Source organism: Dasypus novemcinctus, chromosome 21 (assembly GCF_030445035.2).
Source record: "Dasypus novemcinctus isolate mDasNov1 chromosome 21, mDasNov1.1.hap2, whole genome shotgun sequence".
In the NCBI taxonomy this organism is placed as follows: Eukaryota; Metazoa; Chordata; class Mammalia; order Cingulata; family Dasypodidae; genus Dasypus; species Dasypus novemcinctus.
Window position 1 is genome coordinate 77,006,266 of NC_080693.1, and position 510,566 is coordinate 77,516,831.

Below are 510,566 nucleotides of genomic sequence, written 5' to 3' on the forward strand. Positions count from 1 at the left end.
CCCAGCCACTTTCAGCCATCAGGATGCTTGGCGGTCCTGAGACTGAGCAGCCCCATTGGAGGCTGCGGAGGTCTCAGAGGCAGTCCCTGGGGGCACTGGAGGACCCCTTCACCTTCCGTGTGCTGGCAGACTTGGGGCACTGGGAGGAGAAAGAGTACTAGAAATGGGGAAGGGCCGAATATCATCCAGAGGTCGGTCAGGGACGCTATTCCCACGTTTTCCCTGGCAGCCCTGGCCCAGCCTCCCCCTGGCATCCTCCTAGAGGGAGGAAGCCAGTCCTCCTTCTCCCACCTCCACTTCTCTCTCCCGGAGGAGAGAGCAGCACAGTTCCAAGCTGTGAGGGTCCTGCCTCCACGCACAGGGCACTTCCCTTCCCTTAGAGGAAACGTGAACTCACTAAAGGGGCTCCAAATCCCTCAGCTCTTCAGGCTTCCCTGCGCTGCGCTCAGGCAGGTAAAATCAAGCAAGAGAGTACTGGGGGACCCCGCGACGTAAATGAAGCCTCTGTTTCAGAGACTCTCACGCACAGGCGTCTCCAGCAAAGCCGCGCACCTATGCCATACTTGTAATTCAGTATCATTTCTCCCCAAGAGCCCCCAAATTGTTTAAAGTTCAGGGTCCACAAAACCCGGATCCACCCTCGGAAGGGACAGTCTGGGAGGGTCGCGGCTGGGAGCCCCGCGAAGCCGGGAGACCCCGTTGGCGTCGGGCTGGCCTCTCCGCAGCCAGGCAGGCGACAAGGGCGCCCGCCGCCTCCCTCCAGCCGCGCGGCCGCCCGCGGAGGCCGGCGTGCCCGCGGCGCGCAGGGCAGGGCTGTCCGTTGCGTGCAAAGCCGGCCGCCGCCCCCGCAGCCGCGCCCCGCGCAGGTAAACAGGGCCCCGCCGTCCGCGGAGCCCGCGCGGCGACCCACCCCCGGCGCCACGCCAGGAGCCGGGGGGAGGCCGAGCCCGCGAGGCTCCGCGGTGACTCCGCGCCCGCCGCGCCCCGGGAAACGTGCGCGGACTCAGGCAGCCCAGCCTTGCCGGGCCCGCGCCGCGCCCGGCTCGCCCGGCCCCTCCCCTCCCGCGCGGCGGAGCTGGTGGCACCTGAGCCGAGCGAGCGCAGGGCATTTAGCCGAGGAGAGCGGACCCGTGACCTTGGGAGTTCACCCTGCGGTTTAGAAGACCCTGCAGCAGGGCTGGGCTAAGGGATGCGCACATAAATCTACCGTGGAGCTGTATACACTTAAAATACGTGCGTTTTACTCTGCAAATCATACCTCCGTGTTAAGGAAAAGGAAAAGCGCAGCCCTAGGGCTCTCATTTGCTCTGGACGTCCACAGATCCAGCAGGTGCTCAGGACGATGCCAAAGGCGACCGTGAACACTTGAGGTGAGGAGGGCCTGGGCGACTCCATTTCCACATCCTGCTGTCCCTGCCCGCCCCGCGCCGGGAGAACTGACCTTGCCACTACCTCTCACCTCAGAACGTGAGGACCTTTACCCACCAAGTCCACAGAGTAGGGATAATCACGTCGAAGTCACTGAGGACGGAAGGAGGTGGTGAGAGCCTGAAGAATCCTGCCTGGCACAGTCCTTGCCTACCGAATGCCCTTTTTTTAAAGATTTATTTTATTTCTTTCTCTCCCCTTTGATACCCTCCCCCCGCCCCAGTTGTTTGTTCTGTGTCCATTTGCTGCGTGTTCTTTTTGTCCGCTTCTGTTGTTGTCAGCGGCACGGGAATCTGTGTTTCTTTCTGCTACATCATCTTGCTGTGTCAGCTCTCCGCGTGTGTGGCGTCATTCCTGGGCAGGCTGCACTTTCTTTCACACTGGGCGGCTCCCCTTACGGGGCGCACTCCTTGCGCCTGGGGCTCCCCTACGCGAGGGACACCCCCATGTGGCACAGCACTCCTTGTGAGCATCAGCACTGTGCATGGGCCAGCTCCACACGGGTCAAGGAGGCCCAGGGTTTGAACCTTGAACCTCCCATGTGCCTTATTCCCTGAGCCAAGTCCACTTCCCCCGAATGCCCTTTTGGTCTCTTCCTGAGCACGCAGGGGAAGTGGGGGGGGGGGAGGGGTGTCATCTGTTAGAACCCCAGACAGAGAGGATTCCAATACCTGCCTCCACCTCCCCACTTCTCATTCACAATAGATCAGATTGTCCTGTCTCCAAAGAGAGCCAAGTCCCTCTTCAGATCAGCAAATACTTTATTTTTAAGAGTGCAATGTACTTAAAACACCTATTCTCACGTTTCATCTTGGGGCTTGGAGAGCCCAGGCAGGACAGTTCTCATTTTTCCAACCCACCAATACTGATGCAGAGGGTGGCAGTGTCTTGCCCACGAACACACAGCAGGTGAGAGGCTTGGGTTCACTCAGCCAGTCTCTTTGCCTCCGTCTGGGACAGAGGTGGCAGGACTAGCTGTTTGCCAGTTCAAATCTGGAAACCCATCCTCGGCCAGTAAGCTTTGTGGGGCTGTAGGATTTTTTTTTTTAACCTGGTAATGTTACATCAGAGAATAGAGACAAGAATCTTTATGCTATTGCCCTGCCACAACCAACTTTCCATTTTAAATGTGACAACAAAGCCATTTATTGCTCCCAAAGTGAATCGGTGAAAGCACTGCCCTCGGCCACTCCAGACGGCTCCCAGTTAGACAAAGGAGTGCAGCGCTCCTCTAAATCGGCTGCCAGGGTTTCCATGGTTGTCTGCACTTTTGCCAGTGCTCAGTGAGAGGGCAGAGGTGTGTTTGGATAGGGGGTGAACAGGAGTATGGATGGGGGTGGCAGGTCACCACCAGGGTGCAAGAGAAGACCAGTTAGCTGTACTTTTGAGATCCACTGTCCCACCCACCCACCGATCCATATGTCCACGTCTTCACAAGATGTAGAGAAGGTACTCAGAGCGTCCCCAGTGAGGTCCTGCTCTCAGCTGACATCGGAACACTCTCTCCTTACAATTAAATAAAGAATTCTGCAGGCATCCCCACCCTACCAACTGAAAAACACCTTCCTCAATACAAATAGCTTGGTTTGCTTTTTTTTAAACTTTTTTTCCTCTTTATTTTTTTTAAATGTTACATTAAAAAAAAATATGAGGTCCCACATACCCCCCACCCCCCTCACCCTACTCCTCCCATAACAACAACCTCTTTCATTATCATGGGACACTCATTGCATTTTGTGAATACATTTTGAAGCACTGCTGCACCGCATAGATAATGGTTTACATTTTAGTTTACACTTTCCCCCAGTCCACCCAGTGGGCCATGGCAGGACATACAATGTCCAGCAACTGTCCCTGCAGTACTACCCAGGACAATTCCAAATCCTGAAAATGCCCCCACATCACATCTCTTCTTCCTTCTCCCTACCCTCAGCAGGTACCACGGCCACTTTCTCCACATCAGTGCTACAGTTTCTTCCATTAGTAATCACAATAGTTCCATAGTAGATTATCAGTAAATCCACTCTAATCCATACTCTATTCCTCCATCCTGTGGACCCTGGGATGGTTATGTCCACTCCACCCAGAGGTTTGCTCTTCATAGTGATACTTGCCTCAACTTAGTGGCTCCAGGGATTCATGGGTTCTTGTGGTATCTGACAATGGCATGAACTCTCCAGGTTTCCTCTGCAGCTTGGCTTTCTTGGTCTCCATCATCTGGGCCTTTGGCCTGAGTGTTCAGAATAATCCCCTTTCCTGAGTGCCTTGCAGATGTCCAGGGCAGGGCTTTCAATCATGATGGGCATTTTAGTCACCTTTGCCAGTAATTAAGTCAAAGTCCCTTTAGGTGTTCTGAGCAGGGGTAATTTGTAAAAGCTACCCCAGGTGTCTCTAACATACAACTATGGTTGAGACCTGCTTGGGCTGTGTAAGGGAGGCAGGGGCTGGGACAATACGGAAAACTTGGGAACAAATGCTGCTAACACTGGGTGTGGGGTGGGGAGGAGGGACAGAAGCAAGCGACCGTTGTGGCCAATTAAACAAAGAGCTCATAGGCTGAGCTCTGGAGTCAGCAAAATTGGGTTCAAAAATCTCAGGGACTACAACTACCAGCTGTGATCCTGAATAAGCTTTTACTCCTTGGTCTCAGTTTTCTCGTCTTGTTCTCTGATTGCTCAGGTTTTAAACAGCTCATTCATATTGATGCAATAATCTGTTGACTCTTTCCTAAACTATTAATCAGATTTTACAAAGATGTTTCCTTCAGTTCCCTGAATTGCCTACTTTTCTGCCAGAGTCATTTGTTTTCTTTGCTCTTCTTGGGTCTTCTCTTTCATACTGCTGGCTTCCCTCAAACATCTGGTGATGGCTGGAGATTCCTATTTGGTTGACAATGATAGGTGGCATGAGTTTCCTCCATGATTCCGTAGGTATATGTCTTAGTTTGTCAAAGGCTGTTGATGCAAAAAATGCCAGAAACGGATTGGATTTTATAATGGGAAATTCCTTAGAGGAAAATCAGTTTCAAGGTTGTGAAAATGTCCGAATCGAGGCATCATTAGAGCTGCTTTCTTACCAAGTTCAGCTACTGCCAATCCTGGCATCCTGTCATGTGGCAAGGCAAGATGGTGGGTGATCTCTACTGAAGTCCCAGCCTTCCTTTCAAGGCTCACCATCTCCTGGAGTGCAGCAGTGGGTGATCAGGCATATAGGTTGTCTCTTTCAGGGCCCCCTCCTTCAGCCTTGAGCTGCTCATGGGCCCAGCCTCTTGGGAGCTCCTTGGCTCAGTTTCAGCAGCTAGCAATCCTTCCGTCCTCTCTCACATGGCAGGATCAAAATGATGACTTCTTTTCTCTGTGTCTTCTTTCTCTCTGTATGTTCTCAGACCCAATCTAGGTCATGCCTCACTGATGTAATCCCATCAAAAGCAATCTAATCAAGTGATCTAATCAAGTCCCCTAACTCAATCTAATCAAAAGGCCCCAACTACACTGTGTCTGCAGGCCCAGGAATGGGTTAGCTTAAGAACATATTTTTTCTGTGGTCCACAAAAGACAAACCAGTATATTTCCTCAGTGGACCTCACTCTCAAAATAGTAGAAATGCCATGTAGTTTGGGTCAGCAAAGTAGGTTTTCCTGCTAGCTCAAAACCTCCACACCTTCCAAGGAAAGAAGGAGCTTACCCTCCTCCCTTCCCTTCCCTTTTCCTTCTTTATGTCTGCCCCCAATCCTACATATGAAGAGTCTGCTATATGTGAATTTTGGTGGGATATAGAGAAGGATCTCACCTCCTATATGGAAGGAGAAATGCCTAGGTATATGTTCCCTGGAAGCTAGGACAGAATGCATAATTTAAAATTTGTCAATCATATGACTCAGCCCAAGATTCGGAGTATAAAACAGGCAATACAAAGCCAGGAGGACAGCTTTGAGTCCATGCTGGCAGGGGTGGTGATGTAATCGATAACTCACTCATGGTGTCCTATGCCCAGCAGTGGTGGTACTGGGGGAGATGAACAGAATCTGGTGGAAGAAGTTCCCCAATCAGGCTGTTGACCTTGGTTCTGATCCTGAGCTCCTAAGCTCCTTCTCTTTCTCCAACCCTGATTTCCTACATTTTAGCCAGTTTTGTGAGATTTCTAATATTCTTCCAATAGTTAATCCCTGGCTTGGAGTTGGTAGTAGGTAACAGATCCTTGGGAAACTGGGGGGCTGTGGAATTAGTATCTGCCTTAACTGAGGTTAGTGCCTTAATGAAAAACGGATAAAATCAAGTTCAAGTTCATACATGGAGCTGGAACTCTGGTTACTTAGGGTGAAATACCTAATTAAAATGCCTATAGTCATCTGGAATTAAGTGCCTATTAAAAGTAAAGTATTTTCTTTTTTTTTCCTTTTTTGATTGGCTGTTTCTTTCTTGGCTTTTTTTTTTCCCCTCTCCCCCTCCCTGCCCCCCCCCCCAGTTGTCTGCTCTCTGTGTCCATTCGCTGTGTGTTCTTCTGTGTTCACTTATATTCTTGTCAGTGGCACCAGGAATCTGTGTCTCTTTTTGTCACATCATCTTGCTGCATCAGCTCTCTTTGTGTGTCGCCACTCCTGGGCAGGTTGCACTTTTTTCACACTGAGCGGCTCTCCTTACAGGGTGCTCTCCTTGTGCGTGGGGCTCCACTACGCAGGGGACATCCCTGCATGGCATGGCACTCCTTGTGCGCATCAGCACTGCTCATGGGCCAGCTCTACATGGGTCGAGGAGGCCCTGGGTTTGAAACTTGGACCTCCCATATGGTAGGCAGACGCTCTATCCATTGAGCCAAATCCACTTCCCTAAAGGCAAAGTTTTGAGGACATGAGGTGTTTCTGCCCCAAAAATAGGGTCAAGATATGAAGATTGAGGAGAGATGGCCGAGCAGCTTCCAAAAAGACACTGGCAAGCTCAAGTCCCAGACTCTGTAGCTCAAGGAACAGATTGAAAGCTAGGGCTTTTTATGACCACTCTTAAAGATCCTTTTACTTCTCTTGTATCTATAAGGCTGAGAAAATAGAGAACTAAATGCAAATTTGGATCCTGAAGGCTGGCTGAATTTCTGTTGGTAAAACCATAGCCTTTCCAAAAGAAATTGGAGCATTGACCAGGAAAGTGTAGAACCTGAAAATCCTCTTGTCCTTCAAGAGAAAGCTAGTTCTCCTCTTGCCCTCCCCTCCTCAAATTCTCAGTCTCATTAGGGATGATTTACTTTTAGAGAGAGAGATCATAGAATGTCCTAGAGGGAAGGACAACAGCAGTCATATCAGGGAGGGTAATGAGTACAAACTGATGTTATTTCAGGCTTTTTAAAAATTTGGCAAATTTGGGGGAAAATTAGGGGATTTTTATGGTGTTTAATAATGGAGGGAAGAACATCCTTTAAAACTGGTCTGAATTTACTGATGTAGAGAACTGGCTACAAAGACTTGATTTGCTGTGCTAGCACAAAAAGCTAAGACCAGAAGGGTCTTAGTATAGACAGACCGTTGAAAACCAGGGGATTATTCCTAAAATGTGTTGGGTGGCACTTGAGACCCAGGCTGTCCATCAAGTATTGGGTTAACTAACATTCAAGAAAATACAATATTTGTCCTTTTGTGTCTAGCTTATTTCACTCAACATAATGTCCTCTAGGCTCATCCATATTGCCTTTTCATTCTCATTTAATTTCTTCTTACAGATGATTAATACTCCATTGTATGTATATACCACATTTTGTTTATCTACTCCTCTGTTGATGAATACTTGAGTATTTTCCATATTTTAGAAATTGTTAAAATTGCTGCCGTGAACATCAAGTTGCAAATGTCTGTTTGTATCTTTATTGCCCATGCATTCCCCTTGTGTCTTGGAAATACAATTCTTTGATTTAAAAAAAAAAAAAATCTCATTACCAAGAAGAAGTGGCTTAAATGGGTCTGGTCCTAAGCAGGTCCTAAAGACACAACTAAGTTGCATTAACAAGATAGCTCACATTCTACATGTGCTTACTCCTGAACCCTCCATAAATCTAAAACTGGTATCAAGGGGAGTTTCCAAGGACCAATGACTGAGTGAGGAAAAAGCACTGAACCTAGTATAACAGATAGCTCTGCAAGTTATGTTGGACTGATCTTGAAGTGGGCTGCTGAGAGGTTACAGTCCCAGTAAGGATGGTGGATGAGGTAAAAACCTCCCCATGAGGACAACTCTAAGCACATAGCTCTTTGTCCCCTTTGCCTGAAAGGAAAGATGGTTTGATGCAAGAAGCTACAGCAATTTATGAGCAATGACAAATGGTCTGGCCAAATCGTAAAAAACTGGGAAGAAGCAAGATTGGAGGTTTGGTGGCAGAGAGATTTGGGTTGACATATCATTGTTGCACCTCTCAGAATGGGCCAAATGTGAAAATAATTGTCATACGAGTTAAAGGTCACCCAAAGTCCCCCACTATGGAGGAGGATCTTAACAATGAAATGGACAAGATCAACTAATCACTCTGTGGGGGATAGTTTCCTTCCCCAGGTACATGATTGCTTTCTCAACTGATTCATGCATAACCTGTTACTGATGATAGTCCAGGGGCACTCACAGGGTACTTAGTTGCAGATGGATCACTCTGGGCTTCTTCCGTCATGGGAAGAACAGAGATTAATCCTCACTGAAGCAGGCTCATACATCTAGACTTACATTTGCTTGGCCTCACTGTCATATCATAGTGGCACCCTACCTAACACTACTTCTGACCAAGGAATTTACATTATGGTGAAAGAGGGCAGTTGGGCTGATACCCTGGCCACGACAGCTCTATTGAACTGTGTGGCATGACTTATGGAAGATCTGGTTTCAGGACTAGCTCTGAGACAATCCCTAATGAGATTGACATGGTGTTCTTTAACGTGGGTGTTTGTTCTGAACCAGTGATCAATCATGTTGCTACTTCTCCCACAGCCATGCTATTGGGGTTGTCTTAGCTTGCCAGGCTGCTATGGCAAATATCACACACTGGTTGGCTTAGACAATAAACATTTATTATCTCACGACTTTGGAGGCTGGAAGTTCAAAGTCAAGGCGTCAACAAGACTATGGCTTTCTTCTGGGAATCTGTAGCATTCTGGTGCTGGCTTGCCACAGTCCTTGGGGTTCCTTGGCTTGCACCAACACCTCCTGTGACATAGCTTGTGTCTGCTCTTCCAGGTTTCTGTTGACTTGTGACTCCTTGCTGTGGCCTCTGACCCTCTACAACCCAATTTCTTGTGCTTCTAAATGACTCCAGTCATACAGATTAAGGCCCAGCCTGATTCTGTTGGGCCACAACTTAATTAAAAACACCACCATCCAGAAGGTCCTTCAGTGGGTTACAAATGGGCTGAACCCACAAGAATGTGGATGAAGATTGAGACTATGTCTCTGTTGGGGTACATACTTCAATCTACCACAGGGGTGGTGTCCTTCCATTTTACCTAATGGCTCTCAATCTCATCACTTTGGACTCCACTGGCTTAGGGTTTTAGTACCCAAGAAAGGAATGCTCCACAAGGGAATATAATTGTCTAGACTTATCCACTGGCCATCTGGGGTTTCACATGCCATTAGGTTTTCAGGCCAAAAAGGTGGGTTACAACACTGACTGTAGTGACTGCTTCTGAGGAAATATTGCCGCTGCTACACCCTGACAGCCAGGCCAGGGGGACACAGTTAAAGCTCAAATGGTCCTCTCAGGAGCCTCCCTGAGAGGGAGGTGGAAGTTAAAGGAAGACTGCTACAATCACATATGGAGGAAAGGCTGCCTTGGTCTCTGCACCATGAGGAATAAGGGATGGGGCCACTGCATGGCACAAAGTGTCCTATCCATATGAGGTACGCACTAAAGAAAGTGTGAACATTGAATGGAAACTAAAGTGGGGATACTAAATATCATCTGTGGACTCTTACTTAGAGGAGTAGGGTAAATATGCACATCCTAATCCCTGAAACCTGTGAATGTCACCTTATATGGCAAAAAAGGACTTTGCAGGTGTGATTAATTTAAGGGTCTTGAGATGGGAAGATTGACCTGGATTATCTGGGTGGGTCCTCAATACAATCACATAGGTCCTCTAAAAGGGGCATAAGGGGGAAATCTGAAAATAGGCAGAAGAGGAGAAGGCAATGGGACCACAGAAGCAGAGACTAATATGATGCAACCACAGGCCAAGGAATGCCAGAAGACTCTGGAAGCCAGAAGAAGCAAGGGACAGATTCTAGAACTTGCAGAGGGAGTGTAGCCCTGTTGTCATCTTGATTTCAGCCCAGGATACTGATTTCATGCTTCTGGTCTCTAGAACTGAGAATAAATTTCTGTGTTTTTTTAAAAAAGATTTTTTAAAAATTTAGTTCTCTCCCCTTCCCACCAACCCCCAGTTGTCTGCTCTCTGTGTCCATTCGCTGTGTGTTCTTCTGTGTCCACTTGGATTCTTGTCAGCGGCACCTGGAATCTGTGTCTCATTTTGTTGCATCATCTTGCTGCATCAGCTCTCTGTGTGTACAGCGCCACTCCTGGGCAGGCTGCACTTTTTTCATGTAGGGTGACTCTCCTTAAGGGGTGCACTCCTTGCATGTGGGGCTCCCCTACGTGGGGGACACCCCTGCGTGACATGGTACTCCTTGCGTGCATCAGCACTGTACGTGGGCCAGCTCACCATTTGGGCCAGGAGGCCCTGGGTTTGAACCCTGGACCTTCTATATGGTAGGTGGACACTCTACCAGTTGAGCCAAATCCGCTTCCCAAATTTCTGTTTTTTTAAGCCATCGAGTTTGCAGTGATCATTAGAGCAGCCTCAGGAAACTAATACATGTGTCTATTGAACATTTTAACTAATTGCCTTTTCTTTCCACTTTTTATTCTCTTATACAGTACATGATTATGGTTGACTTTACACAGTAGTCCACAGATTATAGAAAGATGAAATGTGAGTGTGACCACTGGAAAAGGAGTGGACATTACTCAGAGATCCTGGTTGCAAAAATTGCCAATGCATTAGGGCAGTTCCCTTTGGAAAGGCAATGAGTTAAGTTTTGGTTGGTTGAGGGATCACGTCATTATCTAAGCAGAAATGTTTTTTTATAAGTGTAAGTAGGGGAATTAGAGTGTCTACAGATGCTGAGCTGAGAAAGAGTGCAGTTGTTATACACATTTCTTTTTTCTTTTTGTGGCTCTTCAGCATCTGAACTCTTTCCTAAATTTGGAAAAATCCATTATTATATGAGTCTTGGTTAAGGGGCAAGACCAGCTCTGCTAGCTGGATACTCCTGCCCAGAAGAGGACACAAGACTCACTGTTGTGTAGAGGTCATTCTCATGGTGGTGCTGGCTGCAAGGAGGGGCAACAGTTTCACTGGTGATGTCCAGTGTCTAGTGACCCACAACGGTACCCAAAAGGAGACGTTCCTGAGGCATGATCGGGCCATAGTGCCAGACCTCTAGCTTCCTTGGATATTCCCCATTTTTAAGCCTGATTCTCCTATAGATTCCCTGAGCTCCCTGAGAACTTCCCAGTAAATTCCTTTTCTGTTTAAATAAGCTGGAGTAGGATGCCGATGTTTGCAGACAAGAATCTGACTAGCCTTTCTCACCTGAGCCCTTTCCTTTGCATTCTACTGGTGTTGGGTAGGGGTGATGTTCCCACTAACTTTAGTTGGTCTTGTATTATCCCTGGACAGAAGCAGCTTTGAGAAGAACTGGCCATTGCACAGACCATCCCAAACAATGCCCCCTTTATTGATATTAATCACAGTTATAAGGTCTTTTCCATCAGAAAGAACAATTTGCATAACGTAGAACTACATACAAAGACATCAAAATAAAACACGTACACCATCCATCAAACCAGTTAATCTCAACCAATCAAACCTCTAAATGTGTCTTCAATTTTGATCATCAGTGCTTTAGGGTCTCAGAACATCCCCAGAGCAGGAGATTCACCCTTGGAAGCAGCTGAACATGTAAACTTAGAGGGCAGTTGTTGACAACACAAAGCCTGAAAACCTGGCTCTTGGGCAGCCTACCTTTCCAGTGGGGGCTACTCAGGGCCCTAGATGCTCTTTTGATCATTGAGGATGATAGATCTTCACTATGTTTGAAGCAGACAAGTTATATCAACCTTGTTGGAAAAGCTATGTGTGTGGAAGGAGTGGACTGTTTGGAAACCCTGCCAAACCACTTTGCTCTTGGAATCTGTGTTCCCATCCCTCGATAGCAGAGGCCTCCAGTCTAAGCTACACTTACTCTATCATCTTTTCAAAGGGCTCACTGTGTGTTCACAGTTGTCCTAATTCCATTAACTTCAATAGTGTCAATCTGTGCCTTAAAAAAGAAGACAACTATCCAATTTCCTTCCCTTTGTCAGTGCCCCCTTCCCATACAGCATCTCGCTTTGGGGAGGTAGAGGAAGGTACGTCCCTCCTTGGGCTGGCCAGTCCTTGGAAGTAGGTTGCTCTGTCCATGATCTTCTAGTTCTGGTCTGGGTGGGCAGAGGATGAAGAAATCGGGAGGGGCAGAAAGGAGATGTCCTGGCCATTGTGCTCTGAGTCACTAGGCAAAAAGAGCTCAGGAGACTCCTCTTGGTAGCTTGCTTCTTTCTGTAGGTGATCTTAGAGGAGTTGCAAAGAGTCTAGCGAGGGAGGTGGAAGGAACCAAAGCAGAGATTTCCCTGATCTGTATGTCCTCTTGATAATCCCACTGAGAAAAAAAAAGATCCCACTCAGTGGCCAAAGGTCTGTAGTTCCATGACAACTGTAATTCCAAATAAAACCTCTATCTCCCTCAAAAGAAAGGTGAAAATAGTCATGTTATAATCAGAGTCAATCAGGATAATGAGATAAAAAGGAGAGGAAGGGAAATGTTTCGACATGAAGGACCAGGCTCATGGCTCCGCAGAATCCCACCACTGTCGTGTCCTCGTGCTGCTTTCCTGGGTCAGAAGCTTCTCAGCACTAGCCCAGGCCAACGTCCAATGACATCATCACCACAAATCCCAGGATGGAGCCCCAGGATGCCAGCTTCCCATTGCCGCTAGGAAGGAAGGGAGGTGAAGAAAAAGAAGATCTTAATGCCCTCTGAGACCATGTCTAGACTGAAAGCATCCCTTACAGTGTCCAATTCCACTAGGAAATACACAACTACTAGCAATTATGATAATAATATTGACAACTAACATGGATTGGGGCTTATTATATGCCAGACAAATTAATGAACTCATGTAATCCAGATAGCGTGAGGTCAGAGCCACTATCATTCCCATTTTACTGGTGGGGAAACTGAGGCAGAGAAGCAATTTAGCACAGCTTGCATAGCATTGTCACTTAGCATGCCTAAGGTCACCTAGCATGGCTATGGAGTCCATGCTTGCATAATAAAGAGTGACAATTATTTTTTGAAGACATCCTTTAATCTGACCCTGTAAGCTGGCCTCAAAAATCATTCTGCCATAAAAAAGCAAACCAAAACAAAGCAAACCCATACCCTCTCGACACATGCATGTCACTTTGGCTAACATTTTGAAGCTCACCTCTCCCCTCACTTCAGCCCCAGAAAAATCTAAAGTGAGAGAGAAAGAGAGACAATATACAAAAGTACTAATTCCACTGGGGTGGGTGGGGAGACGGGAAGTGCCTGCCTAACAGCGCTTTGTCTTTTGACCCACCTGTTCATTTCTCCTCCTTCTCTGGGTTTTAGAAAGCACAGTGGAGGACGGGGTGAGGATGATCTTGGGAAAGGGCAGGAAGGGGGCAGAAAGAAAGAAAGGTGAGGCAAAGGAAGAAAGGGCAGCTCGAGGTGCCGGGGCCTGCCTGGGGTGGGACAGACGAGCGCGGGGAAGCTTCCCAACCTGGTCTGGGCTTCGGGGATGATGTCGTCCATGACAACGTAGACCATGGCTCCAGCCGCGAAGGCCAGCGCGTAGGGCAGGATGGGCTCCGCCAGCCCCACGGCAAAGGCACCGAAGACCCCCGCCAGGGGCTCCACCATGCCGCTGAGCTGCCCGTACCTAAGAGAGAATAGAGACATGTGCCACGGGGGGAGAGAGCACAGCTGGCACTCCCCAGGCCCAGACGGCTGGCTACACTCTAGAAATGCATCCGGGTTTTTCCACTGTAGCTCTGAGCGTGGTGGTACGAAAGCACTTTCTCCTCCTCCTCTTTCATTTTTTTACCACCTCCTTCTCCTTTGCCAGCTCCCTATTAAACAGTTACAGCAGACCTCACTCCATTTCTTTTAGAATTTTAAGTTTCCTATGTAGTCTTTTATTTTAAAAAATAATAGCATTATTGAATATAATTCACATACCATATTTACACAATACACCCATTTAAAGTGTACAATTCAGTGGGTTTTTGTTTGTTTTTTTGTTTTTGCTCCAAGCTCATTTGTCATGAATAGTCAGATGCAGCAATTTCATAAAAATTCTTAAAAAAAATATGCATGATCTGTGACCTAGCAACTTTCTTCTAGAAATGGACCCTATGGCCACCATAAAACCCACACTCCTCTCTCTGGAAGGCTATCTAACCCCAAGAAATCTGCCAATATTCAAGGAGAAAGGACTAAATAAATTGTGAGACAGGCATGAAATGGAAAACAATGGCTTCATTAAAAACAGTGGGAATAGAGGCTGTATTATTCAGTCAAAGGGGTGCTGATACAAAGTACCAGAAATCTGCTGCCTTCCACGAAGGGTATTTATGGGGGGTAGAAACTTACAGTTAAAAGGCGCTAGGAAGTCCAACTCAAGGTTACTTTTCTCACCCATAGTCATTTGCCACGTGTTGAAGCAAGATGGCAGGTGATATTTGCAAGGGTTCAGTCTTCCTCTTTCTCCTTTTTTTCCCCCCTCAATTCAGTGGTTTTTAGTATGTTCACAAACTCATGCAACCATCACCACTATCTAATTCCAGGATTTCCATCACCCCAAAAGAAACCCCATACCCATTAGTAGCCACTCCCCATTCCTTCCTCCCCCCCAGCTCCTGGCAACCACCCATCTAGTCTGTCCCTGGGAATCTGTCTATCCTGGACACTCAGCATGTAAGGGATCATTCAGTGAGGGCTTTTGTGTCTTGCTCCTTTCTCTTAGCACGTGTCACAGCGTGGATCAGAACTTCATTCCACTTTGTTGACAAGTAGTGTCACATCTATGGATAGAATACCTCCTTCCATGTGTCCACTTACCAGCTGGTACTTGTGTGGCCTTGTTAATAACACGGCACTTAGTAGGAGTCCGAGTGAGCACTTTCCAGGGACGGTGGTGCTTGGCATGTTTGGGGTGCAGAGGGCAGCCACATCCCTTCTGAAGGAGCTGCACCCTCCCAGCCTCTGCTGACTAGGGGGACTCGTCGGCTGTGTGTGTGCTGAGGACCTGCCGCCACCCCACCTTGGATTAAGGTGGGATTTCTCCTTTTAACAAATCCCCATCTGAGCCAGCATGAGTGGGTCTTGGATGGCTATTCTAGAGTAGCAAGTGTTTTAGCAAAGAGGTGTTGTAAAGCCAGTTGTCCCAAGTCGAGGGGCAGAAGATTAGACGTCAGTCTCAGTGTCACTGCTGATGAGCCCAGGACTCAAGCTGTTCGTCTAACTCCTTGGGCTGTGTGCTCCCCCACCTGACAAATGGGGCTCACCTTTTGTGACATCGGAAGGGTCAGATTAGGAAATAGAGTGGAAAATCCTTTGGGAAAATGAAACCACTGCTTTGAGAGCAATAATCATCACCATCCCAGGTGTCACTGATGAAGTCCCGGCTGGCAGAGAGACAGGGGATTGTGACAGGAGCTGATGCAGTGTGTCTCAGGGACAGCGGTGGTCAGATTTCATCAGACGCCAGGTCGACCCAGGTTCTCCCCACCAGCGGGGTCTGGGTGTGGCTGCCCACGCAGGGGTCTGACCTGGGGCACGCAGGCATCCAGGCTGCTTTAGGTAAAGGCTGAAGGTCTGGAGAGGACACAGTTTTCTGAGGCTCCTCCAGCCTTGGGGCTGCAGGATCCCCCGGGTCCTCTGTGCTTGACCCAAAGCCCCAGGCACACTCCCAGGTCAGAGGAGGTTGTTCCTGGAGGAAGAAGCCCCCACAGAGGGCTGCTCCCCTCACGTGGCATCAGGCAGCACCCACCAGATGGCCGGCCCTCGCGAGCACTTACCAGAAGGCCCTCCAGGTGGAGAAACCGGCCCCTCGCAAGGGGAGGCTGACCGCGAGGCCCTCTGGGAAATTCTGGATCCCGATTCCAATGGCTAGGTTCCTATAAGACCAAGGAGGCATGTGCAGGCTGTTGTCAGGGGTCCCGGCCCACAGACGGGCCTCTAGCGGGGGCCCAAGGCCGCATCCGGTGCTAAGGTTCCAGGTGGCAGCCTCTGATGCGAGGGGGGAGAGGAAAAGCATGAGCAGGGGTGCAGGGTAGAGCACAGGAGAGGGACAAGGTGACACAGGTCTTCCATCCTTCCTCCTATCCACTGTCCCTGGGGGCATAATACTCTTGGGTTCCCCTTAGCATGGAGAACATTCTGACTTGGGTGCCAGGGTGACCCAAGTTCTGCCACTGAATTGCACAATTGTGCACAAATCATTTAACATTTTAAAAAATTACTATGGTAGCATATATATTTGCCATTTTTAACCATTTCTAAGTGTACAATTCAGTGGCATTAATTACAGTCATGATGCTGTGCTACCATGGCCACCATTCATTACCAACACTATTTCATCACTGCAAACAGAAACTCAATCTTAAGCAATAATTCCCCCTCCCCAACCCCAGCCCATGAAAACCTCTACTCTACTTTTGGTCTGTATGAACTTGCTTATTCTAGTTCTTTCCTATAAATGGGATATTTGTCCTTCTGTGTCTGGCTTAGTTTACTCAGCCATCTGTGTTGTAGGAACTTCATTCCTTCCAATGACTGAACAATACTCCATTGTTGGGCTGGACCACACTTTATTATTCCATTCATCAGTCGACGGACACTTGGGAGGCTCACGTGAATAATGCTGCTGTGAACACTGGTGTACGAGGCTCTGTTTGAATCCCTGTTTTCAATTCTTTGGGGGTATCCCTAGGAGTGGACATTGAACCCTCTAAGCCTCAGTGCCTTCTATATAATGTGGGGAAAACGTGTCTACTGTGAAGGACTGCCTCGTGGCCTGGTGATGGGATTAGGGTTCCATTTGCTTACATCATGAAGGTGGAGAGGCTATATTTAATCTAGAACAACCCCAGAAATGAAGAAAGGAGGATGAATGTAGAATCGGATGGTGACACAGACCTCCTATGTCTGGGCTCAGACTCCCCACAGACTCTTCATGTGGGTCCAGCACATCGCTGCCCTTCTCTGGGCCACCGGGGTGATCTGTCAGCTTTTCCCTCCTGCCCCTGCCAGCCACTGGACTGGCCATGCTGTAACACTTGGTCAGTTGGTCCATACTAGTCTTGCGAGCCTGCTTTGCACACAGACAGGCTCTGGCGAGTGGGAGGGAGATGCAGCATGAGCTGGCTACAAACAGGATATGTGATCCAGCGTCTGACCTCAGGGGCTTTACAGTTTAGCAAGGAAAGCAAGAAATGAGTAAATCCCTATCTCACACCTTATACAAAAATTAACTCAAAATGGATCAAAGACCTAAATAAACAAGGTAGAATCATAAAGCTCTTAGAAGAAAAGGTAGGAAAACATCTTCAAGACCTGGTGGTACCTGGTTTATTCATAAACCTTACACTGAAAGAATGTGCAATAAAAGAACACATGGCTAAATGGGACCTCCTCAAAAGTAAACACTTTTGGGATTCAAAGGAATTAGTCAAAAAGGTGAAAAGGCAGCCCACTTGATGGGAAAAAATATTTGGAAACCACATATCCAATAAGGGTTTGATTTCCATTCTATATAAAGAGATCATACAATTCAACAATGAAAGAGCAAGCAATCCAATTAAAAATGGGCAAAGATTTAGATATTTCTCCAAAGAGAAATACAAATGGCCAAAAAGCACATGAAAAAAATGTTCAATATCACTAGCTATTAAGGAAATGCAAATCAAAACAACAATGAGATACCATCTCACACTGCATAGAAAGGCCTTTTTTTTTTTTTAAGACAACAATAAGTGATGGGAAGGATGTGGAGAAATAGGAACACTCCTTCACTTTTGGTGGGAGTGTAAAATGGTGCAGCCTCCATGGAAGACAGTTTGGTGGTTCCTCAGGAATCTAAATACAGAACTGCCATATGATCCAGCAATTCCTCTACTAGGAATATATCCAGAAGAATGGAAAAACTGTGGCACTTGCACACTGATGTTCATAGTAGCATTATTCACAATTGCCAAAAGATGGAAACAATCCAAGTATCCATTAACCAATGAATTATAAACAAAATTTGGTGTATACATATGATGGATTACTATGCTGCAGTAAGAAGAAATGTAATTGGGACACATATGATAACATGGGTGAATCTTGAAGACATTATGCTAAGTGAAATAAGCCAGACACAAAAGGACAAATATTGCATGATCTTACTAGTATAAACCAAATATGAAGAATAAACACATGGAATTAAAAACCTACAGTATGGGTTATTAGGAGATAAAAGGAGGGCTGCAAAGGAGTACTGATGCTTAATGTATGTAAAAGATTTAATTAATTAACTTGATTGTAAAAATGTGGAAATGGATAGCATTGATGGTAACACATTATAGTGAGTAGCCGCTGGTTTATAAATGGGATTGTGGCTGTAAAGGGCTGTAAATGTCAACTGAAAGCGAGAGAATAATCTAGGTACTGAATAACACAGTGAACCCAGAGGTGGATGAGAATTGTGGTTAATAGTAAAATGCAAGAATGTCCTTCTGTGAACTAGAATGCATGTATGTCACTATTGCAGGACAGTGGGAATGTGGAAAAGCATGGGAAAAATATAATTAATGTAATATATGGACTATAGTTTAACCGCAATACTGTAATATTCTTGCATTAATGCCAAAGATGTACTGTGTTAATAATAGGGGGTATGGAAAAAATATGTCAAATGTATGCTATGGACCATTGTTAGTGGCAATAGTCTGATGATATTATCTCATAATCTGTAATAAATGTTCCACAATGGTTGGTGAAGGGGTGTTGTATGGGAATTCCATACACATGTATGATTGTTTTGTAAGTTCACAACTTCTGAAATAAAAATATATTAAAAAAAAAGAACAGGTGCGGCTTGAATGTCCTGCGTGCAGCCATCTCTATTTGAATTCCCAATCTGCACTCATTAATTTGCTCTAGTGGGTACTCCATTGTAAGATCTGACTTATCAAGCACTCCTCCTGGAGAACCACTGGGCGACAAAAAGGCTTTTGTGTGCTGGTTGGTCTATTCAGGCAGCACAGAAACTTCTGGAAGGAGTGGACTCTGGCTTCTCCCAGGCCAGCGTCCTTCCTCTCGTCATCTCCAGGCTCCATCCCCGCCAAGCCCTAGTACATGCCTGGAGATGACTCCTTTTGGCAGAGAAGAAAAGAACCACTGGGATGGTTTCTAGGTATTTTGGTGGGCCTGGGATAACTGTTCCGCTGCGTTTCTAAGTTATGGAAAGCTGGGTTGGATAAGGAACCCAGGGGTGATTCTTTTTTCTTTTTTGAAAATTAATTAATTAATTATAATTTTACATTAAAAAAATATGAGGTCCCTATATACCCCCCACCCCCCTCACCCCACTCCTCCCACTTCAACAACCTCTTTTATCATCGTGGGAAATTCGTTGCATTTGGTGAATACATTTTGGAGCACTGCTGCACCACATGGATAGTGGTTTACATTGCTGTTTACACTCTCCCCCAGTCCACCCAGTGGGCCATGGCAGGACACGCAATGTCCAGCAACTGTCCCTGCAGTACCACCCAGGACAACTCCAAGTCCTGAAAATGCCCCCACATCACATCTCTTCTTCTCACTCCCTACCCTCAGCAGCCACTAGGGCCACTTTCTCCACATGAATGCTACATTTTCTTCCATTACTAATTGCAATAGTTGCAGAATAGAATATCAGTTCTGGATGACTCCTAAGGTTTTGTCCTAGGCACCTGGGAGTGGTCTCACTCTTGTCTCGCGAGTGCCCCTCCCAGGAGGGCTGGCAGGGCGTCAACCGTGGCTTAGCCCTTCTCCAAGGCAGCCTGCTCCGTCCCAGCTTAACAGATGAGCACAAGCATTTGAAGAAATTGGGCTGAGTCAGAGCTGGCTAGAGATTTTTGGGAAAGAGCTACTGCTCCATTCCTTTGCCTTTCACAGATGTGTGGGCATGGCGGTGGGCCCTGGGTCGCTGACCCTCATTCCCCAGCCGTCTGCAGGGTAGGGTAGGAGGGCCAGGACCCCTCTTCTAACTTCAAAAGGCTCAAGGGCAAACCCCTCTGTGCTCGGCTGGGGAGGACAGCGAGCGCCTGCTGCTGGGAGATGGGTATTGGGGTCAGTCTCCCTTCTCGGCCCTGGGGACAGGAGTCCAGTCCCAGTTTTGCAATGTGTCCTTCAACCCAGTTTAGGTCATCGGATCCTGACAACAAGTCTCCAACCATCCCTGGCAGAAATACAGCTTGTTCTAGAGGCTTCTGCTACCAGCTTCATAGACCACGCTAACCTGGAGCTCCAATTTCAGGAGCAGGGGGCATTTAAAATATATTCCTATGGAAGAAATGAACCGTTGGGGCAAATCCTTGCCAACTTTTCACTGGGCTCTGTCCTCTTTTTGGACAGACCCTCACAGTGCAAGCCTGCCCGCTGCCTGGTTTCCTCTCACCACCCCAGAATGGGTGCAGGAATACAACCAGCTTTCGGGGCCTTTTGTAGAGTGCTGGGTCCACGGTTTCCGACACAGCGCGGGCACCTCGTGGCTGCTCACCGTTCCCAGCCGTCACCCGCCTCCCATCACCGTGCTGGCAGGCAGGCGCACGACTGGCCCCGGGCCTCAGCAGAGTGGCCGGCCCAAGGTCACTCCCTCGGCAACAAAGAGGTGGGGTCCCCCTTCCAGAGTCCTCGCTGTGACGCAGCGCTGACTCCAGCCATGGGCGAGGCGGGCTGTGGAAGCCTCCTCCACATCCCGCCCAGAGCCAGCGTCCTGATAACAGCACAGAAGCCCCATTCTTCTGTCCTTGGCAAGCCTGCCTACCTGCGCCCCACCCAGCTCTGCCGGCCCCGCGCCCGCCCTCCCCTCCTGCCAGGCCGGCCTTTCCCAACAGCCCCTGCCTCGCCGAGCCGTCAAGTGCTCCCGGGCTCCAGCACCCCGCGGCACAAGCTGGGCTGTGGGCTGAACTGTGACCCCCAAAAGACCTGCTGAGTCCTAATCCCTGGACCCACGAACATGACCTTACTTGGAAATAGGGTCTTGAAGATGTGACTACTTAAGATGAGGTCACACTGGATGGGGGGGGCGGGGGCAGATCTGCTATGACCTGTGACCTCGTGAGAAGGAGAGAGGGGACCCAGTGACAGACCCCGGGGGGGAGGCCATGTGGACCAGAGGCAGCCTGGAGTGACGCCACCGAAGAACGCCAAGGAGCAGAGACAGCGACCAGAGGCCAGCGGAGGGGGGAAGGCTGCTCCCTACGGTCCCCGCGGGCGCACGGCCCTGTCGACGCCCCGGCCGTGGACTTCTGGCCTCCGGAGCATGCGACAATAATGTTCTGGTGTTTCAAGCCACCCAGCGTGTGGTCTGTGGTTATGGCACCACCGCTTCTGTGCCTTTCCTACCTCACACCTGCCCTTTCTTCATTTTGGCTCCCCTCTACACCTGCACATGCACACACACGCACACACTCGCACACACGCAGGCACACGCGCACACGCTGTGTGGCCCAGGCCCTGGCCCACCCACGAGCCTTGCTTATACGTCCACCGCCTAGGGGAGGCCCCATGCTGGGCTCCGTGCTCTCCACGTCTTCTATCCCTTTCCACCCGCCTGCGTCAGCTCAGGAACACGATTTAAATCAATAGCTCCCAACCCCGACGACACATCACAATCACCAGGGAGCTTTCAGCAAATACCAACGCCTCGGCCCACCCTGGAGGTTCTGACGAATTGTTCTGGTGCTGGGAACCCCAGCGCCTGCGGAGTTCGAGTGAGCTGGCAGGGTTGTGAACCACTGGCCCAAGGAATCTTTGGAAGAGGCGAGCATGAGGATGGTGACGGCACCGCCTCTGTCCCAAGGAGCCCCTTCCCACTTCCCCCGCCCCCACCTGAGGAGCACCGCAGGGCACGCACCAGCCAGCCACCGGCAGCCGCGTGCGCTGGCTCAGGTGTACAACCAGGTGTACAAACCTGCTTTGGGGTTCTCTGGAGGGGACCCTGAGAAACAAAGGGCAGGAGCTTGAAAGCAGAGGGGTAGTTGGGAGACAGGGCATTTAAAAGCAATTAGAGAATAATAAGCAAATTACTATTTGCATGCGCCGCAAGGGGAAGCAGGGACACGGATGACAGGCTCTGCGCTGACTTCAGGGCAGGCTCTGAGCTGACTTCAGGGCAGGCTCTGAGCTGACTTCCAGGCGAGGGAGCCTAGACTGGCTGGCAGGGACAGGAGCCTGGGGTGTGCAGCCTGCAGAGTGAGTCCCACGTGTCAGCTTCCCTAGTTCCCTCCCTGAGGCCCTACTGTGCTCTCTGGCACAGTCTCCAACTTAGCGGGAACACTGCACGGGCATTCCTGGGAAAGCGGGGCTGTGGGGGCCATGCCCGCCCTGGTTTAAGCTTTGGGGATGGAGAGCCCAAGCGAGAGGCTTCCTTTCCAGTATGGGCAATGGAAATTCAAAGCAGTATTCAGAGGAATGGGCCACGACCCATCCGCAGGAAGACAGTGACGCTGCTGTCCTCTGGGCTTTGTTCACCCAGGCGCTGTTACTAGCGCGGACCGTGGCAAATTCACGGGAGGGACAGGGGAGTGGGAATGAAGGGCTGTTCAAGGTAAGAAACCACAGGCTGGTCCCTGCCGGCGTCCTCGCCATGGGAGCCAAGCCCCACTGGGACCTGTCACCCTGACGGGAAACAAGGGAGGGGGTCTTCTGTGAAGCACATCCAGCGAGAGAACTGGAAGAGGTGGGGAAAGAGGGGTGGTGGGGAAGGAGGAAGAGGGAGGTGGTGCAGGTGGGCAGGCTGCTCACGTCGGCGCCCCTCCTGGGAAGGTGAGCCAAGGCTGGTCGGGGAGTGCTGCCTCTGGGGCACTCCCACTTCTCTTTTCCTTGTCCTTAGGAATCTATATTTGCCAGGGAGGGGCAGACCCAGAGCTAGCGATTCCTGCTCCAGCCCAGGAGATGCAGGCTGTTTTTCAAGCTTGCTTCTTATTGTACTTTGATTGTTTTTTTAACACCAGGAAGGAGTGGAGGTGGAAGAGAGACTAGTCAGAAAGAAGGTCAAAATACCACTTTCCTTCCCTGGTGGGGGCTGAGTGAGTAGCAGTGGTTTACCGAACCTCCAGACCTCTCTCCTGAGCAACGAGGAGGCGAACATGGTAAGGAGTGAGAATCCCCTGAAGAGAGTTTGATGTTTGTCATGACAACTGGGGTGACCAACCGTCCCAGTTTGCCCAGGATGTAGGATCCTCCTGGGCTGCAGGACTTTCAGTTCTAACACTGGGAAAGTCCCGGGCTAACCAGGGTGGGTTGGTCACTCCAGGAAACTCCCAGAGGCAAGCCTGGGTGGGGATTTTAATTAGTCCCAGAGGATGTACATGGAATCCTGGAAACTGGGTTGATGTTTCTGAAATGAGAAGCCCTACCCATGGCTTCCAGCAGGCAAGCTCGAGCTCTGCTCTGAAGATCCTTCTGCACCTTTTAGATGTTCTCGTTCTAGGGAGCAGGCTCCGCTCCCACCCTCGCCAGTTCGTGGGCAGCAGGTCTGGGTGGGCAGCTCGTCTCCAGCCCAGCCCTGAGCAACGCCCAGGAACTGGCTGGGCACCTCCCTGCAGGGAGGGCAGCAGGAGTTTTGTTCTCGTTGGTGCCCAGGGACACAAAAGAGCCACTCAGGCTGTTTAGGAGCAGGAGGCAGCTGGAAACCCTGGGCGACGTAGACCTGTGAGGGGTCGGGAAGGTGCTGGGCTCCCTTGCGATCCTGACTCCCAGGATATGGAGGGGACTGGGCCCAAGAAGGGTGCAAGGAGGTGAAGGCTGGGAAAAGGTGCTCATTCGTGGGCTGGCCTCCCAACTGGATACCAGTGCAGAAGTCAACAGCCCGAGGACACCTTCCCATTTGCATGCCTTCTTCCTTGCTCTCCTAACCTCGCGGTGGCTGGAGGAGATGGGCAGGGTCTCAAGCACGGCCCTGGCCCTGCAGGATGCTGGTAGGGAGGGCCTCCCTGCCCCTCTCTTCAGATACCACTAGCCCCAAGAGTGGGGTGGCAACCGGGAGCCCTCGCCAAGTGAAAGAGGCCATCCGGGGCAGGCAGCTGCCTCTGCTCTTTAGAGGCCTAGAAGCACCAGAGGTACGACCCTCCTGCCCCCTGGAGCTGCCTGCAGCCCCCATCCTTCCGCTCCGCACCTAGAATTACAAGTCAGAGAACACGCGGGCTGCAAGGCCCCGGGTGCTCACTTTGTTAAACTCCTTCATTGCTAGGGGAGCAAAACGGAGGCCCAAAGGAGCTCATTGCCTTTTGGAGGCACTGTGCTCAGAGTGGGTGAATCAGACAGACCAGGAAGGACCCCCAGGTGTGCCAACGGGACCCAGCGCAAGCTGCAGGAAACCCAGCCTCCACTTGCAGGGTTCTTGTGCAGATTGGGAATAATTACTGTAATGAGCCAGGCAAACTGGAGTGGGTTCTTCTCAAACGGAAGTTACTGTTAAAACAGAGGCCATGGCTGAGCTCCTACGAGCATTCAGTCCCCTGCTCCACACAGCCAGGTGTCCTTCCCTACCCTGCACCAATTTCTTCTCCAGTGGATGCTCTCTAGCCTCCTCATTTCAGTGGCCTCCTGGTCAACCAAGCCCTGAGATGGCAACTGATGGCCAGGGTTGGTGGGGGGAGCCTGTTTTCAGGAGGGCCTTCAGGATCAACCCCTCAGATCTGGCATGCACAAGACCTCAGGTCACATATGAAAAAGGATGTTAGGAAGGGCTGTTATCATCCAGTTTACGATCTAAGAGAGAGAGAGCTGCATATGAATGACCACAGTACAGGGTCAAGGTTGCCAAATGCCATAAGAGAGGCATGAAGCAAGGAGCATGCTTCTGAAAGAGAAAGAAGATCCTCTGCATGGAGAAGGTGGCATTCGAGATGGGCTTTGAAGGATGGGGATGATTTGAACAGAGAGAGAGAGGGAGGGAAAGGGAGAGATGGGGAACGCATTTCCTGCACAAAGGAGGACTGGAGTGAGCAGAGGTATGAGTTGGCAGGGCAGGGTGACAATGTCTTTGCCTCTCTTCCCTTCCCCAAGCCAGAACCAACACACAAACAAAAACTCCAAACATCTTACAGCTCACGCCCACCTCTCCCAGATATCTGCCCTGGATGAGTTGCCCATGGACAGCCCAGTCTGCTGGATGTTTAGGGAAAACCTGGGTGCTCAGGGCCCCAGCCCCAGCCCCACCCCAGAGAGGGCTGTTTTGCCCAGGTCAAACATGGGCTCCATCCCAGGGGTCTCCCTGACATCCTCTGGGGGTGGATCCCATGCTGAATGAGCTGCTCGGCTGGATGGGTTTCCTGGAACTTCCTTTAGTAGTTGTCTCCTGCTCAAACCTTTCACGCAGAGCACATCAGGCCTGAGCCTGAAGGAAGCTCAGGCTGTGTCAGCAGTGGCACCAGATGAGCCAAGAGCAGCACAGAGTCCCACAGACTCCATCGCAACAACCAGTGATCAAACCAGCTTTTACTACTCCCATGGGAGGGCGCCTAAGGCCCTCCGGCTAGCGTAAAAAAAGATCGTAAGCCTTGCTACCATTTATTGAGTGTTAATAAGTGTCAAGCATGGTTGTAAACACTGTACATGTAGCAGCACGCTTCACCCTCCCAACCACCTTAGGAGACTTTTCTACCACTATCATCCCCACTTAACGGCACAAGAAGGTTAAGTAACCTGTCCCCAGAATCAGCCAGCCGGGTGGGGCCTCTTCCATGCTACACACTTTTCATTTCTCCAGGCCTCATCTACAGATCCATCCAACCTTCAGAGAGAGAAGCCTTCCTGGGCTCTAGGCCCCCAGCAGAAGGGCCCTGGGCCCTTCCTTGCCAATCTCTAGGGGCAGGTTCTGCTTTGTGCCTGCTCAGCTGGTGAGCCAAGGCCTTGGCCTACTCTGGCAGATGAGGACAGTGCAGGCCAGATTGGGAGAGTCAATAACCAGAGGCCTCCGGGCCTGCATGGGGTTGGAACCTCTCATCTCCTCTCTACCAGGGGTTCTCAACCTCAGCACAGTTGACTTCTGGGATGGCTCATTCTTTGCTGTGGGGGTGCTGGCCTGTGCTTTGTAGGAAGTTTACAAAGCAAGCTCTCTGGCCTCCATCCATCCGCTGCCAATGATGTCCCCATTTGTGACAACCAAAAATGTCTTCAGGCATTGCCAAAAGTCCTCTAGAGGCAACGTCATCCTTGCTTGAGAGCCACTGCTCTCGAGTGAGCCAAGTCTAGGAGAGCTGGCTTCCTCAGCAAATATCTCAACAGAAGTTGCTCAGAATGAGCAAGAAAAACGTCTGATCTTGTACATCTTATTTGAGAATTTCTAGGCTCAGTGGACTTGAGTCTTCTAGGGAGTTTAGCTGTGGCCAAACAAATGCCTGGCACCGAACACAAAAACACCACCACTCAAGACCACCAGGCCTCTGCTCCCTTAGTCTGAAGGCAGTGGTCTCTCTGGAACTCCAGAAAGGATGCACAATTCAAATACAACAATTTACATTGTTGTCCCTCTAAAGGTGTGCAATGGGACATTCCTGCTTGAGCCCAACCAAAGAATGTCGCTCAGTGCTTAAGTCTGGGGTTGGCGGTGGTGAAGAAAGTCATGGATATCTCTTGAGTATTGGCAAGTGAGCCTCCTGGCAACCTGAGCCTTGCTCTCCAGGGCATGTTCTATGGCTGGCTGGTTATGCAAGGATGACATAGTCCTGGTGAGCCCCGCTTCGCCCCAGCTTAAGGTCCTCCCATGTGTGATGAGCATGTGTGCTCTTGCATGGCAGGCCCTCACATACTCCTTTGATTGTTATCATCCATGGTGAAAGGCCTGATTGTTCCGCCTCACGATGACATCACCGGCTTCCCACTCAGGCTGTTGAGGTGTTTGATGAGCCTGCCGGTGGGAAGAGACTTGGTGCTTCCCGCAGGGCTGCCCGGCCCTACCTGCTCAGGGGAGCTGGCTTAGCAGACAAGGGATCAACCCCACCCCCTTCTTTCAGTTCTGGGAGCTTCATTGCCAGAGGCTGGAAAGACAGGTGACCCATCCATTCCCTTAAAGTCTGCTGCCCTTCCCAAAGCAGGTGGGGAAGAGCCCCTGGTGGTACCTGAGGGTGGTTCGCGCCACCACTGCACACCTCTCCTGGCAGAACTGTAGAGAAGCCTCCCGCACATCTGTGGGAGCAGTGGCTGCCGAGGGATGCCCTGGGACTGTCACCTGCCAAGTCTCCCAACAAACAAAATCAGTCCTCTGCATGGGCCAAGTGGTGTGATTTAAAAAGCTCCTGGGGGAATGTCCCCAAGAGAAATGAGCCTCTATATTCATCAAAAGATGCATGCTAGTAGGTTCATAGCAGTGCTGTAGATAATGGCCCCCAGTTGGAAACCAGGCTGGTGCCCATCAACCACAGAAGGGGTAAATAAAGTGGGCTCCATTCCCAAAAGGAACACTGTGCAGCAATGAGAATGGAAGGTCTACAGCTACCTTTAACAGGATGGAGGCATCTAGCAGAACAAAATTTTGAAAGAAACTAAACACAAAAGGGTAAACACCAGATGCTTCCATTTATATAAAGTTCAAAAACAGGCCAAACCAAATTATGTCTTCTTATCTATTAATTGATATGAAGTGCCCATGACCATTTGTGCTTCCATTTATTAATTCTTCTTAAGGTATCTGGAGTCTTAAAAAATGTATATTTGAGCAGAAAATAATGACTCTTTAATGGTAAGATTTGAGGTCCTGGGTGGGGCCCTAGTTTGGGGGGAAATAACTTCCCATTGCATTTTTTAAACTCTTCTATGGAAGGTGATTGTAAGTATAGAAAAGAGCATGAATTCTAAGTCTTCTGCTTGATGGATTTTCAGAAACCAGACAAACGTATGCAATGCACGCCGAGAAGAAGAACTCAAACATCACCACCTCCCCTGAGCCTCCCTCCCGGGGACTCCCTTCTCATCACTGCCCTCCGCGCTCCCCACAGGGGGAATCACCCTCCTCGCTTCTAACAGCAGAGCTTAGTTTCCCTGTTTTTGACCTTTACTTAAAGAATTCAGGTGGTAGCATAAGACCCCAGGAGAGGATCAGCTGAGGGTTTGGGGGGCCTCACAGTCCCCTCTCTTGCAAGATTGACAGTCTCCTTAGATCACAGGTTTGAGCCTCTGTATGGGGTATCAGGGTACCTATTCCCCAAATGCCTCCTCTCTCTCCAGTTTCTTTTTCTGAGTGCTTTGGCCTGTCCACCTGCAGGTTTGACATTTCAGGGAAGGGCTGCAACTAAAACACTTGGCCCTAAAAATTTTGCCAGCTTTTTGTCACCTTCTTCTAAGCAGCTTTAAGTGCCTTTATAAACGTTTGCTATTTCTATTGGTTGGAAGGTGTGAGATCAGCTTTCCCTTTCGAAGATGTCTTAACCAAGACCCAGAAAGGATAAGAAATGAATGTAAGGACACAGCTGCACCTCGTTATATAAAAGCCCAGCCGATTGGGAGGACAAGAGGCCGGTGGCAGCTTTGGGGACGAGAAAATGAAAAACCTTGGTGTCATCCACACCTCACACAATCTGATGGGGAAACCTAGGGGATCTCGCTTCAGTATCTGTCCAGGATCCAGCCACTTCTGCCCCGCTCCACTGCCCCATCCTGCTGGGAACCTCATCACCTTCTTCCCAGAGCTCAGCCGTAGCCTCCTGCCTGGTGTCCTGGCCTCTACCCTGGTTTGCTATGTCGAATCATGCTGCTCCTTGACTCAAACCCTGCTGTGGATCCCCATTTCACTCAGAGACAAGGCCAAGTCCTTCCTATGGCCTGCAAGGCCTGTTGTGTGCGCAGCCTTCCATCCTCCCTCTGGTCTCTTCTACTGCTTTTCCTGTGGCTCCTTTCACTCCACCCTCCTGGTCTCCTTCTGCTTCCTTAAACCTGCTTGATGACTCCCACCTGGAGGCATTTTTCACTGGAACATTCCTTCCCAAGGAGCTCTGGCTCTTTCCGTCACCTGCTTCAAGGCTAGCTCATAAAAGATTTTGGTGACCTCCAGCTCTCCCTTGAACCATTCACTCTGGGAGAAGCCAGTTGCCATGTTGTGAGGACACCCAAGCAACCATTTGGAGACACCCATGTGGCAAAGAACCGGTGCCTCCTGCCAAGAGCATGTCTTGGAAGCAGAATCACCAGCCCCAGTCAAGTCTTTAGAGGCCTTGACTCACTTCTTGGCTGTAGCTTCCTGAGAAATGCTGAGCCTCAACCACACATCAAAGCTGCTTTCCAGTAAGTCCCTTATCCATAAAAAGATATGAGACCACATTTGCTCGTTTAGGACACCAAATACTGAGATTTGTCATGACACAATAGATAACTGATAGAGTTACATTCGCAACAAAGCCTTCTCTGATCTAAAATGATAAACCATCCAGCATTCTGGAGCCCCCTGTTTTCAGTAACGTTTATGACCTTCTAACCTATTGCATAATGCACTCATTTTTATGTTTCCGGTTCCATCTGTTCCCCACCCCCAGCCTGGCATCAGAACAAGGTGGGAGTCTGCTCACTGGTGTATCCCAACACCCAGAACACTGTCTAGTCCTTACAGGATTAAACAGACCTGTAGACAGATATAGGTCCATAAATTCAGCAGGACTGACATCTAGTCTGCCTCCAGCTGCAGAAATCAGTGGCAAGCCAGGCGCAGGTTTCTGGGCCTCGGTGTCTTCAGCTGGGGAATGAGGAGGTTAAAGCAGGTGACCGTGAGCTCTTTTCCAGAACCCAAGCTTTGTGCTTCCTACACAACAATGGCATTGTGGGTTCTCTAGAGTCCAGTGGCTGCAGAGAGGCCTCTACCTTGGCCCAAATTCATTTTCCTGTTTGTGCACATCTGGAAAGCCACACACCCCCCCCAAAAAAAAACCCTCCCCATCACATTGTGCACATCTGGACGGCATACGCTGGTCCCTCCAAGTGGAAACTCAAAAACGGCTGCTTCGCGAAACTGCGTTGCAGGCCAGACGAGAGAGGGTGAAAGGCTCCTTTCTTTTCCACCCGCAAAACAATCTCCTGGGCACGATCTTAAGAGCTGAATGCTTGCCGGCTGAATAACAGGCGCTCTCAAGAGCCTTCGCCTGCAGTCTCTGTCACATTGCTTGCTCTGCCTGGCTCACGGCCAATGCAAAAGTTACAGAATCGGGCTCCCCGCATCCCCCACTTGTTTTGACTGCACTGTACCTTCCACTTATCCTTAGGGCATGTGGACCGAGTTCAAAGCTGAACACCACCTGCTTCTCCTCCTCTTCCTTCAGGGAGAGTAATTGAACTGCATGCCTAATGCAGACTGAACAGGATTCTTTCAGCTCTGGTGAGAAATCCTCTGCGATTTGCATGCAGTTAGAATGCGCTCACTTCAGCAGAGAAAGCCCTTGTCAGTAGGTAGCAGTGGTGCTTGACAGCCAGCCTGGGCTCCCCAAAACCAGAAGCGAGGGTTTCTTTGCAAATGAGAGGTGGCCCAGGGTACAGAGCTTCCTGAACTGAGATTGCTTCAGGCGGCAGCGGTGAGCAGTAGGGAGGGCGAGGGGCACAGGGAAAAGGTGGGCTCTTCCCACTTGGACTTGCTGCCAGCCACGTCAGTGGCTCCACAGCCAGGACACCTGAGCAGGCTCAAGCTTTGAAAGAACATTCTGCGAACGGCAGGGCCCGCTTGCAAGGAGCACATAAAGGTAGAGGAAGACCGGGCGGGTTGGGGTGTCTTCATTCCTTAGACTCCCCTCAAGGGTGCAGGTGACGAGGCAGGAACAAGACACAGGAAGCTAAAGGCCCTGGAGAATCCCTGCCCTGGAATCTCACCCTCCAACAGCAGTGCTTTTCCAAGACTCTATGAACACGCTACAGCAGCGAGCCCACTCTTCCTTCTCTACAGTCTAAGGGCGTCGAAAGCACAAGGGCCCCGCACCACTGTCCCTAAGTGCAGGCTGAGTCTGAAGAACACCAGGGAGGAGAGGAGCTGGAAAGAAACGCAGCAAGGTGTTGTCCTGTGTGGCGACGCCCTGGTACTATGTATTTCTAGATTTCCTTTCTAGCCAGCTGGGGACTCAGTGCTTTGCTGTGGAAATGACTGTTTTTGCTTGGTTTCCCAATAGGGACAGCTGAGGGTGAGTGCAGGAAGCCACACACACACACACACACACACACACACACACACACACACACACACACAAAAGGCCATGCCAGTGACAATATCAGGAGCAGTGGGGAAACCACCACCCCAGACAACCCCTTCTTCCAGAAATACCTGGAACTGATCCCTGAATGCCTGGCTAAGGGCCACTCCAGCAGGAGCATCGGTACCACCTACTAAGCCCCTCTCATGTGCCAGGTCCTGTGCCCAGCACAGTCTATGCATCATCTCATTCACTCTCATAATTACCCTGTGCAGGAAACATTATCACCCCATTTCACAGACGAAGAAAAAGAGGCTTAGAAAGGTTCATGTATCTCTCCCAAGTTCATCAACACATAAGTTGAACAGCTGAAGCCCCAGCTCAGGGCTACTGATCCCAGAGTTCAAGGGCTTCGGCCTGTGTTCAGTGCCCACCGTGTGAGCAGTGCAGTGTGATGGTGGTCTTGCTGTCATCTCCATTTACAAGGGGTAGCCTGTGATCATCAGCAATGCTTCACACTATGAAGCCATCTAGGACCAATTTTCCACTGGGGGAGAGGTAGATCCTAGCACAAACATTGTAAAAGAGTCCTGTTTTTTATAAATATTAATACTGTTTATTTTTAAAAGAAAAAGAGGCATCCCTGTATTTTCAAAGGATTGGCTGGCGTTTGACACGTCTGCAGGTCTTTTCTCTCTTGACCAAGTCAATAATCATATGGCAAAAGAATTTTTTGGCCATTATATGCGGGGCTTAATTGGTTTCCAGGGATGTCCTGGAGTGGGAGGGGAGAGGTTGCCAGAGTGCCAAGAATTCCCAGCCACTTATCTACTGTCATCTCTAGTGCTCCTTCTCCCCTGCTGCTGGCAATCCCTGAGCTGGTGCAAGGGGTGCAATGGGATCAGTTTTGGCTGCAAGAGCAGAGCTCCAAGAAGTAAGTAGCAGTGGGAAAGAAGGAAGGGCAAAGAGACGTGACAGTGTCAGGTTCCAAATGAGCAAAGAAGGAAAAGAAAGGACCAACCAACAATTGCCATGTGGCCAAGAAGGCACAATCATGTGACTAGAGAGGGTTTCCCTCCCTACTGCATCCTAACAAAAAACTAGTCAGGTTCTGGGCTCTTCAAAGATGTCAGTGTCATTCAAAGAAGTCATTCAAAAAAGTCATGGAAAGGTCTTTCCATTAAAGGAGATTAAGGAAGCGTGAAAACCAAATGCAATACCCAAGCAAGCAAACCAGACAACAACGAACAAAAACAGTAAAGGGAAAATTTGAATAGGGTCAGTATCTTAGATAATTTTATTCTATCAATGTTAAATTTCTTGGGTGACATAACAGAATTGTGGGTATATGGGAAAGTGTCCTTATTCTTTTTAATTCTTCAAAGTTAAACAGGTCATATTACCTCAAGATTTCTTAGATAATATACAAATTCAATAATTCATCAGATATTTAGAGTATCTAGTCCATGCCAGGCACACTGTATCTTTTTTATTTTTTCTCTGAAATAATTTTAGACTTACAGACAAGATGCAACAGATGTACAGAATTCCTATACACCCCTCTACAAGATTCCTCTAATGTTAGCAAAGTACATAACCACAGTATAGTGATCAAAGCCAGGAAATTAATTCAGGTACAGCACCATCAATAAAATTACAGGCTTTCTTTGAATTTTGCCTCTCCCCCCCCACCAATGTCCTTTTGCTGTTCCAGCATCCCATCCAGGGTCCTATATCACATTTATTAGTCATAGCTGTCTCCTTAGTCTCCTGGTCTACAGCAATTTCTCAGACTTTCATGACATGAACAGTTTTGAGGAATATTGGTTAATCATTTTGTAGACTGCCCCTCAATTTGGGTTGGTCACCCAATGTTTCTTTATGATTAGGTTGAGGTTACACATTTTTGGCAAGAATACAACAGATCCAAATGGCCTTCTCAGTGCTTTCTATCAGAGGGTACTTGGTATCTATTGTTATCCTTGATCATGTGATTAAGGAGGTATTTGCTGTGTTCCTTCACTGTAAAGTTACTATTTTCCCCTTTATAATTAAAAATTTAAAAGAGATGCTTTGAGACTCTGTAAATATCCTGTTTCTGCTTAATCATTTTCCTGCTTATTTTAACATTACTCAGTGGTTCTTGCCTACAGCAATTATTACAAGCATGTTCTAATTGTGATTTTCTATTTGTCACATGAACTTGGATATTTAGTTGAGGTGATTTCCAAGCTATGGGCAAAAGGTATAATCTGGTTTTTCCTTGCAGCTTATAGTATTATAAAATGGGAGAGGAAGAGAACAAGCTGAGAATTAAACTCTTAAGCACAAAGGAACCAGAAAGTCCTTTTGGGGAAGCGGATTTGGCCCAATGGATAGGGTGTCTGCCTACCACATGGGAGATCCAAGATTCAAACCCAGGGCCTCCCGACCCGTGAGATGAGCTGGCCCATGCGCAGTGCTGATGTGCACAAGGAGTGCCATGCCACGCAGAGGTGTCCTTCGCATAGGGGAGCCCCACGCGCAAGGAGTGTGCCCCGTAAGGAGAGCCGCCCGGTGCGAAAAAAGTGCAGCCTGCCCAGGAATGGCACTGCACACATGGAGAGCTAACGCAGCAAGATGACACAACAAAAAAGAGACATAGATTCCTGGTGCTACTGATAAGAATACAAGTGAACACAGAAGAACACACGGCGAACGGACACAGAGAGAGACAAGGCGGGGGGATGGGAGAGAAATAAATAAAACAATAAATCTTTAAAATGAAAAAAAAGGGGAGAGGGAAGAAAGTCATTTTGTCTGATGGATTAGACCAAGCCCCTTGAACTGCACACACAGCCAACGTGTGCTGTGCAAAATTTATATGAACAGAGGCACTGCCATTCAGAACTAAAAGGGACAGAGAAGGGACAAAGTGAAGGAAGAATGACTTCAAGGGTAGAACCATATAAGCAGAGGGTTGGACTGAAAAGGTCTCCTGGGGCTAAGAGAATGTGTGGAAAGGGCTGGTCTACTCGTGCACTTGGAGAGGGCAGGCCTTCCGACCAGGAGCCTGGAAAGGGTGGGACTCCCACTCTGATGCTCAGTTTGAGAGAGTTTCCTTGATTTAGGAGAATTTGGCCACCACCCCATAGCTTGGAGAGATTGCGGTCTATGCCGAGGTGTTTGGGAAGAGTTGGGCTGCCACCTATGCTTAGAGAGGGTGAGGTCTATGTCTCATTCTTCTGGCAGAGACTGCAGAGAGGTGGGGCCTGGGTCTCAGTGTCCAGGGAGAGTATGGCCACTGTACAAGCACTTGGACAGGGTGGCACTGCTGCTTCACCAGGCCCAGAGGGCAAAGCAGCGAGCCACGGGGCGCTCTCAGACTGTGAGATCTTAAGGAGCTTGCCCTGCTTCATTTCAGGCTCGCTTGGGATTTGTGACCTCAGGTTTCAGGCACCAATCTCTCCCTTCTGGAATACCTGTCCCAACACTGTGTTCTGGAAGCAGATAACTTGTTTTCTAGGTTTCACAGGTGCACAGACAGAGAGGAATCTTGCCCCAGGTCAGATCACGCCCATAGCTGATTCTGATGAGAACTTGCTTAAGATTGCTGAAATGACTTAAGGCTTTTGGAATGCTGTGATGGGTGAATGGATATTGCCTGTGGAAAGCACATGTCTTTTTGAGGTCCAGAGGGCGGAATGTGGCAGATTGAGTTAGGTACCCTAGAAAAAAGCATGTTCCTAATCTTCACCCACATTCCTGTGAATGCAAACCCACTGTGAACAGGGCTTTTTGAAGATGTCATTTTAGTTAATTTGTGGCTAAATGAATCAGGAGGGGCCTTCACCCTTTTCCTAGAGAACTTATGAAGAGAAAGCCATGGGAGGAGCCAGAAGCCAGAAGGCACAGGAACCCAGAAGAGAGGACATTGGCATGGGACAGGAAAGCCAAGAAGCCCCAAGGACTGCTGGCCAGACAGAAGGTTCCCAGCCCTGAGAGGAAGCCAGCCTTCTAGCCAAGGAAACCAGGAGCCAATAAATTCCCATTGTCCAAACCAACCCACTGTGTGGAATTTGTCAAGCAGCCTGGGAACTAGGACAGCAGCCATACCTATTCATTTCCACACTCTCTGTGACTGCTTGCTTGCATACCATAACTGCAGAGCTGTGTGGTTGCAACAAACACTGCATGGCTGGCAAAGTTGGACAGTTACTCTCTGGTCCTTTCTAGGAAAAGCTTGTGGACTTTAGTTCTAGGCTACCCTCTTGCCCTAATTGCATTTTCTTTCTCCGACACTGAGACATCTGTCATTATCTGTAGTATTTCCTTGTATTTGTTCAGTCCTAGTTTACATATAAAGGGATAAGAAAATCTCCTACCCTCACTTCCATGAGAAACAGACTTACTAACCTGTGCACAATGTGTCTTACAGTACCCAGCCAAAGTATTGTTTTCCAATGTTAACTAGGTTAGTTCTTTTCTTCCCACCCCTTTGAGCAGTTATATAATTTTTTTGTAAGAGTGACTTTTTTTAATGCCTCTAATGTATTTTTTTATTTTATTATCTTTTTTTTCAAGATACATAGATCACACAAAATGTTACATTAAAAAATATACGAGGTTCCCATATACACCACTCCCCACACCCTGCACTCCTCCCACATCGACAACTTCTTTCATTAGTGTGGTACATTCATTGCATGTGATGAGTACGTTTTGGAGCACGGCTACACAGCATGGATCATTGCTATTGTTCGCAATCCATTTTGGGCTACCCCTCCCCCATCTTGGTTGGTTTTAATTAATTGTTTACTTTGGGTGGTAAGGGAAACATTTCTATGGTTCTAAGGGTCAGAGTTACACAAAAAGCTCCACTCTGAGAAGGGTTGTTCCTGCCTCATCCCTGCTACCCTCTTCCCATTCTTTCCTTTTCCACTTACCCACCCCCTAAGGGTAATTAAACATTTCTATTTCTAGTTAATCCTTCCTGTATCTTTTGCACACATTAGGAAGTGTCTATGTACTTCATTACATCCCCTTCTTTCATACATGATAGGTAGCGTACTGTAGCTACTCTTCTGAACTTTGCTTCTGTCAGTTAGCAATATGTCCTGAAACTCATTCCAAATCAATGCACAGAGCTCTTCCTGGTTACTTTTTACAGCTATATACAGCTTCGTGATGTAGATGCACCAGGGTTTATTGAACCATACTCCTTTATCTGGGTATTGAGGTGACTTCGACATTTTGCAATTACCAAAAAAAAAAAAAAAAATGCTGCGATTAAAAATCTTGCACATCTATGTATTTTTACATTCTTTGAGGTGTATCTGGGTAAATTCCTAGGAGTGAGATTGCTAGATCAAAAGGTAAGTATGGGAAGTGGATGTAGCTCAACTGATAGAGCATCCATCTACCATATGGAGGGCCCAGGGTTTGACCCCCAGGGCCTCCTGACCAGTGTGGTAAGCTGGCCCACACGCAGTGCTACCATGCACAAGGAGTACCATGCCACACAGGGGTGCCCCATGCTCGAGGTATGCGCCCCACAAGGAGAGCCGCCCTGTGTGAAAAAAGTGCAGCTTGCCCAGGAGTGGCGCTGCACACATGGAGAGCTGACGTGGCAAGATGACGCAACAAAAAAGAGATGCATATTCCCAGTGCCACCTGATAATGCAAGCAGGTGCAGAAGAACACACAGCAAATGGGCACAGAGAGCAGACACCTGGGGAGAGGGGAGAGGAATAAAAAAAATAAATCTTAAAAAAAAAAAAAAAGTAAGTACATATGTAGTTTCATTAGGTATCACCAAATTTTTCTCCAGAAGGGTTATTTACCAATTAGCACTCCCACCAGCAATGTATGAGAGTAACTACTTATCCATAGCCTCCTCATAGAACATTTTGTCTTATTTTTAAAAATTTTGCCAATCTAAGAGATGAGAAACAGTCATTCAGTTTTGTTTTTTTCTAATTTTTCTAATTGGGAGTGAGCTTTAATAATTTTTCATATATTTGAGAGCCATTTCTCTATCTTTTTTGTGAATTATTTGCTCCTGTCTTTCCCCTTCTTTTTCTATCAGAATGTCTATACACAAGGGTGAAGGGGTCATGAAGTGTCAAATGATTCAGTGAAATAAAAAAGTGTTTGTGTGTGTGTTTACCTATCTACAGAGAGAACAGCTAGTACCCAGCCCCAAGGCTTCCCTTCTGCAGTTACTGCAAAATTGCTTAATCCCAAGCCGTCTCCTTCAAATTTATGGCTTCCACATGCCAAGACACTCAGGACGCTCTTGGAAGACCTTAAATGCCAACGGGCTGAGTGTATCCCTAGGAGGCTATTGTGTGTTGAATTGTGCTCAAGCCCTAACAGCTGGTACTTGGGAATGTGACCTATTTGGAAATAGGGCCTTTGCAGATGTAATCAAGATGAGGTCCTGCTGGATTGGGGGGGCCTAAATCCCAATATAACTACTGTGCTCATAAGAGGGGAAGTGGGCCCCAGAGACCCAGACGCAGAAGGAAGAAGGCCCTGTGAAGACAGACTGAGGGATGCAGCTGTGAGCCAAGGAACACCTGGCGCCACCGGAAGCCAGAGCAGGCAGGGAAGGGGCATCCCCTAGAGCCTTCAAAAGGAGCACGGCCTGGCCGACACCTTCATTTCAGACTTCTGGCCTCCAGAACAGCGAGAGAATATTTCTCCCTTGCTTTAAGCCACGAAGTGTGCAGTACTGTGCTATGGCAGCCTTAGGAAGCAAAACCCAAAGCCCAGGAAATTGGCAGAAAACGCGGGTCTCCAGCCATTGCTCTGGTGCTCACTCGCTACCTCCCATGAGTCCACCAGTGGGGCCCCGCCACGCAGATGCCCTCCCCCTCCCCTTTCGGGAACCCCATCCAGCCAAGGTCCTGGTGGCGGGTTTCCCCAACTGAGCTGCTCTCTCTTGGCACTCTTATTTATGTTTAATCAATTCACTTTGTTTCCTCCAAACGTTGTTTTTAAGTAAAATCGTAATAGCGCTGTAAGTAGAAGGACCATCTGCACTATTTGCTGAAAACAGAAAGTAACTATAAAAGTAAACATGTTGTAAACAAAACAGAAATAGAGGGTGGGCATAGAGGCAACGGAAACCTAGACATTGCTGGACACCAAGGAAGAGTCTATAGGCCCTTGCCACCTTCTGATATAAAGATTCCAGATGGGTGTCTTCAACAGAAATCACAGATAATATTTCCTTTTTGGGGGGTGGGGTGGGGGTGGGATTTCCCAGATCAATTGGGATCCAGGGCCTGGACAAACTGTATCCTCCATGGCACCCAGGAAGTAGGTGAAATTAACACATTGCAAGTTCTAGAAATAGAGCCTGGTATATAGTAAGTGCTCAATAAAAGCTGCCTGCTAGTCTTCTTTTTCTTATCATCATCATGAAGACCAAAGCAATGTGAACAAAAAAGTTACCACAGGAGGCCGGGTACTGCTATCCTTAGACAGGCCTGCCTGCAAGGTTGGCCCTTGCCTAGGACCTAGGAACTTGCCTGGCAAACATTTCTTTGCACTGATATAAAACTTGCCTTGAATGATAAAAGTGACTCACTGTGATGAAACTGTGCAAAGAATATGGTTTATGCTGAACATCTGCTTTACTTCTGATAGTTTGGAATCTTGGTAGGTGCCAGGCAGAGGGTGTCTATGTGACCAGCCTCCAGTAAAATTCCTGGGCACTGAGTCTCTAATGAACAGCCCTGGTAGACAATAATTCACATATGTTTTCACCATTAAGTGCTGGAGGAATTAAGTGTCCTGTGACTCCTCTGAGAGAGGATTCTTGGAAGCTCGTATGATTTCCTCCGGACTCTGCCCCATGCACCTTTTCCCTTGGCTGATTTTGCTTTGTATTCTTTTGCTGCAATAAATCTTAGCTGTGAGTATCACCTGTGGGTGGCACTTCTTGTGAATCACTGAAATGGGGCTGGTCTTGGGAACCCTGATGCAAGCAGCAGCAGCAGAGTGTTACAGGGTGGTGTTGGGGAGCTGGACCTAAGAGAAGTTACCAGCATCTTGTGGGTGGAGGCCAAGGCTGCTGTTGAGAATCCTATAATACACAGGACTGTTCCCCACGACAATCATCCAGCCCAAAATGTGAATGGTGTTGACGTCAAGACACCTGCTCTAATGGAAGACATTCTATCATTGATGTGGAGACAGTGACCACTGGAGATGCTGAAGGCAGGGAGAGGGAAAAGAGACGTAATAGGGGGCATTTTCAGGATTTGGAATTGTCCTGAATGACATTGCAATGACAGATACAGTCCACTATATATCCTGCCATAACCTGCAGAATTGTGTGGGAAAAAAGTGTAAACTATAATCCATGCTGTATGGTAAAATGCTCCAAATTGTGTTCATCAATTGCAATGAATGTACCACATTAATGAAAGAAGTTGTTAATGTGAGGAAAAGTGGGAGATGTGGGATGTGGGGCATATGGGAACCCCTTATATTTGTTTATGTAACAGTCTATGTAATCTAAGTATCTTTTAAAAATAAATAAAAAGTGTATTTAAAAAAGGTTAAGTTAGATGTTACTAGTACCAAGACAGTTCCAACAGAACATTCCAGTGACCCATTTTGCTACTTCCTGCATATATTTTTATATTTTTTTCTTAAAATTTTAATTCCTTATTTTATGCAATACATTAAAAAAAAGACAACTTGAAAGGAAAAAAAAAAGCCACCTGCTCTGTACCTCCCCAGAGTGCCTTGTGGTGGGTTCTGGAGACTTGTGGTATTGTGGAAATGAAGCTAGAAAGGCTAGAAGGGCTCGCTCCATTCCAGGAGAGTCTCTGGCAGTCCTCCTGAGAGGACACTGCTCAGAGCCAGGTACCCCGGTGTGTGAGGAAAGGAAGGAGGGAAGGCGGGAAGGAGAAAAGGAGGGAAGGAGGGAAGGAGGGAAGGAGGCCTACAGGAGGCCTTTCCCTGCCACTCAAGACTATCTTGGAAACCTCACCACCTCCAAGCACCTACCACTGCATTATCCTCTCAGCCTGATTCCAAACTCAATCTGATAAAACTCCTTCTCCCTCTGTGGATCTCAGAAGAAAGCCAAACATATCAATAAACTGCATTCCCACAAACAGAAGTGAAGGTTCCCAATTTCAAAGGAACTTTTGGAATACAAAACATTCATGGCTTTTTTGAGCTCACAGCAAATTTCCTATAGCTTTGCGATAAATGGCAGGTTGGGTTCCCGTTTAGCTCACAAAAGCCCATTTAAGTCCTGCATGAGTAGTTTATCAGGATTTTGGTGTATTGTGGGCATAGAGGCTACACGAAGGGATTTTTTTTAATGTAGTAAAGCATACACAACATAGAGTTCACCATTTCAACCATTTTTAAGTGTGTAATTCAGTGGCATCTAATACATCCCTCATGTGCAGCCATCCCCACTCCCTAGCTCCCAAACATTTTCATTATGCCAAAAAGAAAACTGTACCCACTACAGTCATGCCCCATCCCCTTTCCTCGTAGTTCCTACAACCACAAGCCTACTTTCCATATCTATGATTCGCCTCTCGTGGACATTTCATATGAACGGAACCGAACACCACGTGGCCTTCTGTGCCTGGCTGCGTCCACTTAGCATCACGCTGGCCAGGCCCATTCAGGCTGTTGCAGGTATCAGGGCTTCCTTCCTTTTTCGGGTGGAATACTATCCCATTGCATGGATACACCCGGTGATGGGCATCTGGGTTGTTTTCACTTTTTGGTGATCGTGAATGGTGCTGTTCTGAACGTGCATGTACAAGTTTTCGTTTGAACGTCAGTTTTCGATTCTTTGGGGCAGACACCCAGGCGTGGGATTGCCGGGTCACGCGTTCAGGATTTGGTGCTTTTCTAATGAGCAGCAGGAGCCTGTCTCGAGGAGCCACGTGACTGGTAGGGTGTTGGTAAGCATTCACCGTGGCTGACCCCGATAGAGGGGTGGCGGGAGGCAGGAGGGGGCGCTGGGTACCACAGTCCAGGGGAGGGTCATCAGATGAGCGCAGCCGGGAAGGAGAGAAGTGACGGGTTCCATTCTTCCCATCTCTTTTGCTTCCAGTCTTCTCCCTGTAACAGTTGTGGATACCTGGCCACAGGTCAGCAAGCTCCAGCAGCCCCCAGCACCCCCACCCTTGACTTTCTTCCCTTTCTGAAACAACCAGGGAATCCAGAGCAGCGCCCACTGCCAGCAAGACAGGCTTGTCAAGCTGATTTTGAACTTCTTCCCCAACTGGACTATGAGAAACTTCCTGACCCCAAAAAGCTCTTCATGGTCACTTTTAGCTAAGAGCCCCCATCATGTCTGAATGCACCTTCATTTCCAGGCCAGACGGGTAGAATAAACAGGAAGCTGGTTATTCAAATGGATCTCAGCTATCTTCTTATCAGCCCTGTTATTTAAATATGGGCTTGATTTAGGAATCAATCTCAAGCTCAGAGTAAAGGTTCAAATCTTCTCCAATCTGAATAACCTAAGATCTACAGCATTATCTTGAGACACTCATTTCTTTCAAAGAAAACAAACAACTGGGAATTGTCCACACCAACCTCCTTCTAGTGCCCCTGCAGGACTGCAAGCTGGGGAACCAGCTTCTGCGAGAGGAACTTTTACCCATGGAGTCTTTACAACTGGCTAGTAAGGCTCTTGTTCTATATTGAACAAGAAAATAGAAGATCATTTTCCTGCGCAGTACCAGGAAAGATACAGGCTGTGATGGTCAGGCTACTGTGTCAACTCGGCCAGGTAATTGTGCCCAGTTGTTTGGTCCAGCAAGCACTGGGCTAACTGTAATACAAGGGCATTTATGGACTTTAGTCACCATTGACTCTACTGCAGTGGTAAATCATAGATAGCTGGTTATAATTACATCAGTCAGGGAGATTGCCATCACCAGTGAGTGACGCTTAACCCAATCAGTTGAATCCCTTAAAAGGGGAAGTGATTCCAGCATTGAGAGAGAATTTCCTAGCTCATCTTTGGACAGCCAACATCTCCCAGACCTCGTCAAGAGTCTTCACTGGACTTTCACCAGGACCCCTTGTTGCAGGGCCTGCAGAACCTGGACTTGTGCATCCCCACGGCTGCGTGAGACTCTGATAAGTCTCTTACTATCGACAGATATCCCTTGTTGATTGTTTCCCTAGAGAACGCTGACTAATACAGAGGCCATTATATATCCCACCATACATTCTAGGAGTGGGCACCAGACCTTCAGGTGGAAAATCTGCCCATGGTCAAGCTGTCAGCAGCTCATGAAGAAGGCTTTGCTTCGTGCAAAATCTTCCAGGTGGCCCCTAAATTTGAATTCACCACAAGCAACTCTTGGCAAAAGACCTACTGTGACTTCCCCATGCAGTTAATTCTTAAGAGATCCTTGTTGGAAGGAAGAAAGGAAGGAAGAGAGGGAGAGAGGGAAGAAGGAAAGATGAAATATATATATATATACTCCATGGAAATTCAACTTTGGAAGAAGAAATATATCCAATGCCATGATTTGCTTTGGGCTTGCTGCCCCATTTTCTTGAAGCTGATTTTGATAGCGAGGAAGAAAGAACCAGGTCAGTAGGGATTTCACAGTCAGCACTTGGCCATACTTTAATGCTCCTATGCAGAGGCAAAGACTTGATCTGGTAGAAAACATCCTTAGGTGAACACATGGCCAGGAAATCAAAGCACAGCTGCAAGTCAGATGTGCTACGAGAGGCCGGGTTCCCCGAGAGCCCACAATCCTTGCGGTTGCCTCCATCGCGGTATTTCCTCTTGGATGCCTGGAAACTTGGGGCTCTTCCCGGGCTGCTTTTAAAGGGGAGGATCATCCTGCCCAAACCTTTTCAACACTCCACGTCTGACCGCCACTGGCAAAGCAGCCCTTTAAGTCCCAGGGGTAGCGCCCTCCAAGAGCTCAGAAGATTTCACAAACTTTTGAGGGTAAATATTTGCAGTGACTCACTTTTGTTTAAGCCCCCAGGGAGCCACAGGGTTATTTCCCCAGGCCTGTTAACAGCTCGAGATTATCTAGAGGTTCTGTCCAGGAGTGGGCTCGTCAGTCTCCCTTGACAGTTCACGAGTCAAGGCAGGCTTCCCATGACCGCCGCCTGCCTGGGACGCCTCTGGGCCCCCGGCTCCAGCAGTGGGCCTTCTGGCACAGCATCCTGGGCAATCAATGGCACAAGGGTCCGGCTCGGGGCCTGGAAGCTTTGCACAGGCCAGGGGGACAGGCAGACAACTTACGAGCGAAGTAGCACATCATAAAAGCGAGCAGCCAACACTAATGAGCCATCAAGCCAGGGCAGGAGGACTTTCTCACTGACCAGGGAAGCTGACAGAGCCGCCACCCTGGTGTGGGCAGGCTTGTCCAGCCAGAACTCACTATACCGGCCAAGGATAACTGCTGGTGTTTTCCTCTAGACCCTAAAAGCTACTGTAAACCTTGGCAGATTTGGGGGAGACTGCCCAAATCAAGGTACTGATACTCCCACGCTGCCCCCAAACTCTTTTCTTTCCCTAGACATGGAGGGGTCATCTTGGCAGATGGTCTTCCATGGCGAGAGCTGGCACCTACCCCCAGGACTGTTACTTGGTACGTCTTCTCCTGTTTCAAATTATAGCTGTGGGCCTCTCCTGGGGGGCTCATTCTTTACTGTTTGCAGAAAGGGGCTCTGGTGGTCAAACTGCCTCACAGGATCACGTATTATGACGGGGAATAGAGAAAGTGTGTTGCTTTTTCAGTTTGTTGGTGCTCAGGTTGGGTCCCCAGTGCCTTGAGTTTGTCAGCATGTCTGCGGCACACGAGCTTGTCTCAGGTCACCTGGGGATTCTGATGACACATTTGACTCACGGGCTACATGGTTACCACCTCATGAGTCTTTCCATTTGCTCCTGATTCCAGCTGAACCAATTTAGGATGGGCCAAGCAAGAGACAGAAATGGTGCTGAGCAGGAAAATGATCTTCTATTAAACTTGACTGAACAGATATTCATTCATTTAGGTGACAAACATTTACCAAGCACTTCCTAGTGCCAGGTCCATGCCAAATGCTGGGGACGCAGGGAAAATGACACAGAGATTGGGCACAGCCAGACGATAAGCAAGTACAAAAGCAAACAAGCAAATGTTGCCACACAGAGGAACTGTGATCAAGGCTATTTAGGGCACAAGCCTTGCACCAGGCCCCTCTTACTTCTTACTTGCTTTCCCTTGCCACATGTTTACAGATGCAAGCTGGTTGGCTAGGATTTGGAAATGGTACAGGAACAAGAAGCAATTTTTGGATTTTAAAACCTGCCAGATTTTCAGCCTCCATTTCATACCTCTTCATGGCTGGACCCCTTGGCCCATACCCACAGCCTCCATTCTTGTCCCTAGAACCCATCCTGACCTTTCATAAGATAAATTTAGGGAATTCTAGAAGACTTTGCTGTTCTGAAAACAGAGCATCTATCTGCCTTTTTCCCAGGCTTTGAACACCTCCCCCGTAACCCAGCTCTCCTCTGGCATGCTTTCTGTCTGACACTGAATTTTCCCTGGATGGAAGCCTCATCTTACTTGCACTTTGTCTCCCACCCCATTTTGGGAAGCCCAAGTTTTGCTCCTGAGTCCCCATTCAGTGTCTGGAGTCCTGCTACATGGTGAAGAAGCTTCTGGAAGCTGACTGCTTCTGACCTGCTTTCTGGCCAGCTTCCAGGTATGCCTGCATGTTCCAATGGTGTCTGACCCTGGATCCCACCCCTGCCATGCCCCACCTGCCTTTTGAGACCCTGTGCTATTTGGGGGTGGAGCTTGCTAGCAGAGATGACTGTACCACCAGCTGTAACTGCCCCCCAAACCTGGGGCCCTAACCTCCAGCCCCTCAACTGCCTGGCAGGTAGAACTCCCCTGTAGCACCTACAGCTGTGCTTTCTGTCCAGGGAGGAGGTAGAGTTCCAGGGTCAGGTCTCTGTCCATCTCTGGCACCAACCTGCTGCAATGAGTGCCCAGCTGTGGCCCAAGTGTACCAACATGGGGCGCCAGTGGAAGATGCTAGCCTCAGCGTGTGCCCAACAGGGAGGACCTAGGGTAGAAGTGCAAATTAACAAGGAATGTTCCAAAGGAGACCGATGTCCAGCAGATTCCCTTACTAAATGGGCTAATACTGCAGTGAAAGAGATTTAAATTAGAGTGTTATCAAATCAGGGGCCTAACAGGGACCTCTGGGGGTCGTTTGGTCTATCCCTCTGCCACTTGCCATTAAAAGAAGAGAATATATATGCTAATTGGCAAAGCTTCCATCCCATTGCCTTGGGGCCAGACAAGCATGGCTTGCTAAAGGAATGACAGACTCCTGAGAGGCTTCTACAAAAGCTACTTTACAAATTAATCAGGCAGGGGAATCTTTTCCTTCCAATGAAGTCTTGGGTTGGAGCACAATATTGAAAACAGATGAGAGCATAGCTTTGCTCCCCACCTCCACCACGGAAACTGGAGAGCTCTGTGGAGCACAGCTTGAGAACCACTGCTGAAAATTCAGAGATCCTGAACAGTGGGACAAGTAACTCCAAATAAGGATGAGACAGAATGAGGAGGATAACAAAACAATAACAGCGGCTATCTTTAACTAAGCACCCCATGTATGCCAGGGTGGAGCTAGGTGCTTCAAATGTTCTATTGTCGAACCTCCAAAATCTTTGCCACATAGGCAGAATTTTTGCAATTTCGCACCAAGGTCAAGAGGCGTCCCCAGGGCCACGATCTGAACACTGGTGTGTCCGACTCACCAGCGGCCTAAGACTCTTGCGTGTATAAGGAAGTCCAGTGAGACAAGCTGGGCGAGAAACCAGGGAGAACCCAGCACCCTTAGAGGCCCCTGGAGCTGACTTAGCCATGAACTTCAGGGAAGACAAGCGGGCTTTGCCGCCTTGGAGCTGTCCTGGGCCTGCCAGGGCCTGCTGCCGCCCTCAGAACGAGGAAGCTGCGCTCGGCAGGCACCCCACGGGACAGGAATAGTCCCTAAGAGGCCTGAAAGACGGGGCCTGGGGGAAGGACAAAGCGCCAAAGCGTCACCTTTGTCAGAGACCACGAGGCTCCTGCCAGGGTGGGAGAAGGCCAGGTGGTGACATTACTGAGGGGGAAGGAGGAGACGACTGTTTCCCAGGCCAGCAATGTGGCTTTTCTAACTGGAAACCCTGCAGCCATCCCCTCCGGCCGGACACCCATGGCATCCCAGGCCAGGCTGTCAGGCGGCCCCCACAGTCATCCTCCCTTGGGGACCAAGGCCTCCTCAAAGGCTCCTCCCAGGAAGTGGCGGGTTGGTCGGCTGCACCCTGGGTGCCCCCCAGCTGCTCCCTGAGTTTAACAGCGCTTCCGCTGACAGAGCAGGAGGTCGGGGTGCAAGCACTCAGAAGGCGTGTTTCACAGCGGCCTCTAGCAGCCCAGTTACTTTCCACAGGGAAGGGCTGGTGTCAGGCAGACCAAGAGTGGCCGTAGGACCCCCAGAGGAAAGCCACAGTTGGCACAAGTGAGTCCCTAGATCCGAGCTACCGGCTCCAGATGCAGGTGGGCCCAGAGCCCTCTGGGGCAGGCAGGGTCCCCGGCAGGAGACTCTCCAGGTTTCTCCACCTTGCTCCAGCCCCAACCTTGCTCCAGGAGTGAAAATGCTGGGTTGATCAGTGATGCGTTTCCATTTATCCACTGGGATGTGGGCACCCCTGCTCCCAGGCACCGGGTGTCCTGTCTGCCCTGCCCACCCCCCCGCCCCCACCCTAGGCTGCTTTCTGACTGTTCAGGCACCTCTTGGAGTCAGCGTCCAAAGTGGACAAACTCTCCCTGCTCGGCCACGTGCTGTGGACCCCTCCTGCCATGTCCAGTGTCGTCCTCATGGTGACAGCCTTGCAGTGACTGGCCAGCTACTCGGTCACATTATCTCTTGCAAAAGTGGTACTAAATGATTCTACATGCAGCTGAAAAGATGAAATTCACGAATTGCTAAACAGACCATGGAGTGTCTGTGTAACTGACCAGCCTCCAGCCATGAAAAGGAATGAAGTGCCGATTGATGTACACGACAACGTGGACAAACCCTGGTCGTGACACCAAGTGCAAGAAGCCAGACACGGAAGGCCACGTAGCATATGATTCCACTTACGTGAAGTCATCCCGAATAGGCCAAGAGAAAGCAGTCTGGTGGTTACCAGGGCCTGGGGAGCAATTGCTCAATGGGCACAGGGTGTCCTTTTGGGGTGATGGAAATGTTTCGGAACGTGAAGTGGTTGCTGCACAAGTGTGAATGTACTAACTGCTGCTGAGCTCAACACTTTAAAATGGCTAATTGCCCCCTCTTGATTTAGAGGTGGAGTGGACATCACCATCCCAGGGTCCACAGGATGGAGGAATAGAATGTGGATTGGAGAGGACTTGCTGGGATTCTACTATAGACCTGTTGTGACTCTAGCAATGGAAGCAATTGTATCATTGATGCGGGGACAGTGGCCATGGGAGTTGATGAGGGCTCAGAGAGGGAGGAAGAGGTGTGATAAGGGGCATTTTGGGGACTTGGAGTTGTCCTGAATGATATTGCAGGGACAGATGCAGGACATTGTCTATCCTGCCATAACCCACTGGATGGACTGGGGGAGAGTGTGAACTACAATGTACACTATGGTCCATGCGATGTAGCAGTGCTGCAGGGTGTATTCACCAAATGCAATGAATGTGCCTCAATGATGAAAGGGGACGTTGATATGGGAGGAGAGGGGAGAGGGGGTGGGCAGTGGGGTATATGGGAACCTTCTATGTTTTTTAATGTAATATTTGGTGTGATCTATTTCTCTTTCTAAAAAAGACAACACAAAATTGTTAATATTAAAAAAAGCAAATTTTATCAAAGTAAAGCAATTTTAAAGGCATGCTTACATGGTAGAGATTGAGAAAATAAACAGTAAAATTGTTATCAAAATAAAATGGCTAATTTTAGGCAATGTGAGTTTTATCTCAATAAAAAAGTGTACTGTGGGGGGAGTGGGAAAAAAAAGGCTCTGCAGGAAAGGGAGCCCGTGCCCTCCTACGAGAGGCTTGCAAGGGGGGGGAGGGGGGGCAAGCAGGACACGTGTGTGACCAGCTGGCCATGCAGGGAACGAGTGAGGGCAGCCTGTACCCAGGCTGCTGGGGAGCCTCAAGGAGCCCAATCTGGAATGTTCTGTGAGATGTCTGTTCCAAGGATTGCCCCAACGAGTCTTTGTGGAACTTCTGGGGCATTTTCCTATGCCAACCCTGGGAATCGATGACTGAAGAGGAGACAGAGGCAAGCCTTGTGGGAAGGCCTAGTGTGGTTTCTTAAAAATGGGGGGAAAAAAATCAAAGGATAAGAGCAGGAAACTCTCAGAGAGAGGCCCGGCCCTGAGGAGTGGGGAGACGGTTTAGGAAATGGGGGTGCTCACATGGGGATCCCCGAGAAGGCTGAGCAGTTATTCACCTCGGAATACAGAGAAATACCTGTGCTGTGAACAGCTGTGCAGGCTCTTTCCCTCCTTTTGGTTCTCTGAAAGCCTTTGGTGAAGCTCAACACGCCACAAGTACCATGTGCGATGGTGTGGGGGGAAGTGGGAGGCGGACTTAAGGGGTGGGAGGCCCACCCCACCGCTCCGGGCCCCTCCCCGTTCTCTGGACCACGGAGCACGTGTGAAGGTCACAGAATCTTGGGCAAGTGGGCTGTAGCCCAGCAGTCTTGATGTGGCCAAGGACAACAAGTGTGTGGCCAAGGTCAACATGGCTGTGCCCAGGGTGGGGCTGCAGAGAGAAGAGGACGGCCCCAAGATCAGTCACATGGACACCTCCAGAGCAGACCCAGGCCAGACTCCCCACATACTCAAGAGACGAGTGCTTCTTAATGAGGAGGGAGAAGGACACAGAGGGCCACACCATTTTGTCATTTTTGTGCACGATCCTTCTCCTCAGCACCTTTTCCTGAAGTGTCATCTCAAAGAAGCAGTTCTTAAAAGTGAAGATTTTAAACACTGGGGCAGACCGGGGGTTCAGGGGCATTTGTGAGCTTTTTCTAAACCACAGATTCTGACTCGCTGGGAGTGAGGCCTGTGGAGCCGGCCGCCGGGTACTTTAGAGGTGGGGGGCTCAGTAAGGATGGCCAGGGGTAGAGAGAGGAGACCTGGCTTAAACCCCTGGCCTCCAGCCCCTTTCAGTCATTTCCTAGGGCAAGCTACAGGGGTCTCTGCACTTGTCTCTTTCTTTGTGAAATCACCGTGTTGGGCTGCCGTCTAGGGTCTAGCCTCAAATTTATTTTAAAAAAGAAAAACTGGTTAGCCCAGTACACCCATTCTGAAACTGTGAACGGGCATTCCTCCAGTGAGGTCAGAGTCACCCCTTAACCCACGGTCACTCATCAACATCTTCTTTGTGCCAGAAATGCCAGAGTGGGGCTTTTGGCCCTCGCAGGGCCCATACACCAGGGGCTGGGCCAAAAGGTGCTTATAATTGAAACGGTGTTAAACAATTTCAGCTGCTTGAGATTTACTCCAATAACCCCAAAATGGAAATGTGGGGCATTTTGGGGAATTACTAACAAGTAGAAACTAAGTGAAGCTTTGCTCTGCATTCAGCTCACGTTCTTTTTTAAACTTATTATTGTAGTAACATAAATACAACTCAAAATTTCCCACTTGAATCACTTTCAAGGGTACAATTCAGTGGTATTAATTACTTTCACAATATTGTGCAACTATCACCAACATCCATTGCCAAAGTTTGTCATCACCTCAAATAAACTTTGCATCCATTAAGCTTTCACTCCCCATTTGGCTGACGTTGGATTCGTTTCATTCATGAATGTTACCTCCAAAGCTTTGAGAGTCCTGCATAGAGATGGGATTCTGGATCAGATAATTCTCTTCCAGCTGCAACACTCTCAAGGTTTGGGCAACTGGACTAATAGGTGCTGGAGCCTCCCTCCTTGAGGAACAGGAGGACAACTGCTGAGCCTGCAAGCCTGCTCCAGACCACGGGGCTGCAATGTGTTAGCCCGTAAGTGCTGGGTGTGGTTTTCAGAAAACTGCTCACATCCTAAGGAGATAAGATGAGCATGTGAGTGGAGAAGAGAGAGTGAAATTAAGGTTCACACATCTTCACGCCAACGTCGGTGAGATCACGGTGCACCCCGGTCAGCTGCAGGCTGTGGGTGGGGAGGAGAAGCAGAGAACGGTGGTTCTCAGCACGCTCTTGCCAACACACCTGCTCTCATCCAAACTGGGCCCCAGCCAGGCCCCCGAATCGGGGCTGCTTTCCTAGACAAGCTCTATCTGCCAAGAAGCGCCAGGGTTACATGCAGCCTGGGGGCCCCGGCGCTAAAAGAATATTACATTGTCTCAGCATTCTGCGGATTTTATCGGATGCCAAGTACCTTCAAGTAAACCAAACATCGGCACCAATTTGAAGTTAGTCTCCCAGATGAAAAGGGGAGGAAGGGAACTACTGATGCTAGAATTCAAAGGCACCCCCAACCCAGGTCACCCTCGGCGGGGCCTATCCCATTCTCCAATTGTCCCTTCGATAAAATAATCCTCAGAGGCCCCGCTGCTCCGAGGCTGCACAGGCCACTCACGTGGCCTGGGGAACTTCCTTCCCTCCTCCCCTCCCATCTTTAATCAAAACAGATGTTTCGATCGGCGAGGCTGCCCACAAGGAGCTCTTTAGCCAGGCGGCTGCCTTGCTTCTGAGTGGGTTCCAGGCCTGAAGAGAGCTTAAAAGCCTTGTAAACGTTATTAAAATATTGTCTTTCAAAATTAGATCAATAAACCACTCCATTCCTTGGGTGGTCCCAGAGCAGCAAACGTCCTGCCTTCCAGGAGTGTGGCAGATATGCATTATCTTGGGAAAAACCCAGCAAGTTCAGCAGCTCAGGGGCTAATAGCTGTCAGAGACCCAAGCAAAGGAAACTTCTAGTCTTTCCTGCTTCCAGACCCTCTCTGCCCCGCCCCCCTCCCCTTAGCCAGATTTCTCTTCCCAGAGCACAGAAATGGTCCCGTTGTTCTTCTGCTCAAAAACCTTCCATAGCTCCCCACTGGCCATGGCAGGGGCCAGCAAAGGATGGCCCGCGGGCCGAATCCAGCCTGTCGTGTTTTCGTAAACACCTTTACAGGACCCCAGCCTCCCCTCTTCATTTATGTATTGTTTTTATGACTGATTTTAGGCTACGACCGCAGGGCTGGGAGGTTGCCATGGAGACCATATGGCTGCCAAACCCTAGAATGTGCACCATCTGGACCTTCCCAGAAAAAGATGACTTTTCTATTCTGATTGCCACGTCCTTCCCCCTGGGGCGCGGCGTCCCGTCCCTGCTCCCTCTGCGGGCTGAGCTGAATGTGCGGCCGTGCTCAGCGAGCTCCGGGGGGTTGAGGAAGAGGAGGAGGAGGCAGCGCTGGGCTGCCCTGTGGGGGAAGCCAAGCCGGGGAGGGGTTGAGGCCGGGACCCCCTCGCTGGCTTTGCTGAGTGTGGGTGTGCAGAGGGGCTCGCTGGTACACACCAGGAGGCCCTTCCTGTTGGGGTCTCCTCCTGCGGGTGGCCCCCGACTGAGCCAGGTCCCTTCTGGGGTGCCCTCTGTGGCCCCCAGCTCTTAAGCTCCCTCAGCCCTGGCAACGCTCCCACCACCAGCCCCTCTCGGGGTTCCGCAGCCTGTCCCCCTCCAGTCCTGACCCATGAGGACTGGCCCAGACTCTGCAGCGGGGATCAGGGGACGTTCCGCAAGGGCTCCCCCACCCCTTGGCTTGAGGTGGGGGGGGGGTCCCTCTCCCACTCCAACCCCCCCTCCACAGGAATTCTCCTCCCCACCCCTCTGCAGCCTCCTTTCCAACGAGAAGCCTGAAAACTTCAGCAGGCACGCTCTACTCTCAGGCAAGGAGAGGACAGCCTAGCGCCCTCCTTCCTTCCCATCCCAGAGGGCCTGGCCTCATCCGCAACACCTGGGGTACTTGTCACAAATGCGGCATCTCAGGCCCTGCCCTAGACTGGCTAACTCAGAACCTGCATCTTGGCAAGACCCCCAGGGCTCTCTGAGAACTGGCCCAAGCCATTCATCAGCTGCTTTTTATAGGGGACACTGGAATGTTCCCTGGATTGAAGGCTGTTGCCCTTGAAATATGAAACACAAAAGTTAATGAATCTTTAGGTTGCCGCATCTGGGTATTAGTTCTCTGCTGCTGCTTAACAAGGTATCACAGACTCTGCAGGTTATGTAACATCACACATTTTTCGTCTCTCAGTTTCCATGGGGTCCAGGGATGGCGAGGCTGCGTCCCTGCTCAGAGCCTCACAGCGCTGCCATCAAGGTGCCAGCCAGACGAGGCCCGGGTCCTCCTGCAGGCTCACTGAGGTTGTCCGCAGAATTCCGGGTTTTGCAGTTGTAGGACTGAGGTCCCTGTCTCTGTCCTGGCTGGCAGCCGGGGGCACTCTCAGCTCCTGGGAGCCCCTGCAGTTCCTTGACCTTCTCACAGGCGCTCTCCCCACATGCCAGGTCACTGCTCCAAGGCCAGTAGGAGGAGCTCTGCTTTAAGGCTTTCACCTGATTAAGTCAGGCCCACCAGTAATCTGCCTCTCAGCCATCTCAAAATCAACTGACCAGGGACCTCATTCCCATGGGCATGATCCCTGCACCAGGGGAGTGCTACCCATTGGTGCCAGAGGCTCCACCCACGGGCGAGGGGAAGGCTTGATTCAGGGCATGAACACCCAGAGGCAGGCACCCCGAGAGGTCCCCTAGGGTCTGTCGCACAATCTGAAACAGCGTTTCCTTGTACAAGCCCGGCACCTCTGTCCTCTTCCTGATTCAGGGCTCTGCTCAAATGTCACCTCCTCACCGAGGCTGCCCTGACTCTATCAAAACAGATACCCCACCCCCATGCCCCTGCCATACTCTGCCTCGTTCCCGGCTTGGGTGTCCTTCCCAGAGCATATCACCCACCCCCATTTTTTGTTGTTGTTGTTGTTGTTTTTAAGATTTATTTTTTATTTATTTCTCTCCCCTTCCCCACTCCTCCCCCCCACCCCGCCCAGTTGTCTGCTCTCTGTGTCCATTTGCCGTGTGTTCTTCTGTGACCACTTCTATCCTTATCAGTGGCACTGGGAATCTGTGTTTCTTTTTGTTGCGTCATCTTGTTCCGTCAGCTCTCCGTGTGTGCAGTGCCATTCCTGGGCAGGCTGCACTTTCTCTCACTCTGGGCGGCTCTCCTTATGGGGTGCACTCCTTGCACATGGGGCTCCCCTACATGGGGGACACCCCTGCATGGCAGGGCACTCCTTGCGCGTGGGGCTCACCTATGCGGGGACACCCCTGCGTGGCAGGGCACTCCTTGCGCGCATCAGCCCTGCGCATGGGCCAGCTGCACACGGGTCAAGAGGCCCGGGGTTTGAACCGTGGACCTCCCATGTGGTAGGCAGATGCCCTAACCACTTGGCCAAGTCCGCTTCCCCCACCCCCATTTGTTGGTGCCGACTTGTTCACTGTCATGGTCTCTTCCCACTAGAGGGAGGGCTCTGGAGAGCAGGCCCCTCCCGTGGCCATGCCCTGTACCATGTGGGCATTCCACAAGGACCTGTCTTCATCGGTGCTGAAACCCTCACTCCAGGGGAACCTCACATCAGGGTGGTCCCCTAAAGGACAGGTCCGTGTCCTGCAGCCCGTGAGTGTGACCTTCCCTGGAGAAAGGGTCTTTGCCAATGAATTGGAGATCTCAAGATTAGATCTTCCCGGGCTACCTGGGTGGGTCCAATGACAAGTGTCCTCAGGAGAGACCCACAGAGAGAAGAGCATCCAGGTGAAGAAGGAGGCAGAGGTGGGAGTCACACAGCTGCAAGCCAAGCTACACCTTGGGCCACCAGAAGCTGGAAGAGGCGAGGAAGGTCTTTCCCAGAACTTCCCAAGAGAGCACTGCCCTGCTGACACCTTGGGTTCGGACTGCTGCCCGCCAGGGCTGTGACAGACCAGATGGCTGCTCTTTGAAACTACTCAGCCGGTGGTAATTTATCACCGCAGCTCCAGGAAGCTAAGACAGAGGGGGTGGGCTTCCGCCACACCTGGCTGCCAGGTGTGCTGAGACAGACCCTCAGATGGGGCAGAAGTCTACGAGGACAGACAATAATTAAGAAGAGAAAAATATGTAATCAGAGCCTGTGAAGAGCTCAGAAGGAAACAGATGGGCTAGTGGAGAGTGAAGGGGGGGTGGGTAGGCAGAAGGCGGGGCCTTCATTTCAGCAGGGGAGGAGCCCGCAGGTGGGCTGCTGGCTCTGGCCTGACTCCACGTCATCCTTCTGTCACTCAACCCACAGCCTGCACCCCAGGGAGGGAATGATCTTTCTAACGCACGAGGAATAATAGCCACCAAAAGGGAGCTGCCGGGAGTGAGGCGCTGGTATCAACCGTCATTCTACGCATCAGCAAATTGAGGCTCAGGGAGGTTAAATGACTCGTCCAGGGTAAACCAAGGTATGAAGTCCGAAGCTTCCAAAGTTGGGTGCTTTTTCCATTGGCTGAATGGACTACCCTTGCCACGCAGAAGCCTCCAGGTGTTCCCTGCTGCCTAACATATAAAACCCACACTCCTTAGCAGAGCAGTCAGGGCTCTTAACTGGTTTCCGTGTAAGTTTTCTTCTATGGAAAATGTTCATCATCAAGAACCTTCTAACTTACCCACACAGACTTTCTCACCTCTTTTTAGCACTTCCCTGGACCCCTTCTTGTAATAATTATATTTTCATTGCCTACCTTCTTTTTTTTTTCTTAAAGATTTATTTTTATTTATTTCTCTCCCCTTCCCCCCGCCCCAGTTGTCTGCTCTCGATGTCCATTCGCTGTGTGTTCTTCCGTGACCTCTTCTGTCCTTGTCAGCATTGCCTACCTTCTTAGGGCACTGTTACATGTCATGCACTGTGCTAGATGCTTTACACATATTATCATCTTATCAGTACAACAGCCTCCTGAGATACCTTCAAGCATCTACATTTTACGCAGAGAACTCAGCACTTGGCCCAAGGTCTGAGCCCAATGCATTCTACTACTTTTTGCTCACAGGACTGTTTCTCTCCCTAGTAAATTTTACAGGTCATTTTATGGTTTTACAAAGTACTTTTGCTTACTTCATTTTATTGTAAAAGCTCCCCTGACCACTCCCCCCACCCCGCCCAGAGGAAGGCATCTCTTTGACTTGTTCCCAATAAAGGTGGGGCCAGGGGATGGCTGGGTTGGGGTAGGGGGCTCTAGCCCATCAGTGCCCACCACTCGACTACAAAACCGTCTTAAAGAAGCAAACAGTCCAAGTGTCCAAAAGCCCCGCCACAGCTCCTCTGCCTTAGAGATGCTGACCTAGGGCGGGATGCAATGTCACAGGCAAGAAACCATATCCTCCGCCCCTCAGTAAGCCCCTTGGGGCTTTGTCTCCTCCCCCGCCCCCCCCCCCCCACCTAGGGCTCAGTTAGTGCCCTTCTGTGTGCCTTGATTTCTAAGCTGGTCATCAGCAGGCGCGGGAAGGAGATGCACTGCGCAGCGTTCCTGCCAACCGTAACCCTGGGGCCAGGCAATTTATTAGCAGGCAGGAGCCGCAGCAGCTCTGTTATCACAGTAACAGCCTTGTCCAGAAACAATGTTGCCTTTCAAATTGTTTTCCGCCTTGGACAGTGTATTTATAAAATGAACTGATGACTGAACAGGAGCCCAGGCTGCAAAGACTAAAGCCCTTGTTCTAAGTGGGCCTGGTTTAGTATTATCCTGATAAGATAAACACAGATAATAGCTTGCTGGAGGTTGGGTGCTTTTATATACAGATCTCCATGCCTGCACTGGCTACGCCCAGGCTGAAATTTGGGGCTGTGTCTCAGATCAAAGGGGGAAGAGAAAGCCATTTTCTGGTTCTCTTTCTAGCAAGAAGTTGGATATAATTATAAGCTGTTAGCTTCGTCTCACTCTAACCGGCTCAGGGATAAATTGGTTGACTATGTTACTTCCAAAATGGTGGCCCTCATACTGTCACCAGCATTTTCAGAGTGGTGAAGTGGGGGTACTGTTGTTGAAAATTGTTGAAGCTGGGTGATGCACATATGGGGGTTTATTATGCTGTCATTCCATTTTTGTGTTTGCTTACAAATTGCCTTAAAGAGTAAAAAATTTAAAAGGCAGTTTGAATAATTGTTGAAGGTGGGCGATGGGCATATGGGGATTTATTATTTAAGCATTCCCTTTCTTGTGTGTTTGTTTAAAACTTTCCATAATAAAATGGGGGGGGGGGGGGAATGCAATTGGGCTGAAAGGCACTGGTATAAAAACCCTTTCCCTTTCATTCATTTATTCATCACAGATTTATTTGAGCCATATACTTTCCTATATGTAGGATACCAGTTCCTGCCCTGCAGCTGACATTATCCCCACAGTTAAAATACTCACACTCCATCAGGTGCATCTAGCCAGGCTGCCTCGCCAGTGATGGGGCACTTCCCAAGCCAGATTTTGGGAGGGGACTGGAATCACTCTCCGTATGGCTGGCGGGTAGGCATCCAGGGCACTCTGGCCTCTCCTGGGAATCTCCCCCAGTCTGCCAGTCCTAAGAACCCTTCTTAAGAATCAGCTCCTCTGGGAGAGCCCCCACAATCTGGGCTGGGATTTGGTGCCCAGGAGAGTGCTGCCAGCCTAGCTTACTCCTTCACTCATTCATAAGAGCTGCCCCTCGCCCCCCCTCTCAGGCTGAAAGGTATTTCTAGAAAGGTTCCAAGTCCCCTCTTGCCTTGAGGCTATGCTGGAAGCACTTGGGACCGAGGGTGGTGCATCCCGTGTTAAAGGCCTCCGGGATGGAGCTGCTGCGGAGGGCAGCAGGTGCTGCTGAGAACGCTGTCAGCTAGTGACCAGAGGACGAGGGCCTTGTTTCTTCGCTGGCCTGGCTGCGCTGCCGTGACCTGTCTTAATTATCTGGGAATGGGTGGTCGACATCCTGGAATCACCAGCTTTCAGGTTTGCCACCTCATTTCATCCTTCGGGGGACTTTTTTCAGAATCTGGGTTTTGGTGGAGTCCCGCACTTCCAAATCAGGCCACGGGAGACCCCCTGGGGAGCTACCCTGTTTGGTCACGGTACCCCCAATACCTGGGCAGGTAGAGAATGAAACACTAGTTTCATCGAGAGCTGGCACTCTTGTGAGAGGGAGGTGGGGAAGGTGGAAAACTGGCTCGTGTCGACAGGTCTCCACACCCTTTCCAAGGAAAAAGCACCATGCTATTGGTTTCTTGGGCTGGAGATGGGCATGGTTTGAATCAGCTTCTCTCTCTGCTTAAAGTTCATATTTGCATCCTGTGCTTGCTCTGGAGTGTTATCAAAACAAGGAACATGATTTAAATTTTCTTGATAGCTTTCCATCAACAACAGGGCTGGAGAAATTATTTTAAATCTCAGAATTATAAAGTCACATCTACCTATTCTTTAGGAAACCATCTCAGTGGCCTCTGAATCACACAGTCTGAATGAAACTTCAAATGCCAGGGGGACAACCGGCTACACAGAGCCATGACCTCAATCACACAGAAGGGTTTAATGGTTTCAGAGCATCTCCTAGACACCACTCTGCTGCCCACCGAGGGGGGGCACTGGGGGCCACAGGAGAGGGTCACAGGGTTGGGATGGAGGAGACAGGTATGAAGAATCCAGAGGGAGGGCGAGAGAGGGGCTAGGGGGAGGCGGAAATGATGCTTGGGGGCCCGTCACGGAACGTCAACCCGGTGGCAGGGTCTGGAGAGCTCGGGAGACTGGCTCCACTCTGAAGTGCTCATCCAGATGTCTGGCACCGTTTCGGCACATCACCCACAAAACCTTTTGGGAGGTCCAACGCCCTGGAATTTTCCCTGTAGAGAGGGGCTGGGAGGAAGCAGCCGAGCCTTTGATGCGTGATTCTTTGGAAGATTGGAAGCAGCTGGTCCCTGTCCACCGAGAAGGGTGTAAAAGGAAATGGTTCTGAGGGACAGCTGGAGAGGACTCATCCTAAATAGGATCATCTTGGTGCCAGGGAGACGGTAAAGAGCGGTGTAAAGCACACTCAGGTGCACAGATCCTCAGCTGCACTCAGCGCTCTCCTCATTTGCACTATTTGCTGCCCTTTTAATTCTGTCTCCGTGTGTTCTGCTGAGTGTAAGGGTAGGAACCTCCTGCCTTTCCTCCAACAGCCCCTGGCACGGGGCTTGGCACATAGTAGGCCTTCAGACATTTGCTGGATGTTCCCTTACAGCTGCAGTCCTCAACCAGGGTGGTTTTGCCTCCCCCCTGGGGACACTGGGCAATGTCAAGAGACACTTTTGATCATGACTTGGAGAGGTAGGGCAGGGAGTGTGCCATTGGCACCCAGTGGGTGGAGGATGGGGGGCTGCCAAACAGCCTACCATGCCCAGGACGGCCCCCCACAGCAAGGAGTCATTCGTCCCACAGTGCCCACTGTGCCGAGGTTCTGGCAATGACTTTGGCACAAAAGCAGGAAGGGTGCCTGTGAGAGCACAGGAATTTCTCTTTTCCAAGGAATTTTAAGAATGGATTCCATCTGTCCTTGTGGGTTTGGAAGTTTGGGCTTAACAAAGAAGATTTAAATGGGGTGCTTGATCTCTTGAACTCCATTATCGACCTGCCGCCAGACACGGGAGCTGTGGATTGCCGTGTCTTTGTTTTACTGCCTCTTCCTCCCACTCAGATTTATTTGATAGGCTTTTCCTGAAATGTTAGGGGGTTTCCATCAGGAGTGGATCTCCTCCAAACCACAGGTCGGTGAAAAGTCCCATGTGTGGCACCGATGCTCCTGCTGTATATGCTTCAGAAGGGAGAAAGACGACTTAGCCCTGTGCATCAAAGTTGATCCCTCCAGACTCAAGTCCAGCCTGCAGAAAATTTTATGACCCAGTCATAACATGGTCTTTTAATTTACAGCAGTTCTGGGGGAAAAGGAGCTCTTATGAGGAGGGACTGCAGCAAGCAAAAGGATGGGTTTGAATGGGCATTTTCCCACCGAGGCAGGTTAGTTTAGGGAATGAAAAGATGACTCTGGGACCTGGTAGAAAACCACGGCCATGAAACACGTGGCCATAGAGTCCCACCTGGCAATCCTCTGAGAGAAAGACCCCCCACACCAGAAAACTGCTGGAAGAACCTGCGAGAATCTTCCTTGATCGTCTGGGTTCAAAGAAAAGCCCCAGATATTTTCAAGGGGCTTTATCATTGCCCCCCCACACCCGGGAATTGATGGGTGCAGTAATCAATCAAACAGCAAACAACTGGGACCCCTCCCCCAAATGTTAGCAAGTGGGAAGAATAATTAATGGTTTAAAAAGCAAGTGCAAAGGGAAAAATTTCCAACCAAGAATCTTATATCTGGCAAGATTGTCTTTCAAAACTGAGGGTGAGATTAGAAAAGTCAAAGATAAACAGAAACTGAGAGAATTTCTAGCCAAGAGACCAGATTTTCAGGAAATACTAAGGGGTGTGCTAGAGCCTGAAAAGAAAAGACAGTAGAAAAAGGCATGGAAGAGAGTCTAGAAATGAAGATTACATTAATAAAAGTAACTAGAAGTGTCAAAAGAGTGGTGAAAATAAAATAAGACAGATAAAACTCAAATAGTCAGGAATAAACTTAACCAATGATGTAAAGCACTTATAGTCAGAAAACTGCAACTCAATGTTAAAAGAAATTTTAAAAGGCCTAAATAATTGGAAGACCATTCCATGCTCATGGATTGGAAGACTAAATAGCATTAAGATGTCAGTTCTACTCAAAATGATATACAGATTCAAAGCAATCCTGATAAAAATTCCACCAGCATTTCTAAAAACTGAAACATGATAACCAAATTTATTTGGAGGGGTTAGTAGTCCTGAATAGCCAGAAACATCTTAGAAAGGAAAAGCAAACTCTCATCTCCAGACTTTACATTGGTATTACCTAGCTACAGTGGTAAAAAAAAAGCATGGTACTAGCATAAAAACAGACACATAGACCAATGGAGCCAAACTGATGGTTCAGAAACAGACCCTCACATGTATGGTCAAGTGATTTTTGACTAGCCTGTTAAAACCACACAGTTCGGGCTGAACAAACTGGATATCCATAGCCAAAAGAAGGAAAGAGGACCCATATATCTCACACCATGTCCAAAAACTAACTAAAATGGGTCAAAAACCTAAAAACCATACAGTTTCTAGAAGAAATTATAGGAAAATATCTTCAAGACCTCGTGGTAGGTGGTGGATTCTTAAAGGAGGTAAGAGGAGGACTGAGATGGACTACTGATGTTTAATGTACATAGAAGTTTTCATTAGTTATACAGTAAAAGTGTGGAAATGTATAAAATGGATGGTAACGAATAGTGAGTAACAGCTAGTTTATAAATGGGGATGTGGCTGAAAATGGTAGTCTAGGTATATAAATGCCATTTGACAGAATGCTAGAGAATTATATAGGAACTGAATAGCACAGTAAACCAAGAGGTAGATGAGAATTGTGGTTGATGGTACAGATGCAAGAGTGTCCTTTGTGAGTTAGAGCAAATGTACATCACTACTGCAGGGTGGTGGGAATGTGGAGAAGTATGGGAAAAACACAGCTGGAGTGACCTATGGGCTGTGGTTAACAGTAATAAAATAATATTCTTGCATCTATGCCAAAGATGTACTGTGTTGATAATGGGGCAGTATGGAAAATGTGTGCCAAATGTACACTACAGACGTGGAAACAATCAGATGATATTGATATTAACTTATCTTTAACAAATATTCTACCATAGTCTGGTATGTAGATAGAGGGGTGTTGTTTGGAAATTCTGTACAAGTGCTTGATCATTTTATAAGTTGACAACTTCAGTCATAAAAAATATATTTAAAAAATAATAATAGAGTGGGTGGAGGGGGAAATACACCAAATGTAAGATAAGGACTATAATTAGTAGTAAGATTTTGACAATATTCTTTCATAATTTCTAACAAACATCTCATGACAACGCAAGGTGTTGGTGGAGGGTTGATGTATGGGCCCCCTGTATGATGTTATGCATGTTTGCTTTGTAGTTCACAACTTTTACTATACACTTATTGTTTATGTATATTCATATATAAATGATATAAAGGTGATAATAGGGTGGGTTGGGGGAAAATACTTTGGTTAGTAGTAATATTTTGACAATGCTCTTTAATCATTAGTTAAAAATGTTTAGCAACAATGAAAGGTATTGGTGGTAGAGTGAGGTACGAGAGTCCTTTATGATGTTATATATACTTGTTTTGTAAGTTCACAACTATTACTATACACTTATTGTTTATGTATGTTATATATGAGTGATATACTTCAATCAATTTTAAAAATAATAATAAAAAAAGCAAGCACAGAAGGTAAATTGCCCCTTTTTCCTCTTTCTGCCTGGACCAGCCCACAAGTATACCTGGGACCCATAATCTGTTATTTTCTCCCATTTTGGTTCTCCTCTCTCATTTCCTTAATAAATTCCTGGCCTAACTAAGCCAGCCTGTTCTCAAATTCATGTATGTAATAGAGCCAAGAACCTAGGGGAAACTGGCAGCACCACCAGGGTAAAGGTAACGATGGCATGGAAGATATTCATGGGTTAGACTTTTGGGGCCATCTTCACCCTACAGAGTTACAAGTGTGTCCTACACAGGCCATGTGCTTCAGTTGTGGCTCCATTCCAAGCTCCAGGGAGCAGACTGTGGCCCTGCCCTGGAATAGGTGTGATCTCTACACTCTGCTCACAGTGACTGGTTCAAAGGTAGATATGTGAAAGTTGATGTAATCAGAGTGACCCCAAAGATTTTTCTTCTGAGAGTTACTGAGAGAGGAGATGGTCTATTTCTGTTGGACTTGAACCCGGGAGGATATAGGGCTTGAGTCATTAGGACCAAGCCATCTGTTATGGGTTGAATTGTGTTCCCTAAAAGAGTGAGGTGAAGTCCTAACCCCCAGTGCCTCAGAATGTGACCTGGCTTGGAAATAGGGTCGTTGCAGGTGGAGTTAGTTATGAGGAGGTCATACTGGAGTAAGGAGAGCTCTTAGTCCAACATGACTGGTGTCATTAGAAGAAAAGGAGAAGAGACAGACAAGACACAAGAGAAAAGATGGCCATGTGAAGATGCAGGCAGAGATTGGAGTCAGGCTGCCCTGAGACAAGAAACGTCTGGGGCCACCAGAAGCCAGGAAAGAGCCATGGAGCAAGTTCTTCCCGAGAGACTTCAGAGGGCACTTGGCCCTGCCACCTCCTCCTGGATTCAGATTTCTAGTCTCCAGAACTATGAAACAGCAAATTTCTGCTGCTTTAAGTCACCCAGTTAGTGGTATTGTTATAGCAGCACTAGGAGACTCAGGAACCTTGTTCCCACCTGGGAGAATTGGGGAATAAGCCCAGCATTAGAGAGCAGAGCTGAGAGAAGAAACTGGCAGGGGCCTGATGGTTTAATTGGGGACCCTGGACCCATCTGTCCCCTAGACTTGTAGCTGTGTGAACACTTATGAGCTGAGTTCAATTGTTAATGTGTTTCTTTTTATTGCAAATGATATGAAAGTACACTTTCCTGGCTGGGAACAGAATGAGAAAATGGGTGGTCATCAAGATCCTGCTGTCTCTCCCCTCACCTTTTATGTTAATTCAAAATGAAAATTTAAACTTCTGGAGAGCAATGACAAGGTGGCTGAATTTATGTGCTCTATACTGACATACCTGATACCTGTGAGCACCATCAGTAAATTCATAGAATTGACTCCTATGTGAGTCATTCAAGAACTGCATTAAACCCCTCATCCACAACCACATGGCACCCATGACCCTAGCTGGCCATTTGCAATCATGGGCTTTTACTGACAGGCTGGATAGAAAAGGATGGATGGGTCAGTGTAGCCCATGTCCTCCAACTGAAAGTCAACATACAAGGCCTGGCACCTGTTTGGGACTGAGTCATGACCCCATGAAAGGTATGGTTCTGTGGGTATGGACCCATTTGTAAATAGGACCTGTGAAGGTGTTATTAGTTAGGGTGTGGCCAAACTGGATGAGGGTGGGTCTTAACTCAATATGGCTGAAGTCCACATAAGCAAAGAAAATTGGACACGGAAGGAGAAGCCACAGGGAGTGGCCAGAAGCCGGAAGTCAGTGGGACCCAGAAGAGAAAGGAGAAGTCATCACCATGTGCATTGCCATGTGCCAGAAAAGTCAGGCACCCCAAAGACTGCTAGCTAGGTAGAAGATATTGACCCTGGGAGGAAACCAAAACAGCAACCCTAGCAGAGAGAGGACTACCTAACTCAAAGGCTGGGTATGGGGCTATGGGCATCTCGCAAACATGTTCATTACAGCACAGTCTTTTGCTTGGGCCAGTGAACTCTGGACTGAGAGTAAAGATCAAGCAAGCATTACTTCCTCACAATGACTCTATTCTCTGTATAACTTTTCTTTGATTTCACAGCCTTTACAAAACTGTCAGCAATTTTCTAGTGCCTCAAGAAGGATGGTTGCTGGCTCTCTGCAATCCCTGAGAAGTCTAATATAAGTGTGAGGGGCCCACTGGCTGCTGGGACGGGCAAACAGCTGCTTGCTGGCACCGAGGGTTCTTCAGATGTGGGGTATCATCATGTTTGGTTTCCTGCTGATTGAATTACTTATGCCTCCTTTGTCCATTTACCTGAAACAATGTTTTTTTGGATGCATATAGAAACCCAAGTCTCTGTGGTTTGTCTGAACTGGTTTCTATTTGAGGAAGAGAGTTCACTTGTCTAGAGCAAAGAAAAAAAGAGTTGTGCAGGAATCACTAAATCCTTGTTTCCCTGCCACATATATTCCTGAAGTTCTCTCCAGGATTCAGTATTCCTCACAGAATGTCTGCTTTCCCTCTGGATGCTCCCAATAGAACACATGGGAAAATCTTACCAAATTTTTCTAAATGACTCTCAATTCTCAGAGAACTCTCTGGCAAAGAGAGAGCAAGAAACACACTGCAAGCTTAAAGGGCATTGGCAAAACAAACAACTCCTGATCCTGTTGGTAAACAGACCCAAGGACGACAAATGAATTCAGCTTGTTCATTCTTGCCTGCTAGACAGAATGCAATACCACCCTGTTAATGCTTTCCTTCTACCCATGACCCAAGTTAGAGCTTGTTTGATTTCTGTTTACAATGTGAGGCACATGGAAGGGAGGGGAAGAGAGAGCCGCTCAGAGTGGGGCGAAGGACTCACTTCCCCAGGGGAGAGCTCCCTGCTGGCTGCACCCTGGCCCTGCTCAGGACGATTTCATCAGAATTGCTGTGGGGTGGGCCCAGGCTTCAGTGTTTTAAAGCCCCCCAGGTGATTCCAACGTAAAGCCCAGGTTTAGAAACCAGCTCCAGGGCCATGCTTTGCAATTGATATGAGTCAGACGATAAGAGTCAACATTGAGATGTTCTGTAAAGGTAAAATTGACACAGGATTTCCAATATCTAGCCTGAAAACAAGCACAGAAACTGTCAATATTTCTTAATACTGATTGCTTGTTGAAACAGTAGTATATTTCATTTAACCCCATAGATCCGAAATATTATTACCCTGAATTTTACTTCCTTCTTTTTACCTTTTTAAATGTGGCCACTAGAATATGAAAAATTACTTGAGTGTTGCTTGGGTGCTTCTGCCAGGTGGGTCCCCTGGCATCGAGACTCTGCTATTTCCCAGAAAATCAGAGGCTGCCCAATGGAGAAGCACAGAGACTGAGGAAATGCAAATCGAAACTACATTGCAATATCGTTTCATACTATTAGAATGGCCACCATTAAAAAGTCGGAAAACTGTAAATGTTGGAGAGGCTGTGGGGAGATAGGGACGCCTCACACCAGGCTTCCAGGCCAGAGGCTGTCCTGGTTTGGGGGTTCCACCTCCTGCATCCAGACCCACCGCAGAAGCACGAGGGTGCCGGGGCCGCCACATTTTGCTACCTACCCGGGCAGCCTCCCTGGCTCCAAGCACCTCTCGACGCTCCTATTCTCATTTCTGGGGTGGGGATCATTTGTTAGGAAACCCCTCATTTCAAAATGACAGTTACGATGGGAGGACAATGAAAGTCTAAAGAGGAAGGCTTCGTGCTTCCTCAAGGTGGAAATCACCAGGTGCACTTATGGAATGGACCCTGCAGCACGCCTTTGAGTTTGCTTCTCCAACATTATACAACTTCAACCTTTACTTCTCCCAGCTCACTGACCTTCCAATACAGAAGATCTTTTCATTGGAAAACCTGATGTTGTGTAACCCTCAGCTTTCTCTTCAGACAAGATCCTCATTCTAGCTGAGTGGACCTACGTGGTCACGGAGACCCTCGGGGACAGCAGCCCCTCCTACACAGACCCAGACAACTCTATCTCAGAGTTAGCTGCAGCCACTATTTTCAGAGTGGACTCCACACCCAGCTTTCCAAAGAGCTCACTCATCCCTAAATTCTCACGCTTTCCCCAGAGGGAGAGGTAGCAAGGAACCTGTGACAACAACCACAACTAGACATCGATAACTTGAAGACTATTAGTTAACTCTTGTTTAGTAATATGCCAATTATAAAGAAAAGCAGCGCCCCTCAAATGTAGAGGTCAATTTTCTGTGGATTTGAGCAGTCTGGGTCAAATCATGTTCCTTAAAGAGGTAGGGAGGCAAAATCCTTAAAATTGAGGAATGAACAAACATAAGGGGTGGGGGGAATGCAACTATGGATTAAAGTAGACTTAATATTCTAGCAGTGGAAGAACTTTTAACATTGATATAAAGGCAGTGGTCACCAGAGGTTTTGAGGGGAGGGAAAGGGAAGAAGAGGTATAACATGGGGCATTTTTAGGACATTGGAATTGTTTTGCATGACATTGCAATGGCAGCTATAGGACATTGTACATTTTGTCAAAACCTATAAAACTGTGCAGTGCAAAGAATAAACCATAATGTAAATGATAGACCATGGTTAGTAACAATGCTTCGATTTTTGTTCATCAATCATAACAAATGTACCACATTAACGAAAGATGTTGTTAATGAACAAAAGTGTGGCAGGGGGAAGAGGGCGAGGTATATGGAAATCCCCTGTCATTTTCGATGTAATGTTTATGTAATCTAAAGCTTCTTTAAAAAAATTTTTGTTTAATAATAAAAATGAGTGCCTAGAAGCATTGGCCCCCAAGTAACAAAGAGTGAAAAAAAAAAGACTGACCACAAAATCATTCCCTAGGTAGAAATGAAAGATTCCATGTTTTTCATGCTCTTAACTAAGTCTGAAGAAATCACAGGATGTATTCAGAAAGAAATCCGTAATTTCATGATCAGCGTTCTAACTTTGAATTGGGATAATGGGGAAACGGACTTGGCCCAGTGGTTAGGGCGTCCGTCTACCACATGGGAGGTCCCCGGTTCAAACCCCGGGCCTCCTTGACCCGTGTGGAGCTGGCCCATGCGCAGTGCTGATACGCGCAAGGAGTGCCCTGCCATGCAGGGGTGTCCCCCGTGTAGGGGAGCCCCACGTGCAAGGAGTGCGCCCGTAAGGAGAGCCACCCAGCACGAAAGAAAGTGCAGCCTGCCCAGGAATGGCGCCACACACTTCCCCTGCCGCTGACGACAACAGAAGCAGACAAAGAAACAAGACGCGGCAAATAGACACAGAGAACAGACAACCGGGGGGGGAGGGGCAGGAATTAAATAAATAAATAAATCTTTAAAAAAAAATGAATTGGGATAATGTACACAGCAATTAAAGAGGGAATTTAAAAATAAAAATTATTAATAAAGAGATAGGGAGAGGTGGTTTGCCTTTTTGAACAAATTGATACAGGCACGGAGCTCTTTCACTTGCCCATACGCAGGGATGTTGGTTCATTCAGCCCATTCATTTGGACAGCCGGCATTTCCCAGGGGCTCTCCAGCCCAGCACCGAGGGCAGGCCCTTGCTCAGTCCACTGCTCCCCCATGCTGCCATCGTTCTCCCCAGCTCCAGGCCAGTCATAACCCTGGCTTGTTTCGTAGGTAAACCTTCTTCAGCCTGCCTTGTCCAGCAGAGATTTCAAATACTCTTATGCATATGAGTTATTAAATAGAAGTAGAGTGCCTTTTTTCTTAATAACCCAAGTGTCCAATTTCTCAGTATCTACTCCAAAAATGTGATAGTGACGTGGGCCCTGATGATGGTTTTGAGAGCTGAGTTATTTGTATATATGTTGAAATAGTGTGGAACTGTCCTGAGGGAGAACATGTCCACATGCCCGGGCAGGAACGTGTAGGTGGTGCCCTGGGGTAAATCAAAAGACATCACTGAGGGAGGGAGAGATCAAAGAAAAACCCGTATGTCTTCAAGTGACTCTTAGGATACCATGATTTCCATTTATAAAGAACACAAACTCCCAACACTTCTCCTTTGGCACACCCACACCCACACCAGCAAACAGGCTTGTTCTATTACGTAGTCATTAGGTTTCTGGTTCATTTTCCTTCCACCATGGTTAGCAAGTCAAAGGTTAAAGCACAGAACAACAGTTTCCCAATAAAAGTCAAGTGCAATCTTGAAGTTTCTTTTTACCCATTCTTCACAAGCATGGCAAAAATATCCTCAAAGCATAACCGGTTTAAATTATAAAGATCTTTTGGGCAAGGTGCAAGTCAAAATGTAAAGCTCAATACACAGCCAGTTATAATCTCAGCAGAACAATAATTATTCGGCAATAATAAACTGCCCAGTAATACCAGACACAGTGGTCTCTGTTTGCCAAGTCCAGTATGCGGGACCAGCTGCTGCATCCCAGTTCCCTGAGGTCCCACCCGAATCCTGGACCTTGACATTTACCCTGCATCCCAGCAGAGCAGCTCCAGGTATGTTCAAGCCATCCCATCAGTCTCACCCACGGCTCCTCACCTCCGCTCCCAACGCTGTGAACCATCTCAGCATCCCTATTGGCCCCCACAGTGCCTGCATCCCCCTCACTGGACCCACAGCAGCTGCCTGGAGATGGGTAACACCACTTGGAAGAGTGGAGAGTTGGACAGCGGCAAGAGATGGGAAGGATTCATGGCATAAATTGCTTGCCCTTTCTTCTACCATCCCCCTCTGTACTCTCCCATGGACAGTTGGTCTTTCTGAAGATGTTCCTCACGACCTATGACCAAGCATCGAAATTTATTATTGTGAGCAACTCCTGCCAGCTTGATAATGTGCCAGCCTGGATTTGCTTTCCCACCTTCCCTGCACTTGCCATTTCCTTTTCCCCTCACTCTGGCTTCCCTGGGAGTACATCCCTAATCAATTGTATGGTACAAACCCCTGCCTCAGCCCTTAGTTTCTAAGACACCCAGGCTGAGACACTAGCTTTCTTCTTTTTAAGTGAAATTGCCTGACAGGAAAGAGCTGAGCTCATTTTCAGTCCCTGTTTTGGTTTGCTAAAAGCTGCTGAAAGCAATATACCAGAAAAATGTTGGTTTTTACAATGGGGGTTTACAATGGGGGTTTGAAAGCTCAGAGTTCCAAGGCTGAGAAAAGTGTCCAAATCAAGGCATCATATGGCAACACTCTCTCCTTGAAGGTCAGCTGAGGGGGGACCCTGGACTCTTTCAAATGAGAAGGTACATGGTGGTAACTGCCAGTCCCTGCCTTCTCCTCTGAGCTCCATTGCTTTGAGCTTCTGGCTGCTCCATCTGTGGCTGTCTCTCTCAGCTTCTGTGGGGTCCTCTCTGAGCTCCTGTGTGTCTCTGTGGCCCCCTCTCTATATTCATCCCATTTATAAAGAACTCCAGTAAAAGGGTTAAAACCTACCCTGGGCCATGTCCTACTGAAGTAACATATCAAAAGGAAAGTCCTACCTACAATAGGTTCACACCCACGGGAATGGACTAGCTCTAAGAACATGATCTTTTCTGAGGTCCAGAAAAGCCTCAAACCACCACAGGTGGTGTGCCCACTCATTGGACCAGGAGTGGATATCTGGCCCAAGAGGATCCTATCGATAGGCTGGACCTTGACCTGTTGTTTGAGGGCCCCTCCATGAACAGAGATGAGCTGAACCAAATATATATTCTTCCTCAGTTCATTAAAACTTGATAAAGAGGGATGTATTCAATGAATTGTGGTTGTTGGACAAAGAAATAAGTAGGAGCCAGAGACCTAGGGCCCAGGTCACAAAATGGATAGGAGCCAAGCACAGGTTGGGGGACGGGGACAGACAGGGCTGACAGCAAATCTGGCCTCGATACTGGGTGTGCTTCTTATGAAGTAGGAACCACTCCTGCATTCCTTGACAGGATGTCTGGTCTCACCACTTCCAATCAACACTGAACTGGAGGTTCTAGCCAAGGCAATTAGGCAAGAAAAAGAAATAAAAGTTATTCAGTTTGGAAAGGAAGAAGTAAAAACCTCTATTTGCAGATAGCATCATCTTATAAACAGAAAATCCTAAGGAAGCCACACATACACACACAAACCTATTAGAGGTAATGAAAAAGTTCAGCAAGTTTACAGAATACAATATATAACATCTATTATATCTTTACATCCTAATAATATCCAAACTGAAAATGAAATTAAGAAAACAAATTCATTTTCAATAGCAGCAAAAAGAACAAAATACTTAGGAATAAGTTTAACCAAAAAAGAGCAAAATTTATACTCCAAAAACCACAAATCATTGGTGAAAGAAATTAATGAAGAATATATAAAGAACCCTTACAAACAACAATAAAAAGACACATAACTCAATTAAAATTGGGCAAAGGATTTAAATAGACATTTCTCTGAAGGTGATATACAAATGAGCAATAAGCATATGAAAAGATAATCACATCATTAGCCATCAGAGAAATGCAAATCACAACCACAGTGAGATATCACTTCTTATCTGATAGGATGGCCATAATAATAAAGACAGATAACAAGTACTGGCAAGGATGTGGAGAAATTGGAGCCTTCATATATTGCAGGGAAATGTAAAATGGCTCAAAAGATGAAACATGGAGTTACCATATGACCCCATAATTATTCTTCTAGATATATACCCAAAAGAAACAAAAATATATGTGCACATGAATACTTTACAGGAGTGTTCACGCAGCACCATTCACAACAGCCAAAAAGTAGAAACAACCCAAATGTCCACCTTGTGATGAATGGATAAACAAAATACAGCATATCTGTACAGTGGAATACTATTCAATCATAAAGGAGTTAAGTACTGGTATTGCTACAACATGGATGAACCTTGAAAACGTCAAACTAAGTGAAAGAAACCAGTTAAAAAGAGCACATATTGTTTCATTCCATTTATATGAAATGTCCTGTACAGAAGAGGCAAATACATAATGACAGAAAGTAGAATAGTGCTTGCCTGGGGCTGAAGTGTTGGGGGAAATGGGCGGTGACAGCTAAAGGGTATAGGACTCCCTTTGGATTGTGAAAATGTTCTCAAATTGATTGTGGTGATGGTTGCACAACTCTGTGAATATACTAAAAGCCATTGAATTGTTTCCTTACGTGGCTGAACTATATGCCATGTGAATTAAATCTCAATAAGGCTGTTAAAATATGTTATATTAGGTATTTATTATGGTTATAATAACTGTTAACTTTTAAACTACCGCCTGGTGTGCTCTGAGGAGCAGGCTATGCCAGTTGCATCCCCTTTAGCAAAGTCCTCACTTCAACTCTAGGGGGGTCCTAAGGAGGAAAACTGCCCAAGGCATGGAAGTTCACATGGGGTTGCTAAGATGTCCACACGTTAGATGGGCACACAAGTCACAGCCATGATGTCACGGTGATTTCTAACAGGCGGACACCAGCAAGAACCCAAGGTCAGAACCGAGACTCGCCCTTCCCGCTACTCCCAGTCCTGCAGAGAAGGTTCTCTCCACCTCCCCTTGCCTTTGCTCGCACTGACGCAGATAAAGCAGCCCAGGTGAGAACGCCCGCTCCCCGCTGCTGGTCACGCCACAGCCGACCCCATTCTACAGATGAGGAAACAGGCTTAGAGGAGAGAGGGCTCACGTTGAATACAGTCTGCCTTTAGCCTCCTGGGTCAAGACCAGAGAACAATACCCCATTGTGACAACAATGCCCCATTGTGCTCAGGGCGGCTCAGCCCACCTGGCAGGCGGGAGCCACAAGCCTGTAACTGCTCACCTCCCACCGCTGCCTCACCCTGTCAGACCTGGGTTCCCCCGGCTCCTCACCTGGCTGGCTCCAGAGGGAACTTGGCTGGACCCACAAGTTCACGAGGCCACCACGAGAGGTTCAACGGGTCAAACAACAATGGCTCGCAAAGTCTGGAATCAGGGATTTTCTAAGCAGCTTCTCCCTCACCACTTGCCCTCTGCTCGCTCTCCTTCCTGCAGGGCCAGCTCCGCGTCCACTGAGTGGAACACAGCGGCCCACCCCCAGGGGTCCACACTCGGCCCCCTGCGCCAGGCTCCACGCGCCGGGTCACAAGGTCAGGCCCTGGGAGACTGCGAGGGTCTGCACTCATCCTGGAAAAAGTGTCCCTGTACCTCGGGGAGCCTGACATTAAAAATAAAAAGCACCAGGACAGGTCAGGGGAGGGACCACGGAGAAAGGAAAAAGCTTTCCTCCTACCTTTTGATCAAAGAGTCCCACTTTTTCAGTTTGCATCGAACCCGGCAAATTACACGTGTAGCCTCCCCTGGCCTCGTGAAATGAACAGCTGGCATTTCTTTCTTTGCCTTTCTTCTGTCCTGAAGCACCGCTCACCTCAGGCAGAGGCGACATCCCCTGAGGCGGGCCTTTCTCTCCCTGACCGCGGAAAGAGGTGGGCTGGGAAAGCACATCGCTCTCGGGAAGGGGGCCCCTCAGCCCCTCCCCGTGACTTTCCTTCCAGCACCGTGGTTCTAAGCGGGTGTGCAGCAGCAGCCCAGTGCAGCCTTGTTCAAGATGCTGGTTTCTGTGGTTAAGTGTCTCCTTCCCAAGTACGAGGTCCCGGGTTGAGGCCCCAGGTTCAATCCCCGGTACCTCCTTAAAAAATGCTGATCTGTGTGTTGCAAGAACCTGACTCAGGTTCTCAAGTGGCTTCTGGGGTGATTTTGAAGCAGCGCAGCTCCAGGGCGGGAGAGGAAAGTCGGGAGGGCCCCCTGTTTCCTCCGCATCCTCCGAACGCCAGTGCTCTCGTTCTGCCTCGTCTCCTAAGTCAGTTTACTTTTAGGGGTGTGCTCATTTCCTGCCCAGGCAAAGCTGCCTCCTCCCTCCACCCTCTCACAGAACCAGCACCCATGGCTGGCCGGGGAGGGTGCCTCGGCCTGGCAGCTGAGCAGCGGCCACGAATGTTCTTTGTGGGAGCCAGACTGTAAAGGAAGGCCCGGGTCGCTGGCCAAGAGGCAGCTGAGGACTCTTGTGGGTGATGTGCTGATGGCAGCGGGGGGGGGGGGGGGGGGGGTCCCAGCATCTGTGACAGTTCCCAAGCTCCACAGTGGGTCAAGTGGCATTTAGGCCACAGGCCGTGAGCAGGCACGGTCTGACGTTCGTTGGCGGTGTGGTTGTGGCCAAGTCACTTACTTCCTGCCACCATTTTCCTCCTGCATAAAATGACTGTCTCTAGGGTCCCCCCCCAGGTGGCATGCAAGGTTAGAAAAGTCTCTGTGGCCCTGGGCTGAGGCATTTGTAACTTGACTTCACTGGTTCATCCCGAGCTGCTTTGCTTCTCCCTTGCTTGAACTGGATAGAACCATCTCACTCACATTTTCCTTCTCCCAGCACCCCCTGAGCTGTGCTGCAGGCAGGCAGGAGTGAGGCCCTGAAGACGAGGGGGTGGGGGGGGTGGGGGAGGTGGGGGGAGGCAGGGCCCTACCAGCTTCAGTTCTGGACAGAATATAAAGTCCAATGAGCCCTCTGATGGCGTTACTCTGAAGAAAGGCAATTTTGTCTTTTAAGAGCAAGAGGCCAGTGACTGAGGCCCCAAAGAATGCTGTGGGTGAGCCTTTTTTTTTGTTGTTGTTTGTTTTCTGGCACAATCTGTCTCTGGGGCAGAACTGAGGGCCGAGCTCTCCTGACAAAGGCCCCTTTCTTACGACAGTTTAATAAGCTCCAGGACGGGGGACAGCGCCACTCTCTCACGGGCCCTGGAGAAAGGAGCCGGCTGCTGCTTTCCTCCTCTTTGGTGCAAACTGAACGGAAAGGCTTAAAAACGGAAAGGCCTAAAATAAAAAAATGAAAGCCAACGTTGGGGTGGGGATAATAGACAAAATGCTTTGGGGTTGAGAAGAATAGGATAAAAAGTGACGCTCAGGGCTCAGGGCCCCCCAAGACAGGGAGTGAAGAAAGTGGGGGTGGGGGTTGCTCAGGAGAACAGCGGCCTGAAACCTGGGGCTCCTCGTTCTGAACCCTTCAGGAGAGGTAACCCTCCCTCGCCGCTCCATGCACCCAGGTGTCCAGGTGACCCGGCCACCCTCCAGGAGGGGAGCCTGGGGAAGGGGTCGCGACCTCAAGGCCACCCAGATCATCTCAGTTCCATCTCTTTGGTGTCCTCATCCCCCTTCCCTTCCTCACATCCCACCGCACAGCGGTATCCTGCTGAGCCTACAATTCTTACCACAACAGTAACTCTCCCTGGAGCAAAGCTCAAAACCACCTTTAACAGAGGCGCGCACAGTGGACCTTATCATTCAGATGCCCTGCCTGTGACTGCCTACACGCTGAAATTTGTTTGTAACCCCAAAACCAGGACCCGCAGCGCTTTCACAGTCACTCGTAGATGTGTGCAGAATGGTGAAAATCTGAGCCAACCATGTGCACGTCCCCAGCTGAGACTGGACAAGGCGACGTGTGGCCTTCCTGTTTCGCTCTCGTGCTGTAAACGTGTCCTTTCCACGGTATATTTAGTATCACGTTTATCACATTTCGTGCTTCTGGATGGTGATGTCACCAAGATGGCCTCTATGCACAATGCCTAAGAGCTGTCTAGCATTTTCAAATGCAAGAAGGCAAGAAGACGTGCCTTACGGAGAAAATACTAGCTTCATTCAGGCATGTGTCCCAGCACTGTTTGTTAGGAGTTCAACGTTAATGAATAAACAATACATATTAAATAAGGTGTCGCTAAGCAAGGTTATGTGTTTATGGGTTGATGAAAACGCTGTGCCTAGATGCTCGGGGGAACCTGACTTTGCATTTCCCCTAGGAGCAAGGGTTTGGTACTTGCTAATTCAGCTTTCGCAGCAAATTTACAGAACATAACTACCATGTGGAACAAGAATCGACTATATTTGCTTCCACTTAGATTAGCTAGGAAGATCTGTCATGGAGGAAGTGCTACATGTGCATTTGAGAATCAAATCAGAACTGCTATGGCTAATGTTCCAAGTATTCATGATGGGAGATGCCATTTTTTACAGCTGAGCTGACCCCCATCACTCACACCACTTTGGGGGACAGTTTTCAAACCTTTATGGTCACGGCACATGCATGACTTAGGAGGCAGAAGACTGCCATGGTGAAAGGTGTAGGCTCTGCACCCAGACTCCTGGGTCTGAATCACACCTCTGCTGCTCACTGGCTGGGTACGTCTGTAAGGTGGGAGGGTAATTTCTGCCTCGTGGGGGGCTTGAAGGAATAGCTGACACACTTGAGACCATTAGCACTGGTTCTGTATGTGCAAGGCATGCAATAAATAGCTTTCGTGATCGTTCCATTCTTGCTAGAAGCTGAGATGGGGTGGGAGATCTGGGCAGAGGCAGTTAATTGATGGGCTCCCACCACGCCAGAAGCATGACCTCAGAGAAAGCTGCTTAGCCCCCCGAGCTCAGTGCCCTCACCCCCATCCTGGGACTGCCCAGCCAGCCCACGAATGTCAGCAGTCCCTGCTCATACCACACGGATAAATGAACAGATGCTCCTAAGCTGCCTTCCTGAACGTACCAAGCAGAATGCTTTAAAATGAAGAGCACTGCCAAGGCAAAATCAATGCCTATAGCTCCCTCAGAGGTCTACTCGGTGCATGGAATTACTTTCTGCCTTCAGCTGCTGATAACAAGTGGGAGGATGGACAGAGCAGCTCTGGGAATGCAGAAATGAAGGATGTGTCAACCCCAGCCCCTGGAAAAGCCACAAAGAAACCACCCTGCTGCTCGCAGAGGGCTTTGTGGGGGCCTGTCCCACCCCCCCTCCCAAGCCTGCTTTAGGCTAAACAGAGTGCACGTTGTGCTGAGACAGGTCCCTGTGCCAAGACATCTGACCTTGTCACCAGAGCATTGGGGTGGTGGTGGCTGAGGGCAGGGGTGGAGGGGGCGGGGCTGGAGCTTAAATGGCCCCTTGTGCTGCTGATGGGGGAGAAGCTGCTGCTCAGCAGAGGGGTGCAGAACGCTCGCCTCCCTCCTTGCTCTGGGAGGGGAGCCTGCATCGAGGCTGAAAGTGAGTCTAGGGAACGGGGTAAGCAAGAAGGAAGCAGTTCGTGCCGTGTGGACAGGGCTGCCAGGGGTAAAGTCGGGCAGGCCGTGCTACCCAGAGCAGAGCTGAGCCGGCACAGCCTGAACCTGGGGCCCGGGGGGAGGAGAGAAGAGGTGGCGCCCAGACTCTGCTCCGGGCGAGGGTGCAGGATGGAGCAGGGCTCACCCCGCACAGGGAGGCCAAGGACGTTCACCAAGCGGTCCCGAGCAAGGGCCAATAGGCATGGCAGCAAACTCAGGCTGGGAGGGCCAGAGGCGAGGCGAGGCCACGAAGGCCCACGGGAGCCGCAGGGAACCCACAGGGGCACACTCAGAGACCACCCCACATGTCTGGGCCTGGGCCTCAGGGCCAGGACATTGGTTTCCTGGAGGCTGCACTTCGGCTCTTAGATCAGGGGCAGGAGCGCTCATCCTGGCCCCTGGGCTGGAGCAGGAATGGGCTGGGCAGCTGTAGCTCCTGAAATGGGCAGACCAGGGAGCAAAAAAGCACCCGCGGCTCAGGCCTCCTCACTAGTCCAGGGGCGCTCCATGCATGAACTCAGGAACATGTGGGACCATCCGTGGAGGGAGGTGCTGTTGCTCCTCTCATTTTACAGCTTGGGGAACTGAGGCACAGACTCAAAGGAGCAGCCAGGAAGTGGCAGAGGGAGGGTTTGAACCCAGGCTATCTAGCGCCAGAATTCACACTCTTTAAATATTACACCATACTGCCCTCCCCACCCCCAAACCCACCAAAGCCTCCACTGCAGAGGAAGCCTACTGGGAAGCAAGACGCCGATGCTCCCCCATTTCCTCACTTGGTCCCCAAGCCTGGCCACGTCACTCACAGGCTGAAGAATTCCCCATAGAGGGCAAGGGACCTGGGGCCAGAGGCCTGAGAACCTGCCTGGCCATTTCCCTTACCAGCTTTGGGACTTTGGACAAATACTTTTCAGTGCCTCGGTTTCCCTGCCTGTGACATGGGGCTACTCATGGACCCACCCTCCTGTGTGAAGATCCAATGAGAGAACACAGGTGACGAGGAGCCCAGGATGCAGCACACGGCGGGCCTCAGTGCAGGCCACCTGTCCTTAGAACACTCCTTGTTACTGCGGTTTGAGGACCCAGATGTGGGGTGGGGGTGGCGGGGCAGGTGAGCCTCAAGAAAGATCTTGGTGATGATGATGTGATGCTTTTGCAATTGGGGAGTGGAACTTCACAGGTCCACATAAATTCTTGGTCTTGTATGGAACCTTTGCACTTGGTGTATAGGGTAATTTAAAAACTCTTTTCCTTCCTTTCCTCAAAAAGTTAGACATAGAGTTACTGTATGACACAGAAGCACCACACCCAAGAGAATTGAAAATATATGTCCACTCAAAAACTTGTACACAAATGTTCAGAGCAACATTATTTATAATAACTAAAGTGGAACTGGCCCAAATATCATCAACTGATGAATGGATAGACAATATGTGGTATATCCATACAATGGACAATTATTTGGCAATAAAGAGGAATGAAGTGCTGATACAGACGACAACATGGATAAGCCTTGAAAACACTGTGCTAAGTGAAAGAAGCCAGAGCAAAAGGCCGTGTGTTGTATGATTCCATTTCTAGGAAATAAATGTCCAGAATAGGAAAAATCTATGGAGACAGAAAGTAGACTGGTGGTTGCATGGGAGAGAAAGGGAGGGGCTGGGCTGACTGCTAAAATGTAGGGGTTTCTTCTTGAGCTGCTAAAAATATTTTAAAGGTAGATAACATTGATGGATGCATAATTTTATGGATATGCTTAAAACCACTGATCTGCACACTCTAAAAGGTATACGAACTATATCTCAATAAAAAATACCAAACCCTTCTTGCCACTTTCTTGGATGCAGGTGTGATAAGGAGGAGGGAGGGGAAACGGACTTTGGCCCAGTGGTTAGGGCGTCCGTCTACCACATGGGAGGTCTGCGGTTCAAGCCCTGGGCCTCCTTGACCCGTGTGGAGCTGGCCCATGCGCAGTGCTGATGCGCGCAAGGAGTGCCGTGCTACACAGGGGTGTCCCCCGCGTAGGGGAGCCCCATGCGCAAGGAGTGCACCCATAAGGAGAGCCGCCCAGCGCGAAGGAGGGAGCAGCCTGCCGAGGAATGGCGCCGCCCACACTTCCCGTGCCGCTGACGACAACAGAGGCGGACAAAGAAACAAGATGCAGCAAAAAGACACAGAAAACAGACAACCAGGGGAGGGGAATTAAATAAATAAATAAATAAATCTTTAAAAAAAAAAAGGAAGAGGGAGGATCTAGGAGCAGAAGATTAAGTTGCTCCCAGTAAGAGGCAATGCTCTGCTCTTTCCTCTCCAGTTGGTGGGATCTGAACCTGACTCTCATTCACGTCTGGGGGACTCATCGCTGCCTTCCAGGGCTCTGGGCTCAGCTGAGCCATTCAACACCAGATGTGAGGCTTCATTCCTGCCAGAGCAGGCCATGGACCCTGCACGAGCAGGGAGGGGAGAGGAGGCTCGTCCTGGAAGCTCTGAGCATAAAGAAAGGGATTACTAGCGCCCCTTGGAGTGCCCAGGGGGGCCTGGCCTGCCTGGAGCCCAAAAGGGGTGGCAGATGGCTGAGAGGGCCAGCGCCTTGAGCTGCCGTCGCACAAGGCATGGCCGCCCGACTCCATCCCCTAAAGAGAGACAATCCGGCGCCCCTCATTGGCAGCTCTGAGACCCCGGGGGACAGCTCGCAGTCAGCAAGGAAGGATCACCAGCCCGACACTTCTCTGCCGGGCCTGGCCTCTGGGGTGCGGCTTGCACACGGCGCCCTGTGGGCTCCTTCGGGGAAGGACTTCTGCAGAGTCCCGAGGTGGGTCTTGCCGGGGAGCTCCTGTAGGGTAGGGGACGGTCCACCTCCTCCCCGTCCCAGGACCTGCTTTCTCCTGGCCTCCGGGAGCAGGTGGAGAAGCACCTGGAGTAGCCTCATCACTGTTTCTTGACCTCTCTTGGTTCACCTCCCACATCCTAAACTGGGCAAACAAGAATTTCATGTGTGTTTGTGTCAAAATTTGCACCCTGGAGCTCAGATATGCATTAACAAATGAATCTTTTTATTTCCTCAGATGCCATTCTGTCCCAGAGCCCCCCATTTCCAGGCAGTACCAGAAAAATTAATGACCTATTAAAATGAACTTGGTGTCTTCCAGTATCAAATTCTTTTCCAAGTGAAGTTTCTCTCTTTTTGGATAATTGCTCAGGAATTCAAGAATCAAGATTTCTTTTAAGGCCGTGACTTCCCTCTCTTGGGGAGCCCACCTTCCCCGCCTCTTCTCCAAAGGGGCTTGGCATACAGGGAAAGATGATAGGGAAGTAAGTCACAAAGGGAAACATTTAAAACTACAGCATCCTCATTTAGAAAAACTGGATTCTCAACATAGCTACAAATCAAAATAGCAAAATAAGTTAGATAGTCAAGATCCACCTTACAGCACTGCCCAATACAGACTGATTTATATCAAGAACACGGCTATATATCTAATATTACCCAGCAAGGTTTCATGTTGTAAGTTTTGCTGAATTTGAATTGAGAGAGATACAGAGACAAGGGAAAGTAAATTCTTACTTAGAAGGGAGAAAGGAGTTTGTTTTCTTTTGAGTTTATGAAGTAATTTTTTGGCAAAACACACCCTTTTTAAGGGAGATTTCATAAAAGAATCAATCGGCAGTGAGAACATCTGGTAGCAGCTTTGCCTCAGTGCCTTTCCTTTGCAAAATAAAGGATAGAAGGTGACACTCCTTAGATCAGTCTTCACATGTCTGGGGCACACTTTTATCATCCTACAAGGACCAACTGCCTGAGAACCATGGAGATAATCCACCTGCCTCATACGCTGTATATGGAAACTGAGACAATTACACCATGAGCCTAAGTGCATAGTTAGATTGCCAGCTGAGATAGGTGCAGAAATGAACACATCTTAATAATCTTTCTGGGTATTTTCTTTGTCTTTGTAGCTTCTCTATGTATGCACTTTTGTGAGTGACAGCATCACTGTAAGGGAGTTGACAGTAGAGGCTTCCTCCATCCTCCTCCAAGTGAGACACATCCCATCTCCAGCATCAGCAGGAAGAGCTAAGGGCAGTAACTGGACTCACAAACAGATAAACTCACCCCGCACTGGCCACCTGCACTGGTAGAGGAACGTGGCGGTGTGGGAATCCCAGCTGAGAACATCCAAGCATCAATCATTCTCCTTTTGTTATTTTAGGGGTGACAGGTTTGCTTTTCGAATGACTAGTTAAAATAAAGTTATTTTTCACATCAGTCCTGGGGAGCGGGGAGGCTGGGCCTAAGTATCTGCTGGATACACAGGCGGAGCCTGACTAGGATTAGCCAGACTCTTTCAGATGATCTCGGGTAACAGGTTATAAGGTCATCTGCCCATCTGTCCATCCATCTCTCTGTTCAAGCCAGAGATCTGCAGGCCATCAGGCACTGAGATGGGTCTATGTGGCAGGTGAAATGGCTATTAAATTCCAGATTTTTGTCGCATCATCTGGAGAGCTACCAGGTTTCCAGGGAACAATTAGATTGTGTTTGTCTGCAGGGACCTGGGCGTATGTAGGCAAAAGTGTCCGAGGGGAAGCTGTCCCCTGAGATGCTCCTACAGTCAAAGAAGAATCTTGGGTATCAGCTTGGGGAGGGTGCAGGCATCAAAGCAGGAACCTGGCACATCTTATGGTCAAAACATCATAACATCTTTTCCCCTGTAAAATGCTGCTTTTACTGGGAGCTCAAAAAGCATCATCATAAAAATCCATGGGACAAAAGAAGGGAAAAGAGAGAATGTGGCTGAGAGAGGCAAGGATTGCCCAAGTTTGGGAAAAGACTTTGGAGATCAAGCCCAAGACAATCCACTTCTCCCTCTTCAGTTCCCAGCCCCTGCTTGCTACTTTTACTCAAGTTTTCTATGACAATGCACAAAACAGACTATTTTCCAAATCACTTGCACAAAAGCTTCGCAGTGCTCCAAGGATGGAATGGACACTTCTTGAAGTTCAAACAGGGTCAAGGGATGAAATATCAAAAGATCTGGGGCAGGGGGAGCAGACCTCAGAGGGGAGTCCAGGATTCAGAGGAAAGAAGGCCAGGGGTCTCCTGAGAGTCTGTAAGTCACTGTACTCAGAAACTGAAACACAATCATTTAGCAACCAAAAAGTCTTTACAGCAGAGGAGAAATCCCCGTCTCAGGCAGGGGCTGGGGGCCTGGAACTGAGTCCACATTTGGCAGCTGACTTCTCTCTGGGATCCGTTGCCTCACGTGTGACACGGGCTGGAGCCAGATCAGTGGTTTTCTACCAAGGGCAGAGGGGGCGCTGCGTGGGGATGTGGGCCGTCAACTACATCCAGAGAGTTCGCTTCCCAGCATGTTTGAAAAGGTTCAACTGCTACAGGACCACCTCTGACAACCACTTCTGGCTTACAAAGAAGTTGCCATGGATGAAATAGTTGTCCTAAGTTATCTTTCTCAAAAGAAAAAGGAGTTGGGTTTTTGTTCCCGATCAAAATAGCAAAACAGCAGCATGAGATGCTTCACAGCTGTGTCCCCCCTACAGAAGCTTTGAACAACCAATAAGAACTGGCAGAAACGTATTTCTAAACGCTCCAGAAGACAGTCAGAAGACTGCAGCGAAGCATTAGAAACCATCACTGAGGAGGGCCAGACCTGGGATATACCAAAGACTTTTTAAAAATGGTCCTAAATATGCTCAAAGTGCTAAAAGAGCACATTGACAAAGAACTAAAGGAAATCAAGAAAATGATAGATGAGCACAAAGATAACATCAAGAGACATGGAAATTATGAAAAGGAAACAAACAGAACTGAAGACCACATAAACAGAAATTAAAAATTCCCTAGAGGAATTCAACAGCAGATTGGAGCTGGCAGAAGAAACAATCAGTAACTTGAAGACAAGACAATAGAAATTATCCAGACCGAGGAGCAGAAATGGGGGAAAATGAAGAAAAGTGAACACTGTGGGACACAGTTTTAGCTGGCTAAAGGCTGCCAAAATTCCAGAAATGGGTTGGCTTTTATAACAGGAATTTATTAGGGCAAAATCGTAGAGTTCTGAGGCTGTGAAAATGTCCAAATCTGACATCATCAGAGATGTCGCCTCACTAAAAGTTGGCTGCTGGCAGATCCTGGACTCCTGAAAAATGGCAGCAGGTCTCAGCCTTCTCCTCCAGGCTCACTTTCTCCTCAAACTCAGCTGCAGGTGGTCATGCATATGGCTTATCTCTTCCCCTGCTCCTCTCTTCAGCTTCAGGCTGCTCCACTGATTCCAGCTTTCAGCCTCTAGGGGCTTCGCTAGGTCTCTCTCTTAGCCTCTCTCTCAACCTCTTGGGGTTTCTCTGTCTTTCTGTGGCTGTGAGTGATCCCAGAGTCCCTTCTCACATGGCAGGGTAAAATGGCAGCTCTCTTTTTTTGTGAGCCTTTACATGTTTCTCCCATTTATATAAGAATCCAGCAAGCAGGCTGAGACCCACCCTGGGTCATGCCTCATGGAAATACTCCAATTGAAGGCCCCCAACTGAATTCAATCTAATCAGAGGGTCCCACACCCACAGGAATGGAAGAGCTCCAAGAACACGATCTTTTCTAGGACTCACAAAAGCTAACTGTCACAGGCACCATCAAGCATACCAATAAATGCATTATGTGAGTCTCAGAAAAAGAAAAAAGGGAGAAAGTGGAAAAGAAAATATTCAAAGAGATAATGGCTCAAAACTTGCCAAATTTAACAAAAGACATGAATATACATATCCAAGATGTTCAATGAACTCCAAGCAGGATAAACCCATATATACCCATACTGCATCATGTTATAATCAATCTGTTGGACACCAAAGATAGAATTCTGAAATTCACAAAAGAGAAGCAACATATCACCTATAAGAGAGTTTCCATAATATTAAGTGCCAATTCCTCATGAGAAACCATGGAGTCAAGAACGCAGTGGGAAGACATAGTTAAAGTGCTGAAAGCCAAAAACTGCCAACTGAGAATTCTGTGTCTGGCAAAACTGACTTCCAAAAATGAGAGAGGAATTAAGATACTCCCAGATAAACAAAAGCTGAGGGAATTCATCACCACTAGACCATGTCAACAAGAGTTGCCAAAGAGTTCTGCGTGTTGAAAGGAAAGGACACTAGAAAACTGACTGAAGCCAGTCACGGAAATATTGTACATGGAAATATTGTGTGTCCAAGGAGTATGATGTGTGTAACTTGCTTTCAAATGTTCCTAAGATAGAGAGATAGAGAGATAGATAGACAGACAGACAGAAAAAATGACATGCAATCTTTAGGGAGGGTGGGAATATGTTGGAGTTCTCTGTATGGGGTGTGCATTATTTTAGCAACTGTACTGTAAATTTGAAATTATTTCAAAATAAGTTAAAAAAGATGACTCCTTTGCTGCATAAACCTCTAGACTGAGCAGATGGACAGCCCAAGTGATGCCTTGAACACTTGCCCATGAGATTGTCCAGAAGGAACTGTTTTAAGCCTAGTCTTGCTTCACTCATGTATCCAGGAGACACTGAGACCTACACTGTGCACTTAACAGCAGTGATATAATAAACAACATTATTTTTAACAAGTCATTATAAAAGTAAACATGTCCCTTCTAATAAAACAAAAAGAAAATTATAATTGTTTTTGGCTCTTCTAAATTTAGCATTAGTCATGCCTCTACTGGAGAAGACAGTCAAAGGCTGAGCATAGCTTCTTGTTCCTTAGTAGGCCCATTCTACATTCCTTCTCCCACATGAGGTCACATAAAAGCAATATTGCTACCCTCTGTAAAAGGAGAAAATAAGATGAAGGAAACTTTCCAGTGCTGAATTGAGAGTTGAAATAGCAGCCAAAACATCTAGAGTATAAAGATGTTAATATTTTCAAATATACATAGCACTTATAAACTTTATATTGTACACACACGGTCCTCAAATTTTGCAGTTAAGTCTTCTGTATTAATCGCAGCAGCCTTTCGCTGTCTGATTTTTCCTCTATCACACACACAGCACCTAGCCAGCTATGAGGTTGAACTACCACATGGTGGCACTGTGTGCCAACCACAGCCGGCCTGCCAACACTTCCCTCTCAAATCCAACCACCTCTTAATAAATCAGCGTAAGGCAGTTGGTGTGTGCCGGGAGCAGCAAGTAGATTGCTTTAGAATTCCAGGCAAGGCAGTTTGGTAGGTTCAGGAGAAGGGCTTGTGTGCATAACATGAAATGGACAGTGTAACCAGTTGTTGCAGGTCAATAACAGCACAAGAACTTTTAATTCCACCGAAGTGATGGGAGGAGATAGTGGGTTATACTGTTGTAAAAGAGGTGAGAGTGGTTCAGCCACGGCACATGGACCTTCCAGTCCTGGCATTGGGGCTCTACTCCTCAGTTAAATACCATCCTCCAGGTTAAATACCAAAGGCTGGGCTTTGGCTTCTCACTGGAATGGTGAGACCCAATTCAGTGGGCAGGGAAGAAGTCCAAATGAGAAGCCTTGGGGAAGGGAAGGACTCCCCAGAATATTCTGGAAGTCTGGGAGACTTGGTCTTCCCCCGGGGGGTGGCCTATGGACATAGAAAGAACAGCTGTATGGATGCTTGGTGCTTTTAACAAAGAGGAGCTTGTTCATTAAAAGGTGCCGTGTGAACTAGAATTAAAAGGTTCATGTTCTAGTTGTCTAAGGCCCCTTCCTTGCCATACAGTGAAGTCTCCTCCTTAGCTTCTCTACACGTAACTTGCAAGAATGTTTTCAAGAACATACTAGAACAAGTGTACGGGAACCAATTGGACAGACAAATACACACACATAAAATATTTCTTGCACATTTAGACGTACTCATCAACTGGTTTATGATAGTTAATGAAAAGGAAAATATGTCTGTTGGCATTTTTGTTTCTACACCAAGGATTGCTTAGTTAACGAATGGCTGCTGGTTTAAATGACTGTCATTACATCAAAAATTGGTTTTTAAGCCAGGCAAAATGTTAAGTTTGACTTACATTTTACTCTTTTAGAGTACACATTTTGGAGGTAAATCTATATTTTAAATTTGATTTTGGTGCTCCTGTATGGGTTAATCACCAGGCATCCTTAACTAAGGGTTAATTGCTTAGCATTAGCAGGTTGGGCTATGCTGTAGGAAACACATTCAGTTGTGTCTTGGGAATTTGCTCTGTGGATTATCCATGGCAAACTGTGAAGTCTGCACCAGCCTCCTCTGCTCTATATGACATGTTCCAAGTGCCTGCTTTGCTATTCCTGTTGGTCAAGGTGTGTTCACAGACTACAAATCCTTTCAACATATGCTTAGTCAAAGCTTAAAATAGGAAGTGATATACAAAGCAAAATGTTCAAAGAAGCATAAATAACTGAGCTCTCCCTGCTGGTTTGAATTACACCTGCCTCTGAGTCAAGTGCGAGTTGAGGGCATGTTTCCTCCCAGGAGAACATGTTCTTTGCAGGTAATCATACTTGAGAAAGGAAAGCATTTAAGTCTCAAACTCCCAAAGGACATAGGGGCTGAGGAATTTCTTTGTGAAGCAGAAAGAAATCACTAGGGAACCAAATCAGAAAGAAAAAAGGTTTGTTTCCCTTGAACTACAGGCTGCCCTTTGCTGGCTGAGATGCTTCCTAATTTAGGGGACTTTCACCTACTTCTGAATGATTAGGCTCAGGCAAGCTGATTTATCAAGGTCGGGTAGTGAAGGTAATGGGAGAGGGAGTGGGGAAGGGCTCCCCAAGGGTGAGGAGAAAACAGCATCTACACACCAGATGGCAGCAGACAGACACAAATTATATGTTAAGGGCCTACCTATCTTTTCTAGTTAGAAATTTAAAAGGTGGGAATTGAAGGGTGCTTCTTAAAATATTTGCTTTGTTTTGTTTTTTCTTCTCTTGTGGGTGGCTATGATGTGACAGGAGAGAGAAGAGAAGCTCCTGCTTTAAGATGCATTCTAAACAGGGCACAAGTAAGAGGTAGGTAAAAAAAAATGCTGGCACCACATCACTGTTGAGTGATGAATCTGGGCTAAAACTAAGAGCTGCATTCACTTTGCAGGGCCTTGGGTCATGGTGGCAGTTACTCCATTCTGGCTCTGTGGAAGGCAAGCAGCCAGAACCAATACGTAAATGAGTGGGCGTGGCCGTCTTCCTGCAAACCTTCATTTACGGGAGCAGGTGCTGCGCCAAACTGGCCTGGGGGCCGTACTTGGCCAGCCCCTCCAACTACATGAACCCATAGCTGAGCTGTTCTGGATCAAGCCACTTGGTCCTGTGAAGGCCCAGCCATTTGCTGGGGGAATTCTTTCCCAAATCCACACAAGTCCATCCTTTCTGCTCCCCCTGCCCCTTCCACAGTATTACGAGACACCTGCCTTCTTGACACCTGAATGTGAAACTGAGAAGACATTTTGGATTCCTTCTCTGTTCACACAACAACAGTAAAATCAGATGGTGAATGCTACCTGTTGGTTCTACATTTACAGCCTCTTCTCATCAGCCCCTCTCCATTCTCACCATCATCAAAATATCCCTTGTTTCCCTCTTCGTAGCTGCTAAACCTGTAGCTGTGGATAGTCAATAGATACCTGAAAACTGCTCAATTCTTTACAGTGGTCTGTCTCCCCCTACCCCAAATTATTCCATCTCAGTCAGATTAATGTGTGAATCACCTTATGGGATATAGCATTTTCCTGGGGTAGAACCCACCAAGGTTGCTAACCTCCTGCTGGATAAAGTACTTGTTGTTTAGCCTGAGATTCTTCACAACCTCTCATCAACGAAATCCTTCCATAAATCCCCTGTGAACTCCACTTCAGTCATACCAGTCTGTCCACTTGCCCTGAAAACATTTTGGGGCTTTCTGCCTCAGCACTTGGGTTCACAGAGTCACCTGCCCTTAGCATCCCACCTGTCCAAGTTGACCACTCCCAGGGTCCTGATGAAATACCACCCACACTCTGACGGGCCCCTGAGCTAAGTTAAAGGCTTGACCATCTTCCCCTGGTTTCTTAATTTGATTCTATCACTCCCTTGAAGCTTCTCCTGCCCTGGTCTTAGGCTGCCCATGGTTTAACTACTGACTAATATACTCTTTTGACTAGCCTCTATGCTACTGATATTTAAGTATATCACTTTGAGGTCAGAGATTGTGGTCTGAATAGTATTGATTGGGGAGTATTTCTTCTGACTTTGTGGCACAGTACTCCAATTTTGGGAAACATGCACACATATGCTTAAAAAGAATGAAGTTATCAGGAAGCAGATGTGGCTAAACTGATAGAGTATCCGTCTACCACATGGAGGGTCGAGGGTTCGATCCCCAGGGCTTCCTGACCTGTGTGGAGCTGGCCCATGTGCAGTGCTGTTGCACACAAGGAGTGCTGTACCACGCAGGGGTGTCCCTGCAGAGGGGAGCCCCATGCACGAGGAGTGCACCTTGCAAGGAGAGCCGCCCTGCATTAAAAAAGCGCAGCCCACCCAGGAGTGGTTCTGCACACACAGAGAGCCGATGGAGTAAGATGACTCAACAAAAAGAGACACAGATTCCCGGTGGAATCTGGATAACGCAAGCGGATGCAGAAGAATGCACAGCGAATGGACACAGAGAGCAGACAATGGCGGGGGGAGGAGGGAAGGAGAAGGAAATAAATAAAAAATAACACTTTTAAAACAAAGAATGCAGTTGTCTAATTGCTAGGCTGGGGTTCTACATGTGTTCGTTACACTCATTTTGTTAACTTTTTATCTGTTTCTTCTGTTAGTGCCAGAGAGGTGCTACCACCATGATTGTGGTTTTGTCTATTTCTTCTTGCAATTCTGACAATTTTTCCTTTACACATTTTGAAGTTTAGGTTACACAAATGCCAGGTCATTGTATCATCCTGGTGACTTGTTTCTCATTTCATTAAGTACTGACCTGTATTCCTTATAAGGCTTTCTTAATTAAAGCCTATTTTGTCTGATGCTAAAATTGTAGTTGCCTGTTGGTTACCATTTGGCTTGTATCTTTTTTCATTCTTTTATTTTCAACCTTTCCATGTTATGTTTTAGACGTACTACTTGTCAATCACATAGAATTAAAGTTACAGAACGAAAACTCTTTCAACAGATGAGTTTAACAGATGGCGGAATTGTTCCACCTTGTTCTTGTACCCCTCTGCCACATCATTATATTCTTATAGTCATTCATTCATTCTTCTCTCCCTTTCTCCTTCCCTCTCTTTTCACTCATAGAAATAATGTCCTTCTCAATTTATTAGGATATCCTCCAGTGTCTTCTTTCCTCTTTTTCCCTGATGTGCCTTCTATGTAGTACTGTAGCAAGGGTTTATGAGTCATAAATGTGGCAAATGTATTGGTTCTTGCTTGGAGATTTAACCTGGAACCCATCCTTGGAGATCAGGAGTCAGCAAACTGCAGCCCAATGGCCAACTGCCTGTTTTTGCAAAAAAAACTTATATTGGATGCCAGTCACCCCCAATTGTTTATACATTATCTCAGGCTACTTTTGCACTACCATGGCAGAGCTGAGTAGTTGAGATGGAAATCAAGTGGTCTGCAAGCAATCTGGAACTTTAAGGAGAAGTTTGCCCGTCTCTGCTTGAGACCATCAAATTGATGGTTGATTTTCCTTGGTGCTTTGAAGGTATTATTTCCTTGTCTTCTATTAGGTTTGTCTTTAGTTTTTGATTTAGTAACAGCCCCCCATTCCCACCCCACCATGGGCACCTGGTGTGCTTGGTTTGTAGAAATGTTCCTAGAGAGGCACTCTACACTTGCTCCCGCTAGGTAAATCTCTATTGTTCCAGGCCAGTTGTTATGTTAACTTCTTATGACTTCTGATACAAGATAAAGTTACAGATTTGCATGATGCAGGTCTAGAGTTGAATATCTTGCATAGAATTCACTCTGGCATATACCACACCCCTCTCCAAGATCCAGAAGAGAAGAAGAGTTTCCATGCCAAGTTCCTGGGCCAGTAGGCAGAAGTTTTATTGATAGCAGCTCCTACATGCCCTTGTCATTACGCCAGGGCTCAGGCTTAGTTCCTTGGCATCAAGGGCCAAGGCATGTCTCTGGCCACCTCATAAGCATTAAAAGTCCATCCTTCCATCCCTTGGACCTACATAAGGATCTGAAACCACTAAGCACTCTGACTTTTCTCCCTTTATTCCTGGCACCTGGCATTTCTTTCTCCTTCTTAGTCCTTGACTATGGACCAAAAACTAATTTTGTTTCTTTGTTTGTGATGGAATATCCATGCCAGCTGGGTTTACCACATTACTGGAAGTGCCAGTGACAAACTTTAAGCTTCTGGCAAAAGTGGTATCATGTAAATTCTTGTGTTTTCTGCTGTGAGTAGCCCAGTGTGAGGCACATAGCAGTACTCAAAAAAGGGTCACTGAATGAATGAATGAATGAATGAAGACCAAGAGAGCTAATCATTTGCAGTCTCTGCAGAGACACCACCACCAAGTGCTGAATGAGGCTGGGAGAGTAAGAACTAACAGGGAGCAGATGTACCGTCCCTCTGCCTGGCTCTAAGTCATGGTGGTTCCTGCATCATGCTGCCTTATTAAATCTCAGGGACAACATGATTTCACCAGCAGCTCAGATAACAGAACGGCCCGCTCAATTTCCAATTCCATTTTAATCTTCTTACAGTTTGGCTGCCTTCTTTTTTCTCTCCTGGAAGAATGAACTGAGAACAAGTGTGGGTGGATTTAACACAATTTATCAAGTCGAAGTTTCATCCTGGAACTGAAGATCGTAATCTAAAGGAGGACAGTGCCTTGGTGCACAGATGCCACTGCCACCCGCTTCCTGTCTCTGGAGAGCCTGTCTGCTTAGACCCTACATGTGGGTGCACACACCTGTTCAAAAGCACCGTGTGATGAGACACCTGGAAGAAGTGCCCCTACCTCACTGCACGAACAGGTGGGCTACTGGCCCCAATGTTGTCAGTTACTGGGTTGAGCTCGCTACAGCCTGTGGGATTCACAGCTCTGCCTGCCCAGTCGACAGTTCATCAATTGCCTTTCCCTTTTGGCTACTTGATGGGAAATTCTTGATTTCTACTACCCTCTCTGCCCTCCCGTGAAACCCAGATCCGTAGCATGAGCCAAAGGCAGAGAAAGCTAAAGAAGAGATATTTTTGTACCTCTTTCTTCAGAAATACTTATAAAGATTCGTAGAAATTACAGATGACAGAATAGAGGGTCATTGGAGTTGACATCATGGTGCCACCAGATGAAGGCCTGGCCTGCGAGTACAATGCCTGGGGCCCAACTGTCACTGCTGTGCACAGACCTTTTGGAGCTTGTGTAGTGTCAGTGCCCTGGGGACCCTGGCCTCTGAATACTAACAAGATCAGCCCCTCCAGCCTCTTTGGCCCCCTGGATACTGCTTGACTCTGGAGTTTCTCACAGTCCAATGGAGCCAAGGTCAAAATGGCTATGCCAAAGGCAAAGAGCCAGAGTCCCCCATCCCCAACCAGTGCTGGGAGAGGAGTCTGGAGGGCACTATGAGTCACACTGAACCTTTTCCGGGTGACATTTCTTACATTCTAAAGGCCCGTCCCCATCTACTGTCTCATTTGATTGTCTCTATGGGCATCATTTTTCCAGATGATGCCGGGGATGCAGCAAGGAAGTGAGTCTCACAAGCAGGAGTAAGAAGTTGAAAACTGGGAGAATTTCAACCCAGACCAGGCCAGGCCACACACGTTCTGGGCTTCATGGAGCAGACACACCCCTTGACATAGACCTTAGCATTCAGTGTTCAGCAATGATGACACTCGGCACCCAGGGACCCCACCTCAGCTAGGGAAATAGACTCAAGGAGGTGTTGTGAAAACAGTGCTCATGGGGCATGAAGAGGCCCATGCAAGCCTGGTAACCAGGGAAGGGTGGTGAGATGGACTGAACTGTGTCCCCCAAAAAGACATGTTCAAGACCTAACCCCCATCCTGTGATTGTGACCCTATTTGGAAAAAGGATCTTTGACGATATCATTAGTTAAAATAAGGCCAAACTGGAGGAGGTGAGCCCTAATCAAATATGACTGGTATCCTAATTAGAAGAAGAAACTGGACACAGATAGAAAGAGATAGAGGGGAGAAAACAAAGGCAGAGATTGGATTGGTGCAGCTGCAGGCCAAGGAAAGCCAAGAATGATGGGTAAACCCCAGAAGCCAGAAGAGGCACGTAAGGATACTCCCCTACAGGTTTTAGATCAAGCACAGCCCTGCCGACATTCTGATTTCAGAATTCTGGCCTCCAGATCTGTGAAACAATAAAATTCTGTTGTTTCAAGCCACCTAGTCTATGGCCCTTTGTTATGGTAGCCCTGGGAAAGAAGACAAGTGGGAAAGGGGTTATGTCAGAAATTAGTTCCTGACAGCTCTGGTTAGTAGATATAGGACTGATAATCAAAGGAGGTGATGCCATTTCCTTAAAGTAATAAAGAGGGAAGCAGACTTGGCCCAATGGATAGGGCGTCCGTCTACCACATGGGAGGTCTGTGGTTCAAACCCCAGGCCTCCTTGACCCATGTGGAGCTGGCCCATGTGCAGTACTGATGCACTCAAGAAGTGCCGTGACATGCAGGGGTGCCCCCGCATAGGGAAGCCCCACGTGCAAGGGGTGCGCCCCGTAAGGAGAGCCGCCCAGCATGAAAGAAAGTTCAGCCTGCCCAGGAATGGTGCCGCACACACAGAGAGCTGACATAGCAAGATGACGCAACGAAAAGAAACACAGATTCCCATGCCGCTGACAACAACAGAAGCAGACAAAGATGAATACACAGCAAACGGACATAGAGAACAGACAACTGGGTGGGGGGGAGGAGAGAAATAAAATAAATCTTTAAAAAAAATAAAGAAAGAATATTTTATTATTGTACCAGACTGGAGCAGGTAAATGAGCTAGAATCAGGAGCTATTAACAAGAGGCCCCTGGTCCTTCAGTTTGACTTGATTTATGTTTTTAAGTAGTTGTACATTTAAATGCCTTTAGATAGGACATATTTAGTCTATTTGATGTTTACCTCCATCCTCACCATTCCCAAGTCCTTTCAGCTGATCAGTTCCACTCATTTTTATACCTCTTTCCCCCTGAAGGCCCTGGAATTTGCAGCCCTTGGATCAGCGGCCCCAGACCTGTCCTCCTTCAGTCTGGGGGCTGTAGAACTCTTGGCTTCACGTGTATGGGTGGATCACATAGAGCCCAACTCCATGACATCTAAAAGATAAGATCTGTGTGATCCCAATCCTGTGACCTGATCTAGATCCAGTGCAGTTCAGGTGCTAGAGGAGCAGAGGAAGAATGGGCAGGGCCCAGGGATTCAGGGTCTGTGGAAGGTGAGGAGAAATGAGGAGTCAAGGACAACAGAAAAATCTGGCTTGGTCATCTGGGTACTAGGTGGTGACAGGCCCTGTGTGACAGGACCCAGTAGAAGAGGAGCACAACGACAGATTCAGAAAAGAGGCTCAACTTTGGAAATGTTGAGTATGAGGATCCTGGGAAATGTCTCAATGGAGATGACTGGAAGGCAGCAGGACACAGAGGAAGGAAGCTCAGGAGAAAAATCTAGGCTGGAGACAGACCTGCGTGTCACCAGCAAATACATGATAAACAAAGTCACAGACATGGACAAGATTGGTTAAGGAAAGTATATTAAGTGACAGGAAAGGAGATTCTAGAGACAGGATGCTGGGGAATGTTAACATTTAATAAAGGGCTATAGGAGAGGAAGCCCACAAAGGAGCCTGAGAAGAAGAGGTTATAAAGGGGGTAGAGAGTGGGGAGGGGAGCCAGGAGAGTCCAGGGTTATAAAAAGCAAAAGGGAGGCTTCCCAAAGGAGAAGGCATTAAGGGCATCAAACACTGCCTTTGTTATACTTTCTTATCTTTTGTCTTTACATATTTAAAGGGCTTAGAGAGCAGCAGGCAGGTATACACATGTTTTCAAAATGGTTCCCCATTTAGACAGCTCATCTGAACAACTTGATGTAAATAAACCTGCTTCTTTGATGGAATTAACCTCTCTCAGGTGTGAGTTTCACCTTACCTCTTCCCCACCTCCACCTCTCTTGTCCCAGTGGAGTTGGGGATGCCAAATCATTATGTGCAGACAGCTCACCCAGGCCTGGGACATCAGAACCAGCCAGGTACCAAGCATTTCCAGCATTTCCCTTGGCACATGATCACACCCAGTGGCACAAACAGCTGGCTTACCTGGCACTCTCAAAGGTGGCAGATGCAGTCTTTTCTACAGCTCCGAATCCAACTCCAACAGCAAGACCCTCTGAAACACACATTTTAAAAAAAGCATGAAGGCTTGGAAGTAATTTTCCAGTAAGGTACATTGCCATCACAATATCAGGTAGGACTGCGTTAGGATGCCAGTAACAGAAAATCCACATAACAGAAGCTTCAAACACAGGCTAGCAGACTACGGCCTGTGGGTCGAATCTGGCCTACTGCATGTTTATGTATGGTCTGCAAGCTAAGAATGATTTTTACCTTTTCAAATGGTTAGGAAAAATAAACAACAAAACAAAAAAGGATCATATTTCATGACATGGCAATTACATGAAATTTAAATTAGTGTCCCCTGATAAAGTTTTATTGGATCAAAACCACACTCATTCAATGAAGTACTGTCTGTGACTGCTTTCACACTGCAGCAGCCAAGTTGTCACAGAGACTGTGTCTGCCTGCATAGTCAAAAATATTTACCATCTGGCCCTTTAAAGAAGGAGCTTGATGACCTCTGACCTAAACACGTAGGGCTTTATTACCCCATCAACAAGAAGTGGCCCAATGATGTCATCTCAGATCCAAGCTCCTTCTGTCTTTTTGCTCCATCATCCTCACCAATTTGGTCCTCATAGCTGTAAAGTGACTGCTCCACCTCCAGGCCTATGCCTGAGAGGGGAAGAAGGAGAAATGCAAAGACCTTTCTTTTCCTGGATCTTTATCTTATTATTTTGGAAGGGAAACCCTTCCTGGCAGACTTCCCCTCATACCCTCTTGACCAGATAGGAATACAAGTCCGCCCCTGGACCCATGCCAGCCCCAGGCCCAGACTACTGAGACCCCGTGACAGGTTCAGGCTAGTTTTGATATTTGCTGGGGCTGAGGGAGGGTCCAGCCTTCCTGAGATCGGGGGGTCTCCGTATGCCACCAGAATAAATCTGGGAAGGCATATAAGAGGGAGTGGTAGAATCATCACCACAAGAATGCACATTTTGAGGACTTTTCCTTGAATAACATCTGGAACCATCCCATGGTATGGCTGAAGTCCAGCCTGAAGGTTGGAAGATGGACAAAATGATTCTCCAGGTCCTTTCCAGTAGGACTCATGAGCTCATGAAAGGTCAACCATACTTGGCTGTGGTCAAATGTGGAAAGACCATGCTGGTTGGCAAATTTCTGGTGGAGATGTAAGGACTATGAAGGAAAATGGAAACATCTCTGTGGCGTGGGACCAAAGGGGTGGGAAAACAGTATTTTGACACTCTGATATCTATGGGAGAGTTCAAGGAGTAGGCTCAATCCAAATAGGAAGGAGGGTCACCAATATTGGTGAGGATCGAGACCAAGGGCTTTGTGGACCAAGGTGGAATGTCTGTAATGAAGAGGGAAGAGGTCCAAGTCTACTGAGTGAGAGAGCCTTGTTTTCTTTAGGGACTGACTGTCTCTTTGAACTGCCTCCTTCTGAAACAACACTGCAAGACCAACCAGACTTTTCACAACCAGTGTTCTTTTTTGTAATTTAAAAACATTTAGTTACCTAATGTCCATTCTTCATAAAGGCTTTTACATCCACTGAGTCTCCATTTATTAGGACTGTCTTCCAAGATGACTCTAGGTTCGAAATAAGGGCTCATATTCAAGATTCTGGTCTCTCTGTGATTCTTTCCCCTGAGTAATGGCAGCCAACGACCCTTTCTAAGCCAGACTCTGGGCTAGAAGCCTTAGACATGAACCACAGGTGGAAACTGCCATCTCTACTTTACAGATAGGAGAGGTAGGGTGATAAGGAGCTAGGCTGAGAACTCAGGAGTCCAACTTTGAGGTTCAGCCTCTTCTCGTTGCTGCTTGTTCTTTTCCTTCTCTTTCAGAAACTTCAGCCCAGGGTGATATCAGGGAAGCTGCCACTGTGGGCTGGGCAGGTTTGGATAATGTTCAACATTTTAATGTTTGCCTGATGCATCTGACAAGCTTCAGAAAGGGGCGAGCAAGAACAAGTCTCCAGGGTGAGGTGCCCAATACTGGTTAAAGGGGGATTTCAGATCGGGCTGCAATGGATATGTGTAGGGGTTTCAGAGATGGCATTCCATCAGGAGGAGGCAGCCTCTGGGTCTGGAAGCTGCCCACTGTCTCCAAAATATAGTTAAAAGGCATCTGAGATGCCACCATCTGGCCAGTCTCCTCCCTGCAACCCATTCCCATCAGCAACAGCAGGTACCACAGCAAAGCTCTTCACCAGGAACCTTGGCCCAATGGGGAGAGGGACAAAAACTGGGAGGGCCTGAGGGTGGACACCAGAGGGACAGATCTTTTTGGGGAAAAAAATCACTTTTCTAAACCATCAAGAACAGTTGGTCAGGGAAGCGGTCTTGGCCCAATGGATAGGGCATCCGCCTACCACATGGGAGTTCTGCGGTTCAAACCCCGGGCCTCCTTGACCCGTGTGGAGCTGGCCCATGGGCAGTGCTGATGCGCGCAAGGAGTACCATGCCACACAGGGGTGTTCTCCGTGTAGCGGAGCCCCATGCGCAAGGAGTGCACCTCATAAGGAGAGCTGCCCAGTGGGAAAGAAAGTACAGCCTGCCCAGGAATGGCGCTGCACACATGGAAAGCTGACACAGCAAGATGATACAACAAAAAGAAACACAGATTTCCAGTGCTGCTGCTGAGGATAGAAGCAGTCACAGAAGAACACACAGTGAATGGACAGAGAGCAGACAACAGGAGGGAAGAGAAATAAATAAAAATAAATCTTTTAAAAAAAAAGAACAGCTGCTCAGCTCTTCTTTTTAGTCATTTACTGGGAATGACAGTGTAGCTGAGAGCAACAGGGCCTACATTAATTAGCCCCTTCTGGTTATTTAGCATGACATATATGTTCACAACAGCTCTAGGAGGTTGGAGAGGGGAGCACCCAGTTAATGGTGGGAAAATGGGTCTGCCCAAAGTCACACAGCTGGCGAGGGGCAGAGCCAGTGCTTGGACCTCAAGTTCTCCTCTCCTCCTTCTGAGGGCCCCATGTCTCCCAGTATGCAGACCTGACCTGTGGCTTTTCCTGAGGTGTGAGGCAGCTATGGGTGGCAAGTGCTGGCACCTGGACCTCTGAGCCCTGAAGAGGAATGGAGGAGGATGAGTGCGTCACCCCCTCCCCTGCCCCATGTCTTGGCCACACCAGCAGGATACCAGTGCACCAAGGAACATTCTGTGATGGTTTGCAAATGAGCACTTCCTCCCTCTCTGCTGCCTCACCTCCTGTGGTGGCCCTAGGGGAGGGGACCACAGGCCTCCTTCCCAAAGCATACGCTGCCTTATGAGGTCACCAATGTGGTTTCCCACTGGATTCAGAAACAAGAAGAGGGAGAAGAGAATGTGATCATTACCAAGTCTTAAGGCAAGAGTAGTGCCTGAGAGCTAAACTAATGAGAAACCAAGGCAAATTCCACACAAGGCAAGAACATAAATAAGATAATTAAGGCAGATGCTAAAGATCAACAGATGGTAGAAAGAACCCAGCTGGGTGGGGAGGAACAGAGGAAAAACACCACCTGGAGCACACACCCCAGGTGTTCCACCAAAAGTGCAAATCAGGAAGGTAATTAAGACAAGAAACCAAAGGGACTGAAATGTTATTAGTAATCTATTGGCTCTTTTCAGCTTCTGCCATTAACTCAGGTGCAAAAAGAGGGAAAATAAACTGCCAACCCTGGATTTATAGGCTCAATTGAAGCACAGGGGGAGACAAAGTCTCTAGTACAAACTTGAAAATAAGCACTAAAGCTGAACCAGCCCACTCCAATCTTTTCCCGGGATGCTAGATGGGTGTGTCTGCCTCTCTCCATCTCCCCATCCCTCCTGATTCTCTGTTGGGTAAAAGAATAACAAAAAGGGCATGAACTTTAGAGTAATACAGACTGGGGTCCAAATCTCAGTATATTTATGTTTTTTGCAAAAAAAAATTATAGAAGGATAACAATGCTTCGCTTATGGGATGGCTGCATTAAGTGAAATGTACATGACACACCCAGAGCAGGGTTTCTCACTATTAACATTTTGTTGTAGGGATTCTCTTGGGTATTGAAGGATGTTTAGCAGTGTCCCTGATCTCTACCCACTAGATGCCAAAAGCAACTCTCCACCCTGGTTATAACAATCAAAAATGTCCCAGACATTCTCAAATGTCTCTTGGGGGGCAAAATCACCCCTAGTTGAGAACCACTGCCCTAGAACATGGTAGCCATTCCATAAATGTTAGTTTCCCTCTCTTCCTCCCAACAAAGGATACTTATAATAAAACAAATCTTTGAACTATTCTAGAACATACCTCGAGCTTATGTAGGTGGTAGGAGAGTAATTGAAAGCTAGTCTTTTCTCTCTTTTACTTGATGGCTAATGAGTTCATAAGGGCTTGGGGTGGAGTTGCAGGTCTTCTTTGCCATGATCTCCCCAGTCTCCTAAACACCATCATCTAAGGGATTTCCATTTTGCTTGAGTCTCAGGGGTGTGAAAGTAGGTGGATGGGAAACACCTATATGGAGTAGGCTGAAAAGTGTAGTTACCTTGCGTCAGCTGTACGCCCTTTTAGGATGGACAGTGGTCACTCTGAGCTGCTGTGGGACACCCTTCCTCTTTCAGCTGGGCTATTCTCCTTTGGTATGGGGGGCCCTGGCTATCAGGTGATCTCAGCAAGAGCAGGGCTTCTGAGTGGAGCACAGCTCCACCGAGGTGGCCAGACCTGAGCTGACTCCTGTGGGGCTCTGAACTAGTTTGCCAGGCTGCTATGACAATGCCGCACAGTGGGTTGACTTAAACAACAGGGGTTTACTGGCTCATGGCTTTGAGGCTTGGAGAAGTCCCAAATCTAGACATCAGCAAGGCTTGCTTTCTCCCCCAAGACTGCATGTCACGTTCTGGTGCCGGCTGCGGGCAATGCTTGCAGTTGCTTGGCTTTCCTGTCACCTTGTGGAGATGTCCTCTCCTTTCTCTTGTTCCTGCTGACTTTTGGCTTCTCCCTGTGGCCTTCCCTGGCCCTGGCTTCTGGTTTCTTCTCTTTGTAAGGCCTCCAATAATCTGGTTTAAGGCCCACCCAGCTTGAATTGGCCACATCTTAGCTAAAAATAATACCTTCAAACGGTCCTGTTGACACACTCACAGGGACACTGATTGAGGTAAAGAAGATGTGTTTGTTGGGGCACATGACTCAACCTACCACGGGCCCTCATTTCCTTTGGACTCCACACATCTCCCTGCTGTCCACGCATGCTTTCTTTTCACACAGCTTTCATGCTGAGTCCCTGTGGGCTCATGACTCCCTAAAAGCCCCTAGTGTCGTACCTGCTGCTACCTTGAAGCCACAGTTCCTGTGGTACATTGAATTGTATCCCACCCCAAACTCCCCCAAAAAAAGACAAGTTCAAATCCTAAACCCCAGTCCCGTGACTGTGGCCCTACTTGTAAATAGGATCTTGGAAGATGTGATTTGTTAAGAGGAGGTCAAACTGGATTGGAGGGGTCCCAACCCAATATGACAGGTGTCCTTATAGGAAGGGGAGAATTCAATACAGACAGACACAGGGGATGGGGTCCTTGGAGATGGAGGAGGCAGAGTGGTGCATCTATAAGCCAGGGAACTCCAAGGATTGCTGACAAACACCAGAGGCTAGAAGAAGCAAGAAAGGATTCTTCCCTCCAGGTCGCAGACGGGCCGTGCCCTGCCGACACTGATTGCCTGCTCCCAGCCTCTGGAACTGTGAGACGAAACGCCTCTGCTGTATTGAGCCATCCAGTTGGTGGTGCTTCAGTACAGCAGCCACAGCCAACCAAAATCCTTCTCCGTCCTCCACGTGGGCAGCTGGGTCTTTGCACCTCGGGATGGTAACGTGGGTGCCGCTAAATCTCCCGGCTCTGTGCTGTTTGTTCGTTGCCCCAGCCAGTCTCTAGTTTAAGAACGGACATTACCAGTTCTACACGTTATAGCAAAAAGGAGCCTGGAAAATGTCAACAGAAAGGTCACACAGGAAATGAGGGGTGGCATTACAATTTTTTCTCTGTGATTTAAAAAATCACATGGGGGCTAAATAAATATTAAACACACCCACCGCCACAGCCACCAAATGCCAAGAGTAGAGGAATGGTGTGGACTGGGATGGGGTACCGCATCTGCCCCAACGAGGACAGAATCAGAGGGCAATATGATGATGGCAGGGGTTGTTGTTATGGGAGGAGTGGGGTGAGGAGGTATATGGGGACCTCATATTTTTTTAATGTAACATTAAAAAAAAATAAAGACAAGGAAATTTTTAAAAAAGAGGACAATGACTCCAATTGCAAAGGAGGGGTTGGTGGGGGGAGGGGGGGGAGAAGGGGGGAGGGCATTAAAGCTTTCAATTACATCGTTGAGGGAAGGGTGAGGATAGGCTTCCCTGGATGGGGAGTGGACTTTGGAGGTCGAGAGCTGCCACTGGTTGTGGGTGACTGTGATGGAAGGAGGGAAGAAGTGGGTTAAGGAGAAGTGTGTGGGTGGGGGGGGAGCAGCTAATGATGCTTAGACATTAAATTTGGGTTCAGTTCTGGGAGAAAGTTCTGAGACCTTACTTGTACGTTCCCAAGTTTTAACAATCATGCATTGAAAGAGAAATAGCTGCCTTTTGGCACCGGCTGCCAGAGGGAACCCACAGGGGCCGGGGGCAGAGGCGGCCCACCCCTCGCTGCATCAGAAGCCTCCAGGGGTGTTGGGTGAGTCAGCTTTGACTCCTTCTCTGCCCCTGCCCATCGGGAAACCATCACTAAGCTGGTAGAGGGGCAACAAGCTGAGTGAGGGGCAACGTCACATACTGCTGCTGTAGGGATTCCTGGCCCTAAAGGCTTGCGGTTGGCTGTCAGGAGAGGTGAAGTACCCTGACGTAGACACACCGTGGGGCACGTCTGCTGTCTCCATTCTCACCGAGCCTTCTGGGGAGACTGTCTGGCCTGTGGGATGCTGGTTCCCCTGCCTGGCCAGGCTTTGGCCATTGGTGTTTAGCAGGAGGGGAAGGCAGGAAGGCAGGAACTCTGGCCATATCATAGGTTTATAAAACAAAATGCTGGAAGAGCCAGTCAGGTATCACCACGGGATCCCCATTTAGCCTACCGAAAGCTACGTACATGAGGTGTGTAAATGGTCAACTTGGAGTCATTTTCTTAGGAGAGCAGTTCAATGTAATTTTTTAAAAAGAATTATTTATCCACCATCCCACCCCCACCTCCACTGTCTGCTCTCTATGTCCATTCGCTGTGCATTCTTCTGTGTCTGCTTGTCTTCTCTTTAGGTGGCACTGGGAACCAATCCTGGGAACTTCCAGAGTGGGAGAGAGGTGTTCAATCTCTTGTGCCACCTCAGCTCCCTGATCTGCTGCGTCTCTTATTGTCTCTCTTCTGTGTCTCTTTTGTTGTATCATCTTGCTGCGCCAGCTCCCTGCTCAGGTCAGCTTGCCACACGGGCAAGCACTTCTCTCAGGCCAGCACTCTGCGTGGGCCAGCTCACCGCGTGGGCCAGCTTGCCTTCACTAGAAGGCCCCAGGAATCGAACCCTGGACCTCCCATGTGGTAGACTGGAGCCCAATCTCTTGAGTCACCTCTGTTTCCCTCAATGTACTTTCCTAATGTGGATTACTAACCTTGCTATTCATATTATATAAAGTTAAGTATTGGGAAAGACTAAAAATAGAGGTTTTGGGAAAGAGTTAAATGTAGCTCAAATTCTTATCAGTAAAGTCATGTCTTAGAGTTCATTAGGAAATACAGATTATTGAAGATACCATCACTTGAATCTCCCTGTAAATGAAATGATCATTCCTAATTAAGGTAAGCGTGCTTTCTGGGCCTATTATACAGCCTCAGCCTGGGACCCGCTTCCACAGTGAGGGCCCCGTAAACCTGCCGGGCTCTGGCTGTGGCAGTCAGGGCTGCCTGCTCAGGACCGAGCTCAGCTCCAGCGAGAACAGAAAAGGAGGCTCCTCGCGTGTAGGAACAGGGACAGCTGACATACCACACGTCAGACGACAAGGGAAGACCTGTGTGAAACACCCCATCAAAGAGAGTCCGTTCTAATTTGCTTTAGTTTTCAATTGCCATAGGTCAGCTAGATCCCTGTGTTCCTACAAAGAAAAAGGGAGAGAACGGCTTTCCTGCAGAGACCACTGTATGTTCCAGCCAACTCCCCAGCTCTGTGCCCAGACTCACGCCTCTAGCCAGCTCTGCCTTCCCCGTGGGTCACTGCTGTCCGGGCCTGGTTGTGCTCTGGGTCTGAAGGATTAACTTTGTGGGCCCAGGGGCAGCATGGGCATGGGGGAGGGGCAAGGCAGGTGCCCTGGTCTGCCCTTTGAGCCTTCTGTCTGCCAGGCCAGTCCAGGCAGTTGTTAGTTTCGAGGTCAAGGGACTGACGAGAAGCGAGGACAGATCAAGCGAGCTCCTCCTCCCATCTTCATCTCAGAGAACACAGAAAACTCAGGGCTCCCTCTGCCTTGCCCAGCAGGGGAATGGGTGGAATCCGTGAGCCCTGGAAATGGGGAGGGCTGTCCTCAGTTGTTCCCTGTGGCTCTGTCCCAGTAACAAGGGTTAGGGATGCTTCCAGCCAGGCGTTGAAACCCCCGACTTTGGAAACAGGGCCAGACCACTGGCCTGGCCGCGGCGCTTCCTCTCCCCAGTTCCAAAGGCCGCAGCACGCAGCGAAGCATCTGGTTGCTAAGATGTGATAAATTCGCAGTATGTAAGTGGACTGGGTTATGTTCTGGGCCTTGTAATGTAGCAACAAGTCTCCTCTGGGGTTTTAGGAAGCACTGACAATCCAAGGAGCTCAGCAAATGTGAGGAGGCAGGACCATGGAAGTGGGCCACGCAGTGGATTGCGTTTATCCCCATCAGGTCAGCATGGAATTATTTTCCCCAAATGAGCATGTCCTGTGATAAAGGGGCACCAGGCAGCTGAGGTGGGTGGGCGCTCCCATCCCCCTGAGAAGCAGGGGCTGCAGAAGGAGCCCCAGTCAGCAGGGGAGACCCCCTGCACCGCACCCCACCCCCACATGCTGAAAGCAGGCGCTCACCAACCACAGCTCCGGGGCCCCATCTGCCTGATCCTAAGGGAAACTGCCCCTGAGGTGGGAGGGGCAATTCCAGGTGGGGAAGAGAAGAGTGTGGCCAAAGCCACTCTCATGGCCCATCCCCATTTCAAAGTCACAGAAAATGCTGGAAGGAAGTTATGGCAGGAATTTCCAGCAACACAGCCCTCCTAGCTGGAAATGCCTGCAGCTTGGGAGTGTGTACACACACACACACACACACACTAACACATGCACACATTCACATGCTTACACACGACCTCTCTTTCACACACAGACTCCATTAGCCCAGCTACTCACTTTCTCTTAGGAAAAGGAAATAACGGGGATTTTTCTCTATAAAATGATAGGGGATTCCTGGGGTGAAGAGCAGGGGCATTGGCTGTTTCACTGCAGCCCGTGGGCATCTCCGTGGGAAATCCTCAGAGTTGCACTGGGAATCATCCTGCTCTGAGGGTCCCACAGCCCTTGGCAGCTGGACAGCCGCTGGTGCCTGTGCTCCTGCTATACCGCCCTGGCTTTCAGGTCCAGAGGCACTGCAGTTTCAGTCCCAGGGAAGAAGGGCAGGACTGCCTTGCCAGGGAGAATGGCAGCCCAGGACAGGGGCCTTGGGGCCAAACCCACACCACCTGCTGGTGGCCCCGGGCTGCACCCTACTCCCCACCACCCCTGTGCTGGGCGCTGGGATGACTACCTCTTGGACACGCTTGAACGTGGGGTGCCTTTGGGGACTTGTTTATGACTTCTTTAGTTTGTGTGGCCTAATGAAATTGGGAGGGAAGGATCCCCCACACCCTGCTTTGAGAAGTTTTAAACAAAACTATACTCTGGCAGTTCTTTGCGGATGCTGAATAACCTAAGAAACAGGTTCATGTACCACACCCCATTTTTGACTCCTACCAAAGTATTTCTAAAAAACCAGACAAGAAAAAGATTTGCAAGTATCAGGTCAGTGCTGTGGGTGGCAGTGCAGAACCATGCTGGTATATACGGGGGTTGGGGGGGGGAGCTCTTTCATGTTTTGCAGGAAGCAGCAGTATTTCACAAGGAGGTAAGGGAGGGGGAGAATGACTCTGCCATCCACTATAACCCAGTTCAGTGACTGTCCAGTGTCGGGGACACCAGGTCATCATGGCCGTGTTGCATGAATCTGCCCTCCAGCCAATCGGAGTGATGTTTCAACTGAGCTAGGGAAAGACGGCCAAGGAGAAACAGGAGGGCCTGGTGAGGAGCTGTCCTTAACCTGCATCCATGTTTCCTGGAAGCAGGTGATTGCAGGAGAGAATAGGGCAGACTTCTGAAGAGAAGCAGTGGCAGATGGAGAAAACTGGGCCCTAGACGTGCGTCCAGCTGCACCCCTGCCTTTCCGGTGGCTGTGTGAGATGCCACTGCATCCTTTTAATAACAATCCCCTTTTTTCTAAACTCTTCTGCATTTTGCAACCAAAAGACCCAACAATTCAGTCAAATGCTATCCTAGGTCTGACATGTTTGTTATCTCATTAAATTCCTATTGAAACCATGCAAAGGTGGTAATATTATTTGTATTTCCAGAGCAGCAAACCAGGATTCAAAATGGTCAAGCAACATGCCCAAAACCACATGGCTCATATCCATCCCCACACGTTCCTTCCATTGCACGGCACATCACACTAATTTCTTTGTTCAGCCGATCGTGTGCCCATCGTTCCTCTCAGTTAGGAGCCAAGGACTGGGGATGGAGCCAATACCAGCAAGAAGTTCCACTTGCCTACCACTCACTTCATGAATATTTGTCCAATAACTATTAGGTGTCGAGCACTGTGTAGGACACAAAAATGTGTGAGACATGGTTCCTAACTTTAAGCAGCACACAATCTAGAATATTCCTCTAGGGATATAACATTGGAAACTCATTTCTTGGCTCAAAACGTTCAGAAAGAGAGGTCTTAAGAACATGGTTGAAATATCAGAAAAGCTGGAATTTGGGGAAAGGGAAGCAGGGAGATTGGAGGGGAGAACACTGTAATATAGTTATGGAGTGAGGACCAGTCCAGAGAGCAGAGATGAACCTCAGAACACGGCCAAGTGCTGGCAAGCCTCGGTGAGCAAACGGGCGTGGGGGGAAACTGCGGGAGGCGGCAGAGGAATGCTGAGGAGTCTGAGCAAACGGCAAAATGGTGCTAACTCAAAAAGAAGGTTTCAAAAGGGAAGTTGACTTTGACTTGACAGAAAGGGATGAATATGATTTCTGATGTGTTGAATTGACAGTGATAAGACATTTAAATGGAAATGATCTCTAGGTAGCTCCAAATGCACAGTTAGCCTGGGAATGAGAGGTATATATTTGGGGAGCCCTCGGCATCCTGGCTAATGTTTACTAAGTTCATAGTCACTGTTTGGGGCACTTTGTGTTTATGATTTAATCTTGTCCTTCCATCAACTATACACGGTAAATACAAGTTAGTTTCATTAGAGATGCTGCGACTGGGTTTTAGACCACTGTGCTGCCTCTCTCCCACTTCCCTTCACTACCTCCCACGATTTCCTGTGCTCGAAACCCCACTAGCACCATCCACTACTCCCTCTATTGCAACTATCGCCACATATTTGAACACCACTTTTTCTAAGACTTTAAGTACATAAAAACATTTCATTATTTTTATTTTGAAACTAGAAAATGGTTATTTTTAATTACACTGCTTTTTAAACTAAAGTAATAGACCAATATTATGTCTTTTTAAAAAGAGTTCAAAATGATCATTAAAAAAGAGTAAAAAATAAAAGTCTCCCCATCACTAGTTCCACTCCCAATGAGTACCACTGTAACTTTAAATAACATTAATATTTGTGGTTCTTAATTTATCATAGTGTTGATTTAGAGAGTATGTTGTACAACTGTTACTTAATTTGTCTGTTGAGGTCTTCTTATAAAGGTGAGGGGAACAGTACACTTTCTTCCTACACTTGCTTTCCTTTACCTTTACTCTATTAAAGTTGTGTTTGTCACGGTTCAGTAGATAGATTTCATCTATACTTTATTCTCAGGTCAATTAAAAAACTATAACCCAAATAAAAAGTGAGCTTACAATATTGAGTGATAACATATTATTTTCTATATATTTTCAATTTGTTATATGAAGAAAAGGAAAACAGTCCTAAGGCTTTAAACTCTTCCTATTTGAAGAAGGCCACCCCAAGAATCAAGGCTCACTGGATTCTTTCTTGCTTCTTTTTGGCATTCTTCCCATGTTCTAGGTCTTAATCAGATGCCACAATGTGTTCCTTTTACATTTTCTTTCTTTTTTTTTTTTTTAAGATTTTATTTATTTCTCTTCCCCCACCCCATTGTCTGCACTCTGTGTCCATTCACTGTGGTTCTTCTGTGTGTCCACTTAGATTCTTGTCAGCGGCACTGGGAATCTGTGTCTTGTTTTGTTGTGTCATCTTGCTGTGTCAGCTCTCCGTGTGTGCAGCACCATACCTGGACAGGCTGCGCTTTCCTCGTGCAGGGCAGCTCTTCTTCCTGGGTGCACTTCTTGCACATGGGGCTCCCCTACGCAGGGAACAACCCCTGCGTGGCAGGGCACTCCTTCTGCGCACCAGCAATGCGAGTGGGCCAGCTCACCACACAGGTCAGGAGGCCCTGGGTTTGAATCCTGAACCTCCCGTGTGGTAGGCGGATGCTCTATCTGTTGAGCCAAATCTGCTTCCCATTTTTCATTTTCTTACAGTGCTTCCTTGAGTTCAGATCAGATGAGTGGGTGACAAACTTTTGGAGTCCTTGCACATATAAAACTCATTTTGATTTTGCTCTGCAACTTGATTAATAATCTGGCTTGATATAAAATTCTAGATCCCAAATGATCTTTCCTCAATATCTTAAGGGCATTATTCCACTATCTTCTAAGTATGATGAGCAGTCTGGTGCTACTTTGATTCTCATTTTGTTGTAGTTAGCCTGGATGTTCTCCCTGGAAGTTCTTCAAGTTTTTCATCTTTATTTTGGGAGTTTTGAGATTTCATCAAGATATGCCCAAGTGGGATCTTTTTTCAATCATACTACTCAGCATTAGGTAGGCCCTTTAGATCTGCAAGGTTATGGTGTTTTTTTTTAGCTTAGAGAAAATTTCCATGTGTGTCTTTACTCATATTTTACATCTCTGACTTTGTGCTCCATGAACTGGATTTTATTTTTACTTAGGCTTCCAGATGACCAACTTAGCCTTTCATTCAGAACATTCCAATCAATCTATAATATTGTTTTTTTCTGGTTGTTCCTTTTTCATTACTCTCAGTTCCTGCTTTATAGGTGTATTAGTCAGCCAAAGGGGTGCTGATGCAAAATACCAGAAATTGGTTGGTTTTTAGAAAGGGTATTTATTTGGGGTAGGAGCTTACAGATACCAGGCCATAAAACATAAGTTACTTCCCTCATCAAAGTCTATTTTCACATGTTGGAGCAAGATGGCTGCTAATAGCTGCAAGGTTTCAGGCTTCTTGGGTTCCTCCCTTCCAGGGTCTTGCATCTCTCTGGGTTTAAGTTCCTCTCTTGCCAGGGCTTGCTTCTTCCTGGGCTCAGGTTTCCTCTCTTCCTGGGGCTTGCTTCTCTTTCCTCTATGAGCTTACTTCCTGGGCCTCAGCTTAAGGCTTCAGCATCAAACTCCAGCATCAAAACTCCGACATCAAAAACCCTCAACTCTGTCCTTTGCCATGCCTTTTATCATGCCTTTTATCCATTGGTGGGTGGGGACTCAACACCCAAATGAAATGGCCCAATCAAAGCCCTAATCATAACTTAATCATGCCCAGGTACAGACCAGATTACAAACATAATCCAATATATATTTTTGAAATTCATAACCATATAAAACTGCTACAATAGGTAAATAAATATCCTCTTGAACTTAACTGAATATATTACTTAGAATTTTAAAATCTTCTCTTTTCTCTCCTCAGTAATGTTTTTTCCAATGCAATATGTCTTATTTATTTGGGTCTTTTTTTCCATTCTATTGGTTTTCCTTAAATGTCTGGCCACCCATAGCTTTTGGAGCATGGATGCAGGACAAGGCTGATTAGTTAGCAGAAAGGGCTTTCTCTGCAGCTAAGCAAATACGTTTTCTCAACAGGTCTCTCCAACAAATCTAAAATTTCATTTTGGGGATCACTGCTTCAACTTGGCAGTTGGGTAAGAGAGGATAAAAGAGTCCGAGCAGCCAAAGTAGATACAATCCTAGGTACTGGTTCTCCTGAGGGCTACAGAGACCCACAGGTTCTATGGTCATGGCAGGTGGCTCTGGAGTTCAGTGCCGTGTCAGTTGGCCCTACTTTGGAGTTTGTGTTCCTGAGTGTGATGGAGTTGGAATCAGATGTGACCTTTCTACACGTGCCTCTTCTGTCACTTTTACTGGACCTATGGTTGGTGTTGGGGTTGGTGTATACTCAGGAGACCTGAATCTCTGGACTGTCCGTGTGACAGCCAGGCCCTCAGCCTCAAAAGACTTGCAACTCCTACCCTCTGACTTATTGGGCTTACCCCGGCCAGCTAACAGGGAGTTGAAGAAGGTCAACCACCACACCAGGTCGCCAAGAGCGCCTACAACTGCAAGCAGGAGAATCACATCCATCATCCATGTGGAATCTAAGCTCCCTCTCGATATAGAGGTGGAGTGGACATAACCATCCCAGGGTCCACAGGATGGAGGAATAGAGTATGGATTAGAGTGGACTGACTGACATTCTACTATGGAACTATTGTGATTAGTAATGGAAGAAATTGTAGCATTGATGTGGAGAAAGTGGCCATGGTAGCTGCTGAGTGTAGAGAGATGGAAGAAGAGATATGATGTGGGGGCATTTCCAGGACTTGGAGTTGTCCTGGGTAGTACTGCAGGGACAGATGCTGGAAATTGTATGTCCTGCCATGGCCCACTGGGTGGACTGGGGGAAGAGTGTAAACCACTATCCATGTGGTGTAGCAGTGCTCCAAAATGTATTCACCAAATGCAATGAATGTCCCACAATGATGAAAGAGGTTGTTGCTGTGGGAGGAGTGGGGTGAGGGGAGTGAGGGGTCTACGGGGACCTCTTAAATATTTTGAGTGTAACATTAAAAAAAAGAGAGAGAGAGAGAAAGGGGAAAAAAAGAGTCAGAGACTAGAAGGGTGTAGGAATAATAAAGTTAAGTGCCTTGGTTTTTAGATTACAACCCCAGTACTTTGTTAAAAAATTTTTTTATAATATATTCTTCACACAGCATGAGGGGCAACAGCCAAGGTAACATCTGCTGGGAGCATGATATTGGAGCTACAGAACCTCCATCACACACAGATCAACTCACATGCCCAGGGACACAGCAGTGAGCAAAGGGCGGTAAGTGCAGTTGTGAGCACATTCACAGACACACACACTTTCACTCACACCCAGGGGTAGAAACAGACTTGGAAGATGGCCTTCTAAATACAAAGCAACAAAAGTCTATATCAGTCATTTAAATGCTAATGCACTAGACCACCTGCTAAGGGTTAAATTGTGTCTCCCAAAAAGATACTTTGAAGTCCTAACCCCCCAGGAAATAAAGTTATGGCAGATGGAATTAGGGTGTTAAAATAAGGTCATCAGGAAGGAAGGTGGGCCCTTAATCCACCATGGCTGGAGTCTTTGCAAGAAGGGAGAAGAGGCACAGAGACACACAAGAGCAGATGCCACGCAAAGCGGGAGGCAGGGGCCGGAGGGGTCCACCTGCAAGCCGAGGACGGCCAGCAGGCACCAGAAGCTGGCAGAGGCCAGAAAGGATTCTCCTGGGCAGACGTCAGAGAGCCCACGGCCCTGCTGACACCTGACTGTCAGGCTCTAGCCTCCAGAACTGCGAGACAATAAAGATCTGTCGTTTTAAGCCTCCCGGGTTATGGGTTATGGTGCTTTCTTCAGGCAGCCCTGGCAACCGAGCCGTTTCACAAAGTCGGTCTCATTTTATCCACACATCAGCCCTATCAAGTAGGCAGGGTCGGTTTATGTGGAAACGCCCAGTGCTATCCCCTGATCAGGAACGCCAAGCTATGGCACTCAGGGGGACCCAGGGTGGGAGGGGGAGCTGGTTCCTCACGCTGGTAGGGGTCAGGGAGCTGAGAAAAGGCCCAGGATTTAGGCTGAAATTAAGTTAAAGAGAACTTTGGAAGCAAAGTTTACTAAAGAGACAGATAAAAACCAAGACTGCAAGTGGGGCGGTGTTGAAGAAAAACAAGGCAGTGAGAAAGTGCGGGGCATGAAACAAAGGAAGGAGGCAGATCGGAGAGAGAAGCTGGAAAGAAACGTAGGCTTAACCATATCAGGATGAAGCAAGGGTATCTTTAAAACCAACAGATGGGAGGACGGGAAGCTGATGGTCCAAGAGAGGAGGTGGGGGAAGGGCCAGGGACGACGCTGCGCGGTGGCAGGATCCATGGCAGCTGGCTGAACAAGCGGCCGCCCAGCAAAGCAGCAGTAAAGATGACCCATAAATCACTGCTAAGCACTTGACAAATTTAAAGTCTGGTGTAAATGCCAACTATTAAGAAAGTAGGCAGTTCAGCCCGCAAGCTGCTCAAAGCCCAGAAAGGCTCAAAGCCTTTTAATTAATGTCACATTTGATCTGAGACACTCCCAGGCTGGCTGGGCAGGCACCGAGACGCCTGCCAGGGGGCTGGCCTCATCCCTCTGACAGCCTTCGTCACAGGGTCGGTCCCCAAGGCAGACTCCTCTCCTCCGTCACCACCACACAGGGTTGCTGTTCTGTCGGGGTATGCAATCCTGGAGTTTACGGGGTCTCCGGAGAGAAGGGAGCTGAGAGGTGCTGATGGAGAAGGGAAGCAAGGCAGAGGCAGGGGACACTGTTTTGATCCCAGAGCCTTCGACCAGCCGCCATTCCGTTCTCTGCCTGTTCGTTCTGTCCCCTCGGGCCCCCTGCCTTGGCCTAGGCACCTGCTCCTCACCCTTGGACCTCAGCCTGGAAGTCCCCTGCTCGGCGAAGCCTGCACTCGCTCCCAGGGCCTTCTCTCCTTTTCCTTACTAACCAAACTCCAAATCCCTTCAGTGTTTGTAACACATCAGCTAAAAATAGTCAGTTCCCCCAACTTCCTGTGGCTAAAGGGGTCCAGGACATGGTTCTGGCCAGAGACACCTAAATTGAAGGTTTCTCGTAAAATATTTGCTTCCCAAAGCCTTCTGAAGAAAAGTAAAGAAAGGGAACCCTTTTCTTTGTCCTGCCTGGAATATAGCTGTGTGCCTGGAAGTGTGGCAGGAAATTTGTGGCCAGGGACAAACAACCATGAGGCTGGCAGGCTGAGGATGGGGGCCGGGATGACGGAGAGGGCTTCATTTGGCCACCTCAGGAGCCCGGGACTGACAACCCCTCAGATCCCAGCGAGACACAGAATCCCACTGATGGCCAGATTTGTAGTTCCTTGCAGCCAAAGCCTTCCTAACTTGTACACACCATGTGGGATATCTCACCCCATACTGAAATAACTTGTGGGTGACACCAACCATAAAATAATCTTTGAGGAATTACAGTTGATAACATGGGTATCAGAAAACAGACAGTGTCTGGCTTTATGGGATGGAGAAAAGGACTATAGACTGTGCAAATGAAATAAAATGTTAGTACTTCTCCACAAAAAAAATCAAGAATCTCTAAAACAAACAAATAGAGGTAGGGAGCAAGAGAAACAAGCACAGATTCATTAATGATAATTCAAGTCTAACGACAAATTTATTTTGACTGGATTTCTAAATGCTAGAGCAGGATGATACAAAAGATAAAAAGATATATAATGTATATGGATTTCAGGAAGACTTTTGATTCTCACGATACTGTGGAAACAAGATTTTTAAAATGAGGGCACCACGGTGTAATAAAATGAATTCATAACTGATGGAATGGCGACACTCAGAGGTATGAATTAATGAATTTTGCAACCCTGGGGGGAGACAGCTAGAGCTAAGCAATGTGGCTCAGTCATGGTCTTGTCTGTTCAATACTAATATCAACAACCTCATTGGGGGCATACAAGGTAAAAATTATAAGAGAACACGAAGCTTAGAATGATAAATAATATGCTAGATAGAAACAAGATACAGAAATCTCAAAGGGTGGAAAGTGAGGCAAAACAAAATGACATTTAAGAAAAGTAAGTGTAACAAATTTAAGTTCAAAGACCGACCAAGAGAAGACAGAGGTGCTCTGGCTTCACACCAAGAGGTAATCCTGTATAATTAGAGTTATCTGTGGACAGAATCATATGCCCTGTGAGTTAGGGCTCCCACAGTAGAAATATTTTGGCAGAGGCAGAAAACTGAATCTAGGGGATGCTACAGTTGATATCATCATAGAAAGTCAAAATATATGACTCCTCTCTAAGCTTACATTTTTCCAAAACTTTCAGTTCCAAGGAGGGAAAAGGTCCCAGACCCTCCTCTCTGCAGGATTTGCTAGATTCATAGCAGAATTTAGTTTGGTCTAGTGAAAGATTCACAGAGTTTAAATTTTGTGTGCCTTTAGGCCAGGGGTTCTTAATAAGGTGTCCATAGCTAGAATTGATAATGAAAACAACATTATTCTTAAAGGGAAGTGTTGGTGTGGGTGTGATATATTTATTAAATAATGCACAATATAGTGCAAAGGGGTCCATGGAACAAAAAGGTTAATAACCCCTGCTTTTGGCAGACGGTATTCCCTCCAGCTGCAAAAGGCACCATTGGTCCCTAAAGGCTCACACCTGTCGAACCTGTCGGCCTTTCTGTTCAAGATGCCGCTTTGAAAGTGTCTTCAAGATGTGCCCAGTAGGCGAAATGTTTTCAGATGAGCCTGGCCTTGCCTGTAATTGCACTCAGAAGTCTGGCTTTCCTAGAACCAACTTAAAAACAACGAAACCGAAAAAGGCCTCGGCTAGCATTTCCCCAGGTGAATCCTGGGAGTGCACCAATTCCGTTGCATGTGCAAGTATTTCATAAAAGTGTTCTGCCAAATATACTTGGCACTAAATATATACACAAACAGATATACACACATATAAATATATGTATGTGTGTGCTTGTGTGTATATATATGCAAACAGATGTCTTTAATTGGTGTGCATATTTTGTGAATCTGTCAGAGAAATAGAGAGTACACAATTGCCCAAATGTCTTTGGCCATAGAGTCCTTTTTTTTTTCTTTGACAGTTCCCATGATACATGGGTTTTGCAGAGCATATTTTAGCATATGCTGTTTAGAGAAGACATTAGGAAAAATAATCTGCTTTCTACACAGAATCCATTTGACCTGTCTGAGCTTGTTGCTCCTTCCTATTTATGAAGCTGGACCAATGTTTTTTGCTTTTATTTTACTTTATTTTATTTTTTAAGTACATGGTCCCTGGGCTCTATGACAGCAAGACAGCTTTGGTTTCCATGTGGGACCCAAAGCCAATCTCTGACCCCAGCCATCTGCATTCTACGTACCACCGCCTCAGGAGTAAGTGAGAAAATGGGTCTCATTTGCCGTAAACCTCCTCCACCATTGGGAAACAATTTAAAGGATACCTTGAGATATCAGTGGGATTGGCCCAATCAGCATAAGATGAATCCTTTTCATTTTCATTTTGATCAGATAGTCATGATCCAGGAAGCCAGCCACACAGCACCCCCACCTTCTCCCTTCCATCTCAGCACCAGCTCTCCCACAGAAGGCTAGAAACTGATGCCCACCTCCCACACCACTGGGTCACTGCCTGATCTGCCTTCCAACCTCCCCACTGGGAAAATCCTGGAGTCTAATCCTCTGATATAGGCACCAGCTGAACTTCCCATTTGACTGTTCCTTTCGCTATAAGAATCTCCTTCATTGGGTTTTAATGCTACTTCATCATATAGATGACCGATCAATAGCCATTTTGTCACCTTACCTTATCTAAGAACCAATGCAAACTGTACAGTGTAGGACCTAGGTAAAGTCAACAATTAAGCAAAATAAAACTTGTTAACCAAATGAAATGCATATGCAAACCAGAGTTCAAGCCCTGCTAAAGCAGCTCGATGCAAGGGCTCAACAAAATGCCAGACCTCAAAAGTAATAAAAGGGGTTGGTGATGTCTTTTGAGCACTTGCTCTTGCTTAGCTTCTTTATTTTACATTCTCAAACATAATCTTCCCAGCTACCCTAGGGTAGAGGTACAATTAATGCCTCCATTTTAAAGATAGTAAGACTGGGTCCCAGAGAAATTCTGCCTACGTCTCACAGGTCTTGAGCCATGTCTGCCATGCCCCAGCTCTCTGTTCTGTCCCCTTGCTGAGATCAAGTGTGGTCTGGCCCAGGATACAAAGACATCACCATCCATCCCCAAGGAAAAGGACTTGTATTTGCTTAATGACTGCAATGTCCCTCCAAGCAACAAGCAATGCTCAGCTCGGCAGGCACCAAAGAGTGAGCAGGAAGCAACAGAAAGGCAGGCAGGGTCCTGCCATGTCCATGACGAGGGGGAAAGAATCCAGTGACTCCTCTGTGTATTGGGGGTCAGTGCACTGTTCTGAGGCACATTCTGGGCAGGTGTGGCCACAGGTGTGGACACAGGTGTGGACACAACCTGAGAAGAGTCAGAGATGATGAGGGGGCTGAGCATAGCCTACCGATCAGCACCCCGGGGACAGAGGGGGAGTTCTTGTCAAGCCTGCTGAATTGACCTTGTTTCCTCGGGCCCACCGCAGTCCTCACTATCACCCCACTCAAACATACCGCTTCCTCTTAACTAGACAGTCAGACAACCAACCTCCAGGAGGTTCTGGCCTCGCCTGGGTCCCACGTGTGCCCATTCATGCTCACGATTGCTTGCTGTGCTTCTCTTCTGACTGTCAGAGCCCAGCTGGACTAGTTTGGGGTGAGGAAATCGGCCTTGACCCCCAGCAGAGGACATTGGATCTTTCTAGGTGTTCTCTGTGGTTTTCAAATGGTTGCCACGGGGTCACATTTGAATCTCCAGAGAATTTTCGGAAGCCTGCCCCATGAGTAACCTCAAAGGATACCAGACCCCCCTGGGACAGGAGAAGCCTAGGCATTTACACTTTGAAAACCCTTCCAACGTGATACAGAGTCTCACCCATGAGCCTTCCGTCTCCCTCTTCTTCTTCGTTATCTCCAAAATGAAAATCAATGCCCTAGACCAGGGGTTCTTAACCTTTTTTGTTCCACGGACCCCTTTGCCAGTCAGGCAAAATGAATACTACTGTAATTTATTACTGCATACATTCATAAGTGAAGGAAATGCTAGATTCCAGTTAAAGGTCAGAGAAAATTAAGATAATGAGTGGATTTTTTTCAATTCCAGCTCATGGCTCCCTAGTTGAGAACCCCTGCCCTAGACCAATGTTTTCCAAACTGAGCCCCATGGCACAATGGCAACATTTAAAAGGCTTCCATCCTCAAATATTAGATTGAACCAAATGAAATTGCTGCTATTTAGCTGTTTGGTTGTGTTTTTTTCTTAACTACAAAACAACAGCAATTTCATATGGCTCAACCTAATGAGTTTTCAAAATCTTGAATATTCTTCTCTTGAAGGTTCAGAATCCATAATAACACTTCAAAGACTGGAAGAATTCCCTGCAGTAAAGAAACCTGTGTAACTTTACTTTCCAAATGTGTTTGACTGCAGAAGCTTTTTCTTAGATAACACCTGCTAACATCTTGCAGAACCTGTTTTGTGGCACTCCTTTTAAGAAGTACAGCCTGGGAGAATGCAAAATAATTAAGTTTCTGAGCCATTCACAAACTCAACCTTCCCCATCACATCTCTGTATTTGAATAAGAGAAAATTCACTCATTCATGTACCTTACTCATTTATTAAATCCACAGTTGCTTATTAAATGCTTATTTCATACTGGGTATTTACTTAGAATTGAGACATACTTTAATACAATTGTTCTGACAAAGGAGCCAGAACACTCCCAGATGAGTGGCCAGCTTGGTTTAGAGGAGTCAGCAAGGGTTCATGAAAGAACTGAAGTTTGAACTGAGATTCAAGGAGTTTTCCAGAAAGGAGATTGATGGTCAGTGACCAGCCCGAGACCACCCCATTTCACCTGGTCACATTCAGTTTCATTCTCAAAGCCTGCCTCCCAGGAACCTTGGAGTCCCCCTGGCAAATGTCCCTTTTGACACCACAGGATGAAGGCAAGTGGGATTACACATCTATAGCTCCATTGCTTCTGCTTGTCTTGTTTTTTCCCAATTGTCTAAACCAAGGTTTATTCCATTTCTTTTTGATCTGGTGCTGGATTAAGTGCTATTTTGCTCTGAAGTTAGAGTCCTATGGGGAGGTCCAAGGTCACCAACACAGCCCTATTTCACGTAACTGCCTCCACCCCCCAACCCCCACCCCAAGTGTCTGGCTCCAGAAGTCTATCCAGTGAAGAGTTGTCTTGATGGCTGACCTTTGGGGAAGTGGGAGACAGCCTGAGGTCTCAGACACTCTGAGACCCACAGATTCTAGAGCTCACGGGGTGCAGTGTGCCAGTTCACCCCCTTTGATTTTTTTTTTTTTTTTAAAGATTTATTTATTTATTTCTCTCCCCCTTCTTCCCCCCACCCTGGTTTTCTGTTCTGTGTCTGTTTGCTGCGTCGTCTTTGTCTGCTTCTGTTGTTGTCAGCGGCATGAGAATCTGTGTTTCTCTTTGTTGCGTGTTCTTGTGTCAGCTCTCCGTGTGTGCGGCACCATTCTTGGGCAGGCTGCACTCACTTTCTTTCACGCAGGGCAGCTCTCCTTATGGGGCGCACTCCTTGCATGTGGGGCTCCCCTACGTGGAGGACACCCCTGCGTGGCAGGGCACTCCTTGCGCGCATCAGCACTGCGCATGGGCCAGCTCCACACGGGTCAAGGAGGCCTGGGGTTTGAACCGCAGACCTCCCATGCGGCAGACGGACGCCCTAACCACTGGGCCAAGTCCACCGCCTCCCCCCTTTAATTTTCAAATTCTGGGCCTTCAAAGTGATAAAGCTGTGATGAAAATGAGGGCAAGATCTTACCAAGGGCAAAGCGGATACTTATACATTTAACGTCTCCTCACCCCCAAATCTCACTTGGCTCCTCCATGGCAATAACTGAAGTGGATCCCCATGGCAGGTAACTACAGGCTGGCTATGGGTCCTGGGGCATTGGGGGGGATGACAGCTTTCCTTTTCCAGTTCCAGGCCTTGTGTCTTTCCCCTGACGTAGCCCCATTGGCCTTCTGTCTCATGCAACAGAAAAGCCTAAATAGAAAACTAAGTATGAGGGCATGGCCTAGACAATGAGACAGACCATGGGCAGCTGGGGCTGGGCAGAGTGAGGCTGGGGCAAAGAGGCTCCAGGGGTAACACAGGCACGTGAGCCGAGGCCCGTGTGCCAAAGCTCGAGGCGTTTGGGTATTAACCTTCTCCTATGGAAGGTCCACCACACACATGCAGTCTATAAATCTGTGGTCCAGGAACAGGAGAGGAAAAGGAATAGCTGTGTGTGGGCAGGGGGAGGGGAGCATGAGGAGCTTGTGCACAGTGTTCCCGCAGACCAGCCCTATCGGATGGTGGATCCAATCGGTTTTCCAGGGGTACCCACCGCCAGCACACAGAGAGCTGTACCCAGGAGCCATGGGACTGGGCCTGCCAGGGCCGGGGCATTTTCCCTTAAAACAAAATGACCAGCAGTGCTCCTCTGCATCCACACACTTTTGAAATTTTTTTTTTTTTTTTTTTTTTTTTTTTTTTTTTTTTTTTTTAAATGGGTAAAAGATTTATTTATTTTTTTTTTTTTTATCTTTTTTTTTTTTATTTTTTATTGAATTTGTAATAATATTACATTAAAAATATATATGTGAGGTCCCATTCAACCCCACCCCCCCACCCCCCACCCCCCCCCAACAACACTCGTTCCCATCATCATGACACATCCATTGGATTTGGTAAGTACATCTTTGGGCACCTCTGCACCTCATATACATTGGTTCACATCATGGCCCATACTCTCCTCTATTCCATCATGTAGGCCCTGTGAGGATTTACAATGTCCGGTGATTACCTCTGAAGCACCATCCAGGGCAGCTCCATGTCCCTAAGACGCCTCCACCTCTCATCTCTTCCTGCCTTTCCCCATACCCTTTGTCCATTATGTCCACTTTTCCCAATCCAATGCCACCTCTTCTATGTGGACACTGGATTGGTTGTGTCCATTGCACCTTTATGTCAAGAGGAGGCTCAGATTCCACCTGGATGCTGGATGCAATCCTCCCATTTTCAGTTGTAATCACTCTAGGCTCCATGGTGTGGTGGTTGTCCTTCTTCACCTCCATCTTAGCTGAGTGTGGTAAGTCCAATAAATCAGATTGTAGGTGCTGGAGTCTGTTGAGGCTCAGGATCTGGCTATCACATTGTCAGTCCAGAGATACTTTTGAAATTTTTTAACCGCCCCCCCCCACCTTGCAGCTTTTTTTGTGTGTGGTCTGCTCTCTGTGTCCATTCGCTGTGCGTTCTTCTGTATCTACGTTTATTTTTATTTATACCCCCCCCGGCTTGCGGCTTGTTTTTTTACTGTCTGCTCTGTGTCCATTTGCTGCACCCTCTTCTGCGTTGTTGCTTTTCTCCCTTTTTTTTGGTTGCGTCACCTTGCTGAGTAGGCACTCCATGGCGCTGGCAGGCCGGGCAGCTCTCTGCAGCATACAGGCCAGCCTGCCTTCACAAGGAGGCCCCTGGATGCGAACCCAGGTCCTCCCGTATGGTAGATGGGAGCCCAGCTGATTGAGCCACAGTCGCTTCCCTGTACCGCACACTTTTAAAAGCAGGTCAATAAGTCCCCATAACCATGATTCTTCTCCTTCTGTTATTTGAACCTATCAGTTCAGTTTACTTTTAAATATATTTCTCAGAGACTTAAAGCCTTCAGGTTGTTCCTCTGTTGGTGGCACCCTGAAACCCAGCAGATTTGCGGTCAACTCCTACTCTCCAGTGCTTTAGGCCTGCCTTGCATGACTAACAAAACGATGATGATGCACCAGTACCAAAAGGAAGGAGTGGCTTCAGCTGCAAGCACAACAATTCCATTCCTCTGCCCATACTACCTATGTCCCTTCCGAAGTAGTCAGAGTGGACAGAGTTGAAAAATGAACACAAATACGGGGGGGAGTATAATAGCTAATTAAAGCAATTTAGTGTTACTGTAGTTGTTGTCTTTTGTTAACTTAGTAACATGGAACATTTACATAAAAAAAAATGAAAAAAAATCTTTTCTAATTTGATAGCTTAAAAAAAAAAAACAGGCCAACCACCAATCGGCTATTGTTTTTAGCTGGTAACAACAAGTTTGTCAATTTTATCTTTGTGTCCCGAGGTTGCCCCAAAGACAGATTTTCCCAACCCAGCAAAAGCCCAGGCTGATCCATAGCATGCCCCAGTGCTGGTAGCTAGAGAACGGGAGTGTTTTCATCAACCTCCAGAGTGCAGAGAGCCCTCCAGCCCTGGGCCTTTGCGGTCTCGTCCAGAGACCAGCTTAGCAATGGGTATTATGCCCAGCATGGAGAGGCGGGATGGGAATCACCAAGCTGCTAGATGCCACTGTCGGCAAAAGGGGTGATGAGAGCTCAGGGTGGCATCTGGAATGTGAGCTTAAGGACAAGGATGATACCGAGTGGCCTCTGATCATTTCCCAACCAACCAGCCTTCTATGAATCAATTATCACAGGGCCCCGGGGGCCTCAGCTCTAGAGCAGAGAGGGTAGTGATAATAAATCCCCACAAGGTTGCTGTGAGGATGGAGGATGGAGTGAGATGGGTGTGCAAAAGGTTCCCCAATTATAAAGTGCTATGCCGTGCTGTAACTGTAATTGGAAAGATGATAGCTGGAAGAACTGTAGCCAAAAGTGGTTCTAATCACAGCCGTAGCCCTCACTGGTTGGAAGAAAACATAATCACTTTAACCATGTTTTACAGGTGACTGCAGTATGTTCCAGTCCCTGGAACTTTTGGTTTTCATAAATTGATGTCTTCTAGAAGTAGGAGTAAATAATGCACTCATTCTTCTGTCTTCTTGTTGACCAGAAGCCACAGAGGCCACTCCACTATGCCCCCACCCCAGATGGGCACCTGCATCCAGATTTCCTACCTGAGAAATAGGGGGGCAGGTGCTCTTCCATTCAGTGAAGGTAAAGAATGATGGGTCAGAAGCTCAGTGATACCTATGAATTGCAGACTCATGGCCCCATGGCCCACGGAAGGGTTAGCCCCTTCCCTCCAAGCAAGATGGACTCAAATTAGGGGAGAAATTGCACTGTAGAGATAATTTGGACAAAAAGCAGTGTCTTAGCTGCTCCCTCCATAGTTATCATAATCAATAGGCACTTCCTGAGAGTCTATCAATGCATCAATTCAGGCCCTGGACAACTGAAAACCAATGGGTCTTTTTTTTTTTTTTTTTTTTTTTTGAGGTGAAACTCATATAACATAGAATTAACCATTTTAAAGTATACAACTCAACAGCATTTCACAATGTTGTGCGGCCATTACCACCACCTATTTCTAGATCATTTTCAGTACCCCAAAAAGAAACTGAGAACCATTAGCAGTCACTCCCAACTCCTTTCTCCTTGGCACCATAAACCTATTTCCTATCTCTATGAATCTGCCTATTCTGGACATTTCTTATAAATGGAATCATACACTATGTGGCCCTTTGTGTCTGGTTTCTTTCACTTAGCATAAGGTTTTCAAGGTTCATCTATGTTGTAGCATGGATCAGTACTTCATCCCTTTTTATGGCTGCATAATTAATATTCCCTACACAGGTAGACCATATTTTGTTTATTCATTCATCAGTTGATGGGCATTTGGGCTGTTTCCATTCTTTGGCTATTATGAGTAATGCTGCTATGAACACTTGTATATAACTGTTTAGTTCCTATTTTCAATTCCTCTGGGTATATTCCCAGGAATGGAATTGCTGGGCCAACGGAGCCTTTTGAAAACACACATCTCAGCATCTTTGTCTTCTGCTTAAAACCCTCCAAGAGTTTCCCTCTGCATTGAGGAGGGAGTAAAAATGTTAATGTGACCTCAAGGCCCTGCACCATTTGGCCCCTGCCTACTTCTTCCTCCCTCTCTCTGTCCTCCAGCCACCTGAACTTTCCAAAATACCATGCTCCCTCCAACCTCAGGGCCTTTAACCACTGCCTCCTCTGCTTGTAGTTTTTTGTCTGAGCACCTAGTTAACACTTACTTACTTTTGGGTCTCAGTTTTCATTTAACTCCTTTAGAGAAACCATCCCTAACTCCCCAAAGTCAGATATGTGTAGTATAGGCTCTCGTAGAACCCTCTGCTTTTCCTTCAACACAAGTTCAATTACATGTTTATCGTAATTATTTCTTTTGCTGATTCACTCCACAAATGTTTATGTAGCACCTACACTGGGCCAGGGATTGTTCTAGGTGCTTGAGAGAGAACAATAAATAGAAGAGTCCCTGTCTTTTTGGGACCTTCTTTCTAGAGGGCTGACAGAGAAGACCAAGTAAGCAAAGACAGAATAGAGTATTAGACCCTGAGAAGAGCCACGAAGCGCTGTCCCTGGGAGCTGTTTTTGAGGGGATGGTCAGCAGAGCCTTACCAAGGAGGTGACTTGCATGAGCATCTATTGCCCCAACTAGATTGTGAGCTCTAGGGATTCTAGGGGATGTTGGCATATGCTTCCTTCATCATTTTGTGACTTTCCAGCACATTCCATATGCCACCATGAGGTCCGGAGCTCCAAGCCAAAGGTTGATGGCTTAGCACATAATAGGAGATCAATAACAATTGTTGATTGGCCCTGACCTTAAGGAACCCTAGAATCCTCTGTCGTGGTGGCCACCCCTGGGGCCCCAGGGCAGCCTGTGGGGTCCCAGGGCAGAGCTGCCTCATAGCAGTTGAGTCAAGCAGCAGTTGTATTCACACCTAAGGCAGGAATCCAGGTCAGCTTGGTCTGTTTCTCTCACTGGACCTGCCAACTGCCCCCTCCACAACCCATCTTGCTTCTCTAATGTTGGCATATAACACAGTCACTGGTGCAGCTAGGCTTGGAGTGAGCAAGCAGGACTCCCACTAGGCTGTCAGATCACCTATCCCCAAAACCCTGGCCCCAGCCACCCTTCACTGCTCACCACCCTCTCAAAATGGCCTATTGTTCGCATGATTAGCCAGTGACTCTGACACTGAAAATGCCTTAACACTAATTGGTGCCATCCCAGAGCCCATGAGCCAACAGTCCCTTGCCCTTGTGTGGTACTCATCTTTCCAATGTGTCCTCTTCTACAAGGCAATGCAGCAGGGGCTCTTAACCTTTTAAAACCCATGCATGAACTCTTTAGGTAAATGTAAAACTTACACCATGTTGAATATTACTGGAAACTTCGAAATAAATCAACTATTGATTAAACAAATCACCTAAGAAATGAGACACAGACCTATTTTGTTTCCAAATATCACTACCCCACAAACCCATGCTCTTTGTGGGGTGTGCCTCCCTTACCCACCTGAGAATCATATAACTGATTGGCCAGGCTGGCAGTGAAAACTATAGGTACGTTGGAGACAGGTAGCAAGCACGGCCCCAGCACTGATATGCTGTTGAACAAACCATCAGTGAGTTCAGTGGGAAGCTGGGATGCCAGTCCAGAGACTCCAATTTCCAGGGACATCAGGTTTCTACGAAACTGCGATGACCCACATGGTGCTTGAAAGAGGAGCCAGGAGCCCCAAACCAAAGGTTAAACTTCAGGTCCGGCCACCAGCAAAATGCAGGGCAGGGTGGGGTGAGATGGAGATTGGATGTGTCCTTCTGTCTCTTGACCTTCAGTTCCTTGTCTATGAAAAGGCTGCAGCCAATGCATCCAGGTTTCCTAGGAGCTGGCTCTCCTAGGAACACAGCGGATTCCTTACATAACGATCAGCTTTCTATCAAAATCCAGCCCTAGGGCTGCTGGGACAGAGGGACTCACAGCCCATCCATGAAAACTGCCTTGCCTTGCCTCTGCCTCCCCTTCTCCCCCTACTCCCCGCAGGGCTTTCTCAGCTTCTTGCTTCCTCCTCAGCAAACACACCCAGAGTTCTGCCCACCAAGAACAGAAGGGTGGTAGAACCACAGTGAGGGAGAAAAGCAGAGGTGATGGAGTCCACGTCCTTAGCGGTTCCGGCCTGTCCCAGGTGGAGTCCCGCTGACCAGTCGTGGTGGCCACCCATGGTGGGCAGCCCAGCGGCTCTCCTTCGGGAAGTGCCCACACCTGCCCCGCTGCTCCCAGACAGTGACTGAGCTCGGGAGGACCAGTGCCGGGGGTGTGGGGGGTGGTGACTCTGCTTGAAGGATGCCTGTGCCTCGAGGACTTACATCAGCCTGGCCAAATGTTCTTAGAGTTCTGCTGTGGTCAGAGGCGCTGGCTCCCAATCCGCCGTCCTCCCTCTCTCCTTTCTCAGGTGTCACACCCCAGGCTGAGGGCTCTCCCTCCCCCTTATCCTTCACAGGCATGCCCCCGATAAAGCTCTTGCCCAGCTAATGCAATCCTGGCACCTGCTTTTCAGGGGACCTGACTCACCACCACGTTGGCCCAGGAGCAAAACGCACTGTAAATGCCCCACAGAGCCATGTGTGCATTTGGAACTCACACTCCGTGTTTGGAAGAACAACAAGCACTCCTTGAATGTGCACAGACCCCCAGACCACGCCAGTCATTCCATCAACACCTGCTGCTGGGGCAAACAGGTGCACAGCCTACGCTCAAGGCAGGCGGCTCTCCCACCTCTGCGCTGCACATGAGCAAGCTTCAAATACATAATTTGGCTGTAAATAATCTTAATGATGCCAACAATAATAGCCAACCTCATTTAGTATTCACTACAGTTCAGATACTGCTGTACACTTTTCACATGTATCGTTCATTTAAAAAGCCGGGAAACAGCTCCACACTTAACAAAAGAAAGAGGACTAAGAAGCACTGATGTGCACTGACGGTGGTTTTCAGGTTACGCTTTACCGTATTTGCCAAGAGGAGGAATCGGGGATCAAGGGACAGCTGGTCCTCCAGGCTCGCCTGGTAGGAGGAGGCTGCCTCCCCTCCCTGGAAAGCAGCCTTGCCCCAGACGCACAGGCTGTGAGCGGAGAGGCTCGTAGTCTGATGGATCACCTGTAGGGTTTGATGCAGCTGTCTCTGCTTTCACACCAGGCACCATCAAGGAGAAGCATGACAACAGGTAATAAAGCAGACAGGCTCAGATTCCTAATAAAAAGGCAGCCCTGTAACGTGCCTATCAGCCACGGCAGAGGCCAAAGCAATAGAGGAGCGGGAAAAATCAATGTGTGAGTTACAGAAGCAACCATTTTTCATCTTTCAGATGCCAAACAATCAAGGAAAATGTAATACCTGACACCGTGTTAATTTTGAAAATGCAATAAACTAGTCATCGGAAAAAGAAATGGAGAGGGCATCGAAGGCTTGGAGGGAACAAAGTGGCAACGCAGAGGTCATGTTTCCACCTCATCCCTTCCTTGCTGAAAGGCTGAGCACCCTCATCCCCTCCATTTCCCTGTCACCCAACACTCTTCTCCCTGCAGGGCAAGGAGCTTTCCTCCAGCTCAACCAGGCGTGCCCTGCATGCACAGTTTTACAGGTTTTAAGGAAATGTACATTGGCCTATAGCCGACATTGCAACATCATGCAGAAACATTTTAGTGTCCCCAAAATGCCCATGTCACCACCTATTCTACCACCTGATATTAAAAGCTAGACCTGGGGCTCTCCCTCCTCCAGCAACACCAAACTGTGTACCCCAAAGGGCATATTCAAACCCCAACCTCCAGTCGCTTCCAGCAAGCGTGACCTTATTTAGAAATAAGGTTTTGGAAGATGTGGTTAGTTAAGATGAGGCCACACTGGGAATGGTGGCCTTGTAGGAGGGGAGAGGACACATGGACAGACACAGAGAGAGAAGACGGCCACGTGACGACAGCCACAAGCCCAGAGTTGCCAAGGTCTGCCAGCTACCAGCAGCCTGCAGAGGGGCGAGGCACGGGATCCTCACACACTTCAGTGGGAACGTGGCCCTGCCGGCCCCTTGGTTCTGGGCTTCCAGCCTCCAGAACCGTGAGCCAGCACATTTCTGTGGCTTTAAGCCATCCAGCTTGTCGTGCTGTGTCCCCGCAGCCCTAGGAAGTTACACAGGCCGAGGGGCACACCCTGCTGCAGGGCTGAGCCTCGGGATTGGAACAGGGCTGGCTTCAGTTCTCCGAGGGGCTTTGCCTTTACTCCACCAGAAGCCCATCTGCTCTGCGCCGCACCCCCTAATCTGCTGCTCTCCCTCCCCCTCGGGAAGGGAAGGCCTTGCTGTCCCCATCCTTCACACTGCTGTACTTGAGCACCCTGGTCCCTTCCCTGTACATCTGGTTCATCAGGGCTTTCCGGGACTCTCCAGCCACCAGTGCCTCCGGGCTCGGTACAAGGGCATGTGGCCTGGCCCTTTATACTTTCCATTCACATGTGACTCCTCTGCCCCTACCAGGTCTGTCAGCTACTTGGCATTGGCCCATGCACCTGCCGTGGGCATCCTCCTGGGGTCCGTGGCTTTGAAAGAGCCACATGCTGAGTGTTCAAAGCACGTGTGTAGCATGATGGGCCCTGCTTGGGAAACCCTGCCTGTGGTTCTGGCAGAGTGAGGAAGTGATAAGGGAAACTGCTGCTTGGCAGGACTGCACCGAGGGCAGAGGCAGGAGCTGCGGACGTGCTGTGGTCAGGGGTCTGTTGTGTGCCTAACTGCTCCAGACGTGCTGCCCTGCAGCACAGGGCTTGGCCCGTGGCAGGTGTGCAGCCAGTAGGTGCTCAAGGAACTAGTGTAGCAAATGAGTGAAATGAACAGAATGAAGGGTCAAGAGAGCAGGGAGGAGGAGAAGAGGAGAAGGGACGGGCACAGATATTCCTGGGCCTGAAAGAGTTGGTTAGAGCAGCTCTGCCAAGGCATAACGGGCCATTTTTGTGCACCCCAATATTCATCTGAAAAATCTGAAAAAGAATCTTAGAAAAGGAAACAGGGGCCTCTGGTTTAAACATCCCCCACCTGAATTCATCTGCATACTCTTGCCATTTAGGTGAGATTGCTTTATTCTTCTTTTTTTTTTTAATTAATTAATTTATTTTCCCTCTCCACCCCCCCACCCTGCCCCGGTTATCTGTTCTCTGTGTCTCTGTTCTCTGTGTCTATTTGCAGGGTCTTCGTTTGTCCACTTCTGTTGTTGTCAGCGGCACTGGAATCTGTTTCTTTTTGTTGCGCCAAAACTGTGTTTCTTTCTGTTGCATCATCTTGTTGAGTCAGCTCTCCGTGTGGGTGGCGCCATTCTTAGGCAGGCTGCACTTTCTTTCACGCTGGGCGGCTCTCCTTACGGGGAGCACTCCTTGCATGTGGGGCTCCCCTACGCAGGGACACCCGTGCGTGGCATGGCACTCGTTGCGTGCATCAGCATTGCGCATGGGCCAGCTCTACATGGGTCAAGGAGGACCAGGATTTGAACTGCGGACCTCCCATGTGGTAGATGGACACCCTAACCACTGGGCCAAGTCCGCTTCCCTTATTCTTCTCTCTAAGCAAGGTCAGGAGCGGCTTCCATTCAGCCCAGGGCCACCTGGACTCATTCTCTTCTCCCTTCCTTCTCCCTCTCCACCAGCCTCCAGAACTTCAGCATCTCTGCCTCAACCGCCCTGCTGCCCTGCCTTCTGTGTCACGTCTGTGCCCTGGTTGTACCTTCTGATTCATGTGTATCTGTCTACTTTCCGCATTCACTGCTGAAGGAATAATCGTAGCTGACTCTGAGGCAAAACGAAAGTCTCAGGGCCACTCCTCACCAGCCACAGTCCCCTGACAGGGAGGGCAGGGGGCAGGGGGAACTCTGCAGAGGGGTGATTCATGTTGAGAGTGCCCAGTTCTCTCTGCTTGCTCCTAGCAGCCCCTTTGCCAGCCCTGAGACCCGCCACTGGGGCGCTTACTCCCAGTAGCGCCTTCTCTGTCACATCACCTGCAGCTCCCAGTCCAGGGGCACCACTGGAAACCCTCTGTCCCCGGCAGCCCAGTGGCCAGGCTGCTGAGGCGCCCTGCCGGCCTGGGAGAGGTCAGACCTTTAGCTGGTCCTCGGGTGAGCTGTGTCTTGGTAATCTGGGGCCCTGATCAAAAACACACGTCCGGATGCCGGGGGTTGCCATAGGGACAGGCAGGCTGCCATTTCGCCAAGCAGTCAGGTTCAGGTTCTCCCTTGCACCGCCTACGGGGGCACTGAGGACTCACGCCCCAGGTCCTCAGGTCCACGGCACAGAGAGCTCTGAGCTGGTGTCTGGCCCAGACCTGCCCTTTACCAGCAGCCTCCAGGAAACAGAGAGCCTTTCCTAACAGGCTGTGTCCTGGAAAGGGGTCTGAGGGCACCTTAGCAATCTGGTTGAATAATTGGCTGGGGGCAGCTGCAGGAAGCCAGGCTGCAAGGGACCTGGTAATTTTGATGGGAACCCTCCAGCCCCACCCCACGGGGGCCACCCAGCCCTAAACTCTAGGCCTGCTCTGCTGGAGGGTCTCCCTTGAAATTCCAGGTCGACTGCCTTTCCTAGAGTCCAGTGATCAAAGAATGCATCAGAGAGCCAGGCTGGAAATTGGGGGTGAGATTTCAGCTCTCATTGTTTTGCTGCTGAGAGCCGGGTGTCGCTTGCTCCACACCCATGCTTATTTCTGAGCTACCACAGATATTCACAACAGAACTCTCTGCCAGCACTGCCACGGCTCTCTGGGGCTCTGAGTTATTTATGAAACTCTCTTTTCCAGGCAGATCCTACAGAGCTGCCACATGTTACCTCTCCTTGGATCAGGCTGGTCCAGGAAGAGTTGGGAAATACAGATGGCAAGACCCCCTGCTTGGGGGAGATGTGATCACAAACAGCAGGGCCGGAAGATGCACTTACAAGTGCCAGATGGCAGAGCAGAACCACTGCCCAGGAAGGCCTGTGGGCACCCATACCAGACAGAAGCTCCAATGCCACAGGGACCCACAGTCGCTGCCTCCATTCTTTCCCCTTCCCTCACAACCCCACCACTGCATTTGACACTTCCCAAGTGTAAACCACCCAGAACCATGGAGTGCAAGTACTAAGTAAAACTGGGAAATGAATGGTTGATAATGGGCCTGAGCTGGGCAGAGGAGAAGAGAAACTGACACTTAAACAGAGCAGTTTTTGAACAGTATTACATATGCATGGCTTAATGTCATGGCAACATTCCAAAGATGTCATCATTCCATTTTAAAAGTGGGAAAATAATGGTTCAGAGAGGTGCACTGCCTGTCCAAGGTAATGGCTAGAATGCAGTAAAGCCAGGACTCCATCACTTATCTGCTTACCACCTGCTCCAATATCAGGAGTCAGAGACCCTGGCTTTGAAGTTGACTTTTGCAGTTCATTGCTACATGATCTCTCTCAGCTTTACTTTTCTCACCTGTTGGTAGAAGGGGTCCTCTCACCTGCCTACATCTCCAGGCGTCTGTGAGGATTGGCTGAGGCCAAGTACAGATCTGCTTTGTACTTTGGATTGCTATTATTAGGATTTGGGATAAGGCTTGGATAAACACATTCACACCAGTCTTCCATGTTTAATAAGACTTTTTGACAACAACATCCACAAAACCCACATCAAACTGTATGCATCTTAATAAGGGACAAAGTTTTAAGCAAAATGAAGAAAGTTGTAGTGATAGGCTTCAGCTCTCATCAGATCTGTGAGGACAGAGGGTATTGGGGTGGGGAGGAGAGTTACATATTTGGCAGGGGTCTTTCTCAGAAGATGGTAAATCACACCAGGGGACAGTAATGGAAGACTCTGGAACAAGCACCCGGCTCTGTGCACCCCGTCTCATTCATCCCAGGAGGGAGGTAGTGTCACGTCACAGTGAAGACCGTGGAGGTTTAGGAAGACAGCGGATCTTGGTCAAGTTCACAGGGATAGTGAGCTCTGCAGAGGCAGAGGGACTCACCAGCCTGCCTCAGCGCTCTGCACGGGGCCACACGACCTCGTGGCCCAGCCACCATCCAGCTGTGCTGACATACACACCTAACGGGTGAAACCTCAGGTATTCAGCACCATGGGGGAGTCAGGTGGTCTAATTAACAAGGTTTCAGGAATAGGATGTGGCTCAACCAATTGGGCTCCCGTCTACCATATAGGAGGTCCAGGGTTCGGTGCCCAGGGCCTCCTGGTGAGGGCAAGTTGGCCCACGTGGTGAGCTGGCCCACTCTGGAATGCCACCCCGCACAGAAGTGCCCCCTGCGTGGGAATGCTGCCCAGCGTGGGAAAGTCACCCCACGCAGGAGTGCCGGCCGACGCTGAGAGCTGGTGTAGCCAAATGACGCAACAAGAGAAACAGAGGAGAAAAAAAAGAGAAGACAGCAGAACAGGGAGTTGAGGTGGCACAAGAGAATAATTGCCTCTCTCCCACCCCGGAAGGTCCCGGGATTAGTTCCTGGAGCCACCTAACGAGAATACAAGCAGACACAGAAGAGCACAAAGCAAATGGACACAGAGAACAGACAACAGGGGAAATGGTGGGGGGGGGTGGTGGTGGAGAGAAACAAATAAAATAAATCTTTAAAAAAGTTAAAAAAAAAAAGGTTTCTTCATATAGCTGAGTGTTCACACTTAAGCACTGATATTTTCCTTCAACTATTTTGTTGGAACTTGTTCTCAAGGGCAATACTCATTTTCGGGCACCCTTAACCAATGTAATTTCTGCACTGATGACTCAGAATCATCTCCAGCACATGAACTGCTGTATGATGACCTGGAACCGTGACGACCTCAGACATCTTGAGGCAGGAGGGCGGCCAAGCCCCCATTAGAGCAACCCCCAGCTGCTCCGTCTACTGAGGTGGCGCCTGCCTGAGCGAAATGTGGTTATTGATTTTCTGTCCTCTTTATTGTCGCCAAGACGTCTGCTTTCCTATCTGCGGTTGTCAGGTGGCTGCATCCAGCAAGACCTTTTCCCTTTCACGTTTCATGTAGTTCTCCATGCTAATCTAATAAGAGTTTGGGAAGCAGATAACCAAATTTCTTAGAATTGGGCAGAGGATAAGAATAAACAGCATTTTGAAGCAAGGCATTCTTTCTATGGGTCAGGTCTGTGTGCTCTGAGGCCCTGATTTTTCTGATATTTCTCTCAGAATGCAGAAGCCGTTATCCTCATTTCCTACTACTGAGCTGAATTCATGCTGAAAGAGCTCTGGCCATCTATCTGGCTCTGTGTCCCCAATAAGCACCCATTTGCTGAGGCAGGGGATGAAAAGTATGAGGCGCCCAGCATGAGAAGCAGAGATTTTCTTAATGTGTATTTGTTTTTTCTCCAGTTGGGAGGATGGCCTTTGAAATGTTTTGGGGGCTGGCTTAGGGTTCCTCCAAATCATCTGGGACATGAGAGGTATTTAATAAGTTCTTGACTGACTTCTGCTTCCCCACCACCTGCGACGCAGCTGTCGCGAAGGGGAATACCACCAACTTTCCATGCCACTTCCACCCACTCGAGACGTTGGCAGCATTGCAGGTGGAAGGGAAGCCCACACCTCCCTGTCTCTGCCTCGCCCCATTCACTCCTGCTGAAGCTTGCGGTTCCCAAACTCTGCCACAGCTGCACACACAAGCCATCGTCCTCGGCAGACCCACAACTGTGCATGGACCTGGGCCAACAGGCCTGCCTTTGGCCTGAGTCTCTTCTGGGTCTCCCCTTTCTCAGTCTGTCCTCCTGAGGGCTGACCACTCTGCTGTTCTGTGCACCCCCAGGTCCATGCAGTGGCCAAAGAGAAGACAAACTAAACCTTAAACCCTCGTCCCTTTGTTTCAATTCAGTCCGTGGATGCTAGCATGCTGGGGGAAAAAAAAGGAGAAGAGCCTAAGAGCTCTAAGTGGGTCGACATTTTTCAGAGAAAGCAGTGAGAAATGATTTAGCCACAGAGTAAAAGTTGGGCCTACTAGGCCTTCTCTGAAAACCCTTCCCAAGGAAGAGACACTGTAAGCATCCCTATTCATCTCTGTGCTTTGGGGGCTGACCTTAATATCTCTGAACTGGGCATAACCACATCATGAGGAAATACAGTTTTCCATTGAGACTTAAGAGCAGATGGTCAAGAGAAGGAGGAAATATTGAATCTGTGGGTATTTATTCCCTGGCCCCTCATGTCCAGTACTGTGCTAGGAGCCATGGGGTGGGGCACAGAGATGTGTCAGAGCCATGCCTGGACTTTTTAAGTTCATCTTTCCATGTAGACTGAAACTGCCCTCTCACTTTTATCTCCTCTCTATATTGGGTCAGCAGTGTCTTCATTTTTCTTTCTTCAAAATATTTCTCAGATGAATGCCTTGGTTTATATCCCACATTCATCATATTTTAGATGAAGCTCTTATCACCCAATCTGTCCCCTTTCCTCTACTCACATGTACCCCCATCTCCAAAGTGAGCATTCTAGAGCTAAGTTGTATTTACGAGTTCCACAAGAACTGCAGTCTCAGCGTGCATTTCCCATTGTCCTGCTGCTTCCTAAATCTGCCATACTCTCAGGTGTTCCTCCTCGGCTCCGTTTCCTCCATACCAAGAAAACCTGATTCAGAGAATCCCTTTGCCCAGAAACTTTTGGGGGAGAGATGATTTTTTTTTTTTTTTTTTTACTAAAACTTATCCTTTATCCCCACTCCTTTGGAAATGCTTTGAAGTTTCCACCGTTTTATTTTATTTCATTATGTTAGGATGGGGGATGGGGAGCTGCTATTTCCAATATTCTTGGAGGAAAAAAAAATGAGTACAGGATGCTGGTGTTTTTAAAGAACGGACTTGCACTACATTTGGTCCTAAGAAAATACCTCAGACTTTCCATCCCTCCCCATCAGAAAAAGAGTAGACTCTGCTTGTAAGAAGGCTCCACCCCTTTAGCGGGTTGAATCGTGTCTTCCTAGAAGGGATGCCCAGGGCCTGACCCAGTACCTGTGAAAATGACCCTATCTGGGGGAAAAAAAGCGGTCTTTTCCAATGTAATTGAGGATCTTAAGATGAGATCATCTTGGATTAGGTGGGCCCTAAATCCTAGGAAAAGGGGAGGGGAGAGGCAGGGAGGGGATAGATGCAGAGACACATTGAGGGGAAGATGATGTGAAGACAGGAGCAGAGGTTGGAGCGATGCATCTAAAAGGCAAGGAATGTCAAAGAATGCTGGAGCCACCCCAAAAGAGAAGAGACATGGAATGGACTCTCTCTCAGAGCCTCTAGAAGGAACCAACCCTGCTGACTGCTTGATTTCAGACTTCTAGCCTCCAGAGCTGTGGGGGAATGAATTTCTGTTTCAAGCCACCCAGTCTGTGATAATTTGTTAGAGAAGCCCTAGAAAATTAGGACACCCAGCCAAGCCCCTTTATATGTCTTGTGGAAAGAGAGTCTGAAGCTATCACCCTGCTTGGGGAAGAAGACAGCAGGGTTGACTGAGATCAATGAAGCCAACACAGCACTCCACCAAGTTTAATTAAACTGTCAGTGAAGCTGCCACTTGTTCATGTACATTTCCCCTCCTATATAAAAGATATCAAGGGGTCATAGGAATAAGCTGTGGATGGACAATGAGATCACAGCTCCATCAACTTGGCAAAACAGAACGAAGATACACAAGCAGAGATGCCTGCCCCACGGCTTTCCCAGTCATGCCTGCCTTCATAAAGAGAGTCACAAAGCAAATCTGTTTCCTTTCCCACCCTACAAAGCCATCTTTCCCATCCCAAATCAACCATTTTCACCAACAAAACTACCTGACTACCTGTTCTACAGTAGAAAACTGGAGTTTTTCATCTTTGACTTCCAGCCCCCAAACCAATATGTCACCAAGAACTAAGAATTCTTCATTCAGAATGCCCCTCAGATTTCTTTGTTCTTCTATTTACACAACAGGCCTGGCTGAGACTCTGGTCACCTTGTACTGGAATAACTAAAACAGCTGTTTCACAGGCTGCTCGCAGATGCCTCCCTTTCGAATAGCACTAATGACCTCTAAGAGCCTACCACAACTCCCTGCTTCTTCTCCTTCGGCTGATTTTCAAGGCACTCAGTTGGCCCTTGCCCTATTACAGGATATTCTTCTCTACTCCCCAGGGGAATCCTCTGCTCCAATGGGCTTGGCCTTCTTGAGGTTCCCCCGTCCTTATGCCCATGTGTCCCCATTTCTCTGCCTTTGCTTCCAGTATTCTCCCAGCCCTGGAGAATCAACATATAAGACACAAATACACCTCTTGCCTGGCCCCTCACATACCCTCCAAGGTCAAGTTGCCAATCCTACATCTTCCAAAAAGCATCCCTCAGACACCTCAGTCCTTGATCTTGTCCTCCTAATAGGAATTTTAGCACATCTTTGCATACTGTCTTTAATTAACTGACTTAATAAAAATATCTACTGAGCCCCCGGCAGTACCTGGTAATGTAAAGATGGATCCAATCCAGTTGCTGCCCAACAGGAACACACAGCCTAGGGAGGCAAGCAGGCATGTCAGCAGATCAGGAAAAGTCAGGGTAATTAGGGCTGGGGCTGAAGTGTGAAGGGAGCCCACAGAAAGGAGCAGCTGACCCCTGCCAGGAGAGGACCTGTCCTTTCACGCAGCCCTCTTTCACATCTGTGAACCTCTCTGCTGAGCCTCAGGAATGAATCCGTAGCTTCCACAGAACCTACAGGAATGAGATGTGACCCTGGACTTAGGGGTGTTCCAATCTGCCTGAAGGCTTTGTGGAGCTGGATCTTAGAGGCTAGACAGGAATTTGCCAGTAGGGAGAGAAGAAAAAGGATCTTGCAGAGAGAGTGAATTGGAACCTGCAGAGGTTTGGCTTTGTCAAAGACATGGCTTATGGATAGAATGAAATGGCGAGAAGTTGAGTGTGGCTAGAGCAAGGGGTGGAGATGGCATGGCAAGAGGACAGGGAGAAAATGGAGTCAGGGCCATGCTGGGAGGGGCCTCCTGTAGCTATGCCCTTGCCTGCCCATTCCTATCACTGGCCTAGACCTTCCTCCTTAGTCCAGTGCTGGTGAGCCAAGTGCTGGGCATCTTCCTACAGAGAGCAACTGATAGCTCAAACTCGAAGTCTCCCAGCTGGTCTTCTTATCTTTCCTCTCAGCCTCATGCTTCCACTTGTACTTCTTGTTTCTTCTAAGGGCAACACCTGGTTGCCTGAGCCAGATGCTAGGGAGACATTTTTGATTACCCCCTCTCTCCTGCTTCCCATACCAATCAACCCCCAAGTCTGAATCTCTCTCAGCCAGATATCCCTAATATCATTGCCCTGTGGGAGACTAAGTCTGTTCCCACAAAGCCATTCTCTCCTCCTTCCCCAGTAAGACAGTTTGAGCAGGGCACAGGGCTGTCCAGCTAGAGACTTGATTTCCAGTCTCACTTTCAGCTGAACTAAGGCATATAAACTTATACCAATACATTTCTATCTCAGATAATGTTCTGTACTTCCGAGGCACATAACCACCACTTAACCAGTACCCCAAATAACACAAGGTCCTAGTTAACTTTTACTTGGATTGATGCAATAGGCTCCCAACTAGTCTTTCATTCTACTTCATCACTTTAAAACTTATTCCCCATGATATTGCCAAAGTGATCTATCTAAAATGGACATTTGAATGACATTTTCCATTTTGTCAACAGGATGAAGCCCCAGCTCCTATGCATGGCAAAAGACACCCTCTATAGAACTGGGTGCAGCTCGACCCTCCAGCCCCAATTCTTATCAGACTCCACCCTTATGAAGTCCAAAATGTTTGTATTTTTCAATATGAACTCATAGTGCCTTATTATGCTTGGCCTCTCTCTTCCTTCCCCCCTCCCTCCTTCACCCCCTCCCTCCTTCTTCCTTCCTTCTTTGCCTCCTTCCCTCTCTTTTCCCTGCCTTCTCTCTCACTATGTTCTCTAAGGATAGAAGAAATGTTTGAAAGCTAAATCAAAAGTATCTATTCTTCATGCTGAGGAATATTCATTTTCTTCCCCTCATCCGGCATTTCTCCCCGGCGATGGATCACAATGGGCCAAATTGTCAGACACCTCCAGGAGGGCTGGAAACGCCACAGAGGGCAGAGAGCACGTGCCCAGGGCTTGTGGATTTAGTCATTTACTCAATTTTAGTAATTTACTAGATGGAAAAACAGGAGTCAGGGCTTGGGCTCCCCAATGGAATCTGATGGAGACATCATGCCACCTGTCTACAAACATATGGGAATTACAATTGAGACTCTAAGCATGCCAGAGCAGCCAATGGAACCTTCTATTCTTAATTAACACTGTAAGTACAGATGCCTTTGATCCTGGCTCTCAAACACAATTACCCCACAGCCTGTGCCAACTAAAATTTTACATTTATCTTCCTGTCTTACTGTAAATAACCAGATTTCAAAGGCAAATGTGCTATATACCCTCCCACATACATGTCTTATTTTATACATCACATCTTGCCTTTTGCCCAAGATAGGAAAGTAGTCCTAGATACCAAAATAAGCCCCCCTCCCCATATCCACAATGATCAAATTATTCAAGAGCAGAAGATTTCAAGATGAACTCTGGGGTAGGTTTCAGGACCAGAAGACACCCAGGATATTCCTCGATGACCAGGGAGTGAGAATGTGTAGCACCTTCTTGATCCGGCTTAACCCTGCTCTCTGGGTGGGTAGGAGGTGGGGTGGAGGTCAAGATGGGTGGTGAGTTTAAGGAAAGGGGACTCCAGACTGGGGCCCCAGAGGCAGCCTCTAAGCATAGAGGAGATTTCATATCTTTATCATAAAATTCAATAGACCAGGTATCAGCTTCTCTGGAACTCTGAAATAGCACACCAGCAGCATTTCCATTTGCCACATTTGCTGGAACAATGCAAAAATGCAAGGGAATGCTCTCTAAATTAAAATACTGGGGTTCTATTGTTGCTTCCCGTCTTCTCTTGGGGTGCTTTCTGCTGAGTGAGCTATTCAGATTATCACAGTTCCAGCCAGTAATATCTATAGAACCTTGGGGGTAAAGGAGAATTCTAAAGGTAGCAGAAACCAAGTACACAGAGAATCCAACTTTGTCCAGCCAAATGTCCCTTCCTAACCCAAACTCACTGTCCCACTTGTCCCTTGCACATTCTTTTCCCTTCCTGGGAAGAATCGCCTGCCAGTGGATGCTCATCCTCCTTCCCTGGACTCTTTCATTGGGCCAGTCCCCCTGGCATGTGCTCTCAGAGCACCGTGTGCCTCTCTGCTGTAGACTTATAAGAACTGAGCACTCACTTAATTGTAGAATTCTTTAATTAACGTCCTTCTCCGCACTGGATCATACACCTCCATGAGGACAAGAAAAACAGTGAAAAATATCATCGTTTCCCCACCATTTAATGAGTTAAGTAGCTTACAATTTTGTCTTCAGGGCCTAGGAAATCAGGTCCTTTCCCTGCTATTTAGACCCAGACTTGCACCCCAGGCTATTTCCTCCATTCTTCCTGGATTTCTCTATCAGAAATTTCTGAACTAGCCTCTTTCCTATGCACACACCTTGGATCAAGCTCTCCATACAGGGGTCTGCCATCACTTCTTCTGACGGGTTTCATCCTTTGCCCTCGTTTCCGTGCATTAAAGAGTGACCTCTCTCATCTGAGGGATGATACCATGTTAGCATCTGGAGAATCCTTGGAGATTAGTTCATGTCCAATCCATTTTCTTAGTGTATGGGGGAGGGCGGGAGCAAGAGTCAGGGGACTTGACTGGTATCCCATTCCCAGGGAGCGATTCCAGTTCCCACTTACCATTCCTCACCATCTATACTCTTTTCATTATATTGCTTTCTCAAAACCCATGCTGTCATTAGGCATGCTCAAGAGCCTGTCTCTGGACAAGGAAGCAAAAGAATAATAAAATCATAGCTTTGAGAAACAAATGTCCTTTTCATCAATGGCCTATGTCCCCACCCAAAAATGGGTGCATCAATGGCACACAGTGAAGAGGCAATGACCCCACCAGTTGAAACTAAGTCCCAGGCAACACCACGCCAGAGACAGAGCCCCGGTCCCAAGTGCTGGATGGGACGTGGGTATTAAGACTAGTCAGTTGAGAGTGTGAGGCGTGGCTGCAGGGTCAGGAGGCAGCCACCACCTCAATGTGACAACAGGCGAAGCATCTAGGGTGGGGCCACTTCATCCTAGTGTTTGTTTGTTTGTTTACTACACTGATGCCAATATTACCTTCACTTGACTGAGTATCATGTACTCACAGGTCTGCATTCCATTTCCCCATTGTCTCAGGAGGGAAGACAGACTTCGGATGCAGAGCAGCATTTTACCCCTCCCTTGCCAAACAATCTCTATGTGTCTGTTATTAAATCTGTACCTGCACCATGATGTTTATTCTACAGAGAAGAACAATTGGGGACTGGTCACCTAGAAACCCAAGGCAGAGAACTGGCTGGGGCCAAGAAGGGTTTGAGATGGAGAATGGTTTTGTGACTGGAGATGAAAGCAGGTCAACTGTTATCAAGGTGAGAACAATCTTGGAGCTGGCCTATTACCTGGAAGATAATGGTCCAAATTCTGATTCCACCCTTCCCATCACTTCAACAAACATGTATCAGCCTCCCGCTGTGCAAGGGAGACTGGATGCTCCTGAGGCAGAAAGCAGCAAGCTGATTCAAGGCCACGCTTTCTCAGAAGAAACTGAATTAGTCCAAATGAAAAGAGCCTTTTCATCGTGAGGGAGCCTTTTGCAACCTCACTCCCTGCATCAGTTTAAAGGTCCAGGCTGGGAGGCCAAGCATTATTGAAGACCGGGCAAAAGGTCTATTGATATGTAAGGAGCTCCTGCCATGCTGAATAAATAACTTATGAACAGGACCAAGTTTTACCTTCCAGTCTGGTCTTGCAAAGCTAGAGATGTTTGTGCAGGGAATTTGATTTGAATTTGGTTTTCTGACTTCTCCCAGAAGACAGGAGGTGGGGCTGGGGGAACTGAGGCTGCCAGGATGTGGTGGGAAATTGGGAAATCAAATCCATCCTATACCCAGAATTCAAAGAGTCTTTGTACCAGTACAGGGGCGGTGGCTTTTTTTATGGCTGCACAACGAGTAGCTGGGTAAGAGACGGGAAAGAACTACCCATTTATTCTCTTCCAGTGGACTAGGGTAGCAGGCACCATTCAGGGTCAGTTTCCTGTGTCCCCAGGAGAGCAGGCTGGTGCATCCAGGTCTCCCAGCTGGCTGATGCTCAGGTTTTCTGATTGTGAGAAAGACTCCTTCCCGGTGCTCATGAGCCAGTTTTGTCTGAAATACAGACCAGTGACCTGGACAAACAGAATGTGGTGGAGTAGACAGCACAGCTCCATAACTTAAAATTGCAACAGACAGGAACAGGGGGACACCAGGGGTGGCATATTTCCCCTGGCCAGGATATTCTCCTGAAGCCACTGAGAGACCTGAAACTGTTTCCAAGGAGTGCGATTATAAAGAGGAAACCTTTCTTTCAAAGAAAACACCAGAGTGTTTGAATTCATATAACACTTCCTTGCAAAATTAGTAAGACATTAGGTAGACAGAGGGATAGCAGCTGAAGGATCAATGACCAAACCAAGTCTCAAATACAGCCAGTTTAGCCAAGTCGGAGACAAAACCCTAGAATGCGTCACCCGAGGATCTTTCCACCAGGCCAGTCGTTCTCAAAGGGAAGTCTCCAAGCCAACAGCTTCAGCACCGCCAGGGAACTTGTTACTGATGAATTCTCAGGACCCACCCGACTGACTGAAACAGAAACTCTGAAGGTGCGGCTGCGGCAGAGCCTCCAGACTGAGAACCGAGGCCCTGGGCCAATGATAGCACATGATAACAGCAAGCACTTACACTGCACATCCTGGGCACCAGGCAGAGTGCGGAGGGCATTTCACCCAGTCCTCATGGTACCCTATGGGGTAGGTACCGTGATAACCCCCATTTTATAGAGAAAGAAACCCAGGCACAGAGAGGTGAGGTCATGGCCACAAGGGCCCATGGAGCCAGGATTTGAACTCTGGCCTATCTGGCTCCAGAGTCCAAGCTCTGGTCTGAACTACGATTCTCTCCTGTCTTCCTGGAGTGAGTCTTCTATCAAGTCGCATTGTCCATCTCTGATAGAATTGCCGTGATCCCTCTTGAGCCACCGGGCACCTGGTCAAGCAGCCGGCTGGGTCAGGGGGGCTAGGGGATGTCAAGGTCACCTCGCCAACGGCTGCCTCTCCTTCCCTGGGCTCCACACACCCTGCCGCAAACTCCAAAGGACATCAACACTGTTCAGGGGGTGGTGTGCTCACAAAGCAATTCATCCACTCAGGAAATGCCCTGACCCTTCACGCAGGACTGTGCTCTGCCCGGGTGTGCAGACAACACCAAAACAAAGAGGATCAAGAAGCTCCCCGTGTCGAGTGGGGGAAACCTAAGTACGAATAGCGCATTTGGGGCAAATGATAAGGGGCCTTCTATTGATGTCCGAGGTGTTTAGACTGTGCCCGGCAAGCTCTAGTTTGTTGGCCAATGCCACTGAGAAGAGGAGTGACGAGTGCCATTTTAGGAAAATAACTGGGGAAGGGCCACGAGGGTGGACTTAGAACAAGGCTCCCAGGCAAGAGGCTGTGGTTGCACAGCCCTAGAGAGAGAAGTAGGATGGTCAAAGTAAAGGTGAAGCTCCCATACCCCGTTTTAAGAAGTTCATTTGAATTGCTGCGACTGGGTAAGTATTCTCCAAGTTAGCCTCAAGCCCCACCCTGCCCTATGCCTTTACAAGCTGACCTGCCTTTCCTATGAACTGCCAGGTCCTCCAAGCCATTTACATGTGTGATCCCTGGAATGGAGAGACTTTTCTTTGATATAATACATAGGATTTGATAACAGATTGGATGATGTGAAACAAATAAACAAAAATGAACAGATAAGGGAGGAAAAGGATTAATAGGGGCAGACTTCTGGTTTTGAGGGGGAAATGTCTCCATGTGGGCATTATTCTGCCTGAATTAATGGAATAGGATGCAGAGAAAAAGGACAAGCAACAATGATGAACACATTCTGCTTCTCTGAGATTCAGGCTTGCGGGGGAGGGGTACCTGGGCAGTTTCAGAACCCCACTCCTGCATCCGTTCTCCCTGAACGGCACAGCAGGGGAGGAGTGGCACAGCCCTGCTCTGCACACATTCCTCAGACCTCTGGCCTCCCAAATTTGCAGACTCCCAGCTCTGGCTGAGCTGCGCAGGCCAGCGCACAGAGGACAGGGTCCACAGGCTGCAAGGGAACTTGCCTCTAACTGCTAACACCAGCCTTCGAAATCTAGGTCGCTGCTAGCATTGAACAATGCCTGAGATTGGTGTTCTTCTCCCTAGAGCACCCTCACCCATCCGGCCCAGGGAAATGAGCCGAGGTAAAAACTGAGAGTATTTACCACTGTTGAATGGGTCCCCAGTGCCTCTTTAACCTCGAGAGAAGAAACTTGGAAGCTCATGCTTATCACAGCGACGCAACCCGTGACTTCCAATCCCCCATAATAAGGAAAGGGACTTGCCCTAGAGAAGGCAGTGAAGCCTTGCAGAACAGAGTGGCACAGAGCCACCCCTGAAGTCCACGAGAGGAGCAAGAGCCAGTTACAGCTGCACGGCACTTGGGCTGGGTCCCAGCCCAGTGGTGCCCAGTCATTCTCGCTGGCTGAGAAAAGCTGATAATGATGCTGCTGTGACTAAAACACCGTCCCTTGCTTCCCACTGCCCTCAGCATGAAGTGTGACTCTCAGCGTATCCCTGGGCCCTGGGGCCCTGTCCTCCACCTCCACCCACCCACCCACTCTCACCTTCTCTCCTCTCCAGCTCTCTGGGTCTTAGGGGTATCCTTTCTCTTCTGGCATCTCATCAAGTGCTTCCTGCTACGGGGCTCTCGTCAGGCTGGGCCCCCTTTGCCTGGCATAATTCTCCTCCACCTACCGCTTTCCCTGGACACCTCCCTCTCTTCCTTCAGGTCCTGGTGCAACTTTTAATGCCTTGAAGAAATCCCCTATCGTTGTCCCCCAGCCTCTCTGCCCCTCTGCTGGGGATTGAATCATGTCCCCCAAGAAAGGCACGTTCAGGGCCCACCCCTTGTCCTGTGGGTGTGAACCTATTTGTAAATAAGACCTATGAAGATGTCATTAGCTAAGTCGTGTCCAAACTGAATGAGGCTGGACCTTCATCCAATACGGCTGAAGTCCTTAGAAGCAAAGGAAACTGGACATGGAAGAGAAGGCACAGGAAACAGCCAGAAGCTGGAAGTCAACAGAGCTTGGATGAGAAAGATGACATAGGCACGTGCATTGCCATGAAATGGAAAACCCGAGGAACCCCAAAGATTGCCAGCCGGGCAGAAGATGCCAACCCCAGGACGAAGAAAGCTTTCTAGCCACTGAAACTGTGAGCCAGTAAATTCCTCTTGTTAAGGCAACCCATTGCATGCTATGGTTTTAGCAGTTGGGGAAACTAAAACAGCTTTCTGTAGTTATCTATTACTGGATAACAAGTTACCCCAAAATTTAGCAGCCTAAAACAATCAACATTTATTATCCCACACAGTTTCCGTGGGTCAGAGGTGTGGAAAGAAAGGCATTGGTAGATTGTATGGTATATGAATGTATCTCAATAAAACTGTCTTTAAAAAATTAATAAAATGAATAAAAAAGAAAGGCATTAGGCACATTGGAAGCCCCACTGGAAGCCAGATACAATGGTTGAATGCCCCCAGAATTATGAGGGAAGAGGATTTCCAACTGTGGAATAGAATTCTATACACAATCAAATCATCAGTCCAAAGTGTAGCAATAATAAAGAACTTTTCATATGCACAGGGTATTGAAGAATTTACCTCTGTCATACCCTGCATTAGTTATCTATTGCTGCATAACAAATTGCCCCCAAAACCTAATGGGTCAAAACAATAAAGATGTCTTATTTCACAGTTGCTGTGGGTCAAGAATCCAGGAGCAGCTTCCCGGGTGGTTCGATCCGGTCTCCCCTGAGGCTGATAAGATGTTGGCTAGAACTAAAATCATCCGTGGTTTGCCTGGGATGGGTGATCTGCTCCCAGCTCATGCATGCGGCTATTGGCCTGAGGCTTCAGTTTTTCACCACCACACGGACCTCTCCATAGGACAGTTCACAACAAGGCAGCTGGCTTCCCCCAGAGTAAGGGATTCAAAGGAGAGCAAGAGAGGGACAGAGGGACCAAGACAGAAGCCACAGAGACTATTTCTGACCTAGTCTCCGAAGTCGCACCCTGTCATGCCTGCTTTTTTTCTCTTCATTAGATGTGAGGCCCTAAGCCCAGTCCACATTCAAGGAAAGGGGACTTAGGCACCACCTCTTGAAAGGAGGAGGAGCAAATAATTTCTGGACACATTTTTAAGTGACCACATCCTCCCAGAACCTTAGGTCAGAACTCCCTGTTAGACGGTTCGGGATCTGACAGCACACTATGCTTGGGCTTCAAGCTACTGGTCATGGTGGCAATGAACCAATCATGTGTACAGTTTGGGAGTAGTGCCTCTCTAACTTCAAAACTCCATGAAGGCAGAACTATTACAAGCTTTATGCCTGGTGAATAGCACAGCGTTTGCTACCAAATGGGGGCTCAACAAATAGTTGATGGATGAATTTTTAAAAAATGAATAAACATATAAACAACAACAAATGGAAGGGGAATTAGTATTGGTGGCAAAAAAGCAGGATATAGAAAATGACTCCAAGGAAGAAGTCAGAATTGGGAAGATTTTTATGCAGTGCAATGCTAACATAATTTAGTGCAAATTACATTCAGAATAGCATGCCAATCAGCCTGCGTTTCTCTGGACTCTGGCTCAGACACTCCGAGTTATGGGATGGAGCCCGGGGCTCAGCCTCAGGCAGCAGACAACTCCTTAGATTGGCTCAGTAGGCCTCTGGTCAAAATAGAGTTCCTCTTTTCCAGTACATGAGAGAGAGGAGCCTGGAAGTCACGTCTCATTTATTAAACGAGGCTTGCCTCCTTCTCCTTCTCCTGGTAGTGACAGGCTTCAGGTCCACTCACTGCCCAGTCATCTCCCCTCAACAGCACCCAAGAAGCCAGCCGGCAGGGGTGTCTTGCCTTCTCTTGGGGTCACCCCACATGCACAGGGGGACTGGTTGCTTTGTAGTTCCCAGCACTCTGGCTCCAGATTCTTGGAAATATACCCTCCCCGTAGAGTGGGGCAGTCATGGTCTATTAGGACAGCCTGAGGCTTGGCCTCCACAGAAGAACCTTCCACCTCCCCCTGGGGAAATACCAGCAAAGGGGGTGGGAGGACAGAGGTGGACAGCAGGGGAAAAGTAAAGAGAGGAAGGGGTAGAGCTCAGAAAATGGAACCCAAGCCCTGGAGAGCAAACAGCGCCCATTCAAATCCAACAGCAGCACGCTGCCACCCCATCCTGACTTGGCACCAACTGTATGCAAGGCACCACAAAGGGCTCAGGGTACAAAGAGACACTGTGCTGCATCCCCTGATTGTACAAGTTCCTTGGGGGAAGCAACACATACAAAAAAGATTATGACAGCACAGTATGATGTGGCAGGTGCTACAGGCCAAATAAGTGATTCACACGAGAGCTGTCAGAAGGAGCTCTCCCAGGCACCGGGCAGGCCCTGAAGGACCCGAGGAAGTCAGGGCTTGAGCTGAGCTTGGGGCAGCTTGCTGCCTAGCAGAGAAGGGCGTTCTGGCTTGAGACATGCCTCTGTATGAGGAGCGTGGTACATGCACACGCGGATCTGCTTCCTGCGCCAAGCATTGGAACTGCGTGATACGAAACAAGGGTCTGCGTACAAGGAGTTCACAGCCCAGCTGGGGACCTGACAGTCACACACTATCCCCATAACCCAAAGCAGTTCATGAGACTTTTACTGCGAAGAACAATAAATAACGTGTTCTGTGGCTGAGCCAGTCCGAAGTCTCTGCAGGACTCAGTTTCCACATCTGTGGAATGGGATTGTATGAGCACTGCAGAAGATAAGGAACGGGGCAACTTGAACGCTGCTCCTTCCTCCTCCCTCCACCTCGCACGGAGGTGACCAGGCAGGAAGAAGGCTGCATTAAATAAGGGATGGGGAGGTTCTCTTTGTTGCAAGGAAGTGAGGGCCAGGCAGCGGTTTGGGGAAGGGCTGGTTGAGGGCAGCAGTTGTGTTTGCCAGGCTCCTGGTCCATGCCAGGTCCTCGTCCGGCCCTCACCGCTCACCTTTGAGGTACAGGCTATTAGTGCCCAACATCACAGAACTGAATGAGGCTTAATGAGTTATCAAGGGTCCAACCCAAGCCGGTAGGCGGCAGAATCCAAAGTCTGTGCTCAGAACCACGTCCAAACGCTCCCCTGGGGCCGCCTCCTGCTGAGGGATGCTGACAGATGTGGCAGGAGGGAGCATCTGGAAGGGCCTGGAAGGTGGAAGAGGGAGTCTGCATTTAGAATCAGACAGGCTAGGAGCAAGGTCCCCTTTGCCCAGGGAGGCGGTGGCTCTCTCTTGGGCAGCCTCCGGTTCAAGGGAGTGAAGAAGGGGTGGATGAGCAGACTTGACCTGGGGATTTGGGAGAGCGGATCTGGAAAGGAGAGAGTTGGACTTAACGCCGAGCCTTCCAGTCTGGGGGTCTGCAGGAATATCAGTGACCAGAACAGCATCACAGTGAGGGCGGCGCAGCGGAGGGCTCGGGTTATGTATGTTCAGTGTGAACAACTCCCATATCTCTAAATAGCCATCAGTCAGGAGAGACCCCTAGTCATGGGCAGCCAGGCTAGGTGAGGCTAGGCGGGCACCCTGGAGGCTGCCTGAGGGGAGACAAGAAAGAGGTTGCTTGGGATGCATCCGGCCGGGAGGTGCACTGGAAGTCCCCACCCCAGGAGATTGGGAGCCAGCCCCAGGCTAGAAGAGTCCTGAGTCCCTCCGCCCCTGCAGGCTAGCCCACCTGGCCTGCCCGACAGGGAGCTGGGTGGGGGTGGGGCTTGGCTCATACAACCCAGTGATTCACAGCCCTTTTAAATCCACAGCCCCTTTTGCAGAACCAAAATAACAATGTCTTCCTTTCGTGTTTGTAGACCAGAAATAAGGGATTTGGCTCTCCAAAGGAGATTAAGTTTCAATATGGAGCAAGCTTCTTTAAATCCCTGAAGGCACCTGGGGCCTCTTCACCTCCCACCCCTTGTTAAGCATCCACTGTTTGCAGCCGGAGCCCTTGGGGCACAGCTTGGGAAATGGATAAGCTGATCCGCTCCTTGGTAAGTGACTCCAAACGTAGACTTTGCTGGCTGTGGCCATCTCTGTACAAACAACTCACAGCCACGAACCTTTCCTGGGGGTCATAACCTTTGCACCCAGAAGGTTCGCTCTCAGAGCCTGCAGCCCTTGCTAAGGAATGAGCTCTCAGGCAGAGAAAACCCGGACACTCCAGGTGCAGGGGTCCAAAGAAGCCACCTGGGGCCCAACAGGCTCCGTGGGGAGGGAGGAGGAGGCCACGCAGACTGCTGAGTACCAGGGAGTTACACCATGGTCGAAGGGTTTAAAAGGTGGCAGCGAGGGAAGCAGATGTGGCTCAAGCGATTGGGCTCCCATTTACCATATGGGAGGTCCAGGGTTCGATTCCCAGGGCCTCCTGGTGAAGGCAAGCTGGCCCACGTGGAGTGCTGGCCCACACAGGAGTGCTGGGCCACATGGCAAGCTGGCCTAAGCAGAGAGCTGGTGCAGCAAGGTGATGCAACAAAAAGAGACACAGAGGAGAGACAATAAGAGATGCAGCCGACCAGAGAACTGAGGCAGTGCAAGAGATAAAGCACCTCTCTTCCACTCCAGAAGGTCCCAGGATCAGTTCCCAGTGCCGCCTTAAGAGAAGAGAAGCAGACACAGAAGAACACATAGCAAATGGACACAGAGAACAGACAACGGGGTGGGGGGGGATAAATAAATCTTGAAGGAAAAAAAAAAGAGGTGGCAGCAAGCCCCAAGGGGAGTTTCCTTCCTGGTCTCTCCTTTCAACTGCTCGGAAACAGCCCCACCTCTGTGGTTGGCCCTTCACAGCCAGGCTCTCAGCTCCCAGCGGGCAGCCTCCATCAGCTTGCTCTGCTCAGCACCTCCCAGCGAGCCTGATCCAGAGCTGACCTTCGGTAGGGACTTGGTGGAATAAAGGAAGAGTCTTGCTTCGCCCTCCGTGCCTGGCTCTCCCTCAGTGACCTCGAGGAGAGAGTAGTGTGGCCCCTGATAGCCTTTGTGCTCTCAGCCCTCAGTCACACCCCTTTCTCACCAACTTTATACACAAAACCAACCTTACAGTTCATGCCAGAGCCACGTGCAGGTGTTTGTCTGCAATTTTTGATGCTTTTTAGGTCAAGTGCCCATTTAAGTGTAAAGTCCTAGGGATCTGGAACCTCCCATCTGTTATCTCCCCTGTGTCCTGCATGGAGCTCCAGATACTCTGTCATCCAAAGCCTTGGCCACCAGGGCCAGTAAGCCGAGCAGCAGGAAGGCAGGAACTCTTGTTGGGCAGCACGCAGCCCACTTGGCCCCCGCACTGTGGCCCAGACGAGCACATGCGGCCACTGAGCTCAGCACCCCGATCTCCCATCTGCCTGCGAAACCCTGGCTCGGGCTCAGCTACCCCGAGCCTGCTTGGCATCCCCCAGCTCTACAGAGGTCAAGTGCCAGGGTGGCTGGTGGTGAGCCTGGGCAGCGGCGGCAGCTAGTTAATTCAGCAGACTGCAATTAGCACTCAGAGTTAGCCACATATAAGGCCTGATGTTCTGAGTCAGAAGGGCTGTCAGGTCTCTGAGGACGGCAGGTTCATATGCATGAGCACAGAAGCCCTGTCAGCTGCATTCCCTCCCTGGAGCAGTGAAATAAAAGTAGGCGTCCTCTCCCCTCTGCTGTCTTACCTAGTGTTTGTTCCAGGCATGTTCGATGGGCTCCAAGATCAACCCGAGGCCCAGACAGTGGGGACCAGGCTACCTGCCTCAGCAACTCTGTGACATGGGACAAGGCCCCAGACCTCTGGCCGGAGGGTCCTTCAAAGCACTGAAATGAGGGCGATCTCTTCCGGTTCTATTAGAGACCCTTTTCCACTCTTGGAAGCAGAAGTGTGTAGTGGAAAGAGCGTGGGCTCTGGGGGCAGCAAAGCCCCGAGTTTGAGCCTTGGATCAACACTAATAGCTTATGAGACTTTCATAGTATTACTCCGTTGTAAAAAAGCTCACCCACATACCTTCTCACTGGTAAAGGTTCAAACAATACAGAAGTATGAAAGAGTAAAAGAATTGCATTCTGCTGCATCCCTCTCCTCTGCTGCTACAAATGAAGACAAGTACCTGCTTTTATGGCTGGCCCCCTACGCAACCATGTGTGAATACAATCAGTGGCCAGAAGCAGAGTGCTGGAGTCAGACTACCTGGGTCCAAGTCCCACCTCCCTATGTACTCACTGTGTGACTATAAGCAGTTACTTTACCTCTCTGTGCCTTGGTTTCCTCATATGTAGAATGGAGATAATAACAAAATAAACTTCATAAGTCTATCTGCGGATCAAATGAGTCCTTGGTTGAGAAGCACTTAGAACAGGGTACCTGGAACATGGCAAATCTCACTGAGTGTGCTTATTTTTGCTTGTTTTGACATAAACACTATACACCTTGCTCTGTGGGTTGCTTTATTCATTTAGCAGTATATGTTGGAAAACTTTATATAGTGGGTACACACACACCCACCCACACACACACACAAAATACCTTAGTATATGCCAAGTACTCCTGATCAAATGAATCGATCTGTAAAAATACAGATTCCAGGACTCTACCCCAGGCCTAGTGAATGAAAATCTTCAGGGAGAAGCCTCATAATTGGCACTTTTTCTTTATTTCAATTTTTTAAAAATTAAAGTTTATCATATTCATAGATCAAATAATTATATAATGCCTCAAGGCTATAAAGACAAAGAGCCACTCCGACTCCATCTCTGTCCATTCCCCAACCTTTGATCCTATTCTGCACAGACAACCATTTTTAACTCTTATTTCATCTAGAATTTAATCCCTTGCTTTTGATGGATCATTTAAAGATAATAGATATTGAATTATTTTGTGGAATTTGAGTCTCAGTAACTTTACTCATTATCTCAACTCCTCTCCCCACTGATTCTTCCAATAAAGTTATATGGCAGATTGTATTTTCCAAAGATGGCCACAAACATATTTCCCATCCCATATATTCTTCTACAATGTGTGTTTGCCATTCACACATCAAAAGTTAGTGCCTAATTCCCTTCCGCTCAAATCCACTCTGGCCTTAGTGACTTGCTTACCACCAAAAGAATGTGGCAGAAGTGATGTTACAACTTCTGAGGCTAGACCAAGGCAAGCTTCTACCTATGTTTTAGAACACTGACTCTCTGAATATTCCCTCTTGGAACCTAGCCACCATGCAAAATGCAAAAGCCACGTATAGGCACTCCAGTTGACATTAGTAACTGGGCCCAAGTCATCCGAACCCAAATATCAGACCGATGAGTGATAAAGCCTCCAGATGATTCCAGCACCCATCCACGTAAGTCTTCCCAGTTGAGGTCCCAGACAACATGGAGCCATTCCCACAGTGCCCTGTCAAGATTCCTGGCCCACAGATTCCAGAGACATATTAAAATAGTTGTTTATGTCACTGGTTTGGGGTGGCTCATTACTCAGCAATATAAAACTGGAACAGTTATATATTAAAATCACATTATAGTATTTTTTTAGGTGGTACCAGGGATTGAACCCAGGACCTTGTACATGGGAAGCAGGTGCTTAATCACTGAGCTACACCTGCTCCCCACATCATACTATTTTTAATGTGTAAATACTGTTCATTGTAGAGCCAACTTGTATATTAGGAATATTCTTCCTTTATTATATGCCATTTGTTTTCCCTGAAGTTAGTGATTGCCTTTTTTTTCCTTTGCTTAGTTTTCTATGTATCCATCACTAATTGTTTCCAAATGCTCAGTAGATCTGTTGAATGATTTTCAATGTAGCTTTAATACACTTAAAGGAATTGAATAATCTATAATATCCTCACTTCACTCTCCCTCCAAATAAATCCTTCATCTTAGGAATTTCCATTTTCCTACTCCAGTATAGACTTGTTGCTCTCAGACATGCTGCATATTTACTGATCTGGAGTTCAATCCCTGTTTACTATATCCTGTGTCTTCCTTTTTCTGATTTATCCCACTTCCTTCTCCCACTGCTCCCCTGCTGCCCCTGCTACATGAACTTTTCCTAGCCATTCTTAAACAGTTTCCTAAGAAAGGATACAAGTATAAAAACATATTAATTCTATGAGTCATAGATGAGTGAATCTGTAACTGACTATAGGTTCAAAATAGCTCTTCAGAACTTTGAAAGCCTTGCTCCATACTTCTCTGGCTTGAAATACTGCTTTGAAATGCTTGATGCCCTTCTGATCTCAAGCCACTTCCCCCTTTCTGGAAGCTCTAATGATGGCATTCTAAAACTTGATGATGACATGCCTTGGCAAGGTCCCTCTTTTATTTATTGGGCTGATATGAAGAAGGTCTTTTACAACCTAAAGACTCATGTACTTGAGTTTGGGGAAATTTCTATTATACCCACTTTGGCAGCACTTTTTCAACTCCATTTTTACTTTCTTTCCAGAATGCCTATTAGTCAGTAGTTGATCTGATTGGATTTGTCTCCTCACTTTCTTTTATCATTTTTTCCCACATGTACCTTTGTGTCTTTTATTCTGTTTTCTTAGATATTTCCTCAATTTTATCTTTTAATCCTACTTTTTTATTCTAGGTATCTTCTTTTTAATTTCCAAGAGCTCTTTCTTAATCTGATTGTTCCTTTTTATTATTGATAGAAATCTCTTCTTCTTACACAGGATATTAATCATTTTTTAAAAGTATTTTCTTGTCATCACTGTATCAGTACTGTTATCTCCAAATTAGTTTTTGGTTTTTATCTTTCACACATGAGGCATTCATCAAAAGTCTAGAATTTTGCCTTACTAGTCATATTTAATTGCAAGTCATGAAAAAGCTGATTGGAAGCTTAGTATGCAAAGATGGGGCTTTTCAGGTAGGTGGTGGCCTAAACTCCAGGGGAATTGAACAGAAAGTCATCCTTTTGGTAGGTGAAGCCCTAATGTCAGTGTCAGGAATCATTTTTCTGAGACCCTTCCATTTTTCTAGCAGAGTCCATTACTCCCTGGAGGATATACTTGTGGTTTCACTGTCCCCTGCATCAACTTCGACTATCCTTTTGTTTTCTTTCTGTACTCTCAGGCCCTCACTTTCCTAGGTCTGATATTCACTGGCCAGATACTCTCTGATTTATCCACATAGAGAAGAGGCCATGCAGTGTGATCCATTTAGATGACATTCAAGAACAGGCAAAACCTGTCTGTGGTAAAAGATGTCAGAATAGTAGTTACCTATTAGAAGAAGCTACTGTCTGAGAAGGATATGACGAAGCCTTCTGAGTTGCTAGTAATATTTTGTATCTTGTTCTAAATAGTGGTTACATGGGTGTATACACAGGTAAAAATTGTTCGAGCTATATATCTAAGATACCTCTCACTGTATGTATGTTATACCTTGGTTTTATAAAAAGAATGAAACTTCATTATTGTAATTTAACAGCTTTGTGGGAAAAGTGGGTTTTTTTTGTTATTTTGTTTTGTTTGTGGAGGAAAGGAACACTAGCTAACTAGAAGCTTACCCAGATCTCAAGAGAAAGGGGGGCATCTTTGAATATCAGAGGTACTAGCTCGGAGATGCAGTACCTACAATGCATAGTTTAGTCCTTGTCCCCCCAGCTCTGCCATTTGCAGCATGGTCTTCGGAGAGTCACGTAATTTTTCTGAATTTCAATCTTCTCTTAAAACAAATGGGTGACCTACATTGTCTCTGAGATCCATTCCGATTCTAAAGTTTTTTGACCACCAGGGAAAACTTGAGTTGTGTTTTTTTTTCCTTCATGAAAAGTATCCCATCTTTTTCCTCCCTTCCAACAAGACATATGATTTCTTTGCTTTGAGTCTCCCACCACTCACTGGGTGATAAGCTCTCAAGGGTCTAAGATCCAGGCTTTTGTACCTAACTAGCTCACTGTGATGAATACAGCAGACACTGTTAGGTGAAAGAACCTTATTGTGTCATCAAATATATTGGATCTGAAGCAAAGCCTTATATCTATAAACTTATGAAGCTGCCTCCACAATAAAAATTCAATCAGCAAAGCTGTCTAACAATGCAAGGCTTTAGAGAGAGTTACTATTTCTACCAACCAATTTAGTAGACCACTGTATAAACTGCATTATTTTTTTTCCCAAGCGTGGCCTTGGTGGAAATGACATTGTATTTCCTTTGGCCAGAAATAAGGAAAACTCAACATATTGTTATGTTTGGAGAGAATGCTACTCCCCCAAGGTCATCTTAGTTTAACTGGATATCATTTCTGAAGGCAGGCAAGTATCTGGGCAGTCAATTTGATGGGCTGGACAGACTTTTTCCTTCAGTACATTTTTTTCCCCAGGGTCACTACTCTTGTATTCTAAAGATTTTTTTTAAGAATCACTACCATTGTTTAAAACATGGACTGCAGTTAATAGAACAATTATGAAAAGGTGCTATCATCAATTGTAACAAATGTTCCACACTAATGTAAGATGTTAACAAGAGGGTGGTATATGGGAATTCTGTATTTCATACATGATAGTTCTGTAAATCCACAACTTCTCTAAGGGAGAAATAAAAAAGAATCACTACCACTGTATCCTAGATACTTTGCTTGCTATTGGAAATCAGAACAACAATCGAAATAAGTATGATTTGAATGATTTAGAATCTAGAATCCAGGGCTAAATAAGCTCTAAGCCTGGATGATGGAATTCTGTCTGTGAGAGGGCAAAAGGAATGGTTAACTACACAAGAGGTCATGTGTCTTCAACCAACTTCAGAACATTTGTTGATGAGTGAGGCAGAGTGGTGGTGTAGAATGAGCATCATACTCAGAATCAAGAGACTTTGCTCTGGTCCCATCACTGCCTTGGGGAAGTCATGGAGTTTCTTGATCTTGTAAAGTGGGCACACTAAATAATCTCTAAATTCCCCTTTAAAAGATGAACTCTATTATTCTGATACATAGATGAACAATTACAATGATAAATAAATGCCAATTCTGCTTGTAGAACTCTCTCTTCTGTAAACATTTTCATACTATTTAAAGAGGCCTGGGGAGGTGGTTTTTGTATGCCCCCCTTTCTTTTGATGACAGCATCCACCCCACTCTGCTTTGACAAACCCCCACGTCCATCCCACGCAGTCTTGATGGAATGATCGAAAAGCCCCTCCCCTCCCCCTGTCCTGTCCTCTACAATGTGACCCAGACTAGACCAATCAGATTCTTCCAGAATTGAATTTTGAATCAAATGACACAAGGGGCAGAAAATCGTTGTTCCTGAGTAATTCTGATACCAGCCCTTTGAAGATGATGTCCATTGGGCTCACATCTATTAGTCCAGATTTTGAGTTGCCTCACTAACTGTCCTTCTAAGATCTAGCTAGTCTTCATTTTCTTTGATTCTGAGAATTATCCCTTATCCTTCTGATAAACTCCTTTATATGACTCAGCTATCAGGAGCTGACCTCTCTTGTTTGCAACCAGAGAATCCTAACTGACATAGAATCCTTTGCTGGTCCACATTGTGAGACCTTAATTTATACTTTAAAGTAATAAAATTGAATTTATTTTGAAGTACTCTAAAAACCAGACTATTGTCTAATTAAGACTACCTTATCTTTTAATTGGAATAATCAGAATTTATTGCCCATTCTGAAGTACAGTCTTCATTTTCTAATACTGTAGACTGGACTGGATCAATTTGGTTGCATGATATGAAATTAATTCAGGTCCAGCATGATAACAAGACTCTTTATCATGCTGGACGTGAACTAAAGTCAACTGCATTAAAATATCAGACCCTTGAATTAGTTCTATCTTTCCCCATAGTCACTAGGACCCTATGTAACTCTTGGCAGCATCCAGTCTGCCAAGTGTTCCCTTGGTACAGAAGCTTGTTACTCTGCTTCTGGGCCAAATGCCCATTGTGGTATTGCCTGGAGTACTTCTGCCAGGAAAGCAACACGTTTCTTTCTAGCAGGTGGCAAAAGAAATGTCAGGGAAAGGACTTCAAACTTTACTCTCGTTAAGAGTAAAATGCTTCTAGTCAGGACAGGGTGGGGGCAGAGGGAGACTGCAAAGAAAGGTCCCACTCACTTTCACCAAATTCTAAAGCCAACCTCCCTAAAAGTATGACTTTGGGAACCAACATTTATAACTGCATACTGAGAGTGCTACTTATTTATGGCTGGGGAAAGGTGGTTAGGAAACTATGAGGATGACGGATGACTTTCTTAAAATAGTGGAGCAGAACATAAAATGGGACTCACCTAGTCTCACAACTGTTGCTGAGAAAAATCACTTACAATACCCTCTCATTCTAGAGCTCTTGCCTTGCTACCTGTCTTCTAAGGCCTGGCTAGTCCATTTTTCCTTTCATTCTGTGAGTTATTCTATATCCTTCTGGTAAATCCCTTCATATGCTTCAGCTAGCCAGAACTGGCCTCTGCTGCTTGCAACCAAAGAATCGTAACATGCAGCTAATTAAATTTAAATTAAACAAAATTACATATCCAGTTCCTCAGTCACAGTAGCCACATTTCAAGTGCTCAAAAGCCCCATGTAGCTAGCAGCTATCATATTGGACAATGCAGATACTGATTATCTCCACCATTGCAGAAAGTTCTTTTGGACAGCTCTCATCTAGACACCCAACCCTCTACACAGGATTTGAAGAGTAGTCCCACCAAAATGGTGCTGCTTCCCCGATGGTCCATGGAAGATGAGGTGAGCAAGGTGGTATAGAGAGTTGTTGGAGTGCTGCCTGAGGAAGAAGGATCTTCTCCCTACTCAGATGAAACAAGAAGCCACTCCAAGAGACATGCCTGCAGAGCTCAGCATGTTCACCTGGGGAACTGCTGTCTGAACATCTCCCGGAAAAGTCTTGTGGGTGAGAAGATGGCTGGAAGTATTTCATGGCAGAATGAGGGGAAGATACTCTCTGGGAGCGGTCTGAATTTCCAGAGGGCAAAGGGCCAAGTAGTGATTTGGAAGGAGGCTAGATACAATGAATCTATATTGGGTCACCCCTGAGAGGTCCGCCTGCAAGGAAAGACCTACTCCAACAGAGAGAATCTGTCAGAGAAGACCAACCACAGGATGCTCTGCCAACAGCAAGGAAAGGTGTACTGGGATTTTCCTATGGGAAGACTCTGAAGAGCCTCAGGAGTAAAAGGGTCTATGCTTGAGTACCTGCTACTTTGAGAGCATCAACATGAAATTATGACTGTACCCTTCAAGCAAGACTTTTTGTCACCTAAACTGATGATGACACTGCTCATCAATACCTAAAACTTGCTGGCAAATGTAGGTACCTTCCCAAGAAATCATCCAGGGGCAGGGAAGGGAGACCCAAAAGAGCAGGTTAGAAAAATGGGGATATGAGAAAATAAAGACAGCCTATGATTTCACCCCATGAGCATGGAAGGTTCCAGAAGGACCTCCTAGAAAAAGGTGCAGCCCATAAAGGGACATTGGTAAAACCACTGCATTAACAAGAATACTTTTACCTGCTGGTTTTGGAATGAAGATTATTAGCTGTCAGAATGCCCTAAGGCATGGATAAATAGCCCCATTTTATGATGAAGGAAGAGCGGCTAGGAGGAGCTAAATAACTTGCCCAAGTACACTAGTTAGTAGCCAAGCCAGACTTTGAACCTAAGCAGGCTTTTGACCACCATACTGCCGCTTCTACAGGAAGTGGTCTTGAATGAGGCCCCTCTCCAAAATGTTCACTTCATTGGTCCTAAGACACTCTAAAAGACAACTGTATGAGACAGAAGCTGCTGTTGCCTTCCAACTTCTGTTCTCCCCCTTTCTTATTAAGAGAACTCCATGAACTAGAATGTCCCAGAAGGCAAAAGCAACAGAGTTTAAGTTCTCCTCCTCTATACTATCTGAAGAAGACATGATGGCTGGAGCTCTGGTGGTAATCTTGGACTAAAAAGTAACATTAAGGGTCAAACCCCCATTCAAAGGGACCTGCATTCCTAAAGGTGGAGCTGCCATACTTCCCTGTCTCTAGGTTTCTTTTAAATGAGAGGAAAGACCTTTGTTTTAGGTTTTCTATGTGTGCTACTGACCCTTTGTCCTCACTGCAAAGTTGGAAATTCCATTAGGAAGGTGACACAGTGGTCGTCAAAGTCCCATGTGCTTAATTCAAAGTCATCTGTCCATGTGTCTATGAGCTGAGGCAAGTTCTAGGGTGTGTTTATGTTCCCATGACTGCAATCCTCAGAGTGGACTTGAACTTGGGCCTCCCTCCACCTTGGGGATTGCAGGACGCTCTAACAGAAATGAACTCCCGATCGCAGCTTTGATAACTGGTGGAATCCAAGAGTTATTTTTTAAAAAACATCTTGAGCTATTTCTTTTGCTCTTTCTGTTCTCCCCCTGCCATAAAGGAAAAAAAAAACTGGCCAGGCGTGAGTACATCCAATTCCCTTTCTTAATTAGAAGCAAAGCATTTGGAAAGCTGTGGCACAATCGCTTGAAAAGCATTTGCAAATTATCTGTGAGCACCAAGCTAGTGTATTAAGGAAAGCAACGGGCTTCAAAGAACATGTTTCAGGCTAGTGGAAACAATGATCCAGATTTGCAGAGGTGTCTATCAACCACGGCTGGGGGCTCAGGATCCTCTCACTCCGTGCACAGAGAGGGGCTCACGTTAAATACACCAGAGCCAAGCTCTCCCAGGTGTCAGCGGCACAGCTAGGAAATCTATCATCCCGAACTAACACTCCCGAGTACCTAATGGATTTGAGGGCAGCATTCAAATAAACAAGCATTTCCTGAGAAAGGAGATTAGATTTCATACACCATGACTCAGGCTCAAGCTTAAGGAGAGAGATATGAGAAACAGTTCTTTTTCCAAAAGTACAATTTACCCGTAACCCATTAATGATCAAATAACTACATCTACCCAAACTCTAGTCTGGATAAGAAAGTTATTATCTTGATGACGGGCTTTTTCTGACTTCAAAGGAGCTTGATGACCAGGCTTGTATTTTGTTAGATGTAGTAATGGGTGACTATGGCATATCCGGAGGTCCATTTCCTTGGAAAGTGTAGCTATGACAGCATCACTACCTCCCAAGACAAGCCAGAGTTTAATTTGTAGACATTCCTGGCATTGTGCTGACATCTCTTCCCCTGAACTCTCACTCCTTGGTTCTACTTCTGGCCGGGGAATGTAAAGAGGACATTTCCAGATTCTTTTTCCCATGACAATCCTTCCAAGACATAAAGATAGGTCATTTTTTCCAGCTACGCCATCTTTTCTCCATCCTAAAAGGTCTGGTCCTTTTAACCACTGCTCCCTTGGCCTGGTTTCCAGACCTGCAGTCTGTGGGCTCCCATCTATAAGCCCTTGTGTGTGAAACACTCTTCTGCCCTTGAGGATCTGGAGGAAACACCCCACTGGATGTGGCCACAGGACAGCCAGGAGAAACCACATCACAAGGTTGACTTAGACTGGCAGGGCTACCACGTGCCTCATGGTGATTAACTGGGTGAAGGAGTCAATAAATGATGGAATGAATGATCAAGCTCATTACTGAATTAAAACCCAAATTCTCTTTCCTGCCCCTGCATGTGCTTTCAACACTTGTTTGGGGGATCTAGGATCAATATTTGGTCTCTGCTCAGTCCATCCTGTTTGAGCTCATCAGAATTCCAGGCTTTTGAGATCTTTTGGTCTTGTGATTCAATCACCCTACATATTACCTGTCCCTCCCCGTTTCATGTCAGCTGCAGATTAATCATCATGCCACCAATATACTCATCTGAGTTATTGATTGGGTCATGTTTTGCTTAGATTCAAACTGAAAGTTTTTTTTAAGAGCAGATTAACCATCCTCTGACTAGTCTTCGCTGGAAGGAAGGAGAGGGACCAGATGGACCCTGAGGTTCCCGCTCAGCTCCACGTATCTTCCTTACCCATTTTGTCTCTGTTCACCAGGTACTGCGCTGGGCACGTTCACATTTCAGGCTGAAGCAAAACCAACCCCATGAAGAAGTAAAGATCAGCCTCTGTCTATAAAGATTCCTCTGGATTTTGAGAGTCCAGAAGCCTGAAGACCAGCCTGTGACAATAACAACTGTATGAACAACTTAATGATACATTGACTGCAATTTACGCTTCTCCTACTGCTTTTGCAACCATTTTTTGGTGGGATCCTTTAAATGGTATTGGAAAGTAAGTGGCACAGAATTTACTATATCCATTTTGTGGAGGACAAATCACAGAGAAGGTGAAAATCGGCTCAAGGGAATGAAACTAGAGTGGTCTGCTCTGAACAAGAACCCAGAAACAATTGCTCACACTTTGAAGAATCACAAAACATCTCGGGGTCTTCCAAGTTGTGCTGGCCAAGTATTCAACCCCCAGCCAGAGATTTTCTGCCAGGACCTGTGTTCCCTCTAGGTCTCCAGGCAGAGCTGAAGTACACATGTGTGATGTGGAACGGTTCTGGGCAAGACTGGTCAGTCGGACGACACAGCCCCCCACCAGTTCCCTTTCAATTAGCAACAGGTATTCTGAAGTCAGAAACGAAATGAGAAGCGGGCTTGGCCCAATGGATAGGGTATCCGCCTACCACATGGGAGGTTCGCGGTTCAAACCCAGGGCCTCCTTGACCCGTGTGGAGCTGATGCATGTGCAGTGCTGATGCGTGCAAGGAGTGCCGTGCCACACAGGGGTGTCCCCCATGTAGGGGAACCCCATGCGCAAGGAGTGTACCTTGTAAGGAGAGCTGTCCAGTGCGAAAGAAAGTACAGCCTGCCCAGGAATGGCGCCACACACACGGAGAGCTGACATAACAAGATGACGCAACAAAAAGAAACACAGATTCCCGGTGCCGCTGATAAGGAATGAAGCAGTCACAGCAGAACACACAGCGAATGTACACAGAGAGCGGAAATTGGGGGGGGGGGCAGGGGGAGAGAAATAAACAAAAAATAAATCTTTAAAAAAAAAAAAGAAACAAAATGACTTCCATGATGTTCCTCACTTGACATCATTAGAGAAGAGGGAAGGCCATTGACAATTTAGATGAGTGATAGGATGTATGGGCAATCATAATAAAAGTAGGCCCATATTTGGTAAGAAAAGATAGGTTAAGGAGAACATGCCCATGGTAGAATGATCTTTGACTATTTTACCTGCCAGCCTTCACCATTCAAATTATCTTCCAAAGAACAGAATTTTGTGTACCCAAAGGGTCCTGTAGAACCCTGGTTTGTAATTGGGATGACCCAATCTCATGCATATGTTGGTAACCATTTTTAAGTCAAGTGAAATGGCAGCATCTTCAGGGCCTGCCCAGCTCTTCTCCTAATCCTCCTTCTGCTTCCCCTCCCTCCCCTCGGCACTCTGGCAGCTCGGGGTTGCGCTGCCCAGTGCCCCTTAGCCATGGCAAGTAGGGCCAGGGCTGTGGGCCTCTTCCATCACCCTCTCCATCTTCCATTTTGACAGATCTAGGGCTTGAGTCTGAGGAGTCAATAACGGGCAAGCAAAACCAGTCTATAGAGAACCTGAGGTCTCATCAGGGAAAATCACAATGATACGGGGTGGAAAATGTCCCCAGACTGCTGGGGAGGTAAAGAAGGGCTACCGATGCACCCTGGGCAGGTGGGCGTGCAGTGGGGGTCAGGGATGTTTCACCCAGAGGTGACCCTTAAGCAGGTATTAAAGGAAGAAAAAGGTAGAACCAGGTGAAAAGAGGGAGAGAGGGAAAAGGAGGAGAGAGGTGAGGGTGGAAAGGTGACAACATCCGGGCAAGTCAGAGCAACGCTTCTCCCTGGAGCAGGTCATAGTCAGGGCTAGCCCGGTACGTGAAGGAGGGACAATGTGGTGCTAGCGGGAGGACGGAGGTCACAGGGGAAAATTCTAAAAAGGCATCATCCCAGCACTATACTGGAGTATGTGTTGCTACTTGCAGGGATATTTGCATCTGAACCAAGGACAAGTTAAGGGAAGGAATTTATAAAACTCAAATTCGATTCAAGGATAGTACTAATGATTTTAAGATGAAGAATCCAGAACCTTCTTCAGGCCCAGGCAAGAGGGACTCTGGTCCCAGGCCTCATGTTGAAGAGAGTTCCGGGCTTGTCTCTCTTCACATGGACCCCTTCCCATAAAGCAGAGAGTCTGCAGGGCTAAGGGAAGGTGCCCTCCTGGAGACTGTAGCCCTCTTTCTAGACCACACTCTAAGCACCCAAGACCCTGGAATTCCCCATCTAAATGGCCCCCAGTCCACTGCTAGGGGCTCTCCCTGAGTCTCCCCTCCCTGGGGGAGGGTTACACCATCAGTGTACACACACCCCGAGGTCCAGTAGTGCCCCTTGTGGGGCAAGATGAAGCAGGGTGAGGAAGAGAATGGGATTGGGTGGACCCACTTACCAACAGACAGTTCTAAGGAGGTCAAGAATTTGAACCTGGCCTTCCAGCTCTCTATGAAGGTATATTTGTCAAAGTAGAAGGAGAGAAAATTAAAAAGTATATATATATATATAAAAACATATGTATGTATTTTATACATATATACATAACACATAATACACAAATGATTAGTTTGATTCATAGCTTTAAAATTTTTAGACATATAATATGGGCCTCTACTTGTACTTTTACTCTGAGCTCTGCAACTATTAGGGGCAGTTCTGGAGGGCCCTGTGCAATTTACTTCATGTGCTAAACACTAATTGACATAAAGAAAGAGGTGCCAATTTCAGAATAATTGTTTCTTGGAAACTGTTGTTCACCCACCTAGAGCTGGGCATTTTGTTCCCACCAGGCCAAGAAGGGTATTTGGAGTCCAAAACAAGATCAAATGCAAGAATAATAAAAAAAAATTTTTTAAATACCATGAAAAATATTACTGTGAGAAAAAACTTCTTTTCTTGCAATCAGAGCTAAACTTCTTGGTAGGCTACTTCTCCATCTTTGCCTTCAGTAGACTTTCCTTGGCCTTCAGACATTGGCTATCCACAGTGATCCCCTCTAAGGATGTCCAATGGCAGTAGCCAAAACCAAACCCAGTCCCCGCAATCTTTAATGTGACATGGACCCACAGACTGAGGGGTATTCCCACACTGCATGTATTCCTATAATCACCCCATCCCAGCCATCTGTCCCCCTCCCTGTCTCCTTTCCTCCCTTTGGGCTATAAAGTAGTTTCAAAAACCCCATTTCGGTTCTTAGGTTATCAACACCTTATGTCATTACTCAAAGTCACTAGCTGGAGAGTACTTGTTTTCTCTTTTCCATTAAACAATGTTCAGTAACCATAAACAGGGGACACACCAGAACTGAAGTTGGGAGGCAAATGGTAAATTCTAATAATAAGGCCCAGAAACATCTGGGATTATTCACGCTCTATTAGTGCCACTTCTTGCCACGCTGGCAGTGCACTTCATCATTCCTTTTTTGCCACTGAGAATTTTCTAGTACTCAGGAAAATGCAGTTTTGTTTCTTCCAACTTAATGGAGACCTGCTGACAGTGACTTGGAGCTTGGTAATGGATGAGGAGAATTCCAGGTGAGGAAAGGAAGTGATAAAAGTACCAAGTCTCCAGGCCTGGAAAGAGTTTTCCAATATTCAAGCTGCTCTCAATTAAAAAGAAAAAGGCACAAAAAAAGAAAGTAAAAACTCCTTTTTATACATAGGTCTGCTTTCCTTCAGGGGAGGGTATAAATCAGCTTCTTTTTAGGCTAACCACAGTTATACTCTGGGAGACCTTTTAGAAAAGGGGCTTTCAATCAGGAGTCCACAGATTGAGGGAGGTTCTAAACTCCATGTATATGCTGAAGACAGGATAGCATGGTTATTTGCATTATAGAAATTTAAGGAAGGTTTCCAGTGCTTGATCAGATATCCATGGGAGTCTGTGATCCCCATGAAGTAAGAACTGCTGCTGTTAAGAAGTCTTAACTTAAAACAGGCTGTGATAAGCACATAAAAAGATGGCCAACGTAATTAGTCACCAGGAAAATACAAATCAAAACCACAGTGAGATACTCCTTCACACTGATAATCCAATTATCAAAAAAGACAGACAATAGCAAGTGTTGACAAGGATGTGAAGAAATTGGAAACCTCGTACACTGTTGGTGGGAACATAAAATAGTACAGAAGCTTTGGAAAACAGTCTAGCAGTACCTCAAAAGGTTAAATATAGCATACCATTTGACCCAGCAATTCCACTCCTAGGTGTATACCCAAGAGAAATGAAAACATGTACATGCAAAAACCTGTACATAACATTCAAAGCAGCATTATTCATCATAATCCCAAAGTGGAAACAACCCAGATGCCCATCAACTGAAAACTAGATAAATAAATGTGATCTATCCTTACAATGGAATATCATTTAGCTCTAGAAAGGAATGAAGCACCGATCCATCTGTCAATATCGATAAACCTTGAAAACATCATGCTGAGTGAAAGCAGCCAGACACAAAAGGCCATGTATCACATGATTCCATTTATGGGACATGTCCAGAAGAAGCAAATCCATAGAGACAGAAAGTAGACTTGTGCCTGCCAGGTGCTCATGGGAAGTAGAATAGGGGGTAATTGCTTATGTGCATGGAATTTCTTTTGGGGTAATGAAAATGTTCTAAAATTTATTGTGGCCATAGTTGTCCAACTCTGTGAATACACTAAAAAAATGTATTAAACTGTACACTTTAAATGGGCGAATGGTATGGTGTATAGATTTTATCTCAATAAAGCTGTCATATAAAGATTTGAAAAATAAAAAGACAAGGTTTGGCCTAAGCTTTACCTCTGTGGCCAATTCTCCCACACCAGGCAAGGTATACTGGGATGGCTTTAAGGAAAGACAAAACACAGGTTCATTTTGCAGAAAAAACAGGTGCTTGACATGAAGGGAAAATGTTGTGTTCTTCACAGCACACTCCTCCTCACCACTGGACATGGAGCCCCTCAAACTGGGGAAATAAGAACTGTCCTTACGTGCACTGAGGAGGAGCGTCCTGTGATGATAGGGAAAGCTGGCATGAAACCATCATCCATGATGATGAGACAAGATTGCTGGATACCCTGTGGCACAGGGTCTCTCCACTGGCCCAGTTGCCTTGGGACAGGTGCCCAAGAGAAAGACCTATAATAAAGCAGGAGAGAAGTAGGGTTTCCCCAGGGCACTGCCTTGAGGCTTAAAATGAGCAAGGAAAATGCATTCAGCATTGGTATAAGGATTTCTGCTCGTTGCTGAAGTAGACCAACTTCTTGGAGTCTGATGATGGCCCATGGGCCACAACTTCTGAGCAAAAATAAAAGGACACATACTGCAGTTGGAAGAATAGCAGCCTTCCAAAAGTGTCCATGTCCTAATCACCAGAAGCTATGAATATGTCATGTTACAAGACAATGAGGAATTAAGGCTGCAGATGGAATCATGGATGCAAATCAGCTGACTGGAGATGGAGAGATTGTCCTGTATTACCTTGGGAGTGCAATGTAATTTCAAGGGTCCTTATAAGTGAAAAAGGAAGGAGAGAGAGTCAGCACCAGAGTAACATGATGTGAGAAAAACTGGACCAGCCATTGCTGACTTTGAAGATGGAGGGAAGGGGCCATGAGCCAAGAAATGTGGGCAGCCTCTAGAAGCTGGAAAAGGCAAGAAAAAGGATTCTTCCCTAGAGCCTCCAGAAGGGAACACAGCCCTAATGACGTGGATTTTAGCCCAATAATACCCATTTCAGACTTCTGATCTCTAGAAATTTAAGATAATTGCATTGTTTTAAGCCACTAGATTTAAGGTAAATTGGAAACTAGTACTTATACTTAATGATGCCTGTCATTCAGTCCTAAGTTAGGTGAGCAGCTTAACTTTGGAAAATTTTCTTTCAAGAATTTATGGAGTCCTATGAAGTCTCAGCTCCAGAGTACTTTTAAATGTCACCTCTGATTCTTTGACCGTGTGTTTCATTTTATAGCATAAAATAAATGTGAGGGTTGGGAATGGCCTATAGGACTCCCCTTCCTTTGGATGGTAGCCATTTGGCCCCTTAACAGTAGAATTATTGGGCACAGTGAGAATGAAATGGATACACAGGAAGGTTCACTTGTCTTAAGCACACTGCCATCAAGGGGTGGAGCTGCTGGCACTTGAACCCAGAGCCCCAGGGCCTGTACACGTCACCTCCACCCAAACACCACCCAACCCAACAAGCCGAGCTCCTGCCCCACTGATCGAGAAGAGCCTCGAGAGTCTGAGTCTGGAGGTCTTTCTACAGACACTCTCCCAAATGGTCTATGGGTCTGCCTGGGTCAGCGGACGTGCTGCAAGTAGGAGGAGATGCTCCATGCTCACAGGAAACCAGGCAGTCCCCCTCTGCTATGGGGTCAAGCCTGAGCAGAAGCTACTGCTGAAAATGCCACCTGGCAACCAGTTGAGCTCTCTCTCTGGGGAGCACCTGTCTTGGTGGACTCTGCGCCCACAGATGTAGCAGAGAAATTGCCAGCTCAGGAGTAGTGGTGGGGGGAGGGAGGTGCAGAGTACTGGGGAGATTAAAGAGAAGGTGTGTTTTCCTTTGTAATGGGAGGCAGATGGAGGTGGAGACTGGCATGAAATACATTTTCAAAAGGTAGGTTGGGGTGGCAGAGTGTAGGATAGATGGAGGAAGGAGAGAATGGGATGAAAGATGATGGTGGTCTCCACATCAGTGCTGGAGAAAGAAAACAAGGAATGGGGTGGGGGTGGTCAGAGTGGGGTGATTTGGAGGCTTGGGAGACTGGCTGGTTCCAGGGAGTAAGGAACAACTCTGAGGCTTCAGGTCAAGGGCACCTGGGTGGATGATAAAGAATCTTACCAAAAGAAGGAAAAAGTAATAAAATTTTTTTTAATAAAAAAAGACTCTTACAGAGATGGAGCCCCAGGGAGAGGAAAGATGTGGGAAAAGGAAACGAACTTGATTCGCAACATGCTAAAGTTGGGGTGTCTGAAGGTCATCTTGGCAGAGACACTCAGTAGGCAAGTTGGAGCATAGGCTTGGGGTTCCAGAGAGCTCTGGGACCCTCCCCTTTCTCCTCTTTGCTAGTTGTCAAAATCCTATGCATGTTAGCTGTCTCCCAAGCCCCCAACTCCCACAGTACTCACACACCCCCACATGAGGTCTCCCCTCTCTGCTCCCAGCACTTTTATCCCAGTCCCTAGTGCAGCCACCCTTCTCCCCTCAGAGGGTGGGATTCCACACTCTCCTCCTCAGGATCTGAAATACCCCAAGGGCTCAGGGAAGGAATGGAGCTGGTGTGTTCAGGAGAATCAGTCACCAAATGGGCAGAGGATCTGTGCAGATCAGGGGGTGGGGCAGGGCTCGGGACAGAGGACCTGGGAAAACCTGCGAAGCTGCTCCTGAGGATTTTATAGGCAGAAGGGACAGAGAAAGGAAGACGGGCCAAGTTTCTAATTCTTAGCTCTGACAGAAGACCAGGAAAAGTGTAAAGCCACTGAAAGTAAAGGGCACACATACACACACACACAAAAGCAATTCCTCAAGCTCTCAGCAGGCTTCTAGTATCAACAGCTAAAATTGCTACCATTGATAAATGAAGAACCCTTTATCTGTGACTTAAATTCCAGGGGTTGGGGGTTAGAGATCATTTGGGTATCACTCCTGGATAGTGCCCCCTCCAATTTGTCAATCCACTGCCTCAAGAGCAAGGAGCAGATGTGATCTGTTTAGCTCAATAAGGACTCCGTAAAGGATTTTTTTTTTTTCTGAATTGCAAACACCAGCATCAAAAGGAAGATGTCTGGGTTTATCACCTGAAACATGGAAATAATTTAAAGATGGAGAATGCAAAAAGGGATGCAGCTGCGAATCGCCAAGAAGAGAATCCCAACACCACCAGGAAAGAAAACTTCAGGCAATAAGTGAAAACTTAGAATTCAATAAAGCCAGGTTGTAAAATAGAGGGTAGTTTGGGTACTGGGATCCACAAATCTGAAAAACAAAATAATCAGCATTAAAATGGCTGCTCAAATCTGTCTATTTCAGAAGCATTCGCTGCTGTGAAGAAAGATGCACAACTCAACACCCAGTTGTCAAGCTGGGTACTGACCTGGCAGTGTGTTAGACAACATGCCAATTTGTTAAAATCACACACAAAAAAGAAGATACTCTTCTCCCAGTTGTTGGGGCAAAAATCCTTTACTCTTCTGTCCAGCAACCTGAAGAAAAACAAGGGAATTTGTGGCTTGGTTTCCTTGACAACCTTATCTTCTCTCTTGGCACCATCCCCGGTCTCTAAGCAACAGGGCACTCTTCAGAATTATCAGGAGGTGAAACCCAGAGCTTATCCTGGATCCTCTAGGGCTAAACAAATCAGAGCAGAGCAATTGGTCTCTTAGGAGGCAGAACTCAAGGAGCTATACCAAGGTACAAGGTCCCCAAATAGCCTCACCAAACTTCACACACGCCAGCACTTCCCCCAGTTCCTTAGTGTCTGCACCTCTCCTGCTCCACTCTCATTCCCTTGGCTTATCACCCTGGCCTCCCCCTCAGGGATCAGTACATCAGCTAGCATGTCCCAGCACAAAAATTCTACATGGCTCTAGGATGTAGCAGAGGTTGACCCCTGAGAACAGGGCACAGAAAGGAAAGCTCACATGCCACGGTGACTTAGTGATTTTGCCAACAAATAGCCCTGCCTGGAAAAAAGCGTTTGATTAAAAGAAGATGACAGAAAATGCCTATATGGTTGTGTTGACATTTAAGAATTTGCACTTGAAAAGAGGATTCAGAAAGTTTTCTGCTAGCACGCCCCACAACCTCTCCCCTAAGATCAGCATGCCAGGAAGAATTTCTGAGAATATAGAGACGAGGATTAAAAGAATAAAATATTGAGAAATGACAGCTCTGAACTTTAATCGGAGCAGGAGAAGAGAGCTGCTGGCTGCAAATTTCTGCAGCTGAGAGAAATGGAATTTGGAAGTAGAAGGCACCAAAAAACAGTGCTTTTTAACTGTCACATCCAACCATCAGGATAACTGCTATTTAACCAGTACCTTTATTTCTTAAGAATTCGCATGCCCATGGCCTTACTTTACCCTCATATCACCTGTGATGGGGGCGATGGGGGAGAAAGGGCTGGAATTATTCACCTACTGTCACTGATCTGGAAATCATAACTTGGAGAAGGTGTGTTATGTGCAATCACTCAATCAGTTCTTTTCAAGATAAGACAGAAATGACACATTCTGATGCCTAACTTTTAGTTAGCATTGGTAATAGGAAATTTGGATGGTCTAAATTGCTACAATTCAAATGGAATCATCAAATTTTATTTTACCCACAAGCTTTGAGTTATTTTCTAATTAAATTTTTCAGTGGTCTATCGACAGAATGGTTCTCTTTGAGATTCCTCTGCTTGTCCATTCTCTCTGGAACAGAATTATTAAGTAGAAGTGACTGAATTCATTTCCAAGCTCTTATTTGAGCTCCATTTACAACGACTGCATTTCCAAAGCTGAGGAAACGGCCTACATAGCTGTAATTGAGAATTAAGCCATGTGGATGTGCTACAAAGATCAACTGCTTAGGGACTCTCAGAGTTCTGCAAAGTAAAAGGAAGGTGAGGAGGAGGAGGAAGAAGTGGAGGAGGAAGCAGTTGGGGTGGGGAGTTACTATACTCTGGTAATTTGCAGGTCTTTGGGACAAGGCGAGCTTTGGGGCAAAATCCAGAACCAAATTAAATGAGTATGATGAAAAAGTTTCGGTCATGGATGGTGGTGATGGTACTGCAACCTTGGCAATGCAAGTAATGCCTTGGAATACTGAACTGTACACTTCAAAGTAGTTAAGATGGCAAATTCAATGTTTATATCTATGCAATAAAATAAAGAAAGGTGACACCCATGACATGAGCCAGGAAATCACAACTGATTGGAGGAGATGGAGAGATGATATGGCGCTGCTTCTTTGGGCAAGTAATAGCCCCAGACCATGGGGTTGTCTGTTTCCTAAAGAGCTGAGCCCCTGGAGGACTGGAAATGTGAAATGGCTTGCAAGCTACATGTTGGTGGAAGCCGGGATTTATCGTGATTCCCCTCGTGGCTCTACACAGAGGGAACCTGCTGGCCTTTGGCCCCTTCGTGTGTCCTGCAAAGAACAACCTATTTTTTCTTTCCTCCCCTAGCCCCGAGGCTGAGCTCAGCACCTCTGCATGGGTCTACAAGTCAACAAGAAGAGGAAAGCCAAAGACACTGGAAAGTTGTATAAGTCAAATCATGACAAATCTCAGCTAAATGGGGATTCCAACAGGCATTTATCACCCAGAAATGCATGACAAACAACAGAGGGACCAATGGACCTGCCAGGACACTTAGGTGCCATTTCATGTGTTTTTAATCAGAGAAAGAAAACAAAAATGGAATTTTGATTTCAGAATTCATCCTTGGTTAATTGTTATTTGCAGAATGCAAGTAACATTTTAATTATATTCAACTCCACACCATAACTGCTAACAAGGGAATGGAGACAAAGTAGCATAAACAGGGACTTATTAAATACATAATTAATGTGCACTAAAATTAGCACACATGAATGCGAATGAGCTGGGACCAGAAACTTCTGCACCTCACATATTATCAATTGATTAAACTTGTTATCTGTTACAGCTTCAGAACAAATTAGGTAACCTTATCAGGAAGACAAGACTCAGCAGCAGATGAGGTGGCTCCATGGTGGATTTCCTGCTAGCAAAGGTGCCGGGTATTTCTATAAACCAACATTTTTAAAAGGCTACAATTCTCTTTACTGTGAAGCATAAACAAATTACGTTCTTGTCCAAAGGTCACCTAAAAGCCAGGATGGATGACGTGGGCCTCTGGGATTTCTACTGAGTGATACGCTAATGCCTTTGATTCATAAGGATGACAGCAACTGACCCTTCTGCAGTAGGGGCCATCCTCCCACGGCGGGACACTGGCTGAACAGAGAATCAGTGGTGGGAATCTGGTTGAAAAGGCCACACAGACCAAAGCCAGAGCACCTGGTCCCATATTATCTCTTAGTGGAAAGAAAGCAATATGGTACCCAACCAGTGGCCTGAGCGTTCCTGTCCACCTCTACACAGGTGTTCCTGCCACATGGGATGCCTCCTCCGGCTCCCTCTACTGTAGATGGAAACACCAATTTTACCAGCAAGGCCTGGATTAAACTGCAACTCTTAAAACAAGAAACATTGTTTTTTTCAACCACACTATCTGCAATGCCTCCCATGTGTGCCAAGTCTAAAATAAATAAATAGCACCCCTGCTCTGAAGGCTTGCACTAACTGTGACAATTTGCTCTGCATTGCATTAGAATGTTTAACCCCTCCCCTTTTAGATTTGAAGAGCTTTCAAAGCTGGGATGGTATTTTATTCTGTTTTGTATTTCTCAGAGCATCTGGATGTATACCATCAAAGATGGTAGCCATTAGACAGGTGTGGCTATTGAGGGATTGGTTTTTGGCTAGTGTGACTGGGAACTGGATAACTTTATTTAACTTTAATGAATTTAAATATAAATTTAAATACCGGAGAAATGTAGCATTTTTTTTTTCCATTAAACATGACCTTTTTGTTTTGGAAGGACTACATTTCACTTTATTTATTTATTTATTTTTGTCTTCATTCATTTTTTTAATACTACATTAAAAAAATATGAGGTCCCCCTATACCCCCCATCCCCCTCACCCCCCTCCTCACCCCACAGCAACAATCCCCTCCATCATCATGAGACATTCATTGCATTTGGTGAATACATCTCTGAGCATCGCTGCACCTCATGGTCAATTGTCCACATCATAGTCCACACTCTCCCATGTTCCATCCAGTGGGCCATGGGAGGACCTACAATGTCTGGTAATTGTCCCTGCAGCACCACCCAGGACAACTCCAAGTCCCGAAAACGCCTCCACATCTCATATCTTCCTCCCATTCCCCAACCCAGCAGCCACCATGGCCACTTTCTCCACACCAATGCCACATTTTCTTCAATTACTAGTCACAATAGTTCATGAATAGAATATCAGTAAGTCCACTCTAATCCATATTCTATTCCCCCATCCTGTGGACCTTGGATTGGTTATCTATGTCAAGAGGGGGCTTAGATTCCACATGGATGCTGGATGAAATCCTCCTGCTTTCAGTTGTAGGTACTCTTGGCTCCCTGGTGTGGTGGTTGACCTTCTTCACCTCCATGTTAGCTGAGTGGAGTAAGTCCAATAAACCAGAGTGTAAGAGCTGAAGTCTATTGAGGCTCAGAGCCTGGCTATCATATGGTCGGTCCAGAGATTCAGACCCCCTGGGTATATATTAAACCCCAGCAGCAACTACAATTCTGGAAAGTAACAGGAAAGGCTTGTGAAAAGAGATCACATATGAGTCCAGCTCCATCACACAGAAATACCAACTCCAAAGAAGGGCCAACTGACATGGCATTGAACTCCATCTGCCATGACCATAAAACTTGTGGGTCTCTGTAGCCCTCAGAAGAAACAATACCTGGGGTTGTATCTACTTTATCTGTCTCTGGGACTCTGCTCAGGTGTGCATAAGGGCAACCCATCTGATAACCTCCCGGCTCTTTTTTAGAGACTCATAGCCATATAAACTCATTTGTCCTTTCCATTTTCCCCTTGATTTAGGTAAAAAAGCATTTTTAACTCCTGTTATTATATGTAGACAGAGATATTCTGCTTGTCCAAGTTGAACCTTTTATTCAAGGTCATTTTCTAGTTACATCATCAGCTGGTACTTGGTAGTAATCCCTCGGCTCCAGGGAGGCTCATCCCCGGGAGTCATGTCCCATGCTGGGGGGAAGGCAACGCATTTACATGCTGAGTTTGGCTTCGAGACTGGCCACATTTGGGCAACACAGAGGCTCTCAGGAGGTAACTCTTAGGCACACTGCTGCTCTAGCCTTGTTCTTATTTCAGGTGCACAGGCTCACAAGTATAGTCATTAGTATCAGGGGCTCATTGTTGGACCTTCATCTTTTTTGGGTCTTTGCCGTTGCACTTGGGGGATTGTTGCTGTTCCTTTAGGGACTGTGATAGAGCTCCCCTGGCTAGGAACTCAGCACTCCCTCAGTTGTTGTTTTTAATTGTTTCCACTATGAAAATATCCAAACATTTTTATGTACCCTGGATATATGCCCCGTAGACCTCCCTGCCAACCATATGTCCCCTGTCAATAACATCCCACACCAGTATTTCTCCACTGCCATTGTTGAACCTCTCTGTGATCCAAAACTTCCTGAAAAGTGAAGCCCAATATATTGCCAGGTTCCCTTTATAGTAAAATGGAATATAGCGATGAGTTTAAAGGTTAGATATAGAATACATATTAATTTGGAAAAATTCTACATCCTATCTTTTTCTTTTCTTTTTTCTAATTATTAAGCTTATCTTCACAAGAGTTTTAGATCACAGTAATTCATATATACAATACACAGTACTCCCACATATCCAACATACATTTCACTTTAATTGTTGAAAATTTTGCATCCAAATTGGGATGTGCTACAAGTGTAAAAATACACACCAGATTTCAAAGATTTATTAGGAGAAAAAGGATATAAAATATCTCAATTTTTTTAATTGATTCCATGTTGAAGTGATATTATTTTGACTATATTAGGTTAAATAAAATATACTTTGAAAGTTAATTTCACCTCTTTATTTTATTTTTCATGTGGTTACTAGGAAGTTTAAAATTACATTTGTGGTTCACATTATGTTTCTATTGGATAAGGGTGATCAAGATGCTTCACACATAGGAAGTATCCAGAAGGTATTGGTTGATGGATTGCATGGTTGAACACTATAGACAAGATTGCTTCCTCAACCCTCACCTGGTCTCAGTCTCCATTATAAGCACAAAAAGGCATTTTTCAGGTATCATATCAGGATTAGAAATATAATTGGTGCTCATGAAACAAAATGAAAAAAACTGGCAGCAGAGGAATAAAATCACTTGTGCCAATTAGTAATCCCTCCTCAAGTAACCTTGAAGGGGGTTAGTATGCAGTACAACAATAGATTAGAAAATGGGAGAAGAATTTAGACCACAAGAATATATTTAGTTGTTCTGATTAAGCAGCAAATGTGGCTCTGAGCTTCCAGCAACTGAGAAGAAAATATATACATAATAAATGATGCATATTGTTTCCACAAAGAGCCAAAGCTTTTCCAGGCAAGGCATTTGTATTAATTTTCTAGGGCTGCCATTTCAACAGAAATTTTATGTATTTATTTTATAAAGGTTTTTTAAAAAATTTCTCTCCCCTTCCTCCCACCCCCATTGTCTGCTCTCTGTGCTCATTCACTGTGTGTTCTTCTGTGTTAGCTTGCATTCTTGTCAGTGGCACCGGGAATCTGTATCTCTTTTTGTGCATCTTCTTGCCATGTCAGCTCTCTGTGTGTGCAGCACCACTCCTGGGCAAGCTGCGCTTTTTTCGCACAGGGTGGCTCTCCTTGCAGGGCACACCCCTTGCATGCGGGGCTCTCCTACACAGGGGACACCCTTGCGTGGAATGGCACTCCTTGCACACTTCAGCACTGTGCATGGGCCAGCTCACCACACAGGTCAGGAGGCCCTGGGTTTGAACCCTGAACCTCCTATATGGTAGGCGGATGCTCTCTCCATTGAGCCACATCCTCTTCCCTCAACAGAAATTTTATAGTCTTACAATTCTGGAGGCTGGAAATCTGAAATCAAGGTGTGGCTGGGGCTATGGTCCACCCGAAGCCTGTAGGAGAGACCCCATCCTCACCTTTTCCAGCCCCTGGAGGGGTTTCCTTGGCTTGTGGCCACAGTCCTCAGTCTCTGCCTTGGTCATCACATAGTGATCTCTATGTCTGTGTGTCTGTCCCATTTGTGTCTAAATTTCCCGTGCTCATTAGGACACCAGTCAGGCTGGATTCGGCAAATTCAAAGACCTCTTCCCAAATAACGTCACACTTACAGGACCAGGGGTTTGGACTTGAACTTGTCTTTGGGGAACGCAGTTCAACCTATAGCAGCATTCTGAAATAAATATCATATTTAGGTGCCTGGGATGATAAACTAGGCAAAGTCCCTTGCAAAAGAGGGGCAATAGGTGCCATGGAGATTTCCATATGACAGTTCGTTTCCTTTATTCAAAATCTGAGATGAGTTAGGGCAGGCTTATCTGTGAGCAGGGCTAAACAGACCTGGTGTGTCATTTGCACATGGTACAGATGCCCCAGAGAGAAGAGAGGCAGCACGTCCTTGGGCAGCTCTTTTCATTTCATCTGACACCTGACAGGTGGTGCTCCATGGTTCCCCCACCAGGGTGGCCCCACCTTTTTTCTCTCCCTTGCTCAAGAAATCAGAAAACAAAGCATAACATGAATAGTACAAGGGATGATTTGTACCTGCTTTCATTTATAAAATGAAATAATTTGTAAATTTCAATAAATGCTTTTATTCATAATGTATTGTCATGCACACCATGACTGAGAACTTCTGTCCAAGACTTGTTTTCCCTCAAGAGAACTCCTGGAGGCCAGGCCCAGGTGGGCCCTAACAGCGAATAATCAAGGGAATTGTAGTGTTTGCCGAGGGTCTAGAAGAGCATTGTCCAACAGAACTGTCTGCGATCTTGGGCTTGATCCATAGCTGTATTATCCAACATGATAGCCACCAGCCACATACGGCCATTCACACTTGAAGTGTGGTAAGTACACTGGAGGAACTACATTCTACATTTTGTTTCGTTCTGATTCATTTAAAATTAAATTCAGAGTTACTTCTGGCTAGTGGCTACTGTACTGGGCAGTGCGAGTCTGAAAGGCCTTCCTGAAACCCTTTTCTATCTGTTGACCAGGATGGAGGCTCCTGGAAAGTCTGAATCCCGATGCCAAAGTGCATTCAAATCCTCTTGCTTTGATTTTTTCCTTTAGTTTGCCTAATAGGTAGGAGGATGACAGGATACGGTGGATATGGAAATGAGTCCTGCATTTTAACCTTCTGGTGCATCCTTAGACTGTGGCTCTGGCCGTAGCCCACCTCATGCGGAGGCCAGAAAGGAAGGTACTGTCTTCTGTGGGTCCACAGCCTGAGGCAGGAGTTGAGAGCGAATCTGAAAGCCACCCCGTTGCTTTTCTTGGGGATCACACAGGGATCCTGGAATTGTGGTTTCACCCTCTGGGAGTCTGTGCCAGCCCTCGTGCTCATATCAGTGGTGTAATTTGGAAGTGTGCGCCTGGCTTCTGCAGCAGTGCACGCCGGGAACACGACACACTGAGCAGCATGTCAGCCAGACAGGAGCCGTGCTAATTATAATGTCAGCCGCCCCACTGTGATACCCATAATTAGAGGGGAATAGTACAGTGTTTTCTAACTCCTGCAGCAAATCGGAAGCATTTTCAAATGTAACCTGCTGGAGATGAAACAAAGCGATCGGAAACACCCCCTTAGAAGCTCCCCCACTAGAACCAGACAATTTTTGATGCACAAAGCAAGGCAGAAGAGAGATGAGGTGCAGGGGAAGAGGTGGTGGTGGAAGGGAATTCATGTTTCTCAGGCTCTGCTGTGTTCCAGCTGCCACGGTGCACACTGGGCACGAGGCACCGTGGTGCATGGCCCTGTTCGGTGAACTGCAAGATAGATATTACCTCCATTTTACAGATGGGAAAACTGAGGCTTTCAGGAACTCACCCAAGGTCCCCAGCTAGTAAAGCGTTTGGTGGCTCCAGGATCCCAGTCCCAGACTTTCTGATTCAAAATCTTCTGCTTGTTCTTTCCCTCCATGTTACCTTCCTCCATGTGGTTAGAGAGCTAGCTACCCACCCACCTGGGTCCCGGTCCTGCCAGGAACACCTCCCTTGGTGCGGGTGGTGGGCGTTCCTTCTGTGCATATACTTGAGCACCTCACTGGCGGCAGGGCCTGGGTGGGGATGAGGTTTCCAGTCCTGGTTTCTCCCACCAACTTTCCTTGCTGAATTGAGCCCGTTGCATCTGGAGTGATAATCACACCGACACATCAAAATGGTACAGCAGACGTTCACATTTAAGATGGCAAGCTTTAAAAAGTAAGAAGCATTTCCTGAACTTTTCCATAACCATCTTTGAAAAATTTCTGTGATCCGCTGGAGGAAAGAAACAGAGCTATTCTAGCAAGAGGCAGATTAGAGGCACTAGATTGATACTGAGAGTAACTGGTGGTGTGACCTCGGCTTCTTAAATGAAAAACAGGGATAGGAATATCTAAATAACATACATGGCACATATCTGGAACTTCAAAAGGACTCGGAAAGTGGCCTTTATTTTTACTCATTTATTCATCATCAGAAAAGTATGACTTTGTGTGGCTTTATGTAGCACTCAGCTTCCTCAGTAACTGAACCTGGGTCATCAGCTGCTGAGAACATCCCTCCAGTTTCTAGAAGCAAAACAGCAGGTCGAGACTGTTGCATCAGTTTTTGCCTTGGAAGGGCTCACATCTCGGAAAGACTTTTCTACTCAGTCTTTCTCGCAGAAAAATGAAGAGTCAAACCATTTCCTTTGTAACTACTTGCTTCCTTCTGCAGGCAGTGGTCCTGATCTCGTATCACTGCCCCCTCAGTGCAACCCTTGTAGCACTGGGAGACCACGGGAGGGTGAGCCGAATGTCTGGTTCCACACATCCAGCACCAGCAGCACTCCCTACCCAACCACGCCCTGCTCCCAGGCTTCTTCTGACTTTTCAACATTCCAGTAGATCATCCATATTCCACAAACAATTAAAGCTAAAAGTAATTGGCAACTCCTTGGGAAGCGGGATTCACAGACACCCCAGAGCCAAAACTTAATGGGTGGTGCTGAGCTGAGCCCTTGGGGGCAGAGAGAGCTTTGCTGCAGACCTATGTCAAGCCAGCGGGATGAGGGGAAGGAGCTTAGAGAACAGAAAAAGAACTGGCCTTCAAAAGTTAATGGGTTACCATGTAACTCAGCAAGTCTATGCCCAGCTATATGCCCAAGACAACTGAAAACACGTCCACCCAGTCTTACATGAATCGTGACAGCAGCACTAGTCAGTGCATAAATACAATACTAGTCACCATAGAAAGGAGAGAGGCAACAATCCATACAAAGACACAGATGACCACGGAAAACAGACAACGTAAAAGAAGCCAGACACAAAGGGCCACACATTGCAGGATTCCATTCATAGAAAATGCTCAGAAGAGGCGGAAAGTAGATTTGGGGTTGCCAGGAGCTGGTGGGGGCGGGGGGTGGGCAATGGAGAAACTGCTAATGAGTACAGGGTTTCAGAGTTTCTTTTTGGGGTGATATAACGTTGTGGAATTAGATAGTGGTGAAGGTTGCACAATCTTGTGAATACACTAAAAACCACTGAATTGTATACTTTAAAACAGTAAATTTTATGGTACGTGAATTATATCTCAATTTTTTAAAAAAATGTTAACAGTGCAGTTTCCTCATTGTGGAAGCATGATTGTGGAAGCATGCAAATAATCAGTAGAGTTTGGAAATTTGCTTCTCTTTTTAAAGTGTCATGGGGTAATGCCACAAAATAAAGTTCCTTAAGAAAGAAGGGGGAGCAGGGTTGATGATCATTTAAATGTGCCCTTGACCTTAGAAAGAGAATGTCAGCAATAAACACAAGTCATAAATTTCTTTTCTGTCACTATGAAATGCCTGGTCATGAAGACAACTGAACGACAACATGGGGAAGGGTTGTGTGGGGGTGGTGAGGAAGGGGTCCCTGAGATATGGATGGTATCCGCCGCCCCCCGCCCCGCCAGGCCGCAGCACACATGCAAACTAAATAAATATTACTTCTTTTTTTTTTTTCACCACTTCTTAACAACTCTCATTTCATCAAGGACCAGGGGAGTAAGTTGCTTAATAAACGCTATAATTCTAAATAATTCTTGAGAAGTTTAAAGATAAACAGTCAGGGTTGCATAAATGAAAAAGCCAAAGCTGGCAGCCCATGGGAGTTCTATGGCGCGACTAATCCTCTGTGAGAGCCACTTTAGGCTTAAAAAGGAACATTGTTCTGTTTAAGCCATTTCAAAACTCAAGCTAAGGATCTCCAACTCTGCATGCAAAAGATTTCCTTTGGACCCTGTGGTTGGCTGAATAACGGCCTCCAAGCACATCCAGGTCCTAATCCTGGAACCTGGGAACGTCACCTTTGGCAAAAGAGCCTTTGCAGATGTGATTAGGCTAAGCATCTTGAGATGGGAGGTTATCCGGATTATGCAGGCGGATTTCCAATGAAACCTCAAGTATCCTGTTAAGTCATAGGCCAAGGGACATTTGTCCCAGACAGAAGGGGAGGAAGCAGAGACTCGAGTGACGCAGCCACATGGCACGAGGAGCCAGGAGAGGTAGGGAGAGCATTCTCCCCCAGAGCCTCCGGCAACACCTTGACTCTAGCGCAGTGAAAATGCTTTCAGTCTTCTGACCTCCAAAAAAAAAAAAGAATAAATTTGGGTTGATTTAATCCTCTAAGTTTGTCTTAACTCATTACAACAGCCGTAGGAAACTAATATGGTCCATCATTCTATTTCCAACCTTTTTAGTGATTAACACTATCCAAATAAGATTATCTCTGACATAAAGGAATAATTGTTACTTCTATGTTTGTGCATGTATGTTGGGGAGTAAAAGTGTTGAGGTTAGGTTAGGAGGTAGAATTCCCTCCCAAAAACATTTTTATCACGAATGTCACAAATATTCATTACAGCAAACATCAGTAATGAACCTTACAAAAACATAAAGGAAATAATTACTAGCCATAATCCCATCACCCAGGAATAACCGCTGTTAATGTTTTGGTGCATAAATTTGAGTTACTGAAACAAAGTCACTTCTGCTTAAGACCTCAAGCATTTCTTTTAAAGGATAGCAGTTAGTCTAGTGGGAACAGTCGATAAAGACAGTCAAATAATTTAAACCATCTGTCTTGTTATTCTGGATGTCCTCAGCTCTATGTCACGGCACTGACCCCTAACTCTACATCATGGCAACAACCAGCAAAATGAACTTGATTCTAATGAGAGGAAACGGAAAAAGCATGTGATTCATTGAGCCTCTTTTATGGATCTTTATAAATAATTTAAAACACAAGGGAAACAAGCGTCTGCAAACTATGTTGCAAGACCCACACAAATCAAATGCCTTCCCTTTGGCCACCAGTTGGCCAAGGTAGAAAGAGAACAGGATATCCACTCTCCTAGAATAGAAAGGCAGCTAGATAACAAGATGTACCAGTCCTTCTTGGGGCACGAATTCATATACTAAGATTCAAAATGTATTATGTGGGAAGCGGACTTGGCCCAATGGTTAGGGTGTCTGCCTGCCATATGGGAGGTCCCAGTTCAGACCCCGGGTCTCCTTGACCCATGTGGAGCTGGCCCACGCACAGCGGTGATGCGCACAAGGAGTACTGTGCCACACAGGGGTGTCCCTCACGTAGGGGAGCCCCATGCGCAAGGAGTGCGCCCCGTAAGGAGAGCCGCCCAGTGTGAAAGAAAGTGCAGCCTGCCCAGGAATGGCGCCGCACACAGGGAGAGCTGACGCAGCAAGATAACGTAACAAAAAGAAACACAGATTCCCGGTGCTGCTGATAAAGATAGAAGCGGTCGCAGAAGAACATACAGTGAATGGACAGAGAGAGCAGACAACTGGGGTGGAGTCGGGGAAGGGGAGAGAAAGAAATAAAAAAACAAAAAAAACAAAATATATTATGTCACAGGATCCAAACAAAGGATATGACATAGACCCTCTTGCAATGAGCTTTATCCAGTAGAGGAAACAAACACATTTAAATTATTCCAATTCAGAGTGATGATTATTATAAAAGTAGACACAAAGCACAACAAGGTGTCAAAAAGGAACGCGTGAATAACTTTGTTTAATAAGTGAAATTAATAATGTCTCATTTACATGATTAGTTACGAAATCATCCAGTGACAGAGCTGCAAGAAACTGGAGTGATAATTTAATACAAACCCCTAAATTTTCAAAGAAAGAAGTATTTGAATAAAGTTAACCTCTCGAAGCCCTTTAAGCTCTAAACTTAACCAGCTCACATATAAATTCAATGTTGCAACAATAAGCTGCTCATGAAAAGAGATTAGGAGGAACTCAATTGCTAGTTGATTTTTAATTCCACTCAGACACAGAAAGGGAACTTGTTTTCCTAAGCCCCAGGAATCTCTGCAAGGCCTAGAACCCTTGAGTCTGTGCAGTACTGCATGAAAAGCTCTTTTACTAAGAGACAGTGCACACAAAAGGCTACATTCTGAGGTTGCTTTCATGTAAACATGTCATTTTCTTGGGATACATTTTCCAAGAGGCTTGAGTGTCCTTGGCCACCTCCATAAATGCACAAGGCAAAGGTCAGGGAAGCAGCTTGAAGGGATAAAGGAGCAGCACGTCCACGCTGCGGTGCGGACGCTTCCGCTTCTGGACCCAGGGACCAGGGCTCCACGTCCGCTGGTCTCCATCACCATGACTGTATTTTCCTAAGGTGCTTGTACAACTGCACAGAGGGGGTTCTTTCTTCGTCGTAGCTGTGAACCGCCTGCAAAATGCTGTGTGCCTGGCCCTGTCTGTTGAGAGGGCCCTCCGCTCTTGGCAGCTTCTTAAGGAGGCTGCGAACCACAAGAGATGGAGAACACATTCATCCTTGCACAGGCCTGTGAAATATCAGTCCTAGTGCCCTAGGTATGTACACACACAAATGCATGTGTCCTAGCACTCCACCTCAGGGAGACATGAAAGTCATTAAAGACCTTCCATCTTAAAAAAAAATTAATAAGAGATCACCCCGAGGACATACTCAACTCAACCAGCAAAGCCAAATGCTTCAAAAAATCAATTATCCAGACATTGCAAAGTCTGTCTTAAAACGCAGTGACTTGGGAAAGGCCAAACCTCTAGTTAAATCTTCAAATAAACGACAAAGGAAACTGTGAAAGAAGAGACTTTTCACAGGTAAGCTGGCTACAGACAGGCTCTCGAAACGGTTCTCATCAAAGGGGATGAAGCTGCTAGGCAGTAACTACAAAATGTTGAGACCAGTCATGAAGCGAGTCAACTTCTCTGTAGACGGGAGTGAGAAGCTGGAGACTCAAGGCATGAGCCTTGGTGGGGTCTTCGGAGACGAGCCTCTCTGCGTGGGCACCACTGGTGAGCTCATCCAATCTCACGGGGGTCGATAACACTTACGTGCAGCCTAAAGGTTTCTCCTGAACTCCAAGCTCATATAGCCAATGGTCTAGGTAGTGTCTCTGCTGGAAATGTCTAGCAGATAAGCAAATCTCAAAGTCCAAAATGGAATTCCTAATATTCCCTCCAAACCCTGCAGCAGCTGAGCAGGCGCAAACCTCAGGGTCCTTGGGGCTCCTCTCCTCTCGCGCCCCATGCCCAGTATATTAGAAAATCATGTTGACTCTACCTTCAATATACACCAGAACAAGATTCCCTTCTTGTCACTTCCAGCACCGCCACGCTGGTCCAAGCCACCACCGCGTCCCACCTGGATTTGTGCAGTGGACTCCCTGTTTCCACCCTCCTTCCTCCTATGTCTGGTCAGTCTCAATACAGTAGCTTGAGAGAACCATCTAAAGCCCAAGTCAGGGCATACACTCCTCTATTCAAAGACCGCAGTGGCTCATCACCCAAAGCACAAAATGATAACCTTTGCAAATAGCCTCTGAGTTACACCTGGGGTGGGATGACCGCCTCGCCCTTATTTTGTACTCCTTTCCCTCTGCTTACTCTGCTCCAGCCACACCAACCTCCTGGCTATGCCTCATACTTGCCAGATTAGCTCATGCCTCAGGGCCTTTGCACTGGCTGTCCCCTCTGTCTGAAACATGCACTCTCCTCCAGATAGCTGCGTGGTTGACTGCGAGGCAAGATGTCCCAAGGAGGCCTACTCTCACCACCCTGTTTAAAATTACACCTCCTCCCTCGAACACTCAACCATCTCCTTTGTCCTATTGAACTTCTTCTCTCTTTTTTTGTAGCATTTAACCACCTCCTTATACAATATATAATTCACATATCCCAAGTATGGTTCTCCCTGCTCTAATGTAAGCTATAGGATCTTGGGCTGCTTTATTATGGATATAATCCAAGTACTTAGAACACACTATGAAAATGTCATTAATAAAAAGAAGGACTGGGAGAGAAATTTCCCCTCCTACCTCTCAATTGCAGGCAAGCCAGCTGCTCTCAAATTTACTGAGCCAGTGACTATTCCCCCCTGAGCTGGTGGAGGAGAAGCCTGGCTCAGCTGAGATCCCTTGTTTCAAAAGATACTTCTATATTCATCATAAGATACAAGGCTCAACCTGGATTTAGAAACTCCAAAGATCCAGAAGAGGAATATCTGCATCCATACTCATTTAGGACCAGCAAATTTTTGTGCCATTTCTTAACATCTTCCTACTAACACAGTTTTGCTTCTGGCCTTAATGCAAGTTCTCACTAGGGTCAGTAAGCCTTTAAGAGAGTGGCCTTGGCGGCAGACTTGGCCCAGTGGTTAGGGCGTCCATCTACCACATGGGAGGTCTGTGGTTCAAACCCCAGGCCTCCTTGACCCGTGTGGAGCTGTCCCATGCACAGTGCTGATACACACAAGGAGTGCCACCCCACACAGGGGTGTCCCCCGCGTAGGGGAGCCCCACGCGCAAGGAGTGCACCCCATAAGGAGAGCCGCCCAGTGCGAAAGAAAGTGCAGCCTGCCCAGGAATGGTGCCCCCACACATGGAGAGCTGACACAGCAAGATGACGCAACAAAAAGAAACATAGATTACTGTGCCGCTGACAACAACAGAAGCGGACAAAGAAGACGCAGCAAATAGACACAGAGAACAGACAACCGGGGGGCGGGCGGTGGGGAGAGAAATAAATAAATAAATAAATCTTAAAAAAAAAAGAGAGAGAGAGTGGCCTCTGACTTCCCCTGGCCTTCTGGCAAAATGGGCCAGGAAATGATTCCAGGTGAGCAGGGTGGAATATGGGAGGGAGTGGTGGGTGTGGAATGGGAAAGGGTCATCAGAGGAAAGCTTATTCCTGGATACCCAAAGCCCATCGCTATGAAATCTGGATCTAGAATACTTTTGTTCTTCTTCTATGGAGACAGAGAGTGACCGCAGGGCGCCTCAAGCCACTGTAGTTGTCTTATTCAGCTCTGAGCCCACCAGATAGGTCTTCATTCTTTTTCAGCTGGTTAAAGGGGTCTTGACTGGCAGGAAGAGAGCAATACTGTGGCTGAGCCACCTGCGCAGAATAACCCCTCTTCTCTGATGATTAGCATTTAACAGGCTGAACATGACTTTAAAGGTTGTCCAGTTGTCTTCCACAGAGCCCTCGGTCTTCCCAAGAGAAATTGAACAGACTGGAGGTCAGCATGACCAGCCCTTTCTATCAGGGCAAATCCACCTCACTCTGTTTTTTACATTGGGCTCCCATATAAGATCTCTTTTTAAAGCAAACTGAATAGCAAGCAAGCTCTAGAAAACCAACCAAACAAGTCTATTCCAAACCCCAAGGGAAGGAATAAAGAAGGAAATGAGAGAGACATAGAGATGCTGATTAAAAGTTTTGGAAAACCAGCCTAGGTGTGATCATATGATAGAAATTCCTACAGTTAGGATAGAAATAATAGAGGAAAGTGCCACCAATCAACAGAGAGATTTGAGTATACAAAGGGATTGAACAGAGTGTTTTAGGTAGAATTAAAATATACTAGAACATAGAAAACACACTGGAAGTTTCATTCTTTGACGATGGAAAAAAAAAAAAAAACTTGCCTCATTCAAGCAAAAAAAGATCAAGTTACCCACAGGGGAGTAAATTCAGTTTGGCCATGACCTTTGCTTCCTCAGTACTGAAGCCAGAAGAAAAGAGAGGACATCTATCAGAGCTTTGCAAAGAAAACTACTATGACCTTAGAAAACTTTGCCCTGCGAAGTTGTTGCTCTTGGAATAAGATAACAGATTGGCACTAGGAGCTCTGCAAAGACTCAGGAAATATACTAACCTGAGATGCCTCCTGAGGAGGCTTATTACTCAACGCTGAGTTCTCAAACAATAAAGGATGGATCCAAAAACAATAAAAGATGGATCCAAACATGTAAGAACTCCAGACCGGGGAAGTAGTGGCTGGCAAGGCAGACAGGATAATTTTCGATGCTAAAAACAGCTACCACTTTTCAAAGGCAGTGGTCAGTCTAGAGCAAGCAACCCAGAAAATAAAATCCAGAAAGAGTCATACTCATCGCCCCTCCAAAGAAGGGGGGCCCGCGTTAAAGCTGCCCGTCCCCCTTTGCCAGGTGGACACCTGAGAGGACGGAGGACTTTGCCTTCACCTGGGCTTGCGGGGGAAGGACCTCACCTGGAATGTTGTGGATGGTGATGGCCAAGATGAGCAGCGCGATCCTCCTCCAGCTGCTGCCGCCGGACTGTGCCCGAGAAGACAGAGGGGGCGCGTTGTCCTCGGGGGGGCCGGTGGCGGTCACCTTCCTCCTCTGGTAAGCCTCGCCATTCTCACTCTTGTCTGCACAAAGAAGAGAGGGATGGGAAGGGAGCCAAGTGAAAATGGGCCGGCCAGCCCTGCGGCCGAGCAGCAGCAGGAGGGGACTTTTAAGTCGGGGCAATGTTCTGCTTCCAAACTTCCTAGCGACCTGGCATTCTTTTGTTCCTTCGTTCATTTGTTCATTCATTCATTCACTCATTCGTTTCAGCCAACATTCATTGACTGGAGTTCCAGTGCTCAACGTGTGGGTAGTAAGGTGGAAATGTGGGCCATAGCAATCCCCACTTAGGACGAGCAACGTTGCGCAGTGTTAGGAGCACAGCCTCTGCCCTAGACAGCCTGGCTCGGTTGCCAACTCTGCCACTTAGCATGGTGCTACGCAACCTCTCTGCGCCTTAGTTTCCTGACTCAGATGCCCCGGGGGTTTTGTGAGGAGGGATGAGGATATATGTAAAGGGCTTAGCGCAGGGCCTGAGACTCCGAAGTGCCGTACGTGCTGGCTGTTCCGTGGCTGGTGCGCTCCTTGTCTTCCACAGCCCTACAGAATGGCATGCCTCACCACCCAGCCTCTGTCACACTGCTCGCGGGAGCCAGTTCAGATGTCAGACTCAGCCAGTCAGACTCTCTCCCAGGGACGGGGGCCTGGACCAGGGACAGACAGGACGACTCAAGTGCAGGTTCCAAATCTGGAGGGTCATCTAACGTAAGGGCAGCCAGGATGCACCGTGGAGAAGGGAAGGAGGGAAGCAGCGCGACAGACAGAGAAGGCAGCAGGTGGGCATCGCCCAGCGGCCGTGGGAAACCGCTCGGCCTGGGAGCGGAGCCTGGCAGCTCAGGGACCCTCAGGGACCCTCGGGGGCCAACTGGGGTCCAATCCTTGGGTTTCAAGCTCTACCCACCTTGTGAAACCCCTTCTTGGTTTATATTTGAAGAGTGTCATTTCTTATGGCCAGACTGTCCTAAGCCCCATGGTCCCTCGGGTGATCTGTTTAATCCCAGGGAGACAAATAGCTTGGACTGGAAATACAAAACAAGAGTGAGGTGGAACCTTCGCAGCCCCGGACGTGCCCATGGCATCGGATAGATTTGTGGGAAAGACCTTCTGTGGGAGGGTCTCGGGCAGGTCTTAAACATAACTGTAGCTACAACTCTAAAGGAGGGTCTCCCTGGGCGAGTGAGCACAGATCCCAGTAAGCGGGGCTCAGAAGTCAGGGCGGGTCGTCTGAATGCACTTTTAGGGTATCCACTGTAAATAGAGCAACCGTACACCCCACTTTTTGGCTTTCTGCCCAGAGGGATTATGAGTGTCCCCTTTCACGCTCAAAAGTGTCCTGATTTGGACATAAATTATGTGCCCCTCCCACCCTGGCTGTGGGAAGCAGGAGAGGCCTGAGTGCTGGGGGACACACCTCCCTAGAGTTCCCGGGGCAAAGGGGAATGCTTAGAGTTCCCAAGGCAAAGGGGAATGCTCTGGGCTATTTCTACTTCTCTCCATTTACAAAATGTCCACAAGTAAAAGAACTCTCATCTCTAAACTGAAAGTTGGAGGAAACCTTTCCCAAAGCCAAATTAAGACAGAAAAGGCAACCAGGGGGAATCCTTTACTCCCTGACCGTTGCCTTTTGAGCCCAGCCCCTCCTCAGTCCTCGTGCAACAAGGCGGTGGCAGTGGAGCTTCTGGTTTAAAGACCAGCATCTTCACATCAAAACCTCTTCCGGTCCTTGACTCTCTTTTCAGCTATAGCAGCCTCCCTGGAATACCGTTCTATGCTTCAGAAACATGAAGACAAAACTTCTCTCCTCTTGAAAATCATTTGTATTTTTTAAACCAGGTCAAGTGATTACACCTTTATGAATGAGAATAAATATAATGATAAGAAATAAGAATAAGGAATGATAAGAAATAATGATAAGAAATAAGGAAGAAGGAAGAAGAAGAAGAAAATGCCAAGGGGCAGGCAGGCGTTCTCGTCCCCACGTCCCATGGATTCTCTTACTAACAGCTGAATCTCAGCTCCCTGGGGAAGAGGAGGCGTTTCATCATCTCCAGAGAAAGTAGGGAGACGAGCACCTCAAAGGTCAGGAGCCACAACCCACAAATCTGGTCCCCGGAATATATAACTGTCTTAAATGGATGGCAATCCCACCCAGACAACACAAAGCTAAGTTCTCACTGTGTCGCATGCACACTGTGGATGCACCTGTGTGAGTGTGTGCATACATACAACTGCCACTTGGTACCATCTTGGCCTCAGATATCAGACAGCTTCAGTGCATATATGCACACATAGGTGTGAGTTTCTTTACACACACAGGGGAGGTGTTTTGTACCTTTTACCTTGACAATATCTGGGCAGCATGGTCTGCAGAGGCTCCTCTGGAAACTGAACTAAGCACCGAGGATCTCACGCCCATGCACACTGATGGCAGCAGGAAAACGGCAGGTCGGGTGCTGTCCGGGAGCTAAGCCGGGTCGCGGCAGAAGGCCCTGAGCCTGCACAAGTCCAGAAGCATTTCTGAGCACACAGGCCTGCCCTGAATGCCATCCGGTGAGAGGTGATAGGACCAAGGGAAAGAAAATACTATCTCTGCCCTTAGAGATTTTATCATTTAATAGGACAGAGAAGGCCTGAAAAAAATCCCATAGCCGTAAGGGGCAGAAGTGTGCCCTCTCTAAAGAGCACCGAAGGTTAAGCGTATTTCCATTAGTGTCATAAAAGGATCCGATTCGGAATCGACTGCAGCGCGAAATGCACAGAGTAGCAGCGTCGGGAGGCACCGGGAGCAAACTGCAGAGCCAGGCTCGTGCTGAATAGGAACGTGGTGAGACGGGAAGAGCTATTAGCCCGAGCGGAGACGCACGCCTCGCCGCGGGGTCTCAGTGTGTGAAAAAGCGACATCAGCACCTTCACTGGTGGGAAAGCGGCGGGAGGGTGAGAAGGGCTGACGTAGCTGCGAAAGTTAAATAAGCCACCATTTGCTAAGAGCCACTAATGAGTCTGCAACGAGGAAGATGAGTCCAAATAAATCATTGCAGAGAGGAGAGTGCACCCTAAGCGATGGGCCGTTTCGCCTCTCCCGGTGCGGCTAGGTGAACAATCGATCCCACAGCATCAAGTAAAATGCCAGCTGTGTGGGACGGCAGAGGGCAACTGGCATTTTAATAGAGGCCTTTGCCAAGCCCCTTGTGGGAGCTGGGCGTATGTCAGAGAGACAAGAGCCCGGTGAGGTTTCTAGAAAGAGTAAATGTATGGGTGCTTTCAAAGAAGGGTGTGGGGAAGCAGACTTGGCCCAGTGGTTAGGGCGTCCGTCTACCACATGGGAGGTCCGCGGTTCAAACCCCGGGCCTCCTTGACCCGTGTGGAGCTGGCCCATGCGCAGTGCTGATGCGCGCAAGGAGTGCCCTGCCACACAGGGGTGTCCCCACATAGGGGAGCCCCACACACAAGGAGCGCGCCCTGTAAGGAGAGTCGCCCAGCGTGAAAGAAAGTGCAGCCTGCCCAGGAATGGCGCCGCACACACGCACACAACAAGATGACGCAACAAAAAGAAACACAGATTCCAATGCCGCTGACAACGACAGAAGCGGACAAAGAACACGTAGCAAATGGACACAGAGAGCAGACAACGGGGGGCGGGGGCGGAGGGGTTGGGGAGGACGGGAGAGAAATAAATAAAAAAATAAATCTTTCAGAAAAAAAAGAAGTGTGTGGCAGAGCAGAGCAGGAAGGGCCAATGTCATGTGCAGAAACAGAAGCCAATGAGGACCCAGGCTAATGCGTCCTGAGAACGTACTGTGTGCTAAGGGCTTTATCAAAATTCTCAGTCACTCCTGGCAACAGCCCCGCGAGGCTGAGATTACGTCCCTCTAATGAGCGAGGAAGCTGAAGAACAGGGGCTTAAGTAACTCGGCCGAGGTCACAGAGCCAGTCTACAAAGGATTCAGGAGTCAACCTGTGGGAAGGAGTTCCATTTAATTTTCACAAAGGGGAAGGCAGAGCCGGCTCTGCCCTTCGAGGAGGGAGGGAAAGAGGTTCTAGCAGCTTTGGTGGCCCAGGAATTTGAAAAGTGGCGCCAGAACAAGGGGGGGGGCAATGGTGAATACTGGGGGCGGGGTCAAAGTGAGAAGTGGGGGCGGGGCCAGTCGTGAAAACGGCGCCAAGAGTGAAAGCGGTGCCAAGCCTGCCCAGCCCGCTGGAGCATAGGGAACTCCAGGGCGGCAACTGAGAGCCAGGACCGTGGAACTTAGAGGATTCGGGTAAGCTGTAACCCCTGAGGTACCCAATCAATGGGGAGCAGGGGAGGGACCTGCGTGTTAGGTTTAGAGTATAAATGTCAGTGTTTCTTGCTGTTTGGTGCCCCTGTTCTTGCAAGATCGTTAATAAAATTCTTTTCTCCTCCACAATCGGTGAGCTTTTGTTCTCTTACAGGTGCAGCTTTCTTTCTAACAAACCCAGGCCCTTTGCCTCCAGAGGTCACATGCTGAGCCAGGGCCCTCGTGGTCTTCGGGCTGATCTGTTCCCTTGCACCCAGAAGGGTGGTGGGATCAGGAACTGCAGTAGGAGTTTCCAGAGGAGGGGTGAGCTCCCACCACGTGACACCGAGGGGAAAAGGTAGAGCGGAAATCTTTTCTCTATGATCACTCCCGCTCATAGACAAACCTTGAAAGGGTTCATGAAAAGAGTGTTTCTTAACTCACTAGACTTATTTTTTCTAAGTATAAAGCTGCTGTAAGTAAAAACAGTTATCGACACCAAGGACGGAAGACAAGGCTACGATTCTTTCAAGAAGGTAAAAAGGAAAAACTGCAAAGTTGTCCATCATCAAAAGCAATTTTTTTAAAACTTAGAATGGATCTACACAACGAAGGGGCCCACCATTGGGGCCAGTCTGCTGCCCTCCCACCTCCTACGTTCTGGAAGGCGCGGCATTGCAGCCCTGGAGAACACAACTCACAACAAAACAAACAGGCCTTCCCCCTGAACCACCGGGCAACCTTCACTGATACACTTGCATCTGTGCTTTCCTCTTCCCCCAAGGGAACATAATTCTTGTCCCAACACATGGTATGATTGAGGAAAAATAGACACTGGTGTGGCTCGGGGCCCTAAGGGAACCCCGAACCCCTCTGGGGTTTGGCTTCCTCACCGGTCCGGTGAAAGGCCTTGGAAAAGAGCCCTAGACAAGGGCCCTAAACCATTTTTGATCAGGAATGGCTTTTGAAAGTATGCTGAAAGTTAGGATTCTCTCTTGAGTGAAACACAGGCAATTTCAAAATAATTTTTCATCTTGTGGACTTGAGGGCATCTAGCCGAGAACATCTCGCTGGATATTATGTAACGTACAACAAATGCCCTGTCAGCCTTCGTTTTCATCATGCACGGCCCGGTCACAATGGGAACACACAGACATCTGCAGTCCCTGTGACGGTGGCACCCACCGAGTGGGATGGGCCCGCTCAGGGAACCGCAGCCTCCTGCGAATACAGCCATGTGACAGATCACCAGCCAAACGTCCCCAAGATATTGCTAGGCATGATTTCGTGGAATTGGCACAAAGAGGCAAATCCTCATCTGCCAGGCACAGAAATCTTCCAGTTCCTGGAAAACCATCTTCTTATGAAACCTCTGTTACAAAACCTCAGAACAGTCGCCAAATCTGTCTGTTCACCATATAGCACTGATAGGCCGGTCAAGCATAGAAAAGGAAGGGATAGCATTTATTTATAGTTTTCTTCCTTCTTGTTTCCCAGAAAGTCAGCATCATTTGAATAATATGAATGTGAAAATGTTTGCTAAGCATTGGGTTCTGGTCCTTTAATCATATATAGGATTACAGTGCTTTCCTTTATATAATTAATGCTAGCCTTGAACATGAAATAATTACTCTACATTGGTTAGCATCAACCTTGGCACCTAAAGAAACCAGGGCCCACAGAATGCCTTCTTGGCTGCTCCGTGGGCATTCAAGGCAGAGCCAGGGAGCTTCTCCCAGGGCGAGCGAAAAGGCTTCAGCTCCTAGAGGTCCAAAAATAAAGCCTGGGACTTTCTCAAAACCTACTGTTTCCTTCTGTGAAGTTGTAGAAGTCTAACCACATTAAAGACCCTTCCCCGAAGAGAGAAAGCCCCCACTATCCCTTCCACTTGTTCGCGCTCCTTGCCCAGTTCATGCGCGTTGGGGTTTGCATATTTGCAGTCAGGTATGTACTGGTGCTGGGCCCTCCCCGTCTGCTGGTGACTCTGCCACTTATTAGCTGCATGGCTTTAGGCACAGGATGTAACTCTCTGTGCCTCAGTTTCCTCGTTGTAAATGGCTTTAATAATCATATCTACTTTGTAAAGTTGCTATATGAGATCAAATAAATGATGTATTTAAAGTATGTGACACAAGTGCCTGGCACACAAAAACACAATAAATGTCAGCTTTACTATTGATTTCATGTCTTAATATACAATTTCATATTCTCCTTTTTTCACTTAGAACTACAGAAATATTTTCTACATTTCTTAGCCTCTATTTTTTTCATGGCTACAGGACATTTTACTTGGTTCCGAGCCTATCGTTTGCATAATCATTTCTTTTTTATTCACTTTTTCTTTTCCAAATACTGAAAGTTGAAGTACCTCGCTCTTGCCACGTGGGGGCGCAGTCTTTCTGCTCCCTCCCATGGAGAACGCCATCCCCCCCATACACACAAGATACCCTTCTCCTGGACTTCATGCACTAGCCCTCCGTTTTATGGCTCCATGACTCATATATACCATTGCAACAAGTAAAAGAGGCTGGGCCTATCCCAGGAAACAGCTTAGCATGTCGGGGGAAGTTCCTGCTGCAGGCAGGAACTAAACCTTGAATGTGCTTGTTTTGTGTTTAACTAATTGTTGGCCAGCAATTAGTTTTCTAAAGTCGGACTACAGTGGAGCTGTAACACATGGGGCTTTCACAAATTCAGTATAGGTTCATAAATTCGAAAATGTATAAATAAGAGAAAATTCCCTTTACTAACCCATTGTCCCCTTTACACCCTCCACTACCTCTTTCAAACTAATTCTACCTCAACTGTCCTAGAAGAGTGAGAAGCTTCAGCTAAAATGGAGAGAAAAGAGAAAAGTTATCACTTGCCTTCTTCTGGGAATCTAAGGTCCTGGTGGCTGGCGGGAGAAAAAGGATTTTTAAAGAAGGTGACTTTGACCCTTTCCACATTTTGCCTTAATTACTAACTTTCAAACCTTTCAAACATCTGAGATGTGACGCAATTGTGAGGAATTGGGAAGAGTGGGTGCTGCACACTGGCAGTCTAATGCAGTCAATCATTTAGTGAGTGACAGTGGAAAGAAGGAAGGAAAAATAGATGGTGATGGTGCCTTCCCCAGAGAATCCCCTGCTGCTTCTCTGAGTCCGACAAGGCTCCTCACCCAGGAGTGTCCTCAGAGCCTCAGGAACTTCTCTGCACCGCCGACATTATAGGCTGCAAATGGAAAGTCCTGACAAAACCAACAGCAGAGCATTCCTTTACGTTTCATCCATTTACTAAGTTAATGCATTCAAGGGGCCAAGGCAGGGCTGGTCAGTCACTTCGTCCCTCCATCTGGCCACTGGGCGAGTGCCGGAAAAAAAAAATCCCTCGTCTCTGATCATGAAAGTATGAATGCCTACTGAACAATCCTGGAAAATCTAAAGGTATACAGAAGAACATTTAAATTACTCATACTCATGTCACCTAAAAATAATCTATGTGTAGAGTTAGGTATATTGCTTTTTACACTTTTTTTTCATGTGGCTTTACATAGCTGAGATACAATCTTATACAATTGTAGAAGGATTTTTATTACCACGAAACATAATATAAGCATTTCCCCACATGATTAAGAACCTTTTATAAGCATTTCCAGCAAAAAAGAAATCTTTTCTATTCCCATGCCATTGAGCATTTAGACTGTTTCTAAATTATCTTCTTATAAATATCACTCCAAAACCTTTAACCTATATAAGCCATCAGAAATTTGGACAAAGTTCCCAGAAGTCGGACTGTTGATCAAAGGGCCTTGGTGCATTCGTCTAATTAATGTCTACAAAGGCCATAAACTCCCCTAAGTAGAGTTTGCAAGTTCCCATCATGTCATTTCTTGGTCAGCTCTAGATATTTTTCATTGAAAAAGAAATGCATTCATTTATGGGGGCAATGACATTTCCTTCATTTGTATTTCTTTGATGACTTGAAGTAAGGTGAACATGTTTCATAGTTGCAGGCACACTTCTTTCCTCTTTTGTGAAATGCCCTCTGCCCAAATGAGGCCTCTTTTAGTAATGATTATGTAATTAGCTAATTTCTTACAGACCTGGGTTAGTTTCCTAAGATCCACTTACGTTTGTCAGAGACTAATGAGATCAAATTGGGAGCAGGAGGCATTTATTACACACCAAACACGTCTCTACCTGGCAAAGGAGGTATTCCAGCCTCACTTCTTTTTATTCCTTTTTGAGATACCTCACAATATCATAATGCCTTTTTAAAACGTGTTGTCTGCTGTATTTATGCGACCATCTGGTATGGTCCTGAAAGCTCATCCTTTCAGGACATTTTCTCTCTCACTATGGAAACATCACCCTTTTCAAAATGCAGGGGATATAGGAGAGCTTTCCTCAGTTCCCTAGTCCTCTTTCCTCCCACGCCCCTTGGGTACTTGTTGCAGCAACACAGCAGCTTTGTAAATAAGAACAGGTAGCAAAAATAATCTGTTGTGAATCAGGTCCTTTGCTAGAGTTCCAGGAGGTAGCAAATACTAATACAGGGTGCGCCCAGTTAAATCTGAGTGTCAGATAAACAGTAACTATTTACAGAATAAGTGTATCCCAAATATTACATGGGATATACTTATTCTAAATATGTATGTTTCTTGTTTATCTGAAATTAAAATTTAACTGGGTGCCCTGTATTTTTTTTCTGGAAACCTTATTTGTGCCCAGTTTAGGGCCTGAGTTCTATGATGGAGAAAGTTTGGGCAAAATGATCCCACTCTACAGCTGCAGTACACTGGTCTTAGAGCAAAATGTTTCAATGGTGATCTGCATGGGCAATGTATAATCTAAGGCAGGAGAAGATTCCATTGGATATCAAGGGAACTTTTGTGGAAAAATAATTACTATACTTAGTTGTTAACTATTAGCCAGAGAAGCACCCTGGAATTTAAGTAACTTATTTACGGCAGCGGACTTGGCCCAGTGGTTAGGGCGTCCATCTACCACATGGGAGGTCCGCGGTTCAAACCCCCGGCCTCCATGACCTGTGTGGAGCTGGCCCATGCGCAGTGCTGATGCGCGCAAGGAGTGCCATGCCACGCAGGGTATCCCCACATAGGGGAGCTCCACACGCAAGGAGTGCACCCCGTAAGGAGAGCTGCCCAGCGCGAAAGAAAGTGCAGCCTGCCCAGGAATGGTGCCGCACACATGGAGAGCTGACACAACAAGATGACGCAACAAAAAGAAACACAGATTCCCGTGCCGCTGACAACAACAGAAGCGGACAAAGACGTAGCAAATAGACACAGAGAGCAGACAACTGGGGGTGGGGGTGGGAGGAGAGAGAAATAAATAAATAAATCTTAAAAAAAAAAAGAAACTTATTTACAACCTTTTGAACTATAATAGAGATCTCCATTTTTCATGCAAATAATCACAACTCCCCAAGTGATCAGAGAGCAGCTGGTTCAATTCCCTGCTCCTTTCAGTCCATTTATGTATTCCAGGCAACTGAAAGCAATCCATGCCTTACTTTTGATGCTTACAAATACGTAACTGCTTAGCGACAACACAGATACAAATAAAGCCACATAATTGGTAAAAATTAAATGTACATCAGAAGAAGAGATGGGTTCACTATTAACTAAAGATTTCTCATCCATTAAGCAAACCACCCACTAAAACATCCTCTGTTCCAAGTATCTAAGTAAGATAATATTTTCTACTCTTAGGCAACGGAGCCAAAATCTCCAATAAGATTAAAACATCCACCTACCAGGTCAGCTCGTCGACTTTGAAAGCAAAAAAAAAGAAAATCATTTCATGAACACGAACTCATTCCTGATGATTAATTATGGCTTAAAAATCAATCCCAGGTGGTCTCCAGAGCCACCTCTAGAGTTTCAGGGCTCACAGCCCCCCAGTAACCCTCCTGCACATGTGTGTTCAGCAGAATCACCCTGGCCTGGAGAGAGACCATCGCTGCTTTTGAAGGGTTCCAGCAGCAAAAGACAACTGAATCCAAAAAAGTCCCGGCACATTAGGTGGAGAGAGAGCGTTTTGGAGAACACCAGCGCTGACAAGAGGTACACAAATGCTTCCCAGATTCCCCCAAGAAGATGGGACCACTCACCTAACTTACAGGGTTGTATTACCAGGCCGAGGAGGAGTTGGCCAAGAGGAAAGTGCCTACTCCAGGGCGAACGTCCAGTGGCTGATATGTTTTCATTGTCATTCGGCTCAGCTTCTCCACTGAGGTAATGCAGCTCTGCCTCCTTCCCTAGTTCTGAGAATAAGCATTGTACGTCTGGACCACTGCACTTCAAGGTGTGGAGTAGTCTTCAGGGTCATGGTGGGAGCTGTAAAACACCGACCCCTGCACCCACCCTGGAGCTACTGAATGAGAACCTCTGGGAAAGGGGCCTGGGAACCTACATTAAGCCACCCAAGGTAACGCAGGTACAGATTAATTTTGAACATTAATGCTTTTGACTGCCCAACAACAAGTTCAACCATGTACTTCCTCTGTACCTAAATATGCTTCAGTCCAACTATCATTGCCCATTTAGGTGTTTCAAGGTAATAGACAGGGATACACCTAACCCTAGTTATATCTTGGCACCTACAGATAAAGGTGATTCTCTTTCTTTCCCAAACACACAGTGGGGAAGAAAAAGAAATTTGAGATTAGACAGTGAAGAGTCATCGAAAGGTCTTGATCAATACCATCATTTCTTTATATCAAAGAAAAATCCTCTTTTTCTTTTATTAGAGGTTATAGGCCATCACAAGTGGGACAGACAAGGCAATGCAACTGCCAGCATAGGAACTGAGAGAAAAATTAATTTCCCCAAACCAAGGCATTTTCTCATCTTCCCGAGGTCTATACATCAAATGTCCCATTTTCTCCCTTGTCCAAGAGGTTGGAGCCCAAGAATCAAAACACCATGACAGTATCAATGAAATCTGTTAACTGCTACAATCAAGAGAGTATAAATATTGCCAGTCCGGGCAAATAGCCTTATGTTATGCAAACCACAAGAGGAAAACAAAACCTTTCTTTGTTAAAAGGCTGCATAAATGAAAAGGAGATGTGGTGCTAGAAAGGTTTCAGGGACACTAAAACTCCATAAACATTGTTCAGTTTATGGGTTTTGTTGCTTTTTGGGATGTAAACAACAGATGCCAAACACAGGACAAGGGCTGGAGATTAAAACCGAAGAAGAGGAAAAGAAAAGATAAGCATGCAGCTGAAGATGTAGGTTCTGTTGCTTGTCACAAATAGCTCAGAGAGCAGTGATTTCCCCAGGAATGCGAAGGATGGAGTTGAAGTCCTCCGCCAGCTTCGCCAGGGAGAGCTCATCGGCCAAGGTGCCTCGGGGGGGCAGGCAGCAGAAACCAGCTCATTCGTGGAGAGGTCTCGAGGGGCTCGTGGGCTCCATCCTGGAGCCCGTGCAGGGCCAGGGAGACCAGGAGGCCGCCTGCTCCGCAGACAAGATGCTGCCACGAACCCTCCGGGTGCCACCTTTATCTCCATGGCCGATGCCAAATGCCCCAGCTAACGGTTGGCCCTGAATGCTGGCTGCCACTGCGGCTGGAGCCACTGTCCCTCTGCTATGAGGTCCATCCGCCTGGCTGAGCCACATCTCCCCTAGCTGTGAGGGAGACTGAGAAAGTGGTCTGGTACGTCCAGCTCCTGTCTGAAAGAGCACGCTCTGCTTTCCCCCAAGACGCACAAGGTGGGGGATCTCCCGAAGAGAAACAGGGGGTTCAGGAGCTAAGCAGCCTAAGGCGGGCGGGCAGAGAGAGCAAAGGAAGGAGGAGGGGGAGGGCACCCCAGGAAGCTTCGCTTGTGTCCTGCAGCCACACCTTCCCTAGACTAGTCCACATTACGCACGCACCAGATTTTCCTCTCCCTCCAGAAAGACACGATCGATTCAAAGGATGGAGTCCATGGTATAGAATTCTCAGGCCACGTCTAGCTCCCATTTTCTGTGTGAAACCCTAGAAAAGCCACAACCTCTAAAAGTCTTAGCTTCTTCCAAATCATAAATGAGCCAAATTAGATGAACTTCATGGCCCCTTCCAGCGCTAATAGCCGATGATTCCAGCTCAGCAAATGCCTCTCTGACTCAGCGGGTCTAAATGAGCACTCACTAACCCCCAATGAGGAGGAGAAGGGCTATTTCCTGTGACAGTGTCTATGGGACTCCGTTCTAGCCCAAGAAATCCCCCGAGACGAGCTACAAAGACAGCTCATTGCAAGTGTTTGTAAAACAAGAATGGAGCAAATTCACCTGCCCAGAGACATTCACATCTCTTTGAGCCTGAAGTAATAAAGCCTTTTCCCTTAAAATTTATTAAAATATTTTCTGATACTATGAACATTTCTATACATTATAGAAAGTTGATAACATACTGACAGACTGCAAGGAAAAAAACTAAAATTCAGTCCCCATCCAGAGGTGACCATCTTTGCAAAATCCTGACCATCTTTTTGATATATGTGTATATAGATGTGTGCAGGGGAGCAAACACACACACATTTTTTTTCCAGTTGTATCATCCTCTTTGGAAACATGATTTCATGCAACAATAACGTGTGAACATACCCCACATCACTAAGTATTACCCTTTTTGAATTTCCTTTTGCTAGTGGGCAAAACACAGAATTTCCAGTAGCCATTTTTCTTCTGTTAGAAGAAAAAATGTATTTATTTTCCAAAGAATTTCAAAATCAGGCATAGCCCATTACCCCTCTAGGTCTCTGGCAAGCAGTGGTGCTTAGAATAATGAAAGCTACCTAGACAGGAATTAGAATCGCCACTTAAAAACTGGCCAAATGTTGAACTTAAAAGGGCCACTGTTACCTTACACTGTGGCTTTCATGACATAAAGGTGATCTTCAGGATTGGTTTCTGACTCTTGCCTTCTTTAGCTTCAGCTTCAATACTATATAAGAAAGAACACATGTGCGGACGGGGTCTCTTTTTGCACGAGTTTTTTCATCTTCCCTTTTCAAGTGGCTCCTTCTCTGTGGCCTGTCTGTAGGTCTACTTCCCACATCCTTAAGCACCATGGGAACAGGGCCTGAAGCTGTCCTGTTCCCAGTTGTATCAACAGCAGGTTAAATGGATTAGCGAGGCCGTGGAGGAACTTGTCCATACCCATGTGAAGCAAAGACCAACTTATCTACACCCCGATAACTTTCCAGTTCATCTTGAAATCACCCACATATGCCAGAGACATGCTATCTGGAGACCAGTTATCTGAGACACTGGGCTTGCGCAACTGCTAGCACATTCTGACATTCTTTGAATCCAGAAACCAGGGCGTTTGTCCCGGGTAGATAAGTTTTATTAGCTAGCATTCCGTCCCCTCCGGAGGCTTGCCTTTCTTACATCTTTCAGCCAAACACATTTTTATTTCTGTAACCTCATGGGATTTACAATGTTAGCTGCCTCTTTCTCTGGGAAAATCAAGGGTTTTTGTCTCAGCACAGAGGTTCCCCAATTCGCAAATTGTCTCCTTTTGATAAATAAATGGTAAATATATAAATAAATTTTCTAAAATCTTCAGATTTGTGTTTTAGTAAGCATAGCACCTAGCACAAAGCAGGCACTCAAATATCTGTGAATTAAAAATGAAAGCCAACGGGCCCTCTTTCCTGAAAAAAAAAAAAATGTTCATACTCATTTCCACAGAACATGTTTTGCACTCATTTTCAGGGAATTCACAGCTTTCTTAAGGCTAAAAACCTCATTCCACGATATCCTACCCAATGGCTCGACCACCACTTATTTATCCAAATACCTGTTTTTCGGACATACAGACTTTTTCTGTGACAAGCCAGGAAGTAAATACTTTTGGTTTTGCAGGTTTTGCAGGTCCTTCCATCCTGTTGCAACTACCCACCTCTGCCATTTAGGCAAAAGCAGCCAGAGGAGACTACTGGGGGAGGCTGGCTTCCAAGGAAACCTCATTCGCAAAGTCAGGGAGCAGGCGGTGGTTTGCTGACCTTTGAAAAGCAGGAGCTTTAAAATGAAAATGAAAATAAAAGGAATATTCCTATCTTTTGGTCATCAGTAGCTGCCATGAGATTTACCCCACAGCCTTTCAGCTCCCTGAGGAATTTAACTGCAGGTAATACAGCCCTGTGGGAACCACCACTGATGCCAGCGGTCAGCCTGAGCAACTCCAAAGAAGAGTCCAGTGCGTGACCCCAGAACGCTGCCCTGGGAGAAAGGGCCCCTGTGGAGCTGTGTGGCTTTACATTTATGCCCAGCTTGGGCAAGCCAGGTCCCTGCCCCCAGCGTCCCCTGAGGGCCCCTTCCAGCCGGCCTGAACTTGATAAGCCCAGGGCTGGACCTGCGTTCAGGGCGCCTGGCTTTCCAGGAAGTGCTCTGCAGTCAGTGGAATTCTCGCAGAACTTTCCTCACATGCGCTGCCTCGAAGGTGCTGTCCTGTCTACTCACAGAAGACATTGCTTTAAGCTTGTCTTTGCCAAGTGACCAAGAAAAAACATTAAACGGAGGGAGGGAAAGAGCAGTTATAGGAATAGTAAACTACAACCTGAAAAAAATTGGAACCTAACTCTTACGGGCATATATAATCACACACTCCACCCGGCAACACATGGCAGACAAGGATGAAGCTGACCCTTGACCCGCGACCAGGCTCAGCTCGCCCTGACTGAGCACCTGCTGTGTGCCAGGTTGAGCCACCAGGCGAACCTTCATCTTCAGTCCTGGAGGCAGGTTCTTTAAATCCAATTTACAGGGAAGCGGACTTGGCTCAACAGATAGCATGTCCACCTACCACATGGGGGGCCCGGGGGTTCAAACCCAGGGCCTCCTGACCTGTGTGGTGAGCTGGCCCACGTGCAGTGCTGATGCGCTTAAGGAGTGCCGTGCCACGCAGGGTGTCCACCGTGTAGGGGAGCCCCATGTGCAAGGAGTGCACCCTGTAAAAAAAGTGCAGCCCTGCGCAAAAAAAAAGTGCAGGCTGCCCAGGAATGGCACTGCACATAGGGAGAGCTGACGCAGCAAGATGACGCAACAAAAAGAAAACACAGATTCCCGTGCCGCTGACAAAGAATGCTAGTGGGCACAGAAAAACACACAGCAAATGGACACAGAGAGCAGACAATTGGGGGAGGGGGGCAGGAAAGGGAGAGAAATAAATAAAATATTAAAAATAAATAAATAAATCCCATTTACTGTGGAGGACAGGGAAGGCGTGGGTCGGCTCTGCGGCCTGCCCACCGCCCCTCCTTCCAGAGAGCTGCCAGCCCCTCTTCCTGACCCTGCCCTCGTCAGGCAAGGCTCGCTCTCTTCCAACCCCCAGGTCTGTACACACTGCCCTCCAGGACCCCGGCCTCATTAACCACTCTGCCTGCAAAAGCACAGCCACTCCAGGTCCTTGGCCACCCACATTCCATCTGTGACCAAAATGCTGTCCAAGGAAAGGGCAGGTGCCGGAAAGGAGGCGCCCAAAGGAGCCAAGGAGAGGAGAGTCGAAGTGTGCGTGAGGCCACAAGGGAGACCCTTCCTCCCTGAAGCCGCGAGCCCCAGGCGCTGATCGATGCAGGAAAATGGCAGAAAGAACCACCAGGGAGTATTCAGGGGTGGGGCAGCTGGGTGAGCTGCATCTCAGCAGATGAACTTATTACAGATGAATAATTCCCATTAATAAAGTCTGGGAGCAAATGACTCAGCCTTGCCCAAGGATCGGCAGGGGCAGTTCCTTTACGAGGGTGAGAGGGTATGTGCTGTCACAACAAATATTCTACCACAGAGAACCTGCACTGGATGAACACCTGCATTCTTTTAGGGAGAGGAGAGCCCTTGTGTTAGCATAACCTACAAGGCGAGAATAGTGCAGCCAGTTCAACCCCCTGAAGGTCCTTTGTGGATTAGATGGGCTAATTTCTAATCAGCATGGGATTTTAAGTAAGGTGCAATTAGCACATCACTGAGATGCAAGTAATTTACACATTATGTAAATGCAGCTAAATGTTTGTTTCTAAATGTTTGTTTTCTCAATTAGCTAAATATTTCTCCAGCAATATTTTCATACTATTCATCTATTCAAGAAACATTTCCAATATTGCAAAGGTAAATTTCAGCACAACCGCCTTGTTAGAGGCAAAAAGCAACACTGCAAGAATGAGGTTCCAACTAATAATAACCCTCTTCCAATTTGGGTGTTTTCCATGAAAAAGGACACGAGTCAAATCACATCAAGGCAATTTCTGCTGGCGTTTGAGGTGAGGGTGGGGAGCAGGCCAGGCAAGAAGACTCCGCTGGGAGGCGAAAGGGCGGCACCCAGGAGGGTGAAATCCTGGCAGATTTGTCACCACCTCCCCATGCCCCAGGTCAGCGAACACGAATGGGATACGGGGTCCATCTGATTCTCACTCCAAGACTAACGGCAAGCAAGCTCCAAGTATTGTGAGTCTCAGAGGTTTCCCCTTCACTTTTCAGAGGACTGTGTGGGCGGGCGGGCAGGGAGGAAGGGGCGGAACGTGCCCACGCAGACGGTGGCTGGGCACACTTCAGTCACCTTAGTCTGGCAGTTTCCCCAGAGCCTCTTCCAGGGACTGGCAACCAAAGCAAGAGCCATGGGTGGGGGCAGCAGGGTGCAGGTAGAGACCACCTCCGGAGCTGCCAAGGGGCTGAAAGCATCCGGTCCTGCCAGCAGGCCCAAGTCAGGGGACAAGGGAAAAACCCACAGCAGACTAGGCGGCACTTCCCTCTATTCTTTGCTCTCCTCCTCATCCTTCCCCTCCCCTCTTTCTTTTCTTTCTTCTTTGTTTTCCCACGTCAAGCTTCTCTTTTCCTTTGTCTTAGGGGTAGTGACACAAGAATCTCCCTGTGATTGCACAGGAAGAAGCCAGGGAGAGCATTTCTGTGGCCCTGAGAACTGGGGCTGGCTCCAGCCTTCGCTTGAAAGCAGCACTTTCCCCACCCTGCTGTAACCTGGGGAGGCTTTCCCACCGCTGCTCCAGCTACGGTCCACCACAGAGCACTTGACTGGAATTGTTACACTCTCCAGGTGGGCTGAGGGGTAGCCATTGGAAAGCAGATGTGGCTCCGGTGATTGGGCTCCCACCTACCACATGGGAGGCCCCAGGTTCGATGCCCAGGGTCGCCTGGTGAGGGCAAGCTGGCCCGCACCACTGCAGACAGCTGATGGCCCGTGCCGCTGCAGACAGCTGACGGCAGGCAGTGGGCGCAGACAACAAGGGCGCAGGGGCTAGAATAAATAAATGAAATAAAATAAATACATTTTTTTTTTAAAAAGTGCAGCCAGGGCTGAGACTCACTGTTTTATTTAAGTTACCTGTTGAGCCAATCAACAGTTCCACAGCAGTTGGTCGTATTGATCATTTGAGCCAACCTCCTTACGTTCTCACGCCCAGGGAACAGCACAAGGGCCAGGTATGGAGACCACAAGCAGGTCCCCTGCAGCACCCCACACACCTGAGCCTCCACGGCCCGCCCAGGTTTTCAGTGCTTCGACCTTGGAAGTCCTGTAGCTTGCCCACGGAAAAGGTGAGTTTGGCAGTAAAGCCTAAATCTGACTCCTCTGAGACTCAAATTCTCAGCGTAAAAATGAGGCAAAGCCTAGTAATTTCAAGAATAGCAGTGAGGATATAAAAGGATAACATATATAAACCACCTGGTACAGTATACCAGCAAATGTTTACTAGCGGTAGAAATAACTTTGCAGAGTACAAAAAAGAAAAAAGAAAAAGAAAGGAAAAGCTGACCAAAATGGCCAGCAGAGGTCTGCTGCCTGCTTTCCGTTGGGTGTGATGCCAGGTTTCTTTGGGAAAAGAGCACTTGTGAATTTTCTAGTCTACTGTTGTCCAAGTGCAGCCCCTGGGCCAGCAGCAGCAGCAGCAGCCAGGATATCATTAGAGAAGCAATTCTCAGGTCCGGCCCCAGCATTGCTGAATCAGACACTCTGCAGATGGGGCCCAGGAATGTGGAGGGTTATCAAGCTCCCCGAGGGCTCTGACAATCACTCCAGGGTGAGACCCACTGTCCTAGGCAATGTCTGGCCTCCGTCTCGTCCCTGGAAAGCAGTGCAGCCTCCAAGTTTCAGACGCGTCAGCCACCCCTCATGCTACAAGGCCAGGCCGCTACCAGGGAGTCTTATGGTGAAGAGGCAACAGGCAGCCGCATCACCCCTGACATAGGATAACCGGCTTCAGTGAAGATGGCCAGCTCCACCTCCAAAGTGGAAGCGAACAAAACTGTTCCCATGAAGGAAGTGTACTGCAAGGCTTTACTCAGTGTGGGCAAGGAGATTGATGGAAAGCTGTTTGCTAATATGTATCAAAAGCCTCAAACTGATCATGGCTAGTAACCTAGTATTTGTGCTTTTAGCAATAAGTCTTAAAGAAATAAGCAGTGATTTCTAAGGATGCTCAACGGAATAGTTTTTAAGAGTGGAAAAACTAAACAATATAAATAGGCAACAATTGAGTAATGGCTACACTCTAGATCATCCTAATGAGGAAATATTACATAACCATTGGAAAGCACCATATTTTAAAGAAAATAATAGGAACCAGGAAAGTGTTTTAAACTCCACAAAACAGTAAGATCTCAATTTAATGCAACACGATAAATATATATATGGAAGAAATATACCAACTTCCAATTATGATTTCCTCTGAGTGGTGATTTTAATACAAGTTTAGACTCTGGAATTAAGTACCCAAGTTTATATCCCTGTCCTACCATTTGCTGGTTATATATCTTTGGCATCATTATCCCCATGCCTCAGTTTCCTTATTTGCCAAATTGAGATAGCAATAGTACCTACCCCCTTTATAGGATTGTTGTTGTTGTTTTTTTCTTTTTATACATTTGTTTTTTTTGTTAGAGAAGTTCAGGTTTACAGAGAATTTACAGGATTGTTGAGGTAAGTAGGTGATATGGGGTAGGACCTGCCTGGCACACAATAAGGATACCACAAAACAGGTTTCTGAAGTTTCCATGATGAACTTGTCTTACATTTATGAAATATAAAAGAAAAACTGATGGCACACCCAAGTACACCTGATCCATTCTTAACGTAAATCCAAAATGGCAGGCAGTCCATGGTGGAAGAGAAAAAATTAGATCATGATGGGAATTGGGATGGTATGGAATTTTCACGTACCATCGAGTCCCAATCCTCCATGTCAGCGAAGAGGAACTGTGTCTTAGATGTAGTATGAATGCTTTTTTAAAATTCCACAATCATGTTGACATTTTCAACTTCAGAAAGGATCACCTACTGCTAAAGATAATAGAGTCTTTCCATCAATAAAAGGAGAGGACCGTTTGCCCTTTAAAATAGTCTGTTTTGCTTTGAAATACAAAGTAACTTTCTCCTTTTTCTTTCCTTTTCATTTTTTTAATCATATATTTACTCTACTAATGTAGCTTACTTAGGCCAATATTAATATCAGTTTCTGCTTCCTAAGAAATGTTAGACTCAGGGAGATGGGAATTAAGTAACTCACTCTAGCAGTCCTGAAACATGCTTGTTGGTTGCTTAATATCCAGAGAAACTATCATAGATAGATGGATGGATAGATGGACAGATAGACAGACAGATGACAGATGACTGATTAGACGATAGATGATAGATTGATATAGATAGATGTATATGCTACATAATGTATACACACATATAAATATATACATGATATATATACATGATTCATATACATTATGCTATTTCATTAAGCCATTATGCTTCTGTTTCCAGGGTAACTTTTTTAAAATGACATACTCCACACTGCTTGGATTTGACCATGAACTAGGTAAGAAGGGAAAATGGTGAGGAGGAGAACTAGTTTCTAGAAGACAGAAAACTAATCAACCTAACAGAATGCAGCCCCCAGAAAGGAAAACAAATCTCTTTGTCTACCATTTTTTGTGAAGCCTTGGGGGCCACTTTGTCTTCGAAAGGGAGGATCAAAAGTGACCCTAAAACCATCCCTAGACTCGGCGGTGACTTTCTTTGTCTGGCAAACCCAGTGGGACCCTGCACCAAGATGGGTAGAGAGGGCGCCGCATGAAGCCAGCGGGGGGAGGCTGGATTCGTGGGCCTTCTGCCTCCTGAGGCAGAAGTGCAGGTTCAGAAGGGAGGCTGGCAGCAGAGGGAGCCATGCTGGCCCGAGGCTGCATGGAGCTAACAGAGCACAGAGAAAGTGGTTTTGGAGACAGCAGGAATAAAAAGCATTAGAAATCAAACAGTGTGGCTGGGTAATCGGAATCAGCGTGGGGTCCAAGGAGATGCTCTGATGTTTGAGAGTGTGCCCTGCTCGGTGAGGCCATGGGGCAGGGTGGAAAATCTGCCGGGCTGGGAACATCCTTTTCAGTGCCGTTCCTACCTAGAGACCACCAGGTGCACCGAAGGAATGACTGAATTCTAAACAGGAAGACAAAGGCCATCTGGTAAAGACACCGAGAAGGAGAGAAACGTGGCTGGCAGGAACTCTGTGTTCTTTCAGCTTCAGCTAAAAGCTGGAGTGTCTTACTGAAGATGAAGGCTGCAGTGGTGATCAGTTGAGAGCTGCCCACTAAAGTGAAAGGACCACGGGGCTGGAAGCCCGGCAGTTAAACTCCACCCACATGCAGTTCTAATTACTCAAGGGGAACCCCAAGGCCAAGGCTGGGTGTGTTGGAGCAGCCTGGGAGGAACTCCATGTTAGAGGACTCTAACGGAGCCCAGGCTGAGTTTAGGATCCTGCAGCCTGATTCTCAAACTTGAGCGTGTCAAAAAAATAAAATAAAATAAAATAAATTCAAAACACAGACTCTTGGGACCCACAGTGGACCTGGACTGGGCTGACTGCCTGCAGGTGTGACTGCCACTCTAGGTCACATGATACAGGGGGAAGCAAGATCCAGGAAGAGACAGGGGAAACCCTTTAAGAATGGACTCCCAGGCGTCTTTGGGACATGGAGCTGCCCTGGATGGTGCTTCAGAGGCAATCACCGGACATTGTAAATCCTCACAGGGCCCACTGGATGGAATGGAGGAGAGTATGGGCCATGATGTGGACCATTGACTATGAGGTGCAGAGGTGCCCAAAGATGTACTTACCAAATCCAATGGATGTGTCATGATGATGGGAATGAGTGTTGCTGGGGGGTGGGGTTGAATGGGACCTCACATATATATTTTTAATGTAATATTATTACAAAGTCAATAAAAAAAAAAAGTCTGAAAAAAAAAAAGAATGGACTCCCAAACTCCTACATCCAGCCCAGCATAGCTGAACAGTCTAGCTGACTGTTCACAGGGAACCTTCAGCTGGGGGTCCTATGGTCATTTTGCTTACTTTGCCCCAAATGGAACATGTCACCTTTTGTGCAGAATCCAATCCTCTTCTGGTAATCTCTCCTAGAATAAGGACTCCATGACTTGCCTCTTTACCAAACTAGGAACATGGGAGTGACGGTCAGTGCCAAAAGTCCATGGACCTCACTTGGAGGAACCCTCTTCCAGGAGGACCCCAGGGAAACCCATGGACAGACTCTCACCCTAGATACCGAGCGAGTGATTGCCAAGAGAGGCGGCACCATGGAGGTGTGATCTGCCCACAGGGTAACTGGGATGGCTCCACCTATAAGGTTCCTAAGTCCAGTCCAAAGTGTGTGGGCAGGGACACAATATCTTACCAGACAGCGCTCCTCAGCTCATTTTTTTGAAGTTCTTAATAAACTGCTGGCAACAGCAAGTTTTGACCTCCACTCTGAAATCTGTCCCACATTATACCACCTCAGTCCCAAGCCTGTGGGAAAGTCTTGGCCCAGCCAAACTCTGTAGAGTCACCCGGTGCCAGAGGTAGGTAGTGGGGGTGGGCTAGGGAGCAGTGTGCCTGCTGCCATGGCAACCCAAGATCAACAAGGGATGAGGAAGAATGTGCTTTGCTTAACTGAAATCGAGGCAACATTTTAGCACAAAGCCGGAGGAAGTTAATGCTCAATTAGATTTTCTCCTATTCTCTTCCCGCCCCGCCTCCTTTCAAATCATGAAGAGACTTTCTACCACCCCCCCACCAAAAAATCTCCAATGATGAGCCTTCTGGTAAACCACTAAGACTAATCCCCCTCCCCACACCACACTCAAACACAAAGCGACCACAATCACCAGTTCTATTCTCGCTGTTAGAAGCCTAGCCTTATCAAAGGTAAGTCTGTTTGCCCCAGAGATTGTTAGGAGAGCACTGTCTTCACCATCATCACCTCATGAGCCACCCAGAACAAAGATTCTACACAGTGATATGATTGGGAATCACCTGAGCATTTTTTTAAAATGCAGATTTCCTGGCGCCATCCCAAGAGTGTTGGTTTCAGCAAATCAGGGGCAAGCTTAGCACCCCAGGGAGTTTTGGTATGAATAGATAAAAGTCTACCTTGCAGGAAATGTGAACCAAAAGATTTAGGCTTTTCCCAAAGTTTCATCCTTTACAAGGCAGGCTGAGCTCAGCAAGGCTGATCTCTGATGGTCTGTTGCTCACCAACAAGCCATAGGACACTGCAGGTTTAACAGGAGCTCCCCATTACTGCAGCAATGAGAACCCAGCCACATAATTCAGAGCCCAACATACACTGGGATCCTTATCATCAAGGCATTCCTTATCCAAGCAGCAAGGTGGAACGGAAAACAAACATGCTCATCACCCCCAAAATATTCAAGAATGAATGCCCCACTTATAAAACTAGCCCCCCTCTCAAAAAAAATCCCTTCCTGCCTAGCAGTTTAAAAGATGTCCTAACCCCACTGCTCAGGTCAAAGACTTGGCAATTGTGTTTATTTCCTTTGTATTTTCATCTTACTGTCAAATTGACTGCAATATCAAATTGCAAGTTTTGCAAAAGATACCCATCCATGAAGCCCCAGACAGTGATGCTGAAGAATGGCTGGTTTGTTGGCAGAGGAACTAACACATCTGACCTGGCAGAGGTAGATGGGTTAACAACTGAAGACAAGACATGAGCATGGCTATTTTGCAAATTTAAGTTGTACTAGAGATAGCTCTGTTTCCAACAACAGTAGAGACTAAGAAAACTCAAAATTCACCCTCCACAAATGCCTAGAAAGGCTGGAAGAAATAAACGACAACAAAAAAAGTGTTTTACATGCAGGTCTGAGCTCACAAGAAATAAAGAAAGCCGTCAATGATGAGGAAACTACAAATCAGAGCCCTAAACACCAAAACCATCTCAGAACATGGGAACTGGGAGCATGGATGCTGCAGTCCACAGGGGCAGGGCAAAGAATGGGCCTTGAACCACACAAGGCATGATGTGACACTCCAAAAATGCAAGAGTCATGAAATTCTGCCCCTATGTGAAAGGAAAGACTGGGGGGAAAAAATTCATCCGGCAGCACAGAGACTAAAAATCATGCTCATGTCAAGGCCCGGTCTCAGAAGACAAGAAATCTCTTGAAAAATGGAAACTTGGGGCTGACACCTTGCAAGGGTTTGGGGTCTGAGTTTCCACTTCCACTGTGGGCTAGTAAAATCCCAAATTGGACATTATCACAAAAGTGGTGTCCAGGCTAACATTACTCTAAAGACATATTACATCTCTTCTTCCCTCTCCCTGCTCTCAGCAGTGGCCACTGTCTTCACATCAGTGATACAATTTCTTCAACTGCTAGAGTCACAATTATTCTATAGTAGAATACCAGTAAATTTACTCTAATCCATATTTTATTCTTCCATCCTGTGGACCCTGGGTTGGTGAGGTCCACTCCACCTCTATATCAAGAGGGGGCTTAGATCCCACATGGTTGATGGATGATATTCTCCTGCTTGTGGTTGTAGGCACTCACGGTTCCCTAGTGTGGTGGTTGACCATTTTTACCTCCCTGTTAGCCGACCCGTGCAAGTCCAACAAACCAGAGAGTAGGAGCTGCAACTCTGCTGAGGCTCAGGGCCCAGCTGGCACATGGCAGTTCAAAGACTGAAGTCTCCTGGGTATACACCAACTCCAGTGCCAACCACAGGTTCAGTAAAAGTGACAGAAGAGGCATGTGTGAAGAAGTCACATCTGAGTCGAACTCCATCACACTCAGGAGCACAAATTCCAAATCAGGGCTCCCTGGCAAGGCACTGAACTTCAGAGCCAACTGCCATGATCGTAGAACCTGTGTGTCTCTGTAGCCCTCAGGAGCACCAGTACCTAGGGTTGTATCTACTTTGGCTGTGTCTGGGATCCTGCTGAGGCGTGCATAAGCATGACCCCTCTGATTACCTCCTGACTCTTTTTTATTTTTTTAAAGATTTATTTTTTTAGTTATTTATTTAATTCCCCTCCCCTCCCCCGGTTGTCTGTTTTCTGTGTCTTTTTTTTTTTTTTTTGCTGCGTCTTGTTTCTTTGTCCGCTTCTGTTGTCGTCAGCGGCACGGGAAGTGTGGGCGGCGCCATTCCTCAGCAGGCTGCTCCCTCCTTCGCGCTGGGCGGCTCTCCTTATGGGTGCACTCCTTGCGCGTGGGGCTCCCCTACGCGGGGGACACCCCTGTGGGGCACGGCACTCCTTGCGCGCATCAGCACTGCGCATGGGCCAGCTCCACACGGGTCAAGGAGGCCCGGGGCTTGAACCGCGGGCCTCCCATGTGGTAGACGGACGCCCTAACCACTGGGCCAAAGTCCGTTTCCCTCCTGACTCTTTTTTGAAGACTCTTGGTTATATAAACTCATTTTTCTTTACTATTTTCCCCTTTTATTCAAGGTCTTTTTCCAGTTGCATCACCAGTTAGTGATTGGCAGTAATCCCTCAGCACCAGGGAGGCTCATCCCCGGGAGTCATGTCCCATGCTGGGGTAGGTATGCATTTACATGCTGAGTAATGCATTTACATGCTGAGTTTGGCTTAGAGAGTGGCCACATTTGAGCAACATGGAGGCTCCACTCTGCAGCTCTAGGCCTAGTTAAAATTTCAGGCACACAGGCTCATAAGCATAGTTATCAGTATCAATGACTCATCATTGGACCATCCTTTTTCACTGGTCTTTGCCTTTGCATTAGGGGGATTGTTGCTGTTCCATTGGGGAATGTGACAGAGCTCCTGTGGCTAGGAACTCAGCACTCCCTCAGTTGTCATTTGTAACTATAACTACTATGAAAATACCCAACATATATCTGAACATTTTTATGTACCCTATATACATGCCCTGGAGAACTCCCTCCCAACCATGTAAGATGTGATTGGGGGCATTTTTGGGACTTGGAGTTGTCCTAAATGATACTGCAGGGACAGATGTTGGACATTATATATCCTGCCATAACCCACTGAACGTACTAGGGGAGAGTGTAAACTACAATAATCCATGCGGTGCAGCAGTGGTCCAAACTGTATTCACCAAATGCAATGAATGTGCCACAGTGATGAAAGAGGTTGGTGATGTGGAAGGAGTGGGGGGTGGGGGGTGGGATATGTGGGAACCTCTTATATTTTTTAATGTAACATTTTTTGTGATCTATGTATCTTTTTTAAAAAAAGACAATTTAATTTTTTTAAAAAAACAACCAAAAAAAAAAAAAGGAAAAAGAAATAAACGCAGAACTACTCTAAAAGGATCCTGCCACACAGTCCAGGAGCCTGGAACCCTTGAGGGAAAATGCACCCCATTAGAGAAGGAATCATGCAAAAAAGTAACAAAGCGATATACTATGAGTGAAGGTCAGTAGACCCCACAAACAGGAGGACACACGAACTTTATGTACTAGACTGACAATTTGAAAAATAACCTAAAATGTGTTTATATGGAATAAAGGCATAAAAGAATGCATCAAAACCATAAGGAAAAAACCCCACAGAGTACAAAGAAAAAACAGGCAAATTGTAAGGAATCCACTAGAAGAGCTGGAAATGAAAACCACTATTATCTCAATTAAAAACTCACCAGACAAGCTAAATACTAGCTTAGAAATAACTCAGCAATGAGCCAGTGAACTAGAGACTAGATCTGAAGCACAGAGAGATAAAGGATGGGCAATATTAAAGAAAGTTTCGTGGGTGAGGAACTCCAGGGCCAGGGCTCCCCTCCTTAAAGAAAACAAGCCCGCAGAACATAGCCACCAGCATGACCCAGACATAAGCTAAAGATTAATGATCCTCCCCAGAGGGAAAAAAACATACAGATGGTTTCGTAGACTGCAATTTTCTCTAGGCTGTATTGTTCCTGCAATAACATCACCAAACCCCATTGATGTGCTTCGTGTGACCCTAGCAGAAAGTCTGTTATGAGATGTCTTTGTTCTGAAATCCTTTATGGTGCCCCTCATTTTCCTGCCTCTTTGTGGAGAGCTACTTACATTTTCTGGCCTGCCGCCACCACAGACTGGTCTTTGCCTTTGCACTTGGGAGATTGTTGCTGTTCCATTGGGGAATGTGACAGAGCTCATATTTGTAAATCTCAATAAAGCTTATGTCTGACTCAGTGCCGAGTGTATTTTTGTCTTGTGGATGCCCTCACCCATGCCCTCCAGGAGCTGGGTTGAAACAACTGGGGAGCCACCAGACAGGAGACCAAAGGACTGCCAGCAGTAGTGGGCATGAGCTCAGGGAAAGGAAAATTGGTGGGGGAAATCTTGGGTTGGCCATGTGGGGAGGGGTGGCTGCCCCACTTATGGGGGTGCCCTAAAAACTCCAGCAAGTATACTGGCTGTGCTATAGCAAGTAGCAGAGCAGCTGCACTTAAATAAGAAAAAGGGAGACCACCAGATAGAGGCAGCTATAGCATGGACCGTGTTAGCATTCTTGCTGATGGCTACCAAAGCCGAACAAGGGGCAAAGGCCTCTGTGCATGACTTAGAAGAAGAGTTAAAGTTATAAAGGGAAAAAGGAATTCCTAAGCTCCCTGATCTATCCAGCCCCACCCCACTCCCACCCCGGCCTCCTCCTCTTGGCAGGAACTATGGGGGAAGGGCTAGGTATGATAGAACAGGGAACTGTAGGCCTGGGAATTAAGAATCATAGTTTGTCCTATAATTCTCCAATTTAAACCTTTTAGCAGCCTTAAAATAGGGTAATTAATCCACTTACCAAATTTCATTAAGAAAAAGTCCTGAAAAGTTATGGAAAGATCTTTGCTAAATTATGATTAAAACAAGTTAAACAATTATAATATATTCCAGAACCCAGCAGTCAGTATCCTTTTAAGGTTATTCACAATTTTTTAATTTCATTTAAAAAAACAAGGTTTTAGACTCCTTTGAAGGGAAGAAAAAAGCCATTTCTGGCATGAAGTATAATTGTTTCAATTTTATTTAGCTGAGGTGTAATCTCCCTAAGTTTATAGGATACCAATAAAATAAATTATGATTATATGTATTAAATCTTTAAAATAATAAAAATTTTAAGTTTGTGTTAATAAAATATCAATCTATACTAAAGTAAAATGACTAGTTTTCACAGAACAGAATAAGGAATATAAGGCAAAACTTAAATGAATAACAGTAAATTTCATTGGTTGCTAATTGTAATTTAATAACCTTATTTAAAGGTAAAAGTAACTTATGGTTATAAAAAATTTACAAAGGCATTTTCTAAACTGGCATATTTAAATGACTGATTCTAGGAAGTCATTATTAAATAGAAATGTGAATTGATATTGATGACAAAAATAACTGCATAACAGAAAAACCTGTCAGAGGCCACCTCAATCTGTATATTAAGGTGGTGGAGAGGGGAAATAATCTTGATTCCATTTGGAATCTTAGGTTTTCATAAAATAATAGTTTTTTTCCTATACTGCTAAAGTAAAATACATGATAATTAATATAATCATGGTAAAGGTGCAAAAGTACAAAGTGAAGTACTAAAAATAGTTAAGTTCATTTGATATGTTATAAACTGCATTAAAAGTATTTTACAAGTATATAAAAATTAAAAGAGGCTTCAGTATTGTCAAACTCTCTTGTGCATTCAAACCAGGCTGCCAGGACCCTGCATGGTGCTTTTCCATTTGAGTTATTGGCTTGGTCAGTCACTACAACCCCTAAAATAATAAAAGTATCTACCACATCTCTGGACATGCTCCTAAAGTAGATGTAAAACTATGTTGCTATTTCAGACTCCTGTGGCACCCAGTGATGGCTCAATATGGCCAGTTTACAATGGACATTGCCTCCAGATGGGCTGTTTCATAGTGCCAAAGGGTGCTATGCAACAGGCTGGTAAAACACTGGAGTTTCCCTCCAAGAGCCGGTGGAGCTGTAGCATGCTGCCTGTGTGAGGAACATACCAAGTAGAGCAATAATGACCCAAGTAATGAAAGTAGAACTTAAACAAATGCAATTGGCATTATGGCCTACTTCCATGGAGAGACAACGTGTATGGTATTGCATATTGGAGCTTAGATCTATTAACTGCAGCTCAAAAATATTAAACATGCTAAAAGTCTTTGTAAACTTAATTCATTTTCTAAGTGTTTCTTCCAGAATCAACGTCTTCCAGAACAAGGTATTAGTTGGGGGGATTTCATCCAGTTCTAACCACGATGCTGGACCCACCTTCCCTCAACCTCAATAGAACAGCCAGAGAATTTCACACCTTGTCAGGTAAGGACTACTGCCCCTGAGCATCAGGAAGCAGCTACAGAAAAATTATTGTCGCCCTTCAGCTCTCCTTTAAGAATAAGGGAGTAAACTCTCTGAGGGGGGAGCTGAAGCAGGTTAGTATAGAAATCAGGGAAGGTTTTGGTCAGAATAAAGCCCACCAAAGACCCTGGTCACAAGGTCCAGTTTGAAAGCCCTGAGCTCAAAAAAAATCCTGGATAATTCCAAATATAAAGCTCCCTCCCCACCCCCCCACCCCATTGGGTCCCTGAAAGCTGACAGGTGAAAGTAAAAGGCAATCAATCAGGACAGCAAATAGCTGGGGCCCTACGTGTATCAATGTGAACTCTCCTTATGCCTAAATTATTTTTTGATGTCACTGTAGAAAACTCAGAGAATTTAGAAGGGGAAAATGTGTGGTATTAGAAGCCCCCTCATAAGACTTCTCTACCTATGATCTGCCCCATATTGTTCCCCATAAACATCTTTCTTTTTGCCATTAGTGCTCTAGCCAATAAATCTTCGGGTGCTGCTGACCTTCCTTGGACTGTCACTCCTGCAAATTTGACAGTATGGAACAGCTTGCTGCCATGGCAGAGTACCACCCACGAGCAAGTTTGGAACAAGACCTTTTCTGTCTTATAATGAGATTCATTAATGCTCAATGTTGTGTATATATTCCTGATCACTCCCATAATATTTTATAAGCTTTAAATCATATGCAAAAGCACATACAGCACATTGATAAATTAGCTGTTGGCCCCCTATCTAATTGGTTTAATTCCCTCTCTTGGTCCTGACAGCATGTCTTTGAAAATCTACTTGTTTTTGGTGGAGGACTCTTACTATTCTGCTGTTATACTGTTGCTGTGGAATGTGGATGCAATGCATGCCCTACGGTCAACTTAGGCTGCTATGCAGGGGTGGATTGTGGGAGCCCAGGTCCTGGGTTCCCCTCCTTAAATGAAATAAAGCCCGTAGCATGTAGCCTCCTTTGTGACCCAGACATAAGTTAAAGATTAACTATTCTCCCCAGAGGGAAAAGAACATACAGATGGTATTGTAGACTGTAATTTTCTCCAGGCTGTACACTTCCTTCCTGCAATAACATCACCAAACCCCACTGATGTGCTTCCTGTGACTCTAGCAGAAAGTCTGTTATTAAATGTCTTTGTTCTGAAATCCTTTATATTGCCCTTCATTTTCCTGCCTCTTTGTGGAAAGGTACTTTCATTTTCTGGACTGCCACCATCAGAGACCCTCTCCTGTCCATAAGTCCCAATAAAGCTTATGTCTGACTCAGTGCCAAGTGTGTTCTTTGGTCTTGTGGCCACCCTAACCCATACTCTCTAGGAGTTGGGTTGGAATAACAGGAGATAAATAACAAACTAGAACATGCATCCAGTAAATGTTGCCAAAGAAGAAAATAGGGAATATGAGGGAGAGGCAATACTTGATGAGATAATTGCAGTAAACTCTCCAAAAACACAAGTGTTCAATTTTAAAAAGCTCTCCATGTCTTAGAGTAACACACAAAATCACATCATACTAAAACTGGAGAATATAAAAGACTAATGAAAAAATGTACAAGCAACCAGAAAGAAAGACAGATAACTGAAACGAAGTGGCTGGCATATACATTTTTACAGGATTTATAGGATTTATTACAGCATGCAATACAATTCTTTAGCCTGGAGGAGGCAGTGTAAATGGAAAAATGCAGGAAAAACAGCTGTCAACCTAGAAATTTAAACGCAACTCAATTTTTCTTTCAAGAGTCAGAGCAAAATAGAGACATTTTTATATACCCAATTGATAAGAGATTTTACCTCCACAGAGTCTAATTGAAGAAATAGAAGGAAAAATGAAAAGGAATCCTTCCCAGACATTGGTTGTATGAAACAATAGTAACACTGGTGACTTGTTTAGGCTGCTACAAAAAGGTAGAACTAAAATACTGGAAAATTAAAAACATGGAAGATGACAGGGTAAAAACATTCTAAGGTCTTTCAACAGCTAGAAGAAAGGTAGAGATACTGATTAATGTTGAACATTGTTAAGCCAACTATGCATGTTAAAAAGGAAAAGTTGACACAAAAAAAGAAATTGCATTAAAAACTTCTAAACTAATAAAGGGTAAGAGAAAAGAGACTAAGAAAAAGAAAACCCAGTTATCCCAATGAAGTACCAAAAAAAAAAGGAAAAAGAATATTTATGGTAAATATAAATAACAATTTAAATTATGGAAAAGAAGTATAAATCTTGCACAAGTCTATACCCACATCCACAGCAGTTCTTGAAGGTGAATACACACCACACAAATACACATATACACATACACACTAGACCTTGATGGTATTATTAGTAAAGACTCTGAAATTCTCAAGGAACAACTAATCCCAGTTCCATAATAATACTCAACAGATGGGAAGTGGACTTGGCCCAGTGGTTAGGGCGTCTGTCTACCACATGGGAGGTCCGCGGTTCAAACCTCGGGCCTCCCTGACCCATGTGGAGCTGGCACATGCACAGTGCTGATGCGCGCAAGGAGTGCCATGCCACGCAGGGGTGTCCCCTGCATAGGGGAGCCCCACATGCAAGCAGTGCACCCCGGAAGGAGAGCCGCCCAAAAATGGGCAAAAGAAAGTGCAGCCTGCCCAAGAATGGTGCCGCATACATGGAGAGCTGACACAACAAGATGATGAAACAAAAAGAAACACAGATTCCCATGCCGCTGACAACAACAGAAGTGGACAAAGAAGAACACACAGCAAATAGACACAGAGAACAAACAACTGGGGTGGGGGGAGGGGAAATAAATAAATAAATCTTAATAATAATAATACTCAGTAGAATTTGTGAAATTTAAAAGTGGAAAAAACTCCCAATTCTGTATGAGGTTGGTATAAAATTGATATTTAAAACAGTTGAACATAACATAAGAAAGAAAAACTTTAGGCCATACCTAGTCAAGAACACAGATGTAAATTACTAGGAATAAAAAGGAACTATCTTTACCTGGTAAAGGGTATCTATCAAAAACCTCTGGAACAACCAGCAAGATGGCAACGAAGTAAGGAGCTCCTAGAGTCAGCTCCTGCTACAAGGCAGTTAGTAAATACCCAGAGCTCTCTGGAGCTAGCTGAAGTACTTGTTTGGGGGCTCCAGGAGACCAAAAGAGCATCCTGCCACATCCTTGAAGGAATGGAAGGAGGAGATTGCCCATCTGCAGAGAAGACTCGTAAGTAGAGCACTCCATGCAATGGAGGCTGGTACCTGTCCTCCACTGGAGGCACAAGCCACCTCGGGAGCTGTTCCATGGCTGGAATTGAAAGCTCCACTTCCCAAAAATGGGGGAGGAAGAGATGGTTGGGCACCAACTTCAGATACTGATGAGTAAATTCAGCGGGCTAAAGTATAATCCTGAGAACAGCTAAAGTTTGAGCCTGTCCACATCAGAAAAAGGCCAGGATCCACCATCTTAACTCTGTACCTGGCACGAGGGGAAGCAGGGAGGACTGAGAATCCCAGTGCTGGTGGGGACCGGCTTCTTTCCATCCAGATCAGATGGCAGCTCTAGCCTAAGCTCCAGCCCAACCTCTAGTAGGGAGGAAGCTGGGGCACCTATGCCAGTCTCTCTGAGAAATTACCAGCCAACCTGCGGAGGCTGGTGATCATTCTACTTGGGCAGCACAAGCCACCCCAGGAGCTATTCTGTGGCTGGAATTTGAAGCTCCATTTCCCAAAAATAGGGCAGGAGGAGATGGTTGACCACTGATTTTAGCTACTGATTTGTGGTTTTGATTAGAGTACAACCCTAAGAACAGCTAAAGGTTGAACTTGTCCAGGTCATAAAGAGGCTGGTAGCTGTCATTTTGACTCTGCCCCAGCCTGAGGGGAAGCCAGGACCAAAAATCACAGTAATGATAGGAACTGGTTTCTTTCACCCAGATCAGCCAGCAGCCCCAGTCCACTTTTGGCAGGGAGGAGACTGGTGGGCCCTGCACCAGCCTATCCAGGTAACTGCAGATACATTTGGTTGGCACAGAGTGAATAATCGGAAGTCTATCAGGTCCAGTCACCTTGGACCCACACTGCATAGATTGCTGCTGACACCTGCAGCTCCATCCCCAACCCAGGCATGGGAGAAAGGGAAATAAATCTTCATCAGTCTCTCTGGGCAACTAGAGTCTAGACCTGCACAACTTCCACAAACCTGTGACTCTGTCCTTACCCCTGGCAAAGGAGAAAATTGGGAGGAGTTTCATCGGTTCCTGAGGGCAGCTTGAGCCTCCACGGTTTATAGCAACAACTACATCCTTGGTTCCTGCTGCACAACCAGCAAAGGAGAAATAGCAGAAAGCCCTAAACTAAAGAGAAAAACTGTATCCAGAATAAATACTCTAGTAAGCCAGGTGCCAAGACACCAGCAAAAAAAATTACAATCCACACCAAGAAACAGGAAAATAAGGCCCCGTTAAAAGAACAAGATAAGCCTTCAGATGATATAAAGGAGTTGAGACAACTAACTAATCATAGATGTTCAAAAACTCTTCTTAATAAATTCAATGAGATGGCTGAAGAGATTAAGGTTATTTAAAAGACATTGGATGAGCACAAAGAAGAATTTGAAAGCATACATAGAAAAATAGCAGATCTTATGGGAATGAAAGGTACAATAAATGAAATTTTAAAAACATCAGAATCATATAATAGCAGATTTGAGGAGGCAGAGGAAAGGACTGCTGACCTTGAAGAAATGGCCTCGGAAAGTGAACAGAGAAAAGAACAGATGAAGAAAAGAATGGAAAAATTGAACAAGGTCTCAGGGAACTAAATGACAGCAAAAGATGTGCAAATATACATGTCATGGGTGTCCCAGAAGGAGAAGAGAAGGGAAAAGGGCAGAAGGAATATTTGAAGAAATAATGGTAGAAAATTTCCCAACCTTATTGAAGGACAAAGATATCCATGTCCAAGAAGCACAACGTACTCCTATCCAAAAAAATCCAAATAGACTGACTCTGAAACACATAGTAATCAGAATGTCAAATGCCAAAGGCAAAGAGAGAATTCTGAGAGTAGCAAGAGAAAAGCAATGCATAGCATATAAGGGATATCCAATAAGATTAAGTGCTGATTTCTCACCAGAAACCATGCGAGACAGTGGAGTGGTATATTTAAGATACTACAAGAGAAAAACTTCCAGCCAAGAATCTTATATCCAGCAAGATTATCTTTCAAAATGAGGGCGAGTTTAGAATATTCACAGATAAATAGAAACAGAGAATTTCTAACCAAGAGACCAGATTTTCAGGAAATTCTAATGGGTGTGCTAGAGCCTGAAAAGAAAGAAAGGAGAGAGAAGCCTAGAAGAGAGTCTAGAAATGAAGATTATATCAATAAAAGTAACTAAAAGTATCAAAAGAGTGGTGAAAATAAAATATGACAGATAAAACTCAAATAGGAACAAATTTAACCAATGATGTAAAGCACTTGTATTCAGAAAACTGCAACTCAGTGTTAAAAGAAATTTAAAAAGCCTTAAATCACTACAAGAACATTCCATGCTCACTGACTGGATGAATAAATATCATTAAGACGTCAATTCTACTCAAATTGATATACAGATTCAATGCAATTACAATAAAAAGTCCACCAGTTTTTTAAATTGAAAACAGGATTACTAAATAGATTTGGAAGGGTTAATAGTCCTGAATAGCCAGAAACATCTTAAAAAGGAAAAGAGAACTCTACTCTCCACACTTTAAATGATATTACCTCATTATAGTGGTAAAAAACAGCATGGTACTGGCATAAAGACAGACACATAGACCAATGGAACCAAATCGATGGTTCAGAAACAGACCCTCACATGTATGGTCAAGTGATTTTTGACTAGCCTGTCAAACCCACACAGCTCAGGCAGAACAGTCCATTCAACAAATGGTGCTGGAAGAACTGGCTATCCAGAGTCAAAAGAAGGAAAGAAGATACCTATCTCACAACTTATCCAAAAAATTAACTCAAAATGGATCAAAACCCTAAAAATAAAAGAAATAACCATAAAGCTTCTAGAAGAAATTGTAGGAAAACATCACAACCTGGTGGTAGGTGGTGGATTCTTAAAGGAGATAGGAGGAGGACTGAGATGAACTACTGATGTTTAATGTATGTAGCAATTTTAATTAGATTTACTGTAAAAGTGTGGAAATGTATAGAGTGGATTGTACCAAATAGTGAGTAACAGCTAGTTTATAAATGGGGATGTGGCTGAAAATGGTAGGCTAGGTATGTAAATGCCAATTAACAGAATGCTAGAGAATAATCTAGGAACAGAATAGCACAGTAAACCAAGAGGTGGGTGAGAATTGTGGTTGATGGTACAGATGCAAGAGTGTTCTTTGTTAGCTAGAGCAAATGTACATCACTATTGCAGGGTGGTGAGAATGTGGAGAAGCATGGGAAAGATACAACTGGAGTGACCTACAGATTGTGGTTAGCAGTAAAAATATAATATTCTTGCATCTATGCCAAAGATGTACTGTGTTGATAATGGGGCAGTATGGAAGTGTGTGCCAAATGTTCACTATGAAAGTGGTAGCATGATATATTAGATGATATATTATTTGTAACAAATGTTCCACCATAGTGTGGTGTGTTGATAGAGGGGTGTTGTTTGGGAATTCTGCACATGTGCATGATTGTTTTATAAGTTTATAACTTCTGTAATAAAAATGTATTAAAAAATAATAATAGGGTGCGTTGTGGGGGAAATACATCAAATATAAAATAAGAACTACAGACAAAATGTGGAATGGGTGTGGGAAGGGTAGCCATGGTGGCTGCTGGGTTTGGGGAATGGGAGGAAGAGATGAGATGTGGAGGCGTTTTCGGGACGTGGAGTTGTCCTGGGTGGTGCTTCACGGACAATTACGGGACATTGTAGATCCCCCCAGGGCCCACTGGATGGAAAGTGGGAGAGTGTGGGCTATGATGTGGACCATTGACTATGGGGTGCAGTGATGCTCAGAGATGAACTTACCAGGTGCAATGGATGTGTCATGATGATGGGAGAGAGTGTTGCTGTGGGGGGAGTGGGGGGTGGGGGCGGTGGGGTTGAATGGGACCTCATATTTTTTGAATGTAAGTTTTAAAAATAAATAATTTTAATATAAAAAAATAAAATAAAATAAGGACTATAATTAGTAGTAAGGTTTTGTTTTTTATTTTTTTACACTTTTATTATTAAAGTTAACAGATCACAAAGAACGTTACATTAAAAAACATAAAAAAATAAAAAATAAAAAAAAAATACCAGGGATTGAACCCAGGACCTCGTACATGGGAAGCAGGCACTTAACCACTGAACTATATCCGCTCAGTAGTAAGATTTTGACAATATTCTTTCATGTTTTGTAATGAACATCTCAAGACAATGCAAGGTGTTGGTGGAGGGTTGATGTATGGGACCCCTATATGATGTTATACATGTTTGCTTTGCAAGTTCACAGCTTTTGCTATACACTTACCATTTATGTATGTTCATATATAAATGATATAAAGATAATAATAATAATGGGGGTTGGGGGAAAATACTTTGGTTAGTAGTAATATTTTGACAATGCTCTTTAAACATTAGTTAAAAAGGTTTAACAACAATGCGAGGTGTTGGTGCTGGGGTGAGGTATGATGTTATATATGATGCTATATATGTTTGTTTTGTAAATTTACAACTATAACTGAACACTTATTGTTTATGTATATTTATGTATGAGTGATATACTTCAAAAGAATTTTTTAAAAAGCTCCATAAGCACATTCCAGAATTATAAACTACACAATATATGAAGAAGTTTTTAAAGTTGGAAAAAAAATCTCTGATAAATATTATATTGATGATAAAAACTTAGAAGTATTCCCTTCAGACTTGGTGTGAAAGGAACAGATGTATCATTATTTGCTGATATGATTGGCTACTTAAACTATCCAAGAGATACTATAGCAAATGATTAGAATATTATTAAAATTCAACAAAAATAGCAGATATGAGATCAAAATGCAAACAATCAATAGTATTGTTATATGTCAGAAACAATTAGATATGCATTTTTTAAAAGTACACTATTTATAGTAGTAATTAAAATGAGATATCTAAGAATAAATCTAACAAAAGATGTCCAAGGATTTACAAAGAAAATGAGAAACCTTTGTTCACAGCATACAAAAAAAATGAAAACCATGAGTAAATGGGAAGATAGACAAAGTTCATGGATATGAATATTCAGAACCTAAAAGAGAGTAATATTTTCCAAATAAACCTAGAAATTCTATGCCATTCCAATAAAAATACCAGCTTTTTTGGTGAGAGCCAGTAATTTGGGTGAGCGGGGACAATATTAACAACAATTGATGATGATGGTGGTTGAAGACATGCCCTACCAGATATGAAGGTTCACTAAGTATAATTCAACAGTAATTAAACAAGCCATTATAATTATACAGTGTGCTGATGGCACAGGAAAAAAAAAAAACAAATGAAAACACAGAGTACATTAGGGAGCTGGACCCAGAGCACACTCATGGGGGGCTGGTATATACAGAGAGACCATTGCAAATCAGCCAGGGAACACAGGACTGGCTAACGGGCTATCCACAAAGGAAAAGAAACGTCAGACCCCTACCTCACACCAGATCCAGAAAAAGGTGAGGTTTTGACATGAACTCTGGAGTTTTATCAGTAGCCCAACCAGTAACGAGATCTCTTTAAAGACTATTAATAGTGAGCCTCATACCATGTAGCTGGTTTGGGGGTGACATAGAAGAATCCAAGAAAACTTTCAAAGGCTGAGCTGGCAAAATGGGGTTGGTCCATGTTCTTCTTCTACGATTGTCCTACACGTGTGTGTGTGTGTGTGTGTGTGTGTGTGTGTGTGTGTACTTAACCCTGATACAACTAGCTAACCCTGCTACTGAGAAGCCTATTCTCCTGCAGCAGTCTCTGGTGCAATCTGAGGAAATTCTGCATGAGAAATACCTGGGGAGCTTATTAAAGATGGAGATTCCCGGGCTCCACCCAGAATCAGTGAGTCATTCTCAATGGGGATAAGGCCTGAAATGTGCATTTTAAATCAGCAACCACCCCCCCCCCCCCAAGTAAATGAGCCCCAGCCCTGTCATTCTTAAGTGGTATCAGTGGAAATAACAAGTGAGCTGTTTGAGGATGATGCCCTGGCACTTGTCAAGATGTCCCTTTGGAAACATCCAGAATAAAAAAACAGGTTCTCAAATATCAGAGCATTTGTCAAAAAGGAAACTCTGGGCTCCTCCTTCAGAAAATCTGGTATTGTGAGTTAGTGGTAGACTCGTTTTCTAAAATTGCATTTTTAGATAGATTTTTTTAAATACAGAAGAGGATAAAGAAGAAAATAAAATGGTCTGTAATCCCCACCACCCAGACAATCCCTGCTGACATTTAAAAGCATAAAAGTAACATATGTACGAGGTTAGAAAATACAAACAGAAGAGAAAGGGACGAAATGAAAACTAGGAGTCTCCCCCTACCCCACCCTCAAGTCTCTTCCCGAAAGTAACCACTCAACACAGATTCTAATAGATTCTTCCAGAGAAAATATTACACTAATACCAGGACATGTGTCCTTCTCAAAATTCATAACCAGTTGTGTAGCTTGCTTTTTTTAATGTAGATTTCATTTTCTAAAAAACTACCTCATTTATCTATATGAGGGAAGGAATCACATTTTTCATCAGCATTTCAGGGGATTCTAATGTGGGAGGTCAGCAGGCCCCACCGAGAAACGCTGCCCTGGCGTGTTCACACGTCCCTCTCTCCGGTTGGGATATAGATCTGTGCAGAGCCCTTGGAAATGCCCACATTTCTCCCCAACAAGCAGAGCCCCAGAATCCCTCTGAGCAGCCTGCATTTGGTCACTGCTGCCCCAATGCCAGTGATAAATATTCCCATCCAGACTACGTTTATCCACCTGCAAGGGTCTAATGATATTGCCAGGGGTTCAGGTAGCAGGGAGCAGAAAATGATTCCTGGCTTCACTTCTGAAAGTGGTGACCCCAGAGGCAATGCCTTTATTTGCAAAGCATCTTGGGTAGGTGCCTCCAAGCTGCCATTCATCCATGTTCAATCTTGGTTCACTGCCAGAGCAAAGGAAGCAGCCCCTTGCCCAGTCCCAGACGCTCTCCAGCTGCGGAGACCCTGCTGCACCCCCTCTTCTTTCGGCCATCCCCGCCTACAGATTTTTGGCTGACTGTTAAGTGGCTCCAAAGATAATGTTGCTACAGATTTGCCTGACGCATTATTTTGCAGTCTCACTTACCTTTTAATTGGAAAAGGTTTGCCTGCTAATGAGGCTGTTGCTATCCTTCACCTAATTATCTCTGAAAATCCTCAGAGATCCCGCCCCTCCAGCTGCAGCCTTGAAGCCATCACTGTGAGAATGCAGATGGAGAGGGAAACAGATCAAAGCTCACGACTGGGTTTTTGTGCCTGTCCCAGTGCCTGGGAAGACAGGTGATCAGATCCAGCACAGTCTGGGAGGCAGGAACCTGGAAGCTGAGACTGGATGCCCAGGGATTTCCAGGTACTTTGGGGTGTGTCCTGAGCTCTCCACACGCACTCCTCTGGCAGGGAAACTCTGACAAGTGCCTTCTCACTGCAGGGAAGAACCCAGGGTCCAGGTCTGCTCCACTCTGCTTCCCTGGGATGGTTGGCTGGACCAGGCAAGAAAACTCACCCAACTTTTCCAGTTTCTCAGGCTTGACCATCTCTTGAACTGAGGACCGAGCAACTTGAAGCTGTGGGGTAGGCCTGACCGGCTTGGGGCATGTAGAAACTGAGGCAACAAGTTTGCAGAGTGAAGCAAGCAGATGGAAAGCAGAAGTGGGAGACCTGGGGGCCCAGGGGCGGGGGTAGAATGAATAAACACTCGCGGTCAGTTTCCCAGGTACCTAACTCCAGCGCCTCAGGAGGCCCGGCTTATCTCGTTGTCCTGGGATTCAGATTTCTTAAAAGAAATTCCCCTTTCTTCCTCCAGCTAGTCTGAAGTGGGTTTCCTTTGCTTTCAACCAGAAGCAGCTTCCTTGATTAAGACAAAGCCATGGTGACAATAAAGTCTTGACGACTGACAGTGTAACTAGAGCAGAGGACGCTGGGAATGTTTGCCCAGGCAAGGAACCTCTGGGACAAGGGAGTACGGAGGATTTTTACTCCAAAGCAAAGAGACAAATCCAGGGCCTAGAGGCAAGGCCGTCTCTCCTTTCCCACTCCAGACCCAAGAGGCCCCTCTCACAGTTTTGTAACTGAGTGGTGGGGAAGCTCCATCCTCAGGGAGGATACAGATCCAGGGCATTTATTTTCCAGGCTCTCATAGGGAGCTGCTTGGTAATTCCAGGTCATAACCCTGTTTTTCAGGTGATTCAATGGCCAGTCCAGAAAGAGGCTTTATGTGTCTGTCTTCTACTTTCATCTTCCAACCTTACTTTCAAAAAAATCTCCATGGAAGACACTGAGAGGGAAAGAGGTGCACCACAGGCAGACGAGCAGCCGTGGGCTTGGTGGGAAGATGTGGCGGCAGCCTGGGCCCTCGGTGCAGAAGCCGTATCTCACCAGAGCCCCTTCCCCCAGGGAGAGCACAGCTTGGGCTTCCCATCAAACTGTGAAGTGTGGGGTCCCAGTCCTCTCTCTTTCCTTCCCCCTGAAAATACAGCTAACTTTACTCCTCAGATGAAGCTAGGGGATGCTACAGCAGTTGCAGGCTGAATAAATGGGAAGGGGTCCCGCAACCAAAAACCTCAGGTGGAGAAACATATCTCAGACATGATACCAAAATAATGCAGAGCAAATAAAAACACTGCAGAGAGAGGAAAGGAGGAGGAGACAAGGGCTATTCTGGGAAAGAAATCTGGTTCAATTAGAATGGATGCTAGAGGAAAGTGGACTTGGCCCAATGAATCATCTGCCTACCACATGGGAGGTCTGCAGTTCAAACCCCGGGCCCCCTTGACCCATATGGAGCTGGCCCATGCACAGCGCTGATGCGCGCAAGGAGTGCCCTGCTGCGCAGGGGTGTCCCCCGCGTGGGGAAGCCCCATAAGGAGAGCTGCCCAGCACGAAAGAAAGTGCAGCCTGCCCAAGAACGGCACCGCACACACAGAGAGCTGACACAACAAGATGATGCAACAAAAAGAAACACAGATTCCCAGTGCTGCTGATAAGGATAGAAGCAGTCACAGAAGTACACACAGCGAATGGACACAGAGAGCAAACAACCGGGGGCGCGGGGGAAGGGGAGATAAATAAATAAAAAATAGTCTTTAAAAAAAAAAAAGAATGGATGCTAGAATAACATTTTTGAAGGGGAGAAAAGTCATACAGAAAGTAATTAAGTGAACTGTATACATTATTTTAAATCCTGTTTGTGTTAACATTGTAAATCTTCCACTTAATTCATCTATATTGTTTGCCAGCAAAGCTTCAAGGTGAAATTTCAGCCCCAAGTGTAATTAGACCAGGGAGAGGGCAACATTTTTCATGTCCCCAGAGCTGCCAAAGGAGAAAGATCAGCCTTCTATAAGGCTGCCACCCTCCTGCTCAGTCATGTTCAAAAACCTCCAGATCACTGGTTGGAAATAAAAGTTGCATGATGATGGTCAAATAAAACATACATAAAGAACAACTGGAAGGAAGTAGATTTGGCTCAACTGATAGAGCGTCTGCCTACCACATGGAAGGTCCAGGGTTCAAACCCAGGGCCTCCTGACCCACGTGGTGAGCTGGCCCATGCGCAGTGCTGATGCAAGCAAGGAGTGCCCTGCCACGCAGGGGTGTCCCCTGTGTAGGGGAGCCCCACGCGCAAGGAGTGCGCCCCGTAAAGAAAGCCACCCCTCGTGAAAAAAGTGGAGCCTGCCCAGGAGTGGTGCTGCACACACGGAGAGCTAACACAGCAAGAGGACGCAACAAGAGACACAGATTCTCGGTGCCACTGACAAGAATACAAGCAGACTCAGAAGAACACACAGTGAGTGGACACAGAGAGCAGACAACTGGGGGGGGGGAGGGGGCATGGGGAAGGGGAGAAAAATCAATAAAAAATAAATCTTAAAAAAAAAAAAAAAGAACAATGGAGAATACTTGTGGAGAGAAGTAGGCCATGGCCACATGCTTTGTATCAGGGGCTCACTTTCCCTGACCCCAAAGCTAAGGTCAAGGAGGGAAGGATGCTGTCATGCAGAATTAAGTTCCATTTTACCCTGCTTGTTAGAACACAGTGCTAGCAAGGCCATGGTCACAGAAAACCCATCCTAAAGGAACCTTTCCAATCTCCCTATGCCCACGGCCATGAAATAACCCCCTCCCCCTCCCACACACACCTGGCCCCAACCGGGTATCCAGGAAATGCAGGCCCTTGCTTATGAAGCAGGCCAGGAGAAAATGTATGAGCTACATACATCAAATGTATGAGACCCCACCTGGTTTAGGTACAACCTAATTGTACACCTTCTTACCAAAAGGTCCAAAAGAACCATCAGCTCTGCAAAGAAGCGCAGCAACGAACACCCGCTGACCCATCATTGTACGTATCTAAGAAAGACACGGAAGCTGCAAGGTACATGGAGAAATGCTGGTGGGCGTCGGGGGTGTCTTCTGAGGGGAAATGCTGGGAAGGGCTTCTTGATGGACTGTTCACTGGCTTCTTGCCCATCCAGTTGCCTCTTCCTTGCCCTCTCTTCGGGGTTTGCCTCCATCTTCCCTCCTCCCTTCAGTCACTGCTATGTGAGCACCCATCACATCACACTGGCTCTTACCACAGGGCAAAATTACTGGAGGCTTTAAAGTAGGGCCCGTTTTACCTCTGACTTCTTTGAAGGAGTGGGCAATTAGGTCCCCAAATACAATTATTTTTGCTCTGATCAGTGTCATGGTTAAATGGGGAAAAGGGGAGAAAGGAGGCCCAAACCTTTCTTTGGCAATCAGCTTATGATGAATTGAAATCCACCATTTTTTCCCCCCAGTTATTCATGAAAGATCATCAGGATGAAAGAGAAATCTGCAGCTGGGCAGAAGAGAGAAATTGCAGGTAATTTTCCGAATGAAAGGGATTTTTGTAACCGCTCCCACTGGGGGCCGCTGGAACAGCTCCGCGGTGGCCACAGGTTTGGACAGGCACCTGGAGTGCGTGTGCTCTCTTCTGCCTCAGGGCGGGCTCGTGTTTTCACACCAAGAATTAAACAAGACTGGGTGCTTGTTTTAAAAGTGACTTGGGGGGATCTCTTCTTCCCAGAACCTCGCTGCTCCTGGGTAATTAACAACACTCTCGGAGACACATCACACGCATGCTCAGCTCTTGCTCCTCCTGTGCAAAGGGTGTCTTGACGTTTCACTTCTGTTTGGAGATTTTGGCGGGGGGTGGGGGGAAGCAGCCCATGAGTATATTTCCTTCCCTTCGCATATTTCAGGAGAATAAAATCCCAGCTCCAGGGGCCTCCTTGATCTTCCTTGACCGCACCACGCTTGCTCCTACCTCGGGGCCTTTGTTCCCGCTCTCCCCTGAGTCGGAAAGTCTTTTCCTCCAGATATCCGCACAGCCTGCCTCTTCCCTCCTTCATGCCTGGACCCGTGTGTCATCTTATGGGTGAAGAATCTCAGTATCCCGTATTTAAAACATTCAAGCGTCTCCCCACTGCCCGGCCTCCTCTCCTGCTTTATTCTTCTCCACAGCACTGCTGCCATCTAGTTCCTACGTGCTCTGCCCCTTCATTTTGGTCATTATTTGCACTGCCCGGTAAGAACACACTCTCCAGAGGGCAGGGGGTTTGTCTGTTTAGTTCAGGGTTATAGTCCCGGTGCCTGACATATAGAAGATACTCCACAAATATTTGTTAAATGAAATGAATAAACGAACAGGAAAACCTATTTAACTAAGCCTATAGGAGCTAGTTCCACATTACTAGGGATCGAAGAGCTGCTTATTTGTGTTGGCAACATTTAAAAATGAAGGAAGAGTCTTCTACCCAAAATCACCCAGTAAAATTAATTTTGAGGTCTCAATGCAGAGAAACCAGGGATGAGGCAATCTTAGGGGACAGCGAGGGGCCATGAAGAGAAAGCAGAGAACTACATGAGTTCCCAAAATGCCAGGAATCTAAATATACTAGATTTGAAATGTCTTTTTTTAAAAGTCAAAATATTTCTAAAAACTGATATCATGGGATCAGAAGGCATTCATGACTTACAGTTGGCTTCAGAAAGTATTCAAATATGGTACTTCCGGTTCACAGGTGGGTTCAGCCGTCCTTGTCTGACCCCAAGGAGGGTTTCCTACATGAAACGGATATGCAGGTAGGCCTGACCTGGCTCCAACCAGGAGGCCCCTCTCAGACGGGCAGGTTTGGTGACAAAGGCCTCCTGTTCTTAAACAATGGCACGCAGAAGGTAAATAATGGATTATAAGTAAAATACAGACCATGCTCCAGAGTGTCGAGAACCTTAAAACTTCACCCAAACTCCCTGATGGGTGGGTGAGAAGCGAATGCTATGTGTACTGCTGGATGAGAAGGGAAGGACCAGACAATGGGAGTCAGGATAAGTAAAAGCAGACAAGTCACAAAACCTCACATACTAGTTGCAACTTATGCTGGGAATCTGCCATCCAAACATTAAAAGCCATAATTAGCATGGTCCAAGAGAAAGTAAAGGGTGAGAGAGGATGATGTGATATGTGGTATTTTGCATCGTTCTTATTTCCAGTTAAAAAGAAAAAAAGCCCTACTACCTTCCTCTTTATCCCTGTAACATCCCACAAAGGAACAAAAGGCACTGTTCCCCCTATGGGATTTGCACTTAGCATTCTCGCCCCAGCAGAATCCAGATTTCCTCTCTGACTGCATCACATGCCCCAACTCCATCAGGCATGAAACTCAAATGAGAGGGTAATGTATCTGGAATCCAGGGAGATATATCTGGGGCCCAGCCTAAGACTAGGAGGCTGCCCCTCTCTATGGGCAGGAAGGCATATTTCTGAGCAATAATCCAGGCTTACTAATCCTAAGAACTTCCACACTCCCGTATTTGATTCAGTATGAACCTGCTACAGCCTGTGCAAAGAATGGGGTGTCATTGGAAGGGGGTGACTCATGCCTAATCACTGCTCTTGATCTTTCTTCCCAACTGGTCCTTTAGTATTAAATATCTGTTTCAAATGCTTCTTGATGCCTGGGTTTCATTTCAGCAGGCGTCATTGAAGGGAGAAATCTTAAAAAAGAATAATAATGGCAATAAATCCAACTTTCTTCAGGTAGTTACCAGAGAGATAATTAAACTACAAAGGGCAACAACCTACTTTGCAACTGGTGGATGGAAGATCTCACCCAGAAGAGTCCTCTTCTTCGGGACATTGGGGAGAGCCGCTGGCTCAACCCTTTCCTACTGTGCAGTAAATACTGCCTATGAGTTGCTGTTAAACATGAGCCAGGGAAAAGCAGCGTTCTGCAAAACAACTGCCTGACCACTTACTGCATTTTTTTCCTTCCAGTTCCTTTGGCTTGAAAAGGGGAGAGAAGATTGAGAGAGAAGATTGAGAGAGGCACTTAGTCATGAATTATTGTTGTGTGATGGATGGTGGACAAATGGTTGTCCTCAATACTAATCAAATATGAGAGAAAGCATGGGTCATTTAGTTTTCCCATCTGAAGAAACTTCCTGACTTTAAGAACCGAAAATCACTGGATTGTCAAAATGATGGAATATTTGAAAGCTACCTAAGCGATTTTAGTAACTATTTGAGTGCAGCTATTCTTCCTAATTGGTTCCATTTTGTTTTGTTTTAAATAAACTCTATATTTTAGAATCATTTTAGATTTTCAGAAAAGTCACAAAGCTAATAGAGAGTCCCTATATACCCCACACCCAGTTGTCCCCAGTGTTACCACTTCACATTACCATGGTGCCTTTGTCACAGTTACGGGGCCAACGCTGGTATCTTATTACTAACTAAACTCTGCACATTATTTGGATTTTACTAGCTTTTTCCTAATGTCCCTTTTCTATTCTAGGACCCCTTCCAGGATCTCACAGGACATTCAGTCATTGTTCTCAGGTGGTGAGTTTCTCAGACTTTTCTTGTTTTTGATGCCCTTGATCGTTTTGAGGAATGCTGGTCAGATGCTTTGTACAATGTCCCTTGTTTTAGATTTGTCTGATGTTTTTCTCGTGGTTAGTCTGGAGTTATCAATTATTAGGTGGAAGACCCCAGAGATAAAGTAGCTTCTTATCACTGTCATGTTGCTATCACCTTCTCCCAACATGAGTTATCTCTAATAAATTAATCTTGATCATCTGGCCAACATCATAAGGCTGCCAGGAAAAAAGCCTACTTTTTTCCCTTTTCCATACTTTGTTCTTTGGAAGCAAGTCACTAAGTGTAGCCAATACTCAAGGGAGTGAGGAGTTCCACCTCCCTGAGGAGGAAGTACCTACATTAATTACTTGAAATTTTTCCATATGGGAGATTTGTCTCTTCTCCCCCATTTATTATTTATTCAATCATGTGTTTTTATCAATATAGACTGACTGATATTTATTTTATATTTTGGCTTATAATCCAATAACATTGTTGATTTTGTTGCCCAAACTTTTCTACCTTTGGCCCCTGGGGGTTCTTTGGGGTTGGAATCTGTGGTGGCTTGGAGTTATCTATTCCACAAAAACATGTTCCTAATAAGTACAGTGGAAGTCAGACAGAGAGAGAAGCCACCAGAGCAACCAGAAGCCAGAAGTCCACAGGGCCCAGAAGAGAAAGAAAAAGTCATACTGCCATGTGGTGGAAAAGCCAAGGAAGCCCAAAGATTGCCAGCCAGCCAGAAGACACCAACCCTGAGAGGAAGCTGGTGCTCTGGCCGCTGAAACCGTGAGCCAAAAAATGCCTGCTGTTAACATAAACCACTGCATGGTATCTGTTTTAGCATCTAGGAAACTAAGAGAGTACCTGATCAGTTACACTCTACTATTCCATCCAGGGTGGGGAGTCGAGTGAAGGAAGCACAGTTCCTCCCAGAAAGAGCCTTTAATAGCTAATGAAAACCTCCTCTTTGCATGCATAGAAGATTGCCTTTTCTCCTAATAGGTTTCAAAATGGTTGAGACAGTGGGAAAGTGACTTTTGGCTGCATTCCCGAGGCACAGCCCGACGTGACAGTCAACCTCACAGAGCCCCGGGAAGAGGGAGGTTGGGACTGCTGACAGGGAGCACAGATATGGGAAACAGAAGGGTGCTGGACTGTGAGTGGGAGGGCAACATATCAGAGTACCCAAACTTCCCCCGACACGAGGTGGGGAATGTCTGAAGCAGCTTTCAACACACTGATGGCCAAGAAGGAGGCAGTTTCACTGTCCTCCATAGCCATCCCCCTGTCCCCATGATGCGGGGATCTCAAGGGTGGACCTCTGGCAGCTTGTACATCTGCCGAGCTAATGATGTCAAACCTCTCTCCCAGGCAAGCCCTTTGGTGGGGCTGGCCAAAACTAAAGTGTAACATTACAAGACTGTTCAAATTTCCTTTCATCAGCTCCTCCTCTTCATCTCAACCAGTAGAAGCAGAGTGAGCCTTATACATTTTTAATGTCTCTAAAAGCAAGGAAGAAGAAGGTAAAACAGGGATGCTAAAATCTGTGAACTAAACAAACATCACCCAAATAGTTCCTTGTTGCCCATACTTTAAATATATATACACACATTTATCACATACACACATGCATAATGACTTTCTAGTAAGCCACTACTGGTATTTTAAAAAACAATATACTTCATGTGGCACAGCAACAACTTTTGTATTATATGCTCCGTAAGGGCCAAGTCCTGGCCTGTTATTTTGTTTGTTACTTTGTTTCTTAACTAACGTATCCCCAGCATCTAAAGCAGTGGCTGGAATATAGCCAGCGCTCAGTAAGTATTTGTTGAATGAGTAAAGCTAAAAGTTAATTGCTCTCTTAAGATAATACTACCTCCTCCTGGCCCCAACGTGGACATAATGTTCATAATGAAAGGATTATTTTGAAAAGTCTTAAAATACATATGGTATCAGGCAGGGAGAAGAAGAAGAACAAGAACAACAAAACACAAGGAGAAATGGGAAGAAACAAATTCCAACGAAGTAAATCACTTGTAAGTGGTCCTTTGGTGGAAGCCATCCCTTGTGTGGAAGTTAGATTATTAATTATCAGAAACACTAATTTAGCAGCTGCTGGGCAGAGAAGCTAAGGAAAGGCTGCAAATACCGGTAATGATAGCAGTTATTTCTAATGATCCTGCCCCAGTGACTGAACAGCTCCCGAACGCCCCAAGCTCAAGGCTACTCTGAAGGTGACAGAAAACTACAAAGACAGATCTAGCCTGATTGATGACCAACCTCTGAATGGAGAGGTGAGGGTGCTAAAGAGCAGGTAGACCCTCAAGATTCTAGAAGCACCTCTCTTTGCCACCAGGGTCCCTTTCCTAGGCAGTTAAGTAACACTCTGTGGTCACATTCACTGTCACAAGCCCCTCCCCTGGGGGGTCTCAAAGGCACCAATAACAGGGCAGAGTCCCGTTCATCACAGATTTTACAATGAGGACAGCAGATGGCATTGCAGGGAGAGATGAGCCAAGACAATGGGAGAGGAGGGCGAAGGAAATGCCTTCTCAGGCCTCACAATGGGGAGGCCCAGGCCAGGTTGGTGCATTTTAACTGCACTAGGGAACCCTGAGAACAAAGCTTCATACACATGGAGCCAGGGGAGCTCTCGGTGCTTCCCTAGGGGTTCTGTGAGCCTGCATCTGCCCCGTTCCCTTGTCACTTCCTATGACTGGTGGCATTTGGGCTGAGCAAAGGTAGCAGTGGTTGAAGTTCCTGCACAGAGCCACCTGCAGTTCACAAAGGAGGACCTGGGGCTCCCGGCTGAGACTACTAGGCTCCAGAGTCCACCTTTGATTAGGACAGCTCAGCCAGTCACACAGCAAATTCCCAGGGGTTGGGCTCGGGCTTCTTATATTGTGTCCTTTTTGTGACAGCTTTAAAGTGCATCCTCCTCCCAACTTCAGGTCAATTAACTCTCCACCAAGAGGGTTTTTGGAATTAATTGAAAAAAGAGGAAGTCATTTACTTTTAAAACTGTAAGGAAAAAAGTGATAGCCCTGCTTTCTTGCGCCAGGGTTCAATAGAGATCTGACTTTCAGCAAAAATGCTGAAGCTGTTGGAACAAACATGCCCAAGCCCTGAGTCCTTTAGATCAGGGATTGGCAAAGTGTACCCTGCGGGCCAAATCCACTATTGAGTATAGTCTGCCAACTAAGAATTTTTTATATTTTTAAATGGTTGAAAGGAATCAAAAGAAGAATAATTTTTTCTAGGCATGTGAAAGTTATTTGAAATTCAAACCTCAGTGTCCATAAATAAAGTCTTGCTGGAATACATTCTCGCTCGTTCCATGGCACGTTATCTGGGGCTGCTTTTGCCCTACAACAGGAGGATTAAGTAGTTGCAACAGAGACCACATGGCCCCACAGAGCCTAAAATATTTGTTATCTGACCCTTTACAGAAAAAAGTTCATCTATCCCTTCTGCAGATGGCCACATACCACCAAGGAGCAATACATAAAATTCCTTCTTGGCAAACAAAGAGATTAGGCTGGGAAGAAGTAGCAGGAGCGGTATGGGAAGAATAGACACCGAGACAGAGGGATCGAGCCCTTGTTACTCTACCAGCTTCCCCATGCTGGGGACAAAGACAGGGACCTTTCACTCAATCACTACTTTGGAACCAAATGCTCAAGGGCAAGTTCTATTTAGCCTGTAAGTTTCTTTATATACCTGCTTATACCAGGATGCCTCCCTTATCCCAGCAGTAACCTGCCTGTTGACTAAAAGGAAAGTTCCAGCTGTTTCCAAAAAAATTAGTGAATTATACTTACAAACAAGATAAATGGCGAAGAAAGTAAGGAGAGGAACCATGCAACAACAAAAGAATTGTTCATGGAAGACCACTCTCCTGAGTAGGAAGGGGTTTTGAGGAGAATCTTCACTTGCAGAGGGGCTTTCTCTTCCTGTGCACAAAACTGGATTGAGGGGAATGGGTGTAGCTCAGTTGTTGAGCACCCATGTACAAGGTCCTGGGTTCAATCCCTGGTACCTCCTTAAAAAAAAAATCAGAACAAGAATATAAAGTTAAAAAAAAAGTGTTGAGCCTTCATATCTTGCCTAGGAATTCACAAAGCATTAATTATGGGTATAGATCATGGCTATGAGCCTTTACATCTTGCTCGGGAATTGGGAAAGCATTCATCACGGGTAGACAGCATAGCTATGATGATAATAATGCAGGGAGTTGCTTTCCAGGATATTTATAGGGCATAAAAATGTAAGGTCATCTTCGTAAACTACCTAAGGTGATTGCAGAGAAGTGGCTAGCTGGAAATGTCTCAAAGCCAAAGCACAGGTGGGGACTGAGATAGGATCCAGAGGAAAACGATCCATGGTGCTAAGTTCTGAACCATTCGGTCAGTGCAGGAAGCCCAGAACACAGGAGTGGTGGATCGGGTGTCATCGTGGGGCCAACGGAAATGGTCCGATCCTCCCCCTGGGAATATGGCTGAAGAGCCGGAATGACAGCTACTCCCGGGTGCGTGACCGTAGCTCTGAGCACACCACCCTGAGGTGGGAGCAGTCTATAGATGATTTGTTCCATGAGAATCAAAGCAGACCTAGCCCAGAGCTGCCCATGGTGCTCTCCATTTGCTGGCTCTAGTGGTCCACTTTCCCTTCCATCTCTCCACTTTCCCTTTATTTTCCAATTTTGAGGTTTGAAGGGGGGAGGGAGAGAGGGAGCAAATAGAACAACTTTGAAGAGCCAAAAGAAATAGCTATTGATACATACAACAACACGGATGAATCTAGAATGACCTCCTGAGCTGCTTCCTCCTTCCATCCCCCACTACCCCCCATTTCAGGGATAACCATCTACCTGGCTTCAGCCAAAACCCTAGGAGATATTCTCAGCCCACTGTCCTCACATCTCCCCACAACCAATTGATCGCCAAGTCCAATCGACTCTACCGTTAAAATATTCCTCCCTGCTGCTACCACCATCTCATGGGGAATCCCAACTGTCCCTTAAACTTGTTGCTAGGCTTCTTCACCCTTGCTGTTCTAAGCCAATATCCTCAGAGCTGCCAGAGTGAACTTTCTGAAGAAACAAAGTTTCCCCGGGCCATTTTCTGTGCGCATAATTCCCCATGGCTCTTGGTTGAGGTCAAAATAAACTTCGATTCTTTTAGTGTGGCCTACAGAGCTTTGTAGAATCTGGGTCCCGCCTATTTTGTCCGTAGGGCTCACCACTTCATCCACCATGTTCCAGCTGCACTGCCTAAAATGCTTCCCATCTTCCCCTCCGCCTCCCCAAGTCCACCTGGAGTCACTCTTCACCTGAACTCCTCATCCTAAACATCAGCTTAAGCGCCATGAAACTCAGAAGAGTCTTCCCAGCCACCCAGTCTCAGAGAGGTCTCCCGACATCCCACTGGAAATGGCAGGTGGCAGCAGTCTCACAGAATCTCCCTCCCAAATAGCTAACCAAATGAACAAATCAAAACAGCAATCACCAGCAATGGCCAAACAGGAAAGGAAAACAACCATGTTCCATGAACATGGCAGCACAGAAAAGAAAAAGGCTGCCTGCCAGCCCCATCACTTCGGAGCCACATGGAGGAAAGATGGTAGGTCAACATCCAGAGAGGCCCCCATTAATGGTTTTAAACTAAAGGAATGAAATCAGAAGAGGCAAGAAGGAGCCTTGGGAAAAGTCCAGGGAAAAAAGACAGAAACCCTAGAGACGTGACTCCAAATACCCTCCTGGAAGAGATGGATGCTGACACATGGATTTAAATGGAGCCCCCAAGGACCTGTCTCCCCCGCTTGCCTGCATGTCCTCAGTCCTGGAGCACTGAAACTCAGATGGCACCCAGCACCCAATCAGCACCTTCCAGGGAAGGTAAGCCTGGGATGAAACAGGGAGGGTCTCCAGAGAATCTGCCCACAGTCTGTCTGAAACCAGCCTCCCAGGTGAACCTTCTGTAAGATGAAGCAGCACTGCAGAAGTGCAGCCCGTCTGTAGAAGGCAGAGGGGAAAGAAAGAAAAGGTCATGCAAGGAACCTGGTCTATGAGAAAAGACAGCTGAAGGAACCATGGAAAATTTTCTCCAGGGGCTTGGTGCTTAATGTGAGTATGAATTCAGTAAAATGTGAGCTCAAAATCAAGATGCTCAAACAATGGAAGGAGATGAAAAGGGATATTACAAGGCAATGTACAAGGTGATTAAATAAATTGAAAATCAAAACAAAACATTGTGGGTATTACAGATAATTTTTTTTAAAGATTTATTTTATTTATTTATTTATTTATTTCTCCCCACCCCCTTGTTGTTTTTCACTTGCTGAGTCTGTTCATCTTCTTTGTTTCTTTAGGAGGAACCAGGAATCAAACTGGGGACCTCTGATGTGGGAGGGAGATGTCTAATCACTTGAGCCACCTCTGCTCCCTGCTTTATTGCATCTCTCATTCTGTTTTTCCTCCTCACATCTCTTGTTGCGTCATCCTGTTGTATCAGGTTGCCACACCTGCCTATTGTTTCATCTCACTGTCTTCTTTAGGAGGCACCAGGAACCTCTGCTCCCTGCTTTATTGTGTCTCCCATTATGTTCTTTACTTCTTGTGTCTCTTGTTGTATCAGCTTGCCATGCCTGCCCATCGCGCCAGCTCGCTGTCTTCTTTAGGAGGCACTGGGATCCAAACCAGCAACCTCCCATGTGGTAGGTGGGAGCCCAGTCACCTGAGCCACATCTGCTTCCCTATTATAGGTAATTTAGAAAGAACAAGTAACCAAGTAGACATGGCTATGAAATGAACATAGGACAAAACGGCCAAGTGAAGAATGCAAATATTATAAGTCCTAATCAAATAAAACTAATATGAATCCACAATCTAGAGTTGGGCAGCAGAAAGTGCATTTTCATAGCAGGGAATCCTTCTTTAATGTTTAAAATTTCTGTAAATTTCACCATGGTTTGCATACCATATTTTCTTATCTTCAGAGGGTCTTTTACAAATGGATATCTCTTTTAGTAAAAAAATATTTCTCTAAAGTTTAACAATTCCTTTATTTATACTTTAGTTTCTCCTGCTTCGGTTATATTCAAATCAAATACATATTTTTAAAACAGTATGTAATTCCTTTATATTAAAAAAAAATTCTTTCCATCCATCCATCCATCCATGTAAATATTCAGAGACAAAAATTTAGAATTATGTTTATAAAATGTTTTCATTAATTACTTCTGGAGAGTGGGACTTGGGAAGATTTTGTGCCTCCTTCTCTGTACTCTGTTTATATAGCTTAAATGTTTATAAGGGCATATATTGTTATTGTTAAAATAATCAAGCCATTACTTAAAAACAATAAAGCAGGACTTCTGGGCCTAATCCCAGCACCCTGTTCATTTCTTTCAGCATACTCATCACACGTTATAGCCATACACACAATTCAACCCGTGTATTTACTATCTGTTTCCACTACTGGACAGCAAGGCCTGCGGCAGGATCTGTAGCAGTGACTGGCACAGAGTAAACACTTAATACGTATTTTCTGAATAAACAGTGTAAAGAGAAACAAGTTGGTTGACTCTCCTGCTGATATATTTTTAGCATTAAAAAAGCCACTGAGATTGATTCTGTCTCATATTGCTACATATATCAAAAATGGCAGAATATTCTCCATTATTCACAGACAGAACTTTTTGAAACCCACCAGCCTTCATTTGTGTCTTTTACCAGGACAGCCTGAGGGCAGAAGGACTGTCACGTGAATAAGGCTTTCAAATTCCTGAAGAATAAAATAAATGTTAGCTTTGTGAGCTGCTTCCTCCAACGGTTTTAGGTAGATGAACAAGACGACTTTCAGATGTTGATTCTTTCCTAAAACTGATTCCCAAATGCCTTAGAGGGCCCTTATGCTGCATCACTTCCTGGACCACAGAAAAACTCCTTCAAAGTCAAAGGGGATTATAACCACTATGCCCAGACACAACAGCAGTATTTCAAGATAATATAAGGAGGCGGGGGGTAGGGTGGCTCTTGATCTCCCTGTTTTTAGTGACTCTTTCCCTTCTCACTACTAAACCTTTCTGCAATTGTTGGCTCTGCATTCCTCTTCTGAAAGCAGGGTTAAAGTAATTTTTACTCTTCTTTAATAATGAATTTGTTATTAAAGTTCTTAGCATCTTAAGTGGTCTGTACTGTGCTCCTTAAATTTCTATTAGGAAGATAAATTGAGAATGCTAAATGTCAACATCTAAGTGGTGCTCTCATCTATCACAGGGAGCATGGCAGTCCTGGGATTTAAAAAGGGAAATTCCATTCCATTTATCAAGAGTTTCTTCTATGGTTTGGGGTCTGTCAGAAGTATTTGCTGTTAGTCTGAATCCTTGGAATGCTGGAGCTGACCCAAGATTCAACATGCTCTTATCTCCAAAGTGGATCCTTGAAAAGATCAGGACTAGCATCTCATGACAACAACGTAAGAGATTTGGCATTGGGGGACAGAACATGGGAAATATGAGCTCTAATACATCCATCGAGGAGTGGCATCATTTATACTTGAGTCTGCCCACATGGCATTATCTTGACCCTGGGCTCCTACAAGTCATTGTCTCTAAGAGCAAAGGCAGACGATGCAGAACAGGATGACTTGTCAATGCACAGAACCTCATATCAACAGGGAGCTAAATAAATGCCAGTTTTCACATTTTCCCAGATGGCTCCCACATTTCTCAAGAAAGCAATGTTTAACTTTTTTCTGTGGTTACAGATGACTTTGAGAATTTGATGAAAGGTACTGAACATCTCCTTAGAAAAATGAACATGCACATTAAAAGAAACTTTTCATGTACCTCTAAGTGATTTTCAGACCCCATTTCTGTCCTAAGGGCAAACAGTTGCAGAGACAGAAGCACAATGAGGCTGTATGGAGGGGCTTGGGGGCCAGCGGGACTCCCCGGGCTCTTAGAGCTAGGGCCTAGCTGACTCTGGCTGGTCCCATTACTAGAAAATCAGCATCAATTTTTGAGCAGAGGAAGTTCACTTTGCATTGTACTTACAATTTTTCCTTAGACTTGAAACATAAATCCAGTGAAAAATTAAACCACACTTAGAGAGTTTACAGTATTTCCTACTGACAGTTAGGTCTTTTAGTGTCAGCAACTACTTAGGTCTAACAAAGATAACACAAGTAAGTACAATAAATGATGTGGAAAACAGAAAATTTGTAGCAAAAATATTTTAAAAAGAGTTTTGGAGTGTGGTGGCATCAAGCTTCAGTTATTCTTTTTTTTTAAAAAAAAAAACATTTATTTTTTTTCTTTCCCCCGCCCTGCTGTTTTTGCTGTCTGTGTCCATTCGCTGTGTGACCCTCTGTATCTGTCTCTCTTTTTGTCTTCTCTTCTCATCTATCTCCTCTAGTATTCACCAGGATTCGATTCTGGGGACCTCTGATGTGGAGAGAGGTTCCCTGTCAATTGCACCACCTAAGTTTCTGGTCTCTGCTGTGCTTCACCTTGACTCTCCCCTTCGTCACTCTTTTGTTACGTCATCATCTTGCTACATGACTGACTTGCACAGGCACTGGCTCGCCACGCGGGCACTTGGCTTGCTGCGCTGGCGCTCAGCTCACCATGCGGGCACTGGCTCCCCATGTGGGCACTGGCTCAACACATGGGCACTCGCACGGGCACTCGGCTCACCGCGTGGGCACTTGGCTCACCACACAGGCACTTGGCTCGCCACGCGGGCACTTGGCTTGCTGTGCTGGCACTCAGCTCACCATGCGGGCACTGGCTCTCCATGTGGGCACTGGCTCAACACACGGGCACGCTTTCTCTTCTTTCTTTATCACTAGGAGGCCACAGGGATCAAACCCAGATCCTCCCATATGGTATGCAGAGGCCTTATCACTTGAGCCACATCCACTTCCCTTCAGTCAGTCTTAATCTCTGGTCTTAAAAAAGAAAACAAATCCATATTCTAATATTGTTACAACATCATGTTCCATTACAACTTCACTGCTTCTGGAAATCTGTGAGGAAAAGATGACTACCTCCAATTGGGAAGATATCATATGAGAGTCTTCTTTCAATTACTATTTAAAATGAAGCAAATATTCTCAGCTGAAAAATCATTAGCGATCAACTTCAATCTCAAAATGCATCACATCTTTAAAAACAATAAATAAATTTAAAAATCTTAGCAACCAAACAAAACACTGCCTCATTCTATGGAATTTTAAAGAGGCATTTAGAGACTTCGATATAAAATCCAAGGAAGGTAAATCCTCTCTGGGAGGGACTGAAAAAGGAGAGACAAACAGGATGAAAGAATGAACTACTCTGAAACACCTGTAAGTAGCCTTGGTTGCCTGAACAGCTCTCTCAGAGGACATGCCACAAAAGCTCCTGTCCAGTATGGAACAAATGCAGTAATACCCAAGTGAGGATTCCAGACAGTTCCTGCAGACAAACATCGTTTGTCTGACACTACTAAACTGCCTCTTTAGACGTTTAACTATTTGCGCAGTCATCTAACAGTGTCAGGCACAATTAGGAAGCCTTGCCAACATTTGCTGATTCTCCAATAAGTCAGGTTTATACTTTGGAAGATAATACGGTGTTGATGTGCCTTGAGTGCCTCATTTGGTCCCCCACTGTCCATGGCAAGCTAGAGATGGAGAAATGAACAGAAGCCATGTCTCTGCATTAATAACTCACCACCCAGTGGAAAGGGCAGAGGAGTACATGGATAGATTTAATACAAAACGATAATCCTGATGTTAGGTTTCCCAAAATGTTAGAGAAGCAAGAGAAGGTAGTGACCAGCTCTGCCTAGAAGGCCAAAGAAATTTTAAGATAGGAAGGAATGCCTGAACCATCATGAAGGAAAAAGGGTACCCCAGGCAGAAAGAATATCATGTCAAGGAAATTTATGAGAGTGAGTTACTCTCTTTGGAACTGCAAGTAGCTCTGTGCAGCTGGAACGCCGTGTATGTAAGGCGTAAATAAGAGACAAAGGTAGAAAGACAGGTAAGAGATACGTAATAAAAGCTTTTTATGTCATGTTAAGTGGTTTAATACACATGTAATTAGAGTTCCTGAGGACAGAGACAGCAGAAAAAATATTTGAAGCCATAATGATCTGACATTCCCAAATTTGATGAAAACTATTGAACCCATAGATCTATGATGCTCAACAAACCCCAAGCATAAAAAACAAAGAAAACAATACCAAATCAAATTGCCCAAAACCAGTGAAAAAGAGAAAATCTTGAAAACAGCCAGAGAAAAAAGACATGTGATAAATAGTGGAACAAAAATAAGGACGGCGGGGAGCAGATGTAGCTCCAGTGGCTGAGTGCCTGCTTCCCATGTACAAGACCCTGGGTTCAGTCCCTGGTACCTCCTAAAAAATGGTAACAATAATAAAAAATATAAAATATAAAATATAAAAAAATAAAGATGGCTGCAGATTTCACATCAGAAATAATACAAACAAGAAGACAGTGGAGAAATATCTTTAAAGTACTGCAAAAATAAAATTGCCAACTTAGAATTCAAAAACCAGCAACATACCTTCAAAATGTACAATATGGACCCATAAAACAAAAAAGATGAAAGAATTCATTATCAGCAGATCCACACTATGGAAATTGTATTAAGAAGTTCTTTAACAGATAGATACAACCTCAGGTATTGGTTTTTCTGAGGCTACAGAGACCCACAGGTTCTATGGTCATGGCAGATGGAGTTCAGTGCCATGTCAGTTGGCCCTACCTTGGAGTTTGTGTTTCTGTGTGATGGAGCTGGACTTAGATGTGATCTTTGTCCACAAGCCTCTCCTGTTATTTTTACCAGAACTGTAGTTGGTGTTAGGGTTTAATGTATACCCAGGGGGCCTGAATCTCTGTACTGACCATGTTATAGCCAGGCCCTGAGCCTCAACAGACTTGCAACTCCTACACTCTGGTTTATTGGACTTACCCCCTCATCTAACATGGAGGTGAAGAAGGTCAACCACCACACCAGGGAGTCAAGAGTGCTTACAACTGAAAGCAGGAGGATTGCATCCAGCATCCATGTGGAATCTAAGTCCCCTCTTGATATAGATGTGGAGTGGACACAACCATTCTAAGGTCCACAGGATGGAGGAATAGAGTATGGATTAGAGTGGACTTACTGATATTCTATTCATGAACTATTGTAATTAGTAATCAAAGAAAATGTGGCACTAGTGCGGAGAAAGTGGCCATGGTGGCTGCTGGGGGTAGGGAGTGGGAGGAAGAGATGTGATGTGGGGGCATTTTCAGGGGTTGGAGTTGTCCTGGGTGGTGCTGCAGGGACAGTTACCAGACATTGTATGTCCCCCCATGGCCCACTGGGTGGACTGTGGGAGAGTGTGGGCTATGGTGTGGACCATTGACCATGAGGTGCAGTGGTGCTCAGAGATGTATTCACCAAATGCAATGACTGTCTCATGATGATGGAGGAGGTTGTTGTTATGGGGGGAGGAGTGGGGTGAGGAGGGTGGGGGGTATACGGGGACCTCATATTTTTTTAATGTAACATTAAAAAAACAAATAAAGACAAAAAAAAAAAAGGAAGTTCTTTAAGCAGAAAGAGAATGATACCAAATGGAAATATGAATCTTAACAAAGGAATAAAGAACACTAGAAATGGTAAATGCATTTAAATCTCTTTAAAAGATAACTGACTGTTTAAAGATATACATAAGAGCAAAATGGATGACAACAATAGCGAAAAGGTTGGGAGGAGAGAAATGAAAGTAGATTATATCTGAAATGCTATAATATCACTTGAGGTTAGACTGTGATAAGTTTAAGATGCATGTTATAACCCTAAAGCAACCACTAAAATAACAAAACAAATAGAGCAAATAATACAAAAAAGGAGATAAAACTGACTCGGAAGAATACTCAGTTATTCTAAAAGAAAGCAGCAAATGAGAAGGGGCGGGGACAAAGAACAGATGGGACAAGTAGAAAGCAAATAGAAAATTATTAACAAGAATCATTTCAATCGAACCATGTCAATAATCACATTAAATACAAATGGTATACAGATGCAAATTGAAAGACAAAGATTGTCAGATTAGTTAAACAAAGCAAGACCCAATTATATTCTGTCTATAACAAGAATCCCACTTTAAATATAAAGACACAAATCAGTTCAAAGTAAAAGAATTGGAAAAGCTATACCACGCAACCACTAATCAAAATAGAGCTTGATTGGCTATATTAATATAGAAAAAAGTATATTTTAGAGCAAAGAATATTACCAGGGGTAAAGAAGTTCATTCCATAATGTTAAAAAGGCTAATTTATCAGGATGACATGACAAGTTTAACCAATTGTGTATCTAACAGCAGAGATTCAAAACACATGAAGCAAAAACTGGTAGAGCTGAAAGGAGAAAGAAACAAATCTACAATTATAGCCAGATATTTCAATACTCATCTCTCAATAATTGATATAACAAGTAGACAGAAAATCAGTAAGGATATAGAAAATTTAAACAACATTTAACTGACATTTATAAAATACTCCACCCAAAAACAGCAGAATGCATATTATTTTCAAGTGCATACTGAATATTTGCCAAGACAGACCACATACTGAATCACAAAACAATTGTCAATAAAATTAAAAGGGTTCATGTTGTAAAAAGCATGTTCTCTAACCACAATGAAATTAAGTTAAAAATCAGTAACAGAAAAATTTCTGGGAAAAGATAAACCAAGTTTTGGAAACTTAAAAACATACTTTTATATAACCCATGGGCCAAAGAAGAAAACAGAAGAGAAATTAGGAAGTATTTTGAACTGGAAGAAAATGAAAACACAATACATCAGAATTTGTGGAATACCACCAAAGCAGTTCAAGGGGAAATTTATAGCACAAAATGACTAAATATATACACACACACATATATGTATATATGTATATATGTATGTATGTATATATATTTTTTAAAGATTAATTTTATTTATTTCTCTCCCCTTCCCCCTGTTGTTTGCTTTCTGTGTCCATTTGCTGTGTGTTCTTCTGCGTCTACTTGCATTATCAGGTTGGGAAACTGCGTCTCTTTTTTGTTGCGTCATCTTGCTGCATCAGCTCTCTGTGTGTGCATCACCACTCCTGGGCAGGCTGCGCTTTTTTCATGTGGGGTGGCTCTCCTTGCAGGGCACACTCCTTGCACTTGGAGTACCCTGATGCGGGGGCACCCCTGCTTGGCACAGCACTCCTTGCACACAGCAGCGCTGCGCGTGGGCCAGTTTACCACATGGGTCAGGAGGCCCTGGGGATGGAACCCTGGGCCCTCCATATGGTAAGCGGACGCTCTATCAGTTGAGCCACACCCCCTTCCCTATATATATATTTTTAATATCAAATCAGTGATTAAATCTTCTATCTTAAGAAATTAGAAAAACAGGAGCAAATTCAAACAAAAGTAATCAGAGGAAAGGAAATTGTAAATACCAAAGTGGAAATCAATGAAACAGCAAACATGTAATCAACAGAGAAAAATCAATTAAACCAAATGTTGGTTCTTTGAGAAGACCAATAACTTTAACAAAGCTCTAGCTAGAATGATCAGGAAGGAAAGAAAGAAGACACAGATTACCAATCTCAGGATTAATAGAGGTAATATCACTAACGAGTCTACAGATAGTTATAGAACAGGGAATACAGAACAATTGCCCATATATTCAACAATTTAGATGAAATGTAAAAATTCCAAGGAAGACACAAACTACTGAATCTGAATCAAGATGAAACAGATAATCTGAATAGTATTATATCAAAGAAATTTAATTAATAATTTAAAATCTTCCAAAGAAAGGAAACTCCAGGTCTACAAAGCTTGACTGGTGAATTCTATGAAATGTTCAAGGAAGAAATAGTACCACTTCTACACAAAAGCTTCCTGAAAATTGAAAAGAAGAGCGCATTTCCCAAATCATTATATGAAGCCAATGTTGCTCCGATACCAAAACCAGACAAAGATTATCACAAGTAATGAAAAGTATAGACCAATATCCCCAGTAAACATACGTGTAGAAATTCTTAACAAAATTTTAGCAAACAGAATTCATCAATATATAAAAAAGTATAATACGTATCATGGCTGAGGGGTGTTTATCCCAGGAAAGAAAGGTTGGTTTAACATTACAAAATCTACAAATATTATTCACTGTGTTAACAAACTGAAAAAGAAAAAAGCATATAATCATTTCAATATATGTATGACAAAATCCAAGATCTTTTCCTGATAAAAACTCTCACCAGGCTAGGAAACTTCTTCAGACTGATAAAAAGGCATCTATGAAAAACCTACATCCTTAGTAATGGTGAAAGACAAGGCTTTCCCCATAAAATTAGGAACAACCAAAAATGTCCGCTCTCACCCACTTCTACTCAACATGATCCTAGAGATTCTAGTCGGTGCAATAAGGCAAGGAAAAAGAAAATAAAAGGTATCCAGATCAGAAAGGAATAAGTAAAACTGTCTTTCTTCATTGATGGCATGTTTCTGTAGAAAATAAAGTGGAAGCTACCAAAGTCTACCAAAATAAAGCTACTAGAACTAATAAGTGAGTTTGACAAGGTGCATGAGAAAAGATGAATATTTAAAGAATCAAAGTCTACGAAGTCATTCCAAGAGTTGTTACAGCGATATCTTTAATCCATATTTAATAATAAGCTGGCCGGCTCTGCTATTTTATTCATGCAAGTCACTTAAGGCAGTTGTTTAATCTGGAAGTCTGAGTTTCATCTGGAACTCTAATTGCTGGTGAGGATGAGCATCTGACTTCAGTAGGATTGGGTCGACTGCGTTCCTTGATGAAAGGCGATCTCACAGCATGCTTGAGGCAGAAAATGCTTTTAAATGGAATTCTCAAGTGGCTTCATCACTGAGTCCCACAGCATGCAGGCAGATTGGCTCCATAGAAGCACAGGCATGGGTGAGGGGAAGCTGCGTAAAACACGGTCAAGAGCTCTACTCCACCCCATTCAGCACCTGCACACCTGAGTGCACTTGCCCTCACTGGCCTGTGTGTCACTACAGATGTCAGCCCTAACTCAGATTTCTCAATACCACTTCCTCTTCAAGGTCTCTGGAGTCACAGTGGACTGCTGCCAAAAATTTAGGTGAAAATCATGGAGACAGATCAGAGTGGCACCTTTAGGACTGAGCTGGTTGAGCCTCACTCCTGGATAATATTTCATTTATTAATTTTAACTACAAACACTCCATGTCCACAAAACATAAACTACCTCTTCCCCTGACTGCCCTCCCCCACCACCCTGCTCCAGCTCTTGGTAACCTCTAATCTATTTTGTCTCTGCAAATTTGCCATGTCTAGACATCTCTTGTAAGTGACATCATGCATATCTTATGTGTACAGCTTACTTTACTGAGCGTAATGTTTTCAAGGTTCTTCATGTTGCATCAGGTGTCAGAACTTCATTCTTTTTTAGAGATATGCAGTATTCCATTGTGTGTCATTTTTTGATAGAAACTTCGGCTGTTTCCACCTTCATGCCATTGTGAATAATGCTGCTATAAACATGGGTGCACCGTATCTGTTAGAGACTATTTTCACTTTCCTTGTGTATACACCTAGAAGTGGGATTGTCGGGTCATATGGTAATTTTGTATTTAACTTTTTGAGGAACAACCTTATTGCTTGCCACACTGGCTGCACCATTTTACAGTTCTACCAACTGAATGCACTAGAGCTCCAATTGCTCCACGTCCTCATCAACACTTCTGCTTTTCCATTTTTTAACTAATAGCCATCCTTGTGAGTGTGAAGTAGCAGCTCATTGTGGTTCTGATTTGCACTTCCATAATGGCTAATGATGTTGATCCTAGGAATCCTGTCAAGTTATGGGGAAGATAAAAATGTGTCCCAGCCTCATCAAAAAGACTTGGCCCAATGAAAAGCTTTGAAAATGGCTATCACATGTGCTCCATCTTCCTTATTTGGAGGGAGTGGGGGTAGGCTATCCTTATTTACTCACATATGATGCAATGTTCAAAGACTGAAGTATGACCTTCTCCTGCGGGAAACAAGTGGGAACAGGCCTTTAGTTGGACTGTAGAAAGAAGACTCTTATAACTGATCACAGAACCTCCAGGCTCAAATAGCAGCAGGCCACTTCTCTTAGCCATGGGTGGGGTTGGTCTCTGCAGAGTTGTGACTGTGGACCAGCCATTTACAGGACGAGTGCATTATTTTTTTATTGCATTTCAGGCCATGGACCCTTGGAGCATTATTTCCATTCAGGCTACTCTTGATCCACAGCAGTATAAGGCTCACAGAGCCTCTAGGTTTATTTGTTTATTTTTTTTAAAGATTTATTTATTTATTTCGCCCCCCTCCCTCCATTTTCTGCTCTCTCTGTCCATTTGCTGTGTGTCCTTCTGTGTCTGCTTGTATTCTCATTAGGCGGCTCTGGGAATGGATCCTGGGACCTTCCAGAGTGGGAGAAAGGCAATCATTCTCTTGCACCAGCTCAGCTCCCTGGTCTGCTGTGCCTCTTATTGTCTCTCCACTGTGTCTCTTTTTGTTGTGTCATCTTGCTGTGTCAGCTCTCTGTGTGGGCCAGCACTCTGTGCAGGGCAGCACTCCTGCACGGGGCAGCACTCCATGCAGGCCAGCACTCTGCAAGGGCCAGCTCAGCACACAGGCCAGCTTGCCTTCACCAGGAGGCCCTGGGTATCAAACCCTGGACCTCCTATATGGTAGATAGGAGCCCAATTGCTTGAACCGCATCTGCTTCCCCAGAGCCTTTAGTTTTAAACTTTCAGAAACCATCCAGCCCTGCCACAAACACTGCAGCAAGCATGATGACCTGGAGGTGGATAAGCTGCTCTCAGCTTCATTTAATGTTCAGTGTGCAGAAATAGACAGTCCATTAATTTACCCGCACCTATCTCTCTTTGGATTTGTAACGTAGCCTTCTGTTCTAAACTATCATGTTCAGTATCTTAATGACCAGACCATATTACTCAAGTGGGTGATGCAGGCAAGAATATTCTGAAGTCTTCTCAAACATTAGATTTTTAAAAAGAGGAAAGCATGAGACAAATGAGTCATACAAAAGAAAGAGAGAAGGCATTCTATGTTCTTGAATAGAAATGTGCAAACTGTGATGCTACTACCCCTTTTCAAATTAATAGCATTAATGTAAATTCAAGGTCACAATAGGTATTTTTTTGGTAAACTGGACAAAGGGTTTCTAAAACTCAGACAAAGAAAGTTGAATAATGAGAGGTGCTCAACACTAGATATATTACAAAACAGTAATAATTAAAATAGATCTTACTTGCTACAGAAGGTACTTAACTTTCTTCAAATTTATTATCAACTTTAAAAAGCCTGTTTAGACAAAGGAGATTATCACACTTGAATGGCTTTCTGTGTGTTTCTAGAGTGCCATCAAACCATATCAATTCTTATCCAGTTGGCTCAAGGACTTCTGATGATACTTGTAGGTTATTGAAATGGAAGAGATTTCCTGTGGACTAGATTTGGATTCTAAAATCAGCTTCTAGGGACTTCTTTTCCCCTGCATTTTCAGACCAGTTATTCTTTAGCTTCTGCTTCCTCTCTACCCTCAGATTAAATAGCTTGCTATTGAGACCAGAATGCCAATGCTTCCTGAATTCTTAAGTTTCATATTTGTTCAAATCAAGAGTCAGATCTGTGCAGCTGTGAGTCTATGCCACAGCGATTGAGTCTACTAGTATTTATTTAGACCCCTTTCATACTGTTAGGTCATATCTCGCAATCATCGAATTCTTGCCTTGACCCTTCATTTCCCCACCCATTGAAGATTTAAGCACCTAGATCACTGTTCTTCTCTTCCCTTCAACTCCTGTCACCATTATTGTGATGTGGATAAACCATCCAATACCTTGGTTTGGGATCCTTACCTGTCTTACCTCCAATGACCTTGTCATAAGTACTATCTCAGCCAACTAATCCCAAGGGCATTACTACCAATGGAACTACCCCCAAAAATCTCAATTCCAGGCATCCCATGTGCTAACCCCTGCCTTCCATATTTCCAGCTCCTTTCCGTACTCTCAATCCAATAGTTTTTTGTTTTTTGTTTTTTGGTTTTTTTTTTGGCCCTTGGCACCTCTACTCCATTGTCCCAAGCACCTTTTCCCTTTTATCACCTGCCTTCCCTCATTAGCCAACAGTTGTCACTATTACAGCCACTCTCTGACATACACCTGCACTCATGCATAGTCAATATAAACTCTCCACATATTCTATACCTATCCCTAAAGAGCTGAATGGGGCTGGAGAAAAACACATTGCCAAGATGCCTGGCCTTCCTTGAAATCTCTCACCTGGGGCTCCTAGCGTTTCTACTACATTCCCCTTGAGAAGGCATGCTCGACTTCCAAAGACATAAAATCTTTCTACTCAAACCTGCCAAACCTCCTTCCTCCGAGTTAAAAGTTACTGTTTTGCATTTGACTGAAAATTAAAAAAAAAAAAAGCACCTGTGCTCTTGCACCTGTGTCATCCAATTTGCCTTCCATCCTTACTCCTATCCCATCCCCTCTCACCTACCCAGCAACTTTGGTCCTACAACCTCCTGAGTCATTGATTTCTCTCTTTCTACTGGATATACCTTCTGTAATATCTCCCTCTTGCAAAATCCTGCCATCGATGTCAGATCCCTCTCAGTCAACATATTCTATTCCCCTGCCCGCTTTCTACATCAAAATTCCTTAAAAGAATCTTCTATATTCACTGTCTTCACTTTTCAATCTCTCGTTCTCTCTTCAGCCCACTCCATCAACCTTTCATCTCCACCATTCTATGTAGTCCACTCTTGTCAGTGTCACCACTGGTCTCCATTTGGCCCAATCCAATGGTCAGCTCTCAGACCTCATCTTGCCCATCCTTGCAGCATTTTGCATGGTTCATCTATTCCACCTTTTTGAACATTCCTCATTTGACTTCCAAGACACAATCCCTTCCTGGTTTTCCAATGTCCTGACTGGCCATTCCCTCTCAGTCTGCTTGTTGGATTATTCTCAACTTCTTGACTTCTGAGTGGAAGGCACTAGGGTTCAATCTCAGCCATTTTCTCTCTCCTAGCTACACTCCCTCCCTGGGTGATCTCAGCTCACCCTATGGCTCTCAATACCATCTATATGCTGATCATTTCCAAATTTATACTCCAGCCCAGACACTGTCTATAAACTCCAAAGTCATCAGCTTATTTGATATTGCCATTTGGATATTTAAAAGGGAGCTCAAATACAGAACCCTTTATGTTCTCCCACCCCAAACTTGTTCTCTAGCCATTCATCCAGTCGCTCAAGCCAAAAGCCCAACAATGTTCCTTGTCTCTTCTTCTCTCATAGCCTTCATACACCAACAAATCCCACCAGCTCTACATTCAACTCCACCACTATTTCTTCAAGCCAAGCCATATCTTCCTCCTCAATGACAACTGCATTGCTGGATTCCACTCTTGCTCCCCAGCTCCCAGAATCTATCCACACAGCCACCAGAATAATACTGCATAATTTAGGTTAGTTTGTGTAACTGCCCTGACCCAAACCTCCTGATGGCTTCCTGTTATACACAGAAGGAAATCTGAAGGCCATAGAGCTCTGAGCCTTGACCTCAGATGCTGGCTGCCTTTTCCTCCTTGTTACCCCGACTCACACTAGCCTCCTGGCTATCCTCCAAACTCACCAAGCACATCCCAGCTTCCGGGCTATCCTGATGCTCCTTCTGACTGGGATGCTCCCTCTGACAGGGGTGCTCCCACCAACCAGGATACCCCCTCTGACCACGGTTCTTTTTCTCACTTGGGTACTCCCCCTGACTGGGGGGCTTTCTCCACAGACACTCTCAGGGCCCCCTCCTTCACATCATTCAGGTCTCTCCTTGAAAGCAACCTCCTCAGATAGGTCTTTCCTGACCGTCTTTTCTAAAATAGCAGTCTAGTCCCACTCGCATCCTAGTACTCAGCTTTGTACCCACCACCACAGAACCTTAAAACTTCACATTATGTATCTGTCTGTCTGTTATCTGTCTCCTCCACTTGACTTTATTTAGGTCTTGTGAGTGCAGGTGCTTTGTCTTCTTTGACACAATGCTGCATCCCCCAGATTTAGAATAGCTTGGAATAGACACTCACTGAGTGAGTGAATGAACAAATGGGTGAATGAATGAATGAATCAATCAGTCAACCATCACCTGAAGAGTCAGTTCCAGCTCTTCTATATGAGAAGAGAACTATGAAACAGGGCAGTCTACAGCCTCCAAGCATTTCTCCTAAGGATTTTGCGTTCCTTCTCTTCCATCCCCACCATCTTCCCTGGACCTGTGTGTGCAATAGGTGGTTCTGAGCAGCAGAGAGAAATGTCAGCATGTGGAGTTAGGAGTGGTCCCCATCGCCTTCAATAGCTCGCTTTTTTCCCCCGAGATGGGAACAGTCGTTGCTGCATCTATGATTTTCTGTTTAGGTAACATCTTATTTGCATGTTGAAACCAGGTCCTTTTTTCCTATTACTGATGCAAAAGATTGCTTATTTCTAATTACATTGCAGGCACTCAGGGAACTCAAAGAGCAGAAAATATGTCAGGAACAATTTATGAATTGTGGCTATTTGTGTACACACTTGCCTGGATTACAGCAAAGAGAGAAAGAAAAAATACATTCATTAAAAACATCAGCTCTCCTCAGCAGATCTCTGCTGCTATTCTCCTGTCAGTCCTAACAAAATACAAGCCTAAGCCCTAAATATGAATGTGCTTGTGGGGAAAAAATGTGCTTTTTCCCATCTCTAGTGGGAGTTTAAAAGTGGCATTTCCCCTCCTAATTGCTCCCAGCCTGCCTTGGAAACCATTTTTCCCTTGCACTCAAGTCACTGTCTACCCCCACCCCCCAAAAAAAACACATTTTTCTGCATTTTTGTTAACTGTGCTTTCTCAAGAGCTGGAAAATTCTCACCGAAGTCATACTGAGTAGTTAATCCATGAATGCTGGGATGGAGATATTGTGCACAAGATGGGAGACCTTTAAGTTTGCCTCAAGTTTCGGAGTCTGAACTTATTTTTCTCTACATTTTTAACCCCCATTAAACTAAAAGCTGCCCAAGGGTCTAAATTGCCTTTGATTTCTTTCGTATCTTACAACAGTGCTAAGAACAGGACTGGACGCCACTTTCAACATAACTAAATTTCAATCCAGCAATTTTCACACAGATGAACAGAGCGTCTCAGCAGAGTCCAAGACTTCAGATTTGCCAGTACCAATAAATGGGCTTAGTGGATGCTTGTTGACTTGGGAGCAAGAGGTCTTTCAAAGAGCCATCTGCAACCTGTACCAAGCTATTCATGAATAAAGAAGCTTCTAGGCATCTTACAAGGCAGCCTTTTCAGGGTCCAACGTAGCAATAGCAATTTGCCTACCTGAGCAGCTCGAAGCTTGTTTCATTAAAGGTTAAGTGTTGAGGTGGAGTAACAAGAGAGAATCACAGAGGCATTGGCGCTATAGAGATCAAGCACTCTTCATAAGGAGGCTTGGTAGTCAAACACAATTCTGACAAATTCTTATATTGCCCAAATATAAGCTGACACTGAAGAGAAGACAAACCTCCTTTTTCCCACTTAAAAAGGAAGAGTTGGCCAGCTTGAATACATAAACTTTTGGAGATTTAGATGTAGATGAAATAATTAAATGTCTCTTTGTAATGCTTAATTCACTAGCTTTGCTACATATACATATTTAAAACAAGATATTATATAAAATATTAACTTAGAAATGCTGCTTTTGCTTAGTCTCACATTTCACAAAACAATTCAATTTAATCTCTTTGACACAGTTGTTACAATCACAAGAGAGACATTTTGAGTAATCAGTTTTCAAGAGCACATAATTTTCACTTTCATCTAAGATTCAGCTCTTCCAAAATCTATATAGACAGCTGTCACTAGTCATTTCATCCCAAGCCACAAGTGCCCACTTATACAATAATTGTTTTGTTTTGTTTTGTTTTCATTCATCCTATAGGAATATATTTATGTGCACTATGTAACCACATGCTGTTTGCTTGGCATGTCTTGGGAACTGTGTAAGGAACAATGGATCCTATCCAAGGAAGGGTTAAAAGCAAGTTATTGCCTAGATTTAGGTGGGTGAGAGATGGGGCAAGATCAGAGATAGGGAAACACGTAAGAAGTCCAGCGTAATAGTCCAGGCAAGTCACAGTGAAGGATTCAACTAGAACAGTAGCAGCAGGGAAAATTCAATAAATATTTATAAAGCAAAATCAGCAGGGCTTGTTAACTAATGGATTTAGGGTATTAGAGAAAGGGAAGAGAAATTAATGATGCTGAGGTTTCTGGCTTGAGAGCCGGGGTAGATTTGGTTCCATTAAATGCCTCCTGAAATGGGGAATAAAGAATACAGAGAAAGCTGGAGTCAGGGAAAAGGAGATCAGGAAACATATTCTGTTTTAGACCCACTGAATATAAGTAGCTGTTGGATAAATAAGTCAAGATACCAAACAAAGAGCAGGGTATTTGATTCTGATGTTCATGAAAGAAAGCTTAGTTGGGTGGGGTTTTTTTTTATATTTCTTATCATCCTCAGCCCTTAAGTTCTAAGTAGAACAGTGAGCATGGGTGAGGCCCCCAGGAGAGGTGAGTAAAAGAAATCCTGGGGGTTGGGGGTAAATCAATGGGTAGACAAACAGAAGCCTAAAGGAGAGTGGTGAGATGTTATGGAAAGGGCGGATGAGAATTGGGATGGAGAAGGGCCAGAGACTCGGGGAAAGAGATTTTCAAGAGGAGGAAGAAGCGAACCATTGCAAATGCACTGGGAATTTCAGTAAAATGATTCACAGTTTTCCACTGGCTTTGATATTTCGGAGGTCAGGGGTTGAGGAAGTGATGGGAGGTAGGGAAGTGAAAACAACTTAAGGGGACCTTTATTTTCAGAAGTTTGGCTGGAAATGAAAAGATGAGAAAACAAAGGGGGTAGCAGATAGAGGAGGATGGCAAAGTTGAGGGAAGGATTTTTGTTTTGTTTTATTTTTCTGTATAGAAGACATGTGAACACATATGGGCTGATTGAAAGAGCCAAGAGAGAAGGCAAGTAGAGTCCAGAAGGGATAGTTGATGGAATAAGAAGGAGAGGGAGAATACCAGGTGGGAAGAAGAAAAAACCCAGGTGGAAGAGCTGAGCTTGAATTGGAGGAGCAGCCACCTCATCTTCTGAGGTTGGAAAGAAGATGATTAATAAATCAGGAAATGGACAGTGTCCTCTCCTTGTTGTCTACATTTTCTCAATGAAATTGGAAATTGTTTCTGAGAGTTGGAAGGAGGAAAGTTGAGAAGGGGTTTAAGGAGCCTGGTAAATCTTTGGGTAATCACCAAGTACACCACAAAAAGAGGGGACCATGAACAGAAAAAATGTGGCCCTAGGTTGGAAAGCTTAAATTTGTGATGGTTCTAATCCCCTGCTGGCATGTGATCTTTCTCAGCAGCGCTTGGCAGTCCAGGCAGAAGAGATGGATCATAGAATTGGGCCAAGGCTGAGATTTTGTCAGGTGGGTACAGTGAGTCAGGTGTGAGAGAAGCGAGATGGTGGCAAAAGAGAAGTTCAGGTGATCAAGGGAAGGTAGGGAGAGGAGAGGGAACAATGGGAAAAATTGCCCAAGAGAGTGGTATCTGAAGAAAGTGAAACCACACGGGGCATGAAAGAACAAGATGCTCAAGTCAGAGGATAAGGTCTGAATGAAGAACAAGGTCCAGGGAGTGACCACAAGAGAGAACTGTTGATGAGGATGCCAAGATATTGTCCAAGTTGAAGCTGACAGCACTGAGGGGGCACTGCCATGTTTTCACCAAGTTACACTTCCTCTTCCTACTGGACAGACAGGTAGACTGCCTCCCAGCATTCCTGGGAGTTAGTTGGGTCACATGATGCCATTCTGACCAGTGGAATGTGGAAAGGAGAGATCTATAGATAAATAGCATTTCTAGATTTGGCACCTTAAAAACCTCTTACAAAATCCCCCTTGCATATATTCTCCACTTGTTAGAGGGACAAATGCAGAGGATCTAAAGGAGAACTCAAGATCTTAGGAGCCATCAGATGAATGGAGGAGGATCCCATAATCGATGCTTTAGGGGCTGGTACAGCAGCTAACTTCCTCTGACTAAAACAAGAGTACAGCAGCCAGGAGGAAGGACTTCGTAATTAAGGGTTAAAAAAGACAAGAGAGTAATATGAACCCTGCCTTCTGGCTCCTTGATAAGAGGGGACGGGAGAAGGAGCAGCTACTTGACCAGGAGAGTGGTGTCTTAAGCAGAGACAAGGTGGGGGAAGCAGGACACAGAAGGAAAAGCTTTTCCAGAGAAGTTGAGGAGGCAGTAAAGTGTTTGCCAGACGTATCTGGGAGGGAGTGGGAGAGTCAAGGAAGAAGACCGCCACACAGGTCAGGTCGTGACAGGGACAAGAAGGCTAAGGTGGGGTCAACTGGGCCAAATTTTACAACTGGAGCCTTGTCAAGTTCATACAATCTCACAGTAGTGGGTGAGAAGGAAGAAACAAACATTGCTTGAGAGCCTCCCAAGCGCTAGGCTCTGGAATACGTGTGTCACGAAGGTCCAAGCTTGTTAGAGAATCAAAAGCTTGGAATTGACCAATGGCCTCTTTGGTCTTTTTGAACAAACTGGGGGAAATAAAGAGGATTGTTCTAAGGACCTGAAAAAAATTCCTCAGTACACCTGGAGCTTCCCACCCTCAGGCCTTTAACTTGCTCTTCCTTTGCCAGGAAGGTCAGAGAGGCACTTTCTCATTTCCTTTACTGAGATCTGTTTAATGCCTTCCTCAAACATCCTAATCTACCATCTCTAGTCATTCTCTTTCTCTTTCTGGCCTTCTGCCTGGCTTTATTTTCCTTTTTAGTTTTATCCCTACTTGATGTAATTTTTCTGAAAAAAAGAAATACATATATATATATAGTGTGTGTATGTTCTCAATATAGCCGATTCTTGGTTATTCTCAATTGCTATATTCTATAAAGTCACCACAAACACTGAATTAACAAATACTGAACCATTTCTCCCAGGGGAAATACAGGCTCAACTTCTTTCAAGACTCTGGCCACAACATTTTTGTCAATTGATCAATTTAATTAAATTTGTTTTATGTGTGTTTCTCCTTAAAGGCACCTTCTTAATATATATTATTCAATATATATTGTTGATTGGTAAACACTGAACTCACAGCTAATGGCATTATAATTCATGCCCAGACAAATCTTATCTAACTCACGTATTTTTTCCAAAAGTCACATCACAGCCTTCTCACACTTAGGAACACTAGAGAGCACTTCGGCATTATGCTTGTGGACTATTTAAACAGCAAAATCACCAAAAACTATCATAAAAATGCAAAAATCATGCCATTAAATATATGTATTTACAATATGAAAACTGAAGCAAGAAGGCATAGCTTCATCTTATCCAACCTCAGTTGGTAATATGCATGCTGAGCAACATGGCATTTTCACTACTCTGCAGTTCCATGAATGACTTTGAGTGTGCTACAGGTACTGAGTTAAATGTTACAAATAAATTGTAGTGAAAAGGCGAATTTACAAATAGAGTCCACAATTAATAATGACTGCCTCCCTATAAATAACAATAAATATATTTTAATATATATTTCATTATTTTATTACAATTTAAAATTTTTATTTACTATTATTTTTGTTTATTCTTTAAATTTGGGGGTATGCATGACTGTCTCTCCCACTAGCCCATGTGGCTGGAACATTGCTGTTTTATCCCCAGCCTAGCAGAGTGACTGGCACACAGTAGGTACTCAATAAAGCTTTGTTGAATGAATGCTATGAAGGGCTAATGTAGAGATAAGACTTTATTTTTACCAGGGATTTGCACGAGAGAAAGGAGCTTCCATGACAATATAAAGGAAAGCATTTCTAATTTTCTTTGCTAATAATAAGGAGTTATTGGGAACTGGAATGGATGACAAAGGAAAATGGAGATTTTCCTTCTCATTAAAGTCTTAGGAGGAAAAAAAATGAGATAATTATCTTCCTAGGATAGAAAGAGGAAGAGAAATAGATTAAATAATATCATATGGTGCTTACCAGATTGAGGACTCTATTTCCCAAGTGATGTGGGGTTAGTTTTTTCTGATTTTTGTCTAAGTGAGCAGAGGAGAAAATTGAATCACTCAGTTCTAGGGCTGAAAGACACTATAAATTTCCATGGGTTCCAGGAGGGATGACATAATACAGAAGATAATGGGTCGACAAACATCCCCTAAGTCACTTCACACAGTTGTTGAAGTTAAAAAGAGCTCAATGCAACCACGGTTCAGGAAGATTTCTTGGCCAAAGTCTACCAAACTCCTTCCTCAAACCAACTGATTCATGTGATGCAAAAGACAAGGCTTAAAGGAAGGAGAGGACTGAATTTAGCTTGTCACACATTGGCATCATCAGTGTATTTTCCGGGGCAAGTATGCCAAGAGACAGTTACGTTAAATCATTAATCAGGAAATGAGGCCTTCATAATGGTGGATGTGACTCTGATTTTAAATATTGTGCCAGTCAACATGAGGGCTTTCATTTCCCTGTCAAAATGAGCATTTATACAAAGGTCTAAGAAAACAACACTCCCTACCCACCTGTAGTGGTTTAGAGCTATATACCCCAGAAAACGTTAGGTGTTCTCAATCCATTCCTTTGGGTATCAAGCCTTATAAACTTTTGATGAGATTACTTCAGATAGGGTGTGGCCCAGGATGGGTCTTAATCCTATTGCTGAAGGCCTTATAAGGAAGGTCACCAAGAGAAGGGGAGGAAAAGCCACAGAGAGAGCAGCCAGGAGTTGAACAATCAACGGAACACAAAAAAGAAGGGAGACGCCAAAAAAGGCCACCGTGTGCATTGCCATGTGACAGGAAAGCCAACCAAGAATCACCAGCAGGAGTAGATGTAGCTCAGGTGGTTGAGTGCCTGCTTCCCAAGTATGAGGTCTTAGGTTCAATACCCAATACCTCCTTAAAAAAAAAACAAAAACTGAAGCACCAGCAGCCAATCCCAGAACCCCAGTGTTTGGGAAGAAAGTATCACCTTGATGTCCTCTTGATTTGGGCTTCTAGTCACAAAGCCATGAGTCAATAAATTCCCATTGTTTAAGCCAATCCATTGCATGGTATTTGCTTTAGCAATGAGGAAACTAGAAACCTGGTATTATTGGTGGAAGCTTCTGGACTACAAAAGTTCATTATAGCAGTAAGCTCCTTGACTACCTACACTTTATAATCTGTTCTTATTGTTCTCCTACTATATTGAGAATCTTATATTGGAAGACCAAGAGGTTAAAAAAGAGAGAAGGGGAGCTTTAATTTGCTACCAAAATCCATACCACAGAACCTGAGAGAGAGACTGATGAAACCAAGACCTAGTTCTAAGTTTAATGTCACAGCTCTAATAGAGAACTAGGAGGAAAAAGTGATGAAAATGGGGCCAGGGAAGTTATTATTGCATAGAAGGAAAGTGAATGAGTTCTGTCAGGGTGCTGAGGCATTTACCATGCCAATAAAACTATCGTTTTTTCTTTTCGATATTTTCTGAATGTCGGCCACATTTCAGGCTCCTCGTTGGTGCTAGGGATACAGTGATAAATACGATACCACATCTGAACCTGGAGAACCAATCAGAGAATAAATTAATCAAAATGGCTAATAATAAATAATATTTATTATTATTCCTTCTAGAAGGAATCTAGAAGAAGGAGTTGATACATAGGATGGACTAGAAGAAGGCTTTTCAGAGGAGAAAATATCTAAGCTAAATCTTTGAGAATGACTCTGAAATTGCTACACAGTGGGAAAATAATCCCAGGCAGAGAAGACGATTTCATTTTGATGAAGCATGGAGGTGGCGCTGCAGAGACGAATATGGAGTGGTGGGTTGGAGGCCAACCCCAAAGGCCACTCTGCCAAGTCGGAGTTTGGATCTGGTTCTGTAAGCAGCTGGAAGCCATGTGGGCAGTGCTGTGAAAGTGGGGCACATCCATCCCACTCACCTTGTTTCCCCAGCATCTAGCACAGTGAAGGAACAAATACCTGTATCTTGATAGAAAGGCTAATTAAAAATAGATAATGTTTATTTGACTCTTTCAAGGCTGATGCCTCTGGAAATTGCTGGGAATGAGGTGGAATGTGAGGGAACGGGGTGGGGGGGTGTGAGTGGGCAGGAAAGCTGGGAAGTGGCAGAAACAAAAGGATGGAGAGAAGCATGTTCCTGAGATGTCAGAGGAGAAAGAGAGAGAGAAACATTAAAAACCATTCCTGTCCTGATTGAAAATTGCCTAAATGGACAAAATGCATTTCTAAATGTGCTGTTTATATCAAGAAGAGCCTTTTCCATCCTTCCCCATAAAAGAAGGAAAACACTTAAACTGCCATCTCCACATCTACCATAATGACTTCTCCATTTCTATTTTCCTCTTCCCTTTTTGTTTTCTATTTTTCAGTGTCAGTATTCCTTGCTATCATTTGTTTTGAGTTCAAGGAAAGAAAATTTCATTTTAATGTTACCTTCAGCAAAACCCTATTGAGAAAGTTCAATAAGCTCTTTCTCTATAAAGAATGGTTGGAGAGGGGTATTTTATTTTACCAACTACTGTAGTTAAATGAAAATTGCTAATATAGATCATACACAAATTACCAATTTTCAAAGAATTAGTGTTTAATAAAGTGCACATAATCCCAAGCCCTGCTAAAAGTTTTTTAAATCTTTTTTTTTTTGAGGGGGGGGGGTGTCTATGTAAAATTCACGATCTTAAATCTCAACAGTTTTCAGTGAACCTATCTTATTTTATGGTGCTATGAAAACTCAGGTTTTAAAGTGCACAATGTTTAATAGATGGAATTTTTAAAACCAATTACCAGAACCATAGGATGAAATCCAAAACCCAAGAGAACATTTGGGGACTATCCATGTCACCCCTTCATTTGCTCAGTATACATTTATTTGCTGTAATCCACACAGGGCACCAAAAGATGAATAAAGGCCAAGCCTGTTTTTTCCTCAAAGTATTCACAAATCCATTTTTAATTGTATTGCGAGCCCATTTGTTCACTGTAATAACCAAAGCAGGAAACGGGGCAGAAAAGAGAAAATGCTTAACCATGCCTGTTGGTGGGTATGAAAGGAAAGGATTTACCCAGGAAATGACACCAAAGCAGAGTCCCAAAAAATAAGTAACAACATTCCAAGAAGAGAAACTTGGAAATGATCAGAAACCAATTTGGTAGCTATTGTGGGAATTCAATGGAAGAGATCATAAAGGTCTGAAGTGAGGGAATCACAGTGCGGAGAGATGGTGGCCAACTGGCTATTGGAAGCGGGGAGCAGGAAGCTGTCCAATATGGGAGCCACTAGTCACATGCAGCCATTTCAATGAGTTCATTAAAATGAAATTAAACTGAAATTAAATTGAAGTTATATCAGCCACACTAACCACATTTCAAGTGCCCAGTATTGCATAGCACAGATATACAATTTTTCTATCACCACAGAAAGTTCTATTAGATAGCAGCAGTCTAGAAAACCCGAATGTTTCAGACCTAAGGCAACTAGGCAAATGCTGGTTCCACTAAATTAGAGGAAATGCTGGAGAAGCAATGGATTTGGGGACAACTGATAAGTTCCACTTGGGGCTTGCAAGTGGAGTTTGAAAGAAGAGTCAAACATCTAGGTTATGTCTAAAAGGCAGCTGGAAATACCAGTGTGGAGCTCAAAGATAAGTATGGACTAGGAGCACAGGGTTGGAAATCAGTGGTGTACAGAAAGGGGTTGAAGGATCTAGCATGAAAGTATCTGCCCAAGAGATAAGGGCAAAGAAGAGAGTCTAGGGGGAGAAGGAACAGTAGTATATAAAGAATGGATAGAGGGAAGCAGACTTGGCTCAATGGAGAGTGTCCGTCTTCCACATGGGAGATCCAAGGTTCAAACCCCGGGCCTCCTTGACCTGTGGGGAGCTGGCCCACATGCAATGCTGATGCGTGCAAGGAGTGCCCTGCCACGCAGGAGTGTCCCCCGCGTAGGGGAGCCCCACGTGCAAGGAGTGCAAACCGTTAGGAGAGCCACCCCGCGCGAAAGAAAGTGCAGCCTGCCCAGGAGTGGCGCAACAAAAAGAAACAGATTTCCAGTGCCACGCAACAAAAAGAAACAGATTTCCAGTGCCACTGACAAGAATACAAGCAGACACGGAAGAACACACAGCAAATGGACATAAAAGGAGACAATTCAGGGCGGGGGGGAGAGAAGGGGGAGAGAAATAAAAAGTAAATCTTTAAAAAAAAAAAAAAGGAATGGATAGAGGAAGAGGAGCTACCAAAGCACAGGAAACTGAGGGAAAACAGAGCAGAGGGAGAGAAACAAGAAAAATGGGATATCATAAAGCCAAGGATGGAGAGTATTTTAACGAGAAAAGGGAATAAAAATGTCCAATAAATTACCAAAAACCATCCGCTGCATTTAGTAATTAGAAAATAACCTGAGCAAGCCCAACCCCAGTGGATGGATGATGGAAATATGACTAAGCACATAACCACGTGGAAGGAAATGTTCGTTTCCAACTGGCAGTCTCTAAAGAAACAGGGACACACCGGGATTTTGAGAGGGGCTGCAACTTCCAATCTCAAAAGCACACACATGATTTACCAGGGCAGTTCAGGCCTCAGGGAGACCACTGCTAGTCAGAGCACTGCCGTGAGGGAGGAAAGAATTACGTATTGTTGTGCATATTAAGATTAGGACAGCACCAAGATGGTCCCCCAGGTAGAAAAGACATGCTTTTCTGTCCTTCCCCCTTGCCCTGGACCGAACCCTGCCCTGGGTTAGAGCCCAGAATGCAGATTTCCCTGAAAATGTCATGAATTTGTCAAAGAAGGAAGATGAAGACACAGACACATGTATGCAGACATGGCATGCACACACATGCACTCACGCATATGCATTCACACGCACATAAGCATTCACACACACTACTCTTTCTCTTCTATAATGCCAGAGCCACGACAAGAATGCAGGTCTCCTGACTCCAGGCCTGGCACTTTTTCCTCCACAGCAGCCGCCCAATGCCCAGGGAAGCTGCTGCCAGGAGCACGCAGAGACATCTTCTTGCCAGGGCTGGAGGTAGCACTGTGTGGATTATTCAGTGCCCAGTCTGGAGTGGCTTGCCAAGTGGCCAGAACTGTTTAAGTATAAGCCACTTCACTGACCCCCATCAGGCCAAGTAGTTGGGTGGCGTTCAATGTGGCTTCATCTAGGAGCTCTAGCGATTTTTTAGCACCCCAAATAGAACAAAGGGACAAAGGGACTCCCTCACAATTGCTGCCCCGTCTCTGCCTGGGCTGCAGTGGCCCTGCACAAAGCAATACATCCCAGCTCAGTAAATGAGACGCTCCAGTCCTCCCTGCAGCACCCCACAACTCCTACTCCAAATCTCCCTCCACCCACACTACCTGCCCTGGGAGGAGAGGGAGGGTGAGGAAAAGGCTGCATGCACTCTACCTCTGAAACCTGAGGGTCATTCTCATCCTCAAGCCCAATAGTCACAATCATTGAAACGCTACTTCTTAAATCCCATGTGCTTTGTCTTAATCCTAATTTGATGAGGGGGTTATGGAAGCTTAAGGAAAGGCAAAGTCCGACAGACTTGATGACCTCTCGTTTCCCTTCATTACTGTAGCACTCTGATCCCTCTTAAGTGACATTCACCATTCTTGTTACTGGGATTTCAGTGATGGGCAAAACAGCCAATTCCCAAGTCCTTCTGGAACCTCCATTCAGGAGGGGGTATGGCCAACAAAAGCAAGTTTAATAGGATGCCAACACCCTATTAGCACAATGGAGAAAGACACAGCAGGAGATGTTGTTATGGAAAAGGTTCTGGCCTCCCTGAGGCTGTGTCGTTTGAACAGAGAGGTCAGTAAAGGAGAAACCAGCCTCATGGATATCTCAGCAGGAAGAGCAAGCACAAGGCTTTAGAAGGAAGATGCCAGATGTGCTTGAGGGCCAGCAAGGAGGTCAGTGTGGGCTCTGGCATGATCTGACTTGCATTTTTATAGGGTCACTCTGGCTGCCAGACAGAGAACTGACTGAGGGGGGCAAGGATGGAACAAGAGGGATCAGTGAGGGCGCAGGTGCAGCAACCAAGAGCAGAGAAGAGGGAGGTCAGTAACTGGGAACAATTACTTAGTGAGAACCTGACAGGTATCTCTAGTTATTAAGCAGCAACAATAACAAACCACAGAATCCACAACTGCAGGTCGTTCTAAGTCACTGTGCTCAGCAAGTAGACGCTAATCCTGGAAGAGGGGTGATTAGAGAATCCAGCATCTCACAACAGTGCAGTGGGAGCCCTTGTTTTTAGCATCTTTCCTTTCCTAAGCAGAATCCCAGCTTTAAAATATCACCTACGTCATTGTGCCTATTAGAGAATGAAAGCACGTCACCCTCCAGAAGGCCATAATGCAGAAGAAATCCATCAGATTGCAGGGATGCTGATAAAATTTGAAAAATAGGGCCCAAGCTAAGTTGCAGAAAAAATTACTTCTTGCAGATTTATGAGAGCAAAGGCTGAAAGCCAATGAGGTGGGCTTAGTGGCTGGAATTCCAATGCAGGCTGGAACCCCAGGTGCTGGAGCACACTAGAGGTCCTGTACAACTCGGCCCCAGGTGGGAAGGCTCATGGCCTTGTGAAAATGACCAGCATGTGGCTCAGTGTTAAATCCTACAGCAATTAAAGGCATGGACCTGAAGGGAAAAGACAAGAGCCCTCCCCTCTTGGGCTTTGGCCAAAGATAAAAGGATCAGATGTGCACAGATTCTGTTTAAAAGAGGAGAACTGGATGTGCTACCACTGAAAATGACTAACTGGATGGGAGGGCCAGGAAAGCAGACCACAGGGAGAGGCTCCAGTTTGTAATTGGACATTTATGTGACGATCCAGGCATTGTCTTCCCCTGTGACTGTGACTTCTATGAGTGCAGGACCATTCTGCAATTGGACACTATACTAATCCTGGTAGATGGCACCATGCCTGGCACCCAATAAGCTTGTAGATGAATCTAGATTCCATTTGTTTCCTCGGCCTGTCGTAAAAAATTACCACAAAGTGGGTGGCTTACAACATCAGAAATGTATTCTCCCATGGTTCTAGAAGTATAAGTTCAAAAGCAAGGTGTCATCAGGGTTGCTTCCTTCTGGAGGTTCTGTTCCATGGCTCTCACATAGCTTCCAGGGGCTGCCAGTGTTCCTTGGCTTGTAGACACATCACTCAAATCTCTGCCTCTGTCTTCTACCCTTTGCCTCTGTGTGGCTTCTTTGCTTCCCTTCTCTTCTAAGGATTCCTAGCAACATATTCAGTGCCTACCTGATCCAAGATGATGGGTAAGCTCATCTTGGAATCCTTAACTTAATTACACCTGCAAAGACCCTTTTTCCAAATAAGGTCATGTTCACAGGTCCAAATTTTGTGGTAATTTGTTACAGCAGCCATAGGAAACTAGTAAAAATAGTATTTGGAAAATAAAAACCTTTTAAAACATAGAAGCCCCTTGAATGACTGGTAGGTGGTAATTTTCAATGCCTGGTCTTCAACTCTTTACACTCTGGATGATGTAGGCTGACACCCGGAAAAATGGCCATTTACAGAGAAAGCCAACAATGGTGGATGGCATGCCATGTCACAGCAGCTCATGGGTTAGCAGGAAAGCTGGAGGCTGCTGCTGTGTCTGCTGCTGACCCCAAGCTTCTGGTTTCTCAGCCTACCATTCTCAAGCTCTGGAGAAGGCCTCAGTCACTCAGCCAGTACATTACAGAGAAGGCTCTGGTAATCTGGAATGGGGTAGTAGAGAATTTTCCTCAGGATTCTGCTCCCCATTCCCATCTGTCACTCCTGGGAACACCAGGGCCAGGACCAATGGGCCTGGACAAGCACCATGCTGGGCTGCTCATCCAAAAGGGGCAGAGCATCTCTGCAGAAAGATCATCTCAGGCCAAACCAAATCTCAAGTCATCTCAATTCCTTTTTTCTTGGATGGACTTCTCATAACCTGAGCCAAGCAGGTAATGGTCTCTGGACCTCTGAAATTCACTTTCCTAGAAAGGTACTTCATATACCTCTTCCCGTCACCTGTCTTGGCGAATGAGAGTCACTGTTTCCGTGTTGCTCATCCTAACATCTAGTCTCCATTCTGAACCCTGCAACTACCATTCCTTGCATTAAGAGTAAGAATGTCTCAATAATCCATAAACTCACAACTGGACAGGGTAGACCAACAGGATAGAAATCACATGGGAAAATGATCAGATCCAAAGAGGTCAGTGATGGCAAAGGAAAGCAGAAGCAAAATTGGTTAGGGGTAGGTATCAAGAACCTCAACCAGGAGTCGAGAGGAGAGGGTGAGGGAATCAGTCCAAGGTCTGAGTCACAAATGGCCAGGAAGCTAGGCCAGAGGCTCTTTAGAAATCAGGATCAAGAAATTATAGGTGAGCGTGGCACCTGTGCCTTCACAGCAGGGTCTCCTTCTTCACTTCCTTCCTACCTTCCACCAGAACTGGGATTAGGGCTTGGGTAGATCTGAGCTCTTGGCAGAAAAACAGCGGATGCCTGCTGGAACACAGGGCTGGGGAAGAGGGAAGCCAGGCAATTCCCGCCTTAGTGCCCAGCAGGACACCCATGCCAAGGATATTTTAGTTGGCCTGTTGTGCTGCATGAGAGAGATGCCGAAGCCTACACACTCCAGTTGGTGCCAGAAGGCAACTCATCTGAAACAGACCTTGTTTAATGAAACACGGCTTTAATGGACAACTCAGAATTATATCCACTGGCAGAGCTTCCTTAAATAAATCTCATTAAAAGCCTAAAAAACAAAATCCGGTTATGTCTCAGATAATCCTTCCCCTCTAGAGCAAACTTGACAGAGCACTCCAGGATTTCTTCTTCTTCATGTGGGTCCATCCAGTTGGGAAGCCTGCCCTGTAAATGTGGATTCAGGACCGCCTTCAAGTGCCAAATCCCTGCCAGCAAATTCCCTGGGCCAGTTCCTGTACCTGAGGGTCAGGGGCACCTGACCAACACCTCCACTCCTGCCTGGCGAGCTCTGATAGCCACGAACACATCAGAGACCGGGCGTGCGCAAGAAAAAGAAGGGAGCGGTTGAAGCCCACTGTCCTGGGAGGGGAGAAGAAGGGAGGGAGAGCTGGCATTTAGGAAGCAGTGATATTTCCCGTGTTTTCATTCCGTGGGTCTCTCCTGCTCAGATTTCTCCGGTCGTAACAGGGGTGTGGAAGCCAAACACCGTCAGAGGAGAATGAGTCAGGAAAATGGCATTAGACCTCCTTCCCACACGGCTCGGCTGGATCCAAGCGGGAAATGGCAAAGATCTCCCTGCCTCACAAACATTCTAAAATAGCTCCGTCCTTTCTCCTCCTCCGTCCCCAAGACAGCAAGCAGATCCAACTGCTCCCTGGCCCACCCCCACTCAGGTGCTCCAGTGATGTTCCCTCTAACAGGTCCAGGCACAGCTTCCGAACGCGGATGAGGGCGGAGGCCCAAATGGCGCTCTCTCCAGCAGGAAGCAGCGCACACATGCCCAGGCCCCGCACTTGGTACACCCGCACTGGAAATCCCAACAAGACGGGGGAGGGCCATTGCACTAAAAGGGAAAGAAGGGAAGATGGAAGGAGGGGACATGCTGTTCCTGGGAGTGGGGAAGTGGGGGTAGGGTGGGGGCAGGACGCAGGCAGGGTAGCACAGGGAACCCGTGAGAGAAATAGCTCCCCCGCAGCTTGACTCTCGTCTGCTCCCCAAACCCTAAAGCAATCTGTGATGTTGTCCTCAGCAAGGACCCAGGGCAGGCTTAGCCCTTGATAACACTAGGGTGTAGGAATTTCCTTCCAGTCCTTTCTTTCCCTCTGTAAACGTAACTCCTTCCTCCTGGGCCTGCCACTGGCGAGACCTCAAGCTGTCCTCTGGCATCCTGGGCTTGTCCTCTGACATCCTAGGCTTGTCCTTCATGTGGCTCCATCACTGGAACCAGAAGCTTCTGTGGCCAGTTAACCCCGCCCCCACCCCTGCCCTGCAGGGACAGGCTATCTCTGCTTCCTGGGATCTTAGCCATCCAGACTAAAAATCTCCAGGTGGAGTGGGAGGAGCCTAAGGGCCTCCATCTTCCTCAAGAGAGAAAGAACGTTGCAATAGTGTGCTAAAAGCAGAAGGCAAGAATCGTGGGAGAGAGAGCTTGATGGTAGGTGAGACCTTGGCGCTGCCTTCTGGTCACACCAGGCCAGGCTCACAGCTAAACAACACAGCCCTACCTGACCAAGACAGCACTGGATTTGCCAGGTGATACTGCTGCGCCATCTCTGCCAAAAGCAAGACGAGATCTTGCCAGGTTGGTTCTAAGTGAAAGTGGATCATGCAGGTCCTCTGGTGAATGGGTGTCCTGAGGTGGGTGCTAAAGAAGCTTCTACATCAGGGCAGGGATAGGGGTAGCAGCTACATTTTTGGGGGCTGCTGTAACAGACTTCCACAAATTGGTTAACTCAAAGCAACAGCCTCGGGAATCTGAAATCAAGGTCTCGGCAGGGCCAGGCTCCTCCTCGGGAGGAACCTGTTCTCTGCCCCTCTCCTGGCTTCTGGTGGCCCCAGGGGTCCTGTGGCTTGTGGCAGTATAACTCCACTCTCAGCCTCCCTCTATACAGGGCTGTCTTCTCTCCTATGTCTGTTTGTCTGTCTCTTCTCTTCTATAAGCTCCTCAATCACAACAGCTGAAGGGCCCAGCCTGCTCCAGTATGACCTCATCCTAGCTCATCGCATCTGCAAGACTTTATTTCCAAGCAAGGCCACCTTCTGAGGTCGAGGTCCTGGGGCTGAGAGGTTGGCCAAACCGAATCTCCTCGTCTCTGAGAGTGTTCTTTGTACCCCGATATTATCAGCCACAGCACCACAACCCCCAAGGTATCCTTTTAAGCCTGTACTCACTATTCAACACATACTCTTTTTTTCCTTGCTTAATAGATAACAGAAATCACACCTTTATAAATAGACCTTCCCACCCACACACACAAAATAAAATAATAAGGCTGCCACCACCACACAGATCTGGAAACTAACCAATTTTTAACACTTTACCCTGAAGCACTGTATACATTTGTGACGCTTGCCCACTTTGAGTCCAAGGACCTGAGGAAAGTCTGGGGGCCTTTGGTACCTTGTGATAAAATTAGACATTTAGTTCCTAATGAATAATGCTATACAGGCACACGAAAGATCAGCCCCCACTGGACACCTTTAAAAAATCCCAACATCTATTGAAAAGACACTCGTCCCTCTCTGATGTTATCTTGTTTATTTACTGACAAATGTATGGGATCTGCAGAGCTCTTTATGTGGCCCCAGTCACACGTGCCTTCCCTTTCCCAGAGCTGACTCCTTTTCCTGCCTGCTTTGGCCCTGAGCCACTTTCCAGCCTCAGCTCACACCCTTTCCTCTCTACTCACTTTGCTCGGGTCATATCCGCTGTCTTCCTGTTCCTGAAACACACCAAACTCTTTCCTGCCTCAGGGCCTTTGTACATGCTGTGTCAACTGCTGGGATGCCTATCCCTCTGCTTTTCTCATGGCTGGCTCCTTGCCATCCTTCACTATTAGCTCACTCCATCTTTCTGTACTGCATTGACCACTTTGTTTCTTGACACTTGTCCCTCTCTGACCTTATCTTGTTTGTTTATTTACTGACATTTTGCTTGCCTCCCCGTTAGAATACAAGTTCCCTGAGGGCAAGGCCCCTTTCTGTCTACATTTTCTTTTCTTTTTTTGAAAAGACAATGGCAGGGTTCATAGAGAGAACTATACACTGAGCATCAATTGTGCACCAGCATTTCAATGGAAACCAGACTCCGTCCTGGAGCCAGGAGCATAGGAAGGAGCCTGAACATGTGGCCACCACAACGCAAGGTGCCAAGTGCTTCCACAGAGGACCCACGGGAGCCACAGGACACGGAGGAGCCTGGAGTGGGTGGAGGGAGGGTTCACTGAGAAGGCAATGCTTGAAGAGAGGGCGCCTCCAAGTGGAGAGGCAAGGGGTGGCTTGTGCAGAGACTTGGAGGGCACAGGGCGTGGCACACCCAGAGATTGGCAATGAGTTCAGTGGGAGAGCTCCAGGTACATGGCAAGGTAGTGGAAGCCCAGGCTATGGGCCAGCTTGCAAGAGCCTTCTGCTCCAGGCTGAGGATTGAGAATTTATCCTGGAGACAGTGGGGACCCAGTGGCCCATTCTAAGCAGGGGAATGACCAGGTGGAGAAGCAAGACTGCAGGAGGGAAATGAGGAGTCTATGAAAACAGCCCAGGCTTGAGAAGACATGGCCTGACCCAAGGAAGGAGAGAAGGGACTGGGTTGGAGGCGGTGGAGTTGAGGAGATTCTAAGGAAGAAAAGCAGTAAGAGTGAGTGACCGTGTGGTGGCGGGTACAAAGCAGTCAAGGATGACTTGGATTCTGACTTGGGTAAGGAGTGGCTTCATTTAGTAACAGAGGCAGCATGGGAAGCACAGTAGGAAACAAATTTTGAATAAGCTGAGTTTGGTGGACATGTCAATTCAGACATTCCTAACAGGCAGCTGAAAATACAGAGTTGGTGCTTAAGAAGCAGTACTAAGCTACTTATTAATATTTGGGATTCTGGGGCATAGATGATGGTAATTGGTATTATAGGCATGCAAATTACCCAGGGAGCCTGCATGCAGCGCTAACAGCTAAGGAAAAGCGGGAGCTTTGGCGACAGCCAGACCTTAGTGTATTCTGGCTTTTCCAACTAATAAATGAGCAACTGAGCAAGTAAGCCTGTGCAAGCCTTAATTTCCTCATCAGTGAAGCCAGTGCGAGCCTCTGATGTGTACTTAGCAGGAGTTTTGCAAGCTTGTACATGATGCAAGGACCATGGAGTCCCGAGCACGGTCCCCAGGCAGCAGAAGGCACTGAAACAACGGTCCCTCTTAGGAGCAAAGATAGATGAGGGCCAGGTGAGAGTGGTACTATGTAAGTCACAAGAGTGTAAGCCAGCCAGAGGAGAGCCCATTAAATGTGCCAAGACAGGTTCCTCAACAGAAGCAGCTTCAGCAGAGAGGTGGAGGGGAGAATGCTGGGCGAGAAGCATCACCCAGAGCCAAGAGTTGAACTTGGTCCCATCCCTGCCAAGGGCACTCTAATGTGGAGAAGGCAGAAGCCATAACCAAGATGTCGGTAACCTGCATGAACCCACATCCCAGCTCTGACTTCAATGTCTCATTGCCCCAACCTCCCCATCCCTTCCTTTCTCCCCCCTCCCTCCTGTGACCACTGACAACTAGTTCAAGTATGTTGACTTGAGAGGCTGCTGACCATCAAGAGCTCTCCCGCATACGGTCCCAGGATGGGAGCAAAACACAGGTGACATGCCATCACATCTTCTTTCTTGCCTTCTTGAGTAACACAGTAGGAATAAAACCTTCTGTAGTTTCAGCTATTTCTAAAAAGTCCTGAATGCCAAAAGGTCGTCGGCCCACATTACTTACTAGATGTGGTCCGTGTAGAGCCAACATAGTAGGTTAATAGAATCCCCCCAAAATGCATACCCACCTGGAACTCCAGGATGGGACCTTATTGGGAAGTAGGGATTGTGCAGATGTAACTAAGGTGAGAGTGGAGAGAGCTCCTACTGGTCAAGGATGACCTCTACCCAGTGAGGGTCCTTTGAAGAGGAGGTGGAGCTCGGAGTGGGGCGTCCAGGAGCCACCAGGAGGCAGGAGGGAGGTTCGGGCCAGATTCTCCTTCGGGCTCCGGAAAGGAACCGACCCTGCCAGCCCCTTGATTTCGAAACGCTGGCCTCCTGAGGAAATGAATTTCCATTGTTTTAAGCCACGCTGTTTGTGGTAATTGGTTATGGCAGCCCAAGAAACGAATACACTACAGAAAGTTAGCTGTGAGGTTAGAGGGCAGCAGTAAGAGAGAAAACGGGACCAAAAAATATTTTTACTAGAAAGCCTCAAGCGCCTTTAGAAGCCGAATGAGAGACGTGAATGCAGAGGGTCCTGCTGCAGATGTAACAAAATAAGAAACAAACCAAACAAACTGCGGTTGAGGCAAGTTCCCTGAAGAGATGGAAACGGAATCCGGGACCCCGCTGGAGAAATTAACCCTGGAGAAGGGGAGAAGGCTGGCTTCCTCTGAGGCAGGAGGTGGGAGTGCAAAGTCAAGGAACCTTTTTTTTTGGCAAGGGGTCAGGAATTTGGAGGAGCCCCTCCTGGGAGGCTCAATTTTCTCAGTGACATCATCTATTGAGGATGAAAGGTCCAAAGGGCAGCAATGAGGTAGAGGCATGGGGACGGGGAAAAGATCTGGACTAATCTCCGTGGGAAGCCAACGGGGAGCACGTCTGGCAGGAGTCAAAGGTTGGAGGACGTCCGCGCAGCGCTCACCGCAGCTGGAGGGCTGCCTGTCGTGGGGTGGGCTGACAGTGCCTTCTCCAGCAGCCTGGAGAACAGGGTCCCCCTGGGAAAACCTCAGTCTGCATACACCAGACTCACTTTCTGTGCCATGTTCTTCAAATGTCTCAGGTTCCAATCCACAAGGGGGACTTGTGTTATTGTAAGGTTAAAATATGCAGTGCAGTCAGGAAAAAAAAATCTATATGTAAAAGTTTGAGTATCTGAGCCCTTTGATCCAGCTGTTTTTTGCTTTTTTGTTTTGCCCTTGCCATTTGAGTCATTGCACTAGTTTTTTAGTGGCACGGTTGGATTAGGTTTTGTTTTGTTTTGCTTTTAGTGAGGGGAAATGGTTTTTTTTTTATGCGTGGGTATTTTGCTGTCCTGAGCCGACCGTCCCCACGGTCTTGGTGGCGCTCAGGCCAGGGAACAGCAGACATCATACGTCAGCACCTTGACAGGGGCCCAGAGGTTTCAGCCTGGCCCGCTCACAGCCTGCGTTCACAACTGTGTCCGCACCTCCGTGACGGCCTTAACGGAAATGTCTCCGAATCCGTTTGAAAGACAACAAAACCAGTCTGCTAAGTAGACATTTTCAAGAAATCTTCACTTTCCCTTTGTGTAAATATAAGCCAGCTACCTACACCCACACAACCATATGCCAAATTCTAGCACCAGCTACTTAAACGCACGTCTGGTCTTCCGGGAAGGCTCGCATGCTCCCGGGAGGTCTGGCCTTGTGCTTCCCAGGAGGGGATCGTGCCACCTTGGGGAAAAGTGGGACGAGCCCTGTGCAGTCCATGAACAAGTGCTGCGCTCCACTGCGCTGGAATGCTCCCGTCATCTCAACACCACATTTAATCTCCAGGACATGACGTGCCGCACAGTTGCACTCACAGTGGTGAAACACGTGCACATGCACATGCACACATACACACGTGTGCACACACATACACAAACACACACACACACAACTATACCTTATAATAAGAGGGGACATAAAGATACCCACTGCTGCTCCCCCAAGAAGTCACTTGGCCACACCCACATCCTCCCCATCTCCATTTCAGGTGCCCTCCTCTCTACCCGGCCTTCCTCCCTGGGACTTGGGTAGCAATCCAACAGTCAGGATTGGACTGGGGTCAAGGTCAAGAAACAAACTCCAGGGAGAGGATGTGGCTCAAGCGGTTGAGTGCCCACCTCCCACATAGGAGGTTCCAGTTTGGGTCCCAGTTCAGGTCCCGGTGCCTCCTGAGGGAACAAGACAAGCAATAAGCAAAAACAAGCAAAGGAGCCAACTCAGGGAAGCTGGGGAAGCTGATGCGGCTTGGTGGTTGAGTGCCAGCTTCCCACACGTGAGGTCCTCGATACAATCTCCGGCTCCCGGTACTCAAAAAAGAAAAGAAAAGAGACAGGCTCAGCCATTCCCTGGCCACTAAAGCTTTCTAACTGGTCAGTATGCCTAGCTTCTCTCTACCCACCAAGAGCTCCCCCAGGAGGCTCCCCGACCTGTTCGGTGCCTCTATTCTCGATTCACGGCCAGTCCACCTGATTAATTCACCAAACATGCCCACCAGCAGATGTAGCCTAAGCTCCACGTGGCAGTACCCCCACACTTCACGCGCATAGGGAGACTAGAATCAGTACTATGATAGCATGGATACACTTAGTGGAACTTTACGCAAGTTTTAAAAAGGAGTATTAGTATGTCGGAAAGGGTAGAGAAGGGAAGGAGTCAAGCATAAACGCCATTCCTTCCTAGGGGCTGCCCACTCTAGCCACAGGGACCAAACGAGAATCGGTCCATCCCTTGGTACAGTGACACGCTAAAGGGAAGGAGTCCCATGCCCCCACATGATGCCTCAGCCCCACATGACAAAATGAAGCTGCTGGGAGGGGCTGGCAAGCCCTTATGTTTCTGACAATCCACCAATTTAAAAATGCAGATTCAGCATACTCTCTTCCCAAATAGGACCCCAAATTATTCTGCTTTACCAACATTTACTAAGCATCTCTCAAGTGCCAAGCACGGAGGCAAGGACGCCTGGATCCTGCTCTCTGGAATCTACCTGTGAAATGCTTCCACCTAAAATGTGTTGGAAGGAAATTCTGGGTTGGGGAAGGAGGCTGGAGGAGAGAAGCGAGGCGTGTTTGGGGGCACCTGGGGCATGTGAGGGCCAGTGAGCCTCCTCATTCTCAGTGGAGGGTTTCCCTCAGGAGAGAGCAGCTTGGGGGACACTGGGAGGTCTGAAAATGGTGAGAGGTAGTTAGAAAGAGGGCGGTGGGAGCATTCCAAAATGCAATTTCAATTTGCCTCATAAAAAATTGTGCCAGGGAAGCGAACTTGGCTCAACAGATAGAGCATCCGCCTACCACATGGGAGGTCCAAGGTTCAAACCCAGGGCCTCCGGACCCGTGTGGAGCTGGCCCACGTACAGTGCTGATTTGCACAAGGAGTGCCGTGCCACGCAGGGGTGAACCCTGCATAGGGGGGGCCCCATGCACAAGGAGTGCGTCCTGTAAGGAGAGCCGCCCAGCACGAAAAAAGTGCAGCCTGCCCAGGAGTGGCGCCGCACACAGAGAGAGCTGATGCAGCAAGATGACGCAACAAAAAAGAGACACAGATTCCTGGTGCTGCTGACAAAAATAGAAGTGGACACAGAAGAACACACAGAGAATGTACACAGAGAACAGACAACGGGGCGGGGAGGAGCGGGGAGGGGAGAGAAATTTTAAAAATAAATAAATCTTAAAAAAAACATTGTGCCAGAGCCTAGGTGGCATATGGGCATCACTGAAATCCATCCAGTGCTCTTTACTGGGCTGGCTACAAAATAAAAGTGGGACCAAGATTAACAAATGAGAGACATGTGCAAGCATACATTTTCTTGAGCAGACATTCTTGAGCCAGTCTCTTTCCTCACCCATCTTCCCTGGGACCAGCCACCCTACATCGAGAAGGACTCTGGCAAGCATTAGGGGTTAGGGGCTGTAGGTGGCCAGGAACAGAATAAAACTAGTGGATCCACAGACCTGACCTAGTCAGCACCATCACCTGGTCAGTTAATTTCACATGTCAGCTTGCTAGGTTATGGTGTCCACTTGTTTGGTCAAACTCTGGCCTACTTGTTTCCAGGAAGGTATTTCCTAGTTGGGATTTGCCTCTGAAATCAGTTGATTGCATCTACAGTCAAGAAAGGAGACTGCCTTCAGCAATATGGGTTATCTCCACAGTCCATCAGTTGCAAGGCTTAAAGAGCAGAGCTGAGGGCTTCAGACGTCAGAATTTCTGCCTCAACTTCAAGATTGCTTCTTGCTGCCAGAATTCCGGTCAGCCAGCTGCCCCTGGGGAATTTGACTAAAGAATTCCACACTGGAGTTTAAAGCTTGTGGCCTGCCCTATGGAGTTTGAACTTGCCAGCCCCCATAGTGTGAGCCAATTCCATCTATGTATATATGTATGTACATGTACATATACATGCATGCATATGTATGTGTACGTATGTATGTATACATGTGTCCTTTTGACTATTTCTCTGGAGAACTCTGACTAATGCACCAGCCAAGGATCAACAAGACCCTAGCGCAACATGACAGCCTAAACTCCCAAGAGGCACCAGCCTATTTAGGGCATGTCCTTTTCCTCTGAAATACCCAGTCTCCTTATCCATAAAACAAGGACTTTGCACCTGGTGATGATTTTAAGTCCACTTAAACTCCAAACGTCCTTATTTTGTAATCAATACACCCTTTAAAGTGAAAACAAAGGATCTCCCATCTGTACTGTTGTCACACTCACCATTTTCCTTTACACTTATCTTGAGCTTTCATAGAGAACTGATTGGAAAATGTGGGCATCAGGGTAGAAAAGTGAACTGGCAGTGCAGCCACCAGTGCCTCTGCAACACTTGGATTTACCCCCGTGCCCTGCTGGGAATGCAATCTCTGACTGGAATTCATTTTCAGAGAGCTCTGTTGACAAGGACAAATCTGGTCTTGATGAATTTCAAGGGCCTCTGTGAATACTATAGCTGCCGATGAATTTCACTGCTCTGAAAGATGCTGGTGAGAAATGGACTACGAGCCAGAGAGTGGGATGTTTTGTTTTTTGGTAGAGATGGCAGTTTTAATAAATTAGGCCTTTATAGCAATTATCAAAAGGGTTACTCATTTTGTGCTCTCACGAAACGTGTTATAAATTGAAGATTTCTCTGTCCACCAAACACTGAGAGAACCACCTTGAGAGAGAAGTCAGTGGCAATGCTCAAGGACAAGATGGAGAAACATTCTCCTTGCTGCTTACAGTCTATCCTGAACACAGCAGAAAAGGTGGCAAGTTAAAATTGAAGGCAAATCATGTTCAAAACCCTCCAGGGGCTTCTTGGATTGCTCTGTAAAAAAGCCAAAGTCTTACCGTGACTCAGGAGGCCTTGTGTGATCTGGCCTCCACTGCTTTAGCACCTCTCATCTCCTAGGACTCTCTCCTTGGGCCACATCTCCTTCTTGGCTGTTCTTTAAACCTGTCAGGTGTACCCCCAACTCAAGGCATCTGCACCTTCTCTACCTTTTCTCTGGAAAGCTATTCTCCCAAGATATTGGTGTGGCAGTTTGAAATTATTTGATGAACCCCAAAAAGGAACTAGTCCATTCCTGTGGGTGTGAGACCCTTTCATCTGGACTACATCAGTGAGGCATGACTCAGCTTGAGTCTCTGCCCACTTCCTGGGTCTGGTATAAACAGAGACACACAGGGAAAGAGAGCTCTGCCATAGTTGATCCTGCCACGTGAGAGAAAGAAGAGGCTCAAAGAGCTGAAGCCCAGGGAGAGATGAGCCACATGCCTGAGAGCTTGCAGCTGAACTTGGGGAGAACGTGGAGCAGCAGAGCCTGAGAGAGGAGGCCTGGTAAGAGACAAGCCCTAAACCTGGTTGACATCAGCTGAGCTCCAGGAGATGGTTCAGCCAGAGGGGAAGACAGAGACCCAGGCAGACACCCCCCCCATCTTGCTTCAACATGGGCAGCTGACTTTGGTCAGAAAGCACTTCTTCTAGTGCCTTGAGCTGGACCTTTCATGGCCTTGGAACTGCAGGCTTTTACTCCAAAAAAGCCCCTTTTATAAAAGCCAACCCATTTCTGGTACTTTGCATTGGCAGCCCTTTGGCAAACTAAAACACTTGGCATAGCTTGATCCCTCACTTCCTTCACATATTTGTACGAATGTCATCTTCTTATAACACCCCACATACACACCCCTCACACAACCCACACTTCCTATCCTCTCACTTGCCTTTCTGTTTCTCTTTAGCAGTTAATACAGCATCTAACATATTATGTATTTTGCTCATTTAGAACTCAGTCTCCCCTTCACTAGATTGTCCGCCCTAGGAGGGCGGGGACTTTTGTTCATTGTTTTTATTCTGGGTCAGTCTTTTGGTTGGTTGGGTTACTTCTGTATCCCCCAGTGCCTGAAACATACAAAGGCACCACAGGAATTTGCTAATTGCTTAAATGAATGCAAAGGTCAGAATACCACCTCAACATCCTACGCCCCTCTTTCTTAATCTGAACAGACTGAAAAATGGCACTTTGTGACAACTTGTTGCTAATGCTAGACTCTAGGGCAGGATTTGGGTAATCTGCCACTGAAAGCTCAAGTTCTTGCTCAAGTATTATTAACTGACGATACTGAAGAGTGCAAGGGCGAGAAAAGGTGAATGAGACTAACACATTGAACGATTACCACAAGGAAGGCTAGTACATTTCCTAAAAAATTGAAAAATAAAAACAGCTACAACATATATAAGACTCAGCAAGCAAACTAGAGTGAAGAGGAAAAGGAAAAGGAAAAGGGAAAAAAGGGCATGAGCTGTGAACCTCCACCCAAGGGGTGGGTCTGGGGAAGGGCCCCAGGGCATTGTAGGAATGAAAGTGGCCCTTGACCAAAACAAAAAATTACAGAAATACCAACTTAGGCAAGAATGCTGTCTATAATTCTTCTTAGTTCCATTCAACATCCATTTAAGTGCCTATTTCCATATTTCATCATATCTTAAGATACCAACAATCCTAAGACAATCTCTTCATTTATGTACCATGTCAATTCTATTATGACATGACATCAGTTGTTAAGTCAAACCCTAATTTCAGAAATGTTAACAATGCAAAAAGCTTAAATCTTGGAATCTACATATTTTACCTGCTTCCCACAACCCAGTAAGAGAAATATTTTTTATTTTTATTTTTTAAGTGGGACACAGCAAAGATTCTAATGGGAATTTTAACCCAAGTCTGTCTAAAAGCCTTCCAAGTCTCCATTCCAACCCCCAACAAAGATATGACTCCTGCTTCCCTGGGCCTTATAACCAAGTACAGGGCAGGGCCTTTAAACAACCAACTGTACTGTATGACTCAGAGAATTAGAGGTGGACATCAATAATCACGGATGTACCAGCTTGTATCTGAAGCAATAGTTCAAACAAACTTCCAAATGCCCAGGGGAAGGTTTCACATTTATTATTCTAAGGAACAAATGTTCTTCCATCAACCTTATAGTCCTCACTTAACAAACACTCCCACAAGCAACTTACTGAAGTGAATTTAATGATCCAGACTGTATAATGTCCTGTAGTGATAGAGGGATTTAGAAACAAAGGGTATATGGGTTCCTTGTCAACCTTAAAACATAGCCCTATTACCAAAAGAGTTAACGAAACAAAGTCGGGGCCAGTAGGGAGGGATGGGTGCAGAAAGAGGAAGTTAGAAGGTGAAGAAAGAGGTTTCAAAGAGCAAAACACCGACAGACAGCCAAAGTGGATACAACCCCAGGTAGTGGTGCTCCTGAGGGCTACGGAGACACACAGGTTCTACAGTCATGGCAGTTGGCTCTCAAGTTCAGTGCCTTGTCAGTGGGTCCTACTTTGGAATTTGTGCTCCTGAGTGTGATGGAGTTGGACTCAGATGTGAACTTTCTACACATGCCTCTTCTGTCACTTTCACTGAACCTGTGGTTGGCGCTGGGGTTGGTGTATACCCAGGAGACTTTAATCTCTGGACTGGCCATGTGCCAGTTGGGCCCTGAGCCTCAGCAGAGTTGCAGCTCCTACTCTCCAGTTTGTTGGACTTGTACAGGTCGGCTAACAGGGAGGTGAGGATGGTCAACTACCACACTAGGAAATCGAGAGTGCCTACAACTCCAAGCAGGAGAATCACATCCATCAACCATGTGGGATCTAAGCCCCCTCTCAATACAGAGGTGGAGTGGACCTCACCAACTCAGGGTCCACAGGATGGAGGAAGAAAATATGGATTAGAGTGAACTTACTGGTATTTTACTATAGAACTATTGTGATTAGTAATGGAAAAAACTGTAGTATTGATCTGGAGAAAATGGCCACAGTAGTTGCTGAGGGCAGGGAGAGGGAAGAAGAGATGTGATGTGGGGGCATTTTTGGGACTTGGAGTTGTCCTAAATGATATTGCAGGGACAGATGCTGGACATTATATTTCCTGCCATAACCCACTGAATGTACCGGGGGAGAGTCTAAACTACAATGAAAACTATAATCCACGTGGTGCAGCAGTGCTCCAAAATGTATTCGCCAAATGCAATGAATGTGCCAAAATGATGGAAGAGGTTGTTGATGTGGGAGGAGTGGGAGGGAGGGTATGGGGGAATCTCTTATATATTTTAATGTAACATTTTTTGTGATCTATGTATCTTAAAAAACAAAAAAGACAATTTAATTGAAAAAAAGAGCAAAAACCAGCAAACAAACAAAACACCCATTTCACTGGATATCTTTACCCACACAACATGCAGCCACTCCCTGAAAGAACTCCATGAGTAAAACCACCACCAGGAATTCATCTGAAAGAAATTTCTCCAGGGAAACACTAAACCACCTTCTCCCAAGTTTTGTTGAGTTTGGTGGTTTAACAAGCACAGGCATCTTTATCGTTCACTCTGGGAGCATCATCCAGCTTTTCCTTATCATTTTATATCAGTGTGGTAGAATGTCATTTTCACTATTAGTCAATCCTCCCCTTTGCTGTAAGAGAATTATCCATCCCTCCTCAATGCATGCAATTTGTGGGGCCATAGAATATGTGATTTCCTTGGGCCGATGGAATGTGAGTGGGTGTGAAGTACATCACATCTGAGCAATAGTTTTAAGAGAGAGCATGAGTTTCTGTAATTTGGCTTGCTCTTACCTATGCCTCAAGAATATGTATGGCCAACATGGGGCTGCTTCTGCAGCCTGGGTGTCAGAAAAAGAATTCATGTGGAGCTGAACCATAGCCAATCTTCAGCCCACATACATTAGAAACAAGAAATAAGCCTTTATTGGTTTAAGCAGCTGAGATCTGGGGGTTATATGATGCTGCTATAAAGCTAATACAAAAATTAGTATAGAAGTGGTGTTTGATGTAACAGCAAAAATACCCTAAGATATAAGGCATTAGCTTTGGGGCTGGGCGGTGAAAAATGTCTTTAGAGGATAAAAAATAGTGGTCCCTGTTATACAGTTGCAACACATTTGGTAAAACTGCCCCCTCTCCTAACTAGAAGGGAAGAGAGTGCATCTAATAACAAATGTGTGGCTTTAGGTGAAAGGTTACAAATCAGCACATTACTAGTGTGACTTGATCATCAGTAGCCGCACTTGACAAAGTACTACAAGGAAGAAATGAGCTTGGAAAAGAATTGGCTAATATTCTAGTAGCATTCGGAGGGAAAAAAGAAAAACCAGGAAGTTTGGAATTTAAAAGGTTGGAAGATGCAACTGTTTCTCAACTCCTATCCCTAAGGAAAAAATGGAAAAATGCGCTGAGCAAAAGATGATTAAGAGCCAGCCTTGGGACATAGACAAAGCCAAGGGCATGGCTGTTATGCCCTTTTCTAAGATCTCTAAATGGATTAAGATGCCCCTAGTCCACCCCTGGTAAATCCTTTTAGTTGGATAAAATGGTTCCAGTGATTAATGGCATAGTCCCACAGAAGCCTGATAAGCTCAAAGTGCCTGTAATTGAATCTAGAGAGGGAGACAATATCTCCAAAAGGATTATCTCAGAAAGAATTGTGAGCATGGCTGTTGGCCCACGGAATAACTAAAATCAAGTGTAGGGAAGAGTAAAGCTAATTTTTTCTTTTTTAAAGATTTTTTTTCCTCTTCCCTTCTGCTCTCTGTGTCCATTCACTGTGTGTTCTTCCATGACCACTTCTATTCTTATCAGCGGCACCGGGAATCTGTGTTTCTTTTTGTTGCATCACCTTGTTGTGTCAGCTCTCCGTGTGTGCAGCCCATTCTTGGGCAGGCTGCACTTTCGTTCGCGCTGGGCAGCTCTCCTTACAGGGCACACTCCTTGCACATGGGGCTCCCCTACACAGGGGACACCCCTGCGTGGCAGGGCACTCCTTGCGCGCATCAGCACTGCACATGGGCCAGCTCCACAAGGGTCAAGGAGGCCTGGGGTTTGAACTGCAGACCTCCATGTGGTAGGCGGATGCCCTATCCATTGGGTCAAGTCTGCTTCCCTAAAGCTAATATTTTAGAATAAGTTGTTATCACCAATAGAGATGCCTGTCAAGAGGGAAAGCAAGTGAGTGCTGGAAGTGTAACACAACTTTTGGGGCACCGGCCCTGTATAAGCAGGAAGCAGCCTGAGCAAGCTGCTCAGTACCCAAGGAAGGTTTATGCTCTAATGCCTTTTCAGATGCGGCCAAGGAAGAGAAACAAAAAAGATGGACTTCCCTGCGTGTGAAGTTAAGGGTCCTGGAGAAGCGTGGACTGGAAAACTTCCTCCAGGATGCAGAAACAGGACACAGGCAAGGGACAATCCCCACCCCCAGGGTAGGCAGCCTTCACGTGTTTGTCCAACGGGATTTCAGAATTGGTGGGTAGCAGTGGCAACTGGGTGGCTATCATTCTTCCACTCTCCACTAAAGTGTTTACTGGGGTTATCCTATGCTTCTTCCACCATGTTGGACATGTGGGGGCAGATCGCTCATTTTAGCTCATATAGGAGCTAAGTACAGATCAAGAGGAGCTCAGTACAAACCTGGTAATGAGCTTGTCACAAGATCCTGGATTTCAAGCCTGATTCAGGTTAGGGTAAGAATTTTTTGGTATCTACCATTGAGTAAGAAGTGAGTTTATTTTGTGGATTAAGGGAGGAAAGTGATTATTTGTGACCAAGGCAGAAGCCTATGCCAGAACAATATTCTATTCACAGTTATTCATGCTTCCCTTCCCTATCTAGGATTTTGATGTCCCTGCCTGGACTTGCCGTATGGTCCTATAGGCCAACTCTACTTCCCTGCCCCATTGCCAGGCTTGACCACATGATTTGTAGGGGAATAGAAAATGTGAGTGGATATGAACACACCATATCCAGGCAGAATTCTTTATGGGCATCACAAGTGTCCTTGCTCTCTGCCATGACATTGGGCATGTTCTTCATAGGGGCTGCTTCTTCAGCCTCGTACCTAGAAGAAATATAGAGTAGAGGCACAACCAACCACAGCTGGTATGTAACTTGAAGATAACATGGTATTGGAGTAAGAATTTCCATGGAAATGTGCAAGGGCCCAGCAGGAAAATAAATGGGATCAAAAAATACAGGAAAAAATATTAAAGATTTTTTAATGTTTCAATTCCCTTATTCCTTATAGGCTGTCATTCTGTATAATTCAAAGACATACCCTTGGATTTTCTTGGCCTATTCAAGAATGTAAGAGAAATAACATCTTAATAGAGGAGAACCCCTGTAACTTGAAATAAGCCCTAGCAGTTTAAGCCAGTGAGTTTTAAGGGTTGCTTGTCACATGGCAAAGCTGACTAATACAGCTTGTTATACTCATATAAATGAAGCCAATCCTCAGAACTTTTGGCAGTAGGCAATCTAATGAAAGGAAGATGCCTGGGGTCACATGCAAGACCTCAGGGCTTTACATCCTCCTCTTTCCTAGGAAGGAGTCTGAGAGAATAAATGGCTCTATATGCTTGCTTTTTCCAATTTTGAGTCCATTGCATCATCTTTGTGAGTTATCTACCAGGGAAAACTTAATAACAAAATTCAAACCATGGTTGTTGTTTTTTTATGTCATACTTGGGAAAACAAATTATACCTAACAAGTATCTTCATGTCTCTCTTCACTGTATTTTTACTGTAGCCTTTCACCTTACCTTGCTGGCATCAGAGACCAGGAAAAGGTCAGCCAAAGCCACAAAGGCCAAACTGAAAATGAGAAAATGCCTTAAAAAGCCAGCACCAAGGACTGGGTTTGACCTATAAAGCCTTGTCTTTCCTACTGAATAGCAGAAGAAGCAAATGAGGAGGCCCCTCTGGCTTTGGAATAAAAATTCTCAACACTTTGGTAATGCTAAAATCTTACCATTGGAGGGTGGCTAGGATTTTGGGATTAGGCCAGAAGTTACCAGGAGCCAAATCTGGTGAACACCTTCGAATGACTAAACTGGGTATGGCTGAATTTTGTTTGTTTGCTTGCTTGCTTGCTTGATGGTTTAGGGGAAGAAGGTTACTTTGGGGGATATGGTAGTAGTTGTTGTTAAATGATGCCCAACTACAAAGAATTAAGATTACTTTTGTTTTTGAGCCAAAAGGTATCACTGAGAAGGCAAAAGGAGCTCTTTCAACTGGAGGGTGAGGTGGCTCATTTTGCTCCTGGCCCAGCTCCCCAGGGGTCAACAGGGGTTCAGGTTGATAAAAAGCATCCTAAAAGTGCTCTTTGGTAACAAATCTAATGCCCCACGCAAACTACTTTATGAGCTGCTGGGAGACAGAGGCCATTGACCCTGATTTGAAGATCTCCACACAGAGCCAGGGAGGGAAACGCTTCTTAGAGGCAATGATGCCTTACATCCCAGCCCTGGATTTGAACCGGTGTTCACTGAGGCATTTCCAGCCCATCACCGTGCTTTTAACAACACACATTTCAACACATATTCTAAAAAAGACCTTACTGGTGTTTTTACTGATGGAAGGCAATTGCATGAGTTCCAGAAACACTGTTTCTGTTTTTTCAAAAAAATTCTGGAAATGTTAAGGCTGACCTGGAATAGCCCACATGTTCCAAAAGTGAGTGTCCATCAACAAGGACCAGTGGGAACGCCAATTCCACGTGTCAGCCACGCGTCCTGTCCATTCGCACGTTATTAATGTATGCTTCCGGTCACGATTAGCCTTCATTTTCATATCAGATTTCAGCAAAAAAAGGGCACTGGGTCCAGAGACTCGTGAAACTACTGGGCAGTTTCATCTCTTACATGTGACATCTCTTACATTCGTTTCCTTCGGGAAGGAACTATGTCCACATGCACACATGTAAACACACACTCCCCTGAGGGCTCGCATGCACAGGAATGTCAGAGAAAAGAGAGCATTTGCAGTATCATCTCAAGTCATGTACTACAGTCCAAACTGCGCGAGTTAATAACGGACCTTGATTCTCAGTGAGCTCAGATTTGATGTGCTCAAATAGCACTCGCTGGTCCAGACGAGTGATAAAATTCCTGCAAAGAAGAGGATCCCAGGTCCAGTGAATAGATCCCTTTCTAGACAACTGTAACCACCTTCTGGAAACTAAAAAAGAAATCAAGCATCAGGATCCGTAATTTCAGGGTAATTATTCGCTGTAGCGTCTGTCTCTCCCACAGCTCTTTGGAAGTAGGGCCAGGTTTTAGTTATCACTGAGCAGACTCAGCCTAGCAGAGTGTTTGACTCAATGAAGGAACTACTACCAATAATAAAAAAATTTTAAAAGACAATGCAAGTCCCCTATAAAAGCAAAAAGAAGGAAAAGGTGAAAATTGGGAGCATCAGACATTAGCCTACCCTCCTCTCCCAGCATATGGGGCAGCAAATAAGGAAACAGAAGCGTAATTAGGAATTCCTCACTCAGTCCAAGCTCTTAGAAAGGATACAATTCTAAAATGTCACAGGAAGAGGTTTAGGAGGTGATGGGAAGGGAAGAAAGGAGGAGGTGGATAAGACGGTGGGTGGGAAAACAGGCTGAGGATCTTACAACTAGGAAGTTGGGCTGTGGCTTTGAAGGGGACAAAAAGGAGCTTGGGGGTACCCTTTATCCTACTATCTAATGCTTAAGGGGAGGAAAATAGGAATCTAGGCTCTTTGATGGTCACAGCAGATTAATTCCCTTCCCCTCCCACTTCCTCTGGTGGTGTTCTTGGAGCCCTTGGACACTGAGGTTTAATTTCTGCTAAGCACCCTATAGATTAAATTATTCCCAATTGGTTCAAAGAAGACATTGTGTTTAGGAAATAAAACACATCTTTGTGTTTAATGATCAATGCTGAAAAGGCCCCTCCAGGGAAGTCCCATGTGTTTGTCTACCTAAATGGAGCCAGTGAAAAATGTGATGTTGAAATGTCCCTGACTTTACACACATCATTTAAATGCAAGACGATGGTGAGAGGAAATGGAAAGAGAGGCAAGGAAATCAGAGCCTCTGCAGCCCTTTCCTCAAACTACTCCTGAACCAGACTTTCAGAATATAGGCTCTGAGTTAAAATATCCTGTTCTGCTGGTCAAGATGTATGATCAAAACTTGCCTTTGTGTGGCCTTCTGCATTCACCATTTTAAACTAGCATTTGGAGTCCCACAATTTCCCAAGAGTGGGCGAGCAGGCCAGCTAGGGGCAGCTCATTAGGCCTGGGAGAGCCTTTTCAATTACATTTGTGTTGTAGCCTTTCCTGTTTCCTCACTTTCCTGTTAAAGATTCTGCCAGCAGATGCTCATTCCACTGGCCCAATCCTGAAAACTGGCTGAACTACAGGACTGCTCAATCCAATCACTAGCAAACATCAGCTCTGATCTGGTCTGATAACAGGATCCCATCAGATGCCAGGACAGAATCTTTATCCTCGTCCCTACTCTTCTTTTGCAGTCCAAGATAGGTACAGAGCAGCAGAGGGGAGAAGGGCAGCACAATCAGACTCATCACATTGATCAGTTTGGGAGCATAAGACTCTAAAAAAAAAAAATCCCATATGGCAAGTCTTTGTTCCCTTGTCTGAGAAAGCCTCCCTCCCCACAGCATATGGAAGGGTTCCTAGCAGCAGATCACTTGGATGAGTTTGATCAGCACTGAAGACTAACAGGCATTGGCTCTGAAAAGCCAACTCAAAGCAAAGGCCTGGAGGGAACTTTACCCAGATCTAATTTTCCAGAAAGGGGGGAGGTGTCCAAAGGTGGAAGCTGTCCACATGGACCTCCAGGCACAGAGAGGAGAAAGTGACTCTGAAGAGCTTTTCTGATTACTGACACCACCCAGGGACCCCTGTGCTGGAGCTGCTCAGGGGCTGCCTCTCTGGGCCCACAGACCTAGAGAGAATTCTCCAGGGGCTGCCTGTGCTGAGAGCAAGGGAGGCCGGGGGACTGCACTCAGCCACAGAGACGAAGGGAGGGAGGCAGACCCTCTGAGAGAAGAAACCAAGAGGGACGCAGGCACAAAGAGGAGGGTCAGAGAGACCGAGAGGCAGAGAAGAGAGAAAAGAGGTGAGAAAAGCTGAAACCAGGCAAGAGGAAATACCTTTTAATCAAGTCGAGAACTGGTGGGCTGCAGCAAAGAAGGGGAAAGGTGACCATGGCAACTCCTCACTGCTCAATTCACCCAGGGCCTTGAAGGAAGCAGGGGCTGTGTAGCTAAGTGGGCCCAGAAAGGGTCCCAGCAGCCCCTGACCCCCACACCTGCCTCTGCCTTGCTCACCTGCAGAACTGTGCCATAGGCCTGGGCCAAAGCTCCTCTGTGAGCTCCAAGATCTCAGACCAGAACCATTCTCCGTTTATCCACTGGATTTCAATGGCACATGAGCACCCTTCCCAATTTCCTTCCCCTGCAGGTCAGACAGAGCAGGCCTGGGAGCCATGGGCCAGGTTTCTTGGCTTTCTCCAAGGTGTCTTCAGGACTGTTAGAGCAGGAAGGGGGTCTCAGCAGGCTATTTGACCTGAACTTCCATGCCACACAGAATCCCCTCTATAACAACCCTGAGCATTGGTCACCTAGCCTCTACTTGAATCCTTTCAGTGACAGGGAACTCAGTCCATTGCCTGGTTCAAATGCTTGCCACTTCCCTTTTCGTTCTCTGATCGAAGACCTTGATCAATCTCCTGAGCAGAGGAAATGGGAAGAGGCACAAAATCCACTCTGAAGCTAATGAATCATGAGCCCAGATCACCCTCTTGTCCTCACCCTACTCCTCTGCTCTTTTTTATTTCCTTCCTCCAATATATAATTATTTTTCACATCTATATCATGGTATATTTTCCGTTAAGTATACATTTGTGCTTTTGTTATTTCTTAAGGGATTTATTTTTCCTGAGAAACCTCCTCTTCCAGCTGGGAACCATCTGTTCTTATTCACTGTGGATACTCCATCCCTGAGCTGGCCTGAAGGGAAATGCTGTGCCTTCACCTGAGCACCTTAAGGGCATCACAGGCCCAGCTGTGTTGAATGACTGGAGATTTTACGTGCACTCAAAAGCTGTCTGCACTTTTTAATATGGGCAGCAAAATCTCTGCAGTCTGGGTCAAAACTTCCACATCCAGCCTTCCTTAGTCTGAGGTCTTTGGCCATTTCTACCATTGTCCAGACAGAGTAACGTCAGTTAATAGTCACTGAGGGCATTCATATGCTGGGCACTGTTCTGTAAGTATTTCACATATACTCACCCAGCCTATCTTCACAGCAACTCCCCATTTTAGACTGAAACTAAGTGGCAAAAGAGGTTTAAATCTTCTTCAGAACCTATGCTGTGACCCACTTCAAAGCTATACCATTTCTGTACTGTGACATCTTTCAGAAACAGAAATTTGCATATCTGTGTCTTTCCAAATATGCATGCCGTTCATCTCTCAAGAACTTGAAGATCACAATATAATTATAATTAAGACTGAATACTTTCCCCCTAAAACTGGGAATACGGCAAGGATATCTGCTCTCACCATTCCTATTCAACATCATATTGGAAGTCTTAGCCAGTGCAATAAAGCAAAGAAAAAGAAAAAGACATATAGATTAGAAGGAAGAAATAAAATAGTTACTGTTCACAGACGTGACACAGGAAATCTCAAGGACTTTACAAAAAATACTCCTACAAAGAGCCAGGAGGTTATCAGAGGGGTTGCCCTTATGCACACCTCAGCAGAGTCCCAGAGACAGATAAAGTAGATACAACCCCAGGTACTGGTTCTTCTGAGGGTTACAGAGACCCACAGGTTCTATGGTCATGGCAGATGGAGTTCACTGCCATGTCAGTTGGCCCTACTTTGGAGTTTGTGTTTCTGCATGATGGAGCTGGACTCAGATGTGATCTTTGTCCACAAGCCTCTCCTGTTACTTTTACCGGAACTGTAGTTGGTGCTGGGGTTTAATGTATACCCAGGGCACCTGAATCTCTGGACTGACCATGTGATAGCCAGGCCCTGAGCCTCAACAGACTTCAGCTCCTACACTCTGGTTTATTGGACTTACCCCACTTATCTAACAGGGAGGTGAAGAAGGTCAACCACCACACCAGGGAGTCAAGAGTGCCTACAACTGAAAACCGGAGGATTGCATCCAGCATCCATGTGGAATCTAAGCCCCTCTTGATATAGATGTGGAGTGGACACAACCATTCCAAGGTACACAGGATGGAGGAATAGAATATGGATTAGAGTGGATTTACTGATATTCTACTCATGAACAATTGTGATTAGTAATTGAAGAAAATGTGGCATTAGTGTGGAGAAAGTGGCCATGGTGGCTGCTGGGGGTAGGGAGTGGGAGGAAGAGATGAGATGAGATGTGGTGGCATTTTCAGGACTTGGAGTTGTCTTGGGTGCTGCTGGCCATGGTGGCTGCTGGGGGTAGGGAGTGGGAGGAAGAGATGAAATGAGATGTGGTGGCATTTTCAGGACTTGGAGTTGTCTTGGGTGCTGCAGGGACAGTTTTCGGACATTATATGTCCTCCCATGGTCCACTGGGTGGAATGTGGGACAATGTGGGCTATGATGTGGACCATTGACCATGAGGTGCAGCAGTGCTCAGAGATGTATTCACCAAATTCAATGAACGTCTCATGATGATGGAGGAGATTATTGCTATGGGGGGAGGAGTAGGGTAAGGGGGGTTGGGGTATATGGGGACCTCATATTTTTTGAATGTAATATTAAAAAAATAAATAAAGACAAAAAAAATACTCCTACAACTATTAAATGAGTTTAGCAATGTTGCAGGATACAAAATTAATTAGCAAAAATAATTATATTTCTATAGACTAGCAACAAACAGTTGAAAATAGAAATTTAAAATACAGTGTCATTTACAATAGCACCATAAAATGAAATACTCAGGCATATATCTAACAAAATATGTAAAAGATCTGTATGTTGAAAACCCACAAAACACTGATGAAAAAAATCAAGGAAGACCTAAATAAATGGAGAGATATACCATGTTTATGAACTGGAAGAGTCAATAGTAATACTGTGTCCATTTTCCCCACAGATCTACAGATCCAATGCAATTCCAATCAAAATCCCATTAGGAATTTTTGTAGCTATCAACAAGCTGATTCTAAAATTTATATCTAAAGGCAAAGGAACAAGAATAGCCAAAACAATTTTGAAAGAGAACAAAATTGGAGGACTCACTCTGATTCTAAGACTTAATATAAAGCTACAGTAATCAAGAGAGTGCAATACTAGTGAAAAGATAAACACAATCAATGAAACAATGGAGAGTCCAAAAACAGACCCACATAAATATGGTCAACTAATTTTTAACAAAAGTACAAAGGCAATTCAGTGCAAAATGATTGAGCATCCATACAGGAAAAAAAACAAAAAACAACAAATTCAAACAATCCCTAACACTTTATACAAAAAATAACAAAGTAGATTGTAGAGTTAAATGTAAAACATAAGCCTTTTAGAAGAAAACAAAGAAAATTTCTGCCATCTGGGGTTTGGCAGAGTTCTTAGAGAAGAAAGCAAAAGCATGATCTATAGTAACAATAATAAAAATAACAAGAAGTTGAATAAATTAAAAACACTTGCTCTGTAAAAGATTCCATTAGGAGAAGGAAGATGTTAACCACAGACATTTATTCTACAGTAGATATTTACCCCAGAGAAATGAAAACCTATAGTCACACGAAATCTGTATGTGAATGGTCATAGCAGTTCTATTCATAATCACCAAAAACTAGGGAACAATCCAAATATCCTTTAACTGGTGAATGGATAAATAAATTGGGGTATATCCACACAATGGAAAATTATCCAACTCTAAAAAGGAACAGAGTATTGATAACCCAGAACAACGTGGAGGAATCTCAAACACATGATACCAAATAAAGGGAGTTACATATTGTATAATTCCATTTAAACGACATTCTGGAAAGGACAAAGCCATAGGGCCAGGGAACAGCTGAGAGGTTTCTAGGGGTTAAGTGAAGAGGGAGGATTTGACTACAAAGGGCAGACCAAAGGAATTTGGGGATGTGATGGGACAGTTCTCTTTCCTGAATGTGGGGGTAGTTACACAACTCTGTGCATTTGCCAGTACCCACTGTACTGCACATGAAAAGAATGAATCCCTATTGTACATAAATTTAAAAAATATTTTAAAACTTCATGCCCTTTGTCACTTGGGCAATTGTATGTGTATCCTTGCAATGGTCATCGGGCTTGGAATCTCAAAGTTTGTATGACTTTGTAGGGAATTTTAGACTGAGCTGCACATTGGACCATTATCAGAGATGACGTTGAGATGGCAAGTTAAGACTTGTACTGATACTGAAGTAGCAAATATTGAGGTCCTTGTTCTGGTGAGGCCATTGTTGAGGCAATGGGTTGGTGGGTAGGGATGGTATCTCTTCAGAAAGGAATGGAAAGTTCCCTTGTCTACTACCCTGGGAAAAGGGAGACCCTGGGAAAGACAAGAGGGATTTGCAGGGTGGACCTTGGCATGGTCTCACTCTCTTCAACCCAGACAGTGGTGATGACCTCTGCCATGGCAGGACAGGCCAGGAGCTGGGCAGGATGGAAGACATGGACCAAGTAAAGATGCTGTAGAGGATCCCAAAAGGTTAGCTGGGGACCAGTGTCGTCTGGAAATTGCCATACCAGTAGCCAGCTGATATCCTTCCTTGGTTATTCCTCTGCTCACCCCTAAGCCTTAAATAAAAGCTCACTCTGCTCTGAGGGGCTATAAGGCAGCCAGGGCTTGGTCTGTGCCCACGCTCCCCTCAGAGGAGAGCAGGGAGCCAGGGCCAGTGGGGCCAGCATGGTGGTCACAGCACCAGCCAGAAACAGGAAAAACTGTTGTGTCAGTGGACTTGGAGTCTGACTCTCTGTGATAAGCACCAAGGAGATACTCAGGATCTACTTATGCTACTATTGATGGTTTAGAGACACTCAGTTGAACCATATTAAATTGCCCATATTTGTTTCCCAAGAAGATTTGAATCTCCTTGAGGACACATGTCTCCTAAAAGTTTTTGTGTCTGGTATAGACTTCCCTATTAGTAAATCCATATTTACTAAAGATGACTCAAACCAACCTTACCAAGGCTGACTGAGGATGATTACATGAAACTAGCAGGTGGGTCTGATCTCCTAGGGGAGACATCAGAAATTTTTTGGCTCAAGTTATCCAAGTGCCCATTTCACTCTGGTGCCATCCTCTTCTCTCCATGTTAAGGAAGCCCTCTGCCTCCTCTATCAGCTGGTGCTGTTCGGGGTAACCAGGGAGTCAAGAGTCCTGAGAGTTCTGATTCTGATAACCAACTGGGAGCCACTGCCAAGTCCCTTAACTTCTACAGATCCAAAATGTTATGACCCTCGAAATCATGTTTCATTGAGACAACTGATTTAGTTGTAAGATACTTAGAGCTATTTTCTTTCTCTGATTCCAGGGGCAGGCCACAGTGGGGGTTGGGTGTGTGTGAACGCACTAGGCAAAAGAAAGCAGATCAAAATATGAGAGTACATGCCACCCAAAGAGGAGGTGGGAGGTCAAACAGGAGGTGCTTGCTAACAAGGAAAGCCCTGTGGTCCCTTTATCTCAGAATCCCAGGCTGAGAGGAGAAATCCGTGACTCTTTTTCTTTGGAGAAGGATTGTGCTGACAGCATCCCAGATACCAGAGTTCTTGCTGTTGGTTATACAGGGTCAAACCCCAATTCCCTATCTCCCCCACCAGCCCACTTCACTAAGTCTGCCTATTTAGTAATAGGGAGAGGGCTGATTGCTTCCTGGTTTCATGGACTCAAAACCAGTTTAGGTGTGCCAGTTCCTTCTTAGGCGTTTCCAATACCAGGCAAAAGAAAAAAGAATTGAGATGGGAGTGAATAAATGGAAAGGACTTCTAAAAATCCTAAATACTTGAAACCAAACTACCACCCTGCCCTTTCCCAGCTGAAGGAACTTATGCAAAAATTAACATCTGAAAAACAAAATAAAATAACATGAAAAGAACCCAGGCTGCCTGCTTTGGCAGCAGCCTCCTAAATCTTCGGGTAATAAAAGCCTAGCAGGAATATCCTAATGGATTCTGGCGCTGCCCAAGCCACTTGTCTCTTCTATTTCCCAAAAGCACATTAAAAATACATTTCCCAGTTTAATAGACTTATGAGCTGAAATGAATATGTCAGGACGCTTATAAATATGATAGAACCTACTAACCAAGCAAATGTTAAATTTTGCATAAGGAGACAGTATCCCTAACTCCTCAGTAGACACTTAATTAATATTTCAAACAAAGTGCCCCAGCAGCTGCTTTAAATGCTCCAGATGAATTAAATGGGTTTTTATTACTGCCAGGATTACCCTCCTCATTTCCTTATTTCCTCCCTTTTCCCTTGCTTATACAAGACAAACTCCTCCAGACTAACCAAGCTCTTTAAGCCTACTCAAGGAGTAATCAGAGCATGGGGTCCATCAGGAAGCCACTTCTACACATTCAGATGAAGAGAGGAGACCAGGTGTGCAAACACCCTCCCATATCAACCCCCCCAAAAGTTCCCTGATCCACTTAAAGCTAGGTGTGGACATGTCACTAAGTTCTAAAAAATTGCTTTCAAGTAGAAATTATGTGTGCATCTTGTTGGAAGAATCCATTAAGGGGAAGGGAAAGAATCCTCTTGAGGGGAAGATGGCGGTGATGGCAGAAATGTTTGCAGCCACTTTGAACCATGGTTTGGAAGCCATATGGTACAGACAGTGGAGTAATAAGATAAAAGAAATGAGGTTCCTGGCAATTGTGAGGGTACCATACCAACCCTTTTTATCTACCACTGAACTTGTGTAAGTGAAAGAGAAAATAAGAAGGAGGAGGTAGAGGAAGTGGAAGAGGAGGAAATAGAAGAGGATGAGGAAAAGAAGAAAAAGGAGAAGGAAAAGTTATTGTTACCTGAGTTAATCATTTCAGGTGATGGTGAAGTAGAACACACTGCCCTATAAAATCAGACTTAAAATCATTTGACCTTCTATAAACTTGCTTTCTCTGAGCAATATCTCAGCTTTATTTAACTCTTCTTCATTCCATTTACTCAACTTCCCCAGCTGATTTAAGTACAAGACTGACATGAGAGAGAAATATAGTGAAAAATTCAGAAAAGTAGAAAGAAACAAAGAGAACCAAGTTTTCCTGCCAAACTAGAATTTCCTTAGGTTACCCTGCCTGCCCTGGGAAGATAACTTTTTAAAAAATCGTTCAGTGCTAAATTGCCCCTGTTCCCAGGGCACATGAAAATCTTCTCCAGAAGGACTGGCCAGCCTTGAAAATTGGGACTATAGGGGCGGAAAAAGGCACATTAGCAGGAAATGTGCTATTTGAGGCCTAAACATTAGTCGACCAAATATAACACTCTCCAGAAGTAGACTTTATATATTGTATCCATATACATTCATATAATTCATATAATTCATATAATGAATTAAGATGTGCTAACAGTCACTCATACTGCCTACACAGTGCCCTGTTCAAAAAGGTATATTTCAGTATTATTTCATCATCATCATCATCATTATTATTATCTTTGATGCTAAAGAACTCCTGGCCATTACTATGACTGAGCCCTTTGCTCATCAGTCTTCTGCAGAATATTTTTATGTGCCAACTTTTATGGTCTCAATGCTATTGGCATTTTTGCTTAAAAACAACTAAAATTTATTCTCACACAGCTCTGGGGGCTAGAAGTCCAAGATCAAGGTGTCAGCAGGGTTGGTTCCTTCTGGAGGCTTGAGGCAGTGTCCGCCCCACACCTGTCTCCCAGCTTCTGATGGCTGTCAGCAATCTTGGGCATTTCCCGCTGGCAGGTACATCCTGCAGTCTCTGCCCCCATCTTGACCAGCCCTCTCCCTGTGTGTCTCTGTGCTCACATGGCCTTAGGACACCAGTCATTGGATTTAGGGTCCACCCTAATCCAGTATGGCCTCTTCTTAACTAATTTTATCTACAAAGACCCTCTTTCCATATTGGATCACATTCACAGGTAATGGGGGTTAGGGCTTATTTTGGGGGGGGACACAATTTAACCCGTAATACCAAGGTTATGTGCCTTATCCCAGAAAGAAGGTACCCAAGCCAGAGCCTGCCTAATTTTCAGCCATAAACAACTCCTTTCAATGAAGCCAGGAGAAGACACTAAAGTGTCCTCTAACCAACCAATTAAACAAACAAAAAAAGTACTTGTGCTAAATCCACATGCCAGGTCATTAAAGCTATATAAATATCTGTGAAGTTATTCTTTCATCTTTAGAGACCTTATCAATAAAAAGTCAAAAGTACTAGTAACATCCCAGAGACTTCCTTAAATGTACTATGTTGGAAAGCTAGTTAGGAAGAAACACATGGAATTCCTCATAGAGATTCCTGCTGGAGCTACATCTGACTCTTGATCAAGTATAAGTTTATTAAATTTTACTGGAAATCTTGGTAACAAAGGAACACTCATTTGGGGATTTGGAAAGTCAGAAGATATGGAAGAAAAAAAGTTGTGATCCTCCTAGGAGCCTGGAAGCCATCTCAACAAGTTTTCTTTGTTTCCCTTGGTTAAGTAATGCCAAGGAATTCCAGGAGTAGAGATTTGCAGTACATGGAGCTGGTCTCAGAGACAGAACAGGCATCTATATACTGAGAAGAGATTTTGCCCCATGCAGCCTGGCTGCCCTCCCCCAATCCCACAGTATACCTAAAAATATAGTCTTCTAAAGGGCAACTAGCACGAAAAACCATTTGCCATCTTCATTGTGCAGCCAGCTAAACTGTCCCCAGTTAAATGCAAACACCTGAGCAGTAGTAAAACCTTAGGCCAACTGTTAATTTCTCCATGTTCATCAGTTCATCAAACCTTTCCCTAGAGGCACCCAAAGAAGATAGTGTGATAGTGGAGTTCATGTGTCAACTTGGCACTGACCTGATTGTTACTGTGAGGGTAATCTGTGGATTTAAATAGTCAGTTGATTTCATCTATGACTGATTGCATCTGCAATCAACAAAAGAGATCACCTTCAGCAACAGAGAATACTCATCCAATCCATTGAAGGCCTTAAAGGAAGAAGGGATGATTTCAACAGTCAGAAAGAATTTTGATCTCTGCTTCAGCCAGCCATCTTATCCTGGGGATTCTTCAAAAGTTTCATTGGAGTTTCCGACCTGTGTTCTGCCCTAAGGAATTTGGACTTGCCAATCCCCAGGGTTGTGTGATCCAATTCCAATAATAAATCTTATAATATTTATATACATACATACACACACATCTATTGATCTATCATCTATCTGTCTATCTATCTATCTATCTATCTATCTATCTATCTATCTATCTATCTATCTATCTCTATCATCTCCTGTCAATTCTGTTTCCCTGGAGAACCCTAACCAATACAGAAACTTAACAGAGAAAATAGAGGAAAGGGACTATTCCAAACACAAGGTTAAAAGGAGAAAATATGATGCCCGGAGGAGAAGAAAAGTTGCTTCAGATGGAAGAGGGGCATCAAGGAACAACTGAACTGCATCATGGTTACTGAAAGGGACAAGCCCTATAAGTGTTGATCTAAGGGATGGGCACTTAGGAACCTCGAGTTATCAAAGGCAGATATTCCCCTCCAAGATTAGTTCAATTTCCACAGGAGAACACCACCTAGCAAATTAGCAACAGAACAAATTTCAGATTTTAGAGTAAAAAAGAAATAAGCAAATACGTTGTTAATAGTCAAGGATGGTAGTTGAAACAAATCAATAACCACCTAATGCTGGGTTTGCATTGGATTCATTTTACAATACAAAGCTTCAGTAATGGGGCCAGACCCACCATGCTATCTAGGTGGAATTTTTACTGCCAAGTGAATTCTCCTATAATGCAAAAATTAGACATCAAGGAAAGATACATTTCTAACCAGTATCTTACAGCATTTGCTTCTTAGACTTGATTACCCATTCACTTTTTTTCCCAATGAGCTTTGAAAAAGTTTATAGACAATCAAAGGTGCCACCTCACAACTATATAATTCCCTAACCAAAATTATTTCTTTTTCTACTGAAAAATAATTCCTACTCCTGTTCCTCCAACAGATACTCAAAATTATAGACAGTTCTCTATCCACCATGCTAATGGATTGATGAAATTCAATAATCAAATCAGCTTGCTCTTGAAGAGCAACTTGCTACTTGCTACCAAAGAATAACCCAAATATTCAACAATGGCAGTTAATCAGTACAGCAATGCATTGATTTGCTTTTTACTGTCCTCTCCTTAGTCTGAAGAGGGGGCCAGTGAGCAAAATAAACAAGTCCTGCTGGACAGCTGAATAAGGGATGTTGAGGCAGCAGAGCCCAAGGTTGTTGGGGTTATGGAGCCATCTGGAGTGTGATGAAAGTTGCAGACCTTGCCAAAATATAGAACGTTTTCTATAAGTTATCAAAAGATTCATGGACTTCTGGCAAGATGGTGGCTGAGTGAGCTTGCCTTGCCGTCTCTCCTGGGAAGAGGCAGCTGGGCACTGCTGGAGGTTCTCCGGGACCAGGCTTTTATCAGGATTTTTTCAGGGCAGGAAGTGTCTGGACATCGATTTGGTGGGAAGGTAACGGAAAGGACTGGTCTATAAGATATAATTTGGGACTTTTCAGGAGGGGGAGGCAAGATGGCGGCTGAGTGAACTTCCCGGTTACTAGCTCCTGGGGGGAATCGGCTGGGAGGCGTCGGAGACTCTTTGGGACCGGCTGTTTCGGGATTTTTCCTGGTCCGGAGGTGTCTGGACATCGATTTGGAGGGAAGGTAACAGAGAGGATCCATCTGTGAAATATACACGGAGATCCCAGCTAACGTGTGGAGGACTCCCTCCTTGGGTAGGCGGAGCCGAGGCAGCTAGCACCGCGGCGGGTGGCGGGCGGGAGAGCCGAGCCGCGCTGTGCCGCGGCAGGCGGCGGGCGAAGGAGACAAGCCCAGCCGAGCCTAGCCGTGCCGCGGCGGGCGGCGGGCGGGAGAGCCGAGCCGTGCTGCGCCGCGGCGGCGGGCGATGGGCAGGGAAGCCGAGTCCGGCCGAGTCCGGCCGAGCCCGGCTGAGCCGCGGCGGGCGGGGGGGCCGAGCCCAGCCACGCTGCGCCGGGCGGCGGGCGGGAAAGCCGAACCCAGCCGAGCCCAGCCGAGCCGCTTGGCGGGCGGCGGGCGGGGGACCGGAGCCCAGCTGAGCTCAGCCGAGCCTGGCGGCGGGGTTTCTGTTCTTTGTTTTTTTTTGTTTTTGTTTTTTTTATTTTTTATTTTTTGTTGTTGTTGTTGTTGTTCTTTTTTTTTTTTTTCAATCCTCTCTTTCTTGTCCCCAATATTCTTCTTATACTATTTTACCTTAACAATACAATAGGTCCTACAGGAAATACCACACATTTGCTGGGTTTCCTCACCCTCCACTGCCTCATTTCTCTGTGAATAGATTTAACCTATCTACACTATCCCCTTTCCCCTACAACTTGATATCCTCCACCATCTGCTATCTCTCCTATATTCCATCTCCCTTTCTTTGATCCACAAAGTGTCTAACTCTTAATTTCTAATACCTTTGTTTAGTTTTCCATCTGGTATTCGTCCCTGAAACTATTACCTTTCTTTTCTCTTTCCCTCTCTCACGAAAACAATAGACTCTTAGTACGTACCACATTCCTCCCATATTCAGTCGTCTACTTCATTATAGGTACTTTCCTACTACTATAACTCTACACAATTTATATGATCTAACGTCCATCCTCCCAGAACTCATATTGTTGCTTTGTAAACATATATCACCAATACTACTTCACACTTTTTCCTTCCTTACACAATTGACTTTCCCCAGCACTAATACTTTCCTTTAAAGTGAGCTTAACTAGCAATAAGAAATTGGAATAAGAAGAACAAAGTGACAAAGAGAAGATATAACACTTACGCAAAAACAACAGCTAATTAATCTCCAAGACTAGACAAAGAAGCTAAGGAACTGATTAAACGCGTCAAGAAAAAATGTTGACAAGACAGCAACAAAAATCTACAAACCAAACCAGTAATCAGGAAAACATGGCTGAATCCAATCAACAAACTGAAAATCAGGAAGGGGGGCAGGACTTCGCACAAGCAATGAAAGATCTCAGAACATTTATCACCGACAAATTTGATGAAGTAATGAAAGAGGTTAACAGCGTGAAGACAACACTTGGAGGGGAAATTGCAGACATGCGCAAAAAAATAACAGATATGATGGAAATGAACACCACAATTCAAGAAATCAAAAACACACTTGCAGCAAATATCAGCAGACTAGAAGAGGCAGAGCAGAGAATTAGTGATGTGGAAGACAGTGCATTGGAAATCAAACAGATAGTAGAAGTGGTCAATAAAAAGGTAGAAAAAATCCAGATAGGACTTAGGGACCTGAATGATAACGCAAAACACTCAAACATACGTATTATAGGCATTCCAGAAGGAGAAGAGAAGGGAAAGGGGTCAGAAGGACTGCTGCAGGAAATAATGAATGAAAACTTCCCAAATCTAATGAAAGAGACAGATGTACATATCCAAGAAGCACAGCGCACTCCACTGGTCATAAACCCCAACAGGCCCACCCCAAGACATATACTTGTCAAATTATCCAATGCTCAAGACAAAGAAAAAATTCTAAAAGCAGCAAGAGAAAAGAAAACCATCACATACAAGGGAAACTCCATAAGATTAAGTGCTGATTTCTCATCTGAAACCATGGAGGCAAGAAGGCAGTGGTATGATATAGTCAAGGTACTAAAGGAAAAAAATCTCCAACCAAGAATACTCTATCCAGCTAAACTAGCATTCAAAAATGATGGAGAGTTCAAAATATTCACAGATAAACAGAAATTGAAAGAGTATATCAACAAGAAACCTCCCCTTCAAGAAATTCTTAAGGGAATTCTGCAGGAAGAAAGGAAAAAACAGGACAGTCAGAGATGGAGGAGAGTGTAAAAGCAACAAGAAAGACAAAAATAGAAGGGGAAAATAAAATAATACAAACAAAATATAACAAACACAAATCCAACCAAAATATGGCTACCATAAATAACTCTCTAAACGTAATAACACTGAATGTCAACGGATTAAACTCACCTATCAAAAGATTCAGACTGGGACACTGGATAAGGAAATACGACCCATCTATATGCTGCCTACAAGAGACACATCTTAGACCCAGAGACTCATGGAGGTTGAAAGTGAATGGCTGGAAAACAATCATACAAGCAAACAACAACCAAAAAAAGGCAGGAGTAGCTATATTAATATCAGACAAAATAGACTTTAAATGCGAAACAATTGTGAGAGACAAAGAAGGTTACTATATTTTAGTGAAAGGGACAATTTGTCAAGAAGATCGAACAATCATAAATATTTATGCTCCTAACAAGGGCGCCTCTAAATATATGAGGCAAACGCTGGAAAAACTAAGTGAAAGAATAGATGCATCTACAATTATAGTGGGGGATTTTAATACACCACTATCAACTCTGGACAGAACATCTCAAAAGAGAATCACTAAAGAAACAAAACATTTGAACAGTATATTAGAAGAGCTGGATCTAATAGACATATATAGATCATTACACCCAAACACAGCAGGATATACATTTTTCTCAAGCACACATGGAACATTCTCCAAGATTGACCATATGCTAGGCCACAAAGAAAGGCTTAATGAATTCAGAAAGATCGAAATCATACAAAACAATATCTCTGACCACAGTGGAGTCAAGCTGGAAATTTGCAAGGGACAGAGACCCAGACTTCACACGACAATTTGGAAATTAAACAGCACACTCTTAGAAAAACAGTGGGTCAAAGAGGAAATCTCAAAAGAAATCAATGACTACCTTGAAACAAATGATAATGATAACACAACATACCAAAATTTATGGGATGCAGCAAAAGCGGTACTGAGAGGGAAATTTATAGCCATAAATTCATATATCAAAAAAGAAGAAATAGCAGAAATTGAAGAATTAACTGCACATTTGAAGGAATTAGAAAAACAACAACAAAGTAACCCAACAGGAAGAAGAAGGAAGGAAATAACAAAGATAAGAGCAGAACTAAATGAAATAGAAAATAAGAAAGCACTTGAAAAAATAAACAAGACCAAGAGCTGGTTTTTTGAGAAGATCAACAAAATTGACAAACCTTTAGCGAGACTAACAAAGAAAAAAAGAGAAAAGATGCAAATACACAAAATAAGAAATGAGAAAGGTGATATCACCACTGACCCCACAGAAATAAAGACTATCATAAGAGGATACTTTGAAAAACTATATTCCAACAAAAATGACAATTTAGAGGAAATGGACAAATTCCTAGAAATACATAAGCAGCCCATACTGATGAAAGAAGAAATTGATGATCTTAACAAACCAATCACAAGCAAAGAGATAGAATCAGTCATTAAAAATCTCCCAACTAAGAAGAGCCCAGAGCCAGACGGCTTCACAGGTGAATTCTACAAAACATTCCGGAAAGAACTAACACCAATCCTGTTGAAACTATTCCAAAAAATCGAAACAGAAGGAACACTGCCTAATTCCTTCTATGATGCCAACATTACCCTAGTACCAAAGCCAAACAAAGACACCACAAGAAAGGAAAATTACAGACCAATTTCTCTAATGAACCTAGACGCAAAAATACTTAACAAAATACTTGCTAATCGTATTCAACAACACATTAAACGAATTATACACCATGACCAAGTGGGATTTATCCCAGGTATGCAAGGATGGTTCAACATAAGAAAATCAATAAATGTAATACACCATATAAACAGATTGAGAGAAAAAAACCACATGATTATATCTATAGATGCAGAAAAGGCATTTGACAAAATACAGCACCCCTTCCTGATAAAAACACTCCAAAAGATCGGAATACAAGGAAACTTTTTGAACATGATAAAGAGTATATATGAAAAACCTAAAGCCAACATTGTTTACAATGGCGAAGTCCTGAAATCCTTCCCTCTAAAATCAGGAACAAGACAAGGATGCCCATTGTCTCCGCTCCTATTTAACATTGTCTTGGAAGTACTGGCTCGAGCACTGAGACAAGAACCAGATATAAAAGGCATTCAAATTGGAAGGGAAGAAGTCAAAATTTCATTATTTGCAGATGACATGATCCTATATATAGAAAACCCTGAGAGATCTTCAACAAAGCTCCTAGAACTCATAAATGAGTTTAGCAAAGTTGCAGGTTATAAGATCAATGCGCAAAAATCAGTAGCATTTCTATACACCAATAATGAGCAAGATCAGGAGGAAATCAAGAAACAAATACCATTCACAATAGTAAATAAAAAAATCAAACACTTAGGAATAAATTTAACTAAAGAGGTAAAAAACTTATACATCGAGAACTATACAAGATTGTTCAAGGAAATCAAAGAAGACCTAAATAAATGGAAGAATATTCCCTGTTCATGGATAGGAAGACTGAATATTATTAAGATGTCTATCCTACCAAAACTGATCTACACATTCAATGCAATCCCAATAAAAATCAACACAGCCTTCTTTAAGGAACTAGAAAAACTAACTATGAAATTTATTTGGAATAAAAAGAGGCCCCGAATAGCCAAAGACATATTGAAAAAGAAAAACGAAATAGGAGGAATCACACTTCCTGACTTCAAAACATACTACAAAGCTACAGTAGTGAAAACAGCATGGTACTGGCATAAGGAGAGACACACAGACCAATGGAATCGAATTGAAAGTTCAGATATAGAATCTCATGTATATAGCCATATAATATTCGATAAAGCCACCAAACCCTCTCAACTGGGAGAGAATGGCCTATTTAACAAATGGTGCCTGGAGAACTGGATAGCCATATGTAGAAGAATGAAAGAGGATTACCATCTCACACCTTATACAAAGATCAACTCTAGATGGATCAAAGACCTAAATATAAGAGCCAAGACCATAAAGACCTTAGAAAGCAGTGTAGGGAAACATCTACAGGACCTTGTAATAGGAAACGGCTTCATGAATATCACACCAAAAGCACGAGCAGCAAAAGAACAAATAGATAAATGGGACTACCTCAAAATTAAAGCCTTCTGCACCTCAAAGGAGTTTGTCAAGAAAGTAAAAAGGGAACCCACACAATGGGAGAAAATATTTGGCAACCATATATCTGATAAGAGACTTATAACTTGCATATATAAAGAACTCATATATCTTGAAAACAAAAAGATAAACAACTCATTTAAAAAATGGGAAAAAGATTTAAACAGACACTTCTCCAAAGAAGAAATACAAATGGCTAAAAAGCACATGAAAAAATGCTCCAAATCCCTAGCTATCAGGGAAATGCAAATCAAAACTACAATGAGATACCATCTTACTCCCATAAGATTGGCAGCCATGAAAAAACAGTAGAATACAAATGCTGGAGAGGATGTGAAGAAAGGGGAACACTCATCCATTGCTGGTGGGAATGCAGAAGGATCCAACCATTCTGGAGGACAGTTTGGCAGTTTCTCAAAAAATTATCCATAGATTTGCCATATGACCCAGCAATACCACTGCTGGGTATATACCCATCAGATCTGAAAACAAGGACACAAACCGATATATGTACACCAATGTTCATAGCAGCATTGTTCACCATCGCCAAAAGTTGGAATCAATCCAAAAGTCCATCAACAGATGAGTGGATCAATAAAATGTGGTATATACACACAATGGAATACTACTCAGCTGTAAGAACCAATACACTACAATCGCACGTGATAACATGGATGAACCTTGAGAATCTTATGTTAAGTGAAGCAACCCAGGCATTGAAGGACAAATACTATATGACCTCAATGATATGAAATAAGTTAACTGCCTCAGAGAGCTAGAGTCTGGAAAAGTGGCTTACTGGAAATCGGGGGGTGGAGGAAGGATGTGAGTTAATGTCTGTAGGGGTAGAATCTGTGATGAGCTGGGGGTAAGTATGAGCACAAAGAAGGGACAAAATGGGGGCAAGGGGTTACCTTCGGGTGGGATTTTCTGGGTTTGAGGGGGGCTGGGGATGGGAAGAGGGGTAATATGGTCCAAGAAATAGGTGGGAGGGAGGGGCAACATACAAACATGGGAGAGTGCCAGAAGTTCGTTGAGAACTAAATGTTGAGTAAAACGTATCAAAGTATAAATAGGAGGGACACCTGGCTAGGACGCTCAGGGGGTATGGTCTGATGCGGGACGGACTCCGGAGGGAATAGCTGAAGGCTCATTTTGCCAAGGTGGGTTCTACCATTGGGTGGGGTGGACCCATATCCTGGGGAAGACTAATGCCGTCGAATAGAGAGAACTGTATCTCTCGTGAGAAAGGACGGCTCCCAGGGCATTAGATTGGCAGGCGTTGTGGGCCCTAAGGGGAGGGGAAAATGGACGTGCAATGGATAGAACAAAGGTAAATAAGGGGGCAAAAGAGGAGTTATGTGAGAGTACACGAGGATGAATATAAAACAGCTAATATTACACCAAAAACATATAGGGGACGACAGACTAATAATGAAAACCATAAGACAAAACATAGGATAACTAAAAAATTTAGAAAACTGTACAACCTAAAGTATGGACCACATAGTAAGCACAAATGTTACCTTGTTTGAAAACTATAGTTTCGGAATCTGTACATCAGTTTCAGGAACTATGATATGAATAAGTTAAAAGATTATTGCGGTGGAAGGGAAAAGGTTTTATGGTGGATCTGGGGAAATACTGTATATTGTATATATGAATTTTGGTGATCTAAGACTCTTCTGAAGCTGACATTATGTTGGGATTCACTTTACGGGAAGTTTTGGATCACAGAGTGGTTCAACAATGGCAGCGGAGGAATACTGATATGGGATGTTATTGACAGGATATATATGGTTGACAGGGAGTTATACAGGGCATATGCCCGGGGTATATGGTAATGTCTATATATACTCATAGTGGAAACAATTAAAAACAACAGCTGGGGGGGTACTGGGCTCCTGGCCGGGGGGTCACTGTTGTGGGCCCTGGGAGAGCAGCGGCAATCCTCCAGGTGCAACGGCAAGAACCAGGAAGGAAGGAGGGCCCAACAGTGGGCTCTAGATACTAATGGCTACACTTTTGAGCCTATGCACCTGCAATAAGAGCAAGGCCTAGAGTAGCATTGTGCCTGGGGGTTTCCTCCTGACAGCCTTCATGTTACTCAAATGTGGCCACTCTCACAGCCAAACTCAGTGTGTAGATGTGATGCATTCCCCCCAGCGTGGGACACGACACCCGGGGATGAGCCTCCCTGGCACCGAGGGATCACTACCACATACCAGCTGAAGAAGCAACTAGAAAATGACCATGAATTAAAGATTCAATGAGGAACAGCAGAATATACCTGTCTACATATAATAACATGACTTCGGGAAGCGGTTTGACCTAATGTAAGGGGGAAATGGAAAGGAGAAATGAGATTATAAGGCTGTGAGTCTCTAAAAAAGAGTCTGGAGGTTGTCAGAAGGAATACCCCTATGTACAACTGAACAGAGTCTAAGAGACAGATAAGGTAGATACAACCCCAGGTATTGGTTCTTTTGAGGGATAAAGAGACCCACAGGTTCTATGGTCATGGCAGAAGGGGTTCACTGCCATGACACATGGCCCTTCTTTGGAGCTGGTGTTTCTGCGTGATGGAAATGGACTCAGAGGGGATCTCTTTTCACAAGACTTGCATGCTACTTTATTGGAATTGTAGTTGGTGCTGAGTTTAAGATATATGTAGGGGATTTGAATCTCTGGACTGATAATATGACACCCAGGCCCAGAGCCTCAACAGACTTCAGCTCCTACACTTTGACTTATTGGACTTACTCCACTCAGCTAACATGGAGTTGAAGAAGGTCAACCACCACAACATGGAGCCTAGAGTGTCTACAACTAGAAGCGGGAAGAGTGCATCCAGTACCCATGTGGAATCTAAGCCCTCACTTGACATAGGTGTGCAATGGACACAACCAATCCAATGTCCACAGAGGAAATGTGAAATGGGTGTGGGAACGGTAGCCATGGGGGCTGCTGGGTGTGGGGAACGGGAGGAAGAGATAAGATGTGGAGGCGTTTTCGGGACGTGGAGTTGTCCTGGATAGTGCTTCACGGACAATTACGGGACACTGTAGATCCCCCCAGGGCCCACTGGATAGAACGTGAGAGAGTCTGGGCTATGATGTGGACCATTGACTATGGGGTGCAGTGATGCTCAGAGATGAACTTACCAGGTGCAATGGATGTATCACGATGATGGGAGAGAGTGTTGCTGTGGGGGGAGTGGGGGGCAGGGGCGGTGGGGTTGAATGGGACCTCATATATATTTTTTAATGTAATTAAAAAATAATAATAATAAATAAATATTAAAAAAAAAAAAGACAAAGAAAAAAAAAAAGATTCATGAACCCTTTGGTGCCCATGCATGGACCCCAAGCGTAAAGAACCCCAACCTAGTTTCTAGAATTTACTCAACCCTATATTGGCCCACATAGACGTACATACAAAAATGCTCTGCCGCACTGTTCATAATAACTTAAGACTGGAAACCACCCACAAGGCCACAAACAGGGAACTAGTTAGAAAACACCATGGCTAATAAAAAGAATGGAATAAATCTGTGAGTGCCCCATGAAACAAATACCAAGATGTAATTGTTAAGTGACAAACACAAGAAAGAGAAAAATTGAGCCAGGTATGATCCCACTTGCTTATAGAGAGAATATATGCTTCTATAAACAGAATATTTCTGAAAGGTTAAACATATACTTGAAACAATGTTTGTGTCTGGGATGGGGGTCTGGACCAGAGGGGATTTGAAGTTGGAAGAAAAATTACTTTTATTTTTTACTTCATGGTATTATTTTATGATTTTTTTAAGTTGGAGATAAATGGATGGATGGATGGATGGATGGATGGATGGATGGATGGATGGATGGATGGATGGATGGATAGGTAGGAAGAGAGAGGGAGGAATAGTTTCAAAAGAACTTCTTGCTGAATTAAGTCACAGCCTTGAGAGGGGTTGATGTAAACCATTTGGCACCCAGACCATAAATTGGCAAGTGTCCCATAAACACTTTTCCATACTCAGGCTGCTGCTGCTGTTCAGAGCAGCTGTACCTTCTCCCCCACAGTGTAGCTTTTCTGGCTTTTCCTCTTGCTGAACCAATTATGGGCCAGTATAACAGCAGTACCAATATTCAATATTATTTTTTAAAGGCTGATGTTATTCACTAAATACCCATTATACCAATTTCCTTGCCCCATTTACAGGAAGCTTAAAGCAAATCCAGATGGTACAAATAATGCATATTCAGGCTCCATCTGCATGAAGCCAGTCATCAAATAGCCATTATCAGATTCAGAGTCCTCAATTGCCTGATACCCACAGGTACGACCAGGTGAGAAGAAAAGCAACCTTTCAAGAGATGGGTGAACTCTCCTGGTCTTGGCAGACCAGTTTTGATACTCCTCTAAAGGCTGCGTTTGCCTTTATATGAGAACAGTTAGCAACGGCTAAGGAGGGTTGCTTGGTAACCTGGTAACAGGTGTTCTTCAGCCAGCGATGGGATTGCATCTCCTTTCCTATACAAGCCCAGCTCCCTGCTTAACCCTGGGTTGGCCACAAAGATCCAGAAGTCCCAAGAGCCTCTCCTGCAGAGCCAACGCCCACTGGCCCTGTCCTTTCCATGGTCCCATTGGAAAAGGCCCATCCAAGGGATGGTTAGCTTCCATCTTTTTGTCTGACAGGCACTGAACCTTTCCCCTGTGGCCTTGAAGGTAAAAGAAAATGGGATAGGATAAAATCTGGTCAACTTTTTTTTTCCTAGAGAAGACTCAGAATCAAGAATGCAAAGTCTTCAAAGAGTCACACAGGAGTCCTAGCACAGTATTGCTGCTGAGAATCGACAGAAAGCCTTCTGTCCAGTTCCCAGGACTCATTATGAAATAGGACAAGATTGACTGGAGTACAGTGCCTCACCCTGGTCCCCAAAGACAAGTAATCCTTGACTATACTCCAACGAAAGAAAGAAGACAACATCTAAATTATAATTTGAGTATAAATGGCATGTGTGATTAGAGGCAGGGGGCAGATTTGTCTTTCTAACCCTCTATTATTACTTGAGCTCATGCTAGGTGAATTTTATTTCCTGATTATATCCCATGCAGGAAGTTGTGGGAGGCCGCTGGAATTAACCCAAGTGCAGAAGATATTTGAGTTTTCCATGAATAATTTAAGAAGGACATAACCTGAACACAGATAATTGAGAACTGGCTGTGGCAGCACAGCAGTAACTTTGTTTTTTTGACCCTCCCCAAGGTCTGGTCTTCTCCTGGACATGGTAAAAATAGCAAGTTAAAATACCAGCATGGAAACACAGAAGGATTTTCTCCCTCAGATCACGAATGGGAAGACAGTGACCCAGGAACCAGTCTGTTTCTCAATTCCCACAGGAGAGTACAGGAAGAGGGGAGAACCATACACAAGCCAGGAGGCAGCCATTCTCAAAATCATTGCAAGGTTTTAGTTCCCAAGTCCATGGTCTACATAGCACCCAGGGGCTTAAGGATTAAATGTGGAACTTTTTACATAAATTCAAAGGAAAGCGGAAGGTATCCAACTCTCCTCATGATAATCGGCCCTTAAATTAGCCGAAGGAGGTGAGCAATGACTGGGCAAGGGCGAGGTTGAGGAACCATGTAATCTGTTACATCTTCAACCTCTTGGTGAGCAATAGCCCAACTGCCCATCCTCACAGAGATTTAGGATTTCATCTGACTGCTCCCCAAGGACCATTCCTTACAACTTAAGAAAAAGGGCCTGCATCTACTGTCAGTGTTTTTAGGTTTCTTGGGTCCAAAATGAAACAGAGAGAGTCACATTTTCCCAAATGATTGAAAAGATGGAAATCATGTAAGTGGAAATGCTCATTCGGGGTTTACCCGAGAGGGGAAGACTGAGGGACAGAGGCCCATGCTCTCTGACCCAAATCAGCCCAGTGCTCACCAGAGTGAGCCTTGCCCACTTGTCCAAGCTGAAAAGATTACCCAAGGGTACCATTACGCCCTACACTCTATGCAGGTGGGTTGTAGAGCAAATAAGAGATGAAGGTGTTGGGTCAGACACTGTTTTAGTTCCGTGCAATAGTGGGGTAGGTAGTTTGGAAAGAGAGGATAGAGGCCCTGCATTTCCCTCATCATTCCTCCCGCAACCCGGCCCAAGTCTACTCTGTGTCACTCGGTGCAGGGTCTGCAGCAGAGAGCTTGCCTGAAAGGAGCCCAGCTCTACCTATCCGGATGGAAAGTTCACTCTCGGGGAAGAGCACTGGACCCTCGGGGTCAGTCTTCTTCTTCATCAGTGTAGGGTCCAAGTTTAGTGCCAAGGCCATCTGGGGGTCTTCTGCTATACCCTGAAATGAGAAGCAGGAGTGTCAGTGTAATACCTCTACCACCCTCATTCCCAGGACCCCTCAGCTCGCAGATCCTCAGGCAACCTGCCAGGGTTCATCAAGAGCACCAGAGCAGAGCTGGTCCCTGGACTATACCCTGCTGCCGGGCCAGGCTGGGTCATTAGGAGGACAACAGTGCTCTGGTTGTAGTACTTTAGGGGTGACAACAGCAAGATCCAAGGAGTTGGTGCTGATCCTAGAAATGGAAAAAATACATACCAGGGAAGATGAGGGCACACACACCCAAACCCCACCATATGCCCTTTCACCATGGCGCAGGCACACAATGGACTTGGTGACTGAAATACCAGAAGATGCCCATCTGACCGGTTCGTTTGGATGGCAGCTTCCATTTAGGAGGTCAAGATGAAGCTTTTTAGCAATTTGCCATGTTCATGTGTCTCTGAGACCGAAAGAGGAGGAGAGCCAAACAAAAGTATCTCAAAGGAAGGAAACAGGGAGAGTAACAGAGAACACACCATATTTGGAGCCAAGCTCAGATGGCTCGAAAACAACCACGTCATCTGCTTTGTCTGTAATTGGTTAATTCAACGGTTTTACCTATTTAACAAATATTTATTGACTACAAATTTTGTGAGTATAAAGGGAATACAACTGTGGTGGCTTGGAATTATGTACCCCGGAAAAAACATGTTCTTAATCCATTCCTGTGTGTGTGAACCCATTGTAAATAGGACCTTTTGACAATGTTAGTTTTAGTTATGATGTGAACTGAATCAGGGTCTTACTCCTACTACTGGAAGACTTAAGAGAAGGCCAGAGAGAAAAGTCAGGGGGGCCATCTAGAAGCTGGAAGCCAGCAACCCCCGGAAGAGAAAGGAGAAGATGCCACCACACACAGCACCACATGAAGGAAAAGCCAAGGAACCCCAAAGGTTGCCGGCCAGCCTGAAGATACTGACCCAGGGAGGAACCCATGAGCAAATAAATTCCTGTTGTTAAGCCAACCCATTGCATGGTATTTGTTTTTGCAGCCGGAAAACCAAGACAGTGTCAAAATTGGGGCCCACATAGAACTTGAATTCCAGTTAGGAGCAAACAAATAAATTCATTATAATGCAGTCATGAGCATCTCTTCCACAGCATCAGCTGGAACCCCCTAATCCCACCAGCAACTTACAAATGCAGCGTGAACCAGGCAGTTGAAGTCCAGTGACTCAACCAATGCAACCTCCATTTTCATCTGAAAACCACAAAACTAAGGGAAGGCAGGTATAATCAGCTTGTTGGACAAAGAACAGCAGATATTTTTTGAAAATCAGGCAAAAATAGTTCCAATCAGACAGTAAAGTTTTCACTTAAAATACCTACTCTAATGTTGGAGAGGAAAAGGTTTGTAATCCAAACACTGAAACATATTCATTTGTAAGAAAAAACTAGAACGGGCTTTTTGTGGGTAAGTTTCTTTTGTGAAGGAATCTTACAAAAGTTATGCTGGGCTGTGTCTTAAACGCACACCCCTTTTTGTTTTTCCATTATCACAATCATCAAGGAGAACCTTGATGACTCAGATATTTCATTTTATCATTTCTTTCCAAAGCAATGATAAAAATGGATCTATAAATCCTTATGTATTTTCACTTGTCTAATCCACCACTGCTCTCCTAATAATTTATTTGACATGTACTCTATGACAGTTGAATAAGCGTGCCCAAACTCATCGAACCTTGCTTGGAAAGAAAAAAAAGGACCTCCTGGCTCTGCTTGAGCTACCCTCGTGAAGGGTCTCAGTCCCCCTGTGGACTGCAGGAACACCGCCTCTTCTGTCACTGGGGAGGAGTCAAAGAGGCAGCTGGTCACCTGGTATCACGGATGAGATTGACAATACAGAGATACAGAAATGGAATCTTAGAGACAGAAGAGGCTCTGAGAAGGCCAGTCTCTCCCTCTGCAAAAACACCCGCTCGCCGTCCCCGAGTACCAGCTGGTGCCTGTGCTGTGTGCCATGGGCCATAGAACAGCAGCTCTTTGTTTATGCGTTTTAATTATTTCTAATTCTACCTCTCATGCTGGCATCTGAGGAATCATTGTAGCAATAAATGGCTGGTTTCTCTATGAAAGCCTGTCAGCTGACTTCCCTCCCTTTGTCTTCCTCCGTTTTATAATATGATGGATGTGTAACCAGGGAAGGGTGTGGAACGAGGACCACTTCATTACAGCAGAACCGCCAAAGCATTCAAACGGTCTAGGCAGCAACTGCCTATTTAATTGGAGCCTGTTTAGTAAGGTGCAGCCAGAAGAGACCGTGGTTTTCATTCCAAGAGCAGTTCTTCAACCTGAGGCACTTCGGTCATCAAGGGGACTTTTGGCAATGTCTGGAGACACGCTGTCGTCAAAACAGGGGATGTGGTGGGGGGACGACACCCCTGGCATCTAGTGGGTTGAGGGCAGGGCTGCTGCTCAGCATCCTACAGTGCACAGGACAGTGCCCACAACAGAGAATTGCCCAGCCCCAGTGTCAGTGTGCTGGGGTAGAGAGACCCTGCTTTAGAAAGGTTTAGGGCTATCAAGACCCCAGAGCTGCCTGTGACCTTGGTGAGACTGGGAACTCACAGACCCTCTTTTCACTGTAAAGATAAGAATTTTGCAGCTTTCTCTAGGAAACCCACCTGTCTTTGTGAATTCAACACATTTTTATTTTGCACCAACTCTACACCACGGCTGTTCCAAGGACTATAATACAAAATTGTCAAATCCCCTGTCCCCATGCATCTTGCATTTTGGTTTGAGAGACAGACAATAAACTAACAATAAGCCCTCAACAATAAATCATATAATAGAGTGCCAGGTAGCGATCTTGCTAAGGAGAAAAGCATACTGTATCTGTAGCTCTTAGCAGTACCAGGACAGTGATGGTATACACTGAGTTCTAACGTGGGGCCAGGCTTTGTTCTAAACAATTTACATGTGCTGACACATTATTCCAGGTAAAAATGGAGCATTCTTTTATGGTGCGGTGTGGTGGCTTGGAGCTATGCCCCCAGAAAAAAATGTTCTTAAACTAATCCTTTCCTGTAGGGATAAATCCATTATAAAAGGAACTTTTACACCGGAGGTATCTTCAGTTAGCGTGTGACCCAGTGGAATCAGGACGGGTCTTCATCCTATTGCTGAAGGCCGTTTAGGGAAGGTCACACTGAGAGAGAAGGCCAGCAGGAGCAGCCAGAAGCTGGAAGTAACGGAATCCGGAAGAGAAAGGAAAAGCCAGGAGAGGCTACCATGTGCACTACCAGATGACAGAAAAGTCAAGGACTGAGGAGAGCTGGCAGCCAGCCTCAAAACAACAAGTCTTCTGGATGAAAGCATCGCCTTAATGATGCCTTGATTTCTAACTTCTACCCTCAAAGCTGCAAGCCAATAAATTCCCATCGTTCAAGCCAACCCATTGCATGGTACTTGTTTGGGCAGCCAGGAAACTAAAACAGATGGTGAGGGAGGCTGCTCTGAGATGACATTGGAGCAAAGACCCGGAAGTAAGGGAAGAAGCCACTCTGATTTCTGAAGGAAGAACATTTCAGACAAGGAAGAGGGGGGCAAACGTGGATACCCCCCTCCCACTTCACGTCCTTCTACAATTTTATTCTTCTGCATTCTATTGGTTGACTGTTGCTTTTTTTGGTGCTTGGGAAGCACATCGCTTAAAAGCTGCCCTTTGAAAAGCCAGACAAAGACCCTCATACGCCTGCCTGTTCCCACCCCACGGCCCTGGCCCCCAGTGCTGTAGGTGCTCAATGCTGCCCTTAGCCTTTGGAAGGTCTGGGGTCAGCTGTGCAGCAGGGAAGCTGCAGAAAGCATCTCTGGGGTGATGATACCAGGGAAAACGTCCAAATTCCCACACCTGGCAACACTGTCCAAGTGACTGATCTGAGTCAAGGCCCAGGCACTGGCCCTTCTGGGTTTCCCAACACCCCCCGCCTCCACCTTCAACTGCTGCTGAGGGGAGGAGAGAACTAGACCCTCAGAATTTCAAGGAGCAGCCCCAGGTAAGAGACAGCAGCCCTGCTTTGTGGCACACCATCACATCCCTGGTGTGTTTCCAGAACTATGACCCCACCTGGGGTGGCGCTCTACGTGGGGTTGGCACAACCCCACACTCACGGAGCCCCATCTGCTCAGTGGACACGTGGACTGGAAGGATGGGAGTGGAGGGCAAGGGAATTTCTTCATGGATCCCTTAAATAAACACGCCCTTGGCTTATGCCGTAGTGAGCAAGACCCCAGAGAGAAAAATCTCTCTCCACACGCACCTCTTCCTCTGCTGATGGTAGCAGGCCCTCCTCTTTTCTTTCTTTCTTTTTTTTTTTAAGATTTATTTTATTTCTCTCTCCTTTCCCCACCCCCCCCCCCCCCCGCCACCCCGGTTGTCTGTTCTCTGTGTCCATTTGCTGCGTCTTCTTTGTCCGCTTCTGTTGTTGTCAGCGGCACTTTTGTTGCGTCATCTTGCTGCGTCAGCTTCCGTGTGTGCGGCGCCATTCCTGGGCAGGCTAAAATTTCTTCATGCTGGGCGGCTCCCCTTACAGGACGCATTCCTTGCGCATGGGGCTCCCCTATGCGGGGGGCACCCCTGCGTGGCGCGGCACCCCTTGCATGCATCAGCACTGCGCATGGGCCAGCTCTACATGGGTCAAGGAGGCCCAGGGTTTGAACCGTGGACCTCCCATATGGTAGACGGACGCTCTAACCACTGGGCCAAGTCTGCCTCCCCCTCATCTTTTCTTGATCCGATCGTTTCCTTACATTTCTGAGGGCTATTTTTTGATCCCTGCAAAGCTCTTGCATACACATATCTCCCTCAATCCTCCTAAGTCCCTGTGAGGTCAGCAGAGTGACAGCAGGATCCCTCCCAGGACAAACATTTGACTGTGGCAAGCTGTTCTGGACTTTACACCGCAGCCCCGGGAGTCTGCTCTGCTGCCCATCAGCAGGGTCATCAGTCACTCTCCCGCCCTCCTCCGTGCTGCTTGGGCCGCTGGGGTTCCACAGAGTTCAGGTTTGCCGGGTTACCTTGCAGCTTCCAAATGTCAAGGTGCCAAACGCAGATTCCTTCCCAAGCAAAAAGGCTCCCTCTCCTCTACCACTGCTTCCCCTAAGTCCTTTTCCTGCCCTTCCTTCCCCATCCCCACCCACTCTCCAGATCCAGCTCTGCACGGAGATGGGGGAGGCACAAGGCAACACCTATCCAGGGCACGGCCTGAGAGGGCTGTCCTCCTGTGAGGGAATCAGCCCTACTCTAATGCGCGGCCAGGGGCCAGTCCCCGGCTGGGAATAAACAGAGCAGCTTCCGCCCACTCTGCAAAGGCCAGGCAAAACGACAGGGGCTGGAGAAGAACGACGCTTTCCAGAAGGAAGAGAGGCAATGGAGAAGAAGGGAAAGAAGGATGAAATAAAATGGGGGATGGGGCTAGAAAAGCAGCACTGCAATGTGACTTACATTAAATTAAATATTTTTTAAAATTGTAAGGGGCTTTAAAAAAGCAAAATGTCTTAAAAAAAATTTTTAAGGGGCTTTAAAAAAGCAAAACCTCTGTCTCCTTCAAGAAATAAAATCCAGTTCCGTGGATCATGGTGTGCTGTCTCGGGCATAAGAAGGACTACTGCTGATTGCTGATGTCCCCATAGCACCAAAAGAAACAAATTGTGAAATGAAAAGCCTAGAGCAAATCAAAATGCTGTCATCTCCAACTGAAGTCTAGAGCCACACACTAAAGGCCCCTACACAAGGCACAACTACATAAGTGCCCTTAGGTGCCAAGGCGCTGCAGGCTCTGCAGCCCCCAAACTCTGCAGCTCGATGCTGCACATCTCAATAACAACCTTCCCCTGCTCTAAGCTCTGTCAGCTGCCTCTGGTTCTCGCTGGGGATGTGTCATGGCTACTAACAACCTCTGGGGGAAAGAGTGCAAAGCAGATAGGAAGCTCTGCTGCTCACCAGGCCAGAGTCCAGGTGGCCAGCCTGACCTTCGCCCAAACCCCCCACCTTCTATCACATTTAATTTGGGGTGGGAGGGGCTCCGTAACCTTTTCATCTGACTGAGGTTTCACTTGATTGAGGCTATGATGACTCCCTGCTACCCTGGCCCTGTGGAGTGCCAGCTCTTTAATTGAACTTTGTCAGCAGGTCAAAACTCCCTGATAAAGGGCTGACGGGAAGCTCGGGGTATTAATTGGTGCCCCCCACCAACCAGAGCTAAAGCGAGGCCGTGAGCTACACTGCATGGAGAAAGGAACTGGGGTCTCAAGATGCTGGGGAGGGGCCCACAGCTCTGGGTGGGTTCTGCCTCCTGCTAGCCACACTTAACCCAGACACACAAGGTGACGTTAAATAATGGATGCTCTTTTATTACTGAGAAATTGCAGTCATAATCACTCTCATAACACAATCTTAAATTATTCCACATTAGAAAAAAAAACTAAATGTCGCCTCTGATCATCGGCCAGAATATGGATGATGCTTACATAATAGATGACCTTCTCTCGTGGGGAGCCCAGCAGCGCCTGCTGCACAAAGCCAGGCTGCTTGGGTGACAGGCAGCTGACCTCCAAGCAAACGGGGACACAGAGTGGTACAGACATGGAGGTAGAGAGGGCAATCCTGCCACAGGCTCCAGCAGACAGCTCACTGCCATCCTCCTGTTTCAGTTTACCTAGACATTCCAGGGTCAGGGATCATAGCCATGAACCCTAAAGGAGAGGAAAATGACAACTCAAAGTGCTTGGTCTCTATGGCTTTTTTTTTTGTTTTTAAGTTTTATTTTGGTAAAATATATCTAACTTAAAACTGGCCATTTTAACCATTTTTAAGTGTTCAATTCAGTGACATTCATTACACTCACAATGTTGGGCAACCACCGCCCCTATCTATTTACGGAACTTTTCCATCTCCCAAAACTGAATCTGTGCACCCATTGATTAATAACCCCACTTCTCCTCCCCCCAAGTCCCTAATAGCCCCCAATCGACTTTCTGTCTCTGCACATTTGCTTACTCTAGATATTTTCCTGTAAATAAAATCATGTAATATTTGTCCTTTGGTGTCTGGCTAATTCCACTTAGCATAATGCTTTCAAGGCTGATCTGTGTTGCAGCATATATCTGAACTTCATTCCTTTTTATAGCTGAATAATATTCCAATGTATGAATATAACACGTTTTGTTTATCTGTTCATAGGTTGATCTTACTGGGTTTTGGAACACATTTCGTCTTGCCCTGTCTGAGGTCTGGCTGCATTCTCCTTCCTGGCAGAAATACTCAGAGTGGGGCAAGTAGCTCACCCCCCTTTACATAAATCTTTCCATCCTGAAGCCAATGATCTACTCAATGCCATGTCTTCAGCCTCTTCCCCTTTCTCCCTTAATTGTCTTTATTTATTAATTCATTCCCACCCCACCCCCATAGATTTGCACTCTCTGTCGGCTTTCTGTGTCCATTCCCTGTGTGTTCTTCTGTATCTGCTCGTCTTCTCTTTAGGCAGCACCAGGAACTGATCCGGGGACCTTCTGGAGTGGGAGAGAGGTGCTCAACCTCTTACACCACCTCTGATCTGCTGTGTCTCTTATTATCTTTCCTCTGTGTCTCTTTTTTTGTTGCGTCATCTTGCTACGCCAGCTCTCCACACAAGACAGCACGCCATGCGGGTAAGGTCTCTGCATGGGCCAGCTCACCAAGCAGCTAGCTTGTCTTCACCAGGAGGCCCCGGGAATCGAACCCTGGACCTCCTATAGGGTAGACAGGAGCCCAATCACTTGAGCTGCATCCGCTTCCCTCTCCTCTAATCTTAAGCAGTTGTTCCACAGGGGCAGAAATGAATGATTTCTAGCTACACTTAAGATAGGAAAGTATGCTACTACTAAAATTATCTTTGATATGAACAAAACCTTCTATTTCTGGTGCCAAATTACTGTTCATAATCAAGCCTATTTAACCTTATAAACCAGATGTTAAAGCACTACAGTAGTTCTACACTAGTCCTAAACGATAGCCCTGAAACCAGGTTCCCCACGAGTGTGAGTCACAGACAGACAGGACATGACAGGACAGAGTTTTCTGCCCCCTTATGCTTTTTCTTTTAATGAAAAAAATATAACTTTTAAGACAGTAACGTAAATCTAAAGGAATGCAAATACCTAAGTAGAATGAGGTATTTTTCTTTCTAATCCACAGTGGTCACCCATCACTCTTTTTTTTTTTTTTTTTTAAAGATTTATTTATTTATTTAATTTCCCCCCCTCCCCTGGTTGTCTGTTCTTGGTGTCTATTTGCTGCGTCTTGTTTCTTTGTCCGCTTCTGTTGTCGTCAGCGGCACGGGAAGTGTGGGCGGCGCCATTCCTGGGCAGGCTGCACTTTCTTTTCACGCTGGGCGGCTTTTCCTCACGGGCGCACTCCTTGCGCGTGGGGCTCCCCCACGTGGGGGACACCCTTGCGTGGCACTGCACTACTTGCGCGCATCAGCACTGCGCATGGCCAGCTCCACACGGGTCAAGGAGGCCCGGGGTTTGAACCGCGGACCTCCCATATGGTAGACGGACGCCCTAACCACTGGGCCAAAGTCCGTTTCCCCACCCATCACTCTTAATCTAATTGTACTCTTAGGCTTTAATAAGATATGCCTATATAATCTACTCTGAGCCTTTCCTGGCTTCTCAACATTTTAAGAATCACCAGCTGGTCTTTTTCAGGCAACTTATTCTGACCTCTTCCTCCTTTTGGATGGTAGCAATCCCTTCAGAAATCTGCCAAAAACCAAGATTTCTCTTCCCCGAAAAATGCCTGTGCACCTGTTACCTATTGCTAGATAACAAGCCACCCTAACACTGCGTGGCTTAAAACAACAACCAGTTCTTATTGCTCACGAGCTGACGGTCAGCCAGGCATCGCTGCTGATCCACCTCAGCTCAGCTAATACTGCTGGGCTCACCCAGGCATCTGTGGTCAGCCGGTGGCTCAGCTGGGGGCTGGGGAGTCTAGGCTGGCACACACCATCTGACAGCTGGCAGAATTCAGCTGATTGTTGGTGGGGAAATCTCAGTTCTTCTCCACATGGACTCCACCTTGCTCCAGCAGCCTAGACTGGGCTTTCTCCCATGGTCAACTCAGGATTTCAGGCAGGGTCCAACGTGCCAATGTTTTTCAAGTCTCTGCTCACCTAACATTTTCCACCATCCCATTGAGGAGTCTATAAATGGGCTCTATCTTTTGATGGGAGGATCTGCAACATCTGATACTCAAGGTATGGATACCCACACGGGAAGAATTTCTGCAACCTGCCTTAGCACCTACGCACAGGCATACAAAATGTTGTGTGCATTATCAGGGAGCCCATGAATTCCCCGAGGCCCTCCATGGGGCCAGACTACAAACAATTGCTCTAGATTACACCATCAAACTTAGCCTCATCTGCCCAAAACAGTGCTTCTCCAATGGAGACCAGAGGTCATATTCTCAAAGGTCTCAGAGCTTAATATAAAAAATGTTTAGTTTTGTTTTTTTTCATTTAAATGATAATGTAAATATATACCAAAAATCTGAATCAAATCCTTTTGCTAGATTTCAGCACCTTTGCTTGCATTTGTGTTTACAATTGAGTTAGTACCAAGCAGCATAGCTTTAATTGTTGACGTTAATGGGAAAAGTACCAGGGCAGATGATATTTCGAGCCAAGCGCAGGCCAAATTACTTCATGGAATGCTATATAGATGACTGAGCTTTCCAGATAGTTCCAGAAAGTGGTGGGGGAGCTGACTCCATACAGCAGCAGTCATAGTATGAGCTGCCTCCATACAACGGCAGTGGTGCCACAGGCTTGCCAGAACCAGAGGGAGGTGAACATGACAATTGGTACTCTTGGCTCATGGTGACATCATCTGCCACATCACAAAAATGTCTTTGGTTTTGATCTTATAGATTTGGTTGTTTTGATTTGAACTGTCAGACTCTTCATGACTATTGAAGAGTCCCAAGCATAAGACATAATTTTACCTAATTTTATGCCTGTGCATATTTGTGCCTATAAATGGGTATGGAACAGTGCAGTAAAAATAGCTTGAATCAACACTGCAAGTATGGGAGTTTTCTTCCCTTTCAAGTGAATAAATGTATTTGTCAAATAGAAAAAACACTGGCATACAGCTCAGAACAATGGGATTTATCACTCCTTTTTTCCTTGTTTTCCTCCCTACTGACTGCCATTCAAAATCTCGAAATGTCTGCCTTCCTATTACATGCTAACACTGTGAACACAACATTCCATGGTGACCTAATGACTGTTTTTCTATGCTCAAAACAACAGAAACTTTTTTAAATCGTCGTTTTCCATGTCACCTATAGTCAAGGTAGCATGCTGACTGAGGCACCCTCACCTCTTTGGGTGGGCAAAGATCTCCTTTATGATTCATTTTGTCCTAAACCACAATTTCCCAGAATCCCCAGATCCATGAGATGCCCCTAGGAAAGGATTCCATGGACAAACAAAATTGAGACAGTCCAAACATAAGCAGATAAAAAGAATCTGAGAAATCCCATGGCAAAGAACACAGCTCTCTTTAATCTCATATTTCCCATACTTATGTGATCATTAAAGTTACAGAAAACCGCTCCATTGGCACAGGCTATCCAGTCATACTGGCTCGGCTTCTACAGTGCCCTCTCTTATATGATCACATTTGATCCTCAGTATCTTCTTGTGACGCAGATGGACAGGTTGCCTCATTATCCCCACTTTACACCGGAGGAAATGAAGTCACAGAAGCTAATGCCTTGACATCAACTATCAAACAGAGGCACAACCAGGATTTGAACTCTGGCCTCCTGATTCCAAATCCCACCTCTCCTCCAGGCCCATGCTGCTCCTCATGATCAGCTAGTGGTGGACAAAGATGACTTCAGCTTCAAGGAAGTAACAGGCAGGACATTGCCCCAAGGAGCATAGACGGGAGTTTGTGCAAAGTTGTGTGCCACGGTATTTGGGGGGAGGGAAGTGTCTGGAGCCCCCCATGCGGCTGTTCTCTCGGGCCCTAGTGGAAGCCCAGACATATGGAGCCACCAACCCCAAGCTCTTCTTGGCCCTTTCATGATGGCCCAGGAAAAGCTTGCTTTGGTGGTGCAGATAAACGGAAACCAAAGTATGAAAACCAGGTGTGCGTGCTACATAGAAAACTGGCAGATGCTACTGTTGTGAAGACAACCTAAAGAAAAAATAAACCGGAGAGAGGCTGGCCATCGGATGGAATAGAGATGCCCCCAGCTCCATGCTGAGGTGAGCAGATGTCCTTCCAGAGACCGGGCCTCAAGGGGAGCTGAGGGGCCACACGTTAACAGTAGGAGACCAGGACAGGGAGGACAGAAGCAGGGCTGAGACGTCAAGTCGGCTCTTGTCTCCTAAACCAACCCAGGCTAAGTGCGGCTCTGCCCTCAGTCTACCGGGAAGAGGGCTGGGAGGTCAGGAGCAGGAGGCCAGAGGGGCCGTGGGGGTAAGGCAGCCAGCCCAGCCCCGTCGCACCCACTCATCCTCATGGGCACCGCCAACCTCAGCCTCCGTGGTCCCTTCTCGCAGCCACGGCTTCTCAGCAGCAGCCTGCCTCCACGGGGCTTTGGCCACCAGGGTCTGAAATTTCGAACGGCTTCTGAAAATAGCTCTCCTGCCTCTTGGTAATTGCTACCTCCAACGATGATGCAGACAGCTTCCTAAACGGAGCTGTTTTCCAGGGTATTCAGCCCCAAATCAAGCCAGCTGGCAAAGGAAGACTCGGGGACCCCCGAGGGACCCAGAGGAGGGAAGGTGGGGAGGGGGAGCAGCTTTGGGTAGAGGTGGAAATCCCGTGCATTTTTTTGTTAAGGAAATAGCAGGCAAACCACGTCAAAAGGAAAAGCGGAGCTTTGAAGAACATATTTAATTTTTTTAAAACAGGATTTTATCCATGGCATCATTCTGCTTGGAGCAGAATTAATTATTCAACTAATCTAGTCATGATGAGGACTTGGCAGTGAGAAGGTATTAAAACAGCTGGCTTCTACAGAATGTTTTTCTGCTTCCTGCCACGGGCAAGCGGGGACTGCCATCGTTCCCTTTTTTCTCTTTCTGAGCCAAAATCCCAAAGCAAACACCCACAATGAGATGTACAACATGCCTGTTTTAGTTTCCTTTTGCTGCATAACAAATTACCATGAATTCCTTGGCTTAAACCAAGCCTCAGTTATTACCTCCTGGTTTCCAGGGCTAGGTATGGTAATGCTGCATCCTCTGCTCAGGGACTTGCCGGCTGTAATCAAGGAGTCAGAGGGGCTGTGGGCTCATCCGAGCCACATAGTCCTCTTCCAAGGTTATCGGCTGCTGGCAGAAGTCAGTTCCTTGCAGATGGAAGCCTGAGGTCTCTTGTCTTCTAACTGTCTGCCAGCGGGGGAATCCTTCAGCAGCCAGAGCCCACACTCGAGTCCTGGCCACCTGGCCCTCTCCATGGGCAGTTAAGAACAGAGCTGTTTGCTTCTTAAGAGCAGCCGGAAACTCCCTTGCTTCAAATCTCTCTGACCTCAAGAAGGGCCCAGGCTCACTGATTCAGTCGGGCCCACCCCACCTAGGACACTCTCCCTTGGGAGAAACTCAAAGGCAACTGATTAATAGCCTAACAGGTACTTGATGGAAATGAAATCCCATCAAGAGGAGAGGGTTCTACGGTGTGAACACCAGGGGATGGGACTCTCAGGAGCCAACTGTCATAGAATTTCACTCCCTCCTCCAACATCTCTAACACACTGAGATTTCTAGAATCCACATTTCACCTTAGGAAAACAAATCTGTGGTCACACCTTATGGACAAGATGCCATGCTCTACCAATTCTTTGTAGTACAGACTTACAGGCCAAGCCCCAGCCCCACAGAACAAGTCCAGTCTCCTCTTACTCAGCAACAGCCACTGGCAAGGCGGCGCATTGCAGAGGTTCTGCCAGGCAGAGGATTCAGCTCCACCGCCACAGGGAAGAGGTCTGTGGTGGCCGTCAGGGCCAAATGATCCATTTGGCCAGGAGGGGCCATGCTGGGGCCCGAGACACTTTTAGGGCCCCATGGAAACGGTTTGATTTCTTTGAAAGTCAGAAGTAAAAATGAATACCTAATAACAACTATATTGATAATGAATCCAGCCTGGATTATGGTCATCCTTATACTGACATGGCTGTAAAATATAATCCGTAATATGCTTTGTGGTGGGAGGGGCCACAAAGGCTAAAGGGTTCTATAGCCCCTGGATGTGCCAAGGAGGCCCGGCTAGCCTCTTCCTTGTGCTAACCACAGCTCCTTGGGGATTCAAAGGACATCCGAACCTGTCTCGGAAAGAAGCTGGTCAAGCCCTTGGTCTGACAATGCTGACCCTTGGAATAACTGAATAGAGAGTGCTAAGTGACAAATCGGGATAGTTCTAGGACACTGGAGGACAGGATGAATACGCTAATTGGGTTGATGGGAACAAATGAGTCTAAAGTTATAAACACGGGGCAGATAAGGCCAAATCTGGTGCCTGGATGAGCCACGGTTTTGTTTGGGTCCATTAGAACACTAATCCCCGTCAACCACCTCACACTGGCAGGGAAGTGAGGATGTAAACGAAGCAATTAAAACCCTTCTCGAACACCAGAAATGGGCAGAAAAATATTTGTTGAAAATATCAGTAGGACCATCTTCCTATTAAAAAAAGAAATCAAAGTAAAAGACCACAAGAGGAGCATGAGCCTCAGGGTTCACAGGTGAGTGTAGGAGCCACGGAGCGGGGGGAGCAGGAGCACCGAGGGGGCTCTACCAAGAGTCGGGAAGGAAGGGACGGAAGGACGGTGAGACGGGTAATAGAGAGAGGGGTCTGGTGCCTGGGAGGGGTATGAGCACAGGACGACCCAAAGAGAGGCGCAGCGAGGCAGGGGGCTCGCACCGCCCCAAGAGTGGGCAAAGGAGAACAGAGAGAGAGGTTTGCTAACAGCATACGTCATCTTGTCACTTCAACTCTCTCGTAAAGTGAGGGATGTGGTCTAGATAACCTGTAAAGTCTGCTCCACACCAAACTGTCCGTGAAACTAAGGATTTCTAGATTGTGACAGAGATATCAACGGTCACTCTGTGGAAGGGAGGGGTCCAACAAACACCCCACCCCAGAGCTTTCCAAGCCTCTGATAAACAAAGTGGTACATCTTGAGGGAATGAGCTCTTGGCTACACGGTGTGGGTCCTCGTCCCAGTTGGACAGGGGTAGCAAGACCCCTGATGACCAGCCTCTCAAGACCTGCAAGGATGTCCAAGGAGGGTGCAGGGCGGGCATGCCCACTGGCAGAGGGTTGCGCTGCCCCTTTCCATTTGGCGTTTCTTTGTTGGTACTTCACACCCAGGGGGCTTGCAGGACAAAGAACTCCAGCTCTTCAGAGGATGGGTCCCCGGGCTTCTCGGTGGAAGTCTGAAGGAAAAGCAATGTGACGCCCACACCAGAGAGTCCCGGCTCTTTCAGGCATGGGTGTTTCTCCCAGGAGGGTTAACTATAGGTAACTACTGCCTCCTCACCATGCAGGGAAGCCGAGGACATATACTCAGGGAAAAGATGTGAATGCTTTGGAGGAAAAGGTATTTTCAGAAATACATGGATGGGCCAGAGTTATGAGACACTTTCTCGTCGTGGAGGAAGAGGAATATGCAGAGCACATGTGTGTTCCTGTAGTCTGGGCGGCCCAGTAACACATGCACTGCAGCAGAAGTCCTAAAACTGGTCTCACTAGTAGAGCGCCCGCCTGGGAAGGAGGCCACGGGGTGGTGGCACCACAGATACCTTGGAGGAGTTGGAGTAACTTAGGGGAGAAAAGTCACAAGGGTCCTTTTCTAAGCTAGAAAAATAATTCATGGTGGAAAGTTCCAACAGCCCGAGGAACGAGCCCTTTGCAAAAATCCTAAACCCATCGAAGGCAGAAGGCACTGAGTGCTTTTATCTGTCATATCTCCTTGGGCGAGCAACCCACGAAGCCTTCTCACTGTACAGCCCCAGGGAGGATGCTCAGGCTGGCAAACCAGCCTCGATCAACAGGAGAGCCAGCAGGAAAGGCACTCCTTGCCAGAACGCACGGGCTAAGCTAGAGAGGCGAACGTCCAGGGTTAACAGGGTTCTGCCCTCAACTACGGCTCTAAGGAGCCCGCTGTCCTCTCTCTGCTCAGTTCTCTCCAGTCTTCAGTTGTTATTGCTGCTGCTGCCAGGCGAGCGACTGATCTCCTTCACGACGCCCGCTTCCCAGAGGCTTCATCCTCATTTAACCTCTAACATTATCACCTATCCTGCCCCAGGAGCAACAAGGAAAAGCTTAGTGTGTTACCTTGGAGACATGGATATGGAAAGCAACATTTAGTGTTGATAGGAGGTGCAAATGCATGTTGCCCAAGAAAGCCAAGAGGCAAAGGGCAAGGCAGAGAAGGAAGGTGATGTTCTAGAACGCCAAAGGGAGCGCTGCTGGGAAGGGAATTACGGAGGGCCCACGGCTCCCTGCAGGAAACATTTTGCCCAGCTTCAGGCGGTGCCAGGCCTGACTCATTGCACACTGGCTGCTTGATGATCTGTCTCTCCCCGCCCGCCCCATTTCTAAGAGCAGGAACTAGGGGAGGCACTTCAGTACCGCTAAGCCATGGTTCAGGTCCAGGGAGGGAAGAGACCCATGGCAGGAGACGCTCACCACCCAACCAGACAGGCCACCTGCGTGGTGCCAGAGCCAACTCTGGGGCACAGAGTGAGGAGGGGCCACGTGCAACTCGCAGGCCTCGTCTTCCACATGGGTGTCATTGCGTCAGAGTCCTCTCCATTGGCTCACTAGCTCCCACAGACCTTAGGACACTGTACAGTGCCCACTAGAGAGGACGAAGGAAGACAGCAGGTGCCCAGCCTCTTGTGCAAGAGAAATTCATGCACAGGAGAGGTTCACATAAGAGCAAGACATGACCAGCTGCAGCCTCAGAATGTTTTCGACACATTCAGGGAGACGCAATCCTGGGCCTCCCAAAGGATTGACTGAATGGAAAGTTTTGTTGCTTAATTATTTTCTTCCCTCTATGCTGACCTCCCACATCAGTGCTATTCTGCCCCCTCGCTGTCCCCTGCCTGAGTCAGAGGTGAGAGTCCAGGGACAGTGTCACCGTGGAGACCAGTGCTGCCCCAGGAAAGGCTGTAGTTTCCCATGTTCTGGGAGCACAGGACTCTCAGCTGCTATTTCTATGGCTTAAGAGGCTGCATCATTTGCAGGGCAGTTAGAAATTTCGACATTTTTTTCACGGTCAGACAGGATGGCCCGGGTCTAGGAGTAAGGTGGGCAAACCTGCTGGTTCCATGGAGAATGAGGTTAAATCAGCCGCAGCAACGAGTTGCTGACCCATCCACAGGAGGACCCAGCCAGAGGGAGGGCTGGGAAATCCTCCAGCCCTGAGAGACTCCTTCCTGGGGTCTTCAAGAGGAAGACAGCCAATCTCAGGAGGCCATGAAGAAGGCAGGCTGGGGCAAGACAGACGATACAGCCCATCTCAGTTACCCCTGGGGACAAAAATAAAGCACCTCCAGAGGACAAACCCACCTCTCTGCCATACCTAAAGTGCATCAACCAGCAACCTATAGGCCTAAGCAACACGCCATGTGTGTGTTCTCTCACTCTCCCCCCCTTACCCCTCTCCCTCCCTCCCCATTCACCTGCCCACACACACTACTCTATATTTTCTATGGGTATTTGCAAGACCTATGCAAATAAATACAAAGACAATGACAGAAAGGAAACACACCAAAGGGTCCTCCCCAGTTACTGGGGAGACAGAGCGATTGAGAATAGGGATGGCAGTCAAAGAGGACATCAGTCTTATCCTTAATATTCTGTTATACCATGAAGCCCGGAGGACATGTATGACACAAAGAATATGGGTGGTCTCTGGAATATTCTTCCCCAGCCTGGAAGAGAGCAGACTAGTCTCCAAGACAGCGATTCCTCCTAAAATGGAATCGCCCTGAGATGATTTGGGGGGGGTGTTACCAGGGAGCGAGAGCCTAGTGGCCACCCCAGGAGGCTGTACTTCACAGATCTTCCCAGCATCTACTGGGAGTATTTATCTCTAGCTCAAATAATTTTGAAAAATCTCCAAATATTAAGTCTTTAATCTTTCAACAGTTAAAAGGTCTGTTGATTTTTTTTTTTAATTAGGAAAAATAATCAATAAATAAGCCAGGGTCATTTATTTGTGAGGTTGGAGAGAAGATATCAATAGCTTATATACTCTACTCCTAACCAACCCCCCACACACACATACACACACAAAGGAATTAAATGTTTGTTCTGAACCAGAAGAACCAGCTTCCAGGGTCGCACCTAGCACTTCTCACTCACAATACTATTTATTGGGGCTGGGAAATACGAGTTTATTGCAGGTGACACAGTACTCAGGAACCGATGTGTCAAACTAATATGGGATTTCCCTTTTGTGTCTGCAACAAAAGAGAATCCTGAGCATATGTGCTGAATTGCCAGCAAGGCACCAGAGAGGAGCCACCAAGAAGAGAAAATGAATTAACAGCCCCATGAGCCTAAGATCCAAAGGAAAAGTCAAACTGTTGCCATCTGGCCGGGGGCAAACATGCTGATGAGAATGAAGTCTGCTGCAATGTCCAGCATTTGCCCCAGAAGGCTCCCTTCATGCCTATAAAAAGGCAACTGCAAGATTAACTAAGGCTAGGGCAGTCTCGGGGAGCCTGTGTGAAGGGGCCATGAGGCCTGGGGTCACACCGCCCAGGAAGTGAGAGGAAGCCCCATCAAAAGCAAAATGGAGAACTCATCTCTCCTTAAAGGGCTACTCCCAGCTCAATCCATGGGGCCACAGGGTCTTCCCAGAACCCCCGGCTCATTCTCTCCTTGGCTTGCCCATCTATTCCACCTCTGCTGGGTATTTGAAACTTAGAGGTCTCTGCCTACCTCCTCTATGCCCATGCTACAAGCCACCCCTCTGCAGCTCCATCCCCTACTGCCCTATGCTGTAACCATGTTGCCCCTGAATTACCCACACTTCTTTTTTTTTTCTGCATCCATTATTTTTTCTTTATTTTCTTTTAAATGCTACATTCAAAAAATACGAGGTCCCCATACACCCCACCCCGCCCACACCACCCCTCCCACAGCAACAAACGCGTCCATCATTGTGGCACATGCACCCGGCGAATACATTCTGGAGAACCGCTGCAGCACATGGACAGTGGTCCACATTGTAGTCCACACTCTCCCCCAGTCCACCCAGTGGGCCACGACAGGACACACAACATCCAGCATTCATCCCTGCAGCACCACCTAGGACAACTCCAAATCCTGAAAATGCCCCCACACCATATCTCTTCTTCCCTCTCCCGACCATCAGCAGCCACCGTGGCCATCCTCTCCACATCACTACTACAGTTTCTTCCCACACTAATCACAGTAGTTCCCAAGTAGAACACTAGTAAGTCCACTCTAATCCATACTCTATTCCTCCATCTTCTGGACCTGGGATGGCTATGTCCAGTCCCCCTCTACATCAAGAGGGGGTTTAGATTTCACATGGATGATGGATGCAATTCTCTTGTTTGCAGCTGAAGGCACTCTTGGCTCCCTGGTGTGGTGGTTGACCCTCTTCACCTCCCTGTCAGCTGGCCAGGGTAAGTCCAAGAAACCAGAGGATAGGAGCTACAAGTCTCCTGAGGCCCAGGGCCTGGCTGTCACATGGGCAGTTCAGAGATTCAGGTCTCCTGAGTATACACCAACCCAAACGCCAACCACAGGTCTGCTAAAAGTGACAGAAGAGGCATGTGTAGAAAGGTTCTATCTGAGTCCACCTCCATCACACTCAGGAACACAAACTCCAAAATGGGCCAGCTAATATGGCCCTGAACTCCAGAGCCCTCTGCCTTGACCATAGAACCTGTGGGTCACTGCAGCCCTCAGGAGAACCAGCACCTGTGTTTCCATCTACCTTGGCTGTCTCTGGTACCCTGCTGAGGCATGTATAAGCACCACCCCCTGATGACCTCCTGACTCTTTTTTGGAGACTCTTAGCCATATAAACTCACTTGTCCTTTCCATTTCCCCTTTTTTATCCAAAGTCAAAAAGCAGTTTTTAACACCTGATATTACATGTAGGCTGAGATATTCTGCCAGTCTGAGTTGACCTCTTTGTTCATGGTCTTTTTGTAGTTACATCATCAGCTGGTGCTTGGCCATAATCCCTCGGTGCCAGGGAGGCTCATCCCCAGGAGTCATGTCCCATGCTGGGGGGAAGGCAATGCATCTACATGCTGAGTTTGGCTTAGAGAGTGGCCATATTTGAGCAACATGGAGGCTCTCAGGAAGTAACTCTTAGGCACCCCACAGTTATAGGCCTACTTCATATTTCAGGCACAAAGGCTCATAATCGGAGTCATCAGTATCAAGGGCTCATTGTTGGACCATCCATCTTTATTGGTCTTTGCCATTGCACTTGGGGGATTGTTGTTGTTCCATTGGGGAATGTGATACAGCTCTCCTGGTCAGGAATTCAGCACTCTCTCATTCATCTATTGTTTCCAACTGAAACCACTATGAAACGATCCAAACCTTTCTTTTTTCTTTTTTTTTTTTTTACAATCCATATATCTTTTATTGTTTACTTTTTTAACATCACTTATGCCATGAATTCATAGGGAATAGGTCCCAGTAGCTCAGGTTCTTTTCCATTAGTTCTCACAAAGTGTGCTTCCCTGGGTGGAGCAGGCTGGCGTTTCAGTTGGACCCAGGTACCTTTCTCTTTAGCTTCCTTCTTTTTCTGATCATTTTCTTTCACACGTTTCAGGGAGCTATCTCAGCTCTTAGATTGCTTAATATGCTCAATGCGTATATCAATTCTCTTGGCAAGAATCTTGCCCTTAACCTGTTTACCACTATGCCAACAGCATGCTGGGTAACGTCGAAGATTCTTCCTGTTTTGCCATGGTAACATTTGTGGGGCATTCCTTTTTGAACAGTGCCCATTCCCTTTATGTCAACAATATCACCTTTCTTGTAGATTCGCATATATGTGGCCAAAGGAACAACTCCATGTTTTCTAAAAGGCCTAGAAAACATATAGCGAGTCCCTCTCCTCTTTCCCTTTGTGTTCATCATTTTGGCAAATTACTGCAAGATGGCAGTTCCAGCTGAAAGGCACAAACCTTTCTATGTACCCTGTATACACACCCCACAGAACTCCCTCCCAACCATGTGCAGCCCACCAATGACACCCCACACAAGTGCTCCTTCCCCACCATAGTTGAACCACTCTGCAGTCCAAAACTTCTTCAAAAAGGAAGCCCAATATATTGCCAGGTTCCCTTAATAGAAAAATGGAATATAGTGATGGGTTTAAAGGTTAGATAGAGAATACATAGAAATTTAAAAAAATTAAATAAAGGAAAAATTAATTGGGGTATCAAAGAAATGAAAAAATGAAAAACATTTGTTTTTGACATTTTGCCTTTCATCACTGCTACAGGTGTTGCCCTGTATGTACAGTGGCAAGGCAATTTCTTCCATTTCTTTCTCAGTGTCTACATACATTCTTTCTTTTTTTTTCCTGATTATTAAGTTTCTCTTGACATAAGTTTTAGGTCACAGTAATTCACAATATACAATATATGGTACTCCCACATATCCAATATCAAACTCGGTTGTCCTTCCCAACAGTGATCTTTTTACATGTTCATATTTTATTTGCTGCAGCTAATGTACATTGAAACAATACCTTTCAAACATGGTTCCATTTGTGTTTACATTACGGCTTATATTTTAGACTATATAATTTTCTAAATTTTTAGTTATCTTATGTTAAATTACACCAAAAATGTATAAAAGTCTATAGTCTAAAATGTATACCCGCACTTCTTGTTTCCCATATTCCTTGATCCTTGATCAAGCTCTGCTAACCAAAGGACAGAAGCAGAGAAAGTAAAACAGAGCAATCGCTTGCTCTCTACAACCATTCTTATGACAGATTTGGGAATGCTTGAGAACTTGAGTTAAAATGAGATTTTTTTGGTAGCCAGTTACCACTAGAATCTATTTACAGAAATAATCAAGGGTTGTATCACCATCCTTCACCATGCGCACACACACACACACAGTTTCTCTCTGAAAATCAGTTCATTTCTCAAGTAACAAGGAAGAAGCCTTGAGTTGATTGTTCAACTCTGCCTCCCACAGGAACTAGCACAACACCCCCACTTTTAATGAAAATCTCAACCCTTTATTTCCAAACCCCGCTTGACTGAGAATGTTTTCTAATATTTCCCATCCAGATGGCGAGCAAGCATAAAAGCCATATGAGTGAACCCGCCATCAACACTTGGTATCAACAGCACTTCAAGGAAGTTTGGCTCCCATGTGAGCTGAGAACAAACAGGAAGTGTTTCTAAGCAGTTCCCGTAACACATATGAGTATACCTGCATGAGGCCCACTCCCGCGTGAGGCCTAGCCCTCTGCAGAAGAGCAGACCCCCAGGACAACTGAGCTCTGCACTGTTAAGAGCACATGGCTCTCTTAATGGGCTCCCCCCACCCCGACTCTACCCACGAAACTGGGCATACAACACAACTGATTTTCAGTTTGTTTAAAGAAGAGAAACAGGGAGCTGGGGGGGGGGGGGGCAGGAGGTGGATGTGGGAGGTTGTTTGTAGACCTTCAATAGAGCCATTTTGGAGAGAGTTTCTGTGTAGATTTTATCTGCAAAGCATCTATGGTTTGCCAAAAGGAGACTAGAATCAGACCCAGGGACAAAGGATGCAGCTCCAAGTTCTGCTTCCCACCTGCTGGGACCTGAGCTTCTCCCTAAAAGGAGGCTTAGTGTGGTATGGGTAAAGGGCTTAGTAAAATACCTGACATGTAATAAGCCCTCAATTAACGTTAGCTGCGATTATCATCCTCATCATTAATTAAACTAAATACTATTTCTGTGGCTATATTGGCAGTGGAAGGACCAGGAAAGGGAAAGAGAAATGGACTCAGAGCAGTTGCAACAAAATCTCAGTCTAATCTAAGTGAGTGTTATAAAAGCATTTTCCAAAGTAGATTTGTGGCTACTGGCGCCATTGATTTCTCCCCTTACCGTGGGTGAAGGAGCCATCATGGCCTTTAGGAAAACTGAAGGTAAAAATTGGTGGGCAGAAGGCTGGGTCTGCCAGCAGGGGGCACGGGGAGGGGACAAGGAGGGGAACTGGATGGGGCCAGCCAAGTTTGGTTATTACAATACAGATGTCACCCCCCACTCATGCTTTTGATAGACTCACTGCACGGTCTCTCCTTCCAATTGCAAGCCTAATATTTACCCAGTGAAAGCAGTATTTGTGTACGTTGTCATCTAAAATCCAATAAGTGTGGAGACAGAAAAGAGGCTGCTTGCTTATGAGGCATGAGGGCAAACAGAGCTAGCTCTTTAAAGAGCCATTGAGCTAATCAATACCCTCTCCCATTTCCATTCAGGGACCCTGGGCCAACTTAATAATTATTTTCCGTCATTGCAACCCTTGGAAAAGCTTAAAAAGAAAAGGTCGCTGTTTCTAAGTTTGTTCTCTATTTGCCAAACACAGATGATTCCCTGGGGTCCATGAGGCTTCCTTCCCAGGCTGAATCACCAAAGATGGTCCACACTGGGCCTCTGGGGGCTGGCTTTAGGAATGGGATATTGTTTTGTCCGTGAAATAGCTTCAGTCATCACATTTAGTTGCCTGGCTTCTTGCCTCTACCTTCTCTGCCAGGGTCAAGTTTTGGCCAGACCTCCAGTTGGAAATTTTTTTTTTTTTTTTTTTTTTTGCCCAGAGCTCGAAAATAAAGAGCAAACTCTGTGGTAGGTCGGGTAGGAAGGAGGAGGATGCTGCGGGTTGCGGCCACCAGCTTTCACCTAATCCACTGCCTTTACAACAACCCCTAGGCTTCCTTAAACCTATCATTAAAAAGCAACAAGGCCTCCGGAGGGGAAGGGAGGGGACGGGAGCTCATTGCAGTGGCGTAAACATGTAAAGGGGCTTACCTGCCTCACTCAGCAAGAAGGCCCAGGATGCCAACACTGCCAGCCTTAGTGGTGGTTGCACTGCTGCACTGTCCCAGGAAGGACGGGGGAAGAGAAAATGAGAGAGACTTGCACTGACCCCGACTCGGGTTTAATCCTAGCTCCAAAGGAGGCTGTTACGCTAAGACTTTATACAGCTGGGAACACTGCTGGGTCCAGCGACTAGAGTTCTGTTAGAAAGGAAGAGGCAGCAAGTAAGTATTTAGCAGCAGGGTGTCAGTTCACCCGAAAAGAAGAGAAAGTCAGCAATGGCTGGAGCAGGACAGGTTGTTTCTTAGGTGAAACTCCTGGTGGGTGGTGGGGGCCAGGGATGCTGGCTACACCATCAGCAAGGGCTGAAGCTCGTGAGAGAATGAGAGTGAGCCTGGCAAATAACATCTTAGTGTTATTCTGAAAATTAATTTTGTCTAACTATTAAGTGGAATATTCCTTGACCTCTCAGAACCCCTGAAAGGATCTCAGGGAACCCCCAGGAGTCCCCAGGCCACACTTTGAGAACACACCCCCTTAATAAATGAACAAAGATGTCCAAACATCACAAATAACAACTTGGTCTCTAGGTCCAGCACTCACCTCCCATTACAATTTCCCACTTTAAGAAATAAAACAAGGTAATAACTGGCATGTTAGAGAAAAGATGAGTCATCCATTGGCAAATTCTGCTGAGGAAATCAACAGGGGCGGGCGGGGGGCGGGGGGGAGCAGAGTCTTACTTTTCAGAAAGGCAAGGGAATTTTTCTTTTAGGTCTTTAGATTAGACATTTCAACCCCTGGCCAGGTGTGGCAGGTGGATTTCTGTGAACGTGAGGAGCCATCCGTGAGGAGCCATCCGTCCAGCAGCTGTGGTATGTGGTATGACCTTGTGGATTATCTTATCTCCGCAGACCAGATCTGATTCCAAGAGGTCCTAGAGGCAGAGCACGTTCTCCGATGACCGTAAAAGAGGAAGAGGGAGGAATCTGAAGCATGAGAAGTATCCAATGTGCCACTGCTAGGTGGAAGATGGAAGGGGCCATGGGAGAAGGAGTGAGGTGGGTCTTAGGAAGCTGAGAGGGGCCCCAGCTGACAGCCAGTAGGAGGAGGGACCCACTCCTACAAGCCCCAGGAACTGCACTCTGCCATTGGGAATGGTTTCAGAGGAGGGCCAAAGGAGATGAAAGCACCAATGAGGACACAGCCGGCCAACACCTTGACTTTGGCCTTGTGAGAGCTTGAGCAGAGAATCTACCGTGTGACCCCGGACTTCCGACCTACAGAACCGTGGGCTAATGAGTGGGTGCTTTTTGAAGCCGCGATGTTTGCTGTCATTTGCTACCCAGCAATAGAAAATGAATACAGCAAAGCAGGCAAAGCAGTGTGTCCTGGGGGTCTAGCTCACACAAGCCCAGAGTCCGTCTTGGACATCATGGAGGCAATACTAGAACTATCCCCTGCCCTGGTGGGATAAGCCCAGTAGTAACAAGATTTAGATTAACCACCTGCAGAAGCTCTGGGGTCAGTGGAGAAGAGAAGAGCACCTCCCCACAATGCTCAGAGAAAGGGATTCAGGAAAATACAATATAGCCCTGAGGTGCTATCCCCTTACATAAAACGCACAGAGAATCGGCTGACACAGAAACACCCCCACACAGCAGGAATGAGTTTGGGGAACAGTAGACACATTAGTGCAATATCCAAAGGGTAACTGCTCCCAAAATAATGGAGGCTTTCACTCAACAAGGCAATACAGAGCTGAAGTGGCCAGGAAAACACCATCAGCCCCCGGCTGCCTTGGAGTACCAAGGCACCCAGGAAACCAGCTCCATTAGCATCTGTTCCCAGGAGCGTCTGCCACCAGCAAAGAGGTGACAATGACAATCAGCCTGTGAGTCACCGAGTCACGGGAGAAAAACTAACAAAATGTCAGGCCCCACGCTCGAGAGCTGGAATGGCCGTGGGGAGCCTTCCAGGCCACGTGCCAGCCTGCTGGTGCTGGGCAGAGCTACAAAGACAAGGCACGCCTGGCTGCCCTAACTTCCTGGGGCCTCAGACCCATCTGTAAACCCCAGGCAAGAGCATGCCTCCCACATGCCCTACTTTTCCTTCCTCCATTCATCCAGCAGATACTAACAGAGCAGGGGCCACGGGTGATTCTATGTGTTAGGTGCTAGCGCCACAGCTGAGAGCAAGACTGTCCCCAAGGAGCCTATGTTCTGGTGGGAAAGACAGACAAGGGAGAGCAAAGCAAATCATACTAACAACGATTTAAATTTATGTGAGAAATGAGGATTGGTTATGGCACCAAAGATGAGCCCTACTGAATCTACAACGTAAAAAAAAAATTAAGGAGTCTCTCCTTTTGTCGTCCATGTTCTATTGTCCAATTTAACACATAAATTCTTTTTTTCCATTTTTATTATCTTTTTTTTTAATGATACATAGATCACACAAAATGTTATATTAAAAAATATAAGAGGTTCCCATATACCCTACTCCCCACAGCCCCCACTCCTCCCACATGAACAACTTCTTTCATTAGTGTGGCACATTCATTGCATTTGATGAATACGTTTTGGAGCACTGCTGCACAGAATGGATTATAACACATAAATTCTTAAAGCAAAGGAGTAACTCTTAAACTCGAACAGTACAATGCTTAAGCCCAGCTTTGAGAAATGTAATTAAAGCTTCCTGGCAAGGATGGCAATGGGGCCAAAAATGACCCTTGTGGATCTGCTTTCTTAATTATTGCAAAATCTACAAAGAAAATATACAGAGCTAAACATCTACAAGTCTAGGAGGCCCAGGGCTCTGTAGAGTGATCATTGCAATGAGTTCACCAAAGGAAAATAATGACAGCACCGTAACGCAGGCAGTCATCCACAGCTAACCAGAAGACCAGGCAAGAAAATTCAGTCCACAGCACAGCACAGCAGCAGGAGAACTGGGAGAGCCTGATGACACTTTTCAGCTTCCCCCACCAATATCAGTTACCCCAATTCCTCTGTCTCCCTGCATCAAAGGATGAGCTGTGGCTGGAACAGAAAGGGCTGCCAAGGCAAAGCACCAGAAATCTATTGGCTTTTATAAAGAGTATTTATTTGGTATAAAACCTGACAGTTCCAAGCCCGAAAAAAGTCCCACTCAAGGTTGTTTTCTCACCAAAGTCAGTTGCCACGTGTTGAAGCACGATGGCCTCCGGTCTCTGGCTGGTCTCTGCCTGCCCCTCTGGGGTCCCCCTTCCTCTTGGGCCCAGCCTCCTGAGGCTCTGGCTTAAGTGAAGTCCTCTCTCTCCTGGCATAGGGCTTGTTCCTTTCCGGGCCTCCTAGATCATCTCTCCTTGGTTGTTCAAGCCTTCTTTCTGTCACATGACAGGATCAAAAATGACAAAGCTCTCTCTTCTGTCTGTCTGAGTGGGTGTCCATTTATATCAGACCCAGCAAGGGGAGGGGGACTTGACCTGAGTCACGCCCACTGTGGTCAAATCAAAAGCCCTAATCTTAACAAGTACTCTAATCAAAACCTCAGCTGAATTTAATGCAATCAAAGGGTATCACACCCAGAGGAAGAGATTAGTTTACAAACATAATCTTTCTCTTTTGGGGATTCATAAAATAATCTCAAACTGCCACAGAATCCACTCATTAAAATATCTCCACCCCTAAGTAGATTCAGGGCCAGAAGACACACGAGGAGCTGAAGCCTCTTCTCTCTCCAGCAGCACCATGGCTCCTCCCGCCTCACCAGACTCGCTACCAAAGTATAGCCGGAATCCTGCACTAGACCAACACCAGCCAGGGTAGCTAGAGGGAACAAGTGGAGCGCCCTTGAGTGGAGAATTAGCTAAGCCTAGAGTGCGGACCAGGAAGAATCAAGAGCTGTGTTGACTCTTGTTATTCGTGGTCATGTTGTATAAAGTCACAGCAAACCCTAAGCCATTGCTCCTGATGAGGAGCCTGCCAAGCTCTGGGCACAACACTTTTGTCATTAACCAATCAATATATAACCTTGTTTTTTGTTTGTTTCCATTTTAAAATCCTTTATTTAATACATCGTGTTGTTTCATTACCATTGAACTAATGAATGAAGCTTATCTAAAGCATGTATGTTCTCCATGAGGCACATCACAGCCTTCTTGCACTTAGGAACACTAGGCAGCACTTTGGCACTACACTTAGGGGCCCCTTTAAACAGCAAAATCACTAAGAAAAGCACAAAAGTGCAAAAAAACGTGGCACTAAATATACTCCTAAAGGGTGCTTGTTCACTGTTTGAGAGCTGAGACAATAAGACAGAGCATCAGGTCGTCCAACCTCAGCAGAGGACATGTGCATCAGGTGTTTCAAATCTTTCATTGCTACAAAATAAAACATAAAACCCACAAAAACAAAGCAAACAGCAACAACAACTAGTGGCATTTCCCACTTCTCAAAACTATACAGAAATTCTAAAATTGAGGTAATGACAGCACAAGTCTATGATAAACTGGGTCACTCTGAATAGATTGTACAAAGAATGGAACTGTATAGCAGAGTGAATCCTGTGGTGGAAGATGGACCGTGGTTAACAGAACAAATACACAGGGTTGTACTAATCAGGTGGGTTGGAGAAAATTACCCAAACGTAAGGCAGGCACTATAGTTATTAGTAATATTTTGACGATGCTCTTTCATAGTTTGTAAGAAATCTTCACAACAAGGCAAGGTATTAGCGATGGGGTAATGTATGGGAGACCTGTGTGATGACACACATGAATGTTCATAAGTTCACAATTTTTACTATATACTTATTGTTTATGTATGCTCCTGTATGAGTGATATACTTCAATAAAATTCTTTTTTTATTTTTTTATTTTTTATTTTTCTCCCCTTTCCCCCTACCCACCCCCGCCCAGGTTGTCTGTTCTCTGTCCATTTGCTATGTCTTTTTCTTTGTCCGTTTCTATTGTTGTCAGCGGCATGGGAATCTGTGTTTCTTTTTTGTTGTTGTTGCATCATCTTGTGTCAGCTCTCCGTGTGTGCGGCACCATTCCTGGGCAGGCTGCACTTTCTTTCGTGCTGGGCGGCTCTCCTTACGGGGCACACTCCTTGCACATGGGGCTCCCCTACGCGGGGACACCCCTGTGTGGCACGGTACTCCTTGCACACATCAGCACTGCACATGGGCCAGCTCTACACGGGTCAAGGAGGCCCAGGGTTTGAACCGCGTACCTCCCATGTGGTAGACGGATGCCCTAACCACTGGGCCAAGTCTGCTTCCCAATAAAATTCTTAAAAATTATAAAAATGAGTAATGATTTGGGGGTTCAGATTAATTTTAGCAAGTAGGTAAGTTTGCAAATATAGTATCCACCAATAACAAGGATCATCTGTAAATAAACCAGGATGATGTTTCCTAGTGCAAGGTCAGAAGCTACTCTTGTGGATGAGGAAGAGGAAATATAAAGATGTAAGGGGATGCCGTATTCTATCATGAAATCAAATCCAGATCCTCTGAGATTTGGGACCTGAAGGAGAATCTTTAAGTAGGGAAGGGGCCCTGGGGATTCTATACCTGTGGGGGTCCTTCATCTTGATTTGCCCCCGCATAGAGAAAAACTGGGAGAGAGGAGGAAAGGGGTTAAGGCAAATGCCTGCGAGGTTGTACCACCCCAAGGGGCTGGACTGGAGATCTCCCAGTTATCACGTGGAAGAGAGCAGGTCCAAAGACCTTGGGAGTAAGCCTGTACTTTGCAAGCTAGTTATTCTCAGGTTTCCTGTTAATTTCCCTGCTGTCCTTCCTTGGTAATTAATAAGGTCCTTAAAAATGTCAGCCTATCTCAGCAAAGAAGAACCAGGTGTTTGGGCTGTACTTTTACATTCACAGGAGAGATGGTCATCAATAGTGGAGATCGGGGAAAGAGTTAGACTTGGTCAAGGGACTGCAATGGAGTCTCCCCCAACCCAAAACTTCGGAGGCTCTGCCTTTGCGTAAATAAGAAGTCAGTCATCTTTGCTAGAAGAGTCTGTCTTGAGGTAATAGAGAATATCTATTGCATGTCAGGCATTGAGCCTATGGCTTTACATGGATATTTTCATTTAATCCTTTCAATGACACCATGGGGCAAGTGATATTTTTACTCTCATTTTACCAATGAGGAAACCAAGACTTAGAGACCTTAACTAACATATTTACAGGCACATGGTGAAGCTTGGAGGAGCAGAGAAATAAAAGCCAAGCAATCCGACTCCAGACCTGTGCTCTTAGAACCACCACCCTGGCCACCTCCCACCACCCAAGATGCCATAAATATCATGACTTATGGCTTCAAACCAGGTAGAAGGAAAAGGCGGGCAAGGAGCATAGACTATAAAGAAGAGAGGGTCACCAACTTTATCAGGAACACGTAAAGAAGGGGGTACCCTGGGAATCTGCAGGGCCACAGCAGGAACTGCACCAAAAGACTTTTTAGACTCTGAAGGCGGTTCTTTCCTGGTTCATCCCACAGATACACAATGCTACTCTCTTCTTGACATGCTTCCACAGTGACGTGCCCTGACTCAGGTTTCAGGAACACCACCTCTGCAAGATTTGAGACCTACCCTCTCAGAAACACGCATCATTAAGTGAGCTGTTTCCTCTTCTGCCTATGTCAGGCAGCTAATAACCCCTTTTGGATTTATTTTTCCATTCCAGTTGCTGTCTGATAAATATTTGCCAAGAAGGTCCAAAAATTAAAAAGGAAAAAAAAATCCAGGATGCTAAAGTGGCTAGGCTATCACCCCTTTGATATACCCAAGCTCAGTAGAAGTCAAGGAAATACATGTCAAAGCAGCCTGATTTACTTGCATTAAGCATATTTACTGAAGTCAGAGAGACTTTGGTCTGATTTGCATTCGAGGTATTATAGCGCGCTCAGTTTCTTCTCTGCGATTCTTTGCTGAGTTTGCTAAAAGCCCCTGAAGTCTCCAAAGGGCACATCCTGAACTGTTTCCCAGTCGTCAAAAGCCTTCTGCCCCTCAGGGATTCAGGAAAACCTGAGGTTGAGGAAGTTTACTGCTGAAGTCAGGAAAAACCTCCGGGGGTAAAACAAATCAAAGACGCAAACATCTATTTTTTCAAAGGACCGCAAGCCACAGAGCTTTAAGTCAGCAGCGAAGACTGCACTGCGTAAGTCTTTGGGTGTCACCTGTGATTGCTTTTCTTTTAAAGGAGATCCCATATGAACCAAAAACATCAGATTTCCTCAGACCTCCAAACGAGTCACTCACGGAGCTTGTTCCCACCACAGAGAATGGAATACTCAGCAGAAACACCACTCAAAACGGTTTCCCTATCGGGAACTCGGGGCTGCAGAATTGCTCTCCAGAGCTCGCCAAAGTGTTGGCATGGCACCTAGGGAGAGCTGCAGTTTCTACGGTGCTTGTCTTATCAGACAAATCTATTCATTGGAGTCAAATAGTATTCTAGAATCCATTTCTCACCTTCTCCTTTTTCCGTGCTCCTTGCCCTCATCCTAAGAGGAAAATAAAAGGACTTCCTTACTCTTCAAGTTGTTCAAAAATAGCAGATACTGCCTTGAGTTTTCAGTTCACAGAATTGTTCAAAAAAGGGGGGCAGGATGACCACCTGGTAATCAAGCTGAAGCCAAGGTCCCTGCACCTGGTGGGATGTTCACCTGGAGGTTTCCCTCCTTGAGGTTCACATCATCACCTCCACCGATTCCCTCCCCACACAGGGCACCTTATCAGATGCTTCAACGTGTCTTCCACATGACACCCTCATGCAACCTCCTGCAAAGCCAGCCCTGCTGATATGAACACTAAACCGTCCCCATGGTCCTGGGAAACAGCACTAGCAGTTCTGGAGTCGCACAGAACTGGGTTTGATTCAGAGTCACCATTTCTTAGTCGTTTAGCCCTGGGATGTCTCCTGGGTCTGTGCATTTCTTGACAGCACCACCAGCCTTTCTACCGTCTCTCCACCATGCTTCCCACAGGGCTGGGTTCACAGTCATTGCTTAATGCCTGGAACATCACCAGAAAGGCTAAATTTATGATGAAAAGTAAATCCACAGAGAAGACAGTCCATGACCTATCATATCTTGAGCTTACAGAGAAGCAGCTATCAAAGCCCCTGGACTGAACATCCTTAAAGCAACATAACAACAAAAACACTAGTATTTACATAAAACCTGTACAGACATAAAGCCAAGTTTGTGATTTAAAAAAAAAAAAAAAAAAAGTCTTGCGCTGATGAATTGTCCCACATCTACCCCAATTCCAGTATCAAATATGGCAGGGCAGTATTTTGAATTATTGGTTGTGGTACAGCTCTTGTCCAGGCTTTTTGCTGTTCCTGGCAGTCAGCCCCACCACTAAGGTGGTTCCAGCAAAACATTGAAAAGAAAATGCAAACTCTTCATTGAGTGAGGGAGGGAAAGGGCAGAGTAGAATAGAAATAAACCTGGGGAGCAAACAATATATCTGCTAACTGAAAGCCAGGTTACTAATGCAACAAGACAGGGGCAGGGGGATGGAGAAATAAGAGATAGAAAGTTGGTGGGGGGGGGGAGTGTAGTCATCATTATTTATGAAAACATTTTTGCATACCTAACAAATCATCAAGAATAAGAGTATTCGGTCTAGTTTGCCAGTACAAAATTAGCAGGGAAAAATCAATATTTTCCTATACAAAACAACCACCAGGTGAAATGTATTATGAAAGAGAAGCTCCCACTCACAACAGTAATAAAAGGAGATGACAGGGAGAGTATATAGGTCAGTGGTTAAGCACCTGCCTCCCATGTGTGAGGTCCCAGATTCAATTCCTGGTATGTCCTAAAAACAAAACAAAACAAAAAAACGAGATGGCATACCCTGGAATACACTCAATCTGAAATAAGAAAAGTTCTTATGAAAGAAAATTTAAAATACTACCAAAGGGTATAATCAATGACTGGAATAAATGGGACTGACATACTTTGTTCTTGGATAAGAACTCTCACCATCATAAAACTGTCACCTACCTAAATTAATCTATAAATTTGAAATAAACCCCATAAAAAAATAAGAAGATATTTTTGAAACTAGAAAGCTGATTCTAGAGTTCACATGGAAAAACAGATGATAAGAATTACCGGGAAAGTTTGAGAAGGGAAAGCAATAAAGAAGAGTTAACAGATAATAAAACTTGAAGTTCCAAGAATTGAAACAGTGTGGTACATACATAGACAGAGCATAAAAGATTTAGAGCAACACCATCCATAAAAATATCATGTGAGCCATAGAGGTAACTGTAAGTTTTCTAGTAACCACAATAAAAAGAAGTGAAAAAAAGCAGGTGAAATTAATTTTTGTAATATATCGTATATTGTACCCAATATATCCAAAATATTATCATTTGAACATGTAAACAATACAAAATTAATGAGGTATTGTTACCAGATTTTATTTAGGTTCTTGACTTATGCTGCAGAAATGAATTTCAAGAGCACATTGGATGAGTTAGGCCAGTAATTGATTCAGGTAGGGAAGAAGGAGAAATGGGAGAAAATAACAGATCAGGGGTCCCAGTAGAGAGGAAGGGGCTGAAAAGTGGTAAAGAGGGCTGATTTACAGGCTACAATTTCCCATTATAGGTTATAAATGCCCAGGTTTACTTCATGGCCACATAGCAGAGGAAAAATGGTGACAGCAGCACATAAGAGGGCAGGATGGGTCCAGAGATGACAGACCTGAGAGTGAGAGCCCTCGTTCAGGCCCCACTTGGCTTTTTGAACTGTTAATTCCAGTTCTATTTCCACCTATCCTGAATAGCAGAAATCAAGAAGTTTGCTAAAACTCTACAGTGGTGAAGGTACGGGAAAAAGGCATGTTGGTGAACCATGTTGTGAAAGTGTAAATCAGGAAAATGTCTACAGAGATCAACTTGAAAATTTCTATGAAATGGAAAATTCACAAACCTTTGTATAATATTACTTTTAGGAACTTATAATACAGTTGTGCTCAAACCCTGCAGCACATATTCCCTCATCTAATATGGCCCAAACAGGTCATTAGTAGGTTAATTTAAAAAGTGTATAAAAGGGAGAATCTCTAAAAATAATAATAATTTTAATTTCAAGCAAATAAGTATGGATTAATTTGCCCATCTTATGATGTAAGACAGAGACCTTTTTAGTTCTGCTTCATCTATTTTGCAAAAACCATACCCATAATATTTTATTAACAATCTCCAGGTCTGGTTTCTTTAAAGTGATGTAAGAATTTAAAGACACCTGGAAGAAATCTGAAAAGAGTATTCTCCTTGGTTTTTAAGACTCTTTGCCCAGTCTTTTACAGCTGTCTCTACAATGTCTTATTTGACAGAAATTTGGTGATTCAAAGCAGCAGAACTATTCAAAGCAATTGACTGAACTTTCAGCAAAACTTCCTTTTTCACCCTTGTCTTTCATCCGTTTATGTAATGTTGGATTAAATCAAACGATTGCAACAAATACAACTGGCATAAGTAGCAGGGCTAACAACTCACTGACTCGGTGAGCTGATGATAGGGCCACTCACTGAGTGGGAAGGCAGCAGGAACAGAGCGTCTGTTGAGCCGTGAACTCCATTAAGACAAAGTCAACAAAGAGGGCCTGCTCAGTAGACCAGACTACCCACTGCAGTGCTGTGAGCCCAAAGGGCGAGAAGCAACCTAAATGCCCCTTAATCAGTTAAGGAAGTCACAATACCTTCATTTGATGGATTACCATGCAGTTCTCAAAATGAGCCAGGTAGGGTCCCTCGTGCACTGCTTGGCGGGAATGTAAAATGAGGCAGCCGTTGTGGAAAACAGTTCAGCAGTTTCTCCGAAAGCTAAAACATAGGGAAATGGACTTGGTCCAGTGGTTAGGGCGTCCGTCTACCACATGGGAGGTCCGCGGTTCAAACCCCAGGCCTCCTTGCTCCGTGTGGAGCTGGCCCATGTGCAGTGCTGATGCGCAAGGAGTGTCCCCACACAGGGGTGTCCCCTGCGTAGGGGAGCCCCATGTGCAAGGAGTGTGCCCCGTTAAAGAGAGCTGCCCAGTGCGAAAGAAAGTGCAGCCTGCCCAGGAATGGCGCCGCCCACACTTCCCGTGCCGCTGACGACAACAGAAGCGGACAAAGAAACTAAGACGCAGCAAAGAGACACAGAGAACAAACAACCGGGGACGGGGGGAATTAAGTAAATAAATAAATCTTTTTAAAAAATAAAATAAAATAAAACAAAAGCTAAAACATAGAACTACCAGATGACCAGGCAATTCCACTCCTAGGTAGGTACCCAAAAGAAAACAGGGACTCAATTGGATGTTTGTACGCTGTATGCACAATAGCCAAAAGATAAAACAACCCAAGTACCATCAACAGATGAATTCTTAAAAGGTGGTATAGATATGCAATGCAATATTATTGAGTCATAAAAGGGAATGAAGTATTGATATATGGTGCATCATGGACAAACCTTGAAAACGTTATGCTGAGTGAAATAAGCCAGACACAAAGGACAAACACCATATGTTCCACTTATATAAAATATCTAGAACGGCAAAATCATCAAGACAGAAAGTAGACTAGAGGTTCCAAGGGTTGGAGAAGGGGATGGCGGACTTTTGCTTAATGTATCTGGAGTGTCTGTTTGCAATGATGAAAAAGTTGTGGAAATAGTAGTGATGGTTGCACAACATTGTGACTGTAATTGACTCACTGAATTGTACACTTAAAAATGGTTAAAATGGTGAAATTTTTACACATATTTCATCACGATCACATTGAAAAAGAAAAAGAATGAGGCAGCACATGCTGATATGGAACTTTCAAGATGTGGTGAGATCAGGGAGCAAAGTAATATTTACATCTTTACATGATGTGTTTGACAGGCACAGGGCAGCTTGGAAGGATGGACAAAGAAACCTGGTTCAAAGGTGCCTGGGAGACAGGGGTGGGGGCAGACTTGTTTCCCACAAAACACCCTTGCCCACCTTTGGGATGGTGAACCATGGATACACTTTTTGTTTGTTTTTTTAAAGATTTATTTCCCCCCCCCACCCCCCAGTTGTCTGCTCTCTATGTCTATTTGCTATGTTCTTCTGTGTCCGCCTCTATTCTTGTCAGTGGCACCAGGAATCTGTGTCTCTTCTTTGTTGCATCATCTTGCTGCATCAGTTCTCTGTTGTGTGCAGCACCACTCCTGGGCAGGCTGTGCTTTTTTTGCGCAGGGTGGCTGTCCTTGCAGGGCACACTCCTTGTGCATGGGGCTCCCCTGCATAGCAGGACACTCCTTGCCTGCATCAGCACTGCACATGGGCCAGCTCCACACGGGTCAAGGAGGTCCTGGGTTTGAACTGCAGACCTCCCATGTAGTAGGCAGACACTCTATCCATTGAGCCAAGTCCGCTTCCCCGGACATACTTTTTTATCCCCCCCAACTGTGGGCCAGGGAACTCCCTGTCCAGACATGGCTAAGATTTCCAACAGTGGGGGAGAAATCAGAAGGGAAGCAGCAAGGGCCAAGGCAGGGAGTCACTGAGAAAGAGATGCCCTGTGACGTGCCCAGCCCCGGGCCAGGCCCTGCGGGGAGTGGGGAAAGAGCAGAGGACTCAGGGCCCATTTCCAAAGTGAAAGGCAACTCGCACCAGAGAAGCGGCAGACGACGGGTCTGAGGCGAAGGGAACTGTTTCCTGTGGTCCAGGGTGACACTGGAATAGTAGAACAATCCTGGGAGTCTCAAAGCCACACTGAAGATTCACCCACCAAGCTTCCCACTGACCAACAGGGGGACAGAGTGGCACAGAAGAAGGATCACTGGCCCCTACGCACCCCCAGTGGAGGAGAAGGGCCTTAAAGGGCTTCAGGAAGCGTCCTTGAGGCACCCGGTACAGGGCAGGGAGACAAACCCAGCGCACCCAGGACAGGCACTGAAGAAGCCCAGAACCCGGTCTGGAATGGGTCAGCAAGCTACCACCCAAGGCCAAATCCTGCTGGCTGGCTGCTCTCTGTAAACAGGGGTCTGCTGGGAAGCGAACTTGGCCCAATGGATAGGGCGTCCACCTACCACATGGGAGGTCCACGGTTCAAACCCCAGGCCTCCTTGACCCGTGTGGAGTTGGTCCATGCACAGTGCTGATGTGTGCAAGGAGTGCCCTGCCACGCAATGGTTTCCCCCGCGTAGGGGAGCCCCACGCGCAAGGAGTGCGCCCCGTAAGGAGAGCCACCCAGCGCGAAAGAAAGTGCAGCCTGCCCAGGAATGGTGCCGCACACACGGAGAGCTGACACAACAAGATGACGCAACAAAAAGAAACACAGATTCCCGTGCCGCTGATAAGGATCGAAGCCATCACAGAAGAACACAGCAAATGGACACAGAGAGCAGACAACTGGGGGTTGGGGGAAGGGGAGAGAAATAAGTAAAAAATAAATCTTAAAAAAATAATAATAATGGTCTGCTGGAGCCTGCCACACGCAGGCTTTACTTGCTGCCTCTGGCTGCAGAATCAAGCAGTTGAGAGAGAGATGGTCTGGCCCGCAAGGCCGAAAATAGTTTCCTTTTGGCCCTTTATAGAAAAAGTTTGCTGCTCCTGGTCTAGGGAACAAAGGCCAGCTCAGCAGTGACCTGTGGAGACTAAGGAGAATGCAAATCAGAAGCCTGGGGCCCTCAACCCCTGAAATGACCTACAGGCTAGGGGGGTAGGAGATGAGAAGGGGGAAACTCTAAATTCAAATGACTGAGTTTTTGCCATCCCAACAGAATGCAAGTGTAGGAAAAGGCATTAGATGCACCTGGGCTTGTAGACAGATAAGTACAATCACAGCCCCCAGGAAGGGGGGTTCTGGGTGCAAAGTAGGACTTTGGCAGAGGACCCAAAGAATGCAGGACACATTATCTATAAAATTACATGCTAAAGCTGGGCCGCTCCTTCTTGAAAATGCAGGCCCGAGGATCCCTGTCCCTGTGAGTTGTGGAGTACATGGAAGGCTTCCTAGAGGCAGGAGTTTCATTCAGGAAGGTAACAGTTCCCAACATGGGGTCTCCAGGACTGGTTAGAAATGCATATTCTAGGGCCCCTCCCCTGAGCTGCTGAGCTAGACACTCTGGGGTGGGCCCAGTAATAATCCCCCCAGGGGATTCTGGTACAGAACCACTTCCGTCAGTGCCTCTCCCAGGGGCCAGAGAAAGACAAAGTCCCCAGGCTCTGATGGCCCGGCCTTTGGGTAACAAGGTTTTTATCAAACCCCAGAGACATCTGTCCTTTCCCCCTGGAAACAGAAAGCTAAACTTAGGAGAAGAAAGGCCATTTGTTTATCTGAAACAGAACAATTTCCCAAGTCTATTTCTTTCACTTCTAGAGCTAACAATTCTGCTAACCAATGACTCGAGTGAACTGCTGGCGCAGCAGTAAAAACCCTCTCAGGGATGGATTTTCTCGGTTAGGAACAAAGGAGTCACCTCCCTCTGACAAGGCAACCTAGTTGATAGTTCATCAGGGTGGGGAGGGGTGGGGTGGGGGAGCACATTGACTTGCCTCGGGCTGCACCCGCCTAGGAGGGCACCCACTTGGCAAGGCAACAGGTACCAGGCAATGGTCTACCAGGACGGAAGCAGCCCCAGGAGCTGGGCAGAAAGAGCATGTGGCAGGTTAGTATAGGGCAAGAGGGAAGGCAGCCAGACCCGGCAGAGAACAAGGCCGTGAGACCCCCACCTGGAAGCCCCTGCTACTAAACACAAAGCAGCAAAGACCCCACTTGGACCCTGGCCACGAGATCCCATTTGGAACACTTTTCTGGATCAACGAGAAGCCCAGATACCTCCAAACAACAGGCTTCCCCATTGGGCCCCTGAGAGCTAACAGGTGGGGCAATGAATCAGAAGGGCAAACAGATGGGGCCCCTCCCCAGCATTAGAAAAGGGGAGCAGGAAAGGCTTGAAAAAGGCTAGCCTGAGGCCCATGTGTGCATCCCACCCTGCAGCACACCCGCAACCCAAGTGTCGGGTAGTGCACCTCTCTCTTTTCCTGTCTCTTTATAAACTCTTTACTCCCTTGCCTACCCCTTAAATTCTTTTATGCAACATAGCCAAGAACCAACAGCCCAAAAGCCAGAGCATTCTGCTCACAACGGGCCAGGCCCACGATGCCTGCAGAGGGAGGACACAGACACCCTGTGCTCTGAATTCCTGCCCACAGCTCTGCTGGGGAGGCTCGTTGCTCTAGCCCTCTCTGTCGGGCCATAGCGTCTGCCCTGTTCATTTCTATTCAAACCCTCTTATTTGCACGGGCCCCTAATTTCATTTTCCCCCGACAAACGCCAGTCTGACATTTTAGTACTAACTGTGGTCATTTGTTGATCACTACCCTCCCCAAGGAGATCCCGGTTCCCCCACAGGTGGAACTGTACAGCCGCTTGGAGGAGATGTGGAAGAAGCGATTCACGCTGTAGCTGGGGAGGACTAGACTGGTGGTTCTCAAACCCTGCTATGCATCCGAGAGTCCCAAGAAGCTCTTGGGAGACTCCTGCTTCTGAGCCCCACCCATTCTAGCAGCACCTGGGAGCTGGTTTGACCTGCAGTATCTCAGGCCCTGCCCAGACCTGGTGAATCACCTGCACTTTCAAGAATGCCAAGCACTTGTCTACACCACCTCCCACTCCAGAGATAGAAGACAAATGCTTATAAGGAAAGAATAAACAAATCAGAAGGATCTGAAAGGCAGCTTTGCATGGTTGTCAGGTCAGACTCTTAACTCTCAGGCGTGTCATTTTAAACAAGCCACATCACCACCCAGACCCCGACTCTCTAATGTATAAAATGGGGATAATGCAGCACTTGTCTCATAGGGTTGTAAAGGCTGAACGAGGGGACACTCAGGCAGGACTAAGCACTTAATAAATGTTATCTGGCCCAGGGAAAGAGGACAGGCTAGCTTGGTCACTGACGTCAACTGCAACTGGGGCTGCAGCTTTTATGGAAGAAGATAAGGGAAAAGAAGGGCAGAGCATTGCCCAATAAACCTAGCTCAGCAAGGGCCCCAAGTTTGTCAGTTATTAGGCAATCACCAAGGGGAGTCCGGTGTAAAATGCGTCCAGTTTGATTGAATGGGGCACTTAACATGAGACTCTTGGTTTCGGGACAATTAACCCCACAATCTACTCAAGAAATCAGCAAGCTCTCCCGTGGCAAACTTAGACATACTAAAAAGTCCCCTCTCCTCCCCACCTCCCAAAAAAGGGAAGGGAATGGGCAATTAAGAAACCATGTGGTTTGTGGGGGGGGGGGGGAATTATTTTTCTTTGCCTAAAGACAAAGTCCTAAAACCTGAAGATATCTCTTCTTCCACATCAGGCCCTTCCCAGCTCCAAAAATTCATGAATTTTACAGATGAAGGTAAAGCTCTAAAGTCAAAAGTGGTCTTTCTCATCTACTCACTCATCTGAAAACCACACCTCATCACAGCAGACAGCAGTGGGAACTACTTCTCCCAGTGTTCTGGCCTTGTAGCCTACAGGAGCAAACCTGCTTTACATTTGCACACTCTGCTGGTATAGTGGATGGTGAAAGTGTCCATAAAACAGAAAAGAAATCCACACAAAGGATGGTAACCAGTTTTTGTTTTGCTTCCTTGTTTGTTTGTTTGCTGAGCAGATCTAAAACAAAGAACGCCCAGGCCTGTGTTATGTTTGTGCAAGTACAGCTATCTTTCATTTTGTGAAATAGAAACCTTCTTTTAAAAGGTTAACTATAAACAGTCAATTTCTTAATGAAGATCCTACTTTGTCACTGATTTTCATTTTTAAAAATAGAGGTAACACCTTTGAAAGGGCTCCCCCCACCCCCCCACCCACAGTACATTAAATTGAAAAGTCTGGTTAAGAAAAGAGGCGATCACCCCCCACTAAATGCTAGATATTGGATTTCCTCAGCAAGGCCAGATCTTGGCTGCATTTTATGTGCTTTCCTTACTCTGCTATCTCCCTTCCTCTAATTGCTTAATCCTTTTATTTGCAGTGAAATAATATTATGATGATAACCATGAACAACAAGCACACAGTTCAAGTGTCTTATATTGTTTGGAGCAACTGTCATGCCTTATAACATGGTAAATAGGAAGGATACAAATATCCCATTTATGTCAAATCATTTTGTTTATACCATCCCAGACATGTCTTAAGGATATAGATTACCTTTAACTAATCTGGACTAGTATGGTTGTGTGTGACTTCTAATAGAATGTATAAAGGGCATCTGTTGTTCTCAGAAATTACCAGTGTACTTGGAAAGTATAATAACATAGAATGACAATTTCTCATACATCCTAACCTCCAGTAGTTTATCAAGCCAGGCTTGGAGTGAAGAATTCTTTTTTTATTCCACTATTTTGAGATGTAGAATTTTGCATGTATTAAAAGAAAAGTAGTAAGTTCCCACCTTGAAAAGTAAGCACAGGCCACTGCTTAAAAGTACCCATTAGTATTTGAGTCCTCGGATAATGCTATAACAGTGAAGAGCTTCACATACAGATAGGGAAAAACTTGATTATTTGGTGACATGATTGTCACCTAGGATAAAATGAAAGTTCTTGTAAGGGGCTCTCCAGTAATTTGTTCTGTCTTCATCGGTATAGTAATTTGCTCTTTTGATGAGAAGTCATCCCAAATTACACAGCATAAAAATGAGTAATGCTGAACACATTATCAGACTATTTGCAGATGATGCTGTAAATGGCTTATCTCTCTCAAGATACAAAAGGCATAAAATCCCAAATCTTCCTTCTCTGAAGCAAGCAAGCATTAGACTACAAAATAAGAATTGGGGGCATGCACCACCCACACATCTCGCGTGGTTAACAGTTAGAACGTGGGAATTCAGCCCAACGCAGTCCCTTGATGACGCCAGCAAATAAATTCTTACAACGAGTAACAAACCCAAAGAGGGCAAAATTTGGAGAACTCAAACCTCAGTCATCAATCCTATAAACGTAACAATAGACCCTATAAAATGACCAGGAAGAAAAAGTAGGAGGGGTACAGGTATAATGGTGTGAGTACATTCAAGGGATACATTTCCTCTAATACCAAGATTTTGTAATAACTGTTCTCCCACACAGACACACCCAACAAAACCTTACAATTTTTGTATAACTTAGATATAACAATGTAGGGTATTTAAGTTACAAGGCTATCCAAGGCCATAGATGATTACTATAAAATGTGAAAGGGCTGTGTTGGTAACCTTTAGATGAAAACAAGAAGTCCACTGATCCACTGCCAATACAACTTTTTTTCCCTTGCTATGATACCAATTTTTAAATTATTTACACTTTTATCTATAATTTTAAGACCACTTTTTACTATTTCAGAGATGCAGAAAAGTACAGAGAATGACAAGATGAAAGCCACATACCTACACCTAGATTTAATGAAAGTTAACCTTTTGCCATATTTGATTCAGATATATATGTATATATATCGTAGAAGAAAATGAAGTGCCTTTCTCCCCTCATCAACTACAGGTATCTAATATCCAGAAAAATACATGGGTATTCTTCACAGTCATGTTTTATATTTTTAAAAGCCATGTTTATACACTCTTATATGCCCATAAAGTATACATTACTTTAAATATTTTCAAACTTTAGTTAAATTGTATTCTACTGTAGGTATCACTCTGCAATGTACTTTTTTAAAAATAAATTTAACTATTTCATTTTATTTTTTGTTTTTATCCCCCCCCTCCCCGCCACCCACCCCGTGACTCCCTTGTCTGTCTGCTTGCCTTCTTTAGGAGGCACTGGGAACCAAAACTGGGACCTCCCACGTGGAAGGCGGGTACCCAATTGCTTGAGCCATATCCGCTCCCAACTTACTTTTTTTTTAAGATTTGTTTTCATTTATTTCATGCCCCCCACCCCATTCCCCCCATTGTCTGCTCTCTGTGCCCATTCGCTGTGTGTTCTTCCGTGACTGCTCGTATTCTCATTAGGTGGCTCCAGGAACTGATCCTGGGACCTTCCAGAGTGGCAGAGGCTATTACTCTCTTGCACCACCTCAGCTCCCTATTCTGCTATGTCTTCTTATTTTCTCTCCTGTGTCTACTGTTGCACCATCTTGCTGCATCAGCTCTCCGCATCAGCCGGCACTCCTGTACCGGGTGACTTTCCCACGCGGGGCGGCATTCCCGCACGGGCAGGCACTCCATGTGGGCCAGCTTGCCATGTAGGCCAGCTGTAGGCCAGCTTGCCCTCACCAGGAGGCCCAGGGTCTCCTATATGGTAGACAGGAACCCAGTTGGTTGAGCCACATCCGTTTCCCTCAACTTTTTTTACCTTTCCCCCCATACCGGTTGTCTGTTCTCTGTGTCTATTTGTTGCGTCTCCTTCTTTGTCCGTTTCTGTTGTTGTCAGCGGCATGGGAATCTGTGTCTCTTTTTGTTACGTCATCTTGCTGCGTCAGCTCTCCGTGAGTGCAGCGCCATTCTTAGGCAGGCTGCACTTTCTTTCGCACTGGGCGGCTCTCCTTACGGGGCGCACTCCTTGCGCGTGGGGCTCCCCTACGCGGGGGACACCCCTGCGTGGCAGGGCACTCCTTGCGCACATCAGCACTGCGCATGGGCCAGCTCCACACAGGTCGAGGAGGCCCGGGGTTTGAACCGCGGCCCTCCCATGTGGTAGACGTACGCCCTAACCACTGGACCAAGTCTGCCGCCCCCAACTTACTTTTGTTTAGTTTTGTTTTTGTGGAATATTGGGCATTTATCCATGTTTATAATCAGAACTAGTTCACACATTTTAACTGCTTTTAGCATACCATTTTATGAGTTTATCACAATTTAATTACCTACTCTTCCAATGACTGATATTTACTTTATTTCCAATTTTCCACAATTACAAAAATGTTGCAGTGAACATTCCTATACATGGTTCCTTGTGTACATTTGCAGGAATGTTTCAAGAGCAGATAACTAAAATTGGAATTGCTTGGTTATAGGATGTATGCATCTTTATTTTACTAGATATTGCCAAATTACTTTCCAAAATGGCTATATCAATTTTCACTCCCACCAACAGGGCATAACATTTTCCAATTGCCTAATTCTTCCTTTGCCAATTCCTAATATTGTCAGTGTTTTGCTTTTTTGTCAAACATAATGGCAGAGAATTTAAATTTGTTTTCCTCTAATTACTAGAGAGATTGAGCATGTTTTCATTTATGTATTGGTCTTTCAGGGTTTCCTCTTCTTAAAATCCTAATCAGATAATGTGTCCATCTGTTATTGAGTATGGTTTCCCCTTTTCTCATTGGTTTGAGGGTGACCATTATATATTCTGAACACCAATCCTTTGCCTGTTTGGTGCTTTACAAATATCTTTTCCCAGGCTTTGGCTTGGATTTAACTTTATAGTGTCTTCTGTCATAAAGATTTTTTTTTAAATGTCATTAAATTTAAATGCTTTTCTTTATCAGTGGTTGGCTGCCTTTTAGAATCAACTGGAAAGCTTTTGAAAAAATGCTGATGCTAAAACTAAGCTCTAATAACAAAAAGCAGATTAGCATGAGAGAATTTGGGGGATATGGAAATTTTCAATTTAACTATGATGAAGATTACACAGGTTTATGCATTTGTCAACACATAAGCTGTATATTTAAAATGGGTACATTTTATGTAAAGTGTGCCTTAATAAATTTTAAAAATACAGGTGCCTGGGCTCTACCACACCCAATTTTATAGTGAGAATGTTTGTGGGTGAGGACCAGAATCTGTATTTTTTTAAAGTGCCCCCAGGTGAATAAGATGTGCAGCCAGGGTTGAGAATTACTGTTTTAAATATTTTTCGAGTTTTTTTTCTTTAAAGGAGTTTTAGATTACATAAATGTTACATAAATAATACAGGGGATTCCCATATAGCCCACCCTCCCCCTGCAACCCTTTCCTCATTACCAACATCTTTCATTAGTGTGGTACATTTGTTACAATTGATGAACACACTGCTTACCTCACCTGAAATTGTTATTACATAGGACATAAGGTAAGAGTCTAATCTAGCAGGAGATCCAATTGTACCAACATTTACTGAGTCATCAATCCTTCTCCTGCTGATTTATAAGGCCAAGTGTCAATATATGTATGAGACTGTGTCCAACCTTTCCATTTGGTTCCATACATCGATTTGTACAGCTATTGGAGAAAGTCACACTGTCTTAATTACTAATAAATTTTGTTTTCTGAAAGGTCTAATCCCTCTTCCTCCTCTTCCCCTTCATCTTCAAACGTGCCCTGACTATTCCTAGTTCTGTATTCTTCCAGATGAACTATAAGATTAGCTTTACAAGTTTCGCCCCAAAATAATATACAGTTGTGGAGATTTCTAATGAATTTGTACCAAATTTGTATTTGGGGGAAAATTGCCTTTTTTTTTTTTTTTAAGATTTATTTTTTATTTATTTAATTCCCCTCCCCTCCCCCGGTTGTCTGTTTTCTGTGTCTTTTTGCTGTGTCTTGTTTCTTTGTCCGCTTCTGTTGTCGTCAGCGGCACAGGAAGTGTGGGCGGCGCCATTCCTCGGCAGGCTGCTCCCTCCTTCGCGCTGGGCAGCTCTCATGGGTGCACTCCTTGCGCGTGGGTCTCCCCTACGCGGGGGACACCCCTACCGGGCGCGGCACTCCTTGCGCGCATCAGCACTGCGCATGGGCCAGCTCCACACGGGTCAAGGAGGCCCGGGGTTTGAACCGCGGACCTCCCATGTGGTAGACGGACGCCCTAACCACTGGGCCAAAGTCCGTTTCCGAAAATTGCCATTTTTACAATGTGTCTTCTCATCAGTGAACATGGCAAATCTCTTGACAAACCTTCTTCTTTTATATCCTTTAAAAATATTCTACATAAACATCATGGAAATAACTCCAATGTCCTTCAACAGTAGAATGGAATGAATGAATGAATAAATAAATAGCATTATGTTCATGCAATAGAATACTATATAATGGCTGAATGAATTAGCAAAACTTACCAACAACTATGTGATGAATGACAGTTATACAGTATTGAAAAAAAGAAGCAAAACACAAAAGAATGTATTTTATATAAATGATATATAAATCAATATAAACTATAAATAAGTGATATAAATATCATTTATAAAAACGATTCCATTTATGTAAAGCTCAAAAATTAAACTATGTCATAGGTCTGGGGGGGAAAGAATTAAAAAAATAAAAACAAGACAGTAATTATCCTGAACAGCAGGATAGTGGTGACCTCTAGGTGGGTAGAGAGAGGGATTAAGAAGGACAGTGGGGTGGGAGAGCTTCTCTTTCTTGACATGTGTGGTGGTTACAAAGGTGTTTGCTTTATAATCACTTATTATGTATTTGTTGTATGGATTTTCTTTGCATTTGTTACAGTTCACCACAAAAAAAAGTCAAAAATGAGAGACAGTCAATGTTGATACAATAACCAGGCTCCTAAGGGCTACAAAAATACACAGGTTCTCCAGTCATGACAAATGGCTCTGGAGTTCAGTGCCTTGCCAGTGGGCCCTACTTTGGAATTTGTGCTCCTGAATGTGATGGAGTTGGACTCAGATGTGACCTCTCTACACATGCCTCTTCTGTCTGAACCTATGGTTGGCACTGGGGTTGGTGTATGCTCAGGAGACTTGAATCTCTGAACTGTCCATGTGCCAGCTGGGCCCTGAGCCTCAGCAGAGTTGCAACACCTACTCTTCGGTTTGTTGGACTTACCCAGGTCAGCTAACAGGGAGGTGAGGATGGTCAACCACCATACCAGGGAACCGAGACAGTCTACAACTATAAGTAGGAGAATTGCTTCCATCAGCCATGTGGGATCTAAGCTCCCTCTCGATTTAGACATCACCATCCCAGGGTCCACAGGATGGAGGAATATAGTATGGATTGGAATGGACTTGCTGGTGTTCTACTATAGAACTGTTGTGACACTGGCAATGGAAGTAATTGTATCATTGATGTGGAGTCGGTGGCCACAGGAGTTGCTGAGGGCTGGGAGAGGGTGGAAGCGGTGTGATTTGGGGCATTTTCTGGACTTGGAGTTGTCCTGAATGATAGTGCAGGGACAGATGCAGGACACTGATATCTTGCCATAACCCACTGGATGGACTGGGGGAGAGTATGAACTACAATGTACACTATGGTCCATGCGGGGTGGCAGTGCTCCAGGGTGTATTCACCAAATGCAATGAATGTGCCACACTGATGAAAGGGGATGTTGATGTGGGAAGAGCGGGTGGGGTGGGGAGTGGGGTATATGGGAACCTCGTATGTTTTTTAACGTAATGTTTTGTATGATCTATTTATGAGCAGGGAGAGTATTCATCTGAGGCACTTTGAATTAAAGACCTGAGGTCTTTGGAGGTCAGTGGTGTCCTATGAATGGGAGCCATCCTACTCGAAGGGGAAGGTCCTCTCTGGAGAGGACCTGGAGGCCTGGTCTAGCATTTAATGCCGGATCTCTTTAGAAAGGACAGTGAGAATTACTATAATCCATGAGAATTTCTAATAAAATACCCCATACAAAGTAAGTGGCCTATTAGCTTCTTGATGTTGTGGACATACTGCGTGCTAGGGAAGATGGTTTCTCCTTAATCGAGAGGAAGTAAAAATGTCTGGTAGCTTTCACAGTCCATAGAGCAGAGGCAGTAGACAAAGGCTCAGAAAGCGAATCCTTAAGAACCAAGGGGGAAAGAGCTATTTGCAGCATTATTCTTATCTCCACCTTTAGGAGCTCTGGCTGAAATCACAGATCCTTTCCTTTTTTTGTTTTTTTTAATAATTCACTCCCCCCACCCCCACCCCCAATGGCTCCCTCATCTGTATGCTTCCTGCATCAGGTCATTGCATCTACTTGTCTTCTTTAAGAGGCACTGGAAACTGAATCCAGGACCTCCTATGTGGAAGGCAGGCACCCAACTGCTCGAGCCACATCCACTCCCCGGATGCCTTCCTTTCTTGGCCTCAGTAGTAATAAGAGTTGCTGAACTGCAAAAGCTTCCTCTTTCCCAAGGGCTTGTTTGTAGTTGGTCTCCCTACATGTTTTTCTTGAAGGGGCTCTAATACACTGGTGACTTTTCACAAGAGAAACATCAGATGCTTTTCCATTTTTGCATGGAAAGGAAATCAACCTTTATACCAAAATGAGGCCTCCTCCAAAGGGAACAAGGAATATCACTTTCATAATTCATAGTAAACAATGGTCAATTTTTTGCCTTGGCCAACCATTCATTTGTTTGACAAATATTTATTTAACATACATTAGTCAAAGCACAATGCTGGTTTCCACCTGGATACAGACAAATTAGACAAGACCTGTTTGCAAAGGACTTGCAGTAGCCAAATGAGTAGCCAAAAGCCAGTCCCACCGATGTCTATCTTCTCCTCAAGTTCTTGGACACAGATAGAGTCTATTTTCCAGCAAGTAGATGCGACCACAAGGCTGAGTGCTGGCCAAAAGGGCATGAGCAGGCATAATGAGCATTTTAGGCTGACCATAAAAACAGCATTCATCATCTCCTCCATCTCCATAACCAGCTCCTTTGCTTGCTACACTCACTTTGGGGGAAAGTACCAAATCCAACTAGCTCCCTAAGCCAGAAACAAGAACCAGTCTAGATTCTTCCCTTGTTCTATCCTCCTCCACATGCAACCAATTACCAAGCCCAGGTGTTTCCTTTAAACCTGTCTTTTCAGATCTACCTCCTACTTGCTTCCTTAGGTGCCACCCTAATTCCCATGCTCCTCTTTTCTCATCAGGTCTTTTGTAATAGCCGTGTCCTCTTCCACACTGTCTTCCCTCAGCCTAGAGACTCCTAGAACACAAACCTGAAGATGTCACTCCCTGGCCCCACATGCCTTCTTCTCACCTTTGCCTAAGGGATGGAAGCTCAACTCATACGCTATTCCACACTTTCCATGACATAGCGTGCCCACTCGCCTTGGCCGCATCTCTCCCCGCCATCACCCCTCCGTGGCAGGTTTAATGATAGGCCCTGGTGCTTCACCCCTCCCTGTATCCATGCTCTGGCCATGGCCTTTTCACGGGCATAGTGTATTTCCCCACACTTGCCCTTGGGCTTTGCCATGTGCCTTACTCAGCCAGTATGTGGACAGAGGTATCAGTGTATCTGTTCTGTGCCTCAGATTGCTAGTTTCTGCTTTCCCTTTTATGCCTCTGACGTGACCACGAAAAAAAAAACATGCCCTGGTCCAAGGCAGATCACAGATACACGGGGCACAGCCACTGGGCCAACCTGCAGCTAAAAGGAAAGTCAAGCTCAGCTGACCCCTGGCTGATCCATAGATGTGTGAGGGAACTGAAATGATATCAGCAGAATTGTCCGAGCCAATTTGCAGACACCTAGGAAATCAATCCTTATTATTGTATGCCACTAAGATTTTGTGGTTGCTTGTTACACAATAACTATCAAACTCACTTTGAACCACAGCAACAGGAACTGGTCAGTTTGCTCTGGTGTGTCTTCACACTGTATGTTCCCTTTGCCTAAGAGGTGTACCTTACCATCTGCTGAGAAGCTCTTCCTTACCTCCTCATGAATTACAACTTAACCTGTAAGTCTAAACTTAAGCACCATCTCCAGGAAGCCTTCTGTGACTTCCTCAAGTAGACTGACTCACTGTCAATCCAGTGCTCCCATCTTATACTCACCTGCATTACAGCAATTTCTTGTTTATGTAATTATACAGCTTTTGAACCCTGGCACTTGCAAAGTGCCTGGCACAAACGTTGGCACTAAATGAATCACAGAAAACAAAGATCTGGTGGGGATGAGTTAGACAGGGAGCAAGAGGAAAGAGAAAAAAGTCATAGCCTGGAACTGAAGATAGCAAATTCCGTTAAGTCCAGACTCATATCACAGTGCAATTTTGACAAATGTGGCTACTTTGGGATATTCCTCACAGTGACGAAAACTCATCCAACAGAGAACCTCAGATCAGAGTGGAGAAGGGAAGCAAAACTCGGTGGGCTCCTGCTCAAATGACTTGGTGAAGGTGCAAAGAGAGCCAGGCTATGTGCTTCTGAGAGGACGGAATGAAGCTCGTGGCATTTTCTGTAGCCACAGAGAAGGGCTTAAATGAGAAATGCAGCAACTTGAACGCAGATAGTAGGATATACTTTCTGACTCTAGTGTGGTAAGATTGGACCATATATCAAAAGTGGTTGTAGAGGGAAGTGGATTTGGCTCAACTGATAGAGTGTCTGCCTACCATATGGGAGGTCCAGGGCTCAAACCCAGGGCCTCCTGGCCTGTGTGTGAGCTGGCCCACGCGCAGTGCTGATGCACACAAGGAGTGCCGTGCCACGCAGGGGTGTCCCCCGCGTAGGGGAGCCCCACATGCAAGGAGTGCACCCCGTAAGGAAAGTTTCCCCACACAATAAAAGTGCAGGCTGCCCAGGAGTGGGCTGCACACACAGAGAGCTGATGCAGCAAGATGATGCAAAAAAAAAAGAGACACAGATTCCTGGTGCTGCTGACAAGAATGTGGGCAGACACAGAAGAACACACAGTGAATAGACAGAGAGCAGACAACAGGGGGCGGTGGGGGGGGGAGAAATTTTTTTTAAAAAGTGGTTGTAGAGTCTCAACAAAGACAATGACAATGGCAACTTAGAGAGCAATAAATCTCAGCTGTAATAAGCACAGAGCTACCTCTCAAGTGGAAGATGGTGACCGACCTCTCAAGCCCTGCATCTTAGGACTCAGCCTGCCGAAAAGAAAGAAGTCATTGGTTGTTATAACAACAAAAATATCCCTTCCTGGGGCTATCAATTCTCCATATTAGGGTTTTCAATTTTTGACTGTCCCTCATTCTCTCACTGCCACCCTTAAAAATTTCCTCTCCACTCCAGCCGTGTCTTTGTCTAGAATGCAATAATTTTTTATCCTCCCACTCAGCAAGCCTGCTGCAAAATTAATTTAAAAACCAGACTGGACTCCAAGAGGCCCAGAAATGTTGTAGGATTTAGCATGCCGCAGGGTTAAGATCATTAGTAAACCTGGTGAACACTGTAAAGTCTAAACCATCAAAGGGTTTTCATTACCAAGAGTTTATTGAGCCCTTATGTTTACAGGCAATTTCAGACACGTTATGAGAGCTCTCTAAAGAGTAAGCCTTAGCACATCTTCACGTGTTGGGTATCCCAGACTTCTCTAAGAAGCCATCAAAAGGCAGGACCCATCGCCCATTGTGTTGAACACTGCTGGGTAGAAGATGGCTTTCTTTGGTTTGGACTATCCTGCTTCTGAACCTGTCTATCTAAGGAATTGTCTACTTTATGAGACTTGGTGGACGATACTGTAGGAGCTGAAAATGCTCCATATTCTTTCCTGCCATTGTTGTAGCCAGGTCACATGACCTAGGTCTGCCAAAAAGACTCACTCAAGCCAGACAGACATGGAAGGCAGTGAAATCAGCTAAGGAGTGCATTCTTGTGCACACACACTCTTTCTGGTGTTAACTGATACAAAAGTAGCAGCAGTTGCAGTCAAGTCATGTGCCTGGCAAAGATGTGGGCAAACCGCAGGCATCTGCTGATTCTTGGCCAATAGGGGTTTGCTCATCAAAATAGTTCAGTGTCTTGGTTTGGGGTGTTATTCTAGGAAGCTGAGACTTGAGCGTGTTTCTCCAGCTCCTTCTTCCCTCATCAACATTCTAGGAGCTTCCTGGTGTCCCCAAAAAAGCTTCACTTCTATTTAATCAACTAGAGTTAGTATGTGTTGCTTGCAACCCAGATCCTGACTGATGGAAACATGCACACTCATTTTTATATAAAATTTCATCAGGTTCCTGGGCCAACTGAATTTGGTTAAGATCCCGTACCAGTTATTAGGCTGTTGTCTCTCAGCCCAAACACACCCCTCTATGTCTCTGGGACACTAGGGCTGAGGTTTGAGAAACCACATTTCTACTTTGCTTGCTCTTCTCTGTTAGGCTCAGCTTGGGAAATGAGAAAGGACGTGCCCTTTCCTGTTGGCTTGCTGCTATAGTAATCATCAGTCGAGCAGAGCTCTTCACTGTGGCAGCAGAATTCCTTCCCATAGTAGCAGCTAAACCCAGTTTGGACCTTTTCCAATATTGCAGAAGTAGCTTCACTGTGCCCAAGATACCAGAAACAGCCTGTGGACACCTCCTTGGAATTTTGAGTTTCAGCTCTAAGGATTCCTCCTCTAAGTTTCTAAGTTTTAATAATTCCAACATTTTCCTCTATTTCCTCATCCTTAGGGATGGTAGCTGCTTTCCACAATTGCTACCTCTGTGATATCTTAGAATTCTCTTTTTACCCTAGATAACAACTTTATACCTAGTCAGCCATTCTTTATATTAAATTCTCTATTTAACTAACTGGTGTGGTTTACTGTGACTGGCTCTTGCCTGATCCAGATCCCTAGCTTTAAGAAAAGCTAGTGTGAGTATCCGTTTGCCACCAGAGAGAACAGAAACCAAAAAATAAGAAGGAAGACAAATTTACAAATTTACAAATTTAAGATGTCAGATTCAGAGGCCACGGGAGTGAGTTCAGGTTATAGAAGCCCAGCAAGCAGGGCCATGTATGTATCTAGATGACTTCTGCATTGGGTGGTGGGGGTAGAAATGAGGCTAAGACCAGGCATATTACTCTGAGCCCACAGGCTCTGATGGTCCTGCAGCAGATACCGCAGAGAGGTTGCCCCAGGGGACTGGAGAGATCAGACACAGGACAGGTGTGGCACAGGAGAGGTTCCAGAGCATGGCGAAGAGGCAGAAGAGCACCAGACATAGAAGATGGTGGCGACACCTTGCCACAACCCTCTGTTGTTTGTCACAACTGCAATAACAACAACCCCATCACTGCTAATGCTACTGAGCTCTTACAATGGGCAGGCACTGAGGTAAGCAGATCTGCATGGATTACCATATTCATCGACTCCAAAATGCCTTCTATTGTAAGATGCACCATTACTCAAGGCATTCCTAAGAAAGAAAAAATACTGCCAATTAGCAACGACCTATCATTGGCTGTAAGATGCAGCCCTATTTTAGAGATGTTAACATGAGCAGGGAAAAATGCTTCTTAGAATCAGTGGAACATAGCAGCTCACGCAATCTTTACAATAATCTCTCTGAAGTCAGTACAGTGGGGCTTAGAGGGAGAGAGGCCAAGTAACTACTTCAAGGATTGGTGCTCAGCAAGGGGTAAAGGATGGATCCGATCTTGATCAGTGGGACTCCAGAATCCATACTATTGGCAATTTTGCTCAGCTCCCTTGCTTTTAACTGATTTAGAAGTTGGGGATCAAACTCGTGCTGAATGGGTGCAAAAGTCACTGATCTATTCTGAGCTTCTAGCTGTCCAAAAGATATTAACCATGAGCAGTTAGTGACAGAAAGACTCTTGCTCTTGAACTCCTGTCAATGGTGCCAAGCAATGTAGCGTATGGCTGATCCGGGAAGTGGACAATTTAATGAGCAACGACGCTGTAATGATGTTGAGCTGAGGCAGGCTACAGAGAGATTCAGGAGCACCCAGCCTGGTCTACAGGGTCCCGGACAACTTCTTGGAGAAAGGGACATCTATGGCTAAACACCGTCAAGTAACTAGGAGTCAGCCAGGTGAGAGGGAGAAGGAAAACACAAAAAAGGCTCAGGATGACAAACAGCACGACACGTCCCGAGCACCAGCTGCAGCAGCTGCTTGGTGGTTTGGGTAGTGGACGGCTGGTCTGAGCAGAAGCTGAGGACATAGGAGGGGCCAAGAGGAGGAGGGCCTTGAAGGCCATGTTAAAGGAAAAAGGAAAAAAGGGAAAAGGCTTGGACTTGATCGAGAGACATCAAAGGACTTGGGATATGGAATGACATGGTCAGAAATGTATTTTTTAAAAGCTGATTCTCACAGCGTTTCTGTTATAGCCTTGCAGAGTGAAGACCTTAAAAGCAAAGCTGGCCTGAAGGCCACAGCTGACGGGAGCAGCACTGACCGTGAACCTGCGGCCTTGGTAACTGCCTGTCATCCCCAGATCTCTCCTCATTCAGAGCTGAGCTTCTGACATGTTACTTCAGCAAACTGTCACCTCACCTGTCTGCCCACCTGGTTTTTATCTGATTTATTTATTTATTTTTAAAGATTTATTTTATTTATTTCTCTCCCTTCCCCCCCATTGTCTGCTCTCTGTGTCCGTTCACTTTGTGTTCTTTTGTGTCCACTTGTATTATAAGGCAGCACTGGGAAACTGCATCTCTTTTTTGTTGCGTCATCTTGCTGCATCAGCTCTCCGTGTGTGTGGCCCCATTCCTCGGTGGGCTGCACTTTTTTTTTCATGCAGAGCGGCTCTCCTTGCGGGGTGCACTCCTTGTACATGGGGCTCCCCTACGCAGGGGTGCCTCTGTGTGGCACAGCGCTCCTTGTATTCTAATTCATTAACTCTTTCTTCAGCTGTGCAGCAGCACTGTGCATGGGCCAGCTCACCACACAGGTCAGGAGGCCCTGGATATAGAACCCTGGATCCTCCATATGGTAGGCAGACACTCTATCAGTTGAGCCACATCCGCTTCCCTTATCTGATTTAAGCAACCAGTTAAATGGGGACTATGATATATACTCAAAAGAATTTAAAACTGGAGCTCAAACAAATACTTGTACATGGATGTACCTAGCAGTATTATTCACAATAGCCAAAAGGTGAAAACAACTGAAATGTATATCAACAGATAGACAAACAAATTATGGTATAGGCATACAACACGATATTAGTGATAAAATAGGAATAAAGTCTTGATACATGCTACAATGTGGATGAATCTCCAAAACATTAAGCTAAGGGAAAGAGGCGAGTCACGAAAAGACAAATACTATATGATTCCATTTGTATGAAATATCCAATCTAGATAAATCCATAGACACAGAAGTGGATTGGTGGTTGCTTGTTTAATTATGTGTGCCTCACATTTATCATATCCAAAAGAGTGGCCAAGTGCAAAAGGCCTGGGTCTGCTTCCAGAAAATAACTCACAAGTATAATAACTTTCAGCTTCTAAGCTGCATGGAGCTTTCACAAATGTGATCTCATTTGATCAGGACAACATGCCCATTCATTCATTCATTCATTCATTCATTCAATAAATCACTCTTGAAGATCAACTAAGCACCAGGCATGGTGTGGAGGATACAGCTGAGACCAGGGTAGACCCCATCCCTGACCAAGCCCCTGCTTTCAGGTGCACAAGTAAAGAAAGGGCAGGATGGGGGAAGTTCAAAGTGGAATAGGAGCGCGTTGAAGAGGCCTAGATCCAAGACAAGGGGCAGGGTGGGAAAGCATTCTGGGGGAGAAACACACAAGACTGGGGGGTAAGGGGTGGGGAGGAGGAGGCTGCAGAGGGCAGCAAGGGCCACATGGAACCGAATTTTGTAAAGCTTCTGTGCAACTGAACTTGAAGCTGAAGCTCATGGGGAGCCCTTGAAGGGGTTTAACCAGGGAAGCATGAGCAGCCCCCCAAGCTGCGGAGCATCCTCTGAAGCTTTGGGACAAGGACATGGGGTGGGAGATGATGGCACCCAACTCCAGTGAGGGCAGGCCAAAGAGGAGAAGTATTTAACTGGAGAAGTCTTTGAATCAGGAGTCAGTAAACTATTGCTGTAACGGTCTAGGTAGTAAATATGTTTGGTTTTGTGGGCCATGTTTTTGGTCTCTGGCTCAAAGACTCAAGTTCATTGTGGGAGCATCAAATCTGCCCTACACAATGGGTAATGAGTGGGCTAGGGCTGTGTTCCAATAAAACTATAAGAAAATCAACAGGCTCTGTGGCTAGTTAGATATGGGACATAATGAAAGAAGGCAGGGCTGAGGGCCTGGAAATGGGCAGAGCAGGAATTATCATCACTGACTCATAAAGAGAGGGCCATTGATGAGACACAGCCACACCCAAGCCTCAGTGCAAATGCCCTCAGCAGTACCCTTCCTGCTTCCTGGAAATCATAAATAAATCACACAGACCCAAGGGAAACGGACTTTGGCCCAGTGGTTAGGGCGTCCGTCTACCATATGGCAGGTCCGCGGTTCAAACCCCGGGCCTCCTTGACCCGTGTGGAGCTGGCCATGCACAGTGCTGATGCGCGCAAGGAGTGTCGTGCCACGCAAGGGTGTCCCCCGCGTGGGGGAGCCCCACGCGCAAGGAGTGCGCTCGTGAGGAAAGCCGCCCAGCGTGAAAAGAAAGAGCAGCCTGCCCAGGAATGGCGCCGCCCACACTTCCCGTGTCGCTGACGACAACAGAAGCCGCCCAGCGTGAAAAGAAAGAGCAGCCTGCCCAGGAATGGCGCCGCCCACACTTCCCGTGTCGCTGACGACAACAGAAGCGGACAAAGAAACAAGACGCAGCAAATAGACACCAAGAACAGACAACCAGGGGAGGGGGGGATATTAAATAAATAAATAAATCTTTAAAAAAAAAAAAAAAAAAAAAATCACACAGACCCACACACGGACGCCTCACATACAACTCACATGTACCCGTGCACGCACATATATCTTATGCATGCACCCATGCCCCACGCACGCTCTTGCATCCACTCACACACCAGGTGTGCACTCACGCATCCGTGCATGCCTCACTCTCACACCCACACACACCTCACGCACTTTCCCACACTCAAGCATGCACGCATGCGCCCACTCACATATTTCAGTTTGCTTACATTGGCCGCGCTAGACCTTCAACTGGTTCCCTCAATCCATTCCCTACAGAGCCCACTCGTGCCAATGTAAACAAAGCACACATCCAAATCAACTTCGTGCCTTCTGGGGCCCCAACCCCTGCAAAGGGAGATTCTCAAAGAGTCTGTCACCTCCTGAAGTCCCCAAAGTTTGTAATGAGATGAGCATTTCGTTTCGACCAGGTATATCTGAGAAGAAGCAAAAGGCTTGGCCTCTGGTTTTGCTGGGAACATTCAGTTCTCACTTACACTCCCTGGACAATTAACCCATCAGCTCTGTCCCCTTAGGAATCAGCTGATTTACTATTAAAAGTTAGACACTCTGGCAGCCACGTTGCTGTGGGACAGACATATGCAGCCTCAGAACCTGCATGGCTTCACCAAGATCCAAAGACTTGGATCCCAGCTTCATCTGTCCCTCCGGCTGCACATTCCCTTGCCTCCTAGCTGAGTGCATACCATTGGCTAGCCTGCATCCGTTTCCTGCCCCACATGCTCAACTCTTCATGATCAGAATGTCACCAATACTGTCTAAAAGCCCAGCCTCCACCCCACCCCTGAGACACTGGCTCATATTTCCAGCCCCCTGTGAGCATCTCAACTTAGGTACCTAAGTATCACAATATATCCCTAGCTCCATCAGTCCATGCTTGGTGAAATCATTTTCCCCAAATTAAGGACTATCCCCTCTAAATCTATCCCCCTTCCAAACACTGAATTTTCAAGTTCCAGCCCACTGTTCCCAAAGCCTCTGAAGTTTGAAACCCAGGAATCATCCTGGATGTTTTTGTTCCTTCTCCATCTACCCATTCAGCCATCAGGTCATCTCCATGCTTCCTTCTGCAAAGGCACTTTCCTTTCTATTCCTATAACCTCAGCCCTTCACTGCCCTTAGAAGGAACGCTGCAATGATCTCCTATTTTGTCCCTTGGGTCTTTTGTTTTTTCGGCCCTTCCAATTCATCATATTATCTGATACCAATTAACCTACAAAAGAACCCTACAAAGATACCACCAGATAATGTCACACCCTATACAAAATTCTCTAACTTCTCTCTGATCCCAAGCTCTGGGAATAATAAGGACATCTGACTTTGGCATGTGTTTTTGTTTGCTAAGCTGCTAAAAGCAGATACTATAAAATGTGTTGGCTTTAACTATGGGAATTTATTAGCTTGCAAGCTTACACTTTTGAAGCTGTGAAAATGTCCAAATCAAGACATAATCAAGAGGATGCTTTCTTCCTGAAGACCAGCTGCTGGTGATCCTGGACTCCTCTGTCACATGGCAAAGCACATGGTGGCATCTGCTGTTCTCTCACTTTGCTTCCAGGTTTCATTGATTCAGCTTCTTGCTTCCATGGCTTTCTTTCTATGTATTTGTCTTATTTATAAAGGACTCCAGTAAGAGGATTAAGACCCACCTGGACCATGCCTTAACTGAACTAACCTCATGAAAATCTACTTAGAATAGGTTTACACTCACAGGAATGGATTAGCTTTAAGAAAATGATTTTCTGGGGTACATACATTTCCAAACCATCACAGTATGTAGTTAACCATTTACAGGATGATTTAATGTAGCCTTAACAAAATGCTCCATGGAATCACACTTTGACATCAGAATGCAGGATATAGGGAAATAAAAGGAATGGGAAAAGATGGACCTTTCTCATCAGGATACTTGACAGTGTCAAAGAAGGAAGAAAGAAAAGATCAACAGAGGCTGAAGAGAAGACAGCAAGCTGGGAGGACCAGGCTTTCCCAGCTCCACCACCAAAATGGATGTTCTGTGCTGCTGGCTGCAAAGCTGCAGATACATTTGCTGACATTTCCCGCAGCTGCAGCAAGTGAGGACTGTGCACAGAACTAATGCAAACAGCATATCCACCATGTGCCCCAGAAAGCAAAGAGCATATGGAGAGGAAGAGAGGGAGTCACAGGGTGCATTCCCGTCGGTGAGACGTGCACTTGCAAGGCACACGTGGACTATTAGACTTGCTGCTTTCTCCAAGAATCAGCCAGCGTGGCACACTAGGAGATTGCCTCCACCCCTTTTATAACCTCTCTGAATGCCAACAAGACCAAAATCGACACCTGCACATCTTCCTGTAAGTCACAGAAGGCTGCAGAATGCATCCAAAGGCAGAAGAAACCGCCTCAACCATGCCTTCCAATGACACCTAGGAAACAGGTGCTTGGTACACCAGGACGGCCCAGATGCCAGCTCTCTCCACACAGCACATTTGTGCAGTGCCTATGGCTTCAGTGTGCCAAGAGCCCCCACTGTGATGAAAAATCCTGCCTGATTCCCAAGACTCAAAATTCTCCTTGGTCGATTCACAAGACTCAAAATTCTCCTTGGTCCGTGAATTCCTCTGAACAAAAAGCCTTTCCCAACCCTCTCAGAGCAAGGATTCACCAGCCATTCCATGCCTTGCGGGCTGCCAAGCATGTGGGCTTTCTCCAATAGAAACGAAAGTATGAATTAGTACTGTGTATTCATTAGTGTACTTTGCCCCTCAGTGCATACTCAGTCAACCTGCCCGCCCGCCCCCGCAGGTGCCCGGGAATTGTGGTCTGACACCTTGCATTTGCTCAGAACACAATGAGCCTAAGCCAGTGACCACCTGTGACAAAAGAGGGGCTGTCTCCATCCCAGGTGCCTCTCAAGGTTAGTACCATAATATCAAACAAGATGTACAGAGAATTAAGCCAAAGGTCCAATTACAAAACCTTAACCTTCTTTGATCTGGCTGCACATAGTGAATGCCATACCAGCCACCCAAACCATCCCCGTGCCCGGGCTCCTCTGATGTCACAGCCAGGTCCCCACACTGGGGACCTGCAGAGGCTGCTGCAGAGGCCCTATCCAGCCCAGCCAAAATCTCCAGACCAGAGCAACCCCAGGATGTGCCCTAAGGTATGAAGTAGAATTGCACATCTCAAATCTCAAGAAGAATAAGAAGGAAAAGCCAACACTGGGGCAGAGGGCCCATTCTCACTTGATCTGAGAATTTCAGGCTTATCCTATAAACACTTAGTCGATGCCACTGCCATTTCTCGTTTTTATAGCAACATCTAAGATATTCTTCCAAGAAGTAGTATCAGAATGTCAAAGATGGAGAGAATATGAAGGAGAGAAATACTTGCAAACATCCCTCTGGGACATAGATGTATGTATGTATATACATACACACACACACACACACATAGATATGTATCACCTGCTACAACATCTGTCACTTCAGGCAGTTGTCATTTGTGGCTCTCCACAGCATCAAACACTGACACCAGCAAACACTGGGTGCATATTAAATGTATGTGCAGATGTTGCCTACTTAATTTTTCACTGAAGGGATCTTCTCTGCTATCAGAGTGAAATAGAAACCAGACAGGATTGGGGACCCAGGTAAGTGGAGGAGGGAGCTGCGAAGAAGACAGCGCCTCTGCCCGTTGCTAACCTCCCCTGACACCAGAGCCTGACTGGGCAGAACTACCAGCCAAGTTCTCTCCGAGAGGAGAGTGTCTCAGACAGTCACAAGCACCAGCTCCTTCCCCTTCCCACTGTGCCACTTGGGCAGCCTCATCAAGATGCCAAAAACCAACTGGGGTGGGATGGTGGAAGCACATCAGAATCTCCCAAAGAGAACACTGCCAAGATGTAAAGCAAGCTGAAAAAGCAAGTAGCAACACAGACAGTAAGTTACCTTTTATGTTTCAGAAAACACAAAACAAAATATACATATGCAAAAGCATAGAGCAATCTAAATACTCAGCCATAGAAAAATTGCTGCATTAACCACACTCAGATGGTAGAATACTACACAGATATTCTAATGACTGTAGACAAAATCATTTTAAATTTTAGAATAACACAAAATAGAATGCACACACTGATTCCAACTGTGTAAAAATGTACGCACATACATAAGTAAAAAGGAGAGAGATCTTAATAGAGTTGGAGTTCTTATTGCTATAAAGTTGATTTAAGCATACTCGAACAATACAAGCAAATGGAGAAAGTGTTTATATTTCAATATTTTGGTAACACAACAAAATTTGTCTTCTTTGGAATTAAAAAAAGGAAAAGAAAAGAGAAAAAAATCTGGAAGAATACCCACAAAAAAAACTGTTGAAAATGGTTGACTGGACTCTGAGGAGGATATGGGGATGTGAAGAGGCTTCTACCTAGATTTTTTTTTTAAATAATGAGAATATATTGATGCTATACTCATATAACTAAAAAGAAACATGGGGTCTTGGGGTCATATGCCCTACCCACTACCCACCTCCCACACCACAGACTTCCACCCACCAGTAGAAAATCACTTGTTTAAACTGTATCCACCTACATACAGCCCTCGACTTCATATAGAAGCAAAACTGCAAAGAGCTTAACAATATCATCATCTTCAAACAGCTGGTCAATGTCCGCTCTGTGGGTTTGGCTGGCCCCAGCAGCACTTCACCTTGTCCAGCCTCTCTCCAGCCTTCTTCCTGGGCCTGGCAGGTTAGCACCTTCCTTCCCTACCCCCTTCCTCTTTCCCCCTTGCATTCAGATGCCATTTGGCAAAGTCTCTGTAAATTCCTGTCAAGTTCATTTTCCATTAACAGTTACAGCACAAGTCTTCTCTACTTCATCCCCAAATTTCAGCCTGAAAATAAATACACCCAGTGCAGAGAGTAAGTTGATTCATCTGAAGTTAACAAAGCTGGCCTGGTGGGCTCTTATGAGTAAATCCCTTTGGAGGAGCTGTATTTTGCTTTGGTTCCAAAACGGGAGATAATATATCTGAGAGGTTGAATGCAAAGACATGGAATAGAGAACATAGTCAAGTATTAACCATTTTCTTCTCACCAACCCAAGAGTCTTGCTACCCTCCCCTAGGATCGATCTTAGGGCCCCATGCATTGGACATCCCCAGGCAATGGAACCTGTGATTGAATGGTCATGGGCAAGGACTTGAGGCAGGGCACTGTCCCAGAATCCCTCATCCTACATTTTTGGTCTTATCAGACACCTGCTGGTAAGCATTTGCTTATTAACACATCGACTGACTCACATCCTTTCACCCCCAAGAACTCCAAGCACTGCCCCACTGGACAGAGAGGGGATCTTGGGGCTTCCTGCAAGCCAGGCTCCCCTTTATTTCTGGGGCTGTTCCACAGGATGAGAAACTCTCCTTCAGCGGTGCAGCCAACATCTTCTGCAAGACCTGCTCCACCTTGTTCCCGGGGCCAGCTGCTGAACAGTAGGGCTTTGTCATGAGGTGGAAAGAATTGGGAACTGAAAAGATCTCAAGCTGAATTTGCCCACAGAATTGACACCAAATCTTACTCCCCGATCCCCACCCTCCCTTGAGACTGCATTCCCTGTGGGTGCACAGTCAGTGCTGGACAACCACGTGGATTCAAGATCAAAATCCATTAACGCCCACTCCACAAAAGCACCTGTGACAGACCCAAGCTGCTGCCCCTTTCGGTCTTGGTAAACACATTAATAGTGAGACCAAGGGAGCCCTTTAGCCTGCCCAAGAGCAAGGGTCAATGAGCTGTTTCCAAGCACAACTCCTACGGAGCCATTTGTATTCCATGCCTGTAACCATTATAAATGATTCTTATCGATTAGTAAGACCTTCTAAGACAAATTCCCCCTCTCACATCAACAGCAGGAATTAATTCCTTTTAAAATGTCCTAGAACAGATGTTGACTGTCAGGTTGATCTTTCTGCCAATTTGGGTAAATGAGGCTACGGTGTGAGTAGTCATTATGCCCCTTTCCAAGCCCTTTCATTCCCTCCCTAGACACTAGCCTGCCACTCCCAAACCAATCCTCATTTTCTGTATAGTCTTCCAGGACTTTCCCTGGGTTCTCCTCCATATTCAAAGCATATATAAGAACAAACATGAAGCAAAAGGTTGGGGAAAAAAAGAAGTGCTGCTGCATAGTACAAACTAGCCAATGACTATTTACACTGCCCAGTGAAAACCCCTACATCGAGACAGCTGATCAAATATACCTGAGCCACCCCTCCCCACCACCAGTGAATTGTGACCCAGAGTAACTGCAGAGAGCCCTCCACAAGATATACCCAAGAGACCAGTGGGGCCCAGGTGGGAACAGCAGAATGAGACCCAGCAGGGGCTGTGCAGAGTGGCCCAGCCAGCCTGTCTGCTGCTCAGGCATTCAGGCCAATGACCACAAGCCCTTCCTCCCAAGGCCAGTAAAATATACCCCATCAGCAAGCTTACCCAGAACCAGGGGCAGAATGCAGCAGTCCATATGAAGGTTTAGTGAAGCTACTACCAGGCAGATATATTTAACAGAAAGAAAGTCAAGGGCCCAGGGTCAGAAACGGACACTGCCATTCAAACTTTTGATTGAAAAAAACAAAAACAAAAAAACACACAGTCTCTGCTTTAAGACAATATCATGGCACTCCAACCACCCATCAAATTTAGTCAACTGGTCCCAAGCATAGCCTCTGTAATCAGACTAAACACTCCCTGAATTTCATTTGGTATCTCAGCCTGGGGCAGCCTACCCCGAGGGTTTGGGCCTGGCTCTCATTAGCTCTAGGTCCTGGAGGCCAAACTCCAAGAAATCCTTCCTTCTCTTTCTCCCTTCAGAAAGTTAAGGCAAGAAAGAAGGTAGGTAGACTGGAGAGAAAACTTCAGCCTATCTCCTGGGATACATGTGCCATTGACTCCACTTAGTCTGCCGTCGTCCTATCACTCCATGAGCCAACAAACAAACGGTCTCCCCCAAGCTACCCTTCCTGTGCTTCCTCCCTCTCTGGGCATGGAGGGAATTCAAGGGCCAGCTCAGGTCTCGTAGGGGCTTCTGCCCACCTCTCGAAATTGCTGGTACCCACCCAGCATCTGGGAGAGCTGTATGTGCTTGTGCTAGGGTCTTATTGCCAATGTCCCCACTTCTCTGCAGTCAGCAGCACATGCAGATAATAGGATTTTAGCCAGTGGTGTTCCGTTTCCATCACATAGGCTGGATTTGGCTCCCTTTGCACAGCACTCACAGCTGGTCTTCCACTGCTGTTGTCACCGTGCTCCCCGGTAAGCATGTGCATGCTTATTCTCTGAACCAAATCCACCAGTCCTATTTTTGCAAAGAGCCTAAAATTTCTGAACTTCCCCACTTGTGGGGGGGTTTTTTGTTTGTTTGTTTTATTTTGTTTTTGTTTTTTTAACTTTGTAGCTCCTCAGCATCTTCAGGTTGAATTTTTACTAGTTTCCTAGAAGGATGAACTTGAAAGGGAGTGATCACAAATTATAGAAAGGAAAACTGGAGTTAAGAGACAAACAAGCAATAATTGGCAGAACCGAGCCCAAACTCAGAGCCCCAGTGCCCAGACTTCCCATTTCCATTTGCCCTCATTAAAGAGATGCTTTCTCAGTGGCCCTATGTTATGGCCATTGTGTCATCGACTTCCTTATTACATCTTTAGTTCATTAAGGGCCATGACCATGATCACAGTCTCCAGTTTCTCCCAGTTCTAGGCTCACGCAGCACAATGCCAGCTGCCCCAATATTTATCATGACATCTGACATTGAGTCTGAACTTACCAAAATGTAAATAAGGGGATGATTCCTCGTGTTAACAAGAGATCCTTTTCTCTGAGAGAAGAAATCACAATTTGACTCCTCTCAATAAAAGCCCTCTACTGGCTTGAAAGATATTTAGCCACCGCTGGCCATTTAACAGAGACATTCCAGGAATATCAACTTTGAGCAGAAACATGTTTCTAGCACAGAGCTAGAAATGCCCTGACATGGCGGCCCAAAGTAAACGACACTTACCAGGGAAGGCATCAGGAGGTCAGCTCCATAGACGAAGGCAGCGCCAAGGGTGAAGCCGACAGCCACGGGAAGGAAGGCAAAGGCCCCGAAGCCCCCCGAGGACGTGGCCATCTCAACCGCCGGGGCCAGGAGAGACCAGTAGGAAGCTGCTAACATGACCTGCAAAACCACAATGAGAACACGTGACGGAATAGTACGCAGCCATAAGAAGGAATAAAGTTCTGATCCACGCTCCAAAATAGATGAACCTTGAAGACTTTATGCTGAGTGAAAGAAGCCAGACAAAAAGACCACACAGTAGATGATTCTTCTTACATGAAGTATCTAGAACAGGAAAAACCACAGAGACAGAGAGCAGATTAGCGGCTACCAGGGGCTGGGAGGGGGAGAGGGAAATGGAGAGCGAATGTTTAATAGGTACAGGGTGTCCCTTTAGGGTAATGAAAACATTCTGGAACTAGATGGTGTTTATGGTTGAACAACATCGTAAATGTACTAAATGCCACTGAATTTGTCACTCTAAAATGCTTAAAATGGTGAATTTATGTTATGTGTATTTACCACAATTTTTAAAAAATGCTGAAATGAGCAACCAACCACAAGAGACCTTCCAAATGGGTACCCAAGCTGTTCTCAGTGGCCCATACCAAACCCTACAATTGACATGGGTCACACCTTTAATCCCAGGTGGAAGGCACGATCCCAAACCAAAAAGCCACCCCCAGCATTCCTGGAGCTAATGTTCTGTGAACTCAGTTTGGGGTAGAATGGAAGTGACCATCTGTGAAGTTTCCTGTCATCTAGCCTCTAGTTTAGTGATTCTCAACTGGGGATGATTTTGCACCCCCAGAGGATATTTGGCAATGTCCAGAGGAGGAGACCTTTTTGGTTGTCACACAGGAGGTGGGAGTGGGGGGGGGGGGCGGGGAGGGTGTGCCACTGGCATCTCTAGTGGGTAGAGGCCAGGGATCTGCTAAATACCCTGCAATGTACAAGACAGGCCCCCCCCCAACAAGGGACAATATGGCCCAAAAGGTCAATAATGCTGCTCTTGAAAAATCCTGTTCTAATTGAATATTTCCAGGGCACGTTGCTCATCACTTAATGAACTCCACTGCATTATAAGACTACTCTAATTACTACAAAGTTCTGCCCTGTGTTGAGGAACTCTGTTCCCTTCCATTTATACCTATTAACTCTAGTTGTGCTCTCTGGAGCACTAAAGAATGTCTTTCCTCTGTTATATGTGACAGCCTTTGAAATATTTAAAGACAAACAGTAATCTAATGTCAGATTGATCCAGTCAATTATCTTCTCTAAAAAGGAAGAAGGGAACTGATATTTATTGATCACCTACAATTTCCAGGAACCATGCTAGGTACTTTATGTTTGATATCTTACTGTACCATCACAACTCTGTGAGGCAGATATTATTTTCTATTTCTATTTGCAGATTAAAAAATTGAATTTTGAATAAGATAAGTCAGTCAAGGTCACAAGCTAATAAAAGGCAGATCCAGGGAAATGGCCAAGGAGGGCCATGATCACCTCAGTGAGGGGAAAAACAAGAGGGAGAAGGAAAGAATGAAGCTAGACTCAAGTCTCAGCTAGGACAATTAGATAAAAGATTCTCTCATGTTTACTGAATTAAACACCATCTCAGTCAGTCTGTGGTCATTTGCTCTTTGGACACTGTGACTTCTTGCTTAGAGTGCCCCTACTTCCCATTATAACCACATGACAGTCATCACAGACACAAAACATTGGAAGGATTTCTAAAATTTATTTAATTATGCCTTACTTTAAAAATATAGCTGCAGGCCTGCCCTGTGGGCTCAGTTTCTCCACTGGTCTTGCAGGCCCTGCCTTCCCAGCAGGCCCCCTGGTGAGGTCCACCCACAGCTCTAAGATGCAGAGTTCAGCCCCAGAGCATATTTGGTCCTTCCATTCCATTGCCTCCACGGAAAACAAGGTGTGTGATTACATTTGGCTTAATACTGCTACTGAACCCGCAAATCCAGGGCAGTACTTCACACATCAAACCAAACAAAAGCTGCCCTGTGGATCAGGTCCACAGGTACTGGTCTGCCAGGACCACCAAGATTTGTGTGTCCTAAAAGAGGCTGGGGTCTTCAGGAGTTACTTCAAAACTTGTTGTCTGGGCAAAGCCATCAATGGCTTTCAAAGTTGGATCTGACCAGTAGAGAAGAAACCAGAACAGTGGTAGAAGCTTATAAAAGAAAGCTAGATAAAAAGATGCAACAGTGTGTGCTATCAGATGCACACCCAGGACCACCAAGCCAACAGCTTTGGATCCCTGATACACAGCTCCTGAGGGACAGAGTTCTACCATGTCCTCAATACCCTGTCTTTGCCAAAGATGGAAGACAAGGAAACCTGTCAGGAGCAGAAATCACACTGATGACACAGGCCCAAGTGTCATCTTGACACTGAGGTCCCTTCCACCCTCCTGAAAATGTATCACTGTCTCCTAAGCATGGCCCTGTTTTCATTGCATTATCTGGCCAAGCCATTCCCAGATCCCAGTGTTCCTTCTCTTAAGGAACAATTTGTTGTATAACAAACCCCTTGTGAAATGGTTCCTCTTTATTATTTTTTGCTACTGAAAGCCCATGCTTCCTTTCACTCTTTCATTTCTATAAACCTCCTCCCTACAAATTCCTTTCTTCTGTGTCTGTTTCCTGAGGGAAGTATGGCTTTTCTCCAGGACAGCAAGAACATATTATTTAAGGAGTCAAAGACATTTGATGATATAGCTGTGACCTTCACTGACAGGGAATGGAAGTGTCTAAGCCACGCTCAAAGGCATTTTTATAAAGATGTGATATAGGAAAATTATGGGAACACAGTATGACTCGGATTTCCATTTCCTAAACCTCCTTTGATCTCTCATCTGGAGTGAGGGACAGGGGCCTATATTCAAAATCTACAGGACAGTGAGCCCCTGAGCTGTTCTTACTCAGTGTCAACAGACCAGATATGGTCTGACAATGAGAAGGCAGGTTCAGAACAAGAAGTTTTTTAAAATGAAGAATCCTCCTGGGTGAAATTTAGAAGTCCCCTAAAAGTTGTTTCTCAGGGACTTGAGGTTAGAGAAGTTTGTGCACAGGATGTCAAATTAGAGAATCAACGGGAAATGCCCACAAGGGAGAAAATGAGAGAAGCAAAAGAAGGCTCTGAAGAACTGACCATCAAAAAAGGAAAAACAGAGAAAGTACTTGGAAAAAACTTCAGCCCAAACTTAAAATATATTCCATATAAAAGATATCCTATAGAACAGAAACTCCATACATGTGTCAAAAGTGGGAAAAACTTCAGTGGGCATTCAGATCTAATTCTCCATAGTGAAATCACTCTGGTGAGAAACCCTATGTGTGTAATGAGTGTGGAAAAGCATTCAAGACCAGAAATCAGCTTTATACGCATCAGATAATCCACACAGGGGAGAAATTCTTTAAATGTACCCTGTGTGGAAATGCTTTCAATAGAAGGTCAGCTCTTTGCCTACATTTAAAAAAAAAAAAATCATAGCTGGAAGAAGCCTCACATGTGCGGTGACACATGTGGAAGTCTTCAAAACCAGGAACTGTCTCAGTAGGCATCAGATCATCCACACCGTGAAGAAGCCTGATGAATGTAACGACCATGGTAAAGCCTTCCAGTGTAGACATTCCCTTACCAACATGGTAGAATCCACACTGGGGAAAAACGTATCAATGTGAGGAGTGTGGCACGGGCCTTCAAAGGGAGCTCAGACCTCACAAAATACAAAAGAATCCACACTTGGGAGAAAAATACAGGAGCTCCCAGTGTGGAAGAGCCTTCAATATCAAAGTAGAGCTCACCAGACACAGACAAAGCCATACTGAAGAGATACCTTACAAGTGTGAGAAGCGTGGGAAAGCCTTTCATCATACTTGTAAATGCAGGGCTTACGAGCAAAAATCTAGAATAAGCCCAACCGATGTGGGGAATGTGGGAAACCGTTCCAGGATCAGCACTGCCCTTACCATTCATCAAAGAACCCACACTGGAGAGAAACCTTTTAAAAGTTCAGAGTGTGGCAAAGCTTTCAGTGGGAAGTCAGACTTGACCAATCCACACTGGAGAGAAACCTTACAAATGTGAAGTGTGTGGAAAGGCCTTTCATCATAGTTCACTCCTGAGGCAGCACAAAAGAATCCACAATGAAAAGCCATCTACCTGCAATGAGTGTGGCACAGCTTTCCATCAGTGCTCAGCTCTAATCAGACATAAGAGAGTTCGTGCTGGGGAGAAACCTTATGGATGTGAGAAGTGGGGAAAAGCAGTCAGAAGTGAGCTCAGATCTTACTGGACATAAAAAAAGAACACATCAAATACGGAGAACCCAAAACTTGATGAGTGGGAAATCCCTCTCTCCAGCACTGCTTCCCATGCTTCATCTGCAGTCAATATATTTTTTTTTTAAAGATTTATTTATTTTATTTAATTCCCCCCCTCCCCCGGTTGTCTGTTCTTGGTGTCTATTTGCTGTGTCTTGTTTCTTTGTCCGCTTCTGTTGTCGTCAGCGACTCAGGAAGTGTGGGTGGCGCCATTCCTGGGCAGGCTGCACTTTCTTTCACGCTGGGCGGCTTTTCCTCACGGGCGCACTCCTTGCGCGTGGGGCTCCCCCACGCAGGGGACACCCTTGCGTGGCAAGGCACTCCTTGCGCGCATCAGCGCTGCGCATGGCCAGCTCCACACGGGTCAAGGAGGCCCGGGGTTTGAACCGCGGACCTCCCATATGGTAGACGGACGCCCTAACCACTGGGCCAAAGTCCGTTTCCCTGCAGTCAATATTTTGACCACCAACACCTGAGAGTAATATTTCTGGTGTTTACCAGAACATTCCCATTTCTCCTTCTACCTCTTAAATTGATCCTTCTAAGTACTGGAGATTGATTCTGCCTGTTTCTCTGACCCCAAAAGCTTTGCCTTGAGGTTTCTAGTCAGTATTTATTTGCTCAATGAGTGCATTCACTTCCAAAGCTTTGTCTATTACTCAACAATACTAAATTCTTTATATATATATATATATACAGCTGTATCATCCATCCCAAAATAACATAGAGATTGAGAGAACCAGGTATTACAACATCAACAATAAAGAACAAATCCACGCAGAAAGCCATTTGCTTTCTGACATCATGCTCACACAGACATTTGTTCTGGGCCAGCTTCTCTCAGCAAAAGCCTTAGTGCCACCCATGGAAAACTGCACCTGCCTCAGAAATTCCCTGACAGAATGAGCACGTCTCATCCAGATGGGACAGGAGCTGAGGGTGACTAGTTCAGACTTATGAGTCAGACTGTAGGAAAAGGCCATCACAGGAAGCCTGGGGCCTTCTCCTCCTGGCCACAGCCTAATTAGTCTCTCATTAGCACTAGAATTCATAGCCCGTGGTAGTGGCCACTCATGGCATACTCCCCAGAGAGGACATGGGGCAAGGTGTAGACCTGTCCAGGCCCCAATCCAGCAGGCCCCTCTCTCCTGCACATTTCTCTCAGGATCTCTCACTCAGCCTCACCTTCAACAACTCTAAAACCATATGGTCCAGATAAGGCTCCACATCTCATCCTTCAACCCCTCCCCATACTCCAACCAAGGACGAAGTGACCATCATGCCCTTGCAAGCCTTGTCCTTTATCACCTTTTCAGTAAGTCCAACCTTTTCTCTCAGAACCCCCTTCCACTCCTGTGTCATTGGTTACCAACCTTTTTCTACCCCAACATGAGAAATACACAATGTTCTCGTGAACAACGATTCCATCTGGCAGTAATTTAAGGCAGGGCCCAAGAAGTGTGCCTCTCAAGAGGGGCCCTGTAAGAATCTGGGATGCCTGAGATGGAAAAGTACCCCTGTATGATTCACGGGGACCGCTCCTAGAGAATTGCCATTCTTTATCCTTCCAGTCAAAAACCAGGACCCAACTGGATTACCTTCATTCCTTTCTCTTGCCAGCCTCCCTGTCTCCCACATAAACTAGGAAGTGACCAAAGAACAATCTGGAAATGGAATTGGGTTGCCCCAACATAGGTGGCTTGCCTAAAGCTGTCAACACTAGCAAAGCTCCTTTAAGCATTAGGCATTTGTTACAAGGGTCCAATGACATATGAACTAGTTGATACAGACACCAAGAAGCAGTGGATCTGATGCACTCTTAATTGTTCCTAGGAAGCAAGGCCTGGAGGAGATGAGCCACAAAGAAGGAGGTGCTGAGCACCGGGTCCAACACATCAGGGCATCGGCTCTGATGGCAAGTCTGTGCCAGCCCGTCCCTTTATGATCCCAGATGGAAGATGCCTAAAGACCTACAGCCACAACCATGCCTTACAAAACAAACAATTGGGCTAGCAGTACCAGCCCTGAAGACACAGGATGCAACTATGGGGAATAAGAGCTGACAACCAGTGCCCTCCTTTTCCCTTCATCTGTCTACAAAAGGAGTACACCAACCCAATTCTGGCAGGAAATCAGTGTTAAATCAGTATTATTTTCCCTTGAATTCTTCCTCTTTCCCTCTCCCTGCACCTACCTTCACTAAACATGCATGCTCTTTATTTCATCCCCATCACAATCTATACCCCTTTTCCCTCATGTTGGATTATTTGCATCTGTATACCCCCTGGACCTTGTACACACCCAGGATCAGAGCTGTGCCTTAAGCATCTTTGCATCTTGGCACCACCCATCAGAGTGTCCAGGGCAAAGCAGTTATTCAATATGAGCATGAAGGTGGATAATTCAGAAAAGGCATACAATCAGGAAGTGATTCAATGCTCATTTTTTAGTCTACTGCCTAAATTTTAAAAGTTATTTTATCTTTCAAAGTAAGTACTATGTAAGCTCATACTCAAATGCCTTCACTCCTTTGAACAACATTGCCTGAGGAATTATTTAAAATAATGGAATTTTTCTTGAGTGGTAGGAAAAAGATGATAATTTTCAAAGCTTCATGGATAATCCGAGAATATAGTGATAGAATCACAGACCCTTTTAGAGTTGAAAGGGACTTTAGGAGACTACCTTGTCCTATTGCTTCATTTGACAGATGGAAAAACTGAGAACCAGAGAGATTCAGTGGCTTTCCCAAAGCTCCAGACCAAGCTGATGCCATCAAATTTGACCATGCCATCCTTTACCCTTACACTGAGGTAGAGCCTTTTAAGAAATTCTAAGAGCTACAGAGGAAAGATGAGGTTTAATCTGCTGCCTCCCCTACTGTCATCAGGCAAAACAACCCAGGACCACAGCCTGGGACAAATCAGTTTTAGCAATAACTGAACAGAGCAATCTGATAGACATTCTTCACTACTGTGATAGAAGCAACACCAAGAAAATGCAGCATTAAAAAGTATTTGGCAGCTTATAAGCAGTGGTACTAATCATGTTAAACACTTGCCTCTGGAAGGTAAACCAGGCCTTACAAACCTAAACCCATTAATAGTGCCCCAACTGCCTCGGAGGTGCGAAAACAGATAATTATGCAACTCACAAAATAATTTGTGCCTAACAGCATAACTACAACTGAGAATTTCAAAATAATACATCCATATATTATATTTTCAGTCTACAGCTCAAATTAAAGGCATATCTTCCTCTCCTGTAAAATTACACTTTCAAATAAGAATGTTCTAAATGCAATGCTTTTCCTGGATTGGGTCCTGGAACAGTAAAAGGACAAAAAGAGAAGCCGGTGGGAAAATGTGAAATCCAAATGAACTATAGAATTTAGTTAATAGCAATGTACCAATGTTCATTTCTTACCTTGACAGTGTAACTGTGCAAGATGTTCATGTTAGGGAAACTGGGTGAAGGTCATATGGAAACTCCCTGTACTATCTTTCTTTTTCTTTTTTTTTAAAGATTTATTTATTTACCACAGTAACAGAAATTAAAAATTCCCTAGGATAGCTCATTAGCCGATTGGAGCTAGCAGAAGGAAGAATTAGTGAATTTGAAAATAAGATTAATTGAAAATATCCACTTTAAGTAGCAGAAGGAAGAAAGAAGAAAGGAAAGTAAACTGGAATCTGTAGGACACCATCAAGCATACCTATAAATGCATTGTGGGAGTTTCAGAAGGAGAAAAAAAGAGAGAAAGGGGCATAGAAAATATTCAAAGAAATAATGACTGAAAACTTCCCAAATTTATAAAAAAAGACATGAATATGCACATCCAAGATGTTCAATGAACTTCAAACAGAATAAACCCAAATAGATGCATACCATGCCATGTTATAATCACTGTTGAATGTCAAAGACAGAAAATTCTGAAAGCGGCATCATATGCAAGGGAGCCTCTATAAGATTAATTGCCAATTTCTCATTAGAAACCATGGAGGTAAGAAGACAGTGTGTAGACATATTTAAAGTGCTACAAGCAAAAAATTGCCAACTAAGAATTCTTTACCTGGAAAAACCATCTTTCAAAAATGAGTGAGGGGTTAAGACATTCCCAGATAAACAAAAGCTGAGGGATTTCATCACCACTAGACTAGCCTTACAAGCAATTCTAAAGGGAGTTCTGCAGGAAAGAACACTAGACAACCAACTGAAGCCACATGAAGAAATTAAAATCTTAGTAAAGATAATAACATGGTACAAATATAAATACCAGTACTACTGTATTTTATTTGTAACTTTTCTTTTTACTTCCTACAGGATCTAAAAGGTACATGCATATATATAATGATAAATCAATGGTTTTAAATTCATAATGTGACAAGAATTACAAAAAGGAACAGGCTGTTGAAGTTAAATGGTATCAAAGCAAACAAGATTGCTACAGATTTAGGTGGTTATATTTGAACCCCATGCAAATATAACAAAGAATATGCAAACTCATATAGACAGAAAGTAGAGTACAAGTTATCAGGGGTAGGGGACAGAGGAAGTAGGGAGTTAATGCAAAATCTCAGTAAATCTAGGGTTTCTGATTGGGGTGATGGGAAAGTTCTAGTAATGGGAGGTGATGAGGGTGTTACAAGATTGTAAATGCAATTAATCCCATTGAATGGTAGGCTTGGGAGGGACTAGAATAGGAGGATGTATGTTGTTTATATGTTTTCACAGTTAAAGGAGAAAGAAAGGGAGGGGGAGAGAAAGGAAAAAAAAACAGAGATAATGACAAGTAAATGTAATACATGATATTAGGTGGGAACTGAGAATGGAGAAGAGGTTCAAAAGGACATTAATGGGACATAAAAAAAAATTGGAACATAGACTATAAGCATTATACCAACATGAAATTTCTTGAACTTATTATAATTTAGGTGATTATATATGTGAATGTCCTTGTTTGTAGGATGGCAGTATTACGTGTTCAAAGAATATGATATGTGGCAACTGCCCTCAAATGTTCAAAGAATAGATAGTTGGGGCGGCAGACTTGGCCCAGCGGTTAGGGCGTCCATCTACCACATGGGAGGTCCGCATTTCAAACCCTGGGCCTCCCTGACCCATGTGGAGCTGGCCTGTGCACAGTGCTGATGCACGCAAGGAATGCCCTGCCATGCAGGGGTGTCCCCCGCGTAGGGGAGCCCCATGGGCAAGGAGTGCACCCCGTAAGGAGAGCCACCCAGCATGAAAGCAAGTGCAGCCTGCCCAAGAATGGCACTGCACACACAGAGAGCTGACACAAGATGACACAAAAAAAGAAACACAGATTCCCGTGCCTCTGACAACAACAGAAGTGGACAAAGAAGACGCAGCAAATAGACACAGAGAACAGACAACTGGGGTGGGGGGGGGAGGAGAGAGAAATAAATAAATAAATCTTTAAAAAAAGAAAAGAAAAAAAAATAGATAGTTGGATAGATAGATTGACGATAGATGATAAAGGATACAGCAAAAGTGGCAAAATGTTAAAGTTGGGGATCTGGGTGGTGGGAGTATGGAGGAGTTTTCTGTTTGAGTTTTGTATTATTTTTATAGCTGTCCTGTAAGTTTGAAATTATTTTAAAATAAAAGGTTAAAAAAAGAAGAAAGGGAGAAAAGATGGCAGCCATAATGTTTTGGAAGCTAAAAGAGAAAGGCAGGTAATAATTGTCTGACATCCCAAGAAAGCTGCCACCTGAGGCAGAGGAAAAGCCTCAGACACAAGATGGTTTACCCCAGAACCCTAGAACCATTCAGGAATAGGAGAGCCAGGGAGCCTCTGAAAATGAGAGTGCAGGTAAGTATCAAAGAGGACTGGTGGAAAGTTGAATAGGGAACAATCAAACCCCAGATTCTTCCTACACTCCATGCAGCCAACAACTGCCCCCACCAACCCAGCTAAGAGTAAAAGCCTGTGTGATGAATGGGAGCAACCAGAGCATTCCCCCATCTTTACTCATCTTGTTCCCCTGCCTTAACCTGTTCCCCTCACTCCCACTCCAGAGAGCAGTTCTTCCATAAATTACTTGTAAAAGAATCCCCAGGGGGAAAGCAAATTTGGCTCAATGAATAGAGCATACGCCTACCATATGTCAGGTCCAAGGTTCAAACCCAGGGCCTCCTGACCTGTGTGGTGAAGTTGGCCCACACACAGTGCTGATGCGTGCAAGGAGTGCCGTGCCATACGGAGGTGTCCCTGGCATAGGGGAAACCCACGCACAAGGAGTGCGCCCCATAAGGAGAACCACCCCGTGCGAAAAAAGTGCAGCCTGCCCAGGAGTGGCCCCGCACACACAGAGAGCTGACACAGCAAGATGATGCAACAAAAAGAGACACAGATTCCTGATGCATCTGACAAGAATGCAGGTGGACACAGAAGAACACACAGCAAATGGACACAGAGCAGACAACAGGTGCAGGGAAGGGAAGAGAAATAAATACAAAAAAATAAAATCTTTAAAAAAAAGAATCCCCAGTTCAGTCTCTGTTTCTGGGGAAGCCAACTTAAGACAAATGCTCTCAAACATGTTATCTCCCTTGTACCCTTTCTTAGAAAGATACTTAAGGATGTGTTTATATCTGCATGAGGGGGTAAACCAAGAAAGTTGACCACAAGGGAGAGAAATGAAGGGAATCCCCAGGTTGGTGGTGAAAGAGAATGTCAGGAGCAGCAGTTCAACAAACCTAGAGAGGAAGAGCCCAGACAGCAAGAAAGCTGGAGGGTTCCTGGGAAGAGCAAAAATTGTAGCTCCCCTGATACATACGAATGTATAGAGGAGAGAGTTATACATCTGGGAGAGAGACTGGTGATAAATTAATGATAGGTACCCAGAAAGCTAGGCAAAGGAGGAAAAATGTTAATAACTCAGGAAAAACAAAAGTTTCACAAGAAAGGAAATAAATAAACAATATTTACAAAGTTTTACTAATGCAAGCTCTGACAATTGAACTAACCAAAAAGAATAAAGTATCCACAGTGAAGGAGGGGAGAGCAAGATGATGGGTGAGGGATGTGGGTGGGAATAAGAGAACCAAATCCTTATGTTCCACAGTGGGATGTCAGCAGATATGACTAAAGCCAAGAAAGCCAAGAAATGGAAGACTAAGCACGCAATTGAGAAAAATGGGAGCAAATAACTGAAGAAACGACAAAAATGTAGGAAGTAGGAATCAGGGATGGGGAAGGATATAGGTCAGCAGACTGCTGGTTTGTTAGAAGCCCTATAAAACAACTTGATTTTTTAAACTATACATATATAGCTTTTGGAAAAATATTTAAAATAAATCTACAATGTAATTTTTTAAAATGTTTTTATGTTAGAAGACTCTGATTTCACATGGAAAATCCAATGGAAAGAAAGAACTCTATGTACAAAAACTCAATTGTTAGGAATGTATCTGTGTAATAGCGTGACATACACCCGGACTGTGTGTTTTTATTGAAAGCTCCTAAATCACACCTTGAGACCAGAAAGCTACAAGGGACTGGAGGAGGCATTTAAAGTCAGCAGTTATTTGCAAGCTCTCTCTTATCTTGCCCAACGGTAAAATCTCCCATCTCCCTTCTACAGTTCTCAAAACCCAGCAAAGCATAGGATATGATCCTTTTCGGAAAATATCATGCAAATGCCCAAGGGATCCATGCATTATAATGCTATTAATTTCCCTCTGTGTCAGAGGTACCAGCATAGAATAATTAAAAATAATCAGCTAAATGCTTGGCCTACAGGAGGCAATCCTTTTCATTTCTGCTTAAGTGCTCATTTTGGGAGAGTTTCAGCTCTGGAAATATGAATGAATTTGTGAACAGTTCCTCAAGGCTTACATCAGACTATTTCAGTATGATGGGTGCAGTTAAGCATTTATTTTATTATAGTAATGACAGTTTAAATACTGAAAGAAAATGCTAGCCACAAAACGAAACTTCTGTCTATAATAAAAAAGGGAAAGGAAATTATTACACATGGATCGCTGACAATGTACTAAATTTCAGTGTAGGGAAACAGACTTGGCCCAATGGATAGGGCATCTGCCTACCACATGGGAGGCCCGTGGTGACCCGTGTGGTAAGCTGGCCCATGCACAGTGCTGACGCGACTAGGAGTGCAGGGGTGTCCCCCGCATAGGGAACCCCCTCACACAAGGAGTGTGCCCCATAAGGAGAACCACCCAGTGCGAAAGAAAATGCAGCCTGCCCAAGAATGGCGCTGCACACACGCAGAGCTGACATAATAAGATGATGCAACAAAAAGAAACACAGATTCCCAGTGCTGCAGATAAGGATAGAAGCGGTCACAGAAGTACACACAGCGAACAGACAATGGCAGGGGAAGGGGAGAGAAATAAATAAAAAATAAATCTTTAAAAGAAAAAAATTTCAGTGTAAATTATTCAGTGAGCACCCCTCTAAAGCCGGTGTATTGAAATCTACAAAAAACAAGAATACAGAGTTCAAAGAAAGCACCCCCAACTCAGTGCCTGCTTTATAAAAGTCACTTCAGTGTTGCAGCAAATGAACAAGGACTCTAACCTCAAGAAAATTAGTGTACAATTAAGGAAGGGGCATAAACTTGTAATCCACATTAACCAAGACAATAGTTACCCCAAAAGTACAGAAGCCAACTAATGTCTCTAAGTTCCTTCTCCAAATCAGGTAAAAAATAATAATTTTTAAAAAGTCATTCCACAAATACTTATTCAGGGACTATTTCATGACCAACATCATGCTGGACCCTCGGGGACTGGGGCACTGGGAGAAAGAAATGAAGGCAGATCTGGGTCCTGTTTCACGGAGCTGGCAGAGTACCATAGTAAGAGAGACCACATAAGATACCTGAAATGATAAATAAAGAAAGCATCCGAAACAATAAATGAAGCAGGCATGCAGTTGTTCCAAGAAAAGAAATATCAACATTGTAAAAAAATTGAACAGTAAAGAAAACATGGGAAGGGTCCCGAAAAAGTGGACAAGGTTTGAAAAGGAAAACGAGAGTGGGAGCTTCTGTCTGAGAAGAACAATGTGAGCAGTCTGGAAGGCAAGAATGTCCAAAGCTTATGATATGGGCATCGCGAGGTGATTAGCCTGGCTGAACAGAAAAGGGTGCTTACTGGGGTACAATGAGATACTTAGGGCATAATTAAGAAGCCAGGCAGAATGTCTTAGACATCAGGTAATGGAACTGCTGTTTCCAACTTTAGTTGCCCACTACAACTATCTGGAGTTTTCAAAATTCAGATGCCAGGGCCATTCACAACAATGATTCTCCAGAAGACACACATGGGCAGTGTTTTAAAGTTCCATGTGTGATGCCAAAGGAGTTTATCCAGGACCGAGCAGGTCTGCATTGGCAGCCACCAAGAGCTCTTCAGCAGGGTAAAGTGGTCATTTAGAAGGGTTACCTTGACATCAGAATGTAGGATGGATTTAAGATGGTAGAGATTGGAAGCTGACAGACAAGCCGCCATGCTATGAATATAATCCAGGTGTGAGGGGATGGAGACAGGGAGCAAGATGGAGAAAAGAATCTTCTTCCCAGTGTGTGATCTTCCAGAATGAGGTCACCCATTTCCATTCAATAAGTCATGTGATCAGAAACCAATGATGGGTGGACACATGAGTTTTCCCTCGAATCAGTTTTCAAATTTGGCATGTCAACTATTAGTCATGAGGCAAGCATGAATTAAATTCACATGGAGGCTATAGCTATACCCAAACTCCTTTTTCTCAACAAGCTTTAATAATATACCAGCTTCATCTATAATTTTGCAGAATTAAATGTGAACAGCTCAAAATTATGATCATTTTAGCTTCAATTACAGCTATTAACTGATGCAGGTATGCTAGTACAACCCGAGTCCTCTTAGCTACACCTACCCAATTACAATGATGGGCAGGAGGCTTGCTACAAGTTCGTGTTTGCCTCTAACTTAGAAGACGATTTTTTAAATAGGAAAACAAGCCTATTTATTCTCATTTTTTATTAGAGAAGTTATAGGTTTACAAAAAATCATGGAGAAAATATAGAGTTCCCATATACCCTTATACATGCAGTTTTCCAATTAGCACTTTATATTAGTGTACTGTTTTTGTTACAATTGATGAAACAATATTATTAAAATTATTCAATTACCTACAGTGTATACTTCACATTATGGTTCACTGTGTTGTAGTCCTTTCGTGTTTATTTTTAAATTTTTATTCCAATAATATGTATACACCATAAAATTTACCCTTTTAACCCCATTCAAATATGTAATTCAGTTGTTCTAATTACATACACAATGTTGTGTTACCATCACAACTATCCATTACCAAAACTTTTCCATCACCCCAGAAAAAAACTCTGTACCAATTATGCATTAACTCCTCATTCCCTACCCACTCCCCAGCCTCTGGTATCCTGTATTCTAGTTTCAGACACTATGTATTTGCTTTCATATCAGTTGAGATATGTCCTATTTTATCTGGCTTGTTTCACTCAACATGATGTCTTCAAGGTTCATCCATGTTGTAGCATGCATCAGAACATCATTCTTTTTCATGGCTGAATAACATTCCATTGTAGGACTATATCACATTTTGTTTATTCATTCATCTGTTGATGGACACTTGAGTTGCTTCCATCTTTTGGCAATTGTAAATAATGCCTCTATGAATATCAGTGTGCAAATATCCATTGGAGTCCCTGCTTTCATTTCTTTTGGATATATTACTGAAAGTGGGAATACTGGATCATATGGTAATTCTATAATTAGAATTCTGAGGAAATGCCAAAACTGTTTTACACAGTGGTTGCAATATTTTACATTCCCACCAACAATGACTAAGTGTTCCTATTTCTTTATATCCTCTAACACTTTTTATTTTCTATTTTTTCACTAGTAGCCATTCTACTGGGTGTGAAATGGTATGTCATTGTGGGTTAGATTTGTATTTCCCTAATAGCTAATGATTTGAGCATCTTTTCATGTGCTTTTTGGCCATTGGTATATCTTCTTTGGAGAAATGTCTATTCAAGTCTTTTGCACATTTTTTAACTGGGTCATTTGTCTTTTTGTTGTTGATTTGTAAGATTTCTTAATATATTCTGGATATCAAACGCTTATCAGGCTTCCAACATTTTCTCCCATTCTGTACATTGTCTTTTTTACTTTGATGATGAAGTCCTTTGATGCACAAAGTTTTTTATTTTGATGAAGATTCAACTATTTTTTATTCTGTTGCTTATGCTTTTAATGTAAAATCTAAGAAACCATTGCCTAACACAAGGTTCCAAAGATGCTTCCCTAAGTTTTCTTCTATGAATTTTATAGTTTTAGTTCTTATATTTAGGTCTTTGACCCATTTTGAGTTAATTTTTGTATATGGTGTGAGGTAGAAGTCCACCTTCATTCTTTCACAAAAGGATGTCCAGTTTTACCAGTACCATTTGTTGAAGAGATCATTCTTTACCCATTGAATGACAAAAACCAATTGGCCACAGATGTGAGTTATTTCTGACCTCACAATTCAATTCCATTGGACTACACATCTTTCCTTGTGCCAATACCACACTGTTTTGATTACAGTACCTTTGTAATAAGTCTTGCAATCAGGAAATGTGAGGATAAGGAGCCCCTTATCCTTCCATGTAAATTTGATGATTGGCTTTCCCATTTCTGCAAAGAAGGCTGTTGGAATTTTGATTGGGATTGCCTTGAATCTGTAAATCACTCTGGGTAGAATTGACATCTTAACAATATTTAGTCTTCCAATCTATGACTATGGAATGTCCTGCCGTTTGTTTAGGTCTTTGATTTCTTTCAGCAATGGTTTGTAGTTTTCCATATACCAGCCCTTTACATCCTTGGACAAATTTATTCCTAGATATTTGATTCTTTAAGTTGCTATTGTAAATGGAATTTTTCTCTTGATCTCCTCTTTAGATTGTTCGTTACTAGTGCATGGAAATACTACTGATTTTTGCATATTGATCTTTAACCCTGCCACTTTCTTGAATTAGTTTATTAGTTCTAGTAGCTTGGTTTTGGATTTTTCAGGATTTTTTATATATAGGACCATGTCATCTGCAAATAGGGAAAGTTTTACTTCTTCTTTTCTAATTTGATAACCGTTATTTCTTTTCTTGCCTAATTACTCTGGTTTTAACTTCCAATACAATGTTGACAAACAGTGGTGACAGTGGCATCCTGGTCTGCCTCCTGATCTTATAGGGAAAACTTTCAGTCTTTTACCATTAAGTAGAATGTTAGTTGTGGGTTTTTCACATATGCCCTTTATCAAGTTGAGGAAGTTTTCTAAGTGTCTTTATCAAGAAGCGGCGCTGGATTTTATCAAATGACTTTTCATGATCAATTTAGATGACCATGTTTTTTCCTTGTTCTATTAATGTGGTGTATTACATTAACTGATTTCTTATGTTGAACCACCCCTTGCATATCTGGGATAAATCCCACTTGATCATGGTACATAATTCCTTTAACGTGAAGTTGAATTCAGTTTGCTAGCATTGTGTTGAGGATTTTTACATCTATATTTATAAAGAATATTGGTCTGTAATTTTCTTTTCTTGTGCTATCCTTACCTAGCTCTGGTATTAGAGTGATCTTGGCTTCAAAGAATAAGTTAGGGAGTGTGGCCTCCTCTTCAATTTTTTGGAAGATGTTGAGCAAGATTGGTGCTAATTCTTCTTGAAATGTTTGATGAAATTCACCTGTAAAGGCATCTGATCCTGGCCTTTGTTGGAAAGTTTTTGGTTACTGATTCAGTTTCTTTACCTGGTGTTGGTCTGTTGAGAGCTATTTCTTCTTTTTTTTTTTTTTTTTTTTTTTAGGTATCAGGGCCTGGGATTGAGCCTAGGACCTTGTATATGGAAAGCCAGTGCCCAACTACTGAGCTATACTGATACTCCCCCCGAGTTGTTGTTTTTTTTCGTTTGCTTGTTTTGGTTTTTGTTTTTAGGAGGTACCAGGGGTCGAACCTGGGACCTTGTACATCAGAAGCATGTGCTCAAACACTTAAGCTACGTCTGCTCCCTGGGAGCTATTTCTTCTTGAGTCAGTGCATGCAGTTTGTGTATTTCTAGGAATTCATCTATTTCAACTAGGTTATCTAGTTTGTTGGCATATAGAGGTTCATTGCACTTTGTCTTGTAAGCTTTTTTTTTTACACTGTACATCTTTATATTTTAAAGTGTGAAATCTGGAATTTAGTCTCTGAGCTATCTGTTCCTTAAGTTTATATCCAGCTAATGTATGACAGAGATTTCCTTGAGTTGGAGGCGCTAACAAAAACAAACCAAGACAAAAAAACACCCCTCACAGTCTTTACAAACTGGTTCTGCAGTGGCTGGTCCTCCCTTCTATGGTTAGCCCTCCTATCAAGATCGGCCCAAGGCAAATGCAAAGTGCAGGGTCCTCTGTCTTATTCTAGCCTGAGTCTTGTCCTAGACTTGTGCTTGATTGTGGCCTTAGTAACTCCCCCATTCTCAGGCATTCAAATGGCCCCTACTCCTTATGAAATAAACTTTCTTCCCATGCTGGATGTTCTATTGTATGACTTAGAGCAGATGTAATCCCTTTCCCCAGGCTGCTCAGCTTGACTGTTTCTTACACGGCTTTAGCTCAGGCAAACTGCTTCTGTCTACAGGGCAAGTTCTGTTAGGATGAGTGTGATGATTAGGGTAATGTGTCAACTCCATCAACTCTTCAACTTGGCCAGGTAAGTGCCCAGTTGTTTGGTCAAGTAAGGACTGAGCTAATTGTAATTACAAGGACATTTATGGACTTTAGTCACCAGTGAGTTTATTGCATAGATGGCTGATTACATCTACAATCAACCAAGGAAATTACAGGGAGCAATGAGTGACAGTTTATCCAATCAGTTGAATGCCTTAAAAGGGGAAGTGATTTCAGTATTCAGAGATAATTTTCCAGCTTGACATCAGACAGTCAGCACTTCCTGGAAACTCATCAAGGACCTTCATCGGAGGCCCTGATTGCAGCCTGCCTGTAGAATTTGGATTTGTGCATCCCCATGATCATGTGAGGGAATTAAAATCTTATACTATTTACATAAAATATGGATTAGAGTGGACTTACTGATATTCGACTATAAACATTTTGTGACTATTAATAGAAGAAATGGTATCATTGACAGGGAGAAAGTGGCCACAGTAGTTGCTGAGGGCAGGGAGTGGGAAGAAGAGATGTGAGGAAGGGGCATTTTTGGGACTTTGGAGTAGTCCTAAATGATACTGCAGGGTCAAATGCTGGACATTATACATTCTGCCATAACCCACTGAATGTACCGGGGGAGAGTGTGAACTACAGAGTAAACTATTATCCACATGGTGCAGCAGTGCTCCAAAATGTGTTCACCAAGTGCAATGAGTGTGCCACAATGATGGGGGAGGTCGTTGGTGTAGGAGGAGTGGGGTGCGGGGGAGGGACCATACGGAATCCTCTTATGTTTTTTATAATGTAACCTTTTTTGTGATGTATGTCTCTTCAAAAAATACAATTTACAAAAGTGATGGGGGTAGGGGAGTGGGGTGTGTGTTATATGGGAACCTCATATTTTTTTAACGTAACATTCTATGTGATCTATTAACTTTAATTTTAAAAAGTGTTATTTTTTAAAAATCTTATACTATTTACAGAGATCTCCTGTTGATTCTGTTTCCCTTGAGAACCCTGGCTAATACAGCTCCTTTCTCTATATGCTCCAAGAAATATATCCATTGCATTATCTCAATCTTCTTTTTTTTTTTAAAGATTTATTTTTATTTATTTAATTCCCCTCCCCTCCCTCGGTTGTCTGTTTTCTGTGTCTTTTTGCTGCGTCTTGTTTCTTTGTCCGCTTCTGTTGTCGTCAGCGGCATGGGAAGTGTGGGTGGCGCCATTCCTCGGCAGGCTGCTCCCTCCTTCGCGCTGGGCGGCTCTCCTTATGGGTGCACTCCTTGCGCGTGGGGCTCCCCTACGCGGGGGACACCCCTGTGTGGCACGGCACTCCTTGCGCGCATCAGCACTGTGTGTGGGCCAGCTCCACATGGGTCAAGGAGGCCCGGGGCTTGAACCGCGCGTGGGCCTCCCATGTGGTAGACGGACGCCCTAACCACTGGGCCAAAGTCCGTTTCCCTCAATCTTCTTAAGGTAACAATTGTGCCTCATTAATTGTCTGTCAGTGAGCATTGACCTTGACAGGAATACCTGTTATGGATGGTTGTGTCTTTTTAAAATTTGTATGTTATCAATATTTAAGTCACTATGGTAAGGGTTCATAGTCTTTAGTGATAACAGCCAGATGGGACTCTGCCCCAAGACAAACTGTATTTCTATAAACTGAGTGTGATATGATTTTGTACTTAGCATTGCTACTGAAATAAAGTTTTTTGAATATTGTAATGCCTTTTTGGAATTCAGAGGGTGGAGTGTGGCAGTTTGAAATTATTTATGCATTCCAAAGAGATATAGATTATGTTTATAAACTGGTCTGTTCCTCTGGGTGTGATACCCTTTGACTGTATTAAATTCGAAAGGTTTATGTTTACTTATGTTAAGTTTAGGACTTTGATTTTGACCACGTCATTGGGGCATGCATCCTGCCCCCTTGGTGTGCTATATAAACAGACACTCACTCAAGGAGAACAGAGAAGCAGATACAAGAAAAGAGGAAGGGAGTTTCATAGACTTGGAACGGCCCCAGGAAGACAGACGAGCCGTTGGCCTCATAGTTCACAGCTGACCTTGTGAGGAGAACAGAGCAGCTGAGCCCTGTGCCAGCCTACAGCTGAGATCAAAACAAGCTGGGCCCACGGACCCTTAAGAGGAAAGAGGAAGGCTGAACCCTCGCAGATATCGCCCACCATCTTGCATCAACATGTGGCGACAGAAAATACCTTTTTTTAAAATATACTTCTTTATTTTTTAAAAGAGACTTAGATTACATAAATGTTACACAAAAAATATGGGGGATTCCCATATGCCCTGCTCCCAAGCCCTCCCACATTTTCCCACATCATCAGCATCCTTCATTAGTGTGGTACATTTGCCACAATTGATGAACACATCTTGGAGCTTTGCCACTAAGCAATTACCATACTTTGCATTGTAGTTTACACTCTCTCCTGCACATTTTTGCAAGTTATTACAAAATATACAATGGCTTGTATCTGTCATTGTAATGTCATTCAGGATAATTCCCAAGTCCCAAAAATGCCCCCAAATTACACACATTTTTCCCTCTCCCTCCCCTCAGAACCTCCACTTCCATGATAAAAGGTTTTTCCATTGCTAGAATCACAACAAGGCTACAGTAGAACAACTGTAGGTCTACTCTAGTCCATCATCCATTCCCCAGCGCTGAGGATTCTATAGTCATGCCCGCTCCGCCTCTAACTGAGAGGGGGCTTAGATCCCATGGGGCAGATGGATGAAACTTCCTCACTTGCAGTTACAGATTCTCTCTGTTCCTTGAGGTCGTTGTCAGTCATCTCCTTGTTAGTAGTCCTGGGAAATCTGGAGAAAATACCTCTTATGGTACTTTGAGTTGGACTCTTTAAGGCCTTGTAACTATAAGCTTCTACCCCCAAATAAACACCCTTTATTAAAAAAAACCATGGTACTTTGCATCAGCACCTCTTTGGCTGACTAATAATACAGTGAGCCAGGGATGTTTCCTGGTCAGGCTTTCAGGCTGATAAGGGATAGACTGGCACCCACCTACAGCTACCCCAGTGTGTACATAGAGGTTACTCTGCTCCCTCTGGAACAGGGCCAGGGAACCATAATGAAAGGACAGGCAGTCTTCACACTGTACTGGGGAGCAGGTTGCAGAGAGGCCAGTGAAGGCCCATGAGCGTCTCCTACCATTTTTTAAAGATGCATTTTTTTTATTTGACACTCACCCATTTACTGAAACCCTTTAATATTTTCCAGAATTCTGGGGATGATGGCCCTGTTAGTTTTTGCTAGTTGTTCAAAGATTCTCTGGGGCAACAGAACCCTGGAGCATCTTACACTTCCATCTGTGTTGGCTAGCGAGAAGTCAGGAAAGACCATTTTTGCTTTTGAAAGAAATCTACCCTAGTGCTCAGCAATTCCTTTCTTAGGTAGTTATCCAAGAAAAATAAAATAAAAGCCTATATTCACCAATGACTTACACAAGAATGTCCACAGTAGCCCAAAACTGGAACCAACCCAAATGTCCATCAAGAGGAGAATGCATAAACAAATTGTAGTACGTTCATCAACTGAAATACTCCTCAGCAATAAAAAGGAACAAACTACTAATAACACAACATGAATGCATCTCAAAATCACTACAATGAATGAAAGAAGCCAGATGCACACACAAATGTATGTACTAAATGATTCCATTTAAAGTACAAGAGAACACTTATCTATGGTGAGAGAAGTCATAAAGTAGTTGCCTGGAGGGAGGGACAGAATTAAATTAGAAAGGGAATGAAGCTCTTTCTGGAGTAAGGAGAATGTTCTGTATCTCATTTTGGTTGATGGTTATATAGGTGTTTACTGTTGTCAAAACTCAATGGACTAACAATTAAGATCTGGAATTTTTTGTACATTATTTACTATTTATTTTGGTTTTTTTATTGTCTTTTTTTTCTAAGATACACAGATCACACAAAATTTTACATTAAAAAATATGAGGTTCCCATATACCCACTCCCCACACCTCCCACTCCTCCCACATCAACAACCTCTTTCATCAGTGTGGCATAGTTTATTGCATTTGATGAATACATTTTGGAGCACTGCTACACAGCATGGATTACAGTTTACATTGTAGTTTACACTTTCCTCCAGTCCATTCAGTGGGTTATGGCAGGATATATAATGTCCTGCATCTGTCCCTGCAATATCATTCAGGACAAGTCCAAGTACCCAAAATGCCCCCATATCACACCTCTTCTTTCCTCTCCCTGCCCTCAGCAACAGTGGCCACTGTCTCCACATCAATGATACAATTTCTTCCATTGCTAGAGTCACAATTATTCTATAGTAGAATACCAGTAAGTCCCCTCTAATCCGTATTCCTCCATCTTGAGGACCCTGGGATGGCAATGTCCACTCTACCTCTGAATTGAGAGGGGGCTTAGACACACATGGCTGATAGATGGGATTCTCCTGCTTGCAGTTGTAGACTCTCTTGGTTCCCTGGTATGGTGGTCGATCATCCTCACCTCCTGTTAGCTGACCTGGGTAAGTCCAATGAACTGGAGAGTAGGTATTGTAACTCTGCTGAGGCTCAGGGCCCAGCTGACACATGGACAATCCAGAGATTCAAGTTTCCTGAGCATACCCCAACCCCAGCACCAACCACAGGCTCAGAAAAAGTGACAGAAGAGGCATGTATAGAGGTCATATCTGAATCCAACACCATCACTCAGGAGCACAAATTCTAAAGTAGGGCCCACTGGCAAGGCACGGAACTGCAGAGCCATCTGCCATGACCATAGGACCTGAATGTCTCTGTAGACCTCAGGAGCACCACTACCTAGGGTTGCACCTACTTTGGCTATATGTATGTATGCTAAGACATGCATAAGTATGACCCCTCTGATGACCTCCCGACTCATTTTGAAGTCTCTTAACCATATAAACTCATTTGTCTTTTTTTTTTAAGATTTATTTTTTATTTATTTCTCTCCTCTTCCCCACCCCATCCCCAGTTGTCTGCTCTCTGTGTCCATTTGCTGTGTGTTCTTCTGTGCCCACTTGTATTCTTGTCAGTGACACACGGAATCTGTGTCTCATTTTTTTGTTACGTCATCTTGCTGCACCAGCTCTCCATGTGTGTGGTGCCATTCCTGGGCAGGTGCACTTTTTTCACACTGGGCGGCTCTCCTTACAGGGTACACTCCCTGCATATGGGGCTTTCCTATGTGACGACACCCCTGTGTGGCATGGCACTCCTTTTGCACATCAGCACTGCATGTGGACTGGCTCATCACACAGTTCAGCAGGCCCTAGGTTTGAACCTTGGACCTCCCATGTGGTAGTTGGACACCTTGTCCATTGGGCCAAATCCACTTCCCCAAAACTCATTTGTCTTTACCATTACCCCTTTTATTCAAGGTCTTTTTCTAGTTGTATCACCAGCTGGTGCTTGGTAGTAATCTCTCAGTGCCAGGGAGGCTCATCCCTGGGAGTCATGTCCTACACTGGGGGTAAGGTAATGCATTTACATACTGAGTTTGGCTTAGAGAGTGGCCACATTTGAGCAACATGGAGGCTCTCAGGAGGTAACTCTTAGGCACCCTGCAGCTCTAGGCCTAGTTGAAATTTCAAGCACACAGGCTCATAAGTATAGTCATCAATATCAAGGGCCCATCATTGGACCATCGTTCTTCACTGGTCTTTGCCCTTGTTCTTGGGGGATTGTTGCTATTGCAACAGAGCTCCCCAGGATGGGAACTCAGCACTCCCTCAGTTGTCACGTGTAACTCTACCCACTATGACAACACCAAATGAACATCTGAACATATCTATATACCCTATATGCATGCCCTGGAGAACTCCCTCCCACCCATGCATCCCCCATCAATGATATCCCATACCAGTGCTCCTCCCCTGCCACAGTTGAACTCTTCTGTGATCCAAAACTTCTTCAACAATGACGCCTAATATATTGCCAAATTCAATTTGTAAGAAAATGAAATAGTAATGATAGGTTTAAAGATTAGAAATAGAATATATAATAATTTAGAAAAACTAAAATAAAGTAAAAAGTAGATTGGGGTATTAAAAAATAAAAAATATCGTAAAGCTTTTTTTTTATATTTGGCCTTTCATCACTGTAATAGGTGTTACCCTATAAGTACAGTGGCAAGATAATCTCTTCCATTTCTTCCTCAGTGTCTATATCCTTTTTTTTTTTTAATGTCTTCAAAAAAGTTTTAGGTCACAGTAAAGTCACATATAGAATATAGGGGACTCCCATATACCCAACATCAAACCCTTTTGGGGCTGAATTGACTTAGAAAGGGAATAGAAGCTCTTCCTGGAGTAACAAGAATGTTTTGTATCTCATTTTAATTGATGGTTATATAGGTGTTTACTGTTGTCAAAACCCAATGGATAACAAATAAGATCTGGAATTGTGTTGATTGTATATAATATTCATTTTTTAAGTCTCAGAAAGGCTGCCTGCACTCTAGATTCTGATGCTCCATGTTGGATACCTGAGTTATAGGATCCACCCTAAAATGGTCCCTCTGGAGAAGGTTTAGACCATCCAGCACAGTCTCCAACTACCTGACCCAGCCCAGTCTCAGAGCTGAAAACATTAGGACATTCTTAAACTCCCAGTACCACAACACAAGACAAGCATGGCAATCATGTACAAAGGGTGCATGACATGCACAAAGGGTCCTTACTAACAAGGACCTAGACTGTAATAAGTTCCTTAAAGAAGGACAATCTTGAAAGACAAACTCAGGCTTTGAATTTGCAGACCAACAATCTAATTCTAACCCCTATGCCATGGAACAGAGCTGATAAAAGAATTAGCCAGCAAGCCCTGTCCTGCCCAATATCTGTGTTCCCAATCCAAGCATAATTCAATTCAACAGACATTTACCAAGCAATTACCATGAGTGAGGTGTTAAGTTAGGACCTGGCAAGATGCCTTCCCTGGACTGGAGCACCTGCTGACAGTGATCTTAGCTACACCTAAAATAAGATCGCTGTGCTCCAAAGTCAAGATTTAGAATGTTCATTGTTGAGTTCGCTATTCTTCTTCCACGACCCCATTTCTTTGGATAAGAGGTGAGAATATACAAATTTCTTCTGTCCTTTCAAGGCAGATATTCAGACTGGCCGACATTAAGATGAGGGAGTGCTCACAGAATCCTTCAGCTTGTCAAAATCATTAACTCCACGCAGATTTTAAAAACAGGGGATGGGGGTAGGTAATGGGTGGGGGATACTATCCTTATCAAACCTTTTTACCAGCTAGAGAGTGAGAACATGCTGTCCACAGCAACCTTGCCATGGCACCCAGCCACCAATCCATCAGCACCCTCTCCAACTTCGGCCTGTTGATAGACAACTGCACCAGCTGGTCAAGCCTCCCCCACACCACCACCACCACTCACACACACTGATCCAATCTGTTCCTAGAGCTTGCTGCTGGGGAGCAGCCCCTGTCAACATTTGAAAGAGGTGAGAAAAGTGAGCCATCGGGCTCCATTCATAGAAAGCTCAAAGATGTAGGCATGAAGAACTTTTTCCACTTCAATTATCTCCTTTAAGGGATGTGACAAACCACTAAACCCTACTGGCTTTGCATCTCTCTCCTGTCTCCAACAAAACTAGCAGGGAGGCTTAGCAGCAGGATCTCCATGGGCGAGGAGAAGGAAAGATGCCACCCCTTATCCCAAATAAAATAACATTTCATTTTCAGCACCGATGAAAACACAGGTTCTCAAAATGCTTTCTAACCTAATTCACATGAGGGATGCAAAAGACTCCCATCAATATGGGAATAGTGACTCTTGGGAGATGGAGGACAGGAGGTAAGGCTTGAAGGGACAGAATCTCAAGAGCGAAAGGTCTGTAGTATGAAAAGAACCCCCACCTAGGATTGCCCAATATAGCAAATAAAAATACAGGACACCAATATCATTTGAATTTCAGCAGTCGCCCTTCCCACCAGCTCACTGACCCTCTCAATTTTCATCCAATTCAACACTCTGTATAAATGGGCTCCTGTTAAACTCAGGTCTGTATGCAACTGAACCATGAGGTGGAGGAGACAAAGTCAACAAGGAGCTGTGAATCCAGTAGGCAGGAGCTTGGGTTTCAGGGAAAGCAGAAGCCAGTGGTAGATACACCGTGAGGCCAAACCTACAGTCCTCCAGGAAAAGTCCAGAGAGACCTTGGAAGAGAGAGAGGGGACTTCAGCTGAAGGGATACAGAGTTGACTTTGCCCAAAGAGCTCTGCATCAAAGGACGGGCAAAAGGCTGAAAGGCAGGACAGGGCTTAGAAGGAGACCAGAAATGGGGTGTTCTAGGAGTGGCAGGCCAGGGTCAGGAACAGCGAGAAGTGAGGCAGAGTACAGCTGTATGCATACCAGTAGAGAGATGAACCATGGAAAGGAGAGGGGATTCAGGCCAAGGAGAGTCTAGAACACTGTGCCGAGATACTGAGACCAAAGTACAAAGGCATACTTCATACTCTGAGAGGCTGACTTCAAAAGGCTCTGATGAAAATAATAATTTTAAAATGTAGACTTGGCAAAGGCTGTAAACAGGCAGTTTACCACAGAAGAAAGCCCAGAGAGTACTAAAGAACAGAAAAAATGCTTTTAACTACATCTGCCATCAAAGGAAAGTGCTGAAATACCCATCGCCAGGCTGAGGGCACTGACTCCAGAATCAGACAGAGCCAAGCGCTGATCCCAGCAATGCTTGAGCAAATCACATCACCTCCATCAGCCTCTGTTTTGGCATCTATACAATTGGAATAATCGTCCCGGGCTTGTTGAGTTGTCGTAAGGATTAAATGAGATAATAAATGTGCCTGGCGCTTACTAGGCTCTCAAAAATACATTGGCTATTACTAATACAAGGCACGATTTTTTACCTAACCAGAAGCTTTTTTTAAATGTGAACCACAAATATTGCTGAGGAAGATCATAATAAGCAAACAGGAATGAATAAATGAATGAATCAATCAATCAATCAGGGATCTGAGAGGGAACCCAGAGAATTCAAGGAAGAAGAAACAGTTATAAAAAGAAAAGCTTGCAATTAATATCAGAGAGATTAAAACCCATGGAACAAATCCATGGCAAAGAGCAAGACACTAGACAGGGAGAAAAAAAAAACTACCAAGAGAACAAGAGAAAGTTTTCAAAACTAAAAATATGAAAACAAAACAAAAGAAATATTTATCCTTTCTTATGAAAGATAAAGGCAATGAAATTTCCCTCCATTCAGAACAAAACAGCAATGAGGTTATAAAGTAAAGACAGAAAAGGAAAGGAAAATGAGAGGTTCAGTCTAGGATGTCTAACAGTCAACTAATAAGACCAGAACGGAGAGAACAGAAGACAGGAGCAGGGGAAACTATTAAAGGAACATAAAATAACATTTATCAAAACTGAAGGACATTGGTTTCCTAACCAAGAGATAACAGAATTTATTTATCTAGAAATGTGTGAGAAAATTTTTCAAGAAGCAGAAAAGAAGTTACTTCTTAAAAAGAGGACTGGGGTATGGGCAGCAGGGGAGAGAACCAATGTTATTTGTTTTATGAGCTTTTGATTAACATTTGCCCCCTTCCAGACATGTACATCCAGTACCTTGATAAAAAGCAATGATTTAAAGAAGTGGGACCAACTTAAATGTCTAACAAGTCATTAGTTAATAATATCACAATGATATGTGTCAGTGTATATTGTACTTCCTACCTCGATAAATTGGAAAAAAATGTTAAGGTTGAATTCATGTGATAGAGGACTATACAACCACCAAAATAACAGGGGAAAGGCCAGGATATATTAAGTGAAAGAATACATTGTTAAACTATGTATTTTAAATTATGTATGGTATGATCTCATTTTTGTTTTTTTTTTAATTATAGATGAACAAAGCAAGGGCAGAAGATTCTGGCTGCTAAGAAGAAAACTTTGGAGGAGACTGTTGGGGGAAAACAGCCAACTAGAGAAGAATAAAAGAGATGCTTATATGAGGGCCCACATTTCAAAGGAAAATTGGTCCAAAACCATGATACTGAAGTTCACTGACTTACGTCAATCATGAATTTTTTGTGTCTCCTCCACCCATTTCCCTTATGTGAGGTAATAAGCATCAAAATATATTGGGCTTTTACTATGTGCCAGTCACTGTGCTAAGTGCCTGAAATATATTCATTTCATCTATACACCAATCCTACAACATAGACAATGCTACTCTCTCGATTTTACAGATGAGGAAACTGAGGCTGAGAAAGTCTAAGGAGTGAGCACAAGCTCACACAACTAATAAGTAGAAAACCAGTAACCAAACCCAAGCAGGGCAGCTCCAGAGTTCATTATAAAGCCAAAAGGTACTTTCTCCAGAAAAAAACACCCCACCCCCATGATGCCCATTGCCCCCTACCCTTAGCTCACTCCACACTGCTGATAGTTTGAGACATTTCCTGGCATGGCTACATCCTGAGAAGCTCATCATAATTAAATCGTGGGGAAATTTTCAAAGTGCATCAGAGATGTAACGAGTTTATATTCAATTAGTTTCTTCCTTCATTGGGAGAACGAGGAAGACTGATTTCCTTATAGACTCGGCTGGGAGGGTTTCTCACTGCCTATTTAGAAATCTCACTGATATTTCAGTGATATAAATCAGCACACACCAAAGTTCCAGAGAAATCAGGCTGAAGGCAGCCAGCCCCAAGGAAAAACACACCGTGCTTATCCAACACTTATTTTTTAAATTCTGAGTGCTAACTATGTGCTGGTTCCTGTACTGGGAGCCAGGGATCCACATTAAAAAGCACAGCCCCTGACCTCGAGGTGCTTGGGGGGTGGGGTGAGGGGGAAGAAGACAAGCAGACAAGTAATTAGAAGCTATGTACAAATGCTACAATAGAACAAGCACAGTGGGCTTCAGCTGCTTGTATGGGGACACTAAATCCTGTCTTGAAGCAGAATGGTAGATTAAGAAAGGGAACATGAGATGCTCAATCTCTTTAAGGTGCAAACTTGCAAGGGTAACAAGGGACTAGACTCCAGAGAAGGAGGGACAGAGCAGGCAAACCCTCAGGGTTTTGGAAGCCAAGCCAATAATGAGGAGGCCAAGCTGGAATAAATGACAAGCAAACTCTCCCTTGACCAGTTAGTAACAAATCACCAGCCCCCTCAGACCAACCTGCATGGTACCAGGAGCATTCCATCCCAAGTTGGATGCTGGCTCTCTCTGGCAGGGTGGGGCCCTCTGCTCTGCTCTGAGGGCCTCATGAGATGAGAACCCACTTAGGATGCTCCACAGTGATTCGTGACATCATGAGAAGGGAAGTTCATGAAATATCTAGGTACATCAAGGCGCTCAAAGGAAGCACAGGTCTGCAGGGTGTAGGGCCCATCCTCCCTTTTTCCATCCATCCATTCCTTTGAGCATTTATTTGTATGCTACATCAAAAAATATTTACTGAGGGCCTCTCATATGCCAGGAACATCTTGTTTTTACTGATTTGCTTTTCTTAAAATTGCAATACTCATGATCCCACCCCTACCAGGGCACGCTATTCTCCTTTCCTTTATCTTTTTCCATCACACTTAGCCCCATCTGACAAAAATGAAATACTTGAGTACAAAGTAAAAAATATATATATCAGATCTATGTGAAGAAAATTAAAAATTTGGATGAAAGAAATCAAAGCTCTAAGTAAATGAGGAGAAATTCCATGTTCATGGATAGGAAGACTCACTATTATTCAGACATCAGTTCCTCCCAATATAATCTATAGATTCAATGCAATCCCACTCAAAATCCCAGCAAGTTATTTTGTGTATATCAACACACTGATTCTAAAGTTTATGTGGAAAGGCAAAAGATTCAGTGGAAATGCTGAAAAGTACTGAAGGTTGGGAGAACCTGACACTATCCAACCTCAAGACTTACTATAGGGAAGCGGATGTGGCTCAAGTGGTAGGGCCTCCACCTACCATATGGGAGGACCCAGGTCTGATCCCTGGAGCCTCCTGGTGAAAAAGAAGAGAAAGCATGCCTGAGTGGCAACCCTGTGCCCACACGGCAAGCCAGTGCCTGTGCAGCAAGCCAAATGCCCACCCAGTGAGCCGGTGTCTGTGCAAGTGAGTCACACAGCAAGATGATGACACAACAAAAGAGAGACGAAGGGGAGAGTCAAGGTGAAGCTCAGCAGAGACCAGGAACTGAGGTGGTGCAACTGACAGGGAACCTCTCTCCACATCAGAGTTCCCCAGGATCAAATCCTGGTGAATCCTAGAGGAGAAAGATGAGAAGACAAAAGGAGAAATAGATACAGAAGATCACACAGTAAATAGACATAGACAGCAAAAACAGCAGCGCAGGGGAGGGGGAGGGGAAGAAATAAATAAATAAATAAAACTTCTTTAAAAAAAAACTTCCTATAAAGGTACAACAATTGAGAGAGTGTGGTACTGGCAAAAGAACAGACAAATAGATAAATGAAACATGAGAGCCCAGAAATAGACGCACCCAAATATAATCAACTGATCTTTGACAAAGGAGCAAAGGCAATTCAATAGAGAAAGTATAGTCTTTTGAACAAATGGTGCTGGAACAGCTGGACATTCACATGCAAAAAAGTGAATCTAGACAAAGACTTTACACCTTTCACCAAAATAAACTCCAAATGAATCAGACCTACATGTAAAACACAAAACTATAAAATATCTAGAAGATTACTTCAAAGAAAATCTAGGTGACCTTGGGTTTAACAATGACTTCTTAGCTACAACCCCGAAAGCATAAGCCATGAAAGAAAAAAATAAGTAGGGCCTCATTAAATTTAAAACTTCAACCCGTGAAAAACACTGTTAAGACAATGAAAAGACAAGCCATAGACTGGGAGAAAATATTTACAAAGCATGTACCTGATAAAGGAGTTGTTTCCAAGATGAACAAAAAGTATTTTAATCTCAACAATAAGAAAACAAGCTACCCAATTAAAAGGGGTCAACAGGGAAGCAGACTTGGCCCAATGGATGGGGCGGCCGCCTACCACATGGGAGGTCCACGGTTCAAATCCCGGGCCTCCTTGACCCGTGTGGAACTGGCCCATGCGCAGTGCTGATGCGCGCAAGGAGTGCCGTGCCACGCAGGGGTGTCCCTGTGTAGGGGAGCCCCACGCACAAGGAGGAAGCCCCATAAGGAGAGCTGCCCAGTGTGAAAGAAAGTGCAGCCTGCCCAAGAATGGTGCCACACACACGGAGAGCTGACACAATAAGATGACGCAACAAAAAGAGACACTGATTCCCGGTGCGGCTGATAAGGATAGAAGCGGTCACAGAATAACACACAGCGAATGGACACAGAGAACAGACAACTGGATGGGAGGGGGCGGGCAGCGGGAAGGGGAGAGAAATAAAATAAAAAATAAATCTTTAAAAAATAAGGAATAAATAAAAGCGGTCAACAGATCAGAACAGACACCAAAGAAGATAAAGAGAGGGCAAATAAGCATACGAAAAACCAATGTCACACCATAACACCGGGGACTCACGAAGCCACAAGATGCCAGCATTCCCTCAATTCAGCTCACGGATAACTCCCACCCCTCAGAACTCTTCATGTGTAATTACAAAGTCTTCGGCAAATTCAAACCGGTAATCTATTTAAAGTCTATGCCCAGGCATTGACTGTGTGCCCCTTCCTCTGCCTTAAATACGATACTAATCCGTTTGGCCCTTGTTGATGCGTTTAACAGATGTATATTTTTTCCACCCTCCTGGAGCACTAACTCATTTAGCTCCAGGGCTGTCATGGTTGATTTCTTCACAAGAAGACCAGAACCTTAGAAACTGAGACAGGTTTCCAAAGAAACGTTCAAGCCAAAAGAGAAGTCTGTGCCCAGGTGAGTGCGAAGCCTCTCCTTGGTTTGCTTCCCAAACGCGCCGCTCCCCAGCAGCTGAAGCCCCCCCGGACCTGATGGCTCCATGGTCCCGACTGCTGTTCGGCAAGTCTGGGGAAACTGAGCCCTTGTGAGGTCCATGGCCCCGGGCCAGAGTCAGATGTGGGCTTAAAAGGTAGGGCACCCAGACAGCGAGGATCAGCTTCCACCAACAGGCTATTAAAATAAACGTCTGCCTCCCTGGCGTTCCAGCGTCTCTCTTCTCCGGAGGGCAGAGGAGCAGTCAACAGTAGGACGGGATTTAGCCTCCCACCACTTGCACAAGGTTGGAGGGGGTGGATTTCGGTCTCACTGGAGACTGCAGGTGCCTGGAGGTGAGAAGACTTGTGTCTAATCACAGGGATTGTGAGCAACTGAACTGGAAATACAACCCTGGTACCGACTCCCAGGTCTGAACAGAAAAGCTCTTTATTACTATGTGGGATTGGGGTTCTGCTGCCTGGAAAGGGGTAGCTCTCCCTGAAGGAAAGCAGCTTACAAAGGTGCTCAGGGGGACTCCCGAGGTCCCATTCCTTGCGGTGGGAGCCACCAAGGAGAGGGCACTGAGGAAAGTGGAGAAGGTCTTCAATCTGCCCTGCCTCCATCCAACTAGAGGCTGCTTCCCAACACAGGGAGGCAGGCTCCTGGGACAGGCAGCAGGAGATGATTCTCGGCCTGTAATTATGGCTCCTCTTCTCTCCATGGCTCTCACCACGGCTCGTGGGGGGCAAGGAGAGGGAAAATGTAAACTGCTAATTGACCTTTGCTCCAGGAGGAAGTACCCTGCCATCCTTCCTGCCCTAAGCAATGTGTTTAGATCCAAAAATGAAGTTGATAAAATGAGGCAGGGAAGAGAAAAAAGAATCGATTCCTAAATTTAAAAGGGAATTTTCCATCATTAAATATACATATTTTGTGTGATCTATTTATCTATTAAAAAAAGAAAATGCAAATATATATGTGTATATATATATATAGAAAAGCACTACAGGTGCAAGGTACCAATAAGGCTGAAGTGTCTAAGGTAGAGAGGGGTCTCCCACCACCGCCCTCCAATTCCACAGCCTGCACGCACACACTCTCGGGGCTTTGGCTTCACATCTTTCTCCACCTGAAAAGATTTCCAGTGCGATGAAATTGCCATTAGCCACGGAATTTCACCTCAGCGCTGAGAAGAATTTAGCCCAAGTCTTTCCTCTCAGTAGATACAGAACACCTAATACTAGCTTGGGCCCTTAAAGGTTTTGCTTCCTTGTTGCTTACAAACAGAGGACAAACCAAGCTCGACTGGGCCTTTGAATTCCTTCCTTGGGTGTTTTCGTTAGGAAATTAAAAGGAAACTTAGAAAGCCAGCATTTCCTCTGACTAGGTGGGAGGTGGTACCCAAAAGGAAACTGAGGGGCTGGACAGAGAATATAACATGGAGGGCAGGCAAAGTTCAGGGGGCAAAGGACTACCAGAAACGGCAAAAATGGAGACACTTGGCACCAGAGAAGGCACATCAATTCTGGAAGGACACCTCTGGCAAGAGGGTGTGGAAGGTGGAAGAGCTTAGTCATGCTATTGTCCAGACTCACCCCGACCCCAGGAACTAGAGCCTTCTGATCTACTCTGACAGTAAAACATGGAAGCAGAAGTGACACTGTCAAAGTTCCAGAGTCTAGGCCTCAAGGGGCCTGGCAGTTTCCACCTTCGGCTTCTTGGAACACTTCCACTGCCATGAAAGGAAGCCCGGCCTAGAGTACTGAACCCTTAGCAAGGAGGTGGGAAGAGCAGCCCAGCCAACAGGCAGCACAAGGCCCCGACCTCTGAGTAAGGCCACCCTGCAGCCTCCAACCTGGTCCAGCTGGCAGACGACAGCAGCCTCGTGACTGACGCCAGGGCCAGCGGAAGAAACACCCAGCTGAGCCCAGCCAACCCAGACTCACGAGAAATAGCAAATGGTTGTTTTAAGCCACTAAGTTTTGGGGCAGCTTCTAACTGACATAAACGTGGGCAGGGGGGTGTTTACCGTGTGCTGGCTTCCCAGCACCCATTACACCTGCTTTGGCAATGGCACCTCAAATCTTGCTTTGGAGCAACCACCCCTCTTGCCATGATTAGTCTTTGCTTTTGACTCCAGTGAGGGGGAGGGAGAGACAGAACACAGGGCCCAGGCCTGGACAATCAACACACTATATCCCCCTGGCAACAAAGATTAGAGTTCAGGAATGAGCACAAAGTGACTCAATCCCAAGACTGTTTGAGCAGCAGAAGAAAGAGACACCTCCCTCTGGACCAGAGCCGGCCAGGGCGTGGACAGGCTACCTGGAAAGGAGAGCCCCTGCAAGGGAAAGCGGAGCCAGGGGCCAGGGGTAAAAGCACACATCCTGATGGCGTGCTTTGATCCCCAGAGCATAGCAGTGCCTGAGGCCAGTTCTACTCCTGGATATATTAATTGCATAGACCAATAAATTTCCTTTCTTCCTTAGGCAGGTTAAGTTAGTTTTTGCTCTCATTCAAACCCAAAAAGCCCTGGGTGATATAAAGAGACTCAGTGACTTATTTTTTATAGTATACCCTTTGTACATTAGATTTTCTTACAAAGTTCATGTATCACTGCTCCATTTTAAAAGAAACTGGTTAAAGAAAGAAATAATACAGCTCATACTATAGTTTCCCTTCTCTCCTCTCTTCCAATAATAGGTCCCCAATGTTTAGCTGAGTACATTGCAGCACACCTGGAAGACCAGGTATCCTAGCCTTCCTTATAGCAAGATGTAGTCAGGTGAAAAAATTCTGGCCAATGAAATGTGAGTAGAGCTGTCATGCAGGACGTCCAGAAAATCTCCCACCCTTTGGCCATTTCATTGCCTGGAAGGCAGATGTGATGGCATGGGCTGTAGTAGCTACCTTGGGCCAAAAGGCAAGGGATGCCCTCTAGGACAAAACAGTGAGCAGGAAAGAAGTCTAGATCCCTACTACCACCTTCCCAGCCATGGTCTCTGGATTTCTTCTACATGAGAGAGGTTTTTCTTGCTGAAGCCACTATTTTTCATGTCTCAGTTACTCCCTGTCAAACCTAATCCTGATGGATACAGATCACCAAAAGCAGAGGCAGCAGAAAACATTACTATCAGTTCATCTAGCAGTGGGTGTCTGGTTGTCATGGAGACCATCCAAACACACCCCAAGATCAAAGTACAAACCCACTCAAATGAGGAAGGCTCTGACATGAGCCTAAGACAGCTTCCCTCCCCATTTCTCTTAGCGTTCCCCTCAGCCCATAAGCCAGAAAGTGTGGCCAAATTCATCAACAGCCCCAGGTGGTTAATTCTGGTGCACTGGCCCCAGAAACACAGTTCCCATGTATTTATCTTGCTAAGGGTTGCCCATGTAAAATACCAGAAATGGGTTGGCTTTTATAATGGGAATTTATTACAGTAAAATCTTACATTTCCAATGTAAGGCATCTTACATGTCCAAACAAAGGCATCATCAGAGATGCTCTGTCTCACCAAAGGTCAGTTGCTGGTGATCCTGGACTCCTGCCACATGGCAAGGCAACATGATAGCTGGTCTCTGCCTTCTTCAGGAGCATGGTCTCCTTGAGCTGAGCTGTGGATGATCAGGCATATACTTTGTCTTTTCCTTCTTCTCATTGCTTCAGCTTTAGCTGCTCTGCTGATTCCAGCCTCTGGCCTCTCTCTTAGCCTCTCAGGGTTTCTCTGTCTTTCTGTGCCTGCAGGCAATCCTGGAGACTTCTCTTACATGGCAGGGGGAAATGGCAGCTCTCTTTCTCAGCCCTCTCCTCTGTTGATACAGGACTCCAGTAAAGGATTAGGATCCACTCTGGGTCCCGCAATCTAATAAAAGGCCCATAATTAAAGTGATCTAATCAAAAGGTCCCTTAACTGAATCTTACCAAAGGTCCCACGTACAATAGGCTTGCATGCACAGGAATGGGTTAGCTTAAGAACATAATTTTCTGGGGTCCACAAAAGACTCTTACTAGGATATTCCATCCTCTGAATCCCCAAAATACATGTTCTTTGCATACGTAACACACATTCATTCCATCACAATATTTCAAAAGCCTGGTATCATTTCAGTAGCAATGCTAAGTAAAACATCTTATCGGTGTCCCCCGCGTAGGGGAGCCCCACGCGCAAGGAATGCACCCCGTAAGGAGAGCCGCCCAGCGCGAAAGAAAGTACAGCCTGCCCAAGAATGGCGCTGCCCACATGGAGAGCTGACACAATAAGATGATGCAACAAAAAGAGACACAGATTCCCTCCCGTGCTGCTGACAACAACAGAAGTAGACAAAAAGAACAACACACAGCAAAAATGGACACAAAGAACAGACAACTGAGGTTGGGGCGGGGGAAGAAGGGGAGAGAAATAAATAAAATAAAACAAATTTTTTTAAAAATGTAAATACAAAAAAAAAATCATTTATAGGCATACAGTCTGTCTTGAGGCAAAATACCCCCTTTAGACTTGTGAAACTTACAAAACAAGTTATCTGTTTCCGAAATACAAAGGAAGGACAGAAGTAGGATAAATATTTCCATTATCATAGGAAAAAATTGGAAAGAAAACAGAGGCCACAGGTTCCAGTTTTGAAAACCTGCAGGGCATATTCCATTAGATTTCAAAGTCTGAGAGTCATCTCCAGAAAGAAGGTTTCTTCTCCTTGGGGCTTGGAGAAGGGAGGAGTCCCACCTTCCAAGGGCTTGCCCAGTGACCATTTTCTAGCTCTACCCTCAACAAGCATCTGGGTGGTGGCCAAGCTCTAGGCCTCACCCTCCAGGAACACTGGGGTGGTGGCCACACTCTCCCCAATCTCTGGGGCACAGGCTCAACCCCCTCAGAATAGTGGGGTGGTGACTTAACTCTTCTCAACCCCCAGGGAGTGTGCCCCCACCCCCTAGGAGCATGGGGTGGCAGAATTCTCCATGCTGGGACAAACTCACCCTTTCTGCATACATGGGTGGGAGCCCTTTCTTGACCCAAGATATCTTACGTTAAGTCCAGACCTCAGCTTCTACAGTTTTGCCCTTGAAGTCATTTTTCCTTCAATCTCTCCCTTTTCTTTCCCTTTAGTCCAGTCTGGCTGTGGTTTCATTCATACAGATCTCACAAAAAAGCTTGTTGGTTTAGCATGCAGTTCACAGGGGTCCAAGCTGTCAGAGAGTAAGACTTTCCACAAATCCTTTCTGGATTACTGCATTTCCCATCCTGACTTGAAAGGAAATGGCTGCCTGGTTCCAAGTTCAGTTAAGTCCTCACATGGGACCCTATTCTCTGGGGACTTATTTTCCAGAAGCCTGGAATTTACCAAACCATCAATTTCTGGTTTCTTTGTGTCTAGGAGTTCAGTTCTCAGCTTATCCCTTTCCTCTTGCATTTTGCCATAAGCTGAAAGGTGAAGCCAGGCCGCATTTTCCAAATTTAGTTTGGAAATCTCTTCAGCTAAATGTCCAAGCTCATCAATTTCAAATTCTACCTTCCATCTAACATCAGGAGTCAATTTTGCCAAGTTCTCTGCCTCTTTAAAGATTGGCTTCCTTCCAGTACCAATGAAACCTTCACCATTTCTAAGGCCTCATCAGAAGTAACTTGATGGCCCATATTTTCCTCTTATACTTCTACCTTCCTGTTTCCTCTGCCTGCAATTCACTTCTTTCTCCTACTTCCTCCCATCCCCACCTGTCAAAACTCTACCTATCCTTCTAAGATGAGCCACACCTCTGAAGAAGTACTCTCTAGTTCCCCAACTAGAAGTAACCTGTCTGTCCCAGGGCTCCCTTCGTTTGTTACCTTCTCACAACCATGTACTGAACAGCTTCATGATTGCAAATGAACATGGCTTCTCTCTCTCAGCAGACCATAAGCCCTTTGCAGGGAAGGATTCTATCCTGCTTCTCTGCACATTCACACAATGCCCTGCACTTAATAAGTGCTCAGTAAGTGGCTGAGAGATTAGCCCAAAGATAGTTCTCTCTATCCCCATATTCTGGGCAACCTCTCTCCAAAGAAGAAAATAAATGGTTAGCCTATAAACAGAACACATGTATAGGACACCTCTGAGATTACATGGCCCCTTGACAATGATTTGAGGACAGACTCTGCTCCATTCTTGAGAGCAAGTCACTGCCCAAAAGCAAGAACATACAATCCAAGAGTAGCGTCTCCACAAAGCATTCATATTAATAACATGTAAAGATTTGGTGCTGAGCAAAGACAAAGGACAAAGATTAACCAAATATTAACTTCAATCCCTTGCACTCAGGGTAACTTTGCAAAGAACTGACACTCAATAAATGCTTTCTAATGTGATTTGTACTAAGTTGTGTATGAAAAATTATGTCAGCTACCCTCTATTATTTGAATTGCAGCAGAAGCATTTAGATTAGATAACATTTCTAAATACCTAATCGGGTTACAAAAAAAAAAGTATGAAGTCTTGGTTCATAATAGTCTTTGACAACAAGCTTTACTCCCACCCTCTGGCTGAATTCAGGGAAGCATTACCCTGTCTGATGGCAGAGGGAGGCTTGAGCTGACTCCCAGAAGTCCCTACCCATCCTGAGATTTTTCAGACACAGTATGCTACCCAGGAAGGACTGTGCAACTAAATGATGAATTAAACACAAGTTCAGGGAAGCAGACTTGGCCCAATGGATAGGGCATCTGCCTACCACATGGGAGGTTCGCGGTTCAAACCCCGGGCCTCCTTGACCTGTGTAGAGCTGGCCCACGCACAGTGCTGATGGGCACAAGGAGTGCCGTGCCACTCAGAGGTGTCCCCGGCATAGGGGAGCCCCACGTGCAAGGAGTGCGTCCCATAAGGAGAGCTGCCCAGCGCAAAAGAAAGCGCAGCCTGCCCAGGAATGTTGCCACACAAACGGGGAGCTGACACAACAAGATGACGCAACAAAAAGAAACACAGATTCCCGGTGCTGCTGATAAGGATAGAAGCGGACACAGAAGAACACACAGCGAATGGACACAGAGAGCAGACAACTGGGGGGGAGGGGGGGAGGGAGAGAAATAAATAAAATAAATAAATACAAGCTCAAGTTTTCCAAGCTGTGAAAATTGTGTCTCCCAAATTTCTTTTGCAGGGAACCTGGTAGAAGGGCTCAAGATCCCAGCTGGCAGCTTGTCCAATATCACCTGACCAACTGCAAGATGAACCTGAGAGTACACCAACAGCCCCCCCCAGGCTGCCATAAAGACTAACCTATGTTGGTTATCTGCCAAGTACCTGGTGGACTGCCATCCGTCTTGCCGATGGAGACCACAGGCAGCAGCTTACCTGTCGAAGTCCCCAGTCCCCACCCACCATGTCCTGGGTTCCTCTAACCATGACCTCAGCTCTAAGCATTGGCTCTGTTGGGTTCTTAGCCCCCACAGTTCCATGCAAGCTTCAAAGGGAGTCCATTTTTTTCAGAATATCAGCTCATCCTGCATTAAACCTCTGTCCCCATCAGAACAGCGGGTCTCAGACATGGGACCACCTGGGGGAGGGGGCTGTTCTATAAAACTACTGATGCCCCTTCCCACTCCGAGAGATTCTGATGTTATTGGCCTAGGGCATATCCAGGACATTGGGGTTTTTTCGTTTGTTTGGTCTTTGTTTCTGTTTTTTTAATAAACTTTCTAGGTGATTCTAATGTGCAGCCAGAGTAGACAACCACTCCATTTAAAGGAAGGAAGCTTCCCCAAAGCCAGAGAGCTCCTTGCAGCTGGACTGCCAAGGACATCAGGTCAAGTTAGTTCACTCTGTTACACCACGGATGCTAATGACAGTTGTAAATTTGAGTTTTCTTTGAGCTGGGAAACCTAAGTTTATTTCACAATCAGATTGCACGCATGCGCCTTAACTGACAAAAAGAACTCAGCATAAAGGTCCACATAATTCATTGTGCCTCACTGCAAAGCCATCCCCTGAAGATTCTTCAAAGGTCCACCCCAGCAAAGAAGCAGCAGTACCACCAATATCATGAGTAGAGCAAGACCACTTTTGGGAAGGTCCACCATGAAGCCAGCATCCCCCAGAAAGGCATTGTTTCAAGAGCACCCCAGACATCTGAGGCAGCGTCCTGAGACCTCTAGCCCAGACGAAGCTATGAGCTGATGGTCCATCACCACCATCTCGCTCAAGCCACCTGCACTGCCACTAGGACCTCAGAGGATCCTGCCAGAAACTCACAACATCAGGGGACAGCAAACCTTCTCTGTAAATAGCCAGCTAGCACATCCTTTAGGCTTTGCAGGCCACACAGTCTCTGCAGCAACAACTCAACACTGCCATCATAGTGCAAAAGCAGACAAGCCATAAACAAATGGGTGTGGCTGTGTTATAGTAAAACTTTATTTACAGAAACAGGCAGTAGGCCAGATTTGGGCCACCAGTGTAGTTTACCCACCTCTGCACTAAATCATAATCATAACCTATTAAACATCTACCTGTTCCTACAGAAAAGTGTAGAAGAGTTACGGTGACTTTGAAGCATTCACACTGGACTATTTACACTGAATCTCTAGGCCCTTTTAAATGTCCTGCTCATCTCTTCTATACACTCCCCCCTTCTCCTTTAGGGGAACAGGAGAGAATGCCCCAAACAAAGAGCGACAGGTATTTTCCAGGAGAATGCTCTGCCCCTTTCCGTAGAGTAGGCTCAGGCCCACAAGGAGAGGCAGAAAGTCAGAGAGGGAGGCAGGCCTTCCAGGCCATCAGAGTGGAGATAGAGGCGTTGGCTGTTCCTACAACCGGGGATGACGGTGGGAGGGAGAGGAGAGAGTATGGGAAGGGAGCGGCCACTAGAAGGCCAAGGCCGGCCTCAGGGCTGCACTACCGCAGATCCTCCGCAGGGCAAGAAAATGCACGTGGGCTGGTCCATCAAGACAGACGCTGTTACTTTCCATCACTGCAAAGAAAGGGTAACATAACATATATCATTTTCTCCCCCACACTGTTTCTAATGACTTGGGAAATCTGAAGCATGAGATCAAAAGGAATAAAATACAAGACTACTACTAATTAGCATCTGTCTCCTTCCTGAGGTTCTTTTCTTCCCTTTCTCCTTTCTTGCCCCCTCACTTCAGCATCCCCCTCCTCTTGCAGCAAGGCTTGGCTTTCTTCCCAGAGTGGACTCTGGAGGCAGAATGCACTGGGAAGGAAGGTCCACAGCTCGCGGGTACATGTTGCGTAGGGAAAACCACACAGGGTACAGGGGACAGAGCTGTCATCACAGTGCCCTCAAACCCACAAGAGCCACTATTCAGGGGCCAGGCATGCTAGACTGGGTTACCCTCTGTTTCGGTTTGCTAACAGCTGCTGGGAGCAATATACCAGAAAATGGGCTGGCTTGGTTTTTTTTTTCTTTTTTTGGTACTGGAACCGGAGAATGAACCTGGGACCTCATAAGTGGGAAGCCAGCACTCAAGCACTGAGTCAAATGGCACAGCTCATCTCTCCCCTCTCCTCTGGGCCTCCTCTCTTTCAGCCTCTCAGGGACCTCTTTCCATGCCTCTGTGCTCCACTGATTCCAGCCTCTGGCCTCTGGGACCTCTCTCTCAGCCTCTCAGGGTTTCACTGTCTCTGACACTTTTTTTCTGTGTCTGAGGCTTTATTCTTCTGCTTATAAAGGACTCCAGTAAAAGGATTAAGACCCACCCTGGGTCATGCCCTACTGAAGTGATCTCATCAAAAGGTCCCATCTACAATAGGTTTACCTTGGCTGAGATACAGAAGTTTTTCTATTGGAAACTCAAAAGACCTCATCACACAAACCTGAAGGGTCCCAACCCCTTCATTTTAAGAGTGTCAGTGGTTTGCAGCACTGCCATGCAGGAAGAAATGGAGACAAGAGTGGCCAATGTTCCTTGAACGCTGAACCAAAGCCCCTGGAATTGGGCTATGCATAATCATGGCGACCCATCGCCACACCCTCTTCACACACTGAGCCATGTATCAAATGAGGTCCCTGGAGCAGGAGCTCAGAGTCCTACTGAGCCAACCCTGGTACACCTTCCACACTTCTTCACTAAGCACCCACTTAAAGGACAACTGTGGTTCCAAACCTGACAAACATCACCTCCACAGTCACAACATCCCAATACAGAACCGGAAAATTTACAGAGAGTAGAATCTAGGAGGTCCTGGGGTTCCCCTGGCCCCCAAATCCTAACAAAGCCAAGAGAGGTGCTCTGCATTAGCCAATTTCCCCCAAGGTTTTTGGGGTGATCCAGCCTGGCTCAGGCAAAGCTGGGCCAGGATCAGCTCGAGATCCAAGAAAGTTCCAGCTCTCAATATCCCTGAGTGGTCATCTCAGAGTCCTTACTGTGTCTCAGCTTCAAAAAGAGGAAAGTCATGGTTGAGAAAAACAAAGAGCCATAATCTTTGGTGGAGCCTCAGCAAAGCCCATTAGCTTCAATCTTTCCACACTGTCTCATGGGACTTTGGCTATGGCCCAGCTCAATTCAATACGGTCTAAAGACCTTACATTCTGATCCCATGTAAAATCCCCATGAGGACATCAGGTTTCCCTATCTCTTGGGCAGTAAGAAGGAAAAAAGGGAATAGCAATTTTTACTTCCCAATCAAGATCTTTAGAGCCGATAGTACAAAACCTGGGATTTCTGAAGAGCCAGTTCAGTAGCTGCTCCCTGACCCTAGCTCTTCCCTCTCTAATATTTATTCTTCCTTTCCAATAGCCCTGGCTGAAATCTCCCCCCTGAACTTCCATGCTCCAATTTAGGTCCATGTCTTGCCATCCTTTCCTCCATGGAAATGGGGAACAGCTGGCCACCACGATCCCTCCAGACTCAGAGACCATCATTAGAGGGTATCATTAACTTCCAGCAGTGAACACGTTATTTGGAGAAAATATTATTCACCACTTGCTGCAGACACGGATAAAATACCCTTAAGAAAATCATGTCTTTCAAAAGAAGCCAGCTCCCTATGGGATCAAATAATAGATATTAAATTGCCTGTTCATGCCTAGAAGTAAGAGCCCTGATTAGTAGGCTGACCTTCCCTTCCACAGTTTCACAGTTACGTTTATTCCTTACAAGTGCTTCTTCCTGAAGAGAGAATATGCATTGATTTAGAGATTCTTGGTTGGTTCAAGCCTCCCTGAAGGGACATACCTGTACCAGAGCAAAGAAAATTTAAATGGTGACCCTCAAGGATTCAGCCCCTTCAAATTCATCTACATGTCTTTTGGAACAATGACTGCTTCCCTCTCAGATGAAAAAAGATCCAGGGAAGCAGATTTGGCTCAACTGATAGAGTGTCCTTCTCCTATGTGGGAGGTTCAGGGTTCAAACCCAGGGCCTCCTGACCCATGTGGTGAGTTGGCCCATGCGCTGTGCTGACACATCCAAGGAGTGCCGTGCCACGCAGGGGTGTCCCCTGTGTAGGGGAGCCCCATGCACAAGGAGTGCATCCTGCAAGGAGAGCCACCCTGCGTGAAAAAAAGTGCACCCTACCCAGGAGAGGTGCCACACACACAGAGAGCTGATGCAACAAAAAGAGATGCAACAAAAAGAGATTCCCAGTGTCACTGACAAGAATGCAAGCGGACACAGAAGACACACAGCCAATGGACACCGAGAGCAGACAATGAGGGGTGGGCAGGGGGAAGGGGAGAGAAATTTTTTAAAAGGTTTGAGGAAAGTGGACTTGGCTCAATGGATAGGTTGTTCACCTACCACATGGGAGGTCCGCAGTTCAAACCCTGGGCCTCCTCCTTGACCCGTGTACAGCTGGCCCATGCACAGTGCTGATGTGCACAAGGAGTGCTGTGCCCCGCAGGGGTGTTTCCTGTGTAGGGGAGACCCACAGTCAAGGAGTGCGCCCCATAAGGAGAGCCGCCCAGCACGAAAGACAGTGCAGCCTGCCCAGGAATGGTGCCGCACACACGGAGAGCTGACGCAGCAAGATGACGCAACAAAAAGAAACACAGATTCCCGGGCCACTGACAAGAATGGGAGAGGACACAGAAGAGCACACAGTGAATGGACACAGGGAGCAGACAACGGGGGCAGAGGGTAAATAAATAAATCTTTTTTTAAAAAAAAGATTGACTCAGTAATCAAAACCTTTTTTTAAAAAATCCAATTACATGTTTAAGATCACCACTGAATCACAGTCTGAGTAGGTGAACCAAAACCTAACAAACACTTCAGTTGCCTTTTAACAATAAAAAGGTATACGCTCACCATCACTGTAACTCATCCCTTAAAACATGTAGAACCACGAAGCCTTGGTGAGCCACCCCATCCAGTGACCTCGGTTCTCAGCAGAGCCAACCAAGGCCGAGGATTGAGGAGCTTGCCCAAGGCCACGCAGTGGATCCTGGCAGCCCCTGACTTCTCCTCTGGATTTGGCCCTACCCAGCAATTGCTCTGCCCCTACCCAGCAATGGTCAATTCTGGATTAGTCATTTACTCTCCCTGGATTTGTTTCTTGTCTGTAAATAAAGAGGCAGTTAAACCAGACATTAGCCTGGTGGCACTGTGGTTCAAGAGTGGGAGCTCCATGATCTGGCTGTGGGTTCAAATCCTGCCTCTGCTCACAATGTGGTTCTGAACAAGTTATTTATACTTTCTTTGCCTGAATTTCCTTATCTGTAAATTGGGGGCATAAATAATAGTACCTGGTATATACTTCATAGAGTTGTTGGGGTGATGAAAAGATTTTAGAAATAGATAGTGGGGATGGCTGCAGAACACTGTGAATGTAATTAGTGTCACTGAATTTTTACATTTAAAAGGGCCAAAACGGCAAATTTTATGTTATCTATATTTACCACGATACATTTTAAAAATTAGTTTTCCACCTTTTTAAACATAATTTGAATGTATCATATGGTGTCAGTCTGCAACCTCCATTTTGCTCAACATTACACTGCTGTACAGTATCCCATTGCATGATTTTATCATAATTTATCCACTGCCCAGCTAATAGATATTTGGGCTGTTTTTGCTTCTTAGCCATTACAAACAATGCTTCTATGCATGGCTGACAGTTTCTCTAAGAACAGTATCCCTGAACTGTGGACTACGTTTACCTTAAACATTGCCCGATACTGCTGAATTGCTTTCCCAAAAAGCTAGGTACTAGTTACAAGTGCAGCAAGTTTCCCTCCCACCTGTAATTGGTAGATGAAAATCCACACAGCTGGGTACTGACATTGCTTATCATTCAGCTAGGTACTAACACTTTCCCCTGAACAATTGCATATGAAACCCAAGACAGCTCCTGAGACAGATTTTGCAGAGTCCCTACAGGGAATGGGCAAGAAGTGAGAACAAACGGAAAGCACCTCAAGAGAGCAATGCCAGGAGAGTGCCTGGCTCCATCTCGCACTGCTGAGGCAAGGAGGGGTGTTCCAGGAGCCTGAGCACTCCCCAGATTTAGGGCAGGCCAATGGATTTTGGCCCTGCCTCGAGTCACTGCAAGGGAAACTGCCAGGGCAGGTAAGAGCACCATCATGCCTGGTGACCTAAAGCCTTGCTTTCTAAGAGAGCCCCGAAGTGTCTTCAATAAGTGCTTAGAAAAGGTAAACGGAATTCACGCCCTTTTCTTCCCTCACAGTATCCCAAACTCACATAATAGAACTCACAACCCTGTTGTGTGAGATGTTTACATAGGGCCCTCCAACTGCATGGAACTTTCTTGCAAAGCAGGGTTGCCTAAATATCTAACAAGTGCCGGGTACTACTGTGCAAGGAGTAGTGTTGAATGGGAAGGAGGGAGGGAGGCAGTGTCAGCCCACAGGAGCCGCTAGGCAGACACAGCAAGGTCACTGTCGTGAGCGATCTTCTAGGAGAGCTGCTCAGCAAGCAACTGCAGTGTGCCCGCATAGGAAAGGCACATCCCCTCCAAAGGCCACAACACTCTGCTTCTATTAATGCAGCCCAACATCAAAGGAGCTTTGGGTGGAGGGGGGACATACGCTGTGATTCATATTGAGCTAGAGAACTAAAAAAAAAAAAGAAAAGAAGTCTAAATCTTTTCCCCCTCCCCCCTGTTGTTATCCTAGGTTATTATGAAACTTTTTATTCCCTTTTTTAGGGGGAGGAAGAAGTTGGGGGCATTGTTTGCTTGTTTTGACTCATGTTCAAGATTTCACATATATCTCTAATAAATTCCTTCTTGGTAGGTCTCGCTCCATCCCACCAGTGTACTGAGAGAATTTTGGAGCTCTGCTCAGACATTCTTGTTTGACAGAACCTCCCAACCTTGTGTCATCAGCAAACGTCTTCATGCCACCAACGTCCACATGGCATTGCAGACAGGAGGGGCCGGTCTGCGCTGAGCACCTGTAGGTTGGCACTGGCCCACGAATCAGTGCCCCTTAGGTTAGCGGTGAAGCTCACCAGCCTTTCCCCAGCTTTCATCCTCCATCTTCTACATCAGGGGCTTGGCCAGAGACCCCATGAAACGCAAGAGTAAGAAGCCTGCAACGCTCCCCCGGGCCACCAGCTGAGTGACAACCCTGTCACAAAGGAAGTGTGTTCTTTGGCCCACCACTCGCTTCGTGGACATGGGTTCCAGTCTTCTGGAAACTTGCAGCCACAGTCATCCGAGTCCCTGGGACTTACTCAACCCTAAATGGCAAATATCGAATCCAAAATACTTCCCTACAGACACGAGAAGACTCAATTAGATGACAAGGACAAATGTATACTTATTAGTCTGTACTCTTTCCTTACACACTTTTTTTAAGTGCTCACTAATGTTTTATTGTTGATCTATTCCACTCTCTCAAAACCCTTAACTGAAGAGGTCTCCTGGATTTCGTTTCCATATCACATAGAAAATATCAAACAAGGTTTACAATTATGCAAATAAGCCGTTCACAGAGGGAAACGTGACAAGTGACATTTCTCTGGGTTGCTTTTACAAAATCAGTCACAGTGAAATTGCAAAAATCATAGAAGTCCAAGTCCCTAAAATTATGGAAATGTTAATTTACAAAATATGCAATAATTATAAAGGTGAAATCTGATCGATTTTTTTTTTTTTCTCTTGAGGTACGGGGGGAGGAGGGGGCGGGGGGGGGGGGTCAGGTGCCTCAAGGTGCTTAACCACTGAGCCACATCAGCTTCCTTGAGTTGTTTTGTTTGTTTTGCTTGTTGTTTGTTTTTTCAGGAGACACTGGGAACCAAACCCCGCACCTCTCATGTGGGAGGCGGGGGCTCATCTGCTTGAGCCACATCTACTCCCCAGCCCAAAAAATTATTTTTAACAATCTAAATTCTTTTGCGATGTGGCAACAGGACACAGTAAAGGTTAAAAACCTGAAAAAGCACAAAGTATTTTTTTAAACTCCTTTTTATACCTTATCATGCAGCTCAATGAAATAAAATAAAGATAAACCCCTTCTATTTTATTTTTTAAAACTGAAAGACTGCTCTGAGAAGTACTTATCAAATATGTGTGAGGTTCAGCTATAGAACTCTAAGGACTGGGATTTCTGCCTGTCACAGCCGGCTCCACTCCAATCTAGAGATGATACATCAAAATGCTGTAGCCCAAGGTTTCTCAACCACAGCGCTCCCACCAGTTCCTGGGCTGGGTAACTTTGGAGAAGGGCTGTCCCGTGCACTGTAGGGCATTGTGGAGCATCCCTTGTCTGTACCCACCAGGTGCCAGCAGCACACCTCCTCCAGTTGTGACAACGGAAAACATCTCCAGTCATTATGGAATGTCCCCTGGGGGCAAAATCTCCCCTAGTTGAGAATCATTGTCCTAACTGATTGGTTGCTATATTAAATATAAATTCTTCTAAGGCATGCGAGCAATTATTATACCTTGCACCACCTGGGCTATATTGCCTTTCCCTAGTTTGGGAACGTGTTTATGAGAATCCGCTTCAAGTTATTATTGCCATTAAATTCCCAACCACCTTCCGTGTCAGCGTCTTACCCTTCTCTTTGTATCTGGAGACCTGCCAGAAGTTGCTTCGTGTAACTTGCTCATATTCAAGCTCAATTTTAGGAAGGTAAATGACTTATTTTCTGATAATTTCATAGATAACTTTTCTATTGTTATCTATTATCTAGTATCTATTTCTATTATTATCTATTATCTATTATTTTTACCAACTATAATATTTTAAAAACCAGAAGTAAAACTACGTAGATCCTCATAGTTAAATGAACATGACAATACATGGGTTCTGATGACATTTTTTAAAGGTAATTACATCTTAAATTTACATGCTTTAAAACTCCAAAATTCATTCTTACATGTCCTGAAGACTTTATACTCTACCTGGGTTTGTTGGTTTGTCCGTGTGCTTGTTTCTTTTTGTTTTTCTATGTTTTGTTTTTCTTGGGTTTTGCTAGATAAATCTAAAAGACTCAACTTGAACCGGACACCCAAACGCCTGGGACCATGTAAATTCAGGTTCAATCAGAAGAAGTAGAATGGCATAGAACAGAGTTCTTCAAACTTTTATACCAGTGTAACCCCTATAAGAAATCTGGAAAACTAGGCATCACTTCACTCATTTTTAAGATGACATTTAAAATGTTTTCATCTTGAGTTTCAATGGCTTAAAAGATATAAATTCTGGCATATAAATATTGATCTGTTTAAATAAAATTATTACAGCAGTCATTTAAATGTACCTAGTAGGATCCAAATATCTACTTAAAAATATATAAAAACTAAGCTGTACATTCATGTTTTGTGTACTTTTCTATTCTTGAGCTATATTCCAAATACCAAAAAATGTACAAGCAAGTTCTTCCCTACAATAAAAAAATATTACCTCATTCCTTTTACTCTTTAACTTGTATTTCAATTACATTTCTTCACGGAACTTTATCCTAAAGCAATTTGTATTTTATGCCAGAAAGTCTATTATTGATTTCTTTATCATATGTCTTTCAATAAAGATATCTATTTACACTTCAATATAATTTTTAAAAATTTTCTGCAAGCCTAGAGCTCAAAATGCTTGAATGACAACTTCCTAGATTGATTTATCATTACAATCATTAGTGATAGAGAACAGATTCATAACAATGAAAATATAATATGGAGTTTTGTAATTATTAAATATCAAAAACTAAAATATCCTTGGCAATGCCTATTTTAATGGATGGGGCTTCTTGCCTTGCTTTTTCCCCCCCAATTCATTCATATATCTGTGGATAAACACTAAGTAGTCATTGCTAGAATAAGACAGGATTGAACACCAATTTTCTTTCTTTTTTTTTTCCCCCACATAAGCAAAGAGAAAACATGCTTGCTCAAAAAGGAGATAAAAAAATGTTTTGTTATAATATTGTCATTCTGTTCTTTGAACTCTTTCCAAGTTGCATGTCCCACAAACTCCAGAATGGCCCATCAAGGAAAATTATTTTTGAGGATTTCTCTACTGACCATTTGATTAGGTCCCCTGTCAAAGGACAGGACAAAGGATTTGTGCCCAGAATTAGAGTCCTCACTTTCTCCATTCATGTACCTGAAAAACTGAATCTGAATTAATCAAGTCCATAGGTTTAACTCCCAGTTTACAGGAAATACAGGGAACTGAGGAACAAGTTTTACAGCACCTCAATGAGGCAATCGGATAAAGCACAGTGTGGAACTTTCAGCAAAGGACCCAGCTTTTCCAATGAATTACTGGCATGAAAAAAAAAAAATCAGGACTGTTAGGGAATAAAAGAGACTTATAAGACCTACCAATGAAATTCAATGTGAAAACCTTGTTTACACCCTGATGCTAACAAACCAGTTCCAGAAGACTATTTGAGACAACGGAGGAAATTTAAATATGGATGGACTAGAGGTTGATTAAAGAATTATTGTTTGTAGTTGGTGCTGAGGTTTAAGATATATCTAGGGGATTTGAATCTCTGGACTGACAATATGATAGCCAGGCCCTGAGCCTCAACAGACTTCAACTCCTACACTCTGATTTATTGGACTTACCCCACTCAGCTAACATGGAGTTGAAGAAGGTCAACCACCACACCATGGAGCTTAGAGTGCCTACAACTGAAAGCAGGAGGATTGCATCCAGTATCCATGTGGAATCTAAGCCTCCTCTTGACATAGATGTGCAATGGACACAACCAATTCAATGTCCACAGAGAAAATGTGGCCATGGTGGCTGATGGGTGCGGAGAATGGGAGGAAGAGATGAGATGTGGAGGTGTTTTTGAGACTTGGAGTTGTCCTGGGTGGTGCTTCAGGGACAATTATCGGACACTGTAGATCCTCCCAGGGCCCACTGGATGGAACGTGGGAGAGTATGGGCTATGATGTGGACCATTGACCATGAGATGCAGCGATGCCCAGAGATATACTTACCAAATGCAATGGATATGTCATGATGATGGGAGAGAGTGTTGCTGGGGGGGCAGTGGTGGGGTTGAATGGGACCTTATATTTTTTGAATGTAATATTTTTACAAAATGAATTAAAAAAATTAAAAGATAAAAAAAAAGAATTATTGTTAATTTTGGTAGGTCTGACAATGGCATGGTAATTATGTTTTTTGAAAAAGTTATGGGGAGCAGGTGTAGCTCAGTGGTTGAACACCTGCTTCACATGTACAAGGTACCAGGTTCGATCCCCAGTACCTCCTGAAAAAAAATTTTTTTAAAAAGGAAAGGAAAGGAAAAGAAGAAAAGTTATTATTTAGAGATCTTGAATTTACAGGTGAAATTACTTGATATCTAGGCTCTGCTGTTAAAAAACTATTCCAAATTCCCAAAAAGATGGGGGAAAGATAGATGAAATAAGATCAGCAAAATGTCGATATGATTGAAGCTGAGTGATGTGTACAAGTCTCTCTGCTTTCATAAGTTTGAAAATTTCTATAATAAAATGTCTTTTCAGGCAAAAGGGGAGAGAGAAAGAGAATATTTAGTTGGTGCAAACTTATATTGGGCCTTGTGCCAGGTCCTCCCTAAATATTAACTCATATTACAAGCATTGAGATAGTTGCCAAGCAAGCCTCCTTCACCATCTAAAAGAGTGTAGCAGTTTGATATTATCAATGAATTCCAAAAAGAAATATTGGATTATGTTTGCCACCTTTCCTCTAGGCATATTAGATTATATTGGATTCAGAGGTTTACTTGATTAAGTAATCAGATAAACCTCTTGTGCCAGTAGGGCATTGAGTTCCCACCCTTTGGTGGGTGGGGACTCACAGATAAAAGGCATGGCAAAGGGCAGAGTTGCAGACTTCTAATGTTGGAGTTTTGATGTTGGAGTTTGATGCTGAAGTCTTAAGCTGGAGCCCCAGGGAGAGAGACAGAGCCGTTTGCCTCATAGTCTACGGCTGACCTTGTGGAAAAAACAGAGGAGCTGAGCCCAGAGGAACCCAGGAAGCCTGAACCCTCGCAGACTTCAGCAGCACGTGAAAATAGACTTTGGTGAGGGAAGCAACTTATGCTTAATGGCCTGGTATCTGTAAGCTCCTACCCCAAATAAATACCTGGTCTTTTGCATCAGCACCCCTTTGGCTGACTAATACAAAGAGGAAGGGGCATTCAGTAAGGTGGAAAGCAGTCTGCAATACCAGGGAGCTGTCAGCACACAGAGAGCACACAAATGCATCTAGTTCACAGGGGAACAGAGACCAGAGATGTCCCTGGCAGAGAAATAACCGAATTTATGTGACCCCATTTACATTTCTCTTCCCACATGCCACTTACCCCTGCTGCAAAGCCAAGACTTCCATCTAAGATCCGCCTCTGAAAATGAAAATGAGATGTTTCAGTTTCTAAGGGACAAGAGGAGGCTCTAAGGCCCGAGAGAGTCACACAAGTAAAGGCTGGCCCACTCCTAAGTCAGTGAATCTGTCCAGAACCCTAAACCCAAGTCTTTATAAAAAGGGCCGAGATTATGGAACAGGCCAAAACCTGGGGATGAAAAACCTTCCCTCCATCCCATAGCCAGTTACATGTGTTCTTTCGGGTGGCACTTGGCTTGCGTCAATCCCTGCGCTAGCACTCTCAAGGTTCTCCCTATGAATTACAGCTATAAATCTTTCACAAGGAGCTGGCCTAAAAGACGGAATCTCTTTAGTGCTGGCGAACCTGTGGAGCAACCAAAACCCTCACATGCACTGTCAGACCCACACAACCACTTTGGAAAACTACTGGGCAGCCTCACCTAGAGGTGAGCACGTGCATACTTTCAGGCCCACTAACGCCACTCCTGAGTAAATACCTAGCAGAAATGCAGACTTTTGGAGTCACCAAGCATCTATCCTAGAATGTTCATAGCAGCACTATTTGTGAAAGCCCGAAACTAGAAAGCGCCTAAATGTCTAAAGCCAGTGGGATGAATACATCCATCAGGGTATCTTCATATAGTAGAACCATATGGCAATGAGAACACTCACACAATTTAGACACAATTTACATGAGCAAATCTCACGCACATCAAGATGAATAAAATAAGCCAGACACAGAAGGGAACATACTCCAGTTACAGGGAGGACAAAAACAAAGGAAAGTAATCTCCGCTGTTAGAGATTAGGAGCAAGATCTTCCATGGAGTGGAGGTTGGGGATTGAGGGGAGCGATTGGAAAGGAGCCCGAAAGGGGTTCTGTTTCCTGACCTGCGTACTAGTTATTGGGCATTTGTGAACATTTATTGAGCTGTTCATTTATAATGTGTGCACTTTTCTATATGTATTTTGTATTTCAATAGCTTTTTTTAAAAGAGGTGTCCTAGTTAAGGATACAATCTATAGCCATGTGAACATCCTACAGGGCTGCCAAGGTGTTGCTCTCCCCAATCCTGGAGATTCCCAAAGTAGGTAGAAAGTCAGTCACCCCTAGGACAAGCAGCCCTTCCCAGCTCTGAGTGGCTGCGGATGGATGGAAAGTTTTGGCCGCAGTGAGCCATACAAATGGCGTACATCTCTAGACATGCCATGACATAAATGAGGTTGGTCTAACCTACTAATTTCATTAAATGAGACAGATATGATGAAGAATTCTGGGCCAAACACTCTGAGCATTCATCTAGATCCTGAAAGGGGAAAAATTATACTTGTTTCATTTTAAAAAAAAAAAAAAAAGCTAATAACCTTGTTATTCCACTTTAGGACATTTATCTCAAGGAATTAATCAAATATGTGCTCAAAGATTAATGTTCACCATAATGTTTTTTTGTAAAAGGGAAGAAGAAAAATGAATAACCTAATTGTCCAACAGTTGGGGAATGGTTAAATAATTTATGGTACATCCTTAAAATTGAATGTAACCATTTAAGTAATGTCCTCAAAAATTATTTAGGGATATGAAGGGATGTTTATGACAGTGAGTAAGAAAAACTGGTTAAACACCATTACATACAATTGGACACCAATTTTGTGAAGAAAGTAGATAAGTATATACATGTAGATAGTCAAAAAACTACAACAGAACCAATTTGCAGAAGCATTGGTAATAGTTTTCCTTTCTGGGATGTGGAATTTAGGAACTTTATTATTTCTTTAAGCTTTTTCATAGTTTACAAGTTTCCCACAAGTAAAATATGATTTTTTAAATCAGGAGAGCAAATTTTGAATGGAGGTAAAACAATGTTCCCACCAGCAGCTGAGGGCAGACTGCTGAGTGCCTACCATCCTGACTTCAGCCGTGTGGAGGGCAGAGTACACCTCTGTGGGCTCACTGCTATGGCTGCCTCTGTCTCCCAATGCCATAGCCCTTTCCACTCCACCACACACGCCTTCTACGCAGAAAAGAATTCACACAGCAGACCTGAGGCTGCTATCCTTAGAGGCCCCGCTTACAAGGCTGGCCTTGGCTGGCTTCGGGGAACATGGCTTTTGGAGTGCGCCCATTGTTCCTTAACTGGTAAGAGTAGCTCAAGCTGCCCAGACCATCTGTACAAGCAAGAGGTCATCCTGAACACCTGCTTTCCTTCACAACATGTGGAATTGTGGTAGCTGCTCGGCGGAGGGACCTGCGTGACCGGCTTCCCGTAAAAACCTTGGGTGTTGAGTATTTAATGGGGCTTCCCTGGGCAGAAACATCACCCAGGAGATGGCACTGGATTTCATCAGACTTGCACTGCGGTGTTTCCCCTGGCCAAGCCTACCATGTGTCCTTTGTGGCAACGATCCGTAGGTATGACTACAACTGCATGCTGAGTCCCATGAGTCCTGGTGAATCACTGACCATGCGGGGCATCTTAGGGACTCCCTACGTGCCATCAGAGGGACAAAGGTCTAAGCAACTCCTCTCCCCGACCTGGGTGGTAACACTAGTAGGAGACAAAGTAGGGACTCTGCGGCTCTGAAGGAGAGGGTGGCATGGGCATGATAACTTGTCCCTTCTGAAGTGCCCTGTGGCACTGGCCAGAATGATGCATGGAATTCAGAGCCCAACGGCCAGCTCAATCCTAGCTATCGCAACTCAAGATTTTTCCTTCTCAATGCAAAAGAAGCCTGCGAGGATGAAACCAGGGACAGCTTTGCCCAGGATATGACATAAGGACGATGCCCAGCTAACCTGAAGCGACTGACCGTGGAGGAGAAGGGTGAGGTGAAGACGCCCTCTCTTCTGCCCCCTGGGCATGTCTCTCCTTCCGGGACTGGGTTTTGAAAGGTTTCGCTACCTGTCAACAGTAACCTGTGATTTCGGGGTGTGTGTTCTTAGCACCTCCCACAAAGGGGGGAAGGGTTGATGCAGTGAGGGAGGTGAAGATACCGTCCCTAACATCAATACCTGCTCTACCGGTAACACAGAGCACCTGGCTTGCCAACTTCCTAGCCATGTTTGAGTTTCCAGAGCTGCCTCGCAGTGAGTTTACATAAATCTGAAATCACTTACTCATTTACCACTCTTACAATTTCTATGGTTGCAATGCTGAACAATGCAGGGATTTTGTATCCATTGAGATACCAATTGGCTGTTCTAGTCCTATAGGCCTAGAGGGAGTCAAAGGTTGGAGAAAGAATGGAAATTCAGGCACAAGGTGTGGGGGTAGGTTGTACGTGGGCTGTGGGGGGAGCATGAGAAGAGAGAGGGACTGGGGGAGGAGGGGGGAGAGGGGGGGAGGTATGGAAGATGGTGTAGGTGGGGCATGGGGCTGCTTGGAGCACATGTGGGGGTGTGTCCAGAAGGGCCGTGTCATGGTATGGGGCTGCGGGGATGTAGTGGAGATGTAGGGAGCAGGTGCGTGGGGTGTGTAGGATGTGGGGGATATGGAGGTATGGGGGGGTGCTGGGGAGTACGTGGGGGTGTGAGGATGGGGTGAGCGGGGGCATGGTCTGTAGAGTGATAATTGACGGGGGATATGTCTGTGTATCATCCCTATAGGGGAAAATGAGAAGCCCTGGGGGTGGGGGTAAAAAAGAAAGACAGCGGCTCCGCTTCTTTCCCCTCAAGGTCTTTTCAATCATCCCCACTAACTCAAGGAGAGGACAAGTCACATCCAAAACCTAAGGTTCTTCTTCAGTCATGCACATGACCACTTGCTCCAGGCCTGAAAGAAATCAGATGAAAGACAGAAACCAGGCAGCGGGCTAAAGGAGGCTGACTAACCGGCCTTCTCACTTCCCTTCCCTTGGAGTTAGGTTTCCAGAGCAGGCCACCTATGCCAGGAGGGGAGAAGCAGACAAAGCACGGAGCATGTCAGCAGCAAGCAGACACCTGCTCTCCCTGCCTGGGGAGGGAGAAGGGTAGAAAATGAGAAAGCTACAAAACCACCTGGGAATGTGGCCAGTGTCACTAAAGAGGCTGCAGACCTGCTTTACAAAGCGGAATGATTTCAGGACTTGCTAAGAGAGTCCCCATGAACTCCCAGAACCGAAGCAAGTCAACTCACCTGTCCACTAGAGAACACGAACACGAGGGCCGCCCCTGCCGCAGTCATACCCCAGGTGAAGGCGGTCCCCAGCAAGGCCTGGAATACAGAGCTGTGGCCGTGGAGCATGCTGGATACAGCTGTGTTCAGAGGAGCAAGAGAGGATCAGCCATGAGTGGACCACTGCAGGGACATGTACATGCTCTAACCTCTTCTAGCACCTTCTGCCTAAGCTGGCCTCTGTCTGGTTCAGTGGAGCCTACGAGACAGCACCAATGCCCCAGAGTCGGTATCTTTCTGCCCCACCCACCCACCGTTTCCTCAAAGACCTAGCATGCAGGCATCTGTCTTCTTCATCCTGGACCCCCAGGGGTTAGAAACCATCTCATTCAGAAAGGAGAGGTTGGGGACACCTGGGGATATGCTGGAGAAGCCCCTGAAAGAGGTGACAACTCTGAAAATAGAGCCAAAGAGAAGAAGCTCCAAGATGGAGATCACTCAGCATAAAGAAAAGGACAACAGGAGAGTCGGACTGAGGCCTTCTGGCACATTCTGCCTCGTCCACCTTCCCAGGCACCATCTGCTCTCTTTGTCTCTTCCATATGCAGGATATAGAATACTAGGTGATTAGCTAAGGTTCGCTCTTGAAGCTCTTCCACCTAATTCCTGACCAAACCTTCAGTAGCTTGCTGTGGTGGCAGCCCATCCCTGCCAAGGGTAAAGGCCACTGACTGGCCTTCAGTCCCCCTACCAGCTCTTCAAGTCTGCTTCCCCACTTCGCCCCGTGTGGACACCATACTCCAGCTCAGCTGAATTACTCGTGGCTCCTTCAACAGGCCCCAAATGGTCCTGCCTCCAAGTCTCTGTTCCTACCATCTCCTTCCACGCAAACCTCCAGCTCTCAGGACCCACAGCTCCTCTGTAGCCCACTGGAGTCCTCTGGAGAAAGCTGTCCTCCTCCCTCCTCAGCCCCTGTTCTAGAGTTTCTTGGATGCTTCCTTTGTGGGGATGTGCCGCCTTCCTCTTTCATATCGTTATTGCTTAAGAACAGGGACTATGCTTTTTCACATTTGGCAGCCCAGTAAAAGAGGATTGGGTGGCACCCCAAAAAATACTTGTGCAATTGAAAGGGTCAGCTTACCTTGAGAGGACACTCAGCAATGACAAGGAAACAAACCTATTAACAGCATCCCCCCACCCCGGTCAGCTCAGCTCGCGGCTGCTGAAGCTGAAGTTGCACCACTGCCCACCAAGAAAAAGGAAGCACCATTCCTCTCGTTTCTGCTCCAAGGGCCTCCTCTCGACTTACACCTGCTGAGAAGTCTAGCTCAGAGATGACAGGGAGCCGGGCCTTTCGCTGTGGAAAGTTACAAGGCCGAAAAACCCGTTTGTTGAAAAGCCCTGTGTTCTCCTACACAAACATCAGGGCTCAGGACCTTCTCAAAGGCCTCATTCAGCTCCCCACAGGACTCCCAGCACCCACAGGGCTGGACACGACCCCACCGGGCTCAGGCCTGCCAGGCCCCAGGCTCTGTAAGCAGCCAGCATGCTGCCCTGGGCCTCCAGGTCCAGAGCTGAAGACGCGGCCTCTCTCTATTGACCTTGGACGCAAACCCTGGCAGAGGGTGGAGGGACCCCTTAGGCCAAGGGGCTCAGCAGCACGGCTAGGAATCAAGCCGAGGAAGGCTGGGAGTGGGCCCAAGGGAGCCCAGGGGAGCTCAGGCTCAGCCACAGCACCAGGAAACCTCAGAGAGAAACGGCATCCGTAGATTCGGGCTGATGCCATAGTCTAACTAGAACTCAGGATGGTGATTACAACAATTAAAGTAAAAAAATTTTTTTTCCTAAACACACCCTTTTACATACACCACCTTGTTAAGTCACCCTAAAAAGAGTGGTTTGTTTTTAAACCAAGACATCTAGATCATTACCTCAATTGTCTATTCTAGCTGCGTGGAGTTAAGATTTCAAAGAGCGTTTATAAAGCACTATACAAGGACAGCAAGCAGCTCTCACCTTCCTGGGACTTATTACCCGAGACAGGTCAGAACAAACAACAAAAACAACTCTTCTTTTGTTTTCAGGACTGAATGTGCTTTTTTAACAGCTACAGAAAAGAGCAAACTATTTACATTTGCCAACAGGCCAAAGTCAAAGTGGGTTTTGTGGGCTGGAAAAGAGAAGGGAGCTCCTGGGTGTTCCTGTTGGTTCGTGGGGTAGGAAAACATTCTTCTAAGCCTGCTCCCAGTACCCCCTGCGCACCTGGGAAATAAGCAAAGTGGGCACAGAAGGAAGTCCAAAGCTGCTACCCCTGCGGATCCCACCAGGTGCTGCCTCTATCAATGGCAATTCAAGCCTAGTGCTCCCTAGGGGAAGTTTCTTCCATTTACTGTTTTAAATTCTCACTAACCAATGGGTGGTCTCAGAACCAGCAGTACTGGCTTCCCATGAGAGCTGGTTAGAAATGCAGAATCTCAGGCCCCATCCCAGATTGAATCAGAATCTCCATTTTCCAAATTCCACTGGTGATTCTTATGCAAATTAAAATGGGCGGAGCCCAGACCTAAAACACAACTTTCAAAGAGCAGCAGCTACAAAGAGCTTAGAAAACGAGCTCTCCTGCCCTATGTGGGATTGGCAAGGCTGCTCCATTAAGTAGACTAATAATACACTGGGAGCAAGGAACCTCCGTCACAACGCATCCAAAGCCATCTGTGCTATGAGGCTCAGACTTCTCACGGGCTGGATGTGAATCCCATAAACCTTGATTAATTTGCAGGAGAGACGCCTTCCCTGCCCCCTCCAACTGTGAAGATGTGCTACAGGAAGGCCTTCTACTACAGCAGCACATGAGCCATTGCCAGCTGATAAAGGATTTCCTTTTTAGTTTCCTTCCCTCCCCTTTTTAAACCTGTTGCTCTGCTTCCAAAAGTCAGCTTCAAAGTGTTGTGAAGTTGCAGAAGCAGAAGTGGACTGTCCTGGCCTTAATGATATTGCACAAGCACGTTCCCACAAGGGGAATCCAGCAAAAATTTGAGTTTGGATGGATTTGACTGCAGATGAGTTCTCTAAAACCTCCCTACTCAAAGTCTCGTCCGTAAATCAGCTCACCTGGGAAATGGGTGGAAATGCACAAAACCAGGCCCCACCCGGACAGGCTGAATCTAAGTCTGGGTCAGGTCTTGATAAGAACCCCCAGCCAAGTGTGAGAGATCCCACTAATACACAGAAGGCGTGGGAGGGGACTCTGGGCAGCTGGAACGGGACCCGCCTCTGCTCCAGGGAGCCTGGGACCACACACACCCATCGCAAAGCAATGAATGAAGACCTTGGCAAACCACTGCGGAAAGGCAAGTCAGCACCCTCCGGCTCACCCTTTTCTCTCCTCTGCACACCTGCCAAAGCCTCCCAGCTTCTCCTCCAACCCCCACGTCTCGCTGCGAGTAACCCCCTACCCCACTCCAGTTCTGACGGTCCCAGACCCGGGCCTCCAGCCCAAGCAAAGGTGCTGAAGGAGAGAAAAGCCGACTCACTACGGTGCCCTCTCAAGCCCCCACTCCACTTCCATCAGCCCCTGCTGCTGTGCTGCTCCGCGGCTCCACTCCTGCAGTCACTTCCTGCTTCCCTCCCGGCACACGTGTCTCTCCAGCCACTAGGCCCCTCCCCGCCCTGCTGCGACAGGCAAATCCCGCCTGAAGAATAAACTTTCTGGTTCACAGTCTTCTGCAGACTCGGGAAGGAACAGATCGGGCGGGCGGAACTGAGAGCCCTGAGGCCCAGCAAGCACGTTCTGCCTCAGAGCACCTTTGCAGCTTTATGGGAAGCCCGGGACACAGAGGGAAAGCATGCTTTGTAAAAGTCCTGAGATTATTTATGTCCCTGCTCTTTTGTCCAGTGCCCTGACTGAGCAACAGAGCAGAATGTATTTGGGATCCCCCAGCATCAGCATCATTCTCTAGATCAGTAGCCCCCAAACGATCACGTGCATCAGAATCACCCAGGGGGCTTGTTAAAGCCACATGCGGACACCCCCAGAGGCTCCGATTCTATAAGGCTTTATTGGTAACAAGGAAATGCTGGTGATGACACTGGACCTGGGACACTCCTTGAGAACTGCCGTTCAAAGTCAAGGGATTTGCTCCCCAAAGTGTCTACAAAAGGACCAGAGGGAGGGACTGCCGGATTTACCCAAAATCCAAACACACGAAAACTGGGATGCCCAGTTAAATTTGCATTTCAGATGAAAAAAATGTTTTAGTGTGTGTCCCATGAAGTATTTGGTACATACTTACACTAAAAACGTATTTGTTGTTCATCTGAAACGCGAATTTAACTGGCTGTCCTGTATTTTATCTGATAATAACCCAACCAAAGGGTAGCCTGGGCAGGAAAACTGTCTGTGGTCACAGTGGCCATTGACCAGAGGGTCCAGTAAGAATAAGTCTCTTTCGTCCAGCATAAGTCACCCTTTCACACTTAGGAGGGCATCAGGTACCAAGCACTATGTCAGGAAGAGAGGGCAGCATGGGAGTAGAGGGTGTCTGAGCCTTCAAGAGACCCCCAGACCAGCGAGGAAGTCAGACAAGCCCTTTCCATTCCAGTAGCAACATGTGATGGCTACAGAGAAGCAGCGCCCACAAAGCGTGGCCCCCACACACCCCTCCAGAGCGTGTTCCATCTCCCTGCACACCGAGAGCCTTGCATTAGTCTGCTGTCTTGCATTTGCTTCAGAATATTATGGGTGGGGAAGGAAGCTTCGGGTAGAGATAAAAACCAGATTGGCCGTGAGTTGCAATTTGTTGACTCTAGGGGATGGGTATACAGGAGATCGTTAAATACTGCCCTCTATTTTTGTATAGGTTTAAAATCTTCCACAATTAAAAGATAACAAAACTTTCTAAAACCATGAACAAAAATGCCTCTCCTGCCCAACCCGCTCTCTCCCTCCCTCCTCGCTGCTGTTGTGGGGGGTTCAGCCCCCCGAGGTCTCACTCAGATCAAGGCACTCATCTCCTTCCCCTCCACCCCTCTAGTCCATGAGCATTGCCACGGTTAACCTGCCCAAAGCATGGCACTTCACTACCCTGCTCAAAACCACCAATGGCTCCCTTTTGGCGCAATGTTCAAACTCCTCAGCCTGGAATTCAAGGTTTGCCATGAGATCGTTCCAACTAAACTTTCTTGTGTTTGTCTCTCAGTGTTCTCCTCCATGTGCCCGCTGGCACTATCCCCCGTCACAGACTTTCATCTCTCTCTCCCACCCCATACCACCACTTGGACCATTTCGACTGCCGTCCTTTGCCTCCCAGCTTCCCAAGTCCAAATCCCAGCACCCGTTCAAGGGTTAGTCTTAATGCAATCTCTTCCAGCACCCCCACTCTAACCTCATATGACCTTCCACCCCACCCTACCCCTGCTAAAAATGGGGTCTCTGTCCTCTGAGGTCCCACTTCCCTTTCTCCAGATTCTATGGCCCTTGTCCCTTTCCAGCTCTTACCCTAGGATCCCATCTCATGTTGTACTCAGTGCACAGACCCAGCGTCCAATCCAGCTCCTGGTGGAATCCCCCAGCTTGGCCAGCATAGGCCTCACATTACAACTTGAACTTAGGATGTGTGCATACTTGATGTGGGCGGAGGGGCAGGGGGGACAAAGTGGCAAAGTGGAGTGGGGAGGAGGCAATGGACAGCTGCAGAGTGCCACGGTACCTTGACATTATCATCTCATTTAAAACTCACAACAACCTTGAGGGGCAGGTATTATTGTCCCCATTTTGCAGATAAGGAAGTTGAGGTTCTGGAAAGTTCTGTAGCGGCCCCACGTCAACTGTTAGCAACAGGGCAGTGTGGGAAACCAAACCCAGCTGCCTCCAGAGAGAGACACTCCAGAGAAGCGCCAGACATTCAGGGCTCCTAGACTGAGGCTCGGGGCCAGCCTGTAAACCAGACAGGGACCCTAAAGCGGGAAGGCCAAGCTACCATTCCCCATCTTTCCCAGGAAACCCCATTTATAACACACACATACACACCGCCTCCCCAAACAACCCCCTTACAGTAAGACGTGCCAGTGTTGGCAAGAAGAAATTGCTGTTTCCTTAAAGCTAAATAAGACTCTTACATCCCATCCTGGGACCAGCCCAAACTGCAACCTCCATAAATTAGGAAAGGGGGTTCCTGAACAAAGGATGGCTAATAAAAAGGCCCTGGGGTGTTCTGCGGGCAGCAAACACTGCTTCCCAAGTGTCAAAAGTCATAAAACAGTTTCTCATAATTGGTGGCAAAGGAGTCGTTGGCAGGACCCGCCCCCAGCACTGTGGCTTGATCTGGCTAAATGCCCTCCTTCTCCCCTTGGAGGTGTAGCCAGGGTGGCCACAGAAGGCTTAGGGAAGGAGGAGGAGAGATGGTAGGTGAGCAGAAAGTGGTCCAGCGGCGGGTCTCTCCTCCTCGCCTTTGCTTCCATCTCTCTCTCTCTCTCCACGTTCCCCTCTGAGTTCTTGTTTTACTTAAGAGGGAATGCAGCAATTCAGCATAAGTTTTGACATCCAACAACCTTTTGCACAGCTGTATCCCCATGGCACAGAGTAGAACTTCAATATTTATTAGAATAAGCTGAGCAGATACAAAAGTGATGTCTGTTGGCTCACACTTTACATATTAAATATCTACCTCACTTAGTATGTGAAAAATAATATTCGTATACTGGGTCAGATTGTCGCAGCTATTTCCATAGTAACCTTATAGCGTAATCCAGTGGTTCAGGGGGAGTTCAGCAACATCTGGAAACATTTTTGGTTGTCACAGCTTTGGGAGGGGAAGAGATGCTACTGGCACCTACTGGGTAGAGGCCGGGGAGGTGCTAAATGTCCTGCAATGCTCAGGGACAGCCGCCTGTAAAATGTATAGGGTTCCTGTTGGGAATGGTGAAAATGTTTTGTTGTTTGCTTTTGGGTTTTGGTTTGTTTGTTTGTTTGTTTGAGGAGGTACTTGGGATTGAACCCAGGACTTCATACTTGGAAAGCAGGTGCTCAACCACTGAGCTACTCCTGTCCCCCATGATGAAAATGTTTTGGTAATGGATGGTGGTGATGGTAGCACAACATTGTGAACATAATTAACAGCACTGAAATATATATCTGAATGTGATTAAAGGAGGCAATGTCAGATTGTATATTAGGTAACAGAATAAAAATATGTATTTTTAAAATCCATGTAACTATACTACACAGTGAACCCTGTGTATATAGTTAATAGTACAAATATAAAAATGTGTTATCATCAATCACAACAAATGTTCCTAACTAAAAAGGTGCTAATAATAGTTTGGTATATGGGAATCCTGTATTTTATGCATGATTATTCTGTAAACTCACAATTTCTCTAATACAGAAAAAATATATATCCAGCCTAAAACATGGACAGAACCAAAATTGAGAAACCTTGGGTATAATCCCATAAAATAAATTTTCTCTGTATGAAGTGCTGATAAAAATCTCTCTTTAAAATTTAACCTTCACTGCAAGAAGCATACAGTCCTTATCAAGAGACTGTACTAGACACTTCGGGCATTGCACATCAATTGCATATTATAAATTAAGGTCTGTCTTTAGAGTCAGCTGCCTCTTTCCTTTGCTTCTTCTTCATAAAACACCCATGCCTTCTACCAGTGGGCAGTCTCTCCAGCTAGAAAGGGAAACCAACAGGAGGTAAACCCCTTTCCTTTGGTGGAGAGAGACACCACCGACCACATCTTCCAGTACAGAAAGCTCAGGGTCCCCAGCTGTGAGCTGCTCTTGTGGGATAGGTTGGGAGGGGGCCAGGTTACAACCAGGAAGCATATCAGTGCAATAAATTGTTGAAAGAGGCCTTAGAAGAAAAGGATCTGAATCTAATGTCTAGGAACTTGTGGTTTCTTTCGCATTCGAAAGTAATATTCATTTTTCACACCTAAATTTGAATTTTTTTCTTAAGGAAAACCCGCAAAATTGCATATGTTTGGACCCACAAAATCTGTGCTCTGGGTGAGTGTTTAGAGATTCAAGCAGGAACACAAATAGCTTTCAGTGGTCAGCAGACTGAAGGACCCCTCAAAGACATCTGCACCCTCATCTCCCAGAGCCTGGGAATACATTACCTTACTTGGTAGAAGAGTCTTTCCTGATGTGATTAAATGAAAGATCTTGAGATGGGGAGATTACCCCAGATTTTGCCCAATGTAATCACAAAGGTCCTTACAAGGGAAAAGAAAAAGGCAGGAGAGTTGGAGTGAAAAAAAGGGGGGAGGGGGGAATGGGAGCAGGGATCAAAATGATGCAACCACAAGCCAAGGAACGAGGGCAGCCTCTAGAAGCTGGAAAAGGCGAGGAAACAGATTCTCCCCTAGAGCTCCAAAAAGGAATGCAGCTCTGCGGGCACCTTGATTTTAGCCCTGTAACACTCGTGTCAGACTTCAGAGCTCCAGAACTGGAGGAGGAGAGATTTGTGTTCTCTTAAGCCACTAAGTTTATGGTCATTTGTTACACCAAAAATAGCTAACTAATATACTTCCTTTTGCCTGGAAGTATCTCATTTCACCAAAACCTTTCTCTAATAACTTGTGAACCCCCAGGACCCACAATGGTTTCTCGTCCGCTGTCATCACTGGGCAGGACCAGCTCCTTAGTTTGCAGGACTCAGTGCACAATGAAAATGGAGGGAGGGGGGGCTTTTTTTTTTTTTTCAAAAAGAAGGGGGAAAGTGCTGTTAAAAGGATTAAAATATCAAGTTTTATTCTTTCTTCCCTGTTTTCCCTCAGCGAACATGCAGGTTCCATGGTCCCATGGGACTTCACTTAGAAAACACAAGTTCAATGATAAAATTATTAAGACTCAGAGTGCCAAAAGCTGAGCAGTAAACTAAGTGCCCTGGGTGACCATGAAGGCTGCACGCCGGCAAAGCCAGCCCCATGCGGAGGTCCGGCTGGGGAAGGCCACAGGGTCAGAATTCAGACCTCGGGCCAGGCGGATTCAGCGGCAGGAGCCCAGAGGCTCAGGACAAGGAGTCAGGTGCAGGGACGGCCTGGATGGGGATAACACCCAGCGACTAGAGCCAAAGTCCTCCTCGGGCTCCAGCCAGATCCAAAGCAAGGTGACTCCAGCAAGGGAAGTGACAGACAACCCACAGGAGACTGCAGATAGGTAGTGGACACCCTGCCAGGGGCAGCCGGGCGCTGGGAGGGAGAAACTCCAATTCCCGGGGGGAATGAGGTACTAGGCAAATCAAATAAAATAAAAAGTAAAAAGCAGGGCCATCTCAGCCCTCAAAAATCAGTGTCTAGAGTCTCTGAGCCTTTCATGGGTCTTACAAAATGCTTAAGAATTGGAAAGAACAAAAACAAAACATAAGCCGCTCGGCGCCGCTGCGCTCTGCACCGGGGCGGGGCACAGGGGCTTCAGCTGGCCAGAGGCCGGGCCAGCCGGCCGCCGCAGTCCCGGGGTGGTGTGGCGGCCCCGCCGCCCTCACGCCGTGGCACAGCGGGCCGTACCCTGAGGGCAGGTCTGGCAGCAGTGTCCGGGCAGCTGGCGCGGCTGCCCGCAGGCCAGGGTTGGGCACTCGGGTTTGATGTTCCTGCAGCTGACCCTGCCCGGGCCCCGTGCGCGGCGACCCCACTGAGGCTGCTTGCGGAGAAGACGGGAAAGGGGAGTTCAGGACATCGACCCGCGAGACCAAGGGCGAGGTGGGGAGTGGGGCGGGGACGCGTTCCGGGACCAATGCAGGGCGGTCCAGCGGAGTCAACGCTCTGCGTGATGCTGGACAAGGTGCTGAGGGTCTCTATCTGAAAAATGGGGACAATAACAGTATCTACAGCAGGGCCGTAACAGCACCGGACACTTAGTGAACCATGAATAATAGTTAATACCTGAGACCTGAGGGGGGCGGTCCCCCTGCCCGCGCGTCTGTGGGGAGAAATATCCCAGCGCCTGCCGGTCCGTGGGCTCTCTGCTTTCTCCCTCAGCAGCTCCAGCGCACTCCGACGTCCCTGCACCCCAGCGCTCCCCCACCACCAAGGCAAAAAAAAAAAAAAAAAGCCAGTAGATATTTAAATTAATCAATGTTTAATTAACCCTGTTAATTGTTGACTTTTGTATTCATAAAAATTTAATTACTTTCAAAAATAATCTGAGGATTAGTTTTCTCACTCCAAAAGAACTCCTAAGTATGCATGATGATGGCCAAGAAATCACAGGCAATCACAAATTGAATCAGTTTAGAGCCAGATAATTTCAAAAGTAAAAATATGAAAGTCCTTCTGGTTACTTTATTGAGGAAAAGAAGGAATGAATGAGGAATGTGGAAGCGTTTTAATAAATATGGCACATACAGGATGAGACCTTAGAAAGCAGGAGTCCTTTACGGGTCTACAAAGATCCTAAACTGTCCCAGGGAAAGAGGAAAGAGCCAGGATTCCAAGAAACTTGATCCTTTCTCTGTGTGGGACTACAAACCAAACCCATTCCTGTGAGCTGAGCTCCATACAGAGCCGATGGTAGGGAAAGGATAGGAGTGGGTGAGCCCTCCCAGCGAGGAGGGTCTCCTGCTGTCACCCCTTCAAGGGCAGGGCCAGTGAGCCAGGAGCCCCACGAAGATGGGATGGTGGGGACGGGAACCTGGGAAAGGAATGAAGAATGCAGGACCTCCAGTGCAGAGGGGCAAAGGCAGGGGGTAGTCCCCAACTGTCTATAGCCAAAGAGGGGTGCCGAGCCCCAAGGCTCTCCAGTCCCATCAGGTCCTGCTGGGTGGGAACAAGGCCAGGTCTGGAAATAAGTAGCTGCAGTGGAAGGTCATCTAAGAAACTCTGCATTTCTATCATGGGGCAGGTGGAAGAGGCTGCTGCAGTTTCTCCAGGAGTTCTCCAGGAATGTTCCCGAGCAAAACGCTCACAGGCACAACCTGCCACAGGGAGGAAGGCACGCACTGGTAGCCCAGGGCCCAGACAACCCAGCATCCAGCCAGCGCTGCATCTCCTGCGCAGCCCACCTACTTTCTAAACGATCCTACTGGTTAATTTCCTCCCGGCCTTTCCACCTGCTGACCCAAAGTTCCAGTCTCCTTCAGGTTCCATCCCCTCCATTCCCACCCATGACAAACTGCTGGGGGGAACCTAACTCATCCTTAGACACACTGCTTTAAATATCACCCCCCCCAAAAAAAAAAACAACTTCTTTGGAGGGTGAATAAAAACAGTTAAATGCCTCCCAATCAAACAGCCCTCTCAGACACCCGGGTTCTTGTTCAGAAGAGTTGCCCTTTGCACCTGGGGGCTTGTGCAGTGCAGCCTCCATGTGGGTGTTAAGGGAGCTATTTGTCACATAAGCCATGGATGCACCTGGACGTGATGACCTGCCAGCCTCTTCTCCAGGGCAGCAGCAGGGGGTGGGGGGGGGGTTGACAATAAAGGAGGAAAACTGCAGGTATTTTACAAGATCTCAGAAAACTGCAGTTTTAACCCCGATTTTGCCAATAACTCGCTGGGTGGCTTTGGGCCAGTGGCTTTCCTTCTCTGTACCTGCAGAATGAAAGGCTCAAACCAGGTAACCGCTGAGGCCCCCTTCTAGGGTGAATGCCCTGAATCTCTGATTCCCATCACCTCAGCCAAACAGTGGCAGGTCACAGACTGGAAGAGGACAGCTGTGAGTCCAACTCAGAGGCTTCATCCCAGTTGGTTTAAGGATTTCCTTTGCATCCTTAATTAAACAAACAAACAGACCTTGAAAAGAGCATCTAAGGGGGGATTATCTTTTAACAAGGAGGCAGCCAGGCCTCCTAAGTCAGCTTTCACTCCTTTGCTTTGGGCCCGGGTTGCAGAGGGCTGAGGTCACCTGAGCTTCCCAACACCACAGAACTTAGGACTGAGATCTTTGACTCAGCCCCTCACTTTACAGATGGGGGCATGAGCCTGAACCCGGAGCTGCTTAGTGCCAGAGCCAGGGCAGGGTCCAAATTTCTCCCACCTTTCTCACACACGTGAGCCCCTAGTCATGCCCGCCTGCCAGGCTACCGTCACAAACTGTATGGCTCAACCACGAAAGTGATTATTGTAAGCCAGAGCATGGGGAAGTGGGTCCGAACACCAAAGCTAATCAAAACATCTCACAACTGGGGTGGAGGGGCGGGGGAGAAGGGGAGAGAAATAAATAAAATAAATCTTTAAAACAAACAAACAAACAAAAAGTCTCAGGTCCTTTGCAGATACATCTGCTAACAACTGACCTTTCTCTCATCTGTCTTAAAAAAGCACAGCCAAGGGATGTGAGTACTATAGTTATTTTCCCAATAAGACATCTACAATTATTTTGAAATAATATGCAATTGAGACTTGATACTGATTCACACTGGCCTTTTACCTAAAGTCATCATAACTGGTGAGGCTTTACAGTCAGGAAACGTCAGCATGGGCCTGCAACAAAGAATCATACAGATAGTAAGCTGTACACATAAAAGGCACTCCAAAAAACTCAAATTTTTGAATTAAATTGAACAATGGTGCCACACAAGTGGTCCTGCACCCTCTACTCTCTCCTGTGGAGTTGACCCCTAACTATGGTTTCCTGGAAACTTGCTTAGCAAAGCCACTCAAAATATAGGAGAGAGAAGATAAAATGTATTATCCTATTACCCAAAAAAAAGAATAGTTATTAAGGTACAGATCACAAATGCAGTGGGCTTTTATGCTGTTAGTCTAAATGATAAAGACCATAGCGGCACAGGAAATAGTTATGCTATTGTGTTTTGTGGAAAAAGCAATATACAAAAAGGGATGCCATGCATTATTACAATGGTAAAAACATGCAAGTAACAAAAGGCTGGAAGGGAATGCACACAAATTAAACTAGTTGGGGTGTTGGGAGATGTGGGGTAAGTTGTGTCCCCCCCTTCTCTAATGTTATGTTCCTTTTAGAATTTAAAACTATTTTGATAAGGTTTTTCAAAAGGTGAGTGCATTTAAAAAAACCTCATTGAACTTAAACAATAAAGCCTAAAAGTCAGTAGCGAAACCCAGTCAAACAACCAAAACTCTCAGTCCACAAAATACACTCTCTGCTTCTATGCAAAGCCACCTGCATTCTGCAAACACCCAGCTCTTTGGAAAGCCAGGTTGCCTTGAAAAGTCCCACCGTTTGTTTTAATCCGTTGTTTCCCAAGAATTTTATGCACCTCATTAGCTCTTCAATGGGCCAGCTGCAGGACGAGGTCTTCTCCGCCTGCAGAGAGCAGAGGCCGGGCAGGGCCCTTTCCCACGCACACATGCTCCTCCCGGCCCACACCAGGGACCACCTGTCACCACCAGGCAAGCCTGTCACTGCGGCTCACGTCATCTCCCTTCCAGGTTCACAGACAGATGGTGGGTGCAGCCTTGGCTCAGACAGAACATCTGTGCCCCAGGGCGCTCGCAGACCTGCAGGCTCCCACCTCCTCTCAGAACCCCTTCTCCGGCCATCCCAGATGCTCCCTAGACCCTCCCAAGGGCCTAGTTAGTGCCCAGGCCTGAGGCCCCTTCCCTTCTCCCCCCAGCCCTGGAAAAGCACAACGCCTGCAGGCCCCTGACACACACCCAGCCACCAGCCACCTGGCAGCCTTTAGAATCTTGTTGACTGAGGTCCTTGCTTCTGGGGTGAGAGGGTTATGCTGAGTTCTTCTAGAATCTTCTATAGCCAAGGCAGGGGGGCACCTTCTGGGTCATTTTAATACCCAAATTCATGTTGAATTCATTTTAGCAAGCATCCACGATCTGGTGTAGAACTAGCCTAAGAACTAGCCTCTTAGCAGCCTATTATTATTTCTCTAACCTCATCCCTCCCCCCCAAAATAGTTTGGGTTTCTTCAAACAAACTATATTAGGTAAGAATTAACTTGCTTCCCATTTTTTCATTCGTTAAAGACACACCGATGCATTTGCCAATCAGAGCTTAAGAGGAGCGTGAGACGCCAGGACCAGCCCAAAGCAAAGAAACTGGACTTTCACTTGCCTCCGCCTCGTTAGGGTTTTTGAAATATTAATAATTGATCATTATGATACCAGCCAATCCCTCCAAGCTCAGGTCGCCCAGGTTGGAGATCGTGGCTGCAGGGGCAAAGAACAAATGAAACACACAGCTCATGACTTCCAGAACAAGGAAAACAATAACATAAATATGTAAATGCAAGGCAGATATGTAAATGCAAGCCAGTTAATTAAGTAGCTCCCAACCCTCATCAGATGCTTTTCTAACACAGATACCAGTTAGGTTTCTCAACCTTAAAGGGAATTACAGTGAAAGTGTATTACCCCTCTGGTGAACATTTAAGGACACAGTCCTTAAATGTTTGTCAAATAAACGATCGGCGACCCTCGTTTTTAAAGACCATTAATCTTTACAGTGCGCATCCCAGGCAAGGTTTCTGGCACATGGTCGCGCACCAAGGGCCCAAACCCAAAGTTAATCGAAGTAAGTACAGGCGTTGCTCCCACAGGGTTTCTCAACCAAAGCAATATTGACATTTAGGGCTGGAAAAAGGCTGTTGCAGGGGCCTGTCCTATGCAGAACAGGACATGTAGCAGCACCCCTGGCCTCCACCCCCAGATGCCAGTAGCACCCCCTCTCAGCCGAGATGACCAAAACTGTCTCCAGACAGTGACAAATGTCCCCTGGGGGCACCGTGGCCCTTGGTTGAGAACTGCTGGCTTGGGCCTAGGCCTAGCGGTTCCCTCCAGGCTGGTAGAGACAGTTAACTAGGGAATTCAAAGAGGCACTCTGCAGCCCCTTCAATTTAGCCTCTCAGAAGCCCGGATGCCCCTCCCAGTCTGCGGTGGGTGCAAATCCCTGACAGCAGGGGCAGGTGCAGGCGCCCTCATCCTCCAGGCCTGAGTGCTGCAGGAAACCCTCAGGGCAGCCTCGAGGCTTGTATGAAACCCCTGGGAGTCATCCAGAAGAGAGGGGTCTGCAGCCACATCCCTGAAGGAGGCAGAGGAGGCCAAAGTGTGGTCCCAGCGCAGCAGCACTGAGTCATCTGCAAACTCACAAGTAATGCAAATTCTCAGACCCCCCAAGACCTGCTGACTCAGAAGCTCTGGGGTGGGATACCAGAAATCTGTGTCCCAATAATCCCTTTAGGATATTCTGATGTTTACTTAAACTGAGCAGCACTGCTCTGTATACGTGACTCAAATCTGCAAAGTGGGCTTAAATCAAGAGATGAACACCAATGGCTTAGTTCTTCTTCGGTCTCTTTTAAGAAATACTATGCCACCAATACTCTAGACATATTGGTATCTGGGGGACCATATCGCATTGAATATATGTACTACTTCTACTATTCTGACTTGAAAAGTTTGAGAAGCATTTGGTGTTTGAGGAGCATCAGACTCAAATACGAAGAAGTTTTAGGAAGCAACTCCTTTTCCAATTAATTCTATTTTATATATTCCTGTATATGTTATTCATAATATATATAGACATACCTATGTGCATATATTTATTTTCCTCTATATGTATGTATAATGTATATTAAAAATGAAGTCTTAAAGAGTTCCTTTATTATGTAAAAAGTAAAATCTCTAACTATAAAAAAGTGTTGGCATTTTGAGCAATGTGGTTTTTTGTGGGATTTTGTTTTGTTTTAGGAGGAACTAGGAATTGAACCCAGATGCTCAACCACTGAGCTATATCGACTCCCCAGTGAGAGTTGGCTTTTCATTTCTTTGTTTGATTTTACGAGGTGCCAGGGATCGAACCTGGGACCTCATACATGGGAAGCTATGTCTGCTCCCTTTTTTCTTTTTCAGTAAGACATAAAATAATCACGTGTCTTATGACAGATGGAGTCTTGGATTCAATAAAATGAGATATTCTTCTATCTAACTTCTCTTGGTCTAACCAAATTTTCTTGTATACAGTTTAAACCTTTTTCTTCAGCAAAGCAAGCCCTCAGTTAGTCACCATCTTCTACACAATTTTTTCCATGCTCAAGGATGATTAATGGGTCTTTCTTTGTTCAGCTTCATTTTTCTCCACTGGGCTCTTCCTATGCCCTCCGCATTACCTCCATTTCCAGGTCCTCTGGGCCTCATTGTGGCTTCCCTCTTAATTCTCTCCAATTAGTCTGTGTTCCTCTTCAATTACAGAATGCCTAAAATAGAGTGTCAAGGAAACTGCCAGTCTAAATAAGTTGGACATCTGGACCACAGCTGTGTGCTAGAAGCAGAGGGCTCCAGCCCCTGAAAATGAGCTGAGTTCGGGTATCTGTTAGGGCCTGAGAAGGAAAAACAAACTGCACTGTAGTTCTCAAGTAAGTAATGAAAGCAGGGTGGGTTATAAGCACATTGCTAGGTGATATTTAGATGCCATGGTCAGTCCTTCAACTGTTCAACCAGATTTCTCTCCTATCTCAGGTGCTGGTTTACCTCTTTGGGCTTGTGTGTCCTCTTGAGTCCCCACAGTGATCCTACAGGAATTGACTCAAGGCTAAAATAATTGCTTTATAGCCACATGGAGGTAGCAACCTAGAGGTGCACCTGTTTGTGCACATTTCACAGACTGCAGCAGGGGGCAGCCCACAGGCCTGGCCTCTTGAAACGAGCCCAGCCTGGAAAGAGAGGCCGCCCCTTCCTCTTTGGGCATCATAGAATTCATAGCCATAAATGCCTATATTAAAAAAGAAGAAAGAGCTAAATCAAAGCCCTAATTGCACACCTGGAGGAATTAGAAAAAGAACAACAAACTAACCCTAAAGGAAGTAGAAAGAAGGAAATAACAAAGATTAGAGCAGAACTTAAATAAAATTGAGAATAAGAAAGCACCAGAAAAAAAATACAAAACCAAAAGCTGGTTCTTCAAGATCAATAAAATTGACAAACCCTTAGCTAGACTAACAAAGAAAAAAGGAGAGAAGATGCAAATACATAAAATAAGAAACGAGGAAGGAGATATCACCACTGACCCCACAGAAATAAAGAGTATCATAAGAGGATACTTTGAAAAATTACATGCCCACAAGATGGATAATTTAGAGGACATGGACAAATTCCTAAAAACACACAAGCAACCTACACTGATGAAAGAAGAAATTAATGAACTCGACAGACCAATCACAAGAAACAAGATAGAATTAGTCATCAAAAACTTCCCAACCAAGAAGAGCCCAGAACCAGATGGCTTCTAAGTGAATTCCACCAAACATTCCAGAAAGAACTAACACCAATCTTGCTTAAACTCTTTCAAGAAATAGAAGTGGAGGGAGCATTGCCTAACTCATTCTATGATGCCAACATCATCCTAATAACAAAGGCATCACAGGAAAGGAAAACTATAGAACAATCTCTCTAATGAACCTAGATGCTAAAATCCTCAACAAAATACTTTCTAATTGTATTCAATGACACATCTCCTCCCCACCCTTCCCCTCCTCTCTCCTTCCTCTCTTCTCCTCTCCTCTCCTCCCCAATCCATGACCAAGAGGGTTTCATCCCTGGTATGCAAGGATGGTTCAACATAAGAAAACCAGTCAATGTAATACACTATATAAACTGATCGAAAGAAAAAAATCAAATGATCATCTCTATAGATGCAGAAAAAGCATTTGACAAAATATAACACCCTTTCCTGATAAAAACTACAAAAGACAGGAATAGAAGGAAACTTCTCCAACATGATAAAGAGTACATATGAAAACCCCACAGCTAACATCATAGTCAATGGAGAAGTCCTAAAACCTTTCCCTCTAAGATCAGGAACAAAACAAGGATGCCCACTTTTACTGCTCCTATTTAACATTGTGTTAGAAGCACTTGCTTGAGCACTTAGACAATAAAAAGATAAAGAAGGCATCCAAATTAGAAAGGAAGAAGTAAAAATTTCACTATTTGCAGATGACATGATCCTATACATAGAAAGCCCTGAGAAATCTACAACAAAAGTTCTAGAGCTTATAAATGAGTTCAGTAAAGTTGCAGGCTATAAAATCAATGTGAAAAATCAGTAGCATTTCTGTACACCAATAATGAGTAATCTAAGGGGGAAATCAAGAAAAAAATCCCATTTACAATACCAACTAAAAGAATCAAATACCTACGAATAAATTTAACTAAAGCTGTAAATTACTTAAATGCAGAAAACTACACAACACTTTTAAAGGAAATCAAAGAAGACTTAAATAAATGGAAGACTATTCCCTGTTCATGGGTAGGATGGCTAAACATCTCTATCCTACCCAAACTGATCTACAGATTTAACGCAATCCCAATAAAAATCACTACAGCATTTTTCACTGAATTGGAAAAACTATGAAAAGTATTTGGAAGGGCAAGAGACCCCAAATAGCCAAATATATATTGAAAAAGAAAAATGAATGTGAAGGAATCACACTGTCTGATTTTAAAACATACTACAAAGCTATAATGGTCAAAACTGCATGGTATTGGCACCACAATGATAGACCTATTGATCAATGGAACTGATTTGAGAGTTCTGATATAGATCCTCAAATATACAGTCAACTGATATTCAACAAGGTGGCCAAGCCACCCAACTGGGAGAGAACGGCCTCTTCAACAAATGGTGCTTGGAGAACTGGATATCCATACCAAAAAGAATGAGATAGGAACACCATCTCACACCTTATACAAAAATTAACTTGAGATGGATCAAAGATTTAAATATAAGAGCCAAGACCATAAAGACCTTGGGAGATAATATAGGGAAGCATCTACAGGATCTTGTAATAGGAAATGGTTTCATGAATTTCACACCCAAAGCACAAGCAAAGAAAGAAAAAAATAGATAAATGGGACCTCCTCAAAATTAAAAACTTTTGCACCTCAAAGGAGTTTGTCAAGAAAGTGAAAAGGCAGCCTACTCAATGGGAGAAAATATTTGGTAACCATGTATCTGATAGAGGCCTAACATCCTGCATATATAAAGAAATCCTACACCTCAAAAATAAAAAGACAGCCCATTTTAAAAATGGACAAGTGATTTGAATAGACATTTCTCCAAAGAAGAAATACATATGGCTAAAAAGTACATGAAGAGATGCTCAACATCACTAGCTATTACGGAAATGCAAATCAAAACTACAATGAGAGAAGCAGTCTTGGCTCAATGGATAGAGCATCCGCCTACCACATGGGAGGTCTGCGGTTCAAACCCTGGGCCTCCTTGACCCGTGTGGAGCTGGCCCACATGCAGTGCTGATGCACACAAGGAGTGCTGTGCCACGCGGGGGTATCCCTGAGTAAGAGAGCCCCACACGCAAGGAGTGCGCCCCATAAGGAGAGCCGCCCAAAGTAAAAGAAAGTGCAGCCTGCCCAGGAGTGGCACTGCAAACACGGAGAGCTGATGTAGCAAGATGATGCAACAAAAAGAGACACGGTTTCCCTGTGCCGCTGAAAAGAATGGAAGCGAACACAAAAGAACACACAGCAACTGGGCACAGAGAACAGACAACTAGGGGTGGGGGGAAGGGGAGAGAAATAAATCTTAAAAACAGCAACTACAATGAGATATCATCTTACACCCGTTAGACTGGTGGCTATTTAAAAAACAAAGGACTTCAAGTGTTGGAGAGGATGTGGCAGAATGGGAACCCTCATCCACTGCTGGTGGGAATGTAGAATGGTGCAGCTATTGTGGAGGACAGTACGGCTGTTCCTCAGAAAACTAACTGTAGAACTGCCGTATGATCCAGCAATTCCACTGCTGGGTATATACCCAGAAGAACTGAAAGCAAGGACACAAACAGACATTACATATGCACACCAATGTTCATAGCGGTATTATTCACTATTGCCAAAAGTTGAAATCAACCCAAATGCCCTTTAACAGATGAATGGATAAACAAATTGTGGTATATACATAGACTGGAATATTACTCAACTTTAAGAAGGAGCACAGTATTAACACATGGGATAACATGGATGAATCTTGAGGACCTTATGTTGAGTGAAGCAAGCCGAGGCACTGAAGGACAAATATTACATGATCTCACTGATATGAATTAAGCAAATTGAGCAGACTCACAGAACTAGAGTCTGGAAGATAGGTTTACAGGAAATAGAAAGGAAGAAGGCTGTGAGCTAATGCCCATATGGGCAAAATCTGTGATAAGGTGGAAGTGTGTAGCTATGCAGTAGAGGGGCATGACAGTGGTGCAGTGATACTATTGGGTTAGGCAGTACAGGTATGTCAGGGGCTAGGGTACGGAGGGGGATTGGGTTGTTCATGGAAATGGAGGGAGGGTTGGGAGAGGGAGCAGGTGAACACTGGGGATTGGTGGGTATGTGGTTGAAACTACAATGTTGGGGATGTTCTTTTGGCAATAGGGGAAGGTAGGGTTACTGGTTTAGGGTTTTGGATGGGGCAGGCTTCTAGGGACTATATGAGTGTTCATCTTGACACGGTATTTATCAGTGTGTGGAGACCCACATAATGAGTGGGAAGGTGTTGAACTCCCATTCTGGGGAGGCCCACTATGTTTCCAAATAGAGAGGAGGGAGTCTGTCGAGAACATGGGTGGTGCCCAGTAGGGGAGGTCAGACAACTGTGCCAAGCCCTAAGTGTTGTTGCAAGTAACTATGAATCTGGTCCTGCAAAGAGTAAAGCCTGATGGTTGCCATGAGTCCCAAGGAAAGGGGGAAGGAGGAACAGAATAGCTGGAACAAGTAGCATTTTGGGGGCAATGGAAGTGTTCCACATGATCTTGCAATGATGGATATAGACAATATTAAGTTTCATTAAAATTTATAAAAGCGTATGGTCCAAAATATAAACCATAATGTAAACCATTGACCATGGTTGATAGCTATGTTTCAATATCTGTACATCAATTGTAACAAATGTAGCATCCACATATAAAATGTTATTAATAAGGGAAGGGGGAAAAGGGTGAGGAAGTTGGATATATGGGAGTCCACTATATTCTGTACATGACTTTGCTGTGACCTAAAACTTCTTTGAAGACAAAATGAAAAAAGAAAGACACTAGTGGAATAAATGGAAGGAAATGTCACTGTACATACAGGACAACAGATCTTACAGTGATGAAAGGCAAAATGTCAAAAAAAATTTTTTCATTTTTTTATTCCAAATTTTTGTATTGTTTGTATTTTTAAAATTTTATTATTTTTAAAACTGTCATTATTATTTCAGTTTCTCATTATTTGCATTTGGCTATTTTATTGGCTTCATTTTTGAAGAAGTTTTGGATCACAGAAGGGTTACAACTGTGGCAAGGGAGGACGATTCGTGTGGGATGTCAATGATGGGGGATACATGGGAGGAGGTTCACCTGGGCATACATATAAGACATATAAATGTGTTCAAATGTTCATGGGGCATTGTCACAGTGTGTGGCGATTCACACAATAACTGAAAGAATATTGAATTCCCATCCTGGGGAGCTCTGCCACATTCTCTAATGGAACAGCAAGAATCCCCCAAATACAGAGGCAATGGTTAGTGAAGGAGGATGGTCCATTGACAGGCCCTTGATATTGATGACTGTGCTTATGAACTTTTGCTCTTCAAATTTAGCCTAGTATTATAGGGTGCCTAAGTGTTACCTCCTGAGAGCCTCCTTGTTGTTCAAATATGTCCTCGTTCTAAGATGAATTTAGCATATAAATGTAATAACTTCCCCACAGTGTGGGACATGACTCCCAGGGATGAGCCTCCCTGGCACCAAGAGATTAGCAATGCAACTGGAAAAAGACATTGCCCAAAAGGTGAAGACAAATGAGTTTATATGGCTAAGAGACTTCAAAGTGAGTCAGGAGTTCAATCCAGAGGTTACGCTTATACATGTCTCAGTGGGATCTCATGGAAATGCCAAATTAGACACTACCTCAAACACTGGGCTCCTGAGAGCTCTGTAGACACCCAGGCACTATGGTCAGGGCAGGTACTTCATGAGTTTGGTGCCTTGCCAGTGGGCCTTACTTTGGGGATTGTGCTACCCAGTGTGACAGAATTGGACTCAGTTGTGGTTTCCGTACACATGGCTCTTCTGTCCCTTCTATTTGAACCTTTAGTTGTTCCTGGAGTTAGTAAGTATATGCCCAAGAGACTTGAACCTTTGAGATGTCCATGTGCCAAATGGGCCCTGAGCCTCAAAGGAGTTGCAACACCTATTCTCTAATTCATTGGACTAGCTCATGACAATGAATGAGGTGATGATGGACAATCACCATACTAAAGAACTGAGAGAGTCTACAACTGCAAGCAAGAGAGTCCCATCAATCAGCCATATGGAACCGAAACCCCCTCTCAATTAGAGGTGGAATGGGCATCACCATCTCAGAATCCTCATGATTGGAAAACGAACTATGAACTAGAGTGGACTTACTGGTATTTTACTATAGAATTATTGTGACTCTAGCAGTGGAAGGACTTGTATCATTGATTTGGCGGCATTGATTTGGTGGCCACCGGAGGTTCTGAGGTCAGGGAGAGGGAAAAGAGGTGAATACAGGGGCATTTTCAGGACTTGGGAATTGTCCTGAATGACATTGCAACAACAGATACAGGCCATTATATATCTTACCATAACCTACAGAATTGTGTGGGAGAGAATATAAACTACAATGTAAACTATAATCCATGCTTAGTGGCAATGCTCCCAGAATGTGTTAAAAAATTGCAATGAATGTACCACGCTAATAAGGATGTTGTTAATGTGGGTAAATGTGGGCAGTATGAGGAGCAGGGCATATGGGAATCCCCTATATTTTTTATGTTAACATTTATGTAATCTAAATATCTTTTTTAAAAATTTTTAAAATAAATGTGAGTATTAAATAAGAAAAAAAAAGATTACCATGAGTCTGTATGTAATATTACAATAGAATAAATTCGTAATTTTCAGATCCAAATAAAAAGAAGACAGTTGCAACCAAAGGAGCCCTAAGTATTGCAGCAAACCAGCCGCAGAACATTATAGACTTTGGGGAAAAAGCATGACCTGCTGAGACCTTGATATTGGGTTTCTAGCCTTAAAATCATGAGACAATAAATAAACACTTATTGTTTAAGCCAAAAAAAAAAGTAAAAGTCTTTTCCAACTCCACCAACAGAAGTAACCCCTATTAACAGTTTGGCATATTTCTTTCCAAAATGATTTTTATGACTATACAAATACATGTACTTGTACATATACACATATACACATAAATCTATATACATATATATAATTATAAATCGTATATATGCATGTGTATTTACTAATATAAATCTATAGGCATATGTATTAGTCAGCCAAAGGGATGCTCATGCAAAATACCAGAAGTTGGTTGGTTTTATAAAGGGTATTTATTTGGGGTAGGAGCCTACAGATACCAGGTCATAAAGCATAAATTACTTCCCTCACCAAAGTCTATTTTCATGTGTTAGAGCAAGATGGCTGCCGAGAGTTCAGTCTTCCTGGGTTCCTCTAGGCTCAACTCCTCTGTTTTCTCCACAAGGTCAGCTGTAGACTATGAGGTTCTCTAGGCTTTGACTCTCTCCACAAGGTCAGCTATAGACTATCAGGCAAACGGCTCTGTCTCTCTCCCTGGGGCTCCAGCTTAAGACTTCAGCATCAAACTCAACATCAAAACTCCAACATTAAAAGCCCCCAATTCTGTCCTTCGCTATGCCTTTTAACTGTGAGTCCCCACCCACGAAAGAGTGGGAACTCAACGCCCTACTGGCACAAGAGTTTTACCTGATTACTTAATCAAGTAAACCTCTGAATCCAACATAATCTAATATGCCCAGAGGAAAGGATCAGTTTACAAACATAATCCAAGATTTCTTTTTGGAATTCATCAATAATATCAAACTGCTACAGCATATTTATGTGATATATAATTATATTAATTATACAATTATTAAATTATATTATTATATAATATCTCTCATTCTGCAACTAGTTTTTTTTTTCCTTTTACTGATATATCATAGACATGGTCCCAAGCCAGTGCATACAACTCTACCTCCTCCTTCCTTTTGGGTGCCACACAGCACCCATTATGCAGTTATGCTGTATTTAAACTGACCAGTCCCTCCCGAAGGACATTTCACTTGTTGCTAACTTCCACTAGTATACACAAGGCTATAATGACATTCTTGTGAGTATATCTTTTTTTTTTAAAGATTTATTTATTTATTTATTTATTTCTCTCCCCTTCCCACCCCCCCACCCCCGCCCCAGTTGTCTGTTCTCTGTGTCTATTTGCTGCATCGTCTTCTTTGTCCGCTTCTATTGTTGTCAGCAGCACAGGAATCTGTGTTTCTTTTCTTGCACCATCTTGTTGTGTCAGCACTTTGTGTGCGTGGGGCCATTCCTAGGCGGGCTGCACTTTCTTTTGCACTTGGCAGTTCCCCTTACAGGGATATCTTTACACGTTGACATGGATATTTCTACAGGATCCATTTCTGGAAATACATTCTGGGTCATAGAGTATGTGCATTTTTAATTTTGATCGATACTGTCAAATCACATTTCAGAAAGGGTTCTCCAAATTTTGTTATCATCATCAATGAGTACAAATTCTTTTTTTTTTTCAAATTTATAGGCACTGTGGCCCCTCGTTGATATCTTCCCCCACCATTGAAGGCCCCACTTAACAGTGCCAGTGTACCTGTTGTTTCTTCAGAGATGCAGATGGTCTAATAGTCGAGAGTGTAAGCCCTGCCGTCTCTAGTTCATCTATAAAATGGGAGAACTCAGAGAGTTGATAAGGCAGGAATGGTACGTATAAAGAACGTGGTACAATAGATGTGGAATGGACACAACCAATCCAAGGTCCACAGAGAAAATGTGGCATTGGTGTGGGAAAAGTGGCCATGGTGGCTGATGAGTGCGGGGAATGGGAGGAAGAGATGAGATGTGGAGGCGTTTTCGGGACTTGGAGTTGTTCTGGGTGGTGCTTCAGGAATAATTATCGGACATTGTAGATCCTCCCAGGGCCCACTGGATGGAACGTGGGAGAGTATGGGCTATAATGTGGACCACTGACCATGAGGTGCAGCAATGCCCAGAGATATACTTACCAAATGCAATGGCTATGTCATAATGATGGGAGAGAGTGTTGCTGTGAGGGGGGAGTGGTGGGGAGGGGGTGGTGGGGTTGAATGGGACCTTATATTTTTTGAATGTAATATTTTTACAAAATGAATTTAAAAAATTAAAAGATAAAAAAAAAGAATTTGGTATAGAACTTTGGCCTCGCTTCTTAAACTTAAGCTAGTCTTTGGGATTTCACAGTACCTATGCAAGCTACCTCTCTCCCTCTCAACTCCTCCAACCACCAATTTCACTTCAGTTCTGCCACCAAGGCTTTGCCTTCCTGCTCAGTTTCGCTTGCCTTTTTTTGCCATTTTTTTAACAAATCAATTTTTATTGATACATATTAATAAAGCATACAGTTCATCCAAAGCATAAAATCAATAGTATTTGGTATAATCACATAGTTAAGCATTCATCGCTTCAATCATCAAAGCATTTTCATTACTTCAGTAATAATAATAATAATAGACCAAAAAAAAACAAGAAACTTCTTCACCTCTCAATCTCTCTATGCTTCCCCTGCTGTACATAGCTGCTACTTCTGGCTATTCTTGCTCAATTACTTATTTACTTATTAAGTAGTTTTATTGATATATATTCATATACCATACAATCTGTCCAAAGTGTATAATCAATGGCTTTCAGTTTAATCACAATGTTGTTCAGTCATCACTATAAAAATTTTTAGAACAATTCAATTACTCCTAAAAGGAAAACTCCACACTCCTTAGGAGTCCTTCCCCAGCCCTACATAACCACTAGTCTAACTTCATCTTTATAAATTGATTTATATTTACATTTAATATCAGCAGAACCATACAATATATAGTACTTTGTGTCTAGTTTCTTTCACTTAGCATAATTTTTGTCTGCTATTAACATCTAGTGGTATTAACACATATTTGTTCAATTTCAAAGAAAAACAATCTTATTTATGCAATTTTACCCATATTCATATTTCCCATGTGGTTTTGTTGTGCTTTACAGTTTCATGTTACATTTTTTAGCTTTCTTTTAGTAATATACATGACCTTAGACTTTCCCTTTAAACTTCTTTCATACCCACATAATAGTACTGCTAGGTACAGACATTATGTTGGGCTTTCACATTTTCCATTCATGTCTAAAGATTAACACACATCCTTTTTACCAATTCTGCACAAGTTAACCCTCAGCTTTCCATTTGCTAACCTATTCTATTTTCTGGTGACTGATATTCAAGTTATTAACTCCATGAGTTCATACAATATATTTAGTTCTTAGTAGTGCAATCATACAGTACTTGTCCTTTTGTATCTGGCTTGCTTCACTCAACATAATGTCCTCCAGGTTCATCCATGTTGTCATATGCTTTATGACTTTATTTCTTCTTATAGCTGCACAATATTCCATCATGTGAATGCACCACAGTTTGCTTATCCATTCATTACTTGGTTGAAACAACCTGGGTTGTTTCCATCTTTTGGCAATCATGAATAATGCCACTATGAATATCTGTGGTCAGATGTCTGTTTGTGTCACTGCTCTCAGATCTGTTGGGTATATACCCAGTAGAGGTATTGACGGGTCACATGGCAAACCTATATTCAACTTCTTTAGGAATTGCCAAACAGTCCTCCACAGTGGTGGTACCATTATACATTCCCACCAACAGTGAATAAGTGTTCCTATCTCTCCACAACCTCTCCAACACTTGTATTTCTCTTTTGAGTAGTGGTCAATCTAATAGGTGTAAAATGATATCTCATTGTAGTTTTGATTTGCATTTCCCTAATCATTAGTGATGTTGAACATTTTTCAATGTTTTTTTTTTTTGCTATTTGTATTTCTTTTTTGGATAAGTGTCTATTCAAGTCTTTTGCCCATTTTTTAATTGGTCATTTGTCTTTTTATTAAATTGTAGCATCTCTTTATGTATCATGGATATTAAACCTTTATCAGATATATCATTTCCAAATATTTTCTCTTATTGAGTTGGCTGCCTTTTCACCCTTTTGACAAAGTCCTGTGTGATGCAAAAGTGTTTAATTTTGAGGAGGTCCCATTTACCTATTTTTTCTTTTGTTGCACGTGCTTTGGATATAAGGTCCAAGAAACCACCACCTATCACAAGGTCTTTAAGATGTTTCCCTACATTTTCTCTTCATAGTTTCATGGCCCTGGCTTTTTTTTTTTATTTTATTTTTTTAATATTACGTTCAAAAAATATGAGGTCCCCATATACCCCCTACCCCCTGGTCCTGGCTTTTATATTTACGTCTTTGATCCATTTTGAGTCGATTCTTGTATAGGGAGTGAGGCAGGGATCCTCTTTCATTCTTTTGGTTATGGATAGCTAAGTACCATTCTGTCCAGTTATTCTATCTAAGACTGTTTTGTCCCATTTACACAGACTTAGTAGGTTTGTCAAAAACCATTGGGCAGTAGAGGTGAAGGCTTATTTCTGGACTTTCAATTCTATTCCACTCATCTGTGTGTCTATCTTTATGCCAATACCATGCTGTTTTGACCCCTGTAGCTTTGCAGTATGTTTCAAGATCAGGTATTGAAATACCTCCCACATCACTCTTCTTTTTCAGAATGCTTTTGACTATTCACATGCATTTCCCTTTCTAAATGAATTTGGTAATTGCCTTTTCTATTTCTGTAAAGTAGGCTGTTGGAATTTTGATTGGTATTGCATTGAATCTATAAATCATTTTGGGTAGGATTGACATCTTCACAATATTTAGTCTTTCAATCTATGAATATAGAATGTCTTTCCATTTGTTTAGTCTTTGTTGATTTCTTTTAACATCGTTTTGTAGTTTTCTGCATATAGGTCCTCTATTTCTTTGGTTAGATTGATTCCTAGATATTTGAGTTTTTTGTTGCTGTTGTAAATGGATTTTTCCCCTGATTTATTCCTCAGATTGTTCAGTACTACTGTACAGAAACATTACTGATTTTTGCATGTTGATCTTTCATCCTGCCACTTAGCTGGACTTGTTTATTAGCTCAAGTAGCTTTGTAGAAGACATTTCAGAATTTTCTAAATATATGATCATGTCATCTGTAAATAGTGACAGTTTTACTTCCTCTTTACCTATTTGGATGCCTTTTATTTATTTTTTCCTTGTCTAGTTGATCTACCTAAAAATTCTAGCACAATGCTTAATAACAATGGTGACAGTGGGCATCTTTGTCTTGTTCCTGATCTTAGAGAGAAAGTTTTCAACCTTTCCCCATTAAGTATGATGTTGGTTGTGGGTTTTTCATATATGCCTTTTATCATATTGAGGAATTTTCCTTCTATTCCTATCTTTTGAAATGCTTTTTGTCAAATGCCTTTTCTTCATTGATCGAGATCATTGTGGGTTTTTTCCCTTCAATTTATTAATGTGGTATATTACATTAGTTGATTTTCTTATGTTGAACCAGCCTTTCAAACCAGGAAAAAATCCCACTTGGTTGTGATGAAAAGTCTTTTGATATGCTTTTGGATTCTACTTGCAAGTATTTTGTTTAGAATTTTTGCATCTATGTTCATTAGAGAATTGGTCTGTAATTTTCTTTTCTTTTGGTGTCTTTATTTGGCTTCAGTATTAGGGTGATGTTCGCTTCATAAAATGTGTTGGATAATTTTCCCTCCTCTTCAATTTTTTGGAAGAGTTTAAACAGGATTGATGTTAATTCTTCTTGAAATGCTTGGTAGAATTCACCAGTGAAGCCATCCAGTCCTGGACTTTTCTTCATTGGGAGGTTTTTGATGACTGATTCAATCTCTATTTAAAGAGTTTGGTTTGTTAAATTCTTATACTTCTTGAAGCATCAGGGTAGGCTGTTGGTGCATTTCTAGGAATTTGTCCATTTCATCTAGGTTGTCCTCTGAGTTAGTATATGTTTCTCATAATATCCTTTTATGATCCTTTTTATTCCTTTGGGGTGAGTTGTAACTTCACCTCTTTCAGTTCTGAATTTATTCATTTGCATCTTCTCTTTTTTCTTTGTTAGTTTAGCTAGGGGGGTATCAATTTTATTGATCTCAAAGAATCAGCTTTTGGTTTTGTTGATTTTCGGTTCTCATTTTCATTTACTTCAACTCTAATCTTTATTCTTTCTTTCCTTCTACTTGCTTTGGGAGTGGTTTGCTATTCTCTTTCTAGTTTCTCCAGTCATTCTGTTAGAGCTTTGATTTTAGCTCTTTCTTCTTTTTTTTTTTTTTTAATTTCTCTCTCCCACCACCAGTTGTCTGCTCTCTGTGTCCATTCGCTATGTGTTCTTCTGCAACCACTTCTATCCATATCAGTGGCACTGGGAATCTGTGTTTCTTTTTGTTGCATCATCTTGTTGTGTCAGCTCTCCATGTGTACAACTCCACTCCTGGGCAGGCTGCACTTTCTTTTGCGCTGGGAAGCTCTCCTTATGGGGCACACTCCTTGAGCATGGGGCTCCGCTACGCGGGGGATACCCCTGTGTGGCACAGCACTCCTTGCGCACATCAGCACTGTGCACGGGCCAGCTCCACATGGGTCAAGAAGGCCCAGGGTTTGAATTGCAGACCTCCTGTGTGGTAGGCAGATGCTCTATCCATTAGGCCAAGTCCACTTCCCCTCTTTCTTCATTTTTAATAGAGGATTTTAAGGCTAAAACTTTCCCTCTTAGGACTTCCTTCACAGTATCTCATAAGTTTTGGTAAGTTGGGTTCTCCTTTTCATTCATCTCAATATATTTACTAATTTCACTTACAATTATCTTCTTTGACCCATTGATAATTTAGGAATGTGTCATTCAGCCTCTACACATTTGTGAATTTACCTCTTTCCTGTCTATTATTGATTTCCAATTTCATTCCATTATGACCTGAGAAGGTGCTTTGTATAGTTTCAGTCTTTTAAATTTATTGAGACTTGCATTGTGACCTTACATGTGGTCTATCCAGGAAAAAGATCTATGAGCACTTAAGAAGAATGTATAGCCCACTGAGTTTGGGTACAACATTCTGTATATGTCTGTTAGGTCTGACTTGTTTATCATATTGTTCAAGTTCTCTGTTTCCTGGTTGATCTTCTGTCTAGTTGTTCTATCTAATGATGTGAGTAGTGTGCTGAAGTCTCCAATGATTAGTGTAGAGATGTCTGTTTCTCCACTCAGTTTTGCCAAGATTTGCCTCATGCATTTTGGGGCACCCTGGTTAGCTACATAGATATTTCTGACTGTTTTTTCTTCCTAGTGGATTGTCCTTTTTATTAATATATAATGGCCTTCCATATCCCTTATAATTTTTTTGCATGTAAAGTCTGTTTTGTACAATAATAGTATAGCTACCCCTGCTCTTCTTTTGGTTACTGTTTGCATGGAATATCTTTATCCAACCTTTCACATTCGGTCGGTTTGTATCCCTGGGTCTAAGGTGAGTCTCTTGTAGGCAGCATATGGTGGCTTATTTTTTTTATCCATCTGTCAGCCTGTATCTTTTGATTGGGGAGTGCAATCCATTCACATTCAATCATATTACTGTAAATGCATTATTTATTTCTATCATTTTATTCTTTGGTTTTCATAGATCAGACCTTATTTTTGTCTTTTTATTCCTTTAGTTATCCTTTCTGCTATTCTCTCATCTAGATTCTCTTCCAAGCCTTTCTCTCTTGTCTTTTTCTTTCAGGCTCTAAGGCTTCCTTTAATATTTCCTGCAAAGATGGATTCTTTTTAATGAACTCTTAGCTTCTGTTTGTTTGTCAATATTTTAAACTCATCTTCATAGTTGAAGGACAATTTTGCTGGATAAAGTATTCTTGGCTGGCAGTTTTTCTCTTTCAGTATCTTAATTGCATCATATTGCTGTCTTCTTGCCTGTATGGTTTCTGATGAGAAATTCACACTAAGTCTTACTGGGCAGCTGTTGTATATGATGGCTTGCTTCCTCCTCACTGCTCTCAGAATTTTTTCTTTATCTTTGATGTTTGACATTCAGAATAGTATATGTCTTGGAGTAGGTCTATTTAGATGTACTCTGATTGGGATATACTGTACTTCTTGGACATGTAGGTTCATTTCTTTCATGAGAGTTGGGAAATTTTCAACTATTATTTCCTCAAATACTCTTTCTGCCCCTTTTCCCTTCTCTTCTGCCTCTGGAACTCCCATGACATGTATGTTGCTGTGTTTCATTTTGTCATTCAACTCCCTGATTCCCTGTTCAATTTTTTCCATTCTTTTCTCTCTCTGGTCTTTTCTCTTCAATTTTAGCTGTTCTGTCCTTAGTATCACTTATTCTTTCCTCTAACATTTTGAGTCTGCTATTTTATGCCTATAATGTGTTTTTTTATCTCACCTAGCATGTCTTTCATTCCCATGAGCTCTGTTACTCTTCTATTCAGGTTTTCAAATTCTTCTTTGTGCTCACTTAATGTCTTCTTGATGTCATTTATCTCTTTAGCCATATTGACTTTCAACTCATTAATTTGATTTTGGAAATTTGTGTGCATCTCATGGATTAGCTGTCTTAAATCCTGCGTCTCTTCTGGGGCTTCGATATATTCTTTTTCTTGGATCATTTCTTCCATTTTCTTAGTATGGCTTACAATTTTTTTGCTGATGTCTAGGCATCTGATTAGGATGGTGAGTTTACTCAGATGCTCAGTTTCTCTCTCTTTTGTAGGGATTTAGTGGCCGTAGGCTGTTTGTTACTGCTGTTCTTTGATTTGTGGTTCAACCTATTCTGGGTCTTTAGGATTGTCCTTGTCAGTTGCTCAGATCTAGGCTCTGCTGGTAATGGGTTGCAGATACTTCCTAGGGCCTTGGGGAGGGAGGTTGTAAAGGTGGGAAAAAGCCTCTCTTATTTACTTTTAATTTTCTCACACGCACTTCTTTGGTCTGCTGGAAGATGGCAATCTTTGTCAGCCCTCTCAGTTCAATGCCTGGTCTGAGTGTGTTAACCGCGACAGGGGCTGCATCAGTGTGCTAGAGGATCCTGCCTGGACGCTAAAGACCCTGTAATTTAAATTTTCTCAGAGGCAGTTCTCAACCTTTGCTGACAACCCCCTCCATTTTCCCACGTAAGAAATAATTCCACTCCCCTCTGTGTCCTCAAAAACCAGTCTTGGTCAATAGAGAGAGACTGAGAGGTTCCAGTGTCTTTAGTCCCAGATCTCTTTAGTCGGGAGCTGGCTCCCAAGGCAAGCAATGGGGTGGCCCCACCCAGCCTGGAAGAGCTAGTAGGACACAGCAGACCAAATACACCGGGCAAAAGCCGAGTCGCCTTAGGCTGTGTCCTCTCTCTCCCCTTTCCTGGAAAGGTGGATCCCTGGGGCCCCTTTGCATGTAGTCGCTGGCCTCCGAGGCCTAAGGATTCAAAGTGGCTAAGGTGTGGGGAGGGTGCTGGCAGTTGCAGTTGCCATTTTTAACTCACAGTTTTGCTGTCCAAATTCTTTTCCTTTGTTCCTCTCTCTCCTGGGCAGTGTCCATCCTTCCCCTTGTGTCCTAAACCCTAGAAGAATTTTTTCCAGGCTGTTTCTGCCTGTCCTCTAGCGATTTTGCTGGGAGAGAAGAGAGTCCCATGTCTTTCTAGTCTGCCATCTTCCTAGAAGTTCTCTTTGTCTTCCTTCCTAATCCTTTTGATTCTCCTGACCCCAACTCTTTTTTTTTTTTTCTTATCCTGATGAACCATCTTTATGTGCAAATACCTTCCTGCACCTAACCTGGATGTTGCCCCTCTGAGCAGAACTCAAATCCACCCAAGCTTGCCCAAGTGTCAGAGGCAAGACACATGTGGTGAATGTCTTATTAAAATCCAGATGTTCACAGCACCTGCCACATCCCCCAGCCAACAAACCCCATGGAGTAAACAAAAGAGATTACTCCCATGCAGCATTCTTGGCAGCTCAAGTCTCCTCTAAGGCCATGCAAACCATCTCGGGTGTAATCTGTTCAATGAACACATCCTGGGACTGGCAGTCAATTAGCAAGCTTTGATTTACAGTGTTTTCTCTTCTTCACTATTTGGAAAACACAGACAAAGGTGGACTTTCCTAACCTTTGACCATAATATCTCTTTCTGTGTTCTTCCCAAATCCTGCTCTGCAAGTCCACAGTTTCATCCACAAGTCTCTAGGCCTCTAACCCATCAGGGACATGAGCACAGTTGTTCAGCAATGCTGGCCAGAGCTTGGATCACCCACTTGGTGATGTCTGGAAAATGACTCAATCCTCATCTTCTGCCCCCTACACTTTAGCCCACACTTCCATAAAAAGATTTACAATGAGATTTGCATCTATTGCCATCCAATTGCTAAACCCCACCCCCAAATCCAGAGCCGAGAAGAAAAGCAAAACAGTCATGTGCAACTAAAAGAATAGGCTCTACTGGCAAGGAGGTCAGCCTCAGAATTGAGCATAACCAAAGCTGCTTGAAGATGCTTTTTCAGCTGGGTATGGTGACCTTTTATTCCATGTTTACTTGGAAATGACCTTTAAGTAGCAATCAGTAAAAATGAAATGCTTCAAAGGAATAAATCAGATAATGCAGATGTTCCCCAGTGGTAAATTATGCCCAAGGAACACGGAGAAATCAAAGTAGCTCTGCCCTGGAAAGCCACCATCTAGTTTGTTCATTAAACTAGTAAGTGAATGCAGAGTTCTCACAAACCCCATCAAGCAGATGATTGAGAACCTGAAGTCAAGGTGACCTGGGCAGAAAATATGACTATTTCCAGAATTGAACCCAAACTACCAGTTGACATTTTGTTTTACTCCTGTTTCGAACAGAGGTAACAGTACTACTTGGATGTGGAAGCCCAACAAGTGATTTGCTATCTCAGGGAAAGAAAAATCCCAAAGGTCTGGGTCAGGTGGTGGTTTGGTAAGATCTGCATGCCCCATTCTCGCCTCATGCCAATGGGAGGTACCACTCATTTACATTAATTCATTCACTACTGAGCATCTACCATATATCTGGCTCTTTGCTAAGTGCTGGAGATGCTTAAATGCTAGGGTAAGTTCAGTTCCTCAAGGTCAAAGGCAGAGGAAGATAAACGGGATGCTGGTCCCTGGGAGGCAGGACCCATGCACCATGGGTGTTAGTTTCTTTTCTTTATATCTCCTCCTATACTCTGTATACCTCATTCTTTTCTCCCTCCCATTCTCTTTCTTGCTTGTGTATAATCCTACCAGGGATGGCCCTGCTGTATATTACCAGATGGAGAATTTTGGAGTTTCACAAATCACTCACCCTGAAGTGTGAACACATCTGAAAAGAGATTCCCTCAGAACTGAAGATATTGGACTTTTCTCTACCACATGATGAGAGGATTCTAGAATCTCTTGGATCCCAGGGCCCAGGGCAAGTACCTCTTCCCTGCCCTAGAGGATCCACTGGGAGCTTCTTCCACCAATGGGGAGGGTATGCTTTCCTCCTGGAGAAGGGGTTTCCACAAGCTCCCTGTCCACCCCTCCTGGGCTGTACTACCAATCACTGCCCCAATGCCAAAGCACCTCCCGGAGTCCTTACAGGGGCCGGGTCCCACCCCTGTATTCCCCACCCTTAAGAATGGCCTGGTCCTATGTCCAGCTTTCTTAAGAACAGCAGGGGGAATTGGGACCATCGCCAGAGGACTGAATGAGATACCAGAGCAAGGCTGCAATAAGGAGACCCCACAATGGTTGATAAGTGGCTTCTCCTTGGAAGCAGGTGGCTTATGGTTGTATGTGAGGAGGGCAGGGACTTTTCAAGAATCAGAATGCACAGGAGTGGGGAGCAGATGTAGCCCAAGGGGTTGAACGCCTGCTTCCCATGTATGAGGTCCCAGGTTCCATCCCAGGTACCTCCTAATAAACAAACAAAAAAACCAACTCTCATTGGAGAGCCCTGCTTCCCATGTACAAAGTTCTGGATTCAATCTCCAGTACTTCTTAAAAAGAATGCATGAGAGAGAGTGCCAGTGCTCAGACCCTGCTGAACCCAGGCCCAGCCAGTTGGGAAGGGATTGGAAGTGAAACAACAGGACACAGGGCCGTGGTCGGAGGACTGACCTGGATATCCCAGCCCTGGGTTCTGGTCACATCGCTGATTCTTACAATCACAGGGAGCTGAATGACCTCTACACTGCAAAGTCTGTGAGCAGTGGGCACACAAATTAAGCTCCAACTGTGGGTGTCTGCAGAAGCATCTGCCTGACCTGGGAAGCACTGGGAGGTGGGCACTCTTTCCATTTCCATCCTGGAAGCCTCAACATTCATTTCTGTGTTTTTTTCCCCAAAACGTAGGCAACTTTATTAGCTAAATGAAACTCTTTTCTTATTTCTCTGGAAAAATGATATTCCTATTTGCTTATAGGCCATCTCCCCAACAAGATGTCCAGTAGGGCAGGGATTTGTCTGGCCCAATGTTGTACCCCATGCATGGATGAAATGAATGAAATGGATGGATGAAACTATATATACAAAGCTATGTAAGTTTATTTTCCTTTTTAAAATAAAAACTATAGATAGATACATGTACAGATGAATGGATAATCATACATCTTTAATTTTTGGTCATAAATGGGCCTGTAAGAGGGAAATTGCCCCCTGAGAGCCTGCTGCCTGGTTGTGAGGGCAACTCTCCCAGAGGGTGAGGCTTTGGCATGCCAATGCCTGTGAAGAGAGCTGGGCTCCGTTTCCTGTCTCCAGGAACCCATCCACACAGATTGGAAAAACGTTACGGAGCTGGATGGAGGTGCCGAGGGACCATCGACACAGGCTTATGAAACAACAGTTGTTAACAAGATAAAGTCAGGGCATACTACACCCTGCAGACCAAAGCCGCCCCTGCCTGATTTTGTGAAGAAAGTTTTCCTGGAGCACAGCCACGGTCATGCTATGTTATTTCTCTGGCTGCTTTTGCTGCAACGGGGGTGTTGAGGAGTTGCGACAAAGACTTGATGGCCCACAGAGCCAAAAAGAGTTACCACCTGATTCTTTGGAGAAAAAGCGAGCCGACCTCTGCTCTAGAGAAAGAAAACCATGTCCTGCTCTCGGAGAGGGCATGGCACTTCACTCCTTACTCCAGAGCTGACAAGTTCCCTGTTCCCAGGTATGTGTTTCCTGCTGTTCTACATCTTAGCGCAGCCAATTCCCAATGGTGTGGGCAACAGCATGGAAAATTCCAAGCTGTGGATAACGCAAAAGCACGTATAATTGGTTTTACATGTTAATAGAATTGTTTAGCTCCCTTAACCCCCCTTGGCAAATTCGCCTTCTTAATCATGTATGACTGAAGCTGATGTGATGAGGATCTGTCCTCCCGGGGCACCCCTGACCCACTGCTAGGCAGGGAGGCAGCAGGGAACGCAGAAGCAGCTGGAGGGGGTGGAACTCCAAAGAAGCAGGTGTAGTACCCCATAAGAAGACATAGCGTCCTCGTCAGGGTCAAAACGCAAAAGGAGGCACGGTCTGGCTACAGTAATGGCTCTTCAACTTCCTGAGTTAGAGATCGCTGCAAAAAGTATGACATTCTCCCCAGAAAAATGCAAACGCATATCTTCATCCCAATTTTGTAGATCGATTTAGGGGGATTTGTGGTGCCTTGACACACACTGGTGGACCGCAGGTTGTCAACCCTTCATTTAGAACAGTGGTTTTCAGTTTTCTTTTTATTCGGTCAAGCAACCCTTTTTTTCACATACAGTCTTATGGAGAATGCCCAATATTTAAAGTATCTGAAAGCAGGGCTGCTCCCTCCCCCACCATGGCAGCTCCTTGCAGAGCTGTGCCATCTGCTGAAAGCCCATGGCCAGAGTGAGATCAGGAGAGGACTCTGCAGGCTGCGCCACCTGACGCCCAGGGAGAGGCGTGGAGGGTTCTGAAACTCACTCTTCATCCAAAGACTTTAACTAGTGGTGGGGCTGCCAGGCAGGCGATACCAAAACACCAGCAGTTACTGAGCCCAGAAGAACCATTTCTCGTGGATGTGGGCCATGGGCTCAGGAAATCAAGATGTTTACAGATGAGGCAGGAAGACCACTGAACATCAAGTAATACTACCAGAACTAAAATATTTAAAAGAAGAGAGAAAGGGTAATAGAAGGGTGGTGCGATGTAGGGGAGTGCATTCTTGATTCTGGCCCGAGAACTGCCCCCATTCACTAATGGCACATAACACCCCAATAAAACACATGGTTGGAAAACTCACGAAATCCTCACCTGCATGAGGTTTTATGCATTTGTAAGGAAGAGGAAGGCAGTTGGAGAAAGAATACTTTCTCATGCTTGGATATCCCCCAGATGCTGAGCTTTCAATGGTGGTACAAGGCTGACGTACAACATGCCATTGGACAAAGCAGGCTAGAATCGCAGCCACATGGAAAATCAAAAGACGTCATCACAAAACGCCTACTCCTGTGTAAATGTACCATCACGCGGGGAGATGACAAAATATATGACTCGCATGTAACATTTTCATCCTAACCCTTCATGGGCCTGTGAAACTCAATATATGACCCAATGTATTCAGCTAAATGAATCAAGGTCCTTGTAGAAATGCTAGTCAATGACTTCAGTACAACTGTAAGCTTAAATCACTCAGGAATTATAAATCATGCAAATACCTCATATTGTTTTTAAAAGCTCAAAACTTCTGAAAAACGGAATCCCAAATGCCTTTCTTGACCCTACTCTCATTTTATTATAGGAAGACACTATTGGATTAAAGGCAAACATGGTTAAATACATGGAAATAAATGGTAGGAGGTGTGCATCCATCAGAGTTTTTAGTTACACATAATAGAAGCTAACTCTGACTTATTTAAACAGAAATAAAATTTACTAAATGGTTATTGAGCAGCTCACAGAACCTTCAGGAGGGAAAAAATAACCATACAAAGACGCAAAACAGCCAGGTGCAGTCCCAAAATTACACCCTTCCACAATCCTCGGGATGGAGATGCCGCAGCCTGCGGCACCGGCCTGCCCGACCCCAGCCACCCTTTCCAAGACCACTGCCTCTGTGCCTTCTGGAACCTGGACGTAACCATGGCTGCTGCCACCACCCTCACTGCATGGATTCTGCACAGTCCACTTCTTTCCATCACCAGTTTCTCATTTAAAGATACATATGATATGGGTACATATGATTAGCTTATCCCAGCCCACACAACCATGCCCTAGTTGCAAGGGGGCTAGGACATTGAATACCCCCTTATTCCAGCAGGTGAGCTTTGTCTCCTAAGGCAGGAAATTCCCCGTATGGGAAGAAGATGGTTTTCATGCTGGGCAACCAAAAAGACAAATGTCTACTACGAGGCAACAGGACTAAATGAAACTTGGTCAAGACGGTAATCTGATCAAAACGACTGCCCCAGTGCCTTGTTTTCCCAGAGTAATGGTAATTCTGGAATACCCGAAGTGGTTCTGTAACCCTTTATTTTTGTCTGTAATCTTTTTCTACCTTGTGATTTTATTTTTTTCTATTTTGTGTTTTTTACTTCTTATTTATTTCCAATCAATTATTTCCAGTTCTGTGTACAGAATAGCTAAAGTTAAGAGACAACCTTAATGTATACCAACTAGTTAAAATGAATTAGGGGGGATTACAAAGTAACATGGTATACCAAATATAAGCTATAAACACATACTTGATTGTTATAAAATCTTCACAAATTTTAAAAGTTGATGAAAGCATTGCCAAAACAGCAAAGCAAGAATAACTGGATGGAAGTGGATGGAAGTGTATTTGAAATTTTTTAACTACTCCCCACCAATTAAACTCAGATTTTTAGATCTTAGTATTTTCTCTCTACTTTTGATTTTTTTTTTTTTGCCTATTGCAAAAGCAATGCATGCTTCACAACAAAATAAGAAAATACTGACAAGATGAATATAAAAATGCCTGTAATCCTACCACCCAGTGCTAAGAAGCATTAATTTGAGGACAGTAGCTTTAAGCATAGATTCTAGGGTTAAACAGCAATCAAATCCCAGCTCAAGACTTTGGGCAAATCCCTTGACCTCTCTGACCTCAGTTTCTCCACTGACCTCAACATCCCCTCCCTCCTAGGGTTGTTGTGTGGATTAAATGCAGTAGGCACGGTAAGCCTTTAGCACACACTTCCAGAAACACTGGTATTATTTCAGATCCTTGCCCATGCTTTCATCTTTGTGGAAATGGTACATATCTTCAAGGCTTGGATATCAAGGTAGACTCTAAATTTAACTATTAAATAACACACAGCAGGAAGTTTTTGGGAAAAAAACATCAGAAATTTTAAAATAGGGAAGAAGTCACCCCCCAAAAGAAAAAAATTCAAAAAGACAAAAATTCTTTTTTAAAAGGTATGTCAAATATTGGGAAATACCACAATTACCGACTCAATCCCATACCACAAATATCACATACAATGATTGGAGAAAACAATTGTCCTCTCAACCAAACTGCTTTTGACCATATCTCCTGGGATCAGTTTTAGGAGTGGAGTTGCAGTATCTCTGATCTGGCACAGAAATGCTCCTGCAGCCGGCTGGGCAGAGAGGCGGCTTTGCAAGGAGCTCAAAGGCTGAAGCCACATCTGTGGGAAACTCGTCCAGTGTTGCCCAGAAATGCTGCTGTCAGGCAGGCCATGTCTCTGGGTTCAGCAATCACCTGCTGACCAGATACCTGCCCAGAGCCAGCATATGCAAACAGCAGCCTCACATAGATGACCCCTCAGTGGGCCCTAGGGGTGCAGGCAAACAACTCACCAACCAGACGTGCAAACCTCAGCACCCAGCAAGCCAACCCATGGTTGATTTGGGAAGCTCTGGCTGGTTGTCCACAAGCTATGAAGACCACAGTGGTCTGGGGGTCAAGGCAGGAGAAGTAGGAAAACCGATGATGGTCTGGGTTTCTGAATTTCCCTCCCCTCCTCTCTTTGGCTCCTGTTCTGGCCTAGGACATAGTTTCCTAGTGACAGCTGGTCTGGAAGTGGAAATGGCCCCTAGACCATCTGCTTGCCTTCTCCCCACAAAGCGTCACCTCCTCTGCCAGGGCCACATCCTCCTCCAGCCTCTCAGAGCCCCTGAGGATCCTTGTCCTGTTTTAGTTCTGCTTTATGGAAACTCAGTTCTGTCTCCAGGGGATGCTGGGCCTCCTTTAGTGACCAAGGAAAGGGAGCAAGAGCATGGAAAAAGAGCTTGGGTTTCAAAGTCAAAGTGACTCCAATTATACTTAAATCACTGCCAGACCTTAAGCCAGCACACACCAATGAGCAGCAAGGTGACAACAGACAATCGTGGAGGACCTGGGTGCAAACTGCTCTCCTCATTTACCCCAGGAAGATAGCTCCCTGGGTTGCTTTGAAGATTATGTGGGATTCTGTACCAAAAGTGCCATTATCTTCCTCCTCTTTCACCCAAGCTCTGCGAGCTTCAGAGTTGAGCATCCGCAAAGTACTCTTTCTGCCAATTCTGGCAGAACCATTAAATGACCCATGTGGAGCTGGCCCACGGGCAGTGCTGATGTGCGCACGGAGTGCCGTGCCACACAGGGGTGTCCCCTGCGTAGGGAAGCCCCACGTGGAAGGAGTGCGCCCCGTAAGGAGAGCCACCCAGCGCGAAAGAAAGTGCAGCCTGCCCTGGAATGGTGCCACACACACGGAGAGCTGACACAACAAGGTGATGCAACAAAAAGACACAGATTCCCGTGCCACTGACAACAACAGAAGCGGACAAAGAAGACGCAGCAAACAGACACAGAGAACAGACAACCGGGGGGTGTGGGGGGAAGGGGAGAGAAATAAACAAATAAATCTTTTTAAAAATAAAAATAAAATAAAAAATAAATTTAATTCTACATGACTTTGCCTACAACTCGAGAAAGCCAAAGGGCTACTGTCTGGCCTTATATTTTACAATATTTAAACTCTGCTTCCTGCCTCCCTGTTGCTTCTTAATTAAACAGAAATGGCCACACACCCAAAGCCTTTAGAGGGGAACCTTTGCAACAGCTGCTGTTGCTTTGATCACTCCTGGGATAACTTTGAAAAATGTTCTTTCGAAGGGAGCAATTTGCTGGGAGAGCAGTCCCTGTACTGCTGCCCTGGCAGATTTTTATTACAAACTACATTTGCATGGAAACAGGATTTGTTCTTGGTTCTGAAGCAGTTCATGTTTATTAGTCCCAAATAAAACCATAACTCTCTCCAGCCACTATTTTTGGATGTCATTGGCAACATCAGAGGAAGGGTTGCAGGGACTGGATGCCAGCCTCTGCTCTTTAATCAGAGGTTGGACACAGCAGCTTGCCTGTAAACTTCCAGAAGACACCTCTGATGGGGAAGAGAGGGACAAATAATCCCCTGCAGAGCTGTTTAATTTTAAATTGTCATGGGAATCAAGGTCTTTGTTTTATTTGCTATGCCAATGTTTTAAAATATTAATATAGAGCTTTGCGCAGTGGCAGCATTGTAGCCAATGAGGTTTATCCAAGGGGCAATTATTGCTAATTGAAAACTTTTCCCAATACCCCACCATGACAACTTGAAATATAACTGGCAATTTTTAACAGTCTCTATGCAGACTGAATAAGAAAAAAAAAAAAATATTAGCTTAGGAGACACCATCCCTAGTCCTTGGGTAGGAGGAAGAGACGACAAGAAAGAGTATTAGCGACTGTCAGTGTCATAATCAGCTTGCAATGTGTCACCCGAAGACAGTGATGCCTGTGGAGCCAGGGAGTAGGTAAGGGAGCAGGCCAGCTGGTACACTACCCAGCTGGGTCTGAATTCCCCAAAGCACGTGGGACACTATGGAGCGTGGGGGAGGCTGGGGTGGCTGAGCTGCTGGAGGTGCTTGGAAGAAGAAGATGGGTTTATATGAAGCTACAACCATGCATAGAAAAGACCAGAAGGCCATACACAATTTTTTTAGAGGTTAGGTCTGAGCAAGAGGATTACCCAGTGTTTGTGTTTAGGTGTTAGTTCTTTGCATTTCTGCATTTTCCAGGTTATCATCATTGAGCATGCAACTCGTTGATAATTTTTAAAAATACTTAAACACTTAAATTTGTTATTAAAAGAAAGAAGAGACGAGCTCCTGTGAGCATGAGCAAGGTCATCAGAAGAATGGGGCTGGAAGGGAGTGGGGACTGGAAGGAGAAAAAGCAAGACATCGCTCAAAACGACGTGAGTGCCAAGGAAACAAGACCCATTCTTCCCACCTCCTCTACCCTGCTCACCTCCACCAGGCAAAAAAAAAAAAGGCCCAAAGCCTCAATCCCCTGCTAGGGTGGCAAGAGTATAGAAGGGAGGAATGGGGCTGAATGATGGATAGCAACTGCTGCAAACTGGCTCCTCTATTCATGCCAACTGTGTGTGGCTGACCTCTGAGAAATTCCCTGGGAGCTTGTTCAAATGCAGATGCCCAGGCCTGCCCTATCCACTGACTCAGAACATCCGAGCTCGGGCCAGTTTCCCAGGCCATTCTTATACCCACTAATGTCTGAGAACCAGAGGAAAGGTAACAACAGACAAGGAGCAGACACGGTGAAGGACCCCTGTATAAAGGCGGGGTGCACATCTGCCGCGAGGGGGCCGAGGCGGGCAGGGCAGGAAGGCTTCCTGGAGACCTGGAGTGGGCGCGGGCTCCCAGGCTTGGGGACAGACAGACCTGGCTCTGTCGCTTTCAAACCGGGTAACTTCAGGCAAAGCAATAGCCCATCCGAGCCTCAGTTTCCTCACCTGTAAACCGCGCAGAGTGCTTGTGGAGGTGAAATGTGTGGCACTGATACTTAAAACGCAAGTACCAAGGTTCTGAACCCTTGCCCAGTGAAATAGTCAGTCTTCACCTGGGATTTCTTCTCCCAAAAATATTCTAGAGAGCAATGCAAATGTCCCCAGGGGCCCAAAGGGGATGGATCCCGAGTAAGGTCACCTTTCCTCTAGGGCCCCCGAGGGGGAGGGGGAATTACCTGACATTTCACCAGAGCAGCCCCTGAGGCCTGCCCTGCTCTTGCTCTATCGCTCTGCTGTCGCCCCACTGCCCACAGATCTCTGTCACGCTGCTGGTGACTGTCTCTGGACCACAGCCACTGTCTTTGCTCCTGTGGACTTCTGGGCTCTCCAGCTTTTCTTTCTTTTTTTTTTTTTTAGATTTTTTTCCCCTCTCCCATTTCCCCCACCCCTCACAGTTGTCTGCTCTCTGAGTTCATTCACTGTGTGTTCTTCTGTGACTGCTTCTATTCTTATCAGCAGCACTGGGAATCTGTGTTTCTTTTTGTTGCGTCATCTTGTTGTGTCAGCTCTCTGTGTGGGCGGTGCCATTCCTGGGCAGGCTGCACTTTCTTTCGCGCTGGGCGGCTCTCCTTATGGGGCGCACTCCTTGCGCATGGGGCTTCCCTACGCGGGGGACACCCCTGCGTGGCGGAGGACACCCCTGCGTGGCACGGCACTCCTTGAGCGCATCAGCACTTCGCATGGGCCAGCTCCACACGGGTCAAGGAGGCCCGGGGTTTGAACCGCAACCCTCCCATGTGGTAGGTGGCGCCCTATCCATTGGGCCAAGTCCGCTTCCCTCCAGCTTTTCTTCTTGACCAGCTCTTCCACGACGAGAACCTCAGCAGGGCTGGTGTGAGGTGGTAATGCAATTCTTCCCTTCATACCCCAGCACACGAGGGGGAAGGCGGGGCTTGGGGAGAGCTGCTGAATCGGATCCGGTCTGGGAAGGTGGGTCTCCTGCTGTTCCTGGGACCTAGCACCCACTAGCCTTCATCTCCCCTACACAGACTCTGCCAAGGACTTTGTCTCTCACCCCAGTCCAACCTCTTTCTGGGCCCCTAAGGCCTGGGTGCTCTGGGCAGCTGGGCCTGCTTGCTATTTTGATCAGGACCCAGGCACGGGCACCCTGCCACCCTCGGGTTTGCAGGAGGCCCCAGAGCCCTACAGGGAAGAGCTTGAATCTTGCCTACCACGGACTTCATTGAGTTCAGGCCTGCCTGCTGGAAGGGTAGAAAGGTGAGATGGAGCCAGGCTCATACAGGCTTTATATGCCACGCCAAGAAGCTTAGATTCTCCTCTGTATGTAACAGAACCCAGAAAGGCCTCTGGGCAGGAGATGTTTTTCAGTGATGTCTTCATTTCTACCCCAGGCTCAGTGCTACTAGAGAAAAGCACATAACTTTGCAGATGGTGGCACCAAGGTTCACACATCCAACCCCTGCTGTGCCCTGGACGTGAGCTGTTTGTGATCTCCTAGAGGTTCCTCACTGCTGCATACCCCTGGAGTTTGGGTCCCTCTACTAAACTGTCCTAGCCCTTGGCCAATTGATGCTTCAATTGCTTCACTAAGAAAATAGCTGTCTGCACCTTGGGGCTCTTTCTCAGCTTTCCAGCTGAGGCCACTTTTCTCTGACAGCACCCCACCCCCCACACAGACCCCCAGATCTGAGCCAGCTGATCTGGCCACTTCTGCCCAATGGGTATGACTCCTCTAAAGGTAATCATTGTTCCAGAGTTCCCCTCTAAGCTGACTGAGACTTTGTCAGATCCACACTCCAGTCTGAAGGCTTTCCTTCCTCCCTCTTTTATTCTTCACAGTCATTACTCAACATCCCGCCAGTAAAGACACTGTACTCCTAACTCCAGCGCAGAGCCAGCCTCCCGAAGGACCCCACGGACACACTCGACTTCCCTTCTCTACAGAAAACTTCCCTCAGGATTCAAGTGTTCCTATCTGTTTAAAACAAACTTCCCATACAACAACATCTTCCTCCAGCAATTGCCTTCTTTCAATTCTTCTCTTTACAATCAATTCCTAAAAGCATAGCCAACCTGCACCACTCTTCTTCCTCACTTCATCCACTTTCTAAGTGGCTTCCTCCCTCCCCACTAAATCTGGCCTTGCCAACAAAGATTCCAAATGGCAAAATTCAATAATAATAATTTATTGCTCATTTGTCAACGTGTCCCTGTTGGCACTTGCTCCTTGAATTAATTTCCCCATTGGTGTCTGTAATTACCTCCTCTCCAGGCCTCCCCCTACCCCATTTTTCTATTTTTCCCAGGTATTGAACGTTTCTCCACCTACCCCCTAAATTTTGCTTTTCTTTCAAGTTCCATGTCAAATCTCATCTTAATACCCACCTACAGGTGGTGTAATCCTAAATCCATCCAAGATTTCAACCACTGTCTTCAGGTGTGGGACTCCCAAATCTGTCCTTCCAGGTCTGGCCTCACTCTTGACCTCCAGACCCATCTTTCCAGCGACCCCATAAAAATGTGCCCCTAAATAAGCAGCTCACATTCAACGTACCCAAAACTTATTTCACCCTTGCTAACTCTGAGCCTCTTCCACAGCCAGAGGAATGAATGGCACCACCATCTGCTACACTGTCACCCAGGCACAAGTATGACTTTCTTCCAACCACTCTGACCCACCTTTTCTGCAGGTCATAGGAATTCTTTCTTCCAAACACCTCTAATCTGTCCCCTGTGTCCATCCCCAGAGATTTTGTTCAGGTGCTCATCATCTCTCTTCTGGCCCATATATGTAGCCTCTAACAGATGCATCGTTACTCTAAGATTTCCTCATTCAAGTCCAAGCCTTCACTCTTGCATCAGAAGGAAATTTGTTTTACTCTTCTCATGTATTTTGTGCTATGTTAACCCTTTATCATGCAGTGTCTCAAAGTTATGCAAGATTAGCAGAACAGTATAATAAATATTGTGTACTTATCACATCCAGCCCCCCAAATATCAACCCTGGCCTATTCTGCCCCATCAACATCCCTATTCTCTCCCCACCTTTGTTGTTTTAAAGTAAATCCAGACAGATCCTTAAACCCGTATTTTAGTATGTTTGCCTCAAGTATAAAGATGTTTTAAAAACCTAACCATGATACTATTATCACACCAAAAAATATTTACAATAATCCCTCAATATCCTCAAAAGGCCAGTGCTAAAATTTCTAAGTCTATCATAAATGTCATTTTTTTTTGTCAGTATGAAATAAGGGCCACACATTGCAATTGGTTGATATGTCTTTTCAGACATTTTTAATCTACAGTTTTCTCCCTCCATCTTGTTTTTGGTTTTTGTTGTGTGTGTTTTTTTTTAATTCCCTGCAGAATATTTGGTGTCCTGTAGGATGATTGTTTTTAGGCACAAGCTAATTACATTACCCCATAATTACCCGCAATCCTTCCTGGACTCTCCATGAACAGAAATAGTCTGGAACTTTAGTGAGCAGGTATCACCTAGGAAGCTTGCAAAAATCCAGACTTTCAAGCCCCTTCTCCAGGGATTCCAGATCCATAATTATTTGTACGGGGCCAGGAATTGACATTCTTAGGAAGCTCCTTAGTGAATCCGAATCTCATGACTCAGAGACTGCGTGCACAAGAAACTCTAACCCTCCAGTTAACACCAAAAGGGCCCCTGGGGCCCTGTAGCCCTTGACTTTGGTGAGCCTTGCCTGCTCATTCTATGTTCCTTCTGCATCAAATAACATTCTTGTCCCCCAAGGAACGTCCACTCTTCTGTCTGGGATTTGATACCTGGAGCCCTCCCTCCTCTGTGCTCTATCACAACACTTAGCACATTACATCGAACCACCTGCGTGTCTCCGACACTGGATGTTGTATACCACTCGCTCTGTGAAAGTAGATCTTATCTGAATTTGTGACCATCTCTGTATCTGTGCACCTAGCACAGTGCTTAATATGTTTAAGTGCTTAATGAATATTCATGGTTAAATCTCACTGCCAAGCATGCCCATCTCCTTTTATCTACCTAGGAAGTTCTTTCTCATCTTTTCAGACCTGCATCCATGGTGAACCCCGGAGTCACCTGGTGAAGGCTTCCTAACCCTGTCTCCCCTCCAGGCAGAAGCAAGTTTCCCCCAGCATTCTGCACATTCCCCTACCTGTCTGACCCACAAGACAGCAAGATCTTTAAAGGCTTAGGTTCTGTTTTTCATCTTCCTGGCCCCAGCAAGAAGCACAGTGTCTGGAACAGATTCAGTACTCAAAAAGTGTTTGTGGCGTGGATAATTGTTAGACAAAAATGTCTCAAAATCGCCCTGCTCCACCCTTCCCCACCACCACCCCCCCAAACCCACTCACACCTGCTAATGCCTGTGGTAAATTCCATATGGACAAGCTTCTCCAGAAATAAGGCAAAAGGAGCTCCGCTTTCTGTCCAATCCACGCCATCTCTTCAGTCTCTCTTTCTATCTCTCTCACCTCTTTTTCTTTACATATATAAAATATTTGCCATGCTTAAAAAAACTCTCTTCAATCCTATGCTTTCCTCTAACCATCTCTGTCCCCTCCTCCTTTCAACCAAGCTGCTGAGAGGGCTGACTACACTTGCTGGCTCTCCCACCACCTCCCTCCTCCACACACGGCCATCTGTCTTCTGCCCTCACCACCTCCCAAGTCACCAGTGACTTCATGGATATCAAATCCAGTGTTCACCTTTGGGTTCTTCTCTCCCTTAAACCTCCTCCCAGATCCCTCCCTGTGAAACTCTCTCTTCTTGACACCAAGCACAGAAATTGTGGTCCCCTCCCTGCCACTCTCCCACTCTTCCTTTCTCTCAGTCTCTTAGAGGAACCCACCTCTTAAATGTTGGGATCCCCCATTCTCTTCTTCTCACCCGCACCTTCATGCTGGGTTGCCTCATTTACTCCCTCACTTCCAACTCTCACCTTTAGATCATAACTCCCAAATTGAAATGACTAGCTCAGTTTTTTCTCCCAACATCTCTAAACTTAGAGATCAAACTATATACTAGGCACTTCCTCTTAGCCGTGCCATAGGAATCTCAGTATAACCAAAATGGAACATATCATCTTCTGCCTCCAATGTTCTCTTCTCTTATATTCATTCCTCTTACAGTAGGTGGTACCACCACCCATCTACTTACTGATCAGAAATCTGGGAATCCTCATCTCCCTACGCCACTCCTGTTCCCTCCTCCCCAAAATCCAATAAACTCACTAGGTCCTCCAGATTGTCCCTTCTTAAAACTATCAAATTTATAGCCTTTGTTTTACAACTGCTACTACTCTCCATATTACTCCAGTACCCTTTTAATTGGGACCAGTGTCATCCATCTTTGATCCATTCTTCCATACTCAAGCCAGCTATCTTCATGAAAGGAGAAATGGATCATGCCATACTCCTGCAAAAATCCTCAAATTTCTCCCATTTCCTTCAGCATAAAATCCAAAATCCTTAACATGACATAACACAGTCACTGCCTTCCTCTTTAGCCTCATCTCTTGCCTCAGCTTTTACCCTATGTTCCAATCAAAATGACTTCTTGATTGTTACCAGGGTCTTCTTTGGCTCTGGTCCTTTTCATATGTTTCTGCTTCTGCTCAGAGCATTTGTAACTCCTTCTCTATTCTAAAATCTCCTCTTCTCTTAGTAATCCTTTAATAGGAGGGACCACCTCTGTGCCTATATCAGGCCTCTAACCCAGGCTACCTCACTCTAGGTTTGAGGCCACCCCTTTGTGCATATATTGTGAATGATGTGTTTGTGTTCATCTGCTTTGCCTTACTCAAAAAGCAGGTGTTCAACAGATGTTGGTTAAGTGAATAGATGGACAGGGGAGGAATGAGAGAGGCAGGGGAAAGAAAACAGGAGAAGATGGTAATCTAGAAGGAAGGTCTAAGGCAGGTAGAATTTCAAGAAGTGGTAAGTGGTCAGTTGCATCATTTGTTCCTGAAAGACCAACTGATAATGAGCTGCCTCGTGTAGTACCCTAACAAAAAGGAATTACATTTCCACTCCATTTTTCTAGTCCTAGTCCCAATTCCCAAGCAGAGATTTATGTTCAGCAGAGGCTAAACCAGTCCAGATTGTAAAGATAGGCACCATATTCAGCTTCAGCTCTGGACTGGATCTTCAGCAACCATCATCCCTACCACTACTAAATGTGAGTTACAGAGGAGGCACCGAGTCATCCCTTGGATGGGGACTAAGTAATGACCTGACCTAAAACTAATCAAATAATAATACTTAGCTGGTTAAAAAAAATGATAAACAAAAACCAAAAACATTCTCATACACACAAAATAAACCAAAGCCAAACAAAAAATTCAAGCTCAGACTACCTAATACATCTTGCTAAACATGGGAAATTAAGAACATGTAGTTTTCTACTCTCTTCCAAACTCCTCCAAAAATAGCAAAAGCTTGTCAAGAGAAAAAATGACAACAAACAAGAAAAGGTCAACAAAATTTTGGAAGTTAGAAAGTGGCCAAAGGGGAAACTGACTCTGCCATATAGAAAAAGTTGAAATTTAAACCTGAATGGGTAAAAGAAAAGCAATCCAAGCTTCCCAACTCCAGAAAGATCCAGGAACTGGAGGTTTGAGAAGAGAAGGATGGTTGAATGACTTTATAAGAAGTAGTTAGGGATGCCTAAAATATGAACTAGGCCTAGAGTTGTGGGGTGCCTAAGAGTTACCTCCTGAGAACCTCTGTGTTGCTCAAATGTGGTCACCCTCTAAGCCAAACTCAGCAGGTAGATGCATTGCCTTCCTCCCAGCATGGGACATGACTCCCAGGGATGAGCCTCCCTTGCACCGAGGGATTACTACCAAGCACCAGCTGATGAAGTAACTAGAAAAAGACCTTGAATTAAGGGGTCAACTCAGATTGGCAGAATATCTCAGCCTATATGTAATATCAGGTGTTAAAAACTGCTTTTTCACTTTGGATAAAAGGGGAAAGTGGAAATGAAAAGTGAGTTTATATGGCTATGAGTCTCAAAAACAGAGTCAGGAGATCATCAGAGGAACAATGCTTATGTACACCTCAGCAGGGTACCAGAGATAGCCAAGGTAGATGGAAACCCAGGTGCTGGTTCTCCTGAGGGCTGCAGAGACCCACAGGTTCTATGGTCATGGCAGATGGCTCTGGAGTTCAGGACCATGTCAGCTGGCCCTACTTTCAAGTTTGTGTTTCTGAGTGTGATGGAGTTGAACTCAGATCTGACCTTTCTACACATACTTCTTCTGTTTCTTTTACCGGACCTGTGGTTGGTGTTTGAGTTGGTGTATACTCAGGAGACCTGAATCTCTGGACTGTCCATGTGATGGCCAGGCCCTGGGCCTCAGCTGACTTGTGGCTCCTACCCTCTGATTTGTTGGACTTACCCTGGCCAGCTGACAGGGAGGTGAAGAGGGTCAACCACCACACCAGGGAGCCAAGAGTGCCTACAGCTGCAAGCAGGAGAATTGCATCCATCATCCATGTGGAAAATAAGCCCCTTCTTGATTTAGGGGGGGACTGGACATAACCATCCCAGGGTCCACAGGATGGAAGAATAGAGTATGGATTAGAGTGGACTTACTGGTGTTCTGCTGGGGAACTGTTGTGATTAGCAAGGGAAGAAATTGTAGTAGTGATGTGGAGAGGGTGACCACGGTGGCTGCTGATGGTAGGGAGATGGAAGAAGAGATATGGTATGGGGGCATTTTCAGGATTTGGGGTTGTCCTGGGTGGTGCTGCAGGGACAGATGCTGGATGTTGTGTGTCCTGCCGTGGCCCACTGGGTGGACTGGGGGAGAGAGTAGAAAACAATGTCCATGTGGTACAGCGGTGCTCCAGAATGTATTTGCCAGGTGCAGTGGATGTGCCACGATGATGGAAGAGATTGTTGATGTGTGAGGGATGGGGTGGGTGAGGTGGGGGGTATAGGGGGACCTCATATTTTTTGCATTTAAAAGAAAATAAAGAAGGAAAAAAAAAAGAAGTAGTTAAGGAAGTGGATGTGGCTCAAGCAATTGGGCTCCCATCTACCATACGGGAGGTCCAGAGTTTGACTCCTGGGGCCTCCTGGTGAAGGAAAGCTGGCTTGCATGGTGAGCTGGCCCAAGCAGAGAGCTGGCCCACACAGGAGTGCTGACTAGTGGGGGAGTGCTGACCCACATGGAGTTCTAGCCCATGCAGATGATGGAACAAAAAGAGACACAGAGGAGAGACAATAAGAGATGGAGCAGACCAGGGAGCTGAGGTGGCGCAAGAGATTGAGTGCCTCTCTCCCACTCGGGAAGGTCCCAGGATTGGTTCCTGGTGCCCCCTAAAGAAAAGACAAGCAGACACAGAAGAACACACACAACAAATGGGCACAGAGAACAGACAGCGAGCACAAAACCATGGGGGTGGGGAGAGGGGAAAAATAAATCTTTAAAAAAAAAAAGTAGTTAGATCCTTAAATCCACTCTCCCACATGGTACAGACTCTCCCACACCAATTTAAAAAGTCAATATCTGGATTTGGGGACCCAGGTCCACTGGAAGAATGGGATGTGGTACAACTCTGAAAACAGGGAAATCAGATGAACATCTACAGACTCAACAGTGAAACTGAAAATATCTTGTCCTACTTTGCACTAAAAACGGTAACCAGACTCATAAAACCCCCAAGAGCCAGACTAGGGGATTCTGGGGAAGCTGAAAGACCTAATAAAAACAATTTAAAGTTACTTACATTAAGGAAGTTCCCCAACCAAGTGACTTGGTCTCTAATTGACAATCTACAGTGAAGCCACCAGTCAATAGTCACACCTGTGTATGAAGAGTTTCCAATATGTTATTTAGTGGTGTATAAATATATAAATAAAATCAATCCAAGAATACCAAGGACATCTGCAGAAAGCTGTAAGAGACAAAAATAAATGGAATATAAATAAAAAACAAACAAATAATAACATAAGGGAATTAAAGAAGCAGAAGAAAACTAAATAAATAAAATCCCTAGAGACACCAGATAAAATATTGCATCCATGAAACAAGAACAGAGGGCTATGAAAAGGGAATGTTTAAAGAGTAGAAAGAGCTCTTATTAAAGAAAAATCCAATAGTTGAGGTTTTAAACTTCAATAGAAGGTTTATAAGATAAAAGATCATCCAGAGAGTAAAATAAAAATAACAAAGAGATGGAAGATAAAGAGAAAAGCCAAGGAAATAAGAGAAGGGATCTGTCTGAATAAAAGGAATACCAGAGAGAAAAAAACAGAGGGAGGAATTTTTAAAAAAACTAACATAACATCTTTCAAAACATGAGTTTGCAAATTAAAAGGGCCCACTAAATGCCAAGCACAACAAATGAAAAAAGAAAAAAGTGATTCACACCATGGTCTTATAAAATTTCATAACACCTGTGATGAAGGGAAGATTCAAAAGGAATGCAAAATTGGGGATGGTGTGGGAAAATAAAGGCATTAGACACATCAACATCCACGCTGGAAATCAGGACACAATGGACAAATGCCTTCGAAATTCTAGGGGAAGACTATTTGCAACTATAGAACTGAAATCTATATACAGTCATATCAACCCCAAAATAAAGATAAAATAAAGACATTTTCAGATATGCAAGGTATTGAAAACATTACCTGTGTCGCACCATGTATTAGTTATCTATTGCTGCATAATAAATGACCCTAAAATTTTGTGGATTAAAACAATAGATATCTATTATCTCATCGTGATTTCTGAGCGTCAGGAATTGGGGAGTGGCTTTGCTGGGTGGTTCTAGCTCAGGGTCTCTCAGGAGGCTACAGTCAAGGTGTGAGCAGGAACTGAGACTCCACTGGGACTGCAGGATCTTCTCCAGGCTCACCTATGCAGCTGTTGGCTGGAGGCTTCAGTTTCTCACCAATTAGGACTGCTTGTGGCATGGGACCTGGTGATCCCCAAAGGGAATGATCCAAGGAGAGAAGAGAGAGCAAACCAGAGAAGGTACCAAGACTAACTGCAGCGTCTTCTATAACCTAAACTCTGAAGTGACGTGCCATCATTTCCATCATATTCTATTGGTCACACAGACGGTTTGGGGGGGGACACACAAGGGGTGAATACCAGGAGGTGGGGATGATTGGGGACTGTCCTGGAGACTGGCCACCACACACCCTTTCTCAGGAAGATCCTAGAAAAGATGCTCCACCAAAACCAGGAAGTAAGCCAGATGCAGAGAGAGGAGAAACAAAAACTAACATTGGAAAGCAAGGAAGAAAATCCCCAGGATGATGGTGAAAGGAAGTTCTGGGATGAGAGCTGGGCAGCAGATGTAAAGGACAACTGGTCCAGACTGGAGCCAAAGCGTAGAGGGATCCAAGAAGGAATCCTCCAAACTAGAAATGAAACCAAAAAGATGAATAAATTAAGAGAAGATTTTCAACTGTCAGAATTTAAGGTTGAATTATTGATTGAAAACTAAGCAATTTTTTAAAAAAGAGTTATTAATTCTAGGGAAAATAAAAGGCTGTATAAGAAAAGAAGGGCCAGCAGAGAATAGTATTTGACATACTATTTTCATGTAAATACTTCCCCCTGATTTGATAAAAAGGATAACCATTTCAGAGGGGAGGGAGTAAGGCAAATTCATTGTATAAATGATGAGTGGGGGGACTTTCATAGTAGGAAGTCAATGACACTCAAACAGAAAACATCAAAAACAGAAGTTCAAATATGTCATTTATAAACAAGAAGGTAAAGAGAAGAAATAGCAGAAAGAACTGAAAGCGGTTGCCCTTAGGGAGCACATCAGAAATGGAGAAGGATGGAGCAGGAGTCTGCTGTTTTTCATTATAAGCCTAATCCAACCATTGACTTTTTAAGCCATGGACACACATAATTTGATAAAAGTAAAATTAGATTAAAAATAAAAAGATTTCACCAGTTAAATCCTTCTTCAAGCTTGTACTAAATATCCGCATATGATATCAGCATATATTTTGCTATCTGGACCTTAAATTATAGAGAATGATAGAATTTAGGAGAAATTAACCAGGATGAGCAATTCCGGCCCCTCGGGCAACCTCCATCTTCTCAAGCCAACAGTGTTGCCTGTCTTCTCCCCGCCAAAAGAAATCCTTAACTGCTCATTATCTCGGGCACCGCTAATTGCTGAGAGACTGCCAGTTTAGTGGCAAGCTACCAAAAAGCAGAACAAAGACAGTTTGAGAGATGGCAACGCTTTTCGCTTCTTTCCTGAGTGGCATATAAGAGACGGCAAAAAAAACATCTGGTTTCTGAGAGAGTCACAGAGGTGGGGCACATAAAAGCAGTTAGGGCCCTGCACCCTTCAGGAGCACTGCTAAGGAGTGAGCTTCAGTTAAGGGCTTCTGAGTTCCCTTCCGAGAGAAGAGTCTGGACTTTGATCACAGAGGTTAGAAAACAATTTTTCTCCCCTCTTCTCTGATACACTGTTTTATTTATTGAGTGAATGAAGAAGGAAGGAAGGAAGGAAGGAAGAGAGGGGACTATCGAGGAGGAGCAGGTATAAATCCAGTCTCCAGAAGCATCATCACAGTGTCAGTTTTGATTATTTTGTCATTGTATTTGTCATCAGAACAATACATCAAATTGCATATTGGCTATTTCAAAAAGTGCTCACCTTGGAACACTAAATGTGCACGCAGTGTTGCCAAAGCTGTCCGACCATTTTCGGAACTCCTCTTTCTAAGTTCTCTTCAGAGCTGAAAACACAATGGTTAAAAGAAACTCACTGGTATCAAATCCTCATATATTGGGAATGGGTCTAATTTTAGAACCATCCATATTCTGGTAAACTATGGTTAAAATTTTTATACGTGTAGGTAAAACCCACACAGTTTAAGGTCCAGTCCCATCTCCCCAGTTGCCCCCTCGGTCAGGTCAGATTAGGGTCCTGCAACATTCTTTCTCTCCTCTGTTAGGAGAGCCTTGACTCCAAGTGTCCAGAAGAGCTCAGTGTCTCAGTGGGCTAGAAACAAAGCCCAGGAATTGTGCTTCACAGCCCCAAATAAAAGGAAGAAAAAGGTTGTGCTAGCGGCTTCCCCCACTTGTCCTCCGAACCCACCCAACAGCCCTCACGCCTGCTGAGCCGCTGGGAGGTGCCTGTCCGCGAGCTCCTGGAAGCTTGAAACCGTCCTCACCTCTCCAACTCCAGGGGGAAGAATGGTTGAAGTAGATCATCCAGGAAAGCGCTTCATTGGAGGGCTCAATACAGAAACAAATGAGAAAGCCCTTGAAGCAGTATTTGGCAAACATGGACAAAGAGTGAAAGCACTCTTTTTTTTCCCTAAGTCCTGGGGCCAGGGATCGAACCCGGGACCTTGTATGTGAGAAGCCGGCATTCAAGCACTGAACCACATTGGCTTCCATGAGTTGTTTTTTTCCATTGGTTTTGCTTGCTGTTTGTTTTTGTTTTTTTCCAGAAGGTACATGGGACATGAACCAGGAACCTCCCATGTGGGAGGCAGGCACTCAACCACTTGAGCCACACCTCTTCCCCCTAGAATTACTCTTGATGAAAGACCACGAACCCAACAAACCAAGAGTTTTTGCTTTGTCACCTCTGAAAGCCCAGCAGATGCCAAGGATGCAGCCAGAGACAGGAATGGAAAGCCCTTGGATGGAAAAGACATCAATGTGCAACGAGCCACTAAGCCATCATTTGATAGTGGTAGACCTCTACCTCCAAGAAGCAGGGGCCCTCCTGGAGGTCTGAGAGGCAGAAGAGGAGGAAGTGGAGGAACTAGGGCACCTCCCTCTCATGGACAGCACATGGCTGGTGGTGGCTCTTCCATGGGTCCTAACATGAGGTCTTCCAGGGGACCACTTCCAGTGGGAGTCCTTCTCCTAGAAGACCTGCCCCCTCAGGACCAGTTCTCAGTTGCAGTGGGGTGGGGGGAGAGCCCCTGTATCACATGAAAGAGACAGTTATGGAAGCCCACCACCAAGGAGACCCCTGCCCTCTCCTAGAGATGTTTATTTGACCCCAAGAGATGACAGATATTCTACTAAAGACAGCTATCCAAGCAGAGATTACCCAAGTTTTCTTGTTACATGAGATGATGTACCACCACCAAGAGATGATACATACTGTGATGATGGTCACTCCAGTTCAGGGATGACTGTCCATCGAGAGGCCACAGTGATAGAGACAGCTGCAGCTGTGACCTAGACTATTCCAATCATCAGGAGGAGAGTCCTACAGAGATTCACAAGAGCGTTATGGTACGTTACATAGTGCTCCGCCCACACGAGGGCCCGCCATCTTGTGGTGGAATCTGTCGCTATGACAACTGCAGCAGCTCATGTGACAGATATGGTGGAAGTTGAGACAGTTACTCAAGCAGCCAAAGGGATCTCTGCTCAGATCATGGAGATGGGGTTGGCAGACAAGAAAGCAGCTTTCCCTTCTATGGAAAGGGATAGCCTCTTCCACATGACTCCTACAGCAGTTCAAGTCTAGGAGCACCAAGAGGGGGTGGCCGTGGGGGAGGGGGGGCAGAAGCAGATACTAAAAACAAACGAACGTATGGACTAAAACCCCTGTTCAAAGAAACAAACAAAAATTGGAAACTGTTGTCATAACTACCTAAGGGCTACTAAGAAGAAAAAATGTGTTAGCTTTTCAAAACTTCCTGTTAAGTTCCCCGCCATAATTTTTATGTTCTTGTGAGGAAAAAAGTAAAACACGTTTACTTTTATTTGATTTATGACATTACCTTCAACAAGCAAATGTTAAATACGTAAGGCTTGACTTGTATACTTGCGTTGTAATTTTCCAAATAAAACGGCCCCTAAAGATCACATCCTCTCTGATTTCTCCCAGGAAATGCAGCAAGCACTCCTAAGAGCTTCCACAAACATCTCGCCACTGAAAACGGAGAGATGACGCTTTCTACCTATGCAAGCTCAATATCAGAGGGTGGCTTGGGTAACGCTGCTCTTGGGATTTGAGGATGTCGTCAAACTGAATCTTGGTGTTCTCAGTATGAAAACCTGAGCTCGCATGCTTATGTAAGGAAAGCGCTAGTCACCCAGTCAACCCCAAAAAGGCGCATGGGTAATGCTGGTCATAGTTTGCCTTTCTGACATTTCTTTAGGAATCTGCAAGAACCTCTCTTTCCCTCTCTCCACCAATAAGACCATTTAAGTGTATGTTAAATAATTACAGAACACTAAATTAAAAGTTTGGCCAAAACCAAAAAAAAAAAAGGAAGAAAGATTGAGTCTCTGAAATCGTACAGAGAAATTAGTTTTTGGCAGCAGTCATGAGGACAATCTGTCAGGAAAGGGATCTGGCTCCAGATGGGTGGGGGGGAAGGAGCAGCGGGGGTGGGGAGGGCGAGAGGAGGCACAGGAATGACTGGGGAGGGAAGCCTCCCCCACCGTCCTCAGTCCAGCCATCTGCTCTGGGGCCTCCGGCATGGAGGCTCTGGACTGGCAGCCAGAGTTGCAAACAAAGCAAGCAGGCCAGCATCCCTTCGGGGGAGAAAGGAGGAGCTGCCACTCAACTCAACGCTCCCTTTTGGAAAGCAGCCAAGTCCCATCACTGGGGCCTCACCTAACTGAAAGAAGCCCCTCCTGACCCTACAATTGAAACCTGGGTCTCCCTGGAGCCGCCTCCTATGTCAGGGTTGGGGATCGAATCATGTCCCCCACAGAAGGCATGTTCAAGTCTTACTCCCCATTCCTGTGGGTGTGAACCCATTTGTCAACAGAACCTTTGAAGATGATATTAGTTAAGGTGTGGATTTGTAAATAGGATCTTCGAGGAGCTTGTTTAGATGAGGCCAAAGTAAATCGGGGGGCCCATAATCCATGTGACTGGAGTCTTTACAGGGCAGAGGATATTCGGGTGCCGGTCGTCAGAGAAAGCAACGAGAGGTGACCAAAGAGGCAGGTGGCCTTGGGACAGAGTCGGAGTTGCAAGGCAAGGAACCCCAAGGATTGCAGCAAGCCAGCACCAAGCGCTGCTGGCTCCAGGAGAAAGTACGGCTTGTTGAGACCTTGATTTTGGACTTCTAGCGTTTTCCTTATGAGAGTGAAAACTATGGCTCCATCTGTCAATCCGTTCTCTTTACTTAAGCCAACTAGTATGTGGTATTTGCCATAGCAGCCCTGGCAAACTAAGACAGGAAGGAAGCCTGTCCTCTGCCTTGCTTCAAAAAACACACTTGATGCTTGAGCAGGCACCCAGAGACAGGCGCCATACTCCCCTAGACAGCTTTCAAGACCTTTCCAAATCCATTTAGCTAGAAAAACTCCCTTTGCAAAATCTGCGTCTTCTCTCAAAGCCTCCTCATCTTGGCCTGGAGCAATCCCACCCCAGCCAAAGCTGCAAGAAGCTGTCAGCTGCGCTTTCCCCTGGAAGGTCACCCTGATCTCCTACAGGGACAGGCCAGGGAGAGAGGAGATAGTGGTGGTCAGAGCTGCCAGGGGATTACGTGGGAGGGGGAGATGGAGAGAAGAAAACTTCAGAAAACTTCAGAATCTTCTTTAAACAACTAGGTTGCAACACTGAGATCGTTCTGATTCTACTAGGGCTGCTTCCCTTCTCAGATTGGTGAAACGGTGGGAAGAGGGCACAGAGGCCCAGCTCTCAGGCTGTAACCCTTGGGGAGTTCTGTGCACTCGCCCCACCTTGGGGCCAGCCTCGGAACTGCAGCTTCTTTGGAAGCAGAAAGGACTCAAATCTGCCAATTGGAGTTACCGGTGAAAGCCCAGATTTTGCTTCTTGGAGGACAGAGGCCCTTCAGCAGCAGAAATTCCTGACCCTGAGAGACAAGATGCCCCTCGGTGAGAAGACCCCTCCTCCACCATCATCGGGGCTGTGTTGCACTTGGAGACCGCCTCCTGTGCCTCGCCAAAGCCGTGGTCAAAAGGTAAATATTCTATGCCCCGTTAAGGATGGGCTATTATATAATCACCAACACAGGAAGGAAAGTCGGTGAGGAGGATGTCGAGAGCAAGAAGGAAGTATCCCCAGGGAAAGGACCCCGTGGGACTCCTCTCTGAGTTCCCAGGAGGCTGTCAACACAGGTGTGGGAGCACAGACCCCAGGATGGAACACGCCAGAAATGAGAGGGAGAGTCAATCCAGTAAGGCAATCTTATAACTTGGGCCAGGGGAAATCTAGCTCTAAATCTTCTTTGCTCTAAATACAAGCACAGTCTTTGTGACCCATTTACTGGTCCTGGTCCATCTGTGGAACCGCTGTCGCTCTCCATCCATTCCCGCAAGAGGCAGCGCACCTACAATCGGCACTTGCAAGAGGCCCCGAGGTGGTGTCTCCACCTCACCCTGGGACCGAGTGTTTGCTACTCATCAAGGGTTTTCCTTATGAGAGTGAAAACTCTGGCTCCATCTGCCCAACCCCGCACAGCCAAGCTCAGGGCTCTCTGCCCTCGTTACAGGATCCCAGGTTTATGGGATGCAGCGTGCGTCCACAGTAGCCCTGGAGTAAAGCGAGACAGGGTTGCTTGCTGAATAACCCAGGACAGGTCTTTTTGCCTCCCCTCTCCATTGCTCCTCCACCTCTAAAATGAGATGGTTCAACTTTCAGTGGCTCTCAGCGCTGGCTCACATTAAAATCTCCTGGAGAGCTTTAAAGTCCTGATCTGGACTCCATCCCAGGTCCATTATAGCAGAATCGCTAAGGATGGAGTCAGAGCGCCTTGAGTTTTGGCAACTCCCAGGTGATACAAATGCACAGCCCTGAATTAGGTGCTCCCGAGGACTGTTCTGCCTCTGTAGCATCTATAAACCCCACCCTAGAGGCAACTCCCCTTTCTGGGGAAAAGGCCTGTCCTGGGAACCGGCTAATTCAGCAACTGGGCAGTCAGCGTGGGTTGCAGAGCAGTGAGCTCCGTGCACTTTTGGATACCTGGCTCAGTCTGGAAAGGAGAAAGGAGGGCGCTCCTAGGAGGACTGGAAGGTTGCCAAGGCCTCAGAAAACTTGGAAGCAATCCAGAACTCATCAACAAAGACAGTCTGAGGTCTGAGGTTGGGGAAATAAACTGCAGGGAGAAGAGTTTAAAACAATTACGGCTATTCTTCAGGGGAAGGAATAGTTCCACCTCCAGGTAATCAGCCTGTGAGAGATTAGTGGCAGGAATGAGGCCCCTTCTCCATTCTCCATGAATGTTGCTCTGCACTGGTGTGCTTCCGGCATTCTGACCTGGGAGGGTAGCTGCCACTTAGCTGTGTGGCCTTGGACAGGGTACTTAACCTCTCTGAGCCTTGGTTGCTTCATTCACAAATGGGGATAGTAAAATAATGGTAACCTGCTTCACAGTGTTACAGTGAGGATGAACTGAGTTAATACCAAGTATCTAGAACAATGCCTGTCACCAAGTAAACAGTAAGTGTTAAAACTTATTCATAGGGAAGGTTTCCTGGCCAAATAAATTAGGGAAACACTGGGTTAAAGATAAAAGGGTTTGTTCCCTGCAAGCCTTCTCAAAATAACAATATTATTAATAATGGTACACATTTCCAGGGTTGAGAGGGTTAAATGACATAATGGATGCATGAAACACTCCCCGCCCCCATGCACATAACAGACACTTAATAAATGTTACCGATGGTGATTAATACACTTTGGGAATCTACAAGAGAGGGAGCTGGTGTGCAGCATTTGCCAGATTTGTTTAGCTCTTTTTCCACAGAACATCTTGCAGAATCAGTGTTCGAGGAATCACCCTCTGAAAAAACCATGGAAGGGGCTGGCCTCATGTTTTCCAATTATGCTGCCAAGAGACTGAAAAGAACTTAGGCCAGGGTGAGGGCAGCAGGGATTTCGTCACCGGGAGGAATGTACTGGTGATAGAGAAGCTCCGGGACAGATGGTGGGTAGAGCTGGAAACCCTTCTCCTCCAGCTTTCACATTACAATGTGGAGTTGTGTCGCTGTAAAAGGGGCACAAGTCTGCACTTCAAACGAGCTGACTCAACTCTTTGTATTGTCCCTTCCCAGCTGTGCAAACTTGGGCAAGCCACCTAACCTCTCTGAGCCAGGTAACTGCCTATACAACAGTGGGATGAGGACGATAAACCTGAGAATTTCTAAGGTCCCTTTTGGCTTCAGGATTCTATGTTCACATGCATTTCTGCCCAAGTGGGGAGTATGTTTGTTTCCTAGCTGCTAAAACAAATACCATACTACAGTTTGGCTTAAACAATGCAGATTATTATCTTAGGGTTTCGGAGGCTAGAAGGCTTGCGTCCTCCAGGGGTCAATATCATCTGGCTGACTGGCAATCTTGGGGTTCCTTGACTTTTCTGTCACACACAATGCACAGGGCAGCCAGCGTCTTCTCCTTTCTCTTCCAGCTTTCTCTTGCAGCTCCTCCCATGGCTCCTTTTTCAGTGTCCAATTTCCTTTGCGTCTAAGGACTTCAGCCATATTGGATGAAGCCCCCCCCCCGTTCAGGCTGGGCACAGCTTAGCTAACAACATCTTCAAAGCGCCAGTTTACAAATGAGCTCACCCACGGGACCAGGGGGTGGGACCCGAGCATGTCTTTTGCAGGAGACATGATTCAGTCCCAACAGGGAAGGAAGGGGAAGAGAAGTAACAGCCAGATCGTGGTGTCTTCTAAACTGATTTCAGACCTACTTGGAGTGGTTTCTAAAAAGGTTCTAATGCCTGCTCACCCACTAGGCCAATGTATTCCCTGAGCAATGAGGGTGTCAATGGAGAAAAAGGAGGATGCATCAGGCCATGCTCACACCGCACAAGGGCTGGGGGGCGGGGGGAGAAAGCCCTCACCTAAGCCCCCTCTGTATTTGATGAGACCATGAAACCTAACAAGCCAAATGGCCAGATTTTAACAGTTATGGTGGAAATGAAGTCATGAAGCATATGACAGCATGGACAAACCTGGAGGACATTATTTGAGTGAAGCAAGCCAGACACAAAAGTACAAATATGGAAAGCAGATTTGGCCTAATGGAAGGGTGTCCGCCTACCACATGGGAGGTCCAAGGTTCAAACCCCGGGCCTCCTGACCCGTGTGGAGCTGGCCCACACACAGTGCTGATGTGCGCAAGGAGGGCCCTGCCACGCAGGGGTGTCCCCCAGGTAGGGAAGCCCCACGTACAAGGAGTGTGCCCCGTAAGGAGAGCCGCCCAGCGTGAAAGAAAGTGCAGCCTGCCCAAGAACGGCGCCACACACATGGAAAGGTGACGCAGCAAGATGACGCAACAAAAAGAAACACAGATTCCAGGTGCCACTGACACAAGCGGACACAGAAGAACACACAGCAAATGACACAGACAGCAGACAACGGGGGGGGGGTGTGGGGAAGGGAGAGAAATTAAACAAATGAACAAAAGAACAAATACTACATGATCATGCTACTATGAACTAAAGATATTGTGTAAACTCACAGAGTTAATAATTAGAATATAGGTCACCAAAAAATAGAATGAGGGTAGAGAATGGAAAGGTGAGGGTTAATCTGTGCAGAACTGGTACAAAAGGTTGTTTGGAAATGTTTGGAAATGAATCGAAATGGTGAAAGCACATCAGTGCTTGTAACTAGCAGAGCTATTGTATGGGTATGAGAATGGCTGAAAGGGAAAGTCTAAGGACATGTATATTAAACTAGAAGGAAAGCTAAAAACTGTTACATGGGACTGTATAAGATAATGAAACCTCACGTGAAATACAAATATGGGTGATATTTTATTTTGTGTATTTATAAACTGTAAATACAAGTAAGCTAGAGATAGAAACAGTATAGCAACTGTGTACAGCAGAAGAAGCTTAGAGAGATTGAAAAGTAATAAGTTTTTTGTTTGTTAAATTATAATAATTGGAATAAAAATGTTCTAATAATGATTGAAGTAATGGGTGTACAACTATGTAATTAAACCAAATACTTTAATTGTATACTTTGGATGGATTTCTGCTTTATTTAATATATATTAATAAAATTAATTTAAAAGAATTGTGGTGACCATTTTCCATATTTTCTAAACTAAAAACCAAGACCCATGTATCACAGAAGAGTTTCATGTCACCAGGTGCAAGTTATAGTCTAGGAGATAGCAGGTGGAAGTTGTCATCTCAAATCGTTATCAGATGCAGATGGTTTGTGGGGGGTAATGGACAGCACAGCTGGAAACAGGGGTGCCCTGGGAAGTGTAGGCAATAGGATCTTCGTGCCGAACACTTTCCTTTCCTTTGTGCAAATGTATGTTCTCCACAGCAGCAGTGCTGGCCTTTCCATGTCCCTCGAAATGGGCAGCCTCGTCCTTGGCATTCCCATGGAGACAATAAAATCTATCTTGGATGCCTAGATTGCCATTTGCCACTCAAAGCCAGGTCCACCCCTCCTCCCAGGGCTGTCATGCTCTCCTCTGGGCTTAACTGCACTATTTACTTCCACTAAATTGATTGCAGAATAATAATTTCTTCCATTTAATTTATTGAGCCGCTTAGAGGCATAATGGCCTCCTTGGGAGTTCACGGTCTTTACAGTCGATGCTCCTAGGCTGTGAACTTCTCACCACAAGAGTGAACCCAGGCAGCCTCTCCCCAGGTTAGAGGCCGAACACCCACCTGACTCTTTCTCCTGCTCCTGTTCTTAATTTCCTGCCAACTATTGTCTCTTTGATAACTGCTGAAAGAGGGAAGGGTATTGTTTAATTGCTTTAAAGATATCAAACAAGCCAGTACTGAGGTTATCTGCCCCCAACCCCTCTATTTTTCGGGCTCAGGGTTTTGTTACTTGGTTACTAATGGAGCTGCAGAGGAAGGAGAGCAGTCCCCCCACCACAGTGCAGGCTCCTTCCAGCAGATGGAGGAGAACAGTCAGGAAGAAGGGCCTTTGGGAGTTGCATCAAGAGCAGGTGAGGGCGACTGCTGAGTGTAGGTGGCAGCAAAGTCAAACAGCTCTTTCGAGGCATTCGACGTGGGGGGAAGGGAGGCACATGTCATCTGGGCAAAATCAACAACTGTTCTCAATGACACATTTTCTGCTCTCAAATCAATGCTGTTCAGATGCCACTCACTGAGCCCTCCCGAAGAGACAGGTGTGCCTCAAGTAGATTGGGACAGTACTTTTTCCAGGCGGGGCCTGCCCCACCTGATTTATCAGGTAGAGAAAACTTCACAAAGTGGGGGTACTTCATGGCATTTGTTCGTCCCAGATAAAGAGCATACAATGAGGGACCAATTAGTTACCCACAGTGCTTGGAGGGAGGTGGTTATTCAGCTGACCCTCTGGAAGCACTCTCGGGTTTTACTAGCAGAACTCACACTAAAATTAAATAATAATAATAAATACAACCATGCATTGCACCAACGCAGTCACAAGGGGTGGCTGAGAGCCAGTGATTCATTTCTTACATGGATTAGAGCACTGTGCTGGTTTAAAAAAAAAAAGATACACAAGTGTGCATCACTGGTTCAAATACCTTTAAAAAAGAACATGGTACAAAGGAAAGGAATTTGAGGGCAGAACAGGGACTTCCTGAATCTTCCTTTTCCTCCTCTTTTCCTGGAAGCCAGTCTAGATCATTGGTTTTAAATTAGACGGTGGCGACAGGTGCCACAAGTAGAGGGTGGCACCAGCAGCCACTGGGCCCCAGAAGGTGCAGAGTTCTTCTCAGCTCAGTTCCACTCCATCTCTCCTGCAGCCAAAGGAGTGACATGCCTCTTCTGGGCAGCAGGGCCACCCCAGCCTCTCTACCCTGCACAGGTCAGTCAGAGAGAAGCTGCCTCCCAGAGAGGTAGGGACTTAAGGCCTCACCCGGTCAATTTCCGGGTAGCCCTGGAGCGCCAGGCTGCTGGCATTCGAGTTCCATCATGCCCAGCATCTCAAAAAGCAATTAATGCCATGTAGCCCCCCATTTCCACTCTTACAGTAGGTGCCCGAAGACAATTTAGCCCAGATAGAAACTAGCAGCAGACTGTCTCTTTACCTGGTGGTTGCTTCCCACATCACTCACCCCGATCTAGGGCTCACCCCACCTACTTTTCCACTTTTGGACTTACACTTTTCACTATTGAAATGGAAATAAGATAGTAGGAAGGACAGACCAAGGCAGCTCAGCCCACCCACCGAGACAGCTATGATTTGGGTTTGTTTTTGTTTTCCCATCCTCTGAAAATGTACTGAGCATAGTGGGTGAGTGTGTGTGTGTGTGTCCTTGGAGGAGGGTGAGGAAGGGGAGGCTGCAGGATTGATTATGACTTATTAAACGATTGGAACAGAGGCTGAATCATCACAGTTCAAAAAATAAATAGCGGCAACTTGATGCGCCAGAACTCCCACTTCTCGCCTGTTCCCCTTTGCTCCCTCGGCACGTGGGGGGAGGGCACCCCGCGGCGGGAGCTGGCCTGAGCGGCCCCGCGGACGCTCGGCCCGCAGGCTCACACTGCGCGGACCCCGGGCCACTGCTTACAGAAGCGCTCGCCCCTGAACCTTCTTCCTGTACCCATACCCTGACCCTGCGCCCCCCGGAGTCCCCCAAACTTGTTCAGCGAGAGAATCACAGAGGTCCCTGAGCGAGTCGTGGGCCCCACGTGCCGCCACTCAGCGGCCTGCAATCTGTTGAGTGAAACCGAATCGACTTTGAAATCGGAGGGAAAGCAGCGCGTGGCCTTGCAACGAGTCCCGGAGAGATCAAAGTCGCTTAACCCTTCACGCCCCCGCCCCCCGGGTGCCTGCGAGTTGTGCCTGAGGCCACTGGCCAGATAATCCACTCGGCTCACCCCGCTGCTCCTCCAGGACCGCGCGGGCGGAGCCAGGCCGTCGTGACGTAACGGGGGTGGGAGGGAGGTGGGACGTGGGGAAATGTGCCGCGGGGCCCCGGGCGGGCTGGGCTAGTCCGTGCGGTGCAGCCACCCGCGCCGGGAGCCCAGGCGGCGGCGTGGGGTCTCCCGGCGGGGCGAGCAGCTGCCGGCGCCCGGGGACCGCGGAGCCGGGAGCGCCGGGGACCGAGCTGCTGCGCGCTCCGGCGCCTGGCTGGGTGGTGGGTGCCGGCAAGCCGGGCCAGAGGATTGCTGCGGAAAAGCAAAGGTAAGGGGGGAGGAGGTGCGCGCGCGCGCCCGCATGTGTGTAGGTGTGCGTGCGAAAGAACGAGAGAGCTGGACCGGATGGTGGAGCGAGAAGCGCACTGGGGCGCCCGTGCGCATCTGGACTACATCGGGGTACGTCCATCGTGTGCCTGAGTGTCAGACGTGAGTGTGGGTCCGCTCGCCCATGTGCGTGGTTCTCCGCCTTTGTGTCGTTTGGCGGTGATTTTGATGGCAGCGGACGACCGCGAGCATTGGGCGCGAGCGAGGGCTGTGGGTCGTGTGAACTGGAACCGACGCGTCCGCACAGCTGCAAGCCTGTGTGCCTTGCTAGACCCCTTGCCCCGTCCCCGGGCCCGGGCCCAATGTCCAGGCTGTAGCTGCGACGAAGACAACTTCTTTCCCCGCCGCCTGCAAAACGGAGCTCAGACGCTAGGAGCTCGGGTCGGGCGGGGGACGTGGCAGGGGCCACTCGGGGCTCCTGCGGGAGGACGCCCCAAGATCCGAGCCTGCGAGGGGCAGAGGGCGGACGCGGAGCGGAGGAAAGAGGGGCTTCTTCCCTGTTGTTCGCCAGCCAGGGAGATGGGCCCGTAACAGTCTAGGGTCTGGGCCCCCCGGGTGGAAAGGACAGTTTGCCTGGGTTCGGAACAACGGCGTCTCTGAGTGGCGCAGCCGCCCGCCAAGCCCCCACACGGCCATCGCCAGCTCCTGGCGGTCCCTGGCGCCCTGGCCTTCGCGTTTAGGGACTGGGCATGCTGGTGCGACAGTTTTCACTCTCCCTTCGTCCCCTTGGAAATGGAAGGAAATCCTCTCGAAAGCCCTTGGGGCTGAGGGTCAGCAAGTTGGATGGCAAGGGGAGGATTGTCTGCGCCAACCCAGTCACCAGCTCGGCCGTCTGGAGACTCGCCCCCACCCCCTTCGGCCAGCACCGCTCGGGGGTTTCCCTGGACGCTCTAGTGCCGCGGTGGCCGGCACGGGGTTGTCGCCTCCCCTGCCGGCGGGGCTCGCACTCTTAGCGATCCGAGACGGAGTGGGGTTTAGCAGGTCCCGAGGCTGGCGGGGGTGGGAGCTGAAGGAGGGAAAGCTGCTGCGGAGGAAGAAAGGACTGAGGCTCGTTAGGGTTTGGGACCGCGGTTTCGCATCCCCACACTCATTTCTAGAATCTAGTAACAGACGCTCCGTCTCAGCCATTTCCAGCATCTCAAAAGCAAGAGGAAAACCGAAGCTGTGCGTTTAATTTAGCCACAATTCAACAAGTATTGACTGCCTGGTGCTGGACTCCGCTTTCTTTGGGCAGGAATGGAGCAGAAGTCACCCAGTGATCCTAGGCAGCTGATGTCTTTGTTAAAGAAATAAGCCTGACAGTGATTTAAGCTCATTTCTTCCTGGGAAGAGGCTTCCCACATCCAGCTGGTCCCCAGCTTCCCACCTCCAGCACCTTCACCACGGCCCTGAACCCTGTCCATTGCCGCTTCTCAGCAGTGGAGATGCTCCTTCTCAGCTTATCTCAGAGGAAAACGACCCCCATGGAATTGCCTTACTGAGTGAGACCCAGGCGGAGACAGGGGTTAGGGCTGGAAAGCAGGACTGAACCCTCCGCCCAAGCCCTGCCCAGTCCTTGTCCCTATTCCAAAGGCCCTAGGCAGGGCTTCTGCAGCCCAGCTCTCTTCCCTCTTACTCAGACACAGGGGTCTTGACCTAGACTGGACCCTGGCATTGCCAGCAATTGAAGGAGACCCCAAAGCAGGCAGCTGAAACCGGATTCTGTCTCTGCAGAATTCATGTAACTGGTAAGAAGGCTAGAAATGATAGTGGAAACAACCCAGGTTGAACCAGGTATACAACATCTCTCTCTTCACAGCTTCCATTTTCAGTAGCTGCCAGTTTCAACTTTTTGCCCAAGGCAGACCTGAAATCCAAAGTACTTTAAAATATATATATATATAGATGTATATATATATATATATATATTTTTAGATAATTTCAAACTTACAGGAAAGTTGTAAAAATAATACAAAAACAACAGAGAACTCTAATATATCCCTACGCAGATACCTAGAGTTACCAACTTTTAACGTTTTGCCACATTTGTTATATCATTCTATCATTTTCTGAACATTTGGGAGTAAGTTTCATGCATCAGGCTTCTTTAGCACTTAATACTTCCCAATGTATATTTCCTAAGGACAAGGATATTCATGTATGTAACAACATTAAGTACAGTTATCAAGTCCAAGGAATTTAATATCGATATAAGGCATACGACCTTTTTCTAGTTTTTTTTCAGTCGTCACAACAATGTCCTTTTGGACATTTTCTCCTCCAGTATTTGAGCCAGTCCAGGGTCATGTATTGCATTTAATTGCCATTGTCTCTTTCATTTCTCTCTGTCTTTCATATTGTGGTAACATTTACACAACACAAAATTTCCCATCTCAACCACTCCCATGCATACAAGTCCATGGCATTAGTCGCATTCACAATGTGCTACCATCACCACCACCCATTACCAAAATTTTTCCATCACCCCAAACAAAAAGCTTACTCCCATTATATATTAACTCCCTACTCCTCCTTCCCACCCCCACCCCTGCCCCATACCTTGTACTCTGCTGACTATGAATTTACATATTCTAGTTATTGCACTTAAGTGAAATCATACAATATCTGTACTTTGGTGTCTGGCTTATTTTACTCAACATGATGTCTTCAAGTTTCATCCATGTAGCAGCAAGTATGAAAACTTCATTCCTTTTTAAGCCAGAGTAATATGCCATTATGAGTGGATATGCCACATTTGTTTTATCACTCAGGCACTGGGAAAATGTACCCTGTTCAGGTGAAATGGGTCAGCTAAGTGGGTGGTTCCCACTATATGCTGGACACACCACACACACACATCTTCCCTCTTCCTGGAATACCCTCCCGCCCTCTTTATTCACTCTTATATACTCAAGACACAGCTCAAAAATTCCTTTTATAAAGCCGCCTCTGAATCCCCCGGAGAGGAAGGCATTCTTAAGTCCTTTGTTAATACACTTCACACCCCATATTAGGATTTGACTTCTTTGCCTCTTTCCCGGACTAAACTGTAACCTCCTAGAGGGCCAGGTCTTGTTCATGGCTGTATCCCTGGTGCCTGGTACCCGGTGCCCCTCAGTGATGTTTTTGAATGACTGAAGATAAATGATTTAATTGTGTAATGAGCTATTGTTTTACATCTTAAGTCAATAGTGTTACTGTTTTTTTTTCTTGGCATGAAGGTAACACAAATCAAAGCCCGATCACGAGTGGCTAGTTTTCCAATCCACTGAGCAAAACTGATGTGATGCTGTGAAAAGTGCAGGTAACTTGGATTCATGTGTCCAGTGTTCAAATCCCAGCTCCACCAATTACATATGAATGTTTGGGAGCCTCAGTTTCTTCATCTGTAAAAGGGGAATAATTATTACTACCTCATTGTATGGTTGGGAAGGTCCAGGGGATAATGAGTGTGAATGAACTACATCAGTGTTTGGAAACTTCTGGTCACTTCTGTGAATAAGCCTGCTTCCCTCAAGCCTGGCCCCTGTTTTGGTCATTTATTGGGGAGTCACAGGACAGTTCTCTGGGAAGTCAGAAGACAAGCACTTTAGAACAGCATGCCTCTCGGAGTTTTGAAGAACAGGTTCTCCATAGCATGTGGAGGTCAAGAATTGGGTCTTAGAGAAATAAAAACAGAGGAGACAAAACCCTGAAGAAACAAAAAGTAAACTAAAGCATATGTTTTAGAGATGTAAGCAAACCAGACTTATTTTTAATACTTAAGATTATAAATTGGTTTACTATGTAAGAAGATTCCAATAAACTAGAGATATGAGATGTAGAGGGGGAAAAAAGAGGGGCAAAGGACATTAATCAAATGCCAGTTATAAGTCCAGCACAAGAATAGGCATTTTCACAAACATTCCATCATTTAACCTTCATGACACACCCAATTCAGCAAACGAGGGTCAGAGCAGTTACATTTCCTGCACATTGTCACTTAGGCTCAGTGGTAGACTCCAGGTTTATTCTACCTCTAAAGTTTGGGTTTTTTCTGCTATGGAGTTTTCAGAATGGAAAGACTCCAAAGCAGGCAGTGAGTATGCAAAGATTTCCTCATGATGTCAGTGACAGATCCCTATGAAGCCAGGAGCTAAGCTTCTCAAGCTTTGCCTTTTCACAGTCTGGACCAGTCAACTTCTTAAGAGATCCAAGTACATTTTTTTGCAGCCATAGCCATCTCCCACATGTGTGTCACCAAAGATGACAAGATAAACTGTCATAGCTTAACCCAAACTTTCCCTGCTACTGGAAAAACAACTCAAAAGCCTGCATACTGATAATGAGTGTTGACAATGGGCCCATAGTCCTAATGTTGATGGGGAAAATGTTTTTCAATTTAAGAGGATGTCTGGGGGGTAAACTATAAATGTGGAAAGCTGATGAGAGCTTAAGTAGTCTATGACTGATGGGCCAATCTTCCTTTTTCCCTTCCAGATGTCACAGTGACTCCTTTGCCTTGAGAGTCCATTAAGGTGTGAATAAGCTCTTTGGGCTGGTGGAAGCTAGCCTAAGACTTTAAAACAGCCATGGATATAGCATACGAGCTACTCAATGGGAACCAAACATGGCAGTCCTCACCAGTTGACCTCAGTGGCTCAGTGGCAGCAGCCAACAGCTCAAACCACACACAGCCACACTATGACCAGACCAGCAATGCAGTCCTCACATTCATATATTTTGTGGTCTGCATCATTGGGTTGTCTGGCAACACACTTGTCATTTATGTCATCCTCCGCTATGCAAAGATGAAGACCATCACCAACATTTACATCCTCAACCTGGCCATAGCGGATGAGCTCTTCATGCTGGGTCTGCCCTTCTTGGCCATGCAGGTGGCTCTGGTCCACTGGCCCTTTGGCAAGGCCATTTGCCGAGTAGTCATGACTGTGGATGGCATCAATCAGTTCACCAGCATCTTCTGCTTGACAGTCATGAGCATCGACCGATACCTGGCTGTGGTCCACCCCATCAAGTCAGCCAAGTGGAGGAGACCCCGGACAGCCAAGATCATCAACATGGCTGTGTGGGGAGTCTCTCTGCTGGTCATCTTGCCCATCATGATATATGCTGGGCTTCAGAGCAACCAGTCGGGGAGAAGCAGCTGCACCATCAACTGGCCGGATGAATCTGGAGCATGGTACACGGGGTTCATTATCTATGCCTTCATCTTGGGGTTCCTGGTACCCCTCACCATCATTTGTCTTTGCTACCTGTTCATCATCATGAAGGTGAAGAACTCTGGCATCCGGGTGGGTTCCACCAAGAGGAAAAAGTCTGAGAAGAAGGTCACCCGGATGGTGTCCATTGTGGTGGCTGTCTTCATAGTCTGCTGGCTCCCCTTCTACATATTCAATGTCTATTCGGTCTCTGTGGTCATCAATCCTACCCCTGTCCTTAAAGGCATGTTTGACTTTGTGGTGGTCCTCACCTATGCTAATAGCTGTGCCAACCCCATCCTATATGCCTTCTTATCTGACAATTTCAAGAAGAGCTTCCAGAACGTCCTCTGCTTGGTCAAGGTGAGCGGCACAGATGACGGGGAACGGAGTGACAGTAAGCAGGACAAATCTCGGCTGAATGAGACCACGGAGACCCAGAGGACCCTCCTCAATGGAGACCTCCAGACTAGTATCTAAGCTGTCCAAAGAAAAAAATGCCAAGCTCTGCCTATTGGCAATGTGTCCCACCCCCACCCTCTTCTTTCCCCCTACCCACCCATCACACCTAGCTTCTAGAATAGGGAATTGCTCAGCATGAGTCCAATTCAGAGAACAGTGTTTGATTCAGCTTGTCTGAGCGAATGATAATATATTACCTGCCCCTTAAAGTAAACACTTGTATGTAGGCAGACAGAGAAGAGATCATGCCTCGGTATGATTTTTAGAAGGCTGGTGCGCAACAAAAATAGAAAAAGTGTATCTGTGTATGTGTGCTTAAAACTCAGTATTTAATCTTGTGTTCTTACTTTTATACTTGTATATTCCTATCTAATCCCCATACAGTCATTACCCACATTTTCTGTGGTCATGTGCACAAGTAGCAAATTGAAGTGTGCATGGTATAGATGAACATTTATTACGTTATGGTACCTGCAGAAATGAACTTACATGAAGCCAATAAAATTTAAGCTTAAGGGCTTTCTTGCATGAGCCGTTCCCAGGCCCAGGAGGAGCCCTGGCAGAGAGTTCAAATCGTCAATTGTTTTTTAAAAAATGGTGAAAGTAAGATATTTTGGTGTTCTTTTTCTTAAAGAGGGCGCCCTTAATTGTATAAGCTTCAGGCCACACAAAACCTGGCTTTGCCTCTGGATATGTGCTTGGTTAATTTCAGGCAAGTTAGGTCAAGGTAAGAAGGGAGAGGGAGAAGCTACCTAAAGGTCCAGGTCATAAATTCATGTGTTTCCTCTTCTCAGATATAATCAAAGGATTATTCATTTACCCAAAAAAGACTTAAATGGTGTGGTCATTGATAATTATATTTATCAAGACAAAGCCTGCTTTGTCATAAAATTGCCTTTTTTTTTTTTCACCTCAAATTGCTTCAGTTTTTCTTAGGGAGCCGTAGCAGGGGGAATCACTAACATGACAGGCAAAAAATGGACTCTGTTTTTTGTGGGGAAGCAGTTCTGTTCTCCCCACTGTGAAAATAAATGAATAAGAATGAAACAAAATTATACCTTTATGAGAAACCATTAAAAAAATGTTAATGCCAGACGTGGCTTTCTAATGAAAGAAAATGGAAATGTAATTCAACAGTCCCTCAGAGGGCTTTTTTTTTTTAAGTGCTTTATATAGAGCTGGTCATAAGAAAATCACAGTGCATACTAAAGACCTGAGGACATTATTCATTAAACATAAACACGTGCACCAGTCAAGAACTATACAGGGATGTGTGGGGGGCGGGGGGTAGTGCAGGCGGGAGGCCCATCCCTCATGGGTATCACCGTGACACCTTCCTCACCCACTGGATACACATTACATGCCATGCCCAATGCCACCGGCTGCCCCAGGTGTTCCTCGACAATGGCCATAGGCAGACACTTAACACCACCACTTGCACTTTTTGTCCCTGAAGCTGTGGATGGGCCCGTCTACAGGCGATACAAGGAGAGATGAGGCCCATTTCATTGGCTTATCACAGTTCCCAGAGTAGTAAGAAGTACACACTTGGTTTGTAAGGTTGCCATCATCTCTTGCTTTTAGATGCTGAGACAGTGCCCTTGGGTCTCATATATAGGCTTTACCATATTTTAAAATGAGCTTTCTTTTTCTGGCTCCCTAAGCAGGGCTGGTCGAAGGTCAGAATGACTAAGAGCGCCCCCTGTGGCTGTCGTTCACGTGTTGCATTTATTCTGTCTGCCTATATAATTCACACCACCTCATTCTCAAAAGTATTTGCAGTGGCTTAGAAAAATATGTTCTATACGATTGATGAGAGAGAAATAAATCTGTGAAAAAGTAACGCGGTATAATTATAAGATGAAGCTACAGGGACAATTATTACATAAACATAAAAGTGCAACTCCACACCATTACAAAAGGTCATCTGCAAGTTTAGCTCAGGGCTTCCTAGCAGCCACAACTCATAGAAAGTGACTCCTTACACCACACACTTTAAATAAAAAAAAAAAAGAAAGAAAAATAAGCAAATATTTGTAAGGAGATGCTTTAACCCCAATCTTTCCATTATTAGAATATGAGATATTCAAGAGTCTTTTAATAAAGGCTGAGTTTTACTTAAGAATGTGATTCTCAGGATACAAAAAATGGTAGAAATAATTTCAAGACAGAGTAATTCCATAGTGGTCCTACAACCAGAGAAATTGCCTCCAAGGAGGCCAGGCAGAAAGCAGCCATCTAAAGACTCAAAACAGATGGTGGTAAGTATGAACACAAAGAAGAGATAAAAGGGGGGCAAGGGGTTGCCTTTGGTTGGGGCTTTGCGGGTTTGAGGGTGGCTGGGGAGGGACAGATGGGTAACGTTGCCCAAAAGTGGGGGGAGGGAGGGGTAGCATACGAACACAGGAGAGGGTCAGGTGTTGGTGGAGAGTAAAATGCCGAGAAAATCATATCAAAATATAATAAAGAGGGTTACCTGTTTAGAATGCTCGGAGGGGAGGGTCTGATGCAGGACGGGCTCCTGGGGAATGTCTAAATGCTCATTCTGCCAGAGTGGGTGACACCATGGGGTAGAAACCCAAGTAGTGAGAGTGGGGGTGGACCCACATCCTGGGGAGGACTAATGCCATCAAATAGAGGGAACTGTATCCCTCGAGAGAAAGGGTGGCTCCCAGGGCATTGGGGCAGTTGAGCAAGTTAGGCCCTGAACACTATTCCATCTATCTCTGGAAGTGGCTCCTCAGGAAACGGAGGTTGGCTGTCACTGTGGGCACCAAGGTGGAAGGGAAAATGGACGTTAAATGTGTGGAACCAAAGTAAATGGGGGGTAAGAGAGGAGTTTCTTGAGAGTACACAAGGATGGATATAAAACATGTAATATTACACCATAACATATAGGAGATGACAGACTGATAATGTAAACCATAATGTAAAACATAGGATAACTAAAAATGTAAAGAACTGTGTATCCTAAAGTATGCACCATAATGTAAGCACAGATGTTACCTTGTTAGAAAGCTAATGTCTCAGACTCTGTACATCACTTTAAGTAAATATGATATGAATAGGGCGTAAGAGTATCACTGTGGAAGGGAAAAGGTTTTCTGGTGGATGTGTGGGAGTGCTGTATATTATATATATACATTGCTGTGGTCTAGGACTCCTGTGAAGAAAAGCTGAATAATTAGGGGGGGAAAAAAAAAAAAAAAGAAAGAAAAAGATAGGATGTGGAATTTTTTCAAGTCAACATTCTTTATCTAAGTTCTTTATCTAACTTTATCCAAGTTCTTTATCTATCCTTTAAACCCATCGCTATATGCCATTCCCTAGTAAGGGACCATGACATTATATTGGGCTTCAAATTTCGGGGAGTTCTGGATCACAGAGTGTTTCAACAATGGCAATGGAGGGATACTGGTATGGGATACCAATGACAGGTGATATATGGCTGACAGGGAGCTGTACAGAACATATGTCCAGGGTGCATGGTAATGTTTGGATATACTCATAGTGGCAACAATTAAAAACCACAGCAGGGGGGGTACTGGGTTCCTGGCCAGTGGTGCTCTGTCGTGGTCCCTAGGGGAGCAGCAACAGTCTCCCAGGTACAGTGGCGGGGGCCGGGAGGGAGTGAGGGTTCAACAGTGAGCCCCTGATGCTAATGACTATGCTTGTGAGCTGATAAACCTAAAATAAGAACAAGGCCTAGAGCAACATTGTGCCTGGGAATTTCCTCCTGTCAGCCTTCATGTTACTCAAATGTGGCCAGTCTCGAAACCAAACTCAGCATGTAAATGCAATGCCTTCCCCCCAGCGTGGGACATGACACCCGGGGATGAGCCTCCCTGGCAACGAGGGACCACTATCAACTACCAACTGATGATGCAACTGGAAAATGACCTTATACGGAAGGTTCAATGCGGATCAGCAGAATATCCATGTCTACATAAAATACCATGACTTTAAAATGCTGTTTGACCTAAAGTAAGGGGGAAATGAAAAGGAGAAATGAGTTTATATGGCTACGAGTTTCTAAAAAAGAGTCTGGAGGCTGGCAGAAGGATTGCCCTCATGCACAACTGAGCAGAGTCAGAGAGACAGATAAAGCAGATACAACCCCCAGATATTGGTTCCTTTGAGGGCTAAAGAGACCCATGGGAGTTATGGTCATGGCCGATGGGGTTAACTACCAGGGCAGATTGCCCCTCTTTGGAAATGGTGTTTATGTGTGATGAATCTGGACTCAGATGGGATCTCCCTTCATAAGACTTTCATGCTAATGTGCTGGAGGTGCAGTTAATGTTGGGGTTTAAGATATATTTAGGGGATTTGAATCTCTGGACTGACAATGTGATAGCCAGGTCCTGAGCCTCAACAGACTCCAGCACCTACAATCTGATCTATTGGACTTACCACACTCAGCTAAGATGGAGCTGAAGAAGGACAACCACCACACCATGGAGCCTAGAGTGATTACAACTGAAAATGGGAGGATTGCATCCAGCATCCATGTGGAATCTGAGCCTCCTCTTGACATAGAGGTGCAATGGACACAACCAATCCAATGTCCACATAGAAGAGGTGGCATTGGATTGGGAAAAGTGGACATGGTGGACGATGGGTATGGGGAAAGGCAGGAAGAGATGAGAGGTGGAGGCGTCTTTGGGACATGGAGCTGCCCTGGATGGTGCTTCAGAGGTAATCACCGGACATTGTAAATCCTCACAGGGCCCACTGGATGGAATGGAGGAGAGTATGGGCCATGATGTGAACCATTGTCTATGAGGTGCAGAGGTGCCCAAAGATGTACTTACCAAATCCAATGGATGTGTCATGATGATGGGAACGAGTGTTGTTGGGGGGGGGGAGAGGGGGGTGGGGGGGTGGGGTTGAATGGGACCTCACATATATATTTTTAATGTAATATTATTACAAAGTCAATTAAAAAAAATAAATAAATAAATAAATAAATAAAGACTCAAAACACATAGCCAGATATGCGGCGGGTACTCACAGGCAGAATGGGCATTCTAAGGCTAAAAGACAGAACCATTAACATCAATGCTATAATTCCCTCCAAAATAAGTAGACACAATTCTACCTTAAAGGGAGGGATTCTCTGCTTTTAAAAATATCTATTGCAGGGAAGCGGACTTGGCCCAATTGCCTACCACATGGGAGGTCCGCGGTTCAAACCCTGGGCCTCCTTGACCCATGTGGAGCTGGCCCATGCGCAGCGCTGATGCACGCAAGGAATGCTGTGCCACGCAGGGGTGTCCCGTGCGTAGGGGAGCCCCATGAGCAAGGAGTGTGCCCCATAAGGAAAGCCGCCCAGTGAGAAAGAAAGTGTGGCTTGCCCAGGAATGGTGCTGCACACATGCAGAGCTGACACAACCAGATGATGCAACAAAAAGAAACAGATTCCTGGTGCCACTGATAAGGATAGAAGCGGTCACAGAAGAACACACAGCGAATGGACACAGAGAGCAGACAACTGGGGGGTGGGGAGGAAGGGGAGAGAAATGAATAAAAAATAAATCTTTAAAAAAAAAAATCTATTGCAGGGATGACTTGCTCCTGGTAGTTAACTTTTATTCAAAAAGATGGAATAAAAATTTTTATTTGAATGTTAATCTAATTTTAATTAAGAAATATAATATTTGCCTCAACTCAACAGATAAATATGAAGAGAAATTGGCTGAGTGCCAGGAAGGAATAAAAAGGAATACATTGATTTTAGGGTGTCTGATCCTTTGGATTATATAAGTCAATCTTACCTTCCATTAGAATGGATAGTTAAAAGTTGATTAAACCTGGGTTATTTAGTGAGAAAAAGGTATAAGGAGAGACAAGATGACATTGTGACCTTTGTTGAATCTGTGCTTCAGGAACACAGAGATGGGTAATATTGGCACAGAGTTGAAAATTCAGTGGGGTTCATATAGCTTGGGACAAAGAAGACACAAGGAGAAGGACACTGGGTAATGAAATGGTGTGCAAAGAGAAAAACAGGACTTGGTTGATGGGGGCTTCCAGAGTTGGCATGAACTGGAGTCTATTTACTTACACAAATGTAATCTCCTCTCAGTAACAGCAGATTTGTTGATTGCTAAAACCTTCAGCCCCAAATGAAAGGAGTGCTATGCTGGCAAAAATATACAGTATGGTCATTGAAATAGAAAGGAAGCTCTAAATACATGTTCTTAAACTCTACATGTGACTACTCAATCAAGACAGTAACATTACAGTGGAAGGCAGAAATGAATTTTGGCCGTGTTGAAGAAAGAAGGCAAGAAAATCATCAAAAGTTTCCATATATAGTTGGGAAGGTCTAATTAGTTTTTTCCAAGCTTGTCTGATCATAAGAATCCCAAAGCTTGAGAATCAAGCATTTAAGCTTATAAATAATGGCTTATCCACATTTTTGTCTCATCCACATTTTTGCCAGATTAAAAAACACCAAATTTCCTATTAAATGTTCTATCAAATGTTCTATCAAACAAATCTTTAAGATAAGCCTTTACCTAAGTGTTTGTTTTGCTTCTACAATGTGAATTTCTGGAGAAATTCCACAGGCAGAGTCTCTCTCTCTCTCTCTCTCTCTCTCTCTCAGTTCATCTAGAAAGTAGGTACCAGGGACTCTATTCTACTTACAGTTGGAAAGCTTTTGTAGCTGCCCTTAGCCAATTCTGCAGACCATTAGAACTGAGACTAACATCTCACAGACAAGCTTTTACACCTCTACCCTCTCTGCCACTTTCAAGAACTCTCCGTCCCTTCTCCTAACTGTGCTTGAACATAGGCAGATGACCTAGCTTTCTCCTTTAGATCTCAGGCTATAACTGAGCCTTGCTTACAAACAGCTAAATAGTAACCAATTTTATGTGATTTATGTATCTTTAAAAAAAAAAAGATAATGTGAAAAAAAATAGTAAGCAAGACTTAACTAGGCTGAACATAAAACATTATTGATCCTCCTAAGATTAAAAGTGAGGGGAATATCATTAAAATGAAATACCATGGCTTGCTTAATGGGCTTCCTGCTCTGGGCCAATGGTTTCAACCATGAGAGAGCTGGGGGTGACACCAAGGCCCTGCTTTAGGTGGGTGGAGAGGGAGTACATAGGGAAAAGGGGAATAGGGAGCCTTTCATTTTTCACTTCTCTTCTCTCTTCTTTTCTGGCATTAGTGAAGGGTTGGACCAGTGAGGCAGTTAACTTTTGGATAAAAGTTAACTACCAGGAGCAAGTCATCCCTGCAATAGATATTTTTAATATGGATGCTGGTGTCTGGTTGGGAGAGGGAGCTCCCATCCAGAAATTCCTATTCCTGCTAGAAGTGGGAGCATAAAAGGGATATAGTGGTTAGAGGTAAAATGATCCTATCCTTTCAGAAAAGCCTGTTGAAGAAGGTGATAGAAGGCTCACTCAAAAAGAAACCTGAGGGAAGTGGACATGGCTCAAATGATAGAGCGTCTGCCTACCATGTAGGAGGTCCAGGGTTCAAACCTACGGTCTCCTGGCCTGTGTGGTGAGCTGGCCCACGCACAGTGCTGCTGTGTGCAAGGAGTGCTGCGCCGAGCCATGCAGGGATGCCCCCCATGTAGGGGTGCCCCCCACGCAAGGAGTGAGCCCTGCAAGGAGAGCCACCCTGTGCAAAAAACGCAGTCTGGCCAGGAGTGGCACTGCACATATGGAGAGCTGATGCAGCAAGATGATGCAACAAAAAGACACAGAATCCCAGTGCCACCTGACAAGAATACAAGTGGACACAGAAGAACACATAGCGAATGAACACAGAAAGCAGACAACAGGGGGGCAGAGGTGGGCAGAAATAAATAAAATAAATCTTAAAAAAAAAAAGAAAGAAACAAGAAATGGCATCCCACAGCCCTGCCTGTTCCATTTACTCAAGGGCTGGGCCCCAATTGCTTAAGCAATAGAGAGTCTCTTTGCAGTGGAAGTGACTGAAGAGAGAAAGGGGGGCCCTAGTGAACCCAGTCAGAGGCGCGACTATGGTCTACCAAATAATGCCATCTTAGTCCTGGACAGACACAGAGACGTGGTCATCTCAACTTCTTACAGAGAATGGGTCACAAAGTTGCAAGTAGAAAGGCCCTGAAGGGAAACTGCTAGTCTCAAGAGAGGAAGGTCTACCATCAGCTCTACAGTCCTATCTGTAGACTCAGCAGGTACAACCAAGGGGCAGCAATAACGTTCCTGGACAACGCTTTCTTGCCTGACAGATTTCTGGGATATCAGAGGCTTCCTTCCCCAGGTAAGGAAATGTGCACATTACTGAATGAGCTGATATTTTTCCCATGGGTACTTTTTTTTTTTTTAACAAGAAACTCAGATGGTTCTCATATAATATAACCTAGGCAGAGTTGCTTTCTTAACATTAGCCAGCATCCCACTTCTCAGAGGAAAAGGACAGTCCTCTAAGGTTCTCAAGTTCTCAGACATTTCAGGCTACACCAATAAGGTGTAGATTCTCCAGGGCTTCTGATAGAGGGAGGTAACCACAACTGACTAACTCATTTGAAGCATAGGGCTATTCGGGCGTTTTTCTCCTAGACTGATCCCACAAGAGGGATGGAGTACATTGTGTATAACCTAATATTTTACCCAGAGGATTCTAGACTGCATGCCTAGCCCCACCCAGTTGTCCCTGTAATAAGACTGCCTCAATTAAAAAAAAAAGTTGGTGAAAGAGTATGAACGGCTTTCTACAAATCAACCTCACTAGCCACCCACCTTAAAAGCACATGTTCTTTTAACAGCAATACTTTTGCTTAAGAAACAAGACAACTTCTTTGAAAAGAAATAACTGGAAACCATTTTTAAGTTGATTCTCATCACGGGCAGCATTTTAGCAGACATTTCTTCCTCCTTGTGCTTTTAAATACAAATCTAAGGTTGAGCCCTTTTTTGGCAGCTCTGATGCTTGGCCTCCAAGGAAATGAACAGCAGTTCTCTTCTACCCCGTAAGTATGACTCCTCAAAAGATTCTCTTAAACACAAAAGAGGTCCTTCCCCTAGAGGACTGTTCCAGGATAGCTGCATTGGCTCTTCTTGTTTTAGAGCCTTCTTTGATAAAATGCAGTCTGGTCTCCAGAGTTCATCCTAAAAATTAACTCAAGTTTAGCTTAATCTCACCTGCAGCAGCCAACCTGGAATGCTAGACACTTGGGGAGCAAAGGCTTGGACTGGATGAAGGGCTACTACTTTGTTTTGCTTCAGTTTCAGTGCTTTTCAGCAGATTGAGTCTCCTAAATATCTCTTCCCAACTCTTGGGTGGATGCATGCTGGATTATTTATGGCAGAATTGTTCTGGGAGGCCACAGACCACAGCTATTTCACTTTCTCCTCTGCACCTTCCCACGACCACCTTTTGCTTTCTCACAGACCCCAATTGCTTGTCAAAGGCGACAGAAGACACATCCTTGGCCATGCAGTGTGGGACCCCTGCCAGAGGCTACCTTCCCAGCCTCGGAAACACACTCCTCCTCCAGCTTAAACTGAGCACTTCCGAGTCCACCTGAGCAGACACAAAATCTGGTTTGTCATCAGCAACAGAGTTCTGTGTTGTTGGGCCAATGTGGAAATGAGTATTTAGAGGGTTTGGGATTTACTGCCTGTAAGACCAATAAAATAAACCCTAATTGAGCGAGAAGAACAAAAGCAGGGCATCGACATGACAAGTCTCTGCAGAAGTAAAGCTTGGTTTCTGAGGTCAGCCTTAAATCAAGTGCTGCGGTCAGAGTTAGGCCCAGGAGCTCTCAGGATAGTTCAGATGGGAGGCGGCTGAGGGGCAGCTCCTTTGAGCAGGGGTCTCTGCCTGGTGAAAGGCATCACAGCAAAGGTCAATCCTTTACTAGTACCCTCCACCTGCCTTTCAAGACAGTGTCCTCTAATACTTACATTGAAAATTAAAATTACATTTTAAAATGCCTTTTCTTTTTAAGAGCCCCATAATGTCCGCTTTAGACAACCAGAAAGGGACATCTAGTTTTCATAAAAGGAGGTCGGGAACAGATTTCCAGGGAAGGCATGAACAGAGGTAGATGATCCACAGTCACACCCATTCTTTTTCTCTGACTCTCCCTTCTTTTGGTCATTCCATGCCCTGGCAAAAGCAGTTTAATAAATAAATGAGCAGAGGGAAAAGGTTACAAGTTAGAACATCCAGCTAATGAAGACTGGTTCCCTATCTGTTCTGACTTGGAGAAAGAAATCACTGGACCAGCCAGACAACGAATTGCCATGGGCAGCTGCCGAGCTCACCCTAATTTGATTGTGAGCAAAAGTAACAGCAGACAATTCAACTACCCAGAATGATCTGAAAGACTTGTCCCCAGGAAAAGTTCTCCAGCCCAGATTTCAACCCCCAAGAACCATCTCAATAGCAAAGAACAGAGCTTGGTTTAAAGATAGCTGAACACGTACTGTGTATTTTCTCTAAAGTCTGCTTACTCGTGTCATAATCTATCCATCACTCTTTGGCTGTCACTCACCAATAAACACTGGATTCTTACAAACAGTAGATCAATCATTATCAAAAAAGAATGAACATACTGTTTACCCACACTCTTATACTGCGTTTTACCCCCTCCTCTGTTCTTTTGAGTGGTGCTGACATTGTTGTCACCTTTTTATCTGAGGGTGGTGAGGATGAAATCAAACTTTGAGGCTTCTTTCCACCCCTGTCTTTGAAGGCCGAATGGAGTTTTCTTTATCCTTGTTCTATGGATTTATTCTATGGCCTGGGACAGCCAGCAAATGCCTTCAGGAGCCCCAACTGCAAAAACAGTTTCCATTATGTGATGTGATTGATGGTTTTAATACATCAGGAAGAGGTGGTCAATAGCTCGATATTTTCATTATTCTTATGGTATTCCATGCATGGTTATTCCTCCTAACATGTCAGCTTGAGCTAATATGTCTGGTATTTATGTAAAATAGCCAAAACTACTTTTGCTTTCTCATAAGCTACAACTGCCTTTTTGATCATGTGTGCTTCTCAGATAAATTTACCTCCATTTTTGCTATTTTCATTGATTGCATAATTCTTATACTAGGAAGCAAGGGACGAATATTTCTTTTCAGTGACTCTTTGTTTTATTTATAAGTATACAATTTTATAAACTATCATCACATGAAATCATATTCTTACTTGAATGGGATCAGACTGAAATTTTTACATTCAACCACTTATGTGCAAATTCAACTCTGTTCCCATCTACTTCTGAAAAAGATCCCACATGCTCAAGAAAGTGAGTTACAGACCTAAGGAACTTTGCCTCACACTTTCAGGTTTCCTGAAACACTGACCTGGAAATGGTCTTTAGAATTTTACCATTTGTTTTAAGCCTCTAAACCCAACTAAAAGCCACAAAATGTTTTCTAGACATCATCAAGGTCTTATCAATCATTTGTCTGGTAGCAAAAAAAAGAAAAAAACAAGCTTGTGAACAGACTACTGCTGGTGAATCCCATTTTGTCCACAGATTGATTTGGGGGGGGGGGTACATCTGTAAACATATTATACATTTGAAAATTACAATAGCAGTAGAAGTGATAGTTGACAGGTGAAATGAAACTATCTGAAACTGACCAACCACAGGTTTCTGAATCTAGACTGATACAGTAAGAATAAGTTTTTATATATATTATGTATAAAAAGTTTTGTTTACATCAAGTGGAATTGGCAATCCATGCTTATACTTTTAAAATCTATACAGGGTAGAAGACATCCAGACTAAAAAGATAATTTTAATTACTCTACTCTATGTTGAAATCAACAGCGTCATTCAAGTACCACTAGTTAAAAACCTCAACCAACAAAACAAGAAAACCCAGCTTTGTTATGATCTCTCAAAACCAAACATTTCTTAAGCAAAGGGGTAGAAAAAAAGTAGTTACTTTCCCCCCAAAATAGCCCCAGGGGATCCAATCTACTTTTATTAGAAGACTGCACCTCTGTATATAAATGCCCTGCTATTATAACCTGTATTTAACATACGTGGATATACTGTATGTGTCTGATGTGATGCTATGCACAGGCTGATTTTTAGTGACCCTACCTGATTTCTTCCAAATTTTATAGCCTAGTTTAAATAGTATGGATAAATCAACATAAAGCAGAAGACAAAAAACTGTTCTAAAAATGCCATAAACATATGCCACTTCTTGGTGACAGCAAAACTGTCCACAGAACCAAGTCAAGGCTTCCAAATTAGGTCAAAGAAGACAACTTTTAATCATCTTTTCATCTTCCTTTTGCCCAAAATCAAAGCATAACAAATTCCCAGCTATTTAAAACAGAGTCTAACTATTAATATAAATTACACTGCTAAAATTGGAAAACAGTATTAGCTAGCACTGATTTTCACTCTCGCTATGCACGGAGCCCTTGTTCAAAGCAGTTTATATGCATCATCTCATTCAATTCCCACAAAAGCCCTAGGAACTAGGTACTGCTGTTACCCCCATTCTACAGAGAGGAAACTGAGGCACAGGTACTTACATCACTTGCCCAGAACCTGCCATCTTAGCCACTTTGCTGCATTGTGCTTCCACCAATGGCACATGCAATGCTGGACAATGACCTGGTGCTCCTAAACACCCCTTTCCTCATCTGCAAAAAAAGGGATAACACCATGCGCCTCACAGAATTCCATAGAACATTTAAAATAAGGTATCACATTATCAGGCATGTAGAGGTGCCCAATAAATCTTAGGCTTCCCTCAGTTTTAATCAGAGTAAAAGAAGACCAGAAATTTGGGAGGTGTTAAACAACTGACCGGTTTCCAAATTGACTAATATTAAACCACAGTTTCTAAATGGAAAGTTTAGCTGGCACTAACGAAGCCAACCATGTGATGCAAGATGAAAGCAAGTCAGGGTGCAGAAAAGTAAATGCAATTATGTGTCTGCCTGATAAGGTGCTACAGGCTTTCTAGCCACAAGAGCGTTCCTTTCTGGCTAGAGAACTTTACTCCTCAGCTAAGCCTAACTAAACTTTGGTCTCCATCAGAATGAACCAAGGATAACCTTTCACCTCCCTAAACATAGTCTGATATTGCCAAAGAGACTTAGCAGTTCACCGCACGTTACAAATTGCTGAGTTCTTTTTGTTCTTCCTCCAGAGTGGGATCAAGGCTGGCCGGGAGCCTGGTGCTAACCAGAGGGAGATCATGCCGTTAATCCTGGGTCTAGAGCCATCTGTATCACTCACAGTACCAGCTGGGAACAGATGGCATACTCAAAAGGGTTTAACTGAAACAAATATAATGAAGGGACTACGTTCACAGGTGTGGGCAGGCTAAGGGAAACAGTAAGAGGTGGCTGAGGCCACT

At 45.6% G+C, this 510,566-nt stretch overlaps 2 protein-coding genes, 1 non-coding gene and 2 pseudogenes across 6 annotated transcripts; 3 read left to right on the forward strand and 2 right to left on the reverse strand.

Annotated features, from left to right (window-relative positions):
- Positions 1–11,171: 11,171 nt before the first annotated feature.
- SLC39A11 (solute carrier family 39 member 11) lies at positions 11,172–481,663 on the reverse strand. Of its 3 annotated transcripts, XM_058284643.2 has the most exons (11): positions 481,567–481,663; positions 480,097–480,178; positions 425,718–425,836; positions 421,586–421,624; positions 369,825–369,983; positions 306,024–306,165; positions 181,455–181,616; positions 92,650–92,719; positions 15,599–15,697; positions 13,300–13,458; positions 11,172–12,485 (listed from the first exon to the last, which is right to left on the reverse strand). In XM_058284643.2, exons 3-11 carry the CDS (start codon positions 425,823–425,825, stop codon positions 12,407–12,409), a joined length of 1,017 nt encoding a protein of 338 aa, XP_058140626.1. In that variant the 5' UTR covers positions 425,826–425,836; positions 480,097–480,178; positions 481,567–481,663; the 3' UTR covers positions 11,172–12,406. The 3 variants fall into 3 exon arrangements, with proteins under 3 accessions (XP_058140626.1, XP_004447528.1, XP_004447529.1); XM_004447471.4 differs by lacking the exons at positions 480,097–480,178; positions 481,567–481,663 and adding an exon at positions 429,230–429,344; XM_004447472.4 differs by lacking the exons at positions 480,097–480,178; positions 481,567–481,663 and adding an exon at positions 429,230–429,343 and having other exon boundaries at positions 306,045–306,165.
- Positions 325,576–326,409, reverse strand: LOC105746080 (large ribosomal subunit protein eL21-like; annotated as a pseudogene).
- On the forward strand, positions 467,127–467,261 carry LOC111764130 (U4 spliceosomal RNA). The gene has a single exon (XR_002796818.1). It is a non-coding gene; the product is annotated as a U4 spliceosomal RNA (small nuclear RNA).
- LOC101446846 (RNA-binding motif protein, X chromosome-like) lies at positions 480,639–481,647 on the forward strand (annotated as a pseudogene).
- A 9,642-nt stretch (positions 481,664–491,305) lies between the features above and the next one.
- On the forward strand, positions 491,306–499,048 carry SSTR2 (somatostatin receptor 2). 2 transcript variants are annotated; one of them, XM_004447473.5, is made up of 2 exons: positions 491,306–491,504; positions 496,022–499,048. In XM_004447473.5, the coding sequence occupies exon 2, from the start codon at positions 496,114–496,116 to the stop codon at positions 497,221–497,223; it is 1,110 nt and encodes a 369-aa protein (XP_004447530.2). In that variant the 5' UTR covers positions 491,306–491,504; positions 496,022–496,113; the 3' UTR covers positions 497,224–499,048. The 2 variants fall into 2 exon arrangements, with proteins under 2 accessions (XP_004447530.2, XP_004447531.2); XM_004447474.5 differs by lacking the exon at positions 491,306–491,504 and adding an exon at positions 494,764–494,846.
- The last annotated feature ends 11,518 nt before the right edge of the window (positions 499,049–510,566 follow it).

Excerpts from the sequence above, each read along its gene's own strand:
- SLC39A11 (XM_058284643.2), bottom strand. The coding sequence starts at position 425,825 with ATGCTCCACGGCCACAGCTCTGTATTCCAGGCCTTGCTGGGGACCGCC. Across the intron at positions 421,625-425,717 it reads TCGTGTTCTCTAGTGGACAG|AGGCGGATCTTAGATGGAAG; the intron begins GTGAGTTGACTT and ends TTTCATTTTCAG. Across the intron at positions 92,720-181,454 it reads CACCATCCACAACATTCCAG|AGGGTCTTGCTGTTGGAGTT; the intron begins GTGAGGTCCTTC and ends TGTGTGTTTCAG.
- SSTR2 (XM_004447473.5), top strand. The coding sequence starts at position 496,114 with ATGGATATAGCATACGAGCTACTCAATGGGAACCAAACATGGCAGTCC.